Here is a 493,946-nt window from a genome sequence, read left to right as displayed (position 1 = left end):
TATTTGGCTATTGCTTTTGTTTGCCTTTGTAAATGCAACGACACAATTTATTAGCACGCGATACGTATACAAAGGAGTTGCTTCTACTGCAGCTGCTGCTGCTGATGTTGCAGCGTTTGTTGCTGTAATCCCACGCACGCACTTACACACGCACACAGACGCACACAGCGGTACGTTCAACGCTCTGCTTTGTTGTTATTTGCTTTTGTGTACGCGCCTTCTTACAACAACAAAAAAACAACACACGCGACTCGCCTGGCGTGGAAGACGTTTTCTTTATTTCATTTTACAGCACATATACATACATATACAATAAAAGCATATACAAATATATTCAAATAATCCTTTTTTCGTATAAAACAACGCTAAAAATCTCGTTAGTCCGCCTTATCCGCCTTGCGCTGGGTTTCGCTGCCAGCCCGACACTAAGAGTGTCAGAGCAACGAGCGCGAAACGAACTCTGTTGTCGACTTTTCTGTTTAGTTCCGCAGTGAGAATGAGAGAGAGAGAGAGAGCGAGAGAGAGCGGGAAAGAGAGAATCAAAGAGTAAATGCTTACAGCGATCGCTGCAATACACCAGAGAGCATAAAAGACCGTTCACTCGTAAATGCACAGCTGTGCACGACTGAGGATCGACCGAGTACTGCTACTTGCTTGTCTATCGTATCGGTTTTTGTTGTTTTGTAGGACTTTTTGCCGTTACCAATGCTTCTTCTGCAGAAAAACAGTGTTGCAGTGCTGAACTGCACTTAACGTAGTAGCATCCAAAAAGAACTTATAGCATACGAAAAGTGATTTGTTAATACAAAATAAAGTAAATCAATAAATAAGTTACAGTATTGGGTACTATTTACAAAAATATATATATATATATATATATATATATATATATATATATATATATATATATATATATATATATATATATAATAAAATCAATAAAATACATACATTTAGTGTGAATATATTTATTTAACAATTGTTCTGAATTGAGTTTAATTTCCATTTAAAATTAATTTAATTTCCATTTTAAATCAATTTATATAAAAACATGTATATGTATGTGCATTTATCTATATGACTAATTCAATATACAAGTAGTATGCACATACATACATAAACATAAAATTAGTTTTTCCAAAGAATTTACGTATGCATGCTTACAGTTGATCTGTGTTGCTGACACACTGTCGATAATTGTGATCCACATTCATTTAAATTTAATTTATTGTCATTTAATATTGCACAATACTCGATGCTTAGCCTATAATCGTAGACATAGACCCCGGTCTCCACTCAGAATAGATGAATTTGTATCATTGCTCCAATGAGACGAGTCAGCCTTAAGGTCTTGTGGGATCAATCGTCAATTGAAATTTCACTACTCCACCATCTTTGCCCCACTGTGCTTGCCCCACTGTGCTTGCCCTACTGTGCTTGGTCATTGTAGTAACCCAAAAAGAGTAAAACAAAATATATGACTAACAAATTCCCAAAAGTCTTTGACACCTTATCTATATGATAACTGTTCGGCGCAGCAGCTAATAATTGCTCTCAATAGTGAACATGTCTCTCTCTTAAGTTATTCATTGCCTTTAGTCAGTCTCATTCGCTGTTAGTGCACTCATGCAAATAACTAAGCATAACACAAATACATATGTATATTTCCGCTGCTCTGTTAATTGCATACTCCTCCTTACTTCTGTTCCTTTAACTCTTTACAAGAATAGTCTTCATTCGCCAAGCACTTACACACATATTTGTCGCTCTCGCATCGAAATAACTTTGCCTAAACAGCTACCATAGCCTCGACATTACATTAATAAATAATAAGCTAAATCAAATCGTACTGGCTTTCATTTGTGCCTTCGTAAATGATTGGAGCCAGAGTTGCCGAAAATGCTCGGCAGCCTTCAACAATAACGGAGTAATTACTCAATATCTATGGCGTAACTTCCGATCAATTGATATTGATTGCGTATACGCCCTGTTGTCATGGTCAAGATCGGATGCCTTGATTTATCGTCACATCCGTTGCATATGCATGATATATGCTTCTTACATATACTGGGATGATAGTGCGCAAAAGATGAGCAGTGCGTTCGGTGGGGGACTAAGGCTAGTATCGTCGATGTCAATGCCCACTGAGTCAGGCATTATCTGTTCATTGTTTTTCTTTGATATATGCATATTTATACACGATGTTTTTATATTGCGCTCCCACATTAATTGCAGCTGATAAATACGTTATATCTTGAAGCTAGTTCGTGACATAAATCAATTATGGTCCGGAGCATGTGCCGAGTTGAGCGACATATATACTACATACATATATAGACGCGGGCGCCAACGACGTTGTCTGGCCGATATGGATGTCTAATGAGCTGCTGTTCCTGCCACCGTTTCCTCTTGTGCAATTTTATTATTATTCACATTCGTTTTTCTTTGTGATGACTCAATTTAAATAATTTTACATGCGCGCGCTTTCATAAATGGACATGCGGCTTACATGTCCTTAAGTGTCTCTATTTATATTTCTAGAGGTGTGCAAAGTCGATCACGTTCCATTTCCACAGGCGACACAGTGACCAAAGCGTGACAGGAAATGGAAAACTATTTTAAATTTCACTTCACACTATTGCCATTCACGATATCTGTTGCTAACCGATCGACTCTGAAATACTGTAGGAGAGGTAATTTTTAAGACGAATCCCAAGAGATTTTCTTGTCTAAATTATTTATAAATAATTTTCAGTAGCCAATTTAAATGAGATTTAATAGTTGGTATACTACAATCTTAATATATAAATAATTAAATAAATACTTTTGAATATATTATATGTATATATATTTGAATACAGAACCGAATTATATATGTATATTTTAGTTACTATCCAAGAAATATTCATCCACATCAAAATATGTATATCTACTATATTATCGATTTGATTTGTGTATTCATTTATTTTGAATTTAATTGAGTTTTCTTTATATATTATATTTATATTAAACAAATGCCAACAATTTTTTATTTTTATGAATTAAAAAAAAAAAAACTAACATTAAATATACTAAAAACTAATAATAATTGTCTGAGAACTGGAGATAGGTGCCGGCTTTGTACAAGATTTCGCAAGTGATTAAATCCATATCTTTAGTGGGAATTGTCGAATATTAAGAGGCCTTTCGTATATTCTTATATGCAAAGAAATTAATGTAATGACGACAAGACACCTGTGATAAAAACCACTTATTAGCCATTTCCGCACTGACACATTGGGAGCCCGTCGATTCGGCTGCAGATATCGCTCTGAATAATCCAAAATATGAGCCAGGCGAGAGCAACAACTAAAAGTTTGATTTTGTGGCAACAGGAAATGCCATTCCTATTGTGATCTGCGGCCTTCATGTGGCCTCCAAACTGACATCTATCTGAGCAATTAATAATATGAAAAGATTATAATAACACAAATTTGTTGTTATATGCTGGTGATGTTCCCCTTGGACCATGCAGCCGTGCAATACACCCAGGTCCGGGTCCATCATGTGGCCGGCGCGTCCACCTTGACGATTTAAATGGAGAACGTTCCATTAATCAGATTCGATGTTGGCGTTTTCGCCTCATTATCAACAAAAGTGTCACCAGGCAGTGAAAATTTATTGAATTTAATTAATTAAGCAGCAAAACAAAGTGAAAATATCAGACTGCATGAGAGATTTCACATTAAAATTGCGAGAAAAAAACACAAATTTGTACGCGTATAATTTAAAATTTTCACGTTTTTTGGATTGCAGCCAACCGGTTTATGACGTCATCGTACAACAATTGACATGAAAGATTTAAGCAAAAGAAACAAGTAAGAAAGCTCTAGTCGAGACTGCTCGACTACGAGATCCCCTGAACCCTACAAGCAACTGATATTTCAATAATAATTAGCACCCACACACGCACTCATGCAAACAAATACACGCACACACACACACTCACATATACAGGCAATTGCGCTTGGGTTGCGCTGCAGTGTTGGCAATATTAGGAGAACTTATTTGTTGTATAATTTAATTTCTAGACGTACGGTCGTAATGAAACTTTCAGAACGTATTCATATTGTTTAAATGTATGTGTATACCGAAGGACAAGTCTCTAGTATTTGATATACGACTTTTACAAAGATGAGGGTGAGGGGGTGGATTTGGGGGTGGGGGGTAAATTTTAACAAAAACCGAAATTGTATGACATGCGTCTTAATATACATTTTAAATTTGGAGACTGTAGCTTGAAAGGTGTAGGAGATATAATTTTTAAACTGATCTTCGATAAGGTTTTTTATCGATAAAAAAGTATCGGAATGAGTTATCGTTTTTTAGTGATAAACTCGATATCCGCGTGATATATACGGACATTTTAAAAAAAAGTTGAAGTCTCTAGCTCTTGTATCTTCTGAAATCGACGCGTTCAAACATACGGACAGACGGACGGACGGACGGACGGACGGACGGACGGACGGACGGACGGACGGACGGACGGACAGACAGACGGACAGGGCTAAATCGACTCAGCTCGTCGCCCTGATCAAGAATATATATACTTTGTGGGGTCTGCCACGCCTCCTTCTGCCTGTTACATACATTTTAACAAAACCATTATACCCTGATTTCCCATTTTCAATGGGTTCAGGGTATAAAAAGTATTATCCAAAAAAAAAAAAAACACACACACAAAGCATTGAATACCCTACCCAAGTATTGCAACGAATGGTTAACAGAGACGTTTCGTTCCGTAATCTAGGTTCATTTAAAAACATGTATTTATTTCTGTCTTCCGTTTCTTATGTAGGTAAATTGAATGTTAGGTAGTTAAACTTTTTCAATCAAGAGATAACTTGAGATATCCGATCCTTGTAATTTCTGTTGGGTTCAAGAAAGATCTATAAAAGATGGATTCATCTTACTTTCGACTATATTGATAAGCAAAATTCCATATTATACAAATACTCACAGGTGTTTGATTTTCACAATATACTCATGATACCCTCTGTTAGGGTAGCACAACAAAGAAACGGAACACACAAAAGACTTGTATTATATATGGTCGCATCAGGAGGTAATAAAGAATATTAAATGCTCTCTTAAATATACGATAAAAAACTTATTTACGGCGGAATTAATCAGCTTATCAGGCATAAAATTCTTTAACTAATCCGTTGCACATCTGTAAAAACAGCACTATGTTTGTAATTTACATATGTATGTATCATTCCATATTGACAGCAAGTGTCAGACTCACTAAAACTATTCAGTTAATTTTATTATGTAGTATTATTTATTGTATTATACTCCATATATTGGTATCAGATATTGCTTTTCTGAATAAGTTGGTCATGCTGATCGAAAAAAAATTTAAGTTTACGCGGCCCATGGTTGGGTGAGTGTCTCTCTTCGTGGTATTGTTAACTTCCCATGATTCATTCCGGTATTTACCAAAGCGGAATTGACGCACAACCGACAGCAACCTATATATAGCCCTGATTATCTTTGGGTAAATGCTGTTTGTAATATTACCACGAATACAAAATAACGTGGAACAAAATCACTCGCATGACCTGGCCCACAGCACAGAGAGCTATGTTACCGTATATTAGTTTCAATACGGGAAAGTTTTTCACACAGAATTACTTTAAATAAATATGCATTTTGAATAGACATATCAGCATTAAAGTATTATTTGTATTGTATATGCCCAAAACTGTATACCTATGTACAAAAGAAGACAACATGGAAGGCAAAGTACCTTAGGGCCTATAAATATATATATACACATATACATTTTGTTATATATGTGTTATTTATACTTTTTCTACATAAATTTCTCAATTTAAGCACAATGAAAGCTACAGCTATCAAAGATAAGTAGCTAAAAGATCGAAACATTTACCGTTTTAGTTTTATCGATTAACAGCCATATAAGAAATAAGCTACTAATTTATATGTCGTGCATCTTTAGAGCTTGAGTCTTAAGATTATACACGTTGCAATTTGACTAAGCTGTCCCTTGAAGATCTGGTGCAAATACATATACCCAATATATGAGTAAATTGCCCAATGTACAAAAATGTTTCTGCTTGACCTTAACTCTCAGACATTTCAAACACATATCTATGTATTTCTTTAGCGAGGTTCCTTGTGCCAGGCTGAGGTATTTTTCAAAATAAATATAATTGATAAGAACCTCAGTTAAGTTTTCATTAAATTGATTTTGAAAGGGCATTTATCATAAGTTGTAGTCCAGGTCGCCTCTTCATCGAGCGGGTGGGTTGCGTAAATCCCGGCCGCTTCTGATCACTTTATTTCCCATAAATTGTCGTTCAGTCAGGTTAACTGCAGAAAGAGAGAAAAACGTTAAACTAGAAAAATGTTAAGTTTTGTTGAATTATTTAATTAACGTACATGTGAAACATACAGCTGCGTATCCAGTTTCCAGTTTCCAGTTTCCAGTTCTCAGTCGACGTGATGGCCACGCGATGTATTTCACTCAGGAGTTTGTTTCATTAACTGCATAATTTGAGGGAAAACTTTGCCCGGCCGCACTTCAGAGTACAGCCGAGCAGAGCAAGGCAGAGAAGCTGCATAACTTTGCAATACTTCAGTTGCATTGCGTGTAATATTTAATTATAGCACACAACTTTAGTGGGCGATGGAAGTGATAGGATGTTAGGGGGAGGGAGGTGGGGCCGATGCTGAAACTGGGGTTGGCACTTGCCAATTGCACTTTTGTGGCAGTCGCTGCCACCGACACGGCATAAACGTCTTGGGGCATAAAATATTTAATTGTGTCACGTAACTTTTTACTAACTGACTGCGAGCAAGTGCAGCAACAAACATAATGGAAGTGTATCTGAAGGAAAGGGAGCAGGAGAGGGGTGAAGGAGTAGGTGCCATAGAGATAACGTCAAGATTGGGCGTTGCAGAGATAATTGAGAAAGCTCTAGGGAAGCGTGTGGTCTTATGCAAAAGCTACTCAAACGAAATGAGTTTACTGAGAAAGGATATTAGCCAGGACTCGTTTACCATACGAAATATACAGCTTTATTCAGTTGCTTCGCCTTTAATACAATTTAATTTTTAGTTTAAGGTTCTTTATATTTAATGTAAAAAAAAAGAAAACGAATAGTGCTGCATGTTTAAGAGATTTTTAACCTATGAGCAGACTATTTAAAATTGTTATTGTTTCGTTTTTCTCTTTCTCTTTTTCATGTTTTTGTTTTTAAGTCGAGTCTTTGTATTTTTCGTGTAACGCGAATTCAATATTTGCCTTTTCCTTATAGGATTACACATACATATATAATATATAATTTCTATATCGATTAGTTCGTGTGTGTGTGTTTGTGTGTGTGTTTGCGCGCGCGTAGGAGATGCGCGTTATCCATTTCTTGTCTCTCTGTGTGTGTGTGTGTCTGGTTCTGGTTTATCTTTTTTTAAAATGCAAACCTGCTACATACCATAAAAATTTGTAAGGCGCACTACTCCAAAAAAAAAGGTGTCTCTATTGTTTTCTTTAAATAATAATTTAACTGTTACAATTAAGATTAGGGTAGGGTGTGGTCGTAGCGTGGCTTAGGGCAGCGTGTAACGCACATAGGGCACCTCCACATCCTCGCCGTCGACGTCGTTGCAACATATCTCGAATACCAAGGAACGCTCATAGGGTTCGATGCGCCGCTTAGACACGCGACGCACCACCTCGGACATGGGCAGGGGCAGGCGCTCGGCGCACTTGGCCTTGGGCATAAAGAATGAATAGAGCATTGAGACGCCCTGTGACAGCATGGTGATTTTCAGTTTCTCATTTTCTTCAAAGTAGTTGAGGAACTCTTGCAGCGACATCTCGCCAGTGACCTCGAAGCGATCCCACAGTGTCCACTCCTTCTCGTAGTACTTGTTCTTGGCCGCCGGCAGCGGCTCGGAGAAGGCCAGGAACGGCAAAGCCAAGTTGGCGAATGCATTCTTAAACTTAGGCAAATCACGATGACCGGCTATTAACTTAATCACCTCCAACACAGCCAGGCCGGATAGCACAGAGGTCGTTGTGGCTATAGCCGGAATAATCTTGCCAGCAATCAGCTTCGATTTGTGGCGATCGGCCGGTGGGATCTTATAGTTGGTTGCCCGCAAATTGGAGCAGGCCACAATGAAGTCCATGTGCAAATTGCTATCGTCGTCCTTCTCGAACTCCAACGGAGTTATCTTCGAGGACTTGTCTGCATTCTTCACCAACTCCGATATGATCTTATCCACGCGGTCCTGATCTACTTCGCCGTCATCGAAATTGTTGGCAGCTGCAGCGGCAGCGGCCTCATTTGTCTCAATCTTAACACCAGAGCGCGGCTTAAATTCGGGCACCTGCAAAGGGTTACACACACATATATATATATATATATATACGGTAATGTTCTGTAGAAACTCTGCTCATCGATTCCATACCTTAACCTGCTGCACCAGCTCTGCTATCTTCTGGCGATCACGCACTTGGGGTATGCCATAGACTTCGGCACGCAAATTGGCCGCCGCATAGATGTAATCCAAGTGCATCGGTTCGTTCACATCGAAAACAAGAGGCTCGGGACAGCGCTTAGGTCCAGACCAGAAAGGTTGGCCACTTGAGGTGACCTGATCGGGTGGGAAATTGAAGAGCAGCTGCTTGATTTGGTTGGCATATTGATCTTCCCAGTGGAAGCGAGCCCATTCCACGCAGTCAGCAAAGCTCTTTGGCTTGTCATCAATCAAGGCTTTCTATAATTAAATCGAATTGTGATAAATAAGGGCACTGAAGAGATTAATATATATATATATTATAGGTCACCTTAATTGACTCCAGAATCTCTAGTGGCTGAATGCCAGGCAGCTTGAGAATGCGCTCAGTAAACTGAGGATCGGAAATGTATTGCGCAGCATTCTCCGCGCTCTGCTTGAAGACACCCTCGAAGGAGTCGCGTGCCCATTGCAGTGTGTGCTCAATGGCATTGGGAAAGTTCTTCAGTGTGCAAATGGGTATGCTCTTCTCTGGGGGATCCTGTGAGGAGCTGTACGACTCGGTAGCAAATGGCACAATCACCTGCACGTTTCCCATGGTGCCCAAGGTGCCTGTCTCGACCAGCGGTATGCGATTGAATATGCACTTGCGGTCCATATAAATGCGTGCGTCGACATTGTCCAGCGCATTGGCCACACCATCGAGCTTGCCGAAGAAGTCCTCGGAGAAGACCTTCTCGGTTTCAGCACCCACACGCAACTCGTACGCCGTAACCTTAACATCGGGATTCATGCGCTTTATGGCATCGGCAGCTGTTAGTGCCTTGGGCTTCTGCACATCGTGCGGACGGAACAGAAACTGCCGATTCAGATTCGACTTCTCAATGAGATCCATGTCGGTAACGAAGATCTGGCCATTGCCCACGCCCAGGCCAAGCATGCCGAAGTTCTTGAGCAGCTCGCAGCCAATGGCGCCAGCGCCGACAATGAACCATTTAGAATCGGCCAGCTTGTCCTGGAACTTCTTTCCGAATATGGCAATCTGTGCATCGTAGCGCGTGCCCAATGGCTGCGCGTCGGCCTCGGTGACGCCCTCGGCCGGCAGACACTCGAGCGCATCATAGTAGAACCACTGATAGATAGGCGTGAATTTGCCGCTGCATGCCTTGAGCACCTCCTGGGCGACAATGCCACCAATTGCGGCATCCAAGGGGCAAGTGTTGCCCGCACAGATCTTGGCGAATTGCAGCACCAGCTGCTCATCCACGTCGCTCTTCAGTTCCTTGCAGAGCTGCAGAAACTTCTGGGCATCCTCCTCGTTCCAGGGGCGTGGCAAGCCGCGATTTCCATTCAAGTAGCAAGTTAGAGCTTTGAAAGCCACATGCAGAGTGGCGGGCGCATCCAGCTTGCCAAAGTCAGAGATCAAGAACTCCGGTTCCTGCTCGGCCTGTGCCAAAGACTTGAAGCTAATTGTCTTGGGCATTTTCACCTGAGTGGCCACGCCGCCCGACTTATACTCATCAAAGTTGCTGGTGTCCCCGATGCTGAAGGTGTACGGTCCCAGCACATTGATCCTGATAGGCTGGCAGCCATTCAACTGGTGCATGCCCTGCACCTCCGAGAAAGTGACGTAGTCGCCATCATTGAAGCCATGGCGAGTCTCATCCAGACAGGTGACTACGCCCTGCGCATCGTGTGTAATGCTGGCTATCATTGTGGATACCGGCTGCGCACCATCTTGATCATAGATGGTGAATTTCTCTCCAAAGTCACAGAAGACCTTGGCGAACAGTCCACGGGTCTCTGCGATGATGAGAGCAATGTTATTCGCATGGGCGAACTCACCAATACGCTGCTGTTCAATGGCATCCGAGTTGGTCAGGACGATGACACGGAAACGCCTGAGAAACTCTTCCGTGAGCGGACCGGTATATGAGTGGGTGCGCACATAGCTGTTTAGCTCTGCCAGTTGGGCACAGGACGCCTCGGCGCGATTCTTGCCAATGTCCGACGTGGTTAGATAGAACTGCGAGGCCAAGTCGTTGAGCTGCAGAGCAAGAGATGAAGAGGTTATTAGCGAAGAGAAATGAGTGGAGTGCAGTGGAGTTCAGTGAACGCGCGAGATTGTGAAATTGTGAAATTCAGTTCAAAGTCGCTGACTCTTTAGACAGGGGATGCGACAGAGGCGGCGCGATAAGGGGAGGTAACAAAAGGGAGACAACGCTGTCGTCGTGACCTGTTTACACGAAAGCTCTTGTTGCGATATGTGCATAACAGTTTTTAATCTGCGTGCTGTCTGGCAACTCTGTCCGAGCATATAAATATCTGCCAATGTGCCTGCCGACTGAACAATGTCAGAAGGAAAATACAAAATTAGTCAGCGCTACACAGAAATGCAATACAATAGATAATTTTCAGCATTTCATTTTTGCCGCTGAAAACGATTCGATTTTTTTTTGTGCTCGCTCGCAGAGTAAAACAAAAGCGAATATGCACGCAAAGCGTAGAGCAAAAACAATTAGAGACGGCACGCAAGCACTAGTCACCTCGCTCGCACACTTTTTGGCGAGAACTATAAGCGGGCTAGCAAAAAACTGAAGAAAAACGAATGAAACAAATTTAAGAAATTTCTTACTTTTTTTACGCCCAATTTGTGCGTTTAAAACTAGGCAATACGCAAACATAACCTATAAAATGAGATTTTCACAAAATTTGAGCGAGTTTGCCAATTCATTTTTTTTTTTTTTTTTTTTTTTTTTGTTTTTTTGCAGAATCATGAATCATGAATGATCACTTTTTTTGCATTGCGTCTTCCCTACACTCTATTCTAATTTTTTTCTCATGTGTTTCGCGCGCTCGACAATTAAGATGCAACACAAAGTAAATTTATTGATTTTTAGCTACTTACCGTACAAGCTGCTGTGTCATGGAGGGTAATCGATTTAACGCCACCCAATATGACATTTTTTGCTATCTCCAGACCTAGGCCGCCCAATCCGGACAACAAAATGTCCGAATCGGCCATGCGACGCATTGCATCGTGTCCAAGCACATAAAGTTGGCGCGAATAGAGCGACTCATCGATGTCTCCGCCACTGTTGCTGTTGCTGGCAGCCATAACTGCACTGTTATTACTGTTATTGTTGTTGTTGTTGGTGGTGGCGGTGGTAGTTGTGGTATTGGTGTTGTGAGAATTGCTATTGGTGGAACTAACTGAGTTTGTTGAGCTGACAGTGCGCGCAATTGTTGCCGTATCCAGTAAATTTGTTTCCGCCGCGGACGAGGACAACGAACAATTGTTACTACTTTCCTTATTCAATGCTGACGAAGTACTAACGTCCCCGCCACCGGCAGCAGAATGCTTTGACGTATTCGCTGCGCCCGTGTCAGAAGTAGACGACGATACGCACACGTCTGTTTCGCTGGCAGCTGTAGCTATAGCCGTCTCTGTCAACATGTCAACGTCGTTTGCTTTGTCGTGATTTTCGTAGTTGTTGTTGTCGCCGCTGCCGCTACTACTGCTAGCAGCGAGCTTGCGTCGCTGCTGCTGACTGCTGCCACTGCCGCTGCCGCTGCCGCTGCTCGATGATGCTTCTGGCAACCCATCTTCGCCGGCATCATCCAATTTGAGTCGCTTACAAAGTGGTGGCTCGGAACTAGTGGCCCTGGTGCTGGTGCAGGAGGCTGACTCAGAGCGGGACATGCCTCGGTATTGTTTATATGCCTAATTCCTAAAATAGCGTGTCACAACGAAGACTGCTAAATGTGCACGAGTGTGGGTCCGGCGACGACGACGATTGGTTTGACTTCTGCTGCTGATATTTCGATCGACACACGTTTGAGTTTGCAATGCACACAACGATTAGCTAATTGCATACACTTTACACTTAAAACGTAGAGAAAATTTGCAATTTTCCCTATGAGTAGCCCTTAACTATTGCTGTTGCCAAAATTTTAATTCGCAATCTTTTAATGTTGCTTGTGCACTGCAGTTCACAATAGAATTTGCGGTGGCCTTGCCAGATGGCCGAGTATGTACGCTTAACAGCATAAGTTGCCACTTAACAGCGTTATGCTGCCTATTTCGATAGCCGTGCCAAGAAGAGGTGAATTACGATTAGTATTAATGGTCTAACGATTATTGTTTGCGGCGAAGTGGCTGTGGTGCGGCGACATTCCTGCACAGCGTTAACACCCTTATAAATAAAAAATGTTGCCAGATAACTAAATTTAGTTTAATTCCACGATGTGGAAGCAATGAACTTGGCGCGTCTTTTTAAATGCAAACCAACCAAAACAAAAATGAATGAGAATTGATTGATGTAATATCACTCGAAACATTCACTTACAATTCTAAATCCATTTCCATTTACAATATTTTCGCACTTGAGTGGAGCAAATCTTCAGCTTAATTAAGTGAATACTGAAAAACAGGTAACGGCATAGGTAAAGATTCTCTTCTTTCAAAACGGTCCCCAATTCAAATTTATATATTTTAATTCAGCTGATAGTCTTTCAGGTAGGAAGTTGTCTTAGTTTATCTTCTGCTTTGCTTTCCTTTCGGCTTACCCCCATTCATTATTCTGCCGCGTCCTTTATTTACATTTTCAACTCTTTATAACGGTTTCATTAGTTAAAGACAGATTTTATATTAATTTTTATTATTATGTAAAGCTAATTCTAATAGCCTTTGGTAGCTGAATTCTTTCAAAGAGCTCATCAGCTGCCAAACAAAGTTGATTATAAATGCAAATTAAAATAAATTTTTTTTATTATTTTCATACCACACTTTGCATTTCATTATAGTCGATTATTGATTTATATAATTTTTAAATTTAGTTTTAAATCTAGACAACTTCTCCAATTCAACGGGTTGAGAAAAGCTAATAAGTAATATTTTATATTTTAGTTATTACTGTATATTTTATACTATATATACTCTACTTTTATACTCACTCGCGAAACTGAAATGAGTATATTGGTTTTGTGCAATGTCCGTCCGGCTGTCGGTCTGTCCGTATGAACGCAATCTATTTCGGCGCTATTGAAGCTAGAGTCTTGAAATTTGGAACATATGTATACTTGTGTATATCTCCGATTTTCCGATATGCCAGAAATCGTGTTAGTTGAAGAGCTAGAAAGCTGAAATTTGGTATGTAGATCCGCATCGACCACACAAGATCACCAGCTATGGCGGATATATCTCCGCCCATTGGGAGCATGGCAAATCGGATAAAACTGTATCTCCCAAAGTTGTAACTCTAGAATGCTGAAATTTGCACGTGAGCTAATGTTTCGATTCCTTAAAGATGGGTGAAAAATTATATATCTTCGCCTACTAGGGGCGTGGCATATCAAAAAATACCCTGTCATTTTTTCATCTTTGCGTAAGCATCCAAATTTTGCAGCTAGGTTACGGTTATCTTGTTCCATGAACTGGCCACAAATGAAGTGTATACGCCTAGTAGGGGCGTGGCAAAGAAACAGAACGTTCTACAGTATTAGAGCTAAACTTGGCTAAACTTCCGACTGCGACGATCTTATTGTTTTTCAATTTTACTATATAAGTTATTTATTTATTTTGTATATAATTAACAAAATGAAGACTGATGTATTATAATACGTGTTTCGTGAGTCTAATACACAATTATAATATTTTTGTTTATGAGAAAATAATTAGTTAGTGAGGCGTAATCATTTTCGCTAGATCAATAAACATTACATTTGTTCTTTAAATTTAATTTAAGGTTAAGGATCCGTCTGTCCGTATGAACGCCGAGATCTCAGAAGATATAAGAGCTAGAGAGCTGAAATTTTGTGTGCATACTCGTGTATACCATACGCAGTACGTGTTTGCTTTATTTTTTCGATAACTCATCTGATAACTTTTTTATCGAGAATAATCGAAAAATTGATTTTGTTTTTTGAGCCTCATCGGAGTACTATTAGACGTGGAGACTTCAGAATTACTGTGTATATACATATGATGAATACAAACATTTTGTAATCAACAGATTTGGGATACCACGCCTCCTTCGCCCCCAATTTGTAAAAAACGTATTTCAAGTACTAGAGACTTGTGCTTTGGAATGTACACACAATTTGACCATATAATTATCATTAAGATCGTATGTTTACAAAAGAAGTTATTCACCAAGTAAATTCTCATACTATTGCCCACACTGCAGCGCAGCCCATGCGCAGTCGCTGCTTACTGCGAAGTTAGCAGAGCGCGGGCGCGTGAGGGTGGATGCATATGTATGTATGTGTGCGTGCATAAAAAAAGTGCAGAATGATAAGAATATCAGCTTGGAGGGTTCAGGGTATCTCCTAGTCGAGCAGTCTCGGCTAGAGTCTTCTTACTTGTTGCTCCTCGTTTTCTTGTCTTTTCTTTAAATTTATTTTAATTTGATATGCTAATTTATTGAATTATTTTTTGTTCAATTATTAAATTAAATTAAATTAATTAATTTTTTTATAATTGTTTATTTCTTTCATTATAGAATAAAAGGACTTAAGTTATTGGCTCTCCATTCTTAATAAAGAAAATGTTTGATTTTCTTGAAAACATTCAATTAATATTTTCGTTTTGTTAATGGCTGTTGAGGCCATTGAGTCAAGAATTGTCTGTTCCTTGCGCAATCTGCTTAAGAGCACGCCTCGCTGCCTTTCGAGTGCATTTCTTCTATTTAAAGGCCCTGCTGGAGTGTCCTAGTGCCCATTGCCTAGTGCAATGCCCGCTTGGCACGCGCCTTTCAGCAACAGCGCAGCTACTGACCCTCAGTCTAGCTGGGAAGCCGATCCCGATCCTTGGCCGGGGTTCAATATCCTTTCGCTGTGGCTAATCTATTTTTGGGCTGCGGCCGAAAACGGTAGTCGAGCATGAAAATGTGTTGTTTTCTCTCGAAAAACATAGATCCGGCAAGGACCTCCTCTCTTTCTCTCTCTCTCTCTCTCCCTCTGTCTCTTGCTATGTGTGTGTGTGTGTGTGTGTGTGTGTGGGGGTGTCCCTTTTGTTGGAAAGTGCTAAGTGCGTGGCATTAGAACAGCAGCTGGCGGAACAGTTGCGTCAAATGCATTTTAATTTACAGTTAAACAGATGCGAGTCTAAATTTAGTGAATGACAGAGAGAGTGAGGCAGTGAGTGAGAGAGGGAGAGTTTCGATCCTCATAGAGATCGCGGCTATAGATCCTTGCGAACTTGATCGCGTGTGGTTAGGTCTGTCGCGTGGGCTGCCATCGAATTAGCATACGGAATGTGGTAATTGCCTTGATATACAGTGGGTAGAGGGTGGCCGAAAGGATGGCCAGGAGCAGCAGCAGCGGCAGCGGCAGCGGCAGCATATGGCAGCTGCTCGAACTTTGCCCGATCGCGTGCCCCTCAATTAAGGCACAGATGGCCAACAAAACGCATCGAGTTGGCCATATGCAAATTTTGGCTCATTAATCTAGCTGCGCCCTGACATGGAAATTTGAATAACAGTTAAATAGAAGAGCGAGAAAAAAAGTATATTTATCAACGGAAAATGAAAAATGATATCAACAGAAAGTCAGAGAGAGAGAATTGTCTATCGATATGGAAATTTCTGTCGCATTAATTACGAACGCAATATTTACAAAACAAATGTGTTGCTTTGTGTGCGGAGAAGTCCTCGCAAGGACAAATCAAAAAGGTGTGAGTCACACTCTGCCTCCCCCCTCCTCTCTCTGTCGCTTTCTCTCTCTGCCTCGTCGGTGTCTCCTTGACAGCTGTCAACCCCTTCTGCCCTGGCCAAGAGGAACAAAATTTACAAGGATTACAACTTAATTTCGACTTTTCGCATTTACATTTTCGCTGCATAAATCTCACGCAGGACAACGCAACAAAAAGACACTCGAACCGCTTGCCAAAGGACGCGCCAGCTACCTTTGCCGTTTGGAGTACCTGGATTTTTCGGGCACTCGCTCACTGCATTTGCATCACCGTCTCAGCTGTCCTCTACCACCATTTCGGTGACTTTGTCTGCTTGCGGGCTTATTGTCCTTTCACACCTTTCGCATATCCTTACACTCGACTGACTGCGCCTCCTGTAAATATTTTGATTGCATTTGCTGGGCCAACAACAACGACAACAACGACAACAACAGCAACAGCAAGAGCGAGAAGAAGGGGGAGGAGAAGAGCAATTGCGAGCAATTCTTTTCTGAGCACCGTTCGCCAATTAGTTGGCCTGGTCTAAGCCCTGGCCAACAACCTGTTTCCGGCGAGTCTCCGAGTCGCTCACCTGTAGCCGTTTTGCCTGCGGGCCTCAAATCAAAATTGCATCGGGGCAGAGACACTTCCTACAATTCACACGTTGCTCAATGAGCATAAAGGCAACAAACGGGTGTCGCCAGCACCCTTACCACACCGACTATCAAACGTACTTTACCAAGTTGAGGAACTGAAGACGATTATTATGTAATTACTGATAAATATCTCATTACTATCTTAGAGAAATCGAACAAACAGTTAATTGGGTCGATTCATTATATGAAATCTGGTTTAGTCTTAATTTAATAAAATTACGGATTTAGAATAATATGATATACATGATATACTAGTATTGAATTTATTAAATGTATAATACAAATTTGAAAAAGTTTAGTTATCAAAATTTATAAATGATTTTCAAAAGAATTACAAATTTTCAAATTGGTTTGAATCTCAAATTTTCTTATTTTTATGGCGCATTTTGAACTCTTTTGTTGTTATAAAATATGAAGCCATATGAAGATTGTTCAAGTCTCCAGTCTTCAAGTTAAGCTATTTTCGCTCTATATCAATCTGTTTATATCAAACCCAATACAATCAATATTCAAGTTTTACATTTTCATATCACCCCATCAAGACGGCCTTTAAGTAAGGGTATATTCAAACAACAAAAACCGGGGCGCTAAAAGTCTCAGCACTTGACCAACTCTGCGTTGTCCACGCATTTCTTCGTTTGCCTTCACCGTCGCCGTCGCCGTTGCCGTCGCCAGCGAAGCGTTCCATTTGTAACGTATTTTTGTTGTCTCCCCCTCTTTGAGTTGCCGTGGCACCCATCTTGTGCAAGGTCTTAACTGCCCTGATATCGTTTTGCTGCTGCTCCCTGATCTCACTCCAGTGATAAAATGCATTTTCCCAGACAATTAAAAGATGGTCATCAAGTCATAAAAAAGTGCTGTGGCCGTTGGCTTCTTCTTCTTCTTTTATTTAATTTTTTTTTTAGATGCGTTGAGCGATTGTTTGATGTGTGATGTCTTTAAGATGTGAGGCACTGGGTTAGGTTGCCTTTGAAAGATGAACTGACAGTTGAGGCTATGGTTATAAAACCAATAGGATTCTCTTATTTAATCTTTTTCTCCTTTAAAAACAGAAAAGGAAGAGTTTTTATTATATACTTTTCTTTTAATTTTGTATACAATCTAAAGTAGTTTTATTTTTTATAACTCTGCGAACTTTGACCAAATAACTTTTATTGATTTAGTTTAATTAATTATTAATCTATTATTAAATATATATATTTTTCTGATTCTAATATGAATTTCAAACATTTATAGTATATATATACATATTTTACAATATTTTACAATGAATTATAGATTTTTGGAGATAAACTCAATATCCGCGCTGTCTCTAGCTCTTATATCTTCTGAGATGGACGCGTTCAAACATACGGACAGATGGACAGACAGGCAGACGGACATACGGACAGGGCCAAATCGACTCAGCTCCTCTTCCTGATCAAGAATATATATACCTTGTGGGGTCTGCCACGCCTCCTTCGGCCTGTTTTCAATCCAATTTCAAATGAAATAAATTTAAATCTATCATATCATTTTCTATATATTTTTTAAAAGTTGCAATCATCGTAGGTTTTGAAACTCTATTATTAATGAACAAATTCTCGTCAAGCTAGATAATTAAACAGAAGAAACTTTCTTCTATCTCTCTTTCTATCTCCACTATATTAATATTTCTAATAAAAGGTGTATAGCATTGAGCAATCATTTAACTGTAAAAAGTCTGGATTTTCCAAATATAATAGTTTCGCTATACTATTAGAAATACTGGAACATGTGAAAGAATATCATGTATCTAGCAGAAAAATAATAAAATTCTTGGCATAAAACTGAATAAAACTAAATAAATGATTTTTCGTGATTAAAATGCATCCATATTTTGCTTATTTTTTACATAGTAAGGCCAACCCATTTTATAGACTAATCCTAATAGAAAATTGGTTTTACATATTTCAATTGCATTACAAACTTATAATAATTTTTATCATATATTTCAATTGGCTTTCTCAAAACATCTATTGATTCAATTATCCTCAGAATCCCCGGTCCACTCAATCCAAGTTATCTCTGATCAACCCATTTCTATTCTCCTTAATCCAAGTAAATATACTCATCCTCCGTTCGACTCTCACACCTTCCCATTGCCCCTCCCTCAGTTTTAGGATCTCATCTATTATGCATGTTTAACAAAGTCATCAAGATTCGCAAAATTTTCTTACTTTCCCAAACAATAAATCACTTACAGCATTTACAGAAACTTCAATCGCCAAATGCAAAATCATTTGCGAAAATTTGTAAACATTTTATTACTAAGCAAGAAGAAGAAGAAGAAGAAGAATATTAAGGGGTGCAAGGAGTAATTCAATACATGCGAAAATGGCAAAATGAAAATATCCTCTACGTAAATCCCATTCTCTGCGCAGCTACTTAACATGCACATCGCATTGCCATCAAGTTGGAACAATGTGACGATCCTTTTTTTGCAACTGACAGAACTCTATTAAAACCGTGTGTGTGTGTGTGCGTGTGTAAGTGTGGAGTTGTAACTGTAACCCTTTAATCCTCAATAGGGCACGAAATGAAAGAGAAGAAACCACCCTAAGATCGAATTAAAATTAAACTCGCGCTTGGATTTAGATTGTTCTTTTCAGAGAGAAAAACTATAGTCTCTCTCTCTCTCTCTCTCCCTCTCCCTCTTTTAACAGTGTTTTAAGTTTTATCTGTTTGCTAGCTAACTTTGAATCAGTGTTAAAGAGCTGTGTCTCTCCCTCTCTCTCTCTATTTCTCTCACTCTCTGTATCGTACAATCTCTGCTGTCATCCTGCCCCGTTCGTCCTTTTGCATATGTAATATACTTCTCAGGACTGACTCTCGGTCTGACCGTTTATTGGCCATGCATAATCCCGTTAATGTGCGTATTGCGGCCTGTATTTGAATAATGCACAGTTAACGCTTTAATGTGCTTAACTTAAGGTAAAGGAAGAAGCAGCAACAGCGTTTCCGGTCATTGCGACACCTTTATATTTCTCTGTTACTTATTTATTTATTTTTTTTTATATAATTTGATTTGGAGTTTTGTAATTTTTTGTTCATGCTGTCGATTAACTTGGTTGGCGCTTACTTTGTACGTTTTATGCGCGCAGCGAATCCATCAATTTTATGGCAAAGTATTTTTATTTATGTCCCAGTTACCAACAGTTCGAATTCCCTTTTCCGTTGCTGTCGCTACTACCGCTACCACTACCGTTGCATGCAATTATTATGATTTCATTTTATTTTTCACACACAGCGATTCTCATTGCTGTGGCTTCCCTCACACCATCCCTCCATGCCTCTGCCTCTGCCTCCGTCTGCGGTTCCAACTGAAACAAAAGACGCCTTTGGTATTGCCATCAGTCGAAATGGTTACAACAGTTGCCAGTCGTAAAGTTTTGCAGAGACGGCTTTAAGCTGCTTATGCGGCTCTCTGTATATGATAACGAACGGGGTAGAGTTGGCAAGTCTGTTTGATATGAGGTAAGTGCAGACTTTGACTAGCAGATACCCTATAATACAGTTGATAATAGCATGCAAATATGCATAGTATCGATGAGGGTAGAGGCTGAGGTAGAGGTGATCTAGCTATACCCAATACCATCCTATCCAATGCCCAATAATATCATACATATTAGCTGTATGTAATACCATAGTAGCTTGGACCTAAAGGAACTTTATAACAACAATGATATTACATGTATAAATGTACATCAGTTCTTTTTCAGATACCAAATTTAAATCCTCTATTAATCTTCGAATTATGCTTCACGTTTGGATACCGATTAAGGCTGGACATTGAAATTTCTAAAAATATTATGTCAATATAATAAAACTTTGCATTGAAAATTTCATTAAGTTCTTTGCAGTCCAGTTCAGACGACCCCTTATCAAACAGTGTCAATGGGTATTGAGTATATCAAAGAGTGAGAGCGAGTACTTATAAAATGTATTATATTATGGCCACTGCATACAAAAGCATTTTGCGGTTTATCCTTTCAGCAATAAAAGTATCCGATTACTAACTGCACTCTTTCACATCGACGGCGCAAAGGATCTCAGACTCAGGCCCAGAGTCCCAGCTGGGGCAACTGTCAACGCGTAGATCAAATGGCTACGAGCAGTTCCTCGGCGGAGTTTCTCTGCTTTCGGCTCTCAGTTACCCACACAGGGCACAGCTGTGTCGCGTTTTTTCTTTTCATTTAGCTCGGCCTCACCTTTTAATTAAAGCTTAAGCCTTTTAAATACCCTAGAAAACATTAAGCGCCAGGTTAGCCCGAGTTAAACGCCATTCAAAGCGTTGACATGATACGGCCTCAAGTGTAAACTGAGAACCAGCCAACTGTCGCTGTCAGCTGTGGACAGCAGCAAGGACAGCAGCACCGTCTGTCTGCCTTGCTCTTTGTCATTCTGCTCATGCTCGTGTTCGTGTTCGTGTTCGTGTGTAGGAGAGTGTTACACTTATCAAGTGTGGCAATACGCGGAATTATGCGAGAGGTTGTTGATGCGTTGTTTGTGTATTATGAAAGCAACTCATGTGCTTTTCATAGAAACACAATAGGTGTTCATTATTGGAATAGCAATTCGATCGTTTATGGCACTACATATGGCCTATAATATTTTTTATTTATAACTTAAATTATTTTATATCTACATTGTGTTATAGTATAATACCATTACAGTCCAATTGAATTATACCACTTGGCAAAATAATACAAAATTTTAAATTTATCTTAATCTGGTAATCTTAGAGCAACGCATAAATAATTTCGAATGTACTACTATTCAAACTATCCAATAATTGCTAAGGGATCAAGTGCACGGGTATCAAGACTATGCCATTATACAAAATCATAATCCAAAAGTAGTTTAAATCATAGTTCATTTTATAAATAATATATAAATAAATTTAAAAGTATAAATAATTTAATCATATAATATTTAAAACGAATTTAAGAAAATAATGTCCAAAAACTGATAGTCCTACTCTAATGTACACAATTTAGGGCAATAGTACGGCACAAAAAATATATTAATGTTTGGTTTATTTTTTAAAATTATAAAGTATGCATTTGAATCGAAAAACTTCTAGACACGAATTTCATTGAGAAAGAAAATATCTGGAAGACTATAAAAATTGGGCAATTTTAATCATTTAATATTGATTATATGCGTATAGAAGCATTATTTTACAGTCAAAGTTTGTTTTATGAATGTTTTACATTTAAATCATATTTTTCTTCATGTATCGATATGCCAAATGATATTCTTAAACAAGTCTTTGCGAATGGAAGATGGAAATTCAAAATTTAATTAAAAAATTGATATTCAACTCATGGGGAAACCCAGATATCCGCAGCTAATGAACTTTTTTTATGCCGTTTCGAATGTATGGTAATTTTTTTGAGAAGCGGTAGAGTTTTTCTCAATCGTTTACCTGACTCAACCCTGTGGAAAGCGAATGTGATCAAATGCTTTTCACGCATCTCAAATGACCATCAACAAGAGACAAAGTCAAGGATAATGCCGGAGACTTAAGCACATAAATTTCGTAGCCAAAAGTTATGACAAGCCGGAGAGCAACAATGGACGGGCAAAAGAAGGAAAGAAAAAACAAAACGGACATGTAATCAGAGAAAAGCGCTTGAGCGTTATTATTTTCCGCATCACCCTTTTGTTTTCCCATGTGGACAGCGAGAAAGAGATAGAGAGAGAGAGGGAGAGAGAGAGAGATGGAACTCAGCCAATGGTCAGCTGTGCCGTTAATTGAATCATTACGACATGGAAAAAGTTGCTGCAACAATGCAACATAATTATTCTGAGTGATTGCCGGGCGAGACAGAAGACAGGGAAGAAAGAAAGAGAGAGAGAGAGAGAAAGTAGGAAGTGGAGGGTGTACGATCTAGGGGTGGCTGCGCCTCTCTAAAACAAAAGGTAGACCCTCTCGAAATTAATTTCAATAAAGCCAGCAGAAGCTCGAGACAAGTCGCAGTAGCATCACGTGCTCAACAGCTGCGGCATTGGCCAGCTAATAGTTAAACCTTCCATTTAGTCCCTCATCCCTCGATGTAACTCCCTGGCAAACTGGTCACGATGATGTTTGGCCTGGCCAACTGTTAGCGACAGCCTCCATTCAGGCAGAGAGACAAACATGAAATCCTCATGTAATCCCTGACAGATAGCTACAAAGGGTTGCTCAAGAGCCAAAAACCACTTGAGCCAGTTTTTCTCTGTATATGTATGTATTACCCCCCTCTTTAGATGCTTCTTGGCGGCGGTCTCTATCTGTCAGAGCCAAGCATCGGCTGTGACTTGAGCATTTTCCAAACTGCTTCACTTCAATGCGCCGCACGGGTCAATAATTTTTGCCGAAAATGTCTTTTTCTACCGTTCATCTCTCTCTCTCTCTCTCTCTCTCTGTGGAGTGCATAAGGTCGTGGGCTGCATTTGTTGAACTCTTCAAATGAACTAAAAATATTAATTTTATTTTTGCTTTGCAGACAACTCGAAGTGACGCAGCAAAGTCGATGACTTCCTTAGAAGACTCTTTGGGTCATAAAATTGTAATATCGTCTTATATTGTATACATATGTATATGAATGCATCTAGGGTTCAGGGCGCAGAGTTTTTGTTTCTATAAATAACACGCCCAATGCACTCTTTTATATATACCTAGGCATTATTACATATATTTGAATGAAGAGAAGAAGTACATTAAAGAGACAGAAATAACTTCTACTTAATTGAGTTAATAGCCTAATTTTTGTATCTTCTCTGAGACTATAAGTAGTATATATTTAAATGAGGAATTATCGTGTAGATCGTTGGCTTAGCTCCAACTTAATATGTGAAACTAATTATTAAACTAAGCAAATAGAAATAGTTTGAGCTGAGACTTACCTTACATATATATATATATATATTTTCATGTACTGATCATAATTTAACTTATTTAAATCAAGATATATGTTTGTACTTAATTGATATGGTCTAATATTAATTCAACTCTAACTACACCATGAGCTTGAAATAAATACTCATAGTTGAATCTGAGCACAAGGCAAATAATTTATAGATAGCATATCAAATTCATTGCAAACTGAAATTCGGCGTATTATAGTCTTGGGAAAATATATCCACCAGGCAGAAGAAGGGGCAGATACCACAAAGACTTTTCTTTATTAGGATTATAGCCGTATAAATACTATGTTTTCGTGAGCCACAGCCAGAGCCTGGAAATTTTAAATGTATTCTCGTGTATGCCATAGACAGTACGAGTTATTAGTTGAGAATTTTAGATACCTCATAATATTTTCTACTATCGATAAAAATTGGTTGACTTAGTTTTTAAGCATAGCTTGAGTACCATAAAATTTGGAGACATTAATTAAACGTAAACTTAAACGTAGGGAAAATCTATAAAACAAATTCACACGCCAAGTAAATAACATTTTTCTTAGTTAATGGGGTGCTTTGCGGTTAAAAATACTAACTGCGTAATTTGACTTAATTATTTTATTTTGTAATATATATTTTGCATAATATATTTTTATTATAATTTATCTAACTTGACTTAACAGCAACTCGTCTGAGTTTTCTTTACTTTATTTTTATACCCTGAACCCATTGAAAATGGGAAATCAGGGTATAATGGTTTTGTTAAAAGTATGTAACAGGCAGAAGGAGGCGTGGCAGACCCCACAAAGTATATATATTCTTGATCAGAGCGACAAGCTGAGTCGATTTGGCCCTGTCCGTCTGTCTGTCCGTCCGTCCGTCCGTCCGTCCGTCCGTCCGTATGTATGAACGCGTCGATTTCAGAAGATATAAGAGCTAGAGACTTCAACTTTTTTTTTAAATGTCCGTATATATCACGCGCATATCGAGTTTATCACTAAAAAACGATAACTCATTCCGATACTTTTTTATCGATAAAAACCTTATCGAAGATCACTTAAAAAATTATATCTCCTACATCTTTCAAGCTAGAGTCTCCAAATTGAAAATGTATATTAAGACGCATGTCATACAATTTCGGTTTTTGTTGAAATTTACCCCCCACCCCTAAATCCACCCCCTCACCCTCATCTTTGTAAAAGTCATATATCAAATACTAGAGACTTGTGCTTCGGTATACACATACATTTTAACATTATGATTACGTTCTGAAAGTTTCATTACGATCGTACGTCTAGAAATTATTCAACAAATAAGTTCTCATAATATTGCCAACACTGCAGCGCAACCCAAGCGCAATTGGCTGTATATGTATGTGTATGTATGTATGTATGTGAGTGTGTGTGTGCGCGTGTGTTTGTTTGTATGTATATGTGTGTGCGTGTATTTGTTTGTATGCGTGTTTGTGTGTGCGTGTGCGTGTGCTAACTATTATTGAAATATCAGTTGCTTGTAGGGTTCAGGGGATCTCGTAGTCGAGCAGTCTCGACTAGAGCTTTCTTTCTTGTTAGAACTGATCTATAATACAAATAAAAAAATTATATTCAATTAAAATCTTGTCGAATCTTGTTTTTCATTTGAGAACTTTCCACAATTTTGTATTGGCGAAATCATATATCAATCAATAATCAAATCGCTTTTCATGATAATTCTTTTTATTATAGCTGAGTCTCGACTATTGTCTAGCTCATTTGGTTGCTATAGAAGTCTCGATGATAGCTCTTAAGTTTTCCAATGAAAGAGCATGTAAAATTTGATATTTACAGCGGAGACGAAAACTATTTAAAAAGTCTTTTCAGATGAATTTACAATATGATTAACTAGCCGCCGCCAATTCCCGGGCCGAGTCGAAAATCAAGGAAAAACTCGAAGAAACTGAGCAAAAGTGCGGACAATGCTTGGCCAAATCAATTAGTCACAATAGCCCAAGGGGACAGTTTTTGCCTAACCCAGCCGGCCGTTGAGCATTGTTGAATGATATGCCCGATATATACATATACACATATTTTTGTGCGCGTTGGCCTGGACCTGGCTGGGCACATAGAGCGGAAAGTCCTGCATAAGGGCGTTAATTATCGGGCAGACATTTAATGAATGCGCCCGGAGCGACGCGCACGTAATTTAAATTTGCTTAGCTGCGTTATGTTGTATGGGTGTGTGTATATGTGTGTGTTTGTGTGTGTGCTAAGTGTGTGACTGTTGTGACATTGCGACATCGCCTTTTGGCTAGTCGCTTAGTTAACTAGAGGCTCATCCAAGCAAACAGTTTAGTTTCCGCTTCCTGTTTGGGCATTGTTATCCTGCGCGTAATTAGCTGTGCGACAGGAAGCGATTGCAGCTCTTCAGGTTGAAAGAAAAAAACTAAATGATAACATCTACCCAAGACTAAGACAACTCTCGGCCGTCTTACATTTCTTCTTTACATTTCTTTCCCGCTCCTTCACTTCTTGGGCTTCCGACATTTCCGACAAGCCAAAATACCAAGTTATGTGACATGTGAAATACAGCTGTACCCGAATTTAATAAACCAATTTGCGCTGGTCATAAACATCGTTCAAGGCATACAAAATGGGATGAAAATCTATAAAACCGAATTTTCGCTAGTCATTTTTATTGCCACGTCCGAGCCAGCTGGCCAGTGGCAATGTGCTAGATTTAATGCTCATTGCTCCATTATAAAAGCATCATTAAAGCGGCTCAGACAATTGATTGATATATGGCGCCTATGATTGAAGGGAAATTGGAGCTCTATAGTGGGCTAGTTCCACAAATGACTTCATTAGTTTGAGGGCAAGGCAGGCAAATTGCAGTTACAGCTGCTGTTCACTTTACAGGAACTACCCTCAACTTTTGCTCAAATGAAAAAATCCTCGGCGCGAAAGTATCATATAACATATTTTAATTAAAGCTACGCTCACCTTAATTATATATCTACAAAAAAAATAAGGAAAAACTGTTAGAATTTGTGTGAAGCAATGTCTACTAAAAGGTATCTGCTTTCATATAAACATAAACTCTATGATTGATGCGCTGACAGCTCAGAAAGTCACACAAAAACTTGCGTAAAAAACTATAAAAATCGAAAGTTTTCCTCAAGGTCTCAGGTTTTCCAACCCCCCTAAGTGTGGAAACCCAACTTGCATCTGCTCAACAATCCGCACAGTCTATGCAAATCAGCTCTAACCGTCATCTGCCGTCGGTAGTGCAATTTGAGTAAGCGAGTGACATAATTCCCGACACCGAGACGAACTTTGATTGATATGTGCGCGTCCGTTGAGATCAGTGAAAGTTTCTCTGCTCGATGCGACAGCCGTGGCGAATTCTCGGACTGGTTGCAATTCTCTCTTTTCACTCTGCACTCGCTCTTTTTCTCTCGCCTCTTTAAAGTGTCAAAAATGGGTTTTCGTTGGGATTGATCACTTGAGCGGCGTTCTTAACATGATGTAGAGCGTGATTTCTTTTTCATTTTCATTTTTTGCATAATTTAGTCGGGGTTTACACGAGTTTTACAAGGGATAAACCGAGGACACGCCGGCCTGCCAACTTAGGGTAAGTGATGGGAAAAGTTTTGATGAGTCTTTGAAAGAGCTCAACTGACATTTTATGATGCTTTTAGCCATGGAAAGGAATATATATAATACACAGAATATATAATATATATAGTCCTGCGAGATTCAGCTGTAAATATTAAATACGACTACGTATAAATAAAGAGGCGATTTTACAGAGATTGAGCTGTATTGATAGCAACATTACTAAACTAGTACAAATTTAAACTTCTTCGAATCATACGAATTTTTGTAGATTTTTTAAAGATCCGAAGATTCTTAAAAGTAAATGCGCTTTGACCTAATGTCTGCGGAACAAATAACTGAACTTTTTATTAAATATTATGTTATGTTTTAATATATAATAATAGTAATACTAGAAGACATCCATCAATTGGGAGATTCCTGAGGCAAGGCCTTCTCAATGAACGATCTTCCTAAAAAGTCCTTGATAATCACAGTTTGTCGATCTTTCTGGTCCTCAGCATCATCCAATATCTCACTTTAATTTTGCACTCTCTAACCGTAAGCCGCACACTCGACCAGAACAAAATGCTCTGACCCACAAGACGCAAATATGTGGATTATGCAAACCAAATGTCATTAGTCAATGCAGGATAACTGTAGGCTCAATGGACCCATATTTGAACTCTGACCAGTAATGCGTTAAGTGGACAAAATGCCAGCAGAAATGATGCCAATTTCTATTAGTTTTAGCCCGACGAAAACATACAAAAAAGAGAAAGAAAAACCGCAATATGTGTACACAGAACTTCGCACAACCCTCGGAGCAGCCGGAGAAAGGTAAGAATAAGAAAGCTGATACCTGGGTAGGTAGATTGGAATATATTCGCATCGATTGGAGGTAAAACGTACCGAGAGCTACCCCCCAAAACTATTGGACGACATAAACAATCTCATTGTGCGCACTCGAGCCAAATGATGTGTGAGATATCAATTGTCAAATTGACAATAGAAATTGACAGATCGGTATCTGTAACGTTCCTATCGATAGATGAAGCTGCTGCTGCTGCTCGCACCGTCATAAAATTAGAAGTTTATTGATTTGTCTTGACACATTCGCATAGCCAAAAGTAAAAGGCACTGGGAAATCGCTGGGCATATGCCGAGATTGATGCACCGTTCGCTACTTTTCAGGCGCATTATCAATGGGTGTGCCACTCCTCTTCCTGCCGCCGTCTTACCCCTTGCTGATTTCGTTCGTTGTTCTATAAAAATTATATGCAATTATATACGAAAGCAAAGTATTTTATCTGTATGTACATATATGGATACACATATAAAGATATGCTGCCGCTGAGTTGTCATAAAGTGCGCAACTTTATGAGCCACTGTAAATATTTTGATGTCGGGCGCTAAAATGCTCGTCGGACATCCGCTGACGTTGGCCAATTTTTCAGTTTCCACACCCAGTGCTCACACATACTGAACTTCATGATGACGTCGTCTCTTCATTTCCGCACTGATGGACTGACAAATGAAGCAACGCTTCCGCTTCAAGTCTATCCAAGCACTTTTTGGTCTACGCCCCAATTCTAACTTATTTTCAATTTCGATTTCAATACAAAACGGAGAAAAAAAAACTATTATTAATGGCATCGTGACTTGCCTCTTTGCCTTTGAAGTACTGTTTTCTTGTTGAGACTAAAATTTATACTAATTATTATTAATGCTTTTTCCATAAACGCTGCTTCTTAACGGCTGTCGATGATGCCTCACATTTTAGAACTGTTCCTGGGTTTGTCTGTGGCATTGCCTGCGGGCTATGACAATGAAAGTTTAAATAGTAGGTCAGGAGGGTTCCATCATAACGGCGGTATGCGATTGATATGTGAACGAGATACTAGAGATTTTTTCTGTTTTTTTTTTTTTTTTTCATTAAGACAAATTTAGTTTTAGTTTTTCTTGGGAATTGTATAATGTTTGTATCTATTTAAAGCATACATATATGATATTAACATTCATAATGATAACAGTAATCATAAACATAGTTATAATCACATAATTATAGTTAGGTTTTTTGTGATAATTTGATTTAATAAAGCATAAGCATTGCTTCAATAGGAATTAATTTAGACAAAAAACTGCTATTTAGTGGCCATATGAGCAACATCATAGACAAAATAAACAAAACTATTTATATTCTTTACCCTTTTATAAACCGATTTTCTAAACATTCAACTAAAAATAAGCTAACAATTAACAAATCTTTCATGCTTCCAATGATAATGTACAATAAAAATGATCCTTAATCTACCACGATACCACAGAACCATATCTCTGCATAAAATAGCGAATATTAAAACGATTGATGATCAGCTCATCACTCACTCAAAAGCCAAATTCGTAATTCATCAGTTGATATTCTGCCTTTTCTTACTTGGAATGTCAGCTCTTGAAGTCTGTAAGACCAATCTTCTTGTGATAGATACCCCGTCAATATCAACTCCCTTCAGCTGGATATTCTAGGCAACTGAGTGTTTGCAAGCTTGTACTACTTTCCCTGCTATATAATATGAAGACCTCTTAATAAATAAACAAGCTCTAGTCCAGACTGCTCGACTAGGAGACCCTCTGAACCCTCCGCGGAACTGATATATCAATAATTCTTGGCGTCTTTCTGCGTACACAAGAGACACACACAGACACACACCCTCACATCTAAATATCAACTCTTCTGATCAGGAATAATGTACTTATATACTCCTTCTGACTGTTACATACACTCCATCAAAGCCATTATACCCTGATTTCCCACTTTCAATGGGTTCAGGGCATACAAATAAAGTTGGCTCGTCCTTTGGCAGCTGTGACTTCTTGCTTAGCTTTTAACTCCCTCTGCTGTTGGAATAACTCAAGGCACTCAGATACAAATTCAACGGCCTCAGCACAATCGACACATAATCTCGAGCCAGCAGAACCTGTCAGTGCTCAGCTCAGCTACCAGCTAAGTGTATCGAAGCAGGCGTCAGCTAAGGACTCCTGCAGCCGGTGTGCTTAATATGCAGCCTACTCGCCCACTTGGCTACAGCTCTTTTAATTTAATAAAAAGCATACAGCGCCAAGGATGCGTCTTTGAGCAGAGCTACCAAAGTCAGTCGTCCTCATCGCGCTCATCGCCGCTTTCGGCGGATATTATACCGTATATATGTATATACACACACATTTAGGGATCTGTATAATTTATATATATTCTTTTTGGCCAGTAGCTGAATGCAAACTACTCGCAAACTGGGTATGGTGCTGAGGGGCGACAAAGCCCCCTCAGCCAAACGGCGCTGGCAGCAGGATATTAACAAGGTAAAGTTAAAGGCGCCGCAGCCGCGTGGCTGTCAGCAGTGGGGCGTGGCAGGGTAGTACAAAAGCGTAATGTATATTAAATGCACTCAAGAAGATTCAATTCATATTTCAGAACGTTTTGCTTTCATTAGGCGACCAACAAAAGCAGAGGACGACGACGGCGTTCGAGCCCTGCAGGCGGCGACATGTGAGAAATTTGGGAAGCGCGTGCGCTGCCTTTAAGTGGTTTACGCCAAGAGGATTTCATTCTCTGTGTCAGGCTGATGACACCTGTGCACACACATACACACACGTACACAAAACAAACAGAGACAATGCCCCTGGCTGTCACCTTTCGCAATAACTGAATGCTACCTGGTCTGGCGTCTCGTTCTTGGCGTTGCCAACCGCAAGACTAACAAAAACACGACCGCAAATTGACTTGGATTTTGCCGTCGTTCATCCTTTGTGATGCTAAAAAATATTTAAGGAAATTAAACGGATTTCCCCACAAATTTCTACCCAATAATGTACTTAGGTCGCAAGTACAAGAAACGACTTCGAGCACTCGCTTAACTCATCCGATATGCTAATTATCTTGTCTGTGTCACACTCGGCTAATATGTATAGAAGCACTACTTAGCTGCGGGACTTTTGCAAACTTGCACTGTCAACTACTTCGCTAGGTAATTGACATCTACCGGAAATTGGCGAAAGAATAAGGAATTTGCCTTGGCTTCAGACAAAGGGTATGCAGAAGTTATTTGGTGGAGTCGAAAGTGCAACTAATATTTATAATGAGTCTTGGAATATTATATATGTTAAAGAATCAAAATATATGAGATTTATAAAGTATCTTCGAATATTAGCTGGATATAAATGGCTCGGTAAATAGTCTTACAACGGTTCTCTACTCAATTGAGTAAATTATCATTACAGATTTGTCTCCGGTTTTATATTCGCTGTTCACGAACACAGAACTAACATACTCAATCATAGTCTATCAAAGATTGAATATTCTTTATTTATATTGTAAGTTCTTAAAACTAATAAAATAACAAATATAATAGGAGATCGCAGTAATATTGAATTATACTTCTCAGAGGTTCCATCAAGTTTTATAAACATGCTATGTAAATGATTTGGATTAATTTAAAATCCCATATACCGCAAACGTTTATATACCCTGAACCCATTGAAATTGGGAAATCAGGGTATAATGGTTTTGTAAAAATTATGTAACGGGCAGAAGGAGGCGTGGTGTACCACACAAAGTATATATATTCTTGATCAGGGCGTCCGTCCGTCCGTCTGAGTGCGTCGATCTCAGAAGTTATAAGAGCTGGAGAGCTGAAATTTTGTAAGTTTATCATATTTTTCCTATAACTCATCAAAATTATGACAGCACTGTCAAGAATATATACTTTGTGGGGTCTGCCACGCCTCCTTCTGATGATTTCCCATTTTCAATGGGTTCGGGGTGTAAAAATAAAAGCAGCTGGCCATGAATTATCGATAACAACTTTCAGATGACGTTTCTAATTTATATCGCTAAAGACATTCGTACAAATCCTGTATGCGTGCTGAAAGCTCTGCTAAAATAATATTCTAAAAAATCGTAATATATCTGAATTTCACTAATTGGAGGAAATGGCAAAGCGCTTCTCGAACACACAATTGCCCGTGAGCTGTGTTGGCCACAATAGCGACGTGTACCAGCTGGCGTTCAGCAAGGTCTGCGAGTCGGGCTACTACTTGGCCTCGGCCTGCCGGGATGGAAAGGTGATGTTGCGACACGGCGACACCGGCGACTGGGTGGGCACCTTCCAGCAGAACGGCCAGCCCATTCTGAGCGTGGACATCAATGCAGATGCCACTCGTTTGGCCTCGGGCGGTGACGACTGTGTGGCGCGAATTTGGGATGCAGTCGATGGCAAGCAACTGACCAAGATGGTGTTGAACTCGACTGTGCGTTGCGTGGCACTCAGCTCCAAATCGGATTATCTGGCTGTGGGCTGCCTGGATCGAAAGACGGGCCATCGCACCGATAAGGTTCTCTATATGTACGCGCTGGAACGCGCAGAATCGCCGATGTCGTTTGCAGGACAGGCACGGGGCGTGCGGGATGTCATCTTCTGTCGGGATGATCGCGCGATGCTATCTTCGTCGCACGATCGCTCGATACGCCTGTGGGATCGGATTAGTGGCAAGCAGGTGCACTCCATTTCATTGCCGCACCATGCCAAGTCGTTGGAGCTGTGTGCGGATGGACGAACTGTAAGCATTGCCTACGGCCACAGCGTTGTCTTCGTCGATGTGGACCGCTTCGAGGTGTTGCGGCATCACAAGCTGCCTATCCGCCTAATCGGCGTCTCGTTGCATCCGGAGAAAAAGACGCATGTGTGTGCGGGCAGCAATCGCTGGATCTACAAGTGTGACTATGCCACGGGCGAAGTCCTGGAGACCTTCTACGCTCACGAGCGTCATATGCACTGTATCAAGTACAGTCCCGACGGCGAGGTCTATGCCTCATCCGCGGCCGACGGCGGGCTTCGCCTCTGGCAGCAGACAGTGGGCAAGAAGTACGCATTGTGGGATGCACGAATACTTTCGATCGAAGAGGGAGATGATGAACAGGGCGACGCAGATGATGACGACGAAGGCAACGACGACGGCAATGGCGACGACGAGTATGAGGATGAGGATGGGGATGACGATGACGATGACGACGCTGTCAACTACGACGGCAACGGCGATGATCGCCGTGGCGCCGTCAGCGTCGGCGGTGGCGTCGGCGTCGGCGTCGGCATCAGCATCGACGTCAGCGGTGACGGCGGAGAAGGCGGAGCCGGCGGCGACTGCGATGGCAACAACGGCAGTGACTGCGATGACGTCGAAGAATACGGCAATGAAGAGGGCGAATGCGAAGAATACTACGAGGAAGAGGACGCATACGAAGACGGCGTCGCTGGCTCTGACGACGCCGATGCGCAGTCGTATAGTTACGCTTAGAACTCAGAGTAAAAAGAAATCGGCCCCAAAACCAGAATCCACAATCTCGAAAACTGGATATCAACTGTAGTTGCACACGTGTTTAGCGTTTCCTTGGGTTGATTTTCATCAGTTTTTTAAATTTGGTTCCAATAATAATAAACGAAAAAGGGTCACGCTCTGGTCTCTCTAATAAATTTGTCTGCGACCGAGCGGTGTTTGTGTGATTGACTGCCCCCAATCGATCTACCTGTGTCTGCCAGTCTGTACCCGCAAGCCTGTCGTGTCCGTCCGGTTGTCCCTAAGCCGCGACTCTAGCTACCTAACATTTTATTGTCTTCTCTTTTTTGTATACCATGTAGTCTCTGTAAGAGTGGGTATACTGTATCATGAGTTCAGTAGTTTGCTGTGTAGATATATATGTATATCTGTAGATTTCCTACATTCATGTTTCTTGATAGTTTATATATAAATTATTTATAATCTATACATAAGGATATTTAGTCTTCGAAATATTCCAACCAAAAGCTCTAGAAACATGAGAATATGAATTTTTTTGAATGTATGCAGAAATAATGGTACAGTTACTAATATGCAGATATTTATTGTTAGCTTTATCGAATTCGGAACAAAATAGCATTAGTGATATACCATTATGGTAAAGATATGATGCAGTAATTTCAAGAATTTTGTATAGAAACTGTTCACAGTCTAGCAAAATATCATGTCACATTCGTCGAAAAGAATAATAACTAAACTCAATGACTAATCACTTACAGTTATGATGTAAAGGGTACTGAAAATTTAAATAATTTTTATTTTTAAAGACATCGGAAACACTTTTCTTTTCTAATAAAAAAAAATAAAATATGTGATATCTAACAATAGTTGATATCTAACAGTCGTGTACAGCAGCCTGCCACATCCTCACACGTTTATTGTTACTCACTTCGAATGCTCAACCTGTTTTCGTTGCGCATTTGACTGAGTAAAAGGTTTCTGAAAGGATTTTAGGAAAACCCAAAAAGACGTGGTCCAATGCCCCAAACTCTCTGGTGTTTGGTGTTGTTAATGCTGCTTCTCACCAAATCAGAGTCATAAATGCATTTTATTATTATTTATACAGTCGAGGCAGTCAACAAAACGTGGCCCTCTGGGCATTGAAATCGTTTTATTATGCATCCGAAAGGCAGTACGTAGGCTCTCGATTTCTCTCACTTTGGGGTAGGTGCAAGGCGAGAGAGTCTGGCTGCAGCGAATGCACGACTGATAGACTAGGCAAACAGAGATACGAAACGCATGAAGATACAACGCAGCATAGATATAAAGTTTTTGGTGGGGCAAACAACGAAATGCTGACCTAAGTTACCTAACAAGATTTTGTCACTTAACTTCGTATGTTTGTTTGTTCTTGCTGCAAATGCATTTCCATAAATATATATGTATATACACAAATTTTCTTCTGCTGATAAAACAAGTTTTCCACACACATACACATACACAAGTAAACCCCCTGCTGCAGCAATCATGCTGCGCTTAGTTTCCACGCGTTTACCAGGAAAAACACTCCAGTGAGGACGTTTCCAGTCTGTCTCTGTCTCCCTCTCGCTATCTGCTTCTCTTTTGGTTTGTTTATCTAGTATTCCAATAAAACGAAATGAGTTGTCATTTCGGATCGGTCCTGCAACAAGGTTTTTATCTCCGGCACAAGTGTGCGCCCTGATTGATGAGGATTGTTATTGCAGACTGGCACAAGTAGCACAGTAGCCCGGAAAAAGGATTTCGTTCTCAACGGTAGCCAGCCCAAATATTTGCATATGTACAATATTTAAAATGTCCTATTTGCATTGCATTTGAAGAAAAGTCATCAATATGGCTCATCAGCGCATTAATTTTGGGTGATCTTCACTGTCAAATAGGACTCCAGCACTGACCGCAGCAATTTGTCCGAGAGTCTCAGGTCCAAGATAAGCCACAAGTCATTTATAAATGTCATGCGCATTTCTGATTTGTTTTTATATTAATGATTGGTCATTTAGCAGGGATCGAGATTCTTAGCACGGATAGAAGCAGCGCAATTGAAATAAGAGGGAGAATTTGATATGCAGGGAGTGTTTAGATGTTTGAGGAAGCACGATCTGGTTTTGCTCAGATTGACAAATGTGGATCCGGCAAAACGAACTTTCCCAGTCCAGAGTACAGAATGTATGGAAATCCAAATTATATTAGTAATCCACATTTATTGACAATTTAAAGCCGAGATCTACCATGACTTTGCTGAACTTCATATACATCTTAATCGTTGCCGTACCAAATATTGACGTATCCATGCAGCATAGCGCTGTGAACTCTATATTTGAGGGAACTAAACATTGAGGGAATCCATATCAGTGAAGCGTGGCTAATACACATTTAATTATTCTTGCCAAACAGAGAAAAAAAAGCTTGGTAATTTGGACAATAATGATAAGTGCTTAGGTTATAGAACAATTCAAACTTTTAAATATCTGCAAAAAAAAGGAACACAAAATGTATTTTATTGTTAAAAGAAAAACTTTGTTTTATATGATCTCTCTAATATTTGAACTACTATTTAAATTAAATCTAATATACTACCACGTATTAGTACAAGACGAATTTTGATAGATGCTAAAAGGGAAATAAATATAAATATAAAATACGATCACAAATAAAAAAAATATACGACCATATATAATATTGAAACTATAATAATAATAATATTTATATAGGGAGTGATCTTTGCAGCTGCTTCAACTAATTCTCATAGTTCCCAATATAAAGGAATTGCCGTACAGCGCAAAAGTAACCCATTTACTTGGTTGAAAAAACCCGAAGTCAGTTGCACCTCACTTACAAAAGAAATTACAATTTTCCCATAGGCTGTTAAACTTTATTAGACCCTATCGAAAACACTTCCGCTACTTGATGTGAATAATATCGTGACAAGCCCTTAAAAACGAACGCGAAAAATATCCTTAGCCATAGCGCACCTGCCCCAGAGTATCTCAGTTCCGAATTGAGCTTTGCGGTCACAGTTCGTGAGCTAAACAATTTTATGGCAATTTCCTTGCGAACCAGAATGATATATATGTATATATATATGTATGCATATGTATGCAGGCATAGAACAAAATATATCTTATGGCAATTTGGAACGTTACTTCGACTGTCACGCTAGGTGGGCAGGAAAAACTCGACCGGCCGCCCGCTAGGAACACGTGGCATATCGTATGCTAAGTTAGTTTTTTATTTTCATTATACTATCTTTGTCTCTGGGCTCGGGGGGTGTCTGTTGATTTTGTGTTCCGGTAGGCGCGATAAGGCGTGCTGCATTCGAAATGAGTGTAACGTATATTTTATGCAGTGTCCATTGAGGTTTTACCAAGTGAGATAATACTAGTATATTATGCTTACAATGGCGACCTTCAACTTGGGCTTCTTATCGAGACAGAGAATAGAAAAGAGACACTCTTATCACTCGAAAGGAGACCATGAAAGAGAGTAGAGTTATAGATTAAACAGACGCAATATTGCGCTGATAACTTGAACTATAAAACTTTTATATTATTTGCTTATCACTCAAGTATAGATCTAGGCATCAGAAATGTTTGATCAACTCAGAAAATTATCAAATATTGACAGAGATTTTTGATTCGTGCTGTATGAAGGTATGGAATGACCTTTATATAAGTCTGTGAGTATGCAATCTATCGTCGATCAAAGTCCTATAATATTGTCGAAACTTCTTATCATAAGATAGAAATGTAAACGCATTCCCCATTATAAATTTATGTCTAACAGAGTTTATAGAAGCTAAACAGATACAAATAAAATCAAAATTGGACTATTGATAACAATATTGTCAACATTTCTAAATTATCTAGAAATTCAGTTGTTGTTTACATATTTTTTGAAAATCCTTCGATAAATATTAAGTAATGAAATATTTATCTTAATTTTATATATTCATTTAAAGTTCGATTAAAATATGTAGATCTGTCAAGAAATGTTCTTGTTTATTACGACAGCCAGCATTAAAGGCTCATTTTTCTAAGAAAACAAATACGCATCTAAATACCCGCACGTTCCAAAGTTGGGCAATCCTTTGATGAGCTGCCCTTATAAAGGATTATGAGCACCACTTGAAGGACACCCCGAATTTTGTTGAGCTGAGTTACCTCTTTCATTATTGCTGCACAATTCGACGCCTCTCTTTTCCGTGTGTTTACACTGCAAAATGCTGCCCATATACATTTTCAGTACATCCTGTTAAGATATCGTCAACTCGAGAAAATTACTTAAAAGGATCACGAACTCTCGCCAGCAATCCATGGGCCTCCCCCCTTCAAGATCGTGACTTGTTTATGTTTCAGGCATGACTGCAACCCAACGCCGCCAGAATTTTTCCAAATTTGTTAAAAAGTGTGTAAATTTACGTTCCTATATTCTTCAGTTTTTTTTTTTTTTTTTTTGTGTTTTTTTGTTTTTTCTTCAGTTTTAGGAGGGTGTGTCTCATAAACATATAGCTCTGCGGTATGTCTGGCTAGAGGGGCGAGTCAAAAGAGACTTGGCTGCCTAATCGATCTATAGATCGGTTTCCTCTGCAGCCTTTTCTGGGGTGATCGCACTCGAGGCTCGGTTTTTCCTTTTCCACTTTTGGACAAAAAAAATTGAAGTAAAACAAGAGTTTTTCTTCTCTTTTCTCGGCACAAAGCAAATGATGTCTTTAGCTATGAACCGAGTTGACTTTTTCTATTCTTTTTGTCGCTTTTTGTGCACTTTAATTGCATTTGTGCAAAGAACATAAATCGTATTTTATTACCTTGGCAATGTAATTTAATTTTTTACGATTTTGCACTCGAATGGCGGAAAGCTTGTGAAATCTTTGTAAATATATGTTGTTCAAATTATATTAAAGAAAGCTCCCTATGTAACGGCTGCAAGTTTCATTATCTTCACACTCTGTTTCGCCTGTTCTAATGCACTTTTCCATCGACTGCCCCACATTTGAGAGCCAAGGCCCCCGAGCTACAATTGGAAAGTGAAACTGTTGTAAAACGGTTGGAAATTGTCTGCGCGGCCGCCCTAAATCCAATTTGTCCGACTCTGACATGGCATCACATACACATGCAAACAAGCACACGCACACAAATAAACCAAATCCAGTTTCAGGTTAAACAAACCGAATCCAAAACATTTTTATCTACTCATCGTATTCAAGCCAAAAGTACAGCTCCAACCCGGGCTGCAACAACGATGCGCAGGGATTTCTCCGTAAGCCGAATAAAGTATGTTCTTATTAATATACATACATACATACATACATACATACGTAGTTTGCATAAAAATTTAAATAATTTGGTAGCTGAACCTATTTTATATAAGTATTTAATAAATTCTTTACACTATCGCATGAGCTGCTAGTATGCTAGTATTAGTTAAGTTTTAAATACTTCTGCTCCTACGATGCTTTCATTCCTTCTATTCATCGAGCATTACAGAACTCATATTAAATTGGGTATGCCGCAGTTTTCTTAGGGTATGAGGAAAACAACAGCGTGAGCGTTGACTCTCTGCTGCTGCTTCGATCATTTTGAATTGGAGGGTTGCTATGCCACTGGGCCACTGTTACCAGTACGTTATATGGCAACGCTGCGGTGGTTGTTTGACGTTTCGTTTTGTGGTTGTTCTCTTGCGCTCACAACCTCTCGTGCGCTCTCCGACTCTATGAGACTGAGTCTGAGTGCAGCACTCAAGCAAGCAAGAGCGTAATGTGTCCGCTCTCTGAGCGCAAAGATAAGCGTGTATAAATATCATTTTTAACCGTTTGCTTACGTTCAGTTTTGTTATTCTGCTCGTTGCGCTCGGTCGAAGAGTGCGTTCGCAGTGCGCACTATAAGGCAAACCAACGAAATATTCATAAAAAGAAACAAAATCATTCGAACGCTATTATAAAATATATTTAACATATTACAACTTATGTTGTAAAGCAAAAGAAAAACACTAATCATAAAGTGCAAGCAAGTTGAACGCGTATTTCACACAGTCGCAAGTTAGACTCAACTCAACTCGTCAGTTTCTTCTGTGCCTTGAGTGAGTGGTGTATTTCTACGTGACCAATAAGACAACGATAATCGACATTTGCCAGTGCAACAAAAAAGCAGTACACAACACATTTGTTTATATCATATTTCTATACAAATACTCAAAAACAAAAAAAGCAACAAATACGAATTTCACTTTTAAAGACGCAAAAAGAACAGCAAGAACGAACCGCACACAAGCAAACATTTACGCTCAGGCCATCAACGCGACGACGAGTTGTGGAGACTCGTGTCGCGTGTAAGTGTGAGTGCGTGTGAGATTGCATGGGAGTGTGTGAGTGAGCTCTCCCCTCTTTTTGCTTTGGCAACGAAGACGTACAGGCGAGCACAAAAAACAATTTTAGTTCCCGCCAAAACTTTGACAGTTTGCTTAGTCGCCAATTCGCAAACAAGTGGAAGCAAGTAGACACAGAAAGACTCAAAACATACGACACGAGAAAAAACAAAAAAACGAAAAAAATAAGAAATACATCAATAAACCACGCAAAGAAAGTGCAACAATAACAACAGCATGGTCAGCGCACGAATGCTCCATCCAGTGGTGCTCAGCGAGTTCTGCAAGATGAGCTACAGTCCAGCCAGTCGATTGCAGTCGCCCTGCGTCCGCCAGTTGGACGTCAATCGCATCAAGCGCAATCTGTTTGGCTCAGTGCCGCTACAGGAAAACAAACCGTACGTAAAATAATAGTATTTAAAATGTAGATTCATATATTCTGTATCATTATTAACATATGTACATCATTTCTATTTTTAGTAGCTTCTTTAGCGCTGAGCTAGAGCTTCAGCAGGAGCGCGCCTCGCAGAAATGGGGCTTTGATTTTCGGGCAGATCGCCCGCTGGCCAGCAATGCTAGCTACAACTGGCAGCGCGTTAGTTCGCAAGAGTCGACTTTTGCCCCACAGATGTACACCCTCACCCGTGCCGCTCATGTGCGACCGGCGGCTGGACCGACAAGCGATATGGATGCGTTGCTGAACGATCGGGCAGATCGTGAGAATTCGGCAAATTCCTCGCTGGACTCGAGCGCGGACACCGAGTATGACTCGCAGGATGAGTCGCTGAGTTTCAAATGCAGCAGCAGCAGCAGCATCAGTGTGGTCGCCTCCACGTCTGCAGCCGCATTGATCGCCTCCGCCTCCTCCTCCGCCACCGCCTCAACCTGCAGCTCGCCCGCGCAGCAACGGAAGCGACAGCTTAAAATCACAGGTGAGTTCTGTTTCCTGCTGCGCCCTATTTATGCTACTACCCTAGCGATCCTCCCCAACCTACCTTCCCAGCGTTCTGCCTGATTGCACTTGAACTTGGTTCTTTTGTCCGTTATAAATTCATTTCCCATAACGCTCTATGCCCACTCTTTAGTGGGTGAGCTCGTGAAATGGGAACTAAACCCAAACAAACTGCGTACAGTGCTCGCACGATAACCACTACTGTGGTAAAAAACGTTTGAATGATTATAATTAAATTTAATTTTTTATCAGATAAAAAATTTTCTGTAACTTGGATCTTTGTCAAAAGAATTCTCCAAATTTTCGTATAGAACAATTCTTATATATATATATTTATTTATTTATTTTTTATAGATCCATAAGTACCTAATATTCATATTAGATTTTCAACATTTATGGATATAGTACAGAGAACTAGATGAAATGTAAATTTTTTTTTTTTTTTCCAATGTTTCTATTATTTATGTATGCTACGAATTTCAAACCAGCCAAACTTAAAAAATATTTTGAATTCTCTGAAAATTGATAAACTGTTTTATGTAAGAGTTCACTGCAATCAAATTACATAAAACACATATTAATTGACTATCTAATTGATCATGTATAAGATTTATTGTGTACACCGGAAAGTAAAGACTTCTCAGACATATCATATATGTATGTATATCATATCCTTAATGCATTCCGAGGTTAGTTCATTAATCGTTTTCTGCCATGGGCGCAGCCTTTTTCATTGATTCTCGCGTAGGCGTTGTTCCAACATCCCCAAAAGTGAATGCCACAATAACTGGCTCTACCCAATGCGGCTTTAAGGCGTATAATTAGTTTTGTTTGATATGATTTGGTCAAGGGGTTACGATATAGCAGTGCGATCAGCTGCAGCTGTTTTCGAGCTCTGATTCCCCCAACCGCATACCCTCCCCATCCCCGCTGGCTCTGCCTCTGGCCTAGAGTCAATGCACGCAACATCCCTACGATTGCCCCTGCGACTGGGACTGCGACTGCGCCTGCGTCGCGGGGGTTGATTTTCAAATGTGATCATTGCATGCGGGTTGCTGTAAATGTTAACAGATGTGCGCGGCTCTGCTTCGATTTGACCTCATTAGAGGCAGCCAAAAGCAGAGGCAGAGGTAGATAGAGCGAGAGAAAGAAATAGAAAGAAGGAGCGAGGAGGGGGAGCAGCACACAATGCGCCGCCATCAAAGCGCTGCGCTTATCAACAGCCGTTGATTGCTTTTGTATTATAATTTCTGTCTCTCTATTTTTTGTAGTGCCACTTGGCACAGTTATTAACATAAAAAACGGAACGAGAGAGAAATAAGTGTCTGTGCTGGACAGCCCGCATGTATCTAGCCTTGTTGTGGGCATGGCTGTACTTTTGTGCAGCGAAGCCTAGAATCTTGCCCAGTTGGCAGTTGGGCGTGTAATTTATGCAGCTATGCAGCAAGATCGATGCAGTGCTGACTACCTGAGTGCGCCTCTCGTTTTCGTTTCGCGCTCATTCATTTATTTCGTTCAGCTACCCCTGCTGTGGCAGCCAACCCCTGGCCAGCCACGTGCCACAATTCCGAAAAATCAAAATGTGCAAAAACAGGCGGCGCCTGCTGTTATTATTAAGCATCAGACAACAAATGTCGTGACTCATTCATTCACTCGCTGAGGGTAGCAATGCCAGCTGACTCTGATATCCCTGCCTCTATTTGTATTTTATTTGATTACTAAATGTCTGCCCTTTGTTTCTTCTTCTAGAGTTCATGAAGGAGCGCAAGCGACTGGCTCAGGCGCCCAAAAAACTGTCACCCGCCAAACGTTTGCGTACCAGCTCCGGCAGCAGTAGCAGTAACGCGAATGCCACCTCCGTCGGAAGCCTGCTGAAGCGCACGCGCCACAACTAAGACATCAACACAAACGTCAAACACAACCTACACAACTTGCAATTTGTAATTTAATTTTGATTTTTTACAACACTGCAAAGGGCAACATACGTATTTTTTTACAAACACGATTCACGAAACGAAACACACCAATACATTTCTATAGCGTAAATTTTAAGTAGTTTTCACATTGCATTTTTTTACATATACAAAATTAACTACTCATTTTTGTGCAGTGCAAGGGCGAAAGTTGCGAATATTAACATATAGTTTAACTAGTTTATATGCCAGTTACTACAACCAGTACTAGTACTAGAACAAAATAGATTCTAAGCATTAGCCAAGTAGCTACATCGAGCTATATGAAACTTATTAGATTTCTCTAGTGAGAAATGCCATAAACTAAGTGATTAGTTCTTAACAACTACAACACCAGCTAAATCAACATTAAGAACAATAGGAAATCGAGATAACGTTAATCTAAATTGTAAAGAAAATCAGAAAATCTTGAGACATCTTTAATGAAAGCCACATTTGAATACCATCCTTAACCATGAATTATCTAACTTAACTAAACTAAATTGTAAATCCAACCTGTTAAATTTTACCAGCAACCTACGAGTTCCTTGTAAATTTTGCAATTCAAAACTTGACGTAGTTCTGCGTTCCTTGAAAATTCTTTATACTCATTTGTTTATATATGAACATTTGATTGAATGCAGAGTTATGTTGATTTTTGTTCCTTTAACCAAAGCAATCACTAAAACTCACAATTATAATTATAGTTTAATTAGTAATTATAATTGTTTTTGTTTTTGTGGCTGTGACTGTGAACAAAGTCCTTAAATTCGACCAGTGTAATAATATTTACAAATTAAGTCTATCTCCTTTGCTAATTTGTGAGCTTTTGCAGATTCTTAATTTGGTATTTGCAAAATCTCATGAATTTGCCATTACTCAATTGTAAACTTTATATAAAATTAATTTCTATCCGTTGCCAAATTGTTTGGCAAAAGATGAATGAGATTTTGCTTAACTCTAATGTACAAATGCTATGAATACTAAATATATATTCATATATATGTATTCACATATATATACTTATATATATCAACTATTATATAACTAGGCAGAGCCTATATTATTGAATAACACTTACACTGATCATCCTACTTCATAAGTCTAGCATATAGAAAAAATCCAAAGTATTTATATCTAATGCATATTGTGTTTATAACCCCACTCATACTTCAATAAAACAAGAAAACAAAAAACGAACTATCATTCAATATTACGTCTAGAATTATTCATTTTTATGTTATTGTTTTCCTTTGTACACACGTATTTGTTTATACACTATAATATTTAGTTTGTAATTTGATTTCCTTAAGTTCTTTTGTTTTTTTTTTAATAAACCTTTGTTTTTCTTCATGTAGTAGATTAATTTTGATTATATTTTAACTAGTTCTGCGGAGCTACAAATAAGTCCTGCTGTGTTTTATATGAACAGGTTATCGGTTTATGAATTTGTGAATTTGTCAATGTGTTCGGGCTATGTTGATTTGTAAATTTGATTGTTTTAAGACTCTATATTTAAATATCATTTCACATTTTAATTGAATTGATTAGGAATTACGACCAAATGAATTTCATATATTAAAAGAAACAAATCGGTTAGGTATATATATATCGATACGATTTTTATGTCGAAAATGTTTGATTTTTATACTCATTCACGAAATGGAACGTTTGTCAGCTAGCTGTTTAGAAATTGCTATCACGAGCCTTAGGACATGAAATTTAAAAAAATTCCTATGGAAATGGATTAGATTAGATGGAAACTACATAGTTACTTAAAATATCACTCTAATGTCGTTTCTTAATGCATTGGCATAATGAGGGCGCATGGTACATTTTATCTAAAATAAATTGTCCCGGTAAATGTATAGGTATACCATATTTTACGTAAAATATTTTTTTGAGTCAAATAGAAAAATTTATTGTCCTTATATAATGATCACATGCTAATTTTTTAAGCGGCTATCTAAGGATCAATTTGAATCCGAGTAAGAAAGGTCTAGTAGATGTAGATTTAAGTTCGGGTAGATAAGAGTAAAAATCGAAATTAATTCAAATACATATGAATTCAAATTTTAAATTTAGAGACTCGAACTCAAGTATCTAGTATCGATATTTTGAAACGAAATAACTGGTCTCTATTGTCGCACTTTTCAGAATTTCGTACTCGCACCTACCCAAGACCGATTGATTTTCAATTGAAGTCTTCCATTTAAGTTTTATTTTCAATAAATTAATATCATTTATCACTTACGACAAATACATAAACAATTTGATTCATGCGAACATAGAAATTGACTAACTGTAACTGTGATTAACTAAGTTTGTATTTGTATTTTCCTTAATGTTGTTCTCTCATTAATTGCCATTGATTTTTGAGCTGCTTTTTGAGTTTATAGTACATGAATTATATATAGGATTATATACAGTATTCAGATGGTACCGTCTGTCCACTACTTCCCCGTCGCCTTCTCCTCCAGCTGGGCCTGTATGTGCTTCACGTTCTGTCCGCCGCTGCTGTGGCTGTGTCGCTGGAAAAAAGCATTGATGGAGCTCATCGACCGGTACTCGAGATTGTCGCTAATATGCCAGTCGACGCTGATGCTCTGATGCCTGCCCACGGGGTTGCGTATCTTCGTTTCATTGTACTTCTCCAGCAAATGCAGCAAGCAATCCTTCGTCGTGTTGGCTGCCTCCTCCAGATTCACCGTCTGATGCGTATCCGGCAATCCGATGGGCACGTCGCGACTCATTTGGTTGATGCGAAACTTGGCTCGTCGACTGCTTGCCGACTCCGTGAAGACATGATTGCTTGAGCTGGCACTGGAGCTGTTGCTGTTGCTGTTGCTGGTGCTGACGCTGGAACAGAATTTGGAGCTGCTGGTGCTGGTGCTGGTAGTACTCTTCTGCATATGGCTCTTAGCATTGGCCGTGCTCATGGTGCTCACTGTAGACTGGCTGCGCAGCTGCGACTGGGACCAGCTACTGCCACCATTGCCATTGCTCAGCTTCGGCGTCTCCTCTATGGACTGCTGCAGTCGCGCGGACAACGAGCTCCTCTTCTGCTGGCCATCAGCAGATCGCACTTGAGTCTGGCTGCTGGAGCTGGAGATGGAGCTGGCACTGTGCAGCTGCCCGTGTGAGCTCACGTGGGTGCTGCGCGCGCTGCTCTTCACCTTGTTGGCTTCCTGAGTGATGCTGCTCTCAGTGGTGCTCGAGTTGTTGTTGCTGTCGCCCAACTTGGTGTTGATCTCGGCCAGCATGAGCAGGTGATCGGAAAGCTTGCGTATTTCGTCTGCCAGATTGACGCGCTCTCCGGAACTGCGCCTGCCCAGCAAGTACGTTGTGTCCGAGTTTCGCCTGTCGAATGTGTGCAAATAGCTCTTCATGCTGCGCCGCTGCTGTGCGCTGCTTTCGCTGCCGGAGAACTCGTCGAAGTTCTCGTTGAACAGATGCTGCGGCGTGGGCGTGGCACAGCCAGAAGTGCCCGCTGCTCCCACTGCTGGGAAGAGCTTCTCGCGGGATTCATTAATGGGCGTGGTTGCAACCGAATGGGAACTGTCAGCGCTGGGCTCATTCTCCTCGACGCCCACTGCAGCTTCCTGTTCATCGTCCGTCAGCGTCGCTATGGACTCACATGGCGAGGGCGAGCAAACTGTAAAGGCAAATGGATTTTAGTCTAGAGCAGTTGGGCGACGTAAAGATCCACAGACAAATTAGGTTATTTTTGCGGTTAGGTTCAGACGAATTAGTGAAAGTGGTACATCCGAATTTGATATATTTAGAGGTACATATAGACAGAAAATTAGAGCATGCGTATGAGACAGACAGCCCAGTTTGTTAACAGAGAAGGTTATAATGGATCGTAACCACTAACCCTGATAGACAAAATACTGTGCGCAAGGATCGAACTTGAAGAAATGAGCTATGCACTGGTTTTGTTCTTTTTCTGTATAAGATATTACTAAAAGTTTTCTCTAACAAAGTTTCGAAACTACAATTATTTTTGTTAAAATTGTTTTTTTTTTTTTTATGAAATTTGTTTAAGTTTCCAATAATTATATGTGACTTTTAAGAAATTGAGAATATAATTAGTTAACGCTCTTTTATAATTATCAGTATGGGTTAATTACATTATTTAATGACGCATTCCTTAAAAACCAAAATTTAGCTTTGCGATTTCGGCTTTAAAATTGAAAAAATTTAGAGCTTTAGGAATATAAAATTGTAATAATTTGTAGGTCTCAACACTTGAAAGATATTTCAAAAGTTGCCTAGAAGTATTTTAATAATTTCTTACAGATATGGAACGCAACACAAATAAGCATCATGTTTTGATGAACAAGAAACCCGTTGAATGAAATGATATTTTGACTTAAACTTTTGAATTTGGCAGCATTGATCGACAGGTTTTGCTATATCTTTGATCGATGAATGGAGCTTACCTTGTCCGATAGTTTTGAATCTGTGGCTACGTGTTGAGCTAAACTTGAACTGGGTTTGGGATAATGTCTTAACTTGTATTCGATTTGTTATTGTTTGTTTGCTTTTGGAATGTTTGGATAGCTGTGTGGCTAATGTATTTTAAAGAAAACTTGTTGTATTTGAATTTGAAGTATATTTTGGTATTACTCTTGTCATTGGCTGTCTTTATCACAGTGGCGAAACGCTAAGCAACTTATACAATAAGGCGATTTGGTTAATAGAGGTAGCATCCGATATATGGATGCGCTTAAATCTACAGTTACTTAAAACCTAAGCCAACAACCTTTGAAAGTACTTTGTTGCTGTTGGCATGCCGTATTTCTCTCACACATACACGTACAACATAATTACAATATAGCTCATTAAAAGTTGATATGTTAACACAAAACACAAATTGATTGCAATATACATACATAAATAATAATAAAAGAAAGGAAAAGTTAAGACTGAGAGGCGGGAGAGCTTTATGAGCGGGCACTAAGCGTGCCCTTCTTTGCGCTTCTCATTAAGCCAACTTGGTCTACATACAAAGTTAACAGAGAGTGAGAGAGAGAGAAACAATTAGTTGGCTGACTTTTGTTTTGTTGCTCTTTTGCTGTTGTTTTGAAGTTAATTATGTAATTTACAAAATTGGTTGTGATTGCCTCGCCCCGCTCATTTGCCATGGATGAGCGCATGCCGGTCGCGCTGCCTCTGGGAGCCACCATCGCGGCAGTACTCACCTCGCGACGAGGAGATGCTGTCCGGAGCATGGGGCCGGTGGGGATGCGTGTAGCTGCTCTCATTTAGAGGCGCTATCACGTTGCCCTCGACGTCAAAGACGTACGGACTGTTCGGATGCGTCTCCCAGCGCACTATGAAATTCTTTAAATTATCCTTCGTGGCATCCAGCTCTTTGTTCTGCATGGAAACATTAGGCAAGCAGAGAATGTTACAGTGCGCAGAGCTTCGCTATTTAGCTAACTTTCTGTTTACCTCTAGCTCATGTGTTTTGCAATGCTGCGCCAGCTCCTCGCTGTCCTCGTCCTGTTCCGTCGCCTCACCCTCATCCTCATCCTCATCTCCATCAACATCCGCATCCTCGATTGTTTCCGTTGAATCCTCAGAAGACTCAGACGCTAACGTTATGGGTGACTCTGACTTCAGTCGCGTCTTGCTGCTCACTGAGTTGCTCTTGCTAACGGTTGTTTCAGCTCCTGCTGATGCTCCTGCTACTGTTCTAGCTGCTGAGGATGCTGTTCTCTTGAGGGGCGTGGCGGGGGGATGCTGCTGCAGCCATTTGTGTTTCACACAATCGGCGGCTGTCATGCGGGTGCTGTGGGGCATTTGGTTGATTAAAAGAGCGAGTGCTGGTTGAGTGGCCCGGTTATGGGCTAGACAACTAATTAACAAAAAACCCACCTCAAGTCCTTGACTAGGAGCTTCGATATGAAATCCAGGCACTCCGGGGATATGCCATTAAAGCATTCATCCTCAAAATCGTATTTTGCAATGGTTACATTTGACATTGTTTCAATGTCGTTTTCGCCCATGAAAGGCGACAGACCAGATATGCTGTAATTGTTTTTATTGTTCCACGTGTGTGTGTGTGTGTGTGTGTGTGTGTGTGTGTGTGTGTGTGTGTGTGTGTGTGTGTGTGAGTGTGTGTGTGTGTGTGTGTGTGTGTGTGTGTGTGTGTGTGTGTGTGTGTGTGTGTGTGTGTGTGTGTGTGTGTGTGTGTGTGTGTGTGTGTGTGTGTGTGTGGTGTGTGTGTGTGTGTGTGTGTGTGTGTGTGTGTGTGTGTGTGTGTGTGTGTGTGTGTGTGTGTGTGTGTGTGTGTGTGTGTGTGTGTGTGTGTGTGTGTGTGTGTGTGTGTGTGTGTGTGTGTGTGTGTGTGTGTGTGTGTGTGTGTGTGTGTGTGTGTGTGGTGTGTGTGTGTGTGTGTGTGTGTGTGTGTGTGTGTGTGTGTGTGTGTGTGTGTGTGTGTGTGTGTGTGTGTGTGTGTGTGTGTGTGTGTGTGTGTGTGTGTGTGTGTGTGTGTGTGTGTGTGTGTGTGTGTGTGTGTGTGGGTGTGTGTGTGTGGTGTGTGTGTGTGTGTGTGTGTGTGTGTGTGTGGTGTGTGTGTGTGTGTGTGTGTGTGTGTGTGTGTGTGTGTGTGTGTGTGTGTGTGTGTGTGTGTGTGTGTGTGTGTGTGTGTGTGTGTGTGTGTGTGGCAAAGTCAATAAACATGAAATGTAAAAGGAGAGCACACAAAGTAAATAAATACATAAAAAAACACACACACAGCAGCATTTTATTAACTAAATTAAATTGGCGTCGAGCGAGTTTTCTTGTTTAGTTACTTGTGTCTTTGGCAGGCAGGGGGGATTGCTATACCTTGGCGGTTTGTCTCGAACACCTTCCCTAACAGTTGTAAGACTTTGATTATTTAATTCCTGACTGCCGCAATTTTCACAGATTTTTAATTAGTTTACTTTGCTCATTCGAGCAACGCCAATGCAAAACCCGACCCCGACCCCGCACTCAGTCTCAAGCTGGCTTTGATTAAATTTTCCAGTGTCATATTCTTAAAACAACACTACGTTACACGAAAAGAATAAGAAGGTGCATTGCAATCGAACATATTATCTTTTCTAAAAATAAATTTGGTATTGAATTAGGGATTTGAAAATATTTAAGATTTCTTGTATGGCTAATTAACAATCAAGGAAATTGCAATGAAACAAAACTAATTAGGTTTGAAAATATGCTTTTAAGAAATCTAGTTGTCTTACTAACAATATCAATATCATCTGATAAAATCTACGAAAAAAAGTATAAATAATGTTTCGAATAGATTTTAAACTCTTTCACTCATAAAAGTATAAAAATAGGAGTAAAGCTCACCTAAAACATTGAAAATATAAAATTTAATCACTTAAACTAAATTTTATTTTTATTGGTCCATTGCATTGTAGTTTATGATTATCAATTCAAATAATTTTAATTAAATTTCTAATTTATTAAAGACTGTTCTCTATAACTTATCTATCATTTAAATCGCTGCTGTGTAGTGTAATGAAGTATATATTCGAATATCTCGGCACCAAATACTTACAGCACATAGCAAATGACGCCCACGCTCCACATATCAGTGCCATAGGAGATGCAGTCAAAGTTTACAACTTCGGGCGCCACGAACTCAGGTGTGCCAAAGAGAACCTGAAACAGAGGCATGCTATATAGATACCCTGTATAAACGGCAATCAATCGACACTCACTCGTAGGCGCTTATCGGGATCGAATTTACGCGCCAGTCCAAAATCAATGATCTTAATGCGATTTCCCTTTTGTGACAGTACCAAGATATTCTCGGGCTTCAAGTCCAAGTGGATGATACCATTGCCATGTATAAACGCCATAGCCTCGCACACCTGACGTATAAAGACACGACACACGCGCTCTGTGAGAACAAACTCGTCGTCCACAACACGATCAAAGAGCTCGCCGCCTTCAATGCTAAGAAGTCAATAGATTAATACCGTATATAGGTTATTAAATGTATTTTTTTTAAATATATATATATTTACATAACAATAGAACATAGAACATACAAAAAGCATGCAGATAAAGCCAAGACCACCGTTAAAGAAGCTAATTTAACTCTCATTTAATTGCTACGTTTTAGACTCGATTCAGTTGGCTTACCTGCCCCAGCATAAGTCTATTTATGTTATTTACAAGAACTACGCATTGTTTGACATAACACGAAAATCAGATAATACATGAACATCAACCTACATGGAAAAGTAAAATGCAGCAACTAGACCTCAAAGCATTTAACAATTGGTGAGAAAAGAAAATATCGTTTATCACAAGTCAGTTCCTGCACTTTGCTTTAAAGTGGTACATCTACTAGATAGGTTATAATCTACTTGCGTTGGGCATACTACTGTGTATATATGAATTATTTGTAAATCCATATACTAGACACTCAGAGATGGTAAAGTCAGGTAAAGTCGCTAAAGTTCTAAAACTTTGGCGTAGAAAAACTCTTTAATTTTTAATTTTATGCCTCCCAACTTAAAATATCGTTGTAAAGCACTAAAATATTTATAAATATCTATATATATATATATGTACATACATACATATAGCTCGTTAATTATATACCCGAACATACCCAATATCATATTACTCATTTATGCTTCAAAGATGGCAATTTTAAGAAGATAAGCATTTCAAACTAGAGTTGTAACTACTTCGCTTACTCTCTCAAATTTACTGAATACATGTAAGTCGTTGATTTGTAATACTTATGCCTTTGTATTGACGCCAAGTTGCTTGAACATATGGATAAATTATTTATTGAACGTTTAAGCAGGGATATACTTGAAAACGTCGTGGTTCGAGCTCTATAATTATAGGATGTAAATTTTCCACATTTGCCATTATTCTTTAATTTAAATTTTGAGCATACTGACAATTAGTCGTATAGTACATAAATTTGACAGAAGTATTTTGTACATATTAAATGAGATATAAAGTGCTAATAGTTTCTCATGCTATAACATTTAGCCCAACCTATCTCCGGTCTATTTATCCACTGCCTGCCTACAGTCCTAGCCAGAATACCTTTCCTAGTATCAAGAGATGAAACATTTAACAATTGTTTATATCTGTTTCAAATATCCTTTTTAATATGCATCGAACACATTTGTTCGAAAGGTAAATAAAAAATGCACTGGCAATAAACTATATGTACTTTTACAAATTTTCATTCAATTTGAAAAGGAACAAAAAGGCACTTAAAGGCCAAAGTCAATCGGCTTATTTGTGAAATTTTCCAGCTGCAATTCTCATGTGCAGTAATCGATGTGACTTATTTGACTTTTATGCAGCTGCTGAATACATATTTTTGTCAGTTGACATAAAATATGAAATATGAATTATTTACAGAGCAAAAGGGACAAGTAGAAAAGCTCCATGGCAATGCCAGAAATTCAAATAAATATTATTGTTTGTGGAAATAAACTGCAATTTTCATTAGAAAAGCAAATGGACAATTTACAAAACGAGTTTGCTGTTTGCAGTTTGTCAAGGATTTTTGTCTTGGCACAAATATGTTTGCTGCATTTTATGAATATGCAAAGCGACGAAACAACTTGCGCAAGTAAACAATTAAGACTCCAACACAAAACATCAACAACAAGAACTGTCAGCATTGTTGTCGACTGTAGAACAGGATAGCAGAACAGAACAACACTTTCTTAGCCATGGAAATTAATTTCAAAAGTAAAAAGTCAAGTGAGCTGCACAAAAGGCTCGTAACTTTATTGTCTTTTTGGCTCCGCAAGTGTTGCCGTTTTATTTCTGTGGCGAAAGAGTGCCCACTCCAGGCAAATGGGTCAAGGCCATGGCTTAATCAGTGTACCTTTGCCTGACTCAAATCCTTTATGGCCCATAGAATATGGCCTACCTACATTTTTATTAGAGACCTAATATGGGACACAGCTAACTGTGACGAAGTTTTGTTTTCACATTGACTACTGAATACCCTCAAAGTTTTATTATGGACAATTACAATCGAAATATGGAATATAACAATTTGATTTTAAATCAGAAATCATCAAAAAATCACAGCTAATTTATTTACTGATAATAGCTAAGCACTAGATCTACAATGGTTTTGTATTGACCGACTTAAATATATCTACTGCATCCAAAGATTCAGGCTGATGCGTATTTATGACTCATCTCTTTTTCAAGTCTAAAATATCTCCATCCGAATAAGTTCATATAAATTATATCTCTCTGGTCTGGTAGTTTCCTTCATATAGATTTGATTTCCCAATGTTCTTCTTTGTTTGCTCTCTCTTTTTATACCCTGAACCCATTGAAAATGGGAAATCAGGGTATAATGTTTTTGTGTAAAAGTATGTAACAGGCAGAAGGAATCATCGCAGACCCCACAAAGTATATATATTCTTGATCAGCACGATGAGCTGAGTCGATATAGCCCTGTCCGTCTGTCCGTCCGTCCGTCCGTCTGTCCGTATGAACGCCGAGATCTCAGAAGATATAAGAGCTAGAGAGCTGAAATTTTTTGTGCATACTCGTGTATACCATACGCAGTACGAGTTTGCTTTATTTTTTCGATAACTCATCCGATAACTTTTTTATCGGGAATAATCGAAAAATTGATTTTGTTTTTTGAGCCTCATGGGAATACTATTAAACATAGAGACTTCAGATTTACTGTGTATATATATATGATGAATACAAACATTTTGTAATCAACAGATTTCGGATACCACGCCCCCTTCGCCCCCAATTTGTAAAAAACGTATTTCAAGTACTAGAGACTTGTGCTTTAGAATGTACACACATTTTGACCATATGATTACGCTCTTCATTAAGATTGCATGTCTACAAAAAAAGTTATTCATCAAATAAATTCTCATACTATTGCCCACACTGCAGTGCAGCCCAAGCGCAGTCGCTGCTTACTGCGCAGTTAGCAGAGCGCGGGCGCGTGAGGGTGGATGCATGTGTATGTATGTGTGCGTGCATAAAAGAAGTGCAGAATGATAAGAATATCAGCTTGGAGGGTTCAGGGTATCTCCTAGTCGAGCAGTCTCGACTAGAGTCTTCTTACTTGTTATTATAAATATTGATTTATTCCAGCTTCTAGGTATACAAATCTAATATGTTTTAGATGATACGTATTGCTTTTCTATATATACATTTTATTAGAGAGTAGTATCTTCTACATATCAATAATATATTCTGAACTAATCAGATTTTATTTTACAAACGGAATACTATTTAGCCTGTACATAATTCCCTCAAAGATTTTTCATATGGTATGTATAATCTTGATATTTGATAATAAAGATCTAAATAATGATCCTAACTTAGTCTAAATATAATATAATATAAAAATCTAACTCGTTGATATCGACCAAACAATGACAGTGACATGCCTGCAAACTTAGATTACAATGTTGTCAAAATTTGGGGACATTTTAAAAGACAGACAGAAAAATGTAGAGACTTTTAAAAGACAGACAGAAAAGACTCTGTTGTATTTTTGAACTTCGTAAGCTTCCTTATGTGTGCGTCACACATTAACTGATAAAGGTGCAGTGCTCCTCATAGAGCACTAAATACATTTCTAGAACAAGGAAGTGCGATAACCTGTTGCATAAGGTTTTCTTTCTGAGTGAGCCAAAAAGAAGGAAGAAAAAGAAACGTAGAAAAAAGCAAAGAAAACTTTTATAGCTGTGCGCTGTGTGTGTGTGCGTGTATGCATGTGCGTGAGTGTATCGGTGTGTGTGAGTGTGAAAGAAGTTTACTAGTTTACGATAATGTGCGTACGTGTAAATCGTATTTTATGCACATTTCCCGCTGATTGCAAGATATTGTGTTCCACAACAATGTAACAACAACAATAGAATAGAACATTTAACAAACAAAAAAGACCAACAAAAGTTATGAAGATGTTGTCAAAGTAGTTTGCCATCAAGGGCAACAAACACTCACACACACACATAGACATACTGAGACGCACTCCACAACAATAAACAACAACAACAACAATAATATGGAATTCAAGCGAAATCAACATATTCTTCAACATGAATATAGAATTTCTACTATATAGCAATTGTATATGTAGAGAGAGTTGCGTGTTCGCTTGGGCCTTACAGTTCCAGGACGACGCACATCATTTTCTGATATTCGTATGCAGCATACAATTGTATAATGAGATGATGTTGCAATGAATTCATAATCTCCACTTCCCGCTCCACGTTCCGCTTGTCCTCGCGCTTCGGTATGGGCACGAATTTGGCTGCCAATTGGAGGCCGGTAGCCTTCTCTCTGCACTTGTACACTGTGCCGAATTTACCACTGAGAATTGGATAGTATATGATTAGCATTTCATTCCACTGTTTGAGGGGCGCTCTCTGAAACACAATACTCCAAGCTGTACTCACCGTCCCACCTCGCTGAGCACGTCGTACAATTTATGGGCGTCCACATTGCGGTTTATGGTCACATCGCGCATTGGAAAAGCGGGCTCCGGAACTGTGGAAAAGCAGTGTGAAAAAGAAAAGTGAGTGCTGAGCTCAAGTAGCTGTGCTTAGGGCTAAGAATAATTTAACGCATAAAGTAAAAGTATCAATTTTGTATTTCGCCTGAGGACCAAGGGTTGAACCATTTGAATTTCTTGGACAAATTTAATCAAGGTCTTTCTATACATAGCAAAGCTTTTAGTTTCATCGACTTAGTTTTATTTAGTTCGTCCATAAATACATTGCAATTTCTCTTGTCAACTTTACTCCTCTGATTTGTGATTTTTTCCTATGCGAGCCCCTTGCAGCTTAGCAAGTCTGTTATGTTATTATTATGTGTTACTACATGACCTCTCTATGCGCTTCTCACGCTGTCATGCTCATATCTGCCAGATAGTCGGAAAAGGCTTAAAGCGAACAAATTGAACTTCACTTCAACATGTATTCGACTACTGAGAACCTCTCTTGAAATATGGCATTCAATCATGTTCATTGTGCGCCCGTACGAAATGCATTTAATATCGGGTATTATGGGGGTGCCTGCCTTGCCTGCTCTTTCTGCAAACTGTTTTTGCTTGTCACATATTTCGCAACATATTGCAGACAATTTGTTGTGATATTTTTTTGCCTTTTGTTATGTTTCTTATTCAAAAGGAAACCCTTTTCAAAATTTATTTGCTGTTGCTGCTACAGCTACTTTTCCTGCTGTTATTGTGGCTGCTGTTGTTGTTGTATCTACAAGTTGCCAAACAAATAAAAATGACTTCATTGAATTCAATTCTGCAGCCAAGGGACATGAGACATAACCGCAGGCAAAATAAAAAAGAAAACAGGACGACAACAACGATGACTAACGGGAAATACACAAGCACATATACACAGACAAGGCATGTGTGTGAGAGTCCCCAAACATGTTAGTACTGTTAGGTGTGCCTATTGAAGGAACTATATTTTGTTGTATGTATATACCCTGTAGCTCTAGGGAATGATAAACTTATAAATCTGATGGCGTCATAGGCTAAAGATTGTATTGGTATTGATTGTACATTTTTATTTATTTATAAACAATACTAAAGATAAGATTTCATATATTCGCGTATAGTTGAACAGTTAACAATAAAAAGGGTTTCAGTCGTGTATTTAAAATATAATTTTAAAAGGATATTAAATCAGATTTTTTGTTGCTTGAAAAAATCTGATTTAAAATCCTTTTAAAATATACATATATAATACAAAAATAAGAAAAAAAAATATATATATATAAAATAAAATAATTAAAATAATTTGTAATAAAATTTATCATTTATTTATTTATTTTTTAATTTTTAAAACACTTTCGATTGTATAAACTTTTCAATTTACAGCCAAATTTTAAATGTTAAAATTCAAAAAGCTATTTGAGTTTATTGAATAATATTGAAATACAAATTTAATTCTGCATTTTCTGACTAGACTTTATTTTCTACATACATACTTTGCATATATAATATTATTTATATTTTTTATATTTGTATATCAAAATATTTTAATTACTAATGCAACAATGAATTTATGAAATGCAGTGCAGGGTATTTCGTAGTCACGCATGCTTAGCTCTTTGCCTTGCAGTTTTTTTTCTACAAATATATATATCTTTTTAAATATTTTTCTATTAAACATACGAAGTCCAATTTGACATTTGGTCCCAGTGAGCGACTCTCTTTAGAACTTTAGCCAAAAGCTTGAGCAGAAATCGGTTTGAATTTTGCTATTTAAATTATTGATAGAAAAACGTGCACACGAGGAGAGCTCCTTCTCTGTCTCCCTTTCTCTCTCTGTCCCTCTCTCTCTCTCGCTCTCTCTCTCTCTGTCCGCCTTTCTCTTTCAGGCTGTCTTTCCAACTGCAGCTAGCTCTGAGCGTGTTGTTTGTTCTAAGCATTCGAGATGCGCTCATAAACGCTGCCAACTGGAAGAGTTTGGATGCTGTCTGCTCTATTAATATGCAAATGGCGCATATAAGTATGCTACGAAATGCACGATAAATCTTTAAAATCAAAGGCGAGCCCATAACGGTGCATAAGTGCACGTGTGTGTGTGTGCGTGTATTTGCTCTAGTATGTGTGTGTGTGTGTGTGAATTGAAACGTCTGTCGTGGGGCGAGCAGCGGGTAACGGGAAGCTGCGAAGTGCATCTTGCGCAAAAACTTGGCAAATTCAAAGTGAAAGTTGAATAGAGGCATGTGTGCATGCGAGCATGTGTTTGAATGTGTGCGTGTGTGCTATTTGTGTGCAGTGAGGCACTTGTGCGTGTGCAGCGATTGCTGCAACTTGACGCCATCTCAACAACTGCTATCTGCTGCTCCAGGGCTGTGTTTGTGTTCCCTAAACGGCTTTTTGGCGCAAAATTTATGCATGTCTGCTGCAAATTTTGAGTGTGTGTGTAAGTGTAAGTCTTTTGAGTGCACTTTGCCAATAATGCGCACAATTTAAGTCGACGCAAACACGCCAGTGCAATTGGAATTGCAGCCGCCTGCTGCTCGTTAGATCAGCGAGACATATTCAATTCGCATTCAAAACTTGGCCAGAAGTTCAGGTAATAGCAAAAAGGAAATCCATAATTTTTTTTCCAACGTAATTTATGGGCAGACGCTGAGCAAATCAAATATTTTCATAAATTGCATGCGTGGCAGACAGAACTCGCACATATTTTATCCACAAAAACAAACTTAAATACACATGTGAGAGCACCCTCACACACACAGACACCCACTCACACACAGTCGCGCAGGTAACACGTTCATTTCCGGTTTTGAGCTCATGAATAAATGAATTTATATCGACTATGGATGGCAGTTGAACTGCAGCGCATACTTTGCAGCGCATATCCTGGCATATCCCTCCACTGCTCAGTTTCGCATGCTCTGGCTCTCTCGTTGCAGCTCTTGTGATTTTAGCTTGGAACTTGTTTGTGCCCCACGAATCGAATTGGATTTGAGCTTGGATATTCGATACGTAATGCTGCTTAGCACAGAGCCTCGAGCTCTGGCCATCGTCGAGCACAAATGCGTTTATAAACACAGCCAAATGGAGTCGAGTGGAGGCTTATTAGATGCCAGGCATCTGCCATTGAGCCAGGTTAAGGCTATGAATAAACAAGTGGGCTCGTGCCGCTTGCAGGCAAGCTCTTTGAAAGTACATATATTCCTGCTAGTTATTTGTCTATGAAAGCGGGTGACAAAGCAAAAGCAAACATTTCATATATCTTCTCAGAAAACCTAAGAGAATAATAATTTATATCAGCACTTTACCTCAAAAAGCCAAAGATTTGTGGATGGAATGTTTCTCCATTCTCTAAACCAGGTTTTAATTAAATACATAGCAAAATATGGATGGATGGATTTTTGAACTTTTCAATAAAAACCGTAAAGTGTTTTTAATTTCAATCTGCAAATCAAATAAAAAGAACTCTCAAAAGGGCAACTAATTTGATTGAACTCGAGTTCAAGTGGCAAAAGGCAGACAGCTCTTAACTGATCCATTTAATATAATCTGAAATGGCCCACCTTCAAGCCACGACCACGACCATGAGCATAACCACGCCCCATTGTGGGCGTTAAATGGTACTGATAAAGTGCCACTCGTTGCAATTTCACCCAATGCAAAAAACTTTGCCAACTTAATTTATGCACAATATCAAAAGCGCATTTCGAGAGGGCCATTGTGAAATGCCTCGAGAGTGTGTCAATGGAACGAGAGTGTGAATCGGCTAGGGGTGGCATTAAGAGAGAGCATATATATATATTATATAGCAGATAATATATAGTATATAGTGTATTTGCCAGCACTCTCATTCAATTGAGTGCTGTTCGCAGATAGCTAAACGGGAGGGATTTTTTTTTTTTTTTGTGCCAACGCCGGCAATTTCGATGATATGAAAATCAGCAGTTTTTCCTTTGAATTTGGAAAGACTTCGCAGTCGCAATGCGCTTTTCTTTTGTGCATTTTGGCAACTGTTGACAGTCTAGCCAAGTCGACATTCATTATCGTAAATTTCGAATTTCGAATGGCAATTTAAAATTTGTTGAAATAAACGAAACATTTAATGCTTCCCTTTAATGGCTGCGACTCGTTGTACAACAAATTCTACAGGAGATTTTAAACTGTTGCACATCAATATGATAACGACACACACCCACACCCACACCCACACCCACACCCACACACACACCGACACTCGCACACATGCGCAAAAACAATATTAATGTGTCGCATTATGCAGACGCCGCGTACGCAGCAAACACAAAAAAGTCGGTTGTTTTTTACTCAACAAACGCGTTGGCATTTTAATATGTGCGTTAAAAAGTTTGTGTCCTGATGGTAGCGGGACGCATTCGTATGTGGTTTATAGGTTTTTAATAACACTTTTTATACGTCTGCCAGCCGCAGAGCACAACAAATCCCCGACTTAAACGCCTCACGTCAGAGCCCGACCCGCTGGCCGCTACCCCAAAGCAATGAGCCAAAGTATGTCAAGCATCTAATGGCCAGGCATATAAATCCAAAACACGGCATGTTTACACAAAGATTAAGCAAGTTTTATTCACATATAGAGGTTGATGTCAAACAAGTACAGCGCCAAGACCACCCAAAGATGTTCTCAAAAATAATTCCGTTGCCTGTTTCAGCATTGCAATGGGAGCAAAGTTTTCTAGAAGAGTCATGCTATTTCTTATATTATTTATTCATTGAAATATGTATGTATACCTTAAATGTATATGAACTGTTTTATTGTATATTGGCTACGTAAATTTTAATTGTGTCAATTAATGAATATTATTTCTGTTTAACCTTTACGTTTCTAACAAAGTTCAGTTAATTTTTGATAATTTGATGTTTATCAGTATGAGAAAATGTTTTGTAAGAACGCTCTCAATTCTTGGGAATTCAGCTTAAATATGTTTTTGTCAGCTTTGGCCCAGACTAACAAATAATAACTGACATTGCAGTTGACTAATGGCGAAAAGTATATGACAAACGAGCGAAAAAAAATGCTGAAAATTTGTAAGAGTGCCTGTGTGAGTGTGTGTGTTTGTGTGTGTGTGTATGTTGCTATAGTTGTGCTAATAGTTGTTGCTATTATTATTGTAGTTGTAGCTGTTACTGACTGGCTCATGCACTTTAATCAGCCTAAGTGCAGGCAGAGGAAAGAGTCAGTCAGAGTCAGAGCCAGAGTTGGGTAAAAAAAGTAACGTGTAACACGGCGAAAGGGGAAAATTAAAAATGGTAAAACTTTGCTCGTTTACTGCTCTGATGGTCGCTGGCTCTGCTGCTACTGTAACTGCGACTGCGACTGCGACTGTGACTGTAGCTGCCATTTCGAATTGGTTATTACTGGGAATTTCACATACACTTACACCCACAGATACACACAGACACTCGGACATGCACACGTTGGTCGTCTCTGTGTGAAAGCAATGGGCAGACACGTGCTGCAGATTTTCCGCATTTGTGTTGACTGAGTTTGCCTTTGCATTTGCACATATTGTTTGCTGGCTTGAAAAGCCGAAAATGAGAATTGAATCACATCATTTTTTCAATGTGGCTCTTGCTGATTCTCCGATGGTATTCGACATCCATGAAGAAGTGTTCATTTATCCTAATCAGACTTTACACTGAGAATTTTAAAGTGTTGGTAAATATCAGCATTGGCTTAAATGAATTATTTTTTTTTTTTTTCATTAATTCAGTCTTTGTTTAATTTGACTAACGCCTATTATACGAATGTATTTTACGTAAGCCCAGAGTCTACTAAATTATGTTGGCATGTGTAATTGTCATAAACATCTCTTTCTCAAGGCTATTCATTCATAGAAAAACACGCTTGTTAACAGTACCTGGAGACAATTATTAATCAAAGCTCGAAATGCTAAATACAATTTATTTCTTACAATTGAATGCATTCGCTTGAGAGCCTTAAGGCCCCAGTCGAAAATCAATGGAACAGATGATGAATGACGAGGCCAAAGTATCTAGCCCTGTCTACATACGATTCTACACAATACATATTTTTGTGTTTAAAACAAATGTGTGCGGTTCAGCGAGCATGCAGCAAATCAATAACATCAACAATGTCGCCCCAAAATCTATTAATACTCGTAAATATATTCATATATGTATGTGTATGTCTGTTTGTATGTATTTGATGTGTTCATGTAGATACAGATATAAATGTATCTGCAGCCACATGGCAGCGCCAGTAATTCATCTTCATCATTTTTGCATGCCATGCGTAAATCCGTTGCCACGCCCACGAATATTTTAGCATAGCTCAAGTGACGACAGCGCAACAAAAAATAAAAAAAAATAATACAAAAAATGAGGAAGATATGAAAATCGTCAAAGCAAAATGAAAAGTAATAATCAGTAGCGCGAGCCCCTGAAAAAATTGTATAGAATCAAGCAACGCGAATCGCAAATAGGAGACTGTATGAAAACTGTGTATGTGTATGTGTGAGTGCGTGTGTGTAAGCTAAGCTGCTCTAATGCACTGTCAAGTGTTTCAACTACCAACTGTTCCCAAGTCTGGCCAAAGTGTTGCCATGAACCGAGCGCACACTTTTCAACTTTTCGTTGCATACTTTTGTGGGCCACTTTAATTGCCCATTGACATTTAAATTTATGCGTGTATATATATATGCATATATATATATATATATATATATATATATATATATATATATATATATATATATATATGTACGGCATGAAACAGCGCCAACTAACTGGTCTGGTAGCTGTACCGCGCGTTGCTCATAAGATTTTATGATTCTAATGCCGCTTGCCAATTTGAAAGTGGCGCAAGTTGATTATAAGCCATCAGAGCAACGGAGCAGCAGCTGAGAGTGTGGGCCACATGACTTTGGCATAAACTTTGTCAAGTCTAACCAATTATTTGGCCACGCTTATTGATAAGTTGCTAAAATTTGTGAAAGTTTCGCCATTATTATTATAATTATATACAAATAGATTTTCTATAATGTGTAATCTTTCATAGATTTTGGTTTGATTTGCGCAGAGTAAAATATATATAATTATATCTTTGGAAAATTTAGTGTGAGACTAATTTTCAGCTTTATGCTGATGATTTTATGATTATTGTAAAGTGACAAAAGATAAAATTGTAAGCACTTAAACATACCAAACTCATAATAATTATATGTTATATTATATGTTAAATAATAAGAAGATGCAGAATAAAGAAGTAAAAGTTTTTTTTTAATGGATTGCAGGAAAAATCTTTTGAAAATAAATATAATATTGAAATTACATATTATTATTTATTTTATTTTTTTTTGTAATCCTTGAGTATTTTTGAATCAAATAAAAATAAGTAAAATATTAGTGTATGTTATTTAACTTTATATATAGCAATGTCTAATAGCAACACCTATTTGTAGAGTATTTAAAATGCAGCTGCTGAAAAGTTTCCCCTTAAGTAATTTTTTCAGAGTCTTTATTTTGGGCTGATAGCAGCAAATAAAATTAGCATTAGTAATTTGTATGCATGTGTGTACAAATTGAGTGCTGCCTGACAGAAATTTCATTTCATTTTCATTTAGAACTTTGTCTCTTTATTTTCACTGCTATTTTCATGAAGTGCGAGAACTCATTCGCATCGCGCATTTTGACTAACCAAGTTATTTCTATGCATTTCAATTATTTGCAGTATTTTCTACATATTTTTTTTTATTTATTTATTTATTTATTTTTTTTTTTTTTGGAGCCACAGTTCATTAAGCTGTTTAATTCAGGGGCGGGCTGGCTTTGAATGAAGCACACATACGCCATGTGCGCCGGCTGACAAAGGCATTGGTCTAAAAGCATTTCTGGCGCGCACATTTCTTAAATTGTTTTTTACCAAACACTTTATGCGGCTGTGGCATGCCACATGCCCCAGAGAGCCGCCCACCGACTGGTGCAAGCGCTTTTGTGGCGTCTTATTCTATGCGTACTCACACGATGTTTAGCTAACCCTTTACACATTCATTACGCCCGCGCTCTGAGGCGCTGGGCGTGTGCATATTTCGCGCTTATGTATAATCAGCGCTGTCTATGCGTGTGTGTGTGTGTGCTTCCTGTTTTTCCTTTCAATAGAGTGTGTGTGTGTGTGTGTGTGTGTGAAAGTGGGTAGCAGAGTTAGCAAAGTTTTGAGCGCTTTAAGCAGAGTACCAGAGTATAAAATTTAAGTCAGCTGAAAAGTGCTGTCTACATGCTGGCAAACGGGACCAGCGCTAATTGATTGATGTGAGCACAGCAATTTCAAGGCAATTTCAAAGTTCAACAATGGTTCAACAATGCCTCAACATGGCCCTACAACCGACAGCCGACTGAAGATAGGAGACAGGAGACAGGCGACAGACGCAGACGCAGACGCACAGGCCACACAAGATGGATGCAAAGGGCCAGCTGACAGCTGCAAAAGATAAACACAAGAGAATTCACTCTTCAGCTCCTGCCTCCAGCCTCGTCTATGTCTCCCTCTCTGACTCCGTTTGGAATACCATCTCCATCAGCTTTAGCTCTTCAGCTGCAATCACTGCACTTTTTTTATACTCTTGCAGTGGCTATCCTGAATTCAGAAATCAATGTGATGTGCATTTTGTGGGGACGAGTCATACATTCAAGACTGCGAATAATAGCAGGACAACACTTAGATCTGTATCAAACGGTGAATGCCGAAGAGACTTTCCACAAAATCATCTCTAATTAAATTATATATCAGTTGAGTTTATTTAATGTCTATCTGGATTAAATCATGATGATCTCTTCAGTGATTCATAATTTATGACTGATCTTCATTAGATATACGATAATTTTGTGCTAATCTACAGTAAATAGCTCAACTGAATTGAAATATACATTTCGACTAGAACAGCATCTACATATTTTTGTATACATTTACAGAGTATTTAAATTTCGTTCATCGAAATCTGTATAAATTCTCTTCTATAGCTGATTTTCTTTTTTTCTTTTTTAATTTTTTGTCATGTCAGCAACAGGAGCTGTAGATATAGCGGGATCCTTAACTATACGTTCCCCTTTCATAGAAAATGCAAAACAATTTTAAGGCTCTCTAACGATGTATGCGATACGTCGTTTGGTTATAGCCACAACCACAGAGAGATATGTGGAAAGAGAGCGAATGAGAGGGAGAGGGAGAGGTAGAGAGAGAAGTGACTAAGAGACACTGTGTCAGACAGTGTTCGAGGTGCGGAAAAGATGTGGAGACGCAGTGAACTCATTAAAAGTTTGTTTAGCTAAGTTGCAACAAAACGCTGCAGCTGCGACAAATGTTAAGCGTTGCATGTGCAATGCCTAAATAATATGCAGGTGGCAGAAATGCATCCACGAATTCGCGTCGCCTTTAGATAGCGTTTAATTAATTTAATGAGCTACCTTCTGCCAAGCGCATACGTATGCCATTTGCCATTCGCCATTTGCTGTTGTCTGCTTGCTGCTAATGACTTGCGCTTCACGCAGCCAGGCAGCCAAACGTGCAACGTGCAGCTCGTTACCATAACAGCCAGCCAGGTGGCAATATTTTGCCAATGAAGCAAGCCAACGGGCTGGCGCTTAGTTAATTATTGGCGTTTGCGGTGACCAGCGCAAAGCGTATTAATTTATGACACGCATACGCCATGTTGTACAAACTCACACACATAACCGTTATGAGACCTGCCAACAGCAGCAGCAGCAGCAGCGTCATCAAATTGGAGGATTTAACGGTGCTGCGGCTGAAAGCTGTTTTCGTGAGTTTTTTTTTTTTTTTTTTTTTTTTTTGGCGCTCTTGAATCATAATTTGCAATGAAATGTTGCAGCTCAGGTTAATTAATAAAAGGTTATGTATTTGCATCATGATTTTCGCAAATTCACAAGCAAGCGCTGCAAACATAAATATCAAAGCTGCGAAACCCAAAGCCAAAATGCTGATGGTTTGCTTAACGCTGACGTTCAGTTACCTGGCGCGTTGCGCGGTTTCTGAACCAGCGTGTACACGTCCACAAAACATCAGTTCAGTTTATATAGCCTGGCTATTCATTAATTATTTTGAGAATTTAAATTAACATTTTATATTCCTGTTCAATTTGAGATTTCTTATTGTTTGTTTTTCCATTGGCAATATTTCACATTCAACACATTTTCTCAGCTTGTTGAGCTGATTTTTGTCTCTGTTCAGAATTCGCATCAATCAAAATTATACAACAGTCAATAAAATTCTGGCGACGAAACAGATATCAAAAATATATTCAAAGCTCGATTAAATTACATTACAAACATTAATTTCCTACTTTATACGCCTCAACCTTTTGATTTCATTTGATAAATGTTTGTTTTTTAAAAGACCAACAATTTGGTATTGATGATTGAATATATACATATTTATATTATTTTCTTGGGCTTCACATTTTGAAATCAATGAACTTTTTTGTGAAATTTTTGGTTATTTCTATTTTAAATTGTTTTAGTTTTATCTTTCGTGTGCACTCGCTTTTTGCTTGAATATTGGATTTCGGTTTGAATATATATTTTTCAACTTCTGTAGTGACCAAATTGGCGGCTACTAATTAGGCTTGTGCGTTGGCAACGCATTCTCTTATCTGCCGTCGCACACTTCCGCCGTCTCCCATAAAACGGAAAACCACTTGAAAAGAAGGCAAAAAGCACAACGGCACAGCAGAAAAAGCAAAGGCAACAACAAAAGCAAAAAGGAAAAGCAACAGCCACAGCCGCAGCCACAACAAAAAGCAATGAAAGCTGGTGAGCAGGCAACAGACATGGCCAAGTTTTAGGCCAACGGACGTCGTGAATCAAAAGAAGAGGCAGACGAGTGTATGTGTATGTGTGTGTATGTGTGCCTGTGTGTCTGTGTGTCTGTGTGTGTGTGCTGTGGCTGCTTTAAAAGCGAAGGCAAACATTAGCGAACACATATTTGCACTCAAATTGAATTGAATTGAATTTTAGGCATAATCTAATATCAACTGTGAACAACGAACTATTTGGCCAGAAATGGCGGCTAACGCGAACGGAAATGCATGTGCGGCTGGGCTGAAATGGCCGACAATTTGGCCGAATTTGCTGCGTGGGGCAGCAAGATAAATCAATTAACGTGCCGCCGCACAGGGCACAAACAAAACAATTAATCAAGATACTGGTTTTTAGTTACATACGTACGCGGAAATGAGGTAATTGAAAAGCCATCGATTCAATGACAGCTTCAGAAGCCATATGTGTGTGTGTGTGCGTGTGTGTGTGTGTGTGGGGTCAGCATCTGGCACATGTTCGCACGCGCAACTGACAACAATTTGTTAAAATTTAACGCTTTATTTACTGCTGACTGGCTGAATGCCTGAATGCCTGAATGGCTGACTGGCTCCGATTGCTGGAGCAGGTAGGGGCAGGGCCAGAACACGATTTCTTCCCAGTCTTCCCCACGGACTGCCAGGACACTGTGAAGTGTCCACGTTGAACGACAGTTTGACATCTCTAAATAAAGTTTGCAGTGTCTAGCTACGTGTGCCAACCAACACACACATACACACACTGACATACACTGACACACACACATACATCTTGACAATTTAATGGTGTTGAGGTTATTTATACAATACGCTCACTGCATTCATTCAAATATTCAGCAGACTGCAGCCAATGACATGACTGGCTGACTGGCACGAACTGCTGGGACATCTTAAAGCGTTTACCAGAGCTTAATTCAATTTGGGCGAGTGACTGGCTTGGAGCAGACCAACAAATCTAATATTCAAATTATATTTTATTGCTTTAGATGCAGTTGAAAAAATAGGCAGGAAGAATGTAAATTACGTAAGACTTTAAATTTGAAATGTTTTAATTCGCTTTGGGATAGGCATTAAAACGAATTCAAATTTTTGTATAAATATAGAGTCTAGATTTAAATCCTCAGATAAACATAAAATTTGTTCATTGAATTTGGATCCTCAGTTAAATACGCCAATTATTGAATCCTTCATATTTAGGGTATTTAGATTTCAATACTAAACCAATTTTAAAAAAGCTACAATTTTATGTTTATTTGACTAACTAATTGTATTTAGTTGAAATTTTATATTTACGTAGTATTTAATATTAGAGTATTCAAAATAAATACCGCAAACTAAATAAGAAACTAAAAATAAAAAATAAAAATCAAATATTTAATTAAGAATGTTTTTTCAAATACAATTTTACAGTCACAGCTTAAAGGTGTTCAATTATAAAGCAAAGTGATAACATTTGTGCGTGCATTGAGGGTATTCCATAAAAGAAATTAATAGCCCTGTAAGCCAGTAGCATTCATTAAAAGCTCCACAACGAATTGCTTTCACTTGAAGTAAAGACATAAGAGATTTAAGGAATGAAGGGAAGTAACTGCTGCAAATGTTTATATTAAAGTGCAACTTTTATAATCCCGAGCAACTGGCGAGCCGTGACCGCAGAGATGGGTCATAACTCAGCGGTAAAGCGCATTATATGAGCCACCCGATACACATTCAGTTACACTGAGCTACTCAGTTACTGAGTTACTCAGTTTCTCGGGCACTCTGGCCAGGGGCGACTTGGCATTGCATTTAATTTGAACAGCACTCGAAATTAATGGGCAGTGAGCGCTGGTTGTATAATGGCGAATGGATGACGAGTTAACAGATACAAATGTGAAAACAAACTCGGAGCACACCAGGCCATATTACATGTCCAGTCCAATCCGGTGCAGCTGGCCCAAAGGCAATTAAATAACGTGCGCGATTTGCAATAATTCGACAATAATTAACCAGCTTTTAGTGTAAACACAAACAGAGGCCATGCCCATCGCAATTCTGTTGCCTTGCAGCCCTCGAAGTGGGCCCGCGCTGCGTTTACGCAATGGCGTCAGCTGATTAGCATCGAGGCGTGGCGCGGCAACGCGAGGGGGGCGGTCAATGTTGCAATTTATCAAAGCTGCCACAAGTTTTTTCGGCTGTTGCAATTCACAATGTTACGCTACGGGGGCACATAAATTGCAACAAAGAAGGGGGATTGGAAATTCGGAATTGCATATCGAATGCGCAGCTGAGCGGCGAAAGGTTTGGGCCAAAGCGCTGAGCGCTGAGCGCTGAGCGGAGAAGAGAATCGAGCGCTCGCGAGTTGCAATAAATAAAACAAATGAGAGCAGCGCGCAGGTATTTACATAATTTCGATTATTTTTGCGGAGCTGGAGTACTGTTTAAGCTGACAGCAACAGCAATAGCAACAGCAGCAACAACAACCACAACAACATCGGCAGCATTGGCAACATCAATGTTTGCAGTATGGAAATTGCAGTTTGTCAGTTTAGCATTTTGGCGCGAAAACGTGTGTGCATGAAAATTGAGTTTCCAATGCTTATGCACATACACACAGACTCGCACATACATATACATACATGTATATAAATATATTTATTATGCTTGTCTGTGCTTGCATTTGCCAAACGCAATCTTAACAAGATTTCTGGTCGCCCTGCCTGCAATACATTAAATTGCAATTTTAATTTGCTTAGCACGCGCTAGGCTCTCTCTCTGTCTATCTTTTGTCTTTCGAATTCTCTTCGAGTGCTCAGCGCTCTAGCTTAGTTTGCCAGTCGCTCCGGTTAGCTGCCCGTGCACCACATGGCGTATGCGTTATAGAGTCGTATAGGCATACACAAACAGACGGACAGACATATATACATATATACAAACACACATATGTACATACATATATGCATGCACTCACGCCTTGTCTGCAATTTTAATGCTGCTGCTGCTGTTGGCTGTTGGCTGTTATTGTATTTGTTATTCTTCTTGTCATTATTGTTGTTGTTGTTGATGCTGTTGTTATTGGCGGAGCTGCTGCTGTTGTTCCACCTGCAGCTGCGGCTCAGACAGTCGCCAGATACTTGAGCATTAAAAATTTAAATAAAATTGCAGAGAAACAGCGTGAAAAAAGGAAAATGGTATTGGCTTCTGTTTCATATATGCATCCATACACACTTACATACATATTCATATTCGTATACATATGTATACGCATATGTATGCGCTATATGAAAATGGATATTGGATAGCTGTACTGCGCTCTGCTCTGTTCTGCAGTACGTGTTTGGATTCTACTTAAAGTACTGTTACAAACAACAGTTCAATTGCTTACAACGATAAACATTTGTACATACATATATGCTTAAGAGCATTTGGCTTTAAGGCCATTGCATTCGACAGTGATTACTTTTTATTGTTAATATGTTTCTAACAAAATATGTTCACCAGTTACTGATTTTCCAATGGCCTTTTTATCTAACCATAGGCATTATTTATTAAATTCTTTTGGAACGACGTTCAAACACATGTTTTCCATCTGTTAAGCAAAGGTTTTATGACATCATTATATTTATATATTCAATAAAACCCGTAAACTAATTTATATTCAAGCGTTTTAAAATTTTATGTGTATTTTAAAAAAAAAAAGGATATTTCATATAAAAATGATATTTCATATAAAAACATTTACCAATAAATACTTTTTATATGTAATTAACATTGCTTAAAATAGTTTTATGATTTTTATTATCAATCGCAAGCTCAAATTTATATATTCTATATTGTTTCTAAATGGTTCTACAGCGCGCTTCATACAAAAATGTGCATTTACAAAGATTTTTATTCACTGCCAAAATTAACAGAAAATAAAAAAATATTCGTACCTCCATTGTCAATCGCGGGGAGAGAAACGTGGGAGGATTCATGAAACTTGATTTCTGGCCAATTTCTCGGCGCACAGCGACACTCAGACATAAGCACGTTCATTCAGTTTTTAAATAACCAATCTGTATGTATTTAGACAAACAAGAGAAAACAAAAAATACCCAAAGACGAAAATCTGCTAATGGCAAAGCAAATCACATGAGGAAGGTGCAGCCGAAACAGGAAGAAAATATTGAATTGGTCGTTGCATAAATTTATCTAATTAATTGGCATTTCGACAAATTACACTAAATACATATCTGTATGGATAATATGGTGCACCTATTGCGAATTTGTTGATCATTAGTGTAAAATGTGCAAGCCCCAAAAGCGATAGAAAAGAGCGCAGCATGAGACAGTCGCAAGGAATTTGCAACGTCAAATGAAGTGAATATCAACGAACGACCTTCAACATGAAATGCGACGTAAAATAAATTTATCTCAATTGTATATGTATGTATATAAAAATATATACATACATGTGTGTGCCGGTACATGTGAATCTGTGTGAGTGAGTGAGTGTATATGCGCTACTGCTTTTCAGTTTGCGCTCATCTGCGCCGCTAGCTGGGAATAGCTTAGAGACAAGATGTGGAAAGTGGTGCATATAAATATATTTATTTATCTTATATATACATATATGCTTATATGTGTGTGACGCTGTGTTTGTTTTACATTCACCTTGGCAGCACACAAAAATTAATAGAAAAATACATATACATATGTGATTTTCATATTTGTGCGGCCCACGCGTAAAATATATGAAGTATCTATCGCCCTACAGTAAATACTCGTTGAATGGAAACTGACTGGTTTCATCTGTTAACTTTTAATTAAAGCTAAACAGGATTCAATTAACACAAACACGAGTTAAAGTGTGTGTGTGAATAGTTCAAAAATGGTGAGGATGCTGCAGAAAATGGAGAATGAATGAGAGTCGGTATGACGTGACCTCAAATGTGGCACGAAGTCAAATTGTTCGAGCATGAATGATGACAAGCTTGTTTGATGTGGTTGAATAGACGGTACACGGAATGTGGCAGGGGACTCTGACTAATAGGGAATAAGCTCAATTTACATAAATACTGTACGAATTTAAGTTGAAGTGAGTAAACTGTGAAGGAAATGCATACGATAACGAAATAAACGCTTGAATAACACTAAAAATATATTCTATTTATCCCGTTTTACAAGCAAAAGAATGCTTGAACTCGCCATCTACAATACATAGATTTCACTGTGTCCCGAATATCTCTTAGCTAAATATACGAATATTTGTGCGCAATACATGACGCCAACACACGAGGCGTTCGTTGGCCAGAATTTTTATGCATTTTTTGTCGGCTGCTGTCTGCGTGTTTTTAAATGTTTAAACAAAAAACAATGTGTACGAAAATATTGTGTATACTATAGCATCTAGCTCGGTGGCAATTTGTTTGAGTTGGCGCTGATATAGCAATCGGATATATAAATTGTGTATTTAGCAGTCTAAGCCAGCGATTCATAAAGTAAATAAAGTAAATATAAAGTACTGGCAGTGCTTTTAAATCATTTATAAAATTTGATTTGTTTAAAGGATTTTATGATTTTTTCAAATGAATTTTTGTGAAGGTGGTGGCGTGGTTTGGCAATTTCCGTTCAAACGTTTTTTTTTTTTTCATTTCCGCTTTGTTTTTTATTTTAAAGAGGACCTTATTTAATGCCAGTTGGGAAGAGCTTGCCGAGATTATTTGACTAACGGACAGTGTCCCAAATCGGAAATTGAGAAATCAGCTTTCGCACCATTAGCACATAATTCAGATGTGACAACAGCCTACACGCACTTTATCCCACAAACAAACACATGCACATACACACACAGGCACGGAGCTCACAAATAAAAACTTTGCAATTTGCCAACACACACATACTCAGAAAAGGGTTTCGGGTTCTTCATACCTGTAGCAAAAGTATTTCCGTTTGTTGTTATTTGCCAATTTGAGAAAACAGCCTGGGAAATGGAGCCGCCGCAGTGCAAACCCTTTTTTTTGCTTGTGCCTGGCTTGTGGGCGTGACGCAGGCGTTGTGAGGTTGCCCGACAGTAAATCACGACACCCGTGTGCGGTCACACCCCTTCCCAGCGACAACAAATATTAAAAAAACAAGTAATAAAGCTCTAGTCGAGACTGCTCGACTACGAGATCCCCTGAACCCTTCGAGCAACTGATATTTCAATAATAATTCGCACATACACACGCACACACACACACACACACACACACACGCATACAAACAAACACACGCGCACACACACACTCACATATACAGGCGATTGCGTTTGGGTTGCGCTGCATTGTTGGCAATATTAGGAGAACTTATTTGTTGAATAATTTAATTTACAGACGTACGATCGTAATGAAACTTTTAGAACGTAATCATGATGTATAAATGTATGTGTATACCGAAACTCAAGTCTCTAGTATTTGATATACAAAGATGATGGTGAGGGGGTGGATATAGGGGCGGGGGGTAAATTTTAACAAAAACCGAAATTGTATAAAATACGTGTTAATATATATTTAAAATTTGGACACTCTAGCTATAATGATGTAGGAGATATAATTTTTTAACTGACTTTCGATAAGGGTTTTTATCGATAAAAAATATCGGAATGAGTTATCGTTTTTTAGTGATAAACTCGATATGCGCGCGATATATACGGACATTTAAAAAAAAAGTTGAAGTCCTAGCTCTTATATCTTCTGAGATTGACGCGTTCATACATACGGACAGACGGACGGACGGACGGACGGACGGACAGACAGACGGACAGGGTCAAATCGACTCAGCTCGTCGTGCTGATCAAGAATATATATACTTTGTGGGGTCTGCCACGCCTCCTTCTGCCTGTTACATACATTTCAACAAAACCATTATACCCTGATTTCCCATTTTCAATGGGTTCAGGGTATAAAAACAAAAACACAAAAGCCAACGCAAACACACATACCGCAGTTAAGATACACTTAGCTAGCTGGGGACTAGGTAGTATAACCTGGAATGTGCGTTCGTTTAAGTAATATGACTAAATTCGGTTGAAATTATTGTTATGTTTATACAATATATTAGTATTATTATTCGTGTACCTAAATTTTAAATCTAAAAATATATATTAATATATTAAATTTATTACTTAGATAAAGCAATATATTTTGTTGTTGCTTTGGGATCATCGAGCATCCACACTCTAGAGTACAGCTAAAATAAAGTATTGCATGCTTTGTAGGGTATTTCTTAGTCGTTAGATATTGCCTGCAATGCTCATACTCGTTTCATTTTAAACCGTTGCCCCTTTCATTTTTCAAATTGCTTCGCGCTTACCATTTTTCAAGCTGCACGCTTTTGCCTTTATTCAGCCTGACTTTTGTCTCACAATCTCTCTTTTCTCCCTCTTTGCCGTCTTTTCCGTTTTCTGTTGTGCCGCTCATCCAACTACTTGACACTTCCGTTTCGGTTTGAGTCATCCTGACATTGTCTTCGGTTTCTAAGCCAGTGTGAAATTTCAAAGCTGAGCCACTGTAGTTACACTTGCGCATACCCAGGACCCCCTTTCCCACTTTGAATTCACGTTTGACGCTTATCCTTCAGCGCCTTCTCGTTGCCGGCGCCCAAACGTTAATATGAATGGCAAAAAATGAGCGAAAAAAGCAAAGTGAATACCATTTGCTCTCAGTGTTTTATGCGTGAAATTTATTGTTTCTGACAATGAAAATGGCGGCGCAAACGTTTCCTGATCAGAGCCCTTCTTATCTATGGACCCTTTTCCTCTGCTCGTTTTTTGTTGTCTGCCGGCTCCATTGTCGTTTTTTATTGAAATTCATGTATTTTTAAAAGCCTTGGCCATTTGGTGCTGAGCCGCATTGGCTGTAAATCGTTTAAGCATTCGTTCTGTATTTTGTCTTCTGTTTTGTTTTTTGTTAAAATTATTTTCGTTTGATTTTTACAGATATTTCGATGTTGTTTGCTTTCGGCTTTTGACGTTTATCTGAGCATAAAAGTTAATGTTTTGCATCATGGCGCACAAATGTTTATTGTATCGTAGACCTATATTAAAGCGTCGTTAGGAGCCGATATCTAAATTGCCAATGGGCCCGAAATGGAACAGCTGCTAATCTATAGATTCGCCTTGATTTGATTTGTCTGTGTGCCGTTTGTTGCCTTGTTAGCTTCATACCAAGGCTTGCAACGAATGGATAAGAAGTTTTCTTACGCAGAGGAAAAATAGCAATGCTTGGCTCTTTTCATTAATGTAGTTTCACTCTATAAGAATTTTGTTTGATTAACAACTCAAAAATTTCTTATCTCTTTTTATGGACTGCCGATTTCTCTTGTGACCTTGACAGATGGTTGGGAACCCCCCAGTGAATATGAAGGAAAAGAGAAACCACAACTACTGATTGCTATTAACTAGTAAAATGTTTGGTGCTAAATAAGTTTAGAAGTTGCAATCAATATTATTGTGTTAATACAAATCCGATATGATTTAGCCTTCTCAATGAGAAAATATGTGCAGTGAATCGGTTAGTTAAATTGTTCTTCTTTAGACAGAATTACTTGATTATATAGTATGAAATTAAAATCTTTAAAATCATAAAGAATACTATTAACATTTTTACAATTGTACATAAATAGATTGACCTTGATCTTCGCTTTTTAGAGGCAACACACAGTCAGAAACTTTAAATAGAATTCGCATAACGCTGGTCTGTCCCAACTTGAACAGATAAGATCTATTCGCCGTAGATTCTATAAAATATTGTCCGCCATAAACTAGTCGAAAAGTTTTGTAAAAGCTTTCTAATGCCCAATTTACAGCTGTTATCAGCGTCCTATTACTTGCCGGCATATCAGCAGATAGGTGCACATGGGTACAGATGTATACAGATGTCTACATACACATATATATGTATACATCATATATAAAGTTCGATATTTTTAAGGCGAAACGCTAGCAGACCTTATCTTATCATTTATCACTTGTCACTGATACACTGATATACTGATATACGTATGCGCGTTCTTGTTTTAATATCTCACTTCAACTATGGCACATATATGTATGGTCGTGTATGTATTATTCCTTCAATTAGTTGGTAACTAACGTATTTAGTTTAGTGACTTACCGCCTTCCGGCTCTGAGTCATCTATGTAGATCATTTTTCTCTGGCTGCGTCCCTTGGCGCTGGGTTCACGTAGACGAGTGCCCGTTTTGGCGGCTTGTACTTTACAATAAATGTATACGAATATGGGTATAGGTATAGATATATTCAATATATATTTTCAATATATTTATGAGCGTTTTTTGTTTGCACACACTTCGAAGCTTTTTGCTGGTATCTATAATATTTCGTACGAATTTCTTTTTATAACACAAAACATTTCGTTTTTGCGTTGTGGCAAAAATAAATGATTTTTTCTTTTGACAGAACTTCACTTCACAGCGAGAGATTTTGTTGTTGTGTGGTTTATTTTGATATATTTGTGTTGTTATTTGTCGCTCTCTTTTATTTGTGGTTCTGCTTCACACTTAGGCGAAATGACACAGGATTATTTGGGCTACTTTATATTTCTGCCTAACTTGTTGATCAATACACGTTGCGTATGCGTAATATTAGAAAAATAATTGTAGCTAACTTTCTGGGTTATTTCATTGAACTGGTGCGGGTTGTGGCTGGGGTTGAGGCTGCCTTTTGATTGCGTGCTATTGTGTCATCGTCATCGCGAGCGAGCGTTTAGCATCAAACTGTTTTTGGCCTGCGCCACATTATTTGATTTGGGGCTTCGCGTTGCCAATAATTTTCTGTTCCTTTGTTGCTTTTCGTTTGCTTTTGGCTTTTTGCTTTTGGTTATTGCCTATGTGTGTTGCGCTCTTGGGCGCTCAATTATAAATGTGTTTTGCCTGATAGCTGGCAGCTGGGCCGTCAGCAGGGGCAGGCAATGCGAAGGGGCCGGCACGACTTGTCGCCGATCGACTCGACTCTGACTCGAGTCTCCGAGTCTGTCAGGCTAGCCCAGTGCCAGTACCAGTGCCAGCGCCAGCAGTCGCGAGCGTTTTTCTATTTATAAATAAATCACCCATAAAAAAAATTGAAAAGGGAAAGATACAAATACACTAGTTGCTGCTGCTCTGTAGTTCTATCTGTATCTTTATCTGTATCTTTGCCTGTTTAGTTATAAAAATAAATTGCAAAATAATTTGTTTGCTACTCGGTCTATCACTCTCTCTCTCTCTCTCTCTCTCTCTCTCTCTCTTTTTTCTTTTCGCTCTCGGTTTGCGGTTTTTATGTGGTAAGGGAATGAAAATGCTTTTTCCTACTGTCGCTTAGCACATTTTTGTAGTGTGTAAACTTTTTGTACATATTTTCCTCTTTGCCAAGTTTTTGCCCACTTTGCTGCCGTATAGTTATGTGTTTATATACATCTCTATATATTTTCATGAATATTGCCGGGTATTTGCTTCCCATTGTTCCGCCTAGCCTGCTGTCAGTTCGTTTTTTCTTTCTTCCGACTCGCAACTTGTTGCCGTCGTCAGCTGCATTTTCGCTCTGGGCAGGTGTCTTATTTTATTCTCTCTTTATTCTATCGGGTAATAGCTTATATTATATCATTGACCTTCACGAAGAATCGGCTTATCAACTACAAATTTTATTATGGGTTGTCAATACGAAATTAAATCTATTTTGCTATTTCGGTTCACTATTTGGTGATCAGACAGTTCTTGGGAAATTAAATACGTTAATAATTAATTGACAAAAGCTCTTATTTATTTCATGTTTATTAAAAAGTATAAACACAATAACTACTTTTCATCTTAGATATTTAAATCAATTATTTAGTGTACTGTTTTCCAGCCTCAATGTCACTATGTTTACCTTGAACTAGATTACAGTCATGACTAGATAAACATGCTATCTCAATGTGTATTTGAATCTATTCAGAGCAGTCTAGCAGTATGACTGTAATAAGAAGCTATGAGACTCAACTACCGAATTCCGCACATTGCTGAATCCGCTGGGGTTTAAAGTCTCTTTCTTTTCTTTTGGTATTTGTAGATCAAGTGTGAATTATAAATATTTAAAAAGTTCTTGAGACATCAGTGGGCACATTATCTGGGCCGCATTAAATTAAATTACGCTTTTCTATATTTATATGGGTTAACATCATGGCCGATAAGAGCAAACTCACACACCCCCCACACAATACCTGTGGGCTTGACTATCTTATCAGACGGAAGAATGCTTAATTGCCGGACGAGCAGCCCATAAATGCGTCATCCTAGCAATGCAGATAAATAAACCTAAGAAGTCATAAAGAGAGTGCGAGAGAGAAATAAAGCATGAGAGACAGGTGGAATAAGCATTCGTAACTGCAGATGGACTGAATTCAGGCTCTAATTGGGCCGCTTTGTTGCAGGCGTCCAACTTAAATTGCTTTAAAACGTAAACAACAATACGAACTAAGCCGACAGAGCATAACATAGTCCACCGCTTGCCCGAAGCCGAGCCAATACTAAGAGAGAAGGAAAGAGAGAGAGGGAGAGAGAGAGAGTGAAAAAAAAAAACACGTTGCGTATACGCCATGTGGTCGGACTGCAGCCCAGAGTGGACAGCAAAGCAAATAAACACAACGCTGTCTGCCGACGTGTTTCGACGCGTTTGCGGCTGTGAACAGGAGCCCACTGAAGGGCACTGCTTTAAAACTACGGCCGGAAGCGAGCAGAGATGAGATGAGCCGGAGAAGGTCGTTTTGATTTGCAAAAGGTCCGGCAAATGCAAGAGGCTTTGATGCACTCTCTAAAGTGACTTGGTCCAAGGCAAACGTTTTAATCCAGCTCGAGCTTTGTTTTAAATAATGCAAATCCCTTAAATGCGCTAAACGGAGCGAACTGCAGCTCGCTCTCCATATAGAGTGCTCCTTTTTTTTTTTTTTTTTTTTTTTTTTGTGTAGCTGTCTTTCACTTAAAAATCAAATCGAAAATCGCGCACACGGCACGTTTTTGTTTTCCTGTTTGGCAATATTTGTTGTTGCTGTATTTTGCTTCCGGCCATTTAGTTAGGCGTTGTCCAAAATGCTTTTCGTGATCAGAAAAACAACTTTTTGTTTGTTATTTAGTGTGCACGAAATCATTTAGCGAGTGCAAGAGCCTTGCATTCACAATTGTTTTGTTTGTTATTTACTTTTATACTTTTCTGTTGCTATTATTATTTTCTCTTCTTCTCTTTTCCTCTCTTCTCTTATTATTATTATTTTTTTTTTTTTTTGTGTATTTTATTTGCTTTCTAAAAATGTTTACATATCAATGTTGCACAGTTTTTTGCACATATTTTGATAGCATTTTTACGCGGATTTTCGTTGTCGTTGCACTCCGCACGGCTGCTCATTGCACGCTGAACTGCTCGGAAAATATTTAGTTTTTCACAATTTCAATCAGGCTTTCGGGAGAACTTTTTTCGTATGTGTATTTCGGGCTGCCAACGCCTCGTGGCGCTATTTTCGTATTGCTCGTGAACATTTTTCGAAACAATTTTCGTTTCTGTTGTCCGTGCGTTATTTGTATTTTGATGACCTCTAAGAGGAAATATAGAGGCTCGATTGAAACACGATTTGGCTATAGACATTTAGAAATCCAAATGTGAAGTATATACTAACGCTAAGTAATCTAAGTAATCTGGGAATTTACCAGGTATCTTCAGGTCGAGCATATATCTATTATATTCGGAACACTTTTTTATATTACATTAACTTCACAGGGTATTAATTCGTCGCCTATTTGCTACGATTATGATTCTCACTTGTTTTGTAATGTTGATGCGGCTCTGCGGAGTGCGGACGGCAGAATGCAGAGCGCAGTCTGCGCGCTGTTGGCGCAACATAAAGCCAATGTGTTTACCGCGCCAAACTTCTTTGGAGCTAATTATAAACCGAATCTGTGTGCATTGCATGCAACAAAGCAATGTACCATTAGCCCCAATTCTGTGTGGGCGTGGGCTCCGGACGCCTTCCAGCATGCTGTACGTGCGGCGTAGCAGGAATATCAGTGTGTGCCATTCAGGTTTTCCGCTCTAGAATTTAAAAAAAAAGTTTTTCTCCTCAAAAGATTGTCGATATTTCTATTATATTTATTTTAAAAACTTGCAAGCTAATAAAAGATAATTCTAAACACATTTGTAGAGTATATAAATTTTATTGTCAATTAATAAAGGTCTAGTGTGTTTTATATGAGTCTAAGATTTTATAGAAGTCGGATTCGTTGGATGGCAGCTCGGTCCTGTGGCGCAATGGATAACGCGTCTGACTACGGATCAGAAGATTCCAGGTTCGACTCCTGGCAGGATCGGAGAATTAAGATCTTCTGAAAAGAAGATTTTTTTTTTTAATTTTGTATTCAAGAATTTTAAGAATTTTAAATTTATCTAAAGGAACGGCACTCTTTAGATTCTTTGAATAATAACTAATTTCCCCTATTAAAGCATTATGAAACTAATATTGCCGGCCGCTTTGCTGTTCTCTAATAATTTAATTTTCCAGTTGGAAAAAGTTACTTTGCGCCCAACGTGGGGCTCGAACCCACGACCCTGAGATTAAGAGTCTCATGCTCTACCGACTGAGCTAGCCGGGCCTATTGATTGCAATGCGAAAAAAATAATATACTATATAAATAGGCGAGTCCACATTGCAATGTGTCTGCGCTTTAATATCTTGAATTGTATAACTTACCTATTTAATTATTGTAATTATTTTGTTTTCCTTAGTTTCTATATCTGTATTTCTCTTCTGCAATTATCTCACTGACCTTGCAATACTCACACACACCCACCCACACACAGGCAGACTCTATTAGTGAGACTCTTTCTCTAACCACATGGCGTCTTCCATGTTGGCCATCTATCCTAATTCATTCTGTTCGCCTTTCATCTCAGCGTGCGTTTTTCGAGCTGTTGTCTTAGCCGCAATTATTTTTTCTGGGTCATTAATGGGAAATATGCAAAGTATGCAGACAAATGGCAATATAAATTATTTAATTTCCACAAGCATATTTTCGCCTGAATTTTATGCTATATGGAAATCTACAGCCACACACACACACACATACATACAGAAATACACATACAGCTTATATAAATATTTCATTCGTTGCTCTCTAAGGTCGTCGCCGAGTCGTTGACTGCAGCTGTGCTCGAATTTTGTTGTTGGTGTAGTTGGCGCCGCATTTTACGACAGTTCACGCACATAATAGCTTTATATATATACATATATAAAAATATATTTATATAGATCTATATGTATATACATATGTGTGTGTGAGTATGTCAGTGATGTCGCTGGCTGCTGCTTTATTATTAAAATTAGTGGCATTTGGCCTTTTGCAGCGCGTTGACAGCCAGAAATCAATGTTAACGTGGCCCGAAGCGCTACAAATTTATGAGTCTCGTCGACCTTGCTGCTTGAACTTGTGTCAAAGTGGCACAATGACAAAGATGCGCAATCACAGTGACCAGTAAATGCAACAGCAGGCTATAGCCACGGGCAGCAACAGTCTGTCCCAAAGTGGCAAACTAGGAGAATTCAATCGATACCTTGTAGAGCATGAATGGTATATGCGGCGTAGTTAAGAAAGTAAGCAAAAGGCTTGCTAAGAATATGGCTATACGTGATATGGACCAAGATCTATTGCTCTGTCTTTTGACTGTAATTTCGATGACTATTTTCGATGTGTGTTATGTAGAGATTTCAATAACTAATTGTTCAGGCATTATCTTTTCAATACATATTTATTTTATGATAGTTATTTTAGTTACTTTTATAGGGAAGCCAAACCTTTTTATGCAGTATTCGAGGGTACCTTACATATATCCAATTGTCTTTAAGCCTCCATAATGGATTTTTTTCTGTATCTGTCCACATGCTTTAAAAACTTTTCGATTTTGATTTGATTAGTATCTATGTGAAACATTGTAAAATTCTTAATATACGCAAGAATTGCTAGAATTTTTAAGCAATATTTTATATTGAAATATTTGCGTAATTCATGTAATTTTTTATTTTATTTATTTTTTCAAATATTAAATTTAACATATTGATATTTTAGAAATAGCAAATTCCTAATATACATACTCGCGTTTATTTATTTAAACACTTTCCGTATAAGTGCTTGATGGACAAGTTGGTTTCTATCATGCCAGTTTGTATTTATTGCCAGCTTCATTTGCTGCTGTTGATTTGAATGTGGATGTTGTTGTTAAGGTGGATTCGATGTGTTTTTTTTACGTGGCCTACTTCCGGCGGCTCTTGTTTACGTCTAATTGGGCTGGGTACGTAAACAAATGTTCAGGTAAGTATTTATAGGTGCTTTGGGTGTATTGAGTTGTATTGGTGCTGTGGCTGCGTCAACAGCAAAAGAATTTCGCTTGATTTGCGCTGCAGATAAATAAACTTAATTGACATTTATGCCAGGCAGCTGACTGCTCGTTTATCATACAGATACATTTGAATAAAATGTATATAAAACTCAAATTATTGCCAGACGGACGGACGTACGGACGTACGGACGGACAGAGGGATGGACGAACACACGGACTGGTTTATGTATTTTGTGGTTCTTTCGCATTTCTGATCTGAGCCGAAGAACTTTTGTGGTTAACCGCAAAAACAATTTAATTTGATTGCCTTTTAAGTCCTCGGAGTATTATTCGGCTGTGGGGGGAGCTCCATCCGCACGCCTGCTCTAATCCTTTTCGCAAAAGTTTCGTGTCTTGGCACGTACTTCCGGCACGCCCACACCTGAGAGCTCAGTTGCCTCTACTGCTGCTCCTGCTACTGCTGGTGCTGTCATGAATTGCAGAAAATTTATTTTACCACAAGGACTAGCTGCTGTTGCTGTTGTGGATGCTGTGTGGCCAACACGGACTTATGCCAAAAACAAACAAGTTTGCTAGTGTATTTCGATAAATCTTAAAGTCAGGCAATTCATTTATTGATAAATTTAAACATTCCTTTTATCCGAAAGGTCACTGCGATGAATCGGCATGCCAGAGTGTTTCACACACGCGCACATCTTCTGGCACAAAGGCGAACAAAATAAACATTTATGAATTGCGCAAATGCCAACGCAAATGGCCAACCCAGAGTTGATGACGTTACCTCTGCACGCCCACACACAAAACGCACCGACACACACTCACATGTGCACACATTCACGCCGATACGCACAGTGACAGCTAGCGAGAGCGAGAGCTAGCGAAAGAGCAAATCAATTTAACCACTGCGCTCAAAAGTATGCAATGCCAAAATGTGCAGCATCAAAAGATCCCGTGCTTGGCAAATGTGCTGCATACTTTTAGCTGCAAATTGAAATTACTTTTCAAATGCAATCGCGTCTTGGAAAGCTTGGTCCACTTCTAAAGCTGTAAAATAAATAAATATAGCCAAATGCAGTAAAATCGCTTACATACATTTAAATTAAATATTTATTGTACATTTACAAGCCAGAAAGAAGTCAGAAGAAAAGAGAGGGCAAGCGAAAAGATAAAAATCTAATTGAAATTTGGCAAAACACAAAATAAATTGCCTATGTGCTGTATATCACTCTATTCGGCAAATTCTCTTAGCTAACCCAATTTAATTAAGTTTATTTAGACTGATTTAAGAGCTTGTTTGAAATTGCAAGAATAAGATGTAGTGATTGAAGTTAAAAATTCATACCGTGTTTTCGTGCGGACTGCAAGCAACAAGATATAATTGAATTTCATTCAGAGGAACGAATATTAAGAAATAAATAAAAAAGTCTCAGTAGCAAAGAAAATAATTTCGGCTGTATTGCTCCTTGAGAATCTGCGAACTCTGTGTCCACAATTAAGCGCGTGCTTGCGCAATGTAGTGCAGAGCAAACCAGAAAGAATTATATGTACATATATGTATATTAAAAAACTGTATAAAATAAAATTGATGGCTAATGTTGCGCAGCAGCCATAAATTGAAAGCCAGACAAACTAAAGCTGAAGCGGCAAGGGAGCTCAGATGCCCTGCACAGGTGCCAGCAAAATCTCATCAAAACCGCAAAAACCAAGAAAAATATTGAATGCAATTTTATTTGCCGCACGCACATGCAGCAGCATGTGGAGAACTGCTCAGCAGCAAGCTGCAAACGTATAGCGCTTTCTTTCGAGCTACTGCCTCACCGCAACTGAAACTGAAAGAAATATATCATATTGGTGTGTGTGCGTGTGTGTGTGCACAACTATGCTACTTAGCGTCTGTTTGCATAAGTGAGCGACTGCATATAAGTTGGCTGTCACACATACACACACGCTCGCCCAAAAAGAAATCGTATTTCCTGCTGCACACAATGAAGCTGAGCGTAAGGTGCAACTGCTCGCCGCACATTGTCATTGCAAAGCACCTGCACTTGCCACGCCCACCGCTCCGCTGGCTGTTGTTGTTGTCAATTCAGAGCGCGCTGATGCTCTCAGGTCTCTGCAAAAAGACTCACACAGCCATGGGTCGACCAGCTAACAACATATCCCTAGCCAACCGAGCCACCCGATCACCCTACCACCTGGCTAACAGAGCCACCTGGTGGCTCCACCTGTCTACTCGCGTGTGCCTCTAAATGAGTTTACGTGCTGTTATGCGTGCGTTGCCATGCACCCTCAGCAGATCCTGTTGCCAGCTCTGGCTGCTCTGCTATTTCTTTGTTTGTTTGACTTTGGCTCTCCCCTCCGCATCGGCAGCAGGACGAGTTCTGCTGCCCTTGCCTCAATTGTTGTCTGTTGTCTGTTGACTGGTTGGTTGCTCGCCTCGCTCGGCGTCTGTGCTGCTTGGCTCTCTCATCAAAATCCAGTTTAAGATTTTTGATTTAATATTGTTTGCTTTTCGGTTTCCGGATGCACGTACCATGCGCTTCAGGCTTGCTCTTGCCATTCGGCATCGCTCCGTGCAGCTGTAGCCCCAAACGAATTTATGTGAGACAATCAAAAGGTTGCCTTTGACTCACACGCACACAAACATATTCACAAACTTGGTATGAAGTGCTTATCAAGTAGTAAATATGAAATGCTAATTTTAGATGTTTCTGAGCATTCTCTTCGGAAATGCCATCATACGCTGCTTAGCTTGTTTAGCCGGTTTCATGAGTAAATCTGTGATTAGTAAATAACTTGGATTATTCTACTCGAGCACCTTAACCTAAGAATTATATAACAAAAGTAGCCAAATGAAGTTATTCCAAGAATTTATTACTGCTTTGACTTTTGTCACTTGTCAAAGCATGACCTACAGGTAACAATGGAAGCCCTTCACTTCTCTTTGTCAGGGTCTATGAGGGACTAACCTAAGCACACGCAAACTGTTTACACTTCACTGTCGCTTATTTAAAATCAAATTAAATTCACTTCAATTCACAGCAGAAAAAAAAAGAAAAGCAGCAAGAAACAGCACCAACAAGAATTGAAAATGAAATCACAGCAAATTAGTTGTAATTGAATTGTTGCCTACTTTGCATGCGTTTTGCTCTAATCGCCTTACAGTGAGCAGCAGGGGCAGAGCTAGAGGCGGAGGCAGAGTCAAAGGCAACAAGAACTTGTTGATTACCGACGACCCAGACAGGTGATCAACAACAATATTCAAAATAACAACAACAACAACAACAATGATAGTTGGCATGGAATGTCGAGTTCAAGTACACGGACTGGTCAGAGGCGGTTCTGTGGCCCTCGTAACGCACACCTCATATCGTATTTGTAGCGTCTGCATGTATTTGCCACGCCGACAGAACGGCCAAACGAATACAAATATTTGACGTTTTAGTCTAATTAAATTAACTCAAAACCCAGCGCTGGCCCTCGGGAAATCGGTATAAATTTCTGCGTTACGGCCAAGTGGCCAAACGCTGTTCGGAATTCGCAAAAGCCGGCGCGTAACGCAACACAGTGCGCCACAGTGCGGCGAGCAGAGCGCTACAATGTTTATTTGTAACTGATAATATTGAAAAAAAAACAACATAAGTGAAACAAAAATGAAATAATATTATACATTACTATGCATGTGAGCAATATAAAAACCGCTATGCGCCTTAACGTGTGCAATACAAAAGTTAAGCCACAATATTTTTACCTCTAAGCCACATGAGATTCCGTTGTCCATTGTGCGGTCGAGCTGAACAATTGCACCCGTTTTTATGTGCCAGAATGCAAGAAGTAAGTGGCTTAAGTGTCCCAGCAACCAAGTGAATTATGTACGACAGAGCGGGGGAGCAGGAAGGCACACATAGAAGGACACTGAGCGTGAGAGCAACCGAATTGAAAAAAATCACCGAACAAAGCTGTTGCCGGTCATTGTCTGCACACACATATCAGTGTGCTAGTGTGTGTGTCAGAGAGTGTGTGCTGCATATTTAAATTGAGTACTAACAAAGCCTGCGAACGAGGTAAAAACAAAAACTGGGAGAGCTTACGCTGAAAAAACTCCAGGAATAAACATGAAAATATTTTTAAAACAGGTATTCAAAGCCCCAGAAAGAAGACATGCCCCCACTGCCATTAGAAATATGTAGAAACTACTTGAATTTAACTTCCAATTATTGCTTTGAAAACTTTGAAATTTATGTACGCATTCTCTATAATAATTTTGAAAATTTTCTTAAATTTCAAGTATCCCTTTGTAGTACAAAAGTAAATCCCTTATCAATCAAATTAGTTTTTGCCGACCTGAAAATATCAAAAAAACTTATACACCCGACAAAACTGTTATCTCAGCATCCTTTTAGTATATACCATTGCCTAGAAGTCTGGATTAAATAGAAGTCACTGGATATACTGTATTATAATATTGGTGTATATTGTACTAATTGTAATAGACCATTGTTAATTGTCGATGTCAAGGCAATCTTGGTTGCGCTTCCTACTGGGCAAACACACCCACAGCGCCGAGCCAACAGCTGACGTTGCGTATATATGTATCAGCTGTGTTTCCAGATAAAAAAATTTATGATGGCAGTTTTATGGGGTTCCTTGTCGGCAAAAGGAAAGAATTAAACGAACTATATGCATGTTAAGTGACAAAAAGTGCGCCTGGCCCACTTATAATTCTATTAACTTAATTAAACAATGCAATTGTTGGCTTTTGTCCGGCAGCTACGCGGCTTCGCACATACCTCCTGCTGCTCGCTTCCAGCGGAAGTGCATTTTTTTTTTAAAGGGAGGCCATATAAATTTGCATTGGCTGGATATTTTTTGTACCACTGTGAAAGCCCTTCAAAGGCAAACGCTCTTAAAAAATATATACATATATATAAATTGCAAAGTTTGCCTTAAATAAATATTTATGCATTGATTGGGCAATTGCGAAAATCAACATGTTAATTAATTGAAGTAAGAGATTTCATATTTTGCTGTGCGAGTTAAGCTGCGACGCGCGCTATAACTAAAAACAATATTTCGTTTATGAATTAAGTTATTTGTGAAATAAAACACTTGGTGGCCAACGGGCGAGTGTAAACAAATGCAGTTATAAACAAATGCAACTGCACAGCTAAAGAAAAACACAAACACAAAAATTAAATTGAATTGCGAACAAGCTGCGTGTAAAATGCAAATGTGAAATTCGAAATTGAAAAATGTTTGAGACAAAAAAATATGTGGAAGCTCTACTAGTGATGTTTCAGTTGATATTTTGGGCTCAGTCAATAGAGCAATACATATGATACTAAGAAAGAGAAAGATATCAAAGTGAACAAGAAATAAAAACAAAGACTTTCAACTCTCAAAAAAAAAAAAAAAAAAAAAAAAAATATATATATATATATATATATATATATATATATATATATATATATATATATATATATATATATATATATAAATATATATATATATATTTAATATATAAAACTAAATACTTAAAATAATAAAAATTGTAAATATTAAGAAAAATATTTTTAATATTTTCTCCTCTCTTACAATTACATTTAATTCCTCTATAGTAACTCCATCAATTTAATTGCTCCAAAATTAAATGCATAAAATTTCCAAAGAACTTAAAAGAGCTTAGCTGAGTTCAAGCAAAAACTGAATAAAATAAAAATAAATTAAAATTATAAACAGCTTAACGGACACTGACCAAATACCATAAACCAAGACAAAAACCAGCTGCATGCCCACACACGCACATATATACAGATGAGTGCTACATGGAGCTCTGGAAACAAGTGTGATCAAAAAAGTGAAACTAACTTCACTACAAAGTTGCAGCCAGAGGGGCTTAGTGTTTGCGAGTTTTTGGTTTGGCTTTTGGGCTGTGAACGTGTGAGTGTATGAGTATCTGTATGTGTGAGTTTGAGTATCATTGTAAATAAGTGCGAGTGTCCTTAAGCCCAAGCGTTGACAGGAAGCTGCAAAAAGAGAAACCTGCAATAAATGAGCTTTAGAACTTTTCTCAAGCAACACAGGACAAATAAAATACAAGTCGCTTTTTGTTAAGTGAATTAGGTCCTCACACATGAGCACATATACAGACAAAGATATCATAAAACAGTGATAAGCATGGGTCGCAAGAAAAGGCAACCGATGGGCGTAAGTATTAAATAGTAGCTGCTCAACTACTGCAAGTAACAAGTAGCTGCCAGCTTCTCTTTGCATATGGCGCGTACGCCGCACTGCACGCGTGCTAGCTAGTGACTGCAGCCGGCTCCTGGTGGCTGCTGCTGCTATCGGCTACCGACACTTAGTATAAACGCTCCAAAAGGCACATTTCATTTTCATGCCATTTAAGTGGTGCCAATAAAGCAACCGCTCAGCCTGGCAACCAACCATCCAACACTTTGCACTTAATTTCCCTATATGTTTACGTTTATTTTCTTCTCTTATTTTTATTTATTCACACCTGCGTGTACTTTCACATACTGACTCTGTATATTTTTTCAATTTTTTTTTTTTTTTTGGCTCAGTTGCCGCCTGGTGGCGCCCCTAAAACTGTGGGCGGCTGTTGTTTGCCGCTGGGATTACCGCAACCTTTGCTGCTTGAGGAGAAGAAATTCTTGTTGGCTGTCGAGCGTGGCGATATACCAAATGTTCGCAGGTGAGTGCCATTCCGCGCCGCGCAGTGACGTTGCGCTTCTTCTTCCACCTTTCTTTATTTTCAGTGCTACCAAATTTGCGCCTGTTTTTTAAATGTTGCGTCAGGGGACGCGCAGGTGTCGATGGGACGTATCCGTACCCGCGTTTCGTATCCCTCCACGCAATCCTATAAATCCTATCACCACGAAGGCGTGTTTGTCTGTATGTCAGTCTTCGTGTGTGTGTGTGTGTCAGTGTGCGCGTGTGTTTTGTTGGGTGGTTTCAATTATTTACATAGCTGCCTGTTTATTTGCCCTGGGGCATATCTTGTGTGCTACTTAATAAGCAATATGCGGAAACGAGTCCTGTTTGCCATTTCATGCCATTTAAAATCGCATTTTAATAAATTTGCAATTAATTTCGTTCTATATTCAAGAGCGCAGACACCATGTTGAGTGGCCAGAGCATTTAAAGTGCCATGCAATAATATCAAATTAAATGTTTATCAAACATCCAATGAGGTTAAATGAAATTTCATTTATATTTCATTTGATTGGAAGTGTTGAGTGCCAAGGGCTTTTGCTTCAAAAAAATATTTCCTATATTGCTTGAAATGTTATATTCTTTGTATTACTTTATTTATGCTTAACGTTGTTTAATATATTACTAACTCAAAACATGTCCACTATTCTATATAGATATATTTAATATACATATATTTTTTAAATCAGAGCAAATTTGTTTTGGGCTCATGGATCGATTTCAAAAATGATCTCACTAGTAGAACTAGTACGTCTCTGCAGAATATAGGTGATATAATATACTACGAAATCTTTAGAGACGAGTATGAACTCAGCCTGTGGAAAAATAATAACCTTATACAGATAAATTTGTTTTCTACATTATATTCTCAATTTTGTATCAATTTATTTTATTTTATTTTTATTTCTTAATTTTTATTTTTTTTATTTTGCCTTTAAGAAATATCAAATATGTTTAATATATTTTGTTTTGTAAAAATGAGTTCCAAAATTTGGAAATCAAATGAAATTATTATAGTCTCTAGACCGCAGAGATGTCTGAGGTGCTACTTAAAAAATTAAAAATTCATTTACAATTTTTGTTATTATTTGCCTGTAATACACTTTTTAATAAAAATAAAATAATGCCATTAAAAATATTATACCATATCTCGGTTAGCAGTATTTATTCCGAATAGCCAATTAATATTTTTGCCAGACCCTCAACCATCAACCCAAAATCAAAAGCCACTGCTCGGTTATATAACCATTTATGAACAATCATCAATTGTTTTAAACATGAAAGAGTACAAGCATTAAACACATTTGATCCTGTGTGTGCTCTGTGTTAAATATGAAATCATAAAAGTGTAAAAACATCGATTCATTAGGGAGGGGGCGGGCAACAGACTCAACTTGTAGTGTAGTGCTGTGTAGAGCTTGGTGGTGATACGGTTGTAACGGTGTCTTGTTGAAGCTGTTGTCCTTGTGGTTTTTCTTCTGAGGCGCATTGCTGTTGCCTAATTGTTTTTTCGTTACTTGTTGGTGTTGCTGCTCCAGCTGCTACTGCTGATGTAGTCGATATGGTTTTTCTTTTTTCCTGTTTTTTTTTTTACATTTTTAAATTAATAAAACGATAGGGATTGTAGCTTTTCATCTCGTCCAAGGTGTAACGGTAGTGTGCCTTGGAGGGCTCCTCCTCGGAGCCAATCGAGTCATCCTCCTCCTCGCGCTGCACACGAATGCCTTTCAGTTGGCAGGCGCGTCGATAGAGCTCCTCCTCGCGATCCTTGTAGAACTGCCAGGAGATACGGCTGAACGCGGGCACTTGATTGAACTCTTGTCCAGCTCCATTCGGTGGGACGGCAAACCAATTTGCGCCACCTAATTTGACTGTTTGCGTTTCTAATTGATGGATGGATGGATATAAATGGATGGATATATGGACACACCCGTTTGTTTATTTAACAGTCGGCTGTGGGGAAGTCGGCACTCTGCCTGCGGCACTCACCCTTATTCTTCTGTGCCATTTTAATGACCAAGCCTTGATCCTTAGTAGCGTCCATACTAATTGTTATTATATTTTTTTGTTTCTTATTGATTTGGAATAGGTTTACAAATAATTTAAGTGCCAAAACAGTTTGTTTTATTCGGCGTTTTATTCAATAAATATTTCGTTTTTCTTTGAATTTTTTACAACAATTTATGTTGACGAACAATTGTAAAATGAATATTCGAGATATTGCCGCAAGGTAACTAAACTGAAATTTTGACAGCTGCAAGTCAAAGGTAACTACGTTCACTGTTATGTTAATCGAGCAGTGTTGCAAAATGCACCATCGGAATAGCTCGCAAAAGCCGATATCACGAGTTTGTTTTGAAATTGAAATTTGATTTTACAGGCGTTTCATATTAAATTTGACTCCACTTACAGTCCCAACTAGTTGCCTTTTGTAAAAACAAAAACAAATAACGAGCGCCCAAAAAATGTTGAGTGCTTTTATGGCCCTCGATTGATTGGCAAACTTTTCGCTGGAGTCGCATATAATTAAAAACTTTGAGAGTCGAAGAATAACGCAAGAGCAAAAGTTCTGCCTGGCCGCTTCTGTTTTCCAATAATTTGTTTATTTTTTTCTTTTCTTAGCCAATTGATTTTAATTATTTGCCACGCCCACTTGTGGGGCACCTTTTTTTAGAATATTGCAAAAGGCGTTGCGGCAGCAGCACATCAACATCAACTGCATGGACCCGCTGGGCCGGCGAGCCCTCACCCTGGCCATCGACAACGAGAATCTGGAGATGGTGGAGCTGCTGGTTATCATGGGCGTGGAGACAAAGGATGCCCTACTGCATGCCATCAATGCAGAGTTCGTGGAGGCCGTTGAGCTGCTCCTCGAGCACGAGGAGCTCATTTTCAAGGAGGGCGAACTCTACGTAAGTAACACGACTGACGACTGGCGACTGACTCCAACTACCCACTTTCCTTATCATGGCCATACATTGCCTGGCGCTGCACTCAGCTAATTTGTGGCACACATCGAGTGGCTCAGCTTTCAGTTGCTGCTCGAAACTGAAGCTAACACGATTTTAATCAGTTTTGTGTGGCCTCGTTAGGCACGTACATGACAGACGCTCAAGTGATTGGGAGTGTGCGATAAGCGAGCCAATGCTTCCGCCTCCGACTGTTCCTCTATGCCACATACAGTATGCCCGATAGTCCCTGTCTGTGTGTCTGCTTATCTACATTATACACTTGCATTGGATACCATAACTTTGTTGTTCTATATGTCAGATATGTTGGACTCTGTCGCAAACATGTGAAATTCATTTTATGATTTATTGGCAGATGTTTTATTTTAAAAATCTATTTAAATTATATATATTATAAACTAGTAGTTTAGAGAGCATATATTAATGTAAACACAACATTTAACAACAGTGTGTAGTTCAAGCTAAGTGAGATTACTTATAACTTTTAGTGTGTTAAATTTAAGAGATAATGTAAAATCGTTTACATTCGCTCATTATACTAAAAATATTTATGTTTATTTATTTTTGTGGTGTTAATATACTTTGAAGCCTTTATTTCGAGCTCATTATTTTCTTTTCTGCTAGGTTAAATTCTTTCTTATGATATATACTAAAATTTCTTAAGAGAGAACAAATTATTGAATATCGTACGTTTAAGTCTAAGAAATGTCTGTTGTCAAGTGCGAATATGTTTAAGTCTAACATTCGCTTCTTTCTTATCGCATTTTTCCTATCGACTATCTACCTAGTTTGACATTCGCATTTTGATCCCCATCTATTATGAATCATTAGCTTTTATGTGCTGTATTTTCAACATCTTTCGAATTCTAAATTCAATAAAAGTCCAAAATAGAAAATTGAGCAGCAATGCTAGACATCACTTTCATCTGTCAAGCCTTAAGCGTATTTAATCTTCGGCTATCATTGTTTATTATTCTTCTCCTGTTCAAAATAAAGTTGTATGGGTGTGCGCACGCTTCTTCTTAGTCTCCTGCCTTACATACACACTCATATATATACATATATTTTATGCACATATGAGCGCACGCTTCATTAAGCAGCCATTGGACGCAATTGAAGCGTGAAAATTACAATTGTAACTCATATGCAATAAAACGTTTAATGAGGCCAAAATATCAACTTGAAAACTGAGTGACTTCTTGAGTTGGCGCACCTTAACCTTAACTGTTATATGAATAAATTTCGTAGAGCTGGCAAAAGGTGGACATCAACACGGCGATGTTTCCGCCGGATATAACGCCGCTCATTCTGGCGGCGCACAAGAATAACTTTGAGATATTGCGAATACTGCTGGATCGAGGGGCCGCCGTGCCTGTGCCTCATGACATACGGTAAGTTGGCCCCGCTTCCTCGCGGGTTATCATTAATCTTGGCTCGTTTAGCTGCGGCTGCGAGGAATGCGTGCGTCTCATGGCTGAGGATTCGTTGCGGCACTCGCTGTCGCGCGTGAATATCTATCGTGCGCTCTGCAGTCCATCGCTCATTTGCCTCACCTCGAGCGATCCCATCTTAACAGCCTTTCAACTGTCCTGGGAGCTGCGCAATCTGGCTTTAACCGAGCAGGAGTGCAAGCTGGAGTACATGGACCTAAGGCGTCAGTGCCAGAAGTTTGCGTGTTGCCTGCTGGATCAAACACGTTCTTCCAACGAGCTGGCCATTATACTAAACTATGACCCCACTATATCCAGCTATGAGCCGGGTGATCGCATGAGTCTCACGCGCCTTGTTCAGGCCATATCCTACAAGCAGAAAAAGGTATGATCATATTTCGATAATCAATGTGAGAGCAATATTTACTGTTCAAGGTTTTTTCTTTTATATTCTATTATATTGTATTGCAATTCACTTTTGTATTACCGACAGATCATTCTTATATCAGACAGATTTTATTGTTGAGAATGCAATTTGCATGTCAATTATATTTTTGAGTATTTTCTTGATATGGGAAAGCAAGGCTTTGTCAACGTGTATGGAGCAGGCAGATGGTGGCTTGCTAGACCTCATAATGATGAGCTGAGTCGGTTTAGCCCTCTCCGTCTGTCCGTATGTATGATCCCATGGGTCCCAGAACTATGAAAGCTATATATTTTCTAAAAAAATTTCGATAATTAACCATTTTAATACCATAGAAGAAAAACCTTTTAACAGTTCTTAAATTAATGGCTCGCAGAGCTAGAGTTTCCAAACATAAAAAATTCCAACTATATGTATGTATATGTAAACTAAACTAAACTAAACTAAACTATCGATGTTTATTATATAAAGAGACGAAGTTATATTCTTTCCATTCTTTTTTGTAACAAAAATATAACTTAACTGAGAAACCGAGAGCTTTGCTAATGCTAAGGCTAAAATGTTGATACTAGGTAATTCTATTTAGGAACGCAGATTAGTTTGGGTAAAAGGTATTTCCATGTGGGACAGTCGGCTGTACCGGTTTTAATCTGAGCTTGGGCTGTCCATATGTTCATCAATCTCAGCTGATGGCTCAGTTGCCAGTAAGCCGCTTTGTGTCTTACATAGACTATTGTATCTCGACAACGCTATTGTATCACAGAGATACTTTTGCAGTTCAGGGGCGCCATTGTGTGCTGTGGCTTTTTTTTTTTGTATCTGAAAGACGCACTTTGTTTTTAAGAGTTGCTTGTGCATGCCGTTTCAACATCTTGTTTGCAGTTTGTGGCCCATTCGAACATTCAACAATTGCTGTCATCGATTTGGTACGACGGACTGCCCGGGTTCAGGCGCAAGGGCATCGTCGACAGATTTATCTGCATAGCGCAGGTGGCACTGCTGTTTCCGGTCTACTGCTGCATCTATATGTTTGCGCCGAACTGTCGAACGGGTCGACTGATGCGAAAACCGTTTATGAAATTCCTCATTCATGCGTCCTCCTACGTGTTCTTTTTGTGTGAGTATAGGGCGGGACAAGCGCCAATCGGGGTCGTGGGTCAAGTGAGCCGTTTATGCTATAATAACTGGGGCAGAGCCAGAGCCAAAGCCAGAGCTCATATTCTCACTGTTTACCTTGCAGTTATCCTCATATTGGTATCTCAGCGGGCGGACGATGATTTTGTGCGGCTCTTTGGCACGGCTCGCATGAAGGCCGAGCTGGCCGAGCAGGAGCAACGGCAGCGAGGTCAGGCGCCCAGCAAACTGGAGCTGCTCGTGGTGCTCTATGTTATTGGGTTCATGTGGGAGGAGATCCAGGAGATTTTCGCTGTGGGCATGCAGAACTATTTGCGTAACATGTGGAACTTTATTGACTTCCTGCGCAACAGCCTCTACGTGAGTGTCATGTGCTTGCGGTAAGTTCACGTTCAACTGCGAACGTCAGCCACCAGCTAACCATTTTTAATGAACCCCGCAGCGCCTTCGCCTACATTCAGCAGGCGACGGAAATCGCGCGAGATCCGCAGATGGCCTACATTCCGCGAGAGAAGTGGCACGACTTTGACCCACAGCTGATTGCCGAAGGTCTGTTCGCGGCGGCGAATGTCTTTTCCGCCCTCAAGCTGGTGCACTTGTTCAGCATCAATCCGCACCTGGGCCCGCTGCAAATATCGCTGGGGCGCATGGTCATTGACATCGTCAAGTTCTTCTTCATCTACACGCTGGTGCTGTTCGCCTTCGCCTGTGGGCTGAATCAGCTGCTCTGGTACTTCGCGGCGCTGGAGAAGAGCAAGTGCTACGTGCTGCCCGACGGCGAGGCGGACTGGACCTCGCACGGCGACTCCTGCATGAAGTGGCGACGCTTTGGCAAGTCAGTCCAGTCATTCAGTTAATTAAAGGGCGTATGTAATCCTAACTGGTCCTGCCTTGCAGCCTCTTCGAGTCATCGCAGTCGCTGTTCTGGGCCAGCTTCGGCATGGTCGGCCTGGACGATTTCGAGCTGACCGGCATCAAGTCCTACACTCGGTTCTGGGGCCTGCTCATGTTCGGCTCGTACAGTGTCATCAATGTGATAGTTTTGCTGAACCTGCTCATCGCAATGATGTCCAATTCGTACGCCATGATTGATGTGAGTCGCCGAAGTGGGAGCACCACTGGCCAGTGGCTTCATTAATGTCATTGATTGCGTGATTTGCAGGAGCACTCGGACACCGAGTGGAAGTTCGCACGCACCAAGCTCTGGATGAGCTACTTCGAGGACAGCGCCACTCTGCCGCCGCCGTTTAATGTGCTGCCCTCGGTTAAGTGGCTCATTAGGGTGTTCAGAAAGTCCAGCAAGGCCATTGATCGACAGCGCTCCAAGGTAAGCCCCACTTAACGAAGCCCACCCTGACTGTTTCGCTCAAATTGTTTTACTCCCTATTCTTGCAGAAACGTCAGGAGCAGGAGCAGTACAACAAATACGACAACATCATGCGCTCGCTGGTCTGGCGCTATATCTCGGCCATGCATCGCAAGTTTGAGAACAATCCGGTTACTGAGGATGACATCAACGAGGTCAAGAGCGAGATTAGCACGATGCGCTATGAAATGCTGGAGATATTTGAGAACAGCGGCATGGACGTGTCCTCAGCCAATAAGAAGGAGAAGCGTAAGTGCGCACAGTCGACTACTTGACCCAAATATAAGGCAGATATATGTGTATAATACATACTCAACGCAGATCCGCGACCTCGTCGCATGAAAGTCTGGGAGCGACGGCTCATGAAGGGCTTCCAGGTGGCACCGGTGCAGGCCAGCAGCGAGCCGGAGCTGCTCGGCAACGTGAACGGCGAGGGCGAGATGCGTGAGGTCAAGGTCGAGTCGGTGCCCTCGAGGCCGGCCAAGGAGACGGCGCGCGAGCGCTTTCAGCGAGTGGCACGCACTGTGCTGCTGCAGTCGAGCACACACAAGTGGAATGTGGTGCTGCAGGGCACGCTGCAGAACTCGCAGATTGGCCGCAGCACCAAGCATCAGCGCAGGAGTCTGCACAATCTGGGCAAGGCCATCGAGGAGGCCAGAAAGTGAGTTTCTCTGCAGCAATCGTAATGAATGATTCTAATTAAATGCTCTCTAGGCTCATTCTGCTCAACCCGGGCTGCGCGTCGGGTCGCGAGTCGCCCATTCGTATTGAGTTCGAGGACGAGAAGACCAGCACGCTGCTGGAACTGCTCAATCAGATCAGCGAGGAGATCAACCGGCCTCGGCGATCAATCAAGCCCTGCTGGCGTCCCCCCCTGAGCACTGCGCCCGCCCGTGCAATGGCCGCCGGCAATGACTGGTCCAGATCCCACACGGCACCGGAACTGCATGTGAATCGGATGTCGGCGCCTCAGCCACAGCCTCAGCCACAGCCTCAGCCACAGCCTCAGCCGGCGCCAAGTCGTGTCAGCAATCGCACACGCGAGCTACCGCTGTGTCCAAGTAAGCTGGTCACGGCTGCTGCACCCACCGCCAAAAAGACGGCGCCGTCTGCCCCACACGTCTCACACGCTCAGCATGCCCCACCGCCTGCAGCCCAAGCCCCAGCAACAGCCATTGTCAGCAACAGGGCCAGAGCGACGATGCCCTTCTCTGTGGAGCTGGGCCTAGGCAGAGGTAGCTTACATCGCGTGCGGCCCAGCCATTCTAATGCCTTCGATATACATGTCGTGGACTTGGATGAACGCAGTCCAAGTAGCACTGCACTTGATACGGACAACATGTCCGATGTCAGCTCAGTGCTAAGCATGAGTCCCAAGCGGCCAAATCCTTAAATGCGTCGTTTGCGTGGCCCCTTGTGATAAGTCTTCTGCCTCAGAGCGAAGCAGGCTCCGTCTTCTGTGCCACTTACGGCGTATACCAAGCCATCAAATATCATATATTCTATGAATAATACAAAACTTATATACAAACCCACATTGTAAGTCAAATGTCTTTTATGGTTTTCATTTCATTTTTATTTTTGCATTCATTGGCATTTATTACAATTTTGAGTTTATTTATTCTCACGTAATTGCCATGAAGAAATGAGAACAATTTCAATTGGGATTCGACTTTTAAAACGAAGTGTAACTTACAACACCCTGTAAAAAACGAGAGTGGTACAGATGTGGGAGATCAAGAAAAAATATTCATGTTGATTCCCATATTGATCAATTTATGAAATATTAATTCATATTTATAAAATTATTTAAATTAATTGCTTTCTAACATCATTAATATCTTTAAATTAACTTGATATACCTAGAAACAAATCTCTGTAAAATTAAGATTTAAAATAAATAAAAATAAATATTTAAATATGTTTTTTTTATTAAACGAAAGTGTATATATATATATTTACTTATTATTAATACTTGCAAGTTTGTTATTCACTAAGCGTCAAGACATATCTGATGAATTCACATCAATAGATTATGCAGACATTTGACTAAATAGGGACACGCTCCTTTAAATTTCACATACTAACTGCGCCTTGAACTGTGCATGCCTCACTTAGAAGTACTACACTTGGCTAATGGGCTCGCCAATATAGACATTTACATATAATCGCATGGTCTGGACGATGGCAATAGACACGCGAATGCGAACTCATGCCGAGGGCGACCCTTCCGGCTGGTTGATTTTTTATACCATCTGCGCCCGGCTGGCAAGGCAAAACGTGCGTAAATTCTTAAGCTGCCAGCATTAAACGCAATAAAGACAGAACAACATAAACAAGTCGCCCGGAGAGCTAAACACCGCTCTTAGCCGCCGGCCATTGAGCAAAATGAAGCGAAACAAGGAGACGGGGAGTTGGGCAGGGAAATTACAAATTCAATTTGATGTCATATCAATTGATTTTGCGATACATCTTGTTGCCTTTGTCGTTGACAAGCTGCAAACTCAGTTCAGCTCAGTTGTGGGGGTATTCCCCACCTATTCACCCACATACATACTACATATATACGAGTTTTGTTTTGTTTTTTTTGTTTTTTTTGTTTTTTGGCTGGCTTTTTCCCTGTGCCTGGCATTTGATTTTGATGACGCGTGGCACTTTTGAAATTTATGCGCTACTCTAAACACACTTTGTATGCGGCCAATGCCATGGCAAACATGACGAAGAATCCAAGTGGATGCCACAGGATGTGTGTTTGTGTATGTGTGTGTGTGTGTGTATGTATGTTCTGCATGAAATTTGAAGCTTTTAGCTGATTCGCTCTGCTAGTAGGGGATAAACGCAGGTATTTTGAGCACGCGCCGAAAAACAAGAAATAAATAAAACAAGTAAGAAAACCCTAGTCGAGAGCGCTCGACTAGATACTACCCTGAACCAAACTAATAGAAAAGCACATTTAGTATGATTCAAATTTCAATTTCGATGTATTTAAAAATATAAATGAAATAGAAAACTCATTTAATTAAATATATAAAAATTTTGAAACAATTAAAAAAAAAGAATTACGACACGCTCTGGGTTTGAACCCGAGCCCTCGTGATCAAGCGCAGCGCTTTCTACCTTGACGCCACCCTTCTGTGCTGATTTTCGACGTCAAAACTGAAATAGATTCACTGCTACAGCGCCATCTACCAAATCTAAGTCAAACTAACTGCTGATGTGACTTTAAGAATGTGCCAGAACAACCAAACTAATAAAAACGTACATATAGTATGGTTAAAATTTCAATTTCGATTTTTGAAAAAATATAAGAGAAATTTAATCAAATATATAAAAATTTTGAAGCAATTAAAAGAAAACTACAATACGCCCACCCAGCAGGATTCGAACCAGAGACCTCGCGATCAAGCGCCGCGCCCTCTACCATGACGCCACTCTTCTGTTCTTATTCACGATGTCAAAACTGAAATAGATTAACTGATGCAACGCCATCTAGCAGAACTAAACGAAACTAACTGCTGATGTGATTCTAAGAATGTGCTAGAAGATGTTTGAATGCATGTGTGCACACGTATTGGAAAACTGCTGTTGCTGCAGCACGTGCGTTTGTTAATTGGCCAAACATTTTGTTATTTTTTAAAGTCGATTGACTAAACCGAGTTTAATGAAACTTTCAGCATATGATCTACATATTCTATTGAATATTTGGCATTTAAAAAAAACATGTCAAATCATTCACAATTAGCTATACTAGAATCTGACCTTCACTGGAGATTCTGGTGAATTTGGAGCCGGTATCCAAAATATAACAAATACCGAAATTGTATAAAATGCATTGGAATATATTTTTAAAATTTGGAGACTATAGCTCTAAAAATGTAGGAGATATAAATTTATAACCTATTGCGCTTGGGTTGCGCTGCAGTGTTGGCAATATTATGAGAACTTATTTGTTGAATAATTTAATTTCTAGACGTACGATCGTAATGAAACTTTCAGAACGTAATCATGATGTTTGAATGTATGTGTATACCGAAGCAAAAGTCTCTAGTATTTGATATACGACTTTTACAAAAATGAGGGTGAGGGGGTGGATTTAGGGGTGGGGGGTAAATTTTAACAAAAACCGAAATTGTATAAAATTCATCTTAATATACATTTTAAATTTGGTGACTCTAGCTTGAAAGATGTAGGAAATATAATTATTTAAGTGATCTTCGATAAGGTTTTTTATCGATAAAAAAGTATCGGAATGAGTTATCGTTTTTTAGTGATAAACTCGATATCCGCGCTGTATTTACGGACATTTAAAAAAAAAGTTGAGGTCTCTAGCTCTTGTATCTTCTGAAATCGACGCGTTCAAACATACGGACGGACGGACGGACGGACGGACGGACGGACAGACAGACGGACAGGGCTAAATCGACTCAGCTCGTCGCCCTGATCAAGAATATATATACTTTGTGGGGTCTGCCACGCCTCCTTCTGCCTGTTACATACATTTTAACAAACCCATTATACCCTGATTTCCCATTTTCAATGGGTTCAGGGTATAAAAAAGAAAATGAAGCCATCAAGCTAAGTTTTTGGAATAAATTAAGACAAAGACGAGTTCCTCTACACTCACTAATGTAAACTTATAAGAGCTTAGAATATATGTAATTGGAAACGGAAGGCTGTGACTACTTTTTAAACTTGAAGTAAAAAAAAAACAAAAATTGGTATGGGGTGGAATAGCAACAAATTGAGGCAGACTATGCAGAAGTCCCACGCCTTACGAGAACTATGGAGCATAAAAAAATGCTGTCTATGGCATCTAATAATTATAAATGCTATTAATATTCATAAGCTACTTATATGTACTCATATATATGTTTGTATATACATGTTCTTGAACAGCGTAATGAGGTAATCCGATCTAATTCTGATTTAGCGCAGCGTGTTTGTTTATATATATAGTTGCTCGTATGTCTGTATGTATATCCGTCTCTCTGTCCGTCGCACTGCTTATCTCAGAGTCTGTTTCTCTGTCTGCAAACCTGCAAAATATCATTTTAATTCTCTATTTTGTATGTAGCAGTTCATTTGGTATTTATATTTGAGTAGCACCAAGTTAGAATGCTTGCAGCGCCAGATAATGCTCCAATCGATCATTTGAAGCTTTGAGTATTAGTCGCCCTATATAAGGGGCAGCAGCTGCAGCATTTCTTCAGTTGCCAGGCTTGGTGGAATTCAGTCGTGCAGTGTAAGAATACGAAGTGAAGCGAAGTGTGTGACCGTTCAGCTGAACAGTAAAGACTTGAAAATACTCAAAGTAAATATTTAAGACTTTAAATAATTAAAAAAAATGTTTAGAAGAAATGTTTAGAGTAAATACTTTGAAGAAATGATTGGATAAAATATTTATAAGAAATACTTGGAGGAAATACTTTATAAGAAATATTTAGAGGAACGCTTAAAACAAATACTTAGAAGAAATCCATAGTCTTTTTAGTTGTGTGGACTGATGGACACGACTGCGAACTGATTTACAGAACTAAAAAGACTCGGCTTAGCTCCCTGACGTATCCTGTGCTGATTTAATTTTAAATACTAAGAAAAATGAAAACATTTCATTATTTAAGTTGCTTCAAAATTAGCTTGCCTATTTGCAGGTTTGAAGCTTTAAGGATTCGCTTGCCAATATCATTCCAGTGCATCAATTCACAATAAACTAGCCACTGCTGGCATTCACAATATGATTGCTACGTCTGTCGCAATGTCCAGTCTGTTGGCACTTACGCAATTCGCTCTCAGCGTCGGCCCAAAAGCATATTTCACTGCCAATTGTGTTAAAGACAGGATGAGACTAGGCAACGAGGCGGCCATAAATATGCTACACGAATATGTCATAAACTATTAGCAGTCATGTCCCTTCGTATGGCAGCACTGACAAACAATCTCTACTTCACACACACACACACGCCCACGTACAGCTCGACTTTCGTTGTCAACTGGAGAAATTGAGGACATCTATGCATGCCACTCACGTACCCAGAAATCTATCAAATTACCAAATATAATGATCATCATCATCGTCATATGGTAATGATGAGCCTGTCAAAAGTGGCCAGCACTTGCATTGAAAACATTTCATAAATTTGCAAAAGATTGTTTTATTTACACATTTTACTGTTTTACTGTTTGTTTATATGTATTTAGACTAGGTATTATACAGCTGATTAAGCATGCATTAGCATATATCGATTACATTTAGCACTAATAACTATGTCTAATAGGAGCGTGTCCTGGTCACACATACACATATACACAACATGGGAGATGGCGCAGCTGGATCAATCGCTGGTTAGCTTCAGTCGCACGGCAATGCGTTTGCACTTCCACATGAGCTGAGTCTCCAGTATGCTGAAGGACATGGCTACAAGGACGAGGCCCAGCAGCAGATAGGCACAGCAGGCGTACAGCTGCAGCTCGGGTCCATTAAAGGTGCGCGCCGGCACAAAGTCGCCGTAGCCAATTGTCGAGAGCGTGACAAAGCAGAAGTACGCGCCATCCACCAGTGACCAGTTCTCCCACAGCGCAAAGATAACGGTACCCACGCATATATAGCACATCAGTATAAAGAGCACCAGACTAATGGGCACCTGTCGCTGCGACTCCTCATTATAGTCATCATCGTCGTCATCGTCCTCCAAGTGCTGCTGGCGATGCTGGTGTTGGAGCTGGCGCTCCACGCACTCATGGGAACCATTGCGACGGCTGTGCTTAAGCTTCTTCAGCACGAACTGCTCGCTGCCGTGCTGCATGTACTCCTCGTCCTCGGAGGTCTCTGTGTTGGCGGTGGCATCGTAAAGCGCCGTCGCGTGCTTCTGGCAGCGGCGCGTCAGCATCAGAGTCTTGCGATTCAGCGGTTGTAGCGTGTGGCGATTGAAGCTGGCCGCCGTCGCATTAAGCAGACCGCGCGCCTGATAGCCGGCGCCCGGCTTTTCTGCCAGCGGCAGCTCGTGGGGCAGAGTCAAAGGGCCGCAGCCGGAACTCGCTATCAACGGCACACGAGACGGTGTGCCATGCGGGCAATTGCTGAGAAAGGCGATAAAAGAAATGCATAAGTGTGGTATCCAAGGTTTTAATAAATATTTACGCAGCACTTGGTTATCAAACGGCGTCAATTAAAGCAGCCAAAACATCAAAAATGCCAATAAAAACCAAAAACAAACAGACAGAGGCCATAAAAAGAATTATGCCCTGGCACGTTCGCCATGCGGTCAGTGGCCAATCAATAAGCCATAAAAACAACCAGTTGGTGTGTTATACGTGGCGTATGCGTTATGTTATATTGCGCGTACGTCTAGTTGGCGAATTGATTTAGCTACTAGACAGCTTTAAGCATGATTTAATTGGATCGCGAACAGGCATGATTGTATTCACAAATAAGCGGGCGTCACAGTAGGGGTAGCTGTTACCCAAAATGTGCCGCGGTTATTGATATTAATTGCTTTCGGTCAGATATTATCCTTAAGGCATAGTCTATTCCTTAAACATGCTTTAAGCTATATGCTGACTAACATCAAACGAAATAAAAATAAGGTAAAATACTTATTTTTAGAGCATTCTGCTTTTGAATATCTTATTTTGTATCCGCTCTTTTAGCTTCATTAAAATGATGCGCTTATTTCTTTGAATTGTTTGTTGTTGTACCATCAGGATAACAGTGTTGCCAACTTCTGTTGAGTAAAAATAGCTGTTTTTATCGGGAAGACACTTCTGCTTTGATTTAATGACATTATTTTTACAAATACCTTAGAATATTATCCTATTTGTGACATTTATTATTTTTATCAGAAGCTTTCATATGGCAATCACATTTAGAGATATTTTTAGCGACTCGTAGTCATGGCAGCTTTTCTTCAATCTGCGATACCCGTTTTCCTAACTTTGTAATGTCTACATTATTTTCCCGCTGAATAAGGTATTTAGATATTTTTATTTTGCTGTTCAATACTTTCATATTTCGTTAACACACAAATTCGTGCATTACATGCTATCAACTGATTTGCATATCTTCTTTTGAATTGCTTAATAAGCTCTATTGAAAGGTACGTTTTGTTTACAGAAAGGCACAAAGTTTGATAATATTGCTCACAATAAAATAAATTGAATTATATATAAATCATATTCTAGTTCAGTTAGTTCCACTCTATTGTCGATTGGTACGTTTATTGAAAATTTGACTACTGAACTATTTAGTTTTAATTCAACTACGAGTTATCGCTAAAATACAATAAATAGCTCAGTAAATAAAAAAGCTGAAAAGAGCAAATTATTTTTTAATAACCCAGAGCTCACGCTGGCCGCTGTTTTGAAATATTGCTCCCAATATGATTGGATTGGAAAAAAAATGATTTGGCAACACTGATGGATAAGGTAACTATGGCATCCATAGGCTTGTTTTTGTCAAGTAATCAAAGCTGGCCAAGTATGTTATTTTGACTAGGACCGAAATTGATGCCACAGAATGTAAAACTTTTGATTTAACACCCAATAAACATGTTCCCAATTAACTGAATAAGCTCAAGATGGCCCTGTCCAACAAAACGCCTGATGACAAGTTTCTGTGGGATATATTTTAGCGCATTGATAAGAACAAGAGCGGATTTATTTCCGCCGATGAACTGCAGGTGGCGCTTTCGAATGGCACTTGGTCGGCTTTCAATCCAGAAACAGTGCGACTGATTATTGGCATGTTCGATCACGGGAACCGAGGCAGAGTTTTCTTTCGGGACTTTGGAGCATTGTGGAAGTATATGACCGATTGGCAATATTGTTTTCGCTCATTTGATACAGACACTTCAGGCTATATCGATGGGAAAGAACTGAAAAGTGCTCTCAACACATTTGGATATCACCTAACAGATCACCTTATCAAAGTCCTACTACATAAATTCGATCGTTTCGGGAGGGGAAATATTCTATTTGACGATTTCATACAATGTTGCATTGTGATGCAGATGCTGACAACTTCGTTCAAGTCACACGATACTGATATGAAGGGTGTTATTACCATAAACTATGAACAGTTCCTCAAAATGGTATTAGAACTTAAAATATGATAGGGTATTAATCGGAATTTGAGATCAGGTTTCAAGCAACTTTTGGGCACGCCTTTTTCGGAATTTTAAATGGGAAAGCTCAAGTACAGATTTGAATAAATTTAGGAAATTTTAATTAATTTACAAGCCTGATATGAAGGAAGCAATGCTAGTCAAAAACCATTTAAGTGTTATATTTATATGAATCAATTTGACTGGCTAACAATTTTATAAATATACTTCGAACAGAGCTTAGCCAAAAACACAAATATAATATGATGCTTCGATCGTAAGTTAAGCAAATATAAGGAATGTTGCTATATTTAAGATTATAAGAGCTCAAATTCTAATAGTAATGCACGTTGCAACTGGTTTGGGGGAGAGTCCACTTGAGCTTCACTCGAGTGCGGTGGCCAAGTGTGCTTGGTCAAATCAATTTGCGGTACGTTTATTGAACTTGTCTGCGGCAATGAGCAGCAGTGGCAGCTAGACTGGACCAGGCTTTTTCAGTCTGGTCGAGCCTGGCCGGATGTCAGCCACTTCAACTTGCACTTAATGTGCGATTGGCCGGCAGCTTGGCAAACTACAAGCAACAGAATACTTGAGAGAGCAGCAGAGAAGGAGAGAGAGGGGAAGGAAGAAAGAAGGAGAGAAAAACCAAGGCCTTTAGGATAGTCAACTGTTTTGATTTGGGACGCCCGTGCTGCCATGTCGAAAAGTGGGTTAGACTTAAAGCTCATATTTTCTGTAAATTTAAGCAAAGGAGCAACCAAGAGGATAGCCAAGGGAGAGGCCGTATAGTAGATTGAGGTTGAGCCACACAATTCGCATAAAATTAATTGACCTGATTCAGTTCGCAGCTCGGCTTACAATTAATTACGCGCACACGCACACACACACACACATAACCATAGACAAACACTCGACAAACACGCTCACACACATACACCCACTCACAGAGCGCGCACTTGAAATTGAAGAAGCATGCGAAGTACGCGCCGCCCGCGGTTTGCCGCCTACCGCCTACCATCTGATGGCGCCAGCGGCGCGTGCACAGGTTCACTGCCAAAATTAATTACCATCTGCTGGATTTTATTAAATAAAATGCTCAAAATGTATCTCAGTAAAAAAGAAAAATAAATAAGAGAAACATCCGGCTACGAACGCAACGAAAACCGTGAAATTCGGGTAGGGCCACTGACGCCGCCGCAAATGTTTGGCTTGGCTGCCAAGTGTCCGGTGCAATATGCAAGCGGAAACCTTGAAGTGTTGATTTAAAGCATCGTTGACGGACAGAAAGTTAGTATATCAAAAATAGCATCAGCACGGTTTTTTTTATAGCTACTCTGCAGTGACGGTTGAATGCTCATAGCTCTATTTAGAAATTGTGAAATCTAAGCTAGGAGCTATTTTGATTTGAAAGATTTTCTATATTTTAACAATTTAAAATATTTCAAATTGAATTGAGAATTAAGACTCTTAATAGAGTATTTCCAATTTATTATTATTTGAGATGAGCTTAAAAACTGTTTTAAATAGTTTTGAATAAAGAGAGGAAAAATGTCGAGTTTAAACTACTGTTCTTAAAAACTTGGTTTAAAATTTAATAAAAATAAGGCTTAAATATATGTATATAAATATATATAAGAAAGCTCTAGTCGAGAATGCTGACTACGAGATCCCCTGAACCCTACAAGCAACTGATGCTTCAATAATAATTAGCACACACACACGCACTCATACAAACAAACATGAGCACACATACACGCATACAAGTAAGCGATTGCGCTTGGGTTGCGCTGCAGTGTTGGCAATATATTGAGAATTTATTTGTGAACAATTTAATTTCTAGATGTGCGATCTTAATGAAACTTTCAGAACGTAATCATATTGTTTCGAAGCAGTAGTATTTGAAATACGTCTTTTGCAAACATGAAGGTGAGGAGGTGGATATAGGGGTGGGGGGTAAATTTTAACAAAAACCGAAGTTGTACAAAGTGCAAAGTTTGGAGACTTTAACTTTAAAGATGTAGGAGATATAATTTAAAAACTGATTTTCGGTAAGGTTTTTTATCGATAACAAAATAACGGGATGAGTTATCGATTTTTAGTAATAAACTCGATATACGGACATTTTAAAAAAAATTTGAAGTCTCTAGCTCTTGTATCTTCTGAAAACGACACGTTTAAACATACGTACAAACGGACAGACAGACGGACAGGGCCAAATTGACTCAACTCGTCGCCCTGATCTAGAATATATATATACTTTGTGGAGTCTGCAGGCCTCCTTCTGCCTGTTACATACATTTTAACAAAACCATTATTCCCTGATTTCCCATTTTCAATGGGTTCAGGGTATAAAAAGGCAGAGTCTTGCAATAGTTTTTAAATTACTTCGAAATTCTGATGAAACGCATTACAAATTCTCAAACACAACTCGTAGCACAGCTCTATTGTAGCAGTCGTTGCCTAACTATGACTCGAAGGTGGTAACGACTGCAACCATTAGGGTCTACCGCCAACATCAACAGACCAATTGAAACGTCTCTACTTAACACGACCAACAACATGCCCCATAGCCTAATTTGTGAACGCAACTTTGCTTCTTGAACGGCATAGACAAACACACACACACATGCATACCTGGAACGTTCTCGCTCCAGCTCATCTTCGTCCTCCATAATGTCCACATTGCCAGCCGAGCTCAGCAGCGCCGACAATGCTGCTGCTGTTGTAGTTGTTGCTGTCGTTGATGTTGCTGTTGTTGCTATCGCTGCTATTCCTGGAGATGTTGTTGCTGTTGCCGTTGCTGCTGTTGCATTGACTCCAGCGCAATAGACACCTGCGGCCATAAAACTGTTATCGGGCATTGTTGCATTTGCTGCTGCTGTTGGCTTAATGCCGCCTGACAGTTGCGGGCTGCTTGTTGCTGCCGTGTAGGTTAACAATGCACCGCCTGTTGATGCTGTTGCTGTTGCTGCCTCTGATGCTGCTGTTGTTGCAGCTGCTCCAGATAATGCATGCGACAATGAATCATGCCTGCAGGATAAATCACTCGATCCCCCACACAGCAGCGCATTGACTTCTGGTGCCAGCGGCTGCGCCACAAATTTGGCCCGTCGCACGGCTGTAATGAGAGGAGCAAGAAAATCCAGTGGAATTAACAATGTGTTGATTAAATAATAAACACACGCTTTTTGCTTGGCCAAACAAAATACAATGCAACAAAACAGCTAACGAACTGCAGAGTGAAGCCGGCAAAAAATATAAAAAAATAAATAAATAAAATAAAATGGGGTAAAACTTTTTTACGAACTTTCAGCAACTGCATTTGTTTGACCCCTCCACACGCAATATGTATATAGCCATGCCCATAAACATATATATTTATATACATACTCTAACATGTTGTACTTAGTTAGTAAAATTATTTGTTTTCGCTCGAAAAGTTGAACAGCATTTTGTAGCGGCTGGTTTTGAATTCGCACAGTAAAAGTTTTGGCCATTGGAAGACGATGAGAGGAGGGCGCTGCAACAGCTGGCGAGCACTATGGGCAGGGTAGCCAGGTTTATCCCAGTATTTAACAAAACTGCAGCCCAACTCATTTAACATTATTATGTCTATTTGAATAATACCATCGGGCTAACATATCTTTGTTTATATGATCATAGAACTCCACAGATTATAGGATGGTGTAATAAGAATTTAAGGATGGTGTAATAAGTATCTAAGCTGTTGTTAACATTAACCTATTTATATCCATATGATACGAAATTAAACATTTTGATTTCAGCTCAAAATCAGAGTAACTTTCGTGTTATTTCGCATCCAATACTATGCTAGTTAATATTATATAATTTAAATTTAATAATTAAAACATTTATTTATTATATAAAAAGTAGAAATTTACCTAAAATTATACTTTGGCATGGACTGTTTAAAGATATATATTTATGTTATATACCATATGTATTATAAATAAATAATATTAAAATAAAATAAATTTTAATAACTTTTCTTTAATAATATAAATATATTTTATTAATGATCAAAAATATTTGATAGCAGAAATAAATGAAATGCTAAATCTGAATTCAAAGACAAATTTATTTAAATTTGATTTTTCCAAACATTTTTTAATATCAGCTCAACTCTATAGTCTTCTGCCACGTACATTTTTCATATCTCGTATCAGCAGAAATTGGCAGGAATAAGGAAGCCAAAGCCCGGAAGGAAGTGACTGTAATGGCATCTTTCACTTAGCTCCGGCACAACTGTTGACAGAACTCGCGTGGAACCCGTTGGGCTGTGGTCAGCCCAGGACATGGCCAATTTCAAAATATTTACTTAAAGTTGGCTGCAATACACATACACAGACACACATACACACACATATACACGCATACACATTTATTAGAGTGTTGAATGCATTTCGTACACGGCTGGGTGCAATGTGGCTCGCAGTTTGTTGCAACTTTTTGTGGAACGTTAATGGCGTGGTCAACCGCTGAGGCAGCAGAGGAACTGAGAGCTGAGAGTTCAGTTTGAGCGTGATGAGACAGACAGATATATATATATATATATATATATATATATATATATATATATATATATATATATATATCTATCTGTCTGTATATATTTATATAGTGAGAGAGAAAGAGAGGGAGAGTGTAGAAGGACAATGACCACGCTTTGAGTGTCGCCGTCCTTTGTGCGCTATTTGGCACAGCTGAAATAATTAAGGTGCATATTGGAATGGCAATGGATGCGAGTGTATTGATATATTGACTGCAATTTGTGACAGCTAGCATAAGGGAATGAGATAGGAAAGAGCAGAAGGCGAGGACATATTGCTTGTGTAAATCTGTCACGTGCTCTCAGCAGAAAGTAAAATAAGTTTAATGAGTTTTGCATGCAGCTGACACGCAGCAATAAAGCGTGATATAGGAGCGGGGTAACAGGGAACAGGGCTTGCTGTCTGTCGGTATACGGTCCGCTGGCGTCTTGCGTCGAAGTGGCATGCGGCATGCGGCATGTGGCATGTGGCAAGTGGCAAGTGCCAAGTGCCAAGTCATCATTATCGTCAATAAAAGCTGTCGCACATGTCTCGCCTTGACTGGAGTGCATGTTGTTCTTGTTGTCCTTGTCATGTCCTTGCCGAGCCGAGCTGTTGAAAACTTTTAATGCGCAGTCCCCACTATAAAGTACAAACAAAAGTCGCTAAGTGCGCTAGCTTAACTCTATCATTTTAACACGCTCTCCTTTCAGCTCTCTGCCCATTGTGCTGCGGCTCTCAACAACGACGATTATAATGATAATTTGCTGCTGACAGAAATTGTTAAAATAATTATATGCGCAAATCAGCTGAGAGCCGCACACGTACCACGCGTGGTATGATTGATGAATATCATCCAGTTCAAAGCTCCTCACTCACAGATGCACACACATCTCTGTGGTTTACCCCTGTAGCTGTTGAGCTGATGGGTTAATAATAGATTTCTGCTCATATAGACATGAAATTAGGGTTTTTTTCGTTGCACATATTAAATTGATTGCCGTGTGAAAATAATATTGATATTAATATTCAGAATTAAGCAAATGTTTTTCTGACTTTTACTTTAATGAAATTAAATTTTATCTCTTATCTGAATGAATTGGAATTGGGAATTGCTGATGATATATTATTAGTGTTAAAATATCCTTCGATTTTGCAGTATTTTCTATTAAATTAATATGGTTAATGTTGAGCGCATTACATTTCTATGCAGGATGTTCTAAGCATCAAAATATATGTATATATATTTTTTTTTAGAAAAATGTTTACTATACTATATTTGGACTATTAGCTTGGGCGAACTTGGCCCAAATTGTATACTCATTAACATATTGGGCGTATTTGCATAAATATATGATTATATACAATGATCTGGCAAATAGGAATAATCAGTGAACTTCGTAGCTATTTTTTTCATGCCCATTAGAAGAATTTCGGGTCTGCCTTGGTAACAGAAAATTTGAAAATATTTAAGCTTTTATAAATTTTAAACTGTTTTTGCGCTTAATGAATTGATAATAAAATTTAAAGATTCATATTCCTTGAAACATATATATTTAAAAAACTTTATATATTATTAATAATTCATATAATAAAATACAAAATATTAATTATTAAAATATACATGGTAATTTTTATATTGGAATACCCATAAAACATTTTGTAAATAATTATATTTAAAAATATATATATCTTTTAATGCAAATAATATAAAAATCGAAACATGATCTGCAGCTAGTAATAGATGTAAATAATTATATTTAAAAATATATATTATTAATGCAAATACGTTGAACGGTATAGATATTATAAGAGCAGTCTCATCGGCATTTACCGTTCAAGTCTCACTTTTCGCTCTGTTTAAGCAGCTATAAATGTTCATAACACCATTTCGGATAAGTTGCAGCTTATCTCTGCATAATCTGTGTACTCACCATGCATATTAGCTGTCTGATAGGCAGGTGGGGGAGGCAATGTGATGGCCTCCAGAGTGGATGTTGCTGCCGTCAGGTCGACTGCCGTCGCCGTTGTCGTTGTCGTTCCCGTTCCCGTTGCTGTTGCCGTTGCTGCTGGCGCAGCATCCAGAGTGCTCAGCAATCGATGCTGTTGCTTGGCAGCGGGCTGCAAGTGTATCGTATGATACTTGACCAATGGCTGAGCGCAGTTGCTTGTGCTGCCCGTGGCAGACGCGAATGGAAAGTAAATTGTGGCCGTGGCTGGAGCATAGCAATTCTGAGGGCCTCCTGCTGCCAGGGGCATAGTGGGTGCAGCAGTAAAACGCAGCATGCTGCTCGGCACGGCGACAAAATTTGGAGGCTGCTGCTGTTGCTGGTGTTGTCGTGGCAATGTTGTTGTCGATAATTGCTGCTGCTGCTGCTGTGATGCGTTAATGTATTGCTGACGCTGGTGCTGCTGTTGCTGCTGCCGCTCCTGCTGCTGTTGTTGTGGCAACGGTGCATATTTCAGCAACGCATTGCCAGTCGTTGTTGTTGTCATTAGCATGACATCAGGCTGCTGCTGTTGCTGCTGGTAAAACTGCTGCTGCTGCTGTTGCTGCTGCTGCTGATTCAACTTGCTTGGCATCGCATTGCGCAACAATTGACAGGCATCTGCTGGCCGCAGGACAATGGCGCGAGTGCAGTCGAAAAAGAGGACATATGAATGTTGATTAACGATTTGCCAATTGTTAAGCTGACAATTCAATTCATAACTATGCGCCCAACCAGCCCCTCTCAGCCAACCGCCTGGATCCTTTGTCACCTACCTTCGCCTTGTTCCAGCGACAGCTTGCGCTTCATTGTTGTCGCAGCCTCCGACGTCGTCCCTCTCACTTGGCCACACTCATACCGTTCGCAGAGAATCGTTTCGCTGCTGCAGCCTTTGCAGTTCGCCTGCAATTAAGCGGGATAATTTTATTAATGCCGCACAGCCGCATTGTCAAGTGAAGATATGAATAATTGTAATTGCAGTTCATATATACGTATACACGAGTTGGTAATGCAAATTTAATACCTTTATACACTTATTTAAATATACGATGAATTTCCTCAAGTTCAATTTGCTGTCACAAGTGTTTGCATTAAGCTCTCCTTATCTATTGTCAACGCAATGTGCCAGTTCTGCGTCCGATAGGTGGTTAAGTTCATGCTATCAAATTAAGAGTTGGCAAAACATGAAGGTTGACAAACATTTGGACAGGCAGATAAGGTAGCTTTTCCTTGTAAAACATGAAAAGTTTAATTGAAGGATCTAAGCAACGAATTCTGTGTCATTTACGTGATTAAATGCCGACACGAAAGCCGCTCATCTCGTTTCTAATTAGGCCAAAGGGCTGCCAGACAGACCGATTCGAGGACCGCAACACAATTAACTTTAACAATCTGCACAACACTTGGGATTTTCACCTTTATTTGGTTACCTTTAACAATCGCCGGGTACTGCTATAAAATCTCAATGAAATTGTAATTGACACATTTGAAAAGCTTGCAGCTTAATACCCATTCATTCATACTCTCAAGCTGATATCCTCGCTCTAATCTTTGTTGCGGTCCTCGCTCAACGTTGCGTGCTGTTATGCGAAGCGTTGTCATGTTGCTATCATGTTAGTTGCGGTTCTGTGGCAGCATGATGAGATGCTGACGCAACCACACACACACACACACACACACACACACACACTTGCATAACTCAAATGATTTGCCAGTGTGAGCTTGCGGCTGGCCAAAAAACCATTTACAGTGTGCGTCATGATAATTGCAAAGGCAACAGCCACGACGAAGGATAACGAGCTGGGTGAAGACGGAAATACCAAATGCCAAAATGCTAAAGGCCAAATGCCAAATGCGAACGGTCAACATGCTGATAATAAGTCAAGCGATGAACGCATATGGCCCTTACGTTAACCGCAGGGCTTATCAATTGCCAGCAGGTCAAAGGGCACGGAAAAGCTTCTCGTTAAAGCAACAGCAGCAGCAGTAGTCGTAGCAGCTGTGATTTGCTTAGATTGAATTAAGCCCTAATGAGTCGTTAAATGAAAGTTATGGAATCCTTTTTCCACACTATGTATACTATGTATTCGATTCAGCCAAGCTCAACATTCGCACTCTATGCAAATTACCTTTCGTCGGCAGCAAATGCGAAAAACTTGTTGAACAACTACCAAACACGTCTCGGCCTAAGAGCGACGCGAGTTGAGACTCGTAAAGTGCATAGCGAGCAGCATTTTTTATCGCAATGTGCTGCATGAGGCAACAATGCGTCATCATGCTGGAAAAATTTTTGCTTTTCACTACAACTAAAAAAAAAAAAATGCTTGAAAAAGCATAGTTCCATTTTTCGAATATACATATTTAAGGTATAAGAGAAAAATTGAAAAATAAAATGTAAAATTCCACATAAATTAAATTTTAATAAATTTTAATCTTTTGTTGTGTTCCTTGAATTTAAATTCAGTATGTGGTAAGTTGTTAATAGAAATAGAACTTATAAAGTTTTTAAAGACCATTACACTTTTTAAATGCATTTCGGTTAAAATTTCATGTAAAACTTTATAGAATGTTATATGAAAAGATTAGAGAAAAAGAAGGAAATTTGAAATTAGGATACAAGTTAAATCTATACAAAATGGCGTATAACTCCTTGAATTTAAATTCTTAGTACAATAAATAGTTTATGTACTATAAAATAATATAAAATCTTTAATGCCGATTTAATTCAAAATTAAGGTACAACACACAATAAAATTAAGATTTATTAAAAAACTCAAACGACGAAAAACAATAAAAAATTTAAATGTTTGATATTGAGCTTATATTCATTAGTAAGAAAGTAGTAAACGGACGGAAAGACGATAGACGACAGACGGACAGGGCCAAATCGACTCAGCTCGTCGCCATGATCAAGAATTTGATCTGATTTCCCATTTTCAATGGGTTCAGGGTATAAGAATAAATAATCAAGCAGATAATAATGTCGCAATCAAACGTATTCAAGAAATTAAAAGCCGACTAAAAGAAAGGTTTTGGCGAATATTGAAAGTTTGATGAGCATTGCAAGAATATTCTATATAATAGAAAAGTCTATTTGAAACTTTGCATTCGCCGCCCGTTATATTTGGAAAGTTTTTAATAAATGAATTGCTTGATAATGTCCTCAAGTGGTAGTCAATTAGTTTTCCATTTCTTGAAGTATTCGGGTTATGTATGAGTTTCGGAATTGCCCCAGCCCCATCGGAAACACAAGCAAACAGTTTCCAGCACTTTCCCGCAGCGGCTCATAAAAAAATCAATTACATTTCGCATTGTGCAGCGGAAAATGAAAAGTTATTGCACGCTTTTAGCCTGGCCAGCGTAATTTGCAGGTCCGAGCCGGGCAAAACTTTGCGCTGAAGCATTTTTAAAGTGAACGCAAACTCATTTAATTTACTTAGCTTGGCACTTTACGTGGCCTTTAACCAGGCAGGGGCGCAAGTCAAATTGCAACTGGCGTCAAAGTTTCGACCATGCTCAAATTGTCAGCCTTTAAGGCTGACAAAGTTCGCAACTTGGCCGCGGCCAAAGTTTCTATTCATTGAATCCAGTGCTCTCTCCGTACTGCACCGCGTTGCACTCTAAAGTAAAGGTTAATGTTTATGTTAATGAATTTCAACCAAAAGCCAAATTAAATAGTAATATTTTAAGTGACAAACAAAATGCTGCAGCTCGTTCAGTCCAGTGCAAACCGCAATTCAGTTATTTTGTATTTGGCTGTTATTGTTGTTGATATTCTGGCGATTCACTCTGCTTTTTTTTTGTTATTATATCTTCCAATTAAACAGAAATTTCTGCAACCAAGAGCAAACGAACGTGCAAAAATGAGTGACATAAATAAAAAAGATAAAAAAACAAGTTCCGATTGTCTGATGGTAAATCAACTTTGCAAATGTCCGCTTGAGCTGAAAATTTGTGTTTTTGATGTGCTAGCAAATACTCTACATGTATGTGCAGATGCTAATTTTTTGAAATTAGGTTGCTATATGTTTTAAAACTATTTAATTGGGTAAACTTACAATGGCAGGTAAATAAATTAATTAAACAAACAAGTATTACATATTTTATAACATAAAATATATTTATATTTATGTTTATGAACATATATATGTATAAATGAATATGTATATGTATGAATATGATGACGCGATCCTGATGCCCCATCAGCTATGATATATATACATATATATTATGTATATGGTTATCATAGATGATAACGCAATCCTGATGCCCCATTCTTGCTGATTGAATTAATTTGTCTATTCCTACAATTCCAGTCACCGATATCTACAGAATTTTTCGATCTCAGATAATGACAGAGAGAATATGAGAATATGAAGAATATGCATGTCATTTAGAATTTTCTCAGAAGGCTTGATACCAGTGACAGTTTTTGTCCATGCTCTCATGTAAAACCAATTATTCATTCACATTTCATTAATACGTGAACGTGAATACATTCTGTGTTTGTAATATGTCGTAGGTACTGTTATATTTGTTTGTTTTTGACATTAATTTGTATAAATTATTTATTAGATTAAGGATTTGTTCCCATCGAACCCACTTGACCTGTGAAACAAATACAAAGATAACATGTCAGAACTTCTGACTCAGAAAACAATTTAAATCGAATTCGTGTCAGCTCAAGAAATCCCGATCTTGAGGCGAATCAGGAGATGCATAACCAGGCCGTACTCTTGATCGAAGATATGTGTTACCTCATATGCGGTAGTTTGTTAGTTAGGTTAATAATGCCAGCGTCAGATCGTGGAATGAATGATGCATTTAATAGAGAATCGGAACGTGAACTTGAACGTGAATATGATCCACAAGAACTAATCCAATCAGTTCAAACGAATGAATCTTAAGCAGAGGGCCATTGTTAGACGGAATTAAAATTGGCATGTAATCTTCAAACTATTGAACAACGACATGTAACAAAGACATGTAACATATAGTAATTCCCAGATCTACTGCTGCCGACGAATTTAACGCTTGCCTCAAAGCATCAAATCTGTGGCGATATGTAACCAAACTTCAACTGTCTGTAAATATGAGAGTTGATGATTTCTCGAAGCGATTGCTGAATATCGGTAATGGCCGTGTTCCTGTTGACGAATCGAGCGGTTTGATTTCATTTACTCCAAATTTTTGCAATTTCGCTCATCAAAAGATGAGCTTATCAATAAAATATTTCCGGATATGAGTGGCTCGGTAAAACGAAGAATGTCGTTTACCACAAGATGCTTGAATGAAAATCTGATTAATAAATTAATCAGAGTGTATGTTTTCATCATCATTCATCAAAAATAATATATTGTTCAGCTTAAAGGTAACACGACATTCTTTGACTGTTAGGTGGTACGAAGTTCGCCGAATAAGTTAATTGTTCATATATGAGCTTTATAAATGTATATATTAATGTGATAATATATCGGTTATTCGCGCACATTGAATCAATGAATGAAGTACGCTTCCATTGTAGTTTTCTAAATGCAATAAGAATAAAGCAGAAAACGAAATGAGAGTAACTGTACTTAGTATATGGAAAACTGTAATCACGTAGCCTTTCTCTGTGATTGCTGAGACTTCAAATAGTAAAGCCAACTCAATTTAAATTAAATGACTACGATAAAAAAACCTATATGTTTAATGAGCGCAAAAAAATTTTCTTTTTCATGTAAATATAATATAAACAGGCTCAAGGCTTACTGTAGCTTCTAAATAAATAAGTCGCCAACATATAAAAAGTAAGCCATAACATTGCTACCAAATTGATAAACTTGCCCAAAACTAACATATCTCTCTCTCTCTCGCTTTCTCTCCAGCTTGTGTATGTACCTCGTACATCAGAGGAGGAAATACCCTCCGAAAGTAAAGCAGAATTCATAGCTCAGAGTTTAATAAAAATGTCAGTGAGAGCCGTGGATGGTAAACAAATGACTTACAAAAGTTGAGCACGAATGCACAAAACATGCAAACAGAAGGTCGAGGGACCATCACCCTCCGATTTCAGACGGGTCTACAAATTATATATGTATATGGCGTGCGGAGAGAACGCGACAAGCAACTTTTTTGTTATCACAGAAAATAAAAAAACGTAGCCTGATTTGATTTTACACACACAGATACACAATAAAAAATAAAGGAAAAACAAGAGGGAGCAGCAAACAATCTAGACAGTTCCCAATCTGTGGCACGATCCCAAAAACTTCCCTTTTTCGTTTTTTGCTCAAATCAATTACAAACTTTCAGTTTTCTGCTGAAAGCCGAGAAAAAACGACGAATCAAGTCCGGCTGCAAACCCAAAAATGGGTCTGAAAACTTAAAAGGTTTCTGTTGTCTTAATTAAAAATATGTTTTGCCCTATCGAAATTCAAATCCATACTGAAACCTAAGTGCACAAGTCCAAGGCTAAAGTGGTGGGCAACAGGAACGCTGGAAGCTTTAAGATAAACTTAAGTGGATTTTCAATAAGAGCTCGGAATATTTTACAAAAACATTTATAGCCAATTAAACGTTCAATTAAAAAAAGAAATTATATAAAACGGAAACTTTGTGAATATTATTATTTTAAGGACTTCCCGAAAATAAGTTTCCATCGAACTTTATCGCATTTCAACATAATCTTGCTTTTATAACAAACATTATACAAAATATAGCTTGAATAGTTGCAGCTAAAAGTAACTTTCGCATTTTAACAACTGACTGCGAAAATCTAAAAAAAAAAAACTACATGCACAATGCAAGAGAAGCCAGAATATTTCACGTAGCTTTAGTTACAGCAGACGGAGAAAAGTTTAAGCGTAAAAATGTGAGCAGCCAGTGAAAGTTTTTCGCCAACAAAAGCGCTTCCTTTGGCCGTTGGCCGAGGCTGTGGCTATCAGCGACTATACAGCAATGGAGGAGGCAGTACTTTATACGGCAAACAGCTTAGCCACGATTTTGAGATACACAGTTCACTGTTTTATGGCAACTGTGCGAGAACTTTGACTGCCATGCCAATCGAATTAAGACCCACAAAAGTTGCATCAGAAATCGAACAATATCAATCATACGCACTGTTTGACTTACCCCATTCCCAGCGCATTGACGTCGCTTTGTCAGTGTGCCCGTCGTCATCGTCGTTCCATTCTTTTCCCCTCCAGAGTTCCGGCTGCGCTGCAGCTGGCAGCAGAGCCGCATGTAGGTGCACTGCAGCGCCTCAGCGAGCAGCGCTCCCAAGCTCGACAAACACATCAGCATCAAAGGGACCCCGATGAGCGCATAGAAGATGGTCGCCAGCTTCCCAGCAGCTGTGCGCGGCGTCAGGCTGCCATGGCCTATAGAAGAGAAGAAAATGGATTCGCGTTAATATACTCAATTCCATATTCTATTACCTATGCATCCGACTATCTTCATGAAACTTTCAGATTATGATTATGGCAAGGATATGCATGCATTTGCCAAAGCGAACTTCTCTAGTACGTAGGCGTTCTGCTAACTACAGTTGGGGCTTACCGACTGCGGAATGCTCAGGTTTTCTCGGCTTCCCCCGCCCCTACTGGGTGTAGATATATCCGCCATAGCGAATTTCAGCTTTCTAGCTCATCAACTGATATTATTTCTGTCATATCGGAAAATTTTTGCCACGACCCTAGTGGGCGGATCGGGGATAGACACGAGTATATATTCCGAATTTCAAGTCTCGAACTTCAATAGCGCCGAAATAGACGGCATTCATTCACATTCGTGATTGAGTAGAAAAATTTAATATTTAATATTCAACATTCAATATTCAATATTGTAATGTTTATATTATTAAATTTTACATTATATTATTTATTGTAGTTACTTTATTTATTAAATAAATTGCTTTAATAAAATTTGGTAAATTATATTCCTCATTAGTAATAATATTATTTATAACTATCCCTAGATTACGCATACCATTTAATTTGGTTTTTAATTATTGCTTCCCTGATCATTAAATTGTTAGCTTTTATTATTGGGATACTTTCAAACACTCAAAAGTATTAAGTTTTGCCTAGAAATCGACTTAATCCATTTAAGAAGATTAGCACAAAGTAGGTTTGTTTTTATTCATCCTCTGCTAGGCTGCATCACTTGCTGAAGTCCACCCAAATAATCTGATTTAAATTTAAACACCTAATTGATTCATGTAACGGCCTGCTTGAGCAAATTAATCCTATTTTTGCCTTATCCTTAAAAATTTCCCCGCCAAAATTAAGTTTTGAATACGATGCACCTAGTTAAACAAAAACACTTAAGCTGCTCTTAATTTGCTTGAGTATTTGCAGCCGCTGCTGTCGAATAACACTTCATATTACTATATACGTATATGCATGGGTATGTATAGAGGGAGATAGAGTTTTGTTGGCACAGTAAGCAGCAAGCACAGACAAGAGAAGAGGCTTTAACCATATGCAAATATTTTGGTAGGGCCCACTGGGCGTATACATAATATGTATGTTGCCTTGCCTATGGCTGGCATCGATGTTGCTATTGCTGATGGCCCCACTGCAATGTAAATATTAGCTGTTATTACAGCCCCCTGCGATAAAACCAAAATGCCCGGAGATGATTGTAAATGCAAAGCAAACAGAGTGGCTCGAAATAAACAACAAACAGCTAAGCCTGCGACTTCAAAGGTGGCTCAAAAACGTTGTTTTGATACTCACCAATTGTTGTTATCACAGTCACTGAGTAGAGCAGCGCCTCGCTAAACGTCCAGCTCTGCGTGTCGCCAGCGTCGTAGCCAAAGTGCCCCAGCGCACTGGCACTGGCGCTCGCCCCAGGTCCCGCCACGGCGCCAGCTGCGCCGCCGGGACGCGTGGCAGCTACGATGGAGCCCTCGAAGCGGCGCAGCTGCTCGTGCACCAGCATCGTCCAATTGCGCTCATACAGCACGTTGAGTTTCTCTGCAATGGGACATAACAATTAAAGCATAAATAATTGGGTCAAATGCATTTGAGGCTCCCTCAGTTTGGCGAGTGGCCAAGGGTACTTGGAAAAAACACTTGGATGCAACCTTTGTAATTATGCGATTTCGTGGAAAGTGCATTGATATTCCTTAAGTTCCAGCAGCGCAGCTTTTGCGTCAGCCAAGTGTCGCCCAGCAACGCCAGCCACGCTAGCCACGCCTCCTGCTTTCGACATTGCTTGGCTTGTCTTGGGGGCGATATTCGCATTTGATTTTGATTTTGGTTTTGCCTTCACAGCAAATTGTAGAGGTTGGTGGCTGCCGCAACTTGTTAACAACAACAATCGTTAACGACGCCCTCTTGACGCCATTTGGCCTTGGCCATGCCTCCACAGCCACCCCGGAGGCGTCATTCAGACCCACGAGCGACTGCATCCATTTCAGCCAGAAATGAAACACTCAATACTCTGGGTCCTTGTATTGGCAGCTAGAGATCCTTGCCAGATGTAAATACCACAGCAAATGTGCTTCGTGTTCAAGTCGAGTTCCTCCACAAACAGACATAGATATACATATACACATGTATATGTGTGTATGTGTGAGTACATACTCATTTTAATAGCAAATGAATTCGCAAGTGCTCTCAGCCTTTGGTTTCATACTGAAAGAAGTCTGGAAGCACTTTACGTGACTATTTGTGTAATATAAGTTGTTGCATTGCTGCTTTTGCGCTGCCAAGTGGAATCCGCAGGAGTCGGTTGGCCTTCAGCTTTATTTAATGTGAGCCAAATACGTCGATAGCTAATTGAAGCACTTCAAATAAGTTGCAGATAGATTTATTTGAATGAACGCTGAATGCCGTAAAGGAATAAAGTCCTGATTTCTATCTAACAGTTCAAGTCTAGAATGTTGAGCTATTCTCACTACAATGAATTTTCGTTAAACTTGTATATTTGTTTCATGTTTTAAATTTGAATTAAATTTGATCTAAAAAGAAAGAACACCATTTTACGGACACTAAATTTGTATAAAATTTGAGCACCTTGAGATGCGAAACTAATCTAATCTCGAAAGCAATCCAAGCCAATGTTTCCAAGCATGAAATTCCATTTAATTTTCTATTAAAAGCGCTTCACGCGGCCCTCACTGAAATGTTTACTTATAGAGCTAGACTATCAAATAACGACTATCTGCTATAACACCTCTCTAGACAGTTGAATTAATCTCATCATTAGAATTATTAATTAAATATGCCCCTAAGTGTTTAAAGTCTGCCTACCCCGAAATTCCGGGATTTGTCAAGGAACTGCGTTGAGGGAAATGCAAAATTTGATTCAAGCTCGGCATCATTAAATGCATAGTCTTGTATATTAATCATACGCCAGGTGCGCCACTCCAGAAAGCAAAATGCGCGTAAATTAATTAGTTTATTTATGATGTGAAATTTTCATTAAATCAACATAAGCACACGCCAATGCGCGTGCCAGCGAGACAGACAAAAACAAAACAGAGAGGGAGGGAAAGAGAGTAGAGGGAGAGGGACAGTCTGCCACCGAGATAGAGTACGGTATGCAAATAATATTCTTTTTTGCACATAGAATTATTTCAGGTTTTTTTTTTTTTTTTTTTTGGTTTTCGTTAGAAAAAATGTTTAGCTATAAAATATTGAAATGTAAAATCAGCAGAAATATCTTAGCTCCTAATTAGTTGTCAAATATTTCAAAGGTTTTCTTATGTTAAAATCCTTGGATCATTTTATGAGAATTTCAAATATTTACAGGCTTTTCATATTTGTCTAGAGATTATAGCTTCAATCTGCGTGTTTGTACATTAGACATTATTTGGTTAATATATTTAACATTTTTAAATGAGAAGAAAAGAGCTAAATTTACAATTCCATACGACATTTTCCAATGTATTTGCTAGCGACTGCTCTAATAACTCCAATAACCTATTTGATCTCAATATGACAATTATCGTGATGTCTAACAGAACATTAAAGGAGATCAGTCAAATCTAAGCACTTCCAAAAAGATATCATGAAGTGAACCTCACTTAATAACATAATTTTATATTGCATCTTACATATTAATATAGTTTTTTCCATTATTAACGCCGTTTAAGCTACCAATTTGGCCCACTGTAACAACGCAATGGTTCGGTTAAGGAAAATACTGCAATTAAAAGTTAAATACCTTTGCCCCTTAGTGGAGATTTTCGCGCAAATTGAGTACGAAAGGCAATCGCAATCGAGGAAACAAAGTAATTAATTGCCAATAAATCATGTAAACTAGTCACAGTAGTACTTTTAACTCCCACACACACACACTCACACACATCTACATCCCATGCCCTCTAAATAAATTGCAAGCTTTGCGTAAAATTTGTGAAATTTGTTTTCTCAATGTGGCCAAATATTTGGCTTTGCAAATATTTTGTTATTATTCAATTTGGCGCAAATTACATTCCGAGGCTAACTGAAAGTTAATTCCAATTAAAATATTGATATTTGTTTAGCATTAATTGCCATTAGCAGATAGACCTTAAAGCCACTCTAAATGCATTTATAGATATCTATATTTGTATATTCCAAACAAATCAAGCGTTAAATACAACCCAAAACAATGTTCGATTCATATTTATGGGCAATGCGGCAAATAATTCACGCTTGATTTATGCGTATGCGGCAAATAAACAGTTTAACAAATTTTGCTGGCCCGCTCACCCGTTATGATCCACAATTCGCGCAGACAATCCTCCCGGCTCTTGGCAATGGCCGCCGACTTGCTCAGGTCCTGCGGTGCCTCCAGCAGTGGGAATATGAGTGCACCCAGCACCGAATACCCTGTAACCAGTAGAACGAGGCCGGGCGCGGAGAGCAGCAGCTTCAGCAGCTGACCCAAGCAACGTTCGGAAGCGTGGCGTTTGACTAGAACACTGGACTTCACGCCGACAGCCTCCTGACTGAGCTGCGGCTCGTCCAGCTCCTGCTGCTCCTGTTCCAGTTCCTGTTGCTCGTCCTCATTGTCGTCGCTTTGATTGCTCTTAAACGCCTGCTCAACGTCACACATGATCGCAATTTGTTTGGCATTTGCAATTCTTGTTGCAACATTTAGTTGACGCCTGCTCCTTGTTGTTGCTGTTGTTGTTGTTCCTGCTGTTGGCTGTCAGTTTTATTGGGCGTGCACTTCCGTTTCCGCCTCAACTTATGATTCATGCTGTGCTGCTGCTTGTCAGCCATCCGTTTACTAATTACAACAACGTTTTCTCATCATTCCTTTGTTTTTCCTCCAAGTCTCTTTCGCTTTTCGCTTTTCGCCCCCTTTGCTGGCAGCCGTTAGCGTATTATGTTTTAAGCTGCTGTTGACTTGTTTCCAGTTGTTGTTCTTGCTGTTGTTCTCGTTGTAGTTCTCGTTGTTGTTTTCGTTGTTGTTGTTGCAGCAGTTGCTTCTGTTGCTGACATCGCATTTTGCATTGTTCCCGGTCTGTGCTCTTCAATCCGTGCACTTGGTTTGTACTTTTAAAGTTGTTGTCCCAGTTTATTACCCCAGCTTTGCCAGCGTCACGCCCTGCCCCGCCTAGCCGTCTGTCGCCTGCAATTGAAAACAAATGTTGTATTGTAATAGTTGTTGCTGCTGTTGCTTGTGTTGCTGTCGCTCTCATTGCTGCTGCTGCTGCTGCTGCTGCTGCTGCTGCTGCTGCTGCTGCTGTCGCAGCTAGTGAAGTGCACTCGGGCACAGGTTAAGCACACCCCACGGGGCGGACAAAGTGAAAATGCACTAAATTTGACACTTAACTTAATCTAATTAACAACTCTCTAATGCCACTACATTATGTGACAGCCAAGACATTTAACTCTCGGGCAAACTTCAGCTAAAGGTCTCCAGAGTGTCATTATAATATGTTTAAATGTTAAGTAATCGTTGGTTAATTAGTGTAAAATTTAATTTGAAATCAACCGAAAACATTCTAGAGAAAAAAGGATTTAATCTAGTAGCAAGCGAATATAGCAAATTTACTTATTGAATCGGCATCAGAAACCAGAGAAACTCTGTTGTATCGGGAAGTAAAGAATCCTGTTAAGCAAACAGCAGAAGAAATTGACTCATGAGTAATGAAAGACCAAGTCGTCGACCTTAAAATTCACATTCAGACGGTTGAAAATCTTCAAATGAGTTTCATTTTTACTGTCGCCTTATGAAATTAATTGGTTAATAAAAGAAAATCCAGTGCTAAATTCGAATATCTTATCTCAAAATTTATATATGTATAATTCGTATACTCATTCTGTATTCTTATGCGTTGTTTTATTATTATTAATAAAAACATTAACTTAACAAGTAAGAAAGCTCTAGTCGAGACTGCTCGACTACGAGATCCCCTGAACCCTCCTCCAGAACTGATATTTCACACACACACTCACATATACAGACGATTGCGCTTGGACTTCGCTGCAGTGTTGGCAACTTATTTGTTGAATAATTTAATATCTAGACGTACGATCGTAATCATAATGTATAAATGTATGCGTATGCCGAAGCACAAGTCTCTAGTATTTGATATACGACTTTTACAAAGATGAGGGTGAGGGTGTGGATATAGGGGCGGGCGGTAAATTTTAACAAAAACCGAAATTGTATAAAATTAATATAAATTAATATACATTTTAAATTTGGAGACTCTAGCTTGAAAGATGTAGGAGATATAATTTTTTAAGTGATCTTCGATAAGGATTTTTATCGATAAAAAATATCGGAGTTATCGATTTTTAGTGATAAACTCGATATGCGCGCGCTATATACGGACATTGTAAAAAAATTTGAAGTCTCTAGCTCTTATATCTTCTGAGATCAGACGGACAGGGCCAAATCGACTCAGCTTGTCGCCCTGATCAAGAATATATATACTTTGTGGGGTCTGCCACGCCTCCTTCTGCCTGTTACATACTTTTAACAAAAACATTATACCCTGATTTCCCATTTTCAATGGGTTCAGAGTATAACAAAGAAGATTAGGTTGAAGAAACCCAATTGATTTTCAAGTAATCACAAATATCGCTCAAATTGCATTTACCTTGCCAACAACAAAATATATAATATATAGGTATATTATAGAGGTAAACTAAGCTAAATGAAGAAAATTGAAACACTTGGCTCAGGCCTTAGTCTTTCTCACTAAAACTAATCTGTCTACTGTTGGTTGATTTTTTCATCTACATTTCACATTTATTAATGGCAATTTACATAGAAATTCATCACATTTAAAATAATCTTTATAGGCGCTGCTGAACTCTTCCGCTTCCCTAGCTTGCAATCAAGATGAGCTTTTCTTGTCTTGCTTTTCACACTCGCATATATTCCATGTATGTGTGTGTGTTACTTGGCTCATTTAGTTGGGGCCATTAAGATTAGAGCACGTTTACAATGAGCAAGACATTATCGATAAAGCCCATTAAAGAGTGACATAAAGGCGATAACAATGCCAGCTCATGTAATACAAATTGAAGTGAAATAACAAACGCAAAAAGCGATTCCTGTATCACACCAACACACACACATATACACAACAAAGCACACTAATCATTATTGACGCTGCGGCTCGTCGAATAATGCGCTTAGAGTGCTTCGATGGAATCAATTAAAGCTAAGCTGAAATTATACTAGAGAGAGAGAGAGAGAGAGAGAGAGAGAGCATCTCAACGGCGATTAGCTAGTTTCTTCTACAACTATTGAGGTATGACGTCTGCATCATCGATGGCCCCGGCAAGTGCGGACCTTAAGTCGACGTGATTTATACAGTTAGTCGAAAGGCAGCTGGCTCGAGTAATTTTGGTTAATTGGAATACAAAATGGGCCGGCGTCTGTTCGGGCTCGAAGCACTTGCCGCTTTGACCCAAGCATTTTTTTTCCTCTTCACATTTGCTTCTTGAGCTTTTTTATGAGCGAGCGCGCATAATTAAATTTGCGGCTAACGTGGCGAGGGCGCAAGTCGAGTCGGGGTCTGGCTAAGAGGGCTAATGCAAAATTAATGTCAATCGCTTTTGGCCATCGTCAGCATTGACTTGGCCAGGCCCCCTCCCCGTCTCCACTTGTAACTGTCGCTCAGCTGACACTTGAACCTTTGCTCGAGCACGCACCAAGCAAGCTAAATGGGAAGAACCCTTGGAGCGCCAGTCAAAAGGCAACGCGTCTGGCGGAAGTTATCCCTTTTAGTCAGATTGAAATCAGCTTAGCTCCGGCGCTTAATTGAAATGTTTGCATTTCACTTTAATTAAAGTGTTTTTCGCCCCAGACCAAGAATAACAAATAAGAAACAGAAAACCTTTTTAGCACGCGCAGGACACACTGCTGCCGGAGAGGGGCGGGGAGGGAGTTGCTTTGATTTCAATGGCATTTTTCTTACGTTTTTCATCTTTCATTTCAGAGTGCGCTGTTTTTCGCACGTCATTTTATGAAGTTTGCCGTTAAAGTTTTGTAGTAGTTAAATGAAAACAACTCGGTTGGCTCCTTTGCCAGACCCGCATTCATAGCCGCGGCACTCTGCTCGCCTTTTAATGCATTTCCTTTGTGCGTGCGCTTTTCTTGCGCCCAGCAGCTGCCCTATTATGCAATAATAATTATTATTATTTATAAATGCAATGACAACAAACGCAGTTTAATTACAATTTTCTTCTGCTCGCTCATTTTCTCTTCTCCGCCAACTCATCAAATGCAGCAACAGCAACAGCAGCACCAGCAGGAGCAGGATCCAGTAAACGACGTCCGATGTGACGCTAATGGCGCTAGCCTCATTTCTCGCCAGCTCTGGAGCTGTTTTTAAATCCAATTTTTCTTCATAATTTTATAACACGCCCGAGCAGTAAGCCCTGGTCCCCATCGGTCGCATCCTTTTCGTCATCCGCCTTTCGCCCGCTGGCCCCTAATCCCTGTCCCCTGACTCCGGCTGTCCACGTCCCCATCATGGCCGTTGCCTATTCCCAATTTAATTGCATCGCTGACATTTAGCACCAGCATAGGAGGCAAACAAACAAAAAACAAACTACCAACGAGCAGCGCCAGCTTAAATAGGATTTTGGTTTTTGGTCCCACGGCTAAGCTGCGTCTCTGCCGGTCACTTGTTTAATTGAACTTGACTCACGGCATGCCACCCGGGCAGCGCTGCACTCGAGCTGTGAAACAGTCGCGCAGCCGTGTCTAAACTATATCACAACACGCGCATTCCCAATTCATTGGCGCCCGGCGCCAGCCAAAGTGCAAGCCAAATGTCATTCAATTGAAAGGATTTAACTCGCAGCTCAGCTGCAGTTCGCAGCTTTTCTTCTGCTCGGGGATTCTCTCGTCCCTTGGCTGACTGCCGGCCTTTGTTGCTGCTGGGTTTTCTTTTCTGTGGACGCGAATGCTCTTTGATGTAATTACATTAACGACAACAAAATGAACGCAGCATTTGGAGCAGCAAAAGAAGTGGGAGAGCGAGCATGTTTGACTGGAATGTACCCTGTTGTGAAAGCTAAATCAATGAAGACGCCAATGAATGAAAGGCAACGCATATACAAGCGAATTCTATGTTGAAAATGTTGTATAGAATATTTATCAGAATAAAGGTGGTATGATTGGTAGGAGTAAAGAGTGGAGAAATACATAATCCGTTTTATTTATAAACAAAGTTACAGGGCATAACCCTAAGACGTTGATTAAAATAATACAATAAGACGAATCACTTCAAATTCACAATTCGATCATTTATTATTTATGCATGCAGAGAGGGATAATTACTCTTCGATCGGTCAAATGGAAATGAAAGGCAATTAGATGCAAATGCCTTAAATGTTAAATGAATTGTAAAATTTTATGTGACAGACAATCGAAAAACAAGCTAAAAACTTGTTTCGGCTGTGCGTTAGGAAACGACAAGAAAACGCCAGACTAATAAGCAACATTTATTTGCAAATTTCTCACCTACACACGGACTGAGGGATAATTTTGTGTAGTCGAGTGTATATAATGAAAATTGAATGCGAAAAGGCGAGCGCTGGGCAGCAAGGACCTGCTAGGATATACGCCAACGGGCAGGCAGCAAGTAGCAACCAGCGAAGCGTGTCCGAACTTTTTACACATTAGCCAGCTGGAGGCGAGTGCAGTGCAGTGCAGAGGTGTAATTCGGATACGAACAACAAGGGAAGCTAAAACAATACCTAATAACTATGCAATTGAGCGCAGCGGAAGGAAAACACTTGAGAGCCCAGCTCGGCCATAATTTATAATAAAAAGGACGGCAGCGGTGCAAGTGGCGAAAGGATAGCCCAGGATAATGACCATGTTAATGCAATACAAAAGTGCACTGAAAGGAAATGAGCAAGATAAGTAACGCGGGTCCGACCCCCCAAAAAGCTGACCGAAAATTTCGCCATTTTAACCCCACAAAACTTTGTGGCGCAAAACAAACGATGCCCGGTCTCAGGCCATGCTCATTAAACGCGCTCAACTTGACTGCAACTGACTTAATTATGCGCCCAAGTCTTGGCTGGTAAGCCAGAGGAGGAAAAAGTATTAAGATAAGAACTGTCTGGGGAGATGGGGTAGCGAAACAAAATACTCTTCATGAAATGGCTGTTGAACTATATATTGAAATGGAGAGGTGTAAAAATAATTCTTATCTGTATTCTAATACATATATTTATGTATGTTCAGACTTAAGCACCTTGAGAACAATCTTTTGCCGGTGTTGTCTTTTGACGACTATTAAAGAAAAACATTTGTAACCTATAACGAATCATAGCTTTACCTCGTCCATAACTTAGTCAGGATGCTCTACAGCATGCAGAGTATAAGCAGCACAATCAGCGCTGAAACTTACAAGACATCGCTTTGCCGAAGCTGATTAGTTTTTGGAGTGGCTCAAGTGCAAGTCAAGCACTCGCGCAGCCAGTCGGACGAGCGGGCATTAGGTAGTCAGTCAGTCAGTCAGCTTGTCAGTTGGCCGAGCTGTTGGTCGAGCGTGTAAACTTTTGCCAAACAGCCGGCAGACAACATCCACAGCAGTAACAACAACAACAACAACGGCAACAGTTATTTTCTTTGCAACAAAAACTCATTAAAAATGGCGCAAATACAGCTACCACGTAAATATGCAAAGAAAACGCTAAATTTGAACACCAAGAAAAAGTAGAAGAAGATGAAGAAGTGAACAACAAGCGAAGCAAACTAAATGCAAAATGCACAATAATTAGCGGCAACATTTCGAAGATGCTTTTAATGATGGGCTACTTTTGTGCCGGAAGAAGAGCCACGATTAATGAGGAATTGCAAAGGGAAATTAGTAAAAGCGTAGAGTCGGTAATCGGTCTATGAATGGGAAGTGGATAGTTAATAGCTCAACCCGCTCAATAAATATATTTGATGCATTTAATGGATAAGATATATCAATGACAACATACACCATAGCTAAATAAGTCGACTGTATATTCAAACTACCTTTAAATAAATAAATAGAGAACTTTAACCAAAATGTAATGCTGAAATTTCTTATATTTGTAAAACTATCAAATGAGAAATCACATAAATTAAATAATACTTTTCCCTTATTCCAATTCCAAGCCTTCTGTTTTCTTCTCTTAAGTTCTGCAAAAATTTTTGTCATCTTCTCTTCTATCGGTCTTGGTTGTGCTTTATCTCTGTCTCTGTTTCTTTTTCCTCTTCACATCATTCATTTCTTGCCTTTCCTTCTTTTGTATCTACTCCTCACTGTTCCGCCCTTCTACTCCCCTCTAATATTACTGCTAACTGTATTATATGTTCTTTATCTTCACTTTAGCTCTTGCATTTCCTTACATTTTCCCCTCTTTTCTACTGCTCTTATTATAAATTTTGCATCGTTCCCCTTTACCTCTTTGCTTCATTCTTGATATCAGCTTTAAATATATTTTTGTTTATATATTTTCTATACCTCAAAGCCCTCACCCAAAAGTGTAAGAGTAAAAATTTCTATAATCAACTGAATACTCTACCCCGGTCATTACACATAAATGACACAATTTTCTGGCTAAATTTTATAAATTTGAAACTGCCTCTGGCATATTTCGTTGAACATTTCCAGTTGAATGGTGGACAGACAGACAGACAAACACACACACACACAGAGTGAGTTTAGGTGAGGGAGGGGGAGAGGGGCAGGCCAGGGCTGGTTGGTTGGTTGTCGTCTGCCGTCTGCCGTCTGCCGCCTGCCGCTGGCAGTTCAACTTAAACTTGTTAGCTCTCGTAATTAAATTGTTAAACATCAGTTGGACTTTAATTGACTACCGGTGTAGCCGTTAAGCAAATGGCTGGCAGACAGTCTGCCAGGACTCAAGCAGGACTCGCATAGCAATGACGACCTTCCCGTTAGCCAGCTCAGCAATATTGCTTAAGTGGCAATTTAATGTCAATTTGCTTTTGTCTTAGCTCTCTCTTTTTTTTCTTTTTTCTTTTCTGATATACAAATTTAAAGCTAATTAAGCCGATGGCATTTTATATGCATGAAAAGCACAAAGGCTGGCTTGTGTCTGCATTTATTTTAGTGTTGGTGTGTAAACAAATGTTTGCCCTTAATCGTTAACAGCAAAAAGTTGTTAACCCCAACAAAAGAAAAAAAAAAAACAACATAAAAATCACAAAAATTTTAATCAAACAAAATCGAATTGTTGGCCAATTGAGCGGCATAACGAGTTAAAACGCATAAAATGCAGAATGTGGGAGTGGCACAAGAATTTGCATAACTGTTAACTGGCTTCGCTTGTGCGCCTGTCAATGTGTATGTGCGCGAGTGTGTGTGTGTATCTTTGATAATGGCATTTTATATGCACTTTATACGCTCTTTGCCTCAGCTCAGTGTGATTCAAAACATGCAGCTTTAGCGCAGCTAATCCCCAGGATAGATCAACTGCACCGATTTGCATATATAGAGCAACCGGGCATTAAATGCGGCAAAAGCAAAGCTAAGGATCCTCTTGCTCTCATGCACAATATGGCATAAGCATAAAATGTAGGGAAAAGTCAAATATAAACTATGCATATGTAGGGAATATTAGTAAATTTTAAATATATATTATAACAAGTAGAAAGGCTCTAGTCGAGAATGCTCGACTAGGAGATACCCTGAACCCTATAAGCTGATATTCTAATCATAATGTTCATTCCAAAGTACAGTATTTTAAATACGTTTTTTACAAATTGGGGCGAAGGGGGCATGGTATCTAAAATCTGTTCAAATGACGCTGAAAAAACAACATCCAATTATCGATATAAAAGTTATCGTATGAGCTATCAAAAAAATATTATAAACTCGTACCCGACTTTCCATGGTATAAAAACAAGGCACTTCATAAACTAAAAATAAAATAACTGGTACAAAGTAACATTTGAATTTGAATTTCAATATAATAAAAAGTAAATCAAAGAACGCGGGAAAAAACTAAAATTCTATAAGAAATGTGTGAGTTCATATTATTCTGAATTGGAAGATTATACAGCTTTAAGAACCTTATATATTTACGTTTCTCTTCTCAATTGATTTTTATATACAAAAATAAAAATGTTGTATCCAAAATATATGATTTTAAAAATGATTAATTAATTTAACTCTGACTAAATCATTTCAAATCTGGATTATTTTTTTAACTTTTTCCCGAATTTTGTATTCTTAATTAATTACAATCGCGTAGCTCTTCAGACTGCATTTAATTCAATTGATTTACATATATTTAACTTAATTGATTTTTGATTTTTTTATTACACATCCAAATATTTGTTCATTATATATTGGCCAATCATTGCTTATTGTATTTATTGCTAGAACAATGTTTAGTTGTTGTTGCCGTTGTTGTTTCTGTTGCTTTTGATTAGGCGGTCTGTTTTCTGTTTTTGTTTGCTAATTGCTCGGCCGCTCGATAGCCAGAAATTAATTAGTCACGTGAAGGCAAGACGTGTCACCGTCTGCCGCCTAGGTTAACGTTTGGTCGCGTTTGTTATTGATGATATTTTGGTTAGCATTTAATTTGATGCACGAGTGCCTTGTGATAGCCAATGCTAATGATTGAGTGTTAATGGAGTAAACGTGGCCGAAAAGGAATCAAAGCTCCTCAGAAAGCTTGCCTGTGCATGTTTAATAACATGGCGGATCAGCTGACCTCGTTGAAATCGGTGTGGGTGATGGTGGGGCAGTTGATATGGCAGGTTGGTGCTTTGGTCGTTCCGCCGCAAACACAGCGCGTGTCAATGCGTTGCCTGCTAAGGAGCACCAAACAGCACCAGTAACAACAAAAGCGAGCGGCATAACCAACATGTTTGCAGAGTTGGGTTAGGCCTGGGCACAGATGCAAACATTGAGATATGCAACGAAAAGCACACACACACACATACACATCCATACAATAACAAGCTGGCAAGTGTGTCATGGACATTGCTCAGTATGCATTATACATGTGTGTGTGTATTTGGGTGTGTTCATGCGTGTGTGTGTGGGTACAACACACTTACACGTGTTTCAACGGCTGCTGACTGGTAGTTGATGCTGTGGCTGTGTCTGTGACTGTGGCCGTTGCCATAAAAAAGGCACATGCTAAAATGGCAATACGAAGGACAAACAAACACACTAAGTACACAGATACTCACCCCATACAAACACTAACACACACACACCTCTGCATGCGCTGTAATTGTGCTTGAAAAGTCTGACAACACGTATTTATGCAAGATTGCAATTATGATATAAAATACTTGTTGGGCTCGAACTGCTCGAAGAAAATGTATTCAAAAAAAATAGAAAGAGAGAGAGAGAGAGAGAGTGGGAGTGCGACGAAAAAATGATTATGCTGCCGCATTCTGTGCTCAATGCTCGAGTGCATTAAAGCTGAGTTGTGGCCAACCAGCGTACTTGAATATTTATGTTAATGTGCCAGCAGCTGAGAGCCAAGGTCGCAATATATTTGAAAAGCTGCACAGAGGCAAGCAAATTTAGAATAGAAATATACAGTATATAAGAGAGGGCCTATAGAGCCATCAAGTGCTGTTTGGATAATCTTGGAGGAGGAGTTTACTGCAGGAAAAAAAACTTGCTCAAATGATAATCAGATAAGTATAAAGTACTTTCGGGAAAAGAGATGTAAGAAGAGTTCTCATATAGGTATTTTGAATAAAATATATCAGGTCAAGTCAAGTCAGCATAAGGTGTGATATCTTATCTAAATTGCAGCATAAATCGAATTCGGTATTTCAATTAATTTAGAACAAGTCTTTTTCGTTTTACTAACCATGTTTATTTTCGATTTCACATTTGTTAGCCTAATTAATTCAAATATTTCCATCAATTGCAATCTTAAATGATTTATCTTTTATTCTTGCTTTTTTAATCAAAACTTCACCCCCCCCCCCCCCCCCCTCCCTAATTTGCTTTGCTCTAAAGACAATTTAACTGTAGTTTCCCCAAAATCCACTTTAATGTTGCAAATCACAAGTTTCTTAAATTGTTCATGTCAATTAACGCATTGAACTTTGCTTGACCATTTGACATAAGCTAAATGCGCTTATGGGCGTTGAATGTCCTTTTGTCGCCAGCCATCCTGCGGCTGTGGCAAAACTGTCATACCGTTAATTGGGTTTGACACTAATGAGCGTGCAATCGTTACGTAATTGATTTATAAATGCACCAGTGTACCCATCCGTTCATCGCTCTATCTCTATCTCTCTCTGTCTGTCTCTCTCTTTCTCTCTCTCACACACACACTGCTCAATTGAGTTGAGCACTTGAGTTTATGACGTTGTCGCTATTCCGCGTTAATTGGGTCAGTCAAACAATGGCCGAGAGGGAAGCTATAAACGCCCCAAAATATTTGAAGGCTTTTGCTACTGCTGCTGCTGGTGCAATCGCCAGAACATAATTCAAGCCGCTTGACAGGATAAAATTTGCAGTGGAATAGGAGGAGAGGCGCACACACGCCCGTGTAAGCCCGTAAAAATCGCTCCAAAATGTTTGCGGGCATAGACAGCATAATTATAAGCAGCATCATCATAATTATCACATGGTTGATGATCATCGCGATAATCAGCAACGTTTTTGTCCTGTGGGCGGCCTGCTTGCCACAAGCGCTAATTCCACACAAATTGTAATTAATTTGAATTAATTATGTTCTACTTCCACATGCCAAAAGCAAACAGTCGCCAGCAAACAACATACACATAGTCACACATACATGTCTGTGGGCGTGGCGAATGAGACATATTTTTTGTTTTAAGCATACTAAAGCGTAAGCACACACAAACACACACACAACCACAAATTCACCGCAGAACGGCAGGATAAAGAACGGATTTGGCTGAGCTCCGGCAGCAGCTGGCGAAGTTTTCGTCCTCTTTCGCTGTCTACTTTGGCGCGTCGCACTTAATTCAGCAAAAATATCTATAGAAATTGTATAAAAATAAAGTATTGTTACTGTTTAATTCAAGTATTAGAAACCCAAGCAAAAATCAAGGGACTTTTTAGAAATTTTAATTTACTTTCCTTATTTTTTATTTATGTATACCTTTAAGTCTTTATGACAGCAGACCATGCTTATAATATTTCATTGACTTAGTTAACAGAAAAAAAGCTTTCTGGAGAGCATATTTTCACCTTATTGATTCTATATTACATGAAAAAGACAGAGTAACCATAGTAGGCTGCGTTCAACTGAACTCTAGCTGATGTCCGGAATTACATTGATCTTCATTTAGTTTGAAAAATTACACAATTGGCTACAGAACTTATAAAAATATCATTTTGGCTCTCTACGACCAAATTACGCTTTCGGCTTGTATAACCTTTGAATTACTGAGAGACAACAGCAAACAAGATGCATGTTCTGGTCATAACGCCGAATGGCAAGACAGTGAAGGTAGACGTCGGAGATGACGTCGATCCCGCTGATATGAACCTTGAGGGAATTGTGCCACTAGACGAGGCCAACGACAAGTACCCAACCACCTCGGAGAAGGCACAGATCCACCGGCAGTTAGACTTCATTGATAAGCTGACAGAGCTGGAAAGCAGCGAAACCAAACAGTTCTGCAAAAAATCGTAGCTGGCCAATGGCACTGCCGATTAAATTCAATCGATGGAGTGGAAAACTTACAGCATAACGACAAACTATCATAGGCCAAACAATATATTGGAAAGGAATTTTTATTGTTTAAAGCTATGATTAAGACGTAAGTGATGGAAAGAAATAAAAGCTTCAAGTTCATATATATAAATTTATAAGCGGAACCGGTTATATTTTGGCAACTGTGTGTAGTCCGACAAAAGTGCAGATGACACTAGCTCCATGCGAAACTCGTTTCATTCTATGTATCTTCTATATACAACAATGCGCACTAAAACTCATTGAAATACATAACCAATCTGTGGTCCTTAAACTGAATAAAATATTCCCTTTTATTGAAAAACCCCCATTATATTATTTGCGTCTTTGGTTAGGAAATGAATATTTATTTTCAATCAGTAATTAATTAAAAGAGTATTTTTGTGAAATGATAAATATGTGTTTATATGCATGTTTTATTAATTGGTAAAGACGGTCAAGAACAAGTAAGCAAAATCATGACAGAATTATAGATATTTATCATTATTATTTAACATAAATAATGATAAATATCTATAATTCTGTCATGATTTTTGCCTCTGCCTTATCCAATGAGAGAAGAGACTGAAAATATACAACTGCAACAACTATCGAACTCTTGTTTATTATGCTCAGAGAAAAGACGAGAGAATCACAATTGTCCATCTGGCACAATCAAGGCAAGTTGGCCTTACGTTTGATAAAAAGACAGAAGGGACAGAAGGTTGTGCCTACCAATATGAGTGAGCCATATATTGAGTCTGGTTATGCTCGATCGAGAAGAGTATAGATGTGGCTAGCGGGGACGGGTATGTAACTAGATGCGCAGCCAACTCAAGATTATGCATGATTATAATACGCATGAATTAATTCAGTTTCAATAAAAATACAAATGTCTCTTTGAGTATGAGCCAGTCACAAGAAATAAATAAATAAATACCGACAACTGTTGGCATATGAGTCAGCAAACAGATATTCTTGCATACGCAAACGAATTTGATTATATTTCAAGATGTTTGCTTGTTCATGGAAGCGACAATTCAAATACAACGGTACGAAAGCTTAAATGATGATTTTATATGAACTTCCACATGCTTAGGCAAGAGCATATTTGTATAGCATAATTCTTGAATGTGCGGGTATTTGACTTTGGCAAATCACATGTATCATGCTTATAATTAGGCGTTTGTAGCATTAGCTCTTTAAAACTACAGTGTGCTGAGCCTAACAAAAATAAACCCACAATTAAAGAAATTCAGCTTGAATGAAAAGCCAACAGCAAATGAATCCCACTTGGGTTAGGGTATTAGAGAAGAAGTCAGTGAATGTGGACTTGGTCGTATCACACGTTTGCTCTAATCTCTAAACGAAGTAGACGAATCCAAAGTATTTAGGCGACACGTGCTAAGCAAATTAATATCAGAAATGCTGTTGATGTGTATTCCGAGTCTAGCTTGAGGTGGTGCAAGAGCCGCAAGAGAACTACCGAAGCCACAGCGACAAGTGAATGACATTGTCTGGCACGAGTGGAAATGTTGACAGCAAAAATTTAACGCTTAAAATGCCAAACACACAAATATTTTGACATTCAAAACACAGAGAGAGAGAGAGAGAGAGAGAGTGTGAGACGCACACACGCACATGCACAACCAAAAGGTTGCTGTTGTTCTATGTTGCCTTTTCTTTTTGCGTGGCAAATTTTCCATGAAAATTGCATGAATTGCAGATTTTTATACGCACGAAATGCGCTGCGCTTGGCATGTGACTGGAGTCAACTCGAGTTGAGTTGAGTTCTCCTTCTTTGTGGTTATTGTTGTTGTCGTTGTTTTTGTTGTTGCTGCTGCCGTTGGTACTGCGTGTGCTTCAGTCATTTTTATGGCACCGCCGCCGGCACTTGGTGCAAAAATAGAACCAAACAAAACAAAACACTATACAACAACAACGACTACAACAGCAACGAGCACAGCATGCTCTACATTGTTATAGAATTTGGCTTTAACAGTCGCTTACGGGGCACCTAACAATGACTTAATATATTGCAGTTGCGATATGTGCAATGTGGCGTATGCGTGATGTTCCTTGGCCACAGCATGCAGCCAAAAAGCAGGCAATTTCAGCGCAGGCCAACCAGTAGCAGCAGCAACAACTCAATTATATGTAGTTGTCGAGTACGGGGCGTATGATTAATGCAGTATATATTCAAATGCCAGCCGAAAAGTATGCAACAGTAAACGGCTAACAATCCGACACTTGTGGCACAGACACACACACACACACATGGGTAGTGCAATATATCTGTAGCTGGGGCCAGACAAATTGCTTAGCTGAGCTCTGACCCCCCAAACATAATTCGGCCCATGCAGAGGCAGTCGGAGTGATTACTCGAGTTGAAACTAATTTGTCAGACGAAAACTTTTACAATCAGTCTGAACTTAGTTTATCTTGAATTTGTTTCAAATAAGATAAGATGTATGCTACTTCTAAGCTGTTCAATTTAATTACCTCGATATGAGTGGCGAGATTTGCTCTCGAGATAGCAAAACAGCTGGATCTTATTTGGATTGGATTTACTTGATATCCCATTGATTAAGGTAAATCCGCTTTTGTTAAATGAAATTAACTACAAATAGCCGTTGACGACTGCATAAACAATGCGTAATCTTATTCAGAAATAAGTCGTATCTAACTAAAAATCGCGCATTCCCTCATAGATCCCATTTAATTGTTTTGTCATACTGCACGTTAAGCCTCATATATAAGTTATATTTATCATTTAATAATAATAATAATAATAAATTAAGTATAGTTATATAAAATAACAAACATATATTATAAAATTATAAAACAAATATATTCATATATAATATTTTTAGAATTATTATTTGCTTTGAAACTATTTTATATATTTTTATTGTAGCTTAATACAAATTAGATATTTCTTTTTTTTTTTAAATTAACATTTAGTCTTTTTGATTCTACTTCTATATATTTTTCTGTATTTAAATTAAATTCAACGTTGTACAATTCTCTCATTTAATACGCGTAGAACAACACCCCACGGAGGCATTTCTTACGCCATAGCTAAAAGTAAATCAATTCCGCAAGCATTTTAGAATTTGAAGCATCAATCGTAATTTTGTCACGCTGCATAAATCAAGAGTGACAACAAGCTGCCACCTGGCAAACGCTGCGTATAGGCAATCTGCCAGACCGCCTGCTGGCCGGAATATCCTCAACCATCTGTTTTCGCAGCTGCTCTCTGACATTTGTCTCCTTTGTTTTTTAATGTCCAAACGCTATAAAATTTTATATACTGTCGAAACACAAATTCAACAACAACTGTGTGCGGCAGGACAACAGGATTGCGGTGGCAGCCTCTAGCTTTTACCTTTAGATGTCTGTCTCTGACTTGGGACATTTCGCAGTTGCCAGTCGGAGGTCGGCCGCCGGTAGTAGTTAAGCAGTTGTCATTTCGATTTGTTTGGCCATGATTTATGTCCAACTGGCGCTTGATAAACGACTGCACGCATTTCTAAGTGGCTTTCACTTGGAGCTGAACCGAAGTTGCTAGGCCATAAATTCGCAGTTGGCCGCATGTCTAAATTAGCGTTGAGGTAATTGTTGATATTTTGAGTGTGCATTAAATATGTAATGGTTTATTGCGGCAATAAAGCAGATAACTTAATTACATGATCTTTTCGTAGCCGAATAAATAAGCTTAAGCCACAAATGGGCCTCATCACAAAAAGATACGTATCCGCTTTGCTCTTTGAGAAAAGTGTTGCTCAACATAGCACAAATATTTGAGAAACTTATCTTAAATCCTATATCTCTTCTTAAAGAGTTCATTCTTGTTATATTCATTCTGGATGGATTTTACACATTTGGTATAAATTGATTTAATTATAGGATATTATTATTATTTTTAGATATTTAAAACTGCATATTGTTATTACTGATATTAAAATGAATAAAATTAAATTTATCTTTTTTATGCGGATATAATTTACATTAATTTTTCGAAATAAAGAAATTCAAATTGAATATAAATGACAACTATAAATAAACATTAAACAATTTTTTAAGGACGTGCTTCAATTTCTAAGTATTTTTAGTTGATTTAATTTATATTTATGCTTACTTTCTTTTGAGCAATCGCAGACACCGGTGACTGACAAGGATCCCCATCACAATCTGTATTTCTTGATAATGTATCGCTTAACAACATCTATATAATTGTCAGATATATACATATATATAGTATACACTTAGAGCAACACCAATCGCATATCATCTGCAAGTGCTGAACATTCATACAAAATGTGGCTAACACCACATAAAAAGGTAAGAGCCACAAATGTGTTTGTGGCAGGCAACTCAAATTTTAATTGTATGCGAATTGCCAGCAACTACTAAACTGTATTCAAAGTTTTTGTTTTAAGCACAATTTGCTTTTTTGGTCATTAACTCGAAATTGACCGCAACGGAAAATATTTCATTATATGTTAAGAGCAACGTTGCGTTATACATTGATTACGAGTTAAACAATTCAATTAAAAGTCTATATACATATATATATGTATATATATATATGTACATATATATGTATATACCAATGCTTGAAGAGCATACTAAATTGCATTTATCGCACCCGCATCAATAAATTATTTTTATTGTGCATTCACTCTTTTCTCCATTATTGGTTCTTGATTTCATTTTCATTTTTCCTCTTTTCTTTATTGCCATTTGGTGTGCAATTAATTTATAATAATATTGAAGAGTTTATCTACATTTTTATCACTTGCGCTTTGCTATGAATAATGTTGAATATAAATAAAAAGATCGCACTGAATGCCCAAAGGTTTGGACAATTTACATATGCAGTTGAGTTAATTGATAAGTTAATTAGCCATGGCTAGCGAGCTGCAATAATTAATCTTTTTGTTCAACATGTGAATAATTATGTGAACAGTTTTTATACCCTGAACCCATTGAAAATGAGAAATCAGTGTATAATGGTTTTTTTTTATACCCTGAACCCATTGAAAATGGGTAATCAGGGTATAATGGTTTTGTGTAAAAGTGTGTATGTAACGGGCGGAAGGAATCATCGTAGACCCCATAAAGTATATATATTCTTAATCAGGACGACGAGCTGAGTTGATATAGCCCTATCCGTCTGTCCGTCTGTCCGCCCGTCTGTATGAGTGCGTCGATTTCAGAAGATACAAAAGCTAGAGAGCTGAAATTCGGCATGCATATTCGTGTATACCATACGCAGTACGAGTTTGCTTTATTTTTTTCGATAAATCATCCGATAACCTTTTTATCGAGAATAATCGAAAAATTGATTATGGTTTTTCACACATTGGAACACTTTTAGGCCTGAGGACTTCAGATTTACTGTGTATATACATATAATGAATACAAACATTTTTGTAAAATTTTGGTTACCACGCCCCCCACGCCACCAATTTTAGAAAACAAATTAATTCTCATAATACTGCCAACACTGCAGCGCAGCCCAAGCGCAGTCGCTGCTTGCTGCGCAGTTAACAGAGCGGGCTTATGCGTGCGTCTGAATGCATGTGTATATATGTATATGTGCATAAAAGAAGTAAAGAATGATTAGAGTATCAGCTTGGAGGGTTCAGGGTATCTCCTAGTCAAGCATTCTCGACTAGAGCCTTCTTACTTGTTTTTTATTAAGTCACAACATTTATTGTACTTAATTGGATCTGGATAGCTCTTTTTTTAAAGCAGTCGAAATTATGCTTAATAATAATTTGAGTTATAACAGACCAATTATTAATCTAATTGCATTGTCTAGACGCTGTTCGAAATCAACAATACGACAATATACCCATTTCCCTGTAAAAACCTAAAGATAATGTATAAATAGTCTCCTTGACTTTTTACACAAAAACTTTCTTTCACTAAGCTTATAATATAAAAACAAATTGTAAACGAATCAGGGTGGGTAAAGCGTTTTTATCGAAAATTTCTTCAATAAAAATCAAGTAAGAAAGCTCTAGTCGAGACTGCTCGACTAAGAGATCCCCTGAACCCTTCGAGCAACTGATATTTCAATAATAATTCGCTCATACACACGCACACACACACGTATACAAACAAACACAAGCATACACACACACGCATACAAACAAACACAAGCACACACACACACGCGCACATATACAGGCGATTGCACTTGGGTTGCGCTGCAGTCTTGGCAGTATTATGACAATTTATTTGTTGTATAATTTGAATTCTAGACGTTTAAATGTATGTATATGCCGAGGCTCAAGTCTCTAGTATTTTAAATACGCCTTTTACAAAAATGATGGTGAGGGGGTGGGTATAGGGGTGGAGGGCAAATTATAACAAAAAACGAAATTCAATAAAATGCATCTTAATATACATATTAAATTTGGAAAGTCCAGCTTTAAGGATGTTGGAGATATAATTTTATAAGTAATCTTCGATAAGGTTTTTTATCGATAAAAAAATATCGGAATGAGTCATCGTTTTTTATTGATAAACTTAATATGCGCGCAATATATACGGACATTTAAAAAAAAAGTTGAAGTCTCTGGCTCTTATACCTTCTGAGATCGACACGTTCATACATACGGACGGACGGACGGACAGACAGACAGGGCCAAATCGACTCAGCTTATCGCCCTGATATGTACTTTGTGGGGTCTGCCACGCCTCCTTCTGCCTGTTACATACTTTTACACAAAACCATTATACCCTTTCCCATTTTCAATGAATTCAGGGTATACAAATAAGCCCCTAAGATAAAAGAAGGAATCCAAAAACAAGTAAGAAAACTCTAGTCGAGAGCGCTCGACTAGATACTACCCTAAACTAAACTAATAGAAAAGCACAGACGGAGAGGGCTAAATCGACTCAGCTCGTCGCCCTGATCAAGAATATATATACTTTGTGGGGTCCGCCATGCCTCTTTCTGCCTGTTACATACATTTTAACAAAACCATTATACCCTGATTTCCCATTTTCAATGGGCTCAGGGTATAAAATATATATTATCAAATATATATTTTTATCAATAAATTCAAACAGAAATCAAACAAAATTTCCGCGTAGTATAAATGGATTTTTAAATGCTTTTGTATTCGGCGTGGATCACGTCTTAAGTATTACAAAATCAAGCATCAAAAAGCCTGTGGAAAACTTTTGACCTATTTGCGTTTTGAATACGGGTATTTTTTATTTTTGTTTTCAATTTTATTCATGTATTTGTGTTCGTTTTTTATTATTTATTTTTTTGCGCCTTGCTTACCTTACTCAGGGCAAGTTATGAGCAATTTCTTCCGTTACACGCTACCGCAGTTGTCGTCGGCGTCACAATTGCTGCCGGCGTCGCTGCCAGCGTGGCGAAGTCTGTTGCCGTAGCGACAGCGCTTTTATGTGGCCCAGAGACTCCGTTCAGTGATCACTGGCCTTTTGTCGAGTACAGTTCGTTGATTTCAAATCAAGTTAAGACCAAACCCTGGAAATAAAGTTAATAATATAAAACTGATCAGACGTGTGTGTTTGTGCCTTAATTAGAATCAATTATGCGTTCGGGCTTATATAATTTAAATAATTGAGCAGCTGGCAATATGCGCGAGACAGATATTATGATAGATTGTTTGCCACATGCTTAAAGCCAATTATACAGTCGCGGCTCAAAGTCAAATTGGTAAACGAATTGCCCGTGATTAACGTGTCGCTCCCAAACACCCAATTTGACTGCAAATAAAAAGTAAATAAATATATATTTAACAAAAGGTGTTGAAAAAATTCCTCATCTATAGATTGGGTGCCGGCAACACTTGGTTTGAAAATAGTTGAGGCTTAATCATTAAGCAAATAACTCGACGCAGAGAGAACTAAACAGAATTCCAGTCGCATAAATAATAAAATTATGAAAATAAAAAATAACAAATAAAAAGTCAAAGTAAAGCAAACGAAAACTGACAACTAAAACAGAGAGGAAATTAACTGGTTTGCGTCTGAATTCATCTGTTAAAACAAACACAAATTTCGCTCGTTGAGGAGATTTTTATACGGCGCGCATAATAAGCCCAATGAATACGCCCGTTTTATGGGTCAAGGTTTGATAAAGCCAACATTCTGTGTTTTATGCAGCGGCAATTTATACCTAGTGCAATATTTGAGCAGAGAAAACTCTGTGCTCCGCAGTCTCGGGTAACTAAAACATTATTAGGCTGTCTGCTTTGTTTATCGCATGTGAACATAAAAGTCTTGCCTTATCTGGCTGTGGTATTGTCTGCGTCCTAAGATTCAGCTAGTGCAGCCTGACACAATAACAAATTTATGGCTGGCCAAACGTGCTCAAATAATTAATATTATTATCAATTTTGGAACAAAAGAACAACAAATCGCTTGCGTGTCTCATTTGAAATATATGTAGATACAAGTAGATCATAGAAATATCTGTTCCAATAGTCATTCAAATGCTTCAGTTAGAAATGGAAGTATACGTGCTCTTGGGTCGTCAATTGCTGGCCCAATTTAAGGTGGGTTGCCCACTGTAATTACGAGCGGCACGTCTCGCGTTCCTCGTTCCAACTTTGAACGCTGACATTTCGCAGCGAGGGCAATGGCTTTATTTACCTTCACTTTTCATTAGCTACGAGAACAACAATGCAGTAAGAGCGACAACAAACAGAGGAACAGCAATTGCATCAGCTACAATAACTTTGACGACACGCAGCTGCAACACGTTTTGCTTTGCGCATGCGCAAATGCAATGCCATGCTGCAATGACAACAACGAAAACAGCTACAACAATGGCAGTAGAGATAAACGAAAAATTTGCAAAGATCAACAGAGTAAACTTTTATAGGATTATGTGATGACGCGAATACCCTTCCTATCATTTTAGTATACATACATATATCTATAGGTAAATATATGTTTTTTAAATCCGTAAAATTGTTTTTGTTGTGTCACATGTGTTGATTATTGGTGCCAATTGGTTACTAAAAACAGCAGTTATTGCTATAACTTTTTTTTTAACTTAAAGTAAAGTCATTTTACATGTGCTGATCAAAAGGAAAAATAAAAAAAAAAAGAAAACATTATTCATAACATTTCTTACAATATACTTATTGTTTCTCTCGCCTTCTTTCCCCTAATATACAATTTTTTTAAAGAGTTGTATGTATAGCCTGCATACATATATTGAGAATATAATTACAGATTTTCTAATAAAATAGCTTCAGTGTAAAAAAATGCTATTGCATTATATTTAGCCCATGCAGAATGTTAAAAAAAAATACACACCTCCATAACCTTTATGACTGGCAACTACATAATTAAATTTGAGACTGGTAAAAAGCCGTATACATGTGGCCCTTATCTACCAGCTTCATGAAGAAAATAGGAACTTTGCAATGAAGCATAAACGACTGCGTGATACTTCTGTGCGCCTCTATAACTTCAATTTCTATGAATACAAAAAAAAAGAAACCTATCCTGTTACATACATTTCAACAAAACCATTATACCCAGAATTCCCATTGATCTGTTTTCAAGTCCCAATTGTTTTTACAAATTATTTATTTTCTTTTTATAATATCAGTATTTAATAATAATAAACAAGTAAGAAAACTCTAGTCGAGAGCGCTCGACTTTCAAATTTCAATTTCGATTTTTGAAAAAATTTATGAGAAATTTAATCAAATATATAAAAATTTTGAAGCAATTAAAAAACTACAATACGCAGGATTTGAACCAGAGACCTCGCGATCGAGCCGTGCCCTCTACCATGACGCCACCCCTCTGTTGTTATTTGCAATGTCAAAACTGAAATAGATTCACTGATGCAACGCCATCTAGCAGAACTAAACGAAACTAACTGCTGATGTGATTCTAAGAATGTGCTATTGGAAAACTGCTGTTGCTGCAGCACGTGCGTTTGTTAATTGGCCAAACATTTTGTTAATTTTTAACGTCGATTGACTAAACCGAATTTAATGAAACTTTCAGCATATGATCTACATATTCTATTGAATATTTGGCATTTAAAAATAAAAACATGTCAAATCATTCACAATTAGCTATACTAGCATCTGACCTTCACTGGGGATTCTGGTGAACTCGGACCCGGTATCCAAAATACACCAAAAACCGAAATTGTATAAAATGCATTGGAATATATTTTTAAAATTTGGAGACTATAGCTCTAAAAATGTAGGAGATATAAATTTATAACCTATTGCGCTTGGGTTGCGCTGCAGTGTTGGCGATATTATGAGAACTCATTTGTTGAATAATTTAATTTCTAGACGTACGATCGTAATGAAACTTTCAGAACGTAATTATGATGTTTAAATGTATGTGTATACCGAAGCACAAGTCTCTAGTATTTTATATACGACTTTTACAAAGATGTGGGTGAGGGGGTGGATTTAGGGGTGGTATTTGGAGACTCTAGCTTGAAAGATGTAGGAGATATAATTTTTTAAGTGATCTTCGATAAGGTTTTTTATCGATAAAAAAGTATCGGAATGAGTTATCGTTTTTTAGTGATAAACGCGATATGCGCGTGATATATACGAACATTTTAAAAAAAAAGTTGAAGTCTCTAGCTCTTATATCTTCTGAAATCGACGCGTTCAAACATACGGACGGACGGACGGACGGACGGACAGACAGACGGACAGGGCTAAATCGACTCAGCTCGTCGTCCTGATCAAGAATATATATACTTTGTGGGGTCTGCCACGCCTCCTTCTGCCTGTTACATACATTTTAACAAAACCATTATACCCTGATTTCCCATTTTCAATGAATTTTCAAAAATATAGGAAAGTATCGCAGAAAGTAAAGGAAAAGCAAAAGACCTATTAGATTACAGTTATTCAATACGGCGCTCTGCACTTAACATTTCAAACTTAATAACCATATCCCTGCCAAAGGTAATGAGACTTTCCAGTTATCCATTGCAAACTGAATGAGATTCATATAATACTCCCGCAGGTCTAAAAAGTGAAGTGTAAACAAGTCAGTTAGCTGAAAACAGAGGCAAATGTTACACGATCTGAAACCCGCTTGAGAAACTTGTTTGGCCCTACAAGCACGAAACTGGCAACAAAAAGTTGCATTTTTATTGCTTATATGCATTTTTCTTATATGGATAAGATGATTCAGTGACTTGGTGTAACAATTTTGCATACTAGCGAGGAATTTTATATTTCTGGGAGCCAGATACTTAGTATAAGTTTGAGGATTCTTGTTAAAAATTAGCAATAGATAAATATATTTATAATATGGGGACTTTAACTACATATATGTTATATGTCATAGGAACAATCTCCCATTAAATTATTTTGATATGCAACTTTATTGATTCATACGCGTAACTGCATCTTACAGGGCATCTTTTAGCCGCTGACTCAGAGCCACTCTCACTAGTTGTTTCTCGGGTTGAATGAATGCCGCAAATTGTTATATAATCGATGCTTGAGTCAGTGGGTCACTGACTTTGCTGCATTTGTATTTGTTGCTTGTCTTCGCTGGGTCTGCAAACCGGTTGTCCGCTCCCTTGCCGCGTAGTTGGCTGTTGTTAATTATTATTGAACCACAAAACTTGACCATAAGAGTTAACCTTCAGTTGTGGCGGACTTTTGATTGATTTTACAGCAACATCAACAACAACAGCAAAAACGATGGAGCAGCATGTGGGCTCATCGAATACCTCTACCATTTCCATACCTGGTGCCTATAAAGCCCAAGCGGAAGGCCCAACTCCATTGAAAGACCTCAATAATGGCCACAAAGCGAGTGAGGCCCAGGAGTCACCCGCTGCACCGGATGCGGAGCAAGCCAAGCATCGCGATGGCTGGAATAATGATATTGAGTTTCTCATGTCCTGCATTGCGTTGAGCGTGGGTCTGGGCAACGTTTGGCGTTTCCCCTTCATTGCCCTGGAAAATGGGGGTGGCGCATTCCTCATACCCTACCTCATCGTGCTCATCCTCGTTGGAAAGCCCGTCTACTATTTGGAAATGCTGCTGGGACAGTTTTCGAGTCGCGGCAGCGTCAAGGTCTACGATTTTGTGCCCATACTAAGAGGTGAGTGTGCCTGTGTGAGTATGCGCTTGAGTGTAAATGTGTGTTTATCTGTAATAACAACTTCCACTCAGGTATCGGCTACGGCCAGGTGCTGGCCACAGGCATTGTGACGACCTATTATGCCACCCTAATGGCGCTCACGCTTCGCTACTTTGTGGAGTCATTTTGTCCCACATTGCCGTGGAGCTACTGCCGCGACGAATGGGCTCCTAGCTGCCTGGACTCGGCACCACAGCAGGGCAGCCTTCTGGGCGTGGGCGGCAATCAGTCAGCGGTGCGCACCACCTCAGCGGAGTTTTATTTTACGTAAGTAAATCGGTTTGCGAAATGTGCGATATCAATGCATCTTCTCTATCTGCTCCTCCAGCAACATCATTCTGCGCGAGAAGACAACCATTGACGACGGCATCGGCTATCCCAGCTGGAGTTTGTCGCTGACTCTGGCTGTCGCTTGGCTCATTATAGCCGGCATTATGTTCCGCGGCATCAAGAGCTCGGGCAAGGCGTCATACTTCCTGGCACTGTTCCCCTATGTCGTTATGCTCATATTGCTGGCGCGTGCGCTGACTCTGCCGGGTGCCACTGATGGCGTCCTCTACTTCTTGAAGCCACAGTGGCACAAGCTACTGGAGCCCCAGGTGTGGTATGCAGCTGTCACCCAGGTGTTCTTCTCGCTGGCAGTTTGCTTTGGCAATATTATCATGTACTCTTCTTACAATCGATTTGGCCACAATATATATAGGTGAGCTGATTGGCTGATTTTAATACAAGAATCGTTTCCCATAACTGAAAATCAATTTCGCAGAGATGCCAACATTGTGACCACATTGGACACGTTCACGTCGCTGCTGTCCGGCATCATCATCTTTGGCATCCTGGGCAATCTGGCCTATGAGAACAACACAACTGATATATCGAGTGTGGTGAACGGCGGGCCGGGCTTGGCCTTCATATCCTATCCGGATGCCATAGCCAAGTTCAAGGTGCTGCCGCAGGTGTTCTCAGTGCTTTTCTTCCTCATGCTCTTCGTGCTCGGCATTGGCAGCAATGTGGGCATGGTCTCTTGCCTGACGACCGTGCTGAAGGAACAGTTCACACAGCTCAAGCAGTGGCATATTGTGGTCTTCATATCGATTACAGGGTATCTGCTGGGTCTGCTTTACATCACGCCCGGTGGCCAGTTTGTGCTAAATCTGCTGGACTTCTTTGGTGCAACTTTTGTGGCCCTGGTCCTGGCCATCTTTGAGTTGGTTGCCATTGGCTGGGTGTACGGCGTAAAGCGCGTCTGTCGCGATGCCGAGTTCATGTTGGGCATCAAGACGTCCATCTATTATCGCATCTGTTGGGCGGTGATAACGCCGCTGCTAATGCTCTCCATACTGGTCTACATGCTGGTTCTGTATGAGCCACTGAAGTACAAGGACTACACCTATCAGTCGGGCGTTTATGGTAAGCTCCGCTGTAATCCCAATTAGATCCGCAGCTAATTTAATCTTGTACCCACAGTCTTTGGCTGGGGTCTCAGCGCCTTCGGCGTGGGTCAGCTGCTCATTTGGGCGGTGCCTGCAGTGCGGCGGCAGCCCGTGGAGCTGGGTCTTTGGGTGCGCATACGCAAAGCCTTTGAGCCACTGCCCAACTGGGGGCCAGCCGACCCCAAGACCCTCAAGCGCTATCAGCTGCATGTGGAGCAGGCGAATGTTAGCTCAATGTTCCAGCGCAGCGGTATCTGGCACAAAATCTATGACAATATCTTTGGTTAGCAATAAAAATCTGCTGCAGGGGAGTTGCTCGTTTTATGTGTGGCAATCCGCACCACTATGCGCTCTATATATAGCTCCACATATGCACATACATATATGACGCAACCCTTTCATAATAAAAATCCTGGCTTAAGTGCCAAACGTCGTCGCAGCGCCAGTTGGCCTCCAGCGAATCCTCTAAAGCAGTGGCATTCCGCTAGAGATGGGCTAACTCAAATGAAAGAGCCCGCAGAGCAGTACGATAACACGCGTAAAACTTAAAAAATTTATTTACTTATTTTTTAATTTAAAAATTGATAAAAAAATTTAGCAGGCGGATTTAAAAGAATGAAGCAACAACTTATTTTTTTAATTCCATTTAAATCATCAGTTCATCAATATAATGTATTACTAACAAAGGTGATACGGAAAGCAAGATTAATTTATTACATTTTTCCCTATAATCATTATACATTTACATGCTCCAAAATTTCATTCTATAAGCTTTGTGTATAACCATCATTACTTCCACATACTTCAACATAAACTCTCGTGACTTTCGTGTTTGCTCACGAGCTCCGCCTCAGCGCGTGTGGCAAATGCAGAGCCGAAGCGAAAACAGGCGCAACTATAAAAGACAAGACAATTGCAGCCAGCGGCGCTTTACACACACTCGCACACACACTCACACACACACACATGCACTGATTATGCCGTAAAGGGTAAAAAGTTCTGATTTTATGATTGAGGCAAAAAGTTGCAAGTAGAAAATTGTCCCGAGCGCACAAAACGCATGTGTATTAGCACACGCGTGTGGGTGCTGTAAAACACTTCCACTTCCGTTTCCGCGTAACAGCAGGCGCAAAGTATTCAAGTAATTTGTAAGTAAAAAGCCACCCGTCTACCCGTCTTTCCTTCCCCCTCTCCCTCTCAGTTTGTCAAACGCCTGCTGTGCAGATAAGCAGGCGTATTGTTGTTTTGTTTGTTTTTGTTGTTGCTGGCAGCGAAATGACAAACGAGACGCCTATAAGCATGCAATATAAAGATACCATGTGCCTTAAAAAAACAACAAAATAAAATCATATACACATACATATATAACAAATAGTAGCGTAATAAATCACGCGACTCGCAAGTAAGACACACACAACTAAGCATCTGCATTCATTAGCCCAAACATATCGGCAGGTTGACAGGGCTCAAAATTAAACAGAAGGGAATCTGGCACTGACGACGCGTCGCGACGTGAAGCTTGTCACTTGCTTTAATGCAGAGTATATTTGCTGGCTTCCAAATCCTCTAAATATAAATGGGTTTAGCCTTGCTCAACTAGGAGATACCCTGAACCTTGATTTTAAAACTTTCGCGTAATCATAACGATAACATGATATACGTTTTAAGCCACAAGTCTCTAGTACTTGAAATACGTTTTTTACAAATTGGTGGCGAAGGGGGTCTGATATCCAAAATCTGTTAATTACCAGATGTTTGTATTCATCATATGTATCTACACAGTAAATCTGAAGCTGAAAACACAAAATCCATTTTTCGATTATTCTCGATAAAAAAGTTATCGGACGAATAATCAAAAAAATATGTTAAGCCTGTACAGCGTATGGTATACACGAGTATGCATGCCAAATTTCAGCTCTCTAGCTCTTATAACTTTTGAGATCGACGCACTCATACGGACGGACGGGCGGTCAGACGGACAGGGCTATATCGACTCAGCTCGTCGTGGTGATCAAGAATATATATACTCTATGGGGTCTGCGATGATTCTTTCTGTCCATTTTTAATGTGTTAAGGGATATAAGAATAATAAAAACAAGTAAGTAGTCGAGACTACTTAACTACGAGATCCCCTGAACCCATCGAGGAATAAATACCTAAGAAACACAGACAATCACACACAGAAAATAGTGATGCATTGGCAGCAGTGTGGGCTTACTATGGAAACTTAGTTGGTTAATAACTTTTCTTGTTGATGGAATATGGCCATGAAACTTTCATATCGTGATTATAAAGTGTGTGTATGTGTCAAAGCACAAGTCTCTAGTATTTGAAATCCGCCTTTTAAAAAGGTGAGGGTGAGAGGGTGGATATAGGGGTGAGGGGTAAATTACGGATCTAGGCAAAAAATTTCAAGTCTTTAGCTCTTATATCTTCTGAGATCGGCGCGTTCAATATACTTTTAATTTCAACAATTTTCACATTTTCTGTCACATTTTTTGCTTTCATTTGCCACCGGCCCGCAGCTGGAGTTGCATTTGCAATCCCTTGCTAGTTTAAATTTTCGGCTGTCAAATTAATGTGGCTGTCAACGGCTGACAGCCAGATTCACTGTATTTGTCAGCAGCTCGAAACCGACGTTGTGTAATTGCATTGATAAAATGTATAAAAGAGTGAATAAAACACTGCTCACAGACGCTACTCAGGGATTTCGGCGTGTGCGCAACGTTTGATTTAACCAGATAGCATATGTATATACAAATAAATATATATACATATGTGTAAGTTACCGGAATTGAATGCATTTCGAGTTATTTGTCAAGCCATTGTGTCTTGTTAATGAGTTTTTAATGGGCAAATGCTGAAAACCCAACCTGTGCATTTCATTCGAGTGGATACTTCACAGTGCCACGCCCACGACACTGATCCTGCTCCCGCCACTGCTATGTCATACGGTCATTACTCAAACCTTTGCTAGGCTTACTTAATTTCATTGTTATTCACTGTAAATCAAACATAATGCGATATTATGGCCGCGTCCACACTGCGTATGCTTAATTAAAATATATATTAAATAACTGATTGCTGAAACAGAAACCAATCATTGAATCAAAGTGAATGCAATTTGCGCCCATTCGACAGTATCAATTCGCAGCTCTTGCGCTCCTGCGGCTGCAACGATTTTACCTTTAAATCGAACGTGAACGATGAGTTTTCGATATGTTTCATTATAATTAAAGGCAACCCATAAAGCGTTCAGAATATTTTTAAATATAATTAATTTTCGGATGACATGAATTAATATGTGACGATGAATTCCATACGAGAATTTTATATATTTTATAATCAGTAAGAAATTTTGATATATTAACAAATGCTTTAAAGGTTATTAAAACTTTACATCATTTTTTAGATATATGAAAATATAATCTACGTCTTATTTACTTATTTATTTAATCGCTACAGAGAATTAATTCTAAATAACAATAATAGTCCAGAGCAGCAAAGGCCTTCAGGCATATCTTAGTCTTATTATTTTATTTATTATTTTTCAGATAGTAAATTTTCTGATATTAGCTTAGAGTAGTGACCTAACACTTATGTAGGTAAAACATATATGTATATCTTCAATTTCTATTCAGATGCATTTCCATTACTATTTGTTATATATTTATAGGATCTGAAAACATTGAACTGTCAACTAAATAGCACTGTTTTTTTACAATTATACAACATTTGTGTATGACAGATATAATCAGCATCTACCTTAATCCACATTACACCTATACCCCATTAGGTCGCCTAATTACTGAGTAATTTTCTCCCTACAAATATTTTACCCTGAAACCATCCCTGCATACCTCTTCCATAGTTTCCTTCCTCCGTCTACCTCTCCGTCCCTTTCCTTACTTCTCATTTCACTAATTTCTCACTTCAATTCAGCCCAAAGTAGTGTTTTCAATCAACCGTTTATGAAAACAAAATCAGCTCGAGTGAGAGATAAAAAGGTGCTCTATTGCTCTCCGCACTTTCCCTGGTTGTGAACCAAAAGCTCGACGCTTATCTAATCCAATATTATGCGCATGGCTGAAACTTGCCATCAAATTGAGTTTAAGGCAAATAAAGATGACATTATGATTTACGTGATGTCTGCGCAATATTGAATAGCAGATTTATGGCCAAGCAATAATAACTTAAAATCATAGCGACCTGTTTATGGTCTAGAAAATCAGAGCCACAAAACATTCAGCAGATAAATCAGCCCTAGACGCGGATAGAGGCAGAGGCAAAGGTAGAGGCAAGAGCAGCAACAGCAACAGCAACAGTGGCAGCTGCGAAAAGCGGTAAATGACAGGACAGGTACGCACCGTTACCTTTCACGCACATTTCCCCAAAGTAATCAACGCCATCGCCGCAAACAAAAGGCCAAAAACGCAGTCGTCGGATGTGGGCCATATGGCTGCCAGAGCAAGCTAGTCCCTAAATTCAGTTGGCCAACTTTAATGGGCGACAGTCAAGTGTTTATGTGTGTGCGTGTGTGTCCTAGTGGGCTGCTGTGTGTGTGCGTGTGTGTCCTAGTGGGCTGCTGTGTGTGTGCTTGGGGTCGACAGACCTGCTACTTAGGCACACATTAACTTTTGGCCTTTTGTGTTGAGGCAAACGCTTTGTCTGCCCTGCTGCTCAATTGTTATCTTAGGGCTAGACACAGCTGCCATTACTTTACATTGTTTGTCTTCCCATTCTTTGTCTTTCATTTTTTAAATTATTTAAATAAATCAGCGCACATTTTTTGTGCCAGCCTCTGCTGTCCATACAGATTGCAGGTGATTTAATTTGAATAGCATTTAGCTGAAATTTCCATTCTGCTTCTAAAACGAGAGTCGCGGGATGCATTCGCGCGTTGGCTAAATCCGACAAACAACCGAAAAGGTATTGTAAAAATTTACTGACAAACTTTATAGGCCACAACTGTGTACCTACTCAGCCTGGCTATAAAAGCATAAAGGCACCAACCGGCCAGCCAGCCAGCCAGCCAACCAAGCAGCATATCTGCCTATTAGATTACTCCAAATACATGTCGAAACAAATCCCATAAACGTGTTCCTAAAACAATTTGCAATTTAATGTTATTAACAATGTTTGAAAATTTACATTTCATTTGATCCCGGAGAAAATGGGAAATGGAGAAAATAAAAAACGAATTATCCCATGATAAGCGACATTTAATAAATTTATTATATAAGAAAGGAAGGGAAAACAAAATAATACATCCTAATAACAATTGAAATATATATCTGTAAATGAGAAACGACTGCTGATTCGTTCAAATTTAAGTGGCATGGCAAAATCCTATCATTAATGTATAAATAATATAAATAAAATAATAAAAAAAAAATAAAATATTACAAATAATATATTTTTTTTTAATTTTGAATTTTCAATGTATTTCATCGATTGAGATGGTATCATATTTCGGCTAAAAAAAATTAAGTAAATGAAGTATTAAGATAGATCTTATCAGCAATAGCTGTGACAATCAGAAGAAGGCTGCCTGTCAAACTGGGAAATAACAAGAGTACTGAAAAAAAGATGTAAAATTAATTAGTCTTCTTTGTTCATGGCAATGACCTTTTATACGGTAAATAACGGTACTGAATCCCTCACCAGGCTAATCCATGAAGCGGCATTCACGGCTACTCCACCCAGAGATTGCGCAGAGTCTGTCAAATCACGCGCAGCCCGCTTGATAAGACTACACTAAACAGAGCAGTCAGGGAATTGAAAGACCTCCTTGCAAACCTTCGCAATGAAACGCTTTCTGAGTTCGTCGAAAACCTTGAACCATGAACATGAAGAGATCATTTAAAAGAACAGTTCCTATTCAGGACAATAGCTCAGGTGTGATGCCGACAAAGCCAATGCTTTTGTCGAGCATCTTCGTTTAGGGTGAAACATGGAACTCCTGAGCAGTGCCACAGAGTTGACTGCATCCTGGAGGTGCTCGAAAAGAAAATGCCGCGTTCCTAGATGTGAAACAAGCCTTTGACAGAGTAAGAGTTGGCCGAGAGGAGTCCAGCATTCTCCAGGTTTGTGCGGGAATACCTCAGGGCAGCATGCTTGGACCGGCGTTATATACATTATACACTGCAGAAAATCCAGTGGTACGGAGTCCCTCCCTGATGCGCGGCCTATGCTGACGATACCGTTTGTTTGGCTACATCGGAGGAATCTGCATCCACGATCTTGCAAACTCAACTTGATTTACTGAGCGTTTGGCTGAAAATGCGGTTTATAACGATCAACACCAGCAGATCGGCACACACAATTTTCTCTATGAGAAGAGGTGCATGGCCACAATTCTCGCCAGAGTTGAAAAAAAAATGGCTTACATGACCCCAGCATATCAAGAACAAATGCAAGCTTGGACGACTGTACTGGCATATAGGGAACAAGTCTAAGCATTCCCTAAATCAAAAATTCTAATGTATAAGGCTATGCTGAAACCAGTATGGACATATTGTCTACACGTATGGGGAACGGCCTGCGATTCCAACCTGCGAATAATCCAAAGATTCCAGAACAGAGCACTGCGAATAATCACATGAGGTACCTACACCGCGAGCTCAACATCCAGACAATACACCAAGGCATACGTCAAACTTCAGGAAAATACTCCACAAGGCTGGCTGCCTTTTAGGATAATTCAATTAATTCAACCTTTCCTACACCTCCACCATATAACTAATTAAGTAGCGCCCTGAATGTATACTTTGCAATTTAATGAATGTTCAACAAAGAACAAATTATAAATAACAAGTAGTAAGGCTCTGGTCGAGACTGCTCGACTAGGAGATACCCTGAACCCTCCAAGGTGATATTCTTATTATTCTGCACTTCTACATACATATTCATCCACCATCACGCGCCCGCGCTCTGTCAACTGCGCAGTAAGCAGCGACTGCGCTGCAGTGTGGGCAATAGTACGAGAATTTATTTGTTTAATAATTTATATTCTAGACATACAATCTTAATGAAACATTCAGTACGTAATAATAATGTTCAAATGTATGTACATTCCAAAGCACAAGACTCTAATATTTAAAATACGTTTTTTACAAATTGGGGGCGTGGTATCCAAAATCTGTAAATTACAAAATGTTTGTATTCATCATATGTATATGCACAGTAAATCTGAGGTCTCCAGGTCTAATAGTATACGTATGAGGCTGAAAAAACTAAATACATTTTTCGATTATTCTCGATAAAAAAGTTATCGGATAATTTATCGAAAAAATAAAGCAAACCCGTGCTGCGTATGATATACACGAGTATGCATGCCAATATTCAGGTCTCTAGCTTTTGTATCTTCTGAGATCGACGCACTCATACAGACGGACGGACGGACGGGCTATATCGACTCAGCTCGTCGTCCTGATCAAGAATATATATATGTCGGAGATATCGGACAAAATATTTTCTATTTTATAAACATCCATCACCGGACGCTTTCTGGGTCTCGACATGCTCGCTCGTTTAATTTCTGCTCGAAACTGCCACAGCTTCGTTTTACCATCTCACTGCTGTTCTATGTGAGGACACACACATACTCGCTCATATGTATTGCAATTGTTATGCTTGTCTCGCTCTAAGTTACTGTCGGGCCCAGGTCTTTTTACAGATTTAGAACTAAGTTTGGCTCATGTGTTACAGTTATGATTCCATAAGGATATAAGGATCGTCAAAATCGTGTAATAAGGCCTATTACACAAAATCCATTATAGTTTGAGCACTACTAAAAACTCAAAGTTTAGCTAAATCACGGAAAATTGATCTGACAGCTCTTAGGCCGTGAATTAGTATTCTGGTATCGACTATTCAACTATTCTTACTTATTTTAATTTAAGAATAAATGCTCGGATCTAATGATGTGATGGGTATGGCACTCAGGAGGACAAACTCATCACATTGATCAATTAACCGCCAATAAATTAATATATATCTCGAGCATTTCTACATAATTTATAATGCTCGATAAATGTGATTAAATTCATATTTTGTTATTCAGACTGCACAAAAACCTTGAAATGTTTATAACTTTCAACTATTCAAACAAATGCCATGAAACGGAATTAATTAAATGTAAAACCAAAGTTGGGCAACTGCTCATGCTGCACGCTTGAATGAAGTTGCCAAGCTAAGGCTGCTGAGAGCCGAAAGACCAAAAATGCCAGACGCAACAGAAATTTCTGGCATTTCGCATGACATTTCATCAAAGGTTGCCCTGCCAAAAGAATAAAAGAAAATAATATAAATAAGATAGTGAGAGAGAGAGAGAGAGAGAGAGAGAGAGAGAGAGAGAGACAGAGGGAGAAAGAGAGAGTGAAGAATGGCAGCCACAAAAACAGATCCTGACGATTGTTATGTCGATGGGCTTTTGGTCTGAGTTGTTGTCCTGGCATATGTACTACATAGTTTTTCGTTATGGCTTCTTACCGTCTCTACTTTTTTTGCCGTATTTATGATTGTCTGTCAATGACAGACACGACCAGAAAGACAAACAGACAGATAGACGGACAGAGTACACAAATAGAATCCAGCTAGTGTCTGTTGATTGGCACACTTCACCGGAGCGAGAATTATTATTGCTGCCATCAAGTGGGCCAGCGTTGTGCTTCAGCCATCGATTTGCCGTGTTTTATCCATATGAAAATATATAAGTGAATAGGTACTAAACTATCTATATGCACTGCCAATTAAAGCATAAACGTTTAAGCCGCTTTTTGCATGCTCTTAAGCCTTACAACTTTATGGATTTGCAACTTGTTGTTGCCTGAAGTTGAATTTGGCCGGCTGCTATTTCTGTTTTTTGCTGTGGCTGTTGGTGTTGGTGTTTATATTTTATAGCTATATTTTTAAGCTATAAATAATTATTTTTTGCCGGGCTCTGAAAATGACGGGCAGAACCGTACAACAAAACCTTGACAACTTTGCGAAAGTTTTATGATAAGTTTTTGCCTTTTTACTTTGCTTTGTCGTGCCAAGAAACCAAATAGACATTAGGCCAACAGTTGTGAGCGAGCCGTCAAGTGGGTGCTTAGAGTTGGGGAAGTACCCACAGTGGGTGTGAGTGGAGGGTCAACGCGCTGACAGAATGAGAGAGCAGGCGCTGCAGGAGCGGACAACAGAATAGTTAACTATCAGCCAGGGCCACAGTGGTTCGAGTACTTCCGAAAACTTTCTAATGATCCTAAATTGAGTATTTTACCTCAATTAATAGTATTCACAGTCGAGGAGTATAAATACTATCACTTTACAGGGATTATTAAAATTATAAGGTAACATTTTTGAATCATTCGATCTGAATTGATACATTTTTTTTATTAGTTACTAGTTCAGAGTAATTTGAAACCATTTTATTTGAAATGCCACGAAGTCAGTGAAATAATCAACGGATATTTCTGAACTGAAATATAGTAGACCGTTGCAGAGAGAGTCGGAAAACCAGTTGTTTGTATCCAGCTTGACTTAATTGAGGTATTTCAATTATATTAAATTTTACATAAATATATTTAGTATATTTATGCCTGCACGGTGCGCCTCTCGCAATAAATGTCAGGATTACCTGAATAAATACAATATGAATAAATTTTTAAGGACTCCGCCTATCAACAAGCACTCAAGCAATTTGCTTTTAATAAGCTCAACGCCCACAGTGCCGCGTGATGTGGCAGCTGACATGCCACAAAACAGATAGGCGCCACAGGGTGAGAGCTTGGCAGGAGGGAGTGGCAACCAGCCATGCAGCAAGAGCGCCCGCCATGCCACAAGAAATGTCTTCGGAAGTCGCGCCAATTTGAACCTGGGTTCTATGAGACAAAAATAAAAAATACAAATATATGTAAGCGGCAGCCAGCAGGCAGCTCGGGGTTTATGAACTTGTTCAACACGTGTAGTTGGCTAAGAGCTGAGAGCGAGAACTTTAAGTGCGACGGGTTAATTATGATAAAAAAAAAGGCATATCAAATTATATGCTCAGCCTCTGGCTGTCACTTTGAGTAGTCACTGTAGCTTAAACAGCGCCGTTTAGTAGCCCTTTTTTGCCAGCGGGTGCTTGCCTATAAAACGAAAAGTCAGAAATATTGCTAGTCTCCAAGCTGTTGAGATCTTTCAATCTAAATGGCTAAACTTAGAGTCAAGTCGTGTTAAATTTATCGTCACTGCATCTTGCTGGCTACCAGCGCACATAAACTAGGCCAAATTGTTCCCGCCAACTATAAAAGCGAAACATCCACAGGCACACAAACGCATATATACACACTAAAAGATCCCGAAACACACTAAAACTCACAGCCCTTAACTATGCCTAGTTATAAGCAAGCAACCATCAGTAGATTTCTGTGTATGTGTGAGTGTGGGTGTGTTAGTGCATGTGTATGTATATGTGTCTGTGTTTATGTTCTGGCTGTTAGTTTCGTCGTTTTTGGCTTTTCTGCATAATTTCTACTACATAACACATCAGCAACAGGAACAGCAAAAACACCAGCAACAGTAGCAGCAGCAGCGACATCAACTAAAAGCATCGTTGAACGTCTTCAAAAACTGTTGTTTAGCGTCAAAAAGTTACAACAATAAGCATTAACATTCATGCGTGCATCTAGGCGGAAATGTTTATACATTTAGTCTCAATGTGCCCCCACATGTCGTATACGCAATATGCCACTCTTAAACCAAATTTCAACTATGAATAGCTGTTTGTAATTTCCGTCTTGCTGTCCATCCGTCTGTCCGACTATCCGTCTGTCCGTATGAACGCAGTTCATTTCGGCGCTATTGAAGCTAGAGACTTGACTTGTATATCTCCGATTTATAATGTGTTAAAATTTTCCCGATCCGCCCACTAGGGGCGTGGAAAATCTGATAAAACTGTATCTCCTAGTGCTTTTAAGCTAGAACGTTGAAATTTAGCACGTGAGCTAATTTTATGATTCTATAAAGATTAATCAAAAATTGGACACTATTGGACACTATGACCTCCCAAGACCAAAAAGTTTTGATGGATATATGTCCGCTCACACGGGGCGTGGCAAACCGCAAAAGTTTATATCTCCTAAATTATAAGAGCTAGAAGCTTCAAATAGTTAAGCTACTAGTAACCTCCTCTATCGATTCTCCAAATAATATTGTTGCGCCTCTTTAGGGGCGTGGCATATCAAAAAAAAAACCCTGTTATTTTTTTTATTTTTGGAGCGTAAGCCAATTTGAGAAAAACTGAATTTTCTACAGTATTAGAACTTAACTTGGCTACTAAATTGCATATGGAGTGTGAATGAGTATTCCGCAATCGGTAACGCCCGACTGCAACGTTCTTACTTGTTTTAGGATACATTTCTAGTTTCATAAGCACTTCGGTCTGCAGACTAAAACGAACGGTTAGTTAGGAATGTTACCTTAGGATTATTAAACGTACGAGCAATTTAGGGAACTTGAAAATAAATGTATCAAATTTATATGCAATAAATAAGTTAATTAATGTAATTAAACAATTTGAGCAGCACTACAATTAATTCAAAACATTTGTTTAAATATCATATATTGCTTTTATAAACAAAAAATATTAAATAATGAACTTACGAAAATAAAAAATAAAAATAATATTGAAATATGTATATATTTTTATTTAATTTTTATAAAATTTTTGATAATTTTTATATAAAACGAGAGATATTTTACTTATATATGGGTTTATAAATTACTACCAACTTAGATGCGCATTTGTCTTTTCGAACTATGCAAATCAGCGAAAGAAATTCCCCTCGCAATTGTCAATTTGAGCGCAACTCTGTCTTAATTATGTCAATCTCATAGCATAATGCTGTTGCGGTTTTATTTATAGAGTTGAGCAGAGCTGCAGACCTCTGCCCTGATGCCACATCCAAAGCAGAACCGCCACAATCAGTAACCACAAGAAGAAGAAAGACAACACCTGGCACACGCACACATGCGCAAAGACACACACACATCGGAACCTTTTGGTACAAAATTACAGCAATGTCTTTTTACATTATCTGGGCTATTGATTGATGGTTTTGGCTACCTTATCTCCCTCGCAAGAGCCGCATACAAATATAAATGAAAATGCGAAATGAACAGCATCTGCGTAGGTAGACAAAGTCATTTGCCAAATAAAATCAACAAAAATCATTTGCTTAAGCTGCTCCTTCACGTCACGGCCTATAAGGACTGTTTTCTTATCAAAGATACATCAACATGACAAGACACAAAAAAAACTCGCGCACTCTTAGCTCAGCTCAGCAGACATATATATACATATATATACAGTAGAATCCGGTTATAGCGACACTCAAGGGACCGACGATTTTACGTCGCTATACCCGGCGGACGCTTTAACTCTCATATTTTCTTTCATATAAGTTTGTATAGGGCCCAACCGGTTGGACGCTTTAAGCGGAGTCGTTATAACCGGATTTTACTGTATCATTATTATATATATTATATGTATATATTATATATATACTTATAAATATAGATTATTTGTTGAAAATTTCCACAATATTCGATTTGAAAGATATATTTTAATGAACTATTTCTGTTTTTAATAAAAATAAAACAACAAACATTATTTCCTTTAAAATTTTAAATATATATTTATATATATTAAATTTTTATATATATATTAAAGAACACATAAAACTTCTAAGAAAATACAGATCAAATACAAAATTTGAACCTTTGGCCACCTATCTTCTCCCAACTGAGAAAAGTCAAATGCTGATCTTAATTAAACCCCTAAGTATGAATAAATAAATTCATAAATATTTCATTTTTTAATTAAAAGAAAATGTTTTACCGTCAAACTAATACAAATTTATATTTCTTATTAAAACAAATATTTATTACAATTATATTTGCGACTATTTATTTGAAGTCTCTTTCAATAATATTAATAATGAATAATAATGAAACTTGTAAAGGGCTCACAGCCAAAGCAAGCCCTCGCAACCAAAGCAATCCATCAAAATTTAAATGAAATGAAAACAATGCTTTTCCATTTGATTGCGAACCTAGCAGGATAACTGGATAAGCCCCAACAAATGGAGTTAAGCCAAAGCAGTGTCCAATGTGGCGACAGCCGAAGACGTGGCCCAAGCCCAAGCCAAACGCTAAAACAAATACACAAATAGAACCGAAACCTAACAACAATTTATTATTTGCCCATTTCTCAGCTAAAAGCGTTCACGTTTCCCTTCACGTTCTCGAATCCCCATTTGCAGTTGCTTAAGTTAGTCAGAGAGCCCGCCGGCAAGTGAGAATATGCAAGTTTGCTTTTACAAACTTAAATAAATAATGAAATTGGCGTTCAAAGTGGGCCAAGACGTTGCTGCTGCTGTCTTCGGGTGCTACTGCTTCTGATGCTATTGTTGTGGTCGATAGCTACATACATATGCAGATGAAATAGGTTGGCTTACATTGTGGCCAGCCAAGCAAATCCATCTAGATCTGATTCCCTGCTCACGTCCTTCCCAAGACTGACTTGTGCGTTCATCAGTCATTTGTCTGGCGCTTGGGGTTGTAGAAGAGTCGGTCGTTACCGGCCCAAAAGGTGAACTCAGAACTCAGAACTTGCCCAATCTACAAATCGGAAATTTCTCAATCATATTTAAGTGACGTTTAAAGGATGACAGCAATGGGCATGGCGAAGAGTTGGGTGCGTGCAGTGTTTTCATAGCTCTTATATATTTTGAGATCGACGCGTTCAAACATACGGACAGACAAACGGACAGGGCTAAATCGACTCAGCTCGTTGTCCTGATCAGGGTATAAAAAGAGCCCAAGTTGAACAGAAAGTTATAAATAAGTATTTTTGGAATATATATAATTAATTCTTTGAGAGTGCGCTATTCCTGGCCCAAAAGCAGAGCTCTAAAGAAGTTAAATATTTCTGGGTCACTTATTTCCAACTATTGTCTCATCAGCAATCAAATTTTTAGTATTAAATTCTCAAGTTACAAAACGAACTTCTTAGCGTCCCTAACAACTCTCAAATTTTTTGTACCCTATCGGCTACAAGATAAGAAAGCGATAGTTGCACAAAATAAGAGCCTGATATACATATTGACATGTTTCGTTTGTATCGTGCTCAGATTTTGCCGTGTCTGGCTAAATGTTTGTGACACGCGCTCAACTCTCATAGGAACTGCAGCAAAACAGACGCCCAAAACTAAGGCCGCTTAGGCTCCGTTGGCCCTGGTCGACCTTTTTATGGCGTGAACTTAATAAAATATGAAAAACCTTGCCGTAGAAACGCCGAAACGCAGAAGTCGCTCGGTGAGGGGTGAATGGAAGAAAAAAAATAAAGAAATCATATAGCTACGCCAGGCACTTGGCAAGTTTATGGAAGAGCTTAGCAAACAAAATTATATTCAATTTCCTTTAATGGCTACCATAAAATAGCAGTCAGCAAAAGTAAAGCCAGAAAAATCCGTCCAAAAAAAAGAAGAGCATTGAAGGCGTTGCGGCGCAAACTTGCGAGAAATTCCAGATATGCCCAAACCACTTTTCCTTCTTCTACTTTTTATTTTATTTATTTATTTTTTTTTTTTTTTACGTAGGTAAGCAAATTGTTTGAAGTATTGTTAGTACTTCACATTGGCTTAAGCTTATGTTTACGGCGATGCAGCCGGCCTTGGGCCATAAGCTCAATTAGCCAGTCTAATAAAATGACGACTCAGGCTCAGCTAGAGGTGTTGAAGTGTGTGGGAAACTTGTCGAACGCATTTGCATATCAACAAAAACAGCTCAACTATTTCAAAACGGCATTTCCGCCAAATTAATATACCATTTTCCAGCCACATCCAATATTTGTGTTTGTGTGCGTGTATGTGCGAGCGTGAGTGCGTGGGTTTGCACACCAATTGTATCAGATTATTATTAATTAAGCACCATTGATCAAGCGAACTGTCGGGATTGGTGGGCTGCTTAGTGTGTAAGTCAAATTAGTGAACATTTGCATTTGCAATTTGCCATTTGAACTAGTTCACTCTTTGCTTATAAAGCCTCGCCAGCTGCGAGTTGTATTAAATGAACAGTCTTTAGCCAGAGCTGTCAATAGGCATTTACATTTGGCTATAAATCTGTTTGTTTGGTAAGCTTAATATGCACCAAAGATAATTATTTGCTAGTTGCATTTACAATTTGTTAGCGAAATTTTATTTGTACATAGGGTTAACCATTCCATCGGCATAATTTAGATTTATGAAATAATTAACAGCATTTTATGGTATTTTATATGAGGTAAGTTTATAAATGAAACAAAATTTGATTTGATCTAATAACTGATTGAAAATGAATAGACGTGATAATCAAACTTTATACTTGGAATATTTTTGTTATTTTTTTTTTTTTTATTATTTTAATATAATCCTTTACTTTGATAGAAATGAAAAAGTATTATTTATTATTTCTAGGATTTGTTGTTTATAACGAGTTCTCTTTGACTTAAGATATGTGTATGTTAAAAAAAAAAAAAAAAAAAAAAAAACAGACAATAATAGAATTGATAAAAGCTCTTAAGTTTTCTGTTTTCCGAAAAAAGGTTAGTAACTCAACTACTGGATAACCTGAAACTCGGTTTTCACATTAGTGATTGGCCATTGTTGGACGGACGAGTATTTCCTGTTGCCGTTCATCAGCGAACATACGAAACCTTTTATTACATTAAATATTGAAATTGATTGGAAAACAAGTTTTAAAACCATTAAAATTTATACACATATACATCCTGTATGAAAACCACTTTATACACATTAATAATTAATTCGCATGAAATGAATTCACATGTTTATGAAATGACATTATTTTCGCGTAAGCCTCTAAGCAAAGCCGATATATCCAATGGAGACATGGTCTATCGAGTTAATCAGCACTTCGACAGGCAATAAATTATGCGTCTAGAGTTGCCACTTACACACAAACACATGTGGAGGTATTGTAGGGTTTCTCTCGCACACTTTAAGGGAAACAGTTAATACATCAAATGCGAACGTCTTGACAGCGACAACGTTTATTTTTTGTGGTCGTTTATTGGCCTTGCAGGAGGGCTGACAACTCGGAGTATGGTTGCCATTGACAAGCCGTTTGACATGAAATGAATTGTGAAATTAAACAGGCAGCACAAAATGACAAAGGCTATTGAAGCGCTGTCACTGCCGCACGGACAAAAGGATGCGAGGCGAGTGCTGCGGCAACAAATTGCTAAATGACTTTGACGTGAGTAGAGCAAAGGGCTTAGGATTTACTGAAGCCAATAAGCGTTTCACTAAAAAGTCAACAAATAATCCATTGGACCTAACACTTGAAATCGTTAAAAAAAAAAACAAAAATATTCAATGCATTTCGTGTTAGACTTTTCGAGCCTCAGTGCACTTACCAGCCATTCATTGGAGCTAGATATTTCAAATTGCAGAATAGGAAGAGTAGCCTGTCAATTAGCTGATTGCACACAAAAACAATTCACACAACTAATCACACACGCGGCGCTTTAATCAAACCAGATCCAGATCCAAAGCCACACACATAAGCACACACAGTTGCACACTGACACATATATACGAAATCAAGAATTGCCCACTAGCAAAACTTTTTTGTGCTCCTCCTTCGCTATCAATTTTTTGCAATCGTATTTACAGTTAGTTCATTCGCTCGCACTGTCTGCTTGCACTAGTAATTCAAAATACCGTTAACTAGTTAACACAGCGACGCTCGCTCGGTGATGACAGTGCCACGCGTTTCCGTCAGGCGCGTCTGTGTAGCCAGCCGACGTCGTACTGAAGTGATTTGGCGTGCAGCAGGCGCTTAAAAGTGCCAACAGCCGAATGCGTTCCAGATTACGTTCCACATGTGCCCAGGCGCAGGCGCCATGCGCCGTGTGGATATCATTTAAAAAACGTTTGATTTTCCCTCTTTTTTTGATGTTGCGAATTTTTGGAATGGAGCCGTGCTTAAAGCAAACTTTGTTGCCAAATTACATTCGATTTTTGGCGTTTCTTCGAAATACGAATACGGCCATTCAATTATCCACAGATGTGACAGGGGCTGAGTGGGACGCCATAGCGCGCTGCGTATGTCTTAAGCTGAAAGCTGTTGTCATTGGCTCTTCCCTATCGACTCGAACGAGTTGTTCTTTTGTTCGTTTGCAGTAGAGGGATTTGGCTGCGAACAAATAAAGTAAACAAAGTGCTATTAGCTGCAGGTTGCAGCTGTGCCTGCCACACATGCACATATTTATATGTATATCTGTGTGTGTGTAAAAGGAGTTATAGGTGGAAGAGTTTTGCACAATACGACTTCAAAGCAGGTGGCTTCCAACCAACAAAATAATTTTGACTGAATAGTATTCAGGTATTACCAATCATATTTATACTCATTCGTTAATATTGGTTCTTTGCAATGTTGCTCTTGCTCTGAGTTCGTTAAGACACAAACCATTTCGTCATTATTGAATCTACAGTCTTCAATTCATTCATGAAACTTGATATCAACAATTTTTACATCTGCTTTCTTCAAAGCTCACTCCTCTTTAATAAAATCTTCCCGGACTAATACATATTTAAAGCGTCTTCCCGGTATATCGACGGTCCCTTGTGGGTCGTTATGACCGGATTTTACTGTATATTCAACTCTATACATGTAATCTATTTGGAAGAAAATATATATATTTTAGTTTCTCTTTTTATATATTCCGGACAAATCACTCAATTTGCATAACATTCTCTCATATTGTCAGATTCAGAAAAACTTTAAGAATTATAAATTGCTTAAAATAAGTTTAGTATTTTCTACATTTTTATTAGTTTGAATTCGCTTTCTTCCATAAAGTCTATCAAAAAGCAAAGTGTTTTGGTGCCACACCTTGCTTGCTACACCACCCCCGCCCCCCTCAACCCCTACCTTGCATCCCCCTCAACTCAGGCTGGCTTGCTGGTTGGCTGGCCCTTTGGCAATTCTAGAAGCTGCATAAAATGCGTTCGCAGCTGGAGCTTGAGCTGCCTAAATGCAATTTCAATGAGCACTATTCCCCCTACCCAATCGCTATATAAATATATATATAGGTATATGTATATTGGCAACCGTGCGGCAGTAATAGCCAACGGAAGTAATTGAATTTTGTGCAAACGAGTTGAAGGACGATTTGCCGGCACAATCGCAGCATTCAATTTATTTTGCAACATTGTTGTTGCTATTTCCACGGTTATTCTTGTTGTTGTTGGCTTAATGATTTTAGTGGCTAAGCAGCAAAGCGTAGCTGCTTTAAATGGGGGTTTTGATGTTAGTGCCTGAGGTCCTTGGGCGGCGACTTATAAAACGCTCGTCAGCCATAAATCGCCAGCTGCCCAATCGTCACGCTCAGTCAAGGAGCTGCCCAAGCGCCGCTAATTGCATGACAACAGTGCTCGACAGAAACACATACAGAGAGAACGAGAGAGAATGAGAGGAAGTGACAAAGAGAGATATATATAGAGCGTGAGTGTGCGTGGAAGATACAGGTAATCCTATACAGGCTATCGATGACACTATCCATATCCACACACAATGTCTGCTCGGCGGAGCTATGTCGCTTTGTGTACTTCCTCAAGCAGGCGGCCAGCCACAGCGATTTTCGTCCATAGTCCTGCCAACGATTTGGTTTATTAATGGGTCCAGGCATACAGCGAACTCATAAATCAAAGCCTATAAAATCAAGAACAGCTATAGCCGTGGTTGGCGGTAATTGGTCGATAATTTTGTCTAGCAGTCGCTTTATCCGCCCTGACAATAAATGGCCAGTTGAATATAGCCGAATCGATTACAAAATACCTGAGGAAAGAGCTTAGCGGCAAGCGGTCAAAAACACTATTTAAACAAGTGAAAAAGCTCTAGTCGAGACTGCTCCACGGACAGAAGGATATACGGACAGGGCCAAATCGACTCCGCTCGTCGCCCTGATCAAGAATATATATACTTTATATACTTTATATATGTTTGCCACGCCTCCCTCGGCTTGTTACATATATTTTAACAAAACCATTATACCCTGATTTCCCATTTTGGATGGGTTCTGGTTATACTAATTTAGTTGAGTTAAACAAATGACTATTGATCAGATTACTTGTTTTTTGCTTCACTCATCTAAAAACAAAATGCAATAATTGTAAAGACCATGCCCAGACCATGCGGCAGCTATAGCGGCAACAATTACATAGGTTTCCGACTAGAGTGACACGTATGGGACAAATTGGCGTTGAATCAAGCAGACGAACCTCCTACTTCAGTCCTGATGTCTGGATGTCCCGATGCACTGTTTTATTGCGTCCTTCGACATGCACCGATGCCTCGAATCGTATCTCTCCACGGGTTTTAAACTCGTGCTATCCTTTCCTACTCTCGCACTCACACCGGATTCATCTTTTTTAACTTTTTTATTGTAAGCAAGGCGCGTCAACGTCCATTGAGATCCTGTCTAATGGTAGCCGCGTGACAAACCCTTCACAAATGTTAGGCAAATCCCCGCAGCAACGGGCCCAATCAGAGCTCGTTTTATAGTTTAGATCATATTCATGATACCACGAAAATAAACGCACTCCAATTACACACACAGTCGCATATGACGCAGTAATTGACATTAAAATTTTCAGATTAGCGTACCGCCCTTGGTTAAGCTTTGAAATTAACTTAAAATGTGGCATAAAATCAGATGTTCTCATAAACAGGACCTCCAAATTGTCTCACTGCCTTTGAAAAGTTCGTGACTTAAAGAGAATATATAGTAATAGGTACACAAAATATAATATGAAATAACTTTTGTTATACAACTAATGTATTTTACTTGATGTAAATTGTGGTGAAAATATTTAAGATAATAAAGGTACATCAGAAATATCAAGTAGCTGAGCTTTTTAATTCTAACTTGGTGTCATATATTGTTTTTAATAAATTTCTTTCCGATTTGACCTTGACTTGCTTAATACTTATTGGAGCTATAATGCTCTTAAACTTAAATACTTAATTTGTATTTATTAATTATTATTATATAATAATTTTTGTGTAGAAAAAGTTAACTATTTTAGCTTTTATAAACTGAAGTAAATTTAAATAAAGAATGACATCTCACAGTCACATTAAAAACGATTCGGCTACCAACACTTAAAAATTAAATCTATTTCTGGAACACCACTCCCGCCCAGCCCTGCGGTAGGGACGTTACTTCGCCTTTCCTTCGCTTCCCGTCCGTTCCCTTATATTAGCCAACTTCCGCGGAGGGCTCTCAAATCGCGGCTAACATGACCCTAACGGTACCTGCACGCCATTTTGTATGCGGTCGCACGAGCTTTGAGCATGTTTAAACATGATTAATTCGTGTTGATAAACAGTTATTTTAATTAATCGCCAGGTGTCGCTCGTTGCTGGGCCATTTTTTGCGTGATTTTGCTGCCATATTTTGAATAAATTCATTGTGGCTTTTGATTTTTTGTTCAGCACAGCTTAACATCGTTTAAATTTAAATCAACTTTTCATTTGACGCGTATTTTATAAGTATATGTATTTTGTAGAATAACTAATTGCAATCACTTTTGGTGGAACTGCATAGATTTCGAATGTCGAAACCCATTTATCAAACAAAGAAACGCTGGACCAAGAACCTGCTACGACTACCCATACACGCAAGTAAACACACACAAACGTAGGTAATCAAAAGCCAAGCGAACTTTATCTGAAATTGAAAATCGCCTTTTACATAAATTTTGTCAGCACTTTTCCAATATGCGAATTTCTATGTATGCATGTATAATGTTATACACATACATGTATGTGTATGTGTGAAGGTATGTATGTTCTGACCAATTCGACTGTAACTGAGCAAAAGTCAGTTGCAGTCAACAGCGCAAAAATCTGACCATAATTAAAACCTGGGTAACAACTTAGAGCACGGAAATGTTAACATGCTGCAACTGCTGCAAAAAAAATAAAATTAAAAAAATAAAATAAAATAAAAAGAGTCAAGAAAAATACCTGAAACTAAATAAAAGCAGTTTTGTTGCTGCTGTTGTTGTTGTTTCAGCAGCTGCTTTTGTATAGGTTACAGTTTATCTGCCATTTGTTTGAAAGTTTTGTAAATCAGAACTTTTAGGCATTCGCTCTGCAAAACTGAAATTCTAACTCTACTGACCTTTATGCTTACTGAATTTAATTTCATCGAAAACTAATATCATACAGAAACCACAGTCAAAATAAAAGCTTGACTATTCAATTCACATGTCCATTAAAATTCGAATTTACCTTCTGCTAAATTTAGCCAAAAATCAACTTGCATGGTTTAAGCAAGCGCCACCTATGGCTCAAAAGGCAACGATATTCAAATTCGGACCAGTTAAGAATTTTAAAGAAATGATTATCTATAGCTCATATTTTAATTTATACAATTGGTCGAATTTAAAATATGCGCCATTTATAGGTTGAATTCGCGAATCATTTAAAATTTCAGCCAGAAATTCCTTGTCGTCTCAGCGCCATCTATAGGTCATAACTGCAATCTATTCTAGTGGAGACACAAACCTTTGTTCTATGCAGCACGTTTTACAGCACTTGTAAAACTAAACATGCATTTCCAGATATTAAATTGTATAAACAATAAGTAACGATTGTTTTCAAATCACCCAACATATAAACATTGTCGATATTTTCAGCTACATGATAAAAACACATTTTTGTAATTTATTGTGCAAAACGTTAAAAGTACTTAATTATACATTTCTACATAAAACAAAATAGATACTTAACAAAGCATAGCTCTTTTCTTTTATCATATATAATCATATACATTCATATGTATGTATATAAAAACATTCTTATTAATAATATCAATTGCCTCAAAGTAACAGATTTATAATTGTATATAAAAGAAGGTGAGAATTCAATAAAAACGGTTTCTTTGTTGTTTTTGTTATGTGCATATCAAAAGCTGCGCTGCAAGAAGTATGTAAAACTAAAGAGTTCAATACAAATACATATATATGAAAAATCCAAAAATACATATAGTATATATATATATATATATATATATATATATATATATATATATATATATATCTGAATAAATCTTTAGCAATCACATTACTGGCACTTGTTACGTTGAAGCAAATTTCCATTCATTTTTCATTTTGATTCTGTTAAAGCATTTTCTTGGTTTACACACAGACGAAATTGTTTACGTTATTTTCTTTTGTTCGTTTTTAGAAGGGGGGATGGGGCAACTTCTACTTGGGGCCCAGATGCAGCTTGCCCAGCAGCTGGGAGGCCTGCTGTCCGGCGCTCTCTTGTGCCTGGCTCGTCGCCTCCTGGATGTTCTTCTCGAGCCCTTCGCGCTTCTGGTCCACGTACTGGTTGGCCTCGTTCAGCTTCTGGTCGACAGCCTGACTGGTCTGCTTCAAGGCGCCATCGATGGCGTTCTCGGCCTGCTTCAGCTTCTGATCGGCCACAGACTCAGCGGCCTTGACGCTCTTGTTGATCGCCTCGTTGGCCGCCTTCTTGGTCTGGTCGACAGCATTGGCAGCAGCGTTTTTAGAGGCCTCCGCCACATTGGCGGCCACCTGCTTGGAGTTCTGGACAGCGGCACTGGCCTGATTGACGGTGTTGTCCACAGCCTGTTTGGTTTGATTGACGGCGCCGGCAGCGCGATTGACGCCCTGGTCAATCACTTGGCCAGCCTTCTGTGCCTCGGCAGCGGCCAAAGCGGCAGCATCCTTGGCTACGAAATCATAGATTTATAGAATATTTCCTCTCTCTCTCTCTTTCTTTTTCTTCCTCTGATCTATCTAATTACCTGTGCTGGTTGCCAGCTGCTCGGCCTCATTCTTGGTCTGCTGCACTGATTGTCCGACCTTCTTGGCCTGCTCCTCAGCCAGTTTCTGTGCCTCGGCTGCCTTTTCGTTTGCCAGCTTCTCGGCCTCATCCTTCTTCTTGCTGAACAAATTGGCAGTCTTATCGCCAAAGCTCTTCAGGGAGGCTGTCGGAAAAGAAATAAAGTAAATTTCTATTTTACAAACTTCCAATTTAACACAAGCTCTCTCTCTTTTCGCACATTTGGGCTGCTGGCGGCTGGGATACATTTTGGTTAAGCTTTTGAAAGACAACTAAAGGCTATGCCAATTGCCGATCATAATTTATAGACTGAAATGTGCGGCAATCAGTCGAGCTTTGGGCCGAGCTTATCGATGAAAATTGTGAATTGTGAAAACTTTTCGTAGACGATGCCAATTGCCAAAGCGTAAAGAAAAATACCTGGACACGGCCTGGAATTTCAGCGAGCATGAACTAATCAGATCGTAATTACATGCCATGCCTGATTCTCACCCTGATTAGAGCCAGTTGACACTCAGCCCGCTGCTGCGCAATTCGCGGCGCTTAATTCGGAGGCGGCAGCAACAAATTTGAAACGCATCAAATACAACGTGTACGAAAACAAAGCACGTAAGATGATTAATACTTGGGTGCACGACTACTGAATGCTCTGTGCATGCATATACCAAAATTTTAATTGAAAAGTTTTCATGTCTTATATACATATATGGATTGGTAAGGAATGGCTGGAGCTACGGGTAGATGAAAATAAAATGGAACTTTGCGTGGCAGATATCAATTGAATGCCAATTCTTATATCGCTAGTATACCGTTATACCGTATTGTTAACGGATTTCTCTGAAGTTGCAAATTTTAGATTAGATTTTAGATTCCGAATGCATCAGACTAAATCACTGCGTAACTGCGTAGGACTTGTATTATAAATATGTAGATGCTATCATACCACATTTCATAAGTTAGCTCGATGAGGTCACGCAGTTGAACCGACTAAAAAATAAGACTATGTTAATCGAATGCTGACTAATAGTAATATGTGTACGAATTATGTATACTTGGAGAACGTGTCTTCACAGTTTGTTAATAACAATTTGTATTCATACACAAGAGAAAAAATACAATTTTAATTATAATTGAATAGGAATTGTGCGCGTCGGAAGCAGTGTCCCAGCCCAGAGAGACTGTTCAGCTGCTGCATTCCCATAAAGTGACGTGTGCGTTCACTCAAATAGAAACAGTGTGCCATTAAAAGCTACCGCAACGGCAATCCGCTCGAATCGCCAATTTTCGAGCTATGTATGTATGTATGACTGTATGTAGAACTATTCTAAAATGGCATGCCGAGTGTATCTGTATGTGTGAGTGTGTGTGGGCATATACAGTAAACAATGTGCAAATATTTAAATCATTTACAGTATGTGATGTCATAATGACGTTTCATGGTATTTTATTCCAATAGTTTTCAGCTCTTTGTTCACGCTTTCTTACGGCGCGGCTGGGAAAGCAAAGTGTTTACATACCAAAACTGAATGGCCTTTCGAGTTTAACAATAGGCATGCCTTTATAAAAAATATATTTAGTAGTAAAACCGCTTTTTTAAACTTATTCTTGATTTTTAGATATTTTTGGCAAACAAAAATGTTAATTAGCATTTTTATTAGACCACGCGCCGAGGAGTGCAAGCAAAAGTGGAAAAATTATGGAATTCTTTTGGAACGCAAAATGTGAATAGAATAGAATAGAAGAAGCAAAAAACTGCGAATGGTCAGACAGACAGAATTGCTTGCACTTGTCAGAGCATAACAAAAGCTGTTTGCTATTAAACTTGGGACTTTCGGCAGAGGCTTCGGAGCTTAGATACAAAAGGAAATTAGGACCAAAATTTAATATATTTAATAATATTACAACTATAGATATTAGATATATTAATAGCCTTTATATAAATAGATTAAAATACAGAGGATACAGAGGTATATGAAATTAACGCCAAATTTGATGTTCTAACAGATGCGCAGAAAACTGAACATAATTTTAGATGTATTGTAAATAAAAATAAAGAAAATTTGATTGTTCTTTAATTTTTCAATATACGCTGTTTATTATTATTAAAGGGATTATAAAAATGGAAATGAGAATAAGATACAAAATTGTTATTATGGAGAAACTTGTAGCAAACGAGTTTGCTGTTGGGTAAACATCAAAAAGCTAATCTATATGTGCATTTGAAACCAACCCCGATTTCACTAACATTCTGCTTGCAATTGACTAAGAAGAGAATTTTCAAATTCATGTGACGAATAGCGAGCACTAGGACTTTCCGGCTAGGAAACACTTGCCATTAAATACCAAGCCATATGCTTATTTATCAAAATGAATCAAGTGCTCTCAAAGCATTTGCGTAATAGTACGACGCAGATTCTCAGCTATGCTGCGGTCAATAGTAAGAGTAAAGGAAAAAAAAGAAACACAAAAAAAACCGGCTAGAATGTCATAACATGGCCATAAAGTAACACAATAAGCCACAGTCGAAAACCTCAGATGTTTTGTGTTTTTCTTCTTGCCTCTACTCTCATCGCCGCAGATAATGCGCAAAAGAGCTAAGCACAAAAATATAATACATGAAAAAAACAATACCAAAAAAAATTATATAAATAAATAAAACCTGTACTCAAGACCAACAGAACTCAAGCGCAACAAACACAAACAGGCTACAGACACATCTAAAGCTACACCAGCAAACCAGACACAGATACAGATACATTTGTATCTCTCCCTCATATGTATGCGTATCTTGTCGCTCTATGAGTAAGTGCCATCCCAGTTGAGAAACTTACGTTCCACACCAGGTTTTCACAGACCTCACACACACATTGGCAACTCAACACACATAGCTGTGAATCGATGAACCGAACTTTAGATGCTGCTGATGTTGTTGCTGCTGCGGCGGCTGTTGGGGCTCCTCAGTTGTTGATGATGTCATAGAAATCGTAATCGCTCGCCACACGCCCGCCCGGGTGAATAATGAATAATTCGCTCGCCCCGCAATTTGTGTAGCTTCAAGTTAACTCATTGTCGAAGGTCAATACCAGACTAAAAAGCACAACAATTTGTCAGCTTGACGACGGAGCTGGTACTTCGTGCCCTGGCAAAGGACACGGCCGCAAACAACGAAATATCGAACAACAAATACAGAAAACCCAATACTGAATACTATGCACCCAATAAATGATTCATGACTCTGACCCAAGGCACCAGTTTTCGTTATATATGATACACCTAGATCAAAGCTTATGTAGTGGAATCTGATTGGACGGTAATTAATATGCAGTTTTATTTATAGATTTATTTTTTTTATTTTGTATTTATTTATTTTATTTTATTTTTGTTTTATTTGTTTAGTTCCATTTTTTGTTACTTGTATATGCAAATAAATATAACAACGAACTGTATATTCGTCTATTTTCAGCACTTTGTAAAGATCTAAAGATTTGTATGAGCGTAACTATCAATGGCACTCTGGCAATGAAGATTTCAATTAAACGCCTAACCCCTGGGATGACCCACAGACACAGTAAGCGAGAGATTCCATTAGCAAAACCAACTTCGATGACAGCACGCCGTCTGGAGTGAAGTGTATGTAGCATTCTTCCGGAATGTCCGACCGAGTGAACTCAACTAATTGAATTAGTCGATCATTGGGCATGGCAGCTGGAACGATCGATAAGGGCATTGGCGCGATCATATAACTGAGAGGCATAGCAAACGGATTGGCAATTGCACGCTAGGGGAGGATATAAGTACAGGAGCGAGCAGCGCCAGAGCACACAATGGTGCATTGGTCAGGCGAGATGAAGCACATCATAGTTGTGATCATTGCCGTGCTGAGTGCCCTGCACAGGGATGTACTCTGCTCAACAAAAACCGGCTGTCCTCGGCGCTATCTGAGACGCATCAACGGCAAGTGTTACTACTTTTCAGTTAAAAAGGTAAGCAATTCCTTGGACGAATTAAGCAATCGATTATTTCTTATCTCTCTCTCTCTCTCTCTCTCTCTCTCTCTCTCTCTCTCTCTCTCTCTCTTTCTCCCTGTCTGTCTGTCTGTTTGCAGCTGAACTGGTTTGGTGCTCTAAACAATTGTCTACGCAAGGGCCTCACACTGGCCGACCTGAGCAATCCACGAGATTTCTACGGTGCTATCGAATTTCTGAGCTCCAAAGGCAACACGGAGGACTTTTGGTTTGGTGCCAACGATCTGCAAACCGAGGGCCGTTTTCAATATATCAGCAACGGTCGCTTAGTACGTTACTTCAGCAATTACAGTCTCGTGGGGCAGTCGGCGCACGGGAAGTGCGATGATTGTCTGGAGGTGCGCATACGCAACAACATGACCGTTGTGGCCGACGACAATTGTCTAGAGAGACAATATTTCATCTGCTCTGAAAGGTACTGCGACTTCGCTGAAAGCACTAAGAAGCGCCATCACAGTCACGAGCATTTACATCACTTCCATCACGATATTGGCGAGCCCAGCGACGAGGCTGAGGCAGGCGTTGACGTGGATGGACAGCAACCTGACTTACAAGAGTTGTTAACGGATAAGCCGGAAGGCTCGGAGGAGGGAGTTGATCCACCAGTGGGAGGTCCGACGAGCGGACCGGAATCAAACGAGAACCCAAGTAACGCGACAACTGTAACCGTAGATAATAATGTAGCGACTACAGTGCAAAAGGGACCTGAAAAGCCAACCGTGGATCCGAACAAGTCCCCTGAAGTCGGTACTGAGGTGTCGAGCGAGCCACCTGAGGGCACAAAAATGACTACAGACGAGCCACCTACAACTGTGAAGCCCACTGAAGTCGCTTCTACGGACAAGACATCTGGAACTACAACTGTGGGGCCGAGCGACCCGAACAACGAGCCAAACGCCACGAAATAATGGATGTTTCACAAATGGAAACAAATTTTATGCATACTAATTAATAAACCAAATAAATACAAGAAGAAAATGCTATTGAGGGCACTCGGTCAAAGATATTACATCGATAATATTATCAACTGGACATAATTAATACTGCTAACTAAGGGTGCATTTCGAAAAAGCACACATAAATTGATTCAAGCTTTCAATTGCTTTAGCTAGACGTTCTCTGCGATTTCTGTTTCACAGCCTACGACGAGCTGAGTCGATTTAGCCCTGTCTGTCTGTCCGTCCGTCCGTATGTATGTATGAACGCGTCGATCTCAGAAGATATAAGAGCTAGAGATTTGAAATTTGTCCCTTGGTCCGTGTATATCACGAAACAAAATCAATTTTTTGATTATTCTCGATAAAAAAATTATCGTGTGATTTATCGAAAAACTAAAGGAAACTCGTACTGCATATGGTATACACGAGTATTTCAGCTCTCTAGCTTTTGTATCTGCTGAGATCGACGCACTCATACAGACAGACGGACGGACGGACAGACAGTCGACTCAGCTCGTCGTCCTGGTCAAGAATATATATACTTTGGGGGGCCTGCGATGATTCCTTCCGTTACATACTTTTACACAAAACCATTATACCCTGATTTTCCATTTTCAATGGATTCAGGGTATACAAAGTGAATTATATTTCGAGTAAATTTTATTTATAGTTAAAGTAAATATTATAAATATTGAATATGTCTTTAAGCCACCAAGCTGCATCAGTGGCAGCATTTCACTGAAATACGCAACGACGAGATGAAGTGCAAAATTCGCTTCAAGACTCTGAAAACATCGGGAAACCCTCAAACATGCATAAGCATATAAAGAGCCACCCTGAAGAGAGGTAAGTAAATATTGTCATAACTGTAATAGTAATTGACTTGCCGCAACGAATTGAAATTAATTAATTAGTTGCACGCTGGACACAATTGAAAAAGTACGAATTATGCGATTTAGATAGCATAGTTGGCATAGATAATGTAGTTGTCACGCCCTCAATGTGGTTATATATAGAAGGAACAAGCTAAATTGGAACAGTCTGTGGACAACGGCGCCTGCAGCCATGAGGTTACTGCAAATTGTGATATTGGCCCTAATCATAGTTTACCCAGATGATGTCCTCTCCGGAAAAGGCTCAAAGACGAAACAGAAGAAGTCGAAGGCGAACAACAAGAGTGACTTAGGTCCTTGTGGAAAGCGTTATTTGCGTCAAATTAATGGCAAATGCTATTACTTTGCCGGCAAAAAGGTTTATATTCGTCGCAGCCTCATTGACTATACAGACATTATATGGTAGAATCCCTTGTAGATGAACTGGTACGGCGCACAGAACAATTGCCTACGCAAGAGCCTCAATTTAGCTGATATTGCCAATAAGGACGACTTCGATGCGGTTATGAAGTTTCTGCGCTCGCGCGGCAACATGGAGGACTATTGGTTCGGCGGCAATGATCTGCAGACGGAGGGTCGTTATACATATATTAGCACTGGTCGTCCTGTACGATATTTCGGTGGTGCGGCGGCTATCGAGCAGACACATAGGGCCAACTTCGATGACTGTTTGGAGGTTAGGCTTAGATATAATGGCACCACGGTCACCGACGACAATTGCGAAGAGGAGCAGTATTTTATATGTCAGGCGACTGAACTAAAGTGTGCTCAGCCTACGGAGGATTCAGTTGGCAGTCAGCATCATAGCCATGAGCATTTGCATCATTTCCACCACGATCCGACCAAGAACGAAGATACTGGGAATGCGACCCGTACAGAAAGTCTGGAAAGCGACTCACGGCCGATTGATAATTCGAATTCGGCGCAAGCGGAGTCGAAAGAGAATACCACTACAACTGAAAATGGCGGAACGGAAAGTACACTCGTGACGGCAGAATCAGAGATAACAGAATCAGAAGAATATGGCTCAACACCGGCAGGAACAGGTGGAGAGACTGGTAAGCCGACAGAAGCTCCCACGTCAACACCGGCAGGAACAGGTGGAGAGACTGGTAAGCCGACAGAAGCTCCCACGTCAACACCGGCAGGAACAGGTGGAGAGACTGGTAAGCCGACAGAAGCTCCCACGTCAGCCCCGGCAGGAACAGATGGACCAACAGGAGGAGGTGCTAATACGCCGACAGTCGCTTCCGACTCAACAACGGCATAGAAACCATCGCAGAGTTAAATGGCTCGCCACCGGACGAGCGCCTCAAATATCCCCAAATCCCAATGAGTTTGTATAAATGCAATATTCAATGCAGCAAATAAAACGCCAGAGATTTCATTTGGCCTCTATATAATTAAATCCATTTTAGAATGTAAATTTACTACAGATTGAGAGGTAGCGGGAAGGGAGTGGTGGTGTGTGGCTATCGTGATGGATTGGGGAAGTGGTTGTGCTAATGGTGGGATCTTGAATGGTGGTATTCAGAAACACAGAAACATTCTGTATAGAGAGCTTATGTGACTACATGCTATTTATAGAAAACAAGACGACTTCGTAAATAAACATGGAGTTTTTCAATACAAGACAAGTAAGAACGTTGCAGTCGGGCGTTACCGACTGTGGAATACTCATTCACACCCCATCAGCAATTTAGTAGCCAAGTTTTGCTAACGGTAACCTAAATTCAAAATTTGAATTCTTACGCTAAAAAATTGTGAAAATTACAGGGTATTCATTCGATATGCCACGCCCCTAAAGAGGCGTAACAATTAGTTTAGGGACATCGATAAAGGAGATTACTAGTAACCTAACCTCTTAACCTCCTAAGCTGTAGGAGATATAAACTGTTGCGGTTGGCCACGCTCCCTTTGGGCGGAGTTAAATCCATCATAACTCGTTTGACATGGGAGGTCAACCTGCGTATATATACCAAATTTCAGGTCTCTAGCATCAATAGTGCCTAAAATATAGAAGAATTTGAAAAATCACTATTTCTTCAGGTCCGATTTGCCACGCCCCTAATAGGCGTAGATATATAACTTTTCCACCCATCTTTAAAGAATAGAAACATTAGCGCACGTGCAAAATTTCACCATTCTAGATTTACAACTTTGGGAGATACAGTTTTATCAGATTTACCACGCCCCCAATGGCGGAGATATATCCACCATAGCTGGTGATCTTGTGTGGTCGACGCGGATCTATATACCAAATTTCAGCTTTCTGGCTCTTCAACTAACATGATTTCTGGCATAGCGGAAAAGGCATTTTCCGATTTGCCACGCCCCTAGGAGGCGGATCCGGAAAAATTTAACACTTTATAGATCGGAGATATACACGAGTATATGTTCCAAATTTCAAGTCTCTAGCTTCACTTTCGTGAATGAGTATAATTATTTAATTTATAAAAAGAACGATTCTTTGATTTGAACATGTAGTTTCCACAGTAAAACAATCTTTCGCCGAATCTTCAAAACAACATTAATATTTTTGAATATTTTTAGTTTTACTTTCAACCTTTAATCATCGTATTTTCAATGTTCTGAGTGTACAAATTATAATGATGCAATATTATATTAACATATTGGATTTTACTTACACTTTGAAGCATCTGTTTGCATTAAGTGGAAACAGAGAATATTAATCAAAAGTATAGTTAAACATAGCCTAAAAAAATGACTAGGGAATATTTTTAAAATTCATTTTTCTTTCCTTCTCTCTCAAACTGAAGCCAAATTCAGGGAAACGAGAAAATTGCTACTGAACAAATTTTAAGTTATCGGAAGTAGAATAACTTATTTTAATTCCCAATGAGTTTGTATATATATTATACCTTTCTCAAAATTTGTTCGCAGAAATATAAATAATTTCAAAGAGCAACACGTAGTATGTTAAAAAATGCTACAATATATACATATTAAAGATTTATAGATACAAACATTATATACACGACATTATATGTATATACATATGCACATACGCTGCTATACTTATATATATATATATATATATATATATATATATATATATATATATATATATATGTATATAAAATATAAATGGCATTACTTTGGTGTGGGTTGCGCCAGCCAGAAAAACAATTTATGTTTCATAGACGTGTATACACACACACATATATATATATATGTATATATATAAATATATATATAATACTGCGCCATAATTGACTGACGCTGGCGTATCGTCATTATCATCATCATCGTGATCATCAAGCTGTATAAGTAATCGTAGGAGACAATTAATTCTATCTACGCGCTACTACTTCTATTTTGTTGCCTGGAACGATGATGTAATTCAATTGTAATCCTGCAATGCGGTCATAGGTTGTACGAGTCCTAACAGCAAGGTCTCACAATACATTAACTCATTAGTTGACGTTATTTTCTTTCATATCACATAGCACATACCACAGTCTGTATATTTAATTGAACGTATCGCTTTTTTTGACTATTTAAAACTTTCACAAATAGCTTATACCAAATTTTGTCTTCATTATACTATTTTTTTGTATTACATTATTCTTTATTTCCTGTTTTCTTTTCATTACCTGTAAACGAGCTGAACATGTTGAAAAATTTGTATAGTTTTGATTTAAACTGTTATTTGAATTTATCTTTGGGATGATTTTACAGTCGATTAATTTTTGTACGATGCGCGTTTGTAAACGTTCCGAATGCGTCGACGGCAAAAATACGAATAAGTTCCAAGCCAAAGTATCTTATTGGAATTATTTTCGCTAACACTTTTTCTTGTTTGCTGCGTTGTTTTTAGCTAATAGTTCTGCTTCTGCTTGTGGAATGTATTTACTGCATGTGGACTCTAGCATTGAGTACCATCGCTGCCAGATAGGCATATGATGTTGCGGTTAGGCTAATGTTAGTGCTGCCAGATGTTAGTTGACAGTGTCAACAAGTGCTATGAACGTTTGATGTCTATGAATATGATTTACCTAACTTACGAAGTAATTTGAATTTTAATATAAAATGTGATTCACAACAGTGCTCTAGAATCTCAAATTTATTAAAACTTAATTGTCTCGAATGTTTCAGCGTTGCCAGACTAATAAATTAACATGGAAAAACTTAAAATTGGAAAATCATCATCCAAAAAATAATATATAAAACAAATAATTAGACTCTAGTCGAGACTGCTCGACTAGGAGAAACCCTGAACCCTCCAATCTGATTTCTAATCACTCTGCACTTTTTAGGCACACATGCATACACACGCACTTATTAAAACGCGCTCTGCTAACTGCGCAGTAAGCAGCGGCTGCGCTTGGGCTGCGCTGCAGTGTGGGAGAATTTATTTGTTGAAGAATTTAATTTCTAGACCTACAATCTTAATGAAACTTTCAGAACGTAAACATAATGTTAAAACATATGTACATTCCAAAGCAAACGTCTCTAGTACTTGAAATACGCCTTTAACAAAATTGAGAGTGATGATGTGAATTTAGGGGTGGGGGGTAAATTATAACAAAAATCAAAATTATATACAATATGATTAAGCTCTTGAGCTTCGACATATACATACATTTAAACAATATGATTACGTTCTGAAAGTTTCATTACGATCGTACATCTAGAATTCAAATTATTCAACAAATAAATTCTTAAAATACTGCCAAGACTGCAGCGCAACCCAAGCGCAATCGCTTGTATACATATGTGCCCGTGTATGTGATGTTTGTTTGTGTGCGTGTGTGTGCGCGTGTATTTGTTTGTGTGCGTGTGTGTGTGTGTGTGTTAATTGTTATTGAAATATCAGTTGCTTGTAAGGTTCAGGGGATCTTGTAGTCGAGCAGTCTCGACTAGAGCTTTCTTACTTGTTTTTCATTAATCTCTTTAAAATCATAACATTAGCTCACGTGAGAAATTTTAACATTCTAGCTTTTAAGCTCTAGGAGATACAGTTTTATCTAATTCACCACGCCCTCAATGGGCGTAGATATATCCGTCATAGCACGTGATCTTGGGTGGTCGACACAGATCTACATTAAGAATTTCGGCTTTCTAGCTCTTCAACTTATATGATTTCTAGCAAATCGGAAAATGCACGCCCCTAGTGAGCGGATCGGGAAAATTTTATCACTTTATAAATCGGATATAAGAGTATGTGTTCCAAATTGCTAGTCTCTAGCTTCAATAGAGCCGAAAAAGATTGCCTTCATTCGGGCAAACGGACGGACAAGACGGACATTACACAAAACCAATACACTATAAATATAAAACTAAATAAGTTAAAAAACTTTAGTAGAGAAGGCTCGAGTTCGAGATCCCCGGAATCCTTCGACCAACTGATATTTCAAAACTCTTCTCTTATTTTCGCTGTCTGTTAATACTTTTTATCAGAGTATAAACGCACAACCATAAATATAGATCCTTATTGAATCCATTTTTTTAGGGCTAGTGAGGGACCAATTCTCCGGAAGTAGAGCAGTCCACCAGTGAGTATCAGCACTAACCAGAGAGCACATAGACTAGAAAAATTTTGCACGCTTTTTCTGGAGCTTTAGCACCCAAGACAGCTTCGGATTCGCTCGGCTCCTTACTTTTAGGTTTTCTGTGCTCTCTGGTTAGTGGTATCAGTTAGAGTACATCGCATCGGAGAACTCATAATACATATGTATATATGTTTAAAAAACTTTTTCAAGTGACAGAAATTTATTTAATTTAATGCAAATGGCCTAACGAATGGATTTTTCACTTTGATTTGCAGGTATTGGCCATGGGTTATATAATAAATTTCCTCTTTTGGTCAAAGTTTTATTTTGGCCCAATCATTTCAAATAGCAGTCATCATGAAGCTACAACTATTGGCACTGTTATATTGTTTGGAGCATTTTCAGGGGACGGCAAACGCTAATCGGTGTTTCTATTTTAGCAGTACTGAGGTAATGTAATTTGAATGCTGTATTTAAATAATGATAACTATTACAACATTGTATTATTTTTTAAATTATACTATGCAGGCTACCTGGCATGAAGCTTGGCAGATATGTAAGAAACATAATCTCTGTTTTGCCAGTTTCGGCTCCACCGCCGAATTCAATGCAGTGGCGAAGAAAATAATGTCCATAGACCGAGTTGATTATTGGTTTGGTTTCAAGGATGAATATGGAATCACCAGAGCAAAATCCACATCAATAGAGAGCTTCTTGAAATACTCTCCAAGAAACAAAAGTGGGACTGATATTAACGATAAATGTGGTTACATAAATGCACAACTCGAAATTTCAACCACTTATTGTAATACAAAAAAAAGATTTGCATGCCTTAAAGCCGCCAAATGCTATAACCTCGGTATGCCACTTACGACGGTGAATCAGACAGAGGTGTTGCCTGGAATTGTCCCGTGCAAAATAAAACCCCAGATCCGGGAAAAGCTGGAGTTAAATAGTAAATATTTTGATGAACTATAACGAATAAATATCGGTTTATGTATTTGATATTAATTTGAGCATCAACTCAAAATGAATAAAAGTTGTTATCAACATTTGATCAACAATAGAGAATTTACAGCATTCTAAACGTTTTTGGTGGACAACTTCAAACTTCTACTCGACTTCAACCGAAGTATGGACACTGTTTTATCATATATCTTAACTCAATTAACTCATGAATTATCTCATCAAATCACTTATTCTCTAGCTTATAATAACACCCATTAGTATTAGCTAAAATAGAAATGTGCTCAATGACTGAACACTAATATAGTTCTTTAAAAAAGTTAACTCAGAAAATAAACAAAATATACTTGAATACATTTTTATACATACTAATAAAACGCACCATAGTCTCAGAATAAGGTTTAGAGGTGAACTATAGTCAAATTCGATAAACAAGAACAAACCCTCATGCTGAATCTGTGAACAATGGGGGTCAATTTATTTATATTTATTGAATTCCAGCAGCTTACGAACGATTCAAAAAACATCACGATTCGTCTTGGTTAGCCATTTCGTTTTGATTAGCTCTGAAATTTGTTACTTAAAATAAAAAAAAACTTACGTCCAACAAATTATATTGAACAACAAGTATGCTGCTTTTCTCAACAAAATTCTTCTTGATATGACGATTTTTTTTATCGAAACACCGGGAAATTACCTACGAAATCGCGAAATGTCCATTACAGTCCATTCCATTCAGTACTACGTCACTCGATCCGCTATACTCACAGCCTTACTCTATAAACTCATTGAAAACAAGTAAGAAGGCTCTAGCCGAAACTCCTCGACTAGGAAATATTCTGAACCCTCCAATCTGATATTCTAATCATTCTGTAGCTCTTTTATGCACTTTTACATACATAAACATGCACGAATAAAAACGAGCTCTGCTAACTACGCAGTAAGCAGCGACTGCGCTTAAGCTGCGCTGCAGTGAGGGCAATATAATACGAATTTATTTGAATAACTTCTTTTGTAGACATACAATCTTAATGAAACTTTCAGAAAGTAATCATAATGTTCTAATGTATGTACATTTCAAAGCAGTAGTATTACAAAATGTTTGTATTCATCATTTGTATATACACAGTAAGTCTGAAGCTTCCAGATCTAATAATGTTCAAAAGAGGCTGAAAAAACTCTATCAATTTTTCGATTATTCTCGATAAAAAGGTTATCGGATGATTGATCGAAAAAATTAGATAAACTCGTACCACTGACCAAACAACACATAGACTAGACATGTAGTACAAATTTTTCTACAACTCGAAACTGTTAAGTTGACATACCACTATACTTCGTATTTGCTCGGCTCGGTCGCTGGAGGTTCAAGCAGTGAAAATGCTGCACGACAAAAACAGTGCGCTGTGAGCGCTCAATCGAAACAGTCCCAATGCCGTATGAAGCACAGCTGATAGCCATTTTTTCTACGCTCTCTCTCTCTCGCTCTCTATGGTCTCTGAAATCATCACTCTCAGCCGCGAAAAAATATTTCAATTTTTGTTCGCGACGATCCACGCTTTTTCCTTTTGAGTGAAGGGTATACTGAAATTTGTAAAGCGTTTGCCACGTTCATACAAAATGCTAGCTTTTTCATGATAATTTCTAAAAAGGGTTGGTTGGGTTTGGTTTGGTTGATCTTGTGAAGTGCTCACATACATATATACATATGTATGTATGTATATGCATTTGAGTGTATGTACGCATGGGCTGTGAAGCTAACAATTATGGGAGATCACTTGTAGAAGTATTTGTATGCCTATGTGCTTTTACATGTGTGTGTGTGTATGTGCTTGTGTGTATGCATGGGAAGTGAACATTGGCTGCCTACCTCAAAGTGACAAGTGCACTTGCCAATACTTTGTGGCACTGTGACCGGCGAATAGCTCATACATTTGTGTATGTGTGTAGTATAGTTACTGGAGGGTAACTCGCGCTTATGTATATTTAAGCACCTGGATTTAATTTTAATGATCGTGGATTGGGTATCAAAAGGAATTAAAAAAAAAGTTTAGTACCTTATTAAGCTCAGTATACAAAATGGGATGCGATTTTCGATCCCTTGTACCTGTTCATATATTTACATATGTACATATACAGGTGCATGCCAATAAAAAAAATGCTAAAAAGAATTGGCATATGCACTTGTCACTTTAGTTAATCAGCTACTTACACAAATACATATAAACGCGCCTCTTGATTTCGAATCATTCAGACAATTTAAAGTTGTGGTATGTGTCTCATGCATACACATGCACATACACACACGCACATGTAAAGGCCCACAGGCATACAAATGCTTCTACAAGTGATCTCCCATAATTGTTAGCTTCACAGCCCATGCGTACATACACTCAAATGCATATACATATGTACATACATATGTATGCGAGCACTCCTTAAGATCGACCAAATTCAAATGCTAGGGCCTAAAATTGCTACAGGCAGCAAGGCCTGCGCACGCACACAGGCAAACTAATGCTCATACATGTAGGAAGGGACTGTGGTGTGCACGCTCGTCGCGAAAACTTTTTCATGAGGACCCGCAACGCTTTCATACCCTTCTCACAAATAATAACGATATTCAGTTCGGTGTGATCTGCCAAACTGTACGCACGTGTGAGCGCTCCGCGATAGCGAAATTCTTATCTTTCACTTTCGACTTAAAACAAGAACAAAATTAAGAGAACAGTTAGTCTGGCTGGCGCCGCTATGTCGCCAACACAGAGCAGAAAAGTTCCAAAAACGGACACTGGTCAACGGCAGAGCAACAACAACTATTATCAACCGTTACAAGCGCTGGATGACGAAACTGATAACGACAACTGTGAGGAAGTAATTGTCAACAAAACCAAAACTCACATTCCTCCTATTACGGTACTTAAAACTACTGCTGAACAACTGCATGGTATTTGCAATTTACTAAATGTCAAAGACTACTCAATTAGAAAAATTTCTATTGGAGTTAAATTACACTGCGAAGAAGAGGTGGATTTTGCCAATGTCTGCACCCACCTGCAAAACTCTAAAAATGAGTTTTTCTCCTTTGCAAAAAAACACAATAAACCATACAAAGCGGTGCTTACGGGACTTGATGACACTCCGGCTGATGAGGTTAGGAACAAGCTTACACAAATGGGACTTCAATGTACAGATGTCAAGTTTATTCAAAGGAAACGAGCCAACAATAGTAATTTCTCGCTGTATGTAGTTTACTTTGTCAACAAATCAACAAGTCTAAATGAGCTGAAGAAAAACTACTCTGTCATTGATCATATCAGAGTCAAATGGGACTACCAAAGACGCAGACAAAACACCGTGACTCAGTGCTATAACTGCCAGATGTTCGGGCACGGATCTTCCTATTGTAGTGTAAAACCATACTGTATGAATTGCGCAGGAAACCATAAAACTATTGAGTGTTCAGAAAAGTTACCTGTTAAGTGTGCAAATTGTCACGGCTCTCATAAGTCTAATTCAGTGGAGTGCCCAGGCAGAATAAATTATATAAAGTCAAGGGATAGGGGCGTCACCAAAGCACGGGTAGTCAGAACACCATTACAGTCTCCACAGTTAAACTGCGTAAAAACCTTCCCAACTCTTAATGGACAGATTTCTGAACCATTAAAGACAACCTGGGCCAGGCAACCAGAGTTAAGCAGTGATCTCTTTTCGCTAGACGAGCTAAAAAGTCTTACTTTTGAGCTCATTAGTAATCTCAGAAATTGTAAATCCAAGACTGATCAGTTTGAGGTAATAACCTCACTTGCCTTCAAATTTCTTTCTTAATGTTAGACAAAGTAAAGATCATTGCGTGGAATGCCAGGGGCATTCAAAACAAAAAAGAAGAATTTTGTCACTTCCTGTTTAACAACGACATTGACATCTGCCTTGTATCTGAAACCTGGTTAAAAAATAGTATTTTCCTCAAGATTCGTAATTATAGCTGTTACAGAAACGACCGTACGACTAGTAGAGGAGGAGGGGTAGCAATCTTTATTAAAAAAAATATCCGCCACTCTTTGCTACCTCTCCCAAATACTAAAATTATTGAAACAATTGGCGTAAAAATCTTCATTAGTGATGGCACTGAGACGTCCATTTACTCATGCTATTTCCCAGGGGGCCGCGAAAATTCCTCGAAAAAACAGCTTTTTCAGGCCGATTTACATAAGTTGTGTAGTGCAAATGGAACATTTATTCTGGGAGGGGATTTTAATTGCAGACATCAGTCGTGGGGATGCTCTAGAGCGAACTCGTGGGGTAATCTACTCAAATCTAAGGTAGACTGCAGGAACTTTTATCTAATGCATCCCCCTGAACATACATATTACCCTGCAGGAAGTCACGGGCAACCCTCAACTTTAGATTTTTTCCTTACTAATCGTCCTGGTTATCTAGCTAGCCCACGTGTGCTACACACATTAAACTCTGATCACCTTCCAGTGCTGCTTGAGGTATCTGTCAATTCTGCCATTACCGCAAACTACTTTTACTTCGATGTGAAAAGAGCAAACTGGGTAAGATTCGCCCGTTTTGTCAAAAATTCGCTTCCACCCCTAAACTCCAACTTAATGTGCCGCACAGAAGATGTTGATGATATGATTAATGTTTTTAGTGATGTCCTTCGCGAAGCCAAAGATATTAGCATCCCAAAAAAACAAATCAAATTTTCTCCAAAACCACTGCCGCAAAACATTCTCAACCTTATAAAGAGTAGGAACATACGACGGCGCACCTGGCTGAGATATCGTCACCAGTCCGATCTCATCCTTTTAAAATGGTTAAATAAACTAATCACCAAAGCGATACTAGAATTTAGAAATAAATCCTGGAATATCACTCTTGCAGCCTTAGATAAAGGTTCTTCCCCCTTTTGGAAACTCTCCAAAATTGTTAGAAAGAAACACTTAAATATCCCAACATTAGTCAATAATAACATCAGTCACACGACAGAAGAAGAAAAGGCTGAGGCGTTAGCTCAATCCTTTCGACTAAATCATATCGTAGCTGCTGGGCTCGGTGATCCGCTAACTAAAGCCGCTGTCGATGCCTCAATCCTCTCAGTCGCGCAATTATCTATAGAGCCGCTGAATGATTACTTTGTTAGCTCCAGCGTCATAAAAGGTATACTGAAAAAGCTGAAGAAGAAGAAATCTCCAGGTATTGACAAAATTGACAATATATGCTTAAAAACCCTACCTACGAAGGGAATAAAGTTTATTACTTACATAGTCAATAAATGCCTAGAGCTATGCTATTTCCCTTCTGTCTGGAAATGTGCTAAAGTTGTTCCTATTCCAAAACAAAATAAGCCTGTCGAGTTGCTCTCGTCATACAGACCTATTAGTCTTTTGTCGGCAGTCAGCAAAATACTAGAGAAGGTTATCCAAGATAAATTAACTCACTTTGTTGAATCCAATAATATCCTTCCAAGTCACCAGTTTGGATTCAGAAGCGAACACAATACTGTTCAGCCCCTTTTATAGAATTAAAAAAATCATTAAAGATAATTTTTCTAGTTCTATGTCAACGGGAATGGTACTGCTAGATATCAAAGCCGCATTTGATTCAGTGTGGCATGACGGCCTAATACACAAAATGCTACATCTTAATTTCCCACCTGCGGCCATAAAGATAATCCAAAGTTATCTAAAAAACAGATCTTTTATTGTATATTTAGGTAATGCTTCATCCACAGCAGTTAACATCTCAGCAGGCTGTCCCCAAGGCTCATGCCTATCCCCTATTCTATATAATATATATACCTCTGATCTCCCAATATTACCTCATTGCACTACCTCGGTCTTTGCGGGCGATACAGCAATTCTCTGTGGTGGAATTCTTTCTGCAGATATAGTTCGAAACCTCCAAACAGCATATGACTCTTTAGGTACATATTTCTCTCAATGGAAAATTTTAGTCTGCCCAGAAAAGACCAAGGCTATATTCTTCACAAAAAAAACGAAAGGACATCTACGTGCCAATAACAGACATCAGACTGGGCTCGGAATATATAAAGTGGGATCCAAATGTCAGGTACTTGGGTATTACACTGGACAGAAGACTTACATTCAAGGACCATATAACCAATACAAACAAAAAGCTCAAACATATTCTCCGTACGTTATATCCCTTTATAAATAGAAACTCGAAGCTAAGCATAGAAAACAAAATGTTCTTGTATAGGTCAATTTTCCAATCAGTTACTTTTTACGGTGCACCTGTCTGGTCAGATATAGCCAAATGTCACATAAGTCAATTGCAAATCGCACAAAATAAAATCTTGAAGCTTATTTTGAATCTTCCTTGGCATCATTCCACGTTAGATCTACACTGTCGAGCCAATGTTGAATTGGTAGATATTAGATTATCGCGACTATCGCAAAATTTCATAGCCAAGTGTCATGAATCAACATATTCACATATAAATGAACTGGCATAGCCATTTAATTTTAAGTATTTTTAGTGTTTAAGTTAGCTTGTAATAAATAACCTCGGGGTTTTCTATTTCTTTGATTTTTCCCCCAAATAATTAAGTCATATTATATACCATGTCATATCTCTAAGTAAATATCTAAGCAGAAAAGGCCTAGTTCCTAGTCTAAACTCTTTAATTATTGTAAGATACCATTCACAAAAAAAAAAAAAAAAAAAAAAAACTGTAATTACAACAAAGAGTGAAATAAATTGAATAATAACGATAACGCAAATATTTTGTACAAGGTTGGCAAACGTTTTGAAGAGTTAGGTATACTCTTCACACAGAAGGGAAGAAACGGCAGTCGAACGCGAAAAATTTCAATTTTTGTGAGCTGCTGCTTATGCTCACATGCATACATACATATACATATTTGAGAGAGCAGAGAGTAGAGAGAGCAACAACACAAATCGATCTCAGAGGCATCTTTCATTCAACATTTGACCGTCTCGGTCAACGCAACTTGTTTGAGATCTTCTGAGATCGACGCACTCATACAGACGGACAGACGGACGGACGGACAGGGCTATATCGACTCAGCTAGTCGTCCTGATCAAAAATATATATACTTTGTGGGGTCTGCGATGATTCCTTTTACCCGTTACATACTTTTACACAAAACCATTATATCCTGATTTCCCATTTACAATGGGTTCAGGGTATAATAATTGCACACACAGGCCTACGAACGCAGGCATAAGCACGCATAGGCTGCAGTGTGGGCTTAATTGTTTAATAACTTTCCTTCTGGTGGACTATCTTCAAGAAACTTTCAGATTATGATTATAATATACATATGTTTTCAACTATAAAATACAAATGAATCTACATTTAAAATTTGGTGACATTAGCTGTAAAGATGTAATCGATAACAAAATAACGGGACAAGTTATCGATTTGTATACACGGATTTAGCAAAAATTTTCAAGCCTGTAGCTCTTATATCTTCTGAGATCGGAGGGTTCAAATACACGGACATAAGCAAAAGGTTAAATCGGCTCAGCTCGTTGCCCTGATCAAGAATACATATATGCATATACTTTTTGGGGTCTGCCACGCCTCTTTGCGTGTTACATACTTTTGTTTAACAATACAATTATGAAAAAAAACATGCTATATGTGAGGCTCACATAGATATTTCTATATATTTATTATTGATTTGAATAAATCCTAACTACTTAACACAATAATCTTTGCGCTGCTGTCGTATAACTGCATTCAATTTGAGGCACTGTTGTCGCAGTTGATTGTTATCGCCCTTCAGCACCTCGATGGTCTCCTCCTGTCGCTGTATCGTCTGTTGTACTCTATACAAAAAAAAAAGCAAAAACAAAAACATGTAAGAAAACTCTAGTCAAGACTGCTCGACTAGCAGATACCCTGAACCCTCCAATTTGATATTGTGATCACTCTACACCTAGTTTAGGCACACATACATACACACGCACGTATAAAAACGAGCTCTGCTAACTGCGCAGTAAGCAGCGACTGCGCTTGACTGCACGGCAGTGTGGGCAATATTAAACGAATTTATTTGTATAATAATTTAATTTCTAAACCTATAATCTTAATGAAACTTTCAGAACGTAATCACAATGTTCAAATGTATGCACATTCCAAAGCACAAGTCTCTAGTATTTGAAGTACGCCTTTCACAAAACTGAGGATGATAATGTGAATTTAGGGGTGGGGGGTAAATTATAACAAAAGTCGAAATTACATAAAATACACATAAGTCTACATTTAGAAGTTGGAAGCTCTAGCTCTAGAGGTGTAGAAGATATAATTAAATAACTAGCTTTCGATAAGGTTTTTAATCGATAATAAAATATCGGGAGTCGGACTGTCGGACGGACAGACAGACAGACGGACATGGCTAAATCCAGTCAGCTCGTCGCTCTGATCAAGAATATATATACTTTGTCGGGTCTGCCACGCCTCCTTCTGTCTTTTACATACATTTCAACAAGACCATGTTACCCTGTTTTCCCATTTTCAATGGGTTCAGGGTACGCAAGGAATAAATCTGATCTATATATTGGTTACATCATCAGCTCTTTACCTCTTCTGCAGCTGTTCCATTTCCTGTTTGTGGCGCTCGTTGAGCACATTTAGCTCGCTTTGTATATCCGCATTCAGGCTTTCGCGCAGCTTGTCCCGCTCGTTGATGAAGTCGCCGCACATTTTTTTGCTGTGGCTGAGCTCCATTTGGAGCTGTTTCACTTCTGCCTGGCTATTGCGCACCTGAGCATCAGCCTCGGCCAACTTCTCACGTGTGTCGGCATACTTTTCCCTCAGTGACTTTTCCACGTTCTCAGCCAACTGTAAATCCTTCTCGAACTTCTCCTTGAGACGTCTATAGATGGAGCATTAATTGGCAACTTGTACAGTTATTATTTATACTTACAGTATCTTTTGCTCGTGCTCCTCGCTGCTTTGGAGTGCGTCTGCCTCCATACGCACCACCAACTCGTCTAACTGTCGATCTCGCTCGGCTCTATAGTGCTGCCTTATGGCATTCTCCTTCTCAGCTAAGGCCAGCTTGGATTTGTTCTCGAATTCGGTTTTCCACAATTCAAAGTCAGCTAAGTATTGCTGCTCGACGGTATTAATGCGATTCTGATACTTCTCTTCCTGCTTGGCCATCTTTTCCTGCATTTCAAACTTAGCCTGCTCTAGCTCGCTCTCGTGGTCCCGCTGCGTCTCCTGTCGCTTGGCTAGGTATTCGGCTTCCTTTTGCCGCAGCTCCACCTGCAGACGTTCGCGCTCTGCGGCAAAATCATCGGCAAGTTTCTGTCGCAGCTCGGCCTGGGTTTTCTGCTCCTCCTCCAGCTGACGCTCAAAACGCTCTCGTATGGCCGTACGTTCCTTCTCAATGATGCTCTCACGATCCTGGGCGCAACTTTCGCGAATTGCATGCTCGATTTGTTCGTGCTTTAGCCGCGCCTCCTCCAGTGCATCTAGCAGCTGCATCTGATGCGCACGCTTCAACTCCGTCACCTCGCGCTGATGATCACAATTCATTTTGTTGATCTCCGCCTCTAGGCCTTTGACCGTGAGTTCCTGTTGGAGAACAATTTTGCCATATGTAAATAGCCATTGTGCCCAATTTTAAATGAATTAATTAATTCACAATACTAGTCTATTGCTCTCTGTTTTCCAACTATATGTATGTATATGTTCATGCAAACAGACAATGAAGACGGACATTGCACAAAATCAATATGCTCATTTCACTTTCGTGAAGGAGTACAATAAGAACAAGTAAGAAAGCTCTAGTCGAGACTGCTCGCTATGAAACTCAGGACAGACAGACGGACAAGGCTAAATGGACTCAGCTCGTCGCCTTGATCAAGAATAAATATACTTTGTGGTGTCTGCCACGCCTCCTTCTGCCTGTTACATACATTTCAACAAAACCATATACCTTGATTTACCATTTTCAACGCGTTCAGGGTATAAAAATGCAAATAGTTTTCATTATAATTAATTTACTTTAGAGATTTGCAGTTTCGTTTTCTAGAAATTATCGACATCTGGAGCGAGTAGATCTTAGTTTTATTTGAAAAAGTGTAGCTCTGCGTTTCTACGAAAATAATATAAATTAATCGATAGACATTCTCAGCTAATCTTATAATCATCAATTCATCGATAGACATATTCAGTTAACGCATCAATAAAATCTGAATAAGTACATACATACACATACACATACATATGTAGATCACTATCTTTATCAAGTTAAAGTGACCCTACACCCACCTTAATTTTCTTGGTATTCTCTCGCACCCAACGCTCGCGTCGGATCTTCTCACCCGCTAGAGTTGTCTCCTTGGTGCGAGCTAGTTCGGTTTCGAGTCGATGCTCCCAGGCTTGATTCTGACTCTCCAGGCGACGCGTTAATGCAGCCACCTTCTCGCAGAGCGCCCCCTTATCCTTGAGCAGCTGCTCTATGAAGCCCTGATGACGCGTCACAACCTCCTCGTAATGCTTCTTCTGATCGCGCATTTTCGTAGCGCTGTTGGACTTTTCGGCACGGATAGACTTCTGCTTCTCGCTGCGCAGTTGAATCACATGCTCCTTGGACATATGAATAGCATTGGCCAGCTCGTTGGCGCGTAAGCTGAGCGCAATGACCCGTCTAGCCAGCTGGTGGTTGGGAAGCATTAGCAGCTCGGAGAGTCTTTAAGGGAACAATAATCTTATAGCATAAGTTGCCTATAATCATATACATACATAGATACAACTACAACTCACTTGGGCACCTCATCAGTCACGTCCGGCTCCATGACAAACTCTACTTCGGACCGATTGGTGTCCGGGATAGAACGACGGGTTTCCATCAGAGTTTTGTCACAGCTGCTCTCCACATTATTCAGATATGCCAAAATGTCTCTGCAAAGATTTTAAAATATCGGATTCAGTTTAAAGATGTGTAGTTTCTGCTAAGTTTCATAGTCAATCCACGTTCTTTATCTATTCATATTCTACAATATAGGTCATTATGTGAAGGTGATCAGTTGAAATATATTTAAACCTGTTTTAAAAACTATAACTAAACTAGTTCTACACAACTTTATCTAGGTTAAGTTCGTGTGGGTATATACCTACATATAAATTATATATCACTCAGTGAATTTTCTTTGCTTAACGATAATCTCTGTTAAACATATTTATTTTTCCAAGCTCTTAGTATTTTGAAATCAAAGAGGTTTATATAATTGAGCCTTGGGCCGAATAACATTTGTATTATATATCCACAACCCATTTTGAAATTGTAATTGAAAAAAAAAGATCAAATACATTTTCCTTGCTATAAAGACTAAAATACCATAATTATTCCAGTAGTTTTCCACTCACTTGTACTTGTCGCCACTTTCGGGCATCTTGTCACCGATTTGGCTAACCGAATCCGTCGTGTCCGCTCTTGAGCTGGATAGCTTCAAGTTCAGATCGCTTGGCAGACGCTCAGCAAAATTATCTGAAAGATGTTTATTCATATATGTAAATCAAATAAATTATCAAAATTGTTCTGCAAGCGAACCCCGTTTCTTATCCTCCTCAATTTCTTTGATAACTGACACAATCTCATCGTAGGTCGAGCCTCTGGAGTCCTCGTTCGATTTAAGCGACAATTGCGAGCCACTGTCGTTGTCATTGTCATTGTCGTTACCCTCGTCCAGCTCGTCCACGCCCTGTTTGTGTAGCTCCTCGAACTGGGCAAGCGCCTGCTTCTGCTCGTGGATGCTCATCCAACTGTCTACCTTATCCAGGTTGTACTCGGTCAGCTTGCGCTCCTCTCGCAGGCTACCCACACTGACGGCCTTCTTCAGCTTGCCGGAGGAGCCAATTGTTGGGCTTTTGGCCAGAAATGTGGTCTTGTTGCTGTTTCGTCTGCTGGCCTCTGCACTGGTTGGCTTCACATTCTCCTTCTTTTTGCCCACAAATGGGGGAGTGCCAGCAATCTTTAGATAATTGCTAATGACAGAATCAGCGCCGCTGTTGCCGAAATTTCTGCGATCCTCCTGCACAATGGGCAGAAAATTATTCTCAGCGCCAAAATTGCGTTGCCCAGTCGAGCGGTAGGTGGCGCCACTGTTACTCTGATCGTGGTTGCTGTTATTGCTGCCATTCACTGGACTAAGATTCTTCTCAGACAAATTGTTCTGCTTATCCTTGGTCTGTGCTGCATACTTATCCAAATAGTTAGGCAATTCCATGTTGTTTAATGGCTCCAGCGGCTTCAGGGTTTTAACCATCGACTCACCCACCGCCTGCTTATACTCGCTGATTACACTCGGCTCCGGCGTGACAGACTTGGGCGTGGGCGCAGACAGGGGCAACTGTGGCTTGATCTCCGCAAAGCGACAAGTGGGCGCATCGCAGGAGCATTTGATGTCAGCGGTGGCTTCGTCGGTGCTGGCCGTGGAGGAGGAGCGGGTACTGCAGGTGCAGTTTTCCGACGGGCATTTGGGATACTCATAGGTCTCAGCCAGCACCTCGGCACTGCCGCTCCCAGCATTTGGACTGCCGAAGTGCACAGATTTCTTTTGTCCACTGGCGTCGCCCGGTTCCAACTTATTTCCGTTCCCATTATAGCTAAAGCTGGGCAGTGTTAGAGGACCTGGAGCTGAGATATTAACACTGTGGCTGCTTATATCCTGCTTATCATTGTCGCAGTCACTGGAATCGACATCATTGTGCTGACTGCTGCTGTTCGGCTTGCTGAACGACACACGACCCGGCAAATCTGGCTTAGCAGTCACTTGCAGTAGCGTCGCATTGCTAAGGCCCTGACTCTTGCCCGCCGACCAATTGGAAGCATACGATTTGGCTTTGTCCGTGCCTGTACCTGTGGCTGAGCCTGTGCCCGGCATTCTGCTCAGAAAACGTTCCAGCTGCTCACCCTCGCTGCTGTGACTTCTGACTTCTGACTTCTGCGAGAAATCCGACTGTTCGTCGGTGGATGAATTGCAGGTGCTGCGGCACAGCCAGCTGCGCTTGATGGGCTCCTCTAACAGCGATTTGAGCAGATCCGTGGAAGAAACTTGAGCCTGCCAAATAGAAGGTAGTAGAAATGAAATACCCGGAGAAAAATAAATAGCTCGAATAACCATAAAAGTTATCAATATAATTACATAAACTCGATTACCAATCAGTCTTGGACCTGGCAGAATACAAATATAATTGAGTACTATATTGTATTTAAAAAGAACAAAAATTCGCTATAGCTCAAGCTTAATAATTAAATGCTCTATTTCACAACACAAATACAGTAGGATCCCATTAAAACGACTCCGCTTTTAGCTTAGTTATTGAGATGGAAATTCGGGTATCTAGGCAAACTTATATAGAGACTTCCAAGTATTACGACGGTCCCCTGAGTATCGTTATAACCGGATTATACTTTATTTTATTATAATTTGAACGAAAATAAATAAAATATAATTATCTTATTTTTTGTCTTATTTTTTTAATTTTCTTTTTTTGTTTAATTTTGTGTAAAACACTAAATTTTGGTGCATTTTATACTCGACTACACTACTCTCTTTTAATCTTCCATGGTCTGACAGCTGGTACTCACGTGCTTATTGTGCCGCAGCTCCTTGTCACCAAAGTAAACGCTTAGCTTACGTCCGAACTTGGGATCCGCCGACTGCGGTCGTCCCAGGAAGGGCGAGGAGCGACTGCGTTGCTGCAGAAAGTTGGCCGAACGTGGACGAAAATGCGGCGTCGGGCTGTGTAGCGTAGTCAGGGAGCGACTATTGTACTTGGGCTTCGTTTTTTGTCTAGCGGCGAGGTTTATCTATATATGCGAGGAGAACGACACGACAGTACAAGAATAGCCCAGAACCCTACTTAGTATGTCTACCTACCTGGGAGCCTCTAAGACATAAATCCATAATAGTATAAAAATTCGCACACGACACAACTTTGACACTCGCTTTTCACTTTTCATTCAGCTAGGGCTACCTTTTTTCCGAAGCTTGCTGCATTGAGCTGAACTGACGGCAGCTCCACAGCCAACTGATTTAATTCGAAAACTTTTTTGGCCCATGGTCGCTTTTGTTTTGGCCACTCTCTGTACATGTATATGTACATATATATATAGAAAATGAATATAACAGCCCCTGGCCAAAGTATCGATTAAACGCTGTCGCCGGTCAGGACATGTGCCCAGCAGATGTTGGTCAGCAATGCAACCCCCGAAGCCAACCTAGACATGGTTACCATGGGTCACGAGCGTCACGCTCGACAAACTCACGGCTAAATGCAGAGTTAGACAATACAGGTGCTTGCCTCACAACGTTCAAGACCCTAAAGCTGCTATACATATATTTTTAAGCAAGTATCGATATACCATTCACGCCCATCAAGCGATCAATCATTGCCATTAAAGAATTTCATTATTTCAAGAATGTATTCAAAGACATTTATATCTTACTGCTGAAGGACAGCCCAGTTGTACCTTCCGAATATCAAAGTTCAATTGTTTAGAATAGAGTTATATTTATTCACGATTTTTGCACAGATGATTTCCAACTACATTCTATTTTCAAGGGCAAGTGATATGCTAATGATGCTTGCAACACTATTCAGCATGAAAGACCTTACTATTCATTTTCATGTTCTAATAACTGTTAAAGTAAGCTAGTACTAAGCCTGATTTAATTATATTTTAGTCTGTCTCGTGCTTGCATATATTTTAAATATCGTTATATAAATAATTAAAAACCTTTTTAATTAACCTTTAGAAGACTAGGTAACCCTACTAACGGTCAGATTCAAGCGATTAAATTTTTTACATTTATTTTATTTATTTTTAATTTTAGAGCAATTATTTTTGGTTCCCAAACTGTAGAAAACATAAGTTTATCTTGTGATGTCGAGGCTTGAGAAGTTTACAAAAATTTCCACTAGCGTAATTTTCGGATAAATACCTTTTCAGGCCACGAATATACTATATATGTATTCCCAAACGCTAGCTTCAGCTGCGACGAGATGACTTGTATCTTACGGACTGATGGACAAACGGACTTGGTGTCAACATTATTATATACAAATTATTTTTACAATAAAAAAAAAATGTTCAAATAAGCTTAAGATATATGTAAATAAAGCAAACACTTGGCCAGATTGAGTTGCCCTAATTCGAAGAGCCGTACAAACAAAGGTTTGGGATCCAGTTAATAATTAAAATCAGCACATTATCGCATTTCGTTTGTAATAATAATTTATTTAAATAAAGCAAATTGTTTTTGAAGTAAACATAGTGTAGCTGGTGGCCAGGCACAAGAGGCGGAAGCCCCAGACGTGGCAGTTGCCTCAACAGTGTAAGTGTATGTGTTTGTTTGTATGCGTGCGTACACGTATACTGACTGATGCGCAAAAGCATAAAATTAAATTTGGCAATATTTCTCATAATGAACTTAGTCTCTAACGCAAAATACACAAAGATTTTAAGTTTTCATTTCTCGCTTTGTTTATCTTTCTTTTTGATTAATAACAAATTGCACTAGGAACCCACTAGGGGATTTTGGTGTTGGACGAGAAGAGGAGCTTCAGGAGCCTACTCCGCACGCAGGACGGGTGTCACCTGCACCTCGTTCTTCTCATCACTTTGTATATCGAACTTTAGCTTGGTCAACTCCTGCAGCTGTGCATCAGCAGGCGAGGCGGGCACCTCCTTGGTCACCAGCACCGTGTCGGGGTAGTTGTTTTCGCCAGCGCCCAGCTCTTGTGAGAAGCTGACCACCGTCTTCGGCTCATAGTTGACGCCCAGCGCGCCGCTTGGATCGGCCGTTGCTACGGTAGGGTGCTCGCTGGAGTGTCCGTTCGTATGAGAAATGGTGATGCTAGATTCCTCAGTAGCGACGCGGTTTTCAGTGGATGCCGCTGGAGTAACCACCTCGACCTGTGCCTCTACGGCAGCCGGCGGCACTTCAACAGCTGCAACTGTGGCTGCAGCTACCGCTATTGGTGCTGCTTCAACGTGAACCTCTGCTTGCTCCGATTCCGCTTTGACGTCGTCATCTTCGCCGGCAACAGCCTTGTTAACCTCTTCTATGGCCTTGGCCACCTCCTCAGGCGCCACATCATCATTCGCCTGTCCATTGCTGAGGGGCTGCTCTTGTTGCTGCTCTTGCGCCTGTTCCTGCTCTTGTTTCGGCTCCTCCTTATCCTTCTCTACCTCTCCCTCTACCACTACCACCCCATTGTGACCATTGGTATGCACCGCCGGCTGGTCCAATTCTGATCTGTGACCATTCGCAATGGAAACAACTTGCTTCTGCTCCTGCTCCCGCTTGTCTCCCTGCTGCTCCTCAATCTTGGTCGGCAAAGGCATCTCCAGAGAAGGAACTACAGCCGGGCTGGCCATAGTCTCAGCAAAAGAGGTACGATTAGGTGAATCCGGCGAGATCATGACGTGGGTGAAGTAGCCACTGCGCCGATTCTCAAAGTCCAGCACATTCTCCTTGGCCAAACGCTCCTGAATGCGTCGCTGGCGCAGTATAAACTCCGGTACATTCTCATCGTCCCCAGCTGCAGCCGCCGGTGCTTCCGAACCGGCCAGCTTCGGGCGACGCAGCACCACCTTGGCGGCTTCATTCTGTTCCGCAGTACCGTTGCCATTGCTGTTCGCCCAGCTGGCGGCTGCTGTGGATGGCTTGAAGACGCCATTGAACTTGGTGCCAACCACAAATTTGTTGGGGTTGCTGTTGTTGTTATAGCCGGCGCACTTGTAGGGATTGTAGTTGTTGTTGGCATTCGGTTGCGGCGACAGCGGAAGCTGGCCATCATTGTCTTCCAGCTTGGGTGAACGGGCGATGGTGAAGTTCGGCTTGCCGTGGCTGATCAACAGCTTCGTGGCCGGTGAGGGGCTCTTGTCGCTGAGAGGCGAGGGCAGACCACTGCGAATTTGTATGCTGGGCTTGTTGATGGTATCGGCCATGTTGCGAATGTGCGTGTGTATGTATGCGTGTGCCAAGGTAGATGTGTGCGAGAGAGTGTGTGGCTCGTTTGTATCAGATACGCGCTTTTACTTTCCGTATGTTAACGGTTCCTCGACTGTGTTTAGCTGTAAAAAATGTTACCAAAAAGTTGGAGAAAAAGAAGTAACAAAAATTAGTCAAATGCAAATTATTTTTTTTCTTCTTTTTTTTTTTTTGCCCAATCATAATCAACTTTAATTTGAGGTGAAACCCAAAATCAAAGTTCGTTTAGCGAATTATTTTTCGATTTTTATTGAAATTAATTTTAATTTTATATAGTTTAGTTTAGTTTCTTTTTGGAGCAGCACCTTGACAATGCGGCGACTGCTTTCTATAAACTATTTGATTTTATGGCCACTCAGCCCAGTTTAAAGCATTTTTATAATGCTTACAAAGCAGGTGAGTCACTTGCTGAGAAACTTTTGATAGGACACTTTTAAGTTGCTGTTTTTTTCAAAGCTAAGACAATCAATTACTCATTCTTTGTTTATCACATGAATTCAATGTTAATCAACTCACATTGGTGTTACCCACTCGAACACTTTTTAATATATATCTATATACATATGTACATGTAATCTGTGGCATTTATTAATCATAAATAACCAATTCAGTGTTACCTATTATGGTTCTAGCTAATTTATAACATATTTATAATATGCTTAAGCGTTGTTAAGTATGCCCAAAGTCCACAAATGCCACAAGCTAGAAATTTAATTGATGGGCACTTGGCAATTGGAATAATATATGAATATGTGCCTATTTATATGTATTGTGCTTTAACTGATATAAATTAGCAACTCATGAACTCCCCAATCTCATTCTCTCAAAGAGAATAACACTAGTACGTGGAAGTCATGTTGAAGTCTTGTGGGATTCTTGGATAGCCAAGTTTCCTTAAAACTGGAAGAGTATTACGAAAGACCCTCTGCGATGCATACATGATCTATTAGCTAGCATTCCTAAAGCTGTCAACGCTCAAAATCAACCAAATCCCCGTATTGATTTAAGACAGTTTACAGACCACAGTAAGAAAACCTGTTGGCATTATAATTTATTTAATTTATTTCATAGTACTATACTATTGCCTAAGATCCGCGTATATTAAGGACTTTATGATAGATCCATAGAATAATATCACTAAGTCGGATCAGATAATCATAAAGTATTTTGAAATTGAATTAAAGCGCTTCAAGTTGATGAAATAATGAAAAGAAAGAAAGAAAAAAAGAACGTTTCTCGAAAAGAAACTAAAGTAAGTCGAAGTCACAGTAAGACTCAGCTAATTACACAGTCTGACATTATATTAATTAACTGTGTGTAACGTACTGCAGTATGTCGAATCTGAATTGTCGTTTAGACTACGTTCTGTTGAAGCAAATTACAAATAGCTTCTTATACTACTCTGTTTGTAATATTTATATATATTAACACATTCAATGAGCATTAGCAATCTATATCAACTCAATTTGGAACAGATAACAAAGTCTGTTCCATAATAAATTATAATTATGTATTATGTTGGTTATGAAATTAATCAAATATAATACCATTCAAAAATAGCTCCAAGAGTGAAAAATAAATAAATAAACTATATTATTCTATTGATAGCTCACTTATAGTGGTGCCTTGACAACATCATTTTATGGATATAGATCTATCGATCTATAGTGTGGTTCCTTCGTTGGGTTTTTATCAATTGGGTTGTATAATGGCCACACGCTCCCCGCACAATTTGTGGCTTATTTATCTATCCATCCGACTCGGGGCGCAGCCTCGTGCTATCAATCACATGTTCGAACCTCATCAATAAAAAAAAAAATAATAATAAAAAAAGCAAAACTTTTGCATACCGCGTATTTACTTTCGCTGGCAATTTGTACGCTGTGTTTGCTTTTTTGTTTTTCCAATAGCATGTTTTCACATGGAGTATGCGTAATTACGTAATGCGATCGAACAATGCATGGCCAGGACTGGTCATTGTCTGGGCTGCCCACAACCAAAAAGAGGAGGCAACAAACACGATAAACAAATGCCATTGGTTGTTTATTGAGCTGTGTGAACTGCTTAAATAACAATTAGCGGGAATCATTTGAGCCATATACACTTCGGGACGTAGCACAGATCAATCAACTGCATGTGACCCAACTGAACTAGAATCTTATCAATAAACCAGTACACGTACACGTACACGGGCGATATGAGTGGAATTTTCATTGTCAAGCCCTGACGGCCGGAACCTCCCGCTCTAAATCTTCAATGTCATTGGCTAATTTAATTAGTAGCTGCAATTTATGGACCTGCATTGCAGATACTCTCATAAATTCTATGTGTATTCAATTACTCAGCCAAAGGTCAGACACACAGTTTATATGATTTCATTTTCAGTTTTATTGTTCAGCTGTAATTGAACCTATTTTTGCAGTTTATTTCTGTTGCTATTGCTGTAGTTGGCGTTGTTGTTGGTGGTGTTGTTTGTTTTATGGCGTCTGGCTGAGTGTCTGGCAATTGCGACGCATCTAAATTAGGTAAATACGCTCAATACCGATCAAGTTTTCCAAGCAAACATCTAAAAGTTAACCGACTCGAAACTAGTTCAAGTCAAAAAGAAAAGTAAGGCTCTTCATTTAAAAAATATTGTACAAAAATATCAATAATAATCTGTAAATCCGTAAATTTAAACAACTTTTGCAACATTTTTGTCATTCTTGAACTTTATAGACAATGTTCACAAAACTTTACTTGATTAAAGCTTAGGAATATCAGAGCTGTGTACATACATTATTGACTGACATACTGACTTAATTATTTATTCCATTAAGCAGCCGAACGTGCCCAACAACTCGTATTAATTTGTATTTGCCTTTCAACGTACACAGAGAAGCCCATGACAAACAACCAAATAATGTGCATTTATATACCCATAATATACACAACCGTGAAAATGTTCATTTGATGATAGCAAAAATAAATAATCATACATTAAAAGAAATAATAATAATAATAACAAAAGGCCAATTACAGAACTTAAATAAACTGTGCTCAAATTTTTTCACTGTTTGTACTTTGCCGCCAAAAAGCATTTTGTTTTTGTAAAGTTTTTAGAAATCTGTGAGGTAAGCGGTGGTTGGGTAGGTTTGGTGGGTTGGTGGGTGGATGTAGCTTGTTAGTTGTCCGCCCGCCTAATTAAGTGCAAATATCCAACTCAACGACAGCTGTTTACAGCAAATAACTTAAGCTGTTTTGCACATATTTTCCGTGTCGCTTTTTTTTTCGTTTATTTATTGTGTTTATTTTAATTCCAACTTTAGAGAAACACTCACAAAAAGTTGCACATGATCTGTTTATTGCCTGGGGCACGGAGCACTTGAAAATGCGAGTTGACCTTGGGCTTTGACGACTTGTACGGAATGAGCTCAGATTTATATATTTTGTATACCCTCGGACTAAGCAAATGTGGTAGATAAGCTTCGTTCGATGAATAATTTCTTAAGCACTAATATATTATGAAAATATCCAAGAATTGTCTTAAACACATTTCATGCGTAACTGATCAAACATACATCTTATGCGAAGCCAAACGTACTATAAGCAAATTAAATGAGTTTTATCGAAATTAAAATACTGGGTTATTAAAGATTCCATTGACGCTTGTCGTAAACATGTAATCATATCATATATCATCTATCTCAAATGGGCATATGTGTCGTATTGAAGATAAGCTATAAATAAACAGATTATATTGATACATGCTATAACGAAAAAAAAAAAAATAATAATAATAATAATAATAATTTTAAATGTGTTTGCGCAGAATATACATATATTTATATTTATAACATATCCACACGAGATACATATATATATATATATATATATATATATATATATATATATATATATATATATATATATATATATATATATATATATATATAACATTCCGACTGCTAGTCGAGCATGCTCATTTCATAAATATTTTCTATATTATATACTATATTTTTATATGAAATTAGCGAGAGCGCAACAATATTTATATATGACACTTAAATACGCTCTAAGACTGCATACAAATGTATGTAGTATATACACATATTAATCTATATTTATATAGTTATTGATTAATTGGCAAAATTATTCATAAAAATATACAAGGCTTATGATTTATCTGCTTTGCCAACGTTTTTGCTGCTGAGCCAATCGTTGGCAAAAAGCAAATTATAATAAAAAAAATTTTGAACCGGCTTTTAACCTAAGACCTTGGCTGAGCACCAAAGAAAGCGAAAGTATTTACATTGTAGCCTTATACACGATTTAAAAAGTTGCATATCATATACATATATGCAAAGTAAATAACAGAAAACTTAAAATTTATAGATTGTCAACTTTCTGCATAAGATTTGAAAACAGCATCAGGGTAGCTCTCCATTTTTTTAAACTCTTGGCTATTTATGAGCTAAACCTAAACATCGCATTTGGCCAAAAAGTTCTAGTGTTGAGCAAAAGCTATTAGGTGTGAATTGCTGCTGTGACAAATGCCCCAAGGCAATAAAAGTAAATAACACAAAAAAAAAAAAAAAAAATGCTGCTATAAAAGACCCAGCCCAGTCACAGTTATCGGCTACGGAGAACCCAAACCACCTAAAAATAAAATCCCAGACGTCCACATTTGTTCAAATTTATATATATTCATTTCTTCGCATTTAGCTCTTGTTGCGTGAGTTTGGTGCGTCTATCACTGGTAAATCAAAAATTGCTTACTTGGCCCCCTTTTTGGCCCGACCAGAAGAAATAGGTGTGTTGCCAGCTCGTCTGGCCAGGTGTGTGAACACGTCGCTCGCTGCTCTGTTGCCACAACAACTGCATCGACTTGTTATTATGATGTTATGAAGTGCGAAGCGCAACTCATGCTGGGAATCTCGCACTGTTTCCCCTACATATGTATATAAAATAGGTCTGCTGACGCTCGGTAATCAAGCAAATTTTATAACTGAAAGCAACACCTGAGCTTAAGTATTTCGTATGTCTTTTCTACGCAACATTCATATAGGTTTATATATAGTATAGTAAAACATTTATTTCAACGGATTCAACGAATCACCGCATTGCAAGGCTATGAGAACCTCAAGAAGTTCGACTTATATAGAGATATGGAAATATAAAAAGTTCTAGCATTTTGTAAGCCCGTTTAAAGTATAATACTGAAAGTTGTAACATCAGGCAGAAGTCAATCTAATCAACAATCATAAAAGGCCGCAAGCTACAATTTCTCGCAAAAACCACGAAAAAAAAGCCCCAAAAAACATCAACTGATAAAAAGCATAATCCAAAAACGCGCAAACCCCAAGAACTTGTACGCGCTGTAATAATTTATTATCTAATCAGATGATTAACGGCCTCCACCTGCAAGAAAGTGAAAACTTGCTGCATTAAAGCCAACAGCATAAAGTGTTCAGAAATAAAACGATGTTGTAAAAGCGCACAAAACTGAGTTCAAGGTACGAACCCAATTCATAACGGTAAATACTTGATTATATATATATATGTATATATATATTTTTTTTTTAAGTTTTCAAAGCTCGTAAAACAAAGTTTTGCATGCGATCGAGTTGCAAGCAAAAAAGTGAAAAGCATTTGCCGTTTAATGTTATTATGGCGTGTTTGCATGTGGATTATATTTATTATACTATACATATATGTATTTGTTAGTTAAAAATATATAGATAGGTTTCTCGGAGAATGTACTATAACTTCAGCTTGAGCAACGAGACACTTGAACCGATTTTCGAACCATTTGACTTCTATTCACTTGACTGGAAATTTAACGGTTCAAGTCACGCACAGATTCTAAGCGGCTTTTGCAGGCATTTATTCTCTGTAGCAGGCAACGCGTCGTATGCGCAATTATAATCGCGTAAAATGCGCTCAAATATGATTTACACGTTAGCAAAATTATTTTATTGTTATTATTTTTATTATTATTGCTATAAATATAATTGTCTTTCTTCTTTTGGAAACAGACGCACCTCGAAAGCGATTGTCGTTGATATTGTTACTGTTTGTCCGCTGCGATACCGTAAAACGCCAAAACGTAACTGAAACTGAACCTGAACCAACTTCAACACTGACGAGCACCTCTGAAGTCGTCCGGCTGTCGACGTCGACTCTGTTGTCGCTTTTATACCCAGCACCCATTGATGTAGAGCAAATGGGGTATAATGATTTCTTTGGAACATGGACAGGAATCAGTACATTAATGCAACTTTATACATCTGTCTGTCGGTTCTATTATTTTTTCTCAGCTTATGGGAGCAATCTTACTCTACCCAAATTTTATACTCCGAGCGAACATATTTCTAATCATCAGTTCATATTCGTTTCAATCAAAGTTCATATCATAAGTCCGTTATTTGAGGCAATCCACACTTTTTATGTTTTACACTATTTGAAAGTATATTCAAGTAAAACTTATTCGATTTGCAAGTTTCTGGGATATCTTCTAGTCGGATACTTCCGCTTTGAGCAATTTTAGTTGCTTTTGTTTCTGTGTTTACTGGCTCGGTTATCGCGTAAAGTGCTCGTGCGCATAGCTGCCGCAAAATAAATATATGTATATAAAAACTTAAAAAAAACACCGCGAAATAAAAGAAAATAAAATACCTGAAACGTGTAAAGTTGACGCTGTTAATAGCTAAACAAATGCCCTGCAGGCGCGACCCACAACAACGTGAAAGGTAAACCGAAATCCAAAAACATTTCCCTCTAGCCGAAAAATTGTTCGCTTTTCGTTTTTCACTTTTAATTGTTGCACAAATTATGCATAATTTCTAAGACGGACCAAAATGACTGGCATTTCCGACACTTGTTGTTAGCCAAAATGGAAAAGTTAAACAAATATCGAAGAACTCAACGCTCCAGCTGGTTCACACGTGTGCTGCGCACGTGATCCGCTGATCCCCTCTACAGACCCTGTTTCAAATGCGTATTAACTTTACTTGCTCATATAGACCTTTATCTCATTATACAACCCCGGCTTAGTCACTCTCGATTTAGTAAGCCTTTCGACTTAGTGAAATAATCATATGTACATATAGCGTAATATGGGTCAGAGATATTGCAGCTCCCAATTGTTTCAAACGCTGCAATTACGGTTCGTATGATTATATAGATTTATAAATGTGCGTCAAGAGTTATTTACTAGCAAATATTTAGAGAGGTTTGCAAATAAACAATGACATTTACGAGTACGAATCGCTTATCATTCGAAAATAACAAACATTAATGGGGAAAGTGTAAAATATTCTACTCCAAATTGTCTAAGGCAGGAGATAACGTATATTAGTCACTCACATGATGAATACAATTAGTGAAAAGACTAGTATTATCATAACTGAAATGAAGAGCTCAACGTGTTCGCCAGATACTTTACGTTATAAATTTTTATATGATAATAAAAAGTACTACAAAATTGACAAGTATATCTTGCACGAATGAGAATTAAAAGATAAAAGTTGTATTAGAATATTTCTTTAGAACTACGAATATTTCAATCTTCCCCCTGATTTATCGGATGCAAAAACCACAAATGTAATATGTTTAAAAACTTAATATTTCGATCGGATAAACTCCCGAATCTATGCAATAAAAGATTCTACAAAATCACGTATAGACATGTACATAATATTTGGTAAATCGATAGAGATGCTCAACGGCCACTTAAATTGAGATTACCTTGTTTCTTGCTCTAGAAGTGTAAAGGATGTAGCTTTTATCGTGGACCACGCCCCTACTACAAATTTATATAAAATTGTGTCTAAATCTCTTTAATACAAGTTCAGTTAGGGATTTAACTATTATTGAATCAATTGATGATAACCGAAACCTTATTATCAAATTTTATTTTATTCATCTTTATAATCTGTATAATCTAGATAGTATGTATATTATATAGAATTTGTAAAATATTCAGAATTTGAAATGCCAGCCCCAATTGTGTCGATTTTTCGAACGAATTTATATTCTGTATTAATACCAACAATATAAACATAAAAAAGTTCCTATGGAACAAAGATTCGTAAGTATTTTTTATGATCATTTAAATCAATCCACATTTTTTAAGAAAACTGATGTCCGTATCTACGAACGCTAGTACATATGTATGTAATTACATAGTTAAGTTTGCGGAGTCCTAGATACTTAAGAAACTGGCTGCAACACTTTTAAATAGCAGCTTGATATCTTCAAAGAGAATATATTATTAAAGGTATAAAACATGTAACAGTTTTTATCTCACATGGATTCTTTTTTGTTTTATTGCTTACTTTCTAGTACTAGACATAAGTACAAAGTTGAATTTCTAAATTTTCAAATATTCAAGTCAAACTAGAACAATAATATAAACCTTGAACATCAAAATTCAATTTTATTATATTCTATTAATTCGAATATTGGATGATTAGCAGCTTCATATTTTGTTCACTTGAAATATTGGCACAACACGGCAGTTTATATAATTCAACACGTAAGAAAGATAATAGGACTTATAGTATACTCCCCGAAAAATTTCAACTGCAGGAACACTCTGCCAAACGTAATTGAACAACAACAAAAACCAAAGAGCTATGTAAGCGAACTATTACCGCACGAAATTCCCCGCTAAGAACGTTGCTAATCCGGTCTTTCAGTTTCAGTTGTTGTCTTCTTTTCATTTCGCGGAATAGCAGTACCATCACGTTCCCATTGCCCGCATGAGCATGGCAAAGCAATTGGTGCTCGCCAGTAACATCAACAACAAATATTGTTAACAGGCGTTTTTCATATCGATATGATAAGTGTTCTTTCTTTTATGTCTTTGCGATTGGCAGCAGCAATTTCGGACTGGTTGGTGTTTTGTGTTTTTATACCCTGAACCCATTGAAAATAGGAAATCAGGGTATAATGGTTTCTGTTAAAATGTATGTAACAAACAGAAGGAGGCGTGGCAAACCCCACAAAGTTTATATATTCTTGATCAGGGCGATAACTTCTAAAAGTTTTATTAAGACCAGAAGTCTAAAAATTAAATTATTCAACAAATAAATTCGTTTAATATTTCCCACACTGCAGCGCAGCCCAAGCGCAGTCGCTGCTTACTGCGCAGTTAGCAGAGCGCGGTTTAATACGTGCGTGTGTATGCATGTGTGCCTAAAAGAAGTGCAGAGTGATTAGAAGTCAGATTGGATGGTTCAGGGTATCTCCTAGTCGAGCACTCTAGTCGAGACCTTCTTACTTGTTATACTTTGATTGTTTCAAATGATATGGGCCGAGGAAGCGAGAGTGTTTGCCTTTTACACGCTACGATTTTTGACGGCTCCTAATGCGGGCGTTGCCTTCCGCTGCCGCTGCCGCCAATATAAATATAAATACAAATACAAATAATAATAATAATTTACAAGCAACGCTTAAAGCGTTGGCCATGAAATTGTGGCCAAGACGCTGAGTAGGGTACAAATAAAAGCCGTTTGACTTGGTTTACCAACTGCAAACTGGAGGAGGCAGAGGCAAAGGCGTGGCCCACTATAGTTCGTCTACGATAAACGGTACTCATATCTCTCACGGAGGTAAACTGGAATGTGTAAGCCTTTCGACCCGTTTTTCGTAGTAATAATAATAAGACTCAATTTTTTTCTGTCTCTTTCTCTCTATCTCTCTTTTTTCTTAGAACCCAATCCAGTTTTGTATGTTTTTTGTTAATAGGTGGCTTGCTGAATATCAGCGGTTAATTTAATATTTGCACATCGTTACGGCTGGAATTTGCGTTTACTTTAAAACCATCTGTATGCAAACATATGTAGATATTTTCCCCGTTGAATTCGACTAATTGGCATTTGAAAAAAAAAAAAAAAAAAAACAGTAAAGAGATGCCGAAATGGATCGCGTTGGAAATTAAACCGCCATTCCAATCAACCTTGACAAAGAAGTTTCAAGTCGCTTAAAGGCAGACGAAAAGTGTGTTTATCATATCTGGAATTTATATTGGTCCAGATAGCGACACGTCGCTTCAGCTTTTGAAATTGTATCAATTTATTTCAAGAGCCAATCGAAGAACAAAACCAAACCAAGCCAAACGAAATACACATGCACGCAATTCTGTCTAATTCTATATGTGAAGAAAGGCCGACAGCAGAAAGCATTTTTGATTGGCTTAATTATGCACAGTAAATACAGTTCGTCCATATATACATATGTGTGTGATATGCTATGTCGGATATCATATTTTGCAGCTTTCTTTTCTCATATGGTAAATTGTTGGGCGCTACCAATTAAAATAGAAATTGTTGACCTACCAAAAAATGTTTATAGCGCGCCTACTGCATTTGCATAATAAATCACTACAAATGTTGTTCCAAACAAACACCGAAAACGTAACACAGTATTTCGTCGGCGCAGTTGTTACTGCAAATCACACGCGTTTTGTTGAATAGAGGACAGAATAACTTTCGAAATACACACGACTTAAAAATTGTTAAAGCGCAAAAACGCTCTGCACAGGCGCATAACGTGTTTTAAACTGAGCGCAAAGTCGGAGTCGATCGGTCAACATCGCGCACACTCAGCACCAACAGCTTTAAAAAAAAAAACAAACAACAAAAACAAATACAACAGCGTCAACAGCACAAAAGCCACAATGGGTAGCTTTAGTGAATGAAAGTGTTTTTTTTTCGACTCAGCTGTCTCTGTTATTGTTATAATGACAATGTGCAGTTTTTATACATGCTCTGGGGGCTTACAATAACTGTCCTTTACATTCCCACAATACTGCGGCACAAACAATGAGCAAAAGCATGACTAAAATCTAACATATTCTGCGCTTGTAACGCACAATCAGTATAATTTTTAAATTGAAGCGCGCAGCGTCTACACAAACTATCGATGGCCGCTGCTAGGGTTTTGCAACACTTTTTTTTAGTGTAGTCGAGTTTAATCGAAACAGGCCAGCTGTTTGAAAGAAGCAGCATAAACCTTTTGCAACGAAGTTTTTTGCTAACAAAATCATTAATACGAGACAAGAACATGGCTGGACGTGAAGCCGTCAAACGCGCCGTGCAACAGGTGCGTCCCATATTGTCCGTGGATAGAGAAGAAGCACGCAAACGTGCTCTCAATCTGTACAAGGCCTGGTACCGTCAGATTCCCTACATTGGTAAATCCGTTTGTTATGTCATCAAACTGTCCCGGCGGCTAACAAAAGTAAATAATATTCTTTTTGCGAACAGTTATGGATTACGATATTCCAATGAGCATCGAGCAGTGCCGGTCCAAATTGCGTGAGGAGTTCGTCAAGCATCGTCAAGTAACTGACATTCGTGTGATCGACATGCTGGTCATCAAGGTGAGTGTTCCTCACATGATAAACTCTATCCTTAACTTCTGATTCTCTGTCTAATCAAATACAGGGCCAAATGGAGCTAAAGGAGACTGTGGAGATCTGGAAACAGAAGGGGCACATAATGCGTTATTGGAAGGAATCGCAGGATCCCAAACCAACAGATTTTCTCTCAAAATTTATTCAGGGCGTTAATTAGTAAATAAATCAAGCACTGTGCAAATGATTAAAAAAATTGAAATAGTTTAAACACGAAAATTAAAATATTTCACACGACAAAAATTAAAAAATATCGTGATTTTTTGGCGCGCTTTTGAAGCCCTTGATTTGTTTATTTATTTACTTCAAAATATATCCAAACAAACTATTGTGTGTATATACCCTACATTCGAGAGTATGTGGAATTTATCGATTAGTTTTGGGTAAACGAAATACAATTTAAAATCAGAGCTAAACTGTGTATGCTTTATGATAACGGCTGTTGATTGTTACTACTTGATGAATGGTTTGATTGATTGATAGGTGCAAACAGTCTTCCAGTCTCGTTAGCTATTCATCGTTAAAATTCTATACAGGTAAATGTATCCGTTACTCTTCATGCTTCATGGCCCCAATTCAAGCAGATTGTCTAGCGCGCTAATGGAATTCGAAAAGAGATCGGTTGTAATATCATCGTAGTCCAAGCCCATGCTTTTCAGCTCCGTAAAGCAGTCATCACTGAAGCCCGGTATTTCCAATGAGTTGTTACTCTTGCTGAATGCATCATGTCGATTGGTATAGCCAATGCGTTCTCTAAACATTTCAGCCAGTTGCTCATCCGTGAGCTCCACCGCATGCATCTTCTTGGAATGTTGACGTATCCTAAAATATAAAACTGTTAAATATTTTTTTTATATTTTCACGTAAAATCACACACTTACTTGCCGCGATCAGCAAACTCTTCTGGGCAGTGCTGGCACTTGTATGGATAGTCTGTATGCTCGTATTGATGTTGTCGAAGACGAGCCCGTGAATTTGTCTCGAAGTTGCAATTGTCACAACGCCAAATCTTTGACTTCTGGTGATTACGCTGCTCATGTTCACGCAGTAAGGCAAAATTTTGAAATTTACTGTCACAAATGCGACAGCTGACCACCTCTTCTTCCTGAACGTGGGCACGTTCATAATGCACACGCAGCTCGGCCGCATTGATATAGTTAAGCGAACACTGCGCACACTGATAATGCCGCTCTGAATGCCGCTTCCGATGCACCGACAGCGATTCACTGTTCTTAAAGCTCTTCAAGCATATTTCACATTCGTGCAAGGTATCCACGGCATGCTGCTGCTGCAAATGTAGCTCGTATTTGCGCATGCTGCTAAATTTTTGCTCACAAAAATTGCAATGCACAGGCTGCTTCACCTGGCAGAAGCGCTGATGCGCCTGCAGACTGCTCTTCAAGTTGAACACCTTGTCGCAGGAGGCGCATATAAATTGATGTTCAGTAATATCTGCGCCCAATGGCTGCTGCTGTTGAGGCGTATGCATTCTTGTATAGTGCGTGCGAGCCGACCGCTGATCCTTGAAAATCCGTCCACAGGCGGGACAATTCTGTTGCACGTAGCAATACATTTCTACAAAGAAGTAAGATAATCTGTAGGAATTGTTTTATAGTGTCCTAAAATCAAATACGCACCAAAATCGCCATCAATTTTGTGATGCTCTATTAGATGCTGCTGCATGTCCGTGCGACTATTGGTTACATAGTTATTACAGGGGCGACATTTAAAGCTTTGATCTATGAATATTGCATTATTAGATAGTTATAACACTTGTAGTTTAGCCAAGCCTTACTTTTCGTCAATCCAATGATATCATCCTCGGACACATCACAATTGTGGACTCTCATATAATGAGTGCGCATCTGTTTGGCATCCGTGTGCGTGTGCTTACAGATAGTGCAGGTGAGCAACGGTATGTTCACATTTACTTCTTTGCTGGTCGTTACCTTTGAGGTGGTGGCCATGGAGCTGGTAGTTGAGCCACTCAGTTCCTCCGAAGCTTCAAATTAACAATGTTTATTTAAATCAATTTCACATCAGGGAAGTTTTGAGCTTAGTGCTTACATTTTAATAACGTCGCTTTGATGGATTCAATAGATTGCAGTTCCTGCTTGCTTTGACCGCTGTTATTATGGTCGTTCAGAGTCATATAGAGCGCGCGCTGTATGAGGTCGCACTCAGCGTCCGGAAGACCGGATAAGTCACCATTTTTATTATTAAAATTATAATTGTTGTTGTTCTCGCTGGTTTTGCTTTCATTGATATTAATACTATTGTCATAGAAGGTTTCACTGTTCTTCGCATCCGACCCATCGTTCTCATCTTCCTCATCCTGATCATTGCTATCATACTTGACATCAAAGATTATTACTGAAAAGCAGATACATTTTAGATGCATTTATATAACTATTAGTTAAATATACTTGCTTTCATCCTCCTTGGGTGGCTCGTCGGTAAACGCAACATCAGTGTCTAGACGTGGCATTTTTGCACCGCGCATATAAAGTACGTTCTCCTCTATGGGGGCGGACACACCATCATAGCTCTCCACGAATTGCTGGAACTCTTGACTGAATTGATTCCAATGCAGGAGTTCGCTACTAGCTTTGCGCTTCAGTTCACCTGTTGTCGTTGTCGTCAACGTCGTCTGTGAAGGCGGTAACAGCTTAAGGCTTTGCGACTCGGCAAATAGTTTACGATTGGACTCTAGGGCGAGCTCTACGAAGTGCATTGTTACTTCAAGGGCTCGGCAACAGCGGACGCAAATCTGCATGGGCCACCTGTAGCCGCCGGGTGAGCGAGCCGTCAATGGTAGATTCGTACACTGGCGTAGGCCTTGACCGTATGTGCGCGCGTTCTTTAGATCCGGTATTTTGGCATCGAGTTTGACGGTTTGACGACTTACTGAGAGGCACGCGCGGCATTTTGTGTTGTTCACTTTGTTCATAGCAAGCAGCGCGCTGGATTTTGCAGCATCCGCTGCGGCGGCCATTCGATTGTAATTCAATTGTCCGTATATACGCACGAAGAATCTGTTTCAACAGTATTTAATTGTTTAAAATGATCTGTTTGCATGAAAAAAAACTTTGACAATGCCGCATTGGCTTTTCACCTGTTTTTTTTTTCACTCGCGATTCCTGAAATGTTGTTAGAGAATCTTGAACAAGAGAGTTGGTTGTGAGCTGAATCGATACCTTATGAATAAGTTCCAAGGCAGAGCCACCATGTTTATTATATTTGAATTGTCATATCTACCATCACTGACCACTGTGTTCTTTGGTCAGTGCTACCATTTAAAAATGGATAAAAAAAAAAAAATAATAATAACTTATTAGTTTTAAGATAATTATTACTATACTTCAAAGAAATGATTATCGGAACTCTGAAGTGCCTAAATAGTCAGTGTTCAAATCCAATTCGATAGTCATACCATTTATCGATAGCCATCTACGATATGTGCAGATAAATTCTTCACTAGCCCCGCGTACATCTAAAATAAAAAACAAAAACTATTGCAGAAATTGATTCAAATAAATTTATTATTTCACAATGCCCTTCTTGAGCCCAAATAAAATATCATTTCGAGTTAAGTAAAAATAAATATCATTTAAAGTTTCGTATATATTAATTAGGTAATGATGGACTACAAGTCGGATTTAATCAGCTACATAAGTAAAGAAATACACTTTTGTTTTAGAAAAAAACTGTCTTTAAAACACAGGTTTGGACAGGCTAATATTTAAGTACTCTATATTTATACAAAATATGTACATATATATAAGTTTACATATACTAATTAATGTACGCGTTGATGGCAAATAAAGCACTCCAAATTGATGTAGATGCATTAGTAAATAATTAAATTTTATTACTGTTTACAAAATGTATTTAAGTATTGAATAATTTGCTTAACATGAATTTTTAAATCTTGGAGATGCTAAATAAAAACTGAATTAATGCTTATAATATCCCCACGTAACCATAATAATAATACCTTTTCACAAAGGCATAAACAAATAACTCTAAATATTTAATTTAGATATGCATATCTTAGATATATAACTGGATACATATATATCTAAAATATAAGCATACTTGATTGTCATGTTAAATGTAACTCTAAAATAAGAGTGTTACATTGTATGCTTATACTACAAATATCTTTGTACAGGTTGCCATTAAATTACACAATTCTTATCATTTTGACTTTCAACTTGATGCGTCAGATGGCTGGCTAATCGGACTGGTCGATCTCAACCTTAAACGATCTACGCTCACGAAATTTACCCAAAGTCTGTATATCATTAATGCAGTAAATTTGATCAATCTCCTGCTCGGTCAGCTCCCACTTGTGCTCACGAAGCGCATGTCTGCGAAAACTAAAAGAAAATAATTTGTGTTAAAATATTATTATTTCGGAATATATAACGAATAAATCGAAACTTACGGATTGCGCCTCATATAGGTGCGCACACATTTGGGACACTTGTAAGAGTGTGTGCTCTTATGGCTGGACATATGATTCCTGAGATGCAGACTAGTAAGCATATCGCGTCCGCATTCCGGGCAAATATACTGCACGGCCGTGTGGGAGGCAGTCTGATGTCGTTTCAGATGATGTTTGTAGTTAAATGTCTTAGTACAGCCATTAATGCCGCATTTGAGAGGCGTCGGTGATCCGACGCTATGCTCCGCCAGTAAATGCGACTCCAATTCGGATGTGGTTACAAACTCTTTGGGGCACTGTTTGCATGAAACTTTTACTGGCGTATGCCGTTTCATGTGATAGTTAAGTAGCGTTACGGTGCGGTATGTTGTATTGCAGATCTTGCACTGATGCTGGTAACTATTGCGCGGCGATATAATGCCGCTGGAATGTTGCTCCAACTCATGCTGCAACAGTTTGCCAAGCTCATCGAAGGTGTGATTACATTGCTTGCACACAAAGATGGGGGTACGGGGTAGGCGCGTCCGCAGGTCTTTAACTGGCGATGGCTCCAGCGCAGCAGTCAATAGCTTATCGGTTCCATTCAATAAATGACTGCGACTGGGTTCAATGCTGAAGCTGTCGCTGTTCTTAATGGTTGTGGCATGCTCTCCATCGCCCATAAAATCAAGGTCGAAGTCAAATGGAATGGGCGTTGGAAAGAGTGTTGAGCCAGCAGTTGCTGCTGTTGCTGGCCCTTCTTCACTTGTTGTTGTTGTTGTTATTAATGGTGTTTCTGCTTCTGTGGTGTCCGTGTTTGCTGGTTCTGTAGATCCATTAGATTCTGTAGATTCTGTTGCGGTTGCATCGATTGTGTCTTGCATTGCTTCGGTTTGTGTATTTGTGGTTACATTATCCGTTGAGCATCCTGTGTCCCTGTCTAGCAACGATGAACAAGGATCATTCAGCATCAGCATAGTTAAATAAAATTTTTAAATTGACATTTGAAACGTTAAGTTGTTGCAGTTGTTGTTGTTCCGGCATGTGTTGGGCATATTTGGAATTTGAGTTTGAATTCATTGTTGCTACGCTATTGACCCTCTTACCGCATTTTCCATTGCCATCGCCATTCCCATCGCCGTTGCCATTGCCTCCACCATTCGCATTGCCATCCACAGACTCCGAAAATTGCTGCGCCAATATGTTCGAATTAAGTTGAGTTGTTGTCCCCGATGTTGTTGTTGCTGTTGTTGTTTTATTGCCATCACTAGAATTGAGAGGCAATGTTGTTGTTGCCGTCGGAGTGGTCGTGGTTGCCGCTGAACTAGTTGTCAATTGAGGCGCCTGCATCTCAATAATTGTATCCACTAAATGGCTTCGCTGCAAATGTCTTATGAGCGTGCGCTTAGCCGCAAAGGACCGAATACAGCGTGGACAGTCATAGGGCAATTCTACGCAGATCAAAGCAATTTTTTCAATAATTTTTGTTTTATAAATTATTCTCAATATTGTTACTTACTGCGTATGATAAACACCTCATTGGCATGCGTAGACCCTGAGCATATTTTCGTGCAAGAATGTTTATTTAAATGAATTTTTAATTTTAATATAATATATTTACCACCATCGTTTATGCCATGATGCGCACTTAAATGTTTGCGCATTTCACCCTCCAGTTCGCATTCAAATGGACATTTAGCACACATTACCATGGGATCTGAAAAAGACAAAGGAATAACATAAGTACTGAAAATGAAAATAGACGAATATGTAAAATAGGGACTTTTTTTTCTGATCTCTGTTCACGCACTACAAGACTAACTCCCAGATCCAGCCTATTCCCCACTTGTATCTCTTATCAATTTAAGGATGCTTTGCGGTTATGTCTAACAGTTGCATTACTTAATTTTCCTTTTATCTAACTATCTTCTTATATATTCACTCTTTTCAGACTCTTCAGTACTTACTTTTGTCAACGTGAACATTTATCTTCTCAATGGCTGTACGGGCCACAGACACCTTGTCGCCCTTGGCCTGCACCATGTCCCGCGTGGGCATGCGCTTATGTACCGTCTTATAATGTCGAATGAGCAGTCGTTTCATATTATACAGATTGGTGCACAGCTCGCAGCGATAGGGCGCCAAACCTACAGAGCAACAACTCAATGAAGTTAAACCAAGAACAAACATTTACTAGATTACCCACTCACCGCGATGCACGAACATGTGGTTCTCGAACTTATATTGGCTAGTGAACTTCTTATTACAATAGATGCAATAGGGTTTTTGCAGATGCTTCGACTGTTCATCATCGAAGTCGTCAACATCGTCATCGTCACTGGTGAGCAACAGATTCTGATCAGCCGCCGCATCGTTGTTGTCATTTTCATCCTCATTTTCAGCATCCTCCTCGTCTTCTTCGTCCTCTTCGCCAACCTCGACATCTTCAAAATCCTCAAATAGATTTTCCGCATCAAAGTCCAAACTTATATTATTATTATCAATAACAATATCATCTCCATCAACGACAGGCATATCATCGGCAGGTATGGTACAAATGGCAGCCACATCGGTATTATCTATAAAATCTTGCATATCACCAAATATACTTGTGTTTGGATTTGTTGTGGTCGATGTGGTGGTTGACGCGCCGTTCATGTCTGTAGCAATTGTTGTCGGTGTTGTTGTTGGTGTTGTTAGACTGTTAGCAAACGGTTGCTCTGGGAATATTGAAAATGTATTTGATTCTGTAGCTTCAGTTGTTATTGATGTTGTCGAATCAGTATTCGGTAACTGCTCTGCAGTTGCTGCATAGAACAATGATGTGGTATCCACCACAACATTAAGCTCATTCATAGATGCTCCCACAGTTGTTGTTGTCGTTCTTGATTCCAGACTTGATGGCGCACACGCAGTTGTTAATGTTGTCGCTGCAGTGGACACCGTTGACGTCATGGGAGGATCTTTAGATATACAATTCTTTATATAAAGCGCACTAAATTGATAATTGAAATTTTCAGTCTTACATTTGATGCCAAGTGGAATATCGGGCTGGCTGGAAGCATTGCCACTGTTTACCATTGTATTAGCGCCCCCCTGCTTCGGCTCATGCGTCCAACTGGGTCGCAGTTGCACCTCACTGGGCACTATCAGATGCTTATCGCTGTAGTGTACACGTAGTTGCCCACTGGTTGGCGCTTCGAACAGACACATATCGCAGGAATAAATGCGACTTTTATCTGCCGGCAAAAGTAATTGCGATCTATCTACATGATTCGAACGATTATCGCCAACGCTGGACTTGTGTTCCGTCGTATAATGCTGGATGAGATCGGCGCTGCGTAGCGAATAATAAGAGCACTGATCGCAGTAGAATTTTGGCAAATCTAAAAAGGAACCATTGTTTACATATATAAAGTTTTAATTTACATTCACTCACGACTATGCGTTAATTGATGAGATTTCAGACGTGCCATCGTGGGAAATGCTTTTGGACACAGCTTGCATTTATGTTTCAAAGCGCCAGTAGACGCGGGAGCTGGTCGCGCTTTCGGCTTGACTACAAATAGAGAGCAAATCTTAGTTGGCAGTTACCAAAATGAGTAACTGATTCGAAGAACACACACCTTTTATCTGTGGCAATGCATTGCCCATATGACTTAAGTCGATGTCCATTGCACTATATGTTAAGTCAGGCTTGGAATCATCCAGTAGACTCTGTAATGTCATGTTAGTTGCCGCCGCATTGCCGTTTTTACTATCGTCAATGTACTCGAATACCACCCCGCCATCATTCACTTGCTGCAAAGAGCCATCAGGCATGACCAGAAACTCGGCACCTATGCTTACATTGGCGCTATTGCCACTTCCTATCGGTGGCTCACCCGGTTGGCTGGTAGGCTGTACAACGGGCAAAGACTTCGCCAATTGTTGTTCTATATCACGCAGCTGATCCGCATCAAGTTGAGGATGCGAAAAATCTTCTGGCGTCAGCACAGTAGGTATCAACAGTTCCATATCCTCCAGAGTGCAGACCTTCACTTGCTCCTCGCCATCTCCTGGTTCTATTGGTAGTTTTGGCGGTGATTTTATTGCGTTTGCAGCTGCCTGCATGGATCTTCGGATCCTGAGCTGATGCTCGATTTGGGCTGCTGTCAGACCATGGACTTTTCGATAATGCTCCGGCAGCTGGCGGTGCTTGTACGTGACAAAGCTGCACAATTTGCACTGATGACTCGATGCATCTGTATGAGCGTCCGAATTTGAGTGTGCGTGCGTAGAAAGTACAAAATGTTGCAAATTAGTTTTAAGCCACTTTCAACGTAGCTATATTCAAAGTCAATTACGAATTAGCATCACATAAGTAACAAGGAGGGATTCACGATTAAATAGCATCGACTGTGAGGCGATCTTTCGATGGATTTTCTAAATTCGAGTCAATTGCTCAGTTACCGACACAATGTCGTAAGCTAATTTTAAATCGGACAAGAACAGAGTCTCATCGTAATTGGCAAGGGTATTTACCAAACCTTGACATAGATCTGCAATTTAACATTACACGTTCCATGACAAAAGGGTATTCAACATTCACATAATAACAAAATGTCAAAATACTTCTGAGTCATCCCATTTTTACCTGCGTGCATGCGTATGTGTTGCTTGAGCTCCATGCGATTGTATACCATGGCACCGCATACTTTACATTCGTGACGCGTGATGGACTTTTGTGACTTTCGATCCCAGAGTCTGGGCTGCGTCGCATCCTCGCTCTCGTTCGACTGCAATTAAAATCAAAACAAATGCTTGAAACACGCACACACACACAAACACACACACCCACAATAACAGGGCGATTGCCTTTCACACGTACCTCGAGCCTATGTATTGGCTGTTGACCGTTGGAACGCGGTGAATTTAGCTTTAGCTTGCCAGGGCACAGTTTTCGACAGAGTATTTCGTGTGCTCTCAGTCCATTCTGTATAAAATAGTAGGAGATTTGCAAACTTTTACTACACTCCACGCATATGTATTGCGGCAGCTCGGGCTGATTTTCAATGCGCATGCAGAATAATAGTAAACGCAGTAGGGGTATTTTTGTAGAGGACGCGTCATTTTCGCCACTGCCGCACTCTATTAGCGAGTCCAGTTTGTAGAATTCCGCCTCGGATTTGAGGCAACAGCGACACGAAAATTTGTAATTGGTTTCCATGCCCTCTGTTTTTACTCGCTTGCTCGCCATGTTGGCACATCTAAAACGGTTGGGCGTTAGGCGGCGATGGTGATAATTGCTTTTATTGATAGCATATAAACAAAAATTGTAATTATCTTGTTGTGTCGCGGAATAACACAAAAATATTGTTCATCTAGCCGTTCTAGAAGCGCAGACATTAAAAAAGCATTAACAATGTGACGCCGTCGCGTTAGTTTAGGGTTGCAACTCTATCATCATTTTGTGTGAATGACAAATAGTCATTCAATGTTATCGAAGCCTTAAATCTTACTTTGATAAGGAAATACAAAACAAAGCAATTGTAAACCTCTTATTTATTTATTTTTTTTAATACATAATATTGCAGCTAATGAGTGCTATTCCAGTTCGTGTTGAAGCTCTACTGCATGCATTTTTTTAATATGACACTTAAGCAAATAGTTTTCACGGTATTTCTTTGGACAATACGGACAATTAGCCGCAGGCGCCAAATGTGTGCGTCGATGCACAGCCATCGAAGAGCTGGACTTCGTTGACACCCCACATACTTCACATGTATATTTGCGCTCTCCACTGTGCGTAGGCAAATGTGCGCGCAAATCCCACTTGTTTGGGGCGCAATAGCTGCAAGAAGTACACTGCCAACGGTTGGACTTATCTTCATGATAACGAATTCTATGTGATCGTAGTTTGCTAGCATGCGAGAAACCTATGTGACACACTTCACAGGCATACGGATAGCTGCCGCTGTGTGCACGATATTTGTGCCGACGCAGCTGTTCATCATTGTAAAAACATCGCTCGCACTCATCGCAGCTTAACATCTGGATATTCTGGGTGGGAAGGAACTCCAGCAGTTTATCGTAGTAGGATTGATAGCGGCAGCGAAATCTGGAATTAGCTTTACACATAGCATATTGCTTCTGGAACCATTTAATAAGCGCGCAGGCACTGCGACAGACCACTTGTGGACTAAGTGCCACATTGAAACGTTCTGCCAACTTTTGACTTATTTGCTGGGCGTTTCCCATGCGGTGTTCCTTGAAGTCTTCGTTTCTGTAGTCCTCTCGCCATAGATTTTCATGTTGACGCATTTGATCAATAAAGTCAAGCAGAAGCTCGGGGCGAGTATGCTGCATGCTATAGAATGGCTGGTTGGTGTTCTGGGTAATAATTAATTAATAATAGTTGAATTAATTAATTCTATTCCATTCACTTACCTGAGCTGGTTCCTTAAAAGTCAATACGTCTTTAACTTGCGCTCCTCGCTGCATATTCAAGTCTAATTCATCCAAATTAGAGTCATCTGTTTCTGCTTCGACATCTGAACTCTCATATTCGCTGTTTATTTTTTTTAGATTTTGCAGCTCCAGCTCAACTTCAGCCTGAATTTCCAAATTCAAGCTCGGTGCCTGTTGTCCCTCCCATTGATCCGCAGCATGGCTTGCACTCAAATGCCTGAGAAACAGCACCCAGTCTGTAAAACCATCTATGTCGCAAAGACAACATTTGACAATAATTTCGGCGAGTCCACCTAATTTTAAATAAACTCTTGCACTTTCAACATAACTATTGTTTATATGGTCCCTGCTCATTGTTGATTTGTTAAACATGCCAACTCGTTCTTCTATAAAATTAATTTGCCATTCACCCGAATTCGTTTTCCATTTGGTATTTGCTAGTATATTATTATAAGTTATTGCCGGTACACATATTGTGTACACCTCCCATTTAATCAAAGTTATTAACGAAGAGTTGCGCAGTTTTAGATTTGTAAAGCATTTGAAATGGCAAACAGTTATGATATACCCAGCTGGGCTGGTAAACCGCCCACTGGGCTGCATTTGGATGTGCTCAAGGATGACAAGCTGGTTCAAAAGCTAATGGTTGATGAGAAACGTTGTTATTTGTTTGGCCGAAATAGCCAAATGAACGATTTTTGCATAGATCATGCATCCTGTTCGCGTGTGCATGCAGCCTTTGTCTACCACAAGCACCTAAACATTGCCTTCCTCGTTGATCTCGGCTCCAGTAGGCTAATCCAGTAATATAAAACTTCATCTTTACTCATTGTAAATTGTTGACATTACAGCCCACGGAACATTTATTGGGAACCTGCGCCTGGAGGCGCATAAGCCCACACAGCTACAGATCAACAGTACCTTTCATTTTGGGGCCTCTACACGGAACTACATATTGCGGGAACGTCCCTCAGCGGGTGGCCAGAATAGTAATATTATGGAGGATCTGCCAATGAGCGAGATGAGCGACGGGACTTTGCTTGGTCTCCCAGAGAGCCAAACTGAGCTGGATGTACGTCAAGGCGAGGCAACCTACTTGCTTATCTAGTAATGCTGAACAATTCCTTCCCACAGAACCTAACCGAATATAATACGGCCCACAATCGCCGTATCTCAATGCTGGGCATTGCCGATGACAACAATTTACGCAAACAGAATGCTTTGAAGCAGGGACGCAAGAGACGCAATGTCACCTTCAACGATGAGGAGATCATCATAAATCCTGAAGATGTTGATCCAAACGTTGGACGGTTTCGCAATCTAGTCCAAACAACAGTGGTGCCAGCAAAACGTTCACGCTATGAACCAAATCACATGGGTCTGCACACAGGCAGCAGCAGTGCTGCCAGTGCACATGCCACTCATCAGATGTTCCAGCAGAGCATAGTCGAGATGAAGCAGCAGCAGCAGCAGCAGCAGCAGCAAAATCTTCAACAGCAGCAGCAACAGTTGCCTACAACACCCCATTCTGCTAGCCACTCGCCAATAAATTCATTATATCAAGGATTGCCAGCCAGCAGCTATGAGCACAAAAGCAACAGCGAATTTGAACCGATTTCCCCGTTGGGCATTGGGTCCAAACTGGGTCTCATGTTACCGAATCCGGCGCCAGATGTAACGCCCACATTTGAGGAGCCCCTGATTCCCAGCTCGTCAATAGCCCAAAAGTTGGCTGTGGCCAATGCGAACGGTATGTAGCATTGAATATGATTTTTACAATAATTTAAAATTTGTAATTTTCAGTGCGTCGCTTTGTGGATGATGTACATGAAACAAGTGGCGAGGGCGACTCAATGTGTCCGCAGAAGAAGAAATATGCTAAAGAGGCTTGGCCCGGACGGAAGCCAATGCTGGGCCAACTGTAATCCTTGTCCCATAATATTGTATATGCATAACTAAATAGTGTGCGCAGCAATTCCAAATTGGAATTTCCCTGACACCCTGAATGCGAATTAACTTTAACCCATTTGTAGTTCCATAATAACTTTTATAAAAAATATAAAGAAAACTAAATTTCTTGACTACATTTTGCAGCTATGTGGGTAGCGTGGAAAGGGTATGACATCCCTAATGTTTTTAACTCCAGTCAATAGCTGCAGATAACGCTCAAACCCCATGCCAAAGCCTCCAGTGGGTAAGCCACCAAATTTACGCAGCTCCACATACCAAGAGAGGTCCTTAGGTAATTTTGGATTTTTGCTCAGTAGCTCAGCATCAGATTCACGTAGGCTACCGCCGCACAGTTCGCCTACCGAAGGCATCAGCAAATCCAGCGCATGAACCCGTTGTGGATCGCTGCGTGAAACCTTCATATAGAAGGGTTTCTGTTGTGAAGGCCAGTTGAGCACAAACACGGGTGCTCCGCAGTGTGCGACCAAAAATAACTCTTGCTCCTTGCTCAACCCATCATCTATACCCACAGGAGTCTTTAACTTATCTCTATTAGCCACAATTATCGCCAAGGCCTCATCATAGCTCATTATTGTCCAAGGCGCCTGCAACCAAGTTAAGTCTGAGCTGGCATTAGCCTTACTCTGACAAAAATGCAAATCGGAAGCACTACTGTTGTGGAGGCGATTAGTAATCTCCTTTAGAGTGCACTCTATAAATGCCGCCAGTGCATCCAGCTGCTCCATATACACAAGCTCCACCTCAAACATGTAGAACTCGGCTAAATGCAGCGGCGATTTGGAATTTTCCGCACGAAAGGCGGGCGCAAACGTGTACGTGTTTCCCAAGCCATAGGACATTGCTTCTAGATGCAGTTGACCAGAAACACTCAGAAAGGCCTTCTGATCGAAATAACTCTCCTCAACGGGCACATTAGGCCGCGACATCTGTTTAAGCAGCTGATCTGAATCGGGCTGAACGCGAAAGACCTACAATTAAGAGCATGAAAGGCTATATTAAGCGAAGTCATTTTTCTGTTCTCTTACCTCGCCAGCTCCCTCGCAATCATTTGTAGTAAGTATGGGCGTGTTTATCTGCACAAAATTCAGCTCGTCCATGTAATCGTGTATGGCCTTTTGTGCCTTGTGTCTGATTCTCATCTGGGCAGCAATGTAGTCGATGCGTGAACGCAAATGCAGGTGCTCCCGCACATATTCCGGCGCATGCTGCTGTTTAGGAGAGAACGGATACCCGTCTTGCAGATGACCCTCCGCTGCACACAAATAATACAAGAGTCGTGTATATTATATAAACTACAAATGTGTGCATGTATGTATTCACCTATTGATTGAACATTTTCAGCGTGCAATTCGTAATGCCCATTTGGCGCCAGTTGTACACGACCTACGGCGCTGACTACGCTGCCCGCTGTCAGCTTCTGCGTATCCAGAGTTCGTGGCACAACCAACTGAAACTTGTTGCTAGTGGAACCATCGTTGATGTCCAAAAATATATTGTTTTTCAAACGTCGCACATTCTTTATCCAGCCCTACAATACAAAAAAAAATCATAAATCACATAATAATTAGCCAAGGCTTGTCTCTTTACCTGTACTTGCAGCGTGTCACCTGGTTTATTTGCGACAGCTATTTGGGCAATGCGTTTAACGCTGCTATAATATCTTCTAAGCAAAAACATTGTACTCACATTTCCTTGGCCGCCAAACAGCTGTTTCTAGCAAAGGCAAGTACGCTGGTCGAAATGCCGGTTGCCAAGTAAATATGACCACTGGTTAGTGGTATGGCCGGACAAGCTTAGCTGATTCAAGTCATATTTGCTCAATTAAGAAATACACTACGGTATTCATATTTTTACGGCAAGATTATATACACATATATACATTCTAGCTTTAAGCTGCAACGCGATGAATTTCAATCGATTACGACCGATAACATTAAACTATTCAACGTTTGGCAGTTAAGTTTGTATCGTGATGAAGTGCAGTTCAATTCCTTTTATTACGTGCGATAAAAACGTACAATATTTATTTTTTTATTTAAGATTTAGGAAATATTAAAATAGCACATAAATTGCTTTGAAAGCCAGATGTATAGGGACAATAAAGATTGATAATCTTATACTATTTTTAAAGAAATACCTACATTTCATCGGGATGTAGCACAGTCAGTATTTTGCTGGATCCAATCATTAGCAATTTTTAATAGTTTTGGATTATCAACAAATTCCTTTTGATCCTGCTGCTTAGTGTCATTATCTTTGCCACCTTTACGCACAAATGCGGCTTCACCCCTTCTGAGAATTCCAACTTCTGCCATTTCATTCATGTTGACTGACTTATTTTCACGAAAGCTTTTAATGCTTAGGTGATCAACTAATTTTTCTAGTCCCACAGCATCGGGAATGTAATCTAAAAATTTGCCAACTTTCGATATAGTACCTGGTAAATCTACGAGCATGTCCTCATAGTTAAGATAAAGCACATTTAGGAGCTGACTATGAGCCTTGGCCTCTTTTATATGACTGAAATAAGGTAGCCAAGGATCTGCAAGTAGGTAATTGTACAAATTTTTGAAAGGAAGCTAATATTGGAGATATATACTTAATCCTTGCTGAAAATAACGCCAATAACGTTCGAAGTCTCCAACGTAGCCCTGTGTGCGAAACAAACGATTCAGATAATAATAGGAAACAGCTACATCCTTCGGATTACGAGCCACATAAATGATCTGAAAAAAAAAAAAATAAGAAAATAGTATAACTGAATTTTCTTTTAGTTTGGATGTTCAGTTACCTTGCATTTATTCTCCAAGACACTTGGTGGGATTAGAGAAAAGGGAAAATGAGTTTTAATAAATCGTCGCTGACCATGAGGTAATTTGCTCAGCGTCTCGTAACCCGGTCGCGAAATTTGTTCAATAAACTCGAGAGCAGCTGGAGAGTGACTATTCTCAGCTTGAAGCTCTGCTTTGACTTCATCGTGTACGAACAAGGGAAATCTGTCGAAAGAGTTTAGGATGAAAAGAAAAAATCCTACAAGTTTCAAATCTCCATTTACTCCAGAAAGGGAAAACGTTCAGTGAGAGGACGTTGCTGGGCCTTCTCAAAGTCCAGACGATTGGCTAGTAACCAAATGAGCTCTTGTGTCCAAGTGGTGCCCGATCGCGGAACGGTTGCTATCCATATATCATCGGGGCGTGCCTCGAAATTGTAATATTGCTTGGCATGGGCCTTATACTTGTGTGGAAAAAAATAACCCTCGGGTCCAACTTGCACAAAGCCTGTGCGCTCCCCTGCGAAGCATAATTGAAATAAATTTCAATTGAGTATTTCCAATTACTGCCCACCTGTGAAGTACTCCAGCAGCTCCGCATTGATGGAAGCTTCCACATCGCGAATCTCGTAAGGAAATATTTTTTCGCACTTATCCATTGCTCTACGAGACGCACTCGACGAGAAGCTAGCATTAACTAAATGCGACGACCGCCCAACTGGTTGCAATTGTAGCCGGGAAAGCGTCTTGTTAACATACGCACACACTCACAAACACACACCACGCAAATATACTCACTCACACACACACGATATTTGGTTGCAACACTTTCGGCTACTCAGTGAAAGTGACCTCTGCGACCGGAATTCGACAGCCGCTTGGCACAGTATTCAATTGGAACTCAATAAGTGTCTAGATAAGCGAACTGTAATGCTAAATAAAGTAAACAACATTAAGTTGCTAGGCTCTGTAAATACTATTCAATAAACTAAAGTAACAATTTTTCATTATTATTCAATTTTTCATATTATATATAAATATTTGGCAGCTTATAATGCTTAGATAACTCAAAAAAGAAAATAAATATTATATGGGATAAAAGAGAGATAAATGCCAATCTCTACATTTGACTCGAATAAAATAAGAATCAGAATGGTAATTTAAGATAAGAAAAATTCGTAAATTATTAACGAAAGAAATGTCAAATATGATTATATATAAATTTATATTGATTTTATTTCTGCAATATAAATATTTCCAGTTTTTCCGGGATTTTTATCAGTGAACTTTTGATGTAAAATTGGTTTATTTTAGGCTTTAAACGAAGTGTTCTAATAATACATACACTATGTATTATGCATGCATAATATGTAGCACAAACATCTGAATTGAATTTGAAATAACATATATAAAAATTGTATTATTTCTGTAATCTCTATAAATGTAGATATTTTTTTAAATATACATATGTATATACAACACCTCATAGAAATGTATATAATATATTCATTTGTAGTCTAGTATACCCTTTAGTTCAAGTACAGGTTATGTAAGCAGAGACGAGCGACAATCGAGTCGCTTTTAATTGTGCCAAGTCTTGAATAATAGCAAACGCAATTAAAGCAAACACAGGCGTGTTGCGTTGATTACAGCAAAACTTTTATTGCGACTTTATTCGAAAAGTGCTAAAAATATGTGTGGAAAGATGCAGATGTAGCTCTGCAATTTCTATTTGTTGCTGGACCTAGCAGGGTGGCAGGGTGCAGCGACGCTGCTTGATCAGGCGCTTGGGGCAGGACTGGCCTCCATGCTGCGGCTCGCTAATGACATAGCGATAGCCCTCGGAGTAGCCGGAGCCACAGCTCACGCTGCACGGCGACCAATTGGACCAGTCGGACATAACGCAGTCTTTGGGCAGGTGGGTCGGCGTGGCTACATATTCGCCACGTATCTTGCTGCAGGTCTGCAGGCAATCGTTCTCGGTGAGGAAATTGTTGCGATTGCCACGACAGCCGCCGTATGTGAAGGACTCACAGCGATTGGAGTGAGCGTTGTAGGCGTAGCGTTGATAGTTGCCACGGCAAGGACCAGTCTCTGGCTGTTGAACGCATATTTCCTTGGCTTGCTCCATGTTGATGTTGCAGTCCAAGGCGTGTTGGCATTGCTTTTGCTGATGCAACTCGAGCCGCTTGGTGCAATTATCTTTCATCGGACCATCTTCCAGCAGAACCAAGCGTTTGCGTATAGTGCTACCCAGGCCACATATACCAGAGCACGGACTCCAATCACTCCACTGGGTGGTCGGGCAATCCGGATCGGGCAATTCCACCTGTTCGTACGTGCACTCCGGTCGCATGCACTTGTTCTTCTCCACAATGGTGATGTGAGGACAGCGCTTGCGTCCCTGTGGACTAACAAAAGTGCGCGTACGCATGGTAATGCCAATGCCGCAGCTGGCGGAGCACTCAGACCACACGCTCCAGGGTGTGGTTCTACATATACCAGTGCCTTCGCCATTGTCATTGACCAACGATTGCGAATTCGCCAGATTTTCGCCTTCATCGTCGTCACGATCCTGGCCAGCCGCACCATTGTCGCACTCCGGCACATCCGCTACGCACATCTCCTTCGAAATTAGTTGACGGCTGCACTTGCTCTGCTTCGCCAGCTCGGCATTCAGGTAATTGCGACTACGCATGCGTATGCCCTTTCCACAAGAAACTGAGCAAGGGCTCCAGGCATTGTAGCTGCTCACACGGCATTCAGCTAAGAAAGAATATTCAAAACTGTTTATGAGAGCATTATAATAATATCGTCATATGTATATGTCTTACCACGCGTGTCCTGTTCCTCAGCATCATCGGACACCTCCAGTTGCAGGGCTTGCAGAAAGTCGTCATCGCAATTTCGTGAGACAATCTTTTCGCGTCGCAAATAGAGCTTGGCAAGCGGCGTCATTTGCTGACTCTTTGGATTGTAGAATGGTGCGCGTGGATCCTCGGGGTACATAGTCGTAATCCTGTACATGCGTTCGCGTGGCTGAGTCTCAGCATTGGGGGACTACAGTTATATTACAGTTAGTTCAAATACAACTTAGAAAAAGTCATAGCCATTTACCATATAAGTTATGCCGCTATCAGTGCCCGCATCCCAGGGATAGAGATCAAAGTCCATGGAGTCCTTCCAGCTACAGTCGGAGGTGCAAAGATCTACTCCATTAATGCCCACCACCCAGTCCGGTGATGGGCCAAACATGGATACCAATGAAATCTTTGGATGCTTGCGATCCACACGAAATTTAGAAGAAGTGTTCTGATTAACATTTGGATACCATAACCCTGCCGCTTTGATGAGCGTGCGCAGCTTGGGACCTTGAGCACGCAGCTCCGTTTCCAGAGCTGTGGGCGAACCCCATTCGGCCAACGAGCGGAAACCATCCGTGGCAATATGATTTTCGCCCCAGAAAGAGAAATTCGCCTCATGGGAAGCTCCAATCACATCGGAGAAATGCGTCAGCCAAATGGCAAAGGGGTAATCTTTGGGGTGCGTCTCATTTGACCAGATTCCCTCAAAAACAAACTGCCGAGATGATTCATTGATTATGTATTTTGATTATATATCTCCAACTTACACTGTATTTGGCTTCATCACAGGCACAGCATTCCTTCTGTGTATCAGCTGCGCTTGGCTTGTGCTCGCAAATCACTTGGGTGAGCTGACCGTCATCCGAAAACCAGGCACGTGGACTTTCGTACACCATGGCGGATAGTGAAACACAACCCGAACCTGTCTCGGGTGCCACCCACATGACCTGTACCTCTGTCTTGGGTAAATCATCTGCTTCTGAGACTGTATTGACACAGCGTTCGTTGAATTTGGTAAGTGAGTCGCTGAAAAGCTGGAAGCGACCAACACGACGTGGACTGGCGACCTGCGACCGTCTGCCGCCAGTGTGAGCCTCAGCAGCAATAGTGAAGTGGGTGAAATGTTGGATTTTTGTATGGGTGCGTGAGCCAAGCAACAGTACTGAAAATGAAATTCAAAGAAAGATTCGTTAAAATTTAAATTAACTTATCCCTATTTATCGATGCTTTCAACAAAGAATTTCGGTACAAATGAAATCGAGCATCGTGTTATCGATAGTTAAATACAGCGGCTTTCATACTCGATCATCCCGCGTTTTCAGTTCGCTTTGTTACTCAGTTATTGCTTTTAAAATAAACAAACAAAAATATCTATAAGTAAAGATGAATTGCTTTTTCAATTCGCTTTCGGAGGGCTGCGTGACTTTCGAAAAATGTGGCGATGTGATCGTTTCACCACAAGACAATATGATTGGGATGTTTTGCCGGTTTTGTTCTGACATTTACACAAATCTGTCGAAGTTTCTGCATCATTTGCAGTGGATGCACAGCGATGTGCTTAAATTTACCAAAGCACACAATGTCTATAGCATGGAAGAACTATTGTCTTCCAGCGACACACAGAACGATGTTCATTTGCAAGCAAATAGCAGCAGTAGAAGCAGTAGTGATTCCGGCATGCCAGCTGATAAGGCAGATGCAACAGACTCATCAAATAGCGGCATTAGCTACACAATGGAAAGCGATGCAATAGCGAGTATCGTAATGAATAAAAATATTTTGAGTGCTTTGGCCACCTATGAAGTGGATTACCAGGAAACGAAAGCCAGCAAGAAAACAAATTCACCCAAAAATGTTTTGCAGTGGCAAGCAGAAGGTGAGTCCAATGAATTACTCTAATTGAAAGTGACTTAACTATATATATTCTCAGCGGATAATTGCCTGCCAGTAGCTGATCAAGCGAAAGACGTCATAGCGGAAGTGGAAGCCATGTTGTTTAACTCTGAGCTACGAGCTGAGGAATCATCAGCTCCCAAAAAGCCAAAGCTTCCGTCTGAAAATTTCTCCGATCATAAATTGCAATTGCAACAAACGTCAGATTTTCAGTTTATCAAACCTCAGCTTTCAGTTGACCTAATTGAAAAGCCCATCAAACCCATTGAGGAGCACAAATCAAAGCTTGGAAGACCACAAACGGAAACCAAAAGCAAAACACAGAAACCTGAAAAACCAAAATTTATTTGCGATTATAAAAGTTATGCCATAGCGCGCTCTGTGCGCAAGCGAGAGCAGCAACAGCGTTTGCAAATTATAAAGAAACGCATATTTAGCTCGATAAATGGCGATTTTCGTAGGATAAACCGCGTGCCATTTAAGCCGGCGAATGACGTCAATATCATTAAAGATCACTTGCTGGTGAAAGCTAAAAATTTAGCGAAGCAGAAGGAATCTTTAACTAAAGATCAACTTGCACAAATCGACCACAAGAAGCAGCTATCGTCCACAAAATTAAATCTTCAACTCGAAACCAAGTCAACCCATCCAGTCTGTCATGCCAAACTTAAATTTGATTCGGAAAACTGTTCGTGTCCCAATGAAAATCATCTTGAGAAGCTTACAAAAAATCTTGCCGATACTAAAAGCCAGAAGACAATGCCAAATCGTCGACCCTCTTATTCGGAACCAAGCGTTTCCTCAAGTCAGCTACAGGTAAAAACCACAGATCAATGTAAAGTAGATACAACAGAGAACGAGAAGACACGGTGTAAGAACGCGGAGCAAAATACATCTAACAGAGTCTCACTGAATTTCGATTTATCCGAAAGCGCCGTAGAGTTTCTCCAGGTTAGCGAAAAACTTAAATGGCAAGAAATTGCTTTCAAATATTAAGATAGTTTGTCTAATCACTTATTTTATTTCATTCTTTTCCAGAGCGAACTACAAACTTCATTGGTGAATGCGGATAGCTTGCTGGAATTGGCTGTACCTATCGATGCGCAATGCAACAGCAATGCCTCTGAAACTTTACCTAAGGCAATACCGAGCGTACAGCCGCAGGAACAGAAGCAGTTGAACACACAGCCGGATCAGGAAACATTAGAAATTAAAATCAATTCAGTAGACAAAGATCTACGCAACGATGTGACCCTTCTTAAAGTAGTTGGGGTAAGAAAATGCATAGAAAAAAATTATAATTATTAACTTTATATTGATTATATCTTCATGCAGCTAGCCATCATAAAGTATGCTGACTTTGAGGAAGTAAAACCCATCGAATTTATTGATACAATACGAGGAAAAGCAGCTAAGTTTGCCAATATCCTGCGGCAATATACTACTGTCTGGAATCCCAAGCGATCGAATACACAATTTACCCCAAAGATCCTCATGGAACTGCTTCGTCTCACAGAGGAGACCAATGCGGAATTTAAATTCAACTTGGATGTAAGCGAAATGAAGCGCATTTTAAATTTAATCAACTCCTGGCATGCACAACAAATCGATCTTAGGTTCTTCAAGAAGGTCACGCTGTCCAGTGCAGTTGATTATTATCTACAACTGTTCGCCTTCCTGCCCAAGATAAATAGTTGTGTGTATTATTGCGAGTGGTGCGACGAAAGCAGCAGCAACAAAACACGCTATGAGAAGCATCGTATAACCCATCTATCGCGCTACGCCTGTCCACAGTGCAAGCGAGGCTTTAAGAAACAAGGCTTTCTGTTCAATCATTTGCGCACTATGCACGGGCTGAATCATTAAACCAAACATATTAAGTTTTCTAAGAGTTACTAGTTAAATCTTCGTTTTTTTATAATTTGTACTTGGACGACAGATTATTTAATTTTGTTCAAAGTTTTTCATTATATAAAAGTATGGAACGTCTGTACTATAAGTTTTATATTATTTATGTTAATTTAAATGGAAATTCATTGAAAGAATTCACAAACTAGATCAGAGATCATTTGTTAAGCAAAATTTGTAGCTAGTGTTCTTTAGACGCCATAGTTAAAGAATATTAGAATTTTATTATCTTTATCTGTACATTTTTTCAAGTAAACTTTTTTTTTTTTTAGAATATTGCATCTATTATGCTTGCATTTATTTAATTTAATGAATTAGGATCTTGAAACATTGTCTAACATAAGTGAAGACTATGAAAATGTTTTACATTTATGTCGGAAAAGACTCTTATTATCATACAAATATTCATATATTGAATATTGGACTCTACTTAAATTCAGAAAAGTTTTTGTTTTGCTTTTCAATCCGAAATTGTCAAACCCACATTGGGATTAATATTGTATTTGAATATTATCAAAACACTGCAATGTAGAGTTACGATCATGAAAGACCCACACGACACGCTCCACATTCACTCATTTGTTGAACACTTGTTGCTTATCGTCTTCGCTTTGTGCTGTGCGTTTTAGGGGTCACAAGGCTATGACGCTCCCTAGCGCTGATTAAGAAAAGCTTTTGTTTTTTCTTTTCTGTTATACATAGCAAGATTTTGAGATCCACCTAACACTTACAATTGTATGCCTTGCCGGGCACATATCCATTGGGTCCATCAGCCACAATTAATTTGTATCCATTGTCGCCGCGTGTACGTCGGCCGTGAGGCAAGTGTGTGGGAGCACGGGGACAGCCAGCCGCTCGACTAATTGCGCCTGCCACAAGACAGAGGGCAACAGCAACGCTGATAAACGACGGCAACGAGTGCCACATTTTTTAATCTTTCAGATTTTGTTTTTTATTTCCTTGAGCGAATAAACAATACACGACCGTCGCCGACAAAGCGTACAAGCCGACTGAATCCCAATTTGAGCACTTTCTAGTTATCTTCGGGCGAATGTATTATATATACATATGTATATAATAAATGTATTCTGATTGTCTTACATAGTTGTATGTACCATATAAGCAACATGTGCACTTTGCTTCTCCTGATTAAACAGCATCTGCTTGGGCAATCACATATTAAAGATATTTTAAATTTTGATATCAAATGTAAATTGATAAATAATATAGATATAGATCTTGAGTTTTCCTGATTTGTGTTTTCCCCGTCTTTTTATTTGAATATGTGATTTGAATATGTGAATTATTTGAATAACGATTTATTTAATTATGTATGTGAAATGAGATTCAAATTATATGATTTTCATTGCCGATTTAATTTTGTCTTTTAATAAATATTGTACGCAAATGTTTTTATTTCGTTTTACAGTTTTACTCTCTATATATATGTATATAGTATAAATGTTCCACATAATTACAATAGTATTATTACATACATACATACATACACATATATAGATATTCTTAATGGTAACAATTCTTTTATATATTCTTAAAATGCAGCGTTTTAGTAAGTGTATATATCAATATACACCTATATATATATATAAGTTAGTAAGTTCGCTCAGCGCTGCATTTACATACAAACATGCTATACACACTCTCAAATACATATGTACGTTTTTCCACATATATATTGTTACTAAATATATACTTGTATATATATATATCTAATAATGCGCTAGTTAATCTGAATAAATAGCTTTGAAATCATAAATCAGGGGTTCGCATTGGCATTGTTTTAGCAAATTTAAAATTTTAATTATAAGAAATGGAGCAGCTGAACTGCTGCCACCTGAGATATAAAAAAACATTGTTCTATATATAATAGTAAACTTAAAGAAGGATCACATGATTTGCCAGACCTAATAAATAAAAGGAGATATTTCTGTATAGGTAATACTTTAAAGAATAGTTTAACAGCAAATCACAAGCGACGAGAAAAGCTAATACTAAAAAGTCAGTATGGGCGTCTCCCGATGATCCAAAAGATCTGTAAAGGATGAAATGAAAAATATCATTTAGTAAGATTGCCATATTTTCTTTTTACAATTATATTATGTATTGATCTACTCTTAGAAATTATAGAACAGTTTGCAAATATTTCTTTTCAATTATCAATGAGATCGAAAGCTAAATATATATGTATGTATATGTGGATAGGAACATTTGAAAATTTGTTAGTAATAGTTTCATCTATACAAATAGTTTCATCTGTCTAGCTCAAAGAGTACGGTCAATCAGTCGATCAGCCCAATCATTTGGTATAACTTACCCTTGGCTATGCTCCACCAAGGCAGTGTAACATATGTCAGGAATGCGTTGAGCGGAGTCGATTGCTGTCTCCGATTCTCCTTCCAGAAATGAAAGGATTGCGTAAACCCGCGACTGGTCCATAGGGGATTATAGGCGCCATCGTCGAGCTCTGCAAGCATACAAAAGTAAAGAAATCAGTGGGGCAAATAGGTAATATTCAATAACGTTGATAAAACATGCAGAGTGGATATTGGGCTATATTATGTGAATCGTGTTTAGTTAACCTTTGAGCGCCTTTTTAGGCAGATCGCACCAGTAATATATATTGGTGCCGTCGGGCGTACGGCGCTTGGGCACCAGATGCAACACCTTGTGGTAATAGGATTGCTTTGCTGTGCGAGGCAATGTGGCGCTGCTGCCTGACGTCTCGTTGCCATTTGCCGCATCCGCTTCACCATTGAGCAGTGGCTGCTGCTCCGCTGACTGCTGCTGGGTCGACTCCGCTTTCGGCTCCTGGTGCACATTATTATAGTTATTTGCGCTGTCCGCCGACAACTGCAATGGATGGCTCTCTGATTTCACAGGTACACGTATACACTTTTCGAATCGCTGCGCGGACGTCACGTCTGCGGGTGGCGATGGCGTCGTTGGTGTCTGCTCCACCACAGGCAGCTCCTCGCGCCCGCGCACGCTTATCAATAGCTTGCTGTCGCTTTCGCTGAGGATGGCTATCTTAGCAGCCGATGTAGCCTCGTCTGCGTACAAGGATTGGCCATTCAGGGAGGTGGCATCATCAGCGATTTCATATTCCTCAGTTTTGACTGCAGCTGTGCTCGCTTTGACATGATTGTTGTTATTGTTGCCAGTTTTGGACTTGATTGCGGGTTTCGGTCTGTCCTTGTCCTTATCCTTCTCCTTATTCTTTTCTTTATCCTTGTTTTTCTCCTTCTCTTTGTCATTCCCCTTCTCCTTATCGACCGATCGGGTATTGCGCAGCCTTTTTGGCGACATCTTAGCCAGCAAAGCACTCGTAGCATTCGCTTTCTGATTCGTGGACTTCTTGTCGTTCTCCTTATCTTTATCCTTGCCCTTATCTAGCTCTTTTGGCTTGACCTGACGTACACGAGATGGCGTCACCTTTCTAGGCATTGGCACACTCGTTCGTCGATCTGCAGCGCTCAAGGACACGCTTCGTGTAATATTGCTGCCGGCCTTTCGCTTGCTCTCTAGGCTGGTAAGCCTTAGGCTGCTCCGTTTACTGACCACCAGCTCGCTCTCCACGCACAATATGCTCGGCGTCTTGGGCTTGAGCCGTGTCAGGGCCCGTTTGTCGGGCATTTTGTTGAGGCACGCGGGCGTCTCATTAGCAGCATCCTCACAGCTGGGGCAGTACACCTCCGACATTTCGGGAGTGTCCACCACGCTGCTATTCACCGATGTCCAGCGTTTTTTGCACTTGCCACCGAAGCAATTGCAGCCCGTGCTGCTGCTGCCTCCGTTGCCGCCATCCGTCATAGCCTCGACTGCTGCGCTCAGCGGTGGGGGAGTGACCGCTGTGACAGCCATGACTGGCGTATCATTACTTGTGCAACTGCTAGCGACTCCTTCGTTGTCTATGGCAGCTGGCGCTAAATTTGTTTGGTCAGTTAACAATTTGAGCGATTCACAATTCAGTTTTGGGTACAGTTTTGCAGCGGATGCCGAGAAAGCAGGACGTTGCTGATCTACAAGTAGATATAGATCGGTTTGTTGCATTTTTATAAAGCATTTACAACGACAAATACAACAATCGACCGAGACTCGATCGACAAGTAACATAAAATTTTAATTTTGGCCAAGTAACAAACAAAAAATCAGCGTAACAAAATAATAAATGAAAACCGGGATAGCGCTATAAAGGGTGAATCACTATATGTGGTTACGACGTTGATGAGCAAGTAATGTTATATAGAATATAACATTATAATGAGTAATCTAAGTGGAAACACATCGAGGAGTCGCCTTGAAGCTATTTACAATGGATGAGTGGGCGGTATTTTATGAATATTATTAGTGAACATTCCCGAGTTCATGCTGTATATGGAATAGAACAACCTGAAGCTTTACTATATATATATATATATTATATGGTAAGGATTTCCTTTCTATAATTTAATGGTCTTACTAAATCTGTTTCTAATCATATTACCCTTTATATTAATTTTTATTGCATCTATTCTAATATTATATTACACCGATTCTAACCCGTACTTTTTTTTTTATTGATAATATTTCAAATGTAAAGCCAACGTAAATTGAAAACAAAAATATCATATTCTGTAGATGTTTGTGAATTTTGTTTTTAGTTGTCCTGCTTTCTCGGCAAAGTCAAGTATTAGGTATATACTTGTTGTTCCTTTTTGAAAATATATATATACACACATTGTAGTTGGTTAATTTCAATTTAAAATTTGTTAATTTAAGAAAAGTCTTAGGAACCACAACATGTTTACAAGGAAACAGAAAACAAAAGCAAAGAAAGAAAATGAACTAAAGCAGAGCAAAGCGAGCAGGAAAAGCGAAACTAAATTAAGATAATTTGAAATAGCCTACAAATCAGTACAAACTATAAGTGGGTTAACATTATTTACAATTGAGCAGAGAGTTCATGCAAAAATATCAAAAAATTCTATTTCTTTCATTAGATATACAAATGTACAAAGAATATAGATTGCCTACCATCGCGCAAGTCGCCAGCCTCGATCTCGGATACCTCGCTGGCCAGCGAGTCGAGTCCTTCGTTTTCGGAGCGGGCTTTGACGCCGGCAGTAGTGCTGGTGCCGCTGCCCACCATGTCTTGGTTGGTATTCTTTGTCCGCCAGCCGTATCGGGAGAAATTATTGAGATTCGCGCTCGGATCGCTGAGTCGACGTTGATGACGATATGTGCAATAGTCATCGTTCTCCTCCTCCCATTCGTCCCACATGTCCGTGGCGCAGAAGCCAGGCTCGCTTGTGGGCGTCTCTACGCCAGAGCCTTTCGGCTTGGTCACTGCCATCTCGGCATGACCCTTGCCCTGTGGCCCTTTCATGCGCACGAATTCGCAACGCGTTTGGACTCCTGCTCCACTGCTGAAAAGCCCAAACGACATGCGCTGTGCCACCTTAGAGCTCAGGCTTGATTGCTGTAAAAGCAAAATATCAATATGCTATCGTTTTCTATGGATCGTTAGATAATCCCACACTAACCCTGGCATCATAGACCTTCTTCAGCGCATCGTAGCGTATGGAGCCCAGAAAGATAACGCCCTGCACGGCGCCATCTTTGTCGTTGGCCACTAATTCGACGCAGACCATTTCTCCATCGCGCACTAATATGTCGCTAAACACCTCATCGAAGTTGTCCACCATAAAGCATATATGCGGATAGGTAATCTCTTCACCCTCCCCCTTGGTATCCATCTTTCGGCGACTGGGACTCGCGTAGACCCGTTGCGAGTGCCGTCGCAGGACTTGCAGCTCCTTGGGTGAGGTTCTTGTACATATGGCTAAGGTTAACGTGTAGTCGAACTGATGTATAACCATGTTCAAATAGACAGTCTCCTCCCAATCCACATCTGGATCACCGATGGGCAACTTGCGTGAATCCTTGCGAAATACCTCAACTTCAGTCTACAAGAGAATAAGTGAACAATAAATGTGCCACATAAGTGTATGATTAACATTAACCCACCTCATATTTTGGCATATGGCGCGAGGAGCTTTTCACGTGTTTTTTGCGCACAAAAAAGAGCAAATCATCCGAGTCGATGCTGTGCACAGGCTCTGCTTGGAATAGAAAATGACGCACAAACAAATCCGTCCAATAGGTCGTGCCCTGAAGCACCACAAAGCCGCCATCTGAAACAATTTAATAAAGTTTTAGTTTATCAGGTCAGAAAAAGAGTGTTACGGGAATTAGTTTAGGAAATAACACTAGCCTTTATGTACTCTCGATGTAATTACTGATATACAAAATATTTAAAATGTTATATATATATATATATATATATATATACTTTAGACTAAATGATCTGAATAATAAAAAAATTATTAATATTCGACAACTTTTTTTTTAATGCAAGGGTTGTGTAAGTCTAATAAGTGATGTTGATGCTTTATAGGCCAGTACAAATATGTACAACAAAAATACTACAGGTGGTCCCATATCTTATCCAATAATAATAATAAAAATGCAAAAAGGAAAAAAAAAAATTAAACCATTATTATCATTTATCACCTAATACTGAAAGTGTGTATCTTTTATCCTCGAACTACAAACAGATGACAACACTAGCGGACCCATAAATATTAAATATCAAACGGCCTCTTTGAGATTTAATTCTCAGGAGAACATAACCCCGCATGCATACATATTTCTGACACAGCACGAAAATACATTCACATATATAACATACATACATACATACATACATAAGTACATTGTATCTCAAACTTCAACTTACATTTTGATATTGGTAAAAAAAGATTGGTCGATAATAGTGCTCGGTATTTACATTCATGTATAGCATAGAATTTTTACTAATTTGATATCAAAGTAGCCTTAGGCTGACGTCAGAATGAACAATATGCGAGAAAGCTCTAGCAGATTTACATGTAACCGCTTAAAACATGTCAAAGTGCAAGCGAAGCGAGAAGAGAGCCAAAGCGAAAAGTAAATCGAGTTGCGAGAAACCGTTTCTGAAATGCTTTTTCGCTTTATCGTGTAATAAAGCTTTTCTTATACGTGTGTTCTTGTTGCGATCTGAGCTTAATTAACCGTTGGTTAGTAGGTGAAATATATTCTTTTTGGCTATTCAAGCAATGTTTCTCTCTATCGCTTTGACATGTCATCGCATTGAAGATCGCTGCGATTATTATCGCTTATAGCATCGCATCGCTTCTCGCGGCCACTCTGTCGTCAGTCTAAGGGGATTTTCTCTTTGCAAAAACTACACACACACATGGATAAGGTAGTAGTACCCTTTACAGATGCAGACAAGGGCCTCAAATAACTGTTTCAGATCGCAAATAAATGTACATATGTATTTATATGTATGTCCTAATTTGCATGCAGATATACATACATACATATGCATATGTATGCTTGAATGTCTATACATATGTACGTATTTATACACATATGTAAGTGTGCTAAACCGGAGCATAATCTGAGCACACATACAATCAGCTGTGTATGTGTGTGCGCTCTGTATAAGGGTGGAAGGAGTTGCCTGCCGGATGGGCTCTCGACAAATCGATAATGTGCAAATATAGACAATTTTTCTGAATAAAGCAATTGTAGTTTCTTGTTCATGGTTATTGTATGAGGTTATTGATAATTATCTGTAGTTACCATCCTTGAGCAGCTGTCGCATCTCTTTGGTGCGCTGGAAATTAATATCCTCGAGCAGCTGCTGGAGCGGCGTTTGTGGTTTGAGCAGAGCGCCCGCTGCGCTGGCCAAAGCCATGACTCTTGTGGGGGGTTTTTAAAGTTCAGCAAATGTCGACAACGATGGGAAAGCAATTATTTCACAATCTGATATAGCTGGGACATACTTTGGTGTTGCTCACTAACATGTTTAGTACAAAATTTCCATGTTGCTTCCTTTTAGGTAATTTACAGCTGAGCGAAGCGGGTTATTTAGCAAAGGAACTAAAACTGAGAGTTTAGTTTGGCTTGACGAGCAGACCTCTCTAAAAGTACGCAAGCTGTGACTGAACATCAGCCAGCGTCTGCGTCACTTGCAGCTTTTGTGCACTGCCCACCTTTGATTTTTTGTCACCCTATTTTCAGCTTGGGGTTGCTAGTTTTACAGCTGCTGCTATTGCATTGTCTTTATTTTCATCAACCGTCTAGTTCATTTTGGTCAGTCAGCTGTTCAATATCGTCATGACAATAGCGAATTTTGCTTCCTCATATTAAACAAAAACAATTTCGCAAGACACAATTTAAAGCTTTTTAATAATACGCATAGTTTAATTCGACAATAGTAAACCTGCAAACTCAAAATGAACCCTATCTACAAGTAGTTCTTATATCATTCGCCTCCACAATATTGTTTCGATAGGACTAAATAACTATCGACTAGTCGGACTTTAACCACTTTAACGCTAAGGGAATCGGAACCTAATTTGACGGTGCTATGAAAACAAATTATTTATAAAAAGAACAACAAATTTTAAATTACAATTATTTTATTATTCAATTTTGTGACTATTGTCCCCCTGGAGCATACTGATCCATAACCAGTAAAAAAGAGTTGTTTTTTGATTGCTGTCATAAATTGGTTCCGATAAGACTAGTTCATTGCAATCGATTTGAGCGCTAATAAAGGTAAAAGTCCAGTATTTTGAAATACAAAATATCAACAAATTTTAATTAATCAGGTCATCATTTGGTTGTTGCAGCACTTTCATGTCATTTTGAAGCTCTTTTAACTCTCTAAGCATATTACGTGCCAATTGACCCTCCGGAGTGCAAATAGGTTCATAAAGCAGCATGCGAAGGGATTCCCGCATCATAACCTCAGTCTGCTGCAGCTCTCCCTAAATAATTGGTATTTTTTGTTCTTAGTAATAAATATGCATATGTATATATGTATGTATGTACATACATATGTAAAGATGTAAATATCTTACCAGTAAATCCGCAGCGTTATGCTCCTGTTCACTGAACAATTTACGCGCCAGTTCAGCCTGTGTGTTGGCCAATTCGTAGAGTGCAATTGCCTTAAGGCGGGATATTCCAGGAACCAAAACCTTTAGAACCAACAAAATTTCTTGGCATAGGCGAATCTTACGCTCGTAAACTTTACGGCTGGGTCGATGTGCCATATTCTGCAAGATCTGCCTCAATATGGATGCTATATTCTGTTTAAGATCGAGCATAATATAATGATTGCCATGGAGCAAACGTCCCAACTTGGCCAGCAGCAACTCCAGACGATAGATATCATCACGAGCATGAAATACCTCTTCCTTAGCACGTTCCACCACACTTGCCACAAACTCCGGTTTCAGCGTGTGCTCTGGATTAAGGAGACACTGCCACGCATTTGAGTCAGGCTGTCTCACTATATATCCACCTGCGCAGTGGGAGCATACGAAGCTGCTCATGTGAGAGCCCAGCTCAGTAGGATCCAGGCAGCGGACACACTGGCAATCAAAGCACTTGCCAATCTTCAAAATCTGACGTCTCTCCTCCGTGCCCAGCATAATGTTCGTATAGCAATTGTATAGAATCTCCCCTGCGGCTATGGAGCGATTTGCATAGAGCTTGATGCGATGCTGCTCATCGATGGCCGCTACTACATTGGGAACACAGCTGTGCGCAAAGAGACCGGCTCTCAAATAGACACCGCGCATGGAACTCCCCGATTCCGGGGCGCGTATCTCAAAGCCATTGATATCCGCAATGCCAAGCATGCGTTGCAGCAGCTCCTCATCGATTTCCGAGCCATTTCGCAGCTGTAACAGCAATCCGACTGATTGAAGTGGCTCTATCACCTGTTTCTGATAAGTGCGCCAAATTTCCGTGTCCCGACGACGAGTTAGATGTGCCTCCATTTTTAGTAGATCTTCATACCGAGGGTGCATTTGTGCATGCTCTCTCAACAACAAAAACTTTAATACATTGACAATCTCTGCATTCGCTTGCAGCTGCTGCACTTGCTCTAGCTTCAGTTGCAACTCAGCCAAGCGCAGGCAGTCAAGGTCATGATGCTCCACGCACTCCGCACACAGCGGCATTAGACGACACTTGCTAGCCACTCCCCGAACGGAAAAAATGTAACACAATGAGGAACTCTTCAGGACTATGCTGGTCAAGTACCTACCCGCAAAACGTGGAAGTCAACTGATGGCAGTTGCAGCAGCGTCTATCAGCGTTATTGGCGAGCAGCAACAAAGGTTGCTCCAGCAGCAGCGTTTCTCCGGCCTTGATATTGACAGCAGCAACCAAATACCTTTGTATAGAAAATATAGGCAACACGTCAACATGTCATAATTGTGTGTAAGTATATCAATTGAGTATTCAATAAGATATTTTAAATATTCTTCAACGTAAAGTTTAATAAGCCGTTCTCCAGAGCATTAAATACATTAGTAAACATGTGACAGAGGAGGATATCAATATAGTTTTAACATGTCATTTAATTTGATACTAGTAGAGTCAATAGAGTACTTCAAAAGGTACTCGAAATGTTCATCAATATAACTATCAATAGGGCACTATCTAGACCATTCAATTGGGGCATGAATATGGAGATTGGATGTTTAACACAAATTCAATTGGGCATTCGATTAGGTATTCTTTGGTTTCGTCCACCCACCTGCCCATCGTCTCGTTTTCTTTCACTTCACATTTATTGGCAAAGTCTTCCATTCTGAATGATTATTTAAAATGTGAACGCTTCCCCGTTTCTTTTGGCCAATTTTTGCATCTGATGTTGCCAATTAGCACTTGTCGACTGAGGGCCCGATATTGTGTCGAGCGATACTGAGACTGTAGTATCTATTTAGATTTATTTATATTTAAAAGCGATTCTTAATTTAATTTGTATCTCAATGTGCGTTTTCTCTGCTCATCGCCCAGTCCCTCCTTGGTTCACGTGGCACTTATGTGAATGCGTTTTTGTTTGGCTATTGAACTCCTTAGAGCCACATTCTGGGCTAATACTTTAGAAACTATCAGAAAAAATCTTTAATTCGAATCGAAGATCTTTAATAATGTTATTGATATTATATTTATAGAAATCGTATTTCGAAAATTTGTAACTTAAAAATATATATTTTTAGAAAACATCTGTTTGAACGCGTCGATCTCTTTTTTAATGTCCGTATGTATAGCGCGCATATAGAGTTTATCACTAAAAATAGTTAGATCATCCCGTTATTTTGTTTTTGATTAAAAAACTTATTCAAAATCAGTTCTAAAATGATATCTCCAACTTTAAAGCTAGAATCTCAAAATTTTTAGTATATGTATATAGATAGAAATGATTTTTATACTATTTCGATTTTTGTTGTAATTTATCCCCCACCCCTATATCTACGTACACCAACCTCACCTCTGTAAAAGGCGTATTTCAAATATTAAGGACATGTGCTTTGGCATATACACGCACTTTATGTTATATAACGACCTAAAAGATTCATGAGAATAGTTCATCAACAAGAAAAGTTATTAGGCAATTAAGTCCCGTAGTAAGCCACTGCAGCCAATGTTTATGCTTGCTTCCCTATGTGTGTTTTTGTGGAAGCGGAAATTAGTATTGAAAGAATTATTGAAATATCAATTTCTAGAAGGCCTCAGGAGATTTCGTACTCAAACAGTCTCGACTAGAGCTTTCTTACTTGTTTCTTATTATTTTATTTAATTCTTTTGATTTTTTTAAAAAATATTTTTATATAAACATAATTTTTTTTTCACAGAGTTAACATTTTTTTATATCGTAACTTGAATTCTATAAGAGCTAACGAATTCAAATATTTCACAATTTGCAGATTTTAGTTACTCCGTTTTCGACAAACATATGTATACATATGTATGTATGTATGTATGTTAATACATAAATCTCAAAGACAAAGAGCGTCGATATTCACATACATACATACATACGCCATGATTACATTCTACAAGTTTGTTTACAAGAAGTTATTTATTTACATACATATGTATGTATGTATGTATGCAGCTATTATATTGTGGTTACACTACAAAACTACATACTGAGTGCAGCCGCGGCATCAAATGCGCAGTTAGCATAGAGCATTGTGCGAATGTATTTTTTGCTATGCATGTACATACATACATATGTATGTATGTATAAATAAAGCGAAGCATGATTTCAATTCAATATAATTTATTTAATTTATTTTATAATTTATTTAAATAAAGATCTGAATTGGAAGCATTGAAATATTTTGAAGCCCTTATGACCAAACCATCTTGATTGTATACATATGTATGTGCATACATATGTATGTGCATACATATGTATGTGCATACATATGTATGTATGTATGTATGTAGGTTAGCTGTTAAGATTATTGAAAACGGGCATTGCCATTTAAAATGTTTGTGCATAAATTGTTTTATTTTGGCCACGTAAGAAAGAAACCCATTTTTAATTAAGGGAAATTTTTTAGCATAAGGAGATATGCGTTTTCAGCATGCCATTATCTTCCAAATGAAAGAATTTCTAGCTTACATTTTTTCATAAATTTCAACATTTCCTATCGAAACCTTCATTTCTAAGATATTTTAATGTTTTCCATATTTCATTAGATCAGATTCGATGCGCTCCAACTCCATGCCAATGCGTTCGGTTAGAAAACCCTCGGCCGAGTTCTCTGGTTCGAATTGCAATAAATCCAGTGCTTCTTTAGCCACCGATTGGGCACGCTCCAGTTGCGCCTATTTAAATGAGAGATTTAGATATGGATTATTACTAAGAGTCAGTAAAAGATCGTATATTTTATGGTTCACTTACGGCGTATCCTTTTTTGTCTACATCGCCTTCGGCGAACTGCAGTTCGGTGAATTCCACAAAGGACAGCAGGTACTCAAACAGAGCAATCGCATAGAGCTTGGATATGCCCGGCATGACGGCACGACAAATGGGCAACAGATCACCGCAGAGCTCCACGCGACGTTCCAGCAATTTCTTGCAGGGATCATTCAGAGAATTCATGAGAGCTGCTGCACGCAAAATGCTTGCAATGTTCTGTTTGATGTCCAGCAAGAGGAAATGATTGGGATGTAGTAGCTGTTTGTTCTGCACAAGGAGGGATTCATAGACATTCAGCTCGCCCTTCGCATCGACCAGAGCACCGCCGACTTCAGCGAGCAGCTCGTGGACATCGGCAGCTGGTATAACAGCTCCGCAGCTCACATTGAGGCAACGCCAATTGCCAGTTCCACCCAAATCACAAACGGCATAGCCATCGCAACAATCCCGACACTTCATGCTGCTCATGTGGGTGCCCAGTTCCGTGGGATCCAAGCAACGTTCGCAGGCGCACTCCATGTGCCGCGTCATTCGCAACTGATGTTGTCGCTGGCTGGTACCCATTAACGGATTCGCATAGGATGTGTATATGACTTGGCCGCTCTCAAGGGGCACAGCTGCATATAGCTTCAAATTGAACTGCTCGTCTAAAGCGACCACCGTATTTGGGACACAGCTATGTGGCAAGTTAGCTCCACGCAAATAGACCCCTTTAAGTGTATCTCCATCCCTTGCGGTCACCTCGTAGGCGTTGCTATCAATGCGTATGCAGTGAGCATGTAATACATCCGATGTCAATTGTTGATTCGGCAAAGTCTGTGTTAAGCCACTGTCCATTATGGGACGCACCACCTGCTCTTCATGCTCCTGCCAGACTCCTTCCTCATTACGATAATCCTCCAGCTTAACTGGTCGTCCCAGCAGTATTTGGCATTGCGCCCGCTTATCCGGCTGTTCGAGCAACAACAAAAGCTTCAGCAGCGCAAAGATACCATAGTTCTTAATTAGCAGATCTTTTCCAATTCCGCTACCGGCTCCATTCGCGAAGAACTCGCACTCGAACACATCGTGCTCGCTGCAGTCCATGCACAGCGGATACACCTGGCACCTGCGACATATCACATACGACTCCTGCAGACATTGAGCGCACTTTAGTCGATCGCATTCCCAATGGGGCGCCACCAGCAGAGGTTGCTCCTCCAGAAGCGTCTCGCCGGGCTCAATGCTTAGGCTGGCCACCAAATGCCTGCAAAATTTGATAAATATTAACTAATCTATATATGTAGATGTATCCCTGATTTCCAGCACCTGCCCAATTTCTCATCGTAGATATCTTCCAATTTTTCGCTGTATTCTTGCATTTGCTTTGATTACGTGTTGTACGTCTGCAAAAATACAATAAGACGAAATGTGTGTTTTCACGGCAATGCGCCCAAGCAGCGACTGCCAGACGCTTTACTTGGAACTCGCCAATTATAAATATAGCAGGAGCGAGTCTCTCTCGTGAAAGGGTGCCGTGCTTTCCTAAGTACTTTAGCTAATTACGTGAGAATCTCCGCAGACATATTAGATTATTTTTAGTTAGTTGTCTCTTAAGCAACAGCGACTGACGATTGTTCTCTTTACTGGACGCACATATTTTCAAGTATTTTCAATATGTTTGGTTGATGATATCGATAATTAACGGCTCCAATTATAATTGAAGCTGTTGCCGAAAAAACGATGTATCGGATTTTATTATAACAATTTTAACGTTGGTTCCCATGCAAAACAGGTGGCAGCTCTATTAACTAATGGAACTTCCAATTAATTTTTAATACAGCTTTTGGTGCTAATGCTAAAATAATTAAATTTAAATTGGCGTCTATTTGTATTCTTTATAACTTATTATCAAGGTAACTGATTTTACCATTAATGCAACAAGCAGGCCTCTCGATTTCTGGAGTTTTTTTTTTAATAGCGCAATAAGAAAATTTTCTGGCTCGATGAAAAATGGCTGATTGAAGAACACCAATCTTTTTAATAAAACACCAGAAAATTGCAATTGATTTGTTATGCATTAAAGTTTTATTTAAAATATTTCTTTACCATTTCTTTTCATGATTTATATTGTTTTGTTTCACACCTGCCTTTGTTGTGTTGGTGTGTTTTGTGTGGCTACTAATATTAAAAATTATGCTGCTTTTAAATTATAATTATGGCTTTTGCTCTGCCGATATTTCAAAACTACATACAAATTGTTGTGTATATGTGTTTTCAAATAATTTTAAGTGTTTTACTTCCGGCTGTATTTATGTGTAGGTGTATAGAACATACAGATACAGTTTGTAAATAGTAATAGTAATAGTAATAATAATAATAATGATAATCAGTATGCCTAATGCATTTGATGTTCATAAAAGATATACAATTACATATAGGTAACTATATATATGCATGTATATTTAATTTGATTCCTCTGTTGTTTTTCGCTTTTTAACACTACATGGCACGCACACATACACTCACACTCAAAGTTTTGCTGGGTGTCCTGTGAGTGTGTGTGTGTGTGTGCGCGCGACATTTATATGTAAATATATGTGTGTATGTATAAGTAGTAAAAAATTTAATTTGTATATATTTTTATGCTTATTTACTGCGTTTGCCAGATGCATTTAAGCACCTATTGGCCTTTTGTACTCTACGTGCCTTCTTCGCCTCCATTTGCTCCACGAGAACTACATTGCCCAAATGAGACTCAGCAGTTGCTTGAATTGATTCGCTTTTGATTGGCTGGAGCAATTGCAGCTGTTGCTCGTTTCCCTTTTCAATTTCATTGCCATTGGGAGGCAGCATTGGCACCAGCTTAATGGACACTGGACTCACAATCACGCCGCTGCGTTGATGATTGCCATAAAAGAGTTTCGTCGAATAGCCACAGCTGGTGCTGCCGCTGGCTTCGACCTGTTGGCTTGTTAGATCCTGAGACGGCGATGTCGCATTGGACGCAATTATATTGGACGTTTCACCGATTTCGCTGTCCATCATCGTTGCCGCATATTTGCGTTTGGGGTTTTTGGCAGCCGTATTAACGGCTAACAGCTTAGATGTGGTTGCCTCATCTGGTAGAGCAAACGGGTTCTCAACGCTTACGTTCAGCTCACACCCGTGCACATTGGCGGCAGCCGTCTCATCCGCCTCGGTCTCATCGTTAATTATGATTATGTTATCCGGATCGACACCCTGATTGACCAGCGCCTTTAAATCCTCGTGCGGTAACACTGGAGTCACCTTCAAATTACATGAACTGCAGACCGACGGTATTGCAGGGCTCTTAGAGCGCCAGAATTGCAGCTCGGTTTTGCACTTGTTGAGCTCCTACGATTAAAATATATATAATACTGAATATGTTTACGGTTGGCCGTCTTCTTACGCACCTGCAACAATGTGGAAAATTTGCGTGCCATTTCTTCATTCTTCTTGTCATTCTCGTCCAGGCGATTGGCATATTCCAGCGTCTGCTTCTGATGCTCCGCCAATAAATTTTGCTGTTCGGCAAGCTGCTTGCTCTGCTCAGCGGATTTGCGTTTGCAGTTTCTTAATTCGGTGCGCAGCACCGAAAGCTGATTATTGTACATCTTCATTCCCTGCTTGATCTTGCGTATGCCCTTACGCAACACCATGTGGTTCTGAGGTGGTGAGTTAGTCGAACTGTCTGAGAGATCTGAGCTAATAGCTAAGGTAGCTGAAATTGGTAGATAAATTGTTTTAATCATCAGATGAAAAATTAAAATCAGTCGACTTACGCCGCTTTGTGGTAACGGGTAATTGGAAAAAGTCCTTGTTAAAGTAGGCCAAGCCCGGCAGAGTAGGTTCAATGCGGTCCTTAAAGTACTCCATAGCCATTGTGGAGAGATCAAATAGTTCATCAGTGACACGATAAGGACGCTGCAAGCGCGGCGTAATACTAATGTAGTTTAAAATCGAGTGCACTTCATCAAGAATCTGCAAAGGCATAGCAATCGAATTCAGATAGGGCTGAAGTAATTGATAATAAGATTCACTTACGGCACCCGGAAAGAAACAGCAGTGACCACGCTCAATGTGCTTGCCCATGGACATCTGGAGCAATGACAGTCGCATATAGCAAGTCTCGATAATGTCGCATTCGCAGGCCAACGGATGATGACGACGAGCCGACTCGCGGCGGGGCATACTCGACTTTATCGATTGAAAGCGATTGAATGTCGTCTTAATCTGCTTTGCGAAAGCCGCATTCAACATATTCATGCAAATGTCGTTCATGCGATTCGACACCTGCGAAAAAAAATCATTTACAGCACATGTCCATATATTACTTTTAAATTCATAATTGTTTTTAAATTCAGCAGGATCACAGAGCGGCAGCAACAACCCGCATCCCAAAATTTTCGCGCATCTCATAAATATATCAAATTACGATTGGCTACCTACTACACAGCATATTCTCAGATACACGCACACGCACACACGTGCGCTACACATGCACATATAGGCTAATATACGAATGTGTACAAAAAATCAAATGCATGACAAACCCCAAGAAACAAAACAAGAGAGATAGCGATGTGTATTGCCTCTCTACGTGACACGACATGTTCGTTTTTTTTTTATCCTAATAAATATAATTGAGCTCAAGGTATTTAGCATACAAAATAAATTGAAAATGTTTAAACAGACATACATAGCTCGATGTCCCGATTGGATTTAAATTGAAACAATACTTAGAATAAACAAAAACACTGATAACGCACGATATGAAATTTTACCATATTTTTTCCAATAAGATTTGTATTAAATTTATATTCGATAACATTTATACATATATATTCCTTTATACATTATTGTAGAGCTAGTCTAAAAATAATACTTCTTTAGTCTGTCAAATACCGTAACTTCTTTCCTATTTACCTGCGCACACATAAAGGCATTGCATCGTGTCCATCCATGAGATAGTATATTCATGTGTTGACATTCGAATTTCAAAAATGATAAATACTCCAAAAACAAGAGCACATACATCCACGAATCGTGCTCGTTCGAGCTACGACCCATGCTCCGCTCTAGTCGTCGACGATTTTTGAGTGGCAAAAATAATATATGTTACAACAGCAACATGTACAAGTGCATGCAGGTAGTGAAATAACACGCCTCTACCCCTCGAACCATCTATCCATCGACTACTTAGCCATCGACGACCCACGCGCATTCTACTTACATATGTATGTACACTTTGCAAATTGCTTTTTATTGATTAAATAATAAAACTTGCTTTGCACTTGTAACAGGCCTACCACACCCCGACTACTCTACTTCGCAGCCTGTTGTCACTTACCAATCTTAAATTGCTGATTTTCTTATAGTCCAAGTAGCCGAGCGTTTTGATGATCAGCTCCGTGGGCAAGTCCAGGAAATTTAAAACGGGAGCGATGGTAGCCAGAGGCTGCTGGCGCTGTTCCTGTTGTTGCACTTGCTGCTGCTGCTGTTGCTGCGGCTGATGGTGATGGTGCTGATAATGTGTGGTTCGCCGCACTACTGTGGCGCGAGTCGTTATTGGCGTCTCATCATAACCACCGGCGCCTCCCGCATTGCCGCACATTTGGCGCGTTGAGACCATAGCGAACAAACAGCAAAGACACTTAGTTGTTTATCTCCAAAACTTATTAGTTGCAAAGTGCTTTGAAGTATAGGCTAAATCGTCTTTGATGGACAAATGCTAGGAAATATGGATCGAGGCAAAATGTTTAATTGCAATTTTTTGATTTCGATTTCTGTCGAAATAATTTACAATCGACCGATGACAGGCATCATCCAGTTCGTTTGATCGAGTCTCTCTTCCTATATATGTACGTGTGTACAGTGGGAAACTCTTGTTAAGAGCAATTTGCTACGCACTTTAGGCATAGTGTATTTCTTACCCGTTTTATTCAATGGAATTAATACGTGTACATGATTTTTTGAATACTATTCAGTACGCATAAGCGTTTAGTGCACAGCACAACACTTTTTTGTTGTATTTGCAACGTTTTCATGGACTTTTCACACAATTTTTCTCGACCAGCACAATTAAAACTACATACACGCAAAAAAAATGGTCGAAGACACAGGAACCAGCTAATAATGCTATCGATAAGTTTCTATACGAGTATCGAGCTGGTTCCTTGCTGCCACAGTTGCTATATAGAGACGCGCGCCAAAAGGTAAGAAAATGATGTGAGGTGGCAACGCTGGTTGATGTTAACTAAACAGTAGCACTGTCTGGTCAGTGACAGTAGTCTGTAAGATGGGGGCAGTCCGTTCTGTTAAGTCAAAACTCGCTCAACATGCATGCTGAAAAAAAACAGCAAATGTGCTCATTTTCATAATTGATCACAAATTGTATATAAATTAAAACAAAATTAAATGGTAATAAGCTTCAAATTCGACACAACAGCACATCAATACGAAATCAGCAAATGTGAAAACAGTGAGAGCACCAGAACAAAACGCTTTGTGAGTCCGTGCGAGTGTGAGACTTACGAGTGCGTGTCAGTATGTGTGAGCGTGAATGTTGACCAAAAATATGAAAAGAAATACACATATATAGCTATATATTGCTGCAAAATCAAAACAGGAAGTGCACACAAAATAAATGCAAGGAGACAAATATTAATGGAAAAACTAGTCATAAAGAATATACCTCTAAACACTGTGTGCAAACAGAATTTAACTAAACTCATTACTGGGTGGGGGCGTTCCTGGTTTTTTGAGCAACTTTCTGTGTTATTTTGTTGTTTTCAAGTTGATGCCGCTTCAGGGACGCTTTAAATATTATTGAATATCACGTCATTTGGTAACGCTCGCGCGCACTCGCTCTCTCACTCACACTCTCTCTCTCCACTGTTTTTTGTTGCTGTTGCACATTTAAAAATCAAAACTCACACGCACACACACTCGCATGCAATAAACTTTTTTTTACAGTGAAATCGAAGACTTGCATTCAAATGAATGTACAAGACTTACTGTTGATTGCTGTGTGTGAGTGGTGTATATGTATGTATGTTTGTGTGAGTATTTGGACGTGTATATGTGCGCTTTAGAGTTCGTTTTCATATGTTAATTCATGCTTATAATGTTCGTTTTTATCTCAAAAAAATATATAAAGTTTCGTGCTATCGTCGAACAGCAGCAGCCGCTCCCATACACCATTCTTGCCAAGTACACACAAACACTAAACGGAGCCTCAGCGGAGAATAAAAACAAAAACAAGTACAACAACAAGAACCACAGTAATATCAACAAAAACCAAAACAGCAGCATCAATAGCAGTATTGGATGCCTATTGCCTGCCCACGCCCACAATGACAGCCGCTCCGCCCGCCCACGATAATGGCGAGCAGAACCACCAACAACAACAGCAGCAGTACGCATTAGTGAAGCGCGCTGAAGACGAACGTGAGGATATATTTAAGCGCTATGAGCTGGGCCTGGATCCCCATAACGTAGTCGACTCCTGGGAGAATCCCACATTTGAAATCTATCACATAACAGACAAGTAAGTAAAGATGGATGTTTTTCTTTGTTTCAAGCGATTAGCGGCTCTGTGTATGGGTGTGAGCTTACTAATGCATAAATAACTGTTAATCGCAACAATACAAACATGTGCCAACAATAGAGGGCGTATTACAGCCAAAAAAAAAAACCTAAATATAAGTATATAGGTACATATATTCCGAATTTATAATAATCTCTTATTGTCCACATTGAATATGAGTTTGGCTAACGCAGTTGCATATCTCTCGAGCATAAGTTAATGGAATGTAGAAGACATTCTATTGCTAGTTCCCTTTTATAAATGCAATTATTCATGATATCTTATCAGGTGCCAATATCAGTTGTTTAATCTAATACATAAAAACCGCTAATCGCAAACAATGTTATCAGTTCTTAGGGAAATGTTTATTAGAGACAACTATTTATCCACTTTGCGTAGCCAGCATATAATCAGCTCTAAACTCGGTTCTTCATTTCTATGTTGTCTCAACATTGTCGTGTCTTAAGTGACTTAAAAAATATAGTTCAGATAGGAATTTTTGCACCTGATGAAATCGTTTGTCTATTTTTATCTTATCAGCGTTAAGTGTGTTTAATGTATCTTGTTTTTAGATACGGCTTCATGCACGATTCCCGCCTGCCATCGTCTCGCGACTCTCAGGAGGTGCAGCGCACGAAGATTGAACTGGAACGTGATAAAAAATGGGTGAAAATGCTGAATCACTGGCCTCCGCCACAGGATAAGCTACACAAGCGGGTCTACAAGGGAATACCGGATCGAATGCGTTGGCCGGCTTGGAAGCAATTGCTGAATGTGCAGCAGTCTATGGACAACAATGTGGGCGTGTACGCTCGCATGTTGCAGATGGCAAAAGAGAATGCAACTGAGACGCGACAAATCGACGCGGATGTCAATCGTCAATTTCGTGACAATCTGGCCTACCGGGAGAGATATAGCGTGAAACAATGCTCACTGTTTAACGTGCTGAACGCCTACAGCATTTACAACTCCGAGCTGGGCTATTGCCAGGGCATGGCGTGTGTGGCGGGCGTATTGCTGCTGTACATGCAGGAGGAGGAGGCATTCTGGGCACTCAACACGCTGATCACAGATCGCAAATACGGCATGCACGGCCTGTTCATTGAGGGATTTCCAAAGCTGACGCGCTTTATCGAGCATCATGATCGCATTCTGTCGAAGATAATGCGCAAGCTGCATAAACATTTTATGAAACACAATGTGGACGCCTTGCTTTATGCCATCAAGTGGTTCTTTGTGGTCTTTGTGGAGCGCGTAAGTAAAACGAAGATAAATGTGCAAAATTATACTCCGTCTAACTTATAAATATTTGTGTATTTTCAGGTACCTTTTAGCTTAAGTTTACGTGTTTGGGATATTTTTCTACTGGATGGCGATCGTGTTATATTAGCCATGGCCGTTACGATACTTTATTTGCACAAGGACGAACTGTTACGTCTAAAAGATATGGATGGCATTATTGAATATCTGCAAGTGAAGCTGCATAAGAATTTCGGATACAGTGACGACGATGCCATTCAGGCGCTCGAGCGTGTCATGAAGAAGTTGAAAGATCTAAAACTCGATGTACCCCCACCAGCGAAAGCCAATGAGTTTCCCACACGGCCGCTCGGCGTGTTTGTGGCGGCGGATCTCGAGAAGAAAACTGGACGCAGACGTGACTACACCGATACGGAAAAGCAAGTCTTAACAGATGTGATAACAAGGTACGAGCATTTGCATATTAAATTTCAATTCAATTGTTAATGTATTCACTTCACTGCAAAATTGATAGGCAAGAACAAAACGCAATTGAAGTACAATCTACGGTGTCCTATGAGACATCCGAGTGCGCAACTGGTGAGTTTCTGTATATATATATTGATACTTATTCAATGGCACACTACTTAACTGAACTATTCTTATATACACTATATCTAACGCTTGCTTCTCTACTAATTAAAAAAAAACACACACACATTTCTTTAAAGCTTTATATAGACAACACATAATTGTAATTTGTAGTGTGCGTGGTGCAAGCGTTGAAATTAGTTTCATTTTATATATATTTATCTAAAATCGAATCCAAAGTGAATTATAATATTTTACAAGTACAATTTAGTCTTATGGTCGTCTTTTTTACCAAGCGTTTATCGTACGTATTTAGTCATGTATTTAGTATTGTACAATGAAGTTTGCCCACTTGTATATTATTTGATGTTTCTATAAATATTTTGTTGTTGTTTCTTATGTTTTAAATGTGCTGGTTAATTTGTATATAATTCCAAAAAGTTTCAACTCTTGATGAAGAGATAACGTCTACATAACGACAGATCTTAAAGAATTTCCTATTAATTTCCAAGGCTTTTTATTAACATAATGAACTTCAACCCTAAAATGAATACCAAAAAAAGAAAATGTTGCATTGAGTACGCATCGTAAAGTTCGCTGACCCAATTAAATGGATGTAATTAAATTTAAAGACTGGACTTAGTGATACCCTGTTGTTTTCTTTTTGCGGTTCTGGGCGGTGGGTGCGAGTTGTGGTTGTTGTGTTCACTATAACTAAAAAGAATGTATATGTGATGATGCGAGATCAACTGCCTATGTATATATATATCAAATTAATTAAACTGAAGCATAAACCGTCGCTTATTAAATATGCGTCACTGCTCACACGTCATTCGAGATTTATATATATATGTATATATATATATATATATATATGTATGTATGTATGATTTTCGATTTGAATTACATTTGTCTAACAATGTCCGCTCCATATGTACATCACACGCATTTATTCAAACGCTTCAATTGCAATGTCTACGCGGGATTTTGTCTTGTGGAAACATGTTAAAACCTCTATGTGTGGCGTCTATCGAATATTTAACTAAACCATATACATTCGAAAGCAAAAAAAAAAAAAACACTGCATAATCTCTATTGTTCGTAGGTGATGCGTATTCAATGAAAACCTATCAGAGTATGACTAGTTTAGCCACCTCGCCGGCAATTAGTAGCTATTCGCTATATAGCAACGGCAATGGCTTTGTGATCACCGGGCCCGAAGACAGCCGCAGCCAGAGCGTTAACAATCTCAACCACCACTGGCAGCAGTCGCAGCAACAGTCCTATACCTATATGCAGCACATCTCAGCCGATCGTTTATCAAACCAACGGCATAGTTATAGCAGCGATAGCGACTGCCGCAATCGACTCGATCTGGATAAGGCGCTGGAGGCGCTGCAAAGCCAGCAAGTGCAACTGCAGCACGAGAATCATCATCAGCAGCCGCAGCACAGCAAACGAATCCTGGTCGAGAATGGAGCTAATAAGCTGACGCAGGAGAACTTAGCCAAATCAGTCAAGCATCTTAATGCGAAATGCTATGATGTCGTTATTGTTAATGATGTTAATGTTGATGTTGATGATGATGATGATGCGCTGAGCGTGGAGAATACGCGACTGTAGTCTTTTCATTTCATCAATCTATAATCGTTTATGTGTCGTAGCTTTTAAGTTGAATTTTGTACTTGAATTTATTAACCTTATTCGATTGATTTGCCGTTGCTCAAATTGAATGCCAATTAGTTACAAATTTACATTAATTAGCAATTAGATTTAATTTCTTTGGCTATCGAAAATTGTTGCCTAGCAAACAAATTTGTTAAACGTAAATATTTGTTGTTGTCTAATGTCAACGTTTTATATTTAGCGTATATTTCTCAAACACACACGCAACTGATATTATCCTTACATATATATATTGAAATCAGTCATATATATATTTATTCCAAAAACAAAAAGAAACAATAACTGATAATTCCTAAGATACCAACGATTCCAGCAATACGTACAACGGTTTCAATGCACAACCTAACTAAAAACACTTAACCTAAACTATTAACTACTCTATACACGTATTTATTAATGCCAACAATTCTGATATATACCCTATATACATAAATGAAGTCTATCTACATACATAAATTAAAATGTAACTGCATTTTTAAATAATGTTTTTGCTTAAATTAAGTTTGCATTTATATATCGTTTCATTTGCTACTTAAAACACACAGAACGCCAAATTCAGATTGTAGCTCTAGCTAAAAATATTAGCTATATATATTTAACTAAAATAAATATATATGACTTTTGTACTGAAGATTTGATTTCTTATTGCCACTTTATGTTTCTATTGCACTTTGCATGTCCTTTGAATCTAGACAAACTCTATTGCAGCTTATAATTGATAATAAATTAAAATATGAATCATTTTTATTTTGCACATATACATACACTAACACATTATTCAACAACCAATTCGTATTCAAAACTAAATGTTAAATTGTTTTTTTTTTTTAACCAAAAAAAAAAACCTGAAAATAAAATACAAAAATCTTCAATCTACATTGGAAACCCAACAATTGGAAAACAACGAACTACTGCTAATCATATTGAAAAACGTTAACTATATCACATACCCTATAAAAACAAAATCAATACCAAACCGAATACATAAACTATTAGTTACGCTTACTGTACCCGAGGATTCGCACTCAATTCGAAGTTCGCTTGCAGGTACTTCAGTTGCCTCTCACGGCTCATCGGAAACCATGTCGCTGGAGGACAATAAGTAAAGTCTTTGCATTTCCTCAATTTCTGATTTTCAATCAATTTGTTAATGATTGAAACATTTGTTTATTGCAGCATTCACTTGAAAACCGCCAATATGCTGCAAAATGCACCGCAACGTGAAATGCTGTTGGGCACCTGACGTCAGCTGCCGCCGGCATCTCAAGCGATGTCCGCCGCGGCAGCAGCAACGATTACTAAAACAGCAGCAGCAACATCAACAACAACCATTACAGCAAATACTGCTGAAACTGCAACTGCAACAAGCAATGCAACCACTAGAACAAACACTGCAACACCGCCACCCGTGCCGCCGCGTTCACCGCTGGCGCTGGGCTGATTAGCAGCCAGGACGACGACGACGACGACGACAAAATTGACACCCGTAAGAGTGCCATACTTAACTGTTAAGACATTCTAATTGTGTTCCGCGTCCAGTCATCGTCGTTCTTGCCTAGTTTTTAAGCTTTGTCGCCTTGCCACAGAAAACTGATATTTAAATGTAGTGTAAAACGCAAGCCAAAAAAAAGTTTCTCAAATTTCTAGTTCGGTTTATTAACAAAATAATTCGCAAAAAATCAATCAATTATTCGGCAAATTTATTTGAATGTATATAAACATATATGCATACCTATAGATTTTGTATATAGATACTTAACAGAGTGTGCTTGTAAAGAAACTTTGCACAGAGCCAAAAAACAACTGACAAGGGCCAAGCTCCCAAACAATAAGAAATATGAAATAATAAACCGCAAAAAAAGCAATCGAGAAATAAATGCAGATATTTGTTGTAGCAAGAGCAACATGTATTTAATACAAAATAAACTAAAAGGGAATATGAAATTAGAGAGCTATTATATTGTAAATTGTATATATAAACCCCAAGAAAATACAAAGCAACTTTAAACAATATATAAACATAATTAAAAATTTACGTCCATGCTACCAAAAATTAGCAAATGAGCAAGTTGATAATGTATATACAAGAGCAAACGAATGATTATGATTATGATTACAATTATCTACATAACGTATGCATTGTTTTGCATGCCCAACTATGCAAGTTTATATATATATATATATATATATATATATAAACAATGCATACATTATATATTAAATTTAAGTAATTTATATATTTAAAAAAGGGAAACAGCTAAGTATATGCGTAAGTTTAGTGCGCACTAAACTTTCTGTTCGTCTAATTTTCAGTTTGCTTTTTTTCTTAAAATAAGCTAATTTAACTTGATTTAAGTTACAAGTTCATTGTAAATTAAATTTTTGAAGTGCGTTTCAAACATAACTTTTATTTATTTAGCAACTTTTGGCAAATATTCATAGGCTTAAGACTCGGCATCTACTTTAATTTTTCCGCCCTTTTCGAAAATATTTCCCAGATCCTTAAGGGATACGTCAGCTGTGCCTCGGGGCAGCGGCTGTGGCTGATTGGGCCCCGGCTTCCAGCCCACCAGGTAGATGATTTGAAATGTCGCTGGGACGCCTTCCTCGTTCGGTTTTCCGTAGAGCTCCTTGTAGATGGCACTCGCTGCTATTAACGTTTCGCGACTTAGATGGGCGGGTCTATTGAAGGCGGCATTGTTCTCGGCCATACCCTTAAGATCCCACATCAGCTCAAACATGCTAGGGTAGCCAATAACTATCTCGTCCGTATCTATGGTTAACATCGTAAAGCCTGCTCGATTGAGCAACGAACCAATATCACGGATTTGAGTAAAGGGTGAAACGTGAGGGGCGATTCCGCCCCTCCTCTCCAGCTCCGCCAACTGCAACGAGGAACGCAGTTCGTACAACGTGTCACCGCCAAATAGCGATGCAATAAACACGCCATCCGGCTTTAGGCTACGTTTAATACGCGTAAAGCAGCCGGGCAAATCGTTGACCCAGTGCAGACTTAAGCTGGATATAATCAAGTCCATGGAGTTTTCTTCAAACTTCACGGATAAAAAATTATTAAAACACTAGAATAATGCATAAATTTCATTTGTTTACCCACATCCAGTTGCTCCTCGTCTTGCACCAATTTGCTCATTTTTAGGCCCGGTGTGCCCTGCGCCTGTTCTAGCATTGAGGCACTTGTGTCAGTTAAAGTCAGGTGCTCCACGCACTCGGCGAGGATGTGCTTCGATATATAACCACGATTGCAGCCAATGTCGGCTGCGGTTTTGAATTCGCGCTTTATGTCAAACACACGATCCGATAAACGGAAGCCCACCTCCTCCTTAAGATAATCATAGAGCGCCACATCTGTGCTGTTGGGAATCAAATTGCTATAAAAGAACTCGATGAAACTTTGTTGAGTAATTTACTTAAGTGCCGCTCTTTCCTTTTGCAGTCGCTTCGCATTTCTATCGAAAATATTCATATGCGATGGTTGCATCGAAAGACAGCGCAATGCGCCATAATTGTTTGTTAAATGTTTCGCGCACGTTTTAAGCATTATTGAATAATAATACTGTGCCGTAATGTGCCGGCAGCAGCTAAGAAAACAATAATATATGGAAACAGCTTTGCTTATATGGGGTCCATGACATAAAGTCGGTATAGAACAATATGTAATATAATTAAACTTTACTTCTTGTTTACTGCGTGCAATTTATGTTTTATTAATTGTTACATATACATATGTAATTATTTATATTTCTTTGTAGTGTCACTAACCACACTGGTTAGTGGTAGTGTTGAATTATTTTATTATATTTTTTATCGACGTTCCAAAAAATCAGCTGATAAATCACACGCCAGGTATGCTGTTCAAATAAGATGTGGTTGACGAGTGAGGTATATACTAATTTATTTATAACCATATATATTTTATCTGATTTAAAGTTTGGTCAATGGTAGTGTAAGTAAATTAATTTTAGAGCAAAAGTAGATTTTCACTTTTCTTTACTAAAATGCCAGTGCTAATACCCGAACTGGCAACTGGCAACTGATCAGCGCTGGTGCTGCTAATGACGTTTGACGTTGTGCAACACTGCTAGTTTTGTTTTGGCGCGAAACGCTAAGGAAACGAAGATTGGGGTTGAACCAAATCTCGGATATAAATAATAATACAAAAATGAGTTTTTCGCGCAGTTCACTGCGTTATGCACACACTAATGGGTACACTGGACTATTGTACACTCCTAAAGGTGATTTTATGATCACGTGCGGCACTGATGGCGATATACGCCACTGGACCTGCATCAGCGACGATGATCCCCGTTCGACCTGTCTGGGCGAGTTTGTCATGTGCATTGCGCACACGGGAAGCCGACTGCTGGCCTCCACAGATCGCAACACGGTACACGCATACACATTCCCCGACATGGACAGCGATGGCATACTCATGCGCTTCACAGCACCTGTTACGTGTCTGCGAGTCAGTGGAGCATTTACAGCTGCTGGCAGCGAGGATACACATATTAAAGTGCTGAAGGGTGACAATGCGGGAGCCGAAACCATACTGGAGGGGCACAAGGGACCTGTATTAGCTCTCGATCTGTATGCTGAGCGACATCTGTTGGCTTCGGTGGCCGGAGACGGTCTGCTTAAGGTCTGGCAGTTTGAGAAGGGTGAAGAGCTGAAGAGTATATCAGGATTACCGCGCGTAAATAGCTTTGAGAGCGCCAGCCTGTTCGGGACGCCCAGCTTTGAACCACTGCGCGGTGAACAGTTGGCCTATGCGCTAGACAAGGAAATAATTGTTCTTAATACTTCCAACTGGGAGGTGGCCTACAAGCTACAGGATGATCGTGTCTCTGGCAGCTACAGTTGCTGCCAATTCTCGCCGAACGGACAGCGCTTGGCAGCGGGCACCACTAGTGGGGAACTCAGCATATTCGATGTGGTGCAGCGGAAGGCATTGTCGGTGGAGGCACCTCCCAGCGACTGCAAATCCATCACGTGCCTTGCCTGGAACCCAACTACAGCTGATGAGTTGGCCTATTGCGATGCTACTGGACAATTGGGCACCATATTTCTGGGTGAGGAAGAGACACGAAGCGGACTAGACGGTGAGCCAGAGGAGGAGCAGGATGAGTTGCTTACAGGCACAGGATTTGAATTTGAGGGTGGAGACGATGAGGATATGGCGGAGACTGATGACGGCGATGGCATTAGCCTGGAGCAGCTAAAACGTAAAGTGATGAGCAAATCGGGCTATGTGCCAGATGAAATAGACGATGAGCAGTCGAAGCACTCCATAGCCAGCAACTCCAGTGTGCCTCCCGCCCCCCAGTTAAAGCTCTTCAAGCAGCAGGCTCCCTTTCAGCCGGGCGCCACGCCAATTGATTTGGAACATCACTATTTGGCTTGGAACGATGTGGGTATTGTGACAGCGCATACCGAGCCAAGCGGTGATGGAGCTATCGATGTGGAATTCCACGATGCGAGCGTGCATCATGCGCTGCACTTGAGCAACAACTACAATCAACATAATCTGGCGAGTCTCAGTCGTAGCGCCTTGGCTTTGGCTTCCACGGAAAGTAGCAAGCTGGTAGTCATTGCATTGGCTGCAGCTGGAAACAAGGAGTGGTCGCTGAGTCTGCCGGACTGCGAGAGCGTGGAGGCTCTGGTAGCCACCAGTCAGCTGATTGCCGTAGCGACCAGTCATCGCTTTTTGCGCCTGTTTAGCGTAATGGGCACGCAGCGCGAGGTGTTGAGCTTGCCTGGACAGGTGGTCGCATTGGCCGGACATGAGAATAGCGTGCTATGCGTTTATCATGCCGCCGGTTGCAGCCAGAGTCAACAACATTTGGCTGCCATGCTGGTTAATGTGAGTGGCTTGAGCCTCCGCGTGGAGCAGCTTACATTGCCTTTGACACCGGGACGACAACTGAACTGGCTTGGATTTTCGGATGTGGGCTCGCCCTGCTTTGCGGATAACATGGGTCTGGTACAGCTATATCGTCGGGCCAGCAATGCCTGGTTCCCCATTTGCGACACCCTAAAACAGAGCTCCAGTGTATCTAATAACTACTTCATAGTTGCTCTTTCAGAGCGCAGACAGATTATTGAGGCTGTGCTCTGTCGCGGCAGCTCCTATCCCATGACTAATCCACGTCCTATGCTGCAGGAGCTGCGCATGCAGCTGCCGCTCTGTGACATTGAGCTGGAGAAATCGGAGCTGGAGGACACGCTATTGAGAGCCAGCTTGATGCAGTGGGAAGGCGCTGAGAAGATACAAAAGGAGACGGCCATAAAGCTGTTTGCTTTGGCCTGCAGTAGCGAGTGTGAGACGCGAGCTCGTGAGCTTATCGAGTCTATCGCCTGCACTGAGCTGCTCCAGCTAGCTGTTAAATATGCTTCGAAACGGGGACGCATTCACCTCTCAGATAGGCTATGCGAGCTGCTGCCACAACTGGAGGCAGTTCAAGAAGCGCGTAAGCAGCAGCAGCTACTTGGAGCCAACGGTATTGCCGCCACCATTGTTCTGCCCATGGCTCCAGTGCAGACGACAACTCCGAAATTAGCACCTAAAGCGATGGAACTGAGTGCCTCGAAGCGGGGCGCCTTAAAGCGCTTCACTAATTCTCCAAATTTATTTAGGGCTGCTGCCGCAGGAGCATCTCGTCCGGCAACGCCAGATGTAACCACAGCCCTGGATACTCAGGAGAATCTATTTGGCGAATCAGAGTCGCAGGCCAGCGACTCCAAGGATGGAGAGCAACGTTCACCCCTAAATTCCGTTAATCCATTTGCTATGAAACGCAAGCTTGTTGATACGGGCGTCATTTTTGGTTCCGAGAAGCTGAAGCTGGCCAAAAAATAAATTATTTTATTCATAAACTCTTTTACTAGTGATGTAAGATTAACTATACAAATAAATATAAACCGTTTTCCTCTTAAGATTTTACATCGATTTGTGCAGTTGAACCTGGTTCGCTCGAGAAAATACTGCACATCGATTTGTAAGCAATTCACAAGTTGGTCACACTAGAGCGGTTGTTTAGCCTGTTGCTTAACAAAGATCGATTCAGTTTGAAGTCGGTTCTTTCCCGTTACAGCTGTGTGAGCTATTCACGCAGCTCTTATCCACAGATAAGTGGCTTTACCCTCAAGTTGTATACGTGTCTACCAAGTTATTTCACAACCTGAACGCATTTTAGATCACACTCACATGTTGAATTGAGTTATATTTTAAATCGTGTTACACGCAACATTTTAATACCTACAAAAAACAAAAAAAAAAAAACCACAAAAATACATACATACATATATACAATACATTTTAAGAAGGCGTGGCATGTTTTTATCGCAATCAAAAATTCGCAGTGGTAAGTGTATGCATATATATGTATATGTATATATGCATAAGTATATATATACATACGTACATAAGCATGTCAATTGTTTCTGGCGATGTATGGCAACAAGAGCATATTGCCTTTATTAACCGTTACATGAGCGCGCGGGCACATATCCCAGAATCCATCTCTCATATACACACATATACACACAGACGCACACTTAATCAGCCGAGCACAACACTCGCTTGCAAGAGCGTGAGTGAATCAGCATCAGCATCTTCGATTTCTGCTAATAGCTACCAGATCACTATCGAAAGGTACAAATTTCTAAACTCATGCGCGTACACATATGTACATATGTACATACATATAAATTCTGTGATAGCTGCATTTTTGTCATTTACCGTTGAACCATTGTGTTGCGCAGGTTGTTCTTTGTTCAGTGCCAATAGAAATTTTCGCGAAACATTGCAATTTCGTTAGTGTGTGTTTGTGTGTGTATGGATCGTTGAACGGTGTACTCAGACAAAATTCGTATTTAATTACAGTTTAGAAACCAGAATCCAGAGTGCTATCAATTCATTTTGTTTTTTGCTACTCCTACTTTGAGTTAGTGTGCTCAAGTGTGGGTGTGCGTGTGCAGTGTGTGTGTGTGTGTGTGTGTGTGTATGTGTAAGAGATCGTGCGCGTGTGTGCGTGCTTGTAAGTACTGTGCAAAGCATTTTCGTCCGTTTGTGCGTATTTACCATGACAAAAAATAAAATTCAAAAAAAGGCCAGTGGCCCAAAGAAGGCGATCCCTGTCAATAGATTAAAGAAAGTAACAAATACAGCAACAATGCCACCTTCCATTTTGACGCCGCCAGCGACGCCGCCGTCAACATCATTTGTAAGCTTAAACAATAAAACCATAACAGCCAACAACAACAACCGCAATAGTAACAATGCTGATTTCCAAGCCACGCCGCAACGCAAGCCATGGGGTAAGTGCATTAACAACTACGCTTTACTGTATTATTTATTAATTCTGCAGACAATTAATTTCTAAAAAATAATTTTAAAAATCCTTAGAGCGCGAGTTAATTGGCTCCTTTCTGCTAAAAATGGCTGAGATCCAGGTGGTGAGCGCGCGCAACAGCTGGTACGTGGATAAACGAACGCTGCGAAGGGAATTCGAAAAGCATCTACTACGGGAACCCAATAGCACAGAACTACGCGCTCAACTCTCCGTAAATGGGGCTTATAATGTAAGTAGACTATTGCATAATTATAATCGTAAGTGGTCCAAAAAATTACGAATCCTGCGAATATTTTGATGGAAATTAAATATATATTCTCATGTTTCCAAAATTTGCAGACTACATAAAAAAGATACAGTCAACAGTTAGTATAATGAACTAAGTTATTGATATAGAATATTAATCGTTCATTTTCTATTTAGAATATTTACAGACCACCGTTGTAAATATACATATAACAAAGAATGTTGTTAGTTTGATATGGCTGATTATACTGTATACGTGCTGTACTAAGACCCATACTTGAACGTAGAAGATTGATATATATTTGTGCTTTCCTCGTTATTTAAACACTCTCAATTGTGTTTCGCTCTTTTTGCCAATCTATCAATTCTCTATAGCTAACTTACTTTATCAACTCAACCCAGCTCTCTGTCTCTCTCCGTCTCTCGCGCTTTACCTCTCTCTTAATCTCTCTACCTACTCTCTACTCAACCTACCGCAGATATCAAAATCTGTTAGTCATATGTTTGCAGGCAGCTCTCTGGGTTTTACCGGACTAAACTGTAATCTATAGTCGCCTCTCATTGTTGTTGTATTTTTATACCCTGAACCCATTGAAAATGGGAAATCAGGGTATAATGGTTTTGTTAAAAGTATGTAACAGGCAGAAGGAGGCGTGGCAGACCCCACAAAGTATATATATTCTTGATCAGGGCGACAAGCTGAGTCGATTTGGCCTGTCCGTCCGTCCGTCCATCCGTCCGTATGTATGAACGCGTCGATTTCAGAAGATATAAGAGCTAGAGACTTCAACTTTTTTTTTAAATGTCCGTATATATCACGCGCATATCGTTTTTATCACTAAAAAACGTTAACTTATTCCGATACTTTTTTATCGATAAAAAACCTTATCGAAGATCACTTAAAAAAAAAATCGCCCATATATGCGTGTGTTTGTTTGTATGTGTATGTGTGTGCGTGTGTTTGTTTGTATGCGTGTGTGTGTGTGTGTGTATGTGTGCGTGTGTGTGTGCTAATTATTATTGAAATATCAGTTCCTTGTGGGGTTCAGGGGATCTCGTAGTCGAGCAGTCTCGACTAGAGCTTTCTTACTTGTTTAGAATTGTAGTTAATGTTCTCTGCGCTAAGCCGGTTCTACATTATATTGTTATTGTTATATATATATATATATATATATATATATATATATATATATATATATGCATATTAATTGTAAATGTATATGCAGACAAGTATAACTGCACATGCATATACATATGTACATATATGCACGTCTCATAGATGCATATAAAATTGTGTTAACGAGGCAAATGCAAATTAGTTCTGCCACTATGAAAAGTGATAAGCGAATATATATGTATGTACATATTTTCACCATTAACATTGGAGTTCATCTGATCATACATCAATATATGGTTGCCAAATATGTATGTATGTATACATAAGTATCTGTCACCGACGAGCTGACTTGACTCATAATTATATCTCTTGGGTACTTTAAAAGTCCCAAACAAAATTCTGGGCGAAACCCTCAAAAATTTTCTTTTGTATATCAAATGCATCTACTCTATTCGTGGGACCCCTCTTATTATCTATCTGTTTCACGTATATGTATATGTTAACATTCACATAAAACTCTAACTGTACATCCCATTAAAGTTTGGAACAGTCATCAATAATTGTGTGTATTATTTATTTATTTATAGATCGGTTCACTGCTGCAGCGTACAAACTTCTTGATGAATACTCCGCGCGGTGATTCCAACTACCGCATCAAGAGCGTAGCTCTAATGGAGTTTCGAAGGGAGAAGTATAATGCCATCGACGAGAAGCAGCGACAAACTGATTATGCTGCTGTCAGCAATGTGACGGATGCTACGCAAGATGGTCCGATTGCCCAAAGTAAGCTATACCCATGCACTTCGATCCTTGTGCTTGGTTATTGATTTTTTTCATGGAATCATCCGTTTGGTGTCTTGTTTTTGTTGACCAGAATACGTGCTGGATGAGGAGGCCGAGTCAATTCCATTGAAATATCAAAAAACGCAAAGGCAACATCGCGATTTGGACTTTGAGTTAAGTTCGATGGGTTGCTACATTTGTCAATGCAACTTTGATAGCATTGAGAAGTATGAGGAACACATCGAATACCATGGTGATGAGTCGGACTTTGAGTCGTTGCAGAAAATGACAAAGTAGTAAGTGTTATTCAGATAATCTAAGTAGAATGTATATAAGAAAACAATCGAATCTTTGAATATATTTTTTACAAATTGTAAACTATTTATAAAACAATAGTATTACATATAAATGATGTATGTAGAATGTTATCTGATAGCAAACTGTTGTTATTAGGTTATATGTATTTTATAGAGTGTGTTTGTCTAAAGCTCATGTATATTATTCATTTTTCATTTGCTAGTCTCAATTGCGTTGAATGTTTGTGAACTTGCAATTTGTTACTATTTTAGAATACTTTACTATTTATTCCCTGAACCCCACAGCCCCATTGTTTTTGTTGAAATGTATGTAACAGGCAGAAGTACGCCTGGCAGACCGCACAAAGAATATATATTCTTGATCAGGGCGACAAGCTGAGACGATTTGGCCTTGTCTGTCTGTCTGTCCGTATGTATGAACGCGTCGGTCTCAAAAGATATAAGAGATAGAGACTTCAATTGTTTTTAATGTTCGTATATATAGCGTGCATATCGAGCTTCTCTCCAAAAATCGATAACTCATCCCGTTATTTTGTTATCGATTAAAAACCTTATCGAAAATCAGTTATACAAATCTATTTCTATACATTATCTATATTTGGATACATTTTATACAATTTAAATTTTTGTTAAATTTACCCCCAACCCCTATATCCACCCCCTCACCACACATTAAATTAAGCCGCCAACGCGTGTTTATGCGTGCGTACGCGGGCCTGTATATGTACATATGTGCGTGTGTGTGTGATTGTGCGCATAATTATTGAAATATCAGTTGCTCGAAGGGTTCAGGGGATCTCGTAGTCGAGCAGTCTCGACTAGAGCTTTTTTACTTGTTATGCTATGTAGTTATTAGCGTGTAGTTTGGTTTACTTATAAAGAGATCTCTCACTCTCTCTACTTTCAGTAGCCAGCCAATGTTGAAACTTTCGTATAGGACCTGCGTTGATAGTCATTATTTTGGTTTTACGCTGGAGACGCAGCTAAAGGATATTGTGATTGAGAAATTTACCATTGTGCAGTCGCGTCAGTTTTATTACGTCTACAACAATCGATTGCCATTGGAGGTGACCGAAAGTGGGCAACTGATCTTCTTTGTCGACTCGCACGTCTTCACGATACTGCGTGAACAGCCGATTGTAATTGGGTACAGTCAGCTGGTGAATGGCCAGCGCCATTATTATGTGGAACAGCATCATTTTATGCGTACCGATGCGTTGCCGAAGGCCAGCTTTGATGTAAATCCCTATCGGCTGTCCAGCAAGAAGTTGTTTCGTGGCGGTCGGCTAGAACCGGCTATACCACCAAAGCCGGTGGTTACCGCACTGAAACATGATGCGGAAGACGCCCAAGTTCGATTATCTGAATACAATAAGGATTATCGCAACTATTGTGAGTTGGGAGAGTTCACGCAAAGCAATATTTATGGGACACTACGCACCCTGCTCCAAGTTGAGGATATTGAGCGGCTGCAATGCTATGTTGCCCTTAAGCAATCCAAAATGGAGCTGCATCAGTTCGGCAAAGAGTTGTCCGTTAAATTGCAGCCAAATTCCAGGAATTTAAGTGCCGAGGATATCCTCTCGCCTGGCGATGATGTCCTTATCATCAACGAGCGTTGCACGATTACTCAGTCAGAGACGACGGGCAAAGCGAACAGCATCAGACAGCTGTTGGATAATAATGGTCTGATATTGGAATTAGCACTCAAAGATTTCGATGCGCTCATTCAATGGGGCCAGAAGGTCAACGAACAGTTTGGCGTACCCGAAAAGGATCGTCGTGAGCCCCGCGTCTATTTTGCACGCATCCTGGGCGTGTCGACGCAACGCGTCAATATCACCTGCGATCGTCATTTGCTAGACAACACCACGTATACGCTGCTCTTTCGACCCGTGCGAGCTGTTCTCCGATATCAATATCGGGCTCTACGTCAATTAAAGCTCAGCAATCCAGAGCACGTGGACCGTTTGCTGTTCCCACCTTCGATTATGCGACAGCCGGTAGCCAGAGGTGCTTTGTGCTTGTATAATGAGAATATTGGACATAATCCGGAGCAACAGCAGGCGGTGCAGCAAATTACATTTTGTGACAAGCTACCGGCTCCTTACATTGTCGTTGGGCCGCCCGGTACTGGAAAAACGGCGACAATTTGTGAGGCCATCTACCAGCTTTATGTGCGCCGACCAGACACCCATATCCTGGTCCTGGCCGGCTCCAATACGGCCTGCGATGAGATCGCATTGCGTCTACTGCGCGCTATATCTAAAGTACCAAGTCAAGCGCGTCCTCTGACGCGTATTTTTGCTGCCAGCTGCGATAGACGCATAGATAATATTGATGACTTGCTCTTGGAATATTCGAATATGTACGCGCTACACTTTTACCCGGACGTGCAGGCGGTGCACGAGTATCGTATTGTGGTGTGCACTCTTAGTCTGGCGGGCAAGCTTTCGACGGGCGGCTTCGGTCGTGACGAAGACAAACGCAGCGTATTCACACATGTTTTTGTCGATGAAGCTGCGGCCTCTACCGAAGCGGAGGTGCTAATGGGCATTACCTGTACCGTTGCCCCAACAACCAATCTTATTTTATCTGGCGATCATAAGCAGCTGGGCCCGGTACTGCAATCGCAGCGTGCCAGCGATTGGGGTCTGGGCGTATCGCTTTTCGAGCGTCTACTCCAGCGCGAATGCTACCGTTTGGGCGAGAATGGTGATTACAACACCGCCGTACAGACACGTCTGCGGCGTAACTATCGTTCCCATCCCGAAATTGTTAAGCTCTACAGTGATCTCTACTACAACAGCGAACTGACATCGGAGGCGGAAATTGGTAAGTCTGCTTCACATGGACTAACTATTTGTTTAGTGACTGTAATAGTTTTGATTGTTTATAAAATCTTTGTTACAGGGTATTAAAGCTGATAGCAAACAATTCTTAGAGATTTGTATAACACATAATATATATAATATATATAATTTGGTTATAGACTTAAAAAATAATTCACATTTAATATGATAACAAAATATTATTTTCTTTGGACATTTTTTTTAGAAAAAGTTTGCATGGCTAGAAATTGGTTTCACACGCCCAATGATCATTTCCCTATAATGTTTCACTCGGTTTTTGGAACGACGATGAATTCGCAAAGCTCGCTGAGGTATGCTTCTCTCGATTTCAACTAATTCCCATATAAATAATCGTATTCTTCTGCTTGGCAGCCTGTGCAACAATAAGGAAATCGATGCAGTTATGGACTATGTGAAAGATCTAATGTACTTTGGTATCAATGGCGATAAATTGGCCCAAACGGATATTGGCATTATATCGCCATATAAGAATCAGTACCAGCGCATCCAGGAGCAGCTCAACATGCGCAACTGGCATCAAATTGATTGTGGCTCGGTTGAACTGTTTCAGGGCAAGGAGAAGCAAATAATAATTGTTTCCTTTGTGCGCTCATTCACCGAAAAATTAGGATTTCTTAATAATAGTCGAGTGAGTTTGAAAATTTTTATGATTGCTGTATGAACAATATTTTTTATGTAAATCAGTTTTTGATTAATTTCAGCGTTTGAACGTTTTACTATCACGTCCCATGTCTTTGCTTATCCTAATTGGTAATCCGCGCACGCTAAGCAAAAATCAGGAATTTCGTCATATTATCGACATGTGCAGGGATCGAAAAACGCTCGTCGGTTCACCCTATTATCCGGATGATAAGATTAACGAGGCGAACGGCGGTGCGGCTCAAGCAGTTAATCCGACGCGTTCTGGCTGCCATCAGATTAACAATCATAACAAAAAAAATAATAATCATAATTATCAGCAGCAGCAACAAACGGACGGAAAAACTGAGGACACTTTGGCACATTCATTGAAGCGAAGTAATAACAATCGTTGTCATAATTATCAATATCACCAAAGAAACCAAAGAAATCGTGATAGTGATCATAAATGCCTATATACAAATGCATATGCAGGATCTTTAGCATTTCGAATGATCCCATAATAGTACATATCTATATACATATATATATATATATGTATATATATATATATACATGTGTGTATACATAAGTATAGTATATATTTATATATAGATATGCATTTATGGATTGAAAACGAGTTGAATCGACCCAAAAATTAACAGATCTAAATTGTGTCAATAGCATGCGTTTTAGAAGTTTTCAAGATCGGCGTAAACAATCCCATTTCACATTTAACATCACATTCCACAAATCCTTTATAATATAATATATATGTACATGTATATATGTATAAATATATATATATAATTTTTTTGATATATATGTATATACGCACATAGATAGAGATATATGCATTCGCAACATATTGCACCTGGTTTCTGAAGCTGGGGAGCTATTGCAGTTACTGTCTATTTAAATAATAAATTGGCATACGCATCTTTTGATCATGTACGTGATATATGCATCTTTGGCTAATTCATTTTCGCACATATGCTGCTTATAGCGTTCACGTATCTCTTGTTTCTTTTCTTTCTTTTGGTGTACGACGAAATGTGTGAAACATATCCTTAAATGTATCATTATTTTCTATTTTTTTATTCAGCTAACGTACGCAGTACGCCTTTGTCGGCGGCTACAAAGATTGGCTACAATAAAGCTGAGCTGCTGTCAATGGGCGCCCAGGCGACTCAGCAGCACAAAAAATCTGATCTGGACCAGCTATTCGATGAGCTACCCAACGTACCGCGTTATGTGGACAATGACTCCGAAACCGTGCGCTCCATTCGAGCAGACATGCAGCGTATGTCTCTTAGTCGTCCGTCCACTGCGACTGCAACCAGCGAACCAGCGACAAAGGCTGCCCAACCGATTCAGCTAACCAAAACCCCAACACGTACCGAAACGGCACGGCCATCTGCTGAAGCTAAATATGTGGTCGGCGTTGAGGCGATCGATGTGGCATTCGCCCCTAGTGCACCGCCGGGTAGTCCAAGTCTGTCGCGTTGCACTCAGTATAACTACATACCCTCGGGTAATTTGCGCTTGGAGTCTGTCCGACCACCACTGGAGTACATATCTCCGCCGCCATTCTTCGATCAGGGGCGCTCTCCACCTTATTATGATTGGGCTATTGGAGCTCCAAGATCGCAGCCGCAGCCCAAGGAGAAGAAGAAAAGCACTTGTGCTATATCATAATTGCACATATATATTAAGATTATGTTGTTTTTTTTTTTTCATGAAGCAACATAACTACGAGGACTACACAGGACAATTGAGTACTTGTGTTAACCTCTTTGGACTTTTGCTGTATGTCGCATGCTGCAATCGATTGCATTCTGTCGGTCAGTCTGCATCAGTTGCAATATATTTCATGCAGCAAAAATTTTAAACGAATTTTCAGTATATAAACGGCAAATTCGCATTTGCTGAATAAACAGTATTAATGGCGTTTTGAATGCCAATTGTTAATTCGTCAGATGCGATTTTGTGTGAGTATATATATATATATATATATATACATGTACATGTCGATGAATCCCAATGAATTTCATCCATGTGCATGTTCACTAAAAGACAAAGCTAATTTGCTTAACAAATTGATTCTTTTTCGATATTTATAATTTGAAATTTCCAAATAAAGATAAGGGTTGGGGCTTTGAATTGTATGTGGCTCATTTTATGCTCCATTGTCAAACTAATTCATCCCTTTGAAATGATGAGAAAAAAGAATTGCAACATTAAAGTATATCTGAACTATCCATTTAATAACCGATAATTAACCAGTTTGTATTTTTTTAATATAAGAAAGATGGAAGGAAATCTGATCTATGTTACCCGAAATCTGCAATAAACTATATTTTTTGAGTAAAAATCGATTTTTATGGGCATGTAATTGGAATGTATGTAAGAGATAAAAATGATACATTTTTTTTTATGTAATTGAAGCTAATACTGCGATGTACATGTACAAAGGTACAGGGTCTTATTACCTGAATCCATCCCTGATCAAGAATATATGTGTATATTTTGTGGGGTCTGCCATGTGTCCTTCTGCCTGTTACATACTTTTCACAAAACCATTATACCCTGATTTTCCATTTTCCATGGGTTCAGGGTATGAAGAGACTTAGGATCAGAAAAGTGTAAAATGCTGATGCACAAGAGCATACGATAGGTTCGTAACTATAATACATTATTTAGTTTTGTCAAATACATCACATATAATGTAAAAACGTGTAAGCAACTAAGCTGGCTTTACGAAAGTAAAAGCTTCAAAACTCAGATAATTTTATTTCGTTGCAAAGAGGCCACATAACATTTTTTTTTAATACTGTATACATGGTTGAAGGAATTCAAGTAAATTCACGTAGCTCTTAAAATTATAATAAAGTGAAGCAATTGCTAGAATATTTAAGGAATCCGCAAAGATTGTGCGCCTAACGATCGACATTCACATTTGCAATATGACTGCGCGCGGTAAATTGACCACGCCCACTACAATGTCCGCGCCCATGGCTATGGCCCAACCGAGATTGAATTACAATCGGACCACAAATGAGACGTTGCGTGGCAACAGACTGGCGACGCCACTATCACCACACAAGACCGGAAGAGCAGGTCGATGCATCGGCGGTGATGGCGATGGTGGCACCGCTGCCTGGAAGAGAACCAAAACCACAGAGGTGTCAACTATAAGCCGCCTGGAGCTGACGGCACGGCTGGAGAAACCAACGATTGCCTCAACGTTGCGTTCGGCCAGTAATCGTGGCAGAGCTATCGCCCAAAAGGCAGCGGTTCCTCGCAAGCCAGCAACACCGAGAACCGAAACGAAGTGCTTAGATACCACATCAAAGCAAGGTATGCCGCGCAAGGCAGGTGGCATGAAAAAGGAAAGCTTAACGGAGGGACACCACGACTCCGCAAGGGTGGTGAAACACCCAATGTCAGAGACGGGTGTGCAAACGAATGAGGCGGAGATACTGAATCGCGATCTGCTCGTGGGAGATATAAAGCTCCTGTTGCCCTCCCCGGAGCTAACCAAAGAAATCGAACTGGCCCGGGCAGAGCAGAAGAAATCGTATAAATCAATGATACGTACATTTTCACCTCACGAGCAGGATGAGGAGCAGCACTTGGACGAGTTGAAGCAATACATGGAGCGCACTTATGTGACCAGGCGTAAGCCCAAAAAACCACCAATGCCGACGTTGGCCAACTATGAGCCTCATGAATATAGCAGCGTATTCGAGACGATGGATGAGTTCTTTACACGCGACGTACAGAAAGCCGAGTCCCTAACGAACATCAAAGACCGCATTAAGCGCAAGGAATTGGAATTAATGAGCATGTTCAACGAGGTGGAAGTTAGTGAAAAGATCGAATCTGATTCCGAAGCGGATTAGAATCAAATTTCTATAATTATGTAACTCTCAGATATATATTGCGAAAAAATGAAACAAATTAAGTGAATACAAAATAAATTCAAGTAAAATATTTGTCTTCATATTTTTTCAAATATGTAATCTTAAATTGATTCATTTTGATATCATTTTCTATATTTTCGTATACCTATTGGAAGAAAATATACGAATATATTTAACGAATTTTTTGCTTATCATAACAAGTAAGAAGGCTCTAGTTGACACTGCTCGACTAGGAGATACCCTAAGCCCTCTAAGCTGATATTTTTATCATTCTGTGTGCTTCTTTTATGCATCCACACATACATATGCAGTACTAGTACTTGAAATAATTTTTTACAAATTTTAGACGAAGGGGGCGTGGTACCCAAAATCTGTTGATTACAAAATGTTTGTATTCATCATATGTATATACACACCAAATGAAGTCTCCAGGTCTAATAGTATTCCAATGAGGCTCAAAAAAACAAAACCAATTTTTCGATTATTCCCGATAAAAAGCTATTGGATGAGTTATCGAAAAAATATGATAAGCTCGTACTGCGTATGGTATACAGTGAAGAACTAAATTATTGGCACAGCAAAATTTTTAAATCTTATAGCAATTTTTTAAGTATTTTGAAACGTTTTTTTAATGAAACAAAAAATTAACTAAGTAGAATAAAGTATTTATTAAGTTATACAAAAAAAATATTGCAAAAAACTTCATCGTACATTTTTTTAAAATTAAATAACCAAAAAAACCTAAATTTTGCTGAACAAAATTATGAACTATGTATGAACATACATCCAATACCAAGCAGCGCGAATACGAAGTTGGCCGGGACTTGCTAGACAGATGTTACGGCGTGGAAAACGTTGCTTCACATGTCTAGTCTATGTGTTGTTTGGTCAGTGGTATGGTATACATCAGCATTCACACAAAATTTCATTTCTCTAGCTCTTATATCTTTTAAGATCTCGGCGTTCATACGGACTCAACTCGTCGATCTGATCAAGAATATATATACTTTGTGGGGTCTGCCGCGCCTCCTTCTGTTAACCCTGAACCTCTGACTGACTACTGGTACTGACCAGACACTGGACCAGTGGTCAGTAGTTCAGGGTATAAAAACAAGTATGGTAAAAAAAAATGTCGCAAAAAAAAAATAGATAAATAAACTACTCAATATTTTTGAATCAAAAAAACATCATTAAAGATATGCCAATTACTAATAATTTGAAATTAATTGTACTAAATTGTAACCTAAGGTTTCACTAAAATCTGAGGTTTAACTCTTCATTTCAAAATCGACTTATTTTTTTGTACCGTGCGAACCTCTCGGTTTTTTTTTTATAATTATCTTGAAAAAGAACAAATGTCTAAAATCATATTTAGCACCAATAATTTATAATAAGCTCATCAAGAGCTAGAAGATGCCATTAAACCTATTTTACATGCAAAAAATACTTTACCTGCCATAGACCATTTAAAATACGCGCCGGAAATCGAAAAATGCAATGTTCTGTTATCGATAAGCAATGGAATAGAGTGATTCATCGCATTTAGCAGCTGTTCATTTGGTAATGCCGCTAATCATGCAATACCAAATTGGTATTTTCACACTGGGTTTGGTTGAATCGGACGCATTCTGACAATCTTTTCTTTTTTTTTTTTAATTTCTATAACATAAATTAAACTGACTAGTCGGCCAGTTTAATGTCAACCCACATTTAGAGAGTCTCATCAAGACTCTATTTTCACTCCAGAAACAGAACACCTATTGCTGTGCACTACGAATGCTGTAAGCATAGTAAAACATTTATTAAATATTCTTTCCAACTGCAGCGACCACATTTACACTCACAAACATATTCATATATATATATATAATATATATATATATATATGTATGTATTTATATAAATAGGTGAGTAAGTGAAGTGAAAAATTTGGCAAATGTAGCATGTGATTCACAAAAACTTCGTCCACCAACAGACAAAGATGACGCTTAAAGTTACGAAGCTTGCATTAACGAGTCGCCTCATCGTTCTGGCTGTCCAAATGTTGGCCAATTGGGCTGTGCCGGATCATAAGCCAGATGTATTTCGCATGCCAATGCCCATAGTGAATGCCACGGTGCCCGTACATGGTCTGGACACACTTGTGACGACCTGCTTGGGCGGCTTGAGGCACTGGGATGGCGAATACTTTCTGCATATAGCCTACTATTTGTATACTTACGAGAATACGCTGGCCTTCTATCCACTGTATCCAGTGCTCATACGGAATATGGCCATGGTTTGTGAGACCTTCAATGTGCCTATGTCGCGGCACGTTCTCATGCTATTAATCGCTGTCGTTCTTAACTTGTGGCTCTTCTGCAAGGCGGCCAATTACCTATATCAGCTGACGCAGCGTGTCTTTAATGATCTACACAAGAGCTGGAATGCGGCACTAATTTTTTGCTTCAATCCGGCGAGCATTTTCTTCAGTGCTGTCTACTCGGAGTCGCTGTTCGCTTACGCTAGCTTCATTCTGATGCTGGAATGTGTTCGGCCAAAGCAACAGTTTAATTTTGTACGCATTTGCGTCAGTTTGACGGCCTGCATCCTGTGCCGCTCCAATGGATTGATCGCCGTCGGCTTCCCGCTGTATTTCTTTGCGCGCCATATGATACTTACTGCAAACGTGAAACGCTGCAAGCTACTCATCAGTATGTCACTGGCAATAATCATCCCATTAGGCGTCTTACATGCCTACTACTTTTACATATATCGGATGTACTGTATGCCCAGCACTAGAGTGAAGCACCCAGAGCAGGTGGTGCATTACGGAGACGATAGGAACTATCTGCTTGCCGGAAGGGGGCCGGAGGGATCGCCTTGGTGCCAGTATACCTTGCCATTCCCCTACAATTATGTGCAATCTACCTATTGGGATGTCGGCTTCTTGCGCTACTATCAGTGGAAACAGTTGCCCAACTTTTTGCTCGCAATGCCCATGTTAGTCTTTATGCACTGGCACTGCTTCGATTATTTTTGGTTTTGGGCCACAAAACTGACGCCTCAGGCTTCAAGCTGGCGGGAGTTGTTGAAGGCACAAAAACCGCTACCATTTGTTCTGCATGGCGCCTTCTTGACCCTCGTCTGTGCCCTGTTTGTGAACATTCAAGTGTCTACGCGTTTGTTGGCCTCGGCCACGCCTATTTTTTATTGGTTTGCTGCTGATCATATGCCAAAGTCGCTGGCGCAACTCTCGTTCCGCTCAAAGGCTGGAGCTTTATTTATCTGGTGCACCACGTATTGTGCTTGTGGCACGATTCTATTCGCCAACAATTTCCCCTGGACTTGAACACTAGCTATATATTTATATATATGTATTGGTCTGGCATTTATATGTATGTATATGCATATATGCGGATGTATATATGCACGCTATTTTTTATTATTATATGCCAAAGACTGTATTAGCATTGGATTAGTTTGTAGATATTTTTATAGGTGACCACATGTTTATCAGGAAATGACAACCGAAAAGTAATTGCACTTATAGATTAAATTTAATAAATGTTTAAATCCGATTTTTGCGGGCACACACATGCTGATACGTTAATTTTTCGAGAACGGCCCAAATATATCGATTAGCTTTCTTTACGTACCGTATCGAAATAAAGATTATGATCTCCCAACGTATTTTACAAAGACTTAAGTTTGTAGAAAGTAAATATAACTATTGTGGGGTATTTTAATTATTTATGATGTAAACTATTTTTATTAAAGCTCATTCAAATTAAATATTTAATATCCCTAACTATAGTTCTATGGTTAGTGGTATATTATTATAATGTGTTTTTATGCTTAAAATAAATAAATGCGCCATGATATAAAGTAATAGTTTCAATCAGTTCTTGCAGCATATATTCTTTCACTGGTGAGAATTGGTCTGCGAGTTAGTTATCAGGAACTTAGGTTATTTGTTTTTCAAAAATTACAGAATAAAGTACCAAATAGATTGGAAAATATCGCATTTAAAAGGAAAATCTTTGCAGCACAAACATCGATAATTTAATGTAAGGTTGCAAAATATAAATAAATCGATTAGGTTGTGTACAAAATAGACCAAAACTAAACAAGAAGAAGTTCTCTTGTGGAAAATACGAAACGCGCCACAAAAATGGAACAGCTTTCGGGTGTTATGATAATCATTATCATAGGTGGTGGCGTGCTGACTTTTGTGATGCTCTTCATATTCGCAAAGCGCCAGATAATGCGGTTCACGCTTCGTAGTCGTCGCGGTCCCCATGTGCCAGTTGGCAATGATGCCAAGAAGGCGCTGCGCCGTGAAATTGAGCGCAGGTTGGACTGCATACAAAAGATAGCACAGGAGCCAAAATTGCTATGGACAGATACCGACAAGTATATATTGCAGCCAGGTCCGGAGCAGGAACTACCGCCCTATTATTATCGAATGAAGGCCGTGGACGATGTTAAATTGGTAGAGGCGGAGATAGCGCGTGCTGATGGCAGCATGCGGCACGCCCATGAAAGCTTGCGAGCCTTTCTCTTAACAACGCTCTCCGTTACGCTCAATGGTACTGGGCAGCGCATAATACATCAGTTCTGCGACACATACGAGCACGCACGACATGATCCAAACGAATTTGGTAAGGACGAATACGAGGCCTATCATCATATGCTCCTCAAAGTACTGGAAGCGTAAGTGCGCCCTATTCGTTCGTCGATTAAATGAAAACTTAATCTTTTTTCCTTTTTTCATAGTGCGAAGCAGCTTAAAAACTACAATTCTAGAAAGGCTTCACCTGCACGTACACCACGTAAACAGAAAATGCATTCGTTGCTCGATCCAGCTCGACTGCGTCCGCCACCCGTAGTAGAACAACCACAGAACAACGAGCTAGCAGCGGGTCAACATGCCAAAGTGAACATGACGCTGGGACTGCAGGGCGATGAACTGGTGGCTGCTGAGCTGGCCACCAATCCTTTGCACTTGCAAGCACCTGCCGAGCGAGATCTTATAATAAGGAACCGTATAAAGACACCTACACTAGATGATATTGTGGTCGAGACGGTGGTGGAGCAGACTCATGACGATGCGAATATCAGCACTGCGGAGCATGAAATAATGAGCATCTCATCGGTGCAGCTGCAGCGTAACTCGAGCGTTGTTTAAGGTAAATTGCTTCGATCCATTAACCAATATTGATTCTAAATAGTCATACTACTTTAAAAATTATTGCATTTACTTTTATTAGCATTTGTCCATCTTTTGCGAATATAAAACTAAATCGAGTAAACGACACGAGTAGCCTGTCTCATTGTCATACCATGAAATCAGCTTTACAAAATTATCATTCAGTGCAATGCACGCATTGGCATCAAATACTGAGGCATAGCGTGAGCCATTTATGTCTGATGAGACGACAGAGTCTTCTGTGTAGCCCAATATGCCTTTCATTCCACCCTTGGAAGCTTCTTTGATAGCTGCCTTGATCTGCTCCATTTTAGCTGAACATCCCAAACGACAGGTCAAATCGACAACGGAAACATTTGCCGTGGGCACCCGAAAAGCCATACCGGTTAGCTTACCATTCAGGGAAGGTATTACCTTTCCAACAGCCTTGGCAGCTCCTGTGCTGGCGGGGATTATGTTGCACATTCCGCTGCGACCATCACGCCACGCCTTAGCACTGGGTCCATCTAAAATTTTTTGCGTGGCTGTACAGGCATGGACTGTCGTCATCAAGCCTTCCACAATCCCAAAATTATCATGCACCACTTTGGCCACAGGTGCAAGGCAGTTGGTAGTGCATGAGGCATTTGATATGATCTTCATGTCTGGCTTGTACTGGTCTAAATTAACGCCGCACACAAACATTGGCGCATCCGACGACGGTGCAGAGATTACCACTTTCTTTGCACCGCCGTCTAGATGCACTTTGGCAGTTGCCAGTGTGGTAAATCGACCAGTACAATCAACGACCGTATCGACTGAATTTTCTTTCCAGTTTATTTTTTTTGGATCCGCTTCGTTAGTGACGTTTATCTTTAAGCCATTTACCATCAGAGTCTTTCCATCAATGGTAATCTTCTTCTTGAACGGGCCATGCGACGTGTCGAAACGTAGCATGTAGGCCATATATTTGGGTTCCATGGCTGGATCGTTAATTGCCACCACTTGTACATCTTGTCGCCTGATTGCCTCCCGTAGGAACAAGCGCCCGATGCGGCCAAATCCATTGATGCCAATTGACATAACTGCTAATTTTTATAATTAGGTTATACAAAACAACGACTTGGTTTCTGTATGTGCACAATTTTATAAATTGCCTTCTTTTTGCTCAAGTTACACTTCTAAGAATTTGAAAAAATTTGAAAGTTTAAGGTAAAGCAAATCAATAACTAATTTATTTAAATAATTTTTCATATCAACTTGACATACTTTCTAAAGCTTATATGATTTATTTTCGTTTATTTGCAGACATTCCCAGATGCCAGATCGCTTATCTGCATAAATCCTAACCAAAGTTGAGATAAATAAATTGGGCGCAGCGAATGTTATTTATTTCTGATAGGTTTTCGTGTATGTTATATAATTATGTTCATATAATTTTAAGAAAATTACCTATATATAAGCAATCGAATCTAATTGATCGACATTACTGGGACTATGTAAATATAATTATAATTATTTGATCATAATTTATTTGTATTTAAACGTAAGGAATAAAACTCAGTTTAATTATATTTCTTTTGTTTCCCTCTACTTTCGCATACGTTTAGTAAATATGTCATAATTTAAAGATCATGTATTAAACAATTTTTAGAAAGCACGTTGTTCCTCAAATGCTATAAAGAAATTGCGAACAAGTGGAGATAGAGAATTAAGAAATATTCAAATGAGTAGGCATATGGTCTCTATTTCATAGTCGTTAGATTACTAATTTTCTATGATACCCTCGGATTCAATTTAGCGCGTCTAATTGAATTGAATTGGCCCAATCTTAAACCCCCTCTTTCCTTTTCGTATCAAGTCTAAATATAGGGTTATAAATTAAGAGATACGACAGCTTACGCCATTTATAAATAGTATTTCATTGATCTTATGTGAAGTCTTAAAATAAGTCTTGGCCTAATGGCATAAGGCTTTTTGATGTTCAATTTCTGATCCAGGATATGTGTTAAGATGTGGACTTTATTTTATAAAAATTAAATATCCATTGTGCTTGGTTTGCCATTGGTCTATTGTTTAACGATTTGAATTATTCTAAGTAGGGTTGGCTATCCCTCAGATATCTACAGCTTTACTCAATGACTCAATGAACATGAAGCACACATAAATGTTTGCCAATTTTTGCGGTTTACCAAGCGAACGGCGCACACATGAAAGATTTTTGCGAAATCTATTACAAGTGTGTACAAAGAGTGTTTATGTGTGTGCGTGTGCTTGTCCGTATTGTGTTTTCTAGTCGGTATTTTGGGAATGCTGCTGGCTAAAAGTGGGGAAATCCATGTGTGAACAGCAGAGCCTGCTTGTGTTCATGCAGACGGCGCAAACACAAATCAAGCTGCAAGTCGTAAAAATTTTCAAGGGAAGCCTTCCGGAAGGTTTTTGGTATACAAATTGATGTTTGCTTATTGCATCGCCTGCAGATGCCTCAGTCTCAGCAGCCTGCGCATAATTAACTGACCAAGCCTTATAGAAAGCCAAAGCAGGAATTGATAAAGGACTTGCGAAAACTCTAACGAAATGCGTCAAAAAATATGGCAGAAGGCTCTAGTCGAGATCGCTCGACTAGGAGATACCCTGAACCCTCCAATCTGATATTCTAATCATTCTGTACTTGTTTTATGCAAATATACATACATACAAACATACACATGCATCCACACGAACGTGGGCTGCGCTGCAGTGTTGGCAATATTATGAGAATCTATTTGTCCTAGACGTACAATCCTAATGAAACTTTCAGAACGTAATCATAATGTTCAAGTGTATGTACATTCCAAAGCACAAGTCAAGTATTTGAAATGCGTTTTTCACAAATTTTAGGCGAAGGGGGCGGGGTATCCAAAATCTGTAAATTACAAAATGTTTGTATTCATCATATGTATGTATATTCGATTATTCTCTATAAAAAGTTTTCAGATTATTTATCGAAAAAATAAAGCAAACTCGTACAGCGTATGGTATTTCCCATTTTCAATGGGTTAAGGGTATAAAATTGCTGGGAAAAATTTAGTGAGTCCCATTGAATATTTAATCAAAGCTTTGATGTTTAGTTGACAAAAAACTGAAAATAAAAGAATAAGTTTTGGCTTGAGCTCCAGTAGACTCATCGACATACTCTACGTTCCTATTAGCCTTCCGTCTATCTACCATCATTGCATAGTCGCTTTCGTCTAACAGTTCTTGCTTAAACATTTAACTGGCGCTTTGTTAGTCAGCAACATTTTATGGTGAGACACACAACTGCTTATAAATCAATCGAGTGAAGCCAGCTGCCATCCATATGCCGAGTCCGGAGCCGCAGCCGGGATCGGTGTTGCTGTTGGGCCGACTGCGAGGCCGGGGCGAAGTCTGTTCGTACAAAATGCAAATGCGTGTCCATAGAACAACGCACACAAAATCAGCTGCGTTGCTGTGCCGTGGGCGCCATTATTCACCTTTGTCTGCCAAACGGCCCTCCATCACCCCCATGCATAGCTGATGTATCGAAATTTCGCTTGCCGAAACAGAGCCCCAGGGGCAGAGTTTCTGTTGAGGGGCCCAAACCACTTTGTATGAAGAGCTAAGCACTCTCAAGCATTTCGAATGAAAGTTTCTGCGCGTCGAAGTTTATGAGTTGAGCTGTTGGCCAAATGCATACAACAGCCAACTTAAAACCTTCCACTTTAATCTATAGATTGTCAACTTTACATTGTTTCGCAGCTTGTGCAACATGTTGCCAAAAGTGGTGCAGCATGTTGCCAGGGGTGCGACGCCCACGCAGCGCGATTTGCTCTCTCTTGTGGTAGCTGTGGACTCTCCTGGCACTGGCCGAGGTGAATTCTGACCCCGGACCTAAAAATGGGCCGCCTATTACGAAATTGCTGAACCTAACAGCATAAGTTTTAGTCAACATATTATATTCATATTTATATATTGAAACTATTCTATTTCTGATCCGGTCTGATCATAAGCTCGAGCTAAATGGAAATTGAGTCATGCTAACAGCTCGGTAACGGAAGCATGAACTTTGTTGCATTCCCTTTGCTTGTATTTTATTTTAACTGCTCAAATTTATGCGCAAAACTTTAAAATTGAAACTGTTTTTCGTTCCGACTGCAGCGACACGAGCAAAGTTTTGCATTAAAAATTGCATCAAGTGTACGCCAAGGTTAAATCCAAGCAAGTTTTTATGCCAACTGTTTGGCCAAGTTGAAAGCAACATTTTCCTTTGTTTAATGATGCTTCATTTATTTATGTTGAATATCGCCCACGCTCACTAAAAGTCGGATGGCACGGAAAAGAAAACAAAGGTTGAAGTTTTTTGGCCCAGTGAAAATTTCAAATTTCAGTCTTGCGAAGAATTGACTTAAAGAGAGTTTAATGAAGTCATAACTGAAAATATCTAAAACATATGTAAACGTTTGTTTTCGGTTTAAAACATATTATATTATATGTTTATAAAAAAAAAACAACACCGCTTCTCTACTGGAAACTTGTATAAACTAAATATATACACAATTGTTGATTTCGCTAGAATGACATTCGGGTAGCTTTCAAATTGTTTCTTGACTTGAAATAAAACATTAAATTTTAATAATTTAATAAAATAGTTTAGGAGTTGTCTAAACATCAATGACTTTTCTGTAATGAATCAATTGAAATGCACAATATTTATGCTTAATACATATTTAAAATTTATTTTAAATGTTTCTTCAGTTGGGTCGCAGTTAAATGCGTCTCTCGGGTGCCTTTACAACGTATTTATGGGCCACTTGTTGTATCGGGCATGGGAACTAAATAAAAGAGACAAGATGAGGATGAACATAAATAGAGCATCTTTAGGAGCCAATAACATTTAAGTCAATAGCAATAAATTGGTTGGGTTGCGAGCAGGCGTTGACAAAGGCTGAATTGTTGGCAGCTTAGCTGATGCAGCTAGAGCAGTACGCCGTGGCTTAATCGCATTTGGCCTATATCGCAAGCGGATGAAAAGAAAATTCTGCTGATGCAAATCAATGCATAATGTTACAGCAGCAACAGAAATTGTCGTCGCTGATGCGGCAGCAGATGATGCAATGCAGTTTGCCAAAAAATCAGCAAATAATTCAAATTTAAATGCAGCCTGCAGCTGAGAGTGCGATTGGGATACGGATAGCTTGACTACAAATTGAATTGTCAAACACAACTGCTGCAGCAACAGAACAAAGCCCCGTTCACAAAAGAGAGCAACTGCAGCAGCGATGCTGCGGCACTCACTGCGGTGCAGAACAGCACAGAGAGAGACAACTCAGGAGAGAGGGTACTGGTTCAAGTGGATATGGCCAATTCCTTTCGGCTCAGAACAAAAAGTTTTCACTGCTTTTGGCTGCATTATTCGACGACATAGGCAACAGAAACGGACAGTCAGTTTACGACCGGAGCAGACCAGACTGGAAAAGATGGCCCGAATTAGGCCAACGGCACGGCGTGCCATGCACCCTGTAGAGGGATCAGGCTGTCTGGAATGCGAAAGATGCTGAAACATTGGCCTGACTGCATTGCAGACAGTGAACTGAAAGTGGGCTACATACACTGGAGAAATTAGCCTTGAAGTTTGTATTACCATTTTTTATTATCAAATATATATTTGTAAAGTTTCTTAAAGTTTCAATTAGCAAACGTAAATAATAGATATATATTTTGGAGATATTTTCTTTTGCGACATAGAAATAATTTCTAGTACATATTTATGGACAAGAGTAATATTGGAACAGGCTAAAGATTGCTTATCTTGCTCAAAGGAATTTCTTCAAATCAATAAGAAGAAGAAGATTATTCAAATATAAATAGAAAGTTCGTAAAAATTAATTGTTGATGCAACCCACAAAAGTACTTCTCAGTACTTCTAAGTCACAGTTTGACAGTCACACAGCTGCTACAGGTTAACAGTTACCAGCGGTAAATACGGTTAGTATCGAACAAACTCTGTTCGACTGATTTCAAAGTTAATTACACTTGGGGAGGCATTCAAGTTAGTCTAAAAAATTAGCAATTTCGTAATTGAATAAAAGACAATAATCTATTGCCGAACAACTTTGACGTCTGCTAACTTTTCTTACTTTAAAGAGAATAATTATTTTCTTTGTTTTTGTGGGTTTTGTTAAGGCTCTCCAGTAGACATTGTAACCACAGACTTGAATAATCTTTGAGTCGATAATTAGTTATGACAACTTTAGACTCGCTTTATTTAACTGCCTAAATAAAAGATACTGTACTTTCGTTCTCGAAAGCTTTTACCAATATCGAGCAATATCTTACTTCCTACAGGGTATACTGAGAAAGGAAATAAAAACGAGTTTTATTACTGGCAAATCAATGGCAACCACTGGTGCCCCAATCAATTGTGAAAGGCCCTTTAGAATTCGATAGGATGATATAAGAGCAATTTGCAAGGCAATTTTACTCTTTACAAACTTTGCAAAGTTGTCAGCTTATGAAAAGTGTTTACTTTGTATATAAATAAATGTGAGCTACTTAAAGAGTTTTAGCCTGCTCTAAGCAGGTGAGCAAATTAGGTACCCACACATACAGACTCGCACACCCACACACTTCACAGGGAGTTATTTACGAGCTGGTCACTTGAAAAATTGCTGTGAAATTGAATCGCAATAAGGCGAAGCAATTAATTTGGCTGAAGGCAACCGCAGCAATTACATTGATATATATTTGTCTATATGTAAGGGGTTATGCACTGTATATGGTGTAATGTCAATTTGTTTGGTGCGCATTGCAGCAATAGCAGGAGTAGCAACAGCGTCAGCTACAGAAATGTGTACCATTACGTGTTACGCGACGTATACGTAATGCCAAATGTCATGAAATTTCATTACGATTCGAGTGCAAGCACCAGCAGAAGTCGACAAAATGTTGAACACTGGGTTAAACTGCCGGCTAAACCAATTACATTTGCACGCCATTGACAACAGCAACAATAATGTCAACAGCAGCCGCAGCAACACCAATAGCAACAGCAGCAGCAACATCAACTATATTGCCCCTAAAAGTTGGGAAGGAAACGGAAGGCGACTCAGTAACAGCGCTTGAAAAATGTCCACAATGAGGAAATGACGTTGAAAAACAGTAAAAAATACTCACAGCCACACGCTCACACACACACACACATGAGAAAGAGTGAGTCTTGGAGCAACAGCAACAACTTGTAATGAGCTGCAACTGAGAAGTTAAAGTGATTTATTCAATTCGACGCGGGCCCAAGTAAACAAGTAGCTCAAATAAAAAGTAGACAGTAAGGCTAAATATGCACTGTCGCAACATAAATACTCTACAAATTCACTTATTTTTTTATTGTATGTTATAAATGTGTGGAATATTGCTATTCTTCGAATTTACTTTTTGAATTTTACCGACTGGATAAATTATGGGACGTAGCAGAAGAAAGATGGTACAGAAAATAGCAGACAAGATGGCAAAACGAAAAATAAGATTAAGATGAGAAATAGAAAATAAATTGTAGAGAAAGAGAAAAGAGAAACACGAGAAGAAGTCGAGTTAAGGAAGTATCTTAAGTCGCACACGCAAACAGGTAGCTGTAGATCGCCTTTCATTTAGACTTTAGGCTTTGAATGAATATACATATATTATTCTACTATATTTGACACTTCTTTTGCTGGCATTATTTTCTTTCCCTTCCACTTGATTGCAGCTGCCATCCAGCGCAGCAACAAAGTGATATGAGATGGCCTTGCTGTACACACAAGGGGTCTGGATGTTCCGATTGTTCCTAGTGAGCTGTCTGCTGCAAGGCGTTACACAATTCTAGACGTATTTATAGGAGCCTAATGGAAAAGGGTAAACAAATTTAGGGCCTGAGTGAGCTTCCCAAATGATTGACCCGAAATAAGCCCCAGTTCCCAAGCTGTTGCCCGCTTGTCAAAAACTCATTTATTATTTAAATATTATCAGGCGAATAAAAAAGTTATGCAGAAAAGAATGAAGAGGCAGGCAAGCCAACAGGCAGACTGACAGACAGAATGCTGCTCATTTTTAAAAACTTTTCTGCCTACTTCATTCTTTTTTCTCTGTTAGTCCGCTGTCAACTTCAATGCGGCATAATGGGACACGGCAAGGTGGCAAAGCCGCGGACACTTGACGCAATTCCCACGCATTGTGCGTATAAAATTACAATTGGGAGCCCCGAAGATGGGAGACCAACACCAAAACTTTCTCAAATTTCTGCCAAAGTTATTGTACAATACAAACTTGAACAAAATGAACAATGCGAAAAGTGCATGAATTATGGTGTAAAAGTGAGCAGGAAATATCTGCTTACCGCCGAGCCTTCCAATGTAGTTAGAGAATGTTACAACTGTATTTGATTGGCTCACAAAAATGCTCAATATACATATCCGTTCATTTAATTTATTCAGATTTCATAATTTAAAATCATCTGACATCTACAGAAGTTTAGTTTTTTTCATTTATACTTTTTAATTATTTAACAAGTAAGAAAGCTCTAGTCGAGACTGCTCGACTACGAGATCCCCTGATAAGAAAGAAGTTTTTCTTCATTTTTATACCCTGAACCCATTGAAAATGGGAAATCAGGGTATAATGGTTTTGTTAAAAGCATGTAACAGGCAGAAGGAGACGTGGCAGACCCCACAAAGTATATATATTCTTGATCAGGGCGACAAGCTGAGTCGATTTGGCCCTGTCCGTCTGTCTGTCCGTCAGTCCGTCTGTCCGTCCGTCCGTCCGTCCGTCCATATGTATGAACGCGTCGATTTCAGAAGATATAAGAGCTAGAGACTTCAACTTTTTTTTTAAATGTTCGTATATATCACGCGCATATCGAGTTTATCACTAAAAAACGATAACTCATTCCGATACTTTTTTTATCGATAAAAAACCTTATCGAAGATCACTTAATCAATTATATCTCCTACATCTTTCAAGCTAGAGTCTCCAAATTTAAAATGTATATTAAGATGAATTTTATACAATTTCGGTTTTTGTTAAAATTTACCCCCCACCCCTAAATCCACCCCCTCACCCTCATCTTTGTAAAAGTCGTATATCAAATACTAGAGACTTGAGCTTCGGTATACACATACATTTTAACATTATGATTACGTTCTGAAAGTTTCATTACGATCGTACGTCTAGAAATTAAATTATTCAACAAATAAGTTCTCATTATATTGCCAACACTGCAGCGCAACCCAAGCGCAATCGCCTGTATATGTGAGTGTGTGTATATGCGTGTGTTTGTTTGTATGCGTGTGTGTGCGTGTGTTTGTTTGTATGCGTGTTTGTGTGTGTGTGTGCGTGTGTGTTTGCTAATTATTATTGAAATATCAGTTGCTTGTAGGGTTCAGGGGATCTCGTAGTCGAGCTGTCCCGACTACAGCTTTCTTACTTGTTTGTAATTAACTATATTGAAACAAGTAAGAGAACCGTCTAAGATGATATTCTAATCATTCAGAACTTGTTTTATACACACATACATATATGTATTTGCATCCACACGCATTCATAAGCCTGCGATCTGCTAACTGCGCTCCAATGTGGCAATATTATGAGAATTTATTTGTTGAATAATTTCTTTTGTAGACGGACAATCTTAATGAAACTTTTAAAACTTAATCATAATATTTTATCTAGTACCTGAACTACTTTTTATTATACCCTGAACCCATTTAAAATGGGAAATCAGGGTATAATGGTTTTGTTAAAAGTATGTAACAGGCAGAATGAGGCGTGGCAGACCCCACAATGTATATATATCAGGGCGACGAGCTGAGTCGATTTAGCCCTGTCCGTCTGTCCGTATGTATGAGCGCGTCGATCTCAGAAGATATAAGAGCTAGAGTCTTCAACTTTTTTTTTTTAAATGTCCGTATATACAGCGCGAATATCGAGTTTATCACTAAAAAACGATGACTCATTCTGATATTTTTTTATCGATAAAAAACCTTATCGAAGATCACTTAAAAAATTATATCTCCTACATCTTTCAAGCTAGAGTCTCCAAGTTTAAAATGTATATTAAGATGCATTTTATACAATTTCGGTTTTTTTTTTTAATTTGCCCTATATTCACCCCCTCACCCTCATATTTGTAAAAGGCGTATTTCAAATACTAGAGACTTGAGCTTCGGCATAATACTGCCAAGACTGCAGCGCAACCCAAGCGCAATCGCCTGTATATGTGTGCGTGTGTGTGTGTGCTTGTGTTTGTTTGTATGCGTGTGTGCGTGTTTATGTGCGAATTTTTATTGAAATATCAGTTGCTCGAAGGGTTCAGGGGATCTCGTAGTCGAGCAGTCTCGACTAGAGCTTTCTTACTTGTTTATATTGGGAGCGTGGTGTCCAAAATCTATAAATTACAAAAGCCTTGTATCCATTAAAGATATATTCAAAATTAATCTGAAGTCTCAGGACAAATATTTAAATTAAGCTGAAAAAAGGAAATCCATTTATCGATTATTCTCGGCAAAAAGATATCGGACGAGTTATCGAAAACATATGATAAACTCGTACTGCGTATGCAATAAACGAGTATACATACAAAATTTCAGCTCTCTAGCTCTGATATCTTTTGAGATCGACATACTCATGCAGACGGACAGATTGACGGACTCAGCTCGTCGCCCAGATCAACAATATATATATTTTATGGGGTCTGCGAAGATTCCTTCCGTTACATACTTTGCACAAAACCATTATACCCTAATGTCCCATTTATATATAAAAATGGGAGTGATTTTCCGGCTAAAAAATACTTTTTCCGAAATAATTAGAACGTGGCACAGGTGCATTAATTCTATGCTAGATTAATGTGCTTAAGCATAGGGGAAGGCTCACCAGGCTATACCCCATTTAATACAATTTCCGATCGCCCAGTAATAAAATAATAATTCTGTTAGATCAAATAGACAATTGGGTATTAACAGTGTTATATTAGCACTTTATGTTACCACTGATCAGTATGTAGTAGCACATTAAAAGTGGCGTGGTATCAATGAAATATAAACAGTGTCATATTAACAAAATTTATACATACTTTAATGAATCAGTCAAACGTATGCTTCCATTAACCCATTAACCCGTTCAAGTGGGACAAGAAATGAAAGCAAATTGGCGCAAAATAAAATACAAAATTTGGGTGTGACTGCAAAACGTTTTTTATGGCAAAAATAAAAGACAAAATTGTTGTGCAGTTGAGAATTTATGCCAGGACGTTTTCTGTGCCTTATCTTTGTCGCAGGACGCCCGCATGGCCCCACAGCTAAAAAATATTACTTAACATTTCTGTTTTTGTGCATAAATAATTGTTTATGAACACGTACCAAGAGGGCGGCAGACTGGTTGACAAACAATGGCGAGCACATGCAAAAGCGAAGTCAAGTGGAAGAGCACCAGAGACTGGCAACTGGCAACTGGGAACTGGGTTAGGCGGCGACATGGCACGACTTCGTTGACTTGCGTGACCAAAGTGCAAGAGGTGATAAATAACAGCAAAATGTAGACATCACAGAGTCACGGCCCAGAGCCAAGAGCTCCTTGCCGAGAACCTTAACGCTAGCGCAACCTGCTACCGAATTCTCGTGCATGTTCAGCAATATCGCAGCGGGCAGCGCAAACAAAGTTGATGCCACTTTCAAGTTTGTGTCGTGCAGTTTATAAAGTTGCAACAACAAACTATTTACGAGCTGGTTGTCAAGGCTGGTAAGCATTTAGCTCGGTTTAACACTTCGCTTGCATATGAGCAGCCAAAGATGCGCAATGCCATTTGCATCTCCACAATCTACACACGCGACCTTCGCCACGTGGCTCATCCTCGTGGTTGACCCTGGACTCGCGACCTAGCTGCTAACCACAAAACATTCACATGAAGATATCGCTCGTATTTAATTTGACACTCCTACAGAGAGTCATTCTCATTTTGAAACAAGTTCTGCAACCTGTATGTAAAAGGAAGTTGAATGACAAATATAATTTGGATTCATTATGTCCCTCATGATCGTATCTTCTTGTTTATTTATTACTGTAGAACAGCTGTGTTAAATTTTATGGGAATGTAGAGCATTATCATATATGTAATAATAATGTACAAATATATTTACCACCTTTGAATATTAAATAGGATATAAAAATAAAAGGAATCGAAGATTGTGAATATTATGGAAAACCTTGCTTGAACTTGATTTAAAATTTATCATTTTATATATTTTGACTCCCATTAAATATAAATATGACAATTTGCGATGAATTTCTAATTAAAATTCCGTTATGGAAGGAAGTATAAAGCAAAGCAGACACACAAGTAAATTGAATGAACCAATTATAACTTTGTATGCTAAACTATTACTATTATCAAATGTTAGCATTGACTTGATATTATGTACATATATATTACCGTTAGCTACAAAGTAAAAATTGAATCTGAGATGTCTACTCGGGACGCATCAAAATAACATTCACTGCAGTCATATTCATATAAATTGGGAGAATAATGGAAACTACAAATCAAAATTATTTCATTAATTAAACTGAGTTCTCAAAGTTGTCTTGTATATATTAAGTACACACATAAGCTAATATAAATTGTTTAACTATTCCTATAGCATATGAACCCAAATGAAAAATATCAAAATTAAAATGAGCTATATACACCATATATCCAAAAGGGTATTCAAGCTTCATAGTATTGTCATTTCCCTCTTTTTTCGCTATTTCATATGTCGCAGCACTCATCTCTTTCAGTAAAACCACCTTGACGGGAATTTCGTCCTTGTCTTTGTTTTGTTGGCATTGTGCAACAAGGGCTAAAAATACATATTAAAGTCAACATGCAGATGCTTCAAAGCAGCGAGGACTCATATGAGTGAGCTAGCTGAATGAGACCGACTAGAAGATACTGTGTCAGCTCATACAGATGTCTGAATCACTTGCAAACGGACTTCGGATCTTACTTCTCTGTCGTCTGTCCTTCTCTGAACTATATATATATATTGTTTTTTTTTTTCATGACTTGCTAATGCTTAGTCTGCCAATATAGATAAAGACAATGAATTAATTAGGTTCTATATATTTATATATACCTAGATAGATAGATACCTATCCTTATTAATATACTAAATAATAAATTGGAGACACACTAATATATATATATATATATATATATATATATATATGTATGTACGTATGTATATATATATATATATATATATATATATATATATATATATATGTATATATATATGTATATATACTTTATGATATTTGCACTTACTAAAGGCATAAGTAAATTATTATGTCTACGTATGCATAAAACACAAATGAACTGGTATATATCCTTTGTCCTTTGCCCATTACGTTGGGTTCTATTCAACGTTTGTTTGCCCAACTAGTACTTAACTGGGCTAACAATATACCTAGACGGCGCTGATGCGCAATACGCATTCGCCTCCTCGTGCCCTCGGCCCGCTCACTCCATTCCTATTTGTACTTCTGTCTCTGTCTAAGCACTCACATTAAACCATATTTGACAACTTAATTGAGGGCCTAACATAAGTTGAGGTTGCACTTGTTGTCAGGGCCAACAAAACATTCTCACCTCTTGAATGATTAATGCAATTCGATTTATTAAAATATGGTTGGGCGTGTCAGACAGAAGATTATATTGCTATACATGTCACGAATGATATTTTCTATACCATTTAATTATATTGAAATGATTTAATATCTCGATATAATAATAAAAGCTTTGCATTTTTTAACTAAATGCCGGATTCAGACAAAGTTATGTTGAAATCCATGTAACTGCAGCAGATCTTTATGCATAAATAAATAAATTCTTTACTCTAATACTCTAAAAGATTCGAAGATACCTGAAGCTATTTCAATTTTTGTAATGATACAGAATCTGTTGAATAATTTTTGTTCGAGACTATGTCTTTTAATTTGAGGGAAAGAGTTGCACGATACCGGGATACAGAGAAGTTGCCAGAAATGTGCTATATTCGCGGTCGGAGTATGCCTCAAAGATACTTACAGCGTTTATTTAATTTATTTATAGCTCTATGGAATTCATGGTGTATTCAACGTTCAAAATTAATTATCAATTATGTCTATGAACGGGCAGATGGACAGGAAGACATAGCTAGATCGAGCTCGCTCTTCCTTCTGTTGAATAATATATAATATATGCACTTTCAATTCCAGAAAACAAAATCTTAATTATTATTTTATACAATTTCGAGCTGTATGGAAAGGAAAAGTTTTTTTTCATGATTTTTTTTTTTGGCAAGTTTCATTATTTATTTATTATACAAAAAAAAAAAAAAAAAAAAACAAAAAAAACAAAAAAATAAGGTAAACTCATTTACATTTACTTATTACTTACTTATTACTTAAAAATTTTATTGATTGAAAAACGTAGTAACAACTGTGCCCAGGGTATCTCTCCTCTAGTCTAATACTCTCTCTGAGATACGAAAAATTTCATTTATGTAATTGTAAGCCACAAAATCGTATGCATTTCATTATACAAATTTGTAGGCTTACTGAGATTTCCATCTGAATTAAGTTCAATTTGGTAATATAAAATATTCAAGAATTAAAGTCTATGAATTATACATAAACAATTTTTGCAGTAACAAAAATATTGATTAGAATTTAGTGGCGGATAAAAACGTTTACATAATCTAATTGAAAAATTGAGTACTCAAAAAAAGTGCTTTTCAGATTCAATTAAAAATTGTTAATTGTGAGATAAGCATCTTCTTGAGTTCGGCTTAAATAATTTGCATTATGCTTATTAAATGCGAAACTGTCAAGGCACGCAAAATGCCGTGAGTGAAGACGTTGTGGTAAAGCGCAAGCAGATGAACAACTTTTCAACAAAAAGCAGCTACAAAAATCCACATAATCCACAAACAGGCAACGTGGAAAGGCATCATACGTATAGCGCGTAGGGCGTACAAAGCACTCGTGGATTCCCTGTCTTGGCCAGCGAGAACAAGAGATAACTCTGCCATCTGCTGCTTCTGTTTCTGCTGGTAGTCCTTTCTGTCTTTACGGTGCATTGAGGTGTGGGTATCTTCACACTAAGCTCTTAATTGGGTATTGAAAGCGAGTCGACAGCAAAGCAAAAACTTTGACTGCGGCTTAAAATAGAAAGATGGATTTCCTTGCTTGCCTTGAATTGTATAATGAGCTATTCGGCTGGCCACTGGGACCACACGAAAGTAAGGCGCAGTTACACGCCATAGCCCTGATTTGATTAGTCAGAAAGCGTATTTAATCTCCATAAAAAACGTATATATTTGAATTTACTTTGGCTTATACCCTGTACTCGAATGGATTGGAAAGGTACTCAAAAGAAGTGCGAAATTCCTTAGTCTCTTTTACAAAATGCCTTTCTATTCGAGTTTATGCAAGGCCTAATGGCTCGAAGAGTTGCATTAAATATTTTATGTTGAAGTAAATCGCCTTTCTATGTGATTCTCAATACCTTATGTAACGGTCGCATTCAATTTTGTCTGCAATATTTTTTGCTCTCTGCCAATCTGTTTGTCAATAATAATTGCTGCAATCACTGCCAGAGGGTATTTAATCTTCGGTTCAGTTACTAGCCGTGTTTACTCTCGATTTTCAGCTGCTGAACTGAGTCGATTTATTTACACGCTCATAACTTTTGGCAAACAGCGCGTGATTTTCTTATTTGTCTATTAAAATATATAAACAAAATATACGGTTTGTAATGCGCAATGTGAGTATATACATATATAAATTAAATGCGCATGAGGTATACGTATAAATAAATAAATAAATTGTTAATAACCGTCAGACTGTCAATATTTATATTAAGTACATATCCATCAGTTTTATGTTTTTCTGCACCATAGAGTACTTGATTACTCATACGCCGTGTATGCCTGTGAGAGTATTAGTGTGTGAGTGTGTGCGCCTGTGTATGTGCATATATGTTTGCCATCGATTCTGATGACATCATAATGTTTTTGCTGGGTGTCTTTAATACCCTGTAATATATAAATTAGCTTTAACAAACACCCGCCAAATGTTTCGAATACATATTAACGTTGACTCGAAAAAAATGATTGATTTATAATGAACTTAGGTACGTCGAGATATTTATATAAAATTTTAGCTATCAATTTATTTTATATTTTTCCTTAAAGTATCTAAAAACTCTGAAGTCTTCCGATGAGTTTACGGAATTTTTAATACAATCACTAATCTATTATCTATTATCACCTTCTCTATTGTTAAAAGGAAAAGCCGCGTCGACCACTTCCATCTAAGTCACTTGCCATTGTGGATTGGCTTAATACACGTATAAAATATAATAATGCCAGCTATTAGCCAACTTGACGACGCATATACACATAGGCGTGTTGCAGGGCGTGGCAAATGCGTTTAACTGTTATTATGCAGGGAAACACGTTTGAAAATGTACGTTAGCGTACGTTGCTTATTTTTTCTGCTGACGATTCTAGAAATTTTCCGCCGTGCAGCGCAAAAACAATTTACCGAAATGCGCGTAAAAATAGCTACAATGTCCACAAGTGGCGGTGGGAGGACGGAGGGAGTGAGTTGGATTGGCCAAGGGGAGTCCCCATTCCCCCTGCCAAATAGCATGTTGTTGGGTATACGCTTTAAATACAGCTGATAGCACCCCCATGCTCAAAGCTAATTATCGCTATACACACGTCCGTTGACAATGCTATCGATTGGCAATCGCTGTGACTAAGGGCGTGGTCTATGTAGCGCCCGTATGGGGTTCCAGCCCCTCCAGTTGCTATAGCTGGTGCAGGTGCTGGTGCAGGTGCTGGTGCAGGTGCTGGTGCAGGTGCTGGTGCAGGTGCTGGTGCCGGTGGCAAAGTGTGCTATGATTGAGCGCATTCAAAAGTTAACTCTGCACTCAACAACAGCTGCAAAGCTTAACAATGACACGCCCCTTAACACATGCGTAGCTGCAGCTATACACATGTGCGTAGGTGTAGCGTATGCTCCGACTGTAGCATTAACTATAGCTAACCGATTACATTCTTTGTACACTGAGCGAAACTCAAAGTAGGTTATATAAACTGATATTTTTCTGTTTTCCTTTAAGTGCAATTCTCAAGTTAACGGTGCTATAATGATCTAAAGCTTTTATAACCTCGATTTAATTGATTGTAGATCATAGCCTGAATATCCACAATTTAATATTATAAATATTATTTATTACTGAAAGTTAATATTATCCTTGGCTGTACGTGAATGCTTTGACCGGTGTATCACGGCCTACGCACAGTTTAAGCACTGCTTACGTGTCCTGCACGTCAACTTGCATGAAATGGATGCGCACAGCAACATTTGTCATACGCACCGTTAACCCGCCCAACCTCACATGCTGCATATTGCATATTGCCGTGCAGTTCCTTTTTATTGAAATTCGTGCTACAGTCCATGACAACGAGATGATGATACATACGCAAGGACCCTCTACCAATCCCTAGACAGTTTCCTTGTGCATTTGCAGCCGCTGTTGTTGACTGTGTCAGCGCTCTGTATTTTGTAGTTTTCTCTTTAAACTCGACCCTTTGCAGTTCATCAGCTGCCATTGGCAATCGCTTGCAAATTGTGAAAGTTTTCGAATGAAAATTTCAATTATTATGCAGTGCTTGCTTTAAACTTTCCTCTTTCGTGGAGCAACACGACTCGAACTGCCAAATGCAATTTGCAATTTTGTGGCTTGTTTATAGCAAGCTGCATAAATATAATTTTTTTAGTTCTGCATTCCAAATTGAAAATAGTGTGTGGCGTCAACTGCAGCGAATGAAGCGCTTGCTAAAAAATTAAGCGCATATTACGCCGCGTTGTCGCGTGGCGTGTGTGGCATGTGTGGCAGTTAACATATATATTCTGGTGTATATGCAACCTGAGTCTCGAGCTTGAAATAAATATTCACACGTAGCTTATGAGTAGCTGCAAATTGGTGAGTAACGCCAACGCTCAAACCTTAAACTAAAACCTGTTTACACTCATTTTAGATGAAGCTCACTTACAGCTTGATACCTGTCGAGTATCCTGCTTGATACCCTCTAAGCTTCGAAAGTTGTAAGGGAGCTTTCGCCGTTTGAGTATATCTGTTAGAATTTTCTTTCGGTGAACTATATATATTTTATCATGTTGAAAAACTTGTCTAGTTTACTTAAATTCTAACAAAATATATTTAAATGTTTTAGTTATGATTCTTATATTTAAAGCTTGTTCAATAATTTCTACAAACCACAAGCTCAGTTTTTAAAATAATTTCAAAATTTTCGATAACAATGTGATTTGTATCGTAAATTTTAATTAGTTAGTTAAAACAGTCAAACATTCAAATATTTTTTCAGAATTTTCTTCGAAAAATAAAATAATTATTTATATAATCAATCGAAAGGAATAAGTGTTATAAAAAACTTATAGATAATATAATATTTAAAGTTCAAGATATTCGATAAGACCTGATAAATATACCAAATTATACTTAGTAAAACATATTACAATGTTTCATATATATGTATAAACCTAATTTAAAAATCCCTGTTTGATTCCAGCCAGTGAAGTGAATGAAATCAAAGATAAGTAATAAGCTACATTAGCAGTTAGCCTAGCTGGGAATCGGATTAATCGCCATTAATCGGATTAGCTTGAGGATGCTCCCTTCTCGATGGGAAGGAAATACTGCCAGTCGACTCAGGGACTTCTGCACCTGCTTTCAGCTTTCGCTTCAGACAGTTCAGTCACTGTCGTCGCGTACATCACGATGTCAAAATGTATGCAAATTGAATTAATTAGAGTGCTGCGTCAGGTGGTCTCGCATATTTTTGAACCTGTTGCGCCTCGATTGAGTTGCTTGTTGGTTTGCTTGTTGTTTATATTCTTTCATGTGGCCCAGATGGTGGGCCATTTGTAAATGTTGCATGCAACGGGGCGTTGCCGTCGAATTTGTCAGCGCCACTTGGCGCTCGCTAATGAGCTGCAGTTAGTCTGCCATTGAGCTGGGCGGTGGGCGTGGCCGTTGGTTTTTTTTATAATGCTTATGGGCTGTCAAGTGTCGTAAAGGCTCAGCTACTCTGAATAATAGGCCATAAACAAGGCAATAAGCCGCACGACAACAACTTAAAGTCTTAGCAGCCCATAAAAGCCAACCGTCGCCTTATCCCTTTGCCCAGACTCAACTTCTCTAGGCTGCCAATAGTTGGCATTGTTCATTTATAGAGTGGCTCAACTAGAGACTTAGCCAAAAGCCGTAGGCTAAGCTGATGTGGCTTCACTTTTGTCCAAACACGACACACTCAGACACAATCACACACTCAACCTTTGATCAGTGTTTCGATGGAATATATGTGTCTCCCTGTGTGTGTGTGTGTCTGTATGTGGTATTCACTGTGGTTTTGATGCTTCTTGCTTATTGTTTAACACACATTGACACAGGTTTGTGGCATGTGACAAGTATGCTTGTAGCACAATTGTGACCGCGCACTGAGAGAAATCATAGAATATATATATTTGCAATCTAAAATAGATACATAATACTTTTACATTATTTCTACTCCATCTTCAATGAATAAATCTAGAATTAATAAAGTTGTATAGATCGCTTTTATAGTAGTGCCTTTACTAATGGAATTTTACATTCTTATTATATTTGATGACACTGGCGAGTGTGATTCGAGATTATAGTTGGAGCATAGTAATTGTCTCTTGCAGATTTCATCCATACTGGCCACGACAGCTGCCAAATGGCAGTTAAATGCGACAGCCAACAGAACTTTGAGCTAGGGTCGACCCAATATAAATATGTATTTAAACACCCTTGAGCACACAAGCGCGCACACACATACACACACTTATACAGTGAAACTAATTTGCATGGACAGCGACGTCGCTGTAGACTCCCCAAAGTGATAAAGACATAAAGAGCTGCCGACAGTGGCCCAACTGAGTTGGCCCAGACTCGGAATGCCAACTATTTTGTGTAACATAAATCAAGGCTGGACAGGGGCCGGAGGCGATTCGGTTGCCCCTTGATGCCGACGCGACTGTTGCTCTTTGGGCTCGCATTTCGCGCTATCTGAGCAATTAAAAAGCCAGCAATTGGCCCGATATTTTGCTTTAATGCTCCCTTGCAAAGCCGTAGAGGGTATGATAAGTTTGGGTCGCAAGAATTTCACGCTCAAATTTGTTTATATATATATATAATTAAGTAAAGAAATATTTTATGTACTGATATAGCTTTGGAGTGGTGACTTGTGAATAGTGGAGCTCTTCTTGAACACGCGAATAAGTATCATGAAGTCGCCTACAGCCAACTGCAACTTACTTTTTGTTTGGGCTTTCGACTAGATTGTTGCCCCAAAGGCAGCGAAACTTGCTTGTTTATCGGCAGCCAAGTCATCCGTTGGCCTGCCCTATGCTAGCGACCGGATGTGCGCCGGGCCATGAAAATTTGTCAACATTTGCCACAGAAACCAAAATAAACGAAAGCACGAAGAGAGAAATCAAATTTTCTTTTTTTGGTTTCGTTTTCAGTTTCAATTCTGTGTGGGCCTAGCTGAGAACACAAATGCTAAATGGAAATGGCACAGAAGCAAGGCTCATTAGGGTGCCAAAAAAGTAATCCACACACCAATACACACACGCACACTCGCCACACATCAGCTTCTCTTGTGGCAGCCATCGCGTCGTATGTGTAATGTGGCATCAAGCTGGAAATAATTTGAATAAATGAGGCCGCAACGGCGATGACGTGGCGCATTCGTCGATAATTATTTTAATGACACTTGCGCGCACTTGAAAGCTTTGTATTATTAATTCTTGCGGCCTTTTGCATTTTTCATACACGCACACACACACACACACACACACCATATTTTCTTTCTTTTTCCGACTGCAGATATGAACGCATGAATTTCTAATGTATAACACGCACTCACACAATTAACACGCATTAGGCATAACACACAGGTGCCCCACTATGCATGACTGTATGTTTGTGTGTGAGCGTACTTAGCTTTAAGCAGCCGTAACCGAGTGCTGTAGACCAATGAAATTTAATATGCCAAGTGCTTTCGAGCACAACTCACATAAAACTCAATGGCAAATAGAACTTTTTGCTGGCGCTTTAAATGCAAAAGCAGGTTAAGCAAACTATATTGAGTGTGGCAAATCCTTTAATACTCGTTGCCGAACAGGTTCAATATTTCCTGGAATTCCTTATATATTTTATTGAAACTTATACTCTATCACTCTGCATTTACGGCTGCTCAATGTCAGCTGGTGAACTCCTTGAAAGATGACAATGCAATTTTTAAAAGTTTCCGTTTGTCCTAAGCCTGTTTGATATGCAAATGTATAAAAGAAATCGCAGCTGATTTTATTTTACTATTTATAGAGTTCACATTTTTTGCGTATAACATTTGTATATCCGAAGTGAGCTAACTGAAATATTATCCAGGTACGAAATATAATCTACTCTGAGTATGTGGGTGAATTACATTCATCTTGGCTTTGGGTGCGTTTGAGTGTAGACAAAATTAGCTAAATACATTAATGCGAGAAAAATACAAGATATAATGAAATATACAAATATATGTTTTTCTTTTTATTCCTGAAACGTTTTGATTTATCAAGATATCAGATGAACACTCTCATATGTAATGAAAATTACTTGATTAGCCACATTTCTAAAGTGTAAAACGTAAAATGCCCCTTTATTAATTATAAAATGTCCAACAATGTCTAGAAGGCCTTCGAAGGGCAACGACAAGAGAAAGCTTGTATGAAAGCAACAATGCCATAAAGACACCAACTAAATAAATATTTGGTCATCTTGGCCAAAATTAACTACCCTTGACAGCCGTAATATCAAGTATACGCACAGTGTGCGCAGCCTCGAGCCAGAGACGAAATTACGTAGCATACTTTCGTGGGCGCAAATTAATGTTGGGCACAAAGCACATGACGCAGATGTATATCTAACGATTCACAGTTCAACAGCTGTGAGGTCAACGAAAAGAGAAGATTAAACGAAAACAATAAAATGAAAAAAGTATTGAAATTACCCAAAAAACTTGCCTCTCATAAGATGCCTGCAAAGTAAGAAACAATAGTTAGATAAGTAAAACTGAAATGTGGCAAGCTGCTTGTGGCTCATTGCTCGTTGCACTTTGCGCATTGCGAGTTGCAAGTTGTTTTCGCCACTTTGCCACGACCCTAAATCAAAGGAAACCTGCAGCGCACAGAAGCCCGCATAACTCGTGCTGACAAACCGGAAATGAAACAAGACAGCAGAGTCGGGAACGGAGAGCCGGAGAGTGACAGCTGCAGCCACGGCCAAGCAAGTTAGCTTGGCTTGCTACGGAATGGGAAGGGGGTGTGGCCCACCGAAAATTTGAAGAGAATAAATGTGTGTAGATGGTGCTAGCCATAAAAAGTTGAAATAGTTTTCTGAGCAAGTAAAATCAATAGGCGCTTAGCTGGCACCAGTTCAAGGCTTTAACTTTCTTAGACTGATACAAAAAGTTAAAAGAGCTTGTTAGTTTTCTGCTACACTCTTGAAATTCGTACTAAATTCTCTTCTTTTTTCATTGATACAAGCGTCTTAATGAGTATAAGAAGTTTCTTAGCTCCCCCAAGGACGCGACAAACAGTTGGCTTTACAATTAAATGCCAAAAGTTTTAATAATTAACTTAAACTATTGAGAATTCCAGACGTCGCTTTAAGCGGGATAAACCGATCGAAATCTGTATGATCCACAAATTTCGCTATGCCATACAATTTTTCAGTAGTCATGTGTTTTACTATTATTATTTTTTTTTTTTTTTTTAAGTTATGTATAACACATATATGTATGTATATTCGGGGCGTGAATAACTTGAAAGGTTCTTAAAGTTCTGTAAATTGAGTACTTTTTCCACTCAATTAATTCGTAATAAGTTGGGCTGAGACAAAACCGAAAATCTTAATTTAGAGTAAATTTCAACGTAAGGGGTAATATTAAGTCAATCTAAAACTGCAGAGGGGATAGCTTATTTATATGAATACTAGCTTCCCGGCAAACATTAGCACAGTGGCCATGGATGATTGTTTTTTAATGCTACAAACTGAATCTGGATTATTTTGAATGCAGTGGCAGCTTGAATGCCGAATGAGCTGTTCTGCCTCCATCTAATAAAGTAACTGCAATGGTAGATGATGCAACGGCTAATGCGATGCCTTTTTATACCCTGAACCCATTGAAAATGGGAAAATCAGGGTATAATGGTTTTGTGTAAAAGTATTTAACGGGCAGAAGGAATCATCGTCGACCCATTACGAATTGGGGGCGAAGGGGGTTTGTATTCAACATAAGTATATACACATCAAATCTGAAGTCTCCAGGTCTAAAAGTGTTCAAATGAGGCGGAAAAAACAAAATCGATTTTTCAATTATTCTCGATAAAAAAGTTACCGGATGATAAAAAAATAAAGCAAACTCGTACTGCGTATGGTATACACGAGTATGCATGCCAAATTTCAGCTCTCTAGCTTTTGTATCTTCTGAAATCGACGCACTCATACAGACGGACGGACGGACAGGGCCAAATCGACTCAGCTCGTCGCCCTGATCAAGAATATATATACTTTATGGGGTCTGCCACGCCTCCTTCTACCTGTTACATACATTTTAACAAAACCATTATACCCTGATTTCCCATTTTCAATGGGTTCAGAGTATAATGATTAAAATATCAGCTTGGAGGGTTCAGGGTATCTCCTAGTCGAGTAGTCTCGACTAGAGCCTTTTTACTAGTTTGTTTTTAAATTTAAGGTCAATGTCCCAATGACCACTTTGGAATGAGCGTAATATTCAACATCAGGTTCACACTGAAATGAAATGAAAAGGCGAAGAAATGAATGTGATGTAAATGTTCGAAGCACCTGTTGACGTTGGCGGTGAATTCCTCTACGTCTGTTGACTACGAATCTGCGCGCTTTTCTAATTACAATTAACTTTGATGGTTTCGCTTATCGCATGGCTCTTGCAATTATCATGTACGTAACTGTGCCATGCTTACACGGACATCTGCATTACTTTGTGGCCTTTCTTCATCTGATATTTGTGCTCTGCAATTTTGCATGCCTCTAGATTTGAGTGCTCGACGACTCAAATAAGCCCCCTTGCGTTTTCATAGCATTATTGTCTGTTACTCAGACATAAATAAATCAGGTTGAAAAACATTGGGTGATGAACAATGACGTAATACGGTATTCAATTGCTCATTACTTACCTTACCTTTTATACTAATAAAATACGTATGTATATTATTGATGACGCTCTCGTATTATTAAAATGCTTTACTTGTTAAGTGTTGTGTCTACGCCCAGTAGGTGCGTGGCAAATCGAGAAAAACTACAGTATTAGAGCTAAGCTTAGCTACTAATTGCTGATGGGGTGTGAATGCGCATTTCGCAGTCAGTAACGCCACTGCAATGTAAGAACATGTTTTTTCGTTATATTAAGTGCAGAGCCTGCACATCAGATTTAGTACTATAGAAACACAACGATAGGAAATTATTAAGAGAACCAAACCCATAACGAGCTATGGGGACTTCAAGTTTAAATTCGTTTGACTTTACCTATGCAATTTATTCTTTTGGCAAGCTCTAAACAATGAATTATAGTAGTTTTAGAAATGATTGACCCCAAACCCAAAGTCCTTAAAATGTGCTTCAAGGTTACGTAAAGTATTTCAATATTAATACAACCCTTCATAGTTTGTGCGGTATCACAAATTAGAGGCACGGCAATTAGTCGCAATTGAAGAGTATTTAATAATGGCTATCAAATGCCAGCAGACATAATTGTGGCCTAACTAAGCTTTAGGAATACGCTGAAAAATAATCTGTGTAAATAAGTATATCTGAGCAACAGATAAGCAGCTGGGCGTTAAGAGTCACGGAGCGCACCCCAATGGCATCGCTCATTTGCACCCCAATATCCGATAGCAACCCTTCTGGAAAATAGAGAAAAGCTGAACAAAAATAAAAAGCAGTTTAAGAACTTAGTTTAAGAAAATAGTTTGAATAACTGGAATCTCCTACTTAGCTTAACTTTATGCTTATTGAACGGCAGCTTAAACTATTCAAACTGTTTCAATTGAATGCAAAGCGATTTGCTTTAATCCATTCACTGAACTCAAGTGAAAAACGCTTTAAGGCCGTGAGGTTACAGCAAAGAAAGTCCTTTAAACAGCTCTACGTAGAATTAAGAACAAATTACTTTGAGCTTGTTGAGCGTGCAATAAGCAATATATGATAAACATAATATAATAATTCAATATGAAATATACTACAAGAAATTCAATGTGCAAACATGTATTTCTTAATTGATTTTTATTTAATATCAATAATTGAAAAAATATATATTTATTTTTGAAATAATTATGAAATCATGATTATAAATATAATACAACAAAATAACAAGAATTCCTTCACCAATTATAATCTTTTTAGTTGTACGCCAACCTTGACCTTGGAACGTTTTATTGATGCGCTTAATAATCGATATTTATCGAATTTAATCCAAAAGTAAGCATATCGAATTACACAACACACGACAATCAAAACAATTTTTAATAGTTGGCTCTTAAATAATCTGCGAATTAGTTATTCATTAATGCAGTTACTGTGCAGCTACCTCTCCACGGAATAAATATGCCCTGCTCCTTAGCTTTTTTTGATGACTGGACGGTATTATAAGCATCGTGCAACATGCGCCTTGTAAGCTGAGCAAAAATCGCACGCCTGAACAGTGAGCAATGGCCTAAGTCCGCAACCAAAACGAATGTTGCACAAAGAATAGGAAACAATCGTAATGGATGAATGGGAGAGCAGAGGAAATGTCGAGAGCATGGAATGCAGTAATTAGAAATGCAAATGATGCGTCAAATCAGAATCGCAGCAGCTCAGAATAAGCCCTGGGCATGCACTGCGGATGAAGCGCATATTAATTGAGCTGCACGTGATGACGGCTGCTGCCTTGGGCTGTAACTGAGGCCGGGAACTAACTAACAGCTCCAACTGCGGGCACTTCAAAGCAATTTTTGTAAGCCTTAGTCAAGACTTGCAAACACGCAGCTAACTGTAGCTTATTTGAATTTAATTTAAATTTAAATTCGTAATGGCCCTGAAGTGAAGAGCTCAACAAAGGTCGCGAGCCGCTCATGACTTGTTATGTAACCTACAAATTGTAGTGACCGAAAATAAATAACAATTCGGGTCATAAGTATAAACACAGAATAGTGGGAACAAATAATAAAATACGATTCGGTATGTCATGAGTCACCCTACGGTCGTTGTTGTTATCTATCTTTGTTTATCATTCGCATAGCGCAAGATATACAGATCATACGATTGCACCGCAAGCACAGTTTTGATCGTACGATTGTACCGCAAGCAGACGAAGAAGAGATGATCGCGCGACTGCGCTTAGCGCCACTTAAACCAGCGTGATTAGCTAAGCTGCCGATCATAATTGAAAAGATCTTTGACGATAGCAGACGCGACGTTCAGATCATGTATTAAATTAAAAGCAAAACGTGGGTGAATTATTATACTGCACAAAAAGATTATATCCGTGGATAGTGCGAACAGCAAACCATTTAAATAAGTGTCTAGTGATTTGGCAATAGGTACGTTAAAGTATTAGTGGTTGTAATTCGCTAATTATTTAATAATTTAGGTGACCACCTTGATTTAGCTCAATAGCTAGAGCTATCACCAAAGCCCAAAGACTGCGAAAGAGTAGTTGGTTTTTTTTATGTGACTCGTGCGGTCAACGGCATGCAGCGATGGAATAAAAGACCTGACTGCGCAGCAGATTAACCTACCACGAAGACAAGATACCCTCACCGACACGGAGTCAACTCTCGACGACGTCAGTTTCATTAACGGCCAAAAGAGAGACTTCACCCACAACAACCAGAAATAAAGAAATCGGGATCTCTAAAACAACCTACCCCATGACGTAGAACAACCTCGTTTAGATCTCGGCTTTGTCCCAATACCTTAGTTAAGTAAGGACCCGACGGAAGGTAGAGCATTGCGTCAGCTGATGCGCTAATGCAGGAACACAGCGAAGGTAGCCAGAGCAGACTATCTGCGCTGCTCTAAAAAGGTTTTTATAAAAAAAAAAAAAAAAAAAAAAAAAAGATAATTAGATCAAGAGACCTTTATTTTAATTAATTTTATGTTTTAACCCCAGCAGCTAAAATCAACATACTATCGTCATCTTGGGCCCAGGGATACAACGGTATGCAGATATATATATAAAAACAATAAAAACGCTATGTAAGTAATTGAAGGATAAGAAAACAAGAAAAATATAAAGTTCTCTAAAATCTAACGTTGATAGACTTCAACAAAAGTAAATAAGAAATATGGAAAAAACATAAACATAAACTATAATATACTTGCGTAAATGTAGTTGGAAATATTTAAATTATAATGAATTTATACGTTAATAGAATGAAAAATTATACAAGATCCAAAAAATGAAGTAAGAAATGAAAGGATTATAAAATTATAATGGGAACGAAAATGTAACGCGAGTTAAAACTAAATGTTGTAGATAATAAGAAATATTGTAAACAAACATAATTAGAATATAAGAAAAGGCATTAACGCATAAGTATAGAGTAGTATTGATTAGAAAACCTTATCATCTCCCCATCATACCTCTCTCTTAGAATGTCATGGTATTCTGACGATTTGATTAGTTTTTTTTTTGTTTAATACTGAATTAAAATGATGGAAATGAATATGAATTCATAAGTTTTTTTGGTCTGTCGACTATCCATGCCAGGATCGTGTAAGGTGTAATATAGTCTTAAAGACTTGATTAGGGACGATACAACTAAAATATAGTATTGTCAAGGTAGGGAGGGTAGAGACGAGGGACGAACAACACCTACTGTCTCTCTGTCAATCAAAGTCATGTTTAAGTTTACCATATTAATATTGCGTGTCGGCGCATTGGTCCAAATACAGTCAAATTCGAAATATAGTTTCTGAAGCGCACTATAACTAAAGTGTGTTAGGGTGCAATAGTGTAGAATAGGTGGAGAAGAACCCCGACAATCCGGCGAGCTAGATACGAGCATAGCAAGAGTGCGCACCTCGAAGCCTTCTACACGCCATAAGCAAGCCTGTACTTAACATCCGCAGGCGACATACAGCGCTCTCGTCGAGAGAGTCGCAACTTAGTCAAACCCGTACGCTACATAACTTTAATGGCGCCCAACGTGGGGCCCGAGACAGTACACAACTTTAATCAAATACCACTGTGGGAGCATAGACAGTTTAGTTTTCAACCTTTTAGTACTGTCTGGGTTCCTAAAGCTCACCCATCAATCCATCCATACAATTCATGTTTTAGTGAACTAAAAGTCATTTATATATTTGTGCAGACAACATTCTCTTACGCTTAGGATATTTTTCGTGGAATTAGCGATTGCAATTCATTGTTTTGGATTGGTCGACCTGAATAGACCTACAGCTTCAGAGGGTGATGATCAATAAGTATATGATTGATATTATACAAATTGTAGAATACATCTCAATTATTTTTGGAACACAGTAGATTTACTTCAATGTGAGTGCTGTCCAGTAATTGAATGTTCTGGTTAATGAAATAGAACAATTAACGATAATAGGTGTAGACCACTATGTACTAGACTGACACCATCTTATAGTTTCTGGCATGGAAAAAGACAGACATATTAGTACCCCAAACAATTTTAATCCTTAATTATTAGTTTTTAAATAGTCCAAGCAAAATGTCGGTGATCCATAGCACGGAAGATATAGCATCCGCATTGCAAACGGAAGAACCTTTTTGCTGTATGTGTAATGAAGTATTAAATAGAAAAGATCTTGTAGCAAAAACCCCATGTAGGCATATTTTCCATAAACTTTGTATTATAGACCATCTTAAGGTAACTCCAAAATGCCCAACATGTAACGCTGATTGCACGGCAATGGCCTTAACATTCTCGAACAATACCTTGTTTGCAGAGCTTCGCTCGGAAGCCGGCCCACAACCTGGTGCAAACGAAACCCTAAGTACAAGTGGCAATAGGCTAAATTACCCTAGGAGAAACCAAAGAGAAACCAAACCACTAGAGGTCGAGGGATAAGTCCAAGGCGGGGTATGCAAACTCGATCCACCACTCGACAAGAATCTGACCGTAATTTGAACACTACTAGTATCGTACTTAACAACCAAGACGAGATAGCTACCTATATTCAAGCTTCAATAAATATTCAACAGCAGCAATTGGTAGAACAACTCACGTCACACTTATCAAAAATTATTGAGACATCTCTGCAAAGTAAATTAGAATCTCTTAAACTGGTCCCACCAGAACAACCACCATCCTCTGCTAACGACAGCAACCTTAGGATCAGTAATACAGACATACAACAGTCTCATTACAATAACGTTGAGAGCATCTCAAGGTCTAGTGTCAATCAGAATAGCTCCATTTTAAATAGTTCACCTGGGAAAGTACCCAACATTATGCAAAGTTGGCACATCAAATTTGATGGGTCCAAGAATTGCATGCGAACAGACGAATTTATTTATCGCGTTCGTTCTCTTACCAAACAAAATTTGAATAACGAATTTCAACTCTTATGTGACCATTTATATCTATTGTTTACGGGTAAAGCTAGTGATTGGTACTGGAAATTTCATCGTACTCACTCCAACTTTACTTGGGAAATCTTTTGCTTAGAGTTCAAGAGAAGATTTGAAGATATAGAAACCGATTATGACATATGGGAAAAGATTAGGAAACGTCGCCAAGGCGAAAACGAACCATTTGATGACTTCCAATACTCAATAGAAGATCTTGTTGATAGACTCCAAAATGGGATACCTGAAAATGAATTAGTTGATCTGTTGATTCGAAACGCCAAGCCTATAGTACATCACGAATTACTTCATTTAAATGTTTCAAACAGATCGCAGCTCCGAAGAGAAATTAGGAAACACGAACAGTTTTATAACGACATTAGAACTTTTAAGCCTCGGGCTGTGCGTTCATACGTCACAGAATTGTCAGTACCCAACGATTCCGAACAGTTATCGGATGTTGCTAACGTTTCAGAGAACTTATCCGAAATACAAAGACATACCACAAAAACAGTTCAAGTTTGTTGGAATTGTGACAAACCTGGTCACAGATTCGACGATTGCGTAGGGCCTAGAAAAATATTTTGTTTTGGCTGTGGAGCTAAAGAAATATTCAAGCCTATGTGTCCGAAATGTAACCCTTCGGGAAACCGGAAACGGGATGTGTCAACCAACACCAAGTAGACACATCCTCCGAACCCAGTGATAGTCAGGATATTGGCACTCAAACGGACCACCAATATAATTCTTCCAACACTCACTTTTCATTCGCACCTTTACATGAAAGAATACGAAATTACAACGTAGCCCGTAACCGAATTTTCAATAAAATAGATGAATTTAGATATAGAATTAAGCCTAAGCGTTCAACTAAACGTTTAAGAGAATTCTGGAAAAGTATACGGAAGGTTAGGAGAAGGTTTATATCAGCCATTTTTCTAAGCTCAGATAATAGACTTTTCACTGAAATTAGTATAGAAGGTAGAAGTTATATAGCCCTGCTAGACTCAGGAGCCACAATAAGTTGTATTGGCGGTTCAGCAGCAAAAGAATTGTTATTGAACAAAAAAGTTAGAAAATGTTCGGGATACATTAAAACCGCGAATGGAACACCTAGCAAGGTAATAGCCAAGTTTACAAGTCAAATTAAATACCAAGGGAAAGAAGCAGATCTAGAAATGTTTATCATTCCAGACTTGAAGCAAGACGTATATCTAGGCATTGACTTTTGGGATAAATTTGGACTTTTAGACAAAATAACATCACAAGACGGTGTAGCAGAATTAGATGTAGGTACCGCAGATGAAAATATAGACCCACCCAACTATCACGTATTGTTGAAAGAAGAGAAGGCACGACTTGATAAAGTCATAGCAGTTTTTCCATCTTTCGCTACTGAAGGTCTTGGTCGCACCAGCTTAATAACGCATTCTATAGATGTTGGCTCTGCAATACCCATAAAACAACGTCATTGGCCAGTTTCGCCAGCTATTGAAAAGATTATGTTTGCTGAAGTCGATAACATGTTGGCACTAGATGTCATAGAAGAGTCAAACAGTCCTTGGAGTAGCAATTGTGTTTTAGTCAAAAAGGGAGAAAAATATCGACTCTGTTTAGACTCGAGAGAAGTTAATAAGGTTACCAGGCGGGATGCATACCCTTTGCCTCATATTGATGGCATTTTAAGTTGTTTACCACCAGCTCGTTTTATTACCGGCTTAGATATGAAACACGCATATTGGCAAATTCCTCTAGACGAGAAATCTCGACAATATACGGCTTTCACGGTCCCGAATAGACCTTTATATCAGTATAAAATGATGCCCTTCGGTTTATGCAACGCCGCACAAACACTATGTAGATTAATGGATCAAGTTATTCCAGCTCATTTGCGAACACGAGTCTTTGTATACCTAGATGATCTCCTTATTTTGTCTGACGACTTCGATTCACACTTGTTGTTGTTGCAAGAAATAGCACTTTGCTTACGCAGAGCAAATCTTACAATAAACATAAGCAAATCAAAGTTTTGTATGAAAGAAGTCACCTATCTCGGATTCATAATCGGAGACGGTCAAATAAGAACAAATCCCGATAAGATTAAAGCCATCAGTGAGTTTCCTGTTCCTACCACTGTGAAACAACTACGGCGATTTTTAGGTTTATCAGGTTGGTACAGACGATTTGTTGAAAACTACGCCACTGTTAGTTTTGCTTTGACAGAGCTATTAAAACAAAAGAAAGGCATAGAGTGGAATCCAGAAGCCCAACAATCGTTCGAATCTTTAAAGTCTTGTTTAACAGCTTCACCAATTCTGATCACACCAGACTTTTCGAAACCATTTGTTTTGCTTTGTGACGCAAGCATGTATGGAATAGGTTGTGTTTTAGCTCAAGAACGGGACGGAGTTGAGCTGCCTATAGCTTATATGTCTGAAAAACTCTCAAAAGCACAACGCAATTATTCTGTGACAGAATTAGAATGTTTAGCAGTCATTAAAGGCATCAAAAAGTTTAGATCGTATATCGAAGGTCAGGAATTTGTAGTGATAACTGATCACGCCGCTCTTAAATGGTTAATGAATCAGAAAGATTTATCCGGCAGACTTGCCAGATGGTCCATGAAGTTACGAACCTTTACGTTTAGTATTTTGCATAGAAAAGGCTCACTAAATGTGGTAGCAGATACCTTATCTCGGCAAAATGACCCAGCTATTGAAGAGATGACTTTTAATTGTCCGATAATAGATTTAACGTCACGAGAATTCAAATCACACGAATATTTAAGTCTAATTGAGAAAGTCAAATTAAATCAATCCAGATTTCCCGATCTAAAAGTAATTGACGATTTCGTTTACAAAAGAACAGAGTTTTCTTCTGGCGAAGAAGAACAAGAAAATAGTTCTTGGAAACTTTGGGTACCATCAACATTAGTGACTGAAGTTTTACAGCAGGCACATGACGCGCCAAGTTCAGCACATTGTGGTATGAGTAAAACTGTGGAAAAGATAAAAAGATATTTGTTTTGGCCTAGAATGGTTAGTCAGATTCGAAAATATATATCCGAATGTATCGTATGTCGCACGACAAAGAGCCCAAATACCATTCTTAAACCACCAATGGGTAGACCCTTTTCATCTGATAGACCTTTTCAAAAATTATATATTGATTTGTTAGGACCCTATCCACGTTCCAAAAAAGGTAATATTGGCATGCTTATAGTTGTTGACCATTTCACGAAATTCCATTTCTTGTGTCCGCTTAAGAAGTTCACGGCTTCTAAAATTTGTGAATTCTTAGAAGACGCTATATTTTACACATTTGGAGTACCAGAAATGATACTCACAGATAATGGATCTCAATTTAAATCCAGTGCTTTTCAGGCCTTCTTAACGAGTTTCGGTGTAACTCAAAAGTGCACCGCGATTTATTCACCACAAGCTAATGCTAGTGAGCGATTAAATAGATCTGTGTTAGCCGCTATACGAGCCTACATAGGTTCTGAACATACCGATTGGGATGTAAATCTTAATGCTATTAGTGGAGCTTTGAGAGCTTCATTACACCGAAGTACAGGATATTCTCCTTATTTTCTTGCTTTTGGTCAAAACATGATTTTAAATGGGAAAGATTACTCTCTACTAAGGAAACTAGATCTTTTGAATGATGACACCAAACTAAGCAATCAAGATACATTACAGTTGCTGCGACAAAAAGCAAAACAAAACATAAATAAATGTCATGAAGCAAACGCCAATAGATATAATTTACGTAGTCGTAATGTTCAGCTGTGTGTAGGAGATACAGTTTATGCACGGAACTTTACTCAGAGTAATGCTATTAAAAGATTTAGCGCTAAGCTGGCACCAGTATTTATTCCAGCGAGAGTACACCAAAAGCGCAGTCCAAATTACTATGTACTTAAAACAGAAGACGGAAAGAACCTAGGGGTATACCACCTAAAAGATATACAGATTCGTACCTAAATTAAAATCATATGGTCTTCAGATAATGGTTCTTCGAGCAGGTCTTGCAACATTATCTGTGCTGTAGTGACCGAAAATAAATAACAATTCGGGTCATAAGTATAAACACAGAATAGTGGGAACAAATAATAAAATACGATTCGGTATGTCATGAGTCACCCTACGGTCGTTGTTGTTATCTATCTTTGTTTATCATTCGCATAGCGCAAGATATACAGATCATACGATTGCACCGCAAGCACAGTTTTGATCGTACGATTGTACCGCAAGCAGACGAAGAAGAGATGATCGCGCGACTGCGCTTAGCGCCACTTAAACCAGCGTGATTAGCTAAGCTGCCGATCATAATTGAAAAGATCTTTGACGATAGCAGACGCGACGTTCAGATCATGTATTAAATTAAAAGCAAAACGTGGGTGAATTATTATACTGCACAAAAAGATTATATCCGTGGATAGTGCGAACAGCAAACCATTTAAATAAGTGTCTAGTGATTTGGCAATAGGTACGTTAAAGTATTAGTGGTTGTAATTCGCTAATTATTTAATAATTTAGGTGACCACCTTGATTTAGCTCAATAGCTAGAGCTATCACCAAAGCCCAAAGACTGCGAAAGAGTAGTTGGTTTTTTTTATGTGACTCGTGCGGTCAACGGCATGCAGCGATGGAATAAAAGACCTGACTGCGCAGCAGATTAACCTACCACGAAGACAAGATACCCTCACCGACACGGAGTCAACTCTCGACGACGTCAGTTTCATTAACGGCCAAAAGAGAGACTTCACCCACAACAACCAGAAATAAAGAAATCGGGATCTCTAAAACAACCTACCCCATGACGTAGAACAACCTCGTTTAGATCTCGGCTTTGTCCCAATACCTTAGTTAAGTAAGGACCCGACGGAAGGTAGAGCATTGCGTCAGCTGATGCGCTAATGCAGGAACACAGCGAAGGTAGCCAGAGCAGACTATCTGCGCTGCTCTAAAAAGGTTTTTATAAAAAAAAAAAAAAAAAAAAAAAAAAAAAGATAATTAGATCAAGAGACCTTTATAATTTTATGTTTTAACCCCAGCAGCTAAAATCAACATACTATCGTCATCTTGGGCCCAGGGATACAACGGTATGCAGATATATATATAAAAACAATAAAAACGCTATGTAAGTAATTGAAGGATAAGAAAACAAGAAAAATATAAAGTTCTCTAAAATCTAACGTTGATAGACTTCAACAAAAGTAAATAAGAAATATGGAAAAAACATAAACATAAACTATAATATACTTGCGTAAATGTAGTTGGAAATATTTAAATTATAATGAATTTATACGTTAATAGAATGAAAAATTATACAAGATCCAAAAAATGAAGTAAGAAATGAAAGGATTATAAAATTATAATGGGAACGAAAATGTAACGCGAGTTAAAACTAAATGTTGTAGATAATAAGAAATATTGTAAACAAACATAATTAGAATATAAGAAAAGGCATTAACGCATAAGTATAGAGTAGTATTGATTAGAAAACCTTATCATCTCCCCATCATACCTCTCTCTTAGAATGTCATGGTATTCTGACGATTTGATTAGTTTTTTTTTTGTTTAATACTGAATTAAAATGATGGAAATGAATATGAATTCATAAGTTTTTTTGGTCTGTCGACTATCCATGCCAGGATCGTGTAAGGTGTAATATAGTCTTAAAGACTTGATTAGGGACGATACAACTAAAATATAGTATTGTCAAGGTAGGGAGGGTAGAGACGAGGGACGAACAACACCTACTGTCTCTCTGTCGGTCAAAGTCATGTTTAAGTTTACCATATTAATATTGCGTGTCGGCGCATTGGTCCAAATACAGTCAAATTCGAAATATAGTTTCTGAAGCGCACTATAACTAAAGTGTGTTAGGGTGCAATAGTGTAGAATAGGTGGAGAAGAACCCCGACAATCCGGCGAGCTAGATACGAGCATAGCAAGAGTGCGCACCTCGAAGCCTTCTACACGCCATAAGCAAGCCTGTACTTAACATCCGCAGGCGACATACAGCGCTCTCGTCGAGAGAGTCGCAACTTAGTCAAACCCGTACGCTACAAAATGCAAGAAAGAAGTATATTAATTTGTAAAAGGCGTCTTTTGTGCTCTACAATGAGGGAAATTTAAGAGTGAGTCAGTCACTTCACTACGAAACATATTTATTTAGCTAGCTAAGAGCTCTTTCATGTAGCACTCAAAAAACATTTGAATGACTGACCGATAGTTACTATTAGAGAAACAAAAAGTTCGATTAGTACTTATTTAATGGGAGTACTAAGTACCTAATGACGCACAAAGTATGACTATGATGCTAGCATAAGTTTCATTCGACTACTCAAGAGATGAAGGGACTTGAGACTGTTGTTGAATTGGCATATTTATTATGTCATATGCACATTTATTTTGCATCAAAGTACAAAATATGTTCTAGTTAATAATTGAAATGGTCGTCTAAATAACACAAAGCAGAGACACTCAAATCACGCATACGGAGCCGCGCAGCATGAAAAGAGCGTAAGTGGAAAAGTTGGTCAACCGCAAATCTAATTTGCAATAAACAAACAAATAGTTACAGTTAGCTAACTTTATGCATAGAAGAGTGTCAAGAATGCTGTTGCAGACGTATGGGATAAGCTGCAGGCGGAAAATGTCTCGAAAATAAATAAAATCGAATTGTAAAAGTGCTCGAAAGGTTTGTGGACTGAGCTGAGGATGCAGATGCTGTCATGCCAAAGTGTCATAGCAAAGCGAAACCGCAAGATAGAAACAACGGCAAACACACACACACACAAAGAAGTAGAACGGCAAGCTGAGTAGATTTTGCATGCAAAGCAGCTAAGAGACAAACCGACGTGCGCAAAGGATGTCTGCATCAAATTCCAACAAAGTACTGCAGCATAAACCTTCTCGCAATCTCACAGTCAGCAAAGAGATTGTTATTAATTTGTGAAATTATAATGCAAACACAGATTGTAGCTAAAATAGTATTTGCATACTAAAGCTAAAGCTAGCCAAAAACCGAGCACAAATGCAATGCACTTGCCCAGCACTCAATCCAAATCAAATCAAAAACGTATTATCAAATGTACTTCTGCTTCTTCTATGCAAGCCCAGTGCCCACTTGGGTCTATTAGTTTTGTTTGTAACTGAATGTTATCAAAGCGGACATATGTGCCTGCAATCCAGCCCCTCTCATTCTCATTTTCCCTTTCTCTGTCTCTCCCTCTCTCTCTCTATCTCACTCTGAGCTGTATACTTGACGTGCGATTGCGTGTACCGTTAAATGTTGGCCTGCAGCAGCAGCAGTTGCCTGTTGTCAACACAAAATGCCGCCTGTGTGCGAGGAAATATCCAAAATCGAATCGCGTAGGCCGAAATCGAATGCACGACTATGAGTTACCTTGTATCGGGGAAAGATTAAACGAATTTACCAATAGTGAAGTTTTTCGATTGGAATAACTCACAGAAAAACAAAATTGCAGCAGAACGACTTCGCTTATTGCGTTCGAACAGTTATAACGACGAAAAATCTGATACCCATTCCGTCTATAACGATGGTCCTCTGAACGTCGCTATAACAGAATTCAACTGTATTATTTGTTTCTTCTAGTTTTCTTTACAAATTCCTTATACCCTAACAATACCAGCACGACAAAGTATAAAGAGTTAATTAACTAAAAAGGCATATTTAGCAAAAATTAAATTGAACAATAAATAAGAAAACAAAGTCAGACAAGAAAAAGTCTATACGATTCACCATTAAAAAATTAAAATAAAAGAAAATCACTTACATTTCTTGGCACTATAATTGGTGCGCTTCCAAGATAATTAAAAAGAAAAAAAATCAAGAGAGTTCACACACTACAGAAGTAGGAATTTCTGGGGAAATGACCGTATTTAAAATTCTCAAATGTTTCTGTCTTTTTTTTTCTGTCTGTCTTTGGCCCTGTTTACGCTTCGCTTCTCACTTTTGGTAAATTCAGTTTCTTTATATCTGTTTCAATCTGTTGAACATTTGTCTTTACATTATACTTCGTGTTCTGAATCCCACATTTTCGCTGCGTTTGTGGCCCGTGTTGTCTGATTGATCGATGCGATACAATTTGCGTTTTTCTACATTAACTTCTTTATGAGTTCTAATTCGCTTCTCTCTTTCTTTCTCACGCATTCTCTCTCTTTGGCTGGCTTAGCCTGTTGCTTGAACTAATACTTATTTTATTCAATTGATCCTTACCTTCTTCAGTTTTATTGATTCTCGTCAGATCGTTTCCATTCCATTCCATTCAGACTTGACTTCCTGTGGTAAAGACTTACTCAACAACAGCGTCTGATCTCCCTCTTCCGACTGCAGAATAGGGTATAGCTGCAACTGTGGCGCCTGCATACAGCAAATATGTGTTGACGAGGCTGCCTAAAAGATGACAGGTTCAATTTGTGCGAGTGCCCGCAGCATATGCCAATAGACATACCTCCACCAGCGGCACCAAACATTGATTTATGCATGTGCGTTTATTTGGTTGAGAGCCAAAGGGAGGGCTGTGCAGCAGTTGCCTTGTGGATGGTCAGCACTGACTGATTCAGGACAGTTGTTAACACTCGAAAGCTGTTGCGATGTTTCTGATGTCCTTGTCGTGAATTACAAATTGTCATGGCGTTAAATTGAAAATGTCAGCAAGCACAATGAATTGTTTTCGGCACAATGGGAAAAAATCGTACCAAATATTTGGTTCAATTTGTTTTCAACTGAAAGCCCTTCAGTGGGCATTTCATTAATAATGCAATTGACGCTTCAAGAGAATGGGCCTAATTAATGCAAAGCAATTAACTTAATTTATAAGCATTGCACAAGCTCGAACACGTACAACAGCTCCACTCTGTGCCATTGGCCGGGCCAATTATAACCGGAGAGGCACATAGGCTGTTCGGATTGCTAATCCAATCGATGAGACGTTCTACTTGCTGCCGCTTTCATTAGGCAATTCGAGTAAATCACTCCAATTGGGCACTTGGTAGTACAATATGCCCAAGACTTTTGTTATACCCTATGCCAATTAAAAGTTCGTCAAAGAGGGACTACAAGTGGGTAAGAGCATGATATGCATCACCATAACCTCATTTAACTTGAAGAATGTCTGATTAAATGCCATTTGAAATATAATCTCTATGACCTCCGAAATTTATTTTATTGTTTAAAATATACGGCGAAGTAGATAGATAGATAATGAGCCCCTTAAACCTAATAACAGGATAGGATATCTCATAGCTCCGCCTTTTCCCCATTACAATTACATTACAAGAGCTTCACTTCTGCTTCGGCCTTTGACTTGAGTGGCCAACATTTGTTTGCTGCATTGTTTGTATATTTATATAATTAATTAGTTTGCTTGATTCTAGCCAAAGTCATCTTAAATTCTCTTAAATTATAATGCAAGGCGTTTCAGCGCGAAGCAAACAACAATAAATAAAGCTTTAGAGACCAGCTGAAAAGCTGCGGTGGCTTTCAATAGGCTCACAGCCGATAAAGGAACTGTAAACGACAGCATCGACGAGAATTTACATTTCACGATGTTCCAAACATCAATTTCACCTTTTCAATGTATACAGAAAACTTTATCGCTTGTATTGCTTCTAATTGCACTATATTGACCAAAGTTCCTACAAGAAAGAAAAGTTGTTAATATAAAACCAACCTGCAATATTTTTTAGTTCTGTTAAAAACTTCATTTCATATGGAAACTTTGATAACAAATATTAATGCAATCATGCAAACTGTGAAAAATAATGTTTACTAACTTTTTAAAATTTGTCCTATTTTTATTGTTTGCATCTAAACTTAACAAATTTCATAGTTTAAGTATTGAGATTTTTTTTTCATATATGTGGTATATTTTATTTTATTTTATTTTTTTTTTTTAAATAATAGCTATTATTATAATTATTATTATTAGTGTTGTGAATTTTTGTACATACATGCAAGTATTGATTTATACAGTGTATGCTTTCTTTTGTAAAAGTTTGAGTCCTATTATCTAATCGCCTTTCAGCAAAATACGATTAAATGTTGAGGAATCGTTTTACAGAACACAATCAATAAATACAACTTTTCACTTTTGTCGCGGTGGCAAACATTCGAGTCTCTAAATATGCAGCATACTTTTTTGTGGAATGCTAGGCCTCTTGACTTATTGCGATTGTGTGTGTGTGTGTGTGTGTGTTTGTGTGTGTGTGCGGGTGGGCGTGTATCTGTGATTTTGATTGATTTTGTGGTGGCTGCGTATTCTCCATACGCCGCAGACCATGTTCCGCGATTTCTCTCTATCAAAGTGGAAAGGAAATTTTTATTTATTTTTACTTATTTTGATTTGATGTTTAAATGTTTTATTCATGGAAGCAAAGATGACGACGAACACGGCGGCTGCAGTGGAGGCCCATGAAGTGCCATTAACATATTTAAACATTAAAACAAAACAAAACAAAAAAAGAAAAACAATTTGAAAATTCCAAAATGCTTTCAATGGAAATGCACACATACACACACACACACACACACACACACAAACACACAAAAACACGCAAGAAATACAAAACAAATATAAACCGAACATTTTTTGACTGTACAATAAAATAAATAATTGCAGCACTTGGCCAGTTTTATTATGAACTTTCCAGATATTCTAGAACATTTACTAGATATTTAATTATTTTAATTTAACAACATTTTTGTTGGTAAACAATTGATTTCCGTTTTGTTACTGCTTTGTTTATGCGCCAAGCAACATGTGAATTGCCAGCGAGCCATAAAAGAGGAGGAGACGTTACGACGCATCGGATGGGAGAGCGAGAGAGAGACAAAGAGAGAGAGACAGAGGAGGCGACTACAGGGAAATCGTGGAAAAGCTGCTTAGGCTGCGCCAATTGAGCGATAAGCAGCGCATTAACGACGGAAATTTATTGCCAGATTTCATAGTTGAGATGAGCTGCCAAATGCGCTGAAATCACAGCTGCTGTTGCCGCCACTGTTGCTGTTGAGCTAGCGTGCTGTTGTCTTTGAAATTTGTAATTTCCGCTATGGGCGACACTCGACGAGGTCTCTGGGGCGTGGCGGCAAAACTTTCATTTCACTATGCTCAATGTCAAAACAATTACATAATGGTTATTTAGTCAGTTGAAAAGTAAGCAACCACACGCATACTCCCATAGCACAGCCATAGCAAGTCCGAAACAATTAACTTTAAAGGCTCAGACATAAATCCCAGCACAAAAGGTAGCCGAAAGTGTGCGTAGTAAGAAACACGGGCAGATGCAAAGAAATACGTGAAAGCGGCATGAAAAATGAATGAGCCGCACGCCATGATAAGCTATGCAGCAGCAGCTGGGGCATGCTGAACAGTGGGTTGCTTTGTAGACTGATCTCAGGGCTGATGGTCGTTTATCTTTGTTGACTAACCGAAATGCAAATCAGCTAAGCTGGCTACATTATTACATTAATTGTCAAGATAGCGTCTCTAATATTAAGTGAAATCTACATTTGTGGATTGAAAGTCTTGTTTCTTGTTTAAAATCAGGGATATAATATGGATAATTAAAAATATTACTTATTTGTACTTTGCTAACTTCCCATTGAGTATTCACAAGAAGTATCCCTGTTTAAAGACCTTTTTCACTACAGGGTAGTTCAAACAATAGTGAGTTGCCCAAGTGTTTGCCTTGGCATGAGCCGCACTTGACATTGCCTGACGAGCAACTCATACACTACCCCAGTCACCCACCTACACACACTAACACACTCACACGCACGCACACAACGCCACACTAAGGCCACAGGCCAAGTGCTATAAAACACAAAAAACAGTGCTTTGCTCTAGAATTATAATATTGCATGCTGATAAAACATTGAAAGCCAAAGCACCCAAGGGGATTACAATTAAAAACAACACATACACACACACATATACATATTTGAGATATGGACATAGCGCGGAAAGTTGAACTGGCGGAAATCATTTTGCGCATTATGTTCATTTGTATTTTTACACATTGGCATGACAGATAAAAAGCCAAAGCCAAAGCCAAAGCCAAAGCAAGCCACTTGCTAGCATGCCACATCCCGCCCATGCCACAACTTTGCGCACCCCAAATCTCATATGCCATAGCCAAGGCTCAGTTTGGAGCACCTACTCAATATCATTCGCACACACTCGCACACATAGAAAAGTTGTGCCACTGTGCCCTTTGTTTCAGTTTTGTTTTGTTTACGGAATGCCTGGAAACGCAATTCAACAGTTTGTTGCTAGCAACATGTTGCTAGCTGATATGTTGCGCCCACATATGTTGCAGACGGCGCCTACGCTCATTCGCCCCGGGTAAGTCGTTCGTTCGCTCGCTCGCTCTCTCTCTCTCTCTCTCACTCGCTCATTCCGTTGGTCTGCCTGCCGCCGTCTTTCTCTCAGCTCTCGCTCTTTGGCATTGCTCGGCCACAAGGTGTGTTGAGTTTTTGGCTTTGATAAACCATTTGCCAGGCAACATTTCAAACAGTCTGCAAAGGATTCTAGACGTTAACGGTTCTTCTCTCAAAACCAAAAGCCTCAACAAATTCGTTTCGTGCGTTCGAACAGTTTAAATCGTATAAAAGTATTTTTGAAACAGTGCTAAAAGTGCAAAACAAACGCAAAAAATAAGAAAAACAATAAAATCATTTGAATATAAACTGTCTGGAAAAATTCTGGGAAATTATTTCGGCAGCTCTTTAAGTAAATATAAAATTTTATGTTATCAACACCTTGAAGCACAATTCAAATACTTTCTATTCTTTGGGGACTTACAATGAACTGGTTTATGTTTATATGGAAATCCTATTGTGATATTTATATAATTATAGTGCAAATCTGTGCTTATCGAAAGATGTTGATTTCAAGAAAACTAATATTTTTCATTACCTATTATATTTTCTGAATTATTTTGCTCATGTTTATAGCATTGGACTCGTTAATACAATTTAGTTAAATTTTCGGTAAATAAACACGAGATTTTTTCCGTGTTGGTTGCTCCGCTACGTTATTAAATGCTCACATATATATTTTTATTCAACTAAATTAACTTTAAATATTGCTTGTCTTAGAAATTCACGGCAGCTGAAAGTCATAAGTCTGTACCTCTCTTAGTTTAAGTAGCAGTTAAAGCGAAGAAAAGTTCAATGATAATTAGCAATATTGATTCGAATTATAGCACATCCGAATAAATCAGAAGCAATTGCATTTTTCTAATTGCTCGGCGCTCACATAGATTCATGGCGCAGCCTTTGCCAATTGTCTGTCACATTTGCGGCCAACAAAAGACATTAGATATGCAACTTTTTATAATAAATTGATGTTGCGAGTACCTTGATGACCGTTGCCAAAAAAAGAAGAAAAATAAGAGAACAGAAAAGCTAACGTCCCACAAGGTCGAGTCATACGAATCAGCTGCATGCTGCAAGGGTCAAGGGTTGAATTTCGGGGTTCGAGCCGGTCGGAGGTGGGCGTAAAATCGAATGCAAATATTGCTGCGGCAATTGGCAAATCTTCAATATGCAAACAGAGCAAGACGCGAACCGTTCGTCCCTTTATGTAAATTGGTTGTAAAGAAAGAAAAATATCAAAAAATGCTGTAGCACTCGACAGTCGAAACAGAGAAAACAATAAAACTGAACAACAGGTCCAACAAAGAAGTCACATTAAAAATGCTTGAATTTCAATTAAAAAGGGTCCGACAATCATAAAAAGAAGCTGAACAAAAATGCCAGCAGTAATTTATATTCATATTACGTATACGCAGCGGGCACCGAGTTCGCACTCATTTAATGATATAAACAAAAAAGAGGAAAAGTTGACGCTGAAAATGCCCCCAAAATGGGCGTCTGCACTGTTGTTTTTGTTGTTGTTTGTTGTGCTCTTGCCAAATTTAGCATAATGTGCCCCCGAATTGTCCGTCTGCGCATCGCAAGTTCCTCGTCAGATGTCGCCTTTGTCACATTCATGACAGCCCCACCAAAAAAGTCACGTTAATTTATGCCCATTCATAAATTCTGGCCTGCGACGAGGACACAGCCAGCCAGCTAGCGAGCCAGCGAACCAGCGAACCAGCGAGCCCCAGTCTGTGTCCAAATTCTTTTGCATTTTGCGCGCGCCTTTGCGTATGCAACCAAATTTATCATTTTTTTGTAAGAGGGATTCGGGAAATTTATCATCGAGGTTGTTGATTTAAATGACGGAAATTGAGCTGAAATTGACTGATATTTATGGATCCACAGCCTGACGCATCAACGAACCAATCAAGCTTAATAGTGGGTATTATCTTCCTACTGGACTTTGCGTTTACAAATATAGACATCTAGAGATATGTTATCTCCACGAAATATCGATTATATTCAAATGAAAACATATTGAAGAGTCTTTTGATATTCAAGGATAACTAATAGTAATAGTTGTATTTGCATTTATAGGAGGAGAAATCGAAGTAATAGTTCTAATAATACTATTTAATCTTAAAAGTATTAAAATCAGTACCTCTTACTAGCATTAAACAAACATTAGAACAATTAGATTAGATCAAAACAAGTTCGCATTTATATTAATAACAATAAAATATGTAGTAGTAGCAGTATAAGGATTCTTAGTATTTGAATGAGTAGTACTACTACTATCATGTAGTCGCAGTAGTAGTATTCAGTAGTAATTGTCGTAATAGTAGTCAATTTATTGCTGTAAAGCAGAGGAAACTAATTGAATTATGCTTTTTTGGGAAAAAATGTATATAAATAAAAGTAAATTAAGTTTTACGCGGGGTGCAGAAATTTAATTAATATCAAAAATAAATTACTAATATCAAAATAAATTATTCTGATAACAATAATTGCTATCAATATTTTTTATAATATGTCAAGTTGTTTTTATGGAATTAAGCTTTTATAGATGTCATATAATTTAAAATTTCGACTGCAAATAGAAACTCACTTGGAAAAATAAAACTATGCAAAGACTTAACATTGAGACTCAATCTATTTTTTTTTTTTTTTTATGTAACTTTAGTAAGCAGAAAATCTATTTAGGAAAATACACAGCAATTTCTCGTCATTTATTTAGTTAAATATTTTGAAATGAGCAAACCCATGTCGACTTGACAGCTCTTCAGGCAAAAGCATTGCATTTATTTCTCGCACATCTTTGTCTGTGCGTTGATTCAGCAGTTCCACCTACAGCTGAGCTGCTAATTAGCCGTGTCAAGGGGTACAATACGTACAATTAAATGACAATAAAATATACTGAAAAGAAAATGGCCATCGTTAGCGGAGGATATGCAAGCGTTGCAAGCGGTGACAAATCGGAATTCATTACAATAATTAAAGGCAGCAACAATTTAATTTAATATTAATTTGCCATTTCACTTGATTTATTTGCACAGTCAACCTGAAGGGAGAAGTCGAATGGAAAATGTTTCACGTGCTCTTCTTTCTTATTATTTTGCCGTCGTCTTTGCGATTTCCTTTGCTGCAAATGAAATAATTAAAATAACACGAATGCTCGAGCTGCACACATGGCGTATGCTTGTTATTGTTGTTGGCTTGTGGCATGTTTTCTTAATTTAGGCAAAGCGTGGGCTCATTCCGAACGCTTTGTGGCAACAACAATTGCCACAGAAATTATCAAAATAAATATGGCCACAACAATAGAAAAACTTCTGCTTTGACTGGCTGACAGAGGCCAGGAAGTCAATGGGCCATAATTTGATACAAGTACATAAATATGATGTTCGCTTCAAACATTTGATTTTTATGGCAACAGCCGCAGAGGCAGTGAGTGTCGGAACATCTTTAATCTGTTGCTGATTGAAGCATTTGCGTAGATGTTATTTGCTTCAATGTGTGCACAGTTATTTGACTTGAGTAAATATTTTCAAACATTTTCAACTCATATACAAACAGCATGATACAGCTGAAATGCTGTGAAACAATCTATTATTTGTTAATTGCGCGTGATTAAACATAAAATTTGAATTGCCAATATGTTGATGGAGAGCTAACTAAATAGACAGAAAACCGAAAGGGTTACTTCGCACAAGGAAAGGCAAATACATGTGACTATGGGAAAACAAAAGATCTACTAATTGTTAAGTAACTTGAAAAAATTCTTGGCATATCTTATATTGTAATCATGCTATTTGAAATGAACTCAATGCACTTTTATGGGGCATAACTCTTGCATCGAGTTCATTGTATTATTTAGCCTCAATTTACTTACAAAATTAAACAAATATTGCAGAAAAATTTGAATTTCTTAAAAAAAAAAAAAACAGAGCAAATTCTTTTATTTAAATAATTAAAGAAGCGAAAATAATTAAGAAGCGAGTAACAAAAATAGTGCTGAATATTAAATTACCTCTATTGTGCAATATTCAAAATATATTTCTATATGATTCCGACAATTTAAGATATATTATCCTCGCAGTCCGTGCATTAGATTCAATCATAATTTACTTTAATTGTTCACTTAATTCTGCTTATTTTATTTTACTCCTATATATAGTTAAGTATTTCACAAGCAAAACCTAGAAGCGAGCAGTAGTAGCCCTAACTCCGTGACTTACGTCAGCAGAAGTCAAGAGACTGGGGCCTATTAGTATTAACCGAAAATAGTCAGCTCAAGTAGGCCCTAGTGTAACCACTGTAATTGTCATTAGGCAAACATTGTTATGCTCTTCAATTGGCTGCCACTTGAAAAAGGCAATTTGAAAGCGCTAATTCAAGTGAGTACGCCCACACACACAGGCGCTCATACACACACACACATAGTAAACAAGCCCACAGGAATTTTCCAAAAATTATCTTTACGTAATGTGAGGGGTGCGTAAGGCTGAAAAAGTGAAAGTGAAAGTGCCATTAAGTAACTTTCACGCCTAACAATAATAATTCGAATAATTACAGCCATGTCGAGGAGGCAAAGAGTGTTGCCATTTGCCTCGGGCCGGGCCAAATATTTGGCCAACATATTTGAAGAGCAGTCAACAGGGGCAATCAGCATAAATTTGTGTATACCCTAGCTGTAAACTGGGCACAGCAAGTCAGGAAAACAAAGGAAGGCAAATTTTAGTAGGGAATATCAAAGTGAACGAAGTTTTCTAGCTCGCAGAATATATAGCTCTTATATATGAAGTACTCAGAAGATAGACTTTTCATTAGTTAATTACAAAATAACAATTCATATGAACTTGAATTTTAAGAATGGCAAACTAGGTTCTAGAGACAGCAGCTCAAGCTACAAAGTTAAATCGAGAGCATCTTTTAGTCGATCACCGTTTAATCGATCTAGATATTTTATGCCATTCTCTTGTTGATTTATCATTTCTGGGTGTGAGAGAAAAAGTTCGGAAATCTTTCAGCACATCCATTGCTTGCCAGATATCCAGCTGCTTTAATTATGCCGGCCTGGCCATTATTATTTATTATTATTATTACTTCTTGATTAATATTTACACAGAAGCGCATAAAAAACGGGCGACTGTGTAAATATTTACAACATTTGCGCGTGTCTTCACTTTATGATGGGGCATTAGTTGGTCAATATATCAAGCTGATGATGCACAGTAGAAGAGCTGTGGAGGGGGCTAATCAACGAGCGGCATAAAATGGCATTTGCAGCCGGCGTTAACATATTTAATGAGCCCGATTCTTGACCGACAAACAATTAAAACTTCTTTGAAATGGCTGCTCTGGGTAAATAATACTAAAAAAAAAAATTATTTAAGAATCGTAAAATCTGTTTTTATATTCGTTTTCTTTTTCGTGTATTTATAGCAAGATAATCCCGTTATGATCTTCAGCTAGGGCATTCTTTTCCGGCCGAGCGCTCTTCAACTGTTTTTTTTTTTGCTTTTCTTTTCTATTTTTTTTGAATGTGTTTTTTATGTTCTTGCAATTTGCCTGCCCACCAGCCAAGCATTTAGCTGCAAATGGTCGATGGTCGATGAAACAGCGCCTGCTCTTGGCCGGATTTCGACTTTTGTCTGTATTGTGTTTTCTTCTCCCTTTCCATTCTCGTTTTCTGTTTACCTTAGTTGCTGCGCAGCAACACTTAGGTATTTGTTTAGCACTATATACTACGAATTGGCATTCACATTAATTGAGTAATTATTTTTGTGTGTATGCAAAACGTGCTGTGGCTCATGTATGTATTTTTATACATGTATGTTTGTATGAGCAGCATCATGCGGTGATACGCCCACTGACCACACCCACTGACCTACGTACCGACGCTGACGCGTCCTTCAGGCGCTGCGCGGCTCTGAGAGTGTCTGTGCAATGATTCTGACAATTTCAGAACGAATGACTGACATTTCCATTTGCAAATTGACAAAACCCGCGAGCGTGGCTCAAAGCAAAAGCACAACAAAAACAAGAAAGAAAGCTCTAGTCGAGACTGCTCGACTACGAGATCCCCTGAACCCTACAAGCAACTGATATTTCAAAAATAATTAGCAAACACACTCGCACACACGCATACATACAAATACACGCACACACACACGCATACAAACAAACACACGCATACACACACACTCACATATACAGGCGATTGCGCTTGGGTTGCGCTGCAGTGTTGGCAATAAATGAAAACTTATTTGTTGAATAATTTAATTTCTAGACGTACGATCGTAATGAAACTTTCAGAACGTAATCATAATGTTAAAATGTATGTGTATACCGAAGCTCAAGTCTCTAGTATTTGATATACGACTTTTACAAAGATGAGGGTGAGGGGGTGGATTTAGGGGTGGGGGGTAAATTTTAACAAAAACCGAAATTGTATAAAATTCATCTTAATATACATTTTAAATTTGGAGACTCTAGCTTGAAAGATGTAGGAGATATAATTGATTAAGTGATCTTCGATAAGGTTTCTTATCGATAAAAAAATATCGGAATGAGTTATCGTTTTTTAGTGATAAACTCGATCTGCGCGTGATATATACGGACATTTTAAAAAAAAAGTTGAAGTCTCTAGCTCTTATATCTTCTGAAATCGACGCGTTCATACATACGGACGGACGGACGGACGGACGGACGGACGGACGGACAGACAGACGGACAGGGCCAAATCGACTCAGCTTGTCGTCCTGATCAAGAATATATATACTTTGTGGGGTCTGCCACGCCTCCTTCTGCCTGTTACATACTTTTAACAAAACCATTATACCCTGATTTCCCATTTTCAATGGGTTCAGGGTATAACAACAAGAATTGAAAACTGTCACAGCTTCCACAAAAAAAACAACAGACGAACGAACAATGCGTCACTTGTAGTTACCCTGGTCAGTGTAATAGACCTCACTGCATCAGCTAAACTATACCAAACTATCTTTAGACTGGCTTTTACTCCATCCTAATATGACCACATTCTTGGCACTTACTTGCGTATACTTAATGTAAAGTACGAAGCACGAGACAGTGTGCCCTAAGATCAATTACTCAAGTTTTCTTCACATACCTAATGCGTTCCTTTGCCTCATACAGGGTATAAGACTGCTCGCTCCGCTATGAATGTTTTACTGCGTCATGTGATTAAGCATCTGCATTATTAACTAGTTGAAATGCGGACTTCAATTGAATAAAAATACACAATAAGTAAGGAGATACATATGTATCTACCCAAATCTCAGCGTTTACAACCAATCCGGAAAAATAATCTCTGATATGCTCCAACAATAATTCAGCATAAGCATATTCCAGCGCTTTCAAAATAACACTTAATATATATTATTTAGACGCTTCTCACAGTTACGCAAATTGAACCCTACTCAGGTGCAAGCATGAGCTTTTAGTTATGTTTGAAGAGGGTATGCATGACTAGCGTTTCCCAGTACTGGTTCAGCCAGCAGAAGAGGACTTTTGCTCATTTTATGCTTAATTGAACTCTTGTCATATGGCTGACAAGTTGTTTACGATGTGGGGCAAATGTATCTGCATAATAAAAAGAAAAAAAAAAAAACAGAAGGGGCTAAACTTTTATATACTTAACATACAAACGGCAGGCACACTTAAGTGTGAGAAAAATGTATAGAAACCAGCAGGCGAATCAGCGTGAAATGCTGCGTGCCAAAAGAAAAAAGGGCAAAGCAAAACAGAGCAATATCAACTTAGCCCCTTCATAGACTTTTTCTAGAGCGAGGAAAAAAATCAGAGTTTAATTAAATCACAGCTTGAACCTGAACTGCGTCTAGTTGCCACAGACCTCTAATTAGTTTTATACTATACTCTGGTATTCTTTACGCTATTATATTCTGAGTCTGTGTTTTGGTTTTTTTTTTTTTTTTTTTAGTGTGCCTGCCCTGTTAAATTGAATGTATAAAATTAAATTATGTGCTGGAAAATCATGTGGTGCTTGCAACGTCGCGCTTCATTTGCTCCGCACTGACAATTGCAGCAGTTTTAATTAAATTTTTATGACAACTCCTGCAGAGAATGGGGACACGTCGAGCTCTGTGTGTGTCCACAGACAAGGGCTACTAATTAGTCGACGCCATTGGTAGCTTAAGCTTTCAATTGTTTAAATAAACACGGTCTGGCTTTTTTGATCTCGATTGCAGTCAACATTGCGTATGCGTAATGCCATTGAATGCGCCCGTAGTCGACAATGTAATGCCAAGTGATTAAAAAAGAGCCCATATTTAATAGCTGGCTCAGTGACATAATGACACTCGGTAATTTCGATGCCGATTAAGTTCTCACTCCCTAATGCCAGAGCTGATGAAGATGATAATAGCCAAAGGGCAAATCTAAAGCCAGCTGCCAGCCGCAGACATTTGTTTCATATTCTCAGTATTTACTGCGGACTGTGTAGACATTAGACTCGACCGAGTAAAAGTTTCCTTCTTGTTTATATTTATTATGCAATCATTTACCAGTTACTTGCCTATTCTAGTAAATGCCTGCAATGATAAGATGATTCTAATAATAATATGTATATGTTTTATGATCTAGATGTCTTACCAATAACTGTCAAATACGCTTTATATACATACATGCAATGAATTTACAGCTACGATTCATAATTCAATTGAATTTAAATTTGAACTATATCCTAATTAGCTCTTTCCTACTTAGCGAACAATTACAATGGGCATCTATTGCTTGTGCAATCCGAAGCTACAAATCATCTGCAAAATGAGATTCCGAATGAGACTAGACTGTAAATAATTAAAGCATCAATATTCGATGTTCAACAATAAGTGCAATGCGTTGGCCAATTCGATATAAAATATTCACGTTTAGCAATAGGAATTACATTATTTCTTAAATATTTATGAATAGCCAACGAGGTATTCCATGCCGCTGGCTACCTTGTAGCTCAGCGTTGTAAGATGACGCAATTGCAGGCAGCATGTGACCTCTCATTAAACCAGAACCAGAGCCAGAACCCGAACCAAAGACACCCCGCTGACCTATTTGCGGCATCGCAATAATAATAATGAGAGCCATAATAATAATTCCTGCATGTTTTCCTTCACTTGTCAGTGGTGTGCCAAAAATAATTGAGAGGCAGCCGCTTGAAGTTTCATTCACGCCAGCCTTGTCAGATCGGCCTGGCCTGGCTATATATAGGGGCTATATGACGTGTGTGTGCCAGGGCAATTGTTATATATCTGCATCTTTACAAGCAGGTCAGACAATTCGCCCAATTAGCGAGTGGCCAAGAGTCTATATCATTGAACTTGTTGTGCGCTACGCTGCGGCATTGCCAGCTAATTGAGTTTACACAGATGAAATAGATGAAGACGCAGAAGAAGAAGAAGAACAAGAAGAAGAAGGAAGGGAAGAACCTTCTGCAATTGAGCATTTATTTAAAGAAGCGTTTCTCGTATTTAATTTATGGCGTTTTACGAATTTTACATGCACTTCAGGTAAAGCGAGTGTGGAATCGCTCAGCGCAATGGATAAAGAAAAATAAATATTGAGATTTATATTAAAATCGTATGCCATAAACCATTCAATTTAGATACGCAAAGCGGAATGTCTTCGAGCTGATTTATTGTATTTAAATTGCCATAAATCTTGATGCTGTTTGCAACTTAGCGTCTAATTAAAACGTATCTCGATATTGAACTTATAGAGCGGCCACATATCCAGAGTGCGAACTCAAGTTGAATAAATACTCGTAAATTACGAGCTAATTAATAGCTTTCTGGTCAAAGCAATTTCTATAGATCCTGCCAAGCTATAAATCCAGCTGGTACGCATGGAAGACAACTATATCAACTGCGTAGAGCTATCTCTATATAACGAAGATGTCTCTCTACAGATAGACAACAGCAACAGTTGAGTACAGCGAGAGTTTTTTGCAGCCTTAAACCTTATACGGTTTTGGATTCTTCACTCAATCATGGAAAACCGTTTAATTCCTGTGTTAATGTCTCAAAAACACCAATCATCCTGGTGCTTCTTTAGGGTATCCTACGGTCGATTACACACACAGCACATTTATGCGCATCCCCATCTAGTTGAGATTCGTTTGCTACACAAATTGGCATTTAAAATTTAACTGCATGTTTTATTAGTGTGCCTCCCTTTCCAATCGGCAGGGCCCCTGGCAAGCGCCAAATTGCAATAAATAAAATTGTAGAAATGTCAAAGTGTTTTGATAAATTGTTTGCCTTAGCTCGGCTCTGCCATAAATTATACGACCTACCCGCCGCCGTTTCCAGCTTTCGGCCATTTTGCCAACCTTTTATTGGTTAAGCCTTTTCGGTTACAGATTGATCGGATCAGAGATACCGCTAGGCCGCTGCGACTGCTGCTGCTGCTGCAGAGGTCGCTGCTGCCGGCCAATCCATTTGAGACTCGAGGCGTATGCAAATCAATGGACCTCTTCCCTTCTTTGTTTATGGGGCGTGTGTGCTCAGCGCAATTTACAAACCATTGAGCAGCTGATTTGCTCCTGATTTCAACTTTAGCTTATGCCATATGCAAATGTCAATGTCAAGACGCAACTGTTGCCTGTCCCCTTATTTTTCCTCTGCTTGTGGCCAAGTGCTCTTTGACTTTGAAGCCAAGGCTAAGTTTATTACGCCCGCTTGCATGCACAACCTCTTAAGAAACTAAGCCTTTGGATTTCTGGCCCAGCCCTAATGAAAGTGGAATACAGCTGGGACAAAACTTAAACAACGCAGTACAAAACTCAACACAAAAGCCAAGCAGAAGTGGTTCACAAAACGTCCGTGAATGTTTGGCTTACAGATGCCCTATTTTAAAGGCCATATATTTGACGAATTCTTATCAAGTTATAGCCTCATACTATCATAATAATATTTATACTAGACTCTATGCTCTTAAATCAAATATATATATATTTTTTTCTAACATCTCTAATCGGACAATTGTGATTACTACCTTTGTAAGTACTCTGAAATACACTTATATAGTACATATGTAATAGATTAATATAAATTTGAGTATTTCGATAGACTATTAATGCTATTAATGCTTCCTTGTACGCAATAACAAATTGTCTGTTTCTTACAATCGAGTCTTATGCTAGTCTATCATATACGACCTATACCCTCCATATCTATTTTGGTAACAGAGCATTGGGACAGACAATGTCTATTCTATAATTCAAAAGCTAAGCAGCAGGCATAGTATTCAAACTGGCCGTCAGTCAAATAGGCTGTGCGTCAGTCAGTTAGTCACTTAGTCAGTTAGTCAGTTAGTCAGTCAGCCAGTCCGTCATTCATTCAGTTAGCTGGCTGTCAGTGCTTTGAGCTGCTCTTGAATATATGAGTGTTGTGTCTGTGAGTCTGTCTGTGTGTGTGTAAGTACAAATGTGTGTCTTGGTTTTCAACTTCCGCCTGCACTTGCATAAATTACTTGTGTTTGTGTGTGTGTGTGTGCGTGTGTGTGTGTGTGAAGGCTGTCTGTCTGTGTGCGTGTGCATGTCTTTATATATTATTATTTATGAATATGACTTTGCCTGACACATTGCAGCAGAAAGCAACAAAGTTTTTACACCCATGCCTCCCCAGCACCAGCTTGCTGTCTGTCTGTCGGCCTGTGTGTGTCTGCTTGTCTGTCTTTATATGGTCGCTTGTAAAAAATCCGGCAAAGCTTCAGTTGACGTTCTCCCTGCCGCTTTTACAGCCCTTTTAACTCTGCATCTACCATCTGCCTTAGCCCAACACAGGACCATAAAAGTCCAGAATATCGGGCATGGAACGAGCAAACTAACATGAAAAGTGCACTGCATTAGGATTTATAGACCAATAGCCAGCAGGGAATCAGGCTAACACAGGAAATTAACTATGATAATGAGCAGCGAGCTGAATATGCTTAAGGTCACAGCCTGGAAATGAAATTCAATATATCTCGTGAATGCAGCTTTATTACAAACAGGAGTCACAAAGCTTCCTAGATCCTAATTAAAAATAAGATCTACTTAGCTGGAAAATGACTAACAAATATGTAGGCAGATCGACAGATTTATTAAAACTGTGTAGACAGTAAGACAGACATTTTGCAGAAGGGATACAAAGGTGATCAAAACTAATTGAGTATTTGAAACTTCACATATATTTTGTCAAAACTTAAACTATATTTCTAATTATTTTCCCGAACATCCCTATTTTGACATTCAATAAAATGACAATGTTTTCGATTTCAGTTTCAGATATCAACTGAAGAAAATTGAAAAATAAATACAAACGGCTTGTATAGAAATCAAGCTAATCATATTCGAGCCCAACCCAAAAAGGGGTCACTTCACTCCAGAGTTTCGTTTGATTGACCCACAAGAAACTCTTTTGCTTTACGCAAACTACTCTCTTTGCTTCCAACCTGTATTTCATTCATATTTGCCCTAGCCCGTTTAGACCATCTATACCTATACTATAATACATATGTACGTATATTAAGTCTACGCCCAGTTAATGCTAACGAAAATAAATAAATTCTGAGCTATGGAAAATCAATAGTTGACAACAACTAAACGCAAGGCCAAACAATCCATTGTGAAAAACGTTCACAAAAAGGCCAAAAAAATATTTTTGTTAGTAGCTTTTATTGCTGCTGCTTTTGTTGGTGTTGCCATTGCAAATGTCGTTGCTTCGCGTAATTAAAGCCAAAAATAGAACTATAGAACAGACGTACACGTCGACTTTTCAGCGCATGTATATATATATATATATATATATATATATATATATATATATAATTCAGACTTTGTGCAAAGCTTTTATTAATAGACACACAGCGCAAAGGCCAAGTTAACAGCCGAGGCAACACGACTCCTAATTGAACCAGAAATAAACAGAGGAAAACACTTCAAATTAAATGCGAACCGCGCTTAATGCACTTAAGTAAAGCGCACAATGAAGATGGTGAGCGAGTGGCCGGCCAGGGCGCTGCGAGGCAGGAGCGTGTTACAATGGATGTCAATGTCGAGCTGACGTTTCCGAGCGTCCACTCGCAGGTAGCACGGTCTGCTCGGTCTGCTCGGGCCCTCTTCTGGCCAGGCTATGCGTGCCTGCTCGCCGCGTACCCACTTTAACACGCGTCGCTGACAACTTGCGGACTTGACTTATGCAATCGCAAAACGACGACGACAATGCCTGACAATTGCTGTTTGCATCATGGTTGCAAGGCCAGGAACAAAGGGAAATACGTTAGTCTTAGCAGACGGGCTTACTCAACTGATTAATGCGTACTTTAATGCTCTCCAAACCTAATTTGATTCTACCATTGATTAGTAGCTAGCATCGTGCAGCTGAAGAGGCTTTCTACAAGTCTAATATAATTCTCTTCAGTTTTCGCACAAGTCTGAGAAATCGCGGTTTCAACTAATGGCTTGTAGCTGCATTCAAAAAAAAAATAGATTTTTTATTTATAGCGTGAATCAAACAACAGCCTACACCTGAAATTCGAGGAGACAAACGTTAAACTTTCAAATAAATCTTTCAAATAATCTTGATTTATTTAAAAAGCCTAATCCATATAATATTTGCTTAAGGTTAGTTTCGTTTCGCCAGATAAATAATTTTTATGTAATTGTATTGATTTCAATATATTCCAAATCTCTAACATATCATTTAAAAATAATGTATATAAAACAAAATAATAATATTGATGAAAATAAAATGAATAAAATTATTTTATAGTATTATTTTTTCGGGATTTTCTCAGACTGTAAATACTTTTGCTCAACTTTCTTTGAGCTATTGAACTATCCGGGTCACAGTATTTTAGTATTATTATGAATTCTTCAATCAGTAACTATTGATATAAGTATTCATTCATAAGCTCCTCGGTCCACATTATTCCTGCTTCGAGACAGCTTCAATACAAAAATGCTGAGCCACCCCGACCTCGCCACACCAAAAATGTATCCGCCATTCAGCAGGTATTTTCGCTGCTGTCATGTGAAACGCCCATTACGGCGTCCAGCGTGAAAGCCCTCAAGTATGCTTGGCGAATTTTTACACTATTTCTGCTCCACCATTTCCGTTTCCGGGCGTTGCTGTTCTCGCTTGTTTCTGGTTTATTTTCGTTCGCCGTTGACAGTTTGCAAAATGTGCGACAAGTTGAATTTAATTCATTCAATTTCTTTCAATGTTTGAGTATTTTACAGCACAAACAAATCGCCTGTTTATTTGCATGTCAAATTGTTCATGTGTCGTGCGTATACTTAATGTTTGTAGTAAATATTTATGCATGCTTATTCATGTTGATATTTCGTTCGCACACCCATTTTATGAGCAAAGTGCGTGTATGGACATTGAAGCTGATTTTTTTTTTTTTTTTTCATTCACTCTTGTGATTAATAATACCAATAAAATAATGGCAAAGAAACCCACAACATTAAAGCTAATTATATTTAAGAGACGGGCTGCTTTAATGGGCATAAGCTGTTAATAAGTTAAGTATTTTAAATGAAGTGGAGATATATATGAAAAAACATAGAGCTTGAAACTTAAAAATTATTCTATATACCTTCAATAATCATTTCAATTAAACGCTAAAGTGACTATACGTCTTTTCAAATTAAACTAAAGAAAACTCCAATGGTTTACCTCACCTAGTGCTCCCATATATTACAAATCTCTACAAAATATTAATTGCATATACTAACAGGATGACTCCTTGATCTGCAGAATACAAAAGACTCATTCATTTCAGTAATTTCGGAATGAATTTGGTTCTTAATAGATACATTTAGATTTCCCCATTGATTACTGACCTTAAATTACATTGCCAGCTGAATAGAGCTTTTGTATCTGATATATGCCCTTTGCTATGCATTTCTTTTGAGCACTCGAAATTTCCCGAGTGCTGCTGTCGGCAACAGCAGCATGAATTATATTACGTTATATGGGAGAGTTCACACAGCAGACTAATCTGGGCCATAACTTATACAGTTGAGAGCAGCAGGACTTGTACGCAGCTAGAATGCGCTTGGCAAACATTAGCAGCGCGTGCAGCTGGCAACAGCAGTAGAAGATGCAGCAGCAGCAGCAACCATATGGAATGCGGCATGCGGCATGCGGCATGCGGCATGCGGCAATTTGCACTGAAAAATGCAATGAGAGCTGGCCTTTTCGAGTGCCATCCAAGGCAAAATGCATAGCGAAAGTTTTTCACATATTCTGCACAAGTATAAATATATTTGTTGCCTCACATGCCATTGCACAATCTCAACAGGAGCAACAACAACAAACTGCAATAGCTTCTGGCCATGTAACTCGTATTTGTAGTCCTTTATGCGTTTTGTAATAACAAACGGCGCGCCGACAATGCGAAGGTCCTTCTAATGAGCCTGACCCAGAATGTTGGCTTTCAATGCAATTCCCTTTGGCCATAAAATGTCAACACACAACTCTGGATGCTAAGTCTTTAAGCAACGCTTGCTATTGCTATTGCCCTTGCAATTGCAATTGTAGTTGCAATTGCAGTTGCTGTTGCAGCTGCTGTTGCAGCTGCTGTAAATGCAATAAGCTACACACTGAAACGTGTTAGTTTACCAGTCAAAGCTCAGACTTTGTATGTTCTGCCAGGTACTAAATGTAGTACAACTTTTCAAAGTCCTGTTCAGTAGTTGATCCTTTTGTAGTTATTTCTGCGGCAGTTTGCTGTTCATGATGTTCGTGTGAAAAGTTCTGCAACATTCAGAAAGAGGGAGAATGCAAAAGCAACACAAAATTGTAAATACCCTAACCGACATATGTTATATACAAATAAAACTTTGTTCATAAGGTTATGTATAATATAAATTAATAATTTATTGTAATGGCTTATGTTTCCTATTTGGAAAGGAAAGACTTAGTCATTTACAAAATTTAAAACCTAAACTGGTGTTTAAGTTCAGTTTTGTTTAAAAATGTTCTGATTATCATGCTTAAGTCCTAATAAATGCGGAACTGAAGACAAATATTCTATAAAAAGTTGCCGGATTATTGTTTGCGATTGTTACAATTTTACTATGATCTAAAAGTTCGTTGAAAAAATTATTATTATGGTGCAAAGAGAATAATATCTTATATAAAATTGATGAACTCATATACTAGTTTTTATATTTATTTCACATAAAACTTAATGTAAAAGGATTTTATTTAATTGAAAATTAAATAGAATAGACAATATGTTTTTTGAAATAAGTAAATTGTTTTGAAATAAGTAAATTTTTACATTTTTATTGCCATATGTTATTGTATATCTTTTGAATCGAAAATTCTTTGCCGTGCATTCAATTTAAAAGATTGTATTCAGTCACTGGGAGTTACAAAATGTATGACATAATTAAAATACTTTACAAAAATGCACAAAAGCAAAAGAAAAACAACAACAACAACAACAACGGCAACAAGTTGCCCCCATGAGCCCGCATTGATTGTGTTTCGTTGGCCAACTCATTTAGCGGCAGCTGTGCGAACGACTACAAAAAATGGGTAGCTACATGTCCGTGACGCACAGGCCGTGTCCGCCGTAAAGTGGATATGCCGCAGGAGCCGCAGCCAGCAGACAAAATGCCGCCCGCTATTTTCGAACAGGACAAACGCTTAGTGCACATCCTGGCGCGGCGGCGACTGGAGCTGCAGCTCATCCGTCGTCTCATCCTAAAATTGTTTTTGTTTTTGTTTTTCTTTTCAATATTTTTGTTGTTGCTGCGAATTGTTGCTTTGTTTCAACGCCCGCAGCGACCGCACAGCAGACAAGCAACAACAAACAACAACAACCGACAACAACAACAATAAGAAAAGCACAGTAATTTATGCTTGTTATTTTGCTTTGTAAAGCAATTTATATCGCGTTCCCTTTGTTATAAACATAAGTACATATTTAACTCACAGCGCTGGCTGCTGATATGATCCGGCGTGGGCGTCGGGGTCAGGGCAGTCGGACTGAGGCGATTTCCCCTGCAGCGCTTTACTCTGCACGAAGCTAGCCGAGCTCAGCTGCGAGCTGCAAGCGAAAGAAGCAGCGAGAACATGCCACATTTCGTTGAAGCTTATCACACACACTCACCCACACACACGCGAACTCCCTCAAACTCACGCACACAAGTTTGTTGCGTGTTGGCTCTAATCCTGTTAGTTGCGCTTTTTTAATAGCATTCTATAGGGTATTTTTTGAGGGTGTTTCAACCTTCTATTTAAGTTTAGAAAAATTTGAAATATTTTTATACATTAAAAAGAATATATTTTGTAGATTATTAAGATGATATATAAAATTAAAAAAATAAATAAATAAAATAAAATAAATGGATAAAGTATTTCAATAAATATATTAGAAACCAAACTTTTAATAATTTAATTTATATTCTGCTGATTTCTTTCATATAACTTAAATATATATAAATTAAATAATAAATATGTAAATACATCTAAATTTATTTTATGAATATTATACTACTTAGTTAGTATTGTATTGTGTTATCAAAATAACTCTGCCATCATACATCATAAAATTAGACTTTTGGTAAAATATTTAAATCCACCTCAAAAATAATAATTACAGCTACTTTATTCAAATGTTTCACATGCATGAGTCTTTTATCAATAAGATTTCAGAGTAAATGATGTGGTTTTAATAAATTGAAAAAAGAAGGGTATTTTCAAGTGGCTGCAGAACCAATGAAATTAATTTTTCTAAGCTCTCAAATAGTTGCACGGACGTCCCGTGGTCAGCGCAGCGGCAGCTCAAAGCTGTGTTTATGTGGACGCTTTTGCTTGTGTGTGTGTGTGTGTGTGTGCACGCACGTACCCAGACGCATTTGTGTGTGTGAGTGAATGCGTGTATTGTATGCTATTAATTTAAAGCTCCACCCACAGGGACATGCACACAAGGCCTCACACGCTAAGCCAATAATGAGCTGGCTGTCAAAGTAATTGATTTAATTTTTAGATTTTTTCTTTCACAATGCTTTGAAATATGCAACAGCTAATTGAAAATACTTTGGCGTTGGTGCTCCACAGATAAAGCCGGTGTCAGGGGTAGTTGAAAGTAGTTTTTCATGTTAAGCGCAATTCGATTGCCGTACGTAACTGCCAATAAATCGCATTTCAATTGAAATATAAAACACCTTCTGCTGCCCTCCTTTTATTTGCAGATTACGCCAGCAACGAACAACACACTCAAATCTAGTATATATATATATATATATTTATTTATAAACATAAATATATATATATATAAAATAAGGTAAAACATATATAAAGTAAAATGGATTCTGCCGCAGCTGCCGCCGCCGCCAAGCGCGTACAAATCGAGAAGGCGCACAACTTTATGCGCCAGTATCGCGATCCCGAATCGCGCGAGCTAAAGAAACTATCAGCCAATCAGTTTATGGATGTGTGGGCACACTACGATAAGGATGGTGGGTATATACAAATATCTCGTTTATTCGACTGCCTCGACCTTACTTGTTTCACAGGCAACGGCTACATTGAAGGCACCGAGCTGGATGGCTTTCTGCGCGAGTTTGTGTCCAGTGCCAATGTGACAGACATAAGTCCAGAGGTAAGCAGGAGACAAAAGCGACTTCTCCATTTGTGCTATCAAAAGCTCATCAAAATTCCTCTCTTCTGCTCTATTGCTCATTCCTCTTCATGCAGGCTGTCACCGACACAATGCTGGAGGAGCTGAAGTCCTGCTTCATGGAGGCCTACGATGATAATCAGGATGGCAAAATCGATATCCGAGAGGTAAGACACATGCATTTTATGTTCATCTCCATCTCATCTGCAAAACATATTTGTTTGTAGCTTTGCTGTTTTAGAACTTCCAGCGACATTTTAAGCTGCTTTTCTTTTTGTTTGCCGTTCCTTTCGCTTATTTTACGCTCTGCCACGCCCACACGTGTCGTTTGCGCAATGTTGCTGTACGTGCATATCTTTCCATGACATCTATTTTGGAGCTTAGCGCTGAGCGCGTGTCCCAGTCGAAGTTTCAATTTGCGCGTGCTTTGCTATTACTATGCAGCAAGCTGTCTATTGATGGTCAACATCAGCTTAGGCACGAGTAAACACAGCTCCACCTGACTCATGTTAACCCTCAAACGAAGGCAGCACACACATATATACATATGTATAGATCTCAATTTGATATAGTGTAGAGTAACAAGAGCCAAAATGATAACAACCCGATTTTACCCAGCTCTAGTGGGATTCGCGATGAGTAAACAAGGCTACAACATGCCCTACTGAAACAATAAAACGATTCTACTATGATTAAAAGTTAGCCTATTAATATAATAACTACGTTTAAAAGAGAACTTTTAACCTTTCAATCAGAGCCTTCAAATATATATATGGAATTTATAGTAACATCCATATTAGCTTACATCTTGCCTGGAAATCATTACCTCAGCATCTTTGATCACACGCGCTTCGTGTTTTATTGCAAAAATGTTGCCAACGGTCGTCCATCTCTAGGGAGAGTCTTGCGCCACATTTGCTGCTGCGTTTTGGAAATTGCTTTTTAAATGATGCTGTAGCATTTGTGCACTCTCACCCTCGCACTCGCTCTCCCTCTCCCTCTCGTTCTCGCTCTTCCTTGTCGCTGTCTGACTGCGCCAATTTGCTGTGGCTCAATAATTTATTTGGCCATTTCACCATTTGCCAAGGCCCAAACTTTTGCGCCAAGGTCTACGAAAAAGTTTTGCCCGCTACCTCCTTAAAATGAGTTTTTAATTGAGGCTTACAGCAGCCGACACAGCCATAGCAATAGTATTTCGAGTGGCTTTAAAAATTGAATGAATGAGAGGCACTAGAGGAACCATTGCTGCCTACATTGTCGCCTGGCCCACATGATAAATGAGGGAAAGTTTGTGCCAGGTAGCAGGCTCTAGTTATCTCTGATTATTGTTTTGTCCGAACCCTTTGTGACTTCAAAAAGCACTCAGCTACCCAAATCATTCATCATTTATTCATTTCCTTACAAAAGTGTTACGCATACGCCATGTAGCACATCTGAGATTTTGGCGTATTTAACATTTTCCTCATCTTTCGTGTGCTGCTTTCAAGGTTCTCGTTTCGCTATAGTTCTGTTTGCCTAAGCACAACCAAAGTGTAATTAACTTAAGTGCTGGCAAAGAATATCTAAATTGTTGTCTAATGAAATTAAAAGCAGCAACTTTCAGAGAGCCGCGGCATTTAGTTGCCAGTTTTGGTTGAAATGCGAATCGACACTTTAACTATGCAGCCAAAGTTTTGAGTTGCAACTCGTCTGAAAACGGAATTGAAATTATAGCCTTCGGGCTTAGTTAGGCAAAATATTTTCAGTGAAATGGAAGCACAAACTCCGTCGAGCAGCCGCCCGTTCTCCACCCCAGCCATTCATACAAGCGGTTCAAGTTTGCAGCTGCAAAATGTTGATTCCCGTATTGTGAAAGGCGATTTACTTGAATTTCTGTTAGTTTTATCGATTAGTTGCAGTGATAGAGCATCAAGTTTGTTTAAACGAATTCTTTAGACCCAAAGGGGAACTAAGTTTCCTAGAATGAACAGGAATCAGCTTTAATTTTATTAAATTATCCCAACACAGCATCAAACTGCATTGATAAAGAATAATTTGAAAGAAATTGATATGAATTTGAAAAATTGCTCTTGCTTGTTTTATGCTATTCGCTTGACCTCAGTATATCTCCTAGCCTAGCTATAGCTCTTTTAAGTCGTGTTTCACGCCAAGTTGTTTTTAATATATGCTCACTTTCTCAACAGAGTTATTTTGTTATGATTGCGTAAATGTTTCCTTTCCACTTTTTCTTTGCACAAAATTATTTTCACAAACTTACTCCAATTGCTTGCATTTCTCACAGATCTCACATTCAGTACATGCTTGAAGCGAAAATTATGCTTCAAGTTAGTTCAAGTTTAAGTGCCTGCACTCAAGTATTTTCGCTTAACACATATCTTTTCCTTTTTCTTTCGAAAATTAATGTATTTACAGCTTGCCCAACTTTTGCCCATGGAAGAAAATTTCCTTTTGCTCTTCCGCTTCGATAACCCCTTGGAATCAAGCGTCGAATTCATGAAGGTAAGTGCTGGTCAACGAGGCGTTAAACAAGGGGCAGGCCCCATGGCTCGGTCCCTCCTGGAGGACTGGACGAGTGGACTGAGTGGGCTGAGCGAAAAGCCAAGGCTGTCCCCGAATGTTTCCCTCTAATTAATTTTTCTCATGATGCTATTTGGTCGATTAGATCTGGCGTGAATACGACACTGATAATTCTGGGTACATTGAGGCGGATGAACTAAAGAATTTCTTACGTGACTTGCTCAAAGAGGCCAAAAAGATCAATGATGTCTCCGAGGATAAGCTCATTGAATACACAGACACCATGGTGCGTATACATGATATTTTATCCACATAGATACACCATAGTTCATTATAACCAAGTGTCATGCTAGCAAAAATCGCTGACCACTCAATGTCAATGTTGTCCTCAACACTTTGTTTGCCAAGTCAAGCGTAAAATGCGGCAATTAATTTCTGGCGTGGCGAGAATTATGCGAATCTGCGCCGCAATTTATATGCACTCAAAATGCTGTTAATTAAAAACTTTATAATGGGAGAACGCCAAGCAGATGTATGTGTGTGTGTGTGTATATGCCACACAGTTTGTTGTGCCTGCAACTCCTAAGGCAGCCGCATCACACTCTCCTCTGCTTCTTCTTCTTCTCGCTTGCCTATGATAAGTTGTGCCTGGTTCATAAACTCCTCCGTTCTAGACATTATTTTCGGTGCACGTATCACAATAACTGATGATAAAAATGTAGCTCGCTGGCAAAACTCGCAACTCATTTGCAAGTTAAATTGCCAGCGCTGAAGATGGAAGCGAAAAGTTGTCAAAGATTAAATGAAGTTGGGAAAATTCACCAACAAATTGTTTCTATAAGAGATAGACCAGCAATAAAATTAAATATGACATCCTGTAACTCAAAAAACTTTTTTGCATTATCTAGTCAGCCATAAAAACTGCGAAAAACGTTTTTTATCAGTAGACTTTGAGTTTTGAAGCCTATTTTAATACACATTTCAAACTCTAATTGATGTTAGCCTATTTTTTGCACTTTCCGTTTTCAGACACTCCAAAACAGTTCAAATGTAAAATTGATTAAATTTTCCAGAGCCTTTCTCAAGTTGCAAAACATTAACATTAGCTTAACTAATTTAGTTGATCAATTTAGGCAAGCAATCAATAAGCACACAAAAACACAATATATAAATAACATAAACTTTAAGAGCAGAACCCTCGAAAGTGCTCCGCCTAACGAATCGACCATGAAAAATTTATTTCGATTTTCCGAGAAACGAATTGCAAAATATATATATTTATATATATGCCGGCTAAAATTTAGCACGACTTGCACTTAGGGCAAACAGAATCATGCGAAGAGAGCATTTTGCAACTTACTTAAGTCGATTTACGAGAATGTGTTTATTCTTGGGGCTGGTATACGTGGTCTCCAGAGACACAGCCAATTTATGTATCATTAATTAGGTATAAAAGTTCTGTCATTGAGCTCATTATGTCTGCCCTCTCCCCTTCTGCCTTTCTCTCTCACACAAAACAGCTTCAAGTGTTCGATGCCAATAAGGATGGTCGTTTGCAGCTCTCGGAAATGGCCAAGTAAGTAGAGCAATGCCGCAGTGCTTGTCAGTGACAAAAATGCCGAACTTATTTATTACAGACTACTTCCGGTTAAAGAGAACTTCCTTTGCCGTCAGGTATTCAAGGTAAGCGCCAAGTATTATGATAGCCATTGAGACGAGGAAATTACGTTTCGCTAGCCAGTCAGCTGAGGCTGACCAAGAACTCAACCTACATACATACATATGTATGTGACTATAGTTAACTGGTTTTGGCCAGGCTTTTACACTAGCACATAGGCTTAATTTAGCTTTAGCTTTAGCTTTAGTTATTAACTAGCTGCCGCCTGGACTAAACATCAAGCCAACTATCTATGCAAGCGCAATGCGTATGATTTTATTACCCTGCCTCTTATTTATTTTTATTTATTTTCATTTTACTGTCTGTGTCTGCTCAAAGACCTATCAGTCACGTTTTGCTCTATAAACGTAAAATAAAAAGCCAGCGAAGCGCACAAACGGTTTGAAATTGCATTGCGCAGCAAAAAACAATGAATTCGAGAGCAACAGCATTGCAAACGGGTGGAACTGACTGTTCAATGCTTCAGCTGGGAACGAAGCAGTTGCTTTGGCTATAAATAAATCAGATGTGTCAGTAACTGTAGAGGCAACAAAGCAATAGCTAAGATAATAGCTGAACAACTAAACCGCAATATATATGCCACATTTCTAAATCTGCTCAGTCTACGAAGAATCAGGTGTTTTTTTTTTTTTTATTCATATTGAACTTCCTAACTTTATATTTATTTATTTATTTTATTCAAAAAGACTGCCATCGTGACGTACATATAAGTTATGTCGACTTCATGATCGATGTACAAAATTCATAGCTATGTTTTGATTTGAGATCTCATGATTATTGTACTGCTCAAAAACTGATGAGTTACCATTTTTATGGATATGTAACAACATACATATATACAAAATTGACTGCCCTCAGCTGCGCCATCTAACACAATCTATTGAGACAACTATCGTGAGGTATACGTGATATTTATGTATTGGTCATGAATCTGTAAAGCTTAAGGGTCTGTTTGAACCGACAACTTTAAGGTTGTAATCTATGAGAAGATGGGAACTTATATATATATAGTCACATATACGCTATAGAGATATTATGTGTTTATATACATATGTAAATGTATAGTAGTAGTATCTCCATGAAACATTCAGACTTCAGCATTTGAAGAGTTTATGCATAACAATAAATATGCAAACACTTTGAAAATGCTAGCTCATTATACTCGTTTTCACTGTGTGAACAGAGTATATTAATAAGGCGCACACCACGGCGTATGCGTGATGTCAAAGAACACGGGAGCTAGCAAAATCAAACACCTGTGTGCGCTGTTTGTTCGTTTTACTCCTGACTTCCGTCTTTCGGTGAGAGGAGAGTGAAGTATTCCCCCTTTGGTACGCTGAAAACGATTCCAGCACAGCCCAGGGAACCCGGTTGTCATCCCTTAAATACATATTTATCCTGCGTCAGCTGCTTTTGTCTGCCGCTTCAATGGGCAAGCAATAAAAAGCCAACTTTCGTGATTTTTCCTGTGGCGAATAGGCAAAGGAATCTGTTTTTGCTGATTATAAATACAAGCGGGCTCGACCAAAAACTTTTGACTTTGTAATTAAACACAGAACACCTGTCAGCTGGCAGCGCAATTGCGGGACATTAAGTGACAATGCTGTCGATACAGAGCTCGAGCTGGGGAACGGGTGCGAATTTTTGTTGGTACTATTCCAGAATTTATTCGGCATTTAATATTTAAGCGCAGCGTCTGCTCAAAATGTGCCCATTGGGGGTTAAACTTGGCCGCGCTCTCTTGTGGGCCATTGTTGTTGCCGACTCGAGCAGCTGGCAGACTGACTGACCGACTGAACGGCTGACCGACTGACTGACTGAATCTTGCTCGCCGAAACGTAATTGGTCACCCAGCCACATAGCAAAACCGAGTTGGCTATAACTTTGGCACGGCCATACACGCTGCTCCGAACTTTGACTGCAATATTTGCCGGAATATTTTCCTTTCGTTTCACATCACGTGGCCTTTCAGCACGCTCAGCAGGATTTGAGGCCGAACAAAAGGCATGCACAAGGGGTAGTCACGAATAAAGTGCACTCGAGTTTGGAATCAAAGCATAGCTTATTGAGCTGATTGCGCGCACTGAGCAACTGGGTTGGTTCTGTTCTTAGCTCAAAGTAATACCGATCCTTTGAGCTGTTCAAGTGTGGGTGCAAAATAGGTAATGATGGACTCAATGTAAAATCGAATAATTAAGCAATTGGAAAAACTCGTACTAATTGTACGATATTCACATATATTGCATGTCTAAGCTCAAATTTGAATCCTATAAATTATTATTATTATTATTTTTTTTTTTTAAAGATCAGCCCTAACTTTAAGTTCTTAAAAAAAATATAAGTTTATAGAATTTAGAGGTATAAATTTTCCTTATTTTACTCCGTTACATCAAGTTTCTTGGTATTTAAATATTATTCAATAACAAACCTGACGTAATTTCCTTTGTTGTTGACTTTCTAGAGCTAAGCTTTCCAGCTACACCAAGTCAAGTTTCCTGTGTTTGCTTAGCTCACACAGCTCAACTAGCCACAAATTCAATCTCCTGACAAACCCTAACATATGGATTAGGTCGAAGCTCTGTGTGCGTATGTGTGTGTATGCCCAGCAGCATTCATTGAGCAAACTCTTTGCTATTACAGTTACTTTTGGCGCATGTAACGCCACCAGATGTCCACCCATGTCCGTGGTCAGCTACATGGCCTGGCATTGGCTTTCCCTTCCGGGTTGCGCTATTGTTGTTAATCAACTGGCTTCGACAAGGAGCAACGAAGCATTGCAATGCGACAGTTGCCAGCTTATTGTTATTTGCAGCAAATGTACGTGATGCACAGCCATACAAATATTTTGTGTAGATATCGAATTCTGGCTGTAAACTTAAACTGTCTGCGCTCTCTAAAGAGTGCAACAACATTTGGTGTGACATGGCGTATGCGCTATTTTAATTAAACCGCACTAACCGCACTTGACAAGTGGTTTTAGCGACAACTGATAGCAGAGCTGATCGCTTCAGTTCACAATGTTGGCCTGGCTAAATTGGCCAAAGCCAATGGTATAGCAAATGTTGTGCAATGCGGCGAGTGCGTGATGTGCACCAGCAGGGCCAATGCGAGCCACATTTACAGTTCGCCACCAGACACCAACCGAAAGTCAGCCATTGGCCCATTGTTACAGCTGAGGGCACGGCGACATTTTATTTGGCTTTTATTGGCAACTCCCTTGTCTGATGGTGCCACGCCCGATGCATGTAGGAGACAGTAACGTAACATGTGGCAGGCAGCAAGCCGTTGATGCGGCAGCCGTTGATACGGCAGCAGATGCTTAAAGCTCCCCCAGCTCCCTCTACTCCAATTATAATGCACATTGGCTGGCCATATGCAGCTGTCGTTAAAATCATAATTTAGACGACCCCGCGAGGCACCTGCAGCTGCGAGATAAGCATTCACCTGGACCCTAGCGACTTTGTTGCAGCAGGGCGCGCAATAAAACGCTGCAAGCTTAAGCAGCCATTAAATTGGCATTTCCAGCCCATTTGGCCATACCATAATACGCATCAAGTCTGACGGGAAGCTGAGCCGGCGCCCATTCCATTGCGCAATAAAGGTAAAAATGAAAATATAAGCATGCATCAACATTTTTACAGCCAGCAAGTGGCAGCCGCAAGACTTACGAGTTACGGCATGTTGACTGCAACAGCCAGCTAAAATGCCAGCCAGGTAATTGCCAGCCAGGTAATTGCCAGCCTCAATTACACTGCATAGCAAAAACGAAAGGGCGGGGCAATATATGAAATGTAAGCAGAAAATTATCCTGCTAGGAGAGCTGTGTAAGTGGACATTGTCATTAGCCAAAACTGTTATAGTGGGCGCGGGTTAGAGCCCACCCAAAAGAGAGACACCATGGCGCATAAAAGTATTTACACATAACTTTTGTAAAGCATTTCGAAGATCCTTTTCACATAATAAAAATGCTTAGAAATAACGTTTACAATTAGCTTTTCTAATAGGGAGCGATTGCGATTTGAAATATTTTTCTAGCCATTCCGTTTCGTCTATTCAATTCATATTTAAATATATATCAAGCATATTAAATAAATTAAATATGTTTTAAATATTTAAGAATATGTGTATTTTATTCTTCTTTCATTGAATTGAACGCAAAATGCTTACAAATTCCTTAGCTGGCATTTTTACTCAGGCGGCATTTTTCACTGTAAGCTTCTCCTCTCGACAAGTGAAATGTTTGCGATATCTGTGAAATTCTAAAACCATTTTTGGCGCATATAGACAGGAGTATCTAAATGATATGCACAAATCCGTGGCTCGGCAGTACATCGTTGAAAATAATTCAAAATGCGATTGCATGCGCTGGGAGCTCAGACTCGCCAGCACATTTGATAAGCTCGCTCGCCGCTCAATTGCAAACTATTTAGTTTTAGCTAAATTCCACAAAATTCGCCCTTCAACATAAATTTGCACAGTTTTATGTAATGCTATTTAAGCATTTTATGGTTGTGCGGCATTAAAACTAAATTGCTGTTGCATAGTGTTTAAAGGCATCCGCTTCACATGGCATTTTTCAGGCGTCAGGCGGCAGGCGGCAGGCGGCTTGGCGCTGGGCCAATGTGCCGGAACAGCTTATGCTAATGCACATCACGTATACGACGCGTGTGTCGCAAATAATGCACAAGAGCTACTGCGGCGGCTGCGGCCTCTGCAGCTACTGCAACTTCAAAATACGCTGCTGTGGATAAACTTTCGGTTCAAATGCGGCTGCTCAAATTTGTTGTAATTGCATTGTGGCTGGTAGTGGGTCGCTGGTGGGTGGTGTTTGATGCAGGGATCAGGGATCACAGCCTTTGCTGGCCGCTTCGGTGGTTCGCCCTGGCTTTTTCACTTAACTTTTCCGGGCCCAGCACTAAGGTGCATATTTTTGTTTACGCTCTCTGCGGTGCCATTAACTGCAGTCAGCTTACGTGAGCAGGCAAAAACCATCCAGCCGTTAGTCCCTCAGACAGACACGGACAATTTTAAGTATTTTTGGTTTGTTAAAAAAAAAAAAAAAAGGAATTATCTTTATTTTTTGAAGCTCTTTGCACCTTTAAGCAGCGGCAAATTAAAAAAGATAACAGCAATTAAAAACCATTGCTTAAACTTGAATTGGTCTTGCCTGATGATTAACTAGACGTACACTTAACATCTTATATAATTTTAGTTGCATTCTAGCTGCATTCTAGCTGGTATCTTAGCTTACTAACCAACATTCTTAGACTTAACTATTTGCAAATCGAACAATCTGCGCACCAGCAGCCAAATAAAGTTATTTCAATCACAATTATATAATATAATTATTTTGCTCTTGTGCGCATATATTTCTAGCTAATACAATTTTTAATTTACAAATACAAAACAAAAACAGAATTTTATCAACTATTTTTCTGACTTTCTTTTTTCCATTCCCCGCCTAACCCCTTCTATATTGCAACTATCTATGCCTAAACCAACTACTGCAACTACCTAAAAAAAAACCAACAAACTGTATCTATATATTTACCTTTTACCTCTATGCATATATTTCTACCTATGAACTCTATATATAAATATATTTATATAACTCTACAATGAACACTTGTACATTTTTATAATCAACAAAACCTTGTTAAACGACAATCAAAACTACAAAAATATTCATATACTCTGCACGTGATGTAAATTTTGGCTGCCACAAATGTTACTTTTCCACTTTTCGCAATACGAACAAATAAAAAAAAAATCAAAAACTAAAACCAAATCGATTAAAAACTCGACTAAAATTGCTGCAAACCAATAAAAAAAATATATAAAAAATCAATTTAACTAAACAAAAAAATGCTGTATATAAAATCGACATCAACTACAACAACATCAACTACTACAACAATCAATATGCACTGTCAACAACAACAACAACAACTACTACTACTACTACAACAACAACTAAACAAAAAACACATGTACTCGTATTCCAGGAGGGCATCGATGTAAGTATTTACCATCCAAGCCGAACTAAAGCGAAAAACTAAACGTTGTTACCCAACCAAATGGAATACAAAACCAAGTCAAAAACAAAATACAGCCAACAACAGCAAACAACAATGAAAAACCGTAAACATATAAAGCAACAAAAGTGGCTTTGGCCAAGCCAAGCATTGAATACCCTTGCCTATAGCTGAGAAAGATTTATATTCTCAGATATTCTTAGATAAATGTGGATGGATTTGATGCAAATGTATTTGGCTTACTTAATTAGTTTATGTGCAAAGCAGTCTCTAAGCTAATTAAATGAAACTTTAAGGCTCATTAAATATGAACTTATAGAAACTTTTATATTGGAATTTGCTTTACACTCGTCATTTATAATTATGGTTTTATTGAATTGTTATATTATTTATTTTTAGTTTTTATTAGATTTCAAAGAGAGCTTTTAATTCAAATTGTTTGTTATAATACTAGTTATCAAGAAACAAATTATTTTCTGTCACTGCCATTAACATATTAATTTATTCTTCTTATTTTCTTACTTTTATCTGAAAACAGTTAACAGTTTCATACCAATTTTGAATATTTATCAAAAGTATTATCATCCACTTGAATGAATATCTTAATACAAAGTAGTTAAATTGATAGATAAATGAATATATACTCGGAAGAAGAAGAGACTACGCATATAAGATTGGCAAATAAATTCAATGAATTATTAATATAATACATTTTTACAAAAGCTTTATTTAGTCAATCTGATTTTTAGATACAAATTAGTTACCAATAAAACTTAAGTAATCCAAAGCATCAAAATATATATTGGATTTTCAAGCAATTAAATTAAAAAGTTGTTTTCAAGGGTATTCAACACAAAAATAAGAAATAAATAAATACACTACATGTATACACTACTCGTATTTATTTAGCCATGAACAAAAGGAAATTTACATTTCCAATTTAAAATACCGCCCACTTGATCGACCCAAGCTTTTAGTCTTTATCAAAAAATATTTTGGAATTCAATTTGTTTTGTTCATAAAAAGCAACAAATACAATTTCCATTGACTTTAGCATATTTTGTTTTTGCGACTGATTTCTCTTCTGTTAGCTGTGACTATGGAAAACTAACTGCATACCCTTTAAACTCTATTTCTCAATGTTTTTCTATAGACTCTTTTGTATAGATACAATGTTATATATAGATCTTTATAAATACATAGTACATCAACTACAACTATACTACATTTAGTTCTTATATGCATGCTGGTCTGCTGTGTATTTGCTTTGCTTCCCTCGAACAGCTCTTTTCTGTTTTTGATTATTCTTTTTTGGTATGTTTAGCAAATAAACTGCGCAGCAGAGTGGGTGTGAGAAAAGTGTGTAGAAGCGGAGATGAAGTGTGTGTGTGTGTGTAAGTGGGGGCGAGCAAGTGAACATCTCGAGATGCTTGAGGTCTGTTTGATAGCTCAAAGAACTAAACGCAGTATTTGATTAGCTCAGCTTGCTGAAGCAGAAGACTATCTATCAATTTATAAGGAAAACAACTTGAATTGCATTTTGTTGAACATCCAAAATCGATGTATATAAATTGGTACAAAATATGTATATGCTATATGAAATTCTCCGAGAAAACTTTTAAATTTAACTGTCTAATAAGAAACAAAATATTATACAATTCATTTTGTATATTAAATACATTTTTCGACTAAGTTTACATAGTTTAATTGAACAATTTTGTATTAATTACTTCGCCAACCTGGTACATAAATTGGGCTTAGTTACTTTACTAAAGAGTCAAGCGCCTAAATAGGAGCACACAGAACTTAACAAATATTTAAGCTAACCTCAATGGGCTCAAGCTGCGAGCAATCTAATAAGTAAACGAGAACTATGTGCTATACTAATTAGATACACACACACACACACACACACACGCACAGCCACCTTGCCGGAGATGGGCGATAAGTGCATGTACGTGCGCTGCTTAAATCTAATGAAGGTCCAGATACAACCCTGAGCTGTGACCCTTTGCATAATTTAGAGGACAGTAAACGGGGATGAGTGTGTTTATGTTTCTGTGTGTGTGTGTGCGTGTGTGTGTGTGTGTGTGTGTGTGCGTGTGTGAATGCCTTTCGATGCTGTCCATATGGATAATGGCAGCCGCAGACATCCGCCGCCATTGCCAAGTCCGTAACTGTCAATGGTTTTCAAAAGTGTTGAAGTATAAAATAATTACTTCATTCTATCAGAGCCGTGCGAACGTGACGGCTTTTGTAGGCTTCGCAATTTGTCAGAGACAAGCGCTGACAAAATGCAAAGCATCCCTTTAGACGACCGTCCGCATAAATTCCATGCAATTTGGTGTGTGAAAAAGTGTTGGCGCACAAATTAAACACCAAGGCTCAAAATTAAGCCCATCTTTATTTTTCGTTTTTTTAAAGCCCCCCACACACACACACACACTATAACGCTAAGAACAATGTGATAAAACGGCTGCCAGGGCAAACGACTAATGGATTTCCAATCCCCAAAACATACACACGTACGCACAAAATAACCGATTGGATAGATTTTCGATAGGTCTGCTCGACTGATAGTTATCCTGTGAGATACATATATCTGCTTCTTTCACAGGTAATCTGCAATAACTTAAATATTATTTGCGAGACTAGACACGCTGAAGACCTTATAAAACATAATCTTGAGAAAATCGTGCCCTTAGAATATAGGACATATACGCCCATTTCATACGAGATATATAATTTATTTCTAGGCGTCTTAAATTTTATCAACGCAATATACACTTCTTGTTTAAATAGTGGGTATATGGGACAGGAGAAGTAACTGCATTTTGTCGTACGCGTCGTTTATAAAACAGCTTACAAGTCCAAATAAAATTAATGTTATCAGTCCTCGGAGAGCCACAAACATTTTCAGCACACAAACTCACACACACACACACACACATACATACATACAAAGCCACACATATAATACAAATTGTTGCCTAGCGAAATTTGAGCCGTTTCCGTTTTGGTTTTGGGCCATGAAACACCTGCAGCGGCTTTGAACTTGAACGGTTGATAGCTCGAAGCTAGGTGCCAGGTGTAAAACCTCGAACCTTGGCCAATCCCTTCCGCACCTGCATGTCCTGTCCTGCTTGCATAACCACAACCAGCCAAAAACAAGGTGCAGGCATGTATGTTCTCCTCCATATGTGTGTGTGTGTGTGTGTGTGTGTTGGACAGGAAGTGGAATCAATAAATCTAACTGGCGCTTGTAACATACAGCACATACATCTCTATCTCTACATAAACACATTCACACACACGCACACGGACACACATGCGAAAGCTGCAAATGTAAGCGCTGAAATGTATGCTACATTACTCTGGCTCCAGAGCAAGTGAGAATAAATGTGGGCAATACCCTGTAGAGAGTTTTATGTAATTGACTAATATAAGTAAATAAATCAAATGAAATATTCGAGTATCAGGAATATATTCTCGTATAGATATACATATACATATATAGGTATATACATATATAAAGAAAATATGTAACTACTTAAAGTTGTGAGTCCTCATATTTTTTTCTACTTATATTCAAAGAAGACTCGATAATTTTCTCTCGCATTTTGAATACCCACGTTTAATATACCCATTTGCATAGCCATGCCGTGGGTACAGGGTATGGCAAACCACAGAAATTTAGAAATTTACCTTAATGCATATTAATTACCTAATGTCAAGCGCATAAACCAAATTGCCAAAACGTTCAGGTAGGAAGGGCAATGCAGCCACGGAAGGGAGAAGTCGAGAGTGGAGAGTCGAGGTGTAGGAGTCGACAGAGGAAAGTCAAGTACAAATACAAATACGACGCAGCTTAATTGAGTCATTCGTTATAATGCGCATAAGTATGCAATCTCTGGCTTTATAAACGTTTGTCAACGCACTAGAAATGTGTGCGTGAATCATTATAGAAAAGTGCGTGAAGAGGGTCCGTAAGAAAGAAAAATGTTCGCAACTTTTTTGATGGATAAATTGACTAAAAATTAGGTCAAATAAAAGTAAATAGAAAAATTGTCAAAAGAAGGTGAATATCGAAATCATAAAATCTGATATAAATTAAAATGGATCAAATTTGATATCAAGATTTCAAGCATTGATCAACATAAAATCAGCCAGGCTCCATTGCAGATTCATGAAATATATCGAATAAGCACCCATCTCTGATTGTAATATAAAAAAAAATGATGCAAACATTTGTCGACGCAGCTGCGTCTAAGGAGCTCATTCCATATGGTTGCCCTCAGGGCTTTGTTTTGGGGTTTTTTGTGCGCCGGAATGTGCAAATAATTGTGCACAAATTGGCTGTAATATGAATGAAGAGATTGAGTCAATGCAAACATGAATGGCGAAATGTAAATGAAAATTGATTTGCATGCAGGTCACATATGTATGTGGGTGTGTGTGTGGGTGTGTGTGTGTAAGTATGTGTGTAAACGCGTTTGAGGGTGCGGTGTGGTCTGTATTTCCATAGACAAACACGGGCCTGGCATGGATTGCATAATAAAAAAGTTGAAAGCATGAGAATAAATGATTTTGCATGAACAGTAAATAAATATAACATAAACAAGCACACGAACACACTCACACTCTCATAGTTAACACATAACAGATATATATATATATACACACACACTCACACACACGTCACAAACATGTAGACTAGAGGCCCAAAAACCATGTGCCAGTTGACATTGAAAAACAAATATACCGCAAAGACTAAAGTGTGTGTGTATAAATATTTATATATACTTGATGCAGAGTCAGGAGTCTCAGTTATTTCATTGCGTTTTTCGTATGCTCTTTCTTTTCAATTGCTCATAAAACAGGGCGCTACCAAGCTAACCAAGGAGGATATTGAGAAAGTATTTTCCTTATACGATCGCGTAAGAACAAATATTATATATACCTATTATAAATAGCATTGGATTATTATATTATTATTTAAACAAAAACAGGACAACAGCGGCACCATTGAGAATGAGGAGCTGAAAGGTTTTCTCAAGGATCTGCTCGAGCTGGTCAAGAAGGTAAGTGCATACTTTATAGACTGATAGCAATATATTTATCCTATAATATATCCTACATATATTGTGCATACAGGACGACTATGATGCCCAAGATCTGGCTGCCTTTGAGGAGACAATCATGCGTGGCGTCGGCCGTGATAAGCATGGCAAGGTTTCGCGCAAGGAGCTCACCATGATACTTTTAACCTTGGCAAAAATCTCGCCCGAAGACGAGCAGTAAATTGGGCCAACTAGCTAACGCAACACATATACATATATTTTTGTTACCAATTTGGGTAAGCTAATGCAAATGGGGCGAGCATTTTTGGCCGCAAGCCAATGAACAAATTTGATTACTTTATAAAACTGCCCGCAAACTAGGCGCAGCTCGAGGACATAACCTCACAAATGCAAATTATAAAATTAAAATATGAAAAAAGGAACTTGTGAACAAATTGTTGAAGCGCAAATCTACAAAGCAAAAGCAAATGAATATAAAAGATAATTCAAACTAAATGTTTCAAATTAATTAAATGTTTATGCATGTTAAGCTTTCGAAAGTCTATTTCCTAAACACAAGAGCTCCAAAATACAAAGCAAACAAAATTATTATGTATGTGTATTCGTAAAGCAAAACCTCTTAAGGAAATTTTAAAATAAAACCAAAACCAATATTAAATACCTAGTACTTGAAAAAAATTACTTTTGAAAAAGCAACTCGAAACCAGCCAGAAAAATATACAATTATTAAATAAATAAAAAAGTTCAGTACATCGATTTTAAAAATAATGAAATCATTTTCGGGTAGCCAAATACTCGTAATATTTATATTTTCTATTTCCAATATATTGCATATTTATTTAAATATTTAACTAAAATGAAAGTAATAATTTTGACTTAATTACAACTTAGCTAAGAGTAAGGACACTCAACAAATTATTGCAAAAACAAAGAAAGGAAAACGACAAAAAAAAAAAAAAAAACAAAAAAAAACAAAAACCACAAAAATAAAAATAAACGAAAATAAATGTGAAATTTAAATGATAAATTATTACGTAGAGCGAATTTTTTAGATAATTGTTGTTAATAATTGTGTGTACTTATAATAATTATATATACATATATAAATTTACTGTATTATGAATATACATATATATTTTGATGCGTGCGATTTTTTCCGCTTAGTTTACTTATTTTGGAAAATTTACCTTAATTTTTGACAAGAAAAAAGTCACACAAACAAAAACCAGCTAACGATAAATATATCTATGTATATTCCACACACAGTTTTAGTGCATAAGTTTTACCAAAAGTATAGGCCAAGCCAGCATCAATCAAAGCACTCGACAAACAGCTGCCAATTGGCACTCGAGCACGGTCCAGAGGCAGGTGAAAAAAGAATGAAAAAGGAAGGTGGGTAAACCAAAATGAGAGAGAAAACTAAAATCCACTTACAGTTGGCAAGCGACCTCGCCTCGCCTCCCCTGCGCCCGCCTTGAACACATGTCATACTTGTGCTCGTGCTTGTCCAAGGGCTGCACGGATTATGCAGAGGCGTGTCCTAAAAGGGGACTTAAGCAGAGACAAATTGAGAACAAATATTATTTAAAAAAAAAGGGAGAGTCTACAGCTTTTGATGATGTTTGATCTAAATGTGCTTTAAATGATTATATATGTATCTACTTTCAAAAATTTGGAAAATCGGCTTTACATTGATTTAAACTATTTTCAAGGTGCTATCGCTATTATAAATACTTGAAGCCAACTATTGGTAAGAAACAATTTTTGTTTTCAATTTGAAATTTTGATTTGCCTCCCCAACAAAAAAGAGCTATAGAAAATCAACGTTTCACAGGAAACATTTAACTAAGCTTTTAATACAAAATGAAAACGCAGAAAACTTTCGTATGTAAATCTATTAAAAGAAAACTCCAAAAACAATAACAATATAACAAAAAATATATATGTATGTTATAGAGAACTGTGCGATGCAACAAAATGCCAAGTAAAGAAAAACAAATATCGTATAAACTTATATATTATATATCTTACTTATGCTAATTCTTAAGATGGATTATCAGATGATATACATACGACAACAGCTTCAGAGAGAACTTTCTCAAAACACGATACCGAAAACATTATTAACTATACCTATAAACTACAACTAACTATAAATATATACATATACCTAAATATATATATATATAAATAAATATATATATACATATATGCATCTATTTATATAGATACCACAAACAATACATATATATGTCAAGCAAAAATTCTATGATATGAAAAACGGTGTTTTAATAAACTATTGATAGATTACAATCTCAAAACACACAACATATTTGTTTATACTATTGTAGTTGGATCTTCAAGTCCTCTGCATCTACACATTGCCTTGCTCCCGATTCTGCTCCTCAAGCAATTCATTCAACTTTTGCAGCAACGCATTAATACCAATTATATTCGAATTCATATCGGGAATCAGTTTGCCATTTGAATTCAAAACAGACTGTTGCTGCTCCGGCGTCGGCATTGCGCCGTTAACTACCTCATCTATATAGTCCATAGTGTCTTTGATCTTCAGGCAATGGCTGTTTCGTAAAAAATAAATGTGTTAGTTTTTCGAAAAATACGTAAATCCATATATAGATGCTAAATCGGAGTAGGGCAACAAATGGTACGAGCTGAGTCTTAGTAGAGTAGATGGATGATTACGTGACTGGGCTACAATGTAAGACCAGTCTAGAAGAAGGTAGTGTTCTCTAATCTGAATTCTGTCTTTCTTCTAAACATACAAACATTACCATAAGATATTAGCCTTTGTGTTAAAGCCAACAGAGAGACGATTAAATACAAAATGCGACAAATCGATGCCCTATATATTTCGTAAAAATTGCTGATCAGACTCAGATACGGGTTAACCAATGATACGGTTATTTACTTAGTGAATCTATTTCCCAAATTAAAACATTATCTTATTCATAAATTATATGGCTAATACTGTTGCAATAATTGCTCAACTATGTATATATATATAATATATTCTAAACTTGAGATATCTCAGATAATATTTGCCCTCATACCTTTCAGATGTCTTGTAAGGAATGTATACACATAAAAGTAACGATGGCAACAGCCATCATTGGTAAATCGGTCAAATAATACTCTAACTATATAAGCTGTACATATACACCTTACCATTTGGGCATCTCGTAGTCCTTGGCACTAAAATTCCTCCACTTGCAGCTGTCCAAATGCCAAGCGAGACAAGACACTTGCAATCGACCCTTGCGCCTAACAATTTTAGTAGCACGCTGCGGATTTACCACAGGCACATCCTCCAGGTGCCAGGTGAAGAGCTTTTTCACCTGCTGCTCATCGCTCTCTTGATGGTCTCCGTCATCCATTTGCTCGGACTGGAATTTGTGATCGACGGCGTTTGGTTCGTAATGCGCATAGTCGTTAAGTCCAATAGATGAAAGCATATCGCATAGGGATGGCGTTTTCCGAATGCTTCCGCCACGTCCGAAATGTCGTTTAAGGAAGCCTATGCCCTGGCTGGCGCAATCCGTGCAGCAGCGACAGACCGTGGAGCCCATGCTACGAAAAACGAACCCGGACGGATTGTTGATCAGAAAACGCGTTGAATTATTGGCATACGTGATGTGCGTTTGGCTGAGGATGTTACGAAGGGGTATTACTGCAATACGAATAGCAAGATCTGTTGACGAATTCACTTACCACTTGTTGATGTTAACATTCAATTTGGTAATGCACCCAAACGACATGGTCGCTCAATTGGAATTTTATAAGAATACTGAAATACCAGTAATTTTTGTAAAAAATGCTAGAAAAAGAACGCAAAAAACATTTAGATTAAGGACACTAAATACACGGACTACTCGAATAATAAAACCAGAGCCAAAACAAAAAAAAAAGGGGAAAATTCTTTCAACTACAAATTTATACAGAGACGGATCAACTACGCCCTAAAGTAGGCCTCCTCATCCAGTTTTTGCTGATAGGCCAATCGCTGCAATATGGTTGGATGCGTATGATGCCAGCGAGCATAGCAGGTATCGTAGACCGGGAAGCTCATGTGGTCGGCATAGATTTTCATGAGCGCCGAGCGCAGCAGCAGAGAGTAGCCTAGTCGATGGGCGAATCGATCTGCGGCATATTCGAAGCGTCGTAGATTCCACAGCATCAGGAAGTTGGCCAGCGTCAGATATGGCGTCAGTGCAAATCGCAGCACGATCAAAAAGCCGACAATAATTGGCCAGACACCCGGGGCAAAGCCAACCGCCTCATACAGGTACGGGCAGTGAAAGAACAAGCCAAAGAGGACCATCGTCAGAAGGAAATGCAGTTTCATGATGAATGTGGCCTTGTAGAAGTGTCCGCTCTTCCAGTGGCCCAGCTCGTGTGCAACTACGGCGACCACCTGGGGATTGGTCAGCCCACGTCCAATCTCATACGGCTGCAGCTGCGTGACCGGCTGTCCCTTGTTGAGGAGCAACGTATCGAAGATGACGATGCGCTTCAGGCAGCAGCTGCCGTAGAAGTAGGCATTGCTGTACTGCATGGACTTGGTCCGAATGATGAACACCCGATTCATGGGGAATCCCGTCTGATCGCAAACGACCTGAACATCCGCATAGAGGGGGCTCCCGGGCGGCAATCGACGCTGGACACCAATGCAAGGCACACACAGATAGGGCAGAAAGAAGACGAGGAACAAGGTAAAGCCGGCCCACATCAGCCAGAAATACAGAAAGAAAAAGAATCCCATGATCTGGACACTGAACACAATCAAAAGGGTGAGCGGGGCCAGGATTATCTGAGCTAGGATAATGCACACTACGCCGATTAACAGGTACATATAGCAAGGAAACCGTCGTTGCGTTCCATATCTCAGCTCCAAGATGCACTTATCGTATATCAGGACGGGCAGGCAGCGCAGCGATATATATATAGTTAGGTAGAATACAAAGATAAGGCTAATCCACAGCTCTCGGCCTGTTAGGGGGGCCAACGTGCTAGCGGCCAGCCCCCAGACAAATGGATAGAAGCCAAAATATAATTCCAATAGGCTAACGATCAAATCGATGATATTTTTCCATATAAAGAGCTCCATTTTGTGCAATTCATAGACGCGGGCGCGATGAAAGATCTCCGGCGGTATAATATCTCTTAACGGGTCCGGCACCATGATGGCATTCAGGCAGGTCAGTTGCTACTGGACGAAAATACGATTCAGTTGAATGATTGATTGAATGATCAGCGTTGAGAGCTCCGCCCTCGCTCACCTGTCGCTTGGCCAATATTATTTCCCAAATGTGGTCGAGGAACAGCACCACCATCATCAGATAGAGCAGTATTCGCGGGTCTATCTTCGGCCAAGTGTCGTAGGATACCATCGCTCAGGATATGATCATGTTACCAAACCAATGTAAACAATAGAATAACAAATAAATCAACAATCGGCAAATAGAAATAAATATATCTATTCCATTATACATCCGAAAGTGGCAGTTGGATTTGAATATACACATGTATTCGTAGCTAGCTATGTTTTTTTTCTGTTCGTTAATAATTCCAATTTTACGTTCGGTTTCTTTCGAGTCGCTCCAAGCGCTGCAAGCGATGCAGCATCGTGGGATGCGTGTGGTGCCAGCTGGAGTAGCAGGCGTCCGACAGGGGGAATGTGAGGTTGTCCGCATAGAGCTTGAGCAGCGCCATGCGCAGGTGCGCCGCATAGCCCAGCTGGAAAGCGAACTTGTCCGCCTCGTACTCGAATTGTCGCGTCATCGTGAGCATTAGCACATTGGAGATGGTTAGATAGGGCGTCAGCAGAAAGCCAAAGATTACGATAAAGCCCACTATAACCGGCTGGACGCCCACATCGAACCCAACCGCCTGGTAGATGGGCCCGTGCGAATAGCAGATGACGAACAGCACGAGCGTGATCAGCAGATGCAGCTGGAACATGACAATGGCCTTATAGAAGTGGCCGCGCTTCCAATGGCCCAACTCGTGGGCGACCACAGCCAGGACATGTTCGTTCGGCAAACCCTTGCCCTTCTCCTCCGGTGGCAGCCGAGCGTCGCTGGCCAATCCCCGATTCAACAAGAGCGTATCAAAGATCACAATGCGCTTCAGGCAGCAACTGCCAAAGAAGAAGGCATTGCTGCCCATGCTCGGGTCTCGGACGTGTATAATGTGCACATAGCGCATTGAGAAGCCGACGCGACGAGTGAGCTCTTCGAGACCCGCTTTCAGCGCCTGGTTCTCCAACTGCACACGCTGGCCAACGAAAGGATCAATTGCTAAGGGGATTATCAAAATGATCATCACGGTCAGCAGCACGGCCATCAGGTAGATGCCCACGAAGGCGTACTGATTGAAGGCGTTCACCATGGACACGACCACCGCAACCATTGTGGCCATGAGCAGCAGTGAGCAGCAGATGTCCACCAGCTCCATGACAATGCGCTGCGACCAACTGCGCTTCGGCTGCTTTACCAGTTTGGTGATGCAACATTTCTCATAGATTTTGCCCGGCAGCGACTTAACCAATATATAAAGGCTGAGAAAGATCAAGTAGACGAATGACATCCAGATCTCGTGCTTCATCCACGACCAGATGGCGCACCTGGCAACCAAATCCCAAAGCAGTCCGTAGAAACCAAAATACAATTCAAGGCAGCCAGAAATGACGACCACAATCAGCGTATTGACTATGATGAACCAGCTCTTGTGCAGCTTATATCTGCGCATTCTCTCAAACAGCTCCTGGGATAAATACGGCCGCAACACCTCCGGCACTTGGCTCGCACCATAAACCATTTTAATCTACAATAGGGATGTCAGAATATAAAGAGGCACTGGTAGTTCGGTTGTTTACCTCGCGTAGGATCAGGTAGAGGTTCCACAGATTATCCACCAGGAGAATGATCATTAGACAGAGGAGTATTATAGCGGGATCATTCCACAGCTGGACAATCATTTTACCTTAAAGATATCTGACATTTTACCCAAATACATTTGATATCCACATTTTGGAATTTTGTTGTTTTTTTTTTTGTTTTTTGTTTTTGTTTATTGGTCAAGTCGGCTATCGCTTGCTTTATTGAAATCTACACAATATACAACTAGACAAGGAGAGAGAGGGACTACTACGATACGGATACGGTTTACAGAATACAGCGAAAGAGAGTGAGGGAGAAAGACAGTGAGAGGGAAGCTAAATGCTTTGGTCTACAGTCTCGCACTTGAATGCGCGGCCAAAATGCCCACCTCGTAGTTTACTGCACCTTCTTCTGCGACTGTCCCAACTGTTTAAGGCGTGCCAAGCGCTGCAGCAGTGTTGGATGCGAATGATTCCAGGTGGAGTACAGCCAGTCATAGATGGGGAAGCCCAAATTGTCCAAGTTGAGCTTGATCAGAGCACGGCACAATTGTTGCTCGAAGCCAAGCTTGTGGGCAAACTCATCCGCCTGATACTCGAAGCGACGCGACAATATTGTCATGGCAAAGTTGATGATGGCATTGTAAGGTGCCATCACGTACGTGAAGATGATCAGTAGACCAACGAGTATGGGTCGTGTGCCCGGTGGAAAGCCCAGTGCCTCATAGAACGGCGCATACTTAAACAAGTAGCCAAAGACAAGAAACATAAGGAACAGATGGACCTCCATTATGATAATATTCTTGGTCACATGTCCCAGCTTCCAGTGGCCCAGCTCATGGCCAAGCACAGCCAGCACCTCCTCGTCCGTGCAGCCCTTGCCCTTCTCATCGTCGGTCAGCTCCGAATCGTCAGGTTTCCCTTTGTTCAGCAGCAGTGTGTCGAAGAGCACAATCCGCTTCGAGTTCCAAAGCCCATAAAAGTAAGCATTGCTATGCGAAGAACGTTTCGAGCCCTCCACAACATACAGCTTGGTCAATGGAAACTTGAGCGAGGCAGCCAAATTCTCGATGGACTGACGCAGTGGGCCCTCCTCCAGGGGCGTGTACTTATCGAAGAGCGGCGCAATGAAGATCGGATAGAGGGTGAGCAGTACCAGGGAGATGACACCGGCGAACACCCAAAGCCAAATGAAGAAATTGTCGCCACCGCGCTGCACAATAAAGATGATAGCCGCTGTGATGGGCAGCATCACAATCTGGGTAACCAGGAAGCCCTTGACCTGATCCCAGGCAAAGAAACCCGCCGTTTGCTTATTAAAGCCATGCTTTTCCTCCAGCACGAAGATCTTGTAGATCTTAAATGGCAGCGATTTGAATGTGGACAACACATTCGAGATGAGCACAAAGACTAGGCTGACAATAATTTCATTGCTCGAATCCCATTGCAAACGTTCGACCACATCCACTGACATCTGCCAGAGCAATGCGATCAATCCAATATACAGTTCCAGGCAAAGAAGCAGTACGTCCATCACCACGGCCTTAAAAATTCCAAAGTTCTCCCCATCCAGGCCATACTTGCGCGCCTTATGGAACGTCTCCGAACTCATATGGGCCTGCAGCTCAGTGGGCACAGTCAACGCATTTCGGTACACTTTCACCTGTGAGAACGAAAAATGCAATATATCTAATATCAACAGTGTCTCTGGCAAAGCAACGAACTCGGCTGGCATTTAACGCGCTAAATATACATACATATACCATACACTTAGATACTATACCTTGTAAAATACATAGGCAAAACATTAATTGCCGCCTTGAACGCTGGCACGTGCCGGCATTTTATTTATGACTCACCTGGCGATAGGCTATATAGATTTCCAGAGCATTCTCAATGATGACTAATGCCAAAATGCTGTACAGCACATCATCAGCCTCTAAAATGGACATTTTAACCTGAATTTCATAAAATTAATGTAGACGTATATACTTTAACAACGCCGCACTCTACGGCTTGCACGTAAAGCCTCAAAAACAGTGCTATAAAGCGTTCAAATATCTTGTATCGATTGTACAGAAAAGTCATCGATTACTTTACACGGAATTGCATAGATGTTTATTTTCCTTTTTGAAAACAAAAATCGGTTTCTTTTAGTTTCAAAACAATTTATTTAACTATGACTAGCGTATTTGCACGTTAAAGGCCTCTACACTGGCGTCGGCTATGTGTTTATGTATCTCATTTACTTCAGCCTGAGTTAAGGTGCGTTCCATATGCCGATAAACAATGCGAAAGCAAAGGCTGGTTTTGCCCGTTTTTGGATGCTTGAATTTGTCCACCAAGCTTATCTGAAAAAGAGTAGAATTAATATGTCATCAAATGTAAAATTAAATTTGCGCACCTGCTCCACCACGTCCCCAGCAATAGTGCGCGCTAGATCATAAAAATCATTGGCTGAGAATCCAGCATCGATTTCCACATTGGCTGGCAGCCAAAAGGACAAATCATTTGAGCATTGCGGATAATGTGAGATAGGTTTGTATTTGGGCAGATTTTGTAGATCCTCTTCGCTAAACTGAGACAGAAAGCCGCTATCGTTCGACCAAAACAGTCGAATGTCCGGAATATCGAATAGAATCATAGCCAATCGCTCCAGACCCACTCCAAAGGCATAACCAATTGACTGATGAACGCCAGCCTTTTGCAGAATCTCGTGGCGCATGATGCCACAACCGAGCACCTCCAACCAGTTGTCCTTGAAATAGATCTCCAACTCCCACGAGGGCTGTGTAAATGGAAAATACGTGTCCACCCAGCGATACTTGATGCGGGGTCCAAAGAGATCCTTCGTAAGACCCACCAGGACGTGCTTCATTTCGTGTTCCATCAGCTTGACAGCCTCTAGAGTGTGACACGGCTGCTTTGTCTGATCCATGCACTTGGATGAGGGCAAAATGCGTTTAGGATCTGCTAGCGAACCACTCCACGTCTCCTCAAAGAGCTCCAGCCCAGGATTACGTTCGAACAGCTTATCCTTAGTGACAAGACGCACTGCATCGGCCTGATGGAACACTGGGTAATGTGTGCTATCGATCTCATCCCGTCTATACACCTCACCGACAACCAAGAAGTTATCCAGTCCACCCGAAATCAGCTCCACTTGATGCGCCGTCGTATGGGCGCGCAACAAATGCTCCCGATTCACATAGTAGCAGTCCGATTTCTGTCGACTCACATGATCAATGGGTATGAGTAGATTGTCGAAGTTCTGTTGCACCGTGACTAATGGACTAAGTTGGTCATAGACGGAAAATAAAGGATTGCCACGCTGATTGCGATAGGCACCATAGAAATAATTGACAATACGCTGTCGTATTATCGACAATGGATGATCACGCTGCAGATGCTTATTTAAACCCAGATGTGAGAGTATCTTCGGGGTCACATTCGTCCAGCTGTCTGTGGGGTACGTGTTTCCATTGATTTCCAATTGCAAGGGGTGTTGTGTTGTCTGTCTCTTAGCTTCCTCGGGTGCGGTGCTGGCCAAGAGGCGACGATGCTGTTGGCGGCCCAAACATAGGCGGGATCTCGGCACACGCAGCGTTAATAACATTCTTTCAGGCTTTTTTATTTATGTTTTTATTAGCTAGCACAATATTGCATTATATGTATTATAAAACAACAGCTGTTTTGTATCGATACGCGTTCGATCAAAATATATCGATTAATTTGTATATAAATCGAGTGTGTCAGGGCTACAGACATATAAATTCCTATCAGCTGTTGACATTTTAATGTTCAACGATTATATGTAATCAATCAAAACTCGAAATGTTTAGTGATAAACTAATGTTCTCAATAAAAAACTTATAAAACTTTAGCTTTTCCAACAAAATATCATATAACCAATAAAATGCATAAATTTAAATAAAAAGTTTTCGTTCTCCGTTAGTTCTATCATATTATGAAACATTCATATTTTATAATATATAGGTTTTTATTTCATACAAAACATCAACATTGTAATATGCCTAATTTGTATCAATATTTAAATGGCAAATCATACAAAAATTAATGATGAGTTTTACAGCTAATTAATTATGCCCATTAAACTATAAACGTTTACTTCTGAGATGCTGCATTGGGATATAAAAGGTAATTTGTTTGTGATTAAATTAATTAGGTTGAGCGTCGATGCAAGCACTTTTATCGCAAATATAAATTCTCCTAGACCAGAGGATAGCTAGAAGCGGAAGCAATGCCGCACTGGTTGTCCTCATTGCGAGCCATCTTAATGAAGCCCTTGTCTCCCCAAGTGGTGCCCCACGAGTTCTTGACCAGCCAGTAGTCCTTGCCGCTCTCATCGGTGCCGTAGCCAACAACGAGGACACCGTGATCGAGATTCTGAGAATTGCATTCTGGTTCATTGTAGATGCCCTCAGAGTAGAACTGGAATGACTCATGTGATGCATCGATGGCCACTGAGACAGGTCCAATGGTAGCCACAGCCTCCGCCAACTTTTTTTCATTGCCTTGTGGGATGTCGACGAAGCCGCGATCCGTGGCACCAATGGTGTCCTTGTTGAAATGGCAGGAGTCATCAATGCCCTCATATGCATACGATTTCTCGGTATCAATGCCACCATTATCCTTGATGTAACGGAAGGCGTTGTCCATCAAGCCTCCGTTGCAGCCATTGTTGCCATATTTGGTGGAGCAATCTACCAGATTCTGCTCGGAGAGCGAGACCAAAGTGCCCGTCTTACGGAAATGCTGACCCTCTAGGGCGCCAGTACTGGAGAAGGCCCAACAGCTGCCGCAATGTCCCTGATCCTTAACTTCGGTAACGGCTCCCTTCTCACGCCAATCTACTGCCTTTGGCAGCTTAACATGCGCCGGAGAGATGAACGTAATGCCAGTAAAGCTGGGATCGGAAGCGCTACTGGGATTGACGTACTTATAAATCGAGTCTTCTCAAGATTGGCTGTCATACTTACCGCAGCTCCTTGTGCAGCGTGTAATTGAATCCGTTCAAGGTCTCGCGGAACTCATGATGCAGCATATCCGCATACTTGTTAACGGCCATCTTAAAGGTAACCTCGCCTGCGGCATAGCGTTGGTTGTGTTTTGCAATCTTGTGCTTGTTCTCGTTGAAGATCTTCAGGCGGAAGCGTTCCTCAGTCTCATCTTGATAAGTCTTGCGATGCTCCAGCTGCAATTAGGGAGAGTGTAAACACACATTTATACTATTACGCTTATCAGAAATACTGTTATCAGGACTTGTTATTGGCTTTATACCTATTCTCCACACCAGCCAGCGATTAGATAGCGCCGTACACACACAATCGAATGAACATGCCGAAGTTCAGGTTTACCTAACCAAAGCATCAATTCATATTCTGATTCTGATTCAGACTCAATTTCACAGATTCGATTTATTGCTCTTGCAATGAGATAAGCCTCTGACAGCTGTCTTTATCGCCAAGCGGACAAAAGGTGCCACAAAACCCAGTAGCTAAGGCCAATAAAACCCGTTAACGCCATAAAACTAGCCATAAAAATATTAACGAGTCAATTCGGTCTGAAGTTGTTAAAAATGTTATAAAGAATAGTAAAAGTAACCAAGAGAATAAAGATGGATGTTTATGTAAGCGAAACGGACTACGGATTAGATTGTAGCATACCCTTAAAATGGTATTCACTCTGAAATGTTTTCGTATATGTACATATATGAAATTCGGTTTAACCAGTGAAAATAGACAATAACCTAGACCTATTCCACAATATTTATAGAGAATTAACGCAATGTTCATTTAGTATTGTCAGTATTCATTCATTCTGCTACCTACCTATAAAGATATATTCACATATAAAAGAACTCATTATTATGCCAAAGCCGTCGATCTGAAATCCTCTATTACGACTACTGCTCGATCTGTATATACTGAATACAGAAAATGAAAACTCATATACCCTAGGGCATCGACAGAATAACGAACATTAATTTGATATACCAGAAAATTCACCAAATGCATTCAAATAAACTGGTCAAACAGGCCGCCCAGCCCACATACATATATCGCATAATTATAGCTGACATGGGAGCAATTGACGCCCTGACCGGATGGTAATCATAATGATGATGACGATGACGATGATGATGATGTTATTGGTGACTCTCTTTATAAGCATGTTGCTCTTGTTGTTGGATGACTGCCTGCGATAAGCGCTCGGTCATAAACTGTTTTTGTTTCTTCTCTTGCATATAATTGATATGATTGCTGGAAATTTTCTACTGTGAGACCTTCCAGCGGAGAAGGGCAAAGAGTCAGCATCGTAAACCCACCTATTGATTTTTCGCACATGCAAAAAACAATTTTAACATTTTTCATTTATTTATTTGTATTATTAAACAAATTTACACATTAAAAAAGAGACTTGGCGAGTCCGTAAAAAGTTAATAGAAAAATCAACGTAGGAACAGTAATTAAATGCACACGCCTAAACATCCATAGATAAAATCATGATAAACGACTGTTTGCACTTCGTTTTTTGTTTTTCTATTATCCATTTCTCAATGACATTTGCTGTAAATATACAGTTACTGAGTATCCGAGGCTACTTTTGTACTAAAATTAGTATTATTTGTTACATGCTAAGGCAACACTGGCTGGCGGAGTTTGGCCGCTAAAGTCGCTCCATTTCGATTGGACAGCTGCGATCCGTGCAGGCCGATGAGGTGGTCGGCCCATCAGCAGCTGCTGGTGCGGCATTAGCTGCTGCTGCTTCTATTGTATTGGCAGTGCGCTCTGTTAAGTATTGGTATTCTTTACGTTTACGCATTATGATGCGCAGCACAAAGCAGTTGACCACACAGAGCACGGCTATGAACAGAACGGGCACCACTACGTCCACAATAATGTGCAAATCACTGGCGGAGCTGGCCATAACTTTACGTGTTTTATATAATTTAATAATATCCGTAATTTTTTATAGTTCTGCTTGCATTAGCACGTTTTTCTGAATGACGCGCGTGCTTTCCTTTAATGTCTCTTAACGGGTAATTCTCTCTCTCTCTCTCTCTATCAATAGCTCCGTCTCGCTCGCTCTAATTCTGATTTCAGCGCGCGCGCGGTTACCCTCTCTGATTACTCTCTCTCTCTCTCTCTCTTTGTTTGCACTCTAGCGCTCGCTCGTAAGTGCTGCGTCTGCTTACGTCGAGCGTCGGGTGGGTAATATCAAAAAATGTCCGTATGCCTGTTTTAGTACGTAGCGCTGCTACCGCGCGCACACACACACACGCTCATGTCCAAAAATAAGGCATACATGTGTATGTGCGTGTGGCACATGAAATGCTTTTCGTGTTTTTGTACACACAGTCAAATAGATGTTCCCCAGTGTGTGTCAATGTTTGCAAGCAGATATGTACATGTACATATGTATTGAAACCGTTTCGAGCGAACCTGTTTGTTGCGTATAAAACCGTTGATTTATTAGGATATTCATGCATGTGTGTCTGTAAAGGCTACTCTCACGTCAACACACACATACTCTTACAGTACTAATCGCCCACTTGCTAATTTTACTTTGCTCTCCGTTTTCGTACAGTTTGCAAAAACAACAGCAACAGCAACAGCACAGCACAGCACAAAACAACACAGCATAGCAATAACAAACATTAAACCAAGTGATAAGCTAGTCACACGCCATTTCGCGAAACTCTGACGCGCTTTAACTTAGCATTGTTGTTATTCTTATTATTTGTTTTGCGCATAAATTGAGATGTCAATTGAATGGAATCAAATGAAAAAAAAAAAGACAACATTCGACAGTGTTTGGGGGGCCGCATTCACACGCTTATCGCAATACTTTCGGTTCAAAGTTCTTCGCGGCCTGGCATTTGTTTTCGCGTTCGACTTGTCGAGTTGAATGTGAAAAACCAAAATAAACACAGTGTGCTAATTAAATTGATATGTAACTGTTGCGCATTCTGTCCGCACTGTACAGCACTGGAGAAGTAAATGGCGCGCAAAAGTAGGCAGCACTTTTTTTTTGAAATTTTTATCAAGTAGCAGTTGGCGCCAAGAATCGAAGTGCGGCAGTTGCCAAATCCAACACTTTTTCAGTTCTTGATAAGAACGTTACTATAGTCAAGAAAACAGGCAACAAATTCTACAAGCAAGTAAAATAAATATTTATTTTATAAATAAATATGTAAATTCCATTTTTGCGACGCTTAAAAGTAGGCATTAGTGCAATATTGAATTTAAGTGAAATTGCAGACAAGAATTATTAGGTTATGCAAACTTTGAAGAGTAACTAAATTATTTGTTAAGAACAATTGAAATTCTTAAAACTGATATTGGCTAGATTTTTAGTTTTTTTATTTTTTATTTAGAGCTTCAAACTCGACGAAACGGAATATTTCTACTAAATAATATTCGCGATGATTAAATTTAGTGGTTAGTTTTGAAAACAACATCCACGTCTTCCAGAGATTTCTTTTGTTTATTTATAATTTTCATGCACTCGCAACTATGATCCAGTTCTGGTCTAGACAAAGCTGAAAACCTTTTGAAGCGTTTCATAGCTGATAAGAGTGGGCACATAACATTTATTGCAAGTGGGAGCTGATAAGCTGATTAAGAAGAGTTCAAAGCGCTCTACGACGTAAAACTAGCCCAGGACAAAGACAAAGAACCAACAAATTGAAAAGTAATAATCAATAAACAAGAACGCAAGACAAATATGCACATACATATGTATGTGAATGTAAATACGAATGAATAATGAGTCAGCATTGGAGCGCTTAGTGTCAATTGTTAAGAGTTGAATGTGTTGGTCGAATTGAATTGGCTGGCTATGCGTGTGGCTTATCATCGATCGATGCCAGGCACAAGCCGGAACGCGCGCTTATCAATGACTGGATGGTCTAACGGTACTGCCAGGCCAGGCCACTGATAAAGAGATTTATGTCGGCATCTCATGTGACGGCTCAACTATATTGAGTCTGTCATGTGAGCCGGCATGTAATCAGCTTGACTGCAACATTAATTGCAATAATAATAATAGTAAAATTAATAAAATGAACCATTATTATTAGTGGCAAATGAGTCAACGGTCAGAAATGCATTGAAACAAAAATAAAGCGGAAGAATGTCTCCAAAAACCTAAGTAACAAAGGCATTAATCATACAACCTGCAGTTGACACCTGTTACGAACACAGTTGCTTCTAAATTCGAGCACCTTCTTTTCTTTCCTCCATTCTCGGATTACTAAATTCCAACTTCCTCTGTTGCCAGCGCTCGTCACCGCATAACACATTCCATGTCTATTCCCTATTCTTTTTCAATGAACTGTTTAATTTTGCATTACTTACCTTGAAGGTGTGCCACTCCTCTTTGATAACATCAGCAAAGGAAACGGCCTGAGCCACAGCCACCAGGGCCAATAGAGCGTAAAGAGTGCGCATTTTAGCTGAAATTAAAAATGAAAATCAGTTAACATATTTAAACATTTCTAATTGAGCTGAGCTTTCAAACTTAACGTCTACTCGTCACGTGATGAGCTTTTTACAAACCTATCAGTGAGCTAGAGATGAGTAATCACAACTGTGACTGAGTCACTGTGAACATTCGTACTGTGACCAGTTGTACATCAAGCTTATATCTCATTACATTTCCTTAAAATTATTATTAAATGGAATTCACATGCACTTTCGTTTTCCATGAATAGCAAGAAAATTTGTCTACGTAAAAATAAAATTGTATTTCAAATGATCAAAAAGTTTACTTTTATTTTTAAATTATAAATTTGAGCTGTCAATTTAATTAAATCACGGGAAGCCATCAGCACCGGTAACAGTGATTGTTAAGTATCAATAATGTGCATTTTTGGCCCACACCCACACACATACATACATACATACATATACACACGAGAAAGAGAGAGAAACAGCAAGCTTCACAGCTATTGTACTAACAAACAAGTATGGACAGAGCTGAATTTCATCAGAAATAAAAAACAAACAAAAACAACAACAATAATAATAAATATCAAGGGAGTGCAATGATAAATTTGCAGAGTTGGCATTTTTTGTCGATAACATGATCCATAAACATCAGCCGCAGGCACCAGATGCTCTGTGGGGGCGGATTTGCTTACAGAGCAGATAGAGAAAATAAGTAAACGACAGCAATGAGAATTCCATCGAATTCGCTGAAACCGAATGCGAATTCACAGTTTAGTTTTTGCTCACACACACAAAAACATTTGCCGTTATCTTATCGGCCATTCGCCTTTGTATTTGTTTTGTGCGTTTTATATTATTATTATTTTCTATAGCACTAGACATACAAATTGTGGCAAGGTTGAGGGCAGAAACTGGTTTTGCAGTCTGTCCGCCAGGTGAATTAGCAAACACACAAATGCTCCGAAAAAATAGGGTAAAGAAAGAAAAAAAAGAGATAAGATAGACGGAAAATAGGCCACAGCAAAACGTGAAGCAACAGCTGAAAACAAAATGCGCAAAAGCAGCAGCAGCAGCAACAACAAAATGTTGGCAACGCAATAAATAAAGACGCCAAAGGGTTAATCAGATAAAAGAAATGCAATAGGCAGAATAAGAATAGAAGAGATGCTGCTGGAACATGCCAGACAAAGACGAAAGTTGGGAAATTAACAAACAATGGCGACATTATTCGTCTTCATGCTTATGAAAATAAGTGCGTCATGCATTTGTTTTAACAAATAAACAAAAGGTTTTTTTTTAAATACAGAAATGGAAATACGAACACATTGACAATGATTATGCGGAAATAAATTGTGTTCTTACCACTTGCGTTGGATGACAAACAATTCGCGATTTATTGCGTTTTAAGTTTCGCGTTTGAACAAACTGCTAGCTTCAGATCTAATTTAATGAGTATATAAAGCTTTTTAAAATTAAAAGTTACTAATTCCTTGCGAGCTCCTCACTCGAACACTTTTCGGTTTTAAATAAATTCAGATGCGTTTTGTTGTTGCGAAGAAATCTCACACACATATATATTAACTTTGATGCGTTATGGCCACACTGCTAATCATACTGAGGCTGCCAGACTGTTGAAATGATTTGTACCCTTAATGTGCAAAATATTATTGTCTATAAACCTGTAAATTAGTTAGTAAGTCCAACATACAAAGTAAAATTCGTTCGTTCATACAACAAAAAATTGCAATATTATAAAATAATAATTTACAATAATAAATAAAAATAAAATCAACAATGATCGTAGAAATTTGGGAAAATTCACATCAATGGAAATTAGGTACTTTTATGTGACAGCTTTAACTTTTGAAATGCGTAAAATATGTTTTACTCAAAGGGAGCTGTTATAACAATGTCATTGACATTGTCAGCTCTAGGTTTAATATCGAGCTGCTCCCATCACTAGCAAAAGGTGTCAAAAACTGCTCGTCATCCGCAGAGCAGGCGATTTTTCTTTAAAGAATTACCAAATTTGTATTTATTCCCACACATTATATATCCAGTGAGTGTGCGAAAAGCAGTAGAGCCGAAACCAACTTAACGCCCAATACAATTGCAGCTTTCGAGAAGTGCCCGCATAATGTTTGGCAGGCAAAGCGGTTTGGGCAGCTCCAATAGCTCCAATCTTGTGGAATTTCGTGCTGGACGCATGAATATGGTTGGCAAAATGGTTCATCCAGATGCTCGCAAGGGCCTCGTCTACATGACCCAGAGCGACGACGGCTTGATGCACTTCTGCTGGAAGGATCGCACCAGTGGCAAGATCGAGGACGATCTCATCGTCTTCCCTGACGACTTCGAGTACAAGCGCGTGGATCAATGCAAATCGGGTCGCGTCTATGTCCTGAAATTCAAGTCCAGCTCCCGTCGCATGTTCTTCTGGATGCAGGAGCCCAAAACCGACAAAGACGACGAGCACTGCCGTCGCATCAACGAGCTGCTCAACAATCCGCCCTCCGCCCACCAGCGTGGCGGCGGTGGCAGCGGCAGCGAGGGCACCGACTTGCAGTACATGCTGAACAATATGTCGCAGCAGCAGCTGATGCAGCTGTTCGGCGGAGTTGGCCAAATGGGTGGACTTAGCTCGCTGCTCGGTCAAATGAAGTAAGTACAAATCGGATAACTGAAAATAAATACTTATTCATAATATATATAGTATGTACATATGTGAGCAGCTAGGCAGCTTTAAGAAACAGGGCAAGTGAATCGGTACATTTAAGACAGTGGAAACGGGACACACTCTATCATTCAAAAACAAAATGGAAACGGTACAAAACGTCGCGACGTTTGAGACAGTGGGAGCTGCAAAAAAATCTAGAAAGTCTGCAATATAAAGTACATATATTAAATTTGTTATATATAGGAGGAAGGGTGGAAGGATTTTATATATAGAAAATTTACATATATTGGACCACATATACATATATGAACGTAAAAACGTTAGTGTATCGCATCAAATTATGCATTCGAGTATATATGTATGTATAGAGAATCGGAAAACAGGTTATAATTATAATAATTTTATGATTATTATGAAATATGTAAAAGTTTACCTTCTAAATCAATCTTCCAGAAAGTGTTTCTCTGTATATATTGTATAAGTTATATTATTAATTAGCTTACATGATTGGCTCTTAACGTCTGGGCATAGCAATTTACGAGCAGTTGGACAAGTAATAACGCAGAAGATTGTTCATCAATACACACTTGGCTGAACTATTTTGTTTTTAATGGAACAAATACAACTTAATTAAACTATCTTAATTAAGATAGAGTATATAGAGATATTCTCGATGTCCTAAGAAATACGCAGTATAATTCCTGCAAAGATGTACTAGAGTCGCGAACCATACCCGTTGTATAGGTCAAGTTATCATTTCGTTTTCCAATTATCGACCCTTTATTAAGATAAACTATGGAAAACGTAAATTGGATGTATTTATGTTTGTCGACAATCTACTATATACTATATATCGTTTATTATTAATTTCCATATAATTTATAATAATATAAGTAATATATATGATATATAAATGCTATGGATTATATTCCTTATAGTTGTATTATCATAAGTCCATATGAAAATTGACTAGGTACTGAATCCCATCTATAATCATATTGGTTCTTTTTCTCTTTGCAGCTCTCGCACGCCCTCGTCTCGCACGGCAGTGTCTTCGGGAGGTGGTGGGAGCGGCAGTGCCGGCCTGCAGACACCGGAGAACGTGAATGTGCCGCGCACAGTGTCCGCGCCAAGCAAGCCGAGCAAGTCGGGTGGAAATCGGAGCACCAGCAACAGTGCCGGCAGTGCTCAGAGCGATGCAGCTGGAGGCAGTGGAGGAGGGGTCGTAGGCGGCAGCTTGGCTGTCGATGCGGATGGATCCGGTAAGAAAAATGCGACAAATGCGACAGCAGCAGCAACAGCCAGCGGAGCTTATGCGAATCCATTCCAAGCCTATTTATCCAATCTCTCCCCTGAACATGGCGCAGGTCGTTCCCTAAATATCGACCTCTCGACCGCACTGTCCGGCGCCGAGGCGATTAATCAGCTGATTTCGGATCCGGAGCGTGTGAAATCGCTGATTGTGCATTTGCCGGAATCTGAAGATGCCGATGAGGATCGCAAGCAACAGATCAAGGATCACATCAGCTCCCCACAATTCCAACAGGCGCTCGCCCAGTTCTCCAACGCCCTCCAATCGGCTCAGCTGGGACCCGTGGTCAAGCAGTTCGAGCTGTCCCATGATGCAGTCGCTGCTGCCTACTCGGGCAATCTGGAGGAGTTCGTGCGTGCCTTAGAGAAGAGTTTGCCAGCGGGCGCAACTATGGCGGCCAACGATGCCACACCCACAGCCGCCTCCAAGGACACTTCCGCTGCTGAGAAGAAGGGCGAGGCAGAAGAGACTGCCGCCGCTCCAGCAGCTGCCGCCTCGGCCGACAAACCGGATGAGAAGCAGAAATAGCGCGCACAATACATAGATACATATATACACATATAGTCCACACACAGATATCTAATATACCTTCTATATAGGGCAGGCAAACCCACAAACACACACACACACACACAAAATGGAGACGCGATTAATCGTAATTCCCGAATTTGAAAAAATTCTACCCGAATCAATATCTTAATATTTTGCATATTTAATCAAGTTTTCGGTTCTAAAATAAATTGGCCATGCAAATGTTGCTATATACGCATTAAATACTATCTGAGTACAGTAAGGATTCGCTGAAACCAACGACGACTTTCATAAGTAAGTACGAACAAAAAGTCTTACTTACTAACATGCTCATTAGGTAGAATTATTGGTCTATAGTCCTGAGAGCGAGCCAAACTCTAAGAAAATATAGTTAAATAGAGATAAATTATTGATAAATAAATTTGTCTATTCATGGAAGAAATCTCTATTCGATAAAAGTTGTTTCCGTAGTACAGTTAAAAATTTTGATTAAGCAGCTGAGCCACCAGGTTTGTAAGCACAGTGTAATGTGGCTTGATTAAAGAAACGCAACTGCAGAGAGCTGAAAAATATTCGAAAATGATGCTCAAGAGAAAGCAATAGGCTACAGTTACGTACACCACCTTTTTTTTTCATCCGTATATTCAATATTTTATATAAATGTTGTAATATTCTACAGGTAATATTTCCTGAAATTATTAATCATTAGCCAGCTGTGAGTTACGTCGAGTAGGGTCTGTATGCGCCTTAAAGCGGCAAGTGCTGCCAGTCTGTTGCTAGAAAGAACCGTTAATCCGAAGTTGCACTTGACTTGTGTTATGATTATTTAGCGCACATACGCATACAAATGGCACGCACTGTGCTAGAGTGGCGCTCTCTCTTTCGCTGCACTCACGCGCCGTCGCTCTCTCGGCAAGCGCACACAGATACACACAAACACAACGAAAAGAGTGTGTGTGCATGGTTTGCGAATACTTGGCGCAGATATGTGTATTTATTCAACTTCAAACGGGCAAACCGCGCGTTCGCTAAATCGCTTGATTTTGATTTCGTATTTTGATCTCGGCAAAAAATATAAAAGCACAACAAACACTCGGTTTTACTGTGCAACTGTATGTGTAAAAAGTGCTGTATAGCGGTTAAATTTAAAAAATAGTTAAAACACGAAAATTTTGTTGCTGTTTTGCGTCGTAAGTTGTTGTTCTCTTGCTGCTTTCATTTTGCAGCAAGCTGCTTCTGCTGCTGCTGTTGCCACACTCACATATGTGTTGATGTGTGAGTGTGTGTGTAGTTTTGTTTTATATTTTTTTCAATGCATGACTGCGCGCCGCATTGTTGAGAAAAGCTTTTTCCTCGACTGTATGGCATAAAAGTTAGCGCGTTGCCGCAATGACAAATACAACAACACAACTACAAAAAAGAAAAGAAATAACAACAATTAGCAGCAGCGGCAGAGCGGTGAGCCAGTTGCGCTGGTATTGGTGAGAAGCGAGCGAACGTCGTCAACGTCAAAATCTTTGGCTCGCTCGCACACACACACTCGCACATAAAAGCTTGCAGAGAATTATATGAACAAACGTCAGCGGCTGCAAAAAACTGTTGTTAAGACAAATAAACAAATAAGAACAAAAAATACAAATAAATAAGAAAAAATAATTTCGCAAGTTTGTTGCCGATGTGAGAATGTGTGCGTAAACGACAGAGAGAGGGACAGAGAAAGAGAGCAAAAGTTACTTTATCCCGGTAACGATCTGGCAACACCAACAACAAAAACAGCAGCAAAAGAAATTGCGTTGCGGCAATGGCAACAATATTCAGAAATAAGCTCTAAAATACTCACGTCACAAATTTAATCAACCAAACAGCAATAAACATTAAAGTAACTATAATTAATACGACCAAATAAAAAAAACAAACAGAAACAAAAACAAAAAAAAAAAAATTTAACGGAATTTTGTGAAGATCTCAATCCAGGCAATCAACTAATTTTTAATGTGTAACAATTTTGAAACAAGCATATTAACAACATTAACAACATCAGAAGCAGCAGCGAATCGAAAAAAATCAGCAACGAAGATAAAACACCAAATTGAAGAACAGCGAAAGACTTGTCGCTGATAGGCAAACCCATAAAGCGCCGCATCAGCTGCAATTCAGCGATAAGGTGAGCTGATAGTGTGTGTGAGGGTGTGGGCGTGTATGGGTGGCTACGTCAAGAGACTTGCGTTTGCCTGCATGTTCCAGAACAGCTGCAGTAATTTCTGCACGCCCACGCGACTGCAGCTCGCGCGCCATTTTAGCTAAAAGTTGCTCAAGGAACTTATATATATGTATTGTCTCGATTTGGATGTGTGTGTTATGCTGTGATGGCGCCTGAGCATATGCTACGCCTGTTCGGCTAGTGCGAAAGCTATGTGCGAGCGAGACCACCAGCTGTGCCGAGAGAGCCAGTTTGTGTTTATGTTTTGGTAGAAAGGTCACACGAACGATTTTCTTCGTTTTTACTGCTACTAGTGCAGCAATGCACGTGTGTGTGTAGGTGCTCATGTTTTGTATATTCCAATAAAATTGATTGAAGGACACAACTGCCCAAAATGACGGCAGTATAGGTATCTATTGCATTTTATTCTACAAGTAGAGGGTTGCCACTGTGTTCTATGAGCACTTTCACTGCCAACTGCCAACAGTAGCCCCAACCACAAGTCTGGGTTATGCAAACAGGCGGCGTCCTACGCTAATTTAATGATTTAGGGGGTGGTGCTAATGGGGTATTTAGACACGAGACAATTTCCAATATGGCCGTCATGGCGAAAACCCACGCACAACATTTTCGGCAAATCAATTTGAAGACGAAATCTAAAGCTTTTTCTGACATTGAACTTGAATGGCGACATGTATGCATGTACATATATATACATACATATACATATATAAGGCTTACACTAAAAAGTACACACACACGTTACAGAAGTGAGTGCTGTAACAGCTTTCTCCAAATTATGCAGGCTGCATCTCAACAGTTTGTTGTTTTTATCTGCAGCAATTCCAATCGATATGCATTGTTCACACATACACACACACATATATATATATATATATGCACAGATATGATTCACCCGCCATTTTAAAAGTTCAACTCGAAGCTTTAGCTTTTGCATACGTGAGCGAGTAGTGCATTTTTATTTTGCCTTTTGAAGGGGGCGCTGGAAATTTTCAGTTGCCACTTACACTATTATCTATCTCCCTCTCCCTCTGAGTACTCTCTGAACTTGTGTTTGTGTGGCAAAAAGAAACTGCAAACGGCAAAATGAAAGTGAAATTTGTGTGTTTTTCTTCGTTTCTTGCGTCTTCTTCTTTGCCTTTGGTCTATTTATTGCAAGGCAAACACCTGTTTAACCCTTAAGCACTGCCACAACATGCAAATAAAACGCAATCTCTATGTGAGTCTGTGCGCACTCCTCTTCAAGGGTTTTCTCTTTATTAACTAAAAAGGGCTATACTTATGGCACTGTGACCAGTTTTCGGCTTTATTCAGATTGACCTCTTTCACCCAGGTCCAATTGTATGAGTTTCCCATTATGTGTGGCACTTTGTTCAATTATATTCAGCAGCCTCTTTACCCTCCTCTTCTTCGACAGCTTCCATTCTTGCGAAGCGCAATCAATGCAATTATAAGGCTGGGCCCTGTGTCTTTTTCTGTCTCCCTCGATCTCCCAGTCCGCTCCTTTTTCTCCTGTTTGCCTTCAACTCCTTCTGCAGCGACTGTCCCAACTTTTTATTTTCGGCTGACTGCAACCATAGCAGATGATTTTCCGGTTTAGAAAAGCAAAAGCTGCTAAAAAAGGCGAACAATCAAGAGAGAAAGAGAGACAGAAAGAAAGAAAGACACTATGTCGAATATGAAATACTCTTACATTTTATAGAAGTATATGCATTTAATTAATATATGCCTTTATATGCATGGCGACTTTCAATTTGAATTTGAATAATAGTTTAAAAAAAGACAATATATATGTACATACATACATAAATGTATATACATATTGAAAATTCGGAAATATTTTGTCACTTATGTCCTATTTACTATGTCATCAGACTAGATAGGCACAAAAATTGAGATATCCAGACTGAGAACACAGCCTATTTCGAATTAAGCTAATGAGATTCTTAAAAATTTTAGTTGACTTCGTAAAACCGTTGTACCACACGCATATCAAGTAAATAATAAAGAATATAATATAGAGACATCTGATTAAATTCGATTATATAAGATAGGAAAATAGTGTGCCTAGAATGGTTTTAAGTGAATTTCATATCAAACTTGTATCATTCAATTCAACATAGAGTTCATCAACATTGCTTCGATCTAGATTAGTTTATATAAGATAAGATATTAAAATGCCTAGAATAACTTTAGTAATCTCATGAGATAAAGGGAAGAGAAGGCTCTATTAAACATCCGCTCCTTAAATACTTATTTATATCCCAGATGTGTTTTAGTGAGTGTTACATTTTGCCCTTCGAAGTGGCGCATACCCCTTGCAAGTGCATGATATGCTGTTGCTCAAAACTGGTTTGTACTACCAACAGGCAACAGGCTCTGAAGTTGAATCGCCGACTGGTTGACTCCCGAGTTGTCAGGCCCAGCGCCCCAATGCCCGTACCCAAACCCATGCCCTTTTTTAGGGGCAGTCGTGCAAAGCAAAGACAATGGAGTGGAGTGTTTTACATGATAAAGCTTAAATATTTTTAATGTTGGCTCACAAATCAGAAATCAACGGGCTTGATGGTGATAAAGCGAGACAAAATGAATGCCACCAAAATTGTGGCACAAACGAAACAAAAGGCGAACGTGTAGAAGCTCTCCTCCGTGAAGATATCGGTGAAAGCGGGTATGTCCTGATAGATCTGCTCAATGACAGCCAGCGTGCCCTTGTGCTTCCGCGCCATGATGTGGCTGGGGATCTAGGGTCTCTGGGGTGTCTTTGGTCACAGATAGAATTTACTTCTTTTTGATGGCCTTCTTTCCACCGGCGCCGCCGCCCAGCTTCTGTTTCTCTGCCTTCGTCAGAACCTTCTTGACAATATCCTCTGGCGGCGCTAATGTGGAGACGTGCTTATTCAGAAGCTGCAGCAATTCCAGGGTATTAAGATTGTCGCTATTGAAGCGAATCTCCTTCACTTTGGCTTGCTCTGTAAATAAATATAACAGACTCATGTGAATATTGAATGATTGATTAGTTTAGTTAGAGATCTTACCTTGTGCCGAGTCGATGAGCGAAAATTTAATGAAAGCTGGAGAACGATCGCAGACTATATCCGGCTTAACAATACACTTTGGATTCGACTGCGAAACTTTGGGCGTGGAAAGCAGGAAGAGAAATTCGCTGTAAAGTAAGGGAATATTAAATTACATTAAGAATATGCACATAAGAGCTGAAAAGGAAAGAAATAGATATTGAACATATATATATCTGTATTAGCGATATGCGAAACTCTATACTCTCAATTTATTCAGCGACACCATTTCCTAAATGCATTTATTTATCAGTATTTAGTATCAATTTTGTCTTGCCTATCCATTAATTTATTTAATGTACGAATTTCCCCATATAATCCCATTATTATGACACTCGAACATATATCATGTCATTATTTTTCATATTTGGACATTTAATTGATTTTTCCCAGTGACTTTCCATTAGTTAGCGCTAGTCGCTGTATATATTAATTTCTCATATTGAATACTTTGTACTGCCTTTATATACTTTTAATATAGATATATTTATTTTAAGCCGACAGTCAATTTCTTCACTAATTTGGTATAATATTATTCACATTTCCTGCCAGCTGTCTCTGTCTCTGTGCGGATAGAGGGAAGAACGCCTCAAACTGACGCCGACACCGACTAAGATGTCAACGGAGCGGGAGCTGGCTGGCGGACCAGCCCAGCTCCATACGCTGCCGTTTCCCCCAGATCTGGGCACCTCATTGCAACTGAACACAGCGGTGGGCATTATTGGCAAGGTTTATGGTAAGTGGCAGAACGAACTGGTGCGCCACACAGTGGTCACTTTTATGTATTGTTTCGTTAAATTTTATGTGTCCTGATTTGGTGCACTTTGTCTACCTTATTTGATATATATTTTTATTTTTTACTATTGTCGAGAACGCACTTTTGTTTCGTGAAAATCTTTTACCATATGCGATGCAATGCGCATGTTTCATAATCGATAAATTGTGGGTGCTGGGAAAGCGATTTTCCAACCCTATCAACCCCCCATTTTCCCACCCACTCACTCATTCTTTCTTTCCTTCTCGCTTACCGTGTGGCTTTTACATTTTCGGCAAAAGGATCGAACTGCACTGTAATGCGTTTGACGCCTTTTAGATTAACGCTTTTTAGTTGCTTGCCTATGGCTGACACAATGCCGCCCGAGCGGCGCAGTGTGCCGCTAAATGGTATTGACATTTCAATGCAAATCAACTAGCAAATATGAAAACAAGCGCAATTGGTTTTATAACAACACACACGGCGCTGCCAATAGCCAGAGTTGCCAACTGTACATACTTGGTCGAGTGTGACCACAGTGCAAAGATACTCTTTTTCAACACTTAAAGTTTACCAGCACTGCTGCTGCCATTTTGAGTATAACAGTGCCAATTTGAGTTAAAATGCGACTTGTTTGAAACTGTAATTTATAATAATTTTCTCTGCTGAAGCTATTACATCTTAATAATAATAGTCGATTTCTAAAACCATCATTGCTAGTTTGTTTAAGCTACAGAAAATGCGTTACGCTACACGAGCGAGCGTCAGGAACATGCTGTCATCACACTCACACACAACATCATCCCCCAGCCAAAGTGCTTTGCCCTCATTTAAGTGTGGCTAGCGTGCACAGTATGCGTCTCACTCACACACGTCGCGAGTTAAAAATTTTGTGTTTGCTGCGGGACGTCCAAGTGTGAAAAACTGATGAAAATTGCATATTTTGCATAATGCGCGACGTGAAAAGCTAACAAAAATTGTTAAAATTCCAATACAATAGTCTGGCTAGCGTTTGTGCATAGTTTCTGGCAGCGCATACGTGTTCGGGTGCACAAAAACGACGTCTCGAAAAAATATAACAAATCTTTATATATACGTGTGCACACACATTTTCTGCTGCCCAATCTAAAACGCATACAAAAGCATTTTCTTGCTGTAGAAGCACCTCCGTCGTCGTCGTTTGTCCAGCGGAGCGCCCAGCACACACCTACACACATATATAAAACACCCACACGCGCGTTCATACAACCAAATCGAGATAAAGGAACATAAAGAATAATTGTTCTTAGTTGTAAAAACCAAAATATAAGAGCATTAGAAATACATATGTACATACATATGAATATGTATTTGTATGTATACATATACATACAGACATATACATAAAACGAAAGCTGTGCCTACATTTGTGTTCTTTTCCAATACTTACAATAAACAACAATAAGAATAATATTTAAAGTATAAATATTAATAGTAATAATAATTAACTGAAAGAAGACTCGACAACAACAACATAACGTGTGTCCTGTGTGAAAATAGAAATTTTTACAACAACATACACATACGCCCGCAACAACAAACAAATGCGAAAATCAACCAAACGAATAAAACTACTTTAAAGTGTGATAAGCAAAAGGCTGAAATAAAAAAAAAAAAAGAAACAAAAAAAATAATATTTAGTAGGAACGAAAAGCAACAAAAGAAAACCCAACTAAAAGAACAATCAATTACATTTAAAACACATACACGAAAAAGCAAAAGCAAATAAGCAGAAAACCTTTGTATACATTCTTATATTTCTAAAACAAAACTAGTGCAAAATGTATCCAGTTGGACAACGTAAGTGGCAAATATTGCAATTGCAAGAAAACCGTACAAATCTGCCACATGTTACACACACAGAGTCAGACCCCCTTCCCTCAGTTCGTTGGTCTACTTTGCAAACACACACATACATTTGTCGTCGCCTGTCTTTGCAAACACAACTCTCCAAAGCATAATCAAATTTGAGAATGAATGAATGCGTAAAATGGCCGAGGGCGAGGCACTTGAGACAGTTGTTGAGTAACTGTGAAATGCAACGGCGCTCAAAGTTCCAATAGGCGACTGCATTAAGCTAACAGCATGACGAAGAAGAGCACAATAACGATTGTAGACTTCTGTAGACTTTGGCGCATCAATTGAGGAGAGAGCGATAGAGAGGGCTAGAGATACAGGAACAGCCAGGCGTTTATGTCAAACATGTGCGCGAATTGGGTCAACGACCGCAACGCAATAGTTGAGAGCTATTCCGTTGGGGTTCAAGTGAAGTATTTGTTCATCCTTTCTTCCGTTAGTTCGCTCGCTCGTTCGTTCGTTCGTTCGATTCGTTCAAAGAGGAGTTTCAAAACGGCGCAATTTTGTTTTTGCATTTTGCGTATTAGATTTGAGAGGGACAATTACGTCGAATAGTGTGTCTCGTTGATAGTACAGTGGGGCGCAGCGAATAAAAGAGTTATTTGTTTTAAAGCTTGAATCATGATCATGAATCATGGTGATCTCTACACATACATACATACAAAGACACGAACAAACAAACATGTGGCTGATTTACAATTGATTATTAATTAAACATCATATGTGGATAATGAAGCTGGGAGAAAGCTGTAACTAAAAATATTAATCGCACTCTATATAATATTCAACATTTTTCTTTATCGCCTTCTATTTGTTTGGTCTTCATTTCCCATTACATTTATTTAATCAAACATGATTGGCCATTTGTTTAAATTTTTATTTATTGTGCTTTATGTTCTATTTTAATATTTATAATTTCTTTTTGTTTTATTGATTTCGTTTTTGTTTGATTTTTGACAATTATGATTTTGATTAAATTTTCTTTTTATAGAGTCACAGTGGACCACCTCCTCGCCCACGCGGCCTCAGAGCCCCTCTCAGGCGCAGACTAGCTTCGACACGCTCACATGTAAATTTTTCTCCAACAAAACCAAATTACTAAACTACTAAAACCAAAAATCGAAAAATTGAAAACCAATAACTTGTTTATGTTTATTAAGTTTGCTGTTTGAAGAAAAAACTTACTAAATTCTAGTTAACAAAAAGTCTACACCTTACTAACCCCTCCAAGAAAAAGTCTACACACTAATTTTCATAGTAATGTGCAAAATTTTTACTAACATTTTTCCGTTTCATGTAATGTTTGTTTCTAATTTTTACATTCGTTGAATGCAAAACTTAATGCACAATGGTACTAAAAACGAAAACAAAACCTCGACACAAAATATAAATTGCATACAGCGCGTTTACCGTTATATCGAACGTTGCATAAATTTTATGTTTATTTGTTTTACTCGTGTAGTGCAACTAACTGCATGCGAGTGTTACTCGTAAAGTTCTTTGAGTACCCTTTCAGAAGTTGCTAACAATATAAAATGTATAAAGGTAAAGGTAAATTGTCTGCGTATCTGTTTCCATAATAGGCATCAACTTTGATTAAAACTGATATAGAGATATAGAAATGAGATTGATGTAACGTCAATAATATGTCACAAATATTTTATATTATTTATATATATTACTCGAATAGACACATCCGGCATTTATAAATTATAGCATAGTTGTCGTTTATGCTTTTTTGTTAGCCAAAGCCAACTATCCTGGTATTTTATTAAGAGGAGTTTGTATATTAAGAGTTCGTTTTATGTATATTCCTGATCATAAGTGATTTGCATGTCTCTGCCATTGTATTTGTAAAAGTCTAAGTCAATGTTAATCTTAAATAAATTAATAGGTAAGCAACAGCAGTTCAAAGGACTATTTCAAATATTGTTTAAATTAACAAGAAAGATAAATGAAGATATTCTTCGATTCTCTTAATTATTGGGTTACCCTTCAACAAAATTATATAGATTCTATAGTAATGATTCTTAATAATAGAAACTTTCTGCAAGAGTATTCAAAATTCGGTTAACCGAATGGAAATGTTTCTTAGCTTCTACTTAGCACAATTAATTGCCTAGTTGCTAGAGCGTCGCCTAGTGGTTAATTACTTGCGTTTTTCCTTTATATCTTATTGCTCTTTCTTTCTTTCTCTTGAGCAGAGTTTTCCCTTTGAATCGACTAACTCTAAACTTCTTGCAGCACCGCCAGCCCCCGGTTCATCGGTAAATCCCACCGCTGTGACCAGTCCGAGTGCTCAGAATGTTGCTGCAGGGGGTGCCACGGTTGGTGGTGCCGCGGCTGCGGCTGCTGCTCAAGTGGCGTCTGCATTGGGCACCACGGGCGTCTCGGCGGCGATTGCTGCGGCAGCGGCGTCGCCCACAACGCAGCCAGACATGCCCGTCTTCACGTGCCCGCGACGACCAAATCTGGGAAGGGAGGGCAGGCCAATAGTGCTGCGTGCGAACCACTTTCAGGTGACAATGCCACGCGGCTTCGTGCACCACTATGACATCAACATACAGCCGGACAAGTGTCCGCGCAAGGTGAATCGCGAGATCATCGAGACTATGGTGCAGGCCTACAGCAAGATCTTTGGGGTGCTGAAGCCAGTGTTTGATGGACGCAACAATTTGTACACACGGGATCCCCTGCCCATTGGCAACGAACGACTGGAGCTGGAGGTAACGCTTCCCGGCGAGGGCAAGGACCGCATCTTTCGTGTGACGATTAAGTGGCAGGCGCAAGTGTCGCTCTTCAATCTGGAGGAGGCGCTGGAGGGGCGCACGCGCCAAATACCCTATGATGCTATCTTAGCGCTTGATGTGGTCATGCGGCATTTGCCTAGCATGGCGTATACACCAGTCGGCCGCAGTTTCTTTAGCTCGCCGGACGGCTACTATCATCCCTTGGGCGGCGGTCGAGAAGTCTGGTTTGGTTTCCATCAGAGCGTGCGGCCATCTCAGTGGAAAATGATGCTCAACATTGATGGTGAGTGGAGAGACCAAATAGTATAATTTAAGGCTGCTTAACAAATTGTAATCCTTGTGCCTCAGTTTCGGCTACTGCTTTCTACAAGGCTCAACCTGTCATTGATTTCATGTGCGAGGTTTTGGACATTCGCGACATCAACGAACAGCGCAAACCGCTCACCGATTCGCAGCGCGTTAAGTTCACCAAGGAAATCAAAGGACTCAAAATTGAAATCACGCACTGTGGTCAAATGCGTCGGAAATATCGCGTCTGCAACGTGACCCGACGACCGGCTCAAATGCAATCGTAAGTTGGGCCTGAAGAAAGTAATCCTTAGCAAAAGAATGCTTGGCGAAAGTAAACCTTAGCAAAAGAAAGCGGATTGCTAAAAAGTAATAACCCGTGAGAGTTAAATTTTAGAAAAGCTAAACCAAGGGTAGTTTCAAATCTATCCTCAACTGGTGCTCAAATTCAAAATCTAGATCTTCTACGTCAGGCGGGCTTAGTCCCATAATCTTTTGCGATTCTTGATAAAGCTACTGTAGATTTTTGGACAGAACTGTCCTAAATGTGATTTTTTGATTACTTTCGCCTACCTTCATGATTTGCTGATTAATGTTGGGAAAATCTTTTTAAGGCGGAATCTAACTGCTTTGTTTTCTTAGCTTCCCACTGCAACTGGAGAATGGGCAAACTGTCGAGTGCACTGTGGCCAAGTACTTCTTGGATAAGTATCGCATGAAGCTGCGCTATCCGCACTTGCCCTGCCTGCAGGTGGGTCAGGAGCACAAGCACACCTATCTACCTCTTGAGGTGTGCAACATTGTGGCTGGCCAGCGTTGCATCAAGAAGCTGACCGATATGCAGACGTCGACCATGATCAAAGCGACTGCACGCTCGGCGCCTGATCGTGAGCGCGAGATCAACACGCTGGTGAAGCGTGCGGACTTCAACAATGATCCCTATGTGCAGGAGTTTGGGCTAACCATCTCCAATTCCATGATGGAGGTGCGTGGCCGGGTCTTGCCACCACCAAAGCTTCAGTATGGGGGACGCATGTCGTCGGGGATCACCGGACAACAGCTGTTGCCGCCACAGAATAAGGTGAGCCTGGCATCTCCGAATCAAGGCGTTTGGGACATGCGGGGCAAGCAGTTCTTCACGGGCGTCGAGATCAGAATTTGGGCGATTGCCTGCTTCGCGCCACAGCGCACAGTGCGCGAGGATGCATTGCGGAACTTTACGCTGCAACTACAAAAGATCTCCAATGATGCTGGCATGCCCATCATTGGGCAGCCCTGCTTCTGCAAGTATGCCACGGGGCCGGATCAAGTGGAGCCCATGTTCCGTTATTTGAAGATCACTTTCCCTGGACTGCAGCTGGTGGTTGTCGTCCTGCCGGGCAAGACACCAGTCTATGCCGAGGTCAAACGTGTGGGCGACACGGTCCTTGGCATGGCCACGCAGTGTGTCCAGGCCAAGAACGTGAACAAGACCTCGCCACAGACGCTCTCGAATCTGTGCCTCAAGATCAATGTGAAGCTGGGCGGCATTAACTCGATTCTGGTGCCATCCATACGACCCAAGGTCTTCAACGAGCCCGTCATTTTCCTGGGGGCCGACGTCACCCATCCCCCGGCAGGCGACAACAAGAAACCATCGATAGCCGCTGTGGTTGGCTCAATGGATGCTCATCCATCGCGCTATGCGGCCACGGTGCGTGTGCAACAGCACCGCCAGGAGATCATACAGGAGCTGAGCAGCATGGTGCGGGAATTGTTGATCATGTTCTACAAATCCACCGGCGGCTATAAGCCGCATCGTATCATACTCTACCGCGACGGCGTCTCCGAGGGCCAGTTCCCACACGTGCTGCAGCACGAGCTGACCGCTATACGCGAGGCGTGCATCAAATTGGAGCCGGAATACAGGCCAGGCATTACATTCATTGTCGTTCAGAAGCGCCATCACACGCGACTCTTCTGCGCCGAGAAGCGCGAGCAGAGCGGCAAATCGGGCAATATACCAGCGGGCACCACCGTCGACGTTGGCATCACCCATCCCACAGAGTTTGATTTCTACTTGTGCAGCCATCAGGGCATCCAGGGCACCAGTCGTCCCTCTCACTACCATGTGCTCTGGGACGATAATCACTTTGATTCCGATGAGCTGCAATGCCTTACCTATCAGCTGTGCCACACCTATGTCCGTTGCACGCGTTCTGTGAGCATCCCAGCGCCAGCCTACTACGCCCATCTGGTTGCCTTCCGGGCCAGGTAATTATTACTTATACAAGTCAAATAATAATATTTTTATCAAATACCGTTCGCCCACAGATACCATCTGGTTGAAAAGGAGCACGATTCCGGCGAGGGATCACATCAAAGCGGCTCATCCGAAGATCGTACGCCCGGGGCCATGGCACGCGCCATAACGGTTCATGCTGACACGAAGAAGGTCATGTACTTTGCCTAAGCAGTTTAAAGGAAGAGCAAAACCAAAACCACAACAAAAAGAACAACAACACAACAGCAACACCAACATCAACAACAAGGAGCACTGAAATTTCGAACACTAATTCGAATAAGCAAAACATGAAGAAAATATGTACGAAAGCCAAGTCGAAATCATTAGAGGATGATTTCAAAATGATGTTTTTATATATTTAAGTTAAAGGAAAGCCAATACATTAGCTTTTAGGCTACACACACACACATACACACAAATACACAATCAATACCCACACGCCAAAATCGTAGGGATTAGATAAAGCAAAAGTGAATCGAATGTTTATGCACAAGCAGGCGCAACAAATGTGAATGAGAATTCTCAAAAAAAAAAAAAAAAAAAATGTATAATAAAAAGCGTAGCGAAACAAACTAAAGGGAACAAACGAAAGTCAAATCTAACAACAACAACAACAGCTGAAGCGACAACACACATTTGCGATGAACTTTTGTAATAGAATTAATTATATTTTTACACAAAAAGAAGAAAAAAAACAAAAACAAAGTTTAAAAAATGTGCAGACAAACAAAGTGCAGACAACCAAAGGTTTTTTAGTATATCAAAACATGAAAAAAGTTGCTGATTCAAACACAAACACACGACACACACACACAACACCTTACAACAACAACTCGGAATTCTCTGTACTGTGAACGAAGACCACCAACAAAAGCTTAAAAACTTAAAAATAATATAACAAAAAATGACAAATTAACAACAATACGACAAGCATTAAAGAGAGTGTAATAATTAGCCATAACAAGTAAGTGAAGGGAAAGATCAATCGAACTCAAAAAGTCCAGAATTATTAAAGGGCTAGCTTTTAGTAGAATTAAGAGCGGAACTACCAAAACAAAAAAACAACAAAAACAAAATTCGAAGTGAAAGCAAACAACCAACATATTAAACGAAAACTCCAATTTCAACAAGGGACAAACTTTTGGTCAAAACAATGGCTAATTATATAGTATGTATATAAATGAGTACATATATATTTAGGCAACTTTATTGTAAGTGTATAAACACACAAAATCAAATAATACTTAATCAAGTTTTCGTTTGAAGACCGAAAGAAATCAATGCTAAAAGTCAAAATTTGCTGTCTTTAGTTAACAGCAAGTTAATAATTTAAGCTTATGTTTTGTATAAATACACGCATACATATACACAATCAACACACATATATACACAATCAACACACACACACACACAATATAAACACGGCATATCAAATCCCAATGTCCAACTAATTTATGTACCTCTTATTAGCTCAACTTAAGTTTCATAATTTAAAAGAAAAAACATTGTTAATTCTATTTAATGGAGTCTTAAGCAGATTACGTGGTGTACGGGTAAACAATTAATATGCTAAACATATTCAATGCTCTATATAAATATATATATATGAACATATATATATATATATATATATATATATTCCATACTTTCTTAACATAATTTTGCCGCTGCATCCCTTAACTCATAGGGCATATTTAGTTTTAGTTTTAGTTTTTACATATACATTTGCCAATTTTACAAATCTAACAAAATACCATATGCATATATATATATAGATTGAGTTATATATATGTACTCTTATGGAAGACACAGTTCAAGTTAACATTATGCTGATTTGTTCTATTATGGAACCAAAAAAGAAAAAAAAAAAAAAACAAAGCAAAAAAAAAAAAAAGAAAACAAAATGCAATGCAACCCATTTATTTATAACAATAATTATTTTGGACAATTTTGTTTCAGATTTCAATTTTCTATTAGAATATTTTTTAAATCAATTTTTATTTTCTTTTTTTTTTTTGAACAAAGCCTGTTTAAATGTGTCATTACACACACACACACACAGACACACACACACACACATACAGACACAGAAACATATTTACATACATAAAATATATGTGAGCATTATAAAATACATAAATTATAAACATGTTTAAGTGAAACAATTTTCTATTACAAATTAATTTTTTAATTCAAACGAAAACAAAAACAAAACAACGTGTGCAAAATAAGTGAATTTGCAACAAATTTGTTTCTTTTTAAATGTATTTTTTATTATAAGCAAAATATTAATTATTTAGCATGTTTTAACACAAGGGATTAAATTTGTACGTTTATTTCTTAACAACAAAGAGAAAGAAAAAACCTTAAACAAATCAATTATAATTTTAAGCACATCCAAAAGCAACAATGTAAACGAAACAATGCAAACAAAACGAGAAAAATCTGCGGGGTCTCTTTAAGTTTTAGGGTCTCTCAACATTAAAACCCCCAACAACAATTTTACAAATTACCAATTACATTTTTATGTACTTTAAGCTAAAACAAAAAAACAAAAAACAGTAAAAAAAAAAAAAAAAACAATTTATGTGCCGACAATGAATGTATCCTTGTAATTGTAACTTGTACTTGTAAAACACATAGAAGTAGAAGAGGCACGACATTTATTGAGCAAAGTCTAAAGCTTTAACATACATACATATATATCTGTATCTATATCTGTATCTCTAAATCTAACTATATGCGCAGATTCAAACAAAAATCCGTTGACATTTGTAATGAAGGCAAGAACACAATTTTGGCTGCGTAACTTATCAAAATACAAAAACTATATATAGTCATCTGATCCAAATACAAAAAAAAAAGAAAAAATAAGATTTATAGTATATTTTCCACACACACACATAAACACATTTCATGGTTTCTTCAAATGTCGTGCAGCTAAAAACAATGAGCATTATAGCAATATCTCATATGCTACCTATATGTATGTATTTTTATATATAGCGTACAGTGAGATTTCCATGCATAATATAGTGTCTATTAAAACCCAACCGCAAAGCCGACTATAATGTTTCTCTCACTTTCTATGTGTCGACATTTAATTGAGCTTTAAAATACAAAACAAAAAATGAAAAAAACAATTAATAATACTTATAAATGTGCCGTTTATGCAAAACTCAATGATAAAATTAACAAAATATTAGCAACTAAGTAAACACACACAATATATAAATGTCTACAATAATATACAACTATATATGCATACATATGTATGTATACATGGATATATATATGTATTCTAAATAGAACTCAATCGAAGCTAGAACAGCAATTGCACAACTCTTCCTAAAGGAAATAAAAATTTATGCCACAATTAACAAAAGAAAAAAAGAAGGACTAACTCCAAAGCAATTATATATATATATATATATATATATATATATATATATATATATATATATATATATATATATATATATATATATATATATATATATATATATATATATATATATATCTATATATATATATATATATATATATATATATATATATATATATATCTATATATATATATATATATATATCTATCTGTTTGTAACTATGTACTCTATTCTTCCAATTAGTCCCATACAGAAAAGCAACCACGCCCCCCACAATTGTAGTGTTCCAACTAACATGCAAAGACAAAAACAGAATAAAAAAAAATATATATATATATTGAATAAAAAAGAACCCTAGCTGAAATTGGATTAGTAAAAATCTTGAATAAAGTAAAAGTACTCGTAAATCAAAGGTATCAGAACTATCTATCCGAAGCTTACAAATACTTACTTCACTTCGTATATATATATATATACGATCCCCTTATGAAAAAGATCAATTTAAAAGAAAAAAAACAAACTCTTACTTTAAATGTTTATACCAAAACGCCGGGTAATTAATCAATAATTAATTATTACTTAAGCAGAAATGAGCAAAAATACATTATTCGTAAATGATATAAACATATATGAAAATAAAATAAAAAAAAGAATAAAAACTTATTAAGAAATGTAAGCAACGTAAAATATGGGAAATCTGTAACTTTGGTGATCTTTTTAAATGTTATTAGTAAAAAAAAAAAAAGAAAAACAAACAAAAAACAAAACTAACGTAACAAAAGAAACACAAATCAAACAAGTTCTAAATGTGACTTAAATTACGACGTAAACATTTTTTCCACAATATTAATATTGAAGTGTATCATCAGAGACAATTAATTTAATTCAATTGAAATTTAAAAATAAAACAAAAACTAAAACATAAATTATTAAAAATCAGCTGTCTAACAATTAGTGTTAAGCGCTTTAATACAAATAGTTCTTATGTCTAACAAATAATTCAATTAAGTTATATTTTATACAAACGACAAAAACAAAAACCAAACTTTCAAATTAGTTTGCAAGTTTTTTGCGGTTTTACATAATTAGTTTTTTTATTTCAAGAACTAAATCTACATTTGGCAATACCCATTTGCATGTCTATATACATATATATATATGTAAAATCAAAAACGAAAGAAAAAACATTCGATCGCAGACAAGAAACAAAATACATAGACACATATTTTTGTTCAATAAAAATAAATTTAACAAAAAAAAAAAAAAAAAAAAAAAATAATTGGTTGAAATGGATGTGAATAATGTCAAAAGACATTTTTTGAAACTATAATTGGAATAGAACTTGATTTACTACTTGGAATGGAACTTTATCCCAAATGTTGTCACTAATTGACAAAGGAGTGAAAAGCCTCAAGTGCTTACTGGTTCACTGACCCGTTTATTTCTTTCTTGGGGAGCGTAAAATTTCCTGCCTTTTTGCAGCCCTCAATTCCATAAAGTAGCCTTAGTTTTAAGTCATTGAATAACATTCAAAAACTTTCATCGTTTTAATAAAAAAGTCTGCTTGTCAATATTCAAAATTAAAAACTACAGATTTGGAACTAGGGCCATAATTTATACATCGATAACAAATCCACAAGAATAACTATCGATATGTACTCAATGCTACGATGGCCACTACGACTGCTGACTCTGGGCAGAAGTCGCGAAAATAGCGCCTTGAGCATACCTATACAACAGCAGAAGGGAACGTATGTCAATAAAATGGATGGGAAACGTGCTTTGATTGTCCTGGCACCAGGAGCCGAAGAAATGGAGTTCACCATTGCTGCGGATGTGTTACGCCGCGCGGGCGTGAGTGAAAAAATCGAATGTCTGCCTATTTATAGTAAGATGTTTGTTGTTGTTTTGCTTTAGATTAATGTGACGGTAGCTGGACTGGAAGGCAGCGAACCAGTCAAATGTTCGCGTGACGTGATGATTGTGCCGGATAAATCGTTGGAGGACGCTGTTACGGACGAGGTATACGATGTTATTGTTTTGCCCGGGGGTCTGGGTGGCTCGACCGCAATGAGCAACTCGAAGGCAGTTGGCGAGCTGCTGCATAGACAGGAATCGGCAGGGCGCCTAATCGCAGCTATTTGCGCAGCACCCACAGCGTTGGCCAAGCACGGCATCGCCACTGGCAAATCCCTGACTTCTTATCCAGCTATGAAGCCGCAGCTGGTTGACAAATACTGGTAAGTACATCAAACATTGGTAGACGAATCGGTTCAACAACTAATTAATATGTTTCTTAGCTATGTGGACGATCAAAATGTCGTCCAGGATGGCAATTTGATCACCAGTCGTGGACCCGGCACAGCGTACGAATTCGCTTTGAAAATATCAGAGCAACTCGCGGGTACGGCCAAAGCACAAGAGGTAGCCAAAGCCATGCTGCTGAGCTACAATTAAGTTATTGACATGATATTAATCTCCAAAACAAAAAAGTGATAACTAAATAAAGTTAAAGAAAAGCAAGTAAATACGCTGTAATCTTTAAGAATTTATTAGTTACTACCGGTACATAAGTATTTACGAATATCGATATTTTACTGTATCGATAGTTTTATAATTGAGTATTCGATGCCCTTCGAACGACCTCGGTCAAATTTAAATTAAATACGTTTTCTATGTAATTTTAAATGAAGTGCGTCTATTTAGAATATTTCGTTTTCCTCTTTTGTAATCCTGAAAGGTTATTTAATTTATTTGTTGCTGAAAAACTTGAAAATTAACTACACTTTGCATTTTGCATACAAATTGTGGTAGCAAATAAAATTTATTTAATTTTACGTATTTAAACTTGGCGCTTCTCAAATGTAAACGTATGTGACGTAATGAGCGCCACTCCGTACTCAGGAAAAAAAAACTGGCAATGCACAGCCTACCTTATACGCTTTCGTGCCATGCGCAGAATGGACCTGTTTCACAGAAACAATTGCGCTCTCCTCAAGCGCTCTCTCTGAGTGCAGTCGCCGCCGGATAGAATTATTTCACTTGCTCAATCGATAGACGATATCAGTTTCAATTCAAAAGTCAACGCGGTAGGACGTGTGTGCGCGCTCCACTACCACCGCCAGGCCCGTTACTCGCATTACATTTCGGTAGAATTAAATTTCGCTGCACTGAGAAATTTTCATTGCGTGAGCGTGTGTATGCAATTTGGGCACGTGAATTATAATTTATTGTAGCGAATACGCCTCCTACATGTGCATAACTGAGTGTGTGTGTGTCTGGCTATCTAATCGTGTAAGTGTAGTCTGTGTCGGTGTAATAACACCGACTATTGTAAATTGCACAAGTGTAACGGTATCTACATGTAGAAGTGCACCAAGCGCAGCAACAACAACAACAAGAGCAACATCAACTCTATTGTAAAGTGTGTGTAAACGAATTGCAAACCAAAGCGTAGAACCGAAAAAAAATAGTTGTGCAGCTCATTCAAACTGCAAGCGTGTAAAAGAGATTTTCCAGCAAAAACAGCAGCAACTCGAACGATGCGCTTGCTTAAATTGCCATAAATTATTTTATAATTTTTTGTGTATGCAGTGCATACATTAATGTGTGTGTGTGAAAATTAACATAAGCATCTGAGCAGGCAGCTACGAACAAAAGCTAAAATATTGCTCGAGAAAAGCCAAATCGAAAAGTAAAATAAAAAAATATATTGTGAAAACAACAGCAACAACAACAAGAGCAGGGTGCTCAGTCGCTCCTTGCGCTCATTTCGTGTCGCCTTGTCTATCTTTTCAACCATCTCTTTTGCTGTAAGTGCGCTGCTCTCTCTCTGTCACTCTCATGCTGCCGTCTCTGCTGCTCCTTATGAGTCAGCTTGCAGAGCAGCGCTGCTCGCGTCGGCGACTGCAGCACGATTTGAGGGCAATGCATGGCAAACAACAAAACGGAAAAAGAAAAAACAAAAAAAGAAACGTGCAAAAGAAATTGTGCAAAACACAAAGATTCAACGTGTTTCGATCCTCTGCCGAATGACAAATGCAAAATGAGAAAAAAAGAAGAAAAAAGTGCATGGAACAGATCATCACAAGAAAAAGAAAAAAATTATAAAGCTCCAACAATAAACGGTATTTGTTCTCATGAGGAATTTTAGTTCCAGCCGTCAACATTTGTTTTTGCTCTGCTAATGTGTTTGTATATTGGTATATATGTGAGTGTGTGAGTGTTAAATAAACAGCTACATAATTTGTTTATAAACTTTTTAATGGGGCGCAGGCAACGTACATATTTGAATACACATATCTATATACATATGTGCATGTGTGTGTGCTTGTAAATTGTGTCAACCCTCAACCCTCGTCAGAGAACGTCGCAGCTGCGGCGCTGCCGGCAAAGGCCGGTTTATATAGTGGCTGCGCTGCTTCTGCCAAGATGCAGCAACGTTCTCAACGTTATCTCTGTCAGCGCTGACATCGAAAGCTCTCCTCCCTTCAAATTTCGCACAGTGATGCTAATAAGCCGATGCATGTGATTTTTTTTTATCTACATTCATTAAGTAATGTTTTTTTTTTTTTTTTTGCGGGCCTCTTGAAAAATCGATAGTAAATGTCAGGGAGGGGTAATTTTTTGAGTGGTGAGTGACACATTTCACATGTTCCGTTTTGATCAGTCAATCGCACGCATTACTCATACACACACGCGCACACACTGACATTCAACCTGCTGCCTGCCGCCTGCCAATGGCAGCCCTGACACTGACCACAACAACATTAATAAAGCAGACAGAGCACAGAGCGTACAAAGAGAGAGAGAGAGTGAGAGAGAGAGAGAGAGAGAGAGAGAGTAAAAGATAGGGAGAGGAAGAGGAGCCAGTGCAAGACATTTCGCTCTGAACATTACCGGCGCTCTGTTTACAATTTACTTTTTTATTTTTATTTTTTTTAATTTTTGTTTTTTGTGTTCGTCTTTCTTTATTTTGCTTGTTCTTTTTATAACAGCAAAGTTCAGTGGCTGCTGAAAATGCACGCAATCAACCCCCAAACACGCACACACACTTACACAGACGTAAATACTCACATGAACACGGACTTTTGGATGTTTGGCCTTTTGGCAGCTGTTCCAATACAGTGAATGCTCCTCAGTTACAGTCATTTTAATTAATGAAAAATTAATTTATACTACATACATATGTATTTCTGTAGGTCCTGGCACAGTACTGTGAGTTTTTTTGCTCCGATTTATTTAAGAGGGAAAATAAACTAATTTTTATTCAGGACTAACTTTTACCCCCAGGTATATTTGAGTCAAATATTATGATGTTTGCAGAGTTTGCTGCTGAGAAATACATTTTAGGTCGGCGCGCTCACACTAGCGCGCATTTGCTGTATATTATAATTCATATTACGAGCTGCAATGTGTTTTCTCTCCCTCTCATCTTTGTTTCCCTCCCGCTCTAACTTAACTAGTTGTAACATCATCAAATTGATTTGCGGCCCTTGCCTAGAAAAGCAACAACTCAAGGGTTGCCGAGGTAGTTGCTGCTGCCGTCGTTCTCGTTGTAGTGGTTGTTGTTCTGCTGTTGGCCCGGAAAATGCACTCGAGCGTTGACTGTAGCTGTTTTATTGCTTCGTCTGCCTGTGTCTACATCCACTGCCCCTACTCTTCTCTGTGTTGTTCTTCTTCTCTTAGCTGTCTGACAAGCTATGCGTTTTTACCATGCACTTGGCCCATGTTTCTTGTTTTTTTTGCTTTTACTTCTCTTGGCTAAAAAGTTGCCCTCGGTCTGTTTGGCGTCTGGGTGTGTCGGCCCAATCCTCAGTCCCCAGTCCCCCAGATCCCCAACCATAGTCTCAGCGGAACTTTGAACTCGTAACTAAAGTTCAAGTGTCGCCGCTTTGCATGCGAATTAAGGGCGTGCCGCTCGAGAGTTGCCCGATTAGCCTAATTAAAGCGAAAGCCCAGTAGCTACAATGAAGCTATTCTACAATGTACAACTTTATTGATGGGTCTTGCATCACCGTCACTTCAATTAAAACATAGTAGATACTTAGTTCGACTAGAAGTAATGTAGAACTTTATTGTTGTCTCTTGCATCTTTCATCATCTGCATCATGTCTTGGGTTATCTGGCATGTGGCATCTCTGATAAGCGAACAACCAGCGCAATCAACAAGTCAGTTTCCACGGAATTAATATTAGTTACCCAGCTTCAAACTTCAAAATTTCCAGCTAATTAAAATTCTGCAGAGGAAACGCCTACAAAAACTATAAACGAAAAACAAAACTCTATTCTCCAGGCCGCACCGTGAAAGGAAAGCCCCAATTAGACCGCCAACTGACGCTCGTAAACATGAAAAATAAAGTGTTTCAAACAGGCCCCATTTAACAATTAGCGGCTAGACAGTTGAAAAGATGAAAGACCAACTGATGATTAGATGATGCAGACTTACGAACACTTTAAAAAGTGACTGATCTTTGGTGGAATGATTGAATATCAGGCGATTGGATTTGCTTAAGAGGAGAATAAGGAATATGTTGGGCTAAATTGTAAAGTGTAAGGATGATAAAGAACTGTTCTTTATAGGCCCATGAAGCGGAATTCACGAATATCTGAGCATAAGTGATCAAAGATTATTTAGAAAAAGGCTTGAAGGAATGCTCTTAACATAACCATGAAAATTCTGCAAAGATTGAAGATAATAATGATAAATACATTTAAATTTAAGAATCGATAAAATAATAATGACTGATAATTATTTGAAACAGTTTTCAAAATTGAAAAATTTAATGAAGGGAAAATTTAATGAAGGGATAATTATACATATGATAAATATTATTTATTTTTATTTGATTATGTTATTACAATATAATGGATATTACACATAAGGCGTATAGTCTAAGATCTGTATTGAGAAGTTCTCTCAACCGCCTAAAGCTACAAATATGCTAATTCTAAAATTAAACTACTTAATTTTACGCTTAAAACTGATAATAATAAATTAGATAATAGCTCAGTTTAGATATTATGCCGCCAGCTGTCGTTCGCCCAATGCAAACTGGAATGTAAATTATGAAATTCGAAATATTTGAAATAACTATCATTTTTAATTGAGCTCGTTTCCAACTGATATGCAAAGTGTTTGCCTAATTGGGTGACCCGAGCGGCAATCCGATAACTAATTGCATGGCCCCACGGCCCCAGGCTCGTGATAGATGACATAATCACCGATATGCGCCCGTGCTATATAACGCCAACAATATAATGATCTAATATCGTCGTTTACTCAATCAATGCAATTGAGAATATGATTTCATTGGTTTCTAGTTGCTTATGTAAGGCGAGACTAATGCCGTTTATTAATGCCTGTCGACTTTCGAGACAATTAAAAAATTGTACTACGGCTAGTTCCCATGGTCGGGTATTTAGGCCTATCCCACCCCCTCCCCCCAGCAGGTGCTGGTATGTCGTTTCAAATTCTATATTTTATGCCCTGTAAATATTGGAAGAGACTGAGAAAGAGCATGTTGTGGTTATAGACAAGTATCCATGAAATTTGACTCCTACTTGGATTATGCATATGTCCGTAGAGTTTGATTTACTCGGGCTAATAACCCACTCGATTTCGCAAGATCAATAAATATCAATGTTAATTTGAAGTTTAATAACATTTTGTGATATCGATGTAGATAAAATATTTATATTTATGATATTGATAAATGCTGATGAACCCAAACTATATTTATCGAGATCATAAATATTAAGGTCACTTTTGATATTAAGCAATAAGTAACTTTACTAATTAATATTACAGAAGATAAAAGGTAACTAAAAGGTAATTTAGTTTATAGACTTCCCTTTATATGTGACTGGTTTTTACACCTATAGGTAATACAGAGAACAGGGAATAGGATATCTGCTAGTCGTTCGCTTTTGTTAGAGTCTCTATGCGTTGTTTTACTTTTTCCAAGCGATGACGTTGTCAAACTGGTTGCCCATTGTGTGCGTTTTATCAGCATTTATTGTTTTGTGACGGTTTTTATTTCTCCCATTGGCTGTTATTGTCCGTTCAACTGTCGCTTAATTGACTTTGTTAGTGGCCTCTCTCTGCTGCCTCGCTGATTCCTCTCTTTGTGTCTCTTTTTGGCACTGGGAACCCCATTGCTGATCTAAACTCGGTGCACGTGCAAGCAGGTCTTGGCATTGCCTTAGTCTTTCTTTGGGCGAGGAATCAACGAGCGAAATAGACTCCTCCTCTCTGGCCATCAAAGAGTCTTGCGGTGTGTGCTTCAAGTGCTTTTTTATGGGCTCTTCACACACTGAAATCGAGCAGCGACTTGTCGAGTTATATAAATGTGGCGTTGCTTACCACATTGTTGTCAGAATCGTTATACAAGTTGTGAACCGCCAGTTCCGGTGGTTCGCTTGATAACCAAGGTTTAGGAATGTGAGTACGAAAAAACGATCAAAAGGAAGCATTTGCTTTTAACAATTTTAAGTTAGAGAGAGAGAGAGAGAGAGAGACTGAGAAATTTGCCAAAATTTTAACTAGTTCACACAAATCGAATTAATAATGCATTTTGGTTCCCATTGGCATAAATAGGTTGTTTCAGTTATATTATTATATTATTTATGGAAGATTCAGATCTATGAGTTTTAGGAAGCTGAACTTTAAAATAGGAATTTATCGTAAATATCCCTAAAAATATATTTATATATTCATTAAATATATTGTTTTTTTTATGTATGTATGTATGTACATATATCACACAGATACTCTTAGGCTCTTCTGTCCGTCATTCTGTCAGCTCTTGTTGCTGGCTTCTTGAATTTGCAATTCAATCCACACACATTTAAATTTAGCTCAGAATTTATAGCCCCTGCAGATATCCAGTTTCCTGTCTATCATCTAGAGCATCTAGCTCTGGGTCCTTAGTCTAATTATAGGTATTTATTTGCAACAGCTCCTAAATCTTAATTATATATATTTGCTGACTCAAAAGCTGTTCGGATCTCTGTCGCTAGCCGCGGCGATGCCGGAGGGCAGCTCGTCTCGTTTTCATTTTCTATTTTCGAATTCAAATGGGATGTCTGCTAATTTACAAGTTAAATGTGCGAACCATTCGGATGTTCTTAATTAAATCTGTATAAAATGTAGTTTTAGAGCTTCTCAAGAGCTTCTGTCTTAGCACACTATACAGATAGCTTAGCCATACGATAAATCAACGTTTAAGCAACCTTCGTTAGATTTGAACAGCGATTAGATCAGCGCTTTAACGTCTTCGATACCCTGTAATCAGTGTTACGTTAGGTAAGACTAAGCACATATATTAGTTTATCGACCTTATTTGATCTGACTTTCGATCATATCTCTATTTAAGTGAGAATAAGAATATATTCAATCATTGACCTGATGAATCTTGATTTTCTACTATTCTGTTGAACAGAGATAAATTTATAAAAATGAAAAAGATTTGTAGAAAAAATGAAAGTCTTTTCAGGTCGAAAATTTTCTTTCCTCTCTCTAGTTCTCATCGATCCTTATACATATGTATTTGCAATTTTTTCAGGATATATTGGAGTCTATATTTGCTAATCTATTTAGCTTACACTTGCTCTATTTAGTCGATAGGTACAAAAGTAAAGGCCGCCCGATTCATTGCCTTTTTTTCGTTTTTTCTTCTGAATTATAACTGTACAAGTTATCAGTCAAAAAGAAGAAAGAATTCATGACTGCTTATCTGTTGATAAGCGCACGCACACAATTATTTTTGTTATTTGTTGTTGTTGCATTTTGGGCTTTTTGTGATAAGTTTGTTGATTTGAGGGCCGACAGTGACGCCTACGTCGGCGTCAAAGCTTACAGAGTCTGTCTGTACAGTTTGACACGCACTCCAGTGCAAATGACAACCTGCGCATTGGACAGTTTGAAAAGCACTCGAGCGTAGGTGACAGGCATTCGAAATGTTAAGTTTGCCAATCACGTTTGCCTAGCCAATGCCCCCTTCCTCTATCTTAATTGTACAGTTAGTTATTCGATGTGACTGCCCAAATGTGTCCACAAAAGACTTTGATAAAAGTCATAAAAAGCATGCGGCAAAAACAAAACCGCGTCAAAACAATTCCCATAAATAAACACACACACACACACACACTTGAGTATACTTGTACACACTCATACGTATACAGTTATTATTGCCAAAAGGCACTCAATAATAATACAATTCAGCAGCGATAATTGGCCATTGAGCCGATGAGGAAGAGAGGGAGAGAGAGAGAGACAGTTGGCTAGGCTAGCTGAACTGGAAGCCTGCCGTTAGGTGTCCAATAAAAGTTTTTCTGGTTCTGCTGTTTTCTTATGTGGTCCGACAATTTTTTACTCTTGCACATTGTACGCTGCTTCGCAACGTCTGCAGCGGCAGCAGCAGCAGCAGCGGCGACTATTTCCGGTATTGCATTGCGCTTGCGCAAATGCTCTCTGCTGTTTCTCTCTCTCTCTCTCTCTCTCTTTTCTTCTGTGTCTCTCTTCTTAAGAAACCGGTCTCGCATTTCTATTACCGCTCTCTCTCTCTCTCTCTCTCTGTCGCTGACTTGCTCTCTGCATTTGTATCATGTTGACATTTCGCTGCACTCTCACACACTTGCACACGTGCACCGTTGTTTATCAGTAAACGTAGTTTCCGTTGCTTCTTCGAAATTCATTGATTGTAAATTGCGCGGCCGTTTTTCGACATCGAAAGCGCCGTTCTTTTGTTACTCAATTTTTGTATTTATCCAAGGCACAATGACTGCCAAACTAAACACATAGCTTATCGCTAACAGCGTTTTCCGTTTATTCACTGTGTGCGTGTGTGCGCGTTGTTGTTGTTTCATTAGCTGGCATTGACCCACTGGCAAACCATTGCCTCGCGAGCAGCTGATAACAAGTGTTTTCATGTTTTTGTTTTTGTTGCTGTTGTCGTCGTTGCTATTGTTGCCGCGCATTTCACAAATACATCGGCGGTCGGACAGTCAGCTGCTGTAATTTTCAGTGCCGCCCAAAAGTATACTGTGAATAATTTTAAGTCAACGACTCTCAAACTGTGGAATTTATAAAAGAAAAAAGGCAAAATGAAAACTAAAAAATAAGTTATTAAAAATATTGAAAACGGAAAACAGTTTAATAAACAGCTCGTAAAAGTTGTAAACTTTAACAACAAAAAAAAAAAAAAAAAAAAGTAAATATATAAAAGTAACACAATATACATAAAGATTGCAAAAATAATAAAAAATAGTGTAACAGTGTGAAATATAATTAAATCACAGCTAAAGTACAGTAAAAGCTCGTAACAGATGCCGATTTCAGGTTCAATAATTGCTTAAAATGACATTGTAATATGTGCATGAATAAGTTAAGAAGAAAAATATTAATATCATATTATTCCATCAGTATAATGAAAATGTTTCTTGTTGAAGAATATTATCATTATTTGACACACACAATATTTAATTACTGATTTAGTCTTTTATTATTTATTTTTTACAGCCAAGTATTAAAATGAACAAAACAACATTAGCAAAATATTAGTAGAATTTTTAATTAGTGCTTAAGTAAGGAATACAAAGCCCAGCTCTGGAGCAGGCGAGAGAGCAGCAACGCACTATCTCGCTCGCACACCTCGTCTTCACTACACGGAGCAGAAGACGCGGCAAACACGGCGTCCCCGCGGAGTTACGCTCGCTCTCGCTCCACGCCGCAATCGCCGCACTCGCCGCAGCTGTTGGCGATCGCCGGGCGAGGGGAGGAGTTGGAGATCAATTGCAACGACAACGGTGGCATTCGGAATACAACACCAACAGGTGCTGGCAATTCGGCGCATGGCTCGTGCCCCCTGCTCCAGCCACGGCATCATCAATCCGAGCAGCAGCTGTGCAAGCGCCGGCGCATCTATGCATCCACGGGCAGCGCAGCGAACATTATGATGGATCGCGAATCCCTTAGCGAGTGGGCTAAGGACAAGCCGCTCAGCATACTGCAGCTGGATCCGGCGGATCGTGCCGTCCTGCGCATAGCAGGTGAGTCGAGCATATCTTGAAATAAATCATTTTATTATTACTCTAATTGTATTGCAATATTTTATATGTGGTCATTTACGATAAATTGATATGATTTGATATTATACATGATTTTGTCAGAATTTAGGAGTCTTAAAATCATCTGAAATATATGTATCTAAATAGTTCGATACATCTCTGAACGTTACACACGTAAATATAAATTCTGAATTTATAAAAGATTAGAGCAATTATGGACGTTTTTAATATGATTTACCAAATAAAGTAGAGACTTAGGAACACATTGAGACTCCAATAATCGAGTTCATCCAGTTTGCATTTAATATTGAAAATGTTATTATTTCGATAATACTAATAAAAGTTTTAAGTAATCTCTGCTAATCTATATTGTTACATAAACCCGCAAATTATTGTTATCAATGGATTCCTCTCACTTTTATAATATTATGTATGCAAACTTAATTGCTTCGTCATTAAATGGACCCAGATATCATTTTATTCAAATAGGTTTCGTTCATGCTAATAATCCCTTCCCAGTTTCATTCAGAATAACCCCAATCCCATTCAGACGCCAAACTATTGTCTGTGCCAATTCTTTGTTGGCCAAATATTTGCACTACCCACTTGAACAGGGCTCAGAGACTGCAGTGCTTCGCCCGGGTTTCCCACACGCTTGTGCGACGCTTGGTTCATTGCACTATGTTCAGGCAGTTGCTCTCAAACTGTGCCACAACTCAATGCATTAGGCCATTTAAACGGCTGCCGCCGCATTGACATTTTTCCAATACATTGCCAACAGTTACCCTCCCTCTCGCTCTCTTCTCTTTCTATTGTCTACCTACCTCTCTCTCTCCCTCTCTCTCTCTTGACGCTCCCGATCCGCTGTTGGAAGTCGCATATTATGCGCTAATTCCACGCCTAACGGTACAGCCTCCGCTGCTGTCGCTTTTATTCTATTTCTGTGCCGCCGACGGAGTCGCTACGCAGCCTACAGAGTTGGCGGTTGCACCCAGCCTCACCTCAGTCCGCGCCGCCCCTACGCCCCCTTTTACTGCTTGCCTCTTACTAGCGATTTGTATCTGGCCATGTTTCTAGATGTTTTGCTGCGCCTTTTCATGCACTTGTTGGAAGGGTATTTCGATTTTTTTGCTGTGCTAGATGATTCCAAGTCCACATATATCGTATAATCATATGTGATTTATTCTATAGGGATCAACAGTTTGGTTGTCCTTAGCCCTGTTTCCTAATCTGTATGTAAAACTGGGATAATCAAATATATTATCATCTAAATAGGATTTCCGTTCAACTTTTCTCATATCTCAAAAATCGATAAATCCCAGCCTCGATCTTATGTAACTGTGAATGATATTCTTTAGATTTATATGAGCGCTATGCTTAATATCAAAATATCTATTGTTCATATATAAATGCATAAAAGAAAGAGTATCTATCTACTTCATCTAGATTACAAGATTTTCGCGCTATTCTTGCTTTCGCAATCGCAACATAAAAATTGAAATTTATGTCGCCGTCATTTTGTTGCCTCCGTTGAGGGCATTGTTCGGTTAACAAACAATTTGTGCTGCCAGCTTTTTTGCGTATTGAGTCCAATGCTCTACAATATTTAGTTGCAGCAGGCTCTCAGCTATTTGTGACCCGTTACCCAGCTCTTGACGGAGGTGCAATGGAGAGGAATGTGAAATGTGTGTGCTTGGATTTAGTTCAGGAATTTCTAGAATACAAATTTCTATTTGATTTTGAGTTGAATCTAAATTTAATTTTTCGACGAGAATGAAGGATTTGAGGAAAAGTAATATACACAAAAATAGATATAAATTAAAAGTCAAAAAATGTAGAGTCAAAAAAAGAGACTCAATATAGGAAAATATAAAAATTTATTATTTACTATTATTATATAGTATACATATACATACATATTAAAATATTATAGTGGGATTGTGTTGCTTAGAATTAGTGTTACTTTTATCGATGTCTACCACACAATATACTAGATATAATATATATATATATATTGCATATAAACACATAAAATAAATTGATATAAATTCGAATTTGAACACATTTTCGAATCAGAAATATGTCTCGCTTAATCTTGGACATTTTTGCCACATTCTTGAGCATTCAAATTATTTTCAATGTCTGTTTTGGTTAGTTTTATGAGCTGTTTGAATATATATAAATATAAATATAAATATAAAAAAAAAACAGACAAATATTAATCGAATGTGGGTTGATTTCCTTCTTCGATCTTGATCTTGACTCATCTGCTCAGCTTGATCAACTCTCTGCAATAATATTTCAAGTTCAAATAGTTGGCTAATCCTCTACGTAACCTTGGGTGCTTCAATAATTCAACACTTTCAACAACTTTCCGAGACGCCCACAATATAGCCACGCCCACAAATATGTAGCATTTCATAGCAGAGAAAACAAGCCAGACTTAAGACAAGATTTGCAATGAAAGCGAAAACCGCTTCAGGCTAGAAAAATAGATAAGTTGATTGAGATTGACAGCTGGCGGCAGCTGACACTGGGGGCGTGGCACACACACACACACACGCACACACACACTCTCAGGCTAACAGAGAGACAGACTGACACCCACGAATGGCGGGGCAGTTGCGTAGGCATGAAAAAATCGAACCGATTTGCAACAATTTTCAAAGTTTGTTAGACAACTTTTAATGTGGCAAAGTTTTGCATTTGCATTTGTGTTTTGTTGTTGCTGCTGCTTTTAGAGTTTTAATTAGCCCTGAGCCAGTTAACCCACACACCCACACACTCACACACACCCACTCGCTTTGTGTTCGTGTAACGGAAAAACTTGGCTGTAAAAAAAAAAATGATTTTTTGTGATTCAACGATTCGCATTCAGCTTATAAAATCGACACCCACGCCGACTGACTCAACAGGGGGCCACGCCTCTTTTCCTACTTCACCTACCCTTGACTCTCCTTGCCCCTCTCACCTGGCGCATCAATTCGTTCATTCAATCATTCAGCATAATTATGTTTTGGACTCGTTAATAATTTGCTCAAACATCATTTGTTGAAAGCGCTTTAATTTATGCCTACTTTGAATACATTTTAAGCCGTTTCTTTCCATCTCTCTCTCGTGCTCATTCTCTATTGTGATCTCTTTCCTTTAGTCTGTAACTGTTTCCTTCTTTGTCTATATATATTTTTTGTACGCCTGCGCGACGTTTCCGTTTTTGGTTGCGTTGCGCCAATTCTTCGGCTCAAAATCTGTAAGGCGCGTGGGCAGAAATTTCTGACACCGTTCGCCGGTTAGATAGTTTGCTTGAAATGCTCTAACACAGGGATGTACCCGATATATCAGGTAGAAATAAAAAGTATTGTACCATTACCGGTTACCACCGAGTATATGGGAGGGCAATCAATAGTGTAATAATAATAATGAAAAACAAAAACGCTATTAAAACATACACAATGTAATGTATGATAATCGATAAGTTATCGATATAACAATAATTTATGTATAATAATACATTTTTAATTTATGAGTATTGACTACTGATGACATTGACAAATATAATTGTATATTGATCTTTGTCTTAATTTTATAATCAGTTGTTAATTTGTAGCTTGTTAACCAATGAATTATCGATATGTTATCGACAAACACTGAAGTAAACTGAATATTAATCTAGCTCAGATAGTATGAACAGAAAGAGTATTCCATATTCAAAATTGAAACACAACATTTTCTTCTTTTAAGATCTCCAAAAAATAATTTCTTTGTGAGTGACGAATTGATTGGCCAAATTACCTATTTTAGTCGCAAGGCACATACAAATTAGCTCATGGTATGCGGTCAGAGTTTGAGAAAAAGCCAAGCATAAGCATTATGTTTAGCTTGTTATCGGGCGGCAGGCCGCTATCGATGGCTGCCCATTGAGCGACAGGCCAAACCTCTGAATTGCAGCCGAGTTGATATTTATTTAGCATATTTCATTAATAAATTTCATGACTTGCCTCTGGCCGTGCTCAATGGAATCGCATTGATCTATTCGAGCTACTTGCTATGCAGCTCACAAATCGAACGTGTGCACTGTTTTAATGTTTAATTGGCCTGGCAACAGGCCCCGTACCGGAAGTACAGTTGAACCGCTGCCAGAGTTGTCGCTTTATTGAAAAATAGTAGAGTGTAAGTTATATCCTCAATGAAGTTTTCTTTCTAGCATACTGCAGTATTCTAATGAAAAATGTAATGAGAGTCGAAAGTCTGTGACAATTTTCAAAATATTATGTAAAGCAAATGGATTGACTTATCCACTTGCAACCTAAAACGAGCGAGGAATCATGGGAGTTACATAAATTTTGGTAAATACATATCATTAGCCTCCAAATATGTATAACTGTGCAAATTTCCATAAACCTCAGAATTGTCCGTTAGCTCGATTTTGTATTTAAATTATTTTCGGGTGTAGAATACAAAATTTTGGGCTAAATTTCACTCTTTTTAAATTGTTATTTCAAATTCATTTCGTACTTATAATATTAAAAATTTAATATTGAAATGCTTTGCTCTGGCGAAACCTAGAAGATTGTTTCTTTCTTACGCTCTCCAGTTGAAGTATACCTTGAAAATTTACTGAGATCTTCATCTAAACTTTAAATGTTGTGTGAAATATTATATTATGTTCTAAAAAAAAAGAGTTAGTTTTTAAAGTTTTTGATTCAAAACACAACTTTTATTCATATCTCAGTAAATTTTCAAGGTATACTTAAGGAATAATGTATATACATACATAAGTAGGTAATCAATATATGTATATCTTACGCAATGGGTTTGTTGTAATAAAATTCATGCATCTTCCAAAATTCCTACTTAGTCAGTGAAACGTAAGTGTGCAGCTCGTCTTTTATTTTTCAATTTGGTATCTTTTGGACTTTTTTGCTCTTGTGTTTTTTTTATCGTTTTTTTTTGTGTTCTTTGGTGTTTATTTCGGCATTGTGCTTTGTTTTGTATCTTATAGATACGCCTACTACTGCGGGGGTACATAACACGATGTTGTTAATTGAAAACTGATAACTGTGTGAGCACCCACTCCCGCCCCCTCTGCCCAGAGCTCGGGAACAGTTGTTGCACTTGGAACCTGCTTCTGTTTGGCAGGCACGTAGTGCTCCACAGCTGTCTTTGCGTTTCTTTCTCCCTCTCTCTGTATATTTTTTGCTGTATTTTGCTTTGCTGCTGTTTTCCTTCATTCCGTTTTGGTTTTTAATTGTCATTATGTATGCGTGTCGTTCGACCATATCGCGGGGCGTGTTGTCAAATCTGGCATGTGTATGGGGTATTATATCTATATACATATGTATATAAATATATCAGTGTATGAGTCTGTTGATATCTCTAATTAGTTTTCAATTCAATTTGCATTTCCTCCATCTCGCTCGCTCTTCAGCCGAACGTTAATTAACCGTTTGGAAATTATGACAATTTTAAGTGCCTGTGAATTTAATTTGAACTTAACGACTTAGTCAAACGCATATAACAAAGACAAAAAAAAAAAAAAAAAAAGAAGCTAAACAAATCTAAACTGGCCAAAAATAGCTCTATAAATCGATGAGAAATAATGATCTTTGTTGACAATCTGTTGACTAGTTATGTGCATTGCTTTCATAATTAGCTACTCGAGTGAGATGTGTTCGGGCTCGAAGTAAAAAGAAACTTATAGACTGAAGGTCAGCTAACTTATAAGTCACATTCCTAAGCAAATCAACTTCCCAGTTAGTATTTTTCTTTAGTTTCTCAGTCTGTAAATTTTTCCAGTTTCCTCAATATTTACTGTTTGTACACATCTTTCATATCGCTCTGATACTTTTTTATCTGTCTCCAGCGAAGGCTGCGCAAACCATATGGCATAGTTCCCTAGCTGACTGGGGCTCTTCGAGTTTCTGTGACTCATTAAGATAAGCAATTTTGTGTGTCAATTTGTCAACTCCAAAAAAAAAAGAAGAAAAAACAAACAAACTGACATCGCAACTCTTAACGGAACAGACAATTTATTTTGGCTATGTGTCTCTGTGGATATGCCAAAAATAAACGTTGATCAAAAGCCCGTTTGCCGCCCTCTGCGCAATTCAATATAAAATGATCTGGCGAATAAGAGTGCTTGACGCCGTGAACGCCCTGTAGACGAGCCGCCAAAGGCTTTTGAAACTCTTGTTTTAATAATTTGTTTAAATTAAACACTTGAGTTTCTAGTTAAACTTAACAAAAAAAAAAACACAATAACAGAACCGTACAGGTCTGAACGAATGTTAGAATTACATCGATGCTTATTAAATGCAAACAATATTACAATTCTCAACTAGTTTACAAAAATATATTATTAATCTTTCAATTCAATTCAATTCTAAGAATTAAAGAAAAAATGTAATTTCTTTCTTAAACTTTGTTTAAATTTACGATGTCTATCAAAAAATGAAAGCCTTTTTTTATATGAATGCAAGATTCCTAACTATTAAATTAAATTTTAATTCTAAGAATCTTCTTTGAATCAGAACTTTCTTCTAAAATTTGCAGAAAGTTAGGAAACTCTGTTAAAGTTACTTCGTTTTGAAGAGTTTCTCTGTTGGCTCATCTATTCAACAAGTTAAAAGTCTAAAACATATACCAAATAAATTAGAGATATCTTACTTCACACATAGCCTTCACATAATTTGCATAGCAAAAGTCGCTGAGTTCAATGAGGTCTATGAAGAGCTCAAACTGAATGTTCAAGCCATTCAAGGCTTATTTGATGATTTGCAGGGTATGGCAAAGCAAATACTAATTTGAATGGAAACTGATATAAACCATATAACAATACGAAAATGTATTTGCATTGCATTGTACACAAATATTTAATTACGCTACTAATTGCCATTGGCGCCGACAACAATCACAAGCACTTTAACCAATATGCGAGGTCAAGAGACTTGTGACTTAACTCCACCCCAACTGCTCCTACTCTACTTTAGTATCTGCCTTATAGCAGATGTTGTGCAATGCCTCAAGTGTCTCAATAAAATAACACAAGTGTTCCCTTCTTCTTCTTCTTTTCATTTATATATTTTGCTGTTGTTGTTGTCTTTAATCGAGAAACATTCAGAGAAAAATGCAATGAGATCAGCAAAGGAATTGCCTTTAACTGAAAGCGAAAAAAAAAAAAAAAAAATCATACAAAAAATTGCAACAACAATGACACCAACAACAACAACGACAACGAAAGCAATTATAATTTTTGTGTTTGGGTTTATTTATGGCCTGTTATACATATCACAGCTGTTGTCTGTGTGGGAGGTTGTTGTCCATGACGTCATCGTGGCTAAAAACGAGCTTGCGAAACAAGTTGGCCTTTTGACAAAGCCAACAACAATCGCGCAAATCATTTAAATGACATTACACGCAAATGAAACGTAAACAAGCTAAAGATTGTTAGCAGCACAGCCAATGGCTGTCTAAAAGATACCCTAGAATTCTAAATACAGCTCTGAAGATGTCAAAAGAATGGAGTGAAGAGAAATTAGCGAGCAGAAGAAGGACTAAGGATTCACTCTATCGGGATAGGTTTACCGTCGATTCATTTCGCTTACTATTGAATGATGTATTGAAAAGAGAAAGGCGTTCAGTGAATAAAATAAGTTATTTAAAAAGAAAACTTAATAAAAACTAGAAATATAAAAACCACAAAAAGAATCATGGGAAACAATATTTAAGAATGATATTAATTACTAACTCAAGTGGGTATTGATAAAGGGAAATGCAAAGGATGTCCTATAACAGTAATCTGATTCTTATAGGGCATAATTAAAACTACTGGACAAAAACAATAGAAAACGTATTCAAGATCAGGAAAGAGAATGAAAGTTGTACTAAACTGTATCTAACTATAGTTAGAGATACTCTCCAATCTTAACATCATACCCTGTATGAAACGAAGGGACCGATATTTCAAATAATTGCAGGAAAAGCGGGCTTAGACATGTCTAGACCAAGACTTCAACCTTCATCAATCAAAGTCTTTTGAAAGCCATGCACACACGCTATCCACCAGAGAGTCACGTAGATCTTGACACCCGAGCACGTAATGCTTGAGGAATCTAATACACCCTTTGGTGCCTAGCATTAAAAGTCAGTACGCCTACTACAAAAAACCTGTCTGCGGGTGGGTAAGCGAGTAGCATTTCGAAAGGGGGAGTCTACTGCGACTCGTATTCGGGGTCCCGGTTGGGGCTGGGGTCGGGGTCGGGGTCGGACTCTGTCACTGGGTCAGTTGCTGGTGCCCTATTCAATGCCAAAGTGAAATCAAAACAACATGGAAATGCCATTGTCTTACCTTTTGCGAAAAGTATCTGAATTGTATACGTGCACATGTACATTCCCAAGATCGATTGGACTTGACATATATTTGCGTTTCGAAATAATTGAGAGCCTGAAAACATTGTCCAGTAATGTCTTCATCTCCAGTTTTAAGCGCATGACGCGCACTTGGTTAATAACTCACTCCGCTGACTGATTGGCTGGCTGACTGACTGACTGACTGAGTGAGTGAGTGAGTGACTGAATGAGTGAGTGATACTCATTGTATTTACTTTTCAGTCGCCGCCCTGTACAACCGGCATATTTTGCAGCACTTCAATTATCATTACGGAAAATTGTCGTCCGACTGTGAGTCTGAGTCTGAGTCTGAGTCGTGTCTGGTGTCTGGTGTCTGATGCCTGGTCTTGGGTCGACTCTTCGGTTCGATTCGACTTCGACTTCGGCTCGTGTCTGGCTGGGCTGGCCTGGCCCGTTCTGGTCTGGTCTGTCCCATTGCCGGTTTGTCATGAGACGGATGTGGCCTCTGACAGGCGGAATTCAAGTGGCTTGGGCGTCAGCGCGTGGGCAGTCTGTAATAGATGGCAAAGGTGGGTTGGCTAGTTGCTAGTTTGCTAGTTGTTGTTGTTGTTTGCCGGTTGCTCAACAGACATTTTTCCTCTCTAGGTTTTCGTTGCAAGCGTTTTTGCAATGCGTTAAACAGTGTTATTCATGACGACCATTCATGCTATTCATGAACATTTTTAGAGGAATTCACGCAGTCTTCAGCTCTTGGAAGAAATACTAGTTTATTGTAGAATACAAATCTAGAGAATGAATAAGTTTGAGTGTTGTGAATATTATCATAGGTATACGCATATTTTGATTTCTATTTAAAAAGGTATGGATAAATAACAATTGTTTGCAAATAAATGTTTCCCGAAACACCCATATGCATATGCATTTATTTTATTCGTAATTAGCATTCATATTCATATTAGCTTTATATTGATGATGAAGTAGAAATGATCTCACTATCCATGTAAAATAATATCACTATCCATAGAACTATCGTTAGTGATATCGATACACGTCTCAGAAGATTGGTTACGAGTCAATGTCTCACAATGAAGCTCAACTGGAATATTAAACTGGAAATATCAATGAATACTTCTTGAAACACTAACAAATTGTTATTCATATATATGTAATATTAAAATAATCAAAAGATATACATGTATAATATATTTTCGGAATGTTATATATAGAATATATTGTAGAATATTTATTTTTAAGCCTCAGTTATGAATCATTAAATTACCCAGAGCTGATATTCTTAGAATATTATTTTTCACACTTCCAATCAGTTTGTTGCATTATTAATAGTCAGTGTCCATCTGCTTCGCAAAAATATATAATAATAGTGATCCCTATTTTTAGTTTTGATGAGTGCGATTCACTTACTTTGGGTACTTCCTGCTGCAATTTATTGGATTATTATCGAAATGTTAGAGATTCTTCAATTTTAGATTATAAATGAGTTTAATATCTATTACTCATTATTGTCAATGAATAATGTTAAGCATAAATGATGACTCGAAAACTAATATATGTATAACAATGTATAACAATTCACTGCTAACATGCAGTGAATGAATGAAAACATGTCTAGCATGAGAGTTAATATTTCATACTTAACGTTCTATACACATCGAGATATATGGGTAGCATTCATGAATAATATGCAATTGAGCTGAGACACTCAAAGCAATTCATTTGAATAAAGCTCTAATCGTTTATCAAGCATTCATCCTTGCCGTTGGCCTTCCTCACAAAACTGCAAAAACTTGGCTTTAATCCACAGTTCATGTGGGGCAGTGCAGAGAGCAAAAAATAACTTTGAATAAACGGCAGGTTGAGCTGTGTGTCTAGCTGTTATCCAACTGCTGTCAGGGGGAGCCGAAGGGGTAGACCACCCCCGTGTGGGCTTGAGCTTACCTTGATTGTGGCCACATTAGCTAGTTGGCGTGCCTGAAGGCAATTCGAAAAGCCTAAGGCAGTCGGCTGGCAATTAAATCAACTGCCAATTTGAAATCAGCTCAAATGATTTTGCGACTAATTAAAAATGAAATTTGCGTAAGCGCGCATTTAGACACCCACACAATTACTTGCACACACACACACGCACACACACATTTACATTTATATAAAGTGCAGCTCGTAATCTGAATAACGCACTAGTATTGATTAAGGCCGGCCACTTGAGCGCTCAAAGAGCAGGCGCTGCACAAGTGGGCTGCTCTAATAAGCGAGAGAGGGTAAGCAAGATAGAGAGAGAGGCAAGGTAGTGGCAGCGGCAGCGGCAGCGGCTTGAGTTTATATCTGGATGTCAGAATCACTCAAGTGCGACCAGCGTATGCAAATGAATGAAAGGCAAAAACTAAGAAACTAACACAGAAACAAACTCAAACACACACACACACACACACACACACATGACACTCACACAGACACACACGCACGCACACACAAAGACGCACTCACACCCAGTGAGCTTTAGCATTAAGCCTACTCATTTGCACTCCCGTTTGGAGTGCGGCTTAGTCACGACTTCCAAGGCTTTCGAGGCGCTGACTGAGTCACTCGTGTGACAAAACTTTGCTCAGTTTCGGCATCAACTGCCATGCATTTCCGTTAATTGAAGCACACAGCTGTTATGTGATCAATGCGGTCCAGTTCAGCTTTCCATTTTCATAAGACTGCACTCTCAATAACTGTTATAATTTCGTTCATAATGCACACACTGTGACAACTGCATTGGGCCAACTGCTCTACACACACGCACTGCAACTGTCAAAGCACTCAGCTGTTTTGACAGCGCTCTCTGACTGCGCGCGCTCTTCCTCTCCCTCTCACTCTTTCGTTCATTCTCTGTGTGCCACTCTCTGCGCCTCTCTTTTGGTCTGCTTGCATTTTTACATTTTTATGGATTCTTCAACTATTTTTACACCTCATAGATTAGCTTTGCCGTTTTTATGTGTGTTATGTTTACACAAACACACACACACACACACACACACCCATGTACTTAGAAGAATTATAATTTGTTGCTTTTTGGTCAGCGTACTCTCAATCCCAGTGGTGTTCCAGTTAGAGCACCCGCATCGTAGATCCGCTGCTTGTTTATATTTTGCTAAGTTCATTTTGTGGCTATTTTCGTCAATGTATGTAGAGTGAGTGCAATAAGGAAACGAATGTCTGCAGAGAGAGAACGAAAGAATCTCGCGCGGCGTCTTGCTGAATAGCCAATGTTTAGTTCAGCTTCTTTTTTTTTCCTTCAGCCCGTTCAGCTCCGCACCAAATTAGGGCTTTTTGTTTATTAACGGCCATGACCATTAGCGGTTTATTTTCTCTTCTCTTTTATTTTTTTTTTGCTTGTGTTTTTTGTCAATTTCTTATTTCTTATATTTTCGCTGGCAGCCCACATGCTTGACCGCAGCGGTTTTGCCAATCCCGCCCGCAGTTGTCGCAATTAAAAACCCGTAGCAAGAGGCGCTCGGCGAATTTGTTGACCAAATATGTGGCATTTTTTGAGTGAGTGACTGAGTGCCTGAATGATTGAGTGAGTAAGTAAGTGAGTAAGTGAGTAAGTGAGCAAGTGAGCAAGTGAGCAAGTGAGCAAGTGAGCAAGTGAGCAAGTGAGTCTCTCGGCTGGGTCATTCGTACAGATGTAGAAACTCGCTTACGCACTCGCCGAGCTTAAGCCCTGGCGCTCCCACGATCGTGCTCAGCCCACACACACATCCATACATGCATAGTCAGACAGCAGAGAGCAAAAGACGCAGAGAGAGCGCTACACCTGCTTAGCTCACGCACACACACACGAAAACATGCACACACACTCAAGCACTGGCATACACATGCATGCAGTCGGCGCTCGCAGCGCGGCACCCATTCAAAATCGTTGCTTGCGCTCTGGCCGTGTTCTCAGTCCAATTTGAACAACGATACCGAGCGGTTGGCGTCCTCTGCAAGCAAATTATTTCCGTTATTTGAGTGTGTCCGAATAGACAGCAGCGACAGCAACAACTACAACAACAATTTGTAAATTTCTGCTGCCGCTGCCAACGCACAGCCGTTTTTCTAACCTGGCCCTAAGCACCAGTAGCAGCAACAACAACAACAACAACGCGAAAAAAAGTTGTCGTGTGTGTGAAAAATTGTGCAAAGTGCGCAGAAAAAAGGCATTGAAATCATAAGAAAGCGTAATAATTTCCACAATATCCGCCCGCAACTTATCATAAATATAGAGTGTGTTTATCTTGGAAGAAGCAAAATAAAAAACTATTAATAATAGTGACTAAAATCTATTGATTAACTGATCGTGCCTGCCTGTGTGTTGCCTGCCTGTTGCTTATCAGGCTCATAAAAATGAAATAAACGCACTAGCCATTGGCAGCTGTATTTGCGCGCTGCCTCTTCGTCCAGTTGTACGTTTGTGTGCGCGTGTGTATGGGCGTGCTTGCGTGTGTGTGTGTGTGTGAGTGTGCATTTTTCAAATATTTGCCAGGTCTCAGCTTCAAAAGAGACGCCCAAGAAACTTCTTTAGCTTTGCTTCAAATTTTTTGTGTGTTTTGTGTGGCTGTTTTTGCCATTTCTGCTGGCTGGCTTTTCATTCAATAACCAGTTTCTTTTTGTTGTGTGTGTTCGCCTTCCTTTTTTTTGTATTTTTGTTTTTTATTTCAGTTTTGTTTTCTTTATTCTTATTTTCGGAACCTTTTTCAAGATTTTGGTAGGCTATGCGCCTGCGTGCACGCAGAGATTTGATTTCCAGTGGAATTGTCCGCAAATTAGTCATGCCAAACGCAGTGTCTCCAGAGTCGTCTCGACTGGAAAGCCTACCTGAGTAGTGAGCTCTTGATACTTGTCCGTTTTGCTGCCAGCCACCACATTCTTAAGGCTCCTTGCACACACATATCAGGCATAGTTTTGACTGCGTTCTCTCTTTGTTTCACTTCTCTCTCTCTCTCCCTCTCTCTCTCTCTCTCTCTTGATCTAGCTCTTTCTATCCCTCTGCTCTTTCCGACTTAGAACAATGCAGCCAGTGCTGCCAACTTTTTACCAGAATAAAAAGCTGTTTTTAGATGGAAGAAACGGAAAAAAAAGCTGAAAATTTTTACAAAAAAGCCTAAAAAAAAGCGGTTATTATAGTTTGATTGTTTTTTTTTTTTTTTTTAATTTACAAGATTTTTAGCATGCTATCTAATTCTTCGCGACTAGCATCGGTTTCAGAATCGTACGACCTGTTAGTACCTATCATGCGAAGATAATTTGAAGGAACTTTGTATTCATAGCAGCATTTGCCCAGTCTTCGCAAACCATATCTGTGTGTTATATTAAATAAAAAAGTAATATATATATCGGTATCATCTTTTCACTCTCAATAAAATATTACCTTATGCTAAGAATACTGTTTATTGTGCTTAGGCTCATTGAGTTCCTTAACTTGGACTTTACCAAGTTAAGCTGGCTAAATACGCGTTCCACCTCCGCGTTGGACCATGGTAATGAAAACATTTGCAGGGCAACAGCTGCCAAGTCAAGGAATCGGCGGTTGCCGCCAGAATCCTTGTAATTGGAGACTTCATTCCAAAATTCGGAGCTGTCATTAACGTTTTCCCACTTAACTAGATTAATATCATAGTACTGCCGCTCAATGTCGGCTATTCTGTCTACTTGGAGGTGTTCCAACAATTCTGTAATTACTTTTTTTTTAGTTGACACAATTTTATCAACGGAAAAAACGTCAATGTTTTTTAAGATTTTAAAATTGTCGGGGAGACTGCAGATAAAATCAAAATTATTTAACGGTCGGTAGAAGAATCAGAAAAATTGGTTACCTCTGCTTTAGCTGCTTGATAAGTTCAATAACAAAAGAAGAGCAGCGAGCACGAATTTCTTGTTCGAGGCCTGCATCGATATTTAAAGACTTGATTTTCTTTTCAAAATCATACCCTTTGTACATATCGGATTCTACATGCTCTTTTCTTACAAGTGGCAACCGCCATGTTAACCATGGTGCGCGCAGAGGTTTGTGCAAGACTTAGCTTAAGTGTGTGTTAGTGCTACATATCCGAACGATATACATATTAGGCTAAGGCAATTAGCATTCGATATATACAAAAAATATATACAATATTTAATACAAAGTACATGTTTTCAGTATTAAAAAAAAATCGAAGTATTAAAAAAAATCGAAAAAAGCCTAATTCATTTTCAAAAAAAGCCAGAATTCCCGCTTCCCGCAATTCTTAAATATTTCCCGCAATTTGTCTTCGGAAAAAGCCAGATTTGACGGGAAAAAAGCTGAATTGGCAGCAGTGAATGCAGCACACAAATTGAGCAACGTTTTGTTGTTTCTTTTGAATGCGAGCTAATGTGCGCTCTCACTCAAGCTTAGGCCTGGCTCGGAAAAAGCGACTGGAAAAAACATGTGTGAGACCCAATAATAACTGTGCCACACAGTGTTGGAAAAAGTGTGGTGGAAATAAGCGATGTGAAAATTAGTAAACAAGAAACACATTTTTATGAGTTATTGTGTGAATTTTTGCATGTGAATGAAAAACTACAACAGAAACAGATTTAACTAAAAAAATAAAAGAAAAAAACAAAAATAAATAAATATAGATACACATGTACATATATATAATAAATAACATTAGCAGTGAAAACGTACTGAAGAAAGTTGCAACATAAAATAAATAAGAAAAATTTATGCAAAACCAATTGCCGAAAAAAAAAAAAACAATAAATAACAATATATAATAATCATAAAAATTGAGTAAAAGTGCAATGCAAAACGAATTCATTTGTTAATTTTTTGTCGTGCGAAAACTAAAAACAATGCACAATAACAAATAGAAGCAATAAACAAATTGAAAAAAAAAAAAAAAAAATCAACAACAAGCAGGCAAACACGAGGGAAATTCAAAAAGATATTCGTATAAGTATCTGTTGCGCCGAGTAGCTGTATCTGTATCTGTATCTACGTATATCTGTAAATGTATCTGTGTTTGTTGTGTTGAGGGACCATCGGTATCTAATCAGCGCGACAGCCTGTCTCATTGGCCAGCTGCGCGTTGCGTGTTTCCACTATTATTTATGTAGTTATTTATAAATGTATTATGGAAGTTGCAAGTTGAAAGAAAGCCAGCTGGTGTCACCCCAACTGCTGACCTCATGCAGTCGAGAATGCAAAATGAACAATAAATAAATAAAAAAATGAGTACAGCGAAAAGTTATCAAAGAAATTCCATTTGTAATTCAACTTGAATAAGCACCTAAAAATAAAAAGTGAGCTGCAGACTTGTCGCAAATGAAAGTACAAATTTTTTATGGCCATTGTTCAATTTAAAGTGCAGCTAAAAAAATGATATATGTGTATGTATATAAGAAGACAGGAGGAGCGAAACAATTTAGAGCATAGCTCACTTTTACTGCGCTTTTGTATGTGTATCTGTGCCTGAGTCTGCAATTGTACCAACAATTGTATCTGTACCTCTAGCTGTCACAGCAGCTGCCCTGTCTGATTTCAATTTATCTTTATAATTTCAATTTGCTACCCGTACCGCGCCCGGGCGGACAATTTAAGTCCATACCCTACATAACCTTCGAAAGGGCAGCAAAATGTCGCAGAGTTCAAGATAAACGAGAACTCTTAACGAGAACTTATCTGATCTATGACTTGGTTCTATAAATACTATTCAATTGGCTCCAACATACTCTTATTATAATCAAAAGTAACATATGGAACTTGAAAGCTTATCAAATTTGTCTTCTACTTTTTAGGAATTTTCATATTAGTTTCATATAGTATTCGGTTAAAATAAAAGCAAAAGCATACATATGTAGTTACCGGCTAATTGGATTTACAACCTGAAAGTTTCTTCACTTCTTGAGAATTCGCTGTGTGGGGTCTCCATCGCGGATCTCATAACTTCTGTTCTAATGCGTATTCTGCATAAATACTTCATAGTCAACATAAACGCTAGTTCTAGTTTTTTTTTATTCTCTTTCTCTTTTCATAATAAGAGAGTATTCTAAAACAAAGTTAAAAAAAAAAAAATAAATCTCTAAAGTCTGCCAAGCCTTGTGTGAGATATAATTTCCTAGGGTATTTGAACTTCTGCCCGTTTATTGCCTTGCTCTTTATTTTAGTTTTTGTCAATTGTCTGTAGTTTGTAGGGACAAACAGTTCAAGAGCCGGACGACAAATGCAGAAACGGCGAGTCGTCTGTCATTTGCAGAGAGCATGTAGAAAGAAAGACAGAAACACACACACACACACGCACACACCCATGCATATTTATACACTAAAAAGATACAAAAGATACTCGCTAGCAAAAGATACAAATGCTGCGTAGCCGGCGGCTGAGTTGGTTTTTCTTCTTTTTGGCTGTCAGCCAATTGGAACAAAATGCCGGCAAGAAGAGATTCGCAAATAGACTTCCTCAACAAAAACAGCGCGAGTCAACAAAACTTTTACTCACATTTTATTGCACTTGATTCAAATTTTAGTTTTATTTTGCAATTCGATTCGTTTGTTGCTGATTTCACGTTCAAGTACGTAACGCTGACTCACGCGGTTAATTTGCATCTCTCTCGCGATGCGCGACTCGCAACTCCAAGTTTAGCCTTTTTAATTTCGTTTTGTCAATCAGTCAGTCAGCGGAGCAATAAAAATAAAATCACAAAGTGCCATCCACAAAAGAGAAAAAGTACCCAAAAAACGAAAGGAAAAGAAGACAACTGCAGCAAACGTGCTAAAAATAATAATCAAGCAAGATACGCGCAAGCGAAAGTATTTCATGACAACGCAAGATGACATCGCATTCCTATTATAAGGATCGCCTCGGCTTCGATCCCAATGAGCTGCAGCATGAGCCGGGCAATCATCACAACAGCGGCAGCGGCACCGGCACCAATTCGATGAAACGGAGCAGCTCCAGGCAGACGCATCATCACCATCAGAGCTATCATCATGCCACAACGACGAGCAGCTCAGCCGCATCGCCTGTTGCACGAATCTCTGTCTCCCCAGGTGGCAATGGCACCCTGGACTATCATCAGGTCCAGCGGGAGCAACGCGATCGGGAGCTTTACGCCAACGGCCATAGCAGCAGCAGCACTCATCATTACCATCACCATCAGCAGCACCATCCAAGGCATTCGCATGGACTGGTCGAGGCTAGTCCGGCGGCCAAAAAGGCCAAACACTCATCAACGCAGGCGCAGCCGCAGGGCGGCTACGAGGATGCGTTGACGCAGTTTAAAGGTACCATGTCCATTTGGGATCATTTTATAGAAGATTGGGATATTATGCGTAAGTCGGCAAAGGTTCATTCTATCACTCGAGTTGTTCGTTACTCGTTCGTTTGGCCGTTACTCGTTACTTGTTACACGCCGTCCGTCAGATGCTCAACTAACTGAATTGCTTTAATGCTCTGCCCGTTGTTCGTTGCGTATTGACGAGTTGCTAATTTCTTATGCTATTAACCAACTATACGATACCAGGCTCTCCCTACTAGGCAGTTTTTGTTACCTAGATGGTTATACTAAACATATGTTGCTATAAAGAATTATTACTGATGTTGCTATAAAGTGTTTACGCTCTACTCAAGACATTTGCTATATAAAAATGTTTTTATATTATTATAGATTATATATTATTATAGATTATATATTATTATAGGTTATATTCGACAAGCATATTTTGCATATTTGCTATAGATTCTATTCGATAAGCCTTTCCAATTACTCGAAGCTCCTACTGGAACCCTCTTTAGACGTTATTCCATTCGTTACTCGATATTTTCAATACAATAGCGAGTATATTTCATTTAGCTTAAAAATATATATAAATATCCCTGAAAAGAGCTTTGTGTTCCATTCGCTTTTTCTGCAGTTGCCCATTTCCTAGACTTAGCAGTTGCCTAAAATGAGATCTACGTTTTTAAGCTCTTAGCCTTTGATTCTTAATGCTCCACTCGCTATTCGTTAGACGTCTCTCGCTGGTAGCTTGCTTTCCGTATTGAAATCTTGCTAAATTCTATTTTTGCCAGTTGTTTGAGTAACAATGGTTCTATTAAAAATGCCGCCTGCGGAAATGATTTGCATTTGCATAATGATTAACGAAATCACGATTAGGTGAAAAAATATGCTTGCATAATTCCTTATTGTAATTATGATACGGTCCATGAGCTTTTAGCAGCTGTCAGGGTTCAAGGCCGTTGGCCGGAATCCAATCATCCATATACCTATAAGTATATAAAATATTGCTTATAAATATGCAAAGAATGCTATGAGAGAAACCATTTGACACCTTTCCGTTTTATGAAAGCACTTCGATTGTCTGACCCTGACCATGAAATTGATGGAACGAAGAGTGGTTTAAACCCTGCCCATGTTTACAGTAAACATTTCACCACCAACCAAGTATGAGGTATTTTACTTTAGGTGGGTCGCTCGACGGATCCATGTCGTATGCAAAGCTATGTCAATATTATTTTAACGTTTGCCTCGGCACCAAAAAAATATTGATTCATTTATTGATTTTTACGCGTAAATTTTTCAGAACTGGTTACTGCCTCGCTGAATCGCTGATTCTCTGAGTTGTTGTCATATTCTTTCCATTGGTTCTTTTGGTGGGCCCCTAACAGTTGCGGCAATTAACTCGCTCGCTCAAACAAATTAGCCGTATTCAAAATTCTGAGAATCTCTGCTGAGTATTTTATATGCACACTATATATATGTAGAACGAATATATGTATGTATATATGTAGAAAGAACTCTGTACATTGGAACCCGTTTATGATTTTCTAAAACACAATTTTTATGAGCTTTTTATGTTGATTTGCTTCTTATTTCTGATTATTAATTTGACTTTTGCTTTGAGCGGGCGCCCGAATTCTTAATATTTTCTGAAAACTGTTAACTATGGAAATTCGATAGTCGAAATGAAATATTCGATATATGTATACCGATTTGCTAATTTGTTGATGGGTAGGCGATTACCCCATGATAAATGCCTCTTCGAAATTCTTTTGTTGTTTACCTACCACAAATTGGACCGGACTTTGAGCCCATCAGACGCCTATAGTTTGTATATATAGGACATATATGCATATATACATACATATATAAATATGTATACAGACTCGTTATGTTATTTTATCAAAGCTTAAGTGCGGTAAAGGCATTAAGCGACTGTGTGTGATCAATAAGTACCCATACACATTGCTTATAATCTTATATAAAAATACCTTATAGTGTAATTAGAGGGGAATACATGGAGAGATTAGGGTCTCCGAACGGGAAAAAACACTCCACTTCGTTCGATAAAACCCGGCAAGGATTAATAATGAAGAATGTGCAAATCTATCAAAAAATGTTAATTATATTTAATTGCTCAGTCAAATTTAAAGACTCTAGCTCTTTTAGACTATCGTTCGATGAGATCATTAACGAACTTGCTTAGAATGAAATAGTGGAGCTCAAACAAGATTGTATATGCAGATTCCTTTTGAAAGCCTGTTAACCCATATATGCTTCCCCTAAGTTTGCTCCAAAATATCTCTGAATGCAGGGTATGTGGAGTATAACACTACTTATCATGCAATCACTGTTACCTAATATAGTTTTGGTATATGTGTCTTAGGGTCGACTACCCTAAAGACCTATTTATAGGCACTTTAGTAATGACCCAGCAAGCGCTTATCAAAAACCCAAGTTGAAAGAAAGACTACCAATTATGGAGGCTTGCCAAATTGTTGTTGCCTATTACGATTGCTAGTGTAGTTGTTGCTTTTATTATTATATTTTAGTTGATGTTGTGGTCAAGCAACGTCCTTCGCTTCGTGGCGCTGCCATTGAAGTGCGCTAATCAAAAAGCGCGACGACAGAATGCAAAAATAAACATTAGCGAACTTCAAATACGTATACTACAGTATTGATTTTTTCTTTTTGAAGTTGACTAAAAGCAACAACAACAACAAATAACGTAAAATACGTTAACAGTGAACTACGTTAACAAACATTTAATCGTGGCAGCAAAATTCAACTTAGAACGTGACATCATCACGCGCTCACGAAAAGCAACCGCAACAACAACACCTATGTGTATATCAGATAGTGTGCTTACCTGTGTGTGAGAGATATATACACAGACACACACACACACACGTACTGGTATACCCACTCACTCATACACACTTGATCACAGACATTGTACACCTTTTCGTGTTGTCAAATTGAAATGAACTTTATAAATTTATGAACTATGATATGCTGACTGACTGACTGACGTTTTCCAGATATACATTAAGTGATAAATATTTGATACCCTGTAGTAAAAAAGGCTTACAATTGTGTTCGTTACAAAGACATAAGTAAATGCTCTGATAAGTAAACATTATACAAAAGTGTTAAGCTGCTTAGTGATTCAGTTTTTCCTGGGAATGTGTACGAACGTATAGGTAAATTCATCTAATCTCAAGAAATATTTATATAAAGTTCACTATTGTTGGTTACCTAGGCTTCAGTCTTATGTATACCAAAAACTTAAAGCTCTACTCTGACTGTTATAATATATAATATTAATCGGTGTCTAATGGGCGACGAGTTAGTGCTAAAAGTTTTTGGAGATTTCCCCGAGCACATCCGCTTAGCGATGGAAAATATTTACGAAATTATATATCTATTATTTTAAAGCATAGTGATCTAGTTTTCTTTTTTATTTCTCAATTATCATAATCATCTCATAAATTAGATTAGACGTATGCCAGAAACTAGTTCATATCTATGCTTAGTAAATCGTATGTAAATTTTGATGATAACAAAAGTTCGTAATAAAATCCATCGATAATTATCATAAATTACATATGAATTAAATTATCTTGAACTAGTCGACATAAACTAATAAACAATGCTTGATATTGAATGATCTGTGTAAAGCAATAAAAGCATTTATCAATTGATATCGAGTCAACGATAATTGATTAATGAGGGATACATATCGAAGAATACTCGATAGTCGAAGAATTATTCTTTTCCTTGTATAAGCACTTGCTTCCAAATTCCGTAACGTAGATCTGATCATTTAAGAAAACATTTAGATTAAATAGAAACAAAAAATATTGAATGGTAAAAACTATTTATTCTTGAATCTGGGTTCAAAATTCGAAAGATTTCATAGTCCGGCTGGTAAAACTGGAGAACTTTGAATAGATTAATCCGTATTGACTTGAATGAAGGCTTTTTCGCAAGAGGTGGGCGACGGCAAGGGGGCGCGACAACAGTGATTTTTGCACAGTTGCTATGTCGTGAGTCATTAATGAATTAAGTAGAACTTTGGCTTAGTCTGTTATTCAGTCAGCAGTAATTAATACGAACACAAATACGATTAATAACACGTTAACAGCCTTCACACATATACTTAAAAAAGAGTTAAGACGAGAGAGCGAGAGAGAGAAGGAGAGAGAGTGCAAAAATACAGTTGTACAACTCGCTCTTCACTCGCTCTCTTTCCGCAACTCTCTTGTTACCTGTTCTTTCATTATCGTGAGATTCCTATGTATATACATATATACATATATAAAAGCGTATTTTTTTTCTTTTTGCACATTTTGTTTTGCTTTCGTGTTTCTTGCTGCTCTCAACGCTGTTTGCTGTCCCCTTTATTTGCCCTGCACTACAATTTATCGAGTTTATTAACCGTAAAACTTCATTTACAACTCTTACTATGTGCCTTAACACTCGATTTGATATCAGTCAAATGGGCACTGAACTTTATATTTTCGAATCGATAGGTTATTCGGTTTATGTTATTCTCTTCCTTTATGGATTTACAACTACCATTGTTATGTTAGATTAGATTTCAAGTCTTAAGAAAGAAATATAGATTTTTGATTCCAAGCTATAACGTGATATTAGTATGATTTAATGATTTATTATTCCAGACGATCCATAGGAAAAAATACTAAGTGAGAATGAAGGCTAAAAAAATGTTTTACAAAATCTTAACAAGAATATATTTTATATATGTAAAAATATATACATAAATAAATGCATAAAAACTTTAACAATATTTTACTGCCCTTCAAGTGCACGTAATTAAATGTTTTCTGTAATGTAATATCGATTAGAAACAATCAAAATATTAATTGTTGTAGCCTGTATTTATGTTAGAATTGTCTAATTTCTGAGCACTTTCTGAGAAGTTAATGAATTTGACCTGCTAAAATTAGTGACACATTTCCATTTTGACTATGAATCATTCACAATAGATATTCTAAAAATACAAAGATGTGCTAAGTTGTTCCACTTAATTGCCGTCATAAACGATTAGATATAAGGCTATTGCAAACCAGATTTGTTTTGAATGATATGATATAATGTATAGATACACTTGACACTAATTGCGTTGTTCTCCAAAGAGCTAAGCATGTGTTTCAGTTAATCGATGCGAAAAACTAGTCCTAACTGTTGGGTTTTTTTTTATTGTATGTCATTATCAATAGATAAAGAACTGTCTCGCTCTCTCCCCCTCTTTCTCTCTCTCTCTCTCTCTCGTTCTCAATTGCGCTTCTACTCTGTCCCTCTCTTTTAACTATGGTCAACAAATCACGTCAATAACAAAAGAAAATACATGCTTATCGCATCGTCACCCTTATCGGACTTTGGCCAAAGTCAATGTCTGAGGCCCTGAGATTCGTATGGACAATTGACAAATGCTCACTGCTTGAAGCTAATTACGTAGCCTCAACTCAAATGAAATGTTCAATTAAAACAGCAACAGCAACACAAAGCAGAAAAAAATACAAACAAGCTCATTAAAAGTTTAGACCATAATTCAGCGCCCACACATCGAATACTCGCATATGATTAAATATAGTTATTATGGATACAAATTTGACTTTGATTATTAATTTTGTTCTTGGCTTTGCTTTTGTTTTATAAGTAGGCGTTAAATATTTAGCATATATTGTACATTTTTCAAGCCAGCAGCAATTTTCGTTGATGTCGTCAGCGCTTGCAGTTTAGATCATATCATATCATATCAAAGTGTGTGAGACCCATATATGTATATTGATTGACATAATCCAAGTGTTTTGCCGTTGCATGAATCCTAAATGAGAAATCAATTAAATATTAACAATTTCATTTAGCTTTATAGATCTCGACCAATTTTAATATAAGCCTTTCTCATTTCTGCCAGACGAACGCGATGCCATTCAAAAGAAGACTTTCACAAAATGGGTTAACAAGCATCTTAAAAAGGTGAGTGCATAGCAGAGACGCTGAACGAGCCGCAGATCCACAGTTATCACGAAACCTACACATCATCAACATAAGTGCTCCATTTAAGACCCTCATCCAAATTAAACATTTACGATTTTTACGAGCAAAAGTTAGGATTTTTATCATTTTATGTAAAACTAAAAAGCATTCCTTTATGCTCTCTTTTTCTTAACTCTCTTAACTACAAGCAGCATTGGAAGTATGCCAAGGTATAGTGTTTGTGTAAAAAATACTTCGTTTCCAATTAGTCTATTTTGGTTTTTCTTAATATTTGCTTACAAATTTGAAAATCTCACAGAATACTCTATTCAATTTGCAGACCTATACCATGCTACATGTCTGTGTTACCACAAATGGTATTCCCTGTTGTTCACAGTCTGTAAGTTGTGCGAATCCCAAGCAGAATTTCAACGTGTATAAATTATATATAATATGTAGTAATGAGAGATGAATATATTCAAGATTTTATTTGAAAAGAATATTATTATTAATTTTTCTTTGATTGTTAAAGTTTTCCTTTATAAATATTTTGAGGCGTTGTACACTAAAAATTGCGCTATTAATTTGTTCGTTTCCTTATGCTCGTTTATTGTTCTTCACTAAATGCACCCGCCCACTAATTATGAATCCCTAAACACCGAATCGTTGTAAACACTTTCTTAACACCCCGCATGCATATTTGTGTATATATTTGTGTAACCTTCAACTTTTACTTTTCAACTGTCGCTTAACTTGTTTTGTTTTCTTCTCCTTCTCTTCGGGCTTCCACCTGCCCAGGCCAATCGGCGAGTTGTGGATCTATTTGAGGATTTGCGCGATGGTCACAATTTGCTTTCACTCTTGGAGGTGCTATCTGGCGAACACCTGGTAAGTAGCCACAACCAGCTCCATCGACAACTTGTGTGTCCCAAGAGATTTGCGTACTCGTTTTTGATTTGCCTATTCGTTTCTTTGCCATAGCCACGAGAGAAGGGCAAAATGCGATTCCACATGCTGCAGAATGCACAAATGGCGCTGGATTTTCTGCGCTTTAAGAATATCAAGTTGGTCAACATTCGCGCCGAGGACATTGTGGATGGTAATCCCAAGCTAACGCTGGGCTTGATCTGGACTATTATATTGCATTTCCAGGTAATGAAGACTTTACAAGTTATATATATACATATATCAGTTCAATGTAAATGGAGCAAGTTTTTGGAGATATATTCATATATACACATATATTGATGGTAATTACTAGTTGCAAGACGAAAAGATGAAAAACATTTTTATTCTCTTAAGAAGTTTGAGCATTTCATGCAAATTCCTTCTCGCATATTAGAATACGAAGTAAACTATGTGATAATAATCTTCATAATTGATTTAGTTTAAGTGAAGCAAGTCTATATATGTAACATTCTATATTTATGTAAATGTGAAAAGTCTTTATCTGCTTCTACTATATTTACGATACTTGGCAGTTTTATTTGGTTTAATTGTTAGAGCTATGTGAAAGATCTCGAATGTATAGCCGCCCCTACTCTCACCCTTTTACAGAAACTGCATATAGTTAAGTTTAATTGAAATTTGCATATGTTAGGCTTAAGAGTATTTGACCGAGTTGCTCTCGTTACTAACGCGTTTGCTCGCATTTGAATTAGGATTAGCAAACTTGTCTCAATCAGATCTCTCTCTGGCGTTCTACTTCCTTCATTTATAATAACATTATTTCCCCATGTGTGTATATAAGCTAGACAAGGCAATGTACTTCTTACATTTTTTTCTCGTTACATTCCTAAAAGTAACCACTCTCTGTCTTTGATTCGACTTCTCGCTGCATTTTAGCAAGCATTGAACTGGTTTCTTTGTGATTTTGAATGTGTGTGTGTGCGTAAATGGAGCAAGTGTTGGATAACTGTAGGCAGGTCCACGAAATGTTGCCCAACATGGCGACAGTATCAAAGTCAGCGTCTGAGGCGCCCACACGCAACAATTGGGCGAAGGTGACCCTCAAACTGGCCGCCCAATTCGTGAGATCGTTAACAAATGTTCACACAACGAACGAATTCGTTTTCATTTGGGCGTATTCGCTGTATATCTTGTAGATTTGTACATACATATGTATATACGTATGTACACGTACGTATGAGAGTTTCTGTTATAGTTTCGTCATCGATTCATTGATCAACAACTGCAGCTCGGCCTACACAAGCACACACACACACACACACACACACACATGGGTTATTTCAGCTTCGATTTTCGGTTAAATATTGTGCCTGATCTACTCCTACCCAGCAGCTGCTATTTTTACAGCAGAGCTCTCCGGCTCTGTTGACTTATTTTGGCGAACGCGGCGCTGCCTTTTAAGGCAGCCAGTTTACCTTCTCTTCATCAGCATCGTCTCAGCGTCTACTGAGCGATTGACTGACACACATAACCAAGTCCAAGTGGCTGCTACAGTTCGTCAAATGTTGTTGTTGTTGTTGTCCACAAGGCCGCCACAAATCAGCCACTTGGCCAGGCCACCTACACAGCCAAAAACATAAAAATAACACGAAAATTAACAACGCACTCGATCCGATCGCATGGAGCTCTGGAAAAGGTTGTCGTGCCCGTTGCGACACCTCTGTGCATAATGAAGCTGTTCAGTAAATAACAAGCATCTTATCTCCGAAATATGATTGCAACGTTGAAGGCATCGACTCAGCTTGAGTCGAGCTGTAAATGTATTTATCAAGCTATTTTCAAATCAATCAATGTTCTCTTAGATAACATTGGTCAGACCCTCGAGCAGTAGCTACGGATTAATGTGAGCCCATTATTATTAGAAAATTATACGATATATTTGAATATTTGTTAGATTGTATCACAAGTGTGTTATTGGCAGTTAAATTTTTGTTTTCGCTCAATTTCGAATAGATAAAGCATATATAATCGACATAACTGCGAGATTCAAAAAATAGAGTAAATTGTTAAAGTGTCGAATTTTAGGTTGATTTACACCTTTGTTTATTTTATTTACTTTGTTTTTTTGTATATTTATATAATATATACATATTGAAATTTATAATGGTTTCCAATTCAATTAAGAAATCAGAGATATTTGAAATTATTTACCTTCAGCTTTTCAACTAATTATATATACAGATATACATATATAGATATGAGTATATATGGGTGTTAAATTATTTAATAATGCAATTTGGTTTCTTAAATCTTCCAAAGGCTTAACTTAGAAGTTTTTTTTTCGCAAGATTCATAGCGCAGAGCTCAAAATACCTTTAAAACGAATTGCAATTCCTTTCGAGCCAAATATTTCTGTTGAAGTTGACGTGAGCTGAAAGGTGTTTAACATGCCCCCTGCATTGCATGTATAACATGGAAAACATTTCTCAGAGCTATCTACAAGTAAATTGCTTGATGGTTTTCTCATTAGTTATATCAACTCTTAGCTTTCGACTAGAGTTCGGCTTGGCCTGGGGCACGCCTCTGGGGCTCGCTTAGTCATCGGGCATGTTGCACATTTCCGCACTGCGTGCGTCTCCGTGTCTCGACTCACAATGTGTGTCAACAACAACTGCAGCAGCAACAGCAACAACAGCAACCAAACTAGATGCAACTTAAAACTCGGGTATTTCGTAATTTGTGACGGCGCATGCCGCATCGAGCTGCGTTCGATGCTCGGCGGCTCGGATTGATCGATGGGGCGCATAAATGCTCAATGATGCTGCCAGTCAGCCGCGGTGGCAGCCAGCAGCAGCAACAACGACAACAACAACAGCAACGACAACGACAACAACAACGGCCATGAGGCAACAACAGCAACTGTTGCTGCTGATTCAATTGAGGCAAAGCGAATTGTAAATCACTTGACAATGTGAAACTCAATCGCGCGTCATTTACTGTTTATGTTATTTATTATTTCTTGCTGTCTCGCATTTAGCGTGTGCGCCCCTCTCGCCTCTCGTCTTGGTCTGGCAATTGTCGTTGGCCAAGGATTTATGTATATTGCGGCCTGCAGTTGCGGGTGTCTCTCGATCTCTGTGTATCTGTGTATCTGCGTATCTCTGTATCTGTTGCTGTTTGTGAGTCGCTGATGTCATTTAGTCATTCGCAATGCAAATTTGTGAGCGCGACTTAAAAGGATATTTCTGCTTATTATACACAAATGAATGTTATATATGTACCCTATGTAGCCCCAAAAATGGTTAGCCCAAAATGAAAATGAAGAAAAGGAAGGGTATAATCAAGTTGTGCCAGTTTATTTAAGGGGCTGCCAGTAGACTTTTTTATGGGCATATATTTCTTCATAGCTACACGCAGTGAGAGATTCTCTAACTGAGTTATATTCAGGTGGCTGTGAATCCAAATTTTGTAACACTTCTGTTAAAATCCTTTTGAATATGGTTCATCATTAATTGATTGTTCACCAAAATATCTGAATCTAAATGTGAGCTAACAAAATAACAAATTTTTAAATTAATTTTATCTAAAATATTTTTAGTTTTGAGCACGAATTTTTACTCATCGAAGTCTTACAACTGACTAATTTCCGATGTATTATCTCCGCATTATCTTTATCTCTATCTTATTTCTTTCTGTTTCTATCCATCTGTTGTACATTTTCCATTTGTTCTTTGTTTTATCCATGGTTTTATCTACCCAACTATGATTGAGTTCCCGTTAATAAAAAGTATCCAAATAATATATCTCTCTTCGCTATAATAACAAAATTAAAAACACTTTAGCTTTGATCTGAATTGAGTTTTATTATGCCATTTTGCATTCGAAATTGCATTTAACTCAGACAAACTGTGTTTGGGGCGTTGACTTGAACGAAATCTCGTTTGGAGATCGCGTTTCGGTTGAATTTCAATTATGACATAATGCTTATTTATACGGCAATTGCATAAATATTCGCATTGTTATTTATTTTTCGCGAGTCTGTCTTTCTGTCTGTTTGTCTATCTGCCCGTTTGCATTAAATTCAATTAAATGGCGCATTTTATGGGTCAATGTGCAAAATACAAAATGTTTAATTCAAAGCGAAGCCGATGCCAATAAATTGCAAACAATTTGCCAAGCGAACCCAGCGGCAGTTTGTAACGCTGCTTTGGCTATAATTAAGTTATAAATTGTGCCTTATAGCTAATCGCTGTGATCTATGAAACACCCACAAAAGCTCAGATTTTCCCTCGAATGAGGAGTGCCACGGGGTGCTTAAAGTATATATTTATGTCTATATAATGTATTTATGTGAGTAGTCAGGTTCTGACAGGCCTTCGCCTTGACTTGAAAACATTTGCTGACTTCCGTCAGCTGGAGATACTTAGTTGCTGCTAAGCTGAGCGCGTTCTCAATTGTTTAATTTGAGCACAAAGAGACAGAGAGACAGAAAAAAAGGCAAATTCATAAGTTTATGACTTAAGCAGCAGGCTAAACTGGTTGAGCATGCGACACGAAAAGTTGCCCTGTAAACAGAATTTGTCAAAATTTGAATAATACCCCTTAAATAATTTATGTATACTTGATAAGATTGTTAAGAAATTCGCCAAATAGCCGTAAATCTATAAATATGTATGTATATTTCGTTCAGGTTTTCTAGATTCATTATTTATTCACTTCAAGATTATTCATTTTAATTGAACTGCATTTGATGCTAAATTTGTGAATTCCTGCTTTATTTAATTTTTAAAACAATAAATTAGATATTTCAGATCAGCTAATATATGCTATAATTTGGAATATGTATTTGATAACGTTTACGAAAGAATGATACGTTATAAATGATCTAACTTGTCCTTGACTTAACCAGCTTGGTACACCCGCTAGGCTTCTTGTTTACAGAGCATGAAAGAGTGCCGCTGGCTAACTAGCTACACGGCTTAAAATAAGTCTGTGAAATCTATGTCGAATTACGCCTGACAAACGTTTTCATTATAAGCATTGCGTCTAATTTTCCAAGCAATTTTTGCACATAATTCAACGCTCGTTTTTGTATTTTCTGACTGTGCTTGGGCACAGCTCAGGTGTTTCATTTTGGCTGTATCCGACAGATACAGATGCGCCTGCTGTATTTGGGCAGATTACCATAAAAGTACAAACAGAAAAAATAAAGAAACGAGCAGTTGATGTTTAGTTAAGCCGCCCATGCGCCAAGTTGGCAAAAACTCAGCTTTCAATTTCGGATTTGTTCTCTAAAGAAAGTATCTCGTGCTAGTGCTCCGGCTCACATCATCATCATTCGGTATTTTGATTTATTATAAGATCTGCGCCACAATCGAGTCAATGACAGCCGACGCTCAGCGCTGCCTCAGGTGGAATAAAATACAAAAGCGTATTACTTCTGAAAGCCAATAACAGAAGGCTTATGGCACGAAATGAAATAAAATGTGTTATTTGTTTACGCCTTGGTCATGACATCAGCCATATAACAATACTGCTGACCCACCGCGTCAGAAGTGTCACGTACTAAGAAACAAAAACGAAAGACTTCAACGCAAGCAACGAACTTGCTAGCTGAACCAGAACAGAAATGGAAAAATAAAGAAAAACAAAACAAAGAAATGCACTTATATGTCTCAATTTATGACACCGATGACTGAATTTTGTTTACGATGCGTGGGCAGCTGCTCGAAAATCTATATCGAATTATATGTGTAGATCGATGTGTATATAGTATATAGCCAGTCACAATATTTTTAAATGTTTGCCGTTTCGTTTCATTAATGAATTGCTTAGCAGCTTTTGCACAAATATGGCCCGAGTGCCTGCAAACAGGTTGAACATGCGCTCAATCACCCAATACATGCTCAACATATATCTATATATATATATATATATATATATATATATATAAATATATCTATTTATATATATATACACATAGCATTGGACAGTTTAGACAGCGAGGCGCAACCACGCAAAAAATTCCGCATTTTCATATGCAAATGCTTAAGCTAGCCATATAAGCAAAGATCAGTTCAGTTCAATTCAATTTGAGGGGTATCTTACACGCGGCTCGAACGTGTTTCAATTCACAACCGTTGATAATTAATATGAATGAACAACAATTACAATAACAACAGCAACAATCGATTCAATAGCTCAAGTACGTATCTGTGTGCTTCACATTAGCTACGTTCTGAGTGCCCAGTCAGATATCTGGTTATATAGTTATAGAGTGATATGTAATTTATAATTTTATTGATGACGAGCCCACACGCCTTGCCGCTTGACAGTAAAAGCAGCTTGGAATGTTACATATTTGGCTTGTCAAATGACGTGCCCGCACTAAAGCTCACATAATGCGACTGAATAGCTAAATTACGTGATACAATAGCTAAATACAAATTACTGCTTCTATTTGTTATAGTTATTCACATTAATATTTCATATTTACCCTCAATACTAATGGCAAGGCAGCAGTTAATTTGAACACTTACATGAACTTAACAGCTTAACAGCAACTGTTAAGTCACTGTCAACCAAAATTTTATTCTAATATGATTGTAAGAAAAGTTTGAAATGATTTTTTATTGACCGCATTTAATGTTAAGGCGGGATAATGGAATACTCTGAAGCTTATGATAAATTTAATTTCAAGCTGAATCTAATCAAATGCCAAATAAACAATATCTTATAAAAATGTTTGCTTGAATTTCTAGGTAGTGATTTCTTCTATCAGTACTTTCTCGGATCATTATAATGTCTGGCAGATATTAAAGAAAAAAATATGTAAACAATTTCAACAATTATTTTCTACTAAATCATCTTGAGCTATTTTCTGAAAAATCTGGTCCAAAAAAATTTGCTTTCTGCATAGCGAATATATGCTTTAAATATTGTTCTGGCTTGACCTTCTTTAAGCCAACCTATATTAAGTCTAAGATTCACATTTAGTCTGTGATTAAGATCATTCGCAATTCGTAGCTGAACTCAAATTATAAACTTGTATTAGGTCATATGAGTTAACAGCCAAAAAAGTATGGAAATTCTAAGGTTCAATAATTGCTGTAGGCATATAATATTTGGTTCATTTAAGCTATTTCTATAGTATATATGTATATACTGACATCTTCTCGTGTTATCTAGCTACACAAATTATTGTTCATGCCAGTGGGCTTCCCATATTATATTTCCTCATTTACAGGCCATATAAACGATAATCACGACAGATTTGTTTTTCGTATCGATAACAGATTAGAGAAGTATTTACAATTTTGATCGTGCGGGTTCTAATTGCAATCGCAGCGAGCTACTGTTTGGCTTTCTAGCACTTCCCACATTTATGAGCTATTTGAGATTGCGATGCTATTTAGCCACCACAAATAGCACGTTCTAGGTGCGAACCGTTGCTCAAATTACCAGAAAATGCATAGATAATCCACAGCTATTTACTCTCTTGCATCACATCGGTATTAATAAACGCGTTAGAGACTTCTCCCTCAGCCCTTCTTCTTTTTTTGTTGCTTTGTTTTTGACTAATTAGATTTTCAATTCTATTGGTAGCAGCGCAAATATTGCAGTAGCTACAAACGAATGGGCAACAACAATGTTCCATCGCAGCGATTCTCCATTTCGCTGTTTACATACAATGCACGAGTACGTATGTGCATATGTATATGTTTATTAGCTGTATATATGTTTTGTCTATATACGTAGCAGGTAATACAAAACAGCTGTAGTTACTGGCTTTTTAGCCATGTAGGGCAGCACGGGCTGGTCGCTCATGCAAAATGCTAATTAGCCTCCTATATGTATATGTGACTCCCTAACTGTCAGTCTGTCTGTTTTAGCACATGTGTATGTGTGTGTGTGTGTGTGTGGGGAGGTAAACCTCTCTACCTACCATATAAATCAATCGTTACATGGCATTTCCCGTCTCTCGCATGCGAGTGTTACATTTATAGAGATTTCAACACCCACTAGCATCAATTACACTTTCTAGACAACCAGCCATCTATGGAGGATATTGCGGTGACAGTCTGTGTGACCATTTTTGATTAGAATATGATTCGAACGCGTTGTAATTGCTGCTCGAAAAGCGCACTCTTCAAGATCGACTGTAAAGCAAAATCATTTAAATATTTAGGTACTGGGGCGCACGTTTACTCGTTTCAATGATTTATGAACACTTTAAGTGAAGTTTTTAATTTGTGAACATTTTTATTTTCAATATATATGCATATTTATATGTATTAATTTGAAAATATAATTAAGCTGTTTAGAACACATTTTAGATAATCTTAGCCCCCATTCTTAACAATATTTCAAACTGTTCAAAAGTAATAACCTACTTGAAAATAATTTATATGCGAGAAGTAAATTGTTTGCCTTTTTAGTACATGTACAACAGCCGATTTTATTACAACATAATTATTAAGTCTACAGACACTGTTATAAATTATTGAAATAATAAGTTTTAGTGCATATTTATTACGATTTGTAGTACTAAATCATCACTTAATAAGCTAAGCCAATAAATATCCCAAAATATATACGAAAATGCACGAATATGAATATTTTTTAGGATCTAATCTAAAAGGGGAAATTTAGCAAGCTTTTACTTAAAATCAAACTAAAAAGTTTCCTTCACGCACGCACGGCTTGACTATAAAAATAAACAAATGTAAGATTATTTCTAGGACTCGAAGCAGCCAAGCAGCCATTAGTATTTCAATTGAAATGTTTCCAATAGTATTTGCCAGAGATTAAGAATCTGTGATACATTTAATTGTATTCCATTAAGTTTACATAAATCATATGAAATATGTATATTTTTTCATTTATCTGTGTTTATTAATTTTATTTTTAAAAGAGCTTCCTAAGCTAAGAACTATTTATAATATTTCCGTTTGTTCCCGTTTAGTATATTTTTTATTACCCATTATTAATGCCGAAATGCGCAAAATTTCCCTGTTTTTTCCCATTAAAAAAGAGTTCCCAGCGGTTGGGTTTGTTTTTGGCTTGTGTAACTTGTAAAAAAGTGATGGTCGTATTGGTGGTCTGTCCAAGTTTTATTTTTGGGTCACTCCATGGGCTCTGGCTGACCAGTTGGAGCAGCGCCGCACAGCTTGCCCAGCTGTGTAATGACTGAGTCGTGATATGTTATGAGCATCAAATTCAAATTACTTTTGCCTAATTTAGTTTTGTGCGAATCGGCAAAGGCAAAGAAAATGTCGTGGGGTCAGCCAAGTACAACAGCAGCCGATGTTTGGTCTTTTCTAATTAGTGAGCAGATGATTCTCCGATTACAACTGACTTGACCCACTGTGCGACTGCGCAGAGCGTCAAGTCTTAATCACAGAACTTGTTGTGCTTTCTGGTTTCGCCCGAAGACTTTGGATTGTTTGTGTGTGTGTTATGTTTGGCATTCTTATTGTTATTATGAGCATTCTATGGCTTTGACTTTTGTCTCGATTTCTATTTTGGGCCAAGAAGTACTAGCAGAGCGACTACCTGGTGGCTTTGATGTCTCGATGACGCAGCCCGAAATGTTTTGACTCACAAAGGCGAATAGAAGCCCAAGTCAAACATTGTAGCAACCTGGTATATTTTGGCTACCACAAACCAAATGACAACAGCAGCAGCAACAAGTTGAGGCGCCGCAAATGCTTATGTAATTCCTTTGCTACCCATACCCTGTAGAGCTAAAATACACATGATAAAGTTTATGATAAGCAATAGAAATGCAAGCCGATTAATCGACTTTATTTTCCCTTTGATTATCTGTCTGAAGTGGTAGACTAGCTTAATGCTTATCTATTGCTTTGTATTCGCCGCTTCGGCTTGATAGGTTTAGTCATTAAAAAATAATAGACCAATTTATGTCCATTTGGTGGTTTCTTCATGAACTTTTTAGGATTTTTATTCTGTGAGCTATTTTATTTTATCATAGAGTAAATCATAGAAGTTTATAAGTTATAATATATAAATGCTCTAATGTCCTGTCAGGTAGTTATGGGTAAAACCTGTTCGAGTGCATAAAGAATACCAAGAATGCTAATTGACCTAGCCAAGTTGTTTGTTCTAAGATCATTCTTAAAATTACTATATCTTACATAGATTCATTATTGTAATGGATCTTTATTATAACTTATATTTTTACTATTACTTGAGTTGCGATTTCTGAGAATATTCACCTCTCTTTAATAAGTATCTTCTAGTCGAGCATTTTGAAGCGTTACCTCTTTGCTATTGTAACCTTCATTTTGCATACATATTTGTTGTTGCTCTGCGTTGGAAGCTGTTGTTGTTGTAGCTGTTGTTCTTGTGGCGCTGCGTTGGCGTAGGCGTTGGTTGCTATGACTGCCACACACACTCACTTACACACACACACAGGTGTAGCTGTTGTTGTTGTTGTAATATACATACGTCATGTGGTAGGAGCGCTGAGCTCGAACTCAGCAATCCATAACGGGGTTGTCTGCTGGCAGCGACGTCAACGTCGTTGGCGTCAACGGTCACACACACACACGCACAGCTGTCAGCACGATCGCAATTTCAGTTCCAATTCCGAATTAAACAATTTTTGTTCAAGCTCTGCCTTTGGAACGCCAACGCCGGTTGGCGTTTTTCTTGTGCCAATTCCATTTCGTCTCACATGCGTATTTTGTTGTTGCTTTTTCTATTCTCGCCACAACTGACGCTAGCAGCGCTGCTAGCAGCGACGGCGTCAACCGTAAACACCTGGCCTGAGCAACACTTTAAGCGTTTTAACTTGGCCCGATCGCGTTTAGTCGTTGTTGAGTCGCTGCACACACTCGTTGTTAGTGCCCCCCGTCGCATGTATCTTTAACGTATATATAAAGAGACGTAGAGAGACATAAATACAATTGTACATTGTAAAACTATCTATAAGTCGTAAAATGCCTATGTCCAGCTAAGCGTAGAACGATAGAAATCTGAACTAATATTGTCGTGTGCCTTGTTGGAGTATTTTTAATGCTTAAACATATATATTTATAAATAAATAATCAGAGCAAAAATCGCGCGGCTTTTATGTTCCAGATAATTAGAAACATTAAAAAATATAAAATAAAAATAAAAATAATCATGTTTACATAAAAAACAACAATCTATTTAAGGTTAAAATAATATGAAATAATATAAACAAATATAAATATAATATAAAAAAAATAAATTATTTTTACAAAAATATTTAAGAAAATAAATTACAAACAAATTTCAAACATATCAAAAAGTAATAAAAATGTTTGAGATGTATTTCAAGATAAGCAAAAGATACTCAGGATGTTAAATAATATTGAAATGTATATGCATTTAAATATATGTGTATACTTTTAAATTTGATTTAGCATCATGTATTTGCCAAGTTAATTAAAATATATATAAATAAAAATCACAAACAAGTGCAAGACAAAGCCAATAAAATAATGCTTAAAATACACACAATAATAAAACAAATCACAAAAAGAAAACAAAAAGGAAACACTTAATAAACAACACCAACAACAAAATGCAAACACAACAAAAAACAAGACAAGACAAGTTAAAACTCTTTTTGCATGATGTCAGAGAACGCGCCGAGCTTCAATTTCAATTTCCATATGGGATTTATATCTGGCTAGCGGCTCGTAAAAGCCCCCTCGAGCTGACCGTGTCTCAATCTTTGTGTCTGTCTCGGTTTATTAATGCGCCTGCTGCAGTATCGTTATTTTTGATTTATTAAATGCCGCCTATATCAATTGATTTCAATCTGAATGCAATTGAGTTCAATTTTGTTTCAATTAAGTGTGCTTCATAAGACGAATTCATTTTTTCAAGTGTTTGTCTGTTTGTGTGTGTGTGTGTGTGTGTGTGTGTGTGTGTGTGTGTGTGTGTGTGTGAGCGAGTGTAATTAAGTGTTGCTGCAATAGCAGTAAAAATAATGACGTGCCCAGACATATGGCATCTCCCTCTCCTGTTCCGCTTCAGCTCATTTTAGCAAAAATAAATGCTTAAAATATTTTGTGCTTTTTGTTTGGGCTGTTTATTTTATGATTTGCTCGATTTGAATTTATGTGCTGTCATTGCAAAGCCAATGCAAATATTGTCTAAAGTCGTCAACTTCAAACAGTAGCCAGCAGCCGAAATAGGCAAGAGCTACTTGGTTATAGCGAGAACAACAGCTGCTGCTGCTGCTGCTGCTGCTGCGGCGGCTCCATTCAAAATGTCAAGCCATTAACGCCTCTTAGTGTCGCCTCCGCAGACACTTAAAGCTAAAAACAAAACAAAACAAAACAAAAATCACTTCATTCAACTGCAGCATTTTTATTTTATTTTGCTTTTAATAATGTTGCAATTAGCATTTTTGGGTTGATCTGTGTGAGTGTGAATGTGTGTGTGTTTATGTCTGTGTCTGTGTCTGTATGGGAGGAGGAGCTGTCGACCGCCATGTCACGCATTTGCGCAGGCGTCGCCTTTCAATGGTAGATTAACGGGTGGGTGCTCATTTTGGCCAAACAACTTATTGCTGTTGATGTTGCTGTTGTTGTTGTTGTTGCTTGATCTTGAGCTATAATGATTAGATTTGGGTTGTCATAGTAGTTCCAAACTCATATCATATCTGATGGCCTTGCTTATCAACGTTCTTAAGCAAAGAGACTGTCGAGCTAATTGAAATAATTACAAATCAATGAATATCAATTTTGATCAAAACTGTTTTATGCAATTGAAATATCTCATTTCTACAATTCGTAGACATTTGTTACATTTCTTATCAAAACCGTTATACACTTTATGTGAATAGCCTCTAATACATTTCTCTATAGAATTTGTGGAACAGCTCGTTAGCAATCGAGAGAGTGAATTCATCCGTGTTCCATCCCAATACGTTCCTTTGCAAAATCATTCCCTTTTTAGCTTCACAACAAGCTGTATTGTTGTTGTCGTTATTTGTGCCCCGCGGCTTCGCTCGTTCCGTGTACATGAACTTTTAGTTATGGTTATTGTTACTCTTTTTTTCGTGCACATACATAAATATTTGAAAAGAAATATTTATAGTAAATTGTAATATATTTATGGCGCTACGACTAGCAGATGCACTAAGCACCTTGGCTTAATGAATATGAATACACAGTTATTATTGGGATGTATAATAATAAATTTAACTGATTTGGTAAAGCAAAAAGTTAGGAAAATATGGTTACTATTTATCCTGAATTACAAAATCAAGAGATAAATTAGAAATAAATTATTACTAAAATCTTGTTATCTTTTGATATATTTTCTGGTCTTTTAACAACACTTTCACTTATGTCAAACATTTGATATACATGTATAGGACAGATTAAGAGATATATGTATTTATTATAAATACTTGAAACGTTTTCAGATATCTTGTAAACCAATGAATCTTTTTTGATCCATTTGCCCGTTACATATTCTATCTGTAGCTCGATATACTCTATCTAAAGGCATAGTAATAAAAATCCCAAAGACAGTTAGACAATTGGACGGGCAATCTCTAGTTGGTTGGCTGGCTAATTATGTGTATGTACAAGACATAAATAATTCGCTCATCAGCGGTAGCAACAACAATAACAACAACTTGAGCACCACCGTGGGGCGAAGCCCTCGACTCTGTGGGTGCCTTTTGGCTGGGTATTTCGCACTGACTCAGAACAAGACATCCGGTGCCAATGCCGGTGCAAATGCTGGTGCCGGTGCCGGTGCTGGTTTTGGCCGGCTTTTGACTTAATTAAACGCAAATTGCGGTGCCGGCAACTCAATTGTCTGTGAGCACGAGAATTGCTGTGGGGCGGTTGGTGCAGGCAGTTTAAACGAATTATAATCATTTTGTTTGAAATCACGCACAAAAATAGAATTACGAATCAAGAGCCGAGAGAGTAAGAGACACAAGAGAAAACGAAACGAAATACCAAACGAAATAAAGTCAAGGGAAGAAAAGAAAAGAATACGAAACAATAAATCAACGATATCTCGATAACGACAACGATAACGATAACAGGCTGGAGTCTAAATCGAAATCATGCACTCCAGCTCCAGCTCGCAGTCGACTCTGAAGCGCACTCAGCAGCTGGTGCGGCAAACGAATGGCGGTCCACCCCACGTAAGCAGCGGCAGCGAAGTGGTGCACACCACCCGAGGACCAGCCATAACGACCAATATCGATGACTCCAATCTGCGCTATCGCCATGAAACGAAACGGGAGCGCACTGTCGAGGCAGTCATCACTGACTATCCGGGCGTGGCGCCGTTTGGCACGGTGCCACACGAGCGTTCGAACTTTGAGCGCGTCGTCACGTTCCAGGATGCGGTGGATGGCGATAGAAGCAGCCTAAGGCGTACATCGGATAGCATTCGCGCCTTGGTACCCTCGAGTGGTGCCCCCACCGGCAGCTATCAGCAGGTGACGCGCAACAAGCGCATCTCCACGGAGGTACTTGGCTCCAGCGTGGAGAGCACCAAGACATCGCAGCGCGCTCCAAATGGACATCGACGTGTGACCACGCACATAGTGCGTAAGGTGACCACCCTGAGTCGCGCCGAGGAGAATCAACAACCGGCGGAGGACTTGCTGCCGCCTGCTAAGATGATACGCAGCTCCGAGTTGGAGTATCGACGCGCGATCCCTCCGGCCATTGAGTCGAGTAGCATGCAGCGCAGAGAGGTAAAAGAAGGGTTGGGACGAAATTATTATTACGTGAGAATGAAGATTTGATAGCTTGTGATCTATCTCCACCCAAGAATATATCTATGTATCTATCGATGAATTCCTTTAGGAAATTTTGCTCCATTTACATTCGACACATACAAAACTTAATCAAATATCAATTTAAATTTAAAATTTAATCATCAATATCTAAATTAATTTTATTTTTTGTTCAGATTTCCGATATTGTTGTTGGCAAAGAGGACAACGTATCCGCACGTGAGGCCCTACTGCGCTGGGCGCGACGCTCGACGGCTCGGTATCCGGGCGTTCGTGTCAATGATTTTACATCGTCGTGGCGCGATGGATTGGCCTTCTCGGCGTTGGTGCATCGCAACCGACCGGACTTGCTTGACTGGCGAAAGGCAAGGAACGATCGGCCGCGCGAACGTCTCGAGACGGCATTCCATATTGTGGAGAAAGAATACGGTGTTACGCGTCTATTGGACCCAGAGGGTGAGTAACGATAAGAAATAACTGATTTGAATCATAACTGTTACACTAAAATCTGCTTAATTCGTATTCTCAGATGTGGATACCAATGAGCCGGATGAGAAATCCCTGATAACGTACATTTCATCCCTGTACGATGTTTTCCCGGAGCCGCCATCCATTCACCCCCTGTTCGACATGGAGTCACAACGTCGCGTGCACGAGTATCGCGATTTGGCACAACAGTTCATCTATTGGTGTCGGGAGAAGACCGCCTATTTGCAGGAACGTTCGTTCCCGCCCACGCTGATTGAGATGAAGCGTCTGCTGAGCGATCTGCAGCGCTTCCGCAGCGAGGAGGTGACCGCACGAAAGCGCGACAAGTCCAAGCTCATACAGATCTATAAGGAGCTAGAGCGTTACTTCGAAACAGTGGGTGAAGTGGATGTCGAGGCGGATCTGCGTCCAGATGCCATTGAAAAGGCCTGGTATCGTATGACCACAGCCCTGCAGGATCGTGAAGTTATTCTACAGCAGGAAATCGAACGCCTGGAGCGCTTACAGCGACTCGCCGATAAAGTCCAGCGCGAAATCAAGCATGTTGATCACAAGCTGACCGAGCTAGAGACGCGCATCTCTGAGGAGAGCAGGCGCATAGAGCGTTTGCATCCGGTAGACGCCAAGAGTATTGTCGAGGCACTCGAAACTGATATCAGGCATCTTGAGGAGCCCTTGCAGGATATGAACCAGGACTGCCACGTGCTCAACGAGGGTCGCTATCCCCATGTCAGCGAGCTGCACAAGAAGGTCAACAAATTGCATCAGCGCTGGGCTCAGCTGCGCACCAATTTCCATACGAACCTGGTACAGAAGCTGTCCGGCTTAAAGTTTCCCGTCCACGAGACGACCGTGACGCGTCAAACGCGCATGGTGGTCGAATCACGACAGATCGATACGAATCCACATTTCCGCGACCTGCAGGAGCACATTGAGTGGTGCCAGAATAAATTGGTGAGTCAAGGGCATTACGAATATTAAAGGCTTGCAGCTAACCCCGACTTATTGTTGTGATTCTAGAAACAATTGCTTGCCGCCGACTATGGCAGTGATCTGCCATCTGTCAAGGAGGAACTGGATCGTCAACAGCACGAACACAAAATCATTGATCAGTTCCATAGCAAAATACTGAATGATGAGCGCCAGCAGACGAAGTTCTCGGGCGATGAATTGAACCTCTACCAACAGAGACTCAATCAGTTGCAGAAGGTCTATGCAGAGCTGCTAAGCACCTCTACGAAGCGCCTATCCGATCTGGATTCACTTCAACATTTCCTTGGACAGGCCTCAGCTGAACTTCAATGGCTCAACGAGAAGGAGCAGGTTGAGATCACACGCGACTGGGCGGACAAACAACTCGATTTGCCTTCTGTGCACAGATACTACGAGGTAAATAGTCAAGCCCTAAGATCAATGTGAGATCAAGACTTATCTATGTAAAGCAGGCACAAGCATGACTGAGAGAGTGTTCCATGCATGAGTTGTCCGCATATTATTATTATTTTTTCCCATCAGGGCAAATGGCTTAGTCAGAATCCTTAAATTTCCTATGGAAAAATACGAGACAGGAATTTAGCCATATGAGATATATTATTATTTTTGTGGCAGTAATATTGAACTCGAAATTCAATCCCTTATTTAATGGAAGTATTTGTATAAGTGCTTTTTACGATCGTGCGACTCTTTTGTTATTTATTGCCTTACATCTTCGGCAAGCCGTTGATAGTCGTTGTTGATGTTGTTTATATGTTTTTTGTGTTCTATCTAATTCCAAGCGTGCATTTGGTAATGGCGACGAGGTAAGATCGGTTTTAAGTAGCCTCGAAATGAAAGAACAAATTGAAGGCATCCAACCAAGTGCACTCCGTTCATTCTATTTATATGATTTACTAACATGGCCGTTCTTAAAACTTCACAGAACCTAATGTCCGAACTGGAGAAGCGTGAGATGCACTTTGCCACAATCTTGGATCGTGGCGAGGCGCTGCTCAATCAACAGCATCCGGCGTCCAAGTGCATTGAGGCCCATTTGACGGCCCTGCAACAGCAGTGGGCGTGGCTGCTACAGCTTACACTCTGCTTGGAGGTGCACCTGAAGCATGCAACGGAATACCATCAGTACTTTGCCGAGATCAAGGATGCCGAGCAATGGCTTAGTAAGCGCGATGAGATACTCAACAGTAAATACTCGCAGTCCGATTTCGGCTTGGATCAGGGTGAAGCGCTGCTGCGCGGCATGCAGGATCTGCGTGAGGAGCTGAATGCGTTCGGCGAGACCGTTGCCACGCTTCAGCGTCGTGCTCAGACGATTGTGCCGCTCAATAAGCGCAGGCAGCCGGTGAATAGGCAGGGTCCGGTGCAAGCGATTTGCGCCTACAAGCAACAGGGTCAATTGCAGATTGAAAAGGGCGAGACTGTTACATTGCTGGATAACTCGGGCCGTGTCAAGTGGCGAGTGCGTACGGCTAAGGGACAGGAGGGTTCCATACCCGGAGCCTGTCTGCTGTTGCCGCCACCCGATCAGGAGGCCATCGATGCTGCCGAACGTTTGAAGCGCCTCTTCGACCGCTCCGTGGCGCTGTGGCAAAAGAAACATTTGCGCTTGCGCCAGAACATGATCTTTGCCACGATTCGTGTGGTCAAGGGCTGGGACTTCGATCAGTTCCTGGCCATGGGACCCGAGCAGCGAACGGCCATACGGCGAGCGTTGAACGATGATGCTGACAAGCTGCTCAGCGAGGGCGATCCCAATGATCCACAGCTGCGACGCTTGCGCCGCGAAATGGACGAGGTCAATCGCTTGTTCGATGAGTTTGAGAAGCGCGCCCGAGCCGAAGGTGAGTTGGTGGGCGTTCTACAAGTGGGAAATGGGCGGGGGCGTCGACAAGTCGCCTTTCAATTGACGGCGTTTGGCCAGCTGTCAACTTTTGACTCTGGCGTCCAATTAAGCGCTTAATTGAATTGAATTTAATGTGCGCTTGATTTGCACCGAACCTTCGACCAGGAAGCACACAACTTAGTCTCAAGTCACAAATCAAACGTAACGCAACATGAAGAAACTTTTCGCTAGTGCCAAGCAGCGCGGTAATCTTCGGTAAAAACTCAATTTAATCCTTGTCTAATCCCTTCATTCATTTGCAGAGGAGAGCAAACAGGCCAGTCGCATCTTCACGGAGGAATGCATTGCCATCAAGAGCAAACTGGAGGATATGGCACGTGAGCTAGATCAGATTATTTTGGCTCCACTGCCACGTGATTTGGATTCGCTTGAGCATGTGCTTGCCATACATGGCGACTATGAGCGCCGTCTGCATCTGCTCGAACCGGAGCTCAAGCACTTGCAGGAGACCTTCCGCACCATAGCGTTGAAGACGCCTGTGCTAAAGAAATCGCTGGATAACCTGAATGAGCTGTGGAAGGAGTTGAACACACAGAGCAACCTGCACAAGGATCGTCTGAAGCTGTTGGAAGCCTCTTTGGCTGGACTCGAGGACAATGAGCATGTCATATCCGAGCTGGAGAATGAGCTGGCCAAGCACCAGGACTTGCCCTCCACAGCGGAAGGACTGCAGCATGTGTTCAAGCAATTGACCCACATGCAGGACATAATCACGCAACAGCAGCCGCAAATGGATAAGATGAACGATGCAGCTGATCAACTGGGACGCATGGGCGTGCCCACCAAGGTGTTGGGCGATCTGAAGCGGCTGCACTCGAACGTGGAGCGTTTGAATACGCGCTGGAGTGCGGTTTGCAATCAACTGGGCGAGAGGTAAGAGTTCGAATTGTATAGAATAAGTCAATGGAGTGGGTATTTATAAGAACTACCCCACTGAATGTCTGAATCGAAAAGAATCGTTGTCATGTCTCAATCATCCACTGCTAGATATGGATATGAATAAAGACACACCACATCACCTGTCGGCTGGTGGAACCTGTGTGATATGCTTCATTAAAGTCTCCATATATGCTTCTATATACATTGTTCACCTATTCACCTCTTCACACCTGCCTCTTTCAGAATGCGCTCATGCGAGACGGCTATTGGACTTATGAAGAATCTCCAATCGAGCGTGCAAGTCGAGGAGTCATGGGTGGACGGCACCACTGAACGTCTGTCGGCCATGCCCACAGCGACTTCAGCTTACGAATTAGACGTGAGTAACGCTTGTTCAATATATACTTATTATATCATTTTACTTTATTAATTTTTAATCAGTTCCGATCAGTTAGCTTATAGATATTATATGAACTTTTCTCTATATATATTTAGCATAAACCCAATATTGTATAGTTATACCTCTCAGTTATTTAGTGAGATCTTTCGATTCCCCTTTAGGGCTATATCACTTCAAGCAACACAAAGTATATATATAAATTTATTGATAATATTTGTATGATGTATATACATATATTTTAATAGTCAATTTGAATTGAAAGCGTAGTTAACTATTCTTTGCTTAACCAGTGCTACGTCCCCCAACTCCTCTGCCCAAAAAGTAGTTTTGCCTAATAAACATATATATTTAAATATATTCCAATTTATTTATGGGTCAAAACATTGGTGTTGGACATATTTTCAATGTCTGTGTGTTATATATGTAGTAGAGTATCAGATGTATATTTCAATTTTTAAAATGTACCTTCAAGAAACATACCCGGTAAATTTTTACTGTAACTTGTCCCCCCGTCTCTCAATATTTCGTAGTTTTTGTCTAATCAAAAAACAAATAAAACCCGTAGAACGCTGCTCTGTTGTCAGGCAGCTAAATACACACACACAACCTCCACACAGATATGTATTATATGTATATATACACCTCATGTATTCCCACCAGTTATATGATGTCCCTACACACTCCAAATTCTCGAATACACCCATTAGTATATCCCTATTCGTGTGTACAGAGTACATTCGTGAATATATTATTATTGTCATAAGTAAATGTTATATATTTGTAGTTTTGTTTTATATATATACATATATGAACACCATCTACATGTATGCCATTACGACTTCATCTACACATCATATCATTATTGTAGTCTTATTTGTATTTGTAGTTGAAAACTAATTGTATATGTATTTTTGTCTAATTTCTTGTATTTTCACCCAATATCAAAAACAAAAATCAATATCACATTCTATAAAAAAAACAAACACAACACAATGAAACAACAAAAACTCAATCAATCAATTTTTACAAAAAATACCAACATGAAAAAAAAATTATCCAAAAATTGCAACCAAACCTCCCTCGCAAATGTATGTATATATATATATGTATAAATATATATGTATATATAGAAACTGCTCGGAGCTGCTATCGAACGAAAACCAAAAATCGAAAATGTCAACGTGGCTGGAGGACGTCTCATTCGCGAAGCTAAGGTAAAAATTTTGAATGCCTGTCGTTTGTATGGCTGAAAACTCTATATATGTATACACTAAGCATAAGGCATTTGATTATAGATTTGCTCTGTAAAACTTTTCTACTGAAAGGATTTTATAATGTCAGATGTAAAATGAGTTAAAAACTTGACTTATAACCTTAAAAGAAATAGCTTTTATAAATTATATAGTCTTAAATCCTTGGTACTCTAACGATTTAGTAGTAGAAATAAATTAAAACCAACAAGTTAACCTAGGATTGAGTTTAGATCTCATATAGACCAAATAAAAAAGCAAATATATGTATATTAGAAACCCCAAACCATATTCAGAGAGCTGCTTATTTAAATTTTTGTTTACTTCCTTATAAACATTTTTGGAGACAATATATTATATATATAAATAAAGAGCAATCTATAACGCCTGCCCCATGCTAGACATCTACTCCTTTACCCTCTTCTTCTGAGTGATTGTGCGTGTGATTGTGAACAATTTTCGAAATTTGTATATCAACCTATGACTCAATATTCTATATGTTGAGTTTACGTATTTCCTCTGCCCTCAACATTTTCGTCTATTGTCTACTATATACGAACCTTTCAATATTTAATGCTTTTTAAAAAACATAAATGAAAAATTTCGGTGCTTCGTTTGTGAAGCGCACGATTGCGAGTAGTCTAAAACTGCGGGTACAAGGTGCGTCAATAACACTTGGGTTAAACAACAACAACAACAATATTGACCAACACAACAACAACAACAAACCAACAAACAACATACCAAACTCACACAACAAACAATTAAAAAGCAATTGTAATCAACGTAATTTCGTATTGATTAATCAATGAAATAAAAAGCACTAAATATATGACTAGAACAACAATATTTACCCCCACACGAACCCCTCTTAAACTTTTGTTTAACACGAGCAAAATACTAACATTTAACCGAAAAATTAACCCAAAATGCTGCGGACAACAACAAAATCAACGTCAACGTCATCAACACGATCAACATTTGTGACGTCACCGTTTGTTACGGACTCAGATTTACGATAGTAAATGTCTGCGCTTCGTGGATTGGTTGCTCGAGGCTCGCCCCTCGTTCTCGCCGCCACGTCGTGATCTGCGCCCGGCGGACAGTGATCCGGGTGCCACACAGTATTACAGCCAGCGTTTGGACAATCTAAATACGAAATACGACAGATTGCTGGAACAATTGTCCCAGAGGCTAAAAACTGCAATCGAGGTGAACGGCAGCGATGGTCTGGTGAGTATCTATATGATCACTGAGAGAAAAAGAAAGAGAGAGACTGAGAGAAAGAGAGAGAGAGGGAGAGTGAGCGTGAGTGTGAGCTGCACAACTCCTGATGCGAAGTGCTAAATTTAGATACAAACGTCAATAGTTGTACAATGACTGAAAAAGTATCTATAATTATAGGTAACGAAATTTTAATGACGCAACCTTAGCAAAGTATCCAAGCACTTGCTCGGTAGCAAAATATTTGGTTAATTACGACAAGAGGTACTTAAGTGTCCGTATCTATAGCTTAAGTGGCGTACAAGTTATCGAATTCCCAAGGTATATTTATAGTGAACATAAGTGATATTTTCTCTTATGCTTATCTGTATATCATAGGCGATTATTGAGATTCTTTGGCTCAAGAGCTGTATGCAGTTATTTTATTTATGAGTTATAAATGATAATATCAAGTATTTGCATCCAAGTATCGTGTTTCTATCGTCGACAAATTCGAAAAGAAATGTATTCTAAGTCTATTGTTAATATAGTATTAAACGTGTCATAGATAGGCTTCTAGAAAGCATAAAGTAATTTTTGTCTTAGCTATTATTAGTAGAAACAAAAATAACTGTATAGTTTAATAGTAACTGCTATCTGATATCATATCTATCTAAAGTATCTTAGCTTCAAGTTCGAAATTGAGACTACTTGAAAGCTTTCGTTTTCAATGATTATTCTTCCAATTCTAGTGTACTCTGTATTTGTATCTGTATCTTTGTATCTTTTTGCCAGCCTTATGCAATGTTATTATTAAATTAACCTTCAAAATAGTTAGACTCACAGACACTCATACACATACTTACGCGCGAAATAATGACATCAGAGCGCGATTCCGTTGCGTTGTCAGAGTTTGAAATGTTGTCCCATAAATCACCATTTGATTAATTTATCTAAATGTTAAAATATTTTTTTATAAAAGTAAATTATTTTATTTCATTTTATATCGTTTTTATGCTCGTGGCAATCATTTGTCTAATGTGCAAATTGCACTTAGAAGATATACGAGTTTATCCATATAAAATGTCGCCTCTCTGCGTCGTATATAAGAAGCTAGTTTTGGGGTGTTATTTTTTGTTTCTGTAGGCCAATTAGGCAAATGAAATCAACTTAGCAATTAAGAATTCTGTTTATAACATGATGTCAATATGAATATATTATAAACATATTTCGCATATTTTTCGGATACCTAATCTTGTCTTGTAGGAAATTCAATGCCAAACAACGTCATCAACAGTTCATTGTTGACTTTTTGTCGCTATAATTATTTCAACCGTCAGCTCTTTAGATTTTATTTCTTTCATATATTTTTTCTGTTTTTCGTAGACTATTTTTGGAAACTGGTTTTTTCATTTATGCGTCCAGAAATTCAATTAAAAAATTCATTTCACCACAGAGTTCAAAAACAGAAAATTAAAATCAAAGACAGCTCGCTTTGGTGTGTTTCTCTTCTATTTTAGCATACTCAAATATTGCCCATGTTTGAAGAGTTGTGTAAATATTTAGTTCGCAATTAACATATAATGAGTGGAAATAGAGAAAGGACTGTTTCCCCACTTTGTCAGTTGTGTGTGTCAGCAACCGATCAAGTGGCTAGCTGTATTGATATCGGTGGTGTCATCCGCTCACACTCAAATTGAGGTATTCGCTGGGCCCTTTACAAAATTGGCGTTTTTACCTAAGAATCTATACTCTAAATATGTACGTCCATTGTGTTCTTAAAGGTGTTGCTCTTGACTGAGAGTGACATCATGAAATGCTACTAGGCATAGCTATATACATACATACATATACATACACATATGTATTAGACAACTTCATTGCCAGCTTTGGGGTTTATGTCTAAGGCTTAACTTGATATGCATAACATGGGCGGCCAAGCTTGGCATTAAGTGGAGTGAATGAGCAGTTTGCTATTTAGAAGGTTAGCTTCACCATTTGACTACACAACAAACTGGTTTTCTTTTTTGTTATTTTTTTCTATATTCATGTAAATACCCTGTAGAGCTGCGACGCATTTAGCTATGATGTCAAAATGTTGCACATTTGTGTATGGCTCAAAAAGTTAAATGTGCATGTTCCAAATTAACTTTTATTTTTATACTCACCAAAAAACTTATAACTGAACTTTAGTTTGTATATGTTTTAATACATTAATGTATACGAAAATCAATTTTAAAGCTGTCTCCAGGGTATCTTTCCATTTGATCAGGGGCCGTTTGTCGGCTTTTGTTCTTATTTATTTGTTCTTACCAAAAATCGAAAACAACCCAAATCTTCAATCTTAACAATCTGACAGGCCCCAAAAACAACAAAAAGAACAACAAACTTCGAACGGCAGACAAACAACATTGTTCGACCACGTTGTTTTCATTCGCAACGCGAACTTCCGTGTATTGTTTGCAACATTTTGACCGCTTAGGAATCGAATAGGCAATTGTAAATGGGTTTTAGTTGATAATCAGCCGGAAAAAGCAACAGCTGATGAGCGCATAGCCGGCATATTACGCTGCTCTCTGCAAAAGCTCGCTCTCTAGCACAATAATTTCAAAAGCTCTAGCCGCTCTCTTGGGTCGTATGAACTACGGCTGTGAGTTCGGTTCAGTATCAGATGCGACGTGGTTGTATAACGACGTAAAACTGAACGCGTACGACGCGTTTCTTAAACTAATAAGAAGTTTTTTGTGTGTGCGCGCGTATGTGTTTCTCCGTGTGTGTTTGCGTGAACAAAGGCTAAAAAACCTACAAAAAGTTGCCCTTTAAGTTGAATAAATTCATTTGAATTACAAATATCTAATTTATTTTTTGCACATATTTGAAGCGTGTAAGCAAACCCCAGCAGAATACCCTAACCCAAAAAGCAACGAAAAGTAAAATAATAATAGAAGAATACATCACGTATAGGGCCGGCGCGGCAATGCTCATACGCCGCGTTGTCACATACAAATAGAAAGTGCGATTGTATCTGTGCTAGTTTAGCTGTGTGCGTGCCTTCAATTAAATACTCGACATTCACGTCTGTGGCCCGCTTTTATTTGTTTAATAGAAATTTAAATATTTTATATAAAGTTCTGCGGCCCACACGAGATCCAAATACGAATTCAGAAAATGAAGTCATTCACAGTGCCATATAAAAAATTCAAATAGAAAATAAAAATAAAATTCGAATTTGAATAGAAGAGCGAAATAACGCCTAGAATTCGAAGTGTGAAACTGAAAATAAAAGACGAAGAGCACCGAAAATACAACGAAATATATAAAATAAAAGCAAGAAATAACATATGCAATATTCATGTAGCCTTGAACATGTCGCAAGAATCCATATGCTCTTTTTTCGTTAAATACACATGTGGACATACATATACTCTATACTTATTTGAGTGCTAATGAAGGCAGACAAACCGAACAACAAATTGGTTTATTTAGTGGGAGTTGTGTTTTTAATGAGCCAACACAAATTGCACGAGTCCAGAGCTTGTTAAAAGAAATTTGCCCAAAAAACAATTTCGAAACGGCTATAAAAAGTGTATTTAAAAGTGTTGCGCTTAACTAGATCCAGTATACTAGTCAACTGACCTACACACGCACATGTAAAACACACACACACACACACACACACATATATATATATATATATATATATATATATATATATATATATATTTAGTTATACTTTTATACACATACAGAGAGAAATGCACACTCATCCTAAGTTAGTGACATCTGACAACGACTATCAATGACTGCCATCAGCGCTGTCTGTCAGCCAGCCACAGCTGAAGGCCTAATCTAATCAAGAGTTTTTAAATAAAATTGTAATTTCTTCATCTAATATGTTGCAGTCAGAATTCAACAAATTCATTTACTTTTGATTATTGATATACTCTGCGCCAATGCAGGGCCATGGAGCGTATTAGTTTTCTGTGTTTTCAAATTTGTATATATTTATTTTTCGCACAAGCACGATTTAATTATTATTTGATTAAATTCAGTTGGATTAATAAACCAGTTAGAGTTTCATAACTCTTCTTTTAGACACTTCCTTCTTTGCCTACGCGTGTAATAAACATAAACCTTTTTACGATTAGTAGATTATTTGATTCTTAATATCTAAATGGAAACCCATTTCGAAGTAGCAAACTCTTTTGCGCTACTTTTAGCTTCGAGTCGGAGCCTTAGACTCATTTTCAATAGCTTCAGAGACTTCGTTTTCAGGTTTCTCTTGTGCGGTTTTATTCTTAGCTGAGTAGTTTCACTTTCATAAACTTCTGATAGTAATGAATTGGTGATTTAAAGCCTTTATATTCACTTCATTTTATTTAGTTTTTGACCTAGGCTACAGAATCTGGTTGGATGGCTAAAATATACACAAATATGTCACCTACGTATTATTCTATTTTTATGGCTTTTATCATATTTTTCGTGTATTTTATTTGTTTCCGGTTTAGTTGGCTTTCATTTTCTCGCGCTTTTCTGTTTGTTGTTACATATTCGTTCAACATTTTCATATGTCATTGCGCTTGGTTTTTTCTGCATATCTCACACATGCATTATGCTGCTCTTTATCGATTAAACTAGACAGAAAAATTTTGGCCGCCGCCTTAAACACATACACACATGCACAAGTATTTTTAGTTGTTTTCGTGTGTTTGTGTGTGTGTGGTCTATTAAATTAGAAGAAAAACCAAACGAAAGCGAATGCGACATCTCTCGAGAAGCATCGTGACGCCGCCTATTTTAGTTGTGCAGCGTGCGGCGTCCGGTATGCAGCGTGTTGCAGCTGGAAAGCTCGCCGTTTAGCCGGCAAAGCTTCTTGAAGCGTGTCAAGCGCAAATCGTACACCAACACAAGAGCGGAGCGAGGGTAACTTAAGGCCTACTTTTTGCAGGAGCTCTCAGTTTCATTTAACTGTTGTTATTGTATTCTGGTGTGTGTTTTTTTTGTTGTGGGTGCACGGCAAACTTGTTTTAGATTATATAGAAATCACGAATGACATCATTGTTTGTGTTCGCTTTTCAGTGTGTGTGTGTGTGTGTGTTTATGCGCTCTTAATGTGTTTGTTATTTTTTTTTTATTCGTATATTTTTGCTTTTTGCATTTTTGTTAATTATAATTTATTTGTTGCCGCTACTAACTCTAGGGCGACCTTCGGCAGCCGTTTTGAATAATGAACAGTGAGAAAAGAGAAAGAAAAAGTGATTGCCGCAGCGTAAATTAAGAATTTTTGTTTTTTTAGTTTTGTTTTATTGCCGAAAAGACTTTAAAGTAAAGCAACTCCATTAGCAAGTTGTATACTGTGGCTGCTGATAAAATAAATTGTGGCAAATACAATTGTGTGTGTTTCCCCACGTCTGTCAGTCAATTGAATTTTAAATTCGCTTCATACTCTACCTAAGGGTATTCCGATTAATTATGGAGTTAAACAGCTATGAATCCTAACATCTATTTATGATTTTAAAATTCACAAAATTTACAAATTGTTTCAACTTCAACTACAATCATTCAAAATTCTTTAATTGTTCATCTTCGTGAACCTAATACTATCGGTCAAACCACGCATATTTCACATCTGAAAGTGAATCGGGTGTTCGTCTTGCTGAATAAATGCAATTTTCGTGTGTCTGGCTGCTAGTTCAAAGCTTGAAGTTACATATGGCCATATGTTGAGATATCAGAGATACCATTTCCCGGCACTCTGTCATGTATCAATGCTGGTCTTGTTTTATTTGCTTAATGCAAACAAAGATAAAACTTAATTATGCACTTCTTGGGAAGGGTAATCACCCGAGTCGAAGTAAATCACTTTGAGAGTTATAGCCATATACTCGGCACTCGATATCTGCCGTATACACAAACATATATAAATATATATAGTTATATATATTTGCCCGGTATTTATTGCAGTACGTTTGTATTTGTATATCTGTCTGACTGTGTGTGTGGCCCTCAATAATAGCGTCATTTCTATTTTCACAAAGGCTTGCTTTTGCTTTCTGTGTCTCACTTAATATTTAAGTTTGTGTGTGTGTGATATGATGTGCGCTTCAGTATGGTTACTGATAAATATAATACTTAATGTTTTAAGAGCGCTGATAAGTCATCAAATGCCGGCATTTTAAATGTTATTTACTTTGTTTTGATTTTTGGTGAATGAAAATGAACTTCACAAGCATTGCTGCTTTTTGGGCAGAACCAAAGCCTCCAGGTTATGTTTAGATATCGACCTGTAGATTAGAGAGGTGCTAGGCAAAAGTCTCTTAGTCTTTAAAGAATAAGAATTTAATTCTTCCGGTTCTGCTAGAAATACAACATTTTAAGTTGCACAAGTTAGTTGTGCTTGCTCTCTTTTAGTTTATATTTGATTGACGATAATTTCTAATCTATTTACCACTAGTTTACTGCCTAAATCAAAAGGCCTTTAAATCATATATCTGATTTAATTTTTTATGCCTTAAATAAAAGCTGTTAAATATCTATGCCACCGACTTGAGAAGCAACCATAGTTAGTCTCTAGAATAATTTTGCTAGTTGGTTTTCTACATTCGTTTTGTATGGTCTACAACGATTTGGCTTTTAACTGAGGTTCTTATCGCAACACATTTATAACTGTCATAAAGCATTTGCAAATACACACATGCACGTATACAGTCGCAGGAAATAGTAAAAAATAGAGACAAGTTTTGAAGACGAAAATATGTGCGTGAATTCGTTCGCTTTTTAATTTATTATAAATCTCGCAGTGCATTGAAGAAACGTCAGAATTAAATCAAGTGCCTATACCTACCAGTGCTGGCTATGACTATGTCAAATTGAAAGAAACGCAAGATTTAGACATGCCTCAGCATAGATCGGGTCGCAAAGCGGCCCAAACTAAAACCAAATCCCAAACCACAACTGTCCATGTGGCAGAGGAAAGTGACTATGACTTCGCGTTCGAGTTTCAGGTAATGCAACCCCCAATCCCCCCCCAAGATACCACACTCTCTCCAACCTTCCCTCTCTCTCTCTCTTTCTCTCAATTGAAAAGTCTAACTACGCAACTTTTGTTTTACATTTTTAACTAATGAGCATTTTTTTTTCTTGGATGGCTTAGCAATACGCTGAAAGTCTGCAGAAACCGCTCAAGACCTTTAGAGTTGACTTCGGTGCGGGCAGCGTGCCAACTGGCGATGGCTACGCTGCACGCCCGGATGATCTCTATACAACAACATATAGCACAACACAGTAAGTTTCCATAATTTCCGTTACACTTATAAAAGAGTAACTTTTAATATGAGGATATTAGATAAAAAATCAAATTAGATTGCACTTTTATTAAATCATTTGTTTCTGATTTTCTAGATTCAGCTCAACGAAAACAACGAAAAGCTCTTCAAAGAGCATATACAGCAGCGATGGCATAGATGCCGCTGGACAGGAGTCAGGAGTTACACCACAGTCGCAAATACAATTCAGTGAGATACGTAGTCTTAAGCGGGGAGGTAATATTACCTCTGTACTGGATATTGCCGGCATACGTGATCCGCGCACAGGTCGTGTTCTTACCATTGGTGAAGCCATACAGTTGCGCATTCTGGACGTTCGCACTGGCGAAATGCTTGTGGGTGAGCGACGCATATCACTTGAACAGGCCGCCGAACAGGGTCTGATCGATGCACAGCTGGCGATACAGTTGCTACAGCCAGGTGCAGGACGAGATGCGACCGGACGCGAACTCTCATTGCTGGAGGTGATACAGCGAGAGATAAGCGAAGCGGAGTCCGGCTATGAGACGGCGGAGAAACGCATCAAGGTAAACAACACAGTCACAGTAGAGCAGTTGCCTTTGCCAACGCAATCCCCATTGGATGTGGCATCCCCCGAGAAACCTAGAAATATTGTCGATGCCATTTGTGCTGGCAGTGTGGATGCCAAGACCGGCCTGTATCGTGTCAAATCGGGCCAAACAATCAGCCTGGCCGAGGCGTACGAACGTGGCTATCTGATACGGCATGAATCGGTGACAATTAAATCGAATGCGCTGTGTTTGAGTGATGCCATTGCCCATGGCCTGGTGGATAATGCTGGCTGGATTGTAGATCGCAATTCTGGTGACAAGTTCCGTTTGGATTCGGCTATTGCCAATCAGCTAATCGATGCGAGCGTGCGCGAAGTAGTCGATGCTAAACGCGATGTAAAAATAACACTGGAAGACGCATTAAAGTCGGGCGTTTTGAATGCTAAGACCGGTCGCTATCTAAACGAGGTAACCAAAGAGAAGCTTAGCTTTTTGGAGGCACGTAATCGTCAATTGATTGTAAAGCCGTATACTCTTAAAGATATATGTGACTTAAATTTGCTCGACAAACAGTCCCTTATAACAAGTCCCATGCGTCGTGAAAAATTGAGCATTATGCAGGCCATCGAAGCGGGTGTCTTAGATGGCAACCACCTCAAGTGCATAACGAAACGTAAGGGTGAGCTAATCACATTGCAGGAAGCTATTGCAGATGGCATTGTGTTGCCAGCGGAGTGTAAATATCGTGATTTCATGACTGGGGAGCTAATTAGCATACCCGAGGCTGTAGAACGGGGCCTGATCAGCTCGGTATCGCAGCGTTCCATTTTTGATATCGATGGATTCAAAGATTTACGTAGCAATGATTATGTTAGCTTTAATGTGGCCCTCTCGCGTGATATTTTACGTCGCAAGAGCACGGGCTTTGCCTTAGAGACCGGTCGGGATAGTCTAGTTCCACTAGAGGTGGCCGTCGGTGAGGGTCTGGTGCGGCAGGAGGTTTACGAAATGTTTAGTCGTGGTATTGGTGTGCACAATGCCAGTGGTAAGGAGCTTAATGTTTTCGACCTGGTCTATCACAATCTGATTGACCCGAAGACTGGGTATTTGCTCGACCCTAAGACTGGGGAAACAGTGCCTCTGGACAACGCCATTGAGCGAAAGTTCATCACACCCGAGGGTGCTTTACTGTTGAGTAGCCTGCTTAACATTACGTTGACCACAGAGACTGTGACTAGGACGATTAACCGCTATGTGACCATACGTGCCGGCTCTCAGGAGCCAGGTGATACAGTTCTATTGACCTTTACCGAGGCAGTGCGTCAGGGTTTCATTGATGAGGATAGACAACTATTTAAAGATCCTAAAACGGGAAATGTTTACTCTGTACAGCAGGCGCTCAACTATGGGCTTCTGGTACCCGATAGTAATCAAACGGTGCCGGAGCCTACAAATCGTAAAAAGACCAAATCAACCATAACAATAGTGACCAAACAAATTATACCGGAAGCAGAGCCTATTAAACTCAATACCCAACATACAAAATATGTTGAAAAGTCAGTTGAAATACCAATTTCTCAGGAATTAGTCAAACCACAACGCGTTATTTCGGAGTTTGTTAATCTGGAGAAGAGCAGCTATTTGGAACAGAATGTGACAGAACGTCAGATTATGGAGTTGCCGCCTGGTGGTTGGCGCCTAAAGGATGCCATTGAGCAGCGTCTATTTAACCCAGACACAGGTGTGTTCCATGTTCAGGGCACAGATCGCCTAGTAAACTTCGAGGAGTGTATAGATAAGCAGATTATTAACAATTTATCCGTGGCTGTTATCGAGCCCAACACTGGTGATAAAATATCTGTAAAATCAGCTTTTGAGCGTGACATCTTGGATAGCTATGGCAACTATACAAACAATAGGCAACAAGTTCTGGGCATGCGCAGCGCTATCTCGGAAGGTAAAATTATACTAGAGACGGTGCCGGCGACGCGTGGTGCCAGTCAGAAGACTATTTTGCGTATAACACGAGTAAACAACATTCCCGATGTGTTGGAGGTGTCGACGCCATTGAAGGATGCTCCACCACGATTCGTAGAGGTGAACACATGTCAGCGTGAATTGGCATCACCGGAACCACTGCAAATAGCACCAGGTGCCATTTACGATCCATCTACAGGGCTCGTCATATTCACACAAAATGGAGAGACAGAGAATATTTTTGATGCGGCGCGTCAGGGTCTAATTGACGAGCAACTTATAAAAATCGTGGATCCCACAACTAAGCAACAGATTACGGTCACAGAAGCTATTGCGAGATCAATTTATGATCCACGCACAGCGACGATGCTTGATGCCGAGGGACAGCCGATTGATTTGATCACGGCTACGAAACTGGGCCTGTTCAGCGTGGTGGGTGCCCCACTTGTAGCTGCCGAGGGTGCTTTGCGCACAGTTCGTTTTGTGGTGGATCCACGGACCGGTGAGCAGATACCTGTGGAGGTGGCCTATGAGCGTGGCATTGTATCACGTGATCAGCTTCAACGTGGGCGTTCCTTTGATTATGAACCAACAACAACAACTTCAACAACAGAGGATAAGGTTGTGGTGCTGCAGAAGATGCGCAAAGTCATATTAAAACCGCGAGATGCTCTACGGAAGGGCATTCTGGATGAGGAGACTTGTCAAATACTTGAGGATACCCGAAACTTTACAACTCCCCAAGGAGAAGTTGTAAATATTACTGAAGCTTTGAATACTGGTTTAATTGACGGACGCCGTGGTCACGTGACTGATCCCCAGCGTAATCGTGTGCTTAATCTGCGCCAGGCTGTCGAACAAAAGATAATCGATCCGGAACAAACAAATCATATTCTTATGCCACTGGCCAAGAGTCTGTCCATACCAAAACTTGAATCACAAGGTCTTATTGATCCACAGTCACAGACTATTGTACATCCCGAAAGCGGTTATCCCTTGAGCATTCATGAAGCCATTGTTTGTGAAGTACTTGACCCACATTCCAAACTACATAAACCAACAAAGTGTACAATAGAAGAAGCTATTGAAAAGGGCATTATCAATCCAGATGAATCCACATTCAACTACAAAAATAAAACCCTAAACATTTCTGAAGCCATCGAAGCTCATCTGTTCGACGCGAGCTATGATAAGCAAAAGGGCAAGGTAGAAATACCACCCGTGGGGATGATATTCCCAGTTGCTGTAGAGAAGAGTCTTGTGGAGCCCACAAAGTCTGTTGTACTGCATCCTAACACCAAGAAACCGCTCCCCATTAAGCAGGCTATCAATGAAGACTTCATCATGTCCATACCATATTCGCCCAAAGCGGATGCTATTGAGGTTGTACCTGCGCTGGAACGCGGTCTTATCGATGTGGCTGCACAGACCTTTACCAACCCCGTGACTAGCGAGAGATTATCGTTGCGACAAGCACTGGAGGATGGCGTGCTAATCGTCAAGCCCCTTTCTGATTTTGTTGTTAATCAAAAACCTATACCCAAGACAGAGGTCATGGAGACGATACGTGCAGTGCACACGGTAACCACTAAAACGATTGAACTTATGCAGGGCTATGTACTCATATCCAATAATGAGGTACAGAACGTAAACACTGGCGAGGTGTGCAGCGTAGAGCAGGCTAAGGAGCTAGGTATACTACGCGAGGAAGAAACAACGCGCGAAACTAAAGCCACAACAGGCGAAACAGCGGAGCAGACGGCTCCAATTTTAGTTCCGAGTGCAAACGATCAGTCAGTGATTGTCGAAGAGCGTACACAAACCGTTGTGATGAGCTCAGATACTAGAAAACAAGAGCTACAAGTAATTAGCACCACTCAATCTGTGAAAGAAACTCCTGAAAGATCAGATAAACTCAATAAGGAGCCATCCAAGACACTGCAGAATGTTAAGGAGGCTGCGAAAATGGGTGCTTTGGGTGTTATTGCAGCTCCCGTGCTGGCTGGTGGAGCTATTGTCAGTGGTGTGAAGAGTCTAATCAAGTCCGCCAAGTCCAACGCTGAAGAAACGAAAACTACTACAACAACAACGATAAGCAGTAACAAGGAAATAACATTGCAAACAGGAAAACCACAGAAACCTCAAGTAAGCTTTATTGAAGATGAGCGCATGGCAGTTCATCAACAACCGGAAGAACCATCAAAACAATCGGTCGATAACCTCCTGCAGGATACAGAGAAATTCATAAGCAGCACAACGGCCAATTTTATAGCGAATGAAAAGCTGCATGTACCTGAAGATCAACCGAAGCCAAAACAAACAACGTCAGCATCCAGTTCAACAACAACACTAACCGTCACAACGATAACTACCTCAAAATCAACCGAAGCAAACGAAGGTCTATCTGACGTAGCTAAAGATGATTCACAAAATAAGAAATTAGTCGTGAATACTAACGAGACGGTGAAAGACAAAGAAATTGCAGAGGAAAAAGAAGAAGTTGCGAATGTTATAGAAACGATCCAAGCAGTAATCAAAGAGAAGGCTGATGAACTACAAACGGTTAAGCTGACAGATCAGCCAAAGGAAATAACAAAAATTGAGGAAATCCCTGAAGAAAAAGGGGAGCTTACTAAAGTAACGGAAACCGTTTCTACTATATCCCGAATAGAATCTACAGTAGTACAACTCCCGAAGGAATCCCCAAAACCTGCTCAGAGAGAATCGACGCCGGAAGCCGCTGCCAAACAAGAGACAACTAGAGAACCGCAGCCGGAAGCCGCTGCCAAACAAGAGACAACTGTTAAACTTGAACAAGGATCCACGACAGAACCCGCATCGCGAAACATTGTTACGGAGAAAGTGTCCGAATTGGAGCCACTTTATACAGCACCACTTGCGCCTTTCCAGGAGACAGTAACTAAAGTAACTGAAACCATAAAAGAAGAACCACTCAGCACGGAATCGCAAAGCACTATCACAACCATTACAACGAAGGTGATAACAACGAAAACTTCTGAACCAACTGTAGAAGACGTAACGGAAACAATAGTTTCAAGCGAGGAGAAACCAGATAAACTGATTGAAGGCTCTAAACAAGTGCCAAAGGAAGTTGAGGAGCAACCGCAACCAACTGAATCTTTAAATATTTTGGTGGAGGATCAAGTTGTGTCTATTGAGGAACCTACCATCAGTGAGTCTACAACCACTAAAACTGCCACTACAATAACGATAACAACCAAAACTGAAGAGCAGAAGCCACAAAATGTGGTTAGTGTAACAGAAGAGATAAAGAAATTGTCTAATGATGAGCCGGTTGCACCTGTAGCTGTGGCTGACTCTAAGGAACAACCCAAGGAGGTGGACTCAACCCATAAAGAACCACCTGTGAGTGTCTCTTCGACCAAGGAAACAGTGGTCATCGTGACAGCGGAGGCTCCCGAGAAACCTAAATATTTAAGTCAAGATCCAACAATTGCAGCTACACGCCCAACCGAAACATTAACCACATTGACTTCGGTGACAGATGATCAGCAACACATACCAGGCGCTCTGCAGAATATCAAGAAACCTGAAAATTTGACAGAAAAGTATCAAACTGTTGTGGACTTCATACAACATGAACAAGAACAGCAACCGACTGGGGAAAGTGGCAACAAGATTATGCAGAATGTCAAAGACGCCGCCAAATTGGGCGCACTAGCTATAGTAGGAGCACCCATTTTGGCAGGTAAAGCTCTAGTTGATGCGTTAACTACAGATAAAAGTAATAAACCAACAAAGGAGGTTACTCAAAGTAATACGCAAACCGGACAAGAGCCTCAACAAGCGGGAATCGCACCTGAGAGCTCTTCAAATAGTACAACAATTGTCACGAAAATAACAACGACAACTACAACAACAAGTAGTAGCACTGTAGATTCAACACCTGATGATGAGGCACTCGATACAGTGGAAACTGCAGTCACCACATTGGAGCACACAGGGAACCGTGAAGTACCTACGACGTTGGTCATAGGTGATGCTATTTCACAGAATTTAATCAGCCCCGAGGAGTGCAGAGTCATACTGGATGGTGAGAAACGATCAGAAAGTGTATCCACATTGCTCAAAGACGAACAACTTAGTCCTTTGGATGAGCTGCAAATCATAGACGATACATTGATTGTTGTCAACCGTGTAAATTATCTGGTGGATGTAGATACCGAATTGACGCCTGAGAATTTCAGTGACCTGAACATTTACGACACAAACCTTCAATGCTTCATAGATCCGTCTACTGGTCAGAAAATTTCTTTCCAAACCCTAGTGTTTGATATGAATATCTTTCATCCTGATAGAATACTAGTAAAGAACTTTAGTAAAGGGATATATGAGACCCTAGCAGTTGCACTTGAGCGTCCGTTGATGGACAAACATACTGGCCATATGGTCGACCCCAAGACAGGAAAGAAAATACCGTTTTTTGAGTGTATTGAACGTAAATGGATAATAAGTGCCAATCCCGATGAGCAAAAACCTGCTGCCATTGAGAATGTTACAATAGATCAGCGGTCAGGCAAAGTGGTGCTTGACGATGGTCAAGTTTGTTCCATTGTTGATGCTATCAACAGTGGCAAACTCGACATACAGTCGATATCGGTGCGCGACCCTGTTAGCGGTGAGGTAATCCCATTGCGTATGGCAATTGAGTTGGGTGTGGTTGATATGCAGGCTGGTACGGTCATAGATATACAGACATTGAAGGAAATTCCAATGGAGCTTGCGTTGCAGATGGGCTTCTTAGTGCCTGGCGCACGTAAGCCGATCTCCCTAGAAGCAGCTGTTCGCAAAGGTCTTTATGATCCAGAGACTGGCAAGCTGTACGATAGGGAGTCTCAAAATCAGGTAGATGTACAAAAGTCCATAGAAATTGGTTTGGTTGATCCTAAGATTTCGCTGATTGTGGATACAGTCACCAAGAAGGAGTTGAAGCTCGACTGCGCTATTGAGGATGAACTGGTTCTCACAACGGGCCAAATTAAGGACAACAAGAATAATACTCTTGTGCCGTTTGATGTCGGTGTTGAGCAGCGCTTGGTGAAGACCGATAACGTAACCTGGAGCCTGCCCGAGGTGCTGCAGCGCGAATATTATACACCCAGCACGGGTAAGGTGCTGAACCCGGTTACAGGTGAAGATATTCTGCTACAGCAGGCTATTGAAATGGGCTTTGTTGAGTTGGACTCGACATTGGTTAAGGATACCGAGAATGATAAAATTGTGCCGGGAAAAGAAGCTGCAAAAGTGGGTCTTCTGGATACCGTACGTGGCACTCTTAGTTCGCCAAATATTGGCTTAGACGAAGCCTTTGTCAAAGGTTATCTGATAAGTACTAAGAAACCTTGGTCCCTTGTCGATTGTTTGCTGCGTGGTCTTTACGACCCTTTGACAGCCAAATTCAATATTGACGGAAAAGAGGTCGACTTAAAGACAGCCATTGCACAGAAACTCATCAATCCTGAAGAGTTGGTGCTACTGGATCCCAAAACAGAATCCATAATTTCTTTGAATGAGGCAATTACGAAGGGCTATCTAGATCCAGTTGGTGGATTTGTTATTAATCCATATGCTTCAACAAAACTCTCTCTGAACGAAGCTCTCGAAAACCGTATTCTAATACCTCCCAAGCGAAAACGCAGTCTGCCCGATGCAGTTTACAGAGGTTTATACGATCCAAAGACCGGCCAGTTTAGCAATACGATCACGCGTGAGAAACTGACAACTGAACGTGCCATTCGTAGGGGTATTCTCGATCCCGATTCGACGGTCGTCAATGTTTGTGGTCAAGTTGTGCCATTTGGTGTAGCCACCGAGACAGGCATTGTGGATAGCCAACAAGGCACGGTTAGGGATGCAAACGATCAGCATATTGATTTTAAGGAAGCCTTTGATAAAGGTGTTCTTGTGGAGGCTAAGAAACCCTTGCGTCTCATAGAGGCTGTTGTTAAGAATATTTACGATGAAACGGATGGTCACTTTATCGATCCCAAGTCTGGTGAAAAACTGAACTTTGCTAAGGCCTTAGACACCAATTTAATAGACGAACATAGCGCTCAGATCCGGGATTTCAAGAGTGGTTTGTATAAACAGCTCAATTTGACACATGCGAAGGACACAGGTCTTATAGATCCTCAAAATGCCAAACTACTTTATAACAACCAGTCAGTGACCATAAAGCATGCCTTTAATATTGGCATTCTTATGGATGTTAATGCTCCCATAAGTGTACAGCGTGCTATTCATCAAGGTCTCTTTGATGACAAAACTGGTAAATTGACTGACCCCAAGACTGGACGTAAAATTACTTTATTGGAGGGTATGCGGAGCTTTGTTATTAATCCACAGTTGCCTTGCTATTTTGATGAGCAGTCGGAGCAAATGCTTAGTCTCAGTGAGACTTGTCGCAATGGCATCATTAATAGAAGGGAGGGTGTCTTTAAAGAACCAGGCAGCACCAGCTTTGTGCCTCTTGGTGAGGCCATGAATTTGGGCTTGATTGTGGATATAGAAAATGCTGGCTTTGGGCTGTACGAACTCTTGGCTATGGGCTTTTACGATGTGAACACACGTCAAGTTTTACACCCAGTCACGAATCGAAAACTAAATCTAAATGAAGCCTGTGTTGAGGATGTTGTCAGTCTATCTTCCAGTTTAGTTAAGCATAATGAGTCTGGCAAGTATATGCGTCTAGCAAATGCTATTAAGGAGCAGCTCATTGATGATACCAACGGTTGTTATAATCTGGGAAATGAACAGCTAGATTTGCAGACAGCAAGGGCACGTGGGTTAATTGTCTCCAACCGTCGTCTACTGAGTCTTGAAATGGTTCTTCGTATGCAGCTTTACCGGTCCGAAACAGGGAAATTCTGTGATCCCACGACGGGTGAATATCTTGATTTAATTGAAGCTATACACTCGGGCTTTATAGATCCCACAAGTACCGTTTTTAAGAATCAGCTAACAGGCAAAGAATTACCGCTAACGGTAGCTATAGAAAATAGTGACATAGATGTAACTAAGGGACGCGTTTTTGATCCTAAATCAAAGTCTACATATAATTACGATGTGGCGTTTTCGCGCGGTATACTAGTAACCATACCGCGCCCTCTTACTGATCGCGGCGAAATCGTGCGCCGTCAAGATAGCGTTGAACTATTAAGTCAAACTCCCGTAAGCGTTGTCATCAGCAAACCTCGCGAAATGTCACTTGAGGAAGCTATTAAGTACAATATAATCGATCCAAAGACCGCGCTCGTACGCGATTTCGATAACTTTAAGTTCCTGCCATACGCATTGGCCCAGGAACGTGGTCTTGTAGATGTTACTAAGCGCACGCTCGTTGATCCTAAAGCCTTATACTTTGCATTTGATCCCACGCTGTTGATCTATGTACGGGAACCCGTCACATTCGATCAGGCGGCTGAATCCAAGTGCTTGGATCTTCAAACCGGCATGCTAACCTATCAACCAATAATCCCCGTCAGCGATGACAGCGCAAACGATTCACTAACTGTCATCGAAACGTCGCCCAAGATATACACGCTTAAAGATGCCGCAGGCACTGGCATTATCGATCCCGATTCAGCGTTGGTTAAAGATCTGGCCAAGGCGAAACTCGTGCGTTTACCAGAGGCCTTCCGTAAAGGTCTGATGGATGCCAACAAGGCGAACGTATTAAATACCCAAACCTCAAAATTATGCACACTGCAAGAGGCCTATGAGAGTGGCTTGATCTGTACACCCAAGCGTTCATTTGGTTTGCTAGAGGCCATCACATTTAACCTGTACAATCCAACAAATGGCTGTCTAGTTGACCCCTTCCAAATGCATCCCGATATCATCAAGCGTAAGAAGTATACATTGGCCGAGTCTATTAGTTCCGGCTTAATTGATCCCTCCTCAACGGTGGTACGTGACCCTAGCTCTGGTGTCATCTTACCACTGGCCGCTGCAATAAGCAGTGGTTTGATCGATGCCACTGAAGGTCGTCTGAATGATGCCAACGATCCCAAAAATAACATTGATTTAGTGAAAGCCACCGAGAAGGGTTTACTGCTGCCAGCCGAACAGAGGGTAAGTTTGACAGAGATATTCTACACTTGTGTCTATGTGTACTAAAAGGGATTTTTAATACTTTCCACTTAATAAAAAAAAAGAAAATAACTGTAAATCACATTCGAAAAATCACTACAAAAATTTTTATATGCAAAATTTTACACTTCGTGGCATGTTTCGTTTTGGTTTATTATATATAAAATTTTATATAATATTCATAATTTTTTTCAAATTTTCGTTACATTCTTTTCGATCATTGCGCTATTTACTCTCTTCTTTTTATCATCGGACTAACTAACAGCTGTCTGCTTATCTAAAATGAAAATTAAATAATTTTTATTTGCCAATCATATATGATTATATTATTATTTTATTTTGCTTGTCCTGAAAAATGGACAAAAATTTTCTTATATTGCAGCGCATGGCATTGAATTTTATATGTTCTCGTTCACAAAACACATCAATTAAATCAAATCTATCGCATAACTTTTTAAAAATGAACCAACTAAGTTAGCTGAACTTGCTTTTACAAATTTTAAAGTTATGAATGCAGCAAGAAATATGTATATCAGCAAGTGCTACATACGACATAATCACACCACAGATCGGTTTTTATCATATCAGACAATATTAAAATCAATCATCAAATTGCTTGATCTGGCAACGCAACGCAACGCGCGTCTCCATTACTCTCCATAACTACTCAGCACGAATGACGTCGGCAATAATTTATTTTTAATCTTTTTCTGTCATATATCTATACATACATATCTATCGATAACACAAAACATATACATTCACATATACATTTACAAAAACAACTATATTTTGTATTCTTAGTTTTCGTAAGTCCCAACTAGGCAGAATTTTGTTGAGGCTCATCCCTAACCATGCCAAACTGTAACGCTATAGAGTATTCGTAAATTTATATGGTAAACCTATCCAATCAGTCCTATTGGAATTCATATATGCTATTTCCATCTATTCTTAATTAATCTTCCATTATCGTATCCTAACATTTTTGTAAACACTTTTAATACTTTCTTTAGTTTTTTTTTTAACTAAGGTTCAATATATATATATATATATATATATATATATTTATTTATATGTATAAATTAAGAGTAATTTTGCCCTTCAAAAGTTAGTTTACGTTACAGTTTGGTTCGACTACAGACGCTATAAGACCTGGCACATGTAGTTCGTTTGCTAATCATAACTTGCCTTTAGCCTTACTCAAATTAGCTAGTATTTTTTGTATTTATTTTTTATATATGCATATATTTTAAATATCGATTTTCTACCTATTTTCAGCATTTTATACATACAATTATTCTTATATTATTTCGTTTACAGTTTTAATTTTTTGAGTTTGCTCAACCGACATTAAAAAACAAAAACAAAACAAAATAAAAATATGAATCCAAATTTTAACACTGATCCTAAACAATAATTACTCAACAACAACAAAACAAACCCCATTAAAACGTAGTTAGTTTCCCATACTAAAAAGTATAAAACTTGTAGTTTTCCCTGTTTAAAAGTAGTGCTCGTTAATTATTTAGTAGTGCCTAGTAGTAAATATTGGTGTTATTGTGTGCGTCCTTTAACTATTATTTATCTATGTTATGTTTATTGTACTATAAAATGCTTGCAAGCCTAACTTATCATAGCTCTCGCCTGGCCTATAAAATGCTTTAAAAAAAAAAAAGACTCTTGCTTTTACTGCCGCTTAAGTTTTTATATTTCAGCAATTGTATGTTTGTGTGTTCTCTATATATATTTTGTGTTACATATGTTATGCCTATCAACATATATATTTGACCCCCAAATATGAAATATTTAAGTATGAACCTGTACCTGATTAAGTTATATTTTTCGTTTAAAACTTAACTAACTAAAACCTTTTTTACCATCATTATCAAACATGAAATTTGCGTATATAGCAAGCAGTATTCGAGAAGTTCAACATGTGTGAGGAGAATGTCAACGATCTGCTTAAATGGGTCACCTCAGTCGAACAGAAACTATCAAGCGTTGGTGGACCGCGAGAGAAAATCGATGAGCTGCGGAATCAAATCAATGCGCTCAAGGTAATATAGTCTATAGACTTAACAGACTAATACTAATACAATATTTTAGTTGCTTAAAAAAATGTTCATCAAAATCTTAACCATTTGATAAAACTTTTCATTTTCATAGCAAATCAAGGATGAAATCGAATCGCAGCAGCGTCCAGTAGCCACCTGCCTGGAACAAATACGTCAAATTGTTCTCACTGGTGGTGATGTGCTCTCTGCACCAGAGGTTACCACACTGGAGAACTCTGGTCGTGAATTGCGATCACGCGTAGATCGTGTCAATGATCGAACACTTCGTCTACTGCGTCGCCTTGAGGCTGGACGTGATGAGCTGACGAAGCTGCGCAGCGAGTTAGATATCTTCTCTGATTGGCTGCAGCTGGCACGTCGCACACTCGAGGATAAGGAACGCTCGCTATCAGACCTCACGCGGCTCGCTTCGCAAGCAGACACCATTCGTGAGTTTGTCAGCGACGTGATTGGCCACCAGGCGGACCTTCGTTTTATTACAATGGCCGCGCAGAAGTTTGTGGATGAGAGCAAGGAGTTCTTAGCTGTACTAAACGACTTCCGCACCTCACTGCCAGAGAGGCTGCCTCACGTGGAGCCATTGTCTAGTGCCGAGAGTCCCATACGCCAGGAAGTTTCGCTGGTGTCAGCCCAGTACAAGGATCTATTGAACCGGGTTAATGCGTTGCAAGATCGTGTCTCGGGCTTGGGTGGTCGGCAGCGTGAGTACCAGGATGCCTTGGATAAAGCCAATGAATGGCTGCGTAGCGTTCAACCACGTGTTTCGCGTGTTATATCTGAACCTGTCGCTGGAGATGCCAAGGGCGTGCAAGATCAGATGAATGAAGCCAAGGCATTGCACAATGAGCTTTTGTCTAGTGGTCGTCTGGTGGACAATGCTCAGCAAGCTTTAGATAATCTTCTACGCAGTTTGGGTGGTCAGCTCAGTCCCATGGAAATCAATCAACTGGAGCTGCCTATTTCTGATTTGAAGAACAACTATCAACAGCTTATAGATACGCTTGGAAACCACTGCAAGACCTTGGACAAGACTCTGGTGCAATCGCAAGGCGTGCAAGATGCGCTCGACAGCCTGGTGGGCTGGGTAAATCAAGCTGAGGATAAGTTCAAATTAAACTTGCGTCCCGCTTCGCTTATCAAGGAACGTCTACAAGAACAAATACGCGAACACAAAGTACTTTTAGCTGATTTGCAATCGCATCAAGCTAGCATCGATAGCGTTCAAATCTCTGCCAAGCATCTGCTAGCCAGTGCATCCAATGCACGTATAGCCAAGAAGGTGGAGTCAAATTTGAATGATGTAACAGGCAAGTTTGAAAAACTGTATGAGAAGGCTAACAAGCGTGGGGAATTCCTGGATGATGTATATAGTCGTCTCTCCAAGTACCTGGATGATATTAGCACCGTGGAACAGCGCATGGGAAGCCTGCAGGAGGCCCTTGATAGCCGCGAGACCAGTTTGCTCGCCACGGAGGAGGTAGCGCGTCGCATGCTCGACTTGTCTCGCGAAAAAGACCAACTGGCGCCACAGTTTGAGGATTGTGTGCGTAATGGCAAGGAGCTGATAGGACTGCGCGATGTGACCGATACGGGCGTTTTGCGTGATCGTATCAAGGCTTTGGAATCTCAGTGGCGCAACATAAACATCAGCATAGATGAGCGCGCCAAGCTATCCAAGCAGAAAGCTGAACGTCGTCAAGCCTACGAGAGTCTTAAGGACGAGGTCTTATCTTGGCTGACCACCACAGAAGGACGCGTTAATGCGCTTGCGCCTGTAGCCATAGATCTGGATAAGATACGCCAACAGAATGATGAATTGAAACCTATCTGCAAGGACTATCGTGACTATGCGCCTACTATTGACAAGATTAACGATATTGGCTCGCAATATGATGCACTTGTTCGGCCCGAGAGTCCCTCACGCAAACGCTCAACGTACAGTCCTATAAAGAGGACAAGTCCGCTGCGTCGCATGTCCGGAGACGCCAGAAGCCCCAGCCCGACCAAGGGAGGCATACTGTCGCCACTATCGACTGGTTCCAGTGGATTCGGTAGCCGCAGATCCTCTCAGGATGGCTTCCAGCTCTCTGAGCTGTCTCCGGTGCAGCAACAGCTGAGCGAGATTAACAATCGCTATGGTTTGATTGGAGTTCGTCTAAATGATCGTCAGCATGAGCTTGATAATCTTAGTGAAGAGTTGCGCAAGCAGTATGAAAATCTCAAAGGACTGGCTCAGTTCTTGGAACGTATTCAACGCCAGGTACCTAAGGAATCGGTGTCCAATAAAGACGAAGCCGATCGCTGCATTAAGCAAGCGCGCAAGATCCTTGAAGATATGTACGAAAAGCAGAGCTTGCTTGACACTACAAAGGCACAAATTAAAGACATTCTGCGACGTAAGTCGGATGTGCCCGGCGCCGAGCAATTGCGTGTAGAGAACGACAATATACAAGAGAAGTGGAAGAATCTCAATGATATCTGCAAGAAACGCATTGCTTTCTCTGAGAAGCTGCGTGACTTCCTGGACACCCATGGCAATCTCAAGAGCTGGTTAGATAGCAAAGAGCGCATGCTCACTGTGCTGGGACCGATTTCCTCGGATCCGCGCATGGTTCAGAGCCAGGTGCAACAGGTGCAGGTATTGCGCGAAGAGTTCCGCACACAACAGCCACAGCTGAAACACTTGCAGGAACTTGGACACGATGTTGTCGATCATTTAGCCGGCACACCCGATGCACAAGCAGTCGAGATTAAGCTCAAAGATGTGATTACCAAATGGGATGATCTCATGGGTAAGCTGGATGACCGCGCTAATAGTCTGGGCGGTGCTGCCGATAGCTCAAAGGAGTTTGACGCGGCTGTCAATCGACTGCGTGAAGCTTTGCAAGGCATTAGCGATAATCTGGATGCTCTGCCAACTGAAGGCGATCACCAAGAGAATCTGCGCAAGATCGAGAATCTCGAACGACAACTCGAGGGTCAGCGTCCACTCTTAGCTGACGTAGAGCAATCCGCGGCTACACTGTGCAACATTCTCGGCGACCCAGCTTCACGCGCTGATGTCAACTCACGCGTGGCAGCACTGGAGAAACAATATCTGGCGTTGCAAAAGAAATTGGATACGAAGAAGGCTGAAACAGAGGCTTCTCTGCGTGATGGTCGGCACTTTGCTGAGAACTGTTCAAAGACGCTCGGCTGGCTATCCGGCGAGTTGTCCAATTTGACCGATCGTCTGCTGGTATCTGCCCATAAGCCAACACTGCAACACCAGATAGACACACACGAGCCCATCTACCGTGAAGTTATGGCGCGTGAGCACGAGGTCATAATGCTGATCAACAAGGGCAAGGATCTGTCCGACCGACAACAGGATCGTAGCGTCAAGCGTGATTTGGATCGCATACAACAGCAATGGGAGAAACTGCGTCGTGAGGCAGTCGATCGTCATACGCGACTGCAAACCTGCATGGAGCATTGTAAGAAATACTCCCAGACCTCAGAGACCTTCCTTGCCTGGCTGCGAACCGCAGAGGATAAATTGGCGGATCTAACACCCGGCGTGCTATCCAAATCAAAGTTGGAAACTCGTCTGCGTGATCTGCAAACGTTCCGTAGCGAGGTTTGGAAACATTCGGGAGAGTTTGAAAACACTAAAGGTCTGGGTGAAACATTCCTCAGTAGTTGTGACATTGACAAGGAACCAATCAAAGCTGAGTTACAAGACATACGAGATCGTTGGGAGCGTTTGAACAATGATTTGATTGCACGCGCTCATGAGATTGAGAACTGCTCGCGGCGTTTGGGTGACTTCAATGATGAGCTCCGCAATCTGGATCATTCACTGGGTCGTTGCGAGGATCGACTGGCCGCCCATGATGCCCTGGGCGGAGCTGCGAAAGACCCCAAGCTGCTCGAACGCGTCAAGGCTATTCGTGAAGAGTTGACTAATCTAAGTAAACCACTGCAATCACTCAAGGCGATGGCAAAGGACATTAGTGCCGAGGCACGCGCCGCCGGCGGTGATGCTGACCATTTGACCAGTGAAGTTGATGGATTGGCTGATCGCATATCCGAATTGCAAGGCCGTTTAGATGATCGCTGCGGTGAGCTGCAATCGGCAGCAACAGCTGTATCCCAGTTCAACGAGCAGATGAAGAGCTTGGGTATAGACCTAAATGATCTGGAAGCTGAAGTTGAGAAGCTTTCGCCACCTGCACGTGAAATTAAGATTGTGCAACAGCAAATTGATGATGTGGGCAAGCTTCAAAATAAACTTGATCGTCTAGTTGGTCGTTTGGAGGATGCCGAGCGTGCCGCTGATGTTCTTGTTGACGCAGGATTTTCTGCGGATACGACTCAGACTCGCGAGCAAATCTCTACCTTGCGCAAGACTCTCGGTCGTCTTGATAATCGTGTGCGTGATCATGAAGATAATCTACAGGGAACACTTAAAGCATTGCAAGATTTCTATGATATGCAGTCACAAGCGCTGGATGATATCCAGGATGTGGGCGAGGAATTCAAACGCATGAAGCCCGTGGGTTCAGAGCTAGATCAGATCAGGCGCCAGCAAGAGGACTTCCGCAACTTCCGAGAGCGCAAGGTAGAACCCCTGGCTCAGAATGTAGACAAAGTAAACATGGCAGGACGTGATCTGGTACGTTCCGCAGGCAGTGGAGTTTCTACGACTACCGTTGAGAAGGATTTGGAGAAGCTGAATGATCGGTGGAACGACTTGAAGGAGCGTATGAACGAACGTGATCGTCGCTTGGATGTGGCTCTCTTACAATCTGGCAAGTTCAAGGAGGCGCTAGCAGGTCTCTCTAAATGGTTGAGTGATACCGAAGAAATGGTTGCTAACCAGAAGCCACCAAGTTGCGATTACAAAGTGGTCAAGGCGCAGTTACAGGAGCAAAAGTTCCTCAAGAAAATGTTGCTTGATCGTCAGAACTCCATGGGTTCATTGGCGAATCTCGGCAAAGAGGTGGCTAATCATTGCGAACCCGCTGAGCGCGCTTCTATTGAGAAGCAGCTTAATGATCTGATGAAGCGATTCGATGCGTTGACTGATGGTGCCGAACAGCGTGAGCAGGATCTGGAAGAGGCCATGGAGGTGGCGAAGCGGTTCCATGACAAGATTAGCCCACTGGAATTGTGGCTGGATAATACCGAGCGCGCCGTTAAGGCCATGGAACTGATACCAACGGATGAGGAAAAGATTCAGCAACGCATTCGGGAACATGATCGTCTACACGACGAGATTTTGAGCAAGAAGCCTGACTTTACGGATCTCGCAGATGTGGCTGCCCAGCTGATGCATTTGGTCAGCGATGAGGAGGCCGTTAATCTGGGAGAGAAGGTACGCGGTGTGACCGAACGCTATACAGGTTTGGTAGATGCTAGTGAAAATATTGGCGCATTGCTTGCCGAATCCCGTCAAGGATTGCGCCATCTGGTTTTGAGCTATCAGGACTTGGTTGCCTGGATGGAAAGCATGGAGAATGAGCTAAAGCGTTTCAAGTCTGTGCCTGTGTATGCCGAGAAGCTGTTGGAGCAAATGGACCATCTGATAGAATTAAACGAGAACATTGCTGGGCACGCAAATAATGTGGAGTCCACTGTTGAATCCGGCGCAGAGCTTATGAAGCACATTTCCAACGATGAAGCCATACAACTGAAGGATAAGTTGGACTCTCTGCAACGTCGCTATGGTGATTTAACGAATCGTGGTGGTGATCTTCTCAAGAACGCTCAAAATGCTTTGCCATTGGTGCAGCAGTTCCATGACGCCCACAATCGTTTGGTCGATTGGATGCAGAGCGCCGAGACAGCTTTAGCACCTAGTGAGCCACGTCAAGCTGATGTGTTGCGTCTAGAGACTGAGCTGTCCGATATGCGGCCCATGCTGGACACCATTAATTTGGTTGGACCACAGCTATGCCAATTGTCGCCGGGAGAAGGTGCCGCAACCATAGAGAGCATTGTTACACGTGATAATCGTCGCTTCGATGCCATCGTAGAGCAGATCCAACGTAAGGCAGAGCGCCTACATCTAAGCAATCAGCGAGCCAAGGAGGTAACCGGCGATATTGATGAGCTGTTGGAGTGGTTCCGTGACATGGACACCACATTGCGCGAGGCCGATCTGCCAGCTATGGAACCCAAGTTGGTGCGCGCTCAACTACAAGAGCATCGATCCATCAATGATGACATATCCAGTCAGAAAGGGCGTGTGCGTGATGTGACCGCCGCGTCCAAGAAGGTTCTACGAGAATCTCCGCAAAGCGAGAATACGGCAACACTTCGTGAGAAGCTTGATGATCTGAAGGAGATTGTAGACACAGTTGCACAGCTGTGCAGCGAACGTCTGGGCATCTTAGAACAAGCTTTGCCACTTTCAGAGCACTTTGCTGATTCTCATTCGGGTCTCACCACTTGGCTGGATGATATGGAGCAGCAAATCTCACGCCTGAGCATGCCAGCTCTGCGTCCCGACCAGATCACATTGCAGCAAGACAAGAACGAACGTCTGTTACACTCCATAGCCGAGCATAAACCACTGCTCGATAAGCTGAACAAAACTGGCGAAGCTCTGGGTGCGTTGGTCGCCGAAGAAGATAGCGCCAAGATCAATGAGATCCTCGACTCAGACAATGCCCGCTATGCGGCGTTGCGTCTGGAACTACGCGAGCGTCAACAGGCACTGGAAAGTGCCCTGCAGGAGTCCAGCCAGTTCTCCGATAAGCTTGAAGGCATGTTACGTGCTCTTGCCAACACGGTGGATCAGGTGAATCAATTGGACCCACTCTCAGCACTGCCACAGAAGATTCGTGAGCAAATTGAAGACAATGATGCACTAATGGATGATTTGGATAAGCGTCAGGATGCATTTAGCGCTGTACAACGAGCTGCCAACGATGTCATTGCCAAGGCTGGCAACAAGGCTGATCCGGCTGTGCGCGACATCAAAGCCAAACTGGAGAAGCTAAATAATCTGTGGAATGATGTGCAGAAGGCCACTAAGAAACGTGGCAGCTCCCTGGATGACATACTGAGTGTTGCGGAGCCTTTCTGGAAGCAATTGAACAGTGTGATGAAAACTCTTAAGGATCTAGAGGAGACGCTCTCATGCCAGGAGCCACCAGCGGCCCAGCCGCAAGACATCAAGAAGCAACAGGTGGCACTGCAGGAAATACGCCACGAAATCGATCAGACTAAGCCAGAGGTGGAGCAAGTGCGCCGACATGGCAGCAACTTAATGAACATGTGCGGCGAACCCGATAAGCCAGAGGTGAAGAAGCACATTGAAGACTTAGATAACGCCTGGGATAATATCACAGCCCTGTATGCTAAACGCGAAGAAAACCTCATCGATGCTATGGAGAAGGCTATGGAATTCCATGAGACACTGCAGAATTTACTGAAGTTCCTCACCAAGGCCGAGGATAAGTTTTCTCATTTGGGTGCTGTAGGATCCGATATTGATGCTGTGAAGCGACAGATTGAACAACTCAAGGCGTTCAAGGACGAAGTCGATCCGCATATGGTCGAAGTAGAAGCATTAAACAGGTAAGTTTTGAATTTCTTAAAATAATTTTAGGAAAATTCTCATATCTTGTAATCTGTAATAATGATAAATCAACGACGTATTTGTGTGGTCTACCTACAATCGTGCAATTGGCAGAGGTCTCGAAAGGCAAGATAATTTCAAAATTTCGTACGTTCTTTATAACTCGTTCGCTGTTACTGTGTAAATTTAAGTGCCTGTGCATCGCCTTATCTGCAATCGCCAGTCAGTGATTAACGATCTGTGATCTATAATCAAGAATATTTCTTGTATTGCAATGTTTATGATCTTGGATCCAGATTTTCGATCTTTGATTGGCGATATCTGAGTTGTGATTGCAAATCTATATTCACTGATTTGTTATCAAAGATCTGAGATTTGTTATTTCACATTTGCTTTATGCATGTGTTTTTATGATTTATGCCAGCAAGCCACCAAAACCAACGGTTCCATTACCAATGCATGTGCACCTGACAAGACGCAAGTTATTATTGTTATTATTGTTGTTCTGTCTGCATTTAAATCATCATCTTTAAATATCCAATGCTAATTCTCTGCTAACCGTTTACAGACAAGCTGTGGAACTGACGGAACGCACTTCGCCAGAGCAGGCGGCATCAATAAGGGAACCGCTGACTGTGGTCAATCGCCGGTGGGAAGCTTTGCTGCGTGGAATGGTCGATCGCCAAAAGCAGTTGGAGCATGCTCTGCTCCACTTGGGTCAATTCCAACATGCTCTCAATGAGCTGTTGGTTTGGATTAACAAGACAGACAACACATTGGATCAATTGAAACCGGTAAGACAGCCACATTTTAGCTTCTAGTACGCATAATCTAATCAGTCTTTCATAAAGATACCCGGTGATCCGCAACTGCTCGAGGTTGAGCTGGCCAAGCTTAAGGTGTTGGCAAACGACATACAAGCGCATCAGAACTCAGTGGATACTCTCAATGATGCCGGAAGACAACTGATTGAAACTGAAAAAGGTTCTGTGGAAGCCTCCACTACGCAGGAGAAACTGCGTAAGCTGAACAACGAATGGAAGCAACTGCTGCAAAAGGCTAGCGATCGCCAGCACGAGCTAGAGGAGTCTCTGCGCGAGGCTCAAGGCTACATTGCTGAGGTTCAGGACATTTTGGGCTGGCTAGGTGATGTAGATGCCGTTATTGGTGCGAGTAAACCTGTAGGTGGCTTGCCAGAGACTGCCACCGAGCAGCTGGAACGCTTCATGGAGGTCTATAATGAGCTGGAGGAGAACAGACCTAAAGTAGAAACAATACAAGCTCAGGGTCAAGAATACATTAAGCGCCAGAACCAGATGAAGGTTTCTTCTAGCAATCTACAGCATACACTGCGCACACTGAAACAGCGCTGGGATGCAGTTGTTTCGCGAGCATCCGACAAGAAGATTAAGTTGGAAATTGCACTTAAGGAGGCTACCGAATTCCATGAGACACTTCAAGCTTTTGTTGAATGGCTAACCCAGGCTGAGAAGCAGTTGACCAATGCTGAGCCAGTCTCGCGCGTGTTGGAAACCATTCAGGCCCAGATGGAAGAACATAAGGTACTCCAAAAGGATGTGAGCACACATCGGGAGGCCATGCTGCTGCTGGACAAGAAGGGCACTCATCTCAAATACTTCAGTCAGAAGCAAGATGTGATTCTTATTAAGAATCTGCTGGTCTCAGTTCAGCATCGTTGGGAACGCGTGGTCAGCAAGGCTGCAGAGCGTACACGCGCTCTGGATCACGGTTACAAAGAGGCGCGTGAGTTCAATGATGCCTGGAATGGCATGATGCAGTATCTGCAGGAAACTGAGCAAGTTCTGGATCAAATTATCGAAGAAGCTACCGCTTCGAAAGAGCCACAGAAGATTAAGAAATACATTGGTAAGCTAAAGGAGACCCATCGCCAGCTGGGCGCCAAGCAGTCTGTATACGATGGAACAATGCGTACCGGCAAGAACCTCATGGAACGTGCACCGAAGGGCGATCGCCCAGTGCTTGATAAAATGTTGCTGGAACTCAAGGAGCAATGGACACGTGTCTGGACAAAGAGCATTGAACGTCAACGGAAACTGGAGGAGGCATTGTTGCTTTCTGGACAGTTCAGCGATGCTCTGGGAGAGCTGCTCGATTGGCTTAAGAAAGCCAAGAGTCGCGTCAATGAGAATGGACCAGTGCATGGTGATTTGGAGACGGTGCAAGGCTTGTGTGAGCATCACAAACACATTGAACAGGATCTGCAGAAGCGGGCTGGTCAAATGCAAGGCGTGCTCAGGACTGGTCGAGATCTGGAGCGTTCGGGCAATAATCCCGAAGTGGGTGGAAAGCTCGACGAACTGCAATCTATTTGGGAGGAGGTTCAAAATGCTGTGGGCAAGCGCGGAGAGCGACTCCAAGTTGCTTTGGTGGATGCTGAGAAGCTGAACGCAAGTGTCCAGGCTCTATTCGATTGGCTAGACCATGCGGAGCATAAGCTACGCTATGCCAAGAATGCTCCTGATGATGAGAAGGTCTCACGTGAGATGATGGAGATTCATACGGAGTTCATGCGGGATTTGCGCGTGCGCGAACGTGAGAAGACCGAAACATTTGAGTATGCGGAAGTGATCATTGGCAAAGCCTATCCCGATGCCATACCCATTATCAAGAACTGGTTATCGATCATTCAGCAACGCTGGGAGGAGGTGCGTCAATGGGCCATCAACCGTGAGTCGAAACTAGAACAGCATTTGCAATCGCTCAAGGATTTGGATGATAACATTGAAGAACTGCTGGCTTGGCTCAGCGGACTTGAGGGCACGTTATTGAGTAAGTTAATCAGATTAGTTTTTATGTAGTCAATTCCTTATGCTATTTTTCTTTCCTAAAGATCTGAAACATGAACAACTGCCAGATGAGATACCGCCTGTAGAGAAATTGATTGAGGATCACAAAGAATTCATGGAAAATACGGCACGCCGCCAAAACGAAGTAGATCGTGCCTGCAAGCCACGACAACTGCCTCCTGGCGCTCGCAAGCCTTCACGTAGCGGCAAAACGCCAGTGTAAGTGTTATACAATTACCCATTAATTTTTGTATATACGAAAAGTTTATTTTTATTTATTATTTTATTTTTATTGCAATTTTTCACCAATTTTACTGCTACAAATATCAAATATTTCCCCCTGCAACGTTTTGCACACAAACTCTTGCCTATCGTCTACCCAAAATACAAAAAAAAAAAAAAAACAATACTCTACACCTTGCAACAACTACTCAATATATATATATATATATATACAACTGTAGTCGTGGCTCCAGTCACGATCTGCGTGAACAGTCGCCCGATGGTCAGCTGCGACGTCAAAGGTTTGACTGCTACTTTATACTCTACATTATAAATTGAAAGCCACACAAAATATCAACAAGTGGCGAATGCGCTTACCAACACAGACTCTCTCACACACGCTCACATTGCCAATTGGTTAAAGTTTGCATTTTCCTTAACCATTGCAACATTAAACCTTTAAAATTCAAATACCAGACTATCATTCGCTTATAAACGCTCTATGTAACGCTAAAATACTACCTATCGATACCATACATCATCAATCGTCAAGAATTACAAGTTTCAAACTTGGATCATTGTACCCTCGATGATTGTACTTTTACTGAAGTCACAAAGGATTATACAAATTCATATTAATACGATTGTAGTCCTACAATGCGTTAACAAATAAATTTATCATCGCATACCAAGAGCTTAGAATTAATCCCAAGCAATTTATATTTAACATGAGCTTGAAGCAAATATTGCTCTTTTCCTGATCGATACATGTATAGCTCTAATATTTATGAAAGGAAAGGATAATAATTTGTTCACATATGTAGACATAACTATTAATGTAGTAATAGTTAGTAAGCATCCTTTGCCACTTACCACACCACGTATTACTCACTGCACCTCGCACACACACACTGCCTCGTTCACAGCACCCGGCTTTCAACACTGCTGCTAAAACTGTTGCTTTATTTTGATTTCGTGCAACTCAACTAATAGTGTAACTTGTCTAATATTTGTTTGTGACACTCTCTTCCACAGCTTCAAGGGCTCGCGCGATCAAGGACTTAACGCTCGCAAGGGCAGGTGAGTTAATTGTCTGGGTTTCTAGACTCTGATTATTAAATAGTTTCAAGAAATAACTGTGCATGCACTTTCAAAATGCTAAATGAAATTTATTTTGTTTACTCTCAATATGTTTGTTTTTTCGGCTCAATGCAACACTATTTTTGGAAATGCTGCGACATGTTATTTATTTTGTGTATACAAATCTATATACTATACTATCAACATTTTCTTTGTATTGTTGTTTTGTATTTGTCTATATTGTTTCGTTATTTGATCGTTTTTGTTTTTGTCTCTCTCTTTTGTCTCTTTTTCGTGATTCTACTTTCATCACGCTACGTAAACGTTGCCTCATATCAAACTCTATGCATCTTGCTGCTTAAATACTTGCTCCACATCATCAATAAATCAATATTTATACATATATATTTATATATATATATTTATAAATATATGTATATATATTTAATCGGCTGTGCAGTCGTGTTACGCCCACGCGTGATACGCCCGACAGAGATCGCCTGCCGCACTATGGGCCACGTTTCTCGCCAAGGTAAGTGACCAACCGACCAATCTATGTTTCATTCACCATTTAATGTTCAGTGCAGCTCAAACTGTGCGCTCATGCTAAATGCTCTGTTAAGTATTTTGTGTATGTTAAGCATTTTGTAGTTGAGCTTTTTTTTCTTTTTCTATCCTTGTGGCTCCTATAAATATCTCTTAGACTTCTGCTAATCCAATACACCTTTTTTAAGCAGCTCCAATGGTGGAGAACTTGAATTCCGTTCGCCACGTGCCAAACTCCTGTGGAACAAGTGGCGCGATGTCTGGATGCTGTCATGGGAGCGTCAACGCTTACTTCATGAGCATCTCATGTATCTGAAAGACGTGGAGCGCGCTCGCAACTTCAGCTGGGATGATTGGCGCAAGCGAGTGAGTATCCTTATTTAGATCAAACCAATAATCAATCAATAATACTTGAAAATGTAATCTCTTTCGTAGTTCCTCAAGTACATGAACCACAAGAAATCACGCTTGACTGACTTGTTCCGTAAAATGGATAAGGACAATAATGGCATGATACCACGCGATGTATTTATCGATGGCATACTCAATACGAGTAAGTTATGAAATCAAATTAGTTGAAACTGGTTTGCTAATTGACTTTCCTTAACAGAATTCGATACATCTGGCCTGGAAATGAAGGCTGTGGCAGATCTGTTCGATCGCAATGGCGAGGGCCTTATCGATTGGCAAGAGTTCATTGCCGCCCTGCGGCCTGATTGGCAGGAACGTAAACCCGCCACAGATTCCGATAAGATTCACGATGAAGTCAAACGTTTGGTTATGCTCTGCACGTGCCGTCAAAAGTTCCGCGTGTTCCAAGTGGGCGAAGGCAAATATAGAGTAAGTCTAAATTAACGTAATTACGAGCTATCAATTGTTAACGGTTGAATTTGTTCTTCACAGTTTGGTGATTCCCAGAAATTGCGCCTAGTTCGCATCCTCCGCAGCACTGTAATGGTGCGTGTGGGCGGCGGCTGGGTTGCTTTGGATGAATTCCTGCAGAAGAACGATCCTTGTCGCGGTAAGTTGCATTACTCAGAAATCTTATACATACACGCTCTAAATATAAACAATTTAAAAAAAATAAAAAATTTCTACACGTACACACACGAAAATTGTCGAGTAAATCATGTTAAATTTCAATCATTAATCGCATAATATTTCTAGAGTAACTTTTTGTAGTCTACCATACCACAAAAAAAAAAAAAAAAAGATAATCATAAATATTCCATTCCCATCTCAGCTCATGCATTTTGTCTATACCTTAGATTATATATGCATCATTCTTTTAAAAACCCATTTTTGATCATATCTCATAATTCACATACATCAACTTAGGTACAGTTGTGCTTAACAACTAATTATACTATTTTTTATATACAAGCTAAACATTTTTTTTGTAAACATACCAATATATCATATTAATAATACCAAACGGATATGGTCATTTAACCAACAAATAAATATCAAACTTTTGTGCCTAAATATATATAACTAGCATATGAACCCAAAAGAAAAAAGAAACCAATAAAAAACAACGTAACCTAAGAACAACATTTTTGAAAACATCATTAATTTGTTTGGTTGAATAATAATAATAATAATAATAATAAAAAAAAAAAAAAAAATTAACAGCGCGCAATATTTTTGAAGAATTTTTGAAATTTAGCCAGCGCCTATTTTGACGCCTATCATACACACAATAACCCAGCGAAATCAAAAATCCAAAAACTATCCTATACCCAACTACACCTAAGCTCACATTATAGGCCTCATCATGCTCATAATTTTGTTGCTTTTATAAATGTTAACTCTGCGTTTCTCCTACTCCCATACCACACATTAGTATTTGTATTCCACTAATTTGGTATACTTTCATAAACTGGGTTTGAGAATCACTATGCTTGTCTAGCATTTAACCTTAACCAAAACTTTGAACTACAATATAAAAACTTGCTTAGTACGTGTTAGTGCATGCTTCATATTACTTTTGCTGTATTTTCTCGTTGCGTAACTTAGCTGCAGTTCTTCATACTGTTGACTGTACCTAGCTGTAACTGTCACGCCTCGTACATTCGCTTATTTCTGTTTTCATCATTCAAATTTTTGAATTGAACTTTTTGTATTAATAATTTTGTATACCGTTTTTCGTTTTTACTAATCAAATTTTTATGTTCTCCCCCGTTTTTCTTTTTCAAATGTTTTTTTATAATATTTTTATTTGTTAAATCGAAATCGATATCGATAACGATAAAAATATACATATAAACCACATACATGTGTGTCACAAAAATCCGCTTGCGCTGCCCGACCGCCCGCCTGACCACGCCAAACATGCACTCGCCTGCGACTAAAAAAATACCACGAACAATATTAATCAAACAAAAACCACAAAATACTGTGACAAATACCATGCGGTAACAAAATCTCGTTGTTATTGTTGTTATATGTACAAAAATACAACAACAATCAAATGCGTGCTGGGTGTATATGTGTGTATATATGTATATCCGTGTTTGTATATATATATGTATATGCCATTTGGTATATCTCGCGGCATTTAACGGAGCAGCCAAGGGACGCACTAACATTGAGCTTCGCGAGCAATTCATATTGGCCGATGGCGTCTCACAGAGCATGGCCGCCTTTACGTCCAGACGTTCCACGCCCAATGCTGCCCAAACTGCCAACAGTTCGCAAAATGGCGCCGGTAGCCCCAACTTGCCGCCATATATGAGTGGACAGGGTCCCATCATAAAGGTAAATCAACAAAACCTATCTCAGATGTGGGTTAACTAAACAAACAAAACCAAAAAAAAAAAAAAAAAAAAAAACACACAAAAAAATGAAGATTCCCTTCACAATTACTTCATTAATCCCGTATATTAGAGTTGTATGGTTCAGAACAAGTTCAATTGAGGGAATCACATAGAGGATTACTGAAATTCTTCAGTGATCTTTCAACGATAAAGTTTGCCTCCCTAGATATCGACTGAAATGATTCATTTTGTCCGACTTTTTTGAATGCCACGATCTACAGAGTTGGTCAGCAATTCGAAGACAATCTGTTGACGATTCAGTTTGCTTAATCAAACTTTGTGAACAGTGTCTGTATCATTGTAATCTGTCTAATCTGTTTACTGATGGATCTTTTTAGAATTGTTGGGCGTGAACTAGACGCCCTAATAATGCTTAATTGAACTTGGTCAATAAATTGAACTATTATTCCCCAACTCTAATGTATATCCCGTGCTAGGCTTCGATTATTGATTATACGAACGGTAAGTTCTGAGCTTTCGTTTTGGGTTTATTGTGTGTGTTGTTGACAAATAAAAAATACCATAAAAAAGCAAAAATACCAACAAAAAATACATTCTCGCTCGCTGCTGCCGCTGCGTCGCGCCGACTCTTGATTTTTGTGCATGAGAATTTATATAATTCTACAAACATATATATTTATTGTATTGAACGTATTGTTGTTGCTATACTACATACATATCGTATATATCTTTTACGTATATCTTTATTTGTTAATCCTCCAATTGTTTTTTACGTTACGCTGCGTCATTACTTTTGAGTTAAATGCTAGCTAGCCTAACGCTCCCCGTTAGGTTAGGGTTCTTTTGAGGTTATGTGCAGGCATTAGTTAGGTTATATTGAGGCCAGTTTGCTTAAATGATCATATACCGTTTAGTCAGCTATAAGCATATAGAGCAAAATGCCAACCAAAAAAAACTTATTTCTATATATGTAGCTGATGAGCACTTGGCCGAGTTAATGCCAATATTTGAGAAAATCCGTGCACAAGACCAAGTCCCATGCGCCTTTCCCATACATATGGGCGCCGGCGGCACAGTATTCGTGCGCTGCAATACCAGCCGCTCGGTACCACTGAGTCCACACGTGCTTCATTGTCATCCAACCACACATTGGGTAAGTCGAACAGAACCTGAGGAAGCAGACGGAAGTAAACCGCACCAGGTGGCAACAGGGCCAGTAGTAGGGGGCATCACCAAACTCCCCAAGGCTTGTGATATTAATATATAATCCCTTACTTCCCTTTAGGTACGCGAGCGTTCCGTTCGCTCAATACCCATGTCCAGGCCATCGCGCTCTTCGCTTTCGGCCAGCACGCCTGATTCGCTCAGCGACAACGAGGGAAGCCATGGTGGACCCTCCGGCCGTTACACGCCGCGCAAGGTCACCTACACGAGCACGCGCACGGGCCTCACGCCAGGTGGCTCACGTGCCGGCTCCAAGCCCAACTCACGCCCGCTAAGCAGACAAGGCTCCAAGCCGCCTTCGCGACATGGGTCAACACTCTCGCTGGACAGCACAGGTGGGTGCATCGAGTTGTCCATTATCCCACACCAATTTAATCCATTGCTTGCCTATATTTTAGATGATCACACACCCTCGCGCATACCACAGCGGAAGGTGTCCGCAGCGAGCACCACCAGCACCGGCACCACACCGCGGCCGGCTCGTCTGTCTGTCGCCACGGCATCCACACCGGGCAGTCGGCTAAATGGCACCAGCACCATCACACGCAAAACCGCTTCCGGTTCGGCAAGTCCAGCGCCCACAAGGTAAGAATTCGAGCTGATACCATTGTTTGGGGTAAAGCAGGGGGTTTTTTTGATCAAAATGTGAACTTTATTAATTTATTTATTTGTTTTTCAAAAATTATTTTCGGTTACTGCATTAACTTTTGACTCACACAACAAAAATACCAACAAAATACCTAAATAATACCGAAACATATTCAACATAATACTCGAAATCATTAATCTACATGCTACTCACACAACAAAAAACAACATTCAAACAAAAAAAAAAAAAAAATAAAATAAAATGATTGAAACGCTAACTTACAAAATGCATTGGCTTGAATATCATATCGAAATTGAATGCTTGAAATGCAACTAACTGCAACATAAAAAAATACCTAAAATATATACCGACTTGTGCCTGAAACAATCCAAAAATACCAGCAATGGAGGCATGAGTAGATCATCCAGTATCCCAGCACTAACAGGCTTCGGCTTCAAACCACCTACTAGGTAATGCCCAATAAAACAGTGAAAAACCAAACAATACTTAACATATCATTATTTTAAATTATTTTAATTTCAAAACTTTAAGTTAGATTCAGTAAGCTAAGCTAGTCTCTAAGCAGTAGGTGAAAAATATTAATTCTCGGTTATGGTTGTACTTATGCTAACTATTCATATACTAAAGCCGCCCATCACGGATACCGGTTAAGATACCCCTCAACGATTCCAAAACATCATCGCCCACCAGCTCGTCTGCCAATCCAAGCAGCTTGGGGTAAAGTTCCATATATATGCCAACGTATGATATACAGAGGTAGACAGCTCTGTATAATTTATCCACAGTAGAATTATTTCAGCAAATTGTAGAAAGTAATTATTATAATTTCTATACCTAAAATATATTTGTTGTTTCGAGTTTTGTTATTGTTTTTGTTATGGTTAGTCCAGTGCATGTCCACAGCAAGTGCCTCGTTTGTTTTCTAACTTGCAAGCTCGACTAATGATTTAAGTTTGTTTATGTTAATGACTTTGCGGAAGGAATTATATTCTCGAACTGTCTGAATCAAAATTGAATCACATGTATACATATAACAAATTATACGTACTTTTTCCAGAAAGGATATTCTGATTTAAACTATAATAAATATACCTTTACCTTTACTACTTCAAATATTTTCATTTGACTATATTCATATTATATTCATTTTTGTAGCTTAGTCTGTAAAGCAAAGAAAACAAAATGAAAAACAAAATTAAGTTACATAAAAAATAAAATGTAAAAGATTTAACTAAGTGAATCTACTTCCGCAAGCTCTGCAATCTTCGGCAGACCGAAGCTAGTTTATTATATGAAAATTTATATACATATATATATGTTACTTTACCTTGTTCAATTGTTAAAGTTTCTTTTTTATGTATTTTGAATAGCTTTTCTCATATATTTAATTGATTCCCTTTTCACAGACGCAACATCAGCGGCAGCTCCACGCCCTCGGGCATGCAGACGCCGCGCAAGAGCTCCGCGGAGCCGACGTTCAGCTCGACGATGCGGCGTACATCTCGCGGCACCACGCCTACAGAGAAACGCGAACCGTTCCGACTTTAAGGCGGAAGCAACAGTTGCCAATTAATATAAAAAAAAGGAAAATATTTCATAAAAATACTAACCACGCACTGAAGTTCTTTCAACTAATCAACCCGATTGTGAATTAGCCCCCTGACTCTCTACCCATCAGACTCAGAGACTACATTGATATAGAAAATGTAGCAACAGGAACCATTTAAAAAAGACGCTTCCAATCGATACAAAACTCTAAATTTGTATGGAACAGCGCCAAGAATATTTCGAAATTTGGTAAAGCGTAAAAGACACACAAAAAAAAAAAAAAAAAGAAAAAAAAAATTAGGATTGCGAAATTTAGTTTTTATAGCAACCGTTATGAAAAAAGCTATTCACACAAAAGTTGAGAAAACTAAACACGACAAGTCATACTAACTAAAATGAGAACCTTTTGCTACTACTAATATTTAATGCCTTCTATTTACTAGTTATACTTAAATATGGATTTCCAAGTTTATGATTTGTATATACTTATATAAAATGCAAAATACACTCCAAGTGCTTTAAGGCAATTCAAAACTAAAATTTAAAAAAAGAAAAAATAAATAAAGAAACAAAAACAAAATGAAAACAAAAAAATTATAAAATTGAAAAACATTCGAATTGTAAGTCGATGCGCACTGTCATTAGTTCCTGCAGTCTCCGATCCCGCTCACAAAATCGCCAGTTTGTGGACGTGTTCTATCTGTGGGTGTGGCAGTGGTGTGTTGACCAAAAAAAGAAAACAAATGAAGTAAAAATTTGATTTTGTTCTGTTAAAACTAATTGTAAAAGTGAAGCTTGTAAGCCGCATAAAAAGAAAAGAAAAAAATATTTAATTAAATACTAAAAGTCATTACTATAAGTTTAAATAATATTTAGTTAATAAGCCAAACAAACACACACACACAATTTATAATG

At 39.1% G+C, this 493,946-nt stretch overlaps 48 protein-coding genes, 2 long non-coding RNA genes and 2 other non-coding genes across 126 annotated transcripts; 24 read left to right on the top strand and 28 right to left on the bottom strand.

The window, feature by feature from the left end:
• Positions 1-7,439: 7,439 nt before the first annotated feature.
• Uba1 (ubiquitin-like activating enzyme 1) lies at positions 7,440-12,548 on the bottom strand. The gene is made up of 4 exons (XM_018103576.3): positions 11,438-12,548; positions 8,861-10,576; positions 8,482-8,790; positions 7,440-8,400 (listed from the first exon to the last, which is right to left on the bottom strand). Exons 1-4 carry the CDS (start codon positions 12,230-12,232, stop codon positions 7,615-7,617), a joined length of 3,606 nt encoding a protein of 1,201 aa, XP_017959065.1. The 5' UTR covers positions 12,233-12,548; the 3' UTR covers positions 7,440-7,614.
• A 19,654-nt stretch (positions 12,549-32,202) lies between these two features.
• LOC108652895 (serine-threonine kinase receptor-associated protein) lies at positions 32,203-33,862 on the top strand. The gene has a single exon (XM_030386314.2). It carries the CDS (start codon positions 32,325-32,327, stop codon positions 33,684-33,686), a length of 1,362 nt encoding a protein of 453 aa, XP_030242174.1. The 5' UTR covers positions 32,203-32,324; the 3' UTR covers positions 33,687-33,862.
• A 5,647-nt stretch (positions 33,863-39,509) lies between these two features.
• dap (cyclin-dependent kinase inhibitor dacapo) lies at positions 39,510-44,179 on the top strand. The gene is made up of 3 exons (XM_018103615.3): positions 39,510-40,462; positions 40,545-40,996; positions 42,766-44,179. Exons 1-3 carry the CDS (start codon positions 40,302-40,304, stop codon positions 42,909-42,911), a joined length of 759 nt encoding a protein of 252 aa, XP_017959104.1. The 5' UTR covers positions 39,510-40,301; the 3' UTR covers positions 42,912-44,179.
• Positions 44,180-45,166: 987 nt separating this feature from the next.
• On the bottom strand, positions 45,167-78,812 carry sqa (spaghetti-squash activator). 4 transcript variants are annotated; one of them, XM_089260706.1, is made up of 10 exons: positions 78,497-78,812; positions 75,443-75,656; positions 55,412-55,502; positions 55,122-55,325; positions 50,693-50,930; positions 50,530-50,633; positions 48,855-49,007; positions 48,429-48,768; positions 48,176-48,353; positions 45,167-46,623 (listed from the first exon to the last, which is right to left on the bottom strand). In XM_089260706.1, exons 2-10 carry the CDS (start codon positions 75,474-75,476, stop codon positions 45,422-45,424), a joined length of 2,544 nt encoding a protein of 847 aa, XP_089116832.1. In that variant the 5' UTR covers positions 75,477-75,656; positions 78,497-78,812; the 3' UTR covers positions 45,167-45,421. The 4 variants fall into 4 exon arrangements, with proteins under 4 accessions (XP_089116832.1, XP_089116833.1, XP_017959072.1 ...); XM_089260707.1 differs by having other exon boundaries at positions 78,661-78,807; XM_018103583.3 differs by lacking the exon at positions 78,497-78,812 and having other exon boundaries at positions 75,443-76,374.
• Positions 78,813-79,583: 771 nt separating this feature from the next.
• TRNAR-ACG (transfer RNA arginine (anticodon ACG)) lies at positions 79,584-79,656 on the top strand. Its single transcript has one exon. It is a non-coding gene; the product is annotated as a tRNA-Arg (tRNA).
• A 209-nt stretch (positions 79,657-79,865) lies between these two features.
• On the bottom strand, positions 79,866-79,938 carry TRNAK-CUU (transfer RNA lysine (anticodon CUU)). Its single transcript has one exon. It is a non-coding gene; the product is annotated as a tRNA-Lys (tRNA).
• Positions 79,939-85,351: 5,413 nt separating this feature from the next.
• Positions 85,352-97,251, top strand: trpl (transient receptor potential-like). 2 transcript variants are annotated; one of them, XM_030386311.2, is made up of 13 exons: positions 85,352-85,815; positions 88,261-88,391; positions 91,086-91,323; positions 92,629-92,771; positions 92,823-93,195; positions 94,117-94,351; positions 94,475-94,748; positions 94,811-95,203; positions 95,266-95,461; positions 95,531-95,695; positions 95,764-95,983; positions 96,056-96,395; positions 96,449-97,251. In XM_030386311.2, the coding sequence occupies exons 1-13, from the start codon at positions 85,795-85,797 to the stop codon at positions 97,125-97,127; spliced, it is 3,408 nt and encodes a 1,135-aa protein (XP_030242171.1). In that variant the 5' UTR covers positions 85,352-85,794; the 3' UTR covers positions 97,128-97,251. The 2 variants fall into 2 exon arrangements, with proteins under 2 accessions (XP_030242171.1, XP_017959068.1); XM_018103579.3 differs by lacking the exon at positions 85,352-85,815 and adding an exon at positions 87,313-87,886.
• Positions 89,645-90,666, bottom strand: LOC108653262 (uncharacterized). The gene is made up of 2 exons (XM_018103624.3): positions 90,401-90,666; positions 89,645-90,294 (listed from the first exon to the last, which is right to left on the bottom strand). The coding sequence occupies exons 1-2, from the start codon at positions 90,453-90,455 to the stop codon at positions 90,002-90,004; spliced, it is 348 nt and encodes a 115-aa protein (XP_017959113.1). The 5' UTR covers positions 90,456-90,666; the 3' UTR covers positions 89,645-90,001.
• A 4,610-nt stretch (positions 97,252-101,861) lies between the features above and the next one.
• On the bottom strand, positions 101,862-165,877 carry LOC108653224 (uncharacterized). The gene is made up of 9 exons (XM_018103580.2): positions 165,493-165,877; positions 142,769-142,978; positions 123,058-123,925; positions 120,091-120,330; positions 118,484-118,731; positions 112,147-112,273; positions 111,317-111,991; positions 107,467-107,950; positions 101,862-102,811 (listed from the first exon to the last, which is right to left on the bottom strand). The coding sequence occupies exons 3-9, from the start codon at positions 123,401-123,403 to the stop codon at positions 102,067-102,069; spliced, it is 2,865 nt and encodes a 954-aa protein (XP_017959069.1). The 5' UTR covers positions 123,404-123,925; positions 142,769-142,978; positions 165,493-165,877; the 3' UTR covers positions 101,862-102,066.
• On the top strand, positions 104,180-105,970 carry LOC108653257 (programmed cell death protein 6). The gene is given in 1 exon segment (XM_089262177.1): positions 104,180-105,970. A coding segment is annotated over 1 exon segment (534 nt). The 5' UTR covers positions 104,180-104,307; the 3' UTR covers positions 104,842-105,970.
• Positions 147,142-149,356, top strand: LOC108652894 (sodium-dependent nutrient amino acid transporter 1). The gene is made up of 5 exons (XM_018103090.2): positions 147,142-147,573; positions 147,645-147,879; positions 147,941-148,315; positions 148,379-149,022; positions 149,080-149,356. Exons 1-5 carry the CDS (start codon positions 147,168-147,170, stop codon positions 149,331-149,333), a joined length of 1,914 nt encoding a protein of 637 aa, XP_017958579.1. The 5' UTR covers positions 147,142-147,167; the 3' UTR covers positions 149,334-149,356.
• Positions 165,878-171,250: 5,373 nt separating the features above from the next.
• LOC108653255 (uncharacterized) lies at positions 171,251-181,640 on the bottom strand. 2 transcript variants are annotated; one of them, XM_030386316.2, is made up of 3 exons: positions 181,433-181,640; positions 171,922-172,104; positions 171,251-171,846 (listed from the first exon to the last, which is right to left on the bottom strand). In XM_030386316.2, the coding sequence occupies exons 1-3, from the start codon at positions 181,449-181,451 to the stop codon at positions 171,356-171,358; spliced, it is 693 nt and encodes a 230-aa protein (XP_030242176.1). In that variant the 5' UTR covers positions 181,452-181,640; the 3' UTR covers positions 171,251-171,355. The 2 variants fall into 2 exon arrangements, with proteins under 2 accessions (XP_030242176.1, XP_017959105.1); XM_018103616.3 differs by lacking the exon at positions 181,433-181,640 and adding an exon at positions 172,180-172,327.
• lectin-46Cb (C-type lectin 46Cb) lies at positions 175,763-176,990 on the top strand. Its single transcript, XM_018103089.3, has 2 exons — positions 175,763-175,942; positions 176,065-176,990. Exons 1-2 carry the CDS (start codon positions 175,784-175,786, stop codon positions 176,890-176,892), a joined length of 987 nt encoding a protein of 328 aa, XP_017958578.1. The 5' UTR covers positions 175,763-175,783; the 3' UTR covers positions 176,893-176,990.
• On the top strand, positions 177,942-179,223 carry lectin-46Ca (C-type lectin 46Ca). The gene is made up of 2 exons (XM_030386318.2): positions 177,942-178,173; positions 178,234-179,223. Exons 1-2 carry the CDS (start codon positions 177,988-177,990, stop codon positions 179,083-179,085), a joined length of 1,038 nt encoding a protein of 345 aa, XP_030242178.2. The 5' UTR covers positions 177,942-177,987; the 3' UTR covers positions 179,086-179,223.
• A 1,185-nt stretch (positions 181,641-182,825) lies between the features above and the next one.
• LOC108657937 (uncharacterized) lies at positions 182,826-184,402 on the top strand. Its single transcript, XM_018110597.3, has 3 exons — positions 182,826-182,863; positions 183,652-183,781; positions 183,860-184,402. The coding sequence occupies exons 1-3, from the start codon at positions 182,826-182,828 to the stop codon at positions 184,307-184,309; spliced, it is 618 nt and encodes a 205-aa protein (XP_017966086.3). The 3' UTR covers positions 184,310-184,402.
• Positions 184,403-191,935: 7,533 nt separating this feature from the next.
• Positions 191,936-198,614, bottom strand: dila (centrosomal protein dilatory). Its single transcript, XM_089261542.1, has 9 exons — positions 198,194-198,614; positions 197,902-198,123; positions 195,862-197,371; positions 195,678-195,798; positions 195,075-195,212; positions 194,580-195,000; positions 193,225-193,880; positions 192,880-193,173; positions 191,936-192,124 (listed from the first exon to the last, which is right to left on the bottom strand). Exons 1-9 carry the CDS (start codon positions 198,218-198,220, stop codon positions 191,992-191,994), a joined length of 3,522 nt encoding a protein of 1,173 aa, XP_089117668.1. The 5' UTR covers positions 198,221-198,614; the 3' UTR covers positions 191,936-191,991.
• A 919-nt stretch (positions 198,615-199,533) lies between these two features.
• On the bottom strand, positions 199,534-207,485 carry hebe (protein). The gene is made up of 2 exons (XM_018103590.3): positions 207,337-207,485; positions 199,534-201,396 (listed from the first exon to the last, which is right to left on the bottom strand). Exon 2 carries the CDS (start codon positions 201,268-201,270, stop codon positions 199,888-199,890), a length of 1,383 nt encoding a protein of 460 aa, XP_017959079.1. The 5' UTR covers positions 201,271-201,396; positions 207,337-207,485; the 3' UTR covers positions 199,534-199,887.
• Positions 207,486-212,253: 4,768 nt separating this feature from the next.
• ND-B14 (NADH dehydrogenase (ubiquinone) B14 subunit) lies at positions 212,254-212,965 on the top strand. Its single transcript, XM_018103623.3, has 3 exons — positions 212,254-212,492; positions 212,566-212,681; positions 212,746-212,965. The coding sequence occupies exons 1-3, from the start codon at positions 212,363-212,365 to the stop codon at positions 212,872-212,874; spliced, it is 375 nt and encodes a 124-aa protein (XP_017959112.1). The 5' UTR covers positions 212,254-212,362; the 3' UTR covers positions 212,875-212,965.
• Positions 212,966-213,042: 77 nt separating this feature from the next.
• LOC108653230 (uncharacterized) lies at positions 213,043-215,834 on the bottom strand. The gene is made up of 6 exons (XM_018103586.3): positions 215,145-215,834; positions 214,782-215,087; positions 214,510-214,716; positions 214,352-214,453; positions 213,596-214,289; positions 213,043-213,536 (listed from the first exon to the last, which is right to left on the bottom strand). The coding sequence occupies exons 1-6, from the start codon at positions 215,707-215,709 to the stop codon at positions 213,278-213,280; spliced, it is 2,133 nt and encodes a 710-aa protein (XP_017959075.1). The 5' UTR covers positions 215,710-215,834; the 3' UTR covers positions 213,043-213,277.
• An 856-nt stretch (positions 215,835-216,690) lies between these two features.
• Positions 216,691-222,575, bottom strand: LOC108653220 (uncharacterized). Its single transcript, XM_018103575.3, has 12 exons — positions 222,014-222,575; positions 221,780-221,921; positions 220,770-221,387; positions 220,583-220,702; positions 220,170-220,529; positions 219,354-220,106; positions 219,111-219,290; positions 218,765-218,860; positions 218,663-218,698; positions 218,250-218,594; positions 217,165-218,083; positions 216,691-217,096 (listed from the first exon to the last, which is right to left on the bottom strand). Exons 1-12 carry the CDS (start codon positions 222,380-222,382, stop codon positions 216,952-216,954), a joined length of 4,083 nt encoding a protein of 1,360 aa, XP_017959064.1. The 5' UTR covers positions 222,383-222,575; the 3' UTR covers positions 216,691-216,951.
• Positions 222,576-224,012: 1,437 nt separating this feature from the next.
• NiPp1 (nuclear inhibitor of protein phosphatase 1) lies at positions 224,013-225,666 on the top strand. The gene is made up of 4 exons (XM_018103595.3): positions 224,013-224,383; positions 224,445-224,665; positions 224,728-225,343; positions 225,397-225,666. Exons 1-4 carry the CDS (start codon positions 224,140-224,142, stop codon positions 225,516-225,518), a joined length of 1,203 nt encoding a protein of 400 aa, XP_017959084.1. The 5' UTR covers positions 224,013-224,139; the 3' UTR covers positions 225,519-225,666.
• Positions 225,620-227,309, bottom strand: AsnRS-m (asparagine--tRNA ligase, mitochondrial). The gene is made up of 4 exons (XM_018103588.3): positions 227,152-227,309; positions 226,885-227,092; positions 226,590-226,816; positions 225,620-226,532 (listed from the first exon to the last, which is right to left on the bottom strand). Exons 1-4 carry the CDS (start codon positions 227,239-227,241, stop codon positions 225,675-225,677), a joined length of 1,383 nt encoding a protein of 460 aa, XP_017959077.1. The 5' UTR covers positions 227,242-227,309; the 3' UTR covers positions 225,620-225,674.
• Positions 227,310-227,579: 270 nt separating this feature from the next.
• On the bottom strand, positions 227,580-229,247 carry St4 (Sulfotransferase 4). The gene is made up of 5 exons (XM_018103598.3): positions 228,909-229,247; positions 228,620-228,854; positions 228,356-228,560; positions 228,164-228,290; positions 227,580-228,106 (listed from the first exon to the last, which is right to left on the bottom strand). The coding sequence occupies exons 1-5, from the start codon at positions 228,991-228,993 to the stop codon at positions 227,709-227,711; spliced, it is 1,050 nt and encodes a 349-aa protein (XP_017959087.1). The 5' UTR covers positions 228,994-229,247; the 3' UTR covers positions 227,580-227,708.
• Positions 229,248-229,971: 724 nt separating this feature from the next.
• fat-spondin (extracellular matrix protein f-spondin) lies at positions 229,972-236,027 on the bottom strand. The gene is made up of 5 exons (XM_018103584.3): positions 235,731-236,027; positions 231,966-232,360; positions 231,452-231,913; positions 231,169-231,394; positions 229,972-231,100 (listed from the first exon to the last, which is right to left on the bottom strand). The coding sequence occupies exons 1-5, from the start codon at positions 235,924-235,926 to the stop codon at positions 230,079-230,081; spliced, it is 2,301 nt and encodes a 766-aa protein (XP_017959073.1). The 5' UTR covers positions 235,927-236,027; the 3' UTR covers positions 229,972-230,078.
• tef (teflon) lies at positions 232,469-236,498 on the top strand. Its single transcript, XM_089262485.1, has 4 exons — positions 232,469-233,074; positions 233,129-234,042; positions 234,130-234,363; positions 234,427-236,498. Exons 1-4 carry the CDS (start codon positions 232,582-232,584, stop codon positions 234,955-234,957), a joined length of 2,172 nt encoding a protein of 723 aa, XP_089118611.1. The 5' UTR covers positions 232,469-232,581; the 3' UTR covers positions 234,958-236,498.
• On the bottom strand, positions 236,395-243,345 carry LOC108653225 (uncharacterized protein KIAA0930 homolog). Of its 2 annotated transcripts, XM_018103581.3 has the most exons (7): positions 242,689-243,345; positions 241,027-241,193; positions 240,543-240,965; positions 240,034-240,478; positions 237,600-239,039; positions 237,335-237,484; positions 236,395-237,052 (listed from the first exon to the last, which is right to left on the bottom strand). In XM_018103581.3, the coding sequence occupies exons 1-7, from the start codon at positions 242,801-242,803 to the stop codon at positions 237,012-237,014; spliced, it is 2,781 nt and encodes a 926-aa protein (XP_017959070.1). In that variant the 5' UTR covers positions 242,804-243,345; the 3' UTR covers positions 236,395-237,011. The 2 variants fall into 2 exon arrangements, with proteins under 2 accessions (XP_017959070.1, XP_017959071.1); XM_018103582.3 differs by lacking the exon at positions 237,600-239,039 and having other exon boundaries at positions 242,689-243,340.
• A 137-nt stretch (positions 243,346-243,482) lies between these two features.
• On the bottom strand, positions 243,483-245,905 carry SmydA-6 (SET and MYND domain containing, arthropod-specific, member 6). Of its 2 annotated transcripts, XM_018103450.3 has the most exons (4): positions 245,666-245,905; positions 245,171-245,299; positions 243,975-245,097; positions 243,483-243,881 (listed from the first exon to the last, which is right to left on the bottom strand). In XM_018103450.3, the coding sequence occupies exons 1-4, from the start codon at positions 245,716-245,718 to the stop codon at positions 243,711-243,713; spliced, it is 1,476 nt and encodes a 491-aa protein (XP_017958939.1). In that variant the 5' UTR covers positions 245,719-245,905; the 3' UTR covers positions 243,483-243,710. The 2 variants fall into 2 exon arrangements, with proteins under 2 accessions (XP_017958939.1, XP_089118612.1); XM_089262486.1 differs by lacking the exon at positions 245,666-245,905 and having other exon boundaries at positions 243,975-245,104; positions 245,171-245,353.
• Positions 245,906-247,187: 1,282 nt separating this feature from the next.
• SmydA-7 (SET and MYND domain containing, arthropod-specific, member 7) lies at positions 247,188-249,489 on the bottom strand. Its single transcript, XM_018106997.3, has 3 exons — positions 249,155-249,489; positions 247,829-249,092; positions 247,188-247,752 (listed from the first exon to the last, which is right to left on the bottom strand). The coding sequence occupies exons 1-3, from the start codon at positions 249,205-249,207 to the stop codon at positions 247,600-247,602; spliced, it is 1,470 nt and encodes a 489-aa protein (XP_017962486.1). The 5' UTR covers positions 249,208-249,489; the 3' UTR covers positions 247,188-247,599.
• Positions 249,490-249,955: 466 nt separating this feature from the next.
• On the bottom strand, positions 249,956-253,991 carry dmpd (F-box protein dampened). The gene is made up of 6 exons (XM_018106524.3): positions 253,783-253,991; positions 253,200-253,580; positions 251,894-252,142; positions 251,632-251,830; positions 251,263-251,570; positions 249,956-251,203 (listed from the first exon to the last, which is right to left on the bottom strand). The coding sequence occupies exons 2-6, from the start codon at positions 253,479-253,481 to the stop codon at positions 250,475-250,477; spliced, it is 1,767 nt and encodes a 588-aa protein (XP_017962013.1). The 5' UTR covers positions 253,482-253,580; positions 253,783-253,991; the 3' UTR covers positions 249,956-250,474.
• A 129-nt stretch (positions 253,992-254,120) lies between these two features.
• RN-tre (USP6 N-terminal like RN-tre) lies at positions 254,121-260,297 on the top strand. 5 transcript variants are annotated; one of them, XM_018106523.3, is made up of 7 exons: positions 254,127-254,269; positions 255,030-255,398; positions 256,010-256,691; positions 256,761-257,143; positions 257,212-257,276; positions 260,001-260,055; positions 260,130-260,297. In XM_018106523.3, the coding sequence occupies exons 2-7, from the start codon at positions 255,205-255,207 to the stop codon at positions 260,194-260,196; spliced, it is 1,446 nt and encodes a 481-aa protein (XP_017962012.1). In that variant the 5' UTR covers positions 254,127-254,269; positions 255,030-255,204; the 3' UTR covers positions 260,197-260,297. The 5 variants fall into 5 exon arrangements, with proteins under 5 accessions (XP_017962010.1, XP_017962012.1, XP_017962011.1 ...); XM_018106522.3 differs by having other exon boundaries at positions 259,950-260,055; XM_018106521.3 differs by lacking the exons at positions 260,001-260,055; positions 260,130-260,297 and adding an exon at positions 258,373-259,779 and having other exon boundaries at positions 254,121-254,269; positions 255,033-255,398.
• Positions 260,298-261,341: 1,044 nt separating this feature from the next.
• On the bottom strand, positions 261,342-262,741 carry LOC108655243 (arginine-hydroxylase NDUFAF5, mitochondrial). Its single transcript, XM_018106987.3, has 3 exons — positions 262,382-262,741; positions 262,069-262,324; positions 261,342-262,006 (listed from the first exon to the last, which is right to left on the bottom strand). Exons 1-3 carry the CDS (start codon positions 262,510-262,512, stop codon positions 261,398-261,400), a joined length of 996 nt encoding a protein of 331 aa, XP_017962476.1. The 5' UTR covers positions 262,513-262,741; the 3' UTR covers positions 261,342-261,397.
• A 294-nt stretch (positions 262,742-263,035) lies between these two features.
• Positions 263,036-265,904, top strand: Ctf4 (Chromosome transmission fidelity 4). The gene has a single exon (XM_018106908.3). It carries the CDS (start codon positions 263,134-263,136, stop codon positions 265,825-265,827), a length of 2,694 nt encoding a protein of 897 aa, XP_017962397.1. The 5' UTR covers positions 263,036-263,133; the 3' UTR covers positions 265,828-265,904.
• A 121-nt stretch (positions 265,905-266,025) lies between these two features.
• LOC108654996 (uncharacterized) lies at positions 266,026-275,650 on the top strand. 5 transcript variants are annotated; one of them, XM_089260718.1, is made up of 10 exons: positions 266,026-266,332; positions 267,171-267,287; positions 267,376-267,551; positions 269,273-269,468; positions 269,560-269,764; positions 270,693-272,620; positions 272,843-272,948; positions 273,010-273,286; positions 273,360-273,675; positions 274,382-275,650. In XM_089260718.1, exons 1-10 carry the CDS (start codon positions 266,302-266,304, stop codon positions 274,972-274,974), a joined length of 3,945 nt encoding a protein of 1,314 aa, XP_089116844.1. In that variant the 5' UTR covers positions 266,026-266,301; the 3' UTR covers positions 274,975-275,650. The 5 variants fall into 5 exon arrangements, with proteins under 5 accessions (XP_089116844.1, XP_089116843.1, XP_030241655.2 ...); XM_089260717.1 differs by having other exon boundaries at positions 267,138-267,287; XM_030385795.2 differs by having other exon boundaries at positions 267,080-267,287.
• Positions 275,651-276,018: 368 nt separating this feature from the next.
• On the top strand, positions 276,019-277,272 carry LOC108652994 (uncharacterized). Its single transcript, XM_018103216.3, has one exon. The coding sequence runs from the start codon at positions 276,243-276,245 to the stop codon at positions 277,179-277,181; it is 939 nt and encodes a 312-aa protein (XP_017958705.1). The 5' UTR covers positions 276,019-276,242; the 3' UTR covers positions 277,182-277,272.
• Positions 277,273-278,817: 1,545 nt separating this feature from the next.
• Positions 278,818-280,762, top strand: PIG-V (phosphatidylinositol glycan anchor biosynthesis class V). 2 transcript variants are annotated; one of them, XM_018106774.3, is made up of 2 exons: positions 278,818-279,109; positions 279,178-280,762. In XM_018106774.3, the coding sequence occupies exon 2, from the start codon at positions 279,184-279,186 to the stop codon at positions 280,531-280,533; it is 1,350 nt and encodes a 449-aa protein (XP_017962263.1). In that variant the 5' UTR covers positions 278,818-279,109; positions 279,178-279,183; the 3' UTR covers positions 280,534-280,762. The 2 variants fall into 2 exon arrangements, with proteins under 2 accessions (XP_017962263.1, XP_089117921.1); XM_089261795.1 differs by having other exon boundaries at positions 278,818-279,113.
• A 479-nt stretch (positions 280,763-281,241) lies between these two features.
• On the top strand, positions 281,242-283,946 carry LOC108655077 (lipid transport auxiliary protein 1). The gene is made up of 3 exons (XM_018106776.3): positions 281,242-281,897; positions 281,961-282,373; positions 283,681-283,946. The coding sequence occupies exons 1-2, from the start codon at positions 281,356-281,358 to the stop codon at positions 282,370-282,372; spliced, it is 954 nt and encodes a 317-aa protein (XP_017962265.1). The 5' UTR covers positions 281,242-281,355; the 3' UTR covers position 282,373; positions 283,681-283,946.
• Positions 282,433-283,666, bottom strand: LOC108655076 (glyceraldehyde-3-phosphate dehydrogenase 2). Its single transcript, XM_018106775.3, has one exon. It carries the CDS (start codon positions 283,453-283,455, stop codon positions 282,451-282,453), a length of 1,005 nt encoding a protein of 334 aa, XP_017962264.1. The 5' UTR covers positions 283,456-283,666; the 3' UTR covers positions 282,433-282,450.
• Positions 283,947-287,129: 3,183 nt separating the features above from the next.
• LOC149091210 (uncharacterized) lies at positions 287,130-298,986 on the bottom strand. The gene is made up of 3 exons (XR_016196902.1): positions 298,696-298,986; positions 298,262-298,460; positions 287,130-287,204 (listed from the first exon to the last, which is right to left on the bottom strand). It is a non-coding gene; the product is annotated as an uncharacterized LOC149091210 (long non-coding RNA).
• Positions 298,987-308,750: 9,764 nt separating this feature from the next.
• Positions 308,751-317,173, top strand: LOC149091209 (uncharacterized). 3 transcript variants are annotated; one of them, XR_016196942.1, is made up of 3 exons: positions 308,751-309,150; positions 309,201-309,635; positions 309,723-317,173. It is a non-coding gene; the product is annotated as an uncharacterized LOC149091209 (long non-coding RNA). The 3 variants fall into 3 exon arrangements; XR_016196941.1 differs by having other exon boundaries at positions 308,751-309,635; positions 309,726-317,173; XR_016196940.1 differs by having other exon boundaries at positions 308,751-309,635.
• Positions 317,174-324,690: 7,517 nt separating this feature from the next.
• Cbp53E (Calbindin 53E) lies at positions 324,691-359,199 on the top strand. 2 transcript variants are annotated; one of them, XM_030385805.2, is made up of 12 exons: positions 324,691-324,924; positions 342,796-343,062; positions 343,120-343,205; positions 343,301-343,390; positions 345,636-345,722; positions 345,886-346,026; positions 347,261-347,316; positions 347,378-347,423; positions 353,424-353,435; positions 358,334-358,390; positions 358,463-358,534; positions 358,608-359,199. In XM_030385805.2, the coding sequence occupies exons 2-12, from the start codon at positions 342,909-342,911 to the stop codon at positions 358,752-358,754; spliced, it is 948 nt and encodes a 315-aa protein (XP_030241665.1). In that variant the 5' UTR covers positions 324,691-324,924; positions 342,796-342,908; the 3' UTR covers positions 358,755-359,199. The 2 variants fall into 2 exon arrangements, with proteins under 2 accessions (XP_030241665.1, XP_030241666.1); XM_030385806.2 differs by lacking the exon at positions 353,424-353,435.
• Positions 359,200-360,798: 1,599 nt separating this feature from the next.
• On the bottom strand, positions 360,799-362,504 carry LOC108654427 (uncharacterized). The gene is made up of 3 exons (XM_018105739.3): positions 362,267-362,504; positions 361,724-362,200; positions 360,799-361,116 (listed from the first exon to the last, which is right to left on the bottom strand). Exons 1-3 carry the CDS (start codon positions 362,311-362,313, stop codon positions 360,909-360,911), a joined length of 732 nt encoding a protein of 243 aa, XP_017961228.1. The 5' UTR covers positions 362,314-362,504; the 3' UTR covers positions 360,799-360,908.
• On the bottom strand, positions 362,270-363,991 carry ste24c (ste24c prenyl protease type I). Of its 2 annotated transcripts, none has more exons than XM_018105730.3 (2): positions 363,835-363,991; positions 362,270-363,764 (listed from the first exon to the last, which is right to left on the bottom strand). In XM_018105730.3, exon 2 carries the CDS (start codon positions 363,735-363,737, stop codon positions 362,508-362,510), a length of 1,230 nt encoding a protein of 409 aa, XP_017961219.1. In that variant the 5' UTR covers positions 363,738-363,764; positions 363,835-363,991; the 3' UTR covers positions 362,270-362,507. The 2 variants fall into 2 exon arrangements, with proteins under 2 accessions (XP_017961219.1, XP_017961218.1); XM_018105729.3 differs by having other exon boundaries at positions 362,270-363,761; positions 363,835-363,983.
• A 25-nt stretch (positions 363,992-364,016) lies between these two features.
• Positions 364,017-365,643, bottom strand: ste24b (ste24b prenyl protease type I). The gene is made up of 2 exons (XM_018105733.2): positions 365,433-365,643; positions 364,017-365,380 (listed from the first exon to the last, which is right to left on the bottom strand). The coding sequence occupies exons 1-2, from the start codon at positions 365,532-365,534 to the stop codon at positions 364,130-364,132; spliced, it is 1,353 nt and encodes a 450-aa protein (XP_017961222.1). The 5' UTR covers positions 365,535-365,643; the 3' UTR covers positions 364,017-364,129.
• On the bottom strand, positions 365,593-367,495 carry ste24a (prenyl protease type I). Its single transcript, XM_018105732.3, has 2 exons — positions 367,295-367,495; positions 365,593-367,098 (listed from the first exon to the last, which is right to left on the bottom strand). The coding sequence occupies exons 1-2, from the start codon at positions 367,385-367,387 to the stop codon at positions 365,833-365,835; spliced, it is 1,359 nt and encodes a 452-aa protein (XP_017961221.1). The 5' UTR covers positions 367,388-367,495; the 3' UTR covers positions 365,593-365,832.
• A 31-nt stretch (positions 367,496-367,526) lies between these two features.
• Positions 367,527-369,170, bottom strand: PheRS-m (Phenylalanyl-tRNA synthetase, mitochondrial). The gene is made up of 2 exons (XM_018105728.3): positions 367,840-369,170; positions 367,527-367,786 (listed from the first exon to the last, which is right to left on the bottom strand). Exons 1-2 carry the CDS (start codon positions 369,049-369,051, stop codon positions 367,619-367,621), a joined length of 1,380 nt encoding a protein of 459 aa, XP_017961217.1. The 5' UTR covers positions 369,052-369,170; the 3' UTR covers positions 367,527-367,618.
• Positions 369,171-369,416: 246 nt separating this feature from the next.
• Positions 369,417-376,487, bottom strand: CtsL1 (cathepsin L). The gene is made up of 4 exons (XM_018105736.3): positions 376,274-376,487; positions 374,819-374,916; positions 370,436-370,650; positions 369,417-370,377 (listed from the first exon to the last, which is right to left on the bottom strand). Exons 2-4 carry the CDS (start codon positions 374,909-374,911, stop codon positions 369,666-369,668), a joined length of 1,020 nt encoding a protein of 339 aa, XP_017961225.1. The 5' UTR covers positions 374,912-374,916; positions 376,274-376,487; the 3' UTR covers positions 369,417-369,665.
• Positions 376,488-376,806: 319 nt separating this feature from the next.
• Positions 376,807-379,674, top strand: Rpn13 (regulatory particle non-ATPase 13). 2 transcript variants are annotated; one of them, XM_018105735.3, is made up of 4 exons: positions 376,807-376,970; positions 377,028-377,572; positions 378,609-378,850; positions 378,956-379,674. In XM_018105735.3, exons 2-4 carry the CDS (start codon positions 377,049-377,051, stop codon positions 379,426-379,428), a joined length of 1,239 nt encoding a protein of 412 aa, XP_017961224.1. In that variant the 5' UTR covers positions 376,807-376,970; positions 377,028-377,048; the 3' UTR covers positions 379,429-379,674. The 2 variants fall into 2 exon arrangements, with proteins under 2 accessions (XP_017961224.1, XP_017961223.1); XM_018105734.3 differs by having other exon boundaries at positions 378,609-379,674.
• A 4,473-nt stretch (positions 379,675-384,147) lies between these two features.
• LOC108653505 (uncharacterized) lies at positions 384,148-384,381 on the bottom strand. Its single transcript, XM_018104044.3, has one exon. The coding sequence runs from the start codon at positions 384,379-384,381 to the stop codon at positions 384,199-384,201; it is 183 nt and encodes a 60-aa protein (XP_017959533.1). The 3' UTR covers positions 384,148-384,198.
• mRpL53 (mitochondrial ribosomal protein L53) lies at positions 384,148-386,011 on the bottom strand. 2 transcript variants are annotated; one of them, XM_018104042.3, is made up of 3 exons: positions 385,758-386,011; positions 384,691-384,818; positions 384,148-384,624 (listed from the first exon to the last, which is right to left on the bottom strand). In XM_018104042.3, the coding sequence occupies exons 1-3, from the start codon at positions 385,901-385,903 to the stop codon at positions 384,434-384,436; spliced, it is 465 nt and encodes a 154-aa protein (XP_017959531.1). In that variant the 5' UTR covers positions 385,904-386,011; the 3' UTR covers positions 384,148-384,433. The 2 variants fall into 2 exon arrangements, with proteins under 2 accessions (XP_017959531.1, XP_089118683.1); XM_089262557.1 differs by lacking the exon at positions 385,758-386,011 and adding an exon at positions 385,591-385,667.
• Positions 385,282-396,416, top strand: AGO1 (protein argonaute-1). Of its 4 annotated transcripts, none has more exons than XM_018104037.3 (6): positions 385,282-385,465; positions 388,371-388,448; positions 389,624-390,412; positions 390,478-390,700; positions 391,060-392,670; positions 392,731-396,416. In XM_018104037.3, the coding sequence occupies exons 1-6, from the start codon at positions 385,345-385,347 to the stop codon at positions 392,867-392,869; spliced, it is 2,961 nt and encodes a 986-aa protein (XP_017959526.1). In that variant the 5' UTR covers positions 385,282-385,344; the 3' UTR covers positions 392,870-396,416. The 4 variants fall into 4 exon arrangements, with proteins under 4 accessions (XP_017959526.1, XP_017959527.1, XP_017959529.1 ...); XM_018104039.3 differs by lacking the exon at positions 385,282-385,465 and adding an exon at positions 386,245-387,322 and having other exon boundaries at positions 392,731-393,777; XM_018104038.3 differs by lacking the exon at positions 388,371-388,448.
• Positions 396,417-397,627: 1,211 nt separating this feature from the next.
• DJ-1alpha (class I glutamine amidotransferase-like superfamily protein dj-1alpha) lies at positions 397,628-398,606 on the top strand. Its single transcript, XM_018104041.3, has 3 exons — positions 397,628-397,941; positions 398,005-398,327; positions 398,388-398,606. Exons 1-3 carry the CDS (start codon positions 397,741-397,743, stop codon positions 398,542-398,544), a joined length of 681 nt encoding a protein of 226 aa, XP_017959530.1. The 5' UTR covers positions 397,628-397,740; the 3' UTR covers positions 398,545-398,606.
• A 545-nt stretch (positions 398,607-399,151) lies between these two features.
• shot (dystonin-like protein short stop) lies at positions 399,152-493,073 on the top strand. Of its 50 annotated transcripts, none has more exons than XM_089262549.1 (38): positions 399,152-399,381; positions 407,609-408,138; positions 431,738-431,799; positions 432,012-432,029; positions 432,140-432,199; positions 432,598-432,687; positions 432,781-432,951; positions 447,658-447,937; positions 448,011-448,924; positions 448,991-449,359; positions 449,746-449,769; positions 449,889-450,807; positions 451,112-451,742; positions 451,992-452,127; positions 453,279-453,362; positions 454,410-454,631; positions 461,755-461,885; positions 462,003-468,201; positions 468,235-472,530; positions 474,459-474,605; positions 474,715-482,192; positions 482,308-482,340; positions 482,762-482,987; positions 483,045-485,004; positions 485,066-485,240; positions 485,486-485,545; positions 486,279-486,323; positions 486,784-486,855; positions 487,061-487,235; positions 487,305-487,422; positions 487,480-487,709; positions 487,773-487,890; positions 489,442-489,629; positions 490,935-491,208; positions 491,272-491,458; positions 491,864-491,932; positions 492,111-492,200; positions 492,890-493,073. In XM_089262549.1, the coding sequence occupies exons 2-38, from the start codon at positions 408,042-408,044 to the stop codon at positions 493,029-493,031; spliced, it is 26,490 nt and encodes an 8,829-aa protein (XP_089118675.1). In that variant the 5' UTR covers positions 399,152-399,381; positions 407,609-408,041; the 3' UTR covers positions 493,032-493,073. The 50 variants fall into 50 exon arrangements, 47 of the variants coding, with proteins under 47 accessions (XP_089118675.1, XP_089118676.1, XP_089118677.1 ...); XR_016197185.1 differs by lacking the exons at positions 399,152-399,381; positions 407,609-408,138 and adding exons at positions 420,440-420,728; positions 425,184-425,845 and having other exon boundaries at positions 492,111-492,295; XM_089262523.1 differs by lacking the exons at positions 399,152-399,381; positions 407,609-408,138 and adding exons at positions 420,440-420,692; positions 425,188-425,845.
• Positions 493,074-493,946: the final 873 nt, after the last annotated feature.

This window comes from Drosophila navojoa, chromosome 5 (genome assembly GCF_054131105.1).
Source record: "Drosophila navojoa isolate 15081-1374.11 chromosome 5, UAZ_NAV_1.0, whole genome shotgun sequence".
In the NCBI taxonomy this organism is placed as follows: domain Eukaryota; kingdom Metazoa; phylum Arthropoda; class Insecta; order Diptera; family Drosophilidae; genus Drosophila; species Drosophila navojoa.
This window is presented reverse-complemented; position numbering and strand designations above follow the sequence as displayed.

What these genes read in the sequence shown, in the direction of transcription:
- Uba1 (XM_018103576.3), bottom strand. Translation starts at nt 12,232, where the DNA reads ATGTCCCGCTCTGAGTCAGCCTCCTGCACCAGCACCAGGGCCACTAGT. An exon ending in ATGACACAGCAGCTTGTACG is followed by an intron (nt 10,577 to 11,437) that starts GTAAGTAGCTAA and finishes CTTGCTCTGCAG; the next exon opens with CTCAACGACTTGGCCTCGCA. An exon ending in AGCTGGTGCAGCAGGTTAAG is followed by an intron (nt 8,401 to 8,481) that starts GTATGGAATCGA and finishes AACCCTTTGCAG; the next exon opens with GTGCCCGAATTTAAGCCGCG.
- LOC108652895 (XM_030386314.2), top strand. Translation starts at nt 32,325, where the DNA reads ATGGCAAAGCGCTTCTCGAACACACAATTGCCCGTGAGCTGTGTTGGC.
- dap (XM_018103615.3), top strand. Translation starts at nt 40,302, where the DNA reads ATGGTCAGCGCACGAATGCTCCATCCAGTGGTGCTCAGCGAGTTCTGC. An exon ending in CCGCTACAGGAAAACAAACC is followed by an intron (nt 40,463 to 40,544) that starts GTACGTAAAATA and finishes TTCTATTTTTAG; the next exon opens with TAGCTTCTTTAGCGCTGAGC. An exon ending in GCGACAGCTTAAAATCACAG is followed by an intron (nt 40,997 to 42,765) that starts GTGAGTTCTGTT and finishes TTCTTCTTCTAG; the next exon opens with AGTTCATGAAGGAGCGCAAG.
- sqa (XM_089260706.1), bottom strand. Translation starts at nt 75,476, where the DNA reads ATGATCTACATAGATGACTCAGAGCCGGAAGGCG. An exon ending in ATCCCGATAAGCGCCTACGA is followed by an intron (nt 50,634 to 50,692) that starts GTGAGTGTCGAT and finishes CCTCTGTTTCAG; the next exon opens with GTTCTCTTTGGCACACCTGA. An exon ending in GGCGTCATTTGCTATGTGCT is followed by an intron (nt 49,008 to 50,529) that starts GTAAGTATTTGG and finishes AAACAATTACAG; the next exon opens with CATATCTGGTCTGTCGCCTT.
- trpl (XM_018103579.3), top strand. Translation starts at nt 87,857, where the DNA reads ATGGGTCGCAAGAAAAGGCAACCGATGGGC. An exon ending in CCTGTGCCTCATGACATACG is followed by an intron (nt 92,772 to 92,822) that starts GTAAGTTGGCCC and finishes TGGCTCGTTTAG; the next exon opens with CTGCGGCTGCGAGGAATGCG. An exon ending in ATTCGTACGCCATGATTGAT is followed by an intron (nt 95,462 to 95,530) that starts GTGAGTCGCCGA and finishes CGTGATTTGCAG; the next exon opens with GAGCACTCGGACACCGAGTG.
- LOC108653262 (XM_018103624.3), bottom strand. Translation starts at nt 90,455, where the DNA reads ATGGACGCTACTAAGGATCAAGGCTTGGTCATTAAAATGGCACAGAAG. An exon ending in AATGGCACAGAAGAATAAGG is followed by an intron (nt 90,295 to 90,400) that starts GTGAGTGCCGCA and finishes TCCATCAATTAG; the next exon opens with AAACGCAAACAGTCAAATTA.
- LOC108653224 (XM_018103580.2), bottom strand. Translation starts at nt 123,403, where the DNA reads ATGTGTGACGTTGAGCAGGCGTTTAAGAGCAATCAAAGCGACGACAAT. An exon ending in CGAATTGTGGATCATAACGG is followed by an intron (nt 120,331 to 123,057) that starts GTGAGCGGGCCA and finishes GTCCCATTGCAG; the next exon opens with AGAAACTCAACGTGCTGTAT. An exon ending in GTCAATGCGCTGGGAATGGG is followed by an intron (nt 112,274 to 118,483) that starts GTAAGTCAAACA and finishes GCTTAATTGCAG; the next exon opens with GCGAACTGCAAAGGCTGCAG.
- LOC108652894 (XM_018103090.2), top strand. Translation starts at nt 147,168, where the DNA reads ATGGAGCAGCATGTGGGCTCATCGAATACCTCTACCATTTCCATACCT. An exon ending in TTTTGTGCCCATACTAAGAG is followed by an intron (nt 147,574 to 147,644) that starts GTGAGTGTGCCT and finishes ACTTCCACTCAG; the next exon opens with GTATCGGCTACGGCCAGGTG. An exon ending in TTTGGCCACAATATATATAG is followed by an intron (nt 148,316 to 148,378) that starts GTGAGCTGATTG and finishes TCAATTTCGCAG; the next exon opens with AGATGCCAACATTGTGACCA.
- LOC108653255 (XM_018103616.3), bottom strand. Translation starts at nt 172,207, where the DNA reads ATGTATCCCAGCCGCCAGCAGCCCAAAT. An exon ending in CAGCCGCCAGCAGCCCAAAT is followed by an intron (nt 172,105 to 172,179) that starts GTGCGAAAAGAG and finishes CTTTTCCGACAG; the next exon opens with CCTCCCTGAAGAGCTTTGGC. An exon ending in GCAGCTGGCAACCAGCACAG is followed by an intron (nt 171,847 to 171,921) that starts GTAATTAGATAG and finishes ATGATTTCGTAG; the next exon opens with CCAAGGATGCTGCCGCTTTG.
- lectin-46Cb (XM_018103089.3), top strand. Translation starts at nt 175,784, where the DNA reads ATGGTGCATTGGTCAGGCGAGATGAAGCACATCATAGTTGTGATCATT. An exon ending in ACTACTTTTCAGTTAAAAAG is followed by an intron (nt 175,943 to 176,064) that starts GTAAGCAATTCC and finishes GTCTGTTTGCAG; the next exon opens with CTGAACTGGTTTGGTGCTCT.
- lectin-46Ca (XM_030386318.2), top strand. Translation starts at nt 177,988, where the DNA reads ATGAGGTTACTGCAAATTGTGATATTGGCCCTAATCATAGTTTACCCA. An exon ending in ATTACTTTGCCGGCAAAAAG is followed by an intron (nt 178,174 to 178,233) that starts GTTTATATTCGT and finishes AATCCCTTGTAG; the next exon opens with ATGAACTGGTACGGCGCACA.
- LOC108657937 (XM_018110597.3), top strand. Translation starts at nt 182,826, where the DNA reads ATGGGCGTAGATATATCCGTCATAGCACGTGATCTTGG. An exon ending in GTCATAGCACGTGATCTTGG is followed by an intron (nt 182,864 to 183,651) that starts GTGGTCGACACA and finishes TTTTGGTCAAAG; the next exon opens with TTTTATTTTGGCCCAATCAT. An exon ending in TCTATTTTAGCAGTACTGAG is followed by an intron (nt 183,782 to 183,859) that starts GTAATGTAATTT and finishes TATACTATGCAG; the next exon opens with GCTACCTGGCATGAAGCTTG.
- dila (XM_089261542.1), bottom strand. Translation starts at nt 198,220, where the DNA reads ATGGATTTATGTCTTAGAGGCTCCCAG. An exon ending in TATGTCTTAGAGGCTCCCAG is followed by an intron (nt 198,124 to 198,193) that starts GTAGGTAGACAT and finishes TCGCATATATAG; the next exon opens with ATAAACCTCGCCGCTAGACA. An exon ending in GAGCACGAGCAAAAGATACT is followed by an intron (nt 193,174 to 193,224) that starts GTAAGTATAAAT and finishes CTCCATCTATAG; the next exon opens with ACGTCTCAAGGAGAAGTTCG.
- hebe (XM_018103590.3), bottom strand. Translation starts at nt 201,270, where the DNA reads ATGGCCGATACCATCAACAAGCCCAGCATACAAATTCGCAGTGGTCTG.
- ND-B14 (XM_018103623.3), top strand. Translation starts at nt 212,363, where the DNA reads ATGGCTGGACGTGAAGCCGTCAAACGCGCCGTGCAACAGGTGCGTCCC. An exon ending in CCGTCAGATTCCCTACATTG is followed by an intron (nt 212,493 to 212,565) that starts GTAAATCCGTTT and finishes TTTTGCGAACAG; the next exon opens with TTATGGATTACGATATTCCA. An exon ending in TCGACATGCTGGTCATCAAG is followed by an intron (nt 212,682 to 212,745) that starts GTGAGTGTTCCT and finishes AATCAAATACAG; the next exon opens with GGCCAAATGGAGCTAAAGGA.
- LOC108653230 (XM_018103586.3), bottom strand. Translation starts at nt 215,709, where the DNA reads ATGGCCGCCGCAGCGGATGCTGCAAAATCCAGCGCGCTGCTTGCTATG. An exon ending in GCCACCCAAGGAGGATGAAA is followed by an intron (nt 215,088 to 215,144) that starts GCAAGTATATTT and finishes TCTGCTTTTCAG; the next exon opens with TAATAATCTTTGATGTCAAG. An exon ending in CAAAATTGATGGCGATTTTG is followed by an intron (nt 214,290 to 214,351) that starts GTGCGTATTTGA and finishes ACTTCTTTGTAG; the next exon opens with AAATGTATTGCTACGTGCAA.
- LOC108653220 (XM_018103575.3), bottom strand. Translation starts at nt 222,382, where the DNA reads ATGGCGAGCAAGCGAGTAAAAACAGAGGGCATGGAAACCAATTACAAA. An exon ending in AGCCAATACATAGGCTCGAG is followed by an intron (nt 221,922 to 222,013) that starts GTACGTGTGAAA and finishes TTTTAATTGCAG; the next exon opens with TCGAACGAGAGCGAGGATGC. An exon ending in ACACATACGCATGCACGCAG is followed by an intron (nt 221,388 to 221,779) that starts GTAAAAATGGGA and finishes ACGCTCATACAG; the next exon opens with ATGCATCGAGTCATCAGTGC.
- NiPp1 (XM_018103595.3), top strand. Translation starts at nt 224,140, where the DNA reads ATGGCAAACAGTTATGATATACCCAGCTGGGCTGGTAAACCGCCCACT. An exon ending in CCTCGTTGATCTCGGCTCCA is followed by an intron (nt 224,384 to 224,444) that starts GTAGGCTAATCC and finishes TTGACATTACAG; the next exon opens with CCCACGGAACATTTATTGGG. An exon ending in AGAGCCAAACTGAGCTGGAT is followed by an intron (nt 224,666 to 224,727) that starts GTACGTCAAGGC and finishes TCCTTCCCACAG; the next exon opens with AACCTAACCGAATATAATAC.
- AsnRS-m (XM_018103588.3), bottom strand. Translation starts at nt 227,241, where the DNA reads ATGTTTTTGCTTAGAAGATATTATAGCAGCGTTAAACGCATTGCCCAA. An exon ending in TGAAAATGTTCAATCAATAG is followed by an intron (nt 226,817 to 226,884) that starts GTGAATACATAC and finishes ATTTGTGTGCAG; the next exon opens with CGGAGGGTCATCTGCAAGAC. An exon ending in ATTGCGAGGGAGCTGGCGAG is followed by an intron (nt 226,533 to 226,589) that starts GTAAGAGAACAG and finishes TCTTAATTGTAG; the next exon opens with GTCTTTCGCGTTCAGCCCGA.
- St4 (XM_018103598.3), bottom strand. Translation starts at nt 228,993, where the DNA reads ATGGATAAGTGCGAAAAAATATTTCCTTACGAGATTCGCGATGTGGAA. An exon ending in TCTTGGAGAATAAATGCAAG is followed by an intron (nt 228,291 to 228,355) that starts GTAACTGAACAT and finishes TTTTTTTTTCAG; the next exon opens with ATCATTTATGTGGCTCGTAA. An exon ending in TTATTTTCAGCAAGGATTAA is followed by an intron (nt 228,107 to 228,163) that starts GTATATATCTCC and finishes ACCTACTTGCAG; the next exon opens with ATCCTTGGCTACCTTATTTC.
- tef (XM_089262485.1), top strand. Translation starts at nt 232,582, where the DNA reads ATGAATTGCTTTTTCAATTCGCTTTCGGAGGGCTGCGTGACTTTCGAA. An exon ending in GCGCCGTAGAGTTTCTCCAG is followed by an intron (nt 234,043 to 234,129) that starts GTTAGCGAAAAA and finishes ATTCTTTTCCAG; the next exon opens with AGCGAACTACAAACTTCATT. An exon ending in CCCTTCTTAAAGTAGTTGGG is followed by an intron (nt 234,364 to 234,426) that starts GTAAGAAAATGC and finishes ATCTTCATGCAG; the next exon opens with CTAGCCATCATAAAGTATGC.
- fat-spondin (XM_018103584.3), bottom strand. Translation starts at nt 235,926, where the DNA reads ATGTGGCACTCGTTGCCGTCGTTTATCAGCGTTGCTGTTGCCCTCTGT. An exon ending in GTGATGAAGCCAAATACAGT is followed by an intron (nt 231,914 to 231,965) that starts GTAAGTTGGAGA and finishes TCATCTCGGCAG; the next exon opens with TTTGTTTTTGAGGGAATCTG. An exon ending in ATAGCGGCATAACTTATATG is followed by an intron (nt 231,395 to 231,451) that starts GTAAATGGCTAT and finishes ATATAACTGTAG; the next exon opens with TCCCCCAATGCTGAGACTCA.
- LOC108653225 (XM_018103581.3), bottom strand. Translation starts at nt 242,803, where the DNA reads ATGGCTTTGGCCAGCGCAGCGGGCGCTCTGCTCAAACCACAAACGCCG. An exon ending in AGAAGGTCTATGATGCCAGG is followed by an intron (nt 240,479 to 240,542) that starts GTTAGTGTGGGA and finishes TTGCTTTTACAG; the next exon opens with CAATCAAGCCTGAGCTCTAA. An exon ending in TTGGTGGAGCATAGCCAAGG is followed by an intron (nt 237,053 to 237,334) that starts GTAAGTTATACC and finishes CATCCTTTACAG; the next exon opens with ATCTTTTGGATCATCGGGAG.
- SmydA-6 (XM_018103450.3), bottom strand. Translation starts at nt 245,718, where the DNA reads ATGGAAGACTTTGCCAATAAATGTGAAGTGAAAGAAAACGAGACGATG. An exon ending in GAAAACGAGACGATGGGCAG is followed by an intron (nt 245,300 to 245,665) that starts GTGGGTGGACGA and finishes TTCTATACAAAG; the next exon opens with GTATTTGGTTGCTGCTGTCA. An exon ending in TTGACTTCCACGTTTTGCGG is followed by an intron (nt 245,098 to 245,170) that starts GTAGGTACTTGA and finishes GGGAGTGGCTAG; the next exon opens with CAAGTGTCGTCTAATGCCGC.
- SmydA-7 (XM_018106997.3), bottom strand. Translation starts at nt 249,207, where the DNA reads ATGCAAGAATACAGCGAAAAATTGGAAGATATCTACGATGAGAAATTG. An exon ending in TACGATGAGAAATTGGGCAG is followed by an intron (nt 249,093 to 249,154) that starts GTGCTGGAAATC and finishes CAAATTTTGCAG; the next exon opens with GCATTTGGTGGCCAGCCTAA. An exon ending in TAGACAAAAAAGGATACGCC is followed by an intron (nt 247,753 to 247,828) that starts GTAAGTGAACCA and finishes TCATTTAAATAG; the next exon opens with GCGCAACTGGAGCGTGCCCA.
- dmpd (XM_018106524.3), bottom strand. Translation starts at nt 253,481, where the DNA reads ATGGTCTCAACGCGCCAAATGTGCGGCAATGCGGGAGGCGCCGGTGGT. An exon ending in AAATCAGCAATTTAAGATTG is followed by an intron (nt 252,143 to 253,199) that starts GTAAGTGACAAC and finishes TTTTTTTCGCAG; the next exon opens with GTGTCGAATCGCATGAACGA. An exon ending in AATTTTCCACATTGTTGCAG is followed by an intron (nt 251,204 to 251,262) that starts GTGCGTAAGAAG and finishes TTTTAATCGTAG; the next exon opens with GAGCTCAACAAGTGCAAAAC.
- RN-tre (XM_018106521.3), top strand. Translation starts at nt 255,205, where the DNA reads ATGACAGCCGCTCCGCCCGCCCACGATAATGGCGAGCAGAACCACCAA. An exon ending in TTAACAGATGTGATAACAAG is followed by an intron (nt 257,144 to 257,211) that starts GTACGAGCATTT and finishes CAAAATTGATAG; the next exon opens with GCAAGAACAAAACGCAATTG. An exon ending in GACATCCGAGTGCGCAACTG is followed by an intron (nt 257,277 to 258,372) that starts GTGAGTTTCTGT and finishes TATTGTTCGTAG; the next exon opens with GTGATGCGTATTCAATGAAA.
- LOC108655243 (XM_018106987.3), bottom strand. Translation starts at nt 262,512, where the DNA reads ATGCTTAAAACGTGCGCGAAACATTTAACAAACAATTATGGCGCATTG. An exon ending in AAGGAAAGAGCGGCACTTAA is followed by an intron (nt 262,325 to 262,381) that starts GTAAATTACTCA and finishes GATTCCCAACAG; the next exon opens with CACAGATGTGGCGCTCTATG. An exon ending in AAGACGAGGAGCAACTGGAT is followed by an intron (nt 262,007 to 262,068) that starts GTGGGTAAACAA and finishes TTATCCGTGAAG; the next exon opens with TTTGAAGAAAACTCCATGGA.
- Ctf4 (XM_018106908.3), top strand. Translation starts at nt 263,134, where the DNA reads ATGAGTTTTTCGCGCAGTTCACTGCGTTATGCACACACTAATGGGTAC.
- LOC108654996 (XM_030385792.2), top strand. Translation starts at nt 267,053, where the DNA reads ATGACAAAAAATAAAATTCAAAAAAAGGCCAGTGGCCCAAAGAAGGCG. An exon ending in GCCGCAACGCAAGCCATGGG is followed by an intron (nt 267,288 to 267,375) that starts GTAAGTGCATTA and finishes AAAAATCCTTAG; the next exon opens with AGCGCGAGTTAATTGGCTCC. An exon ending in GGCACATTCATTGAAGCGAA is followed by an intron (nt 273,676 to 274,381) that starts GTAATAACAATC and finishes TTTTTTATTCAG; the next exon opens with CTAACGTACGCAGTACGCCT.
- LOC108652994 (XM_018103216.3), top strand. Translation starts at nt 276,243, where the DNA reads ATGACTGCGCGCGGTAAATTGACCACGCCCACTACAATGTCCGCGCCC.
- PIG-V (XM_018106774.3), top strand. Translation starts at nt 279,184, where the DNA reads ATGACGCTTAAAGTTACGAAGCTTGCATTAACGAGTCGCCTCATCGTT.
- LOC108655077 (XM_018106776.3), top strand. Translation starts at nt 281,356, where the DNA reads ATGGAACAGCTTTCGGGTGTTATGATAATCATTATCATAGGTGGTGGC. An exon ending in CTCCTCAAAGTACTGGAAGC is followed by an intron (nt 281,898 to 281,960) that starts GTAAGTGCGCCC and finishes CTTTTTTCATAG; the next exon opens with TGCGAAGCAGCTTAAAAACT.
- LOC108655076 (XM_018106775.3), bottom strand. Translation starts at nt 283,455, where the DNA reads ATGTCAATTGGCATCAATGGATTTGGCCGCATCGGGCGCTTGTTCCTA.
- Cbp53E (XM_030385805.2), top strand. Translation starts at nt 342,909, where the DNA reads ATGGATTCTGCCGCAGCTGCCGCCGCCGCCAAGCGCGTACAAATCGAG. An exon ending in GGCACACTACGATAAGGATG is followed by an intron (nt 343,063 to 343,119) that starts GTGGGTATATAC and finishes CTTGTTTCACAG; the next exon opens with GCAACGGCTACATTGAAGGC. An exon ending in CAAGCGTCGAATTCATGAAG is followed by an intron (nt 345,723 to 345,885) that starts GTAAGTGCTGGT and finishes TTGGTCGATTAG; the next exon opens with ATCTGGCGTGAATACGACAC.
- LOC108654427 (XM_018105739.3), bottom strand. Translation starts at nt 362,313, where the DNA reads ATGTCGTTTGGGTGCATTACCAAATTGAATGTTAACATCAACAAGTG. An exon ending in AATGTTAACATCAACAAGTG is followed by an intron (nt 362,201 to 362,266) that starts GTAAGTGAATTC and finishes TAACATCCTCAG; the next exon opens with CCAAACGCACATCACGTATG. An exon ending in GACTACGAGATGCCCAAATG is followed by an intron (nt 361,117 to 361,723) that starts GTAAGGTGTATA and finishes TTTACGAAACAG; the next exon opens with CCATTGCCTGAAGATCAAAG.
- ste24c (XM_018105729.3), bottom strand. Translation starts at nt 363,945, where the DNA reads ATGGTATCCTACGACACTTGGCCGAAGATAGACCCGCGAATACTGCTC. An exon ending in TAATATTGGCCAAGCGACAG is followed by an intron (nt 363,762 to 363,834) that starts GTGAGCGAGGGC and finishes TTCGTCCAGTAG; the next exon opens with CAACTGACCTGCCTGAATGC.
- ste24b (XM_018105733.2), bottom strand. Translation starts at nt 365,534, where the DNA reads ATGATTGTCCAGCTGTGGAATGATCCCGCTATAATACTCCTCTGTCTA. An exon ending in TCTACCTGATCCTACGCGAG is followed by an intron (nt 365,381 to 365,432) that starts GTAAACAACCGA and finishes TCCCTATTGTAG; the next exon opens with ATTAAAATGGTTTATGGTGC.
- ste24a (XM_018105732.3), bottom strand. Translation starts at nt 367,387, where the DNA reads ATGTCCATTTTAGAGGCTGATGATGTGCTGTACAGCATTTTGGCATTA. An exon ending in TCTATATAGCCTATCGCCAG is followed by an intron (nt 367,099 to 367,294) that starts GTGAGTCATAAA and finishes TCGTTCTCACAG; the next exon opens with GTGAAAGTGTACCGAAATGC.
- PheRS-m (XM_018105728.3), bottom strand. Translation starts at nt 369,051, where the DNA reads ATGTTATTAACGCTGCGTGTGCCGAGATCCCGCCTATGTTTGGGCCGC. An exon ending in CTGGGGACGTGGTGGAGCAG is followed by an intron (nt 367,787 to 367,839) that starts GTGCGCAAATTT and finishes ACTCTTTTTCAG; the next exon opens with ATAAGCTTGGTGGACAAATT.
- CtsL1 (XM_018105736.3), bottom strand. Translation starts at nt 374,911, where the DNA reads ATGCGCACTCTTTACGCTCTATTGGCCCTGGTGGCTGTGGCTCAGGCC. An exon ending in AGGAGTGGCACACCTTCAAG is followed by an intron (nt 370,651 to 374,818) that starts GTAAGTAATGCA and finishes CCCTAATTGCAG; the next exon opens with CTGGAGCATCGCAAGACTTA. An exon ending in ACGCTGCACAAGGAGCTGCG is followed by an intron (nt 370,378 to 370,435) that starts GTAAGTATGACA and finishes CAATCCCAGTAG; the next exon opens with CGCTTCCGATCCCAGCTTTA.
- Rpn13 (XM_018105734.3), top strand. Translation starts at nt 377,049, where the DNA reads ATGTTTGGCAGGCAAAGCGGTTTGGGCAGCTCCAATAGCTCCAATCTT. An exon ending in TCGCTGCTCGGTCAAATGAA is followed by an intron (nt 377,573 to 378,608) that starts GTAAGTACAAAT and finishes TTCTCTTTGCAG; the next exon opens with CTCTCGCACGCCCTCGTCTC.
- LOC108653505 (XM_018104044.3), bottom strand. Translation starts at nt 384,381, where the DNA reads ATGGCGCGGAAGCACAAGGGCACGCTGGCTGTCATTGAGCAGATCTAT.
- AGO1 (XM_018104037.3), top strand. Translation starts at nt 385,345, where the DNA reads ATGTCAACGGAGCGGGAGCTGGCTGGCGGACCAGCCCAGCTCCATACG. An exon ending in TAGCTTCGACACGCTCACAT is followed by an intron (nt 388,449 to 389,623) that starts GTAAATTTTTCT and finishes AACTTCTTGCAG; the next exon opens with CACCGCCAGCCCCCGGTTCA. An exon ending in AATGATGCTCAACATTGATG is followed by an intron (nt 390,413 to 390,477) that starts GTGAGTGGAGAG and finishes CTTGTGCCTCAG; the next exon opens with TTTCGGCTACTGCTTTCTAC.
- mRpL53 (XM_018104042.3), bottom strand. Translation starts at nt 385,903, where the DNA reads ATGTCAATACCATTTAGCGGCACACTGCGCCGCTCGGGCGGCATTGTG. An exon ending in GAAAATGTAAAAGCCACACG is followed by an intron (nt 384,819 to 385,757) that starts GTAAGCGAGAAG and finishes CTTACTTTACAG; the next exon opens with CGAATTTCTCTTCCTGCTTT. An exon ending in GCTCATCGACTCGGCACAAG is followed by an intron (nt 384,625 to 384,690) that starts GTAAGATCTCTA and finishes ATTTATTTACAG; the next exon opens with AGCAAGCCAAAGTGAAGGAG.
- DJ-1alpha (XM_018104041.3), top strand. Translation starts at nt 397,741, where the DNA reads ATGTACTCAATGCTACGATGGCCACTACGACTGCTGACTCTGGGCAGA. An exon ending in ATGTGTTACGCCGCGCGGGC is followed by an intron (nt 397,942 to 398,004) that starts GTGAGTGAAAAA and finishes GTTTTGCTTTAG; the next exon opens with ATTAATGTGACGGTAGCTGG. An exon ending in CAGCTGGTTGACAAATACTG is followed by an intron (nt 398,328 to 398,387) that starts GTAAGTACATCA and finishes TATGTTTCTTAG; the next exon opens with CTATGTGGACGATCAAAATG.
- shot (XM_089262523.1), top strand. Translation starts at nt 425,344, where the DNA reads ATGACATCGCATTCCTATTATAAGGATCGCCTCGGCTTCGATCCCAAT. An exon ending in GAAGTAGAAGCATTAAACAG is followed by an intron (nt 482,193 to 482,307) that starts GTAAGTTTTGAA and finishes TGCAATTGGCAG; the next exon opens with AGGTCTCGAAAGGCAAGATA. An exon ending in GGGATGATTGGCGCAAGCGA is followed by an intron (nt 487,236 to 487,304) that starts GTGAGTATCCTT and finishes TCTCTTTCGTAG; the next exon opens with TTCCTCAAGTACATGAACCA.